This window comes from Melopsittacus undulatus, chromosome 5, assembly GCF_012275295.1.
Source record: "Melopsittacus undulatus isolate bMelUnd1 chromosome 5, bMelUnd1.mat.Z, whole genome shotgun sequence".
Classification (NCBI taxonomy): Eukaryota; Metazoa; Chordata; class Aves; order Psittaciformes; family Psittaculidae; genus Melopsittacus; species Melopsittacus undulatus.
The window spans coordinates 48,756,550-49,333,265 of record NC_047531.1 but is presented as its reverse complement, the minus strand read 5'-3'; the positions used below and the strand labels follow the sequence as shown (position 1 = coordinate 49,333,265).

General features: G+C 41.4%; 9 protein-coding genes across 19 annotated transcripts; 6 read left to right on the top strand and 3 right to left on the bottom strand.

Annotated features, from left to right (window-relative positions):
• Window positions 1-122,686: 122,686 nt before the first annotated feature.
• On the bottom strand, window positions 122,687-171,308 carry NUAK1 (NUAK family kinase 1). Its single transcript, XM_005150425.4, has 7 exons — window positions 171,002-171,308; window positions 147,551-147,671; window positions 136,473-136,624; window positions 135,134-135,199; window positions 128,169-128,288; window positions 127,732-127,864; window positions 122,687-126,735 (listed from the first exon to the last, which is right to left on the bottom strand). Exons 1-7 carry the CDS (start codon window positions 171,299-171,301, stop codon window positions 125,582-125,584), a joined length of 2,046 nt encoding a protein of 681 aa, XP_005150482.2. The 5' UTR covers window positions 171,302-171,308; the 3' UTR covers window positions 122,687-125,581.
• Window positions 171,309-195,678: 24,370 nt separating this feature from the next.
• CKAP4 (cytoskeleton associated protein 4) lies at window positions 195,679-203,647 on the bottom strand. The gene is made up of 2 exons (XM_034063257.1): window positions 203,233-203,647; window positions 195,679-198,771 (listed from the first exon to the last, which is right to left on the bottom strand). The coding sequence occupies exons 1-2, from the start codon at window positions 203,584-203,586 to the stop codon at window positions 197,443-197,445; spliced, it is 1,683 nt and encodes a 560-aa protein (XP_033919148.1). The 5' UTR covers window positions 203,587-203,647; the 3' UTR covers window positions 195,679-197,442.
• A 7,303-nt stretch (window positions 203,648-210,950) lies between these two features.
• On the top strand, window positions 210,951-227,516 carry TCP11L2 (t-complex 11 like 2). Of its 5 annotated transcripts, none has more exons than XM_031050071.2 (11): window positions 210,951-210,968; window positions 213,932-214,052; window positions 216,011-216,180; window positions 217,424-217,559; window positions 218,461-218,581; window positions 219,480-219,700; window positions 220,560-220,696; window positions 221,723-221,910; window positions 223,288-223,469; window positions 224,191-224,363; window positions 224,926-227,516. In XM_031050071.2, the coding sequence occupies exons 3-11, from the start codon at window positions 216,045-216,047 to the stop codon at window positions 225,174-225,176; spliced, it is 1,545 nt and encodes a 514-aa protein (XP_030905931.1). In that variant the 5' UTR covers window positions 210,951-210,968; window positions 213,932-214,052; window positions 216,011-216,044; the 3' UTR covers window positions 225,177-227,516. The 5 variants fall into 5 exon arrangements, with proteins under 5 accessions (XP_030905931.1, XP_030905932.1, XP_030905929.1 ...); XM_031050072.2 differs by having other exon boundaries at window positions 210,955-211,063; window positions 217,427-217,559; XM_031050069.2 differs by having other exon boundaries at window positions 210,955-211,063.
• Window positions 227,517-229,026: 1,510 nt separating this feature from the next.
• Window positions 229,027-302,900, top strand: POLR3B (RNA polymerase III subunit B). The gene is made up of 28 exons (XM_005150424.3): window positions 229,027-229,145; window positions 230,279-230,311; window positions 232,779-232,835; window positions 232,927-232,991; window positions 233,510-233,585; window positions 236,199-236,299; window positions 237,478-237,569; window positions 238,750-238,867; window positions 239,872-239,980; window positions 247,602-247,724; window positions 249,211-249,327; window positions 249,810-249,944; window positions 256,107-256,268; window positions 258,950-259,150; window positions 260,195-260,357; window positions 261,997-262,150; window positions 263,913-263,987; window positions 264,739-264,837; window positions 268,296-268,423; window positions 275,552-275,761; window positions 277,608-277,766; window positions 279,162-279,279; window positions 279,971-280,113; window positions 290,548-290,651; window positions 291,491-291,657; window positions 292,974-293,087; window positions 297,793-297,966; window positions 302,346-302,900. Exons 1-28 carry the CDS (start codon window positions 229,074-229,076, stop codon window positions 302,473-302,475), a joined length of 3,399 nt encoding a protein of 1,132 aa, XP_005150481.1. The 5' UTR covers window positions 229,027-229,073; the 3' UTR covers window positions 302,476-302,900.
• A 9,891-nt stretch (window positions 302,901-312,791) lies between these two features.
• On the top strand, window positions 312,792-404,757 carry RFX4 (regulatory factor X4). The gene is made up of 18 exons (XM_005150423.2): window positions 312,792-312,886; window positions 332,469-332,555; window positions 340,218-340,278; window positions 345,482-345,605; window positions 356,922-356,983; window positions 361,458-361,671; window positions 362,508-362,585; window positions 364,483-364,646; window positions 367,017-367,117; window positions 368,933-368,991; window positions 370,548-370,692; window positions 374,166-374,260; window positions 375,355-375,472; window positions 382,169-382,288; window positions 384,160-384,321; window positions 390,569-390,731; window positions 393,574-393,712; window positions 404,485-404,757. The coding sequence occupies exons 1-18, from the start codon at window positions 312,844-312,846 to the stop codon at window positions 404,755-404,757; spliced, it is 2,208 nt and encodes a 735-aa protein (XP_005150480.1). The 5' UTR covers window positions 312,792-312,843.
• A 5,813-nt stretch (window positions 404,758-410,570) lies between these two features.
• RIC8B (RIC8 guanine nucleotide exchange factor B) lies at window positions 410,571-448,030 on the top strand. Of its 2 annotated transcripts, none has more exons than XM_005150422.4 (10): window positions 410,571-410,715; window positions 413,613-413,660; window positions 424,672-425,280; window positions 427,774-427,868; window positions 432,444-432,597; window positions 432,929-433,024; window positions 435,486-435,630; window positions 435,779-435,923; window positions 437,683-437,802; window positions 446,953-448,030. In XM_005150422.4, exons 1-10 carry the CDS (start codon window positions 410,629-410,631, stop codon window positions 447,062-447,064), a joined length of 1,611 nt encoding a protein of 536 aa, XP_005150479.1. In that variant the 5' UTR covers window positions 410,571-410,628; the 3' UTR covers window positions 447,065-448,030. The 2 variants fall into 2 exon arrangements, with proteins under 2 accessions (XP_005150479.1, XP_030905990.1); XM_031050130.2 differs by having other exon boundaries at window positions 410,571-410,742.
• A 28,042-nt stretch (window positions 448,031-476,072) lies between these two features.
• TMEM263 (transmembrane protein 263) lies at window positions 476,073-490,465 on the top strand. Of its 3 annotated transcripts, none has more exons than XM_034063291.1 (5): window positions 476,073-476,171; window positions 479,593-479,654; window positions 480,611-480,735; window positions 483,245-483,314; window positions 487,801-490,465. In XM_034063291.1, the coding sequence occupies exons 4-5, from the start codon at window positions 483,251-483,253 to the stop codon at window positions 488,085-488,087; spliced, it is 351 nt and encodes a 116-aa protein (XP_033919182.1). In that variant the 5' UTR covers window positions 476,073-476,171; window positions 479,593-479,654; window positions 480,611-480,735; window positions 483,245-483,250; the 3' UTR covers window positions 488,088-490,465. The 3 variants fall into 3 exon arrangements, with proteins under 3 accessions (XP_033919182.1, XP_033919184.1, XP_033919183.1); XM_034063292.1 differs by lacking the exon at window positions 476,073-476,171 and adding an exon at window positions 476,519-476,598; XM_034063293.1 differs by lacking the exon at window positions 480,611-480,735 and having other exon boundaries at window positions 476,079-476,171.
• Window positions 490,466-492,443: 1,978 nt separating this feature from the next.
• Window positions 492,444-498,204, bottom strand: MTERF2 (mitochondrial transcription termination factor 2). Of its 2 annotated transcripts, none has more exons than XM_031050143.2 (2): window positions 498,184-498,204; window positions 492,444-494,231 (listed from the first exon to the last, which is right to left on the bottom strand). In XM_031050143.2, the coding sequence occupies exon 2, from the start codon at window positions 494,204-494,206 to the stop codon at window positions 493,010-493,012; it is 1,197 nt and encodes a 398-aa protein (XP_030906003.1). In that variant the 5' UTR covers window positions 494,207-494,231; window positions 498,184-498,204; the 3' UTR covers window positions 492,444-493,009. The 2 variants fall into 2 exon arrangements, with proteins under 2 accessions (XP_030906003.1, XP_005150477.1); XM_005150420.4 differs by lacking the exon at window positions 498,184-498,204 and adding an exon at window positions 495,642-498,159.
• A 3,587-nt stretch (window positions 498,205-501,791) lies between these two features.
• On the top strand, window positions 501,792-541,220 carry CRY1 (cryptochrome circadian regulator 1). Of its 3 annotated transcripts, none has more exons than XM_034062749.1 (14): window positions 501,792-501,865; window positions 525,400-525,508; window positions 527,017-527,159; window positions 528,557-528,741; window positions 530,803-530,891; window positions 531,468-531,608; window positions 531,704-532,015; window positions 534,455-534,606; window positions 534,705-534,907; window positions 535,679-535,780; window positions 537,014-537,109; window positions 538,288-538,359; window positions 538,456-538,563; window positions 540,555-541,220. In XM_034062749.1, exons 1-13 carry the CDS (start codon window positions 501,813-501,815, stop codon window positions 538,557-538,559), a joined length of 1,761 nt encoding a protein of 586 aa, XP_033918640.1. In that variant the 5' UTR covers window positions 501,792-501,812; the 3' UTR covers window positions 538,560-538,563; window positions 540,555-541,220. The 3 variants fall into 3 exon arrangements, with proteins under 3 accessions (XP_033918640.1, XP_005150476.1, XP_030905772.1); XM_005150419.1 differs by lacking the exon at window positions 501,792-501,865 and adding an exon at window positions 502,628-502,789; XM_031049912.1 differs by lacking the exon at window positions 501,792-501,865 and adding an exon at window positions 502,632-502,789 and having other exon boundaries at window positions 538,456-541,220.
• Window positions 541,221-576,716: the final 35,496 nt, after the last annotated feature.

The window sequence follows — 576,716 nt, the reverse complement described above, 5'->3', positions numbered from 1 at the left end:
CAGTGCTGCGGCTAATAAATCTTAGTGATGGCACATGGCTAAGCCAGGGAAAAATTAAATCAGCCACTCAGGCAGCCTAACAGCTGTCTCAGCTGTGCTGATTCACCCAGAATGATGCACTCAAAGGGATTTTCACCACCTAAACAGATGTTCCCCTTGCACAGGATGCTTTCCATTTTTATATTGTTCATGCTGGATCTGTGTGTTGCAGATCAGATCTTCAGCTGTTGTAACCAGACCTGTCTAGTCTAAGGCTGTCAGGTCAAGACGGATGCTCCCAGACCCCGTCTCCCACTTCCGTCTGCAGTGCAGGCCCCCCTCCTGCTGCAGGCTACACCAGCTGCGTGGCAGCCCTGTGCTGGAGGGAAGCCACGGTGATGTGCTGCATGTGGCACTGTGTCTCCAGACAGGCTTTGCTGGAAGGCATATTTCCCAAGCGGAGGAAACATCTCCCCAGATGCCTGTCCCCATCACTGGGGAGGGTGGGATCACACAGCCGCATCCAGGTGGCCTGAGTGCTCTGCAAGTCAGCGTAGGCACTGTACATCTGTACGTGTATTGCTGTCTAAGCATGTGCTAGTTTATTACTTTGACTCTGCAACATCCAAGTTGATCATGCCCAGACAATCTTTCATCCCGCTTGTCTCTGCAAAGAAGATACAGACATTTTTCCCTCTTTTTTGTTGGGTTCTTTTGAGCAGCATGAGGAGCATGACTTGATGGCATGCTGGAGCAGAAGAAAATTAAAAGAGAGGGCAAAAAAATAGTCACCAGGTAACAGAGCTATAACATATTGAATTTTTCATAATCTTCAACTTTCACATTGTCACATCTCATGAGAATGGTTTTGTATTTCAAAGTTTCACACAACAGTCTGAAATTTGCCCTTCACACATGGTAAATTGGGTCATTACTGAGAGGTGGAGGGATCAGAGAAGGATCGCATAGGTTAATTATAAGGCAAGTATGTGGTGACTGTACAATGCCAAATGTGCTGAAGTGCTAATCCCTGTGTGAGACTACTGCATCATAATACAATAAATAGCAATCAAAAAGACACAGTAGCAATTCCAGTAGCAATTCCAGATTTCTGTCAGTTCAGGAGCAATGCCTTTTAAGTCAATGGTATAGCAGTCTCTTCTTGACTTGACTGTGCTGCTTCTTGGATGTTGTGGAGCTCTCACCCATTAAACTAAAAGTCTGCTTTACAGCCTGAGGTCCACTTCACCCTTATAAAGAGCTTGTGGACAAACTGAGTTAGTTGAAATACACAAGTGTCAGGCACAAATTCTGAACAAAATATGGAAGTGCTGCCTTAAATTCATCCAAATATACTGGAAGGTGTTTGTATATATGAAATCAAGTGGAAATTTGTATGCTTGAACTTGGAATTGAGTTGAAAGGCAAACTAAAGACTTACCCCTGCATTTCAATGTCCTGTGAAGAAGGATATGCTAACTATAACATATACAAGAAAAGCAGAAATCTAGATAGAAGTGAAACTATTTGTAGTATTTATTAGTGGCTACCATACAGCATGATATGAAATACTATGTTTTTCCTTAATCTAGATGTGGGAGCTAGGAGATCTTAAGAGAGGAATAAATGGTACTCTTGGCTACTAGAGCTCAGGGATCACTGGCAGATGCTGACTCAGCTGGTTGACACCATAGCACTAAATATGAGTTATTAGAGTGTCCTGTACAACTGCCAGTCCAGACTTAAGGACTGATGTGCCAGCATGGCGTCTGTTGTGAGATCAGGGTTTTGACTAATGAGATCAAGGTGCTATGTTACTGTAAGACATGGATTAGACCACTGACACCTTTGCTTCTGCTTTGACTGTTAGCACACGAAGGGGAACTGTGGGTCAATCTATTGCATACAATATCGGTGGACCATATCAGTGAACCCCTACTTCATTAGATACCTTTAGGGTGTTTTCGTTTCAGTGAAACACAAAACTCAAAGGAAGACTTGACCACACTGAAAGATTTTCATGCGCTCTATAGTGGAACCCAAGTAAAGCTGTTTATCATTTGAGATTTGCTGAAGTGTTTGTGAGCTGAGCACTACTGACCCAGAACAGATTTCCTAGGGAAACCCAGACCCAGGTAGGTTTTCTCTTGTTGCTTTTTTTATGGAAGTTATTTTGCATTGATGTCCATTTTAAATAAGTGCTTGCTGGTCAACCTTTATGAAAGTAGCCATCTTTTACAGAAAATGGGACCTTCTCCTACTGTGCAATGATAACAGTCACAAAAGGGTAACACTTTGATGGTACCTACAGTATTTATGAACCGTGAATAACAGTATTTTTGAGTTTCCTTGTATCTTATCTGACACATTGGTGGGACTTTTGGCTTTTTAAAATGTTCAGGAGTAATACTGAGCTTTATAAAATACAACTTTTTCCTGTGGTAGCTCTTGTAGCCTCCTCTTGTTTAAAGAAAAACCATAAAACTTATTAATGGGAGGAGAAAGTCAAAATCGGTATAGTTCACTCAAGTGGCTGTTCTGGAGCCCCAAAGCCTCCGTGTCATTACAAGAAGATAAGCATTGTCTTTCTGCACCATGCAGCAGGTACTCTTATTTAGATTACAGTAATAGAGCTAAAGTTCCCTTAAAGTTATTTTTAGCCGGATATTTAACAAGGTTCTCCTTACATAATTTCACCCCAGACTGTCCAATACTGACTGATGCTGACACTTAGGAAGCAATGTAGTAAAGCCAATCACCTTTTTCCATTAGAAAGAAAGGAGGGGGAAAAAAAGAAACAATTATAGCCACACATTCAGAGATTTTTGAACCCAGGATAGGTTACTCTCATCCTCTGGTCTGACCCCCAGGATGACACATCTGCAGACTCCATTGCAGCACCTCATGATTTTTTTCTGTCTAGAATAATGGACAGCTTTTTGGCCTTTCCTTAAAGAACACATGGGATAGAGAATTCAGTTTATCATACCCAATTGCTATGCTCTAAAGAAAATGCTTGTCCCAAACTTGAAGTTTGCCCAACCTTAGCTTCTATCTGGGGGATTTCATTATGCCTTTCACACTGAATATGACACCTACAGTTAAAAGTCTCTTTCTGATAGTTATAATAGTCTACCATCCGGGTATCTGTGACCTGTGATCATATTACCACTTAAACTTCCCTGGGATAAATCAGATTAAACTTCTTTAGTCTCAGTCTGATTTCCAGACCACAGGTCATTCTTGTAGCTCTTTTCTGAATCGTTTCCAAATTCTGAACACACTTTGTAAAGTTTGGATGCCAGAACTGCATGTGGTATTTCAGCAATATTCTCACTAGAGCTATACACTGACTCTTTCAAAATCCTCTGCTTATTTACATAAGGATCAGAATTGCTCTGGAAGGTCATGTTCAGCTGATTATCTAATGTGACCATGAAGTTTTTTCAAAGTTAATTATATATGAACTGCTGGTTCATAGCTTAAAGGGTGACCTAAAGCCTTTGTTGCAAGACACATCATTAATTTTTGGTTCTAAAAATGCAAGTAATGCAAATTACAAGAAATTAATTATTTTAACAAACCTGTTCCCCATATCACTTTTATCATCCTATATGCATTTTGTGTTTTCTCAGATTTCTACAATGGTTTTGGTTTTGTCTACAGTGTTGGTATGGATGTCATTGACTGGAGTAGCTGACACCAAGAGTAGAGCCCCCATAAACTCCAGATGGAACTCCTCCTTGAATGACAGTGATTCTGCTAAAATTACTTTTAGAAATACATTCATGAGACAGCTTTTAAGCCATTTAGCAGTAATGGATTGTTACGTGGGAGGGAGTTAAACACCTTAAAACATCTAAATATTTTTCCTTTTTGCAGCTACTTCTGTCAGCCAAGCTGGCAATACTCACCAGGACTGTAATCAAGTCCTGCAGGTTTAGAAATGTTACTAATGAGCGCTGTTTAACATCATCTCTAATTGCCAGTGGAATAGTAAGTATCAAGTTAGGCTCTGAATATATCATTCTGCTTCCTTCTGAATCTGAAAGAGAAACATTTGTCAAGTACTTCTACACTTCGATTATGACTGATAATTTTACTATTCCTTACTAGCATTGGATCCATCCCATACAATCCAAGACCAACTTTTCCACCTGGAAATGATGCTTCTCTGGAACTTGTTGAGAGAATGTATCTGTTTCAACTAATATCAGCAGAAAACCTTTCTTGGTCAGTAGGGGAATTGTGGGAAAGGAGAAAATGAGTTGTACGCTGGAGATGCCTGATGTCAACTTCTCAGCTTCCTCAAATCCTCATGGGAGACAGTCTGTGTGGGGGCCTGCATGATGAGGCTGAGGCAACAGGCATGCTTGCACATCAGTTCACATGATGATTCTAGCACACTGGCTGGATGTGTGCCCTCATACAAGTTTCCTTTTGGAGTGAAAACCCCAGAAGAGGCAGCTCCCCCAAGAACTGTTTGAGTGCTTCAGCCTTCTTCTCATTCCTGATTCAAGTGTGAGAGCTGATGGATCTGCCAGTGGTTAGGAGGCTTCCCTGGGAAGTGGGTCCCCAGGTTCAAGCCCTTGCTCTGATTTGGAGTGGTTCCCTGACTGTCAAGCTATACCGGCCGTTTTGCTTTCTTCCAATGAATACTTAATTGAAGTCAGCTTCAAATCAGATGGAGAAAGAACTTGAATCTGCAGCTCCCTTTTATCTCCAGGGAACTTCGTAACCACTGGACTGCATACTCTCATTCTCTCTAGCTCAGTTCATATGTAATTATTTACACAGAGTGGAGAAGTTCCAAGGAGATGGGGGCAGATGGTGAGAGAGTTAAGTAAAGAAGTGTGGGGGTGAGAAAACCTGGCTGGCCCTGGCCTTCTGGTGGGGGAGTCCAAGTTGCTGTTCCTCTCCTGTCTGAGAGTGCATGGGAGCTGGGAGCCAGGCTTTCCCCTCTGGGGGGGATCACCAAGGTACTAGCTTATTTGCTGCTTGGCCTCCTCTCTTCTTTCCTCTCTGGGCCTTACATATGAAGGGTTTGGAAATACAGTAAGTTTATTCTGATGTATAATGAAAACAGACTTGAAAAACTTCAAAACCCCTCTTTTTCTTCCTTCTGAATTGTGAAACAAAATTCTTGTTTCATGGCCAGCCCTACGTATTGCATCTGAGAGACAGAACATGCAGCAGAAAGATTGATGAAGTCAAACCTGACAAAACCTGATTATGCATTCCTTTCTCATTCGCCAGCAGGCTACTCTCCTTAATAGATGAAGACTTTTTGGACTAGCTGCTCATTCTTAGGTTGAGGTATATTCTTTCATTCATCCCCTTCAGGCATGCTGTGGAAGCAGGGTTCCTATTAGCTCAGCCCAGTCCACTTTCCCCACCTCCATCTTCCCTGCCTTGTACCAGTTCACTTACTGAAGGACAGATATGCTGGGCAGGTTTCTTTAATGTAACACAAAGCAAATCTGGTCCTGCATCTCTGTTTGTGCACCACCTGGTTCAGATGTGGGGAAACCTGCACATTCTATTTCAAAGCGCTAGCTTTAGGAACCTCTCTGTAGACTCGCTGTGGGAGACAACACTGCAGGAGGTAATACAAAATGTAGAAGAGAAACAGCTTGAGGGTACCATAGCCTTTCCATTGATGGTTGGGTGTTCAGAACATATGCGCCAGATCAGACCTGTGGTGCATACTCTCAGCTTTGATCCATTGATTGACGCCAGGTCAGCCCAAAGTTGAGGCACCAGCCTCACAGCACTGACTGTGCTGGTGAGTGAGCACCAACATTACAGCATTTTTTATACCAGTGTGGCAGCTCTCAATGCATTAAAACTGGATTAGCGCACTGGAGAAAGAAAGCCTATTGCCAGAAGCTTAAAATGGCATCTTTTGTGAATGTCTCAAAGCAATTCAAACCATCCCATGCAGTGGTTTAATGTTTGAGACTTCTGAGACTTTTCACATAGGTCACACTTTCAGGTTTCACATCGCAACCATTACGGCTGCAGTAGGGACAGGCTGCAAAAGCAATAGGCTGCAAGCCTATTCTTTTCACTCTATATATTGCAGAATAACACCAAAGATGTTCAAAGGTATTCAAAGTGCTAGGACCACTGCTCTACCTTGCCTGTGGCAAAGAATAAAAGTGTTGTGCTGGAAAACTTGACATCATACAGAGGTGTTTACCAGCAAATATCTGCAGTAGGGGTTGCATCAGCTCTTTCATTTTGATCTTGTCTTCTCCTCCCTCCCCGCTCCTTTTAGTCCTTTGCCAGACTCTCAGTACTATTCCCAAATGCATTCTTCTTGCTTATCCTTGTTCTACTAAATTTACCGGTACCAGTCTATTTATGCTGAATTGTCAGTACCACACATATCTTTTGAATACTTCTTTTCAAATCTATGTCAAGACACTATTTTTCTCACAAAATGTTTTTTCTTTCTTTGGCTGATAAGGGATGTAGTAACAAAACTGCTGAGTCAAACTTGGCAAGTTGAGTTAAATGGACTTTTTGAGTCTTCAGTGAAGGAGTTGCATTCATAAGGAAAAGCCATAAGATCAAATTTCTTAACTGCAGGGCCATTTTCACTCATCGGAAGAACTAGGTGGAGTTTTTAGTTTGCGCTAGATTCCAGCCACTGAACTGAGCTCACTGTAGCACAGGGACCTGGAGCAGGGAGTTCACCACAGATGACCTAGACAGTTAATCTTGAGGCACTGTTTTCCCTTTGCAGTTATTGCAGGGGAAAGGGCAAATCTGACATTGCTTTTGAACTAATGCTGGTTTAATGCTCTGGGCATAATAGGTTGTGTCTTTTTGTAGCAGAGGTGATGTTACTGTGACATCCATCGTCTCATATCCCAGAACATTCAGGACTGGTAGTAGAGATTGCCTTGAGACATAACTATTTTAGCAGTGACCTGGAAGAACTGGTTTGTGAAAGCTGCTGTTATTCTAAATGTCTCCATACACCTTCAGTATAGTGACTGAATTATGCTGCCTCCATTGCAGAATGACTGGAAATCAACCCAAACTGAACAACTCAAACCTGGAGCTTGAAGATTCTGTTCCAGGGCTTTAACTTGCTCTGTTACAGAGAAAGAAGTATATGAGTAATTAAGTTTTGTGCTGAAGGCGTCCCGTAGCCTGGTTTGTAGAAACCTTCAGTGCATAAATCAAGGCTTAGCTCAAGCCTCAGGTTAGCTTTGCCATTGAGCTTTAATGCTTATAAATGCTTTTTGCAGCTAAAATGATGTCAGCCTCGATGTTTATGAAACTGTGGAAGTGCTGAATCAAAAACATTCACATTAATAAGGAAGTGCTGGGAACCACTGGGATGGTGCCAGTGTCAACCAGTGTTACTAAGCTAAGTTCTTTGGCACGGCTGAGCTATTGAAGATCATGCCCAATTTATCTCTTGTGGTTAGTCATTTGATTCATGGCTTCTGATTCATGGCTTTGTCTTGGACTGAAAATACCAGCTTTCTTATCAACCAGCTAAGAAAAAAATGATCTTTTACAAAGGTTTGACCATGTTTTCACACTAATCAGAGACGGGCCACTCATATATCAGGAACATATCTTAGTAGCAGCCATTGCCTTACTGACACATTACTGTACTGCATCTCACAGTGCCTCTGGCTGCAGTGAGTTTAAATAGTGAGATTTATTTCTCTGAGACCCTGCACAGATTACTGCAGCATTATAGCTGCTTTCTTGTACCACCAATAGGTACCTGGTTGAGATCGAGTGCTCACAACTCCATCTTTTTCCATATGGTGCTGCGGGAAGGATTTGGGATGCTGAGCAAATCATAGAACTATACAATAGCTGGGGTTGGAAAGGACCTTATGATCATCTAGTTCCAAGCCCCCTCTCATAGGCAGGGAAAATACAAAGGTCCCTTTGCTTTGGTGTTGTCTCAGGTGCCGCACTATGGGAAAGATAAGCCTCCCATGTGTCTTTAGAGTTTCCTTCTCAGAAAAAAATAAGAATATAATGAAAATAAGTGGTTTTGTTGGTGTAGCTTCATGTAAAATAAAAGAGTTAAACAAATTAAATCACTGTTCATCTAATCATTGGTGATGATTAGTATGGTAGGATTTATTTTCTCCTTGAAATGGAGAGGTCTTTTTATTATGGGTGCTAAAAAGCAGCTGCTGTTTCTGGGTAACAGGCAGCTCACTGCCCTTTTTCTGTGCTCTCTCTTGGATGCACCTCCATCAGTCCCCACGTGTGTTTTTCAGCCGTCGCAAAGCTTTGTGGTAAGATGCAGTAGGATGTTATTACTGCTGTTTCATAATGCCACTATGGTCACATATGACTTTAGGGCAGATGGAAGCTCTCTGAGGTTTTTCTATTCTGTGTTTTGAAGGTGGCTCACTCCCTACCATAACACTCTGCATGTCTCAGCCAGAAACACCCAAATGAGAAATGAGGAATCCCAGCTTTATCTGCTAAGCCTGACTGAACAACCATATAAAGCCTTACTGGTTGCCGCTTGGACATGTCTAGAAAGCCACTTTCACAAAAAGGCCCACAAAGGCTTACTAAAACCTCAGGTTTTGTGGTTTTATTCCCCCAGTTGTACATACCATTTGTTTGAAGAAGCCTGAAAACACTTTGGTTTTGTGCCTTCATTATGCTTAATTCACCTTTGGGTCCCTCTGGCTCCTGCCTTCTAGAAAGCCCAGGCTAAAGAGCCTGACTCACAGTTTGTCCTATTTCAGTTTCACACTAATGCAATTCCTCTGAAAGTAATAGCAGGACAAAATCAGGGTGAGCCATCATTCAATCCCAGAACAAACATGGCCTTCGGCAAGATGCAAATACAAGTCGGAGGCTCCTCAATATAGCTGGAATCTGCTTCTTTGCTAATTTTTTTCCTCCTAGGAAGGCCAGACAAGAGAGGAAAGGGTATAAACTTTCATTGTTATGACTTCTAAGCAGAGATTTGTTTGGAAAGGGGAGAGCCCAGTGTTCTTGGGAGAACAAAAGAGAGGGTTTTGTGAAGTGGTATTTGCCACAATTACGGGGGAGACTTTTGAGGCTGGATTCAGCTGTTATGTAGATGGGTGCAAGTACAGGCTAACTCTGCTGATTACAGCGGAGACATGCCAGATGTGTATCAACCTATGTGAGTGTGCAATTTTACATTCAGCTTTTTTATGCCTGATCATGGCAAGCTGTTTTTTCTCTTCTTTCGGCTTTCTCTCTCTAACATTTATGATGAACAATTGTCTGCTTCTTGTAATTGGAAGGGCGTTACAAGCCATGAATGCCATTGTTGCGGTAAACCACTTCCCCTTCATCTCTCTTATGTTCTTGCTTTGTAAGAACAGAATAAGCTCTGTCTGACATCCAAAAATAGGATAACATCAAGTTTGTTCATCTGTCCAGCTGAGCATCTGCAGGGTCTATCGTGTCAGATACATTTAAACTGGCCTGGCACCAGAAACGTTATCTCTGTTCCCAGAATGCCCTAGGATGTAACTGGTTGTCAAATCCCAATACATTACCCAGACTCAGGAGGACTACTGCAGTTTGCCACAAGTTTGCATTGTCCACTCACTTTAAAAATTAAAAGGTAGTGTTTTGCTTTATGAAACTTCTCACACCCCTTATAATAATACAAGTAGAAGATATCTCTGTCCTTGGCCTTTAAAATACATAAATTTGCACTGCCTTTTTCTTCAAGCAACTGCAAATCACCTTATGTGTGATTCAGTTAAGCAAATCTTACTGAGATAGGGACTGTTTCTGCAGTCAAACCCAGTCAGATGTCCTTGTGCTCCTAAAGGGGATGACATTATACAGCTCCTTAAAGTCATGCAGGCATGGTACCTGAATTCAAAGTATTGACCTCTGTGGTGGACTGGTGGTAAGAGGCTCAGTGCTCTGTTGGAAAGGGAGTTTCAGGCCATATGTTGGCTACTCAGATTGCATGGGTTAAAGCCCCTGTTCTTTTGAGTCTTGAGTACCTGTTCATCGCTGCCATTGAAGCTGCTGTCTTTACATCAAAAATGTGAGCCTCGCTTTCCTTACCTATCTTCTAAAGACACTTCAGAAGCAATTTTGGGCCATTTGTGACATTCATGGATCAGAGCACAAATAGTTGTGGTGTCAAAGTAGCATTTTGGCTCCCCCAGAAAACCAAGAGATGGGGATACATCTTCCTGCAGAAAGCTGGTCAAGACTTACAAATTGTTCAAGTGAAATTAAATGACACTAAGGCTTTATTTTGGTTCTTAGCAGGACTTACCTCATTTCCCTGATTCATGAAAGGGGTATATGAACAAAGAAATAAGGCTGACATAAGTGGCAAATCTGTCCCTGGGTCCCTGTCAGTGTTAACTGTGCTGCCCACACTTGAGTTGTTCCTTTCCATCTCATCCATCTTGAGTGCCACCTTAGGCCACACAGTGAGGTGTCCCCACCCTTTCATTACATGGTCTCTGACACCTCTTGGGCTCACTCTCTCTGTCTAAATCCTGGAAGAACTGAATCATGCTATTGATTCTTGCCCCATAGAGCATAGGAGAGTGTATCTATTAGTGCTGGGCACACAATGGGAAGACATTAAAGGACTGTCAACATGGGAATGATGCTTGCCTGCAAGCACCCTCTGACAAGGGAATATTGTAAGCTGATGAGTGGTCCTTAAACAAGTGGGACCCTGAACCAGTCAGCCATAGCTAAAACATAACTGGTCATAACTTGCAGGATTTAATGTATAGCACATAATTTAATGGCATGTGCTAATTGTTAGTCATGTTGATTTTTCCATGAAGGCAAGATCTCAGTGATGCTCTAAAAAAGAAAGGTAAATAAAAGCAGAGCATAAAGCCCAGTGCAGCAAGATTAATTCTGCAGAATAGAGGCTTGCTCTTTCATTGCACAAGTTGAGGTCTCTAAAATAAACAGAACAACCAATTTAAAGCATATGCATGGAACAACAATCAGGTTTCATCTCTGGTTTTAATCTTTTCAAACTGCAGCATTTGGTACTCTGAGCTCAAAGGAACTGTAGACTGAATCAGGAGTTTGCTGTAACTTAGGAGCTTGGAAGAAGCAGATTTGTGGCTGTACAACAGGGAGAGATGAAACAGCCTTGTTCAGATAACCAAATTATAATAAAATATGCAAGTGTTGGAAGCTGGAGACAAATGAACACCCAGAGCTTCTGCCTGTAAGTTGTTATCAGCTACAGCTTGGGACAACAGAGCTAAGCAGTAAATGGCCAGCTCAAGCACTGCTCCCAGGAATGAAACAATAAACTCATGAGTTTTATTGGCAGTTGCTATCCTGTGTGCCACAAAAAATGAAATGTGAAGTGAATCAAAACTATGTGAAAACAGGGCTTATGAATGAGGAGTAGCATGATCCCATTTTTACTTCCCTTGGTGACTTTTGGGACGGACTTCTTCTTAACAAGGCAGCAAAAACAAAAAACACCCTCAGGAAAGCCACATGGGTCTGATTTCTCATTTCCCTGCTCGTTGTGTCATCATTTACCTCAGAGGCTTTGCATCACTGTGTGTGACTACCCACAGCTTCTGATCTTGTGAGGCTGAAGTCATTCTTCAAACAGCAGTCTGCTTTTAAGGAGTTGGTGGAGGGGGAGATGATGCTGGGCAGGACAACTGAGCTAAGACAAAGAAATGTCTCTCAGACAGAGGAGCTAATGCTGGGAAGTCCCTGGGGACCAGTATTGTGACATGGTTATACCACTGCAGCCAGATTTTCAAAGCAGTGAGTACAGTGCCTCTTGCCAACCTGGCTCAGGCAAGCCATGCAAAGCAGGGATGTTTATCTGCATGTGTCTGCACAGGGTTACCAGCACACTTGCTGAGAGGAGAGATACCCCAAAATAGTACTGGAGGAAAATTTCACAAACTTACTGGAACCTCAGTGTGGTCACCTTTCTTTCCCTTTCATGTAGTTTGAAGGGATAATTAAGGTATTTTAACACTGAGGTATGTGAGCCCCAAAATCTTTATCTTCAAGAGCACGACATCCTTGGTGCATTACAGAAGGCCTGGCACCTCACTGCTTGGCATCGAGGTGACCACCTCCACTGTGATGGCAAGAGTACTTTGGGAAGAGAGAAGACCAGCAATCAGGTTCTGCCCCTTGCTGCCATCCTTGGACACAGTGTCCATATGGATTTGGAAAGACAGGTTATTTTACCTCTCTCTTCTTTGGTTCATGTCACTGATACAAAGCCCTGTGGAGACAGGGGGAGATAGTAGACAACCAGTGTTGGGGGTTGAAAGGATGCAGCTCAGGGAATCGCACTGAATACAGTGATAAGGAGTGGAGTGCATTAGGGTAGAGTCTAATCCATTACTGAGCAAATGTAATTTCACTCATTTTGCTGGTTTCTTCATGTTTCTGCTTCTATCTTTGCTTTTTTTTTTTCCTTTGTGAGTGATTAATCTTTAAGTGGTTTATCTTTAAGTGCTCCTATAAGTAGATATTAAGTAGCACTAAAAATCTGAAGGCGTCTATGACGTGGTGCCTGAGGAGCCACCCCTAAATTGTAGTAAAGACGTCTACCTTGTCATGTTCATTGAAGGCTCATATCCTAATCCAAGATGTGGTTTACTGGTCTTTTTTTCTCCCTGGATTTACATCTCCAGGCTGTGAGATCACAGGACAACCTGATATTTCTTATCATTTCCAAATGTGCAGAGTGACTCCCTCCTCCTTTTGCAACTCACATACGTGTAATTCATTTATCTTCACAGATTTATCCTCCCATTCTGATCTCCAGCCCTTGCTAAAACAACTGTCCTCCTTCCCCTTCTCCACTGCTTATGTGTAGTTTCAGCATGCTTTTGTCTATTTCCTTATAAGAACACTCACAAAACAGCACCAGAAATTATGAAACTACTTGAGCCTTCAAACAAAAAAATCTGAAACTACTTAAATTCACAAATGGTACCTATTTAAACAGTTTTTGCAACTCTTGCTTCTTCTGGTAGCAAGTTTAATTAAAAAAAAAAAAAGGAATTTAATTCCGAAAGGATAAATATGACAGCAGATATTTACAGAAGAGCTGGATTGTTTTTATGAAAAGAACATTTTCTCCACAGCCTTCCAAATGGGATCTAAACAACTGGTCTTACAAAAGATTAAAACACAATCTATCAGTTCAGCACAGAAAACATATAACCCCAAGCATTCTTGTAATAAAAAAACATTACTGACAAACAGAGCAGAGACTACAGTGCCAGTTTTCTACCCCATATTTCTGCTCTTTCTCATTAAAATCTTTCTGCAACACAAAGAGATACAGTGTTATATGAAACAGGTGAATAAATTCTGCATAATACTTGGATTAAATGCATGAATTAAGAAAGTACATATGCTTTGCTTATAGAAAAGGACCTTAACCCTTAAGAAGCATCAAAGAAATTTGGAAATGTGGGATTATGGGCAAATTTTCCCACACAGAGCTTGGATGTTGCAACCCTGTCCCTGTACTCTCCCTTTGAAATGGGAGAAAATATTCAAGGGCATGGCAGAAGGAAAACAGCCATGTGGATGTTTGCTTATTTTGGTGGACGTGATGACAGCCTTGGCAAGTGATAGGAGCTTTACCCTGGGTCCTGCTGAGAAATACCAGTAATGCAGGACTACAGTACTTGGATGCTACATGAACTCATGTATCCTCTTCTTTAGAAACAATGTAACTAGGGACAAGTCTGTTTTGCTGGTTAGGTAAGATAGTCACTACATCTTCCAAATCAATGGGCTACAAAAACCAGTTTGCACCTTTTCAGGGATGCAGCAGGCTGTTGGCCTTCTCCCAGCTTCCTAAGAGAAACCTGTCTGGCATGTTGGATGCCACAAGTCAAGGGAAAGGAGCCTGAATGGGGAGAGCAAAGCTTTGGTCCTTGCCTAACAAAGAAAAGTGAGGCAGCTGGCACAAGTTGTGCTGATTGTGTAACCTAGGCTGGAAGGTTTGAAGAGAAGTGTAGTACTCCTCCTCAGTGTTCCAAGTCCTCAGTCCAGGTGTTCAGGGGTCTGGGTCTTTGGGTAGGGTAGTGTATACTCACCACCTACCAAAAATATGGCCACAGAGAGTTATGACTCCAGCAATACCTCCCTTATGCATTGAGATTGATGGGGCCAACCTGAGATTGCTGCAGCTTCAGAATAAAGACACTGCACTCCTAGGACAGGCTCTCCTGTGCCCCCTGTTTTGCTGCAGTCTCATTTGCAGTTGATGCTTTCCAATATACCCAGACCAAGTTTACTATGTAGGTGGGGAAAGACATTAAAAGAATGATGCACAAATAAAGGAGAGCTAAATTAAGATGTGGGGTTTTGTTCTAAAGTAGTAATTTATCAGCATCTAACGTAGTAAAGTATTTTTATTTACTTCTCTCAGATATGTATTTCTATGCCTTTTGAATATTTGGACTGGTTCTGAACTTCCTCTGATCAGTACACTACAGCTTCTACAGAGACTAGCAACTGGCATGAACATTCTTTAAAAAGATAAACCTCACTTTTCAAGGCTTTCATCAACTCAATTAATTTTAATTCTGATTGAACACTATTCCAATCTTTAGTTTTCAAAATGGGACTATCTATGGTATTTCAGTGTTTAACTCAGTTTGCTGCTTCTTTTTCTTCTTTAGGAGCTGAAGTATAGACTGGTAAGGATAATGAGAAAATACAGAAGGAAAGTTTTATTTAGGCAGTTTTTCTATCAGGAGGGAAATAAATGGGAAAAAAAAACCCAGTAAAAATAACGAAAATTTATAATGAAATTGTGAACATGATGATAAATGGAAGTTGTTCAAGAGAAATTAAAATACGCTGTTATCCCTGGTGATTTTGACCACTTGCAAGGTCTTTAGGCACCTATAAGGTGTTGGCTTGTCATTAACCCAATACGCCTTTGACAGACAGAGGAGTGTCTTCATTGTAAAGGCATTTGACTGCCTTATGCTGAGGCCAATCCTGGCTGTACCCATGACATCATTCCAAATGTTTTAGTGGTTACTAACTGTTCTGCTGGACAGTAAAAGAAGCTGATCAAAGCTCAGGTCAAGAGATATGTTGATGATATATGTTTTTGAAGTGCTTCCTCCCAACCAAGCCCTGCATTCTCCTCCAGAATCAACACAGGCGTATGCTGCACAGGTCTGCAAAGGGAAATGGCTTCAGATTGTATTTAATTTCTTTTCCCAGAAAACCAACTTGCTCTGAATGTAAATTTGTCCCAAGCACTAGAAGAACAAAGTGCTAAATATTGCATCACGATACAGAGTTTTTGCTACACAGAGGGAGCAGAGGGCCTGGGCATTCTGTGCATTCCTTTTTTGCAGTTGGGTCAGCTTAAAAAGATAAAGTGCAATCTGCTGCTTGCCATCCGTCATGAGAAATGAAGCCTGATAATTTTAGAGTAATGTTTAGCTTGTCATTCTTGGGCCATTACACTGAGTTAGTAGTGCTAGAAGAAGGGATTTATTTCCTTCTCTCTCTCTTACTGTAATAAGTCTCAGATTAATAATGCTGCAGGCTTCAAAGTCTGTTTTGTTCATAGCTGCTGGCTGGGGAACAGGCAAAAACAAAGACCAGATTTGCAATGAACTGGGCACCGAATCCCTTCAAAATGTGTCTTTTGGCACCATGACGAAGAGCTATTAACAACATTCCTGGATGACTGTAGGAAAATAACAAGTTTTTATAAAGGGCTATAACATCCTGGATTAGCTACCTGACAAATAGGTGTTCTCCGTTTATTTAGGGCCCAGTTTTTTCTGCTAAGGCCTTTTTCCAGTGCTGCTTTATAGGAATGTAAAAAGGAATCAGGCTCCAGTTTAAACAGGAATCAGGCCTTAGGGATGCAGCCACCAGAGTAGTCTCGGCACACAGGACAGTGTGGATCAACCATGCCCAGAAATGAATAAGAACCAGCAGCTACAACATTACATTGCATCTGCAACTATAGTACATTAAAAAAAAAAAAACAACCCAAAAGTGAAGAACTGCTAGCTAATGCTGGGGACTCCAGCAACAAGTCTGATTTAGAATCATAGAATCACGGAATCATAGAATAGTCAGAGATGGAAAGGTCCTTAAGATCATCTAGTTCTAATCCCCCTGCCACGGGCAGGGACACCTCACACTAAACCATATCACCCAAGGCTCCTTCCAGCCTCGTCTTGAGCACTGCCAGGGATGGAGCATTTACCACTTCTTTGGGCAGCTGCTTCCAGTGCCTCACCACCCCCACAGTAAAGAACTTCTTCCTTATATATGACCCCAACTTACCCCTTTTAAGTTTGAACTCAATACCCCTTGTCTCAAAGTAACAAATCTCTCTTAGGTGTGTATATCCAAAGTATATGAGTATATGCTGTGTTAAGCTCACCACCTCACCACTTGCTTATGACTGATCATATTCAAAGATGATCACTGCTTTTCCCAGGTAGGTCAGGCAGAGTTTTGACAATTACCCTAGAGGTTTCATTTTCAAACTTGCATGAGTTCTTGTAGTTTTTGAGACATCATTCTTTGTGCCTAAATATAGGGAAGTATGTTGCAATGTCAAAACCCTTCTGCTGAATTTCTTTCTTTGACTTATCTAGGGTGCTGTTTAGCTTACTACATTCATTGCAAGTGTCTGCTACATAGAGAAATGGGAGCGAGAACTGCTTAAACCAATGCAAAGTTTTAAGCTGTGCAAAACATCAGCTAGCATACTGCTGGTGTGTTTGGTGTCGACTGTGGGAGGCATAATTCCCTACTAATAGGGTAGTGAACACTTGTGGTAGGCATGCTGACAGTAGTTGTCTGACTATATAGATACTGAGAGCAAGCAACAGAAATAAGGAGGGAATGGGTTGTCTCAGAAATTAAAGCTTTCTTTTTACATTTTGATAAACCTGGGGAGTTCAAAGCCCCCAGGGAGAAGCAAGGAAGAAGATGGAACAATATCAATATTTCTGAAGGGCTCTATCCAGGTAAAGTCACCACTGGCAGCCTTCTCGTTAGAGGAAGAACTGAACTTTTGTATGCTGTCTGCTTGCATGGAGTGGAGTAACTTATACCAAAGAGCAAGCACACACACAGGTGGTCCAAGGACTCAGGTTTTTTAGAAGAGGACATAGAGCAAACCAAGGTAGTCAGGAGAATTAGGACACAGTTCAGAGGGGAAGTTTTGGCATTGTCTATAGCTGAGTGACAACACAGCAAGTGGGAAGAGGACAGGAAGGTCACGCAGTGGTCAATCTTCTAAAGAGGGATGTGCCAGAAGCACAGACCTGGGCAGAACACACTGCACCCTTAAAAGGTCTCTGCTGCAAGAATTCTTAGTGGGGGGTAAGAAATTTCTTGCCTTGTCTTACTGGAAGAGGTGGGAAGCAAGGACGTTTGTGGGAGTAAAATGCACTGCCTTGATCTGATCATTCTCTAACGTCACTCATGGGTCCTGTCTAATCATTCTCTCTGGCAATGTTGTTGTCCATCTGTGTTTATCTCTACTCTGAGTGTCCCACCGGCTTTTAAATTTGTGGATGTGCTCCAGATTTGGTGATGAATTTATACTTTATGATATTTATATCTCCACCCTTCCTTGACTGTTACACAAGATTTCATGCTGGAATTTCTAACCCCAGTTTTTTTAAGAGATCTCATTCGTTTAGGGGAAAAAAAGAGCGTTTTCTCCCTGCAAAAATATAGAAAAGGATAAAGCTGAGGAGGAGGCAGTTAACTTTGTGTCCTAGGGAGTTTGAACCTCATCAGGTTGTGAGATCTGTGAAGTATGGTGGGATAAAAAAATATCCCCTAGAAAATAAGCTGTTGCAATTGGCAAAAGGAGTAGGGAACAAAACCCAGAGGGACCTGATCCTGAATGGGGGAAAGCAAAGCTTTGGCAAACAAAAATTCTGCTGCTTGCACAGTCAGTAGCAGAAGGGAACAGAAAAGGAACGGAGACCCTGTTTTCCAGATGAGGTATGTCACATGTGCAAGGACAGTCTCTCCTCTGACCCCAGCTGCCCTGGCAGGGGACAAGCAGTCCTAAACAATCTGTGCTGCTGCCAGCTGCAGCTGCCACATGTCACTTGGCAGCTTCCCCAGAGATATAGGGTTTGTGGGGCTGCCCCAAAAGACAGTATCACCCTTCTCTTTGCAGCTCCCACTGCACCCTCTGTGCCCCAGGTCCTTTTAGCGTCCTGCATCCCTGCAGTAGCAGCTGTACATCCGTCCCCTCACCATCCACCCTGGGGCTGCCTTCCCCTCTCTCCTCCCTAGGTAGTCAGGAGAATGAGATGATTCTTCCTGCAGGACCAAAGGGATTGTGGTGGGATATTGGACTGAAGAGTTTGCCCCGGCTTTCTTACATAGCATAGAATCAACAGGGACTTCTTAAACACCATACCAAGAATTCCAGCTATACTGGGAATAGGATGGGGAAAAGTTGACTATGTCTGTATCAGGAGGTAGTGTGGCCCAGGAGCAGCAGTGCTTGGTGCCAAGGACATGATGGGTCTTCACTGCAGATGAGCTAGTTTGGCCTTGTGATGGCTGATAGCTGAAATGCAGGAAGTCAGTCCTCTGGAAGAGCATGTGTAGTTCAAAAGTAGACTAAATATAATGAATGATGATCTTTATATGCTTGCAAAAATGCAATTACAGTGTTAGGCATTTAGTATAATGATTTTACTAGACCAGAAATACTTACTGAAGCTGTCTGTAATACATCCTCAAAACTCTCCAAAACTTTATTCTTGGGTTTGCTTTCGTATAATCATTTCTTGCACTGAAGATAGAGAGATCAGACTCTGACTAACAGTTATAAACTTCCGACTGAATATTTTTATTCTTGGCCTGTCACAGAGCTCTATTTTTAGTCAGCTGGAACAACGGCAGGCTTTATTAGCATCAATCATTTCTGGTGTTGGTGATGCATTTTCAGAATCTTACCCAAGAGAAAGAATTCCCAAATATTTTACTTATTTTATCAAAACATTTAGTGAGGCTGACCTTTTATTTTTAACTTTTATTACATGTTAGATTACCAGGGCCAAGAAGACCACCAGAAACTGTGATGTAGAATATTAGAGAGATCAGACTGTTAAACATGAAGTGTTGGGGATTTTTAACAGAATTGAGCAAGTTAAACAACAGTTGGCATCCCTAAAGGGACTGAGCAGGCTAATCTATTAATGAAATTAATAAATTTTAAAGTTACCCATCAGTACTTTTGAGGATCAGACCTTGTATCTCTCTGCTTCAGTTTCTTTGAAGTTAATTGCACTTGCATTAAACCTTAGGGTTTCATGCACTTGACTTCATCCTAGGAGCGTTACAGGAATTAATCTGGGACTAAAAACACCTGAATGATTTTCTGGGAACAGTGTGTGACCAGGAGCAAAACAAGCAGCTGCACGTGGCATCAGCTTTCCTGCACAAGAGTGCCTGGTCATTACTCACTTCTGTGTAGTACATGGTACTTTACAGCTGGTAAACATTGCAAGAAATACCTTTTTGTTGCATCTATAAAAGCAGAAAGACAAAAAATGGCTGCGTAAGTGAACCAGAACATCCAGAATTAACAAGAATTTAGGTCTCCATCTTTAAATGTACAATTTAGTTGGATCTAATTCTTCTATCCAGCTGGATCAGAATGTATTCTATAAAGCTGCACATGGATTTAAACTTTGGTATAATCATACCATTTTTGAACATATGAGGGTCTGACCAGTGAATAAAGAAGTTGGTTGAAAACTCCCATTGAATCATAAGAAATCTTGAACAGATGGTAAGATTTGCAGTGGGAAAAGAATGACTAATTGACATACATGTCAGGTAATCTGCTACTTACTAGAAAAATAACATAATTAAAGGAGGAAAAGGGAGAGCACGAGTGTGAACATGTGGACATGAGTCTGCACATGATATCAGAGTGTTTGCAGCTTGCCTGTCATTTTTCATATGATTTCTTAAGCGAGATAATTATACTTAAGTGAACTAGGTACAATGAAAAGATTATGCAAAACACAACAAGCAAATATTTTAGCTTAAGTTAAAAACTGCTTTCACTTGATCCCTTGTTTTGCTCTCAGAATGGAAAGGTGCTTGAGGGCACAGCTGTCAATAGTAAAATCATTTCTGGTAGAATGGACTCTTTCCCTCTGACCACTGTGTATTTCAATGCTACTAAAAATCCTTCTCACTCTCTTTTGGCTGTTAAGAATTTAAGAGCTATTTAATTTTTTCCCCTTATAGGTATTTTATTCTGCTAGAACCTCAACAATTCACTCATTTAATCTGCAAAGACACAACGTGATTGTCCTGTACACTTTTCTATGGCTTGTTGCAGTTGCAAAACATGTCCACAGTAACTTGTGAGAGTATGTTTAGTACAAAGCAAGATTAAGTTATTCAGGGAACTCCAGTAAAAATATTAGTGGCTAAGTCAAAACCACTTGAAAAAATACACGAATATGAGTAGGAGACTTTTCTGCAACCACAACTTCAAGAATAAATTTGACATAACTGACGCCATGTGGCAATACTTCCTAAGGCGGAAGGTACTTGAGGCATCCTACTATTTCAGAGAACAACATCCTTGAAGATAAACCCAGCAGCCCTTTCCAAAGAGTCCCCTCCTCACTCCACTGAGTTGATGGGCTAATTGTGATAAAGCATCTTGCACTGACTCCCCACACTGTTGTTTTCATTTAAATGTACAGACAGTTTTTTGTATCAACTGCATTCCTGCAAAGTGCTGTGCTGGGAATGGCAGAAATGAAAAGCCAGCAAAACATGAGAAGGAGCTAGGCTGTTGAAAAGTGGAGGTTAATGTTAAAGTAACTTTTATGACTGCCATTCCCTCATGCTTTAAGAGAAATATGAAGAAGTAGCAGTAAAATGGGAAGAATCAACAGCAACACATAGCTGCATGCCAGCAATATGGGTAATTGTCATCTATACATCAGATGCTTCAAATACCAAAAGGGACAATGCAGAAAATAATGCAGAGGGATCACTGCTGACCTGGATTGTGACTTCTTCACAGTTCACTGACACTGAAAGAAGCAACACAAATGCTGAGGAAAACATTGTCTGCTAGAAACACAGCTTCTGTTTTACAGCCCTGGGTTTCTGGGTTGCAAAACAGGCACAAAACTCCTACTAGCAATTCAAATCATCTATCAGAAGTCATCACAGCATCAATACCAAAAATAATACCGGCTGGTCTGCTTGGAATTTAGGTGAAACAGTTTTAATTCTAAAAGCACTGATTTTTAACAGTTTCATAACTTTTTCATCAGGCAGGTGAATCCCACAAAACAGGACACACAACCCTGGGGAACCTCTGACATGTCTCCAAGGCATGATGTGGGGACACAAGAAGGTACTGGCTCATGTCCCAGCTGCAACATAGATGGGTTTATGTGGGGCTGCACCCTGTTCTGAAGCAAGGCCAGTTAGCAATTATATAGCATTCAGCTGTGGAAATAGGTAGTTCAGGGCTCTTTGCCTCTGTACTCCCCTCCTGGGTTTAGACATGCCTTAAATCATAGCCCAGTGCTGAAATGGTGCTGACTTCCAGGTTGTTTTTTTAAATTTATCCTCAAAATCATGATGGGGGGGGGGGGTATATCCTTCAGTTTATTTAGTTTTCCATTGAAATATATTGCTTGAGGTCCTTTAGCTCATCACATATCATCCTTGTCCAACACATGACTCATCAAGCTTCCTGTCTAGGAAGCAGAAGGAGCTCTTCTGATTTAAAGGTGTCCTGATGTGTAGACACATAGATAGGTTAGCCTAGAAACTCCCAGAAGGAGCAAGGCCACACAGACAGAAGAGGAGGAACAAGGTGTTTTGTTCCCAGCTCCCTCTTTTCTATGTTAGAGAAGGAACTGACTCATTCTGCTGCAAACCGTCCTCACAGAAAACATGACCCAGTCTCAGCTTTTGCTGTGGGCCTCTGCACTCATTCCATCCCTCTATTTATTTCCCCATTTTTGTTTTCATTATCTCCAATTTCCCCTTCCCAGCTGCATGACCAACCCAAGAAGGAGGTCTGGCAGCTGGCTGGGAGTAGCAGTGCTCATCCCCAGTGCTGTGATAAGCTGTTCTGCATGGCTGGGGAGGGTCCCATCTGAGGCCCCCAAAAGGCTGGGCTGTGGGCTTGGTTGTTGATATCTGTTCCTTTTCCAAAATGATAGCTGTGGGAGCGGCCTTTGGCTGTCAAGTCCCTTGTTACCACTTGCAGTTTTGCATGGTACTCCCACACATATAAGCTGACATACCTGATTATTTTAAGTGCACTCATACATTTAATTCCTACATTGTCTTTTCTACTGTGAACTTTTGGTCCAAGGGAATAATAGGTATAAAATTGCACTCATCTTTTTACCAGTGGAGTAGAAATAGAGATTGTATAATAACCATTGTATAATTTTCTGAAATAAATCTTTGTGTAATTTAATTAAAGATGCTGTTTTTCCTCCACTGTGCTTTGCTTCCCTTGGCAAAATGGTGAAATGATCTTGATTCTAATGCCACAGTTCCTGCTGACACAACACTGGCTTTGCTCCACTGATTTTAATTATTTACTCGAATGGTGATGGTTTTGGTATTATCTTCAATCAACAGTTTTTTGATGCTGAATTTCTGGTTGTTTCTGGATAGTTTACTACTGAGGGTTCTTCACTAGCTGCTCTTGAAATTCCCATTTCTATTGTCAAAGCTGTTTGGATGGGAGTTTTCTCCTTCGCAGCCAGGCTTCTCCCCTTAGTTCAGCAATGTCAGGAACTCATAATCCTGTGCCTCTAACATCACAAATGTTGCCATGGCAGTGTTTGAGAGCAAGCAGTCAACGGCCTGTTTTTTTCTGCAGAAACCAGATAGGAGAAAAGATGAAATCAGGAGGAGTGCTAACAGTCGTATGACGTGCACACATACAAAGGTATGTAAAAAAAAAGAACAGGGGAAGAATGCAAAAGCTGGAAACCCAGAAGTTTTATTTTGGGTTTGTGTTTAAGGCGTGGGCTTGAAGCACAGGAAAATGTTTCTAATATGTTTCCTAAATTTCTAGCTCTTGGTCTTGTGCTGGACCGGGTAACATGATTTCATCCACTTAGCATCCTGCCAGTGCCTTCTCTTCATGGATATTAAGTCGGTGGCTGGTTTGGTTTGAGGTTGTTGTTACTTGTGACATTTCTGTACTTTTCCCAGATTTGGCTAGTTGAAAGTGGCAACAGAAGAGGGTTCAGATTTACCCATTCCTTTTCTTTACCCCTTATGTTTTCTGCAGCTTTAATTTTCTAGCAAACAGAAGAAATCCCTAGCTGCTGGAATGAGTCACTCAAATTATATTGCACTTTTCTTTCAGCAACACTTAGGTTCCCACTGAACTGAAAATCTGCCATAACATACTCTGATTTTTTAGATAATTGCTTTCTTCCTATACTTAGTTATCCACCTCTGAAGATCTCTACCTGTCATCTAAGGAAAAAACCTTGTGCTGAAACCCATGCTGTTAGAATGGAATTTCTTTTGTTAAACAGCACTGACTTAATTGACTACGCGTAAATGAAACCTGTTGTAATTTAGTCACATCTCATCTGTATTTAATTTACAGTAAGAAAGAAAGAAAATTGTTCAGTCATATGTCATTTGGACATACGTCACGATGGTGGAGCTGATTACATATTACAATTTCCTGGTTAACAATACAAGTCAATGTGCAAACTGTAAAGAAATTTTACATTATTGTTGCATTTGTGAAGAAGTCTTTGTGTGTGAGAAGCTATGGAAAAGGGCAAGAACATACACTGTTCTTTTAACTCTCTTATCTTGACCAATGGAGTCTTTTTTGGCAGTGGTATCTGGGCTGAAACTGCTGAAAATGAGAGGTTAGAGTGCACAGCCTGATGTAAGCCAGTTGCATAACATGTGCCTGGGCCTGGCAAAACTAATTTCTCCTATAATGAGAAGCTAACCTACAAAATCTGCTTTCACTGGGTAGGGCAGCCTACTCTATAGTATAGATTAAATGCGTAACTTCCTTGATGACAACATTTTTTTAAGCTGGTGAATGACTCTCTGCCTTGCCAATTCATGACATTATTTCCCTCTGGGCATCTCTTTTGGCTTATCTGTTACTGCCAAGATATATGAATTGAATCATCTGCTAGTACTGGAGCTGCACATCTCTCACCCCAATAACTGGCCGATGGTCAAGCTGACTCAGCTGCTGCTCTGTGTTATACCCCTAAGCTTGTTACATTTACTTAATTAATTCATTCCTGCCTTCAGATGCTGGAAGCTGATAAGGGAAGGTTGCCCTTAGCTCAGTTCCTATTTCTTAACTTAAACATTTGATTAAATGTAATAATAAAATTACATTAGTCCTTTGAACTCATATCTACCCATGATTCAAAGGATTAGAAGAAGTTAATCCAATCTTTTAAGGAGGCTTTTGAAGTTCTGAGAGTATCTTTCTTCTCAAGGGCAGATTTGTTGTGCTAGCCCCCTTTCTTTGTCATTTTATGAAAGTCATCTACAGCTTTGCAAGGCTTGAGGGAATCGCTGCAGCCATCTCATGTGCCCGCTTCCTGGCTCTGGCCCTCAAGCTGTGCTTGCCCATGGTTCCCACACTGGAGGGGCCCATTCTGCCTTTCTTCTTGTCCAACAAAGACCATGCAAAATAGATGTCTTGTGGAAGACAAATATAACATGTGCTTCTTCCTTATGTTGTCTTTCACTCCATCAGACTGACAACCATCAATAAGCCCTGTATTTCCAACCAGTTCACGGATGCCATAGAGGTTGCATTTTGTTGGCTAAGCACAAAAGGTTGAATATCCCTAAATTCCTCAGATGCCTGATGAATTACCACAGACAATTAACAAAAGAGAGACCTTTCCCTCCTCCCACCAAAAGTCACTTCAAAACCTGCACCTGGTCTAATCTTTTCTACTTGAACTAATTGCTGTTTGCACTGGCATATGGAGCAAGACTCCTTTACCTAGCAGTGGTATTTCAAACTACAAAGACATTTCATACTGCTTGTTCATTTTGAAGACTGCCTATACTTTGCAATGATTTTCTTCTGAAGGATTCGTGGTTCTCAAAAATCCCAAAAAAGAGAGAACAAAAAGTAAGTGACTCAGAGAAAGCAAGGGAATTTTTCATACTAAAGTTTCCTGTGAGAAGCATCACAGAACATCAGATTTTCCTTATCTACTTGAATAATTCATATATGCTTGCACAAAAATCTGAAGGAGTTTCTAGTCTATGTGGGTACTAAGTAAAAGTAGAAGCTTTATGTATTTTTAAGTAGACTTGTCAAATTGAATTTCTTTTTGATATACAAGGTACATGATGTGGTTAATATTTTACCAATAAGCTTTTAGAAGGAGATAGCTTTTAAAGCCATAAGGCATCAATGTTATCAGCTGCTCAGTAAGTCTAGAACATTCTGCAAAGGAGGAAATAATTCTTTCCAAATATATTAGCACAGTGGCTCCTGGGGTTTATCTTTTAGGAAAGGATTTAACATGAATATGCCAGGTAACAATGAATTAATCATTGCAATACTCTACAAAGAGCAGTTTGTGGCTGTTGGAAAACAGAAACTGTCATGCTCTCCTTGCGCTAAGATCCACTCGCTTTTTACAGGAGAAGACTTCTCTCCTTTTTCATCAACAGCCTGGTGATTCTGAGGCTTAGCCTGCCATATCCAAGACCCTCCAGAGGATGTTTGGCCCTGCACATCTCGTTTTCTGAATAGAGGCTCTAATTTGCCTTTGAGCTGGAGCCATTACACCTATTGTGAATACATGCCAGTGTGGAATATATAAATTCCACTTTGCGTAGAGTAGTTCAGGTTTTACTAGAGTAGGGGAAGTCTCTCCTCCTCTTTCATGCAATTTTGGTGTCTTTTCAGGCATTGGCTTGTGTGGGAGTGGAATCCCCACCTCTACACAAAACCATGGAGCACTCCTGTGTCCGAGCAGTGTCAAAAGAGATAATAAGACAGGTCCAAGAGGGGGGATTGGCAGAACTACCTATAGAATGACTGCATGATAGGAGTGTTCACCCAGGGGAGTAGGTAACATGTACACAAATGTCCTCAGGCAGATGTTGGAACTGTACCTGTTTCCTAGATGAACAGAGATCAATTATCTGCAGGGCTCATGTCTGAAAAGCAAGCAGGCCTTTCACCTACCTTTTGAAAGACATAATACTAACTTTGGTTTGTGAAATTCAAGAATTACACTCTGGCTGCAGTGGTGGAGTCAAGGTTATGAATCATTAGCAAAGTTGGTCACTTCCCTGTGATTCAGTTAAGAGATGGGCAAACACAAGCAGTGGGGCTTGCTTGCCAGGTCTTCATTCCTTCCAGGCAAGGGAGGCTAGCACCATATTACTGTAGTTTGTATAAATCCCACTATAGGAGTATAACTACAGGGGCATCTGTTGGAACAAGTGATGATCATTTCTTCAGTGCAAAGCTGTTTACTTTTTCTGTGCGTGTGTGTGTCTACCTACCCCAGTGAGAAAATACCGATTTGTGAGGAGCAACCACACTTACATTGATCAGACGAATTGTCAGTAACCAAAAAGTGACAGCTTATTTTGTTTCAGCCACATTGCTGAGCCATCTGGAATTACAGCAAGGGCAGGTACACACACAACCCTGTGAATTCTTCTCACACAGGTGCTAGTGGCAGTATAGATGATGGTATGGCCAAAGATACCCCAGGGGTTACTAGGGGGTTTGCATGGCATAGGGTGAAGCTCACACTGAGGTATCTTAGGTGCAGCTGACTGAGTGAGGTAGATTTAAGCTGGTATAAGTATGCACCCTGGTTGCAGGAGGGACGTACTTTTGGTACCTAACTCTTCTTAGTGCTCTGAATAGGAAATCCATTGTGTACTGTTAGTTGTGCTAGTGGCACCATACCCTGCTGAGCAGCACACTCGGCCTCTTGCTCACCTGAGTGACAATGTCATGAAGGAATGCAACAGACCCTTCCAGAACCCTTTTTTTCTGGGTTATGTGATTTAAAAAGCTTCTTTCACCATAAATTTCTCTGAACAAATATGCACACAACCAAATCCTTATCTTCATCCTGAGTGCATGCCTCTCCGATATGGAACACTAGATACCCATCTCATGGCATCCCACTGGATTGTTGTCTTCTCTTTACTGAGCTCTACATCTCTTATCTAGCTCAAGTAATTTTAGACTGTCCAACTTTCTAAGGTCTTTTTATACTAAGATAAGAAGGGAGAAAAAGGCAGAAAGTTTATCCATACAGCTTTGTCCTGGTTTTTCTCACAGGCAAGATGTCTATCCCATCTCCACACTGGAGCAACCTGAGTTTAGAAGGCTGAAGTGTCCCTTGCTGAGCAGCTTGTGTTGAGGATGACATGACATACAGTACAGAGATTATCTTGATGCTTCCTATCAACTAATACGCTTTTTTGAAGTAAACCAGATTAGTCTGATTTCATTTCCCATCTTCATTACAAAGGCTGTCCAATTAAGACAACAGTCCCCCTGCATGGCATCTAAAATCTTTGCTGTAGTAATTATATGCAGCAGTGACTGGACTGAATTTGCTATTTCTGTGATTCACCTGTAACAATGGTCTTTGTCAGCATTTTCCTTTTAAGTAAAGAGATAATTTGAAGCATTACCCAGTACATTTGATCTGCAGAAAAGGAATACTCATAATTCATTATCATTAATTTACTATCAAAAGGAGAGGGCTATTGGTATAAAGATTATAGATATATCTTTGTGGATTAGGACTTCATATAAAAAAGCTCACAGAATTTATCATTTGTTCCATGTCCAGTCATGCAAGGCACTAAGCAAAACTACCTTGCTCTACACATGCAAAGATGAAAGATAATTCAAAAAGCCTTGACACACAGCTGAATTCAGTGTCACTGACTGCAAGGGAATGGAATAGATATAGTTGGGCTAAAGAAAAAGTGGCAGAAGAGCTCTGGAAAGCTCACAGTCCACAAAAAGATGGGGAATGAACATGTTTTAAGGGTGTTCTTTTAGAATATTTTATACTTTCTAAATCCCATTTGAGTATTCATCTTTGGGTGCTGTTTTTGTTTGAAGCCCAATGAATCAAAAGGAAAGGTCAGTACTGACTTCATTGGGCCTTTAATACCTTTGATGGCTTCCTTCCCTGCCTATAAATGACAGTTATTAATGGCAGCTTCTTTTGCTTTCTTTGGGGTGCATGGTTTGTAAATATAAATGCAGTGATTGAATAGGTTTGTATATAATGGTGTGCCCAAAGGCCCAAAAGCTGATTAAAAAAAAGGGAGTCACAGTGAATCTTGCTACAAACTTGTTTTCTTTGTGACTTATGCATCCTGTGACAGCTGTGGAAAGCTAAGGCCATGTTAGAAATCCTAGTTTGATAAAGTGTTTATATGAAGAATGGTTTCACAGTGCCTGTAGAAGACTGTCATGGCTTAGAAATGCTGTGGCAGCCCAAGAAGTGGCTTTGAGTGCAAACATGAGAATCTCCCTGGTTAGGACACCAATGGCTGTGCCAAATTAGCATTCAAAATAGCCATTTGAATAGCATTAGGTTAGAAATAAGGTCAGATTAGAGATAAGGAGGAGATAAACATAGGGCAAAGAGGGAAAGTGGGGGGATTCAGAGAAGGCATCCAGCAAAGGAAACTTCATTTTGGCAGGATGTCACTTTTTGGTTTGGGAGTTATCTGACATGACTACAGCTGTTATGCACTGTGGTTACAGGCATATGACTTTTCTCAAAGCATGAAAATAATTGGTTTCATGTTTCTTTTCACTGAAAAGTATTGTTTTCTGGGTTTTTTTTTTTAATGTATGGGTGAAGACAACAGTTTTATATTGAAAGTCTAGTCTTTTGTCACCCAGTAGCTACACACATCCTGTCCAGGGATCTTGGCTGTGTCAGACTGAAATGTGTAACAAACAGTAGATCCTGTGCAGGCAGACGCCCAAAGCTTCTTGGTCTCTATAGCATCCACAGATGTGCTGGTCTTGTCTTTCCTTCCAGCTCAGCAGCATTTCAAAATCACATGTTTTTGTCTGGTCAGATCCCTTTGAGATACCAGTTTGGAATTCCTTTCAAATATCTCAGGCTCCATACAAAGACAAAAAGGTACTGCTTCTTGAAGGGAACAGGTTTTCTCCAGGGGATTATATGACTGCTGTTATTAGCTTTCCTCATACACCTCTTTCCCAACATCATATTTCTTGTAATGTTTTAAGAGGCCTGAAATGCTCTTTTCCACTTTGACATATCTGGGGGGGGGGGGGGGGGGGGAAATAATACTATAAATCTTTGTTCATGAATAATGAGATCATAAGACTTAGAGGGGCATTCATATGAACATGTCAGATAAGATCAAGGAGGTCCAGGGTAGCTGATTTTGGAACATTTTTCTTCCTCTTTTTTTATGAGGCTAAAGCCAACAGAAGTTAAAATTTGACATGAACTCTGAGGACTTAGTGTAAGGCTTCAATTGGTAGTAAAGAAAATAAATCATTACACTTACTGGCAAAGATCTGATATATATAAATCGGGTGAAATCAACAGACAATTGAAACCAAACGTGTTGCACATAGTTTCCACTGGGATTTTATGACTGAGCTGAGTTCAAAGGTGAGAAAGCTTGGAGAACTGTTGATAGCTGCCCTCAGAGATTCTTTTTAAAAGACATTGTGTCAGCCTCACAAGTTTCTATAGCATCTTTATGAAAGAATTGATGGGGTTTGCAAAGTATTACCTGGCAAAATATTACTGCAACATAATGCTATTACAGTAAGAAAAAGAGGACTCTATATTCCACTTGAAAGTTTGTGTTCTCTACTGCATATACTTAGCAAGATCCTATTTATTTTCACTGTCTTCTTGGTGCATACAAAGCACCAGATCTTACCTCAGACATACTCAAAGACCCTCTGCAGTCAGTTTCTATGTATCTGAATGCAAATCTGTGTTTCAATGTTTTTCATCATGATGCTCTGCTTGTGATGCTTATGTGTTGCACACTTGCTAGTGTAGGGTTGGTGAGAGATGCTCATCCATCAGAACTAGAACAGGGCTGTGTTCTCAAAAAAAGTAATGCTATTCTATTAAGAAGTTGTATTTTCTGTGTTCTTTTAACAGATTTAATCGAACTGAACATCACAACCTTTTGGTGAAAGATGGCACATATAGCTCTTGGCTACTGTCATAGCTACACTTCATGTGGTAGTGAGTGTACATGAGTAAGGAAGCAAAAATACCACTTGTAAAAGTTACTACATGGGAAATTTTTTTTTCATCTTAGTCCTAGACTAGTCTGTGTTGCTTCCTTCCTCTCAACAAGGAGTTTTATGGTACTTCAGACACAGATGACATGTGTGTGTGCCCATTTGGTGTCAGCAGTCACATATCATTTCATGTAAATTAGCAAATTGTGTAATTATAGAGTTGGATTTTTTTTAATCCAAAATAGTTATTCCTGAAAAAAGCTGTTCCTAATCAATAATCAGGCATTTCTCTTTTTCGAATGATAGAAGCTGAGAACTGCCATAAATCAAAGGCACCAGCTTTTATCTGAAAACGTTCTACTCCAAAAAGCCTTGATACTTTATTCCAAATGTAGGCTTGTCACCATAGAGATAAGAAAAATTCAAGGATTTAAGACTTGCCAGAAAATATTATGCATCCTGTTTAAGATAAAGCTTTGCTTGCTTAAAAGAGCAGTGGAAGCTGAAACTGTAAACCAGCATCTAACAGGCTAGCAAAAGCAAAGAAAGGATTCACATTGTTTAAATAAAAGCTATCTGGTTTTAACTAAGAAGAGTGTAAATACTGAAGCTATGTTTGTCCTCAGATTTCTTTAACAGCTATAGTTACTGTGTATTTTAGTGACCGAGTCACATAACTATTCGATTTTCTGAGCATTTCATTCTCTCTTTTTCTCCACCTTCAAAAATAAATCTTCTTCTTTGTTTTATTTTAATTTATCCCTTAATGCTTCAATATTTATCTGGCTTTTTTTTTTTTCCAGGACCAAAACAAACTTCATCAGTTCTTTTTAGTAATATATAAAGCGTTCTTTAACATATTTTTGCTGGTGTAACAGTGTTGCTGTTCCTGAGAATTATTTTACTGTACCCAGATTTGGGTTAAGCATCCTCAAACACAGATACACTGCACATCCTCTAAATAGACATTTGAACAATCTGCTCTCTCCTATATGAAAGAACAGCTAGAGTTTTCAGATGTGCCTTTGGAACTGAGACACTGCTGGATCTGTGTCTTGTGTTATTGAAGCCTATTCAGGGCTAAAACATATTTGAATATAAACTTTCTTTTGAAAATTATGCTTCCAAGGCATTTCAGTGTTCTGGAAATTGTTATGCCGTATTGTAGTGAGGCCCATTACCCCTCAGGGCTGAGAAGCAGCTTTAATGTAAAGTTCTCAAGGAGAATATGGGAGAGATAGAGACAGCAGCATCTTTCCACCACATATCAAGTGCGATACCCAAAAAAAGCCATGGTGTTCAGTGTATCCTTCTTGTAGCAGTGGGGATTGCTGCAGGATAAAAGCTATGAGACAAGGTGCTTTGCAGACACGGGCTGTGGTCAAGCCATCTGCTACTGAGGGATGCTATCACTTTAGAGTTGTCTACACACAGAAGACTGATAGGGCATCCTAGGGGCAGTCCTTGCTGTCCCAGGCTCTGACACAGGATTTGGCCAGGTAAGTGAGGATTGCTCATCCTCCCCAGGATCAACTGCTTGGCCAGGGGTACGGAGGAGTGCCACAAAGGGAGTGGGCACATGAGGGGGAAGTGTGCTGAAAGCTTTGGGGCTTCTGGACTCATAGAGATTGCTTGGTGCTACTACTGGAAAGTAATAGTATTAAAATTAATAACAGCAATAACAACAATTCATTTTTTTTTCTTTTTAGTACTTACCTGTTCAGTGCCATAGACAGTATAATACACAACAGCCAATATGATGATGAAGTCCCCACATCAAAACTAAAGGCTGCTTTTTAATCACAGTAAAGCTATTTTAACAAACTTTGGCAAGCTCAGCAGCAATGCAAATATTTCAAGTGGTGCAATATGTGTTTAGAGGACAGGAGAAAGGGCTTAAAATTCATTTAAATTGAAAAACAGCGGTCATGCATTTCTCTCAATGATTGTTTTCTGTACCATAAGCCACATCCTTTCAAATTTCCTCTGCTTGGCCACATCATTGGAATGAAGTGTCATAGCTGGTTAAGTCACTTTGACATCATCCTGATGATGTGTCAAGCACAGGAAATTTGAAAGGACAGAGCTCAGTAAGGTCTTACCCTAACTTGCCTTCTTTTGACAATTCCTCCCTCCTGCCCCACACCCTCCCTGCTCCTTTTTTCAGCTTCAGTGTTTCTGAGCTCGGTTAACTCTTAAAATCCCTGTGATGAGGCTAATACAGCCAAAAAAGTGTGAGGATACCACTCTGCAGGTCTCCCACCTCTCTTTCAAAGCCAGCATTTTTAAAGCATCCAAATATTTATGATGACGGATCATAAGTTAAATCAGTTATATTGAAATTGTCAGAGGAAAACTGTGCAAGTGAACCTCAGCTGCCAAGATGTGTGTGGCTGCAGTTTCAGTGCTTATGACTGGAAGAAATCCTGCCAGCTGTGAGCCCTCTGCCTGGCTATATCAGGCAGCTAGTGGAAGCAGAGCCCATTGCATAAACTGATTAGTAACCAGTTAGTGAGGTTTCTTCCTTTAAATACTGCTAGCAGGAAACTGTTCCAAAAATCATGGCTCTGAGTAGGAAGCGGACTACGCAGCTCTTGTGCCAGAGCTGTTCTTCAATTTAAATAGCTATTTTTTTCTATGATATCCTTTCAACACCCCCAATGTACTTAGAGAAAACAGTTCTACCTCTTCTCATACTTCACCTCACTGACCCAAACAATTGCTGTTATATTTTCTCAGGAAGCAGTCTCTCTACTCTTCTGAGAAGGCCCTCACTGCATTATTTTTAGTTTCAGTGCTTTTTTCTTGATAATGGATGAGCAGGAAAGAAAACAGTGTTCTCCCTCTGGACTTTGCACAGATTCTCATTTAGCACTATTACCTTCCTCTTGCTGTTGGAAGTATGTCCCCTATATACTCACCACAGTAGCTCCGGGGTTTATCCATGGATACATTCTGTTGATGGCCCAGACCCATCCTGTGGTCCATTCATATGTGAATATTTATTTCCAGTAGAAATCATGGTTTAGAGGCAGGTGGCCTACATGCAACCTGTATCCATGTTCTTACTACTGGTTAACTATCTCTGAAATGCTCAAACTAGCCAGTAGCAGACAGATGGAGAAAGAACTGTGTCTTTGCTCCCTCCATGCAAGGGCATTGCACTTTGTTCTGTTACACAAGATCTCACTTTTAGTGCACCAGCCCCCAAGGTCATCCATTTCTTTCTTTCCAATTCTTTTCATGCTTTCCAGTTTTATGTCATCAGTAAATGTCTCTCATTTGCTACTGTTTTCTGTGCCAAGGTCAGTAATGAAACTATTAAGTAAGCAGGTCCTAAAGTCAATCTGTCAAACAGTAGATTTCCTCCCACCTGATAATTTCCTTTTCAACAGAACCTGTTGTGAGCTGCCTTTTAGGCAGTTCCCTGTTGACCTTATAGTTATTATACTAATTCTGAGCTTCTGCACATAATGTAGCCTTTTTCCCTATTGCTTTGTATCAAATATTTACCTGAAGTCCTGATAAAATGTTGCATTTCCTTTGCCTAGCAAAGCATTTTTATCACCCAAGAAATATACCTGCTTAGTTTTGCATGGTTCAGTTTTGTTAAAGCCATGCTCAAAGCCATGCTCAATTTCATACTGGTTTTTATTTCTCCTTACATACACTTTCTTTCAAAATTCATTCTTACATTTTGCACACTATTAAAGTAACATTAGTCCCTACTTGTGAGTGTCCTATTTCCATCTTTTCACAAGAAGTAATTTTGCATTGGCTGTGTTCAACCATAATGCACCATCCAATTTAACGTGATCAGTACAAAAGTTATTTCCTGATCCTGTTTCCCATGCCAGCTCTTTCACAGTTCCAGGAGGGAGATTGTCTACTCTTCAATCTTATACATATGGTTAAACAGATGTCTACTTATTGTCTCAATTTTTCTTTCAAGGTGCAGTTCAGCTTGAATTTCATTGGTTTTCACTTCACCTGTATGTTTCCTGACATCTAACATAACTCATTTTGCTGATTAAACTTTTCCCTCCTGAGAAGGCTTTTTCTAAAACCTTAGTATATTTTTTAAGGTGGTTATTTATCTCTTTCTGTCCAGAGTGCTTTCCTCAAAGTTTACAAAGATTTTTCCTTTGCTTATGGTAGGGATTACACAGAGTCTTCATCCCTTTGACTCTGAGTAATGCTGGTTTTCCTCTGCACTCAGGTTCTTGATTTCTTTTGGATAGCTCACTAATTAGATACCTTCATTTTCCAGTCTTTATCCATTTGAAATCTAAAACCTTAATTACAAAACTGCCTTTGTTTATCCTTAAATTGTATTTAAACTGAATCAACCCATGATCTACTTGAAACAGGTTTTTATTTCTTATCACTTATAAAAACAAAGTGTAATTAAGGGTGCCCTCTTGTTTGATGAACTTTATCTCAGTTGATAAAGAAAATTCTCTGCTATCATACTCAGGAAACCTGGACCTTATCCTTAATATTAATATTTATTTTTCATCCTATATTTTTGCATAGCATAGTATACTACACTTATGTACTTTGAGTAATTTTATCCATGTTATGCGACAACTTATTCCTTCATGGTTTCTTACAGCATAGTACATAATGTTACTCCACCTTATTTTTCTCTAACAATACATGTTTTAATCACAAACCATGCAATGTGCCCGGGTTTCATCCTTGACAAATATCTTACATTTTTGGTGAAACAGGATTTAAGTTCCTCATCTACACATCCTAATATTCTTTTTTCTGTGGGGGTGGGGACAACCTGGACAGTTCAGTTGTTCCATAATGATTGCTAATTTAGTAACTAGATTAGACACCCTTTCTCTAACAGTGCCATCACTTGAGTGATTGCTTCCAGTGTCAACATCCAATTTTTCCTCTCTTCCTGTGTTTCTTTTGGAGGCTGGGACAGGTTAATGGGTAGTAGAAGGCTGAGGGACCTGAAGAAGGTACACAAATCAATGGGACCTGATAAAATGCATCGGCTATTCCTGAGGGAATGAGCCAGCTTTAGAGTGCACTCACAGCCCAGAAAGCCAACCGTACCCTGGGCTGCATCAAAAGGAGTGTGACCAGCAGGTCGAAGGAGGTGATCCTGCCCCTCTACTCTGCTCTCGTGAGACCTCACTTGGAGTATTGTGTGCAGTTCTGGTGTCCTCAACATAAGAAGAATGTGAGACCTGTTGGAGCAAGTCTAGAGGAGGGCCCTGAAGATGCTCAGAAGGCTGGACCACCTGGTGTAGGTGATGTCCTCCACTTGGTCCTCTCTGGAAGAGTCCTCAGTCAAGGTCTGGTTTTGGTACTTTGATGAGCTGATGGTGGAAGCAGTCAACCACTGAAGAAAAGTCTGCTGGGATAAGTATATAAAACCAGAAGGATGGGATAATACATGTTCAGAGGCTGCCACTCAGGAGCAAATAACACCTGATGTAGGTGATTTCTTGCAAGAGATAGGCAATAGGCAAACAGATCCCTTTATTTTTGCATTATTTTGGATTAACACCACTAATTGTAATTTCTATCTATGCGAGAGGTAAGTCAGGTCCAGTATTTTCAGTCCTGAATAAAAATACTGGTTTTTCCTAAAATATATCTAGCTGCAGACTCTTAGATATAATTGTAAGTTAGAGATATTGTTAGTGTAGCTTCCCTCTCTTTCTTTAATTATTACTAATTACATTATTAAATCATTTTGATATGCTGGCTGCATCCAGTCCCTGTATTCAAAGTGCCCTCTGCCTGAACTCTTCAAACCTGGCACAGAAATTTCTGGTAAAGTTTACAATACAAATGGTTTATGGAAATAAAGTGGCACTAGGAATGTTTTGACTAACTGTGCCAGTTCAAACCCACATAAGTCATGCAATGAATTGTTATGGTTTGAAAAGAGTTGCTTGCATTTTGTTTTTTTAAAGCACTAATTAAATGACATATAAAGCTACTAACATCTCAGGTCAGGGAGAGTGCCAAAATGGACATTATAAAAATGTTCACTTTGGTATTAATTTCGTGTTTATGGGGCGTCTCATGTCTCTAAAACCTCCCTAGACCATTATTAATCATAACCTATCAAGTACATTCATCACATATTTTTCCTGTCATACGCCAAAGAATGTCTTATTAATTAAAAGGGTGAAAAATTGGAAAGGTTCCTCTTCTCTCCTATTGTTTTGTAGAAGAGGAAATGGTAAAGTTCAAACAGTAAATCCGTTCCTTTCCAGAAAATGTTCTTATTGGGAAAGTGAACTTCAGTCACATTAAAAGCAAAACCATTTTGCAAAGTTTGGCCTGAATCTGCCTTGGACTGCTTGCTCATCTAGTTCTTCTGAACTCAGTTCACTGCAAAAGCAGGATTTGGCCTTTTAGCACTTGTGCTGCAAAATCCATGACTGTTATTAAAGGCATTTTAATTAAAGCCAGCATTAAAACTACATTTTTCTTTCAAACATCTATAACCAATAATTAGCAGCAAGGGGTTTTTCAAACCTCAGAAGGAATTGTTTGGGTGATACGCTATATGTGGTTTATAGATTTAAAATCCCTGGGGGTTTGTTTTCTGGGAAAGAGAAGACAAATCTCTGTTTTGAAGTTAAATGGGTTGAGTTTTCTGTTCATTCCCTACTGGACAGTCGTCCACATCTCAAAAGCTGAACATAGCCTAATTCATGACAGCTGTTTTCTTTACAATAGAATTGAATTTATATAGCTCCATTCATATTTGAGGTGTCCCAAAGCATTTAACAATGAGAATCCATGCCAGCTTTCATGGGCCATTGCAGCACGGCAGAGTTTTGCTTAATGAAGGTCGCTGGGATTTGGATTCTTGGCTGGTGGCAATGGTATGGACATGGGGACCACCAGTGTAGATATTCTGCCCCCAGCACTCCCTTTCCCAGCCACAGGAGGCAATACTGACAGGACCCTGGGGTTAAGTTCATGCCAGTTCTGAAAGTATAGCAAAATGCCGTTTTCTTTAATATCTCACTAATGGCCCCCTCAGCCAATTCTATAAGCATCAATGCTAAATTTCTACATTTTGTATGCTTTCTATCCAGAATGGGATCCATGAACTTTCTGCCTTGTTTCTGTTGAAAAGGCTGACTTGCTTCAATCTAGTTCACAGAATCACAGAATCCCGAGGGTTGGAAGGGACCTCGAAAGATCATCTAGTCCAACCCACCTGCAGAGTACATCACACAGGAACTTGTCCAGGCGGGCCTTGAATATCTCCAACGAAGGAGACTCCACAGCCTCCCTGGGCAACCTGTTCCAGTGCTCTGCCACTCTTACAGTAAAGTTCTTCCTGATGTTAACGTGGAACCTCCTATGCTCCAGTTTACACCCATTGCCCCTTGTCCTATCACTGGATATCACTGAAAAAAGCCTAGCTCCATCATCCTGACACCCACCCTTTACATATTTGTAAACACTGATGAGGTCACCCCTCAGTCTCCTCTTCTCTAAGCTAAAGAGACCCAGCTCCCTCAGCCTCTCCTCATAAGGGAGGTGTTCCACTCCCTTCATCATCTTTGTGGCTCTGTGCTGGACTCTTTCAAGCAATTCCCTGTCCTCCTTGAACTGAGGGGCCCAGAACTGGATGCAATATTCCAGATGCGGCCTCACCAAGGCAGAGTAGAGGGGGAGGAGAACCTCTCTTGCCCTACTAACCACACCCTTTCTAATGCACCCTAGGATGCCATTTGCCTTCTTGGCCACAAGGGCACATTGCTGGCTCATGATCATCCTCCTATCCACCAGGACCCCCAGTTCCCTTTCCCCTTCACTCCTTTCCAGCAGGTCAACCCCCAACCTGTACTGGTACATGGGGTTGTTCTTCCCCAGATGCAAGACTCTACACTTGCCCTTGTTGAATTTCATCAAGTTTCTCCCTGCCCAACTCTCCAGCCTGTCCAGGTCTCGCTGAAAGGCAACACAGCCTTCTGGTGTGTCAGCCACTCCTCCCAGTTTAGTGTCATCAGCGAACTTGCTGAGGGTACACTCAGTCCCCTCATCCAGGTCATTGATGAAAATATTAAACAGCACTGGTCCCAGCACCGACCCCTGAGGGACTCCACTAGTCACAGACCTCCAGCTAGATTCTGCCCCATTGACCACAACTCTCTGCCTTCTTCCTTTCAACCAGTTCTTGATCCACCTCACTACCTGATCGTCAAGCCCACACTTTCTTAGCTTATCTATGAGAATGCTGTGGGAGACAGTATCAAATGCCTTACTGAAATCAAGCAAAATCACATCTACTGCTCTACCATCATCCTTCCACCTAGTCACTTCCTCATAGAAGGCTATAAGGTTGGTCAAACATGACTTCCCCCTGGTAAAACCATGTTGGCTGTTCTTAATAACACCCTCAGCCTTTATATGCCTAGAGATGGAGTCAAGAATAAGTTGTTCCATCACCTTTCCAGGGACGGAGGTAAGGCTGATTGGTCTATAATTACCCGGGTCCTCCTTCTTGCCCTTCTTATAGACTGGTGTGACATTTGCTATCTTCCAATCCTCAGGCACCTCCCCCATTTCCCATGACTTACCAAAGATGATGGAGAGTGGCCTAACAATGACTTCTGCCAGCTCCCTCAGCACCCGTGGGTGCATTCCATCTGGACCCATTGACTTATAGATGTCCAGATTGCATAGCTGATCCCTAATCCAATCCTCATCTCCCAAAGCAAACTCCTCCTTTGTCCTGACTCCTTCTGGGGCTACAGGAATCTGGGGGCCCTGGGGAGAGTCTGCAGGAGTAAAGACAGAGGCAAAGAAAGCATTCAGAACTTCTGCCTTCTTTGTATCCTCTGTCTCCAGGGCACCAACCTCGTTCAACAGTGGGCCTATATTGCCTCCTGTCTTAGTTTTATTTGCTATGTATTTGAAAAAGCCCTTTCTATTGTCCTTAATCCGACTTGCAAGATTAAGTTCCAAGGAGGCCTTAGCTGTCCTAATTGCCTCCCTACATCCTCTAACAACTGTCCTATATAAGTTCTTAAACTAGTTACATTAGTTCTTTACCACAGCAGCAGGCTGAGCAGAGCAGGGCAGGTAGGATCCTTCCACCCTCAACAGTGCTGCCATATCAAAGAGAAATCCTGGGTTAGTCACTGCCTGTTCATCAGTTAGTCTATGCATATTTGGAAGTCTAAGATTAAACATCCATCTTAATCCTTATCAATAGATAACAACCTGAAATTTGCTGTTCTGTATCTCACATACTTTATTTTAACCACTGCCTAAAAATGGCAGCAGCAAAAAATTTTATGTAAGTCTTAAAGTTTTAAGGTATAATAATTCAGACCAGCAGGCATGAGAAAGAAATGTCTCCCAGGTGCATATTTCTTCTAATTGGGAGTTTAGTGTAATACAGTAGTTCTGTGGTCACACAAAGGCGTATTCCAGAACAGAAATATGGAAGAGCACAGGTAATAAGCTACTTCTGAGCTCACCATCGGCCCTTGCTATTGCGAGTAGTCACTTGTTAATCAGCTGCACAAATAAGGTAGAGGAGTCAACAGTGAATACTTTTAAAAACAACAGAGCAACTTTTCCATCACCTACATCCACCCAACTTACTAACACAGAGGATTACTCAGAAGCAAATTTGGTTGCCTTAGGCTGGATACCTTAATCAAATCAGGATGACAAAATTGGATTACTTTAGAAAGTGTTTTTCTCATTAAAATGGCACTAATTAGTAATTTTGCCTTTGAAACAAATTGCTTTTCTAGGCAGCCGGAGTTGGATAGGGCAAAGTTTTTCAGGACAAATACATAAAGTACAGCTTCAAAATTACATCAAAGGTTTCAAACCAATAAACAAGTTACACCAAGTTGTGCTCTGGAGCAGTATAAACCCAAATGGTGTAAGTTCCACTCTGCTGTGATTATGTGAAATCAGTGAAGTTACACTAGGGCTATGAAATACCAGTTTTGTTGCATAGGAGCAGGCTCATCTTCTTTAGAGGCTGCAAATGGATTCCAGCTATCACAGAACGAATAGTTTTCAAGAATGTATATCCAAAGTGAGATTTCTACAAAAGTGCTGAATAGAAGCTTTCATCACCATTATGTGTCTAAAATAAACCAACAAGATAACAAATGCTATTGAGTATAGGTAGAAATCTCATAGTGCCAAACAAGCTTTGGAGACTGAAGACATAGTGAGCATGAAATCATGAGAAAGAGGAAAAAGGAAAAGGAAGGTGCCATGAACAGACATCAAGCAGTTTCATGGTTGGAAAAATGATCTCCTCACCTGACCTCCAACATAACACACCGCAAGAATGTAGCAGTGAAAAATAGAAGTGAAAATCAGCTGGGATAAAAAGAAGGATAAGGTATCAAGCTGCTCTGAGTAAATAGAATAAGAAGAAAGCAAGGTCTCAGTAAAGGCACATGTTATAGGGCCTTCCAAATACATGTATTGCCCAAGGCTGATGTTGTTTTCCAAAAGCCTTTTTTCCATTTCCCATGTTAAGCAGAAGGGTGCAGAATGCACCATTAATCTTGAAAGAAGCCACTTTTACTTCCAGGAACAGTTTTCCAAGCTTGGCTCAAAGACTGCAAGTTCTTTTTTACTCGTCCTCTTGTAGGTAGGTTTTAGTGGGTGATGACATTCATCTGTTGTAGCAAAGGATAAGTAAGATTCCTTGTTCCTATTTTTCTCACAGGAAGAAATCCAGATGTGCATTCTTAGTATTATCTTTATCCTTATTCTGAAAAATTCCCATTCACCTCAAAAGCTTGCTCAGCCAAAACACAGTAAGGATCCGGGCTATGTCTCAGTACATAGCAGTTAAATGCTGCAAACAAGAGAATAAATGGGAAGATAAACGTAAATGAGCTATAATACTTATCTCAGGGCTCTGTTCTCCTTCTCAGTTTCCTACTTACTTTAATCAATGACTAGTTCTTTAGGAAAAATCCTCACATTTTTGGTTTCCTTGGGTGAAATTTGTCCACTAACTGAAATCTGGCCATCCCAGTCTAAGTTTAGCCTTTGAAGTCTCTCTATAGAAAGAAATAGCTGTCTCTGAAGGGTGAGTCACCCTGTTCAAGCATGGCCATGGAAGATAACTGGGATATTATGCCCTCTGGGGGTGCTTATTTTTCTCTACTTCTTATAAGGAAAACTTAGATACGTCTTACATATATGAAGCTGGACAAGAGGAATTTCAAACTTTGTGAGCAAATATATGTTAATACAATCAGATGTAAAATACTTTTTTTCAAATTGCTTTACATATGTTTCTGTCCCTTCCTGCCCTTTTCTGAGTTTCTCATCTCTTTGGTGCTTAAGATGTGGATCTCAACAGCTTCCGTGGAAGAAAGGAAAAATAACGCTGATTGCCTCCTAAAATATACTCAAAAGCAACCACACAGTAATCTTTATAATTCACAGCCAAGCACTTAGTCTCTTAGTCATTAAAAAATGACAGTTCACTGCAACTTCTCTGTTGGATTTGGAAACAGGCTAGCATCTTTTCATGTTGTTTGGAGCCTTATCCATGTCCATAAAGTTTTCTAGTCCCCTTAGATTTGCTCACAGGTTTTAAGGTATTCAAAGACCTTGTGGTAGTGACACCCATGGACCACTGAATGTGGAAATACCCAGTGCTACAGCTTCATAGCCTTTTAAACTAAGTTCATAACCTTATTAATAAAGATTAATCTTAATTCACTGGGGGAAATGGCAAAGGGCAAAGCAGCAGAAGTTTCACTGTCTGCATTTGTCTCTGCCTGTACACCCTGGCTTTCCAGTTCCTTGGCATCAAGGCTTCTACATAAATAAGCTTGTACTTAATTTTAAGTCCTGCTGAAACTAGCTGGCAGGGATGTCCCCAATCATCTGCTACCAAGTGCTCTCAGAGGCACCACAGAGAATGACATGGGCTTCTGGTCTGACTCAGCACTAGTGCTCTTCTACACTATGTATGAGTTTTGTTGATTCAGGGCTAAGGTGCATACCATGATTCACCTACAGCCAGTGGGGGACATGTTCTCCTTTTGCAATGTATAATTAAGGTAATTCGTCTTGCATCAGGCTAGGGTTCTGGATTAAGCCCAAACAGGAGCTAGCATGATGTGATATAATTTAATTAACTTACTGCCAGCTGTGCTTTACTGAGCATCTGGCCTTTCGTCATTCATATTGAAGCTTCTGGCTAATTGCAAATACCATCAAGATTGTGATGCAGCCTGATTGTACTTACCTTCTAAACATTGTTTAATTGATTTTAAAATCCTAATCTACACATCATAAAGTTTATTGGTCATGTTAATTGGCTAAATCTGACATTGGAAAGATGGAGGGAATTGGCTAATTCAACTAGACAATAGAATTAAAAAATCCAATGTCCAAATAATCCTGTTGTTAATGTCACAAGTTCCTACTCTATCCTTTTTCTTTCAAAAACGTTTTTACAATTAAGATTGATTATAAAAGGCTGATTATTCTAAGGCTGATTACATTCAGTGCTGCAGAGAGAGTTTTGCCTCTCTCTCTCTTCTTCCACTGAAGTGTGGCGGAGGCAGCATTAAATGCAATTGTGGATTCAGAAATGTTTATGGTAGGCAGAGCCTTCAGATTAGCATGACACATGGAATTTGTGAGCCGTTAGATTCAATTTCAAAGCATTAGGCTAGGATTTCACATTTTGTTTTTATAAAATGCAAATAGACTTCAGTTGCTTTGTTATTAAGATGAATTTGAAATGTTAGTCAGGGAGCAGATATGGAACCCATACTTGTTACATAAGTCTTACTTCCTGGAATAGATCTTTATTCTTTTTTCTTTAGGATTTTCTCTGAGATGTTAAATAAACTGCTACTGTGAGACAAGTCAACCAAAAAAGCTGTTCCCCTCACAAATAAGGGAAAAAGAGATAACGAATGAATGAAATGAACTTAGATTGGAGCATATAAAGTCTTTTCCATGAGCATGCATTGAAAGAAGAAAATTCCAGTACACACTGGCCACAGAACAAGTGTTGGTGTATGGCAGAACTTCTCTGCTTGATAGGTTAAGGCAAATGAGCTGCCTTGTCTGGCAGCAGGCATCTTTATCACTGGTGGTGATCACACCATGGCTTCTAGATGGAAGAAGTCCCTGCTGGTGTAGGTAAAGATGAAGGATCCTGTTCACAGAGCAGGTAAGCCAAAGAGCTCCAAATCACAGTGCCAGCACTATTATCCTGAACACCATGATATAGCTTTGACTGTGAGGAGAAGAACTAATAGCAAGTGTGCATCACACGTGAAGGTCGGCCCAAGGACAGGTTATCTAAGGGGCCCATGCACTGCAAGAAGACATTCTCCAGAGGACAGTCAGTCACAGGAGTGAGCAAACCCAGCAGCTTCCTCTCCTGCTACATGCACCCAAGCCGAGTGCCAGAAGTCTGCCTGCAAGCAGCCAACAGACAGGCAAGGACACATATGCATTGCTCCTGGTGCTCCTAGATTGTGCCAGAAGAAAAGGGTGGAGTGGCCTTTTCAGTTGTTTCAGGCTGTCATTGGATTTCCAGCCATCAAATTGCAAGCAAGACCTCAAATGTCATGCAAGATTTCAAGTTAGCTTCTAGTTGGAGTATCTGAGGCAAAGTCGTAATCTGAAGAATAATTGAATAGCCTGGTTTTCTAACAAAAAAAGGAAAACCAATGCTTACTATAAAAAGCATTTTCATAGGATCATAGACTTGTTTGGTTGGGAAGGGACCTTAAAGATTATCCAGTTCCAGCCCCTCTGCATGGGCAGGGTCTACTAGACCAGGTTGTTCAAAGCCCCATCCAACCTGACCTGCTCATGGCTGTGATTTTTAGTCCTAGTTTTAGTCAAATATTATGGGAATGCATTCAAATGTCTGTGGATTTCCAGGAATTTGCAGCCACTCTCAGCATCCCAGGTTTCCCATTGTAATGCATGATAAACAGGAAAGGTAGAATGATCACTTGAATTTCTTGTTAATTGTGCCTATAAATGAGAGAATACTTTAAAAACAACAACAAAAAGAATCCTCTCTGCATATTTCAGACAAACATTGTGCTGGCTAAAAAAGGCTGAACCAACCAGCAGGGTTGGTCTGCTGGTCTGCACTGACATGCTTGCAGTGCTCTGTGCATGGCTTAGGAAGGAAGCATGACTGAGTGTTTCTATGGAGATTAGAGAGAACAGGTCTTGTTTCCTAGGCATAGCCTTAATTAGCAAATGCTTAAAGTTAGGAGGATCTGTTGTTTTTACAAGGACATTTTGTTCCAGCAGTGGTTGTGTTTTCCTTCTTTGCTCAAGCTGCGAGAGGCTGGAAGGCCAAAGGAATCCAGGGTGAACATGAGCTTTCAGACTCTCATATCTGCAACACCTGCCTGAGAGGTATCACATTGTAAAGAGACCTGGACTCTGAGGCTACTGCTTTGCCACAGTGGAATCAGGGCAGATTTCCCCAGAACAAAACACGTTCTCTTCAACTTTAAAGTGTGTTTTGTCAAAATAAAAATTAAGCTTTCTGAATGTATTTCTTTGGCCCTCTGCTGAGATTACCAAAAAGTGGGCTAAATAATATGAAATCTGATGCATCTGTATATGCGTAGATACTTTTGGAAAGATGCATATATCTATATGCAGCTATATCCTGTACATAGCAGAGCCCTGTAACTTCTTTCATGTGCAACATCAACCGAAAGTTTGTTATCTACTCAGGTCTGTTAAATCTCATCAGCATGAATTATACAAGGCTAGAACAGTGATCTGAGAGAAGGAGTTTCCCTTGAAACCCCAACGTGAATTCCCTGTGCCTCATAGAGCAGATACAGCATGTTCTTAAACCTGAACAGCTTTGCTTCCCACTTCAGCTGTGGTTCATTAAATCACTTTCTGATGCTGGGTCAGGGTGGAATTGGTTATGTTGGAATGAGACCCATTTTCAGACAAGACTTCTATTTTCTCCATTTTCCCTTTCACCACAGATTTATATCCCCAGCCTTTAGCTTGATAAAACCACTTCTGCCCCTTTGCTTGTGCTTAAGTGGAGGCACATTCTCAAAAACTAAGTCCTAGCTAATTTTATAAGTCAAAATGCAATACAGATCATGTTCCTGAGCACTGGAGTAATACTTTAGCAGAGTGGGGCTGAACTCCAGTACTCAAGTGAATTAGAATTGTATATGTAGGTCCAAGCTGTTTTAATGCTCTCTTTGAAGTGTGCTGAGACTGTGCTGAGACCAAGCTGAGTATGCTGAGCTCTTCTAGCTGTTCTGTCATTTCTCTTAAGCTTTATACCCAAGCTGAGGCACTTAAAATATTGGTATTAAAAGTCTATAATGGCCCTCATTGTTATAAGTCCTATCTCTTCAAAGTCTTCAAATTCAGCCAAACTTGACAGATACAGATGTCTTGGAGAAAACCATATCCTCATCCTTTCCTTTTGCTTCTTGGCTGTATTTTCCAACTGCTTTTTGGACTAATATAGTATTTCAAATATCTCACAGAAAAAAATATGACACCTCCCAGACTCCTGAGGCTGCTCTCACAGGTTGCATGTGGATGCTACTGCTTCTGGAAAGGAGCTATGCAGTAGAATCATGCTGGCTGACCCATCATGAAGAAGTGTCTGGTACTGGAATGCCTCATATCCATGCATCTACAGGGGGTAGTTTTGGCATTGACACTGAACAAGTGACAGGAATATATTTGGCTTCAGTCTTTCAGCTTAGCTTGTATCCCTATACTGTTTTTGTTACCCTCTGATGGATAAAAGTAACCATCTGTCAAGATCCATAAGGGTAGGATCCGGATCTCTGCTAATGTCTCATTCCTCATATCCTTTAGCCAGGGCATTAGTGCTCTGTTGCACTCTCACAGTTGCTGGCCCTGGAATGCAAGTAACTTCCTGGCCTCTTTTATGGGGCTCTGAGAAGAAACCCTGCTGCAGGATGATAACATTTAAGCGAGATTCCCCAGGGGCATTACATTTGCAGGCGCCAAGTAAATGACCCACCACACTCCTACTTGCATGATAAGGAACTTTACCATGCACTTTGCAGCCTGCTTTAATATTACCTCTTTCATCTCCTGCTTTTTTTAAAGGTATGTGGCTTGCTTTTACAGGACATCTGTGGGTAGTGGGTGGCCTGTACAGGCAGGGGAAAATGTGTTCAACAAGAGGGTTCAATTCCACTGCCACCATGGATCTCATCAGCTGTGGAGACAAAGCAGCAAGCACTTAAGCTATAAAACCTAACTCTTTTACCAGTGTTCAGGTGTAGGCAGGAACCACTTCATGTGCTTCACATTCAGCTTTCAGAGGTGCACAGGTCCACCACCTCAAGGTCTAGTGCCAATAGACATAAAACCCTACAAAAAGAGACAGTGGAACTTTATACTAATTTTCTGCCTTGAGATGCAGAGGATTTTAGCCTGCCTGTATGCTGGGCCGTTTTGTTAGCTGGGAGGAGGTGGTGAAGAGGAAGTCATTTGCTGTGAGGCAGATGCGTGCAGCACAGATTCACAGGCAATTTCCATTTGCTCTTTCTCACGCATTGCTTCTGCTTTTTTTTTTTTCTCTATTTATCACAGGTGCAGGACCCTAACAGTATTTCTGCAAGTACAACTGTTGCCTGTGTTGGATGTCAAATTCATAGAAACAAGACAACAGACTTTGGTAGATGTCATTGGTATTAATACTGCAATAAGAACACGCAGCTCTAGCACTGCATAAACATATGGCAGCTGATGTTTAAGAAAAGAGCTCAGGGCAAAGGCCTGTAGGTAGCATCTCAGCACACTGGTGTACTGTAAACTGGATTATGTCTTACAGTAAACTCTCCTTCCTTTAAGACACTGCAATAGACTGCTAAGCACATATTTCCACCCAAAACAAAGGCAGCTCAGGAATTTGAATACTGTGGGAAGATGGGCTTTGTCTGGGTATTATTTTGGGAAAAGAATACTTGTGGGTGGATGAGAGACAGTTCAGGTGGGGAAGAAAGGAAGGAGACAGCATGTGGGAAACAGGCAGCAAAGGGTTGCTGCAGCTCAGCAGAGCTGTGTGGAAGCCTGTCCTGGGAGAAGCTTGAGAGGTCAGAGAGCTGGCTGGGAAAGATCTGCTGCTGTGAGAAGCTGCCTCTGGTTGTTTGTCTCCTACTGTGTTTATGAGAGCAGACTCTCTATATTGTTCTACATAAAAAGAATTGCATCAAAAATGCTGGTCTCTGCTATTAATATCTTCACTTGGAAAAAAACTTAAGGGCCCAAATTTTGTACAGATGGAATGGTGTGGGATTGCCTTTATTTTAGTGTGGCATGTTTTCTAAATCTTTCGGTTTCTCCTTTTCCCTCTCAGTTTTTGCTTGTTATTCCTCCACTTCTCAGGAGAGGCAACAGATCTCAGAGTGGACACCCCATCACCTTGGGAAAGCCTTTTCTCTGCAGCACAAAACCCAAGGTCCTATCTGAGGGTAGAACTTGGTCCCACCATGCATCTCAGCTCTTCTGTGTTAAGAGCTGATGTTGATACCTCTAAGAGAGGCTGAGTTTCATGTACTTAACATTTATGCATCCAAATAAGTTTAAGAAGACTAGCTGTCCAGCTAGCCATTCATCTGTACTTCTGATGGATTTTTTTTACTTAGATGAATAATATCCAGTGGGGAGATATCAAAGCAAAGGTTATGCACAGGAATTATGAGAAAACAGTGATACTTCCCACTTAGAAAAAAATCCCCAAAGCCCTACTGGTTTGATCAGAGCATTCTTAGTAAGTGAGAACATGAGGTACTACTTGTGTGTTCCTGTCAGGTATTGGTCTAGAAAAAGTTTTCCTAGTGAAGGAGTGCATTTGTTGAACTCCCCTTATTTCTCCTCACATCTGAGCAGGCTTCTGTAGTTTCTGATAACATCATAATGTGTCTGGGGAGCTTTTCTGTACAGAACTGACTGTCATGAACCCCGGAATAAGAGTGTCTGTCCACAGTCAGTGGGTAGCCATGGGTCCAGAGGCATCTCCTAGTACAATGGTGACACAGTTCAGCAAAGGAGAGATCTACAGATGCTATCTTAAAATGAACAACCATCTCAACAGTGAAATGGCACCTGATCAAGAAAATTGCATTGATTTAGAAATTTAGCTCAAATCTGCAAAAAGTTAGTCAGAAAACTCTTGTGATTTTGAACTAGCCTATAGTAGAATCATAGAATCATAGAATAGTTAGGGTTGGAAAGGACTGTAAGATCATCCAGTTCCAACCCCCCTGCCATGAGCAGGGACACCTCACACTAAACCATGTCACTCAAGGCTTCGTCCAACCTGGCCTTGAACACTGCCAGGGATGGAGCATTCACAACCTCCCTGGGCAACCCATTCCAGTGCCTCACCACCCTAACAGTAAAGAATTTCTTCCTTATATCCAATCTAAACTTCCCCTGTTTAAGTTTCAACCCGTTACCCCTTGTCCTATCACTACAATACCTAATGAATAGTCCCTCCCCAGCATCCCTGTAGGCCCCCTTCAGACACTGGAAGGCTGCTATGAGGTCTCCACACAGCCTTCTCTTCTCCAGGCTGAACAGCCCCAACTTTCTCAGCCTGTCTTCATATGGGAGGTGCTCCAGTCCCCTGATCATCCTCGTGGCCCTCCTCTGGACTTGTTCCAACAGTTCCATGTCCTTTTTATGTTGAGGACACCAGAACTGCACACAATACTCCAAGTGAGGTCTCACGAGAGCAGAGTAGAGGGGCAGGATCACCTCCTTTGACCTGCTGGTCACACTCCTTTTGATGCAGCCCAGGATACAGTTGGCTTTCTGGGCTGTAAGCGCACACTGCTGGCTCATGTTCATTTTCTCATTGATCAACACCCCCAAGTCCTTCTCCGCAGGGCTGCTCTGAATCTCTTCTCTGCCCAACCTGTAGCTGTGCCTGGGATTGCTCCCACCCAGGTGTAGGACCTTGCACTTGGCATGGTTAAACTTCATGAGGTTGGCATCAGCCCACCTCACAAGTGTGTCAGGGTCCCTCTGAATGGCATTCCTTCCCTCCAGCGTATCAACAAAACCACACAGCTTGGTGTCATCGGCAAACTTACTGAGGGCACACTCAATCCCACTGTCCATGTCAGCGACAAAGATATTAAACAAGGCTGGTCCCAACACCCATCCCTGAGGGACACCACTTGTTACTGGTTTCCAGCCGGACATTGAACTGTTGACCACAGCTCTTTGAGTGTGACCATCCAGCCAGTTCTTTATCCTCCGAGTGGTCCACCTATCAAACTGATGTCTCTCCAATTTAGAGACAAGGATGTCGTGTGGGACAGTGTTGAAAGTTTTGCACAAGTCAGGTAGATGACATCAACTGCTCTACCCCTGTCCATCAGTTCCATAGCCCCATCATAGAAGGCCACCAAATTGGTCAGGCAGGATTTCCCCCTAGTGAAGCCATGCTGGCTGTCACCAAACACCTTGTTGTTTTTCATGTGCCTTAGCATGCCTTCCAGGAGAATCTGCTCCAAGATTTTGCCAGGCACAGAGGTGAGACTGACTGGTCTGTCATTCCCTGGGTCATCCATTTTCCCCTTCTTGAAAATGGGGGTTATATTTCCCTTTTTCCAGTCATCAGGAACTTCACCTGACTGCCATGATTTTTCAAATATGATGGGCAAACATAAAAAAAAGTAGGGAAGGCAAAGGAGAAATATGGAAAATTCTGAAAGCAAGGATCTCACTGCAGCCCATAATAACAACCCCTTAGATGAAGCATGCTTAGACTTGAAAAGTAATTCAGATAGAAAGGTCCCTCTGGATCCCTCCCTTCCACCTCCCTGAGTTCTGATAATGTTCTGGGAGGTGTCACACTTTCTGCTGAGCTGTTTAAAGCAAACAGAGGAGCTAGAGAGGTCACCTACTAATGGAGATGCCACCTTACTGGGCTTCTCTAATTGCAACCAGCAATCAGCTCACTGCCATCTTTCTAAGTCTCTTGCTGTAACCGGCAGGGAAAATAAAACAGCAGCCACTGAGAGTCAAAGAGCTGTGTGCAATCTGGATTGTGCATTTAGGCAGTGTTTATTTTTAAAAGCTATTATCTACCAGCTGCTCATAAACTCTGTTATGCCCTGCAAGAATCTTTGTACTATGTAATTGCCTTGCCTCTCTCTAAATGTGTAGTCCACTGGTTTGAATTAGCTGCTAGCTCGTAGTGATTATGGTCATCATTCATCTAGAACAATTCAAATCAGATTTAGAATTCATGACATCACCTATGTACAAGCAGTGTCTGTGCAGAAGAGGCACGCTGTCCTCAACAAAGGCCAAACCTGATTTTTCGTTTCCTATGTTGTCTTACAAAATGTAGAGCATGTCTAATTTATGCAGGAAAGCCTTTCCCTCTTCCACTGCAGGTAACGTGTATTGTAGTTAGTGTCGTTTGAGACCTTAATTATCCTTCTAAAAACTGTGCACGTGCACAGGTGCATGTTTAACCCACAGGCTCTGTTTAACCCAGCACATTTACAGAGAGTGTTTTTTGTATCTGTAATGTCTGTGGACATCTCCTTCTAACACCTGTGACATATTATTTAATGTTTCTTCTGGCTCTCCAGTAAACAGAAACCATATGAAGTTTCAGTGTTGGTGCTCTCTTGAATTTACCTATGTTGGCTCTCATGTTAAGGTTGGAGTACTACCGAGAAGGAGTGGAATGAAATGAACTGTGGATGTACCCTGTATATAGAAAATTTCAAAGATTCCCTCATTTAATCAGTGACAGGCATAGATGATAGTTTGATAAGATGCTGTGTATTGGTAGAACAATCATAGAATAATAGAATAGTTAGGATTGGAAAGTACCTTAAGATCATCCAGTTCCAACCCCCCTACCATGGGCAGGGACAACTCACACTAAACCATATCACCCAAGGCTTCATCCAACCTGGTCTTGAACACTGCCAGGGATGGAGCATTCACAGCCTCCCTGGGCAACCCATTCCAGTGCCTCACCACCCTCACAGTAAAGAATTTCTTCCTTATATCCAATCTAAACCTCCCCTGTTTAAGTTTTAACCTGTTACCCCTTGTCCTGTCACTACAGTCCCTAATGAATAGTCCCTCACCAGCATCTCTGTAGGCCCCCTTCAGATACTGGAAGGCTGCTATGAGGTCTCCACACAGCCTTCTCTTCTCCAGGCTGAACAGCCCCAACTTTCTCAGCCTGTCTTCATATGGGAGGTGCTCTAGTCCCCTGATCATCCTTGTGGCCCTCCTCTGGACTTGTTCCAACAGTTCCATGTCCTTTTTATGTTGAGGACACCAGAACTGCGTACAGTACTCCAAGTGAGACACAATACTCCAGGTGAAAACAGAAATATGCAAGAAATTTTGGCAAACCTGAACAGGAGTTTGACTTTCTCAGCATATAGGTGGGAAAGTTTTATGATTATTATTCTGTTTCTTAATTTGTTGGTTATGTTCTGATAATTTGAACACCAGATAACTCAGCAACACCAGGAAAAGATCTTTTCCAAAATACATGTTCTCTTATTATGCAGCAAATCTGCATCAATGTTGCTGAGTTGATGGCACCTGTTTCCACTACAGCAAAAGGATCTATTTGTAGAACATCTCAAACTTTTCAGAAATGCTACCCGTAATGACAAGTTGTCTTCTGGAAGACCTGCATAGTAAGGAAAGCTTCTGGACTGCGTTTTCATTTGCACCAATCTCAGTATAAATAGCGTTTTCCATTACAGGTAGGGTTAGGGTCCAGTTTTTGTACTGAGATGACATGAAGGGGGCCTATAGGAATGCTGGGGAGAGACTATTCATTAGCAACTGTAGTGACAGGACAAGGGGTAATGAGTTAAAACTTAAACAGCAGAGGTTTAGATTGGATATAAGGAAGAAATTCTTTACTGTGAGGGTGGTGAGGCACTGGAATGGGTTGCCCAGGGAAGTTGTGAATGCTCCATCCCCGGCAGTGTTCAAGGCCAGGTTGGACAAAGCCTTGATATGGTTGATATCTTGATATGGTTTAGTGTGAGATGTCCCTGCCCATGGTAGGGGGGTTGGAACTGGATGGTCTTAAGGTCCTTTCCAACTCTAACTATTCTATGATTCTATAATTACTAACTAAATCTTCATATGTGAAGTAGGCAAAGAAGTCCTATCACCAGGATATTGTCAGCAAGTGAGTTTACCACTTCTTGGGGAGTTAAGGCTGGATTGGTTCAGCCTTAAAACCTCCTTCTGTGTCAGTGCTCCCTGTAACAAGTGTAGGCATAGTGCTAAACATTTTCAGTGCCAACATTACAAAGATAAGAAGGCTGGTCATGCTAGAAAGATGATTTTAACAATTTATGCATGGCAGTGAGTGAAAAGCTCAGAGTGAACTAAGTCCAGTCATAAGCACGGTAAGCAGGAGAAAAGGGGGAAAGAGGGGATACTAATACAATAGTACAGATGATGGATTTGGATGGATAAAAGCTATCTTTAAAGGCTTTAGGAGTATGTTTTTAACACTCGCCAGCACTCAAAGCCACTTGAATAGCTTTTGTAAAAGCCTGCTTATTTTAAGACTGCATTTGAAAGGTTTTTAATACCTTTCCAGAAGTAAACTGAAAACAGGGTATCTCTCTTAAAGTATCCAAAGAACAGAGCCTTTCCACATGTGTGATAATAATGTTGAAGGTTCTTACTGAACAAAGTTAGCCAGTGTCTGCAAAGTAAAAATCAAAGTAAGGACCATGTTTTTCCTTTAAGTGATATGGCTGAGTCTTATCAGTCAGTCAAGTTTAGCTTGAGTATTTCTGGAGAAAGGTTTTCCAGTGTCAAAGAAATAGAAAGCTGGATGCCCACTTTCCCCTCGTTTGCCTTGCTGCAGTCTACTCATATAATTAGAGAGGCTGATTTCCCATTTGTACAATGAATTTGTTCAGAGCAAAATGACAGCAGCAGAGGTTTAAAGTTCCAGCTATGAAATTCCTCAGTTTTGCTGGTTTATATCAGAGCCAAGAACATATATCCTGCAGCTTTTTATGATTTACAAGAGCGATATTCACCTTCCGCAGAAGTAAGTCTGTTTACAAGGCTTGGTTTACTCAGGTAATTCAAACAAGGCAAGTCTGGTTTTCCATCTAAAACCATTCTCCCAGGAAGCAGAAGCAAACCCACCTGACCAAGCTAAGTCAGCACTCACAAGTACTCTTATCAGCAAAATGTTGTCATACAGCATCAATCAGAGAATAGGCAGCCATACAGTATTGCAATAAAAAACGTATTGGGCATTTCCTGGACTATTCACTGTTTTATTGAATACCACACTCCTCTGAATGACAATGGCAAATTCCAGAGTACAATCCAGCCCACTCTCCCTGCAAGACTGGAATTTTAATGGCTCGGATAAGAGACGGCCATTCCTCATCAGATATTGTAGTGTTTATTTTAGCTTTTTGCCTCTTTTGTGGCAACTGTGTCTGTACACTGGCCTTCAGTATCAACTGATGACAGTCAGTCCTTTCAGAAGCCTCACCAAGGCACTTGAACCATCCATTACACGTGGTAGCATGAGATAAATTTATCAGAAACATTTGCACAATTCAGCAAAGGAAGTGGTGCACTCTGCATGTTTCCTGCAGGTTTGGATTGGAGCACAGAGAGCACCAAATGACAGAAAGATTTGTTTTTCAAAAGCAGACTGTTCCCTCAGTCAAGTTTGCTTCAAGTTTCATCAGTGCGAAGTGAGTCTACTGTCAACCTGGTGCCTCTGCCTGGGCATGTGAATGAAATGAGTGAAAGACCCAGCCATGCTTAACATTGTTTTACATTTCTTGGTTTTTTGACTTCCTAGAATTTAAACCCCAAAAGGTTAATGCAGTCAGCTAAGGCGATGCTTCTCTCGCCGCCCAGTTCAGAACATGGAGACATAAAGAACAATATGTATAGATCCTTATTTTTACAAGCATTGATCATCTGACCAAAAGTCATACTATTTGCAACTTTTACCATTTCCAGCCCAAGAGCTGAACTGTCACATATCAATGTGTTCTGCTTTCCTAAACAGATGCTTGTTACAGTCTGCTTTGCAAATCAGTTTTCCCTTACTCTTCAAAGTAGAAAGAGAAATACTGTAGCAGGCAACTCCAGGGTACGCTGATGGGTTTGTCATGAATTTCCTTCAGTGTATCTATCAGTTCTTCCCAAAATTATTGGCTACAGCTTCAACAGTCAGACCCGATATAAGTTAAACACAATGTTTTGAAGCAGATACATATCTTAGATAAAAATATGCATGTACACTTGATTTTTGTAGTACAATTTGTATGTCTAAATCTAGAACAAAGGTGGAGCAAATGCCTGTGACAGATAGCTTACTTGTTGGGAAAAGCCTTCTCCCAAGCTGCCAGTGAGAACTGATCTTGTGTTTCTTGGTGGATGGTATCTTATTGTGCTGGAGTTGTTCTTTTCTGCACATAAATCAGAACCTGCTCAGAACAGTAAATGACCCCTTTTTAAAATGTCACTGTGCTGAAACAAATGCAAAGCTTCCCACAGCCCCTGTGGGATTTTCTTGAAGTCCAGAAGCAGGCTCATGGCCAAGATGTAGGATGCAAAAATGCGGCTCAGCTGTGTTCTGGATAGATATTCTCAGAGGTGGGGTACCTTGCCTCAGGAGCCTCCATGTGGCCTGTCTTTAGACCTTTTAAAGGTTATGGTGATATATCCCTCTGGGACAATCCTACAGAGTTGCATGGTGGTAGCTCTGGAAGAGTCAAAGTGCCTGGCTTGGCTGAAAGTCGCCTTCCCCCATCACTACTTAGAGCCCTCCATGACCACCACAGGTTGGAACAGCCTCCCACTAACCCTGACCCTGGCAGCTGAACCTTGAAGAGAGTGCACTCAGGGCCCTGACAGCCAGAGATTTAGGTGGCCTTGGAATTAATAGCAGTTGTATTACTGAACCCTCAGGAAAATTGTTGAGAGCAGAACCGGTGGTTTGAAACGTCGTTTCCATTGGCTTTCAATTGCAGTTCATGTCCTAGCTGTTCCTTATGCTTTCAGAAAGTTCATCCCATGAAGGCTGTAATTTCCCAATGACCCTAAGCAAACACAGAACTTGTGCAAACACCCAGATTTCTGCGGTCCCCTGGAAATCCTCTGTTTGTTTTGCTAACAATTTTTGTGATAATTCATGTTTTCCGACCATGGATTCTTAAGCAAAACATAATCTGCTTGATTTTCCAGGTGGATTTAAGCATTCAGTACGTGAGCCATGAACTCTGGAGAGCACTCCCCTAAGGTCAACAGCACTGGGTCAGGCTCTGAGAAGCACAGTGTGGGATGCACCTCAGGTTAATGACTTGCAATTGCATGCAGCCTTTCCTAAAGCTGTGTGTGTAGTTAATGTGTATCAGAACTCAGCAGGACTATTCAAATTACCTCAATTTCCCAGTGATTTATGATATATGTTTCTGAAGTTATTTATCTGTCTTCCTAGTGTTGCTAGCCAAAGCAAAGAGGGGAGACACAGATGCTGTAATCCATTTGAACAAAGGGTCAGATGTTTTCAGAGACAGTACAAGTTGGATAGAAGGGTGCTAAAGGACTTGAAAGTCAGAAAACTAGCAGAGAAAACTAGCCCAGCCCAGAGTCAAAGAAACTGAAAGCCATTCCTCATTCCCTCTCTACAGTGAATCATTTCCTGACTCTGGAAGATGGATTTTGTTCATGTAAGTAGTTTTCCAGGGTGTATTTTATATTGTAGACTGGAAGTTTTTTATGATATGGCTCTTACGATTTTCCATAATGCTAAAAAGTTGGGTTTCTTTAGTAGGAGAAAACCCACCTCAGACACAGCAGTTACAATAAATGGGCCAAATTGTGTTCTCAGTTACAGCTATTCAGCCCTCATCCTTAGCGCATGCAATAGCTGAGCTTAGTAAGGGTGGTGGATTAAAGACCTGGGCTTCCAAAATCCACCCTGAAATGCACGTGTGTGGCTAGGACTGAAATCAACAGGAGTCCCATGTGTACGTCCAGGGTAGACTTTGGCTCATGGTTTTTATTGTTCTCACTTGTGGATAAAGTTGATTCCAGCATTATATTTCTCAGTCAGAGTTATTTCTACATCACCATGCATCAAAATGTTGGCCTCAACCTCTTCTTCTTGATGGTAGCTTTGAGGAGTATTGTTTTCTGGTTAGTTTGGGCCCAGCACTGATCATTCTCAGGCTTCCCCTAACCTTTTTTTACTATTTTACTGATGGCAGATTTAGCTGTTGGCTCACCTTTATTTCCAAAACAGATGAATTTTATCCACCTCTAATATTAACCAGATCCAACCAGTTGACAGAGTTAAACCAGTGTGGGCCAGATGCTCAGCTGGTGAACTGCAACCCCATTGATTTGGGCATCCTGTCTCAGAGAGTCTGACAGGGGGCCCAGGAACAAGGGGGTGCCCAGGAACAAGGTGAGCCCCAGATCAGAAGTGTAGCAATGTAGAGCTGAAGGTCAGCTTGCTGGGCTCTTTCAGGTGCTCTGAATTGCAACAGGGAGTTCTATTAAATCTGCTGCTTTGTAACCAGAAGGGAAGTAATCCTTTAGAATGTATGCTTTTCTTGCAGTTTCTTGGAGCTCAGGACTTAGAGGGAAATGTATTCATAGAATGGTCTGGGTTGGAAGGGACCTTTAAAAGTCATCTAGTCCAACTTCCTTGCAATGAGCAGGAGCATTTTCAACCAGATCAGGTTGCTCAAAGCCCCGTATATTTTTATGTTGCTAGTAGAATGATTCTGAATGAGACAGTAAAAGCTTTGGCAAAGATCTAGGAACAGGAATGAAAAGGGTAAGTGGTGAGGAGAGGAATTCGTATTGGCACCATGAAGGCATGCAAACCTTCTGCAGAAGAGGCTGAAAGATCTAAACATTTGTCACAGGAGGGTTCAAGCTGGAGGGGACTTCAGAAAGTCTGTGTAGGAACATCCTGCTCAAAGCAGGGTCAGCTATTATCTTGATATTTGGGAAAAATAAAGCAACAAAAACTGGAAATATTACCTACTAAATTTTAGTTTTAAACAAGACTTCTCTCACAGCTCATATAGCCTTTAAAAGAAAGCCTAGTCCTCAATCTCACGTGTTTATCTATATTTCTCTTTCTAGCAGTTGCTTTTAGAACAATTTGCAATAGAATTGTAAGTTCTTTACCAGATGTAAATTAGGCATCAGGTGCTCAGTGCAGCTCACCAATGTTTCATGGCTGAGAGCTGTTAGTAGTGACAACAGGCTCCAAATTAAGCAGCAAACTGGCACTGGTCCTCGTACTTTTTGTGTGCCTGTTACCTCCACTTAGGAAGCCCATGGAAAAACAGAAGGACTAATTTGTCCTGGAGTGCAGGGTCTGAAAGTTGCTGCAGCCATGCGCAGCAGTCACTTTGCTGTCCATAGCCTTTCCATTTTCCTTGATGTTTACTGGTAGCAAAAATATTGCAATGTGGAGATGAATTCCTGCAGAATAAATCACAAGGACATCTGTGGAAAATGGTTTCTCTCAGAGTGGCCTTGGCTGTAGTACACATGACAATTGCTGTATTTCTTGAGAAAGACAGTACACTCCCAGTTTATTACAGGTTCTTTGCTCTGTGTCTTGGTCTGTTCATATAAATTCCTATGGACCTTTGTTTACAGCTCTTGAACTGAGCTATGAGGTCACATCATGGACTTCTGTGGAGAACAAAAGGTGCTTTACATGGAAGAGCTGTGTGTTGTGTCTTTTCTTCCTTGTGAACATGGTAGCAACTCTCCATGACCACACTTGGCACGTATGTGCCAAAATGCTGTCAGCCACAGAGAGATCTCTTATAATACAAAGTCAAGACCTAAAAATGGTCAGACTTTCTGGAAGATTTTGGCTGGTGAGGGCTGTTGACTCAGTTATACGAACTTGTCCACAAAATTACCTAGAAGTGTAGCCTTAGCTCAAAACTTTAACCTCTCAACACATTTTATGAAGTTCTGTTTCAAATAGTCCTGCTTGCCTGCCACATCACTTGCTGTTAGTGAAGGACCATGGCAGGAACAGGAACTGGTCTGTGAGACAAGTCAGATGCAGGAACTACCAGCATATCTATGCTGTACTGGCCAGAGACTCAGGCTAGCACCATACTCCCTTCAGAGTACAAACCAGAGCCATCCTTGCACTAGCTCTCCTGTTGTGGCTAATCATTTATTTACGACACCTCCTCACTGGATACAGAATACTTACAATACTTCCAAGGGGTTTATCTATAAATGCAAAGCCCAGAAAATGTTGCTTTTTTTTCAGATGTTATCAGGGTAATGCCATGAGACAGATGTTTCTGACAGAAAAGAAAACCCACAACAACCTTTCTGTTTTCTTGTGCCCAGTATTCCAGGCACTGTAGCTGTCACCATACTTGAGCAGCCAGCTTGGACATTTTAAGGTATCCTTCTGTACTTCCTTGTTCAGAACAGATCAATGGAGAGCAGTTTTGCACATCATAATACCTTCATTTACCTCTAAGGATTTAATCTAAAAACATTTAGAATTGAGCAAAAGTTAATGTTAATTTGCTTTAAATAAATATATAGGTAATCAATAAACATGCAAGAAACATGCATGAAGTAACTTCAAAAAATATTTGTTAGTTGAGCAAAGATGGCATTGTCACTCAGCTAAGGCTTAGCTTGATGCCAGCATTACTCAAGCAACACAATATCGTATGGGCATTGATTGTATCTTAGAGAATTAGGTTGCCCAAACCTTTCTCCTTATCCTCCATCAATAGGGAATGAGAGCTCATGGCTTTATAAATAATGCCAAAGGAAGTGTAATGTAACTACATTCTTTTTAACCTTGGAAATACATTGTGTGCATACATGGATAATCAGGCCTTTTAGAAATCCCCTGGATGAGCATTGCTGTTCTCTTGCTGCATGTGCTGGACTGTCACTGCTAGACACGTAGAGAGAGGAATGAGTAACCAGTAGCACATACCATGAGTATGAGCAGATTTCCCTGCTGCGGTGTAATTCTGTCACTGTCAGGGTCCTTTCAGATCTCTTCAGAAGAATTCCAGGAAATCAGATGAATTTTAAGCCAGTAGACTGATTACACAGCCGCCAAGTCATAAGGGTAAAACGCTCCATAACTGTCCTCAAGAATCCATTAAAGCCCTGCTGAAACATGATCTTCCACTGATTAAAGGGGTTTAAAAGGGGGGAGGAAGAGCTTTTTAAGTTGTAAAGCACTGCATGAAAGAAATCAATAAATGAAGCACGGAGTTCTGAGAATTTCAAATGTTTTATTTCAGCTTCACTGGGAGAAACTACACCTGGGTTCTTCCCATCAGCTCCATGGGAATCAGATCAATTTTATGGGTTTGCAGGGAGGATGGGGAGGTTAGCACTGTTAATGGAAAAATACTGACAACTGTATCAAATGCTGCTGTTAATTCGAAACACTAGCAATGTCTTTCGAAGTAATGTTTCACCTTAATTGCCTTAGGGAATAATTTAGCTGTAATTGGAGAGTAGCTTAAAGTTATGTGCATTTCTGAAACTCAAGAAGGAAAAAGAACGTGGCAAGGAAGAAATGCCCATCTATTGAGTCTGTAAAGAAACCATTAACTTGGCAAAAACATAGGTGAAAGTTCAGTGATTGAGCAAGCTGGCAGCATGGGTTCAGAGAGTAAGAGAATGAAGAATAGGTCAGTGAACCAGCCTGATCTTCAGAGGCAGGATTTCCACTGAAAACAATGTTGCACACAAAGGAGGCTGGTGAAGTACAGCAGAAGCATTCGTCAGAGAAGACAAAAAAGACGGATGAATGGGAGTAACAAAGAGCCCCCTAAGAAACTCTAGTGAATTGTGAGAGCTCACAAAAGACACACAGGGTTGAATGGGGATACTGAAGGAAAGTGATCCTAAGTCATGTGTGTTCTTTTTGCAAGGTACAATCAGCCCACCAGGATGTCAGCTTTTGCTGCCCAGGAGCTAGCTCCCTGATGAAGTTTTTATTTGGTTTTGTGCCCAAACTGGGAATCCTGCAGCAAGCCTGCTTCCCAGGGAGCTCCTAACATATCCAGGCAACATCTATGATGTTTCTGACTTGGAGTACCCAAAACCATTAGATCCTTCTGAAAAATGGCTAAGTCCTATCTCGTAAGGAAGGAAGGCAAAAAAGATAGTTAACTACTTAAAGTCACCAGCTGGGCTTAGCCTGTTTGATAGTAGTGATGGTACCACATTCAAGGAGTTACTAGGGCAAGGGCATATTCATTTACTCAGAAAAGCTAAGGGAGCTGTCGTGGTTTAATTTCTGAGGTTGCATTCAGCTATCTGGATGTTTCTCCTACTATTTTTTTCTTAACTACTGATGCTGATTACCTTTAATGAGCAAGACATTAATAAACTACAACAGCACTGGAAAAAAGCACCAGGCTTTGCAAAAGCATGCAATTTTTAACTTGAAAATATTAGTGTTAAAGGAATCAAGTTTACCTCAAAATGCCAGATGTACTTTATTATTTACACAATGTCTTTTAAAAGTAGTGTTTTCCTCAAGCTAAGGAAGAATCAACAGCAATTTTACACAGAATAGCTAGAATAATATTACTTAGAAGTTACTCTAGAGGCTCTTCCAGATGAGAAAGTGATGAGATGACATAGATTTCTTACTCTCCTGGAAAAAGACATTAGAGTACAACAGTGTCCTGCTGGGATTCTTCTTCACTCAGCCTTTTGCAAAAAATAAAGAACTTCTCAACAAAGATAATGCCATGTAATCTCCACTCTTCTGGAGTCTTTTAGTGATAAGTGCTGTGAAAACCATCACTCTTAAATTAATAGGGTTTTACATATTTGGGGGGTTTTTAATCTATAATTGGGGGGTAAATGAAGAAGGAAGAAATTCTTTACTGTTAGGGTGGTGAGGTACTGGAATGGGTTTCACAGGGACTTTGTGAATGTTCCATCCCTGGCAGTGTTCAAGGCCAGGTTGGATGAAGCCTTGGGTGATAAGGTTTAGTGTGAGGTGTCCCTAGGCACTAGATGATCTTAAGGTCCTTTCCAACCCTAACTATTCTATGATTCTATGATTATTTTAGACTGTTTTGGTCTAAAAGCCATTGCCACGGAGGACATGGTGTTGCACTTCATCAGTTACAGCATAAGGGGGTGACTGGCCCAGCACTGAGGGCACAAACTCAATGTCACAGTGTCTGTTTAGACACTTCTCTCAGGGCTGTAGACTCTTTGAAATGCTAGGAGGGAGAAGTCAGCACATCTTTCTAACTCAAAGATATTAACTAAGATGTTCTTTATTCTCCATCATTCTCAAAAGGCAACTGGAGGAATAGGGTGAACTTGTACTGAAAGTACTTGTATTCATACACACACACAAAAACAGATGAAACAATGGGTAGAATTCCTATTCTGTTACCCTGCCAATTTCCATAAGCTATCTCCTTTTTACTTCCAACCCAAACCTCACAAAAACCTAAGTAAGCCTGAATTAAACAAGCCTGTGTCAAAGACACAGCACAAGCCGGGAAAGCATGTAGTAAAATAAGTTTAATTTAAGGTTTAGCTTTAAATTTCTAAATCTCCTGACAACATTACACAATCTGAAGTAATTTCCCAGTCAGAAAAAGATGTCTTTAGTCAGATCCAAGCCAGGAACCCTGCAGATTTGGCAGCTGCCCAGGGGCCAGCAGAGAATGTCTCAGAAAGTAGTCTGAGGTATTGAAATTGTTAAATTCTTCCAACAGTCCCATAGATTGGTGTGACTTAAGATAAGTGCCAACTTGCTTCACATATAGTGGTTGTCAAGGAGGTGAGAATTTGGCAGTTTTGTCCCATCATGTGCTACTTTTTTGCTTCCTTTGGCAGTCTAGGAGAAACCCCCTAGCAATAAGAGATTAAGATGGCATCTTAAATTTATTTGGCTTGGAAGTTCTTATTAATAGCTCCAACCCAGGAACCACTCACCAGTTTGATTGCAAAAATGAAGTGCAGAGCTTTTTCAGCTTTCTCAGCCTTTTCAACAGATCTCTAATTTACTAAAATATATTAAAACCATTGTAATCTTGGACTACTACTCAATAAGAACCATTTCTGAGTCACCTAGGAATGGGAAGTGATTGGCGATTACCATGCCAGGATTCCCTGCAGCATGTGCTCTTCCAGTGGCACAGGTCTTGTGTAAAATGAATGTCTTCAAAGGAGTGGGAATGGGTGAGTTGATCACCCAGAGCCATGGACTACAATCAGTTTGGGGATCTTTCCTAAGGTCTGGGGTTTTTTAGGGGAAGGAAAAATGCTGACCTCAGACTTGGCTTGGGATCTCCTGACAGTGGCTGGAGTTGCTGTGGTAACTTGGTGCTTTCAACACACGGGCCAACATGCTCCATAACAGCACATTTGTTAATCTAAAATACTGGTACATGACACAAATCCAGATCACAAGGGGATGATTCCTCAGTCAGCAGCACAACAAAAACTAAGTCATGGTATGTGCCATTACATCACAGACAATAAATAAATGCACAAAAATACAAACAAGCCTTAGACAGATGAGTACCATGGTGAGAAAAGCTGAAAGAATTACGGCTGAAAGACCATGTATGCTCAGGGTACTTTACAGGGTAAATGCTGTCCCATGGTGTGGCATCCTGCATGGCATGATGTTGTTCAACTCCATTTACTGTGAAGGAATCATGCTGCCTTGCACCAGCTCAGAACTGGGAAATGCAGACTTCCCAACAGCTACTAGAAGCAAAACCAGAATTGGCCACATTTCCAGAAGCTGATGTGAAAAATCAATTGCTGGAACCATGGAGACCCATATGACCTAATTGGGGCAGGAACTGCTTCATTCTCTGGGAGAGAATTGCTAATAATGACCATTTCTGAGTAGGAGGAATCACCTAGGGGAGAGCTTCTCAAACCCTCACTGGTTTGGAAACCAGTAGTGGCAATGGCAGTAGCAACAAGAGTTTCAGGGCTCTGGTCTTTGCTGTGTGTAGAGGACACATCCTTCTTTTTGCTGGTGGTGCCCCTTGTGTCTGTCAGTTTGCAAACCTTTAGTTACAGTTCTAGTTCTATTGCACACCAGAGACAACTGCAAGATGAGTTATTCAAATACAGATCCCAAGGAGAAAAAATAGTAGCTGCACAAAGGAGGCTATATTTCAGAGTTATTTAGTGACTTTAAGTTGCAGAGGGGTGCTTGTGGGTTTCTTATTTTCACCATCAGTCAGTTTGATACCAAAATGGACTACCGTTTGAAGTAAAACCTCTAGATCAATTCCACAGAGCAGAGAAACATACTGATGAACCATGTCAGAGAAATATATGGATGTAGAACCTACAATTGGGCAGCTGCTGTCCTCCCCGTGTGGATTTGAAGCTGTAATGAATAATTACAGTGAGAGAAATGTATGCCAAATAATGTTATGAAACAGCATCTGTGGGATTCTCAGGACAGTTTGCCATTGCCCAGGCACTATTTAAATGAACCAAGAAGCAGATGAACCAGTGTCAAAGGGCACTATATGTATATGTACAAACATATATATATATATGATATGTACACTGAAAGTGTATATATATGTACAAACATATACATATATGTATGATATGTACACTGGAAGTGTAAATTCTGCATGTTGAAATGGGCAAGCATAACCAAGAAATAGCAGTCTGAAGTCCACATAGATTAGAAAGGAAGTCGTGCCTGCTTGGTATTCCAGCCATTTAAATAAATGAGAATAACATTTCTAAGCAATAGCAAGATAAAAGAATGAAAAGCATGAGGAAATGGCACACTGTGATTTAAAAATAGCCTAGCACAAGCCAAGACAGCCATGCTTAGCATGGAGAGAACTGTGCAGCTGTATGATCACTACTGCCTTACATGACCTGAAGCATGCACCAAAGCCCCGGATTTCTTCCTCTGTTCCAAATCTGTGCCTGGCTAAGGATTCCTGGGAACGTTAATGTAGCTTTGCAGATGAGGATTGAGAGCCAAGCTATGTAGTTACAGAAGAGTCAAGACACATGTAACTTTAGGCTCTCTGGGTTCAAAGAGGAAGAGGGTGCAATTTCAAAGGAATCGCTAGTGTGGAAAGAATATGTGGAAATTCCTAGTTCACAACTGGAGCTATGTAAAACTTGGCCCTTGTGCTTTTCAGAGATTTGTTGTTTTCTCTTTTATGTCAGTTTATGCAGGCTTGCACCCTCTGGCTTTTCTTTTGTGTTCTGGGAATTGAATAAACCCTGGAAGTAGTGAGAATCATCTGGTCTCACAACCTAACCATGCAAAATCCCCTGGCTGGCGTGGTTTTGATGTGAAATCATAAATCAGTCCAGGTTCACACAAAGGGTTTCCGAGCTGTGGCAAACTATACACAAATGTGAACTTGGTTTTCCATTATTTGTATCTAAGTTTTTTCTTAATTTCATCCCTTCTGTGTTTTTTTCATTAACAAGCATCTGGAAATTACATAAGCTGCATTAATATGGATAATTATCTTCTCTCTCTCCCGCTCTCTTGGTGTATCATTAACTTTTCCTTTTGCTCCCTTCTTTTCTGCTCCACACACACACGCTTGAAAAAAAATCTTAACAAAAAATGTGTTAGAAACACTACAGTAGCCTTAGGACTCAGAAAAGAATGCATTCACAGGTCATGCCAAGTAAGGAGCTTGAGTATCCCTCTCTGTGAGGTCTAATTTTGGTATGTTTGAACTATCAACTGATCTTATCATGAAAAAATAAATGCTTGTATTACAGTTTAGCATGAAGGTTGTGAGGAATAAATATATTCCTTTAGGTAGACCATTGTCCGGTCATTAATTTTACTTGTGTTTTTCTTAATGCCATAATTCCATCTGCCTCAAAGCTCTGATGCTTATATTGCACAGCCAGAGAGCCAACAGGAATAAAGTGGTAGATCTAATCTAGCCATACTTTTAAAAAGCTTTTAACACAGACCTTCACCGAACACTAGAAATGCTTTGAGAGTCTGAGGTTTGTGAGGCAGCACAACATCAGCAATCCCATTCCAATGGGTTTAGAAGTGGTGCGGTTATGAAGTGTGTGGAGAGAGAGTGCAAGGGGGGTCAAAAAAGAGCGGTAAGGAAAGGCAGACACTGAGTTGCCGGTGGCTTAGCCGTAGGCCCAAGTTTTGTGTGGACTTTCATATGCCGAGTCACATGTGCAAAGTTTTTGGTTGACTGTTGTGTATTTTCAAGTACCTGCTATACATGTTATGAAAATAACTAACATACAAAAATTTACAGCTGAAAATGTGGGTTTAATGCAAAATTTCAGTAAACCAAGGTCTCTTCAGATAACCCATTATGCTTTATGGCCTTCAAGAATATGGAGTTTCTATTAGGCTAATACATAAGGCTAGTGCTGAGGCCTCAAGAGGAAGAATAGATTCCCATGAGGAACAACCCAGAGTCATAAGCCAGAAAGACAGTGAGGATACATGGACAGAGCCAGTAGCCACACCTAAAAATATGTTGTTTACATCGCACCTTGTGCAATCCATGGGTCATTTACTTTTCAGAGAAACCCACACAAATAGATACATTGAAGGAACTGGAAAAGATACATCAGGGATGTGAAAAGTCTTAATCAACCCAAAAGTATCCAGCAAACATGAGTCTCCATAACTTGGACAATGCAATTTGCAGTCCCAAAGACCTAAAGGTCTGGCTTTTGGAAGAAGTGGGGGAATCTGTGTGGGAAATAAATGGCTTCAGGAGGGAAGGAGTCTTCCTGGGCCCTCATGCAGCTGTCATCTACTGAGCAGCTTAAACTCAGTGAAGAGTAGGTGAGTGGGGTAGCAGGCAGAGGGTTGCTAGATGGAGTAGCGGTTGAAAGGGCAGCTCAGCTCTTCCACAGCGATCGTCAGCTCCAACTTCTGCTTGGCTGCTTATGCAGGGTGGATGAAATGGCCTCAGTTCCTGTCCCCTTCAGGGCCCAGGAGCATGGGAGCTAAGGCACTCAAGTGGATACTAGTGGGGAGCTGCCTTTCCCAGGAAAGATAGTCACTGATTCTTGTCCCCCTATTTGCACTCAAGAAATTATTGTTGTTGACCTCCAAACTATTTGTTTGTTCTTTCCTATCTTTACCCAATGAAGCAATGTTTAATTAGCCTGTTTTAATTATTATTTTAACTTGTTGTTTCTTAGCAGAATGCAGGTTCCCAGAAGGACATTTAAAATGGAGCTTAGTGAGCAATCTCAGCTGTGGAAGCCAAGCTTTTGACTGAAAGTCAAGAACTGGCAGAGGGGTATAGACATCTGGTATCCAGTAGGAAGTCAAGCTGCTACAGGAGAGAAGGACAAATGAACAGCTTTGTCAGAAGCAGCAAGGACTGGCCAATGACACTTTTGTGACCACTTCAGGGGCTTCCAAGCAGCTCAGTGCACAATCATCATGACTTGGTGCTTGTAAGTCCCAGCTAACTTCTCTGTTGAGCTTTGCTGGGATCCTTGTCATTGCTGACTGGTAGTTCAGCTTTGTTGTGACCCAGTATAAGCAAGAGGTTCTGATCACAGCCCTTACACTGGTTTGTACTACGTACAAAACTTAAAAGGATTTGGTCCCCATGGTATTTCTGGCCCACTCCTGCAAGGCACAGGAGTCTAATTATGCACCTAAACTTAGTGGCCTGGTGGCATACCTCAGCCAGCTCATACCTCCAGACCACTAAAGATTCAATCCATCCATCATTGGAGTAGCTACAGAAGTTCCAGGACACCACCTGCAAAGGCTGAAACCCTTTCTATTAAACCTTGCTTTCTGTGTTTTGTGAATAGCAAGCCGATACTCAAATCCAGGGGCAGTGGCAAACTGCCCGCTTTCCTCCACAGGGGCACAGCTGGGGAGCGCCGGTCCCTTGCTCACACATACCCAGCTATTATTATCTTTTTACTTTACACTATAAAACTATTCTACTTGAAGAAGTAGAATAAATAATTGAATAATTAATAACTAATTTTATTTAAAATTACATATTTCAGAGGTGATAATTTGCAGGCCACTGACAGGTCTGAGTCATTTGGAAGAAGCACTACAAACCTCCCCTCTAAGAATCCTTTTCCACATCTTTATCTGTAATTGCTCTAGGTTCTGTAGTTTTTGTTATGAGTTTATTTCATCATGTTTCAGCAATTTTCTCCCTCTCTTTTTCTATTTGGAAGGGCAGCAGCAGGAATGTGTCTGGCAGAGAAGGATGATACTTTAACAGAAGAAACAGATGATGCTTTGAAGCTTTGTGGCTTAGGACAGATTTTTTGTTTTATAAAAAGATGCTATTTTTGTATTACTGGTCAGGCTTATATTCCTGGTTGTTGGGCAGGGCAGTTCAAATTCCCTTTGATTCTGTATTTCTTGATCTTTAACTACCAGTTTTGAAAGATTATTTGGTCCTGTCATTTTTTTCTGCTTTTTTTTGCATTCACTATTATTTCTTAGCCATACTACATTAAATTATGGGGCACAATCTTCCTCCACGTGTCCCCTGCCTTACTTCACTAATGCAACAGTAATAACCTGATAGTAACTTTCTTCTTGAAGTAGACTGTGTCAAAACCAGGTTGTTTCTCTAATCTTTTCAAATCTGGCTCAGTGAACGAGCAAAGAAAAGAGTTGTTTGGTGTCAGACAAGCCATACAACCCACCTAACCTCTACGTGCAGTAATGGGACTAAATAAGGAAGAAATGGCTTGAAAATACTAGTACAGAGAAACCCTTCCTTGCTTAGTTTGTCCTGCTTCCCGAGCAGCTTTCAGCTCATATGTATTATGGTTTGCTCTAATTTCTCCATGCTTTCTTCTTGCCTGCTTAAAAAGTAAGCCACTGTGGACCAGAGCTCTGATGCACTGAGAAGTGTAACTACAACAGAAGTATTTGGGACTGTTGCCTACTGTTGTTTTGGGGTTTTGTGGGGGGATGAGAGGAAAGATTTCTCAGGGTTTTTAACTGGGCTTTTTGTGTTGCTAAAGCATTTTGAACCTTTTGGTTTTCTTATTCACTGGGGGAAGACCCAAGACTATACCTACAACAAAGGCATTTATAACACACGTCAGGCTGCCTAGGGAGAGTCTGTGATTTCCCTCTTTGTAATTCAAAACAGTATTTGCAACCTTGCTGGAAGTGGAGCCCTCCTTAACTTTCCCTCACTCTAGGGAAAGGAAGTGCTGAAGGATGGATCAGTTAATCATACATGAACCCAAGCATCTCCTGTAATTTCAGAGGAGAAAAGCAACTGCTGTGCTGAAATAGCCGCCTTCCAGAGCTGATATTTAAAGCTGCAGGCTGTCACTCATTTGCAGTTGAGCTCTTATTTTCGCTCTGGAGGAGCTAACAGCATCCTATAATCCAGATAGGAAAGATTAGTGTGGGATTTACCGTGTACTAAGCACTATACAAAACTGTTTGTAAAATTCTTCAAACATGCATTAATTTTATTACAGGAACAAAATCCTTTCACAGCACATCAGATCTGTTCCAGTTGTTTGTTTGTATGCTGGACCTCCCTGACACCTTAATATGTGAGTGGAAAGAGAAATTTATCTTTTATTTATCTTGGACTTGGACCTGGATGAGGTCTCAAGTAGTAATAGTAACATTGCTTCATTAACCCAAATATGGCTGGGTCAGGGGCACAGGACATCAAAGAAAAACATCACCTGCAAGTTGGTATGAAAATTAGGAGCTCTCTGACCATGTCCTACCTATGCTTACATGTTGATAATTGAGTCCAATACCAATAGTGCATTGACTGAGCGCTTTCCACTGACTAGGGCAATGAGAGGTGGTGACTCCCACTCAAGAGCCATCAAATCACCGATATCTGATGAAATTCAGTGCAGCTCAATATGAATTAGGAAAATATATACCTTCTGCCCAATCAAACTGACAGAGAGGGTATGCCAGGTTGTCACGCCTTTCCAGTGCTGAGTTATATCCCGCATTGCCAAATTTGACTGGCCCTACTTATCATGCCAGCATCAAAACCTGTTCTATTAAAACTAAATTATGCATTTCTTCTTTAAATCCAGATGCAACATTTGATTCAATGACTGATTTAATTTACCACTCAATTTCTCAGAATGGCTTAACAATAAACTGCATGAAGAAGCAATCCATTTCTGTTGGGCCTCATTTGTACTGATCTAATTAGGTCAAATGTTTCCCTTTCCAGTCTTGGGAGAAAGTCATGCAAAGGAATTCATGCTTCTCATTTTCAACCTTTTATAATTTAGAATGTGCCAGTCAACCTTACTTTTCTTTCTGGAATAAATCACTTATATTTTGTGTCCTACTAGGATGGTTGGAACCTTGCACTTGTTTTTGTATTCATTGGCATTCTCTGTCATATCTAGCCTCTTTCATGGTTTGGGGTTTTTTTCAGTTTACAAGATCCAATTCACATATCTTTTAAAACTGAAAGTTATGCAAACAAAAGGTAATATTGTCAGTGAAGAGAATAAAGTCCCATGGAAAGGCAGCTGGATCAGAATCAAGAAATCTAGACTTGATTTACCATCTTCTATTGACTGCACAGGCAGCTTTGAGCAAGCCACTGTATCTCTTTGTGCTTGTTTCTTACTCCACCCTGAAGAGAAGCTGAGTTACCATTGTGATGTCTTTCATTTTCTCTGTACTGCTAAGTGTCTGGACCCCAAATCTTGCTTGTGGCTTTGTAATGCAAGTTAGGAAAATGTAAAAGTCACTTTGTTCTCTTGGGGAAAACACTGGAGAACCAATTACGTTGCACATACCACTGTACATGTATGATTAACAGGATCAGTACAAGCATTCCTGGAAAAACATTTTCTGCATCAGTAATTCACAAGCCTCTCAAATTTTAAATCAGACAACAGTCACAAATTTCCTTGGAATAAATTATATATGGTCTAGCTTGGCCCGAGTCTTACTGTGAATCCCAGAAGAGCACAAGCATGAGCAATGAGCCTGAGAAACAGCCAGAAGGTGCAGGCAAGCCCGGGGCAGCTTGGACCCCAGGGATAAAGGTCTGGCAGCTTCCAGTATAAGGATGCTCCTCACTATCAGCACTGCAGGGAAGCACACCTGGGGGCAGCACTACCAACTACAGCTGATAAATATGGGGGTTTGGGTTACCTCCCCCTCCTGCCTTCCCAAAGTCGAGCATCAACTGTCTGCTTTGGTTCAGTTCATTGCACTGAACAGAAGGAAGCTTTTTCACCATAGCATAACCAGCTACTGACAGCCACAGAAGTCCTTGCAAACCACTGTTTGCCACCTGTCATAGCAGGCCCTTCTCGGAGGGGCATGTGGGTTAGGATGGAGCTATGTGGGACCTCCTGAGCTTCACACAGGCTTATGCCATTCAGCTCTCCCCTCAACATGTGATGCTCTGCCAAAGCCAGGGTGTAGCTGAGGGCCTCTCACCCCTGCTCTCACTTCTGTGCCTGCAGGCAGGGGGCTGACCTGTAGGTCACTGCTCTTTCAAGTGTTGTGAGACCTCGCTATGCTGAGCAGCCCCCTCCTGCCCAAATCCTGGCTGGTGACCTGCAAGTGGGATGTGCTGTGGAGCAGAGGGAGTCAGGGAGCCGTCTGCTGTCACTGTGGAAATGGAATCTCCTCTGACTGGATTAATCTCTGCAATCCGGGAAAACGTGGTTTCAGTTTTCCCTTTTGTAACGGCAATCCGTGTTGTCAATTTAGATTACAGAGCTGAATGGCCAGATTAAGCTGTCAAATGCTTGCTTCTGCAAGATCGTGTTTAGCAGCTCACATGTTGTTCCTCCTCTTGTTCTTTCCATAGCTCTTCTGGTTGACTTTTTACATGCTGGTAAAGGTGAGGATGCCTTGAACCAGGCTTGAGCAGAACAGAGAAGGACCAGCATGCCTCCTGGAGTGAAGGATTGCTGCTGAGTGAAGCTAAGGTTTTCACAGTGAAAGCAAAGGTACACAGATATGTCTTTGAAACACATACTGGGCTCAGGACCAAGAACTGCTGAGCTTATTCTCCATTTGGCCATTGCATTTAGATAACTTGAACTTCAGGGAAATTTGAGTTTAGGTTTTAAGCACCTTGGGATCTGAAGCACCATGGATTGTTGCGAGGCGTTGTGGTGAGCCTGGGAGAGAAGCATGCAGTCACAACAGGATGCAGAACCTGGACCTGCAGTTTCCAATGGGCCCACCTCCAACCTTTTATATTAAAGTGTAATGAATTCAGCTGCAGACAATACCTGCTCTGTCCTGTGCAATTTCATAGTGCATTGCTCTGCTCCAAGGCTCATTTGAGCCCACAGTAAATTAATATTTTACCTGTTGGAATGCCTTTTTGCTCCAGATAGTTTAAAGGCAAGTTATGGCAACGAGTGGGTGGAGTGTGTTTTATTTAGCTGTGGTGAAAATATTACTGTTCTTGATCCGAGCAGCTGAAGCAATAGGAGCCATAGAGAGAGAAAACCACCAGGGCAGGAGGAGGAGATGAGGGGGAAGGAGGAGTGCTTTCTTGGTGGAGGTGTAAAGAATCTACAGTTCTGAGAGGGAAGCACTCAAGGAAAGATGATACACAGATGAAAGGACATGGACCCCTAAGCAGGATGGCCCTGTACAGGCTTTGTGAGTAATTGTGCCAGAATGCTAGTTACTGGGAAGGTGACCTGGAGACCTAGGTGCTTCCTTTACTGGGTCCCAGGGCTGTGTATAACTGGGCTTGATGAGTCAAAAAGTGCTGAGATCCTCTGATCAAAAGTGGACTTTGCCCCTTGCCAGGGAACACAGCCAGAAGATTTGAGATCCCCAGTGGCCCATTTTTACATTTTCCAAAAAAAGTTGCCAGGTTGCTATGCTCAAAGGTTTTCTTACAGCCTGTGGTATTTAGCAGGGAATATGTCAGATTCACTGTGAATAAGCTGCTTCAGAGCTCTGCTGTCCACTATATAATTTTAAACCTTCTATGTTTCATCTCACAGCTGGAAAATGTTCCCAGTGAATGCCAAGAGCCAAGGGCTTAAAGAAAGGAGGGCACAGCTGGTTCCACTGCAAAACATGTGAAGCAGAGTGATGCACAGAAAAAGGAAAAAGGAAAGCCGGGGGGTTGAACGTTAACCAGTTCCTGCTTATAAAATGGTTTTCATTTCTAAGGATGCTCCAGTGCTTTGGTTATAAATATCAATATGAAATGCCTTGATTGAAAGAGACAAGCAGGAGATGTGTTGGCATTTGGGACAACTCTCTCATTCAATGCTAATCATAATAAGTCCCACTTCCAGCTAGCAGTGCGCAATCACCCACTTGTAAGTACTATGGCTTTATGCAATAGTGAGGATGGGGCACACAGGCAAGACACCCGCTTGTGCATCTGCCCCACAAGGAGATTTTTGTGCCTTGGACTTGGGAAGCTTGACACTGCTGCATGTCTTCCGTAACAGATGCTTCACTCTGAGCAAGCAGCGAGTCCTCCCACTCCCCCATATGTTCAGTTGCTAATTGCAAACATGAAGGACTGACATTTTGATGCCTGCTCTTTCAACTTCCTCAAGTTTTTACTTTCAAGCGGTTTGTTTCCAAGATGAACTGTCTTCTTTTCCTTGGTACTTCAGTGTGAGTATCTCAGAGTATCCGTTTAGCAGCTCTGCTAATTGTAGATGCCATGGGCATCCATGGTGTCTTGACTGTCTTTGCCTAGGAGTGTTCTATTAGATCTCATAACAGCTGAGGGCTAAGAGCACACATTTACAGTAGATAAATTAAAGCACTATAAAGTCACAGAGCAGATTTTCTTCCCCGTACCCCAGGAAGACATTACTCTGTATGAGTTTTCATTCTTTATCTTTAAAAGGATGCAGTTGTATGTCCACTCTTTTTCCCTCCCCATATTACCAGTAAGCACAGAATAAGCCAGCTATGGGAAAACATTGCTTTTATACCCATAAACTAGCAAGAATAATGTGTTTCTTTTTGTGGCATCCCCAGACAAGAAATTTGTTGTTCTCGGTTCTCCCAGCTCTCAATCTTTTCTAAAGCTAGGTCACATCTAGTCTCTGACCTGTTTGTCACTCCCTCTACTTCACCAAGCTGTTGTGAATATCTCCTGTCCTAGTCCGTTAGGGTTCTCTAATTAGTGACATAATAGTTGGGCAACTAATGAACTAAACCTGCATTGTAATGAAGGATAAACATTGTTAGTGAGTCACTGTGAAGCAGGGATCCAGTGCTGCTGGAGTGTTTTTTTTTTCCCCAGCAAGCTGCAGCTGGTTGTTACAGGGGCGTATCTTTTATATGTTCTGCCTCAGGGGAAAATTACTTCAAAAACAACAGCACCGTGTGGCTGGAGAAAACAACCGTTTGTTTGCAGTTTTCCTTTCAAAAGGATGACTCTAAATCATGCTTCTTGATTGAAGCGAAGTAGTACCTACAGGGCCGATTCCTTTCTTTGTGGCTATTTTCAAAGGCAAATCTCTGCTGGGATTGTCCATGCAGAGTACTCATTGAAGGGGCTGACAGACAGCAGTGTGCCCACAGAGCAAGTGGGAAGCAGTGACGGGACCTCCTGTGTCACCCACCAGCAGCCCATTTTGCCATTATTAGTGGAAGGGACAGTGTGTATTAACACCTCTCTGGTTGATGGATGAAGGTTTTCTAGGGTAAGGCTCAAACCAGTTACACTGTACACAATCAACTTGGGTTGGTGGTTTACCTCAAAAAATTGAGGAAATCAGCTCTTTAAGAGAACACTACCACAGGTATAGTGGTTGTGGATATTACTTAAAGGTGGAGAAAAGGGAAAGTGCTGTGGCAGAGCTCAGGGATTTTCCAGCATGGCCTCGAGTGGACAGTGATGGTTGCTGGGTTGTGGGAATTCCAACATGCACATCCAGAGTGCCCAGCAGGAACTGCTGGAAAGGCCAGCCTCTTACCCATATATATGCTTTTACAGCAGATGCATTGATACCCTGAAGCTGTCTGACATCCAGACTGGAAACCATCTCCTTCTCACCATCTGAGTTGCTCTTTGCATGAGAAAAGTCAGGTTTGGTGTTCTTGGGTTCACAATAGAAACCCCAGCAGAGGGTAGAGGGGCTGTATCTCATTGAAACCCAGCAGATAGAAAGCAGAACACTGCAGTGTTTCCCACTGAGGAAGCAGAACTTGAGCAATAAGCAGATGTCTACAGCTCCTGGCAGACCAATGTCAAACTGTGGATTTTGAGGGTGTGAGAGGCTGCAAGGTCAGGGAGAAATGATATTCACAACAGATGTCTTCATCTCAGTGAGTCTAATCACCCAAGCCTTCTCCTCTAGTCAGTAGAGTTTTTTTCTATAGAGAGGTGCAAAGCAGCTGATTTAGATGCTCATTCTGAACCATCCTGTAAAGGTTGTCTTATTTCTTCATTGAAATTGAGGAAATTAATCTCTGGCTACCCCAGTATCACCTAAGATGCAGGTTATACATACCACATGTATTCTCTTGCATGTCCTCTGGCAGCAGGCTGGGATGTCTTGGGATTTGAAAGGTCTTCCTGTAGTTTCAATTAGTCATAAAAGTTGCATGTGGCCTACTTCAGAGGTCCTGCAGACATGAAGGAAACAAATTTCCATACAAAGCTTTGAGAAGACACGGAATTTGCACCACATGAACAGAATCCCACCATTTACACAGTTTGCAAATACATAGAAGTGGATTATTGCACTTTTTATGCCTGATTATATTGCTCCAGAGAGGCTGTGACGGTGGCTTATCCCTTTAGGAGTCTGTCCAATTGTCATATCTGTGGATGGTGTTGTAAATGGGATCTCTACACAGAGCAGACAGAACAGTCTCGTGCAAGTGGGAGGACAAAGTAAGAAACGCTGATCAGGCTATAGACTCCTTAGGTTCCTTTCCATCTTCAAGCCATATGTTTAAAAGCCTGGTCACACACTGCTAGGAAATAGCTAAATCATCCCTAGAGACCTGCAAGTGCAAACTTGTAAGGAGGAAGAAAACTGTTGCAGTAGTCCTGACACAGATGAGAGAAAGGAAGGTATGTCCAGAAGTTTTGGCTTTGACTGCATATAGAAGCAAGGTTGGAGAATAACATTGCTAAAAGAGACTTTTGGGTCTGGCATAGTAAGGAAAGGCAAGAACTGCCATATATATGGGGAGAACAGCAACAGCTCACTGGTGCTTCAGGAATACTCAGTGGCTGAGGCAGGAGGGAAACTAAGCCCTCTTAGTATGACTTCCTGCAGTTACTGGCTGTAAAATTCCAGGTATCTCTGCAGTAAGCCACCAGCTGGTGTCTGACTGCAGCTTTCCTTCAAGAACTGTTCCTGTTTGGCTTTAAATATGGAAAGATATGGAACGTTTTCCTGGATAAGCCACATTTATGGGTTTCTACACAGCCCCCACTATGCTTGACACTGTGGTGACTGGGATACACTGCACTGAAGCCACAGCAGTTCTCACAGGGGATGTCAGAGAAGTGGCACCTTTGCCACAGGTCCCATCTGTAAATCTCTGCAGCATGCTCAACTTCTAATGGGAAATACTTACAGTCCAGTTGAGATTCAGAAAGCAGATCCCATGACTGTCATGGCTTAAACATTGCCGAGGTTTCTTGTGTAGCTGTCACTGAGAATCTTCACAAAAGGAAGAAGAACTGAGATACTTAGTCATAGAAAACTGAGGAGCAGCCGTCTGAACGGTAGCCAGGATGTATAGGGTGCATTTCCACAGTCCCAGCTCCTGTCACAGTCTAGGTTTCACCCAAACTAAAAGCGCTCTAGGATTTTTGCAGAAGGAGAAAAAGGAATTTCCAAAGAAGTGAGCAGATCCTTTTAGGAGTCCCTCTGGAACAAGCATTAGCGGGCTTGGCCAAATGCAGTGAAAAGGATCCCACCTCATCTACCTCCACTGTATCACCTACCATGCTCTAAATATAACCTCCCACCACTGAAATCACTCCACTTCTGTTTCTGAAGCACTCTGTCCATTGTTTTATCCTGTCTTGACTTTGTGCAGTGCCTGTATTAGGTGTGCAGATTGAAGCAGCCATCCACACTGACCGGCAGAGGGAATAAACTCTTACACAAAAAATGCTGCCTTTCAGGGAGCGGGACACCTTGCTCTTCTCAAATTTCCATTTTAGTCCTCAGTTAAGCTGGGGAACTTCTCTGCTTACCCAACTTAATCGGTGCTTTGCAGGTACAAAAATATTTGTTCCGTCAGGGCAGAGAGCAGCCATTGTTTGCCACGGTCTCAATTCCTTGTAAATGTTTTCTTGTAGCTTCTTATTCTCATCTCCTTCAGCTAAGCCACAGCACAATAACCCTTTGTAAGGCAAACACCTTGGTATGACATGTTAGGATCTGTTCCACTGAGCCAATTTGAGCATGCTTGTAACTGTGTAATTGAACTGCGCTGATATGTATGTGCCAGAGAACATTAACTTCTCCTAAACTCCCAATAGTTTCCCATTCGTGGTATTTTTCCAGATGAATTGTAGCTGAAACTGTATCTTTAATGTCCTTAAGATATAGCACAGCAACCCATAAACTTCTTTTGCTCCACAGTGCATTGGGTGGAAAAGCATTTGCTGTGCCAGATTTCTCCACTAAGTGTTTCTCCTGACAGTGGCATGTTGAAAATCCATGTAACTGTGAGATCTGATGGTTACAGTGATTTCGAAAAGGAAAAATAGTGTTGCGAGCAAAGGTTAACCTACAGTGATTGATTTACTTAAGCTTTGAGCAGTCACGCTGAACCTTTGGATAAATGTTTATTTAACATTGAAAATGTGTTGTTCATTTTCATGACACAACAAACAGAGTGTCTGTGCTTGCTGGGACACGGCAAGGTTAGCTACGTTTTCTGCCTTCAAATAAAAAACAAGTCCTGATATTAGGGAAGAACATGAAAAAATACTTTGCCAATGAATGGGATAGCATTTCAGGTTAGTCCCCCATTTATGGCTTTGTTCCATATAAGGAACAAAGGGATTGTTCCAGACAAGATGAGAGATACTAAGAAATATTCATCAGTGAAACCTAGGACTCTCTATAGGTCTGGCCTAATGTGCATTAATCAATATCTTATTTGAATGTCAATATGTTTAATCAAAATATTAATTCTGGAAGGGGGAGGTTTGAGTCTCCCTCCCACCTGTGTCTGGCCAAGCTCCAGGCTGGGTAACCAAGGTGTCCCCCTTCATGTCATCAATAGGGGAGGGTGTGTTGCACCTTCGCAAACCAAGGCTTCAGCAGTACCAGCTGGTCAACAGGATCAGATGGCACCGGCGACACTCAGCAGCATCTGAATGTTGACTTGCTATGGAATGGAAAGGTCTGTGGCACTGAAGATCAAAGGCAGTGTGTTTAATACTCTATGAAAGAAATGCTGTTGGGTGCTTCAGTACATCAATGGCTATTCGGTGTTTTTGATAAGGCAAAGAAAAGTCTTGCCAAAGTAAAGTGACATACCATTGTCAGGGGATAGGCAGGGGTCAGTGGTGCTGACCTACCCGTTAGAATGAACACCAAATCATCCACCAGCCCAGAAGGATTTGAGGAAATTGTCCTAGGGACTAGAAGACCATTTTCCAGGATCAGCAGGGCCAGAGTCTCTCATGAAGTCAAGCCCTCTATACATGATCTAGTGTGGGCACGTATCATGGAACGGAGTAAAAAGCACTCTTTTGGCTTTACAGTTTTAAAAGCTCCTGGAAGCTGTCTCTGAAAAAAGCCATCAGGCCTGTGGCAATTAGAAATCTTACCCTCTTCTGGCTGCTAGCAAACGGCAAGTTTATCCTCAGCACTGAGGGGGAAAGCAGGACAGATCCCTTTCCCAGCAGCATAGGGCTCTCCTCCTGTTGTCCATGTTGTTCAGCTGGAGAGTAGTTAGAGAGCAAGGGCAGGTGTCGGGGCTAGATCCCAATTCTTATCCAGCAGAACAATTCCTACATCATTTTAGAGCAAGAAGGTTGCACAGCAACCGTCAGCAGGTGCGTAAGGCTCCAGAGTTTGACAGTGATTGCACGGGATCCAAATGTTCCCCCCTCAAATGTTTATTTCTTTGCTTATGGGGACCAGCCCATATAACAGCAGATGTTGCCTCTATGGAAAAAGCCAGCCTCTTACAGCACTGATTTTAAATCAAGGGTCCATGGGTGGGCTACTTTCAAAAGGTGCATGAAATAATAATAAAGAAAACTCTTCTTCAACTGGCAGGCTGCCTATGTTCCTTAGAAGGATGTCTGCACTTCCCTTGGAAGTTTTCTAGGGATCTCCACATCAAAAAATGATGAAAACTGTAGTCCTTGAGAGATTTTCTGTCATGGTGTTTATCACATCCAGATTATAGACATTCTTGATCCTGATCTTCTACAGAGAGCACTCTTCTGAAGGAAAAAAAAAAAAACAACATGTAAAAAGTAGCCTAAGTTAAGGTGTCTGCAATAAATCCAGTAAATCCTTTTTCACTTTATATAAGACACATCTTTCCATTTACACTATTTCACAGTTATTAGAAGTTGCATGGGATTTACTTAATGAGTAAGTAGAGAAGAGCACAGCTGATCTTGCAGGGCCTTATTCTGCAGTACTTATTCAGGCAAAACTCCAGTGACATCAATTGGAACTAGATGGTCTTAAGGTCCTTTCCAACCCTAAGTATTCTATGATTCTATGATTTCAGTAGCAGGCTCTATCAGATTAAATACAACTTTTGCCAAGATTTTACTCTATGAAATTATAGTATTTTCAGGTCCTGGATCTTTTGATTACAACGAGGGTGCAGAACACTGCCAGTTTAATAGTATAACCATACCAAATATCATCGGACTTGCATGCTGTATGTTTGTCCTATTGTGGTACCAAACTGGCTGCCAAAATGGTCATGCTTTTGACTGCATGCCATGTTTAGAAAGAATGTGGCAATTATGGTAAGATTTGGACTAGTTCTTCTTCAATTATGGATAATTCATACTCCACTTATATAACTGCTATGTGTCTTTTATTTTTCAAATTTAGTCATTTCTCAACTAATCTCTGGGGTTTGGGACTGATTTTTCTCTTCCTAAATGTGCAACTCATGGGCTTGGATTTTCAAGAGGAAAGGGAGAAGACAAATTACCCTAATATGACCTCTTTGGTACCAAACAGCTGCATTCTTCAAACTGCACTATGATTTTACAGAAACCCTATCCAAACTAGGACAGGGACATTGAATCCTGTGAGGAGGGAGAGGGATTGGGTAGAGATGAGCATGCTTTTTATAAGTGCGCAGTCTGCTTAGTGTGGGGAACATCATCAGCAATTCATAAGCTATTCATCAGGTTAAAAGCAATAAGGAGGAAGAGCGACATGATTCAGTGGTCAGTCAGGCAGATCATCAATCTTTCCATAATCCAAGTTGTACAGAGGAATCTGGCAGAAAGGCCAGATCTACAGAGTCTCTATTTTTGTCTCCATTCTGATTTTTAATAGATACTCATTTGCACACACTTATTTAATCTTGTTACTGCATCACCACCCTTCTTCCAAAGTTCCATGGGGGAAAAAAAAGTAGCTTTTTGCAATGTGCAAAAATTCAGAATAAGATGGAAGAGCAAAATAAACTGCAAAGCCCAGAAGCCTCAAAAGTGAAGCAAGCTTTGCTGGGCACAAACCTCGATAGGGCAGAAGCTGCAGAAACTGTATTTTTCATCAGTCTGGTTTCACAGGTATATAGCTCCAAAATTGTGTCAACTGAGATATTTTATAGATGAAAAATTAAATGTGTTTAATTTTTTTTTTTTCCGAGGAGTTTTAACTGTTTAAATGAAACCCTATCACCTCAAATTCTGGAAATTTTTAATGAGGCAGGGAAGCACAGACCATGCAAATCAAATAGGAAAAGCCATTCTTCCTAAATCCCAGCTCAGCTCCAGTGTTTACTGGGCTAAAGTCTTGGAAACATTCCTTTGGAGAAGCTAACTTTCTGAGGTTTGGTGCTTGTCCTGATCTATGTTGTGACATGATGAGGTAAGGTAAAACATAAGGTAAAAAGATACAGGTGTGCTAATACCATAGTTAGATAATGCCTGAAATTCCCAAGGACACTTGCTCTGGAGTCTTTCTTCCATTGAAAGCAGAAGTTGGGCTGATGGACAAGAGCATTTTTATGTCTCCTACAGCCATATAGAAACAGAGCATTTCATGCCTGAGCAGCCTTGAGAAGGTCGCATGATGTGACATCTGCAGTCAAAGTCGGGCCAGTCTTGAGATGAGATGGCAGTTAGGTCAGCAACATCAAGGACATGGGTTTCAGTCAAAGTAGGTGAGGAAGGCCTTGATCTGAAATCCAATCTGACTGCCAAGAGGGTCTACCAAAAGCATTTTAGTCAGTGCAAAGGCTCACATTGACTTCCATTGGAGCTGGGTCAGAAATCAGTTCAGTGAGACTGGCTGCCACAGTCAAATCATGGGAGAATACAACCAGGCTTTTGTTGACAGCATCCAAGGCACCAGATTGTGTTCTCTCCTGTATTGGTGACTATCCAAAATAACTCTATTCACGTCACTAGAGCAATTCCCTACTTGTTCCTGTGTAATTAAGAGAAGAATCTTTCCCACTGGGTTGGTGAAATCACTCAGCATTCGGGCTATGGATAATTGTACATATTCATCACTGTCAACACAAAAAAGATATAGGATCCTCTGCAGGACTGAACATTCTTCTGTGGGCTTCCAGGTTGCAGTCATAAAATCATAAGGGTTTCTTTATTCAGAAATGAACCTCACCTGGGCTGCAAGGGTCATGGCTAGCTCTGCACTTCTACCCAGTCTGGGGGTACCAAATTCTTCACAGACCAGCTACAAAACTGTGTGACATTTTGACATAGGCCCTGACATACTCCCTGGAGCTGTGCTGCAGCAAAGATATGAGCCTGTGTACATTTCTGATGCAGTACCTACTGGAGATGGAACAGAAGATGTCCATGTTTCCTATGTCTCCTATAAAGGGGATTCATGTGGTATCATGCAGTGAATGTTGTAAGCCACAGGGAAAATTTTAAAAACCTTTAAAATCAGAAACTTCTGAGCAAATACAGAATCACAAGCAGAGATAACAGCATCCTAGCTAATAAAATCACTCAGAGACACTGTCCCTTGAAGAAAAATCTCAGAGGAATGAGGAACAGAAGAGAGCTGGAAATGTCAGAGGAAAATTTGGAGAGGAAACAATAAGGCAAAAGTCCTTTACAACTTGTATCGCATTTCTCAAATACTACCACATGCTATGAGCACAGTGCAGCATCGGTGCTGCTATGAATGGCAAAGGTGCTGAACAAGTTTGGTAGCACAGAATTTGAAAGTCGTACTTTTGAAAATATAAGTCACCCAAGATAAATTGCATGGATATAAATCTGTATTCACAGTACCCTGGAGTACACAAGAGAAATTTCTTCTGTAATCTATAGACTAGATAGTTTTGCCAGCTGATTTGTGTCAGAGAAGAAAAGGTAGTATAAGCAAAGGTGCAAAATGGAAGCACAACTGTGTCTGCGGTAGTGGGAGAGATGCTCAAGAACAGGGCACCCCCATGTCCACCCTGACAGTGACACACCTCACTCAGAATCTCAGGGGTAAGCAACATGGGAGTCCTTGGGATATGAGATGAGCAATGTTAACCTATGAGAGCAAATGCCACAAAACAGGAAACAAAGGCCCATTCAGATGGTAGATTCTTTGGGTAGCTCTCAGAAGCACCTACCTTACACCTTGAAAGAGGTACCCACAGCTGTTACCAGAGATCTGCTGCACCTTTAACCTGCAATGGAAAATTTAAACAGCGCAGACTTTGACTGCAAGTCCAGCTGCACAGCAGCATGAAGTTTAGTCCTGCTCTACCCAGGAAGCATTCTCAGTGCTTACTCCCTGTCACCTTTATCAGCTACTTGCAGAAACCACACGACTACGTATCAATTTCCTTCCAGAAGATCAGCCTTCCCCCTGTGTTCTGTACCTAAAAGGGCAACTGGCTACATTCATGGTGACTCGTGTTTCTCCATCTGGTGCAGTAATGCCTAACAAGGTTGGTCTTGTACCTAATGTTTCGTTTTGTGAATACCCCTTTCTTCTTAATTAATACGGACATCCTGGTATAGAGAAACTCATAAACATCAACATGCAGGGGATCCTGTGAGCAAGATGCACAGGAAAGTCATATTCCTTAGTACTTCATGAGCAGTAGTGAAAATCAGCTATAAACCAATGCTAGAGGCAGGCCCTTTGTAAAACTCTTACTATTAGGACATAAGCATCAGTTGATTGTATTTCACCTGAAGCACAAGACAGTAAATACCCCAGTTAACAAAAGCCACAGTCAGTGCCTCAGGTCTAAGGTGATGCTTTATCTTGGTATTTGTTTTGCATCAGGGCCAAGTTCTGTTTCAGATTTCTTTGCACTTAAAATATTGACTTGAGATGGCAAGAAAGGTCAGCGGCAAAACTGAGCTGAACCCAGGTAAGCAGATTTTGTAGCCACCTTCTGATGCAATACCTCTCTGACCAAGTGCATCTTTTTTCTTATTGAGGTTTTAATGTCATATTGTAGCCTTGCAAGCTGACCAACTGGTTAGCAACACTTTTATTTAGAAGCACATGCTGTCACTGTCCACTCTTTAATCAGTGAATTAGATGAAACTTTGTCTTCCTTCTTCCAACTAGTATGATCAAGTGAAGAATCAGTCACTCAATTTCCACTTCTCCTTGACGACTTCCATATACTTTGCCTTGAACGTAGAGCTTTTTTGGAAACTCACCAGGTTTCAGGCACATGTCTGAGGCTGTTCTTGCTTTGTTGGTTTTGCTGTTACAATGACACCTTAACCTGGAATTTATTTCCCATTTCAGTAGTAGAAAAACGCTATGAAAAAAACATGGAGGAGAGATACTCCTTATTTAACTCTCTACAGATGTATATTAGTCATAATAGGTAAAGAATGTATCTTCTGGCTTTACTCTGAGCTGTAGCAAATGGCTTTGACCCACATCCTCATAAATTAGGATCTAAGCAGAAACTTACCCAACTATGCCTTGCAAATATAATCAAAATCAGACCCCTGCCTTGTAACAACTCTATTTATCCTCTGTGATACCCTTTTGTGCCTTTCAATTGTAGTCATGGACATCACGATCAAATTACACAGAAATTTTCAGTGAGGGTTGGGTTTATCCAGTTATTCATGAATAAGACGATTTATTTTTCACATTCTCCTGGTTTTGTCTGGGATAGAGTTAATTTTCTTCCTAGAGCTGGTGCAGTGCTGTGTTTTGGTTTTAGTCTGAGAATAATGCTGATAACACACCGATGTTTTAGTTGTTGCTAAGTAGCATTTACCCTGATCGAGGACTTCTCAGCCTCATGTTCTGCCAGTGAGGAGGGGTACAAGAAGCCAGGAAGCAGCAGCAACAGGACACCTGACCCAAACTAGCCAAAGGGATATTCCATACCACAGCACATCCTGCCTAGTATGTAAAGTAGGCGGGGAGTTAGCTGAGAGGAGCCAATCACTGTTTGGGGATGGGATGGGCATCAGTCAGCAGATGGTGAGCAATTGTATTGTGTATCACTTGTTTTTCTTGAGTTTCATTCCCATCTATTTTTTTATTATCTCCCTTTTCATTATATTATTATAATCTTTATTTCAGTTATAAAGCTTATGAAGTTTTTATCTCAACCCGTGGGTTTTACCTTTTTCTGATTCTGCTCCTCATCCCACTGTGGGGAGGGGGCATGAGTGAGCGGCTGCATGGCACTTGGTTACCAGCTGGGGTTAAACCATGCCACACGCTTTTGTACAATTCTATTCATGTCTGAATTGTACAATCTGTCAACATGGCATAAACAACCAAACAATTTCCCTTAGTACTATGCAGCCACATGACTGTTTCGTCCCATCACTGAGGGCTTGATCCCACATCTTCTTATACCTGAAGTTAAAAAACATGCTATTACCATAGTAGTAATTCAGAAAATATTCACAGCCCGTGTTTTGGAGGCTTCTTGCTTTCCTACATTGAAGAACAAATAGAAAGAACGTGATTTGGGGATTATAACTAGATGATTTTAAGGTCAGTTACAACCCAAACCATTCTAGGATTCTCTAGCAATAGATCTTCTTTCTAGTTTCTGGGTTTCCTCAGATTGGTTAGTGTAGCCTTGGATGTCTTATGAAACCTGTGATGAAAGCAAGTTGTCTGCCTATAGAAGGTTAAGAGGTTAACTAAACACAGGAGACTATGACTACCTGGTTAAAGCAGGGAAGAAGTTCTAGCTCAAGTGCCAAAGAAGCTCAAGTAGCATGGATTTTTGGACTAGACCATTTAAATTTTGCCTCCTTCATAAGGCTCCTTTATGCATATGCATATGGTCATTTGTCTAATAGATGTATAAAGCACTGGGTCTGCACTCATGGGTATTTTCCTAGTTTTGAAGAAATACTCAGTAATTTCTACAGACCCTAGATTTGACCCCTGAAAAAGTGAGCAGAAAGCTGTGGGAGCTCTGGCTGGGTGTGTGGCCTCACACCCTGCAGGCATGTCACACCACTGGCTCTGCAGCACGGCATCTACCTCAGAGCCCTGCCAAATTTGGTAACAACACGCAAAACCCATCTGGCTTTAACTCAGATTCTAAGCAAAAGATGTAGCTAAGGCTCTTCAAGAGCAAAGTTTGGCCAACCTAACTAGATTTCAAGGCAACAGGAGATTCCTTTGAGTGGAAGGAGGAAGCCACTTTTTGTTTCTACTTTACCACAAGCTGGGCTTTATGGCAAGGCAGAACTTCAATTACAATGTTAGGTTTGTCCCCACCCCAAACACAAAGGGTCTTATGGTGTAAAGGGCACAAGACAGCTAGTTTGTGTGACCACTGGGCACATCTTCCCCATTCTTGAAGCACTTTCACATGGTAAAACTTTTCATCTCCTATTTATTTGTGGAGAAGTGATTGACTGTAGAACAGTGCTGACTAGGTGGTAAACATCTTGCAAGCCTGGCTTACAAATATTGCTCTGAAATCCTACATGTGTATAAATTAACTCATACTCTTCACAAGGACCTGTTACATTGTCCAAGGAACAGGTAGAATTGGAGTTAAAGTATGATTGAGAAACATCTGCTTTGAAGTGAAGGTGAAGATAAAGCTAAAAGAACAGTTTCTTTAGTGCCATGACACAGCTTGCCAGGCATCTGCTGTCATGTCATACCTACCTTGATACAGCAGAAACAACTTACAGGTTTCACTGCATCTAGACAATATGCAATCCTTCATTCCACACGGAGTTCCATACTTCACTTCTGCAGCAGTCACTTCAGCCCAGCCAAGGTTATCAGTCCCTGTGCTTGGAAGGAAGAAGGTGGTTCCAAGAGAGTGGCAGGTCTTGGCTGCAACTTCTATATACCCCATGTTTCATGGCTTTGAGGTGTTTAGTGGAGGAGGATCAGCTCTGCTCTCAGTAAGTCTCTGCCCCACATACCCGGTAGAGTATGATGGTGAGTTAGGCATTGCAGTGCAAGAGCTTAGGAAAGACAAGCAAGCTGTTCTTCTTTCTTCCTAGTATTTCCTTACCAACTAGACAGTATTGAAAAATAACCATTTGCTCTATTTGCTGTACAGCTCTGAGTATTTGTAACAGGGTGTGACTAAATCCAGTCAATACCTAATCTGTAAAGTGACAGGGCTTGGGTGCTGTTTCGTCAAAGGATTGGTTTACCAAATAGGTAATCTTGTCAGTTTGGGAGAGAATTACTAATGCTTTTAATGATTAGTTTCTCTTCCTGGTTAGTGCCCAGTTACACTTAGAGCATAAAGTTTCCTCAATAGCAATTTCACTGGCTACATATATTCCAGTGCTGCCCATACTACTTAATTGACATGTATGCACTTACTTCACTGCAGGAGCTTGGCTCTGTTTTAAGTGGAAGACCAAATGTGAACTCAGATGAAAGCCCACTGAAGCCAGGGAGCAGATATCAGTCTTGAATTTGGCCTATAGTCTGTGGTATTAAGGAAAAAGGCCACAAGATGAATTGTTGATATATGTGCTTGTTAAATGGTATTTTCACCTCAAAGCATACTTGAATCTTAGAAGAATGCAACTATTTCAGCTTTGTTGGATGACGTGCCAATGGTACAGCCTGAGTCTAATATGGATCATATCCTTCTTTTAGTCTTTCCAGCATGATTTTATTGACTCAATGTGTTCATTGTCTCTCCTATCAGCATCATTGAGAAGAAATATCACAGATTCTAGATGATAGCTTTCTGAACCAAATCCTTAGCAGGAGAAAACTAGGCAAAACTGCCATCTATGATCTCGCTTTGTGTGCCTACAACGTCTTGCTATCTGTCTGGAGTTACATTACTGTAACTTGAGAACAGTGCGAGAAGAGAATTGATATTGCTGTTTGCTCAACCACATGTTACAAAAATCACTCTGTCATGTGTTAGGTGATCAAAAATGGAGAAGTCAAGGCAGACATTTACTGTCTACAGTAAGAAGAGGAAAAAATAAAATTATATTGCCCTATAGCTACATATGAATGCATATGTATGTACACTACATAAACACTCATGCAAAGTGATAAATTAATTGCAGATGGAGCACAGTAATCTCAGCCTCCTGAGAGTTAGACAGTAATATACAACAACAACACAATATCCAAGCCATGACTCCACCACCCACATCCAACACAACGCAGGGCTTCTTAAATCATTATGCCAAATTGTAATGCAAACAGTGTACAGAAGGAAGAACAAAGAAAATAATTGACGTGTCTCCCCTAAGGCTCTTCCAATGATTAGAGAGAGAAGCCTCAGGACTGATATGTTATTTGCTTTGTTCTTTATCCTTTTGCTAGCTGTTTGCATTAATTTTGGCACTGGATGATTTAGAGCACCCTTAGTTTTGATGGATGCAGGTGGCGACATGCGCATGGTTCCTTAGTAAATAATGCTACCAGTGTGGATTGTTTTAAGTGGCTCTGCTATCAAAGAGCTCTGTCTTAATCTGAAAATGCATTTAGGTGATTAAATAATCTCTTAGAGCTAGATTCATTTGTCTTCTCTGATTTTAGTGGCATTATAATTAAAGCTCCAAATACATAATTACATAAAGCAGAACAGTGAGCAACTTACTTTCCCTCATTATAAATTACTGCATGGTTGAGAGGCAGGGAGGAAATAGCTTCACATGCAAGAGCACTGGGGAAGGCTGTAGTTTTATAGATAACAATTGGACACCACAGGACTTGAAACCACCAGCTGTGCAGTTTGGGAATATCTGTACTAAAGGGTTCAGGTCACAGTGAAAGATGTCAGCCATCACTGTCACAAGAGCTGTAGCCTGTGGAAAAATGACAGAGATGGGGTAGGTCTATAAGAAGTTTAAAGAGAGAAGTGTGCATAGTGGCCAGGCTGTTATCAGGAGAATGTTGAGTGACCATGGAGGAAAAGACTAACAGCAATTACCAGAGATGTGAGGGACTTCAGGGGAAAGTTAAAAGCATTGACTGAGTGATGGTATGAGGAGATGTGTATATAAATATTTGCAATGGATTAACACTCAGTGGAGAGTAGAATTACTTATCTAAGAACAGCAGGATGCATATGATAACATAGCACTGTAAATGCCATACAGAGCAGTGGTGCAAGGTGGTATGTAGAGCTACGTTGTTCAGCAAAAACAGGCTACTCCTGGAAGATGGTGCTTGGCTTGATTAGGAAGAATTTTTCCATATCCTAGTGAGGAAGAAGCGTTACAAGAGAGCGCAATGATTGCAGCCTCCAAATTACCCAATCTACCTATCACTTTTCATCAAAAAGAGCACCCAGGAAAACCACTCCATGGGAAACCTCAGAGACTCTCTTCATTCTCTCTTCCAGGCTTTTTCCCACATAAAGCTGGGTATATTGTCCTGTACACTGATATTCATCTGAAATGCATTCATCTCTGAGTTTAATTGCAGCAACCCAGTAGTAAAGAACAGATGCATGCCGGTGTTTGCGAGCAGGGGAAAGGGTAATGTGAAGGAGCACAGGAAATATCTTCCAGTCTTATTTCCTACAGAGCATGTAGGGTTTTAAGGTGGTTCCAGCTGGAGATGACAGAGGAGATGAGAAGACAGCAGGAGCAAGGGAGAGATGCCCATGCATCTCAAACTGCATGAAACAACAGGTGAGTTTTTTGTCTTAATGTGTGAAGAATTAAGATGATTTTTTCTTATTCTGCATTTATCTTTCCAAGATGACACAGGCTTGTCAAATCTGTCTTGCTGTTAATCTACTGTCTCCAGAGAGGAGTTCTGTAAAATAGGGAATATACAAATCAAATCCAGAAGGTTTACACTGTCTCAGTTTATTAGTTCAAAGCCTTTGTAAATCTGTGGGTGTCAAAGGAGATACTTCTCACTCATACCCTATATAAATCATAGAAGGACCGGAACCAAAAATGTTATCAGAAAAACAAATATTTATTGCTATCACCATCTGATATAGGATGGAAACAAGAACTATGGGACAATAAGGTACAGTGCCTTCTGGGGACCGTTTTGTCCTTTCCACAGGCATCAGCAACAGTGTCTTAAGGCATTGTGCAAACGCAGCCTTTCTGATGACACACACAGTCGTTAGTGGGATCCAAAGATGGAAGATTGACATGAACATTGTTGCTCACTCAATATGGTGATGAAAGCTCCTGCCTACAATAGCAGTCCACTGATTTGTTAAGAAAATTTCTAAGGATTAGAAAAATGCAAAAGACATAAATTATTCAAAATCTCATGAAAACTTAGTGGGTTTTGTTTCTCTAATGTTTTTTTCTTTGAAAAATGGGGTTTATTTTTAAATGTACTCCTTCATGAAAAATTGCCGAATACCCCATCCTCCTTCTTATTCAAGTCTTTAAATGAGTCATCTTCATCTCTTAGCTTTCCTTCCTTTCTTGTTCCTGAGCCAGTCAGAAATGCTGCTGTTTCTGCCTACTCTGTATTGTCTTATCCAGAGTGAACCTTTTATCTAAGAGCTTTCCAACTAGTAAAAATAGACTTCTTTTTTTTCTCTCTCCTCCACCCTCACTTCATTCTGATACCAGTTTGCATCTTCCTTCATTTTGGCTATAACAGTTGAAAGAACAGGATTTAACCTGGTTGGAACCTGGGCTGAACTAGGAGCCTGGCTCTCTGAGCTCCATTTTATGCTGCCACTCAAGATTTATCCTGGTAATGGGTGTATCATTCCTCTTTTTATTTCCAGAAGGAGTTTTACCATCTCCAGTCCTTGTCCCCTGGCTGAGCAAGCTTTCATGGTGCAAGGTTGAATGAAACACCTCAGCAGTGGTAGTGGTGGTGGGGTTTAGCCAAATGCTCCAGAAGCAATGGGCTAACAGGAAGCCTGGTAAGAAGAAATGTCAGCCTGGCATCACTGCTCTGCCAAAACATGGATATCTTCCTGCCAGGACCAGTTCTCTGCACATCCAGAAGCTAGCCCTACTCTCACCCTTTTCTTCCTAGCTTCTGCTCCTCACTCCAGCTGCTTAAACCCCAATGCAGTCAGCAAGCCAACAAACTCATCTCCAGGAAAACCTAGCTCAGATCTCTGCAAATATTAACTCTTTTCAACTAACCATGTTTTATTGGGTGGGCAGAGGGGAGGACAGTAAAAGGATGAGAGTGCTGGGTTGCTTCCCACTGCCATAAATACCATTCAGTGCAGCACAGTGCAGGTTTGAGTTCATTTCAGTCTTTTTCATAAGGCACAAAAGTATGAGATCACAGCTAAGTTGTTTGAAAGGCTGGCCTGAGAGGTGGACTTTGCTGTTAACAGTATCTGCACTCAGCTTCCTTCTACTTTTATCTCGCTCACCAGTGAGTTCATCTAATAAGGAAAACTGTAAGGAAAATAAATTCAGGCTCAATTTCTCTGCTGGTATAAACTGATATAATTCATAACACTTAACATCAGTAAAGATCAACCTTTTTGCTAACTTTAATGCTTGCTCTCATTTTCGTTTTGTTTGGGTATTTTTGGGTTTAGGGTTTTTTTGGGGTTTTTTTTTTTTTTTTACTGTTTTTTTTTTGTTTGTTTGTTTTTTTTTTTTTTTTTTTTTTTTTTTTTTTTTCCTGGAGGCCACCCTCCAAAATGCAGTTGCTAAGATGATATTCTTTGCCCATCAATCGCCCAGTGTCAGGTCCTCCTACCCTCTTTGAATCATTCTTCAGACCCCTTTGGCTTCAGGACATGAGGGTCAGGCTTTTTGTATTCACTATGAATGCCCTCCACAGCCTGATCCTTCTGCCTACCTGCCCTTACAAAGCTTGCACTGTCAGAGGGTGCCTGAGTTCCCAACCTTTATGAATAGCAGGAGAGCCAATTGCCCTCTAAACATTGGGAACCTCCAAAGGAACAATGAACCAAGTCAAACTAACCAACCAAATCAAATAGCAAACCCAGCACATTGCCACACAAACTCTGCATGATTTCTGAAAGGATTTGTTATTGTCTGTGATCCTGAAAGATTTTCTAGCATGAAATACCCTCAAAAACCAAACCGTTAGCAAAATTGGCCTAGGAGAGTTTGATGCAGTGGGGACCAATCTTCATAATAGGTGGTGGAAACTGCAGCCATTTTTAGCAAATTTTCCCTTTTTCTACCTGAAAGTCAAAGTAAAACTCTGAAGACATGAGCTCATGGAAACCAAAACCAGCAGACAAGCTTTATGGTGGCTGCAGAAGCTACACCAGATCTGCAGACCTATCAGCAGAAACTCCTTGTACTCAAGGAACTTCCCTCTACCCAAGGAAGGACACCAGGCTGCAATCAGAGCAAAGAGCTGGATAATAACCCTGGAGCACTGGAGAGCAGAGAGCTAGGATATACATAAGATGACATGGAAGCCACATCTGTGGGCTGCTTTCTGGGCTTAAGCATGAGTCCCTGGTACTGCCAGCAGTGTGTGCCTTGGTTCTGGCTTGGCCACAAGCCTGACTTTTCTTTAACTGGAAATTAGAAGATAGGGATGGAGTATGGGAGGTGGGAAGGGGCCTGGTCCAGGCCAGCTCTTAACCTGACATGGGTCCTAGGCTAATATCCACGCAAATGGACTTTCCTCCCTTCTAGAAGAAGGCCATACAGAGATTTAGGGTAATGGAGGATTTGGTAAAAGCTCTTCTGAATGAGTCAGATCAGATCTGTTCTCTTTTGCATTCTGTCTGCTTCTTACAAAAGCTCTGGCCATGTTAATTGCCAGTGCTTTTCTTCCTCCTGTTACTACATCATTTAACAGGCATGAAGAAAAATGTCATTTGGTTGCCGTTTAGACACTGGCCAGAAGTGACAATAAATTTAGTGCAGATTTTTGGGATAAAGCAAAAACTATTTCTGAAGAATGACAGTATGTGCAAAGCTTGAAGCTTAGCAGCTAAATTCTGAACCCATGCAACATTATGCTGCCCTGTGTCATTAGCAAGCTGCCAAAATGACAGCAAACTGGATTATCTCCTTCATAATGTAGTCTGCTCAGCACAAAATAAATGACTGCTGACTTTAACAATGCGCAGCACCATTACAGCAAAACTGTGTTGTGACCAGAGGCAATCCTACATGGAATTACCTTGGAAAATGAAGCTGCAATTAATCTTTTCTAGCTACACATGTTACCCCAGATTCTTCTTATCAAAATCATCTAATTAAACACTGCATTATTTCTAGTTTTATACCAGCCTAACTCCCTTGATGTTATTGGAATAATACCACTATCAACTTGGAGCAACACAGCAGGGAAGCAAAGCATATTCCCCAGTGCAACCACATCAGCACGGTTTCTCCCACTGAGAGGGTGTCTCCAATAGACGTTCTGGCCACCACCTTCCAGGAGAAATTCAAAGTTTAACCCCAGAAGCTTACACTGTCAACCAAACCAACCTTTTGGTATTTGTGCCAGAGGGGAATGATGACAGAACTTTAAACAGCCACTCTGTTGTTTTACAAAGCCTCTGTTTTATACTGAGTCATAAAGAAACTGTAGAGACCTGGACTTCCAGCTGATCATGAAACTGAGCACAAAAGTCCAGCTGAGGATTTTCCAGGGTTTAGCAGAACAGGTCTCCTCCTCACATGTTTGAGCTGAAAGATTAAAGGAGCTCTTTATTCAAGTCTGAGTACCACATTCTACACTTGTCTCTGCTGAATTTCATCCTACTTTCTCCAGTCTGTTTTTCCAGGCTGATGAGGTAATTTTAAATTCCACTCCTCATCCCGATGCACTCCAGGTCTCTCAGCTTTGTGTCTTCCACAGATCAACCAAACACCATCTCTACACACCCTCAGCATCACCACTGAAGACACTGGGCTGTGTCAGAACGGGCTTCAGGACAGTTCTCCAGCTGGGCAATGAGCTGCAGATGATGGTGCCATCAAATTGCCCTTTCAAAGCCCTATATAGTGTGAGGTGGCACCTGAAATGGTGCAGGCCTGGTACATCCCCAAAGGAGAGTTCCTCCAATGATTGTTGGCTGGACCTTGGAGAGTGTCTTGGTGGGCACCTACTAGGTTCACATTGGTTTGCAAAGGATGGGCAGAAGGATGGATAGCGTTGTACCTCTGACAGTAAGTCTGCCTTGTTCTGGGTACATTCCTGTTCTCTGGGGAGCCCCCAGAAGGTTAAAAAAAACACTCTTCTCCCCATGGGAACAGGCACAGTAAACAGCTCCTCCAAAGACAACAACCAGCTGCTGTTGTTTCACCTTTCAGAAGAACGAAGGCAGTGTTTTTGTACACGAGTTGTGTGCGTAATGCCAGGCAGGTCCAGGCAAGCGGGCCACATTGAATGTTCACTGGTCTTTTTGGCTTCTTCTATGGAGGCTGAGCACACACGCATGTGGGCTGCTTGTCACAGCATCAGCTGAGCCCCAGCTGCCTCCAGGTTTGGGAGGTGCAGGCTGCTGCCCTCCAGCCTCGTTGGCAAGGCGGGTGTTTTGCTAGCATTCTGCATGCACGTACACATCTCCCCATGAGCACTCAGCTTGTTCGGATGCATCCAAAACTCCAGCACCTTGGAGGAGTCACAAGGGAGCGGCTGCCCGCCTCACTGCCAGCTGTCTCATCGGTGCCCCCGACTAAGAATTCATCATGAAACAGAGCTGATGTGATCCAAGAGGGGATAAAGATGCCCAGGGTCAGCCAGAGCTGTTTGTCCTACCATTGTCCCTGGTTTAGAAGAAACACCTGACTACATTAAAAAAGGCTCCAGATCCCAGCTCTTTATCCCTTTGATTGGAATCTGGAATAAAAACCCCAAAGAAACTCGTGGATGATCCAGATTAAGGTCTCTGATATGCTTATTTAAATTATAAATCCTGGAGGATTAGAAGGAGTGTGTAAATGAGACCTGGCAATGAAAGGGTTTTGTCAGTGATGGAGGCACTAATAGAACACAGAAGCCCAGATTTTCAAAAGCAGTTGGGTGTTTTATTAAGAGTTAAGAGTCGATCCCTGTGAGTAGCAGGATCTGCGGCATCTCTCTGGGTGGCAACGGAAGTAGAAGTCTTTTTTTTCAAAGGACCCTGTGCTCTGCCCCTTTTAAAGGTGTTTCCTCTCTGCTAAAACTCCAAGACATCAGCAGAAAATGTCCCAGTACAATGTACTGAATTTAGAGGTGAACATTCAGTGTTCATCTTCATGACATATGAATGGTCTTGCTTCATCTCCTCATGCTTGGGATAGGTCCTCCATGTTGCTGTACTCATTGGGAAATTGAGCTAAAATGGGGATGAGCTGGCTAAAAAAATATGCTATGGTTCTCCTGGTTTTCCATGGATACAGTACTGTTCATATGCATGTGACTGAGTTTTCAGCAGAGGAACACTTCTGTTAGAGCCAGCACCTGAACTGATGGAAATTCCTTTCACACTTTTTGATTCTTTAGCAGAGCTTCATTCACACCAATGACTAAGAGGATATTTTTACTTTTGCACATCTGTCCTGGATCAATTGAGTATTTTTCTTCCAACAAGCAGTCCCCAAAAGGGCATATGTTTGTATATATGCATGCAGAATAGTTTTGCCTAAATAGTTGCCATGCTGCCTTGATGTCATTACCAGAGAAAAGATTTATTGCTGAAGCTCAGAAGTCTGAAGACCTCAATGACAGATGTAAAACCCAGCAATGCTGCAGTCTGGGATCCTGATTCAGTTCTGTGCTAATAAAAATGTTCTTCATGCATATGTCACATCCAAGCAATTGTCCATCTCTTTTCCCCTGCTTACCTCCCAGCAGTCACCAGAGAAATAAATGTATGCAATCCACTGGAGTAGAACTTACATCTTTTTAATGTCAGGTGCTGGTTTGAAGACAGACAGTTGGGATAGTTTCTAGAGACTGCAATACACCTGAAAAGCTGAAAGGTTGATCTGCTGGAGTCTGAGCTACAGATTTGAGGTGTTCTAGATAAAACACTGAGCAACTCATATCTTCTGTAAACCAAGCAGAAAGGAGAGATCTGGTTCATATGCACATACACACACACAAACTGGTTGGTGGTAGTGGTAGAGCATTCCCTGGTCAGCACAGGGACAAGAATAGCTGACATTAAAATGGCCACGGCTGAAGGAGCTGTGCTGGTAAAATTATCCCCTAGAAAACTGCTGTTGAAGGATTAAATGGATATTAATTCCCTTTTGGTACGAGGAGGCTGGAGAATTGCATAATGGGGCATACTGAAGAGTTTCTGAAGGGGAAGTGAGTCAAAGTTTGTTATTTTCAGTGCAGCCAGGATTGTACTTTCTGACACTTGGTTGGGAGGGGGGTGGTGGTGGCATGATTTACCCAGCATAGTTGTGCTGCAGGAATCACAGCCAGGATCTGGAGCAAACATCTCAATTGCGACATCCTGGCAAGAAGCTTGTTCTAACAAGCAACTATTTTGAGAAGAGGAAGAATAAAGAACAAAAGTTGGCAAGAAGAGCTGCAAGGGCTGCACTTCATGCGGATGCTCCCTTCTGCTCCCCGGGCCTTGCAGACCTGTTTGTGCTGTCCTGGCTTCTGCTTCCTTTGCTCTGCCAAAACAACCTCCCTATCCATCTCTAAGGCACTCCCGAACACCCACAGTCTTTCTTAACTCTGCTTCTTTGCCTCTCCACCCTCCTCAAGCACTGGTTCCTTTTCAGCTATTGGCACTCCTGTGCCCTGTTCTGTGCTGCATGGTTGCATGAAGCTCTCCTTCCCCAGCTGCAGTTTCCCCTGCACCACTTATCTCCTAGTGCTTCAACACCCAGGTGCACTGAGGGATATTGCACCACCAGCAATACCACCTGCCTGTCACTACCCACAGGATCCAAAACATCCCTGTAGGGCTTAACTTGCCAGTGCCCAGCGTCTTGTTTGGTCATTTACATCTGGGAGAAAGAAACACGAGGTGCCTGTGATAGGCGACCAAATGCAAGCAGCCGTAAGCTGACAAGGGCCATTTGTCACTGTTATTAATCCCCTGAGTCACACTGCCTCCAGATATTTCCTGTGTCACTGCTATTTTTATTTCTTCGCAAATAAAGACTGTAGACTTTGGTTTGCTTCTGCTCACATCAGGCTTGACTCAAGCCCTTGACAAGGAGAATTAAACACTTGGCTTGCCCCAGCAGAAGCCAAAAATTGTGTCCTAGGTTTTGCATCATTTTGTAATTACTATGAAATGTGTGTTGGTGGTGAAGTACTAAACAGCACCAGGATCTTACCTGATATTAACAATCTCTTGAAGACTGGCTGTGAATACAGTCCATCTATTATCTTGAATATTTCAGAAAGATTGGATTCTAGGATCAGATCTGGCTTCTTTTTTCCTTCCCCTTCTCTCCCCTCACCACTTTCTTAATGCTATCTAATATCAAAGGAAATACTTGCCAGCATTATCCTGAACAAAATCTCTGCAGCTGAGGCACCGCAGATGTCAGGCAGTGCAAAGCGCAGCAGCCTGTAAATGTGAGAGCCATGAGGACCTTTGACATTAGCTTGAGGTTTGTTAAGTCACCTACTTAGATACATGGCAAAATGCTTCACACTGAAATAGCTCTCAGTTGCTTTCCACTGACAAAAATAATGGTAAAATAATGAATGCTCATGGTGTTTACATGCAAGACTTTCAAAGTATGAACAGGAGGGATTTCGTTATCACTGGTGGGAGGGTATCAGCAAATTTAACCTTTCTCCTAAAATCTTAGGGTATAGTTTTAAAGTTAAATTGAGATCTTTACTAATTAGCATTTACTTTGAAATCCGTAGACTGCAGAGTACAAATGTGAAGACAGAGAATATCAAGATAATTGTTCCCTCGTATAATGGGCTTCAGATTAAGCAAGTCAAGCACACACTGAATTTCAGTGACCCAGAGCCCTTATCTACCTCCAACAACACAGCACGGCTCTGACTAAGAAGGGTTTCTAAAGCTCAGGCATCTAGTGCTTGCTGAGACAATGTTAAAGAAGGTGACAGGACGTGCCTCAGATATACCAGCATCACTGAGTCACAGGAAGGATTAGCAGAGCGCTAGTGACTTGGTTTTATAGTCCTGTGGTTACACTGGTCTGCTCAAGCTATATTCTTCCTCTCCTCAGACACAACAAGTGACCACTTGCCAGCTGCTGACCATAGGGAGAAAAACATGTCAAAGCAGGAACCCAGAAGTAAAAGAGAATATTTTTGCTCTGTTCTGCATATCCTTCGAGAAAAGAGGCTTCAGGAACTTGGCTGGAAGAGAAAGCCCACAGGAACACTCCCAGGACTCAAAGGTATCAGATGAAAATCAACTAATTCTATCTCTCACAGCTAAAAAGTTTATTCTCCCTCACCAAAAGGATCTAACAGGTCTTTAGAGGTTTGCAGTCAAAATAAAATAAATTTATAGAACTGGCAGTTTTCTGGCAAAATATTTTATTCTGCTTAACCATTCTGTGCATTCTTCATTGGGTTTCAGATTCTCTGTGATGCAGATATCACGTCTGGCTACAGCTCTTGTTTTCTTTTTGCCCTGCGTTGCGTTAAAACACTAACACTGGCCATTACATCCACAGCACCAGACATCATTCCCCAGGGATTCATTCAGCCCATTCAGCCCAAAAATTGCCCTTCCTTCTGGGACCCCCGGCAGCGGGATGACTTAGTTTATGACTCTCCTTCCAGGAATGGAGAAGTTTCTGCCCAGGTGGAAGGTTTGAGAAATTAAGCCTCAGGCAGATACACCATTACATTCATCTGCCCAACATGCAATGAGGTGAGAAATGCCCTTATGCACTGTATTTCAGTGTGAAGCCTTGGCCAAGAAGTTTCCTCCTTTTCTGCTCTATTCTTCACCCTTTTCCAAATCCTTCATGCTGTGCTCCCTGGGCAGGAAGAGTTCTCCTGATCCTCAGAGTTTAAGAGGCTGCTTCTGCCTGATGCCCATCCCAGCACACTCCAAATGCTGGTCCAAAGAGTTGCCACATGCTTGGCTCTGCTCCCATCTGCACCCCACTCAGCACCATGTAGCACCATTGACGGCAGTGGATCATTATCCAAACAGGGCAGCTTTCAGGGCTGGCTTTGTCATAAAGTCTCTTACTTGTGCTCAACCTCAGATTTTTCTGGTTCATTAATTCCCCATCAGATGAGAGTTTCAAGTTGTTTTGCATTGGCACCAGTGTGACCTACTGTATGTTCAAGGCCACAGACTGACACCCTGTTCTGCCTGAACCCCATAATTTATTTCTCTTCCTTCCAGAAAGACATCCAGAGTTTGATTAGGGGACAGTCAGAGGTGAAAAGGTCATACTTTCCTGAGCAGTTTGCTTTAGTGATTAATCACTTCAACAGTTAGGACTGCCACCCTTAATTTTTCAGTTGATCATGTCTGACATCAGTTTTCGGGCACCCGTTTTGTTGTGCCTTTAGTTGACTTTGTACTTAATGTTTTCTTCAGTCGCTCCTTTGACCTTCCTGTTTACACCTTAAGTGTCTGCCTGTCAGGCATGTTTTCCAGCCACGGTGTCATTCTTCTTCCTGCACCCATTTTGAAGTTTGCCAGTCCCTTTAGAAGGCAAGCATAGTGCCACACAACAAAATGGTAAGAGGAAGACATAGGCAGATGAAGCATCTTTGCCTCTGTGATAAAACTAAAGCAGCAAAGCCAGCCTGTAGTTCCTTTGCAACATTTACTTTAGGTCTGGGGCTCACCCAAAACTTTGTCAAGGAAACCAGAACAGGGTAAGCTGTTGACTTCACTGCTTATGTGAAAGTCCCTGAAGTCCTGGTCACTAAGAATCCTGTATTTGAACTTACAGTTGGCCTTTCAGATAGGATGGTCATAGCATCCAAGGTAAGGATTTGGACCTGAGGGAGTAATTGTACACTCCTAGTGCAAGGAGTTCACATAGTAATTATGTATTCCTGAAGCGTACAATGCTTGGTAGCTATACACAGCAGACCCAAAAATATCATTTAACACGTGTGCTGGTTTTTAGGGCAAAAATAATGGTGAATTTACTTTGTGATTATATGGTCCTTACCACATATGCTTTCTGCCAGTATTTGATACTTACTATGTCATTAAATGGTCAGCAATTGCTTCGGAGGCAAAGACTGTTTGGAAAATTGTTCTCTACAAAATGGAGCATTATTTAAAAATCATTAACATTTTTCCCCACATCATTTTTCCTAAGGGAAAATATACAAGTCTTGCAATTTGACTTCAGTCTGCATTCTTCTGGAGATGTGTTGTGTTCCTGTTGTCTTGAGAAAGCATAATGATGTTTCTCTCAAACTCCTTCTCTTGCCTTTAACCAGTGTTTCTCTCCATCCATTTTCCTCTTTAAGCCCTTCCTTCCCAAGCCAAAAATAAGAATTGAAAGTTGATTGTAATTTTAAGCCAACAATATCCCTGCTCCTCATGAAGCCAAGGGACATGGCAAAGCTCCTATTGACTTCCATAGTCCAAGTTCTGTTCTGAAGATCCTTGCCATGCAGATGGAATAACTACTGAAATCAACAGGGTTGCATGGAAAATGCCTGGGTACAATAGCAGTAAAATCCACCCTAGCAGTAGAAGGATCTTTTCCAGTTTTTTCTGACCCAGGCATATTTGCATGTGCATGCACACACACCAGAGTGGAGCCTGCAGTCCACAAGCTCTCTTTAGCTTTGCCAGCATGGTATGTTATTTTGTTTGATTGTGGGGCTGCAGTAGAGAAACGTGGATCAGTCCAACCTGGCATGACTGCAAATTAAAACCTAAAAGGTAGCCTGAAAGAGGAAACTTTATTCAGCACACTCTACATCAAGTCTTACAGGGCTCTAACTAGTGTAATTTATGGCTGCTAATGTAAGTACTAAATTCCTATTTAGCTCTTCTGCTTTTGCTTGAGTTTTCTATTTATTCTAAGGAGCACTGAAAATATTTTGGTGGTGATTCATAATAATGTGACACCAGTTAAGTTATAAGACTGGAATTCACTCATTTTCAGAAGACCAACAGAATGGCTATACATTACTGCACTGTCAAAATAAGACTTATAGGAGACTGTGGAAAAGCACATACCCCCCACTGGCTGCCTACAAGGGGGAATTTAATCCCATTCTTTTGCAGCATTGCAATCTTCAGTACAAACTGTACCCAAAAGCAGTATGTGCACGGAAGACATGACTCTCATGGGCATGGTATCCATCCCTAAGTCTGCAAACAGAATCTGTCCCTTTGTAATGGCTCCTACCACGTCATGTTTTCAGGCCTGGTGAAAGCAATGTGTGGTTTCTGAAAGCAAAGACCAGACAGCTAATGGCAGCTTGGGTGGAAAAGGAGGTACAGGTTGGGCAGAGAAGAGATTCAGAGCAGCCCTGCGGAGAAGGACCTGGGGATGTTGGTCAATGAGAAAATGAACATGAGCCAGCTTCAGTGTGTGCTTGCAGCCCAGAAAGCCAACTGTATTCTGGGCTGCATCAAAAGGAGTGTGACCAGCCGGTCGAAGGAGGTGATCCTGCCCTTCTACTCTGCTCTTGTGAGACCTCACTTGCAGTATTGTGTGCAGTTCTGGTGTCCTCAACATAAAAAGGACATGGAACTGTTGGAACAACTCCAGAGGAGGCCACGAGGATGATCACGGGACTGGAGCACCTCCCATATGAAGACAGGCTGAGAAAGTTGGGGCTGTTCAGCCTGGAGAAGAGAAGGCTGCGTGGAGACCTCATAGCAGCCTTCCAGTGTCTGAAGGGGGCCTACAGGGATGCTGGGGAGGGACTATTCATTAGGTATTGTAGTGATAGGACAAGGGGTAACGGGTTGAAACTTAAACAGGAGAAGTTTAGATTGGATCTAAGGAAGAAATTCTTTACTGTTAGGGTGGTGAGGTACTGGAATGGGTTGCCCAGGGAGGTAGTGAATGCTCCATCCCTGGCAGTGTTCAAGGCCAGGTTGGATGAAGCCTTGGGTGATATGGTTTAGTGTGAGTTGTCCCTGCCCATGGTAGGGGGGTTGGAACTGGATGATCTTAAGGTCCTTTCCAATCCTAACTATTCTATGATTCTATATGAACACAGCACCTTACCCACAGAATTACTTGCTGACTGGTGGGTGCAAACAAGTGATTTTAATAGCTACAATGCTGGATCACATGGGATGGTTCAAATGCTAAATGTCAGACTAAAAACTCTTCTTGGACTGGATTCTTTAATAATAAAGTATTCCTGCTCTGAAAGCCACAGGCTTTATTTAGCCATTTTCTTTTTGAAGAAAACCACCCTTTTTCATATGTTGCTCAACTGATGGATTGCTACATTGCCTGTCTTAGAAAATGGATGCATCCTGCCTATGCATGCCTCTGTCAGGAGAATGAGTTTTAAAATAGCTGCCTCTATTAAAAATACCTCTTGATTATATGGCAATGCAGAGATACTTAAGGGGTTCAAGTAACTATTCACCTCAGGCATCTTTGTCCAGGTCCTTGTAATACCATAAACTTCTTTCCCTGGAACCTGCTTTTTAACCACTCAGAACAAGCACTTTTTTGAGGAACCCATTTGGCCACAGAATGACTGCTCTCAAATGCTTGCTACCAGCTGAGACAAAACCTAGGCTTTGGGACACCTATGTTTTATAATATTACTAAAAATACTATGTGAGCCTTTGCGTTTCAGGCTTTCCTGGCTCAGAACATCCCAATTCTCTCTGCTCTCCCACAGAGAACAAAGTCCACCCCTGTTTAACTAGCAAGAAGCTCCAAAAAGCATCACTGCAAGCTCAGCCAGCAGCAAAGCCAACAGATCTACTCTCAAAATAGAAGCAGCAAAAGAAAGACGGGTGATGACTCACGGCTTAGCTCTGCTCTTGTTTATAGTGGCACAAAACAAGAGTAACTCCCTTGAAATCGGTGAAGTTAGCACCCTTTCAAGTAGCCACGCTTCTTGAGCAATTTTAGATCAAGCTGCACTGGTTTGGCATGAGTCAGCTTTGATATTGGATTAAGTCAACTGGTGTACAGTTGGATGTATCCTGATCAATTCAGAGCTGAGCTGAAGTGTTCCAGTGCAATAGCACAGCTGTTTGGGTGGCACAGACTGTGCATCACACAGTCTAGGACTCCCTCAGGGAGAAGCTATCCTGTAGTCACTAGGCAGATATCAGTTAAAATTGGGTGGAAAAGAGTGGGAAGATAGCTTGACTGAGGGATGAGAGTGATTTGTTGTGTTTCTTACATTTCCATGGCATTACACAACACAATTTTTGCAGCCTGGCTGTATCCCTAGCTGGGGAACTTGCTGAGCACAAGAGTGGGTTGAGGATTTGCTTGCTTGTTTGTTTTCCTCTGAAAAGCAAGAGGTTTCTCACTAAGATTTTATGGGAAATTCAGTTATAATAAAGATGTTTCCATTTTAGTGAAAATACTCACTAGGGGAAAAATGTTTCTCAGCTATCTGTACTGCGTGCTTCCAGTTCCTGAAGAGAAGAAAGGTGCCTGATGTCCTGTGAGAAGTCCCAGAAGAGGACTTACTGCAAAAACAAACCCTGAAAGGCTTGGCAACAGACCTAGGGCAGCTCTGAGCAATGCCCAAATTACTGAGCTATTTACCATTATTAAGCCCATGCAAGGGCTGATGGAGGTATTCTGCTGATTCAGTAGTGCATGATTCCCTGGCCAGACCCCCCACTTAGATTTCTGGGCCACCCCATAGCAAGCGAGAAAAGTTATCAGACATTGTTGATCGTCCACCAAGGAGTGGAAATGGAAATCAGCTAAACATCTGCTGTTCTTCATGGCAACATTACAGCTCAGCTAAGCAATTCACCTAGCTAACTTGCATGCAAACAAAATGGTGTGCTAGCATTTGCAGTACAATGAGCAAAGGTTACAACCTGAGATGCTGTTAACAGAGATGCTATAAACAGAGATAAATATATGTGGGGTAGGGGGCAAAATAATAAGGAAAGATCCCACATGTGTGGGGCTTTGTGCTATTGCTCAAAGAAAGAGATGGGATTCAACCGGCACAGCTGTTCCTTGCCTGTTGCTACCTCCACCCATACATTTTAAACAATATCCATATTTAATTGAGCATTCTCAATTATATTTTCCCAAGTGCTTTTAGAAGGCCTGTTTGTTTCATTTTTCCTTGGTGTCGTGGTTTAAACCAAGTCCACACAGCTCGTTCACTAACTCCCCCCTTGCTCCCCTGACTCCTGGAGAGTTAGGAAGGAGAATCCAAACAATGTAGCCCCCACGGGTTGAGATAAGCACAGTTTAATAGCTAAGACACAATACAAATCACTACTGCCATTAGTACTACAAATAATAATGATAAAGCCAATAACAAGTGAAGAGAATACAACACCTCACCAGCCACCGACCCATAACTCACCCCACCCTGCCCGACCGAGCACCGACCTCCTCCATGCCCCCAGAGCTCCTGCCCTTCCGGGTCTCTCCCGGTTACATCCTGGGTATGACGTGCTATGGTATGGAATACCTCTTTGGCTAGCCTGGGTCAGGTGTCCTGTCTCTCCTTCCTCCCGGCCTCCCCTCCTCCCTGGCAGAGCATGAGCTCAGAAAAAGGCCTTGAGCAAACCAAACACCTGAGCAGTAACTCAAAACATACTTGCTATCAGCAACCGTTCTCAGCCCGAAAGTCAAAACACAGCAGTGCACCAGCTACTGAGAAGGAGAAAAAATGACTGGTACTGCTCAAACCAGGACACTTCGCATCTTTATATTTCAGCTGCTAATTTCCTTATTACTGAGGACTCTGTCACTCACAGGAAGTCTAGATCTTGACTGTTCCTGCATTCAGTAGACTTAAAAGCTGATGTGGCAAGATAGTATCCCTTGAGATATGATGGTATTTTTTTAAAGCAGTTATTGTCAGATCATGCTTTATGATGGGAATGTCAATGTGGGAAAAGTCAATGCCCAGAAAAGATGTTTATGTGGGAAAAGTTGATGCCCAGGTTTTGTGCCCTTTTTAGCAGCAATGAGCACCCTGCAAGCACTGTGCTGTGCCTGCCTCCACACCTTCATTTCAGCCCATCTGTAACATGGAGCATCTACACAAGTATGTGTAGAGTGAGGCAAGGACATTGGAGCTGGGGCAGAGCACCTGCTTGTAGCCCCCAGAGAGAACAACTGGCACAGCTCACCTCACTGCCATGCTGGGTGAAGTGATGACCCTCACCTGGATTTTGGGCCACATTACATGGACCTGTTCTGACACCTTGATGGAGCCACAGCAGAGGAACAAAGGCCCACAGGGAATTAAGTTCTCAGCATATCTTTGTAACTTCTAAGCGCCACTGCTAACCCCCTTTAAAGTCACATACATAGAGTGTATGAAAGGCAAAGGAGGCCAATGACATCTTAGAAGTGAAACAGCATTCACAATTTAGAGTTGTTTTCATTTTTGCTGCAACACTGTTCAGCCAAATTTGGCCTGTGAAAACAACTCCAGGCATCAGAGCACATTTAGAGATCCTGGGGTGGATACTGCTCTGCAGCCAGCTCTTGCCTCTGTGCTCACAGGAGGCAGGAAGACAAGAGGGGTCTGCTCAGATACCCCAGAACAGGGAAAGGCTGCTACAAGAGGAGCATGGTGCGGAGACACTCCAATGTCTCTTGCAACGAGTCAGCATGGGACACCCAAGCTCAGCTCCTGGCAGGCCACCCATACCTGGGGCTATGTGAGCCCACCTAATGAGGGCTGGCAGTCACTCCTGCCTTAGGGACCCTGGCCCAGGAGTGTGGAGGTTCAGAACATCAGCAAACAGGATGCATCAAGGGTAAGATTAGTGTAGATAATAGCAAGAGATAGTCTAGTTCTCCTCAGAGGCGTAATGTCTCAGTTAAAAACAATGACATTCTGCTTGGCAGATTGTACAGTTTCAGGACCTATGCTGGGATGACTGAATAGATTCAAACAGTTGAATCACCTACTAGCTCCAGCTAAAGCTAGCATGCAGGTAACAGATGTTTTTTGTGTCTTTACTCTATGGCTTTTGCCATCAATTTCAAAGCAGTTATCACCTCTTTGAAATTTAGCAGTGCTGGAGGGCATGATCAGGCAAGGACTGGGTAATAGGATAGAACTTTAAGAGGAATGAAGATGTGAAACAGTGAGAATATGCTATTTAATCTGCTCTGCTTCATGCATTTCTGAGGCAACGGATGTGGCTAAGACTGATCAGAGGTAGGAGTAGCATATTTTAAATATGTGAACTGTACATTAAAATAAATGTGTTTATGTGCCACAAGTTACATAATCAAGAAGAGCAGTTTGCTGAGATATATGGTCAGCACAGCTTAGCTCTAATTGTTCTGATCAGTGTTATGTTGTACTTGCAATACCATTATAATCCATTTAGTTGCCCAAGGGAAACTTGAGAAGGAGTTTAACACTATCTGTATGAACACAGGAGAAGGATTTGCCCTCATGAATTGAGCATTTTTTGTTACTCAGGACTAAACTGCAATGCCACTGACATTTCTTTAGTTTTGAAATGCCAAATACTAGGAAAGTGCAAGCACAGGAAAAGCTTCCTGATAGATTTTGTATACGTCTGCAAAGGAAGGCTCTTTCTCTTTTTAATGAGCTAAAAAACCCCAAATGTGTTCATAATCCCAAAACGGCATTGCACATTTAATCTAATTATGCACTAGACCCTGGAAAATCCTGAGAGTTTCCTGTTATGCTCTTTGGCTTTATCCCTCATCTCAGCTGAAGCTTTTGAGCTCCCTTTGAGGCTCTGTGACACCATGGATCGGATTCAGCAAAACATGTGAGTATACACTTAGCTCAAACACTTTGAGGACTTGTATCTTTGGCAATACTTTTAAGCACTTACAGAATTTTAAGCATATACTTAAGTCCCTTCAACTTCACTGAAGCATAACATCTACTGAAGTATTTTGTTTAATGAAGGTATAATTGATTAGAACATCGTAAATGCAAACTGATTTTTCTCTGGTTTGCATAGCTCTCTTCTAAGAAGCCCAGCTTGTCAGATCTATTTGTTTATATTCATTTTGAATGCAGAGCTGTGTGGGAACTCTACAATTAAATTCTCCAATCTGTTTGTTTGATTTTCCCTGCATATGTAGGGGTTCCCAGCTCTTTTGGGAAGTGCTGTGCTGCAACGGGTTTAGCATAACACTGAAGCCAGAAGCAGGCTTACAAGTCAGATTCATTGCTGGTGACAGGAGCAGATGAGTAAAGTAAGATCTGGTTTAGTCCTCTTAGGCAAGATTTGTTCTTCTTTGCCTCTAGTCTTGCAAGCCACATAGGAGTAAATAATCTTCATCCACTCAAATATATCCTTGAAGTTGATGGAAGCAGCCGATGCACAGCAAGTTTACAGGGACTGATAAGCAAAGAGAAGAGTGCAAAACCAATCCAAAAGAGACCATGCCCACCTGCCACCTAAGTCAGTGGCAATTTACTGCCAGCTTCAGCAGAAGCAGACTCAGTGCTGAACGACCCTTTGCTGTGCGTGCCATCTGTATAAGCAAGCAGAAAGATTGTTTTCCCTAGACTATTGGGGCATGAAATAGATGAGATCAGGCAAGACCACCTGAAAGTCCTCTTCTTTGCAGTCTTTTTTATAAGGCTGGGTAATTAAACAGGAATTACTTCTCAGTCTGATTTTTCAATGTCACCTAAAAATACAAGGAAGATGTTTGGATCCATCAGAAAACAAGATTGGTATTGCAGAACTGTTGTGTTACAGCCGTGGGATGAGCCCAGGCTGCACAGCCTAAGTGTGAAAGTATCTCCTATTAGTCCCTCCCTTTAGCAGATGAGTCCATCCTAATTTTTCCCTGGCAAAAAGGTATATATTAATTCCTAAATCTGTAGGATAACATGCCAGCTGCTGGGGTATCTGGCTACTGTGATGAAGTGGGAAGGATTTTGACACTGGGTCATTCCCCACAAGAGAGCAATTCCAACCCACACCTTGGCCAGAGAGAGTTTTAAAAGAGGGGTCCTTTCTCAGGACATACTTAAGAGAAAAGCCATCCTAGAGGAGGTAAAGGCAAGTGGTAAAACTGTAACACGTTCAATAAACTATGTTGACAGAGCCATTGATCTCAGCAGTAAAATGAAAATAAGATTAATCTGGCTTTGGTGATGCTAATGAACTGGGGAATCAACTGGAACAAGGGAATGCAGAAAGCCCTAAAAACTCTCACTATACATAATTCTTGTCAAAAGGTTCTCTGGAAAAGACCAAAACACCCAGGAAACCAGCAGCTTTTAAATACACAGGTACACAGACAGAGGTCAGACAGAGGAAGAGAAACACTACTTTTTCTCCTAGCTTTGAAGGGTTTTATCTTTGAACAGAGCTGGTCAGGAATACCGGACAACATCTGTAAGAGGAAGAGTAGCTAAGCACAGGACAGGCATTAAGGACACCCAATTGTATACCAGTTAGCTAGAATATCTTAAACTGTTTTAATCTCAGGCATCTTGAGTAATTTATCTGAAACGTGCATATTAAGCATTTCTTTGCCCTATATCTCTTCCGTAGACAAAGGAGTGAAGATGACTCAATTCATGTGTTCTTCATGTGCAGCCTTGGGTGATGGATGAGGGAGTCCCATAGGGGAAAGAAATTAAGCCCTGTGAGTTTCCAGGTCTGTTTCCCTGTCTTACACTCTTCACAAAGAATGATAATATCTCTTGGTCCCCCTTTTCCTTGGATTTTTCTACTTGATTATGGAGTCTCTGAAACAGGTAAAGCTCTCCAGTTATAACACTACTATACAGTGTAAGTTAGCAAAGTTATTATGTTAACTAGCAGATATCCCTGCTATATTACGGCCACAGTTCCTGGGGTCTTAATTAAGTCATATTTACTCAGAGGAATCTTGACAATATAAAATTGAAGTAAGTTTAGCTTCAATCCCTTGTTCATATTCCTTACTAGGTATGTGTATATTGAGACTTCGTATTTTTGTTCACACTAGAGTCTGACTTTTCTTGTGGGTATTTGTTACATAGCGGTAAAAAGGGGGACTAAAACTTGAGGTGATGAGAGGAAACAAATACAGAGCTTTCTGCATCCAGAAGATATAGAACTACTATTTTCATTCAAATGATGGCAGGAGGTGAGGAGAATTTCTAAGTAATACGTAAGTCATTCAAAGGATCTAATGTGCAGAAATGCTGGACACCCACAAGTCTCCGGTAGGAGCTACCTACTCCAGCCATATGGAGCCAAGGACTCTCTGTGGGGTCCTGATTATGATCAGCAACCCTGGTGTGCTAGGTAAAGCCCTGAGCACTCTTTCTACTGTTGATAAAAGGAGGGTGTTCATGAGACACGGGTCCTGAGGCAAGCCCCAGAAATGCCTGTGGAGCAGTGGCTCAGCCCTGTATGGCAGTAGGACACCTTAAGGGTGGCTCACACCAGCCCGAGGCAGAACCTGTTGGGAGGCACTCAGCCACTGAACTCCTTGGCAAGGCCTGTGTGCCCCAGGCACTTCCACTGTGGCTCCTGGGTTCACCCACAGCCCTCCCCATGGCTGCGGGTACCCCTCTGCACACCAGCACGGCATGTGGTGCAGCTCCGAGCAGCCGGCAGCCATCAGCGCTGCAGCAGAGTACCTTATTTAACCTTGGTGAGGGAAACACCAGTGCTTTCCCCTCTCAGCATTTGTTTTCAGTTGCTAATCCAGGAAACACACGTCCTTTCTATTTACTTAGGAAAGACTGAATAATAACCACGTTTCTCCCCGGCTCCTTCCCCCTCTTGTCGCTCCCCACCACCACCTCGCTATTAAAATGGAAACCCCTGTGTTACAGACATCACCGGGCTGCTAGAGCACTTAAGCAGCACTCTGTGAGCTGCAGCCATTTACTATGTGCGATTGTTTCTGCGAGACTTAATAATTCTACCATTGTTATTATAACACTGTGCACTAATACAAATGAGCTTGTAAATAGGGGTCCAACTAAAATAAAACTATTATAATCACAGCCCAGGCTGTAAATCACAGACTAGTGTATTCTTCTGTGGTTTGAGCCAGAGCCAGGCAATAGTCAAATAATCAAACTGCAGATGTTGGGATAGCAAATCTGCTTAAATTTAAACAGTGGCAAAGGTCCAAACAACAGGGTGGGGGCAGAAAAGACTCTTTTGCACAATGTAGGAATTCTCAACCCCCACCCCCCCCCCCTCCTTGTTAACTGGGTCTATAAAGTAACCAGATATGTTACCCAATAATAATGTGGTAGTGCTGTTCCTCAGCAGCTTGCACATACCAGTGCTGGCTTGCAGTCGCAGGAGCCATGCAAAGTGCCTGCAAAGTGACTGATAATAAGCACTAGCTGCAAGGCTTGCAGGGCTGTCCCTCCCACCAGCCCCACTGCCACTGGTGAGATCAAGCCCTCCAAGCCTTCCTGAGGGAGAAGCCCAAGGGTACCAAATAACATCCTGTATCATGAACTTGATCAGTTACCCCAAGAGTCAATGACTAGGATTACAACTTGACCCTCTCTGATTTCTTGAGCTTCTTGCTTTGACTAACATTACCCCCTGCCTGTCTCACTCTTGGATGACCCTATTTCCCCATGATGCAGCCCAGGATGCAGCTGCAATTGGGATTCTTGCATGTGGTGGGCACTTATCACCCCATGCAGGTCTGAGGGCTCATGTCCCTGCCCCGAGGCACCCTTGGTCAGGGCACACAGGGGGACCTGACTACAAGTGGCACACTGAGGGCTTTTTCACTGAGCAAAGCAGCATGCGAGGGGCAGTGGGGACACTGCTGCAAATGTGGGGCAGCTGAGGAGCCCTATGAAGCTGTTACACTCTGCCAGCTGTTTCCACAGCTGTGGGAGACGTGGTGTGGTTGCTTCTCCTCCTAGCCAGAAAGTAGGATCTGTGTCAGTAGTGCTCAGACACAGGCGATGTGTTTCCATTTGGAGAATGCATGCGCCTTGGCTATTGCTCCATGACATCTGAAACGATGTTATAAGCTTCTTTAGGAAAAGTATACGGTCATTTGTTTCTCTGACAGCCTCAGGCAAACAAGCTGGATGGGTCCTGTTCCTCACCACGTTGTCACATGTGGTCACAGGAGGACTGTTAAATGTGAGAACCTCCTTGATGTAATTTTAAATCACCATGAAGAAATTTTCTATGCTGTTTTTTTAATGTAGTATTTAAGCTGCTGCTGGGCAACAAGTCACAAGAAGGATCAATCACACAAACAGATGCATGTAAACACTGCTTTTAAGCAAGTAGCTCAAGAAATCATTGAGGGCATAAATCAGTGATGTCTCCAGGGGAAAACCAGCAAAATGAGCTCTCCAGCCTTGGATGAAGGCTGGACAGGACACAAACCAGTCATCCTCCTAGAGCTGCTTCTTCTCTGTGGCACTGACACAGCAGCTGTGAATATTAATCTTATTTCCCTAAAACCTTGTGACTAAATTCCTCTAGCAGGACAATTTGCCCTTCCTGCTCAGGAAATATTTGCTGTTAAAATGGCTCAAAGGCAACGCAAACTAAACATGTTCCAGCTCCAGACTGCAGGGACCCCAGAAGGGGATTTTGGTTATGAAAAGCTTGTTCACTGATTTGAAACCTTTTCCTTAGCGTTTGAGTAACCAACTTGGAAGAACCTCCTCTTTCTTCCATTTTTTCCCATTCTGGGTTCTTTTTAAAGGACAGTGTATCTCCTGGAGATGGAGAACTTTTTTTTGGCCTGAGTCTCCTTTCTGGAGGGAATACAATGTTAGAAGCAGAAAAATGTGCCACTCCAAGTACGTATTGCAAAATCAACACCTTGGCCTGCCCTTCTCACATATCCATTCTGCTGGATCCAAATTTCCACAGGTTTTCCTGCTCCTTTTGTCAAGGGCACCATTTTTAAAAAATGCTATTCTTTCCGTCTCAGACTTACAGTAAGCCCATTGCTCAGAGGAAGCCTGAAGAGAAAGCCCGGTTTCCTTTGATGCATTCCTAAGTGTCTTGGTGAGAGGAATCGCTCTGGTGTGTGAATCAACTCTGCTTCCTCTGCTTGTCAGAAAAACAGTGCAACCTTGTATTGCTGATATATGCCATGCTGCACGGGATGTGGTTGATTTCTTCTGCTGCTGGGGCTGCTCTGCAGAGATCTGTTTCACAATGTGTGCAGTAACCAGATTAAAATCAATGCTGGAGGTTGTTGTGAACATTAAGCATTAAATAAACTCCAACATTGTACCATAATTCCTCATGAATGATTAGATCATCCTGCTGGGAATGCTACCATTATACATAAGGCAAATGTCACTGAGTGCCTCATAAATTTAGTATACAAGTACTAAATATATTAGGTCTGATTCACTGCTGCCTAGCTTCAGTTTATCCTAGTATGAGGCAAAAGAGTTACATCGACATAAATGTGCAGTGAAACACTGGTTCCCTTCTCATTTTAGGGGATCAGCTGTTTCCACTGACTTTTGTACGACTGACTCTAAGTAGGTTCACAGTTGCTCTACTCCAGCTATGCTGAGTGTCAGTTGTGGTAGATCATACAGAGGAGCCAGACCCAGGAAAAATATAGGCTGGTATTTCTGGCAGACAAACTGCACCCCCTAATAGTGAAGGTAGGTCTAGATTGCAAAAAATAATGTGCTCTGGAGCTGGGCTGACAAAATCAAATTAGCTGGTTTAGGTTCAAAACCCCACAGACACAAGGCAGGTTGGCTTTTGACACAGGATAGCTGCTCAAGTGTAAGTCAAGTCTACCACAGAGCTCACATTGAACAGGAGCTTCATACATGTTCCAAACCCCAGACTGTCTTCAGTTCCCTGGCACTTCAACCCACACCAAAACTTCCCTAGGGAAGGTCCATTTGACACCATTTTGGTGTGTTGCACAGCTCCACTTCCAAATACTGTGACTGTCCCTTGATGTTTCAGATTTTCCATGGAAAGAGTAATCTCCCTCAAAAAGACCTTCCTCCTGTTTGTCAGGGTGGAAATAAACACCTCCTGCTTTGAAAACAGTATTGGGAAAACCTTTACAATCATATCCTATTGTCAACAATCCTGCTACTAGAGCAGAATGTGTCCTCTGAAGCTTCCTGGTCCTTGACTCTCTCACTTAAGGATTATTCCACACAATCCCCCTCGGCGTACGTTGTCCAAAGTATTTTTAATGAGGTGTTGACTAATTCCCTCAGGAAACTTTCCTGCAGTCTGACAGGTCTCATTGTTAACATTCTACCCAGCCTAAATTTTCCCTTCCTAGACTTCGTCTCAAACTATTTTCCTCTTTCCTTGGTGTATTTTGCATCTTTCAAATATTTGTAGGCAGTTATCATATCCCCTTTTTAGCTGTCTGTCAGCCAAGTTAAACATAATTAGCTTTTTTAATCTTCCTCCATAAATCCAGCTTGCTTTCTTGAAATCCAGTTCCCTTCTCCTACTTACGTGTCTTTTTGGTATGATGAAACTACATATTTTGTGGTTGTTTTTCACACACTATCACTGATACCAGTAGGAAGAGACATCAGAAAATCAGACAGTAGACTGGGGATGGTTTCTATTCTAAGTTAACTTTCTGCTCTTCGTAATAGCTTCACTGTCGAATAATGTAGGGTTTGTTTTGTGTATTTGTATCAATCACTGTTTACAGATTTCAAATCCTGTGCAGCGTTTTCAAAGCTAATTGCTGCAAGAGATTAATCAGGAGCTTTGTGCACATTTTATGGGCAGACTGGCAGCAGTAGAACACTCCTGGAAGATTAATTTACCTGTCAGGAAAATTTGTTACCTGATGGGGAAAAATGATGGTTTTCAAAAACAATTTAGCAAATATTATCCAGGACTGGGTTTTGTTTGGCATGAGGGAAGAAAGCGCTCCAATGGCCTAAAGGCCCAGCACTCGCTCTCTGAGCATTGGCTACAGGATGCCAAAACTCCATGTTTCAGATCTGTGTAAATAAGAGGGGAGCATTACTCACTATACACATCCCATAGGAGCAGATGGAAGCTTAACCAGGGAAATGTTTTGCACACCTATTGACTCTGGCCACAGGCAATCATCTGTTTACCCATTCAGTCATTGTTTAGTATATAGCCAGATCTTTGGGGAGAAAGGGGCAAGGGGCTAAGTGTACACAGTGGACATGCATTGAGTATTCATATTCTCCAACCATTTTAAATTTCTCTTTGTGATCAAAAGATGTCAAGGACTTAATAACATTTTCCATTTCAGACATGTTCCAGAGGGAGTCTGTCGAAATGCTAGAGAAATTCATCCATATGGAGAGTTTAAAGATGAACTGCCTTCAGGACTTGGGCTGCTCAGTTCTCAAGGTGACTCTGAAAATCTCAGTTTCATGTATTAGCAATAAATGACTGAAACAATTTCCTAAGGAATGCAACTGATTCTTCATCCACTGGAATGCTTGTACCAAGGTTGGTTCTTTTCTAAATGATAAGCTGCAATTTAAACAGATGCAAGTCATGTCTGGTAAACATAAATTCTGCTTAGCAAAAGGGGCAGATTAGAAACTAATCCTTTGTTTGCCCTTCATCATATACTAACAGCTCCTTCATTGTATAGGTTCATAGATTTTCACTTTGTGTCCCTCCAATACTGTAGCTATGACAAAAAGTGTGAAGAGGAATCTGACTAGTCAGAATATCTTCAGGGAAAGTAGTAACTGAAGCAGGAAAAACCCCACTGCAAGAAAATCCCTTGAAGCAGGGATAGAAGCATGCTCAAGTATAGGCCTCCTTCAGTGTTAATATTCTTCCTGAGGGCAGAAGTCTGTTCTCCAGGCCTCTTCACAGATTCCCAAGTCTCCCCTAAATGCAGCTGCAGAATGAGTGACCAGCGTGGCTCCTGAAGCTTTTTAAATTTTGGAATTTGGACAAAATGCTTTAATTACAATTTGAAGGAAAGCTGAAAAAAATGTCTCTTTTTTTTTTTTTTCCAGCAGCTTAGACTGTTTTCACAACTCTTCCTATGAGAATCTGTCTGTACCCAAAATCACTTAGACAGTAATTGTGCTATTCAGGTCTCCTGTTTCTCTGGTTTAGCTCACAAGATGTTCATAAGGAATACAAGTGTGGAAAGCTGAGAGAACAATCCAAGTCCAAGCAAATGAAAATTAAAAGAGAGGAAGCTGCTACTGTTATTCCAATAGCTCAAAATGTCCTGAACAGCAGATTTCACTCACTGACAGAAGCAAAGTCCTAGCTGATTTTAATTTCTTTTCCTGACGATGGCACTTCTTCTGCAAGATCTGCCCAACACCACTCGCCATAGTCATCATGAAAGTGGAACAGAAGCCTGAACACTAACATGAGACATCTGGTATGAGCAATCATGACATCAAAGTTGTGCTTAGCTAATGCCTGTGGTATAAATGTACATAAAAACTGCACAGCTGTGTGCATGCCATTGTACCCCCACAAGCAGTTCGCAACCTGCAACGTTCTTCACACAGACAGCAATGATCAAGAAGTATGGGGGGGCACACAGAAGATGCAGGCTACAGTTTTATTCCTTAGTTCATCTTTATTTAATAAAAATAATATTATAACATTACTCATTTTTACGAATGAGAAAGCTGGATGAGCAGCCAGGAGCAGATGCTCAACTGAAAGACATACATCTGGATGCAGGCAAGCTGGCCTCCCCATCTGCTTTAGCCAGTGTAGCAGAGGCTGCTAGAGTGGCAAGTTACTGCAGGTCTGAGGTGTCCCTGTGTAACACTCTGTTCTTGTTCTGTTGCTCAGCAAACAAGATAACCTTTGTTCAGCCCAACAGGGATTCCCAGTGCAGAAACCCACTGCTTGGTCCCTCCAGCCCCTCCTTCCTTCCCATACTTTGAAAATAAATTGCCTGCCCCAGCAGCAGGTGTAGATTAGGGGAGCCAGTGAGAATGAGCCATGGGACATGATGTCCAGCTAAGAATTGTTCTCTACAGTTGCCTGTGCAAACCTATAAACCAAATTAGCTCGGAAAAACTGGAGGAAAACGAGTGGTCCTGGTGCCCTGGCCCTCGATTAGCAATGAGCAGCAGTGATCCCAAAAGTCATTCAGCTCAAGGTGCTTGTGGAGCAGACGTTCAGGAGGGCCAATGCAGCAGGGATCCAGGGAGTTTCCTGGGAATTATGACACTTTTGGAGCAACAAGATCTGGGCTTCTGTTGAAGGCTGCTGCCAACATTCCTGACATGTGCCTGTGCTAGGACTTGCTCCATGGCTCAAGGGGTCACAAAGAAGGTCAGAATGGAAAGAACTGAGGAGAGAGTCCCTGCAGTATCCATTTGCTTTGAGCTCTGGCTTTGCCTCTTACCTTCCCTTCAAAGACTGTTTGCTTTACTTTGGCACTTAAAAAGAAATCAAGCAGGTTAAAGGTCAGCTTTATTATTTTTGTTGGGGTTTTAAGAAGTTTAAACCGTAGCCTAAGGAGATTACCTATGCCATTTGGGAAAGACAAATCTGCATATAAACCCCAGTCATTCTAGATACAGGTGAGGATGACCTGTCCACTACAGCAAGAAAGATTTTATGTGCTATAAAACTGAAAAATGACAGGGACACTGGATGTACTGGAACAGACCCACCAGCTTTTCTCACTAAGCTTGCTGATTGAATTCCTTCTGATTTTATAATTATATAAAAGAAGATCAGGGCTGCCATTATAATCATGCCAAAGTGTTCATTCCTTATGCAGTAACTCCTATAATGATCCTACCAGAAATGGGAAGATTTTCTTCTAGGGCAAAGGGACAGGGTAGGCTTTTGAGAGGCTATCAGCAGGAAAAGGAATAAAAACCAGCATCAAAATCCCTGGGGTTTTGCCAGTAACTTGAACAAGAGCAGAGCAAGGCTTACGCTGAATGCTTTTGAAAATCTCAGCTTTGATTTGTTAGCGACCATTTGCATGATGGACTACTGCATGCCATTTATCTGCAGAAATAAATACTCAAAATAGAAGAAAACAGGACACAGCCAGGCAAGCTGTGGTTTGTACCAAAGCTTCAGATTTGCTAAAAGACAGATACATAATATTCCTTAGGGTTTTTTTTTTCTGGAAAACCACTACTGAAGTTTTTGCCAGCCTCTTTTTGTTCATGTCAAAAAATAATACTGAAAACTGACCTTTGGGGATTTTCCTGGGTAGCATTTCACTGTCAGATAGAAAGCCATACCCCTGAGTCAGCAAGGAATGGGCAGGCCTACCTTTAAACATGTGAAAGTTATTTATAAGAGCAATTCAATGAATTAGGCCTCATATGAGAGAGATAAGGGGGAAGATTTCATAAAAGGACTAAACTACAGGAAATCCTGGCAGAGTTATATTTACAATGACACATATGCCCCCTTTCCACCCTCCCTTTACAATGAATTTATTAGTTGTAGCAAAACTCTTCTTTATAGAAGTGGTGGTGGTTTGCCAGAAGATGGACTTAATGCGGTTGCTGCCAACCTGGTGGTAGACTTATGTTAAGGTGGAGTATGAAATCCAAGCAAACCCTCCAAATATCAGTACAGAACAGATTACTTAAAGTCTTTGCTACTTTGCTAATAGTTGGATTCATAATTTCCTGAATGCTGACAAAGTCAAAGAAGCAACCACCAAGACATGCAAGGCAGATTGAGTGCCTACATCTGCTGTCTCCTGATAGGAACCACTCATTCTCTAAAACCCAAACCTTGGTAGGGTGTCCCAAATGGACACTCAGGAGCTGTAGTACCTAAAGCTTTTATAAACCCCCTCGCCTGAACCTACATTGAATTAGCCCAACACAAGAACACATCTGTCTAACAGAACTTGTTCTGCTGAAAGACAATGCCTGTAATTACTGGTAAGAAGACCACATTTGGTTATTTTTTGCAATTCTTCCCCATCCCTCGAAGCAAGCAGAAATAATCTTCCAACAATAGTTTATTTCTCCTTGGCTTGATCAGAACAAAGGCTTTCTATTCACATGCATGTGAAAGAGAGAGTGGGTATTTTTGTGGTGAAAGATCAAATCTCTCTTCTGAACTTTGCAGTGGATGAGGCTAAGTGTAGCAACTCTGAGGCTTCGACTGTCCTTCTAGCCAACTAAGTGTTTGTTTGGAGTGTTTAACAGGAGCAAAGAGTATATATATATGTCACAGCAGAGGACTGAATTAATCTAGAGCCTCCTAATGCATCCAACACATTTCCTACCAGTGAGAAGTTAGTCACTAGATCTGGGAATATACCACTAGATATGCAATGTTCAATGCAGGCAGCATGGGCAAGCTTGTATAAGCCACATAATTCCTATTTCATTTCTCAGACTTGAGCATTGTTTCTATAATAGGAGGGCCTTGCTTCAGCTTTTGACCAGGGCTTCTCCAGAAGAAATGGTTTAAAGTGGGAAGACATATAAACTAGATGCTGGAATTCTTGTCTCAGCAGTACCAGCTTCACCAAATGAAAAGCCAGATAATTTTGTGGTCAAGGGCTGTAGTTTTAATTAAGGTGTGGTGAATGTGTTGACCAAAACAGCTTTTCTGCTGTTCGGAGCAATCAGGTTCTCTCACAACACATGCATTTTTGGAAGCATGGTTAGAGGTGGCCTCTGTAACAAGAGTGATTTTGCAGGTGTTGGGGGTCATGCTTATGTCAGAGGGCAAAATATGCAGATCTCCCTTTCTTTGCGTGGCAGAACTTGAACAAAAGATGTCCCTGACAGCTCCATTCAAGCACATTATGGGCTCTGACCCTTCTCTTATGCTACAGTTGTCTTTGTAACAGGACTCCCTGGAGGGGCTTTCAGAGCTGTCCCTCTGCCTATCCTCCATGCAATATTGCAGTTCTGCTGAAGCTGGTGACAAGGTACAAACTTGCAGCTCTTGTGGGCAAACCCAACTGCTTGTACTTGCCATGGGAAAAGTGATGGGGGAGGCTCCAGTAAATCTGCTTCAGTCTTAGAGTGGAACACCAGGAGGAAATTGATTTATTCACTTCTCTCCAGTGCAAGAAGAGACCGTCCCTCTGCTCTTTCACCAAGAGGAAATGTACCCTCTACTCTGCCCCACTTTCAGTAATCTTCAATAGTTCTCTTTCTTCCAGAGTTACCTACCTAAGCCATTGCCAGATCAGCGCCTTAATTTGGAACTTTTTAGAGAATAGCATTTTGGCTCTGGTAAAGTATGATGGCCACTGAAGTTGTTTCTTCATAGACCAGGTGAATTTGTTCATGTACTACCTATTTGGGCTGTTCGTGCCTTCTGGATTAATGTCAAAGGAGGGCAATTTCTGTGTCCATCCAGGTACGGATTGATCTGTATGCTACTGCCACCAATCTGATGGGATACACTGGGTTAAGACCACATTAGAAACATGACCAACAGGCACTACTTCGCTTCCTTAAGGAAACTATACACAAGCTCTAGGTTGCTAAGAGCTTTGTGAGTGTCTTGTTTGCAAAGCGCTGAGGCTCGCTGTCCTCGAAGCAGTATCCCAAGTCATCCAATCCCAGGCAGCTCAAACTGGTTTCTCAGAAACACGTATTTCTAAAGCCACTTTTGAAAACCCAGAACTCTTCATACAAGGAAATCAATGATAAGCATGTGGGATCAGAAAACATTCCCACTGAATCCAACCAGAATTCTACAATAACAGTAACATGCTTGTCCAGGTTGGGTCAACATCAGTTTGCACTATGTGGGGATGTAGTACTTGACCATTGCCCATTGAGGCAACTTGACTGTTGCCTCTTTCCACTCTGACACCATTTTTTCCTGGGGGCACAAGGGGATTAACTACTTTGGGGTTTCTAAGGGATGGAGCTGAAAGAACATTCCTTGTGGCCCTGAGTTGTATGGGAATTCAGCAAAGCTCTCTTCTCAGGCAGCAGATCCCTCATCTCAAGAAATCATCCGATTAAACTGTCAAGCTCTGGGACGTGCAGCTGAAGAGAACACCAGAGTTTGAAGGAACATTTAAAGAAATATTTCTGATGATTCCCAGTGCAGCCGGGATGATGACACACACTCTGGTCCTAGCAAAGTTGCCTGGCAGGCAGCTAGGAATTTATATGTAAATATAAACACATATTTACATATTTCAACCATCTGGTAAGAATTTGTTTTCCCTTTGGTTCTATTTAAAGTATGTCTTGTCCTATTATCTCTGAGGCTGTAACTGGGAGGGGTCTTTTAATAAACTCTATATATTACAGAGCCACAAGACAAACTCTCGCTCCTGCCTGGCTTTTCAGCCAGTTCTTCTACAGCTGTTCCTTGCTTGTATTTCTGAGCGCAATGGCGTCTCCCCAGCCGATGAAAGAGGCACTGTGTTCTAAGTGGATTCCTGCTAGTTAGGGTATAATCTCATCACCAGCTTCCCAGGACTGATATTCAGCTGGTCTAAGCCATTTGTCCTGGCTGCCCAGCTTTGTAATCATTCCTCAGCATGGTGCCTCCTTCAGAGAGAGCTATTAGCTCAAGGTCCTATCCACAGTTTCTGCATCCAGGAAGATGCTGCAAAAGCACCATAGCTGGAGAACTAGACTGAGCCTTCAGCATTCAAAACAGAGGTGACAACACAGACAGGGTTAGTGCTGCAAACCCACAGTTCAACCCACCATCCTGACAGGGTATTATGCAGTCTACAGGGCAAAACTAAAACAGGACAGCAAACAAGATTTGGATTACATGAGAGACTGAAGAACATTATTCATGTTAAATAAAAACAGATAAAATGAAAGGGTAAAAGGCAAGACAAAGACTTCAAGACAGGTTGATGCCAATGCTTTCACGTGGTCTCTGAACAGCAAGGCTTCAGGTTGTGTGAGAAATCTCAGGCCTGAGTTTTCAGAAGTGCTCAGTGACTAAAACCCCTAAGTTCATGCTGGCAGTAGAGCTGCTTTGCTGAATGAAGAAGTAAGGTGATGTCCTGACCTGCAAGCACACCTATGGCCAACAAGATTGATTTCCTTATTTACATGGCAGTCACCTACCTAATCCCTTCATGGCCTAGTGTGCTCCTTCTCAGTGTGAGCTCTAAGCCCAGCCACAAATCAGGTTGAGGAGCCTTTTGATGATGCATAAAATCCTCTTGTAAATTGTTTTTTCAAGGAACAATTAAGCACCAGTGCAGATACATACAATGTCCTTAAAAGTGCAGGGTTCTGTATGGCGAATCTAAGGGTTTTCTGCACCGATGAAATTCCAGGAAATATGGAGCAGGGAGCAACAGCTAAAGAGAGACGGCCAGAAAGAAAATGCTCAGATCATCTATCCAAAAAAGTTGCTTCTCCAGCCAAATTACTCAGTCTTTTATGAGAAAGACAGCTCCACCAGACAACAGTAATAATAATGATAAACACGCCTTAGTTGAACACTAAAAACCATTAATCCGGGGGAAATGTGACTTGCTCTCTTCCATGGTAAAACTTCCAGTAGAAACCCTGAAGCCACTAACCCTGAGACAGGTACAGGAGAGCCTGGACTGATGCTAGCAAACACCAGAGTTTCTCTTGGCTCAACAGAAGCATTTCTGCACATCTGTCTCCAGAAGCACCTCATTAAAATGAGATGTGAATCATAGAGATAAGTGATTAACTGAAGCGATAAGCTTATCACATACACTGAATTTACATGAGTATTGGACTTCTCCCTTCATCAGACTGCTTATGACTTACCCTGAGGCTGTAACTGAGGCTCTGGTATTGCGAAGTTTATTATTACTCATCCTTATGGAGTCAGTAGCAAATTTAGCTGTAAATACATTCGTCTGTGGTAACTAAAAATGCCGTCTCTTCACCTCAATTTAGCACCTTACTTTCACAGTTCCTGAAGTCTCTAAATGGAGACCAGCCTCCTCTGTGAGACAAGTCACATAAATCAAACGCAATCTTCTATGTCTAGAAATAGCGCTGAATCCCTTCGCTCTGAACTTGGCTTCTCATGCCAGCACTAGGGGCTGGCTGTGGGCTTCACCTCTGAGGTGGTGACAGCACTGGCAGAGATCTGCCTTACGCTGTATCAGCACAAGTTCTCTCCCTCTCCACCAGTGACTTGGGGCTGGCGATCTTCAAGGAGCCTACAAGTTTTTGTGCTGGCCTCCAAGTGCTTTGCTCGTATATGGAAGTATCACTCAGCATCAGGCAGTGCTGCTCAGTGAGCTGGCCCCTGGACTTCAGGGGTCCTGGTATTATCACACAGCATGCATACACAGCCTTTGCAGCATCAGAAATTGAGATTATCAACTTTTAGAGGCAAAGAAAGGGAATGGACAAGACTGTTTGTGGCTCTATAAAAAAACACTACTGCTTTTGTCACTCAATTGTGTAGCTCCCAAGACTCTTATTTCCTTGCTCCTGCCTTGCCCAATCCGTCAAAATTCAACAGTTCCTGAGAAACACTAGAATCCCCATGGATTCTTGCAAAGAAGATCACGTCTGCCTTCAGACTTACTATGTGACTTCAGCTAAGGCATATCACTGTACACTTATCTCCTTTAATAAATAGGAAAATGAGATGCCCTCCTCCCCACCCCACAGCATGACTTTGAGAGCTGTACGAACATGAGTGTAATTAGTTAGTGCTTGCCACATGCACACACCATACCCAGCCATCCAGAACTTTCTTCCTAAAAGTCATTATTTTTAAAACAAAAAAAATGGCTTGCCCCAAACTTTGCTTTTTTCCTACTGTGTTAAAAAGAACAAAAAAAATTGTTTCATAATTGCTGTTACAGTTTCCAGCACCCACACAATTAAGACCTCATTCACCTCAGATACAAGAACATGTGTGCTGACTTTGAATATATACCTTACAATTTCCGATTCACTTAACATACAGCAGCTAATCATTCCCTTTGTAATGTATTAGCGGCTGTTTGCCTTTCTGCATTGTTGGCTTTTCCCCTTTATTCCCACTGGTTTGAAAGCAGTTGTCATGAATAAATCCAGCACCTACAGCCATGGCTTCTTGCTTTAAAAAGCTCAAGAGAGAGAAAATTAATTAGAAAAATGAAAGCCTTTTTTGCATGATATCCAAACCTTGGATCCTAATCCAAACCGCCTGTAATTTAAAAAGCAGAATATACACCACAGGTATCTTGGCTGGCTGCACCAAGGCTGAAGTTTAATGGTACCTTGCTCAGAGCCAACGTTAGGACATTGCCAACCATTTACTTTAATTTAACGGGTCCCCAGCACACACAGCATACCTAACACCCAGCTTCCCTTATGATGCCCACCCCTTTTCCAAGAAAAACAATCTAAAGCCTTCTGGTTATCAAGGGGACTCCAAAACCAAAATGAAAACTGACTCCCTTTTGTCCTCTCACCAGCTGATTATGCTGGCTGTTCTGAGCCATCTGACTGCAATCATCCCATGTTTAACAGCAGCCACCAATCTTCTTTGCCCAGATAACCCCTAATTTATACCAACAGGAACATCAACATTGTCAATAAACTGTCCCTTTCCCTTCCAGAGAGGGGAAAGGACTGTGACCACTTATCCCTGGGCTACAGATGAGTTATGCCATGCAGGGTCAGCCAGCCTGCTCTGTCTCACCTGCACAGCACACCTAGCCCACAAACCTCATTCTTCTCCAGCAGAAAAAACCCAGTCAGCTATCCTTTTCCACCAAACTCTTCTATAGCTGAAAGGTCTGAGTGTTCTGCAGTGCCAAACACTTCATAGCACGGGAGTCTCTGTGGCCACCCACAGTATATTCAAATGCACAAACGAGCCAAGAAGCTTTGCATAAACAACTTGGTACAATGTGCTGAGATGCTGCTGCATTTCTACATGACAAGTTCATTACCATTTGGCCTCAGCTTATGCTGATGTACAGTGGAAAAGAAAAGGGAGAGAGACTCTTCACAGTTACATTAATTTCCTTTTATTTAATAAAAAACAGTATCAGATTAAAAATACAAACACTTCGTGTGATTATCCAGCGTTTTCCCCTGTGTGCCTCATAGAGCTCAAACCAACCAACAACTGGGAGAAAAAAAAGAACAAAAAACCAAAAAAATAACACCAAACAATTTTGGCCGGAGCTGTAAAATAATGTTGCACCAATTAAATTACACCAAATATATTATTATACCTTTGAAATGGCTTTCAGACCAATAAATAAAAAAAAAGACAAATTCAAATAAAAAAGTCAACTTTGTATTACAAAAAAATTAAATAAAAATCACAACACTAATAATAACAATGTGCAGTCAAGTTTGTTTTCTTTTTTCTTCTCTTCTAGGAATGATAACATGCCAGTAAACATGTAACATGCCAGTAACATGCCAGTAAATCCCTACGTAACATTTCCAGTTTGGCAGCAAGCAGTCACTCACTCATTCACATTTGTACACAAGGAAGCAGGCCTGGGCAAAAGCCTCAGGAGGTAGGAGCCTTCGGTGCTCCTCACTTCCCAGCCACGGCTGGCTGAGTTCCTTTCCCTTCATTCTAAAACCTACCTAAACGCATTCAAGGTTTAGCACCAGATCTGCAGGGAAGGTGTCAATCAGCGCAATGCCATCAAAGTGATACTGCATCATGTCAACAGGACAGCACTGATTTACACCAGCTGAGGATCTGGCTCTCATGGTCTTGGTCACCAGTTAAATGCCGTGGCTGCAAAGCACATCATCCTTGTTTCAGACAGGCCATGGAGACTACATCCAGTTGTTTTAAAATGCACCACAGCAAACTTGTTAACTCAATACACTGCAAAATGGGGTGTTGATATGGGATGGGCTAAAAGAGCACATGCAGGGCCTGTGAGAAGATAAGACAGCTGAGTATCATACAGAGAGGTACACATCTGTAGAGAAAAGACCCACAGTTGTCCTTCCTGAGCCAAAGTCCAATTGACTGCATGAGAGTACGTCTCTCATAAATTTCATGGTATTGATGCCATTTATTCCAGGGCCAAATTTGGTCCAGTGTTTCACAATTAGTAAAGGTCCTCCATAGAGGCAGTTTCACTGATTTAAGAAACTCAGGCTTGCTCATCGTTATGCTAGGCAGCCCAGCTGATTTTTAGGAGGAACCAGCAGACTTAAGTACCGTGATATGCCGAATGAGGAATCTGCAAGTAAAATAGCTCCTTGCCCTAGACACCAGTCATTTATGGGGTTATCCCCAGCTCCCAGGGAGTCCCCAGGGGAACTCTATTCTGTTTCCTTCTGTCACTTAGGATTTGGGACACAGTGGGCCAAATTCTGCTTTCAGTTCCAGTTACATGGTAGGAGTGAGAACAGAGCTTGCCCCTGGGCATATGTGTAGACATAAGTTTTGCAGCTGTGGATCATTTGACATCATAGGCTGAAACCTGCCACTGACTCACACCAGTGAACCTCCAAGAAAGTCAGGGGGTATGTGCTCACAGAAATGAGACTGAGATGGGCCTTGAGATTCCAGTTTGCCCAGGCCTGTCAAACACACAATGCCTTTCTGACGTAGGCTTACATTCAGGTAATCCAGTAGACCCATGTGGTACCTTTATGGGAGCTGAAGCCTTCAGTCTGGATAGTGAGTTGTTTGAGAACACAAACCCATATTCTACTTTTTTTTCCCCAAACTGGTATCATTGCACACGCAGTACCAGCTACACTATAGAGAGAGAGGCCCACAGTTTTATGCTATGTTATCAAATCTACCATTATCATTTAATCGCTCAATTCTTTCTGCTCCATTACTACTAACTAGAAACATTTTCATTTGGAGAAAGGTATCTTCCCACTAACTTTCTGACCTCTATCCATTTCCTACATGCTACAACCTTTTCCTTACCTAACATCCTGGTTGCAAACTACCTGTTACCCTCAAATACTATAAGGTGGTACCTTGCTGACAGCAACTGAACTCTAGATTGGAGGGTCAGTTAACCCTTGAGACCCTTTGTTAGATCCATCTTTTTCTGGGCATTCACCTGGCTGGCCATTTTGAGAGGCACAAACTGAATGCATAAGCTGAAATGCCTTAAAAGGCCATTTAACAGCTGATAACATCCATTTCTTCCAGTTCCCATTATCATTTATGTGACTGTTTTTGCTTGCAGGAGTGGTAGTTGCAAACAATCTTAGGGCCTCCTGCTTGCTGAAGAGCAATGGCTTAGGGAGGGGTCAGATCTGAAAGCCTGCTCCACTGCTTGTCCACATATACCTTGTGAGGTTATTCTAGGGTGAGTCTCTCAAATTATCTGTCTCAGAAAGCATTCAGAACCTCTCAGGCCACCCTGGTGGAAGGGACCGTGGTGACCACCTAGCCAGGCCTCCTGCATAATGCTAGCCAAAGGTTCCCAATGTGCAATGACTGTATCCAGACAAATAACTTCAGGGAGAAACAATGGCTTTTTAAAAGACATTCAAATTTGACTTGAAGAATTCAGCTCATCTCTCGATAAAGCTAATCTAGTATCAATTACAAACCTCCTAAAACATGTGTCGCTTACTTCCAGTTTTAATTCTGTCTAGCTTTGACTTTGAGCTATCAAGTCTTGACACTTTTGTCTGCTAGATCCTGATGTGCTTTCACCAAGTATACAAAGACCAAAGGTTTTTCTCTGGTCAGGTAGGTAATATTTTGAGGACACAACATTAGAGAAGTGTGAGATGGCTTTGGGACTACTTTACTAGGAGTTCAGCTGAGAATGACAGCCAGCTCCTTTGAAGCAAAATCTACCACTGTCAGCAAATCAGTGACCTGGCTTACTCCATCACAAAGGTACACAGAAAAACTCCCTTCCCTCCTTTTCCATCTTCCCTCTGCTAGTTGAGCTTGTTGCAGATCTCTAGGGCTTTCTTGTAGACCTGAGTCACATCATCCATGTCTGTGAGAAGAGAAAAACTGCTGTCCCCCAGACGGTTGCGATAACGCTTTAGATACTGTGGCCGTGGTCGGTTCTGAATTCCTTCGAAGTCTTGGATCTGGAGGAAATTTTCAGCAGAGACACAGCTCCGTATCCTCTGTCTGTTTGGCCTGTTCTCTTGCAAATCCAGCAAATCAAAGGAGTCACTGGACAAAATACTGTCATCACTAATCACACTGGAGGGGCGACTGTAACTTCGAGGTAATACATCTCCAGGCAGGACCACTTCTTCCATAGCCTCTGGTGTTGGTGTGTCAGGGCTAATCAAAGCAGATTCGGGACTGCTGGTAGAATACTTGCTGTTATGTTTTAAGATGCCCTTACGCCTGCAGGAATGGCTGTAAGACCCATTTCTAGATGGCTCAGTGACCCCTGGAGAAGTGTCACTATTTACTGTCTCATCATTATTGTCCAAGAGTTCAGAAGATTCACTTCGTTCTGGAGAAGAGTAATAGCCGGACTCCCTCTGCTGAGTCTTCTTTAATATTCCTTTTTTTGGCATTAGTGAAGACTGCTTAGTGCCATATTTGCCTGCTACCTCTCCCTCCACAACACTTTTAATGGCTATGCCAGTCCTACATAACTCTTGCTCCAGCTTAAATGCAGAGGGTAACACTGGGCTGACCACTCCTTCAATGAAACCTGCACTGTGAGATCGATGTTCGCTGTTGCTCCTTTTCTTCAGGATGCCTTTAGGTCTCTTGGAGGTGGGTTTGGATGAATTTTCAGCTCCTCCTTCCTGGATGGACTGTGCAATGTCATTTTCCTTTTTTGACTTTTTCAGAGACCTTTGTCTCTCTAGTGTGACTTCAGGACCTTTGGGCTTAGAAAGGCACTTCATTTTGGTATCACTCTCTGGTTGGAGGCCAGTAGAACGGTGATGCCAATCAATGAACCTTGCCAACAATGGGGACTCCGAGTCCCTCATGGCATCACAGTCACAAACACTACTCTTATAGCCCCAGTTCACCCACCAGTGGTTGGCAATGTCTTCAATGGTTGCCCGACGTTCAGGGTTCACCATCAGCATCCATCTGATAAGACCACGAGCATCTATGGACAAAGAATGGTATATAACATATTTAGGTACGACATTCTTAGTTTTGTCAGTTTAAAATGTAAGCATGAAGCCAATCAAATGAGCAACACTAATGCTTCTTACAACAGGATAAGTGAGAGAGGGCAAAGCTTTGGCCATCAGTCAACACTGGAAAACGGATTTGAGTACTAGTTCTTATCAGAAGAATATGATTCACCTCAAGAAATGTACACTGGGTTATCAAATTAATACTCATATTGTATTAGTCAGTGATTAGTTCCATATTACCAAAAGAAGTCAGCAACCTATTGACTTTAATAATTGCAAATCTTAGAGGAAAACAAAGGGGAATAGGGATAGTGTAAATGATCTACACATTACTGCTTTCATATTTACTTTTTCCATAAACAGTGTAGTCTTCCGTATATTTTAAAGGTATATTTTCAAATGATACAATATTTGTTTAAATATAACATATAAACAATTTTTAAGGCTGCCTGGTGTCATTATAATCAATGACCTGGACTTAGTTGATGCTATTCTGTCAGGTGACTGCTTAATGTGTTATCCTCCAAGTAGAAGTAAATGTGAACACAGTGGCATTAATTCAGATTTTGGCTTGCCTTCTTGGATAAGAGACTGCATTGCTCTAACCATTCATGTTCTCTCTGCTAGTGATATACCACAGTGTAGTTAGTGAGGACTGATCTGTACCGGTATGTTGTATCAGTTTACAGCTTGTCTGAACAATTCCACTTGCAATAGCTTAACAGACCTTTCCACTGTCATAGATCTGGTTAAAAGCTTCCCCAAGGCAATAAAATCTATCTGCTACAAAACTTTAATTTCAAAGGGCTTTTGGTAAATGCTGCACCTAGATAGGGGAATGAGGTATTTTTTTTTTCTTCATCACTCTAATATGACATCAAAACATGTCAGAAGGGGCCAGGCAAACCCCCCATTATGAACTCTTGTCAGCTCAATACGTTGCCCTCACTCCTTTTTTGTACCTGAGGTCTGTGTTGGCTCACGATACTCTCCACTGCTGATCTGCCTGATGAGATTTTTGTGATCGAAGCCATCAAAGGGCATTGTTCCATAAACCAGAGTGTAAAGCAATACACCGAGGGCCCAGCTGTCAACCTGAAATACAGAGGCAACCCATGTGAAGCCCAGGAAAGCTGATCCCCACCCTTCTCCTTGCCATTAGCACCACAAGAGCAGCATCACATCCAGCTGTGCCTACTGATGGGCAAACCAGTATCTAATATCTGACTAACCACAGACAAAGCAAATGAACACAAATTAAGGGAGCTTGAGAACTCACAGTATGGGATAAACCCAACCAAACCCACATGTGAAATAACACTAGCATTAAGACTAAACTTCAAGAACACCATCATCAAAGACATCCCTATACCACCGCAGAAAAACTGACCCTTCTTACCTCTGGGCCTCTGTACGGTCGTCCATTAACTATTTCAGGGGAAGCATACAGTGGGCTTCCACAAAAGGTCTGCAGAAACTTGTCTTTGTGGTAAAGGTTGGAGAGTCCAAAATCAGCAATCTGCAAATAGAATTGCACAAGGCATCTGTAGTATTAATGTTATCTTAATGCAACCCTTTATCAGGAAAGACTTAGCTATATTTGCCCCTGCTGGAGGGCAGGGATCTTGACATGGAAAATCTCTCAGGTTCTCTGGTCAACCCATTATTCTATGATTTTGTTAGTTTTCTCTCTAAAGATCCTCCAGAGAAGGAGAAAGATCCCTAGGCTAAATCCCCCATTAGGAACAAGGATGCTTTGGTTCCATTCCCAGACAGGTTACTGGCTGACTACACAATCATCAGTCAGTAATTTTATCCTGGATGAACTGCATATACTTGCAAAAACAATCTTATACTGGGAGGCACTGGGCCTGCTGTCCACCGATTGTTCTTCACCTTGTACAGTCAGTAGCAATGGAAAGCAAAGCAGAAAGTACTACTGTTCTTATCACACACATGCAAGCAAAAAGCCAAGACCTTTAAATCCAACAGGAGGAGTGAAACACAAGTGTCACAGGAAACTAAGCTTTACCGAAGAAGGTAGGTTTTGAAATTATCTGGAATTTAGCTACACTTGAAGGGGGAAAAGTGAGGAACTCTCTTGACTCTTCCAGATTGAGGGACTCCGGCTGAGGAATCTGAGCTGTTAAGCACATGAGATGTCTATCACGAGATAATAAACACAAGTCTGGTTCCTAACTGGAAACAATAGGCCCAAATCCGGCTTTCCCAACACAAACAAAACTTCCCCTGAGACTTTGGGAATTTTGCCTATGTAGGAATTGCAGGATCAGGTCCAAATATTTTGTTTACTTCAATTCTCTGGTTTTGTTCTTACAAAACAAAGGCTGAGGATAGTAACACTAAATATTCCCACAACCTTTGCATTTCCTTTGTTTCTTTAGCACAAGGCAATACATCTCAATTTTTATCTTCTTTAAAACCCAAACGCTTCTGATTCCCAGCGATACTTTTATTACTGCTCACTATTGATATAAGGTGTACATAAAAGACTAGCATTAAAAGCATAGGCATTAAAAAAAAGTATTATAGCTATAAGAGACAGGACTTTTCTCTGGGTTTTCTTCACCTTATTTGGTCTTTTATACCAGAAAGAAATTAAATCCAAGGAATTATCACAAGAGAAAAATCAAGAAAATACAAATTGAACACGAAAGGATTTGCCAGCAGCATCATGCATCCCTGCTAAAAATGCATGTCATCAGTGCTTCTAATACCTGTTTTAATTGCAACATCTAGGGAACTCTTGGGAGACATAAAGTCTTTGTCTCTGCTATCTAAACTCTTACAGATACACCTAAAAAATGTCACAGTTGAGACCAAAATGAAAAAAGCTGGTGATGTATGGAGAGAAGTTCCCAATTTTCTTTCTCTAACCCAAAACAGAAACATGTATATACACACTTTATAAACAGATATGTATATATTGGTATATATAGATACTTCCACATTACAAATAAAAACATTTAAAAAAAATTATTCACAGAATTTTTAAAGTCACAGACCAAATATGAGATTTCGTGCTTTGCCTTATTTTATTTTGATGTTCTGCAGGTGTTCCACTAACAATTTGAAGCCATACTATCCTGCTCAGAGCATCTGATTCTTGTTCATTAATGTTAATGTATCTCCCCATGTCCATTCATAGTTTGCATTCACTCAGTCCCTGAGACAGTGTATTCTCAACCCATAGCAGAAAATTCAACCCTTAAATAAATGTGGTTTGTAAAAATCTTCATTGTATGGCTGGAATGTCATTGAAAACAGCTGGTGTACAATTGCAGTCTGCAAACATATTCTCATGGCTCAGATTTCACTTAATTGCCCTAAATTCCACTTTCTTATCAAATCATCCTGCCTGGCTTGCAGGAAGTTGGTTTTAAGCCTTATGAAGTGTGCCCTGTCAATCAGGGGAAGAATGGGATCATTTCAAGTGTTAAAATTTCCTGCTGGTCATAGAATTTTATTTTAGTTCAGGATGTAGCTAAGACAAGGACAAACACCACACAGTGTGATTCCTTAAGAAAATACATTCCCTTAACATCATGGAATGTATAAAATGCGTGTGGATGTGCATGAATATATATATAGGGACACACATACCATTGTTCACACTAAGAAACTCTCAGACTTGGGCATTCATGTTTTCATTTTGACCATTCCGGAAAAGAGTATTTATGTTACAGTCCACTCCCATACTCACAGACTGATGTTTATCAGCTTTTCCCATTAAAACTGTCATGCCCCCCAAAACAAGATTAATAGAAGCCAACATTACTTCATGTTCTTGGCACTTAAATGGACCTAAGGCATCAAGTCAAAAAAACTTCCTAAACTGGGAGGAGCAAGGAAATTGACTTTTCCACTCATTTCAGGAGGTGTATGTTTCATATTCACTGTTAACTATGATAAACCTGATGTAGTTTATCGTTTAAGTGTGGACTATAAATTCCATGCAGTTCACACTCATGGAAATCGTCAGTTTTATCCCACTTAAGAATCTGTCCCTCTGTATTGTAGACAGAGAAATAATTAGGTCTCTTAAAGAGTCAGTGAGACTTCCAGCAAGGTAAATCCCAATTACATACACTTACTCTGTAAATATGAAACCCTCATGGGTTTTTAGTGGTTAGTCTGCTTGGTGTCCCCTTACCAGCCCAAGAGAAAGCGCAGTTAGTAGGATTATGTTACTATTATACTTGCATTTTTCTCTCATTCTATCAATTTGGGATTGATCATACAGTTTATGTCAACATCTGCTAGACATCTCTTTTAGGTGCAATTCCCAGCCCAGGATCCTCCACAGTCCTGCTGTGAACAATGAGGCCCCCTTCATTGTGCCAAGTTACATGACAGAGGTATCCTTGCGGATAGGCTGGGAAACAGGGCAGGGACACAGTATTTGGATAGGCCAACGAGAAGCATTAATTCCCTGGCTGCAGCTCTGTGCAGCAGTTTCTCTCCACCTCTTTGCATGCAGTTTTGGAGAGAGCTGAAGTGCTTGGGGATGTGTGGTCTTTATCATGCCAAATTGCAGGAGCTATGGGTGAATGGAGGCAGCTACATCCTCACCCCACTGCTATTTCTTCTAGTAAGTTCATACCTACAAAGAACCAAAACCTAGTATCCTCAATCCTTTCAAAACTAATGAAGAGAAAAAGACACTACAAGAAGGCTTTCTGAAGACCACCAAAGGCAGATGCCTAAAGTCATCACGAATCTCTTCCCAGAAAGGGCTTTCTAACTCACCAACTCAGGGAAGCAACTTGGAGCTACCTTAGCCCTAGTGCTTGTCTGACCCTGCCACCTCCAGCTGTGTTAGGATTATGAACAATGATATCCTTTCAATGGGATGAAAACAACAGCGAGAGGTTGTTTTGCCATTGCAGGGTGGGGGCAGCAGCTGTACCCACCTCAGGGCAAGCAGAAGGGGCAGTTCCGAGTTACCTGAGTTGAAGGGTCAGTCACCAAGTGCAGAACAGAGTAAATTCTAAGGTGAACTGTGCTGTCAGCACCTGGCACATGAATGTGAGGAAGGAGAGGCTTGTACATGCTGCAGAAACCCTTACTTCTTTGCCACGTTATTTCTTTAAAGAACATGGCACCATGAGCAAGGTAAGAAAGGAAAGAACGCTCTTCTGCCCTAAAAGGCTGCAGTGTTTTAGGAAGGTTTAGCAATAGGATTGTGCTCCAGTACTGACTTCCACAAACAGGGTAGGTCCCAGGAGAAACATTCACACTCAGGGTTTCTGCTACACAGTTGGGCTCCTATCTGGGGAGCAAGAAATGGTACTGTTTGATTAATTGGCTGGATGAATTCCTTGTACCCCATGGATCTGTGTGCATGTTCAGCCTCACAAGTGTTTAAAAGTCACTTTATTCACTTGTGTTTTGCTGCATTTAGGGGTTTCAAGTAATTGTTTGCAGGAAATATTATCACATACACCAAGTCCCTGAAAAACATAATTATATATCGCAGAGCAGATTGCTTTCTTCCCATCATCACTTTCCACCTCTGGCCTGTGGACCTGCAGAACTCTTCAAAATGTGTAATTTCATGTCAGCTTCCAGACACTGGTGTTTCCAAGTTGCTGTACTCCAACATGACTCCATTTCCAGAGGCTTTTTTCTCACTACCATAACTCCATACACTGCTTCATGACCTTCATATAATTAGCTAAGATTTAAGAATGGTTTCCAAGTTAGCATAGTATCATGTAAAATGGCTTGGGGCCCTTTTTGGTTAGATAATAATTTCTAATGGATTACATGTTCTCTTCATTTCCTGTTCTAAAAGTATTACTTAAGTCGCTATACACAGATCTAATTTTACAACATCTTATTTTTTCTCACATCGCTATGACATGTTTGTGTATATCCAATGTACAGATCACTGGTTTCTTCAGAAACATGTATTTAATTGCAGATTGCACCCAAACCCAAAGGGATTCCTTTCATTTTCTCATTCTTAAAATCAAATTGCCAATGGTGCAAGCGCTTTGTAATCCACTGAATGAAATATAAATAATGGGAAAGTACAGATAAGACTATCACTCCATTTCTAAAAAATGCCTTCCACTGAGTATTTGAAGCCATTAGTCAATACTAAACCCCAAAATGCATATTTCTTTTTTCTGCCTGAATAAACCATATACAAATAGTGTCAGAATGAGGACCTAATAATTTTACTCCTAATAAATAATTTACTGTTCCATATGTGTTTCCTTGCCAACGGTTACTGTTTGGTGAAACAAAAAGAAGGAAGTAACATGGAAACCACAGTAACATACTCAGAGCTTCAGTATCAGGGAAGTATTGGCAGTGTGCTTAACATCAAGTATTCAAAGCTGATCTTAGTCATGAGGTGTAAAAAACAGACAGCAGGGAGAAAAAGGAAAACAATACAAAAAGTCATCTCTTTAAGTAATCCGAATTCCAGCACTACTGATAGCAAGACGTATATGAAATACCAACTGCTTCCCAAGTCCTGTCTGGTTTTCAGCTTCATGAGACCCTTTGCAGAAACAGTTGTTAGAGAACAGCAAGGGAGCTTGCAGCCACCTACCCATGCCATGGCAGCCTTGCCCTCTGAGGGATGTACCTTACAGTTTGCAGAGAAGGACCTAAGGAACGGCTGGAAATACGCAAAATACCTACACGGCAGCTTAAACACAGTGGTTCAGGAAAGCAAAGCCTTCAAGAAAAAGACGTCCAAATGATTGGAAGGGATGCAGGGAATCATGACTATCTGAATTTCTTCCACAGCAGTGCCACTCATTATGGCAGCTGAAACGCATCTGTGGTTCTGAAGTGCCTGGGTCAGGTCCATTGTCTGGACCGGAACACAAAGCTACCTGTCCCTGCCCCATCCTCCCGCTCTACCCGCAGGACGATTAGACTCCCATAAAGAAGAGCGGGGAGGGAGTGGAGCCTTCTGACAAAGCACAGCTCCCTGGAGGCTCGGGGAAGTGATTGGTTTTGCATATGAGGACCACAGCACGGAGATCCAGCCCACCGCAGCTAGCAAATTCCCCAAATTCCTCTTTTCTCTCAAGAATTCTCTGATTAGCTGGGAAGACAGTTTGGCGTGTAATGCGGAAAGAAAGGTCATTTTGCCTGCGGAAGTCTGTTTCGTATACAATGTCCTAGAAAGGCTACTTTTTGTTTTCAGCACTGCTGAGAACAGCTCAGGCTGCTGCAGCCAGTGTCCCAGAAGGGACAGGAGCAGGGAGGTTTGCTCTAACACTGAATGTTAACAGCAAAACGTCCAAGTATTGCATTGGATGGGCCTTCTGTAAAAGGCTATTTTTAGAAACCACATATTTATGTGCCTTTAATCCACTAGTTGATCCAAGTTAGCTTCTGTCATCAGCATTACACAGATGGCAGCTAGCATATGTTACTTTCCATTTCCATTGCACATCAGCTTAAAATGAAGACAATCTCTGCTGCATGCAGCGCAGAAGGCAGTGTTTGCAGCCGCACGGCTTTCAGTGAAGACAAAATAAAGATCCAGGCTCTTTAGGTATTTGGCTATGCAGTGAGCTCTCTGATTACTTTGTTAATTAAAAAGATGCTCAAGCATCAGCAGAAACTCCTCAGAATACTTCTCTCTGCCCACATATGAGTACACCGAGCCACCCTCACATCTAGCTACCCAGGGAGGAATAAAGTGGAAAGTGAAAGAGGTTCAGCTACCTGGAAACTACACTTATCTCTGCATTATTTTTTTGTGCTACAGCTATTAGGAAAAAAAGAAGACAAAGGGAAAAAAGTCATTCCCATGCTTTCACTAGGGAGAAATGACATGGAAATGACATCACTGGCATCACTATCCAAAGTATACGTTTGTGTCTGGAGTTCCAAGGCCATTTCCTAATGAAGCACATGTGCTTTACTAGGTTTATTTTGAAACTCTATTTGCTTATTTTCCAGCCATGATCAAAAGGACATTCAGAGTGTTCTGTAGGAGGCACTTGAACCCTGTAGACCAGGAAAGTTTCCTCCTAGCCCCAGCAGCAGCCAGCAATAATATCATTCATACAATAAATCGACTACATGAAATGCTCTGCTATTTCCTACCAGTAAATAGATACTGCTTCGGGAATCATGGACCCTGGGCGGCAGGACAGGGCCACTTCCCCTAGGTCATGCAAAGCTTCATTTAGCGTCTATGACCAGTGACCAGTAGTGCTCTTTCCCCAACTTCCAAACCCCTGAGCCTCTTGCCAGAATCTGTTGCTTAGTAGTTGTTGCCATAACACTGGCTCTTCGAATTCTTTGGTTAAAAATGTTACAAAACATGCAAAGCCCATTCTGAGAAGCTGAGAAAAAGAATCTTACCTTAATATTAAAATTGTCATCAAGAAGGATGTTTTCCAATTTTAGGTCCCTGTGGACAACACCATTCTGAAAAAAAGGAAAAAAAATAGGGGAGAACATAAGAAAATATTGGGAAAATTAAAGGTGAGCTGGCAGGGTGGTCTTTGCATCTACATTTCAGGACTGATTTCACTGTCATAACACTCATGGCCCAGTGACTAGTGACAGGCAATGCATTAGTCACTTGGTGTGTGGTTAAGGGAAGAATGACTGGAATCTGTCCTCCCACAAAGCCTCTAAAACAGCAGGGGGGTAGGGGAATGGAGGGCTGAGGGGTGTCTTTTTGGAACTTAATTCCAGCCTGAATCCAGCCCCCATTGCGTGAAAGCAATATATTCTTCCCAGGCACCAGAAAACAATATCTATCAATGGCGTTAGTCCTTACAAAAGTCCTCATTCCTCCAATGTGCAGCCACGGGGATTGGGGGGTTATAATCCTAAAGGACTGTAAATGTTAAGGATGGCAGTGAACAGCTGGGTTTAGGTCAGAGCCTTCTTTAAAGAAATTTGGGAAAGATGAACTGCATAGGAAAGAGAGCTGCAGCTTTTCAGCACTACAGTGAGGACTTTGAAAACCTCTCTTGTTGATCAGAATTCAAGTCGAGATTAAAGTGTTTAAGAATTCAAGTAAAAAATGGTGCTAGCTGCTCAGCGCCTTTAGCCTCATGCAAGTTTTTGCTCTATGCAATTGATTCAAAAGCAGAGATAAAAGGTCCACGACGACAGTCAGTCAGATACGTTGGTATCTGGTATACCGTTCTAGTGGGTACCATGATGGATAAAGTCATTAGCAAAGCATCTTTCTAGCGCTCCTGCCACATCTGGAGAAGTTCCTTTTGCCTATCCAAAATGAGTACATGCTAAAGCTCATATATGAACACTGTTCTCTTGGCTTTTTTCTTTCACATATTTTATCTCCTAAAGTTGTTCACTTGTATATTCAAATTGCAAACTATCATTCACTGAATTTATTAATATTGTAGAAATTCTGTAAGATGCCTTTTCTAGTTAATGATGTTAATAGTTTTTTTAATGTCAAGAGAATTATTTTAAAGGCAAAAAAGCAACGTAGGGCTAAAGGGACTGGCTCTTATCTGACATAACGCAGGAAAACATCCTTAGTCTTTAAAAACAGGCAGTGAACAACTGCAGCACTTTAAAGGAAGATCTCCTGCCATACTGATATAATCACATGCTGTGATATTTAATAACAAATGCTGTTACCTCAGACAAACTTTGAAATATGTAAGTCACTAGCAGCCTTCAAACAGCATTTTTTAATATCAAATCCTTTGCTCACCTTGTGGCAGTAATGTACAGCAGAGACTATTTGTCGAAAGAAGTGTCTTGTCTCTCTCTCGCTTAATCGCCGCCTCTCACTGATGTAGTCATACAACTCTCCTTTGCTTGCGTACTCCATGATGATCACAATCTTATCTTTATTTTCAAACACTGCACAGGATAAAAGAAAAGAAAAAACATCACAGTTGATTCAATATGTTTGAAAACTGACATGTTAAAGAGTGAAGAAGACTCAGGGTGACTGACCATATCCTGTATCATCACTGCAGCCTGGAGAGATGCACTACCAACACCACCACAAAAAAACAAGTTCCAAAGCCAATTTTTTCCCAGAAGATTACATTTCAGACAAAGAAAAGGAAGTTGAGGCTATCTTCGCTTTCCTGTGGCTACATTAAAGACGCTCTTTGCCTTTATAATATGGGATCACAGGGTGCCAAAATCAACTCGATCCTAATGAAGTAGATATTTGTGCCAGTGACACCTGAATACTAATCCCTGCTCCAACTGGGACTACCTCTTACCAGTAGTCCTTTTGAGGACAGAGGACAGAAGGAAACCGGAGCTCTCATAATTTGGAAAGTGTTAATAGAAGGCATAATAAACTCAGTCTTCAATGACTGGGTCATACAGAGTTACCTGTATATAAGCCAATACTTTATTTGCTTTAATGACATTGGTTGGCTTTCACCTACTATCAAAACCCAAAAAACTGAACTGATGCATGTGTCATCTTCCAGCCCAACTCTGTGCAGCATCATGGTGGGCATGGACACTTGAGCTAGCAGAGGCCGCAATGTCTCTGGAGCTGAACAGCTATTTGTCAGTATGGTTCTTCACCCCATCTCATGCATCCAACTCATCTTCAAGCTTACTTATCTCCTGCCACCACCACATGTCCCATTGCATGCTGTAGATATGTCTTTTGCTACTTGCGCAGAGCCGGCAACAATGTGCAAATCCCACGTAAGCAACAAAAGGAACATTCATCCAATACACGTCACAACTTGACTGTTCTTTGGGCCTGAGGGTACTCTGTGCCACATGCTGTCAAGGTCCTTACTGGGAGTTGCAGATAACTAAACACTTAATCTAGTAAAGCAGGCTGTGAGCAGTCTCAAATTGCCATAGTGCCCTGGCTGCTAAATAGTTTTTCCCTTCTGACATTGAAAATCCACTGCGACCCACTGGAAACTTCCTGCACGTACCATAAATAACCACTGCCCATACTAAAATATGGTCATTTTCCTTTTCATTTTATCTGTGACAGCAGCCTGCTGAGGCTAGGTCACGTTGGCAGCAAAGCATCTGCAAATTAATGAGGTTACAGTGGTTATTACAAATGGTTGTTAGTTTTGACCAGTCCTACTAGAACGATGCCTTCCTCTATCTTTTTAGCAAAATTCAGCCAGTAGTCCTTAGTAGGTTTTTATTTAAAAAAAACCCAACAAAACCAACATAAAAACAACCACCAAACCCAACTTCAGCTTTTGCAGTGAAATGTGAAACTGCCTCTCTCAACACTCAGATACTTGCTGTTCTTAGGCTTTGTCTCATGTCCTCTCACACCTTGTCACTCAACTCTACAAGCCACAGCCTCTGCTGTTCCCTCTGACACCCCTGAACCCCAGCCAAACAGTTATGATAAAAGCAAAAATGAACAGCCAGATAAAATTGGCTGCTGACTTGTCTGCTGGCCTCACTGTACCCCAAAGTAGAGGCTCCTGCCAGTGATTACATCCTATGTGCATCCTCACTAGCAATAAACTTCAGAAACTGGAAGAGCCACCTCTGGATGGATTATACTTATACTATCCTCTCCAAGAATGACAGACTGATATTGTCTGGGAAAAACTGAACATGCCCCATGTCATATAGGCAAATGCAGTGATGTATTACCAATAAAGCAGCAATGAACACGTTTGCTTCTCTAAGCTTGGAAAGGCTAGTTACTTACAGGGCTGTTTAGGAAGGCAAAAAGAAATAGTTTCAGAAAGCTTACACAGACCACTAATAATGCTCTTATTTTAAAAAATCCAACAAAACAAAACAAACCCAATTCCCCCCCCCCCCCCCCAAAAAAAAAAGCTGATTCAATGAGTTAGGGTTATATCATGCACATATAGGTGAAGTTGCCACATGGCACCACTGACCTCAGTGGATTCTCATGGTGGTGCACACTTTTAAGCAGTACCAGCTGAGGACCATCCTGACCTCAGGGGGACAATCTGCTTAACCAGAGATGCACAGATGAGGGTATGGGGGTGAAAGGGCCCTACCACACCCCTAACTGATGCCCTATCAGGTGTTCAGTGCCAATTAATGATGACAGTAACAGCAGCACCAGCCCTGATATGATGGAACATTCTTCCAGCCTGTGCTTTAATCAAAGTTTTGCCTCCATCACTCAGTCATAAGAGCTTTTTCAAGTCATCCTTGATGTTCTGAAGTTTTAAATGCAAAATCTATTTTTTTTTTCCTGGTCTTAAATTTAGCATGTTATACAACTCCTGATCCAGACATATTTTCCTGCATTTCTACAGAAATGAAGCGGAAAGACATTTGGTTTGGAGGAATGTGCATTTAGAGGTACTTTCTATTTCAAATTTTCTCTTACGCCCTCTAGGAAACTGAATTCAAGAAAGCAGAAATTGCTGTTCCAAATTTTGAATTTTTGTCACAAAACAGCACTAGAATCAATGAGAACAGAAGCATCCTCGTAACTTGTATTCAGGTTTCTGTTTACCAGCACTCTCAGGACAGATTGGAACATTCTTTTTCTTCATGAGGAAGCATGGGAAGGACACTACCCTTGAACTCAGATGACATTACAGAGGTCCCCTCAGCATCATCATAGCTGAATTATTACAAAATTAAACACCTATTTATCTCTTCACCAACCGGCAGAGGTGAACAGACAATCTTCTTTTTTCTCCAGGGAGGTGGGAGGTATATTTACAACTGTATCATCTCAGTTCAGATCACCTCTATTGTATCACCTGAATCTCAAGAGGGGACCTGCAGTTCCTGTAGAGATGGAATTGAACAGTGGGCAAAAACATCTTAAATGAGAGCTGCCACTGAGGGAGAAGGGAATGAAAAGGCAGTAGGATTCACGTCTATAGACACACACAATCTTAAAGAGGAATTTGGTGGTCAAAATTATCGAGCATGTGACAAGGTGATATTCTGGCAAGTCTCAGACCATCAGCCACATACACCACAAATTTTCACAGTAGCAGTTAGGATTTCAAGCAGATTTCATACACACACTTCTGAATTTCCCTTCTGAACACAGTATGTAGTTTTACAAACACAGGCTCCAAGAAAGCATTGTGGCCAATAGCTGGGGGAAGAGAGGAGGACATCAATTAAAGACTGGATTGACTTACCGCAATTAATAATGAGGTAATAAATATACTGCCCTGTTAACACCTGGGCTGTAACCTCCGAGTTGATGATGGACGAATTGCCTCCATATAGCTTAAGGGCCTGCTTGGTTCACTCTTTAGGGTTTTTTTGCAGATGATTTATTACCTGCCATCCCACTAGATATTCATTCCAAAACTCACCCCCACCTAGAAGTATGCCTGAAGCCTGGCTGTACCTACTGCTGATGGAGAAGCACAGCTTCAGCAGGATGCTGCACCCCAGGAACATCCCACAGCTTGCTGCTGATAGGACAGCTGTGTCATACAAGCCTGCTCCTCAACCTGGACCAAGGTCAAGGAAAGGATGGGGGTATGTACAAGAAAGGTGGGGCTGATCTTGCTTCTTTCAAATCATCGATACTCTGCAAACAGCTGGCCAAATAAGTGGAGAACTGTCGGTATCAACACCCAGAAATGGTAGCAGGAGAGATGGTCTGTCAATCACAAATCGAGAGACAGGGGTTGCTTAGATACAAGGCATGAGCTCCACATATTAGAGTAGACAGCAGCAGGAGAAATGCTTGCTACAAGCTGTGTGCCATTGATTTCTGAGCCACTGTGTTTATTTTCATGACTCTACAAGCTGGGTTATACGGAGCAGCAAGACCTCAATATGGTGGGAGGGCCACACAGGCCACGGAGAACCACCTAAGCCACAGTGGTATCAAGTGGTGCAGGCCAGTGGCTGCAAAATGATGTCATTCCTTTGCAGACATGCAGGATGAAGTATTGACTTCTGAGACAGCTACACTTCCACCTGGCCACAGGGAAGAAGGCATGGACAGATCTGTGGGAGCACATCAGGAACCAAGGAGTAGGAACAGGATGTGCCACAAGGTGCAAGGAACAACATGTCTATTCCCAGGAGATGAGCAAGAGTACTTTGTTAATGTACTAAAATGTGGGTCTCAGCAATGTGGAGAAACAGCATTTTCCAGTGGGCTACAAGCTTGCTTGGGCTTGCTCTGTTCACCCCAAGAGCCTCAACAGAGACTAGGAACAGCACCCTACACAAGCAGCAAAGGGTGCTTAAGATGCAGTGGTCAAAGAAAGATTTCTTGCAGCATTTCTTTAATCTCCCCCCTTAAAAAAAAGTGTTTGTTTGTTTATTTAAAGAGGGAAAAAAAAAGACAAGGAGAAATTTCTATACTTCTAGGCTCATAATTGAAACCAAATCTGCTGGCTTCAGAGCTCATCGAAGTATATATATATATATATATATATATATATATATATATATGAAACTGGGAAAGAACTTCACTTCTCACTACCAAAGACATATCTGAGTCAAAGTACATTTTGTAACATCAACAATCTGTCTCTTTCACAGGCTGTTCTACTATAGCAATAATTCTTGGATATAATCTCTCCACTTATATTTAGAGACTGCGAAATGATGAACTCAGCTTCTATCTACAGCTTTGCATTTTCCAGTGCTGGTTGTGTATGGACCTCTTGCTGATCAGCATTCTTCTCTTCAACCCTACTCCTAAATCCTTACATTTAGCTACACCAAAGTTACCTGCACTGGAACTCTACAGGATGAGTTTGAAACTGGATGAACATACTCACTATCCCTCTTAAAATGCTAAAATGGACTTCACCCTGAAAGTGTTGGAAGCCCACATGGGCATGAGTTTGCAAACATGGGTCAGAAAGATTTAATAGTACACCGTACACCTCTCTATTAGGGCAGTTCACTTTGGACTTACTACCAAATTCAAAGAGCAAAACAAAGCAGAAGACTTTGCCCTCCCTCCAAGCTTGCAGGATGCTAAAGTCAGAGTGAGTGCCTGCCAAGGGGGGTGGATTTCTCCCCCCACACACGGTGGACTACCTCCTTGTGGGCTGTTTCCATTTGGTTTACATGTAACCTCAGGGTAAGGATTTTAGTTTGTTAGTTTAAGAGGGGCGGCCAATCTCTTCGCACTGGAACCATTTGAATTCTCTTCATGCCTTTGCTCTCTATCAGAGCAATCTCCTAAATTAGTTCCAGTATGTTGACATTCCTTCCATCTGGTGTCTTTCCATTCAGCGGTATTTTTATTACTCTCCTAACAGCCGCAGACAGAAGTACCTTTCCACTGCTACAAAATGCTCTTTTATTAAAGGTCAGCCAAATCAAAAGAATAAGCAAGTTTGTTTTTAATTTTGGAGATGCAGACTAGAATAACCTTTTCATTCAGAAAAGTCATGTTTGACCCAATTACCTCACTTGTGTAATAAGGCTCGAATTATTCTTCAAAAAGACATGTGAGGACTGAAAAGTGTTTTTTTTTTACCTTGGAAATCCAACTCGATGCATCTTCTGTGTTCTTGACTGCTTTGAAAGCTTTACAGCCCCATGGTGTATTTTTTATTTTGTTGTTTGGGGTTTTTTATTATTATTATGTTATGACTGCTTTTTTTTAGTAGTGCATACAGCAGACATTAAAACATCCAGGGTCCAGTGTAGGAAACCATGTGTTTTCTATATAAGCATATATATATAGAATATGCTTAAGTAATATAATATGCATATGCTTAATTACAATTGAAGATAGCGAGATATAAAGTATCTGTTTTAAAGCTAAACTTGTGTTAAACTGTTTTACTGAATTACGGCCTTCTCTTCTGTGTATCTTCTTAAATTAAAGGAATGCAGTTAAGATCCTGCAATAATCATTTTAAATCAGACAGCATGCTAGAATTTACTCCCCAGTAAAGAGATTAAATCAGAACGAGAACCATTATCCTTGCTGAGGTTGTTTCTCAGAGAATAAGACTGCGGATATGGCAGACTTTGATGGTCTACTCTTCATAAAAGAAAGAAAAATGACAGTTGCTAATTCAGCCACAATAACATGCTAAACTAATTGCCTTTTATTTCAGCAAAGAATTAAAGAGCTAATTCCCATTCTTGTTTTTTTCCAAATTATGATTACAAACTGCTGAGGAACTTCAGACAAGCAAACATTTACATTGTGGTGGGAGGACTGTGTAAATAGAAAGATAAAAATAAATTTCATCATTGCTTGCTATCATTTTGGCATCTGAATTGGACCTGCCACTGATCTCACACACTTCAGTTTAAGTCATGTCTAACAAAGCATTGATTCATGTCCCTGAATGACAGGAAATTCATAAAGGTGGGGCATGGTAACTGAAGAGTTAAGTTTGTTTTTACTTGTCTCATTACTATCGCCAGACTCTTGAAATATTACTTTATGTTCTTGGATGTTATCAACTGAAAACAATGGCAATAAAGCACTCAAAGGTCAAAACCCTACATAATTAGAGGAAATCAATTAGAAATGTGGTTAAATAGTGTCACTGCTGAAGTACTTTTTCTTGGCTAAGCAATAAAAAAATTATTCCAGCTTTCCAACTTTCATCATTCTTGGTTAAAGCCCAGTTGTCCGTGTGATGGTTTAAGGGACTTTTGACTTTTTCAGGTGTTTTGACCACAGAAAGGATGAAGTCATTAGGCACCAAAGTTTGTTTTGATTATGCCTGAAAACCAGGAGATAGCAGAGGCTGGGACAGAGGCTGGGACTGCCTCTCCAGCACATAACTCTGCTCTGCCCATGCACAAACCCACCAATGGTATGAACTGCCACCTCAGTTCCCAGCTGTCTGGCCCATCCAGGGATGCACATTGCAGCTGGTGGCAGAGGACGCTTGCCTGAGCTGGAACTGCTGAAGGGGACAGTTTGTCAGCAATGGCTCATGTCCATGCACCTTGCCAGCTGCCACCCAGGCAGAATTTTGGCAACGCGGCTGCTGTAGGTGATGACATGGTGACTTGACTGACACAGTTCTAGAAACTGCGCTGGAGGCAAGTGTCCACTGGCTTTTTGTTGCATGAAATCTGGCAAAGCATAAGAGTGAACACGTATTTATCAAGCAAGTATCCTGGAATACTATACCACCACCGTTACACTCTCAGATCTTCGTCCACTGCTTTGGGGATTTGAAAATACTGAAGAGCTGAACCAGTTTCCTCATTAACCAAATCATGCAACTCAAGTCACTGTGGACTGGTAGGTATATGATGGAGAATCTGTGCTTTAAAAAAAAGAGGGAGGGAAGAAGTTCCTCTTACATGGGAAATCCATTTTTTGTGTGTTGTTGCTGCAAAGGGTCCAGCGCTGTTCTAAGCACCCTGGCCCAAATTCACAAAAGCACTTCAGCACATGCTTCCCTTCCGTTACTCGTTCATATTAATGCCATCATGTTCCACTGGCACCAAACTGTAATCCTAATATTTACTCATTTCTCAAGCAATATCTTCATTAAACTATTTCTATAAGCATGTTAGCTAATGACATGTTCAGTTTTAAGGGCATTTTGAAAATGGGTGGACTTTTCTGTACGGTTATGCTGATCAACGACAACTCTTCTAGCATGGAAACACTCACACAGGTACAGTATTTCATACTACAAAGACTTAAGAGCTCACTCTTTGAATGTACCAAGTGTAACTTCACTCTCATGATTGGTCCAACACATGTTTAAATGTTTGCAGAATCAGGCCTGATGCTCTTTCCCTGGTTTAAGTTTTATAAAGTATTGCCAGATGAGATAGATTTTGCACTCAGGCTACCCCTGGAAAAATATGTTAGCTCTCAAAGGCTTTATTATCAAATCCTGAAGTTTTCAAGGCAAAAAAGAAATAGGGTGGGGAGAGACAGAGAGATGAATGGAGAGAGGCATTATTCTATAAATTAAAATTTATGTGCTGAAATCAGAACACTGCTAGCAAAGTTTTCATTTATCCAGTCCCTTTCAAGGAGTTTAAAGTCACTTGAAAGAGCACTTCCCTCACAGCCGCACTCGACAGATTGCCAATTACAGCCCTGCTGAGAGGATGGAATTTCTTTGGAGTCACAACTGTACATCTGCCCTTGCAGTAACAGGCAAGGTACATTTGTTTAGGTTACCAAAAAATACACCTAAACTGGAAAGCTTTGTTTCCACACATCTGAATGTGCTCAGTATCATGAAAAAAGATAAGCATCTGTTTACATCAAGTTGACAAATTCAGGGGTTAATTGCTTTTAAGCACGCAGGTCAAAAGGATACCTAAATAAGGATCCTACTTAGGGAAAACACATGCTTGTAAATGAAATACAAAAAGCTTTCAAAGATACTACAGGGAGATACAGCACTGTCCATGCTATGTAGATCTGTGCAGCCTGGCACCTACAGAAAGCACTGTCAGAGATGCAGTGGCAGTCTGAAAATCTACAGTAAAAATTAGTGAGAGAGAAGAAAATTATCTGTGTGGTGGCTTCGGTTTAAATGTCAAGCATCTGATCTATGTTAATCAGCTAGACTCCATCTACAGCCAAGAGGAACCTCCAATATGTCATTTATCCTGCCTACGTGAAAAAATATCTCTCAGGAGGGAGCAAACGACCCTCTGTAGATGCTGATCTCTCTTTGATTAGAGAGGGACACTAGACTTCTAGTGTACAACCACTGCCTAAATGTTGGATGGCTTAAATTTGGTGAGATTAAGGCCATTCCTGAGCACTGACTAACTTCAACATTTTGTGTCAGAAGATACCAATATCATCACTCTATGCGTCACTCAAGAGAAACAGCCACATGTTTAAAACCTGACTTCAAGAGGATACAAATACTTCAGTCCTAGATGTAGTCCCTTAGCTTCACTACAAGTACTCTTCAACTTAAAATGAAGCACACACTTAAGGATCCCTGAGCTCACAACCTTATCTCTGAGTAGTACACAGCCTCCTCTGGATTCAGCTGCACAACCACATGTCTTCCCACTGCTACAATATCAAAGTTACAGCATTGGCTGCTAAAGGCCAAATACTGACTTGGACTGCTTGGAAACGCTGGATAAGCTGTATAGCTGCTATAGCTGCACTCTATGTAATTCCTTCCAATGGACTACAGCCCAATCAAGAAGCTGACTTCCACTGCCCATCCCTTCAGGCCAGGAATTAAACATTAGAATCTACAAAAATCTGCTCTGCTTTCTAGAAAAAAGAAAAGGAAACAAACCAGTAACAGAATGGAAGACTTCCCAGAATGAGAGAACAAGCCTCCAGGTTTGCTGCCACAAAGCAGTGCTGCAAGCAGATGGACCACAAGAGGACCACAACACTACCTGCAATAAGCATTCGCCCTCCTGCAGACAGGATGAGCCCTACATCGTGGAACTTAACTGTCTCTGCTGCAGAAGCACTGCTCCTCCCTCCATGGGGCCAAAGGGGAAAGCCTTGCTCCCACAGGACTTCATTGTCTGCTTCTTAGAAATGCTGTAATCTTTCTAACTTTTAGAAATGTTTTAACTCAGGAAAAACTATTTAAATTAAGGACGAGAAGGGCAATGGTCAAAGGACTGCAGCATGCTTAATCTTCCTTCTTTTTGAGTTCCCGTGCACATTTGAAATAACTTTTGTTCCATTTGCAACCCACATGCTGACACAGCATCCCTCCCCTTTTCTGTTCCCAGATCCTGTTATAAGTTTATTCAATAAAAAGACAGATATTCATCTCTTTTCAAGTACAAGAACATGCTTTTGAATAACTCAATATGTGATATTGTAACAGTACGCCAAGCCAGCCCTTGTTTTAATCAGTCGTACCAACTCTCAGAGTGCAGCTGCCATATACATATCATCACCTTGCATGTTTACCTCATGACTATGTAAATACAAAGGGCTAAATTCAGGCTGCCTCTTCTGCATGCAGGGGAAGAGGTGATCCACAGGGACAAGGCTGCCTGACCCGGATCCCTCTGAATCTCTGGAATCCACACCCCAGATCCACCATGCAGCTGCCCTCGTTGCCCCAACAGACCTCTTGGCTGGTGTCTTTTAGCACGTACCCATCCTGAACACTTCAGCTAGAGCTGGGATGTTACTTGAGGATGGAAAGAAGGAAGGAAGGAAGAAGGAGGAGATTTTACTACAGAGTGACACTCTATAAATACATAAACAAACGAACAGGCAAATGAGGGGTGAATGCCCCTGGCTTCCTGTTCCTTGCTGTCGGACCAGAGAGCAGCTTCCGGAGGCAGGAATTAGCAGGTTTCCAGGCTGTGTCCCAGGAAGAAAGGAGTTAGCAGGGGAAACAGGGTAAGTAAACAGGAATGATAAACCAGTGACTAGACTGACAGAAAAGTGTGCAGAGGTGGATAGGAAGTGGATGCTGGGATTCAGGGGGAAAAGCAACCATGACAGAACCAGCAAGGCTCACTGGCAGGTAAGGGACAACCAAAGGCCTACAACAGACAAGACTGGTCTTGTGCAGTCCAGGTTAAATAAAGCATACAAGGTCTGGTTCAGGAACTGAGGATACAAATGGACACCAGGCTAGTGCTTGAGGGTGAAATTAAACTGAACTGTCCAACAGGAGCAAGGAGATGAGGTGATACATGCAACGATTTCCCACCTGCCATGTACACAGTGCTTAAGCCACACACGAAGCTGCTCCTCCAGGCAAAGGGCTATGCATCTGTGAAACACTGGTGGTTCAGAGGGAACGTAGCACTCAAAACAGTCTCTTTGGTAAGGGATGGGTTACACTAGGTTAGGGGTTTGTTTGGTACATGATCTCAAGAAACATCAACATCAGGTCTGCAAGGAACATAACAGAGCAGTCAGGGAAGAGAATCACATTCACTAACCTTCATATATGGTGATGATATGAGGGTGGCTGAGGGATGACATGATCTCAATCTCCCGTCTGATGTGAACCATATCTTGTTCATCCTTAATTTTGTCCTTACGAATGGATTTTATTGCAACCTATAAATTCAGGAAACCAAGCATTATTCTTGGAACTGAACAAATGCATATAATCCATTAAGGAGAGTTCAAAAAATAAATACAGATGTTAGATGTTGGCAGAATGCAGAATGACCAAAACAAAGCTTTAAAATACAAACCTCCATGCCCCAGCTCCTTCATTTTAAACCAATAAATACACGCTCATTACAGAAACGAGCAACATGAAGTTTTAGGGTCTTCAGGTCCTACGACTTCACTAAGGGAGAACACAGCATCTTTTGGAAGGATCTCAGTGTTAGCTTAAGCACTTTCCATCCAAGGCAAATGGCAAAAGTCCCGAAAGATTTTGATGGGAAATACATTTGCTTATACATGACTGCATCCGACAATTTCAAGCAGAAGCTTTGGAAGCAATTTTTCTGAAATAAGGTTGAGATCTCTGATGGAACAGAGACAAGGAAACCAGGGTACCAGTTGCAACTTTATACTTGTCCATTTTAATACACAGAGGATCACATTAACACAGGTTGCTCCATGGTTCTCTAAAGCAAGCAAACCACTCTGGAGTTATGATTTACTTTAAAATCAGAAGAAATAAATCTTTGAAATTCACATCTAAGCTCATCCTCACGTAAACCCAATGCTTTGGGGTCCTACATAGCACTTATGCAATCACTGCAAAACCATATCCTTCCTGCCTCCTTCCTCAATCAGCAACCTTTTTTTCAAGCACATCGTGTGACTGGGTATCTTTCCAAAAGGCAGGGTGGGAACAGAGGAAGTGATAGCTGAACTTGCAATATAAATTCAAATTATAACAGCCCTTGTGAGTGTGTGCATGTGTGGTGCCTGTGAAAAAAGGGCTTATCTGAACAACGACATAAATAATTGCGGAGGTCAGCTCATACCCCGTAAGAAATGCAAAGCCAACAATGGAGAGAAGCTGGTGGAGAGGGAAGGTGAATGCATTGTGCATACTGAATGGCAGCATGGCCTTTATTATACTCAGTATTTACCCTGCTTTATTTTTGTAAGCTGGAGTTGAAGGAATAAATTACCAGCTAGTTTAAATCAATGCGTCTTTGAAAGGCATCACTGGCCTGTGGAGATGACCGCCCTTTTATGGGTAAACAAAACTTTTGCCATCCTATGCAGCCAACTACTGTGGGCTTCTCCTGGGAAAAACATATGTAAATCTGTGATTTATGTGATTTCCCTAGTTCCTTCAGAACAACATAATTTTACTGCCTACTTCAGTAATTGCAAGTGGCATGGCTGGTATTGCTCTCATTATACAAGGTAATATCAAGGATATTGAAGAAAGTACAAAAAATGTAAAATATTATAAAATAGAAATGTACATGAACAGCAGCTAGCTTAAAAGATCAGGTTTCCTATAAAGCCTTCAACTCTGAAAAGCAGCACTATTCAAAAAAGCATTAAGCACATGCCCCATCTCCTTCAACTCCCAAAGATTTCAGCACATGCTTAAAATTAAAGTCATGCTCAAGAGCTAGCCTTCTTTGGGACAACAGAACGAAAAGCAGAAACCCAGGGACAAAACAATTTGCATGTTAAAACCTAAACAATTCTTTTCTTCCTCTTGACCCAAGCATTTGGGATACAGATTTAAAAAGTAACAACATAACTATGGTCTTATCTACTTGGCACATATTTCTAGAAAAGGTAATAAAATAGATCTTAATTGTATGACTGATCAGGATAGTCACCAAGTACTTCTAGAGATGGAGAAGGCAACTAACACTAAAAATGAGGTTGGATTTTTCCCTCTTCCCATGTTTGCACTGGGAAAGGCTGCAAATGCAAATACACCCTGTATACAAGAAGAATGTGGGTGGCTCTTGGAGCAGTATGTGCATTCCTGCAAAAAATAAATAGAGACATGGGTAAAAACACATTATCTATTAAAAGACAGTCTTGTACTTGGCTCTGAGGAAATCTTTAAGAAGGGTTTCATTGTCAAATATACAACAGGGAGCAAATTCTTCACCATTCATGGCTGGTAAAGTAATAACAGCATCCCAGAGGGCATGCCAATCTCCTACTAACTTGACTCTGTGCTTTACAGACAGGACTCTTACATCTACACTTACTACAGTACATCTACACTTAATTACTGCAAATGGCCTCTATGGAATAATTGCATATATGAAAACATACATCTTTAGATACAAAAATGCAAATGTGCTTGAATAGTAGTCTGTAAATATTTGTTTGGATTAACATTCAAATGCAAACAGATGTGTTGCCTGGGAACATATTTTTCAACAGGACCAGAGAATTTACAGTCTCACAGCCCACACTAAAAAGTGCTTAAGGAATGTAGGAGCCTTACTTTATAAAGGCCATTGCCAAAATTTTCAGCAGCTTTTGAAGATGGTACGTAAACTCTCTTGAAAACATCACTTCCCAGTTGCAGAGGTAGAATCCAGCAGCCCAAAGTACTTGGGATCATCAGTGACATCTAGGCTGCAAGATCTCAGGTTTAACATTCAAGACTTTCCCTTCCCTCCCTCAGCTACTTCAGATCACAGTGACCAGCACTTAGAAACAAGGAAAAGACAATTGGCATGTGTGACCTATCTCCAGTGGTGTCAGTGGAGTCAGGGCAGCTGGTTCCTCTGAGGCATCTGTCTACCCACACTCAGACCACCCCCTGCAATCCTGATAAATAGCAAGAGTGCTATGGAGGAGGCAGTGCCCCTCAGCCAGGGTACAGCATGTTACCAGTACAAGCACTCTGTAGGAGCAAGGCTTCAGAGCATGCTCAAAGCAGAGTGTAGCCATTTATTAATTAAACCCTGTGAGGCTTTCAGGAGATGAGGAAATAGAATTGAAAGCTGACATAACTGCTAAAAGAAACAAGGACAGTAGCATCCCAGAAACTGCTGCCTGCCTCTCCCTCCCAGATTGTGTAAGACACTACAGGACTGCCTGGCTCAACAAACTATTTGATTATTAAAGGCTGATTTCTGATACCTTTCCCTATGTTCAATTGCTATTTTTCCCCCTCAGAAAGAGCTTCAGGGAGCATCTCAATAAATACTTTTCGCACCATGCTGTCTGCTTGGTGGTCTGCACAATCCCTAAGTAGACAGGATCCACGTATCAAAGCTCATCAAGAGTGCACAGCCTTGCTGGTGACCTGGTCTGAAAGGCTAAATAGCAAGTGATCGCTACCAGTGCACTGTCACTGTCAGAGGTGGCATCCCAAAGCAGGATTAGTGGAGCAGCAGGACTGCTCTCCAGCTGATTCCAGCTCTTCCCCTCTAAGAATGGGATTTCTGCCAGCCAAGTCTCTTTCACCTGCTTCCATCTGCTCAGACCTTAACTTACTTGGGCTTAAGTCTACTGATATGAAAAAAACAATACAAGAAAGCAGTCCAGTTTGGTAGGGGGTTTTTGAAGTATTTCATGGAAACATTACTAGTCATGAGCATAATTTAGTTATTCATTATATATTACACTGCTTTCATCTCTCTGAGCAATGTCAGATCCTTAGCTGTATGTTATGGTATCCGTTTGTAAACCAAGTCTCTCTTCCAGGTATTCTCAAGTATCAATAATGGAATTTCTGGCTCCATTTTTTAAAACCCCACTTGCAGGACTGCTGCCAGATATGGTACATGATGAACCTGAGCAACTTAAGCCTAATGAGAAATAATCTCAATCGAGAAATACCTTATGAAAGAACTTGTTTGTTCATTCTTCAGGTCTTTTTCTTTCTTCCTTGCCTTCTCTGAAAGCAACAGCTCCACTGTGTACAACATTTAAATTTATTAAGGGTCACAGCCTATGAATCAAGAGTAGGGCAGACGCAACATGCTTTTTTATATCAGCTACATTAACTACTCCAAATATCCCAGCTCAGGATCTGCAGAGAAAGTGCTGTTAGTCCCTTTGGTACTCTCACAACACTGTACTTATAATTCTACCACACTTTCTCAATATATTTTACTGGGTTTAAGACTTAGATAATTTAATTATACTATTTTTATTAGCTTTACTAGTGGAGGAATTTGTATTTTTCCTAGCTTCTTGTCTTAATGAGAATTTCAGATAACTCCCAAGACCTTGCACTCAGACAGAGTAACATATCAGATTCTTAATAATGAAATCTAAACCCTTTCACCCCAACAAAACAGGTTCAACTTCACCCAAAACCCCTGTAGACACAGTATCCAATCTGGAAAAACACTTTAGCACATGCCTAGCTTCAGACATGCGAGCAGGCTGTTGACTTTTGTGGGATAGCTCGCACATGTGAAGTTATACGCATAAGCACCAAGGTCACAGCTCAAAACTTGGGCCATGCAGAGGTCTCTCTGGGGATCAATACTGGCTGTATGCACCAGTAAAATCCTCGGTATGTATTCTGCAGCTCTGATGGCAACACAGTCCTACAACATGGGGTTAAAGGGGGAGAAAGGAGCACAAGAGATGGACTGAAACCACGTCCACCTGCACTGCCGGTTCTAGTACCATCCTCTGCTCAAGAAGCAGGGAGAGAGGATGGCCTCTTCAAAACATAGCACAGGGGAGAGAAAGCAGGGTGGGTGTGAACCTCCAATATTGCCAGGCATTTCCAAATGTTCTGCACAAGCATAGCCCAGCAACACTGCTGCTCTACCTTCCAGAAGCAGACAGGAAAGAGGGAGAACAGCTTTTGGCTTCCCATCCCTCTATGAGTCAGCTTGCAGAGTTTGCTGGGCAGGAAGAATGGAGAAATAAGCTGCTCTCTTCAAGGCTGCAATAAATTACCTGCCTCCCTTTTGCTGGAAAGAGGATTTATACTCACCCTCTGTACTGGTGTAGAGAGATTACTAAGTGTTTTCCAACACACTTCATTCTTCTTTGCTTTTGTTTGGTATGAATAATTTGGACTGAACTATACTTCAAAAGGATGACTGTTGCAGAGGATTCTGTACATCCAGTCCTATCTGTGAGAGAAATGTCTCTCTTCCTTCAATGAGCTTCTTGGCTGCTGGGCAGAGCAAAATGGGTGGAATTTTCTTTTTACAGAGGCAGATCAAAACCATCATGTAGAGAAAAATACCTCAAAGTCTAAACAACTGGCAAAGGGCATGACAGGCGGTAGGTGCCCATTTCCATATCAAATCCCTGTGTCTGCTGAGTCACTGCTTGCATTATCATTCATGGGATGAGCAACAAGGCTGTATTTTCATCAAAGCATAAAGCTGTTTCTCTTGATTTCAACCAAGGAAGTTGGTTCATGTGTTTGTTTCCATTTAACGAACCTACATTTGCCTCATTTCCAGCTGAGATGCGGCAAGATTAGCCACAGTGCAGAAAGTCACAGATTTTTAAGTCAGTCAGTGCTGTAATTGAGGCTGACCACCTCAATGCCACAAACCCTCCCCAGCTATTTCTGCATGCGGTACATTCAGTCCCACTGAAAACAATATTCCACTCTTTATTATCTATCAGGGCTATTTTTAGGACTGCGGTGAGATATGAGCAAACTGCTTCTTTCCACCATGTGGGCTGTGACTTTCAAGCTGGTTCCAGCTCTTGTGCAAACCACCAGTGCTTGGAGCAAATTCCAGCGGGCTCTTGCAGTACTATAGTGGAGCATCAGGAAAGTGGTATCAGGGCAGAGAGTGCAATCTCCAAGAAAGGGAAACCAGCTTGCTGCTACTGAGAGATGTTTCAGGAATGCAGCTTAAAGAAAATTATTACAAACTATTTTCTTGGGGTGAAGAGGGAGGGGAGGGTTAAATACACATAAACCTCTCCTTTCCGAAAGCTGTGAAATTAAGTCATCCCCACCCAGCAATGGGAAGTGGGTGAGCCCAGCCGGTTTCACAGCTCTGCTTCCTTTGAGACTAAGGTGGGAAGTGCAACATGCCAACTGCCAACATGGGCGGGGAGGTAAAGAATAGGTGGATCAACCTATTCTAGGGGAGAAGAGAAAAGGAGAGCAGAGGATGTTTGGGGGTGGGGAGAGAAAAGGCACATTGTTCTTTCTCCAGCTCTACAGAGCTGAGCAAGAAAGAATAACGTCTGGCACTGTATTATGTTTTTTCCAGGGGAGTCTCTGCCTATGGCTCTTGGCCCAGACATCACCAACACAAGAGGAAGAGAAACAAAGCTATGAAATTGGGTGGTACCTGAGGTTGCTGCAATCAAATGATAAGGAGGAGGATACTGATAATGCAGTTGCATTGAAATGGCACTTCCAGAGGCTGCATAAAGGAGAGAAAGGAAAGCAGGGGATGGGCTGAATAACTGTCTATCCAGTCTCTGGACCTTCCCGGTGGGAAGAAGGAGACATGGAAGGATACCCCTACAGGGAAACCAAGCATCCAAGTGGTTCTTCAAAGGTATTCCCCCTTCTTCTTGTAAGCACCTTCCACATTTGCTGGGGAAAAAAGCTATCTTTGAGACTCAAATCCCAGGCCAAATGCAGTAATAGAGAGAATCACACAGGACATGCAATTCTAAGAACAAGCTTTGCACAGTCATAGAAAACACTTCATGCACTCACTGAAAAGTTGAATAAAAGGCCATTGTGAGTTTAAGCTAAATTAGCGCCTGGCCTTGTGCATGTTGCTAACACATCTCCAAGAGCTCTCTGTTTCAGAGAAGGAGTAAGGTCGACAGAATGCCACTGTTTTGGAAGGTGTTACTTTTCAGATCTGAAAAGCCAGATCATGTCCATGGTGATACTGCCTGGGAGACAAGCATGCCAAAAAATCCTTATTACTTATTTATCAATGGCCCAACTCTATTGTTTGATATGTTGGCAAACTATGCAGCAATCAGGGGTGTTGCTCAGAGTGGTAACTGGTGCCATCTGCACCCAGCGAGACCCTGCTGATTTAAATCTCGGGGCTTCTGCCCATTACTCTTGTTCCATTGCATGTTTGTTCATGTCATGGATGTTACCAAGGAAAAAACGCTGTTACTGTTGTTGAGAACTAGCAGCTGCACACATAAAGGGCAAGGACACATGTGCCACGATGCACCTTTCAAGTTCATTTGCTTTTAAGAGGCAAGGGTACATTTTACAGCTGCCTCACTCTGTATGGTAAAAACATATAGCAAACACCTGCACCTCTCTGCTTCATTCCCCTCTCCCCAATGTATCATATAAAAAAGATCATATTTCTAAAACCAAAGCTGATTTACTGACACTCACTACCTGTATAGAAACTCACTCCTGCACCAAGGCATTAAAATTCTAAGTCAGTGCCAGTCCCTCTTGGAGAACCAAAGTACAGCTAACTTGGGTTTAATTTTCCTCTTCTTATTCTGCTGGACATAGCTCCTATTATCATCTCAAAAACAATGATTCATCAAATGAAAAGGAATTAACAAATCACAAACACTTGGCAAAGGGGTTATATATTCTTTCTAGTTCCCCCTTTATTCACAAAGGAAAATGTCTGTGGAACCAAGTTTTAATAAACAGTAGAAGGCACCAGATGAACACATTTATGTTGTACATATACAAAGTGGGTGCCAGAAGGAACACGTACAACACCCTTCCTCCACTTCTTTCCTCACCCCCGCATACGGTGCCTGTTAACAGGATTTGTGAGCACATTCCCTGAGTAACTACTGCCTTACTGGAAAATTTACATCCCTTCATTGTTTGGTACCCCTATCCTCAGCTATGTCTATAAAGCCTGGCATATTTGCACCATGCATCTCTGGCAGATCTTTCTTCATTTAGTGCTGAGAATCCTGGCCTTGAGTCACCCTTACTACCAGACAGATCTTACAGCTCTATATTAATCATCCCAGGGCTGATTTACCACTAGGAATAAAAGAAGTCATTCATCTGGTTTATTCCAATAGCATTTAAAAACACATGCTAGCAACCTGATTATTGATTTTTTATAATGGGGCAGTGAATCTTGAACACAGGGAGAAGGAAGGGCTAGAGAATTCAGAAATGGAGAGAGTACACTGATACATGTCAGAAACCTCAAAAAAACCTTCTCCTTTCCCAAAATAAAAGGATTTCATACTGAAGTCCTACATTGTAGGAACGTTCAGTTTTAGAAAGATCCTACAAGAAATCACCAATTGCAGCAATAACGCAGTGTTTCCCATAGTGCTGCCTCAAGTTGCCCCTTCTCTCCCATCCCCACTGTCCCAATAGCCCACTACTGCAAATCTGCTTCCACCTCAATCCTCGCTGACACGCGGTGAAACAAGTTTGTCCTGGTAGCAGCAGAGATTGCAAAAGATTTGCTAAAAAGCAGAGACTCGACAAGACAAGGTCATTGAGGATGTCTGCAGTCACGGCCTGCAAGGAGTGGACCCCAAGGCTGGCATCCTGGGAGAGTCCCTGTCATGTGCAAACTTCCCCTGTCTGGAGAAAAGAGTGGAACCGCTTACATTTTTCCTAATTCACTTCTAAATGTAACTCCATAGCCTTCTGAATACCCAAAGACACAATACCTAACACTTTAAAATGTTTATAACACAGCCTGCAAAAAAAAAGAGCTGCTCATGATCTAATTCTGAAGGCCTAAAGAAAAGATAAAAAATGGCCAAGCTGAAGTTTTGGGGCCATCATGCACAGATGGATGGAAGACCATCTCTCTTCCAAAGTCTAATAACTCACAAATATCCCATCCAACTATGCTGAAGCTTTCAAGGGAAGTTCATGTTTTGGCACATAAGAAATTATATCTGGAAAGAAAGTGGGGTAGAGGATTTCCCCAAGGCAATGGAGGGTCACAAGTGTAATTAAAAGGGAAAAAAAAGTGCTTTACAACCTCAACTATGGATCCTTCTTCTTAATAGATGTTAACCAGCACTAAATGCCACATCCACTGAAAAGATGAAAACTGCATTTACAGTTAACTTCTGGTGAAGTTGCCAAGCAGATGTTTATTTTTGGCTTCCACATTTACTAAAGCCAAATGCTACACTGAATTGGGATTTCACAAAGTCTAACTGCTTCTCTTCCAGGTTACAATTTTGTTGGAACCAAAAAGGAAAAAAAAAAAAAAAGAACAGGAGGAGGGAAAAAAGGCAGGGGGAAAAGAAAAAAGCTGATTTCACTTTTAAGTAGGAAAAATCCTGGTAGCATCCATTTCTAACATGTCTGTTTATATCATAGTTTAAATAAGGTTAGAACTGTGCACTCGTTATCGGTCAGCTTCCAAACACAGCACAGCTCCATCCAACACATGTGCAAAAGAGGAAAAGTCACTGGAAGCAAATCCTGTGTCAGTCCATCTTCTAACTTCTGCAAGTCTATGCACAGACTGTTTAGCACTAATTAAATTACTGGCCAGTCAAGTCCAAGAGGAGTGAAAGTATTCACAAGTCCCAAGTTTATGGTTCTCAGTGTTACATGGGTATTACAGATTCCCCCTCCAAAACCTGGAAGATAGATTTCACATTAATTTTGAGGCTTGATCTCACAGCTACCACGGCTGCTGATGCAGTACAAAATGCTAACCTGGGGCAGCAGAGAGGAACTTTAATTCAGAGTTGGTTTTTTCATTGTGATTAAGCAGTGAACCACAGTGAAGTAATCCTCCAGAGTAGAAGTGCACATTGTTCAAGGCACTGATTTGGGGATGAAATGCAAAACCAAAGTCCTGGCTACTTGATTAGAACAAACCCTTTATGACTTTCTTAAGAAGAGCGGTATAAAGCCCTGGTGCCTGGATCTAGTTCCAGTTTGAAAATTACAGTCTCCTGTAATTCCTTCCAGTAATTTCAATTGGAAATGGGGTTATTCACACCCTCTAAGCAACTGCAAACTATTGCAATGTGCTGCTAAATAACTGCTAAATAACGGTAACTTCAGCAGTTACCAGAGTGCCTAAAGTGATTTTGCACATTTAAGTGAAAGGTGCTAAATCAGTGCAAGGCTGTAATTCCCATTAAACAAGGAAGGGGGTTAGACATTGTTTGAACTCTTCCTTAAAACTAGTTTTTCTCCAAGAAGCCACCTGAAAGTGCATTTTCATTCACTGGTACATCCTGCTTGAAGGAGATGTGGGTAAGTAAACATGACTGCTTACTCTCTCTCTCTTTCACTGAAGTTTCTGTGAGTTCAGAGAAGCCTCAGAACCACTGAGACCTTTGCACACCTTTACACAATGCCAGAAATGTGAGGTCAGCTGGTACTGTGTGGATCTTCTAATTTTGCTCTCTTGGTCCTGTAGTCCTTCAAAGAAAAAAGGAAGTGCTACTTCACCATGAGAATTACAATAATACAAGGAAAACTTGGGAAGAGTCTTCTTCCTTTTGAAGAAACATCCATACCTTCAGGCACCACAATGCTCATTAAAACTCAACATTATCCTGCTTAAGCACCTCAAATTCTTAATTAACCCAGTGGAATTTTGAAATGTGGAGAGATTTTAAACTTGAGTTTATATAGATTAGGCTTTTGGATTAACATAGATGAGCGGGGATTCATTGCACAAGGATGGTGGGCCACAGAGACTGTATCCCAGAAGTTACACAGATGTGTTTGAACAGCACAGTTGAAACAGTTAATGACACAGACCTATCAGAAGCACCTATATCTAGCATATTTTTCTAAAGTGATTTAAGGTGGATCAAAATATAAATACTGCTTTCTGGTAGAAATCTAGTGAACCATAAACCCACATCCTATCTGGAAAAATACTTGGCAAACAAGATGATTGGCAATCGTGTATCAAAGCCTCACCCAGGTTATTTCACTCCAGGGCTTGCAGATCACTTTGCAATATTAAACTTGTTTTTGTAAAAGCACTGCTTCAGTATTACATTGTTCTGCCTGGACATTACCTATTTAATGGTTCCTTTTTGGAAGTGACCGTCCTAGAATTTACGACAGATCATGGTGGAATTGCTACAGAGGGAGGAAAAGAGTTTCTTCCCCATCCATCTCTGATATCCGAGAAATATTTATACCCCTGAAGGTAGGGGAACCTCCTGTTGCTCTCTTCTATTTATTGAAAGGAAATTGCCAGGGCCACCCTAATATCTCAATGGAGAGAGTAACACAGGAACAGGAACATTCTTGCTCCCTGCAGCCAGCTGGGCTTGGAGTAGACATGAGAGGGTGAGGAATGAATTATGCTTTCCTACAATTAAGTGGCTGGCAATCAAGCAATTTTGCAGCCTTAAATACATAATTCAAGCTTTCCCTGCTAGACGGGGAGCTCACAACTGCAGGCAGTTGTTCTAAGCAGTTTACAGGGAGGGTTAACTTTGGAGGGGAGAAACAGCAAAGCAATCTTTTTTCTAGATGGAAAACTTTTGGCTAAGAACTTGCCCAGACCCTGTGATCTCCAGAACTGTTGCCCCCTTCTTCAACACGCACAAACACCTTTTTTGGCACATGTTTTGGCTGGAGTCAGCTGAACAAGGGAGAGTTAGCACTCAGATTTCTGGGATTCCCTTGCCAAAAGCTAAGCTATTAGGTAGTGCAACGGCAGCAGCACAGGCTTCCCACTTCACCCTGCCAGTGACCTTCGCACAGACTTGGACATGCCCCCTTCCTTAGAGTGAGGAGCAATTCCCTCTCACACGGCTCAATCCAGAAATTCATCTCAGCAAATACCACAAATCATGTCAGACTGAGCAGGACTATTAAACCAGTGCTGCACAATGTGAATTGCTGTCCACAAGGGACTGGAGCAAAAGACTGCCTAACCCACTTTGTTTAACTTTTTACTTAAACAATCCTGAAAGGGGAAGCTGCATTGCTACTCTGGAAATCACAACTTTAATCTCATTTGAACCATGCATTCCTCAGCTAAACTGCAGAAATAATTTAAGAACCGACTCCCAAATAAGACATTTTTCAACATTTCCTACATTTCCTGGAAATATATTCCGTCCGATGCTGTGAAGTAAAAGCAGGCTTATTAATATAACCAGGTTAAAGTTCTTCCAGTAGCCCTAATAAACTAATGTCAGGCTAATTATATGCATTTCACCAGCTCTGCATTTTCACTCCTCAAAGCAACACCATGCAACACCACGGGAACATCGATCATTCCCATCCCAACCCCACAACCCATTTGCACATACTGCACTGCCCGTGGCAGGAATCAATAGTGCTTCGTTGAAAATAGAGCAAGCTTTGTTTCCCCTTAACAGTAACGGCTTCCTCAAGTTTGCTTTAATAAGCATGCCACAGCTCAGAGGTGCCAACATTTACTGGGCTGTTTAAACACTGTTTAGAGTTTTGCTGGGCAGATAAGAAGAATAACTTGGGTGTACAGTAAAACAAAGACATAGCTGTTTGTGCCAAACATTCAGTTTATGGCAATACTTCATAGGAATTATTCCCCATAACAACCGAACTGTCATATCCTACAACTCCATCCCAGGCAACCTCCCAGCTGAGCTCACTACGGCTGCTGTCTGATGTGCTCTACATACAAACACCCAGAACTACCCAGATGTTCTCTATGTAAAACATTTGGTTTGAAACACGCAGCGCTTCTTTCCAAAAAGCCATTACATTTGTTTAATGCACTCACACAGTTCAACTAAAATATCCTGGAGCAGACATTTGACTGCAACCCTACTCTACAAGCCCCATCTGCAAAAAGGAAAAAAAGAAAGAAAAAGTAAATGAGAATGCTTTACATGATTTATGCTGTCTTTATGATCAGCCAGTTCATAAAATACAAGCTCTGCTCTACAGACAATAACACAAATCGCTTTCAAGTGTATTGTTTAGTCCTTGCCTGTGTTAAACAAATATTTCAACTGAAACAAAGGGCCGATCTCTACTCTTTGTTTTACAACAGTGTTAATGTAACTGAGAGCAGCGTTTTACCCACGGACATCACAGGGGATGCGATTTTTTTTGTTGTTTTATGCTCAGAGTGAGTGAGTAATGACATCCAATAATGACAACCAGTTACATTCACGGCTGCAGAGTTTTCCTTTCATCCAAGAAAGGCTAGAAGGAGGTTGAAGTACAGCATGAAATCCTTCCCCCCACTGAATTCCTCGCGAGCAATGCACAACCCACAACGAGGCATTTCACAGGTCCCATTAGACCATGTTTTCATCATGAAATGCCAAGACAGGATGGGAGAATACATTTGTTTTATCGAAACACAGAGGCAGGTAGAAAACTCTCAACCTGTACACTGAAATAAAACCCGTTGCTGAAAAAGATAGCTAGCCCCTGGCCTGGGTGGAAATGCACTGCACAGTCTAGCTGAAGGTCCTTATTCCTCCCAGACTGTGAAGACACAACAGTGACCAAGCAGTAATCAGCAGTGGCACACAGTAGTGACCATGCTCCAAGCAACAACAGTTGGCCAACTATGGAAAGTCAGTACCACCCCTTCAAAGTGTGACTACAGCCATGAAACAGGACACTCACCTCACAAGCAATCTTCCTGAGATGGTTACACCTATACAAGGAACAACTTGCCTCAGCGCAGTGCTGGAGCTGTGGTTGACCCTGTCTCTTTCTCCCCACAGCTACAGACTTTCCAGATGAACCTCAGGAAAACCACTCACTCCCTGGGCATCTGAAGCACACCTAGCTCCTACAGCAGACGGAGCTTAAACACAGAGATCACCATTTCATTATTTCACCTTGTCTGGGTGCCCTGGAGAGAATAAAGTGGACAATCTGAACTATCACAAGGGGCCTGAAGGATGCTATGCCTCATGTATAGTCCTGGTTAAAAATGTGTCTTCCCAGGAGAGCAGTGTGTGGATGCCTCTCAGTTATACTCCTGCACAGGCCAGCCAAGCCTGTATTTCCTCCAGCAAGTATCTTACAGACATTTTTGTCTTGCACTGGAGCAGAGTTACATCATGCTCCAGGCCACGTAGCTTTAGAGCACGCACCATCCAGGAAGGATGCGCTCTTTCCTCTTCTCTCAAAGGCTTTCTTTCAACCCCCATGCCAACTCAATCCACAGCATGACCCTGCCGAAACCACTGTGCCAGGCACCTCCCGGCATCCCTAGCCACCTGAGGGACTGCCTGGCCTTCTCTCCTCCTCCCTGAGCCAAACTCCACTGAGGAATCTTTGAGATCTGATTTGAGCAGTGTGCTATGGCAAAAATACACAAATAAACGACAGCTCCAAACACATGCCTCAAAAGCTGTTGTTTTTTTTAATAAAAGCTTTGCCATCTTCCCGTCAGACTTGTGCGTAAAAGATTTCATCTTTTTGCATCAATGACAAAAATGACAATGATAAAAAATGGCAAAAAATGTAACAAAACACCAGTGAACAAAGGAACGTTTGTCTAGTTACCACATGGCTCAAACAGGTATTTTTATCCAGCCCTCATCACTAACCTTAGTGATCAAAAAACATTCACACTCAATTTTAAAATAATACCTGTGGCTTAAATAAAGGGAAATATCATTCACCATCAGGCGTTTCATGGAGATTAGAAATAATAGCAGAGATGAAATGCCTTTTGGTGCATGGGAAACATGATATGGAGACTTTGAGTGCTCCATCAGCAACAGGACCCGAATCGTTCGGATTTACCCATCAATGGCTAAATTTAGTCTCCAAACTTGGCATGGTATCTTTCCACAGGAACAATTCATTTCCTCTTTTTCTTTCCTTTTTTTTTTATCCTAATATCCCTAAAGTGGTGTCTTTACTCCAAGGCAGTGGTGCTCAGGCCCAAATACACTGACTCAGCTCCTCAGCACAGTAAGACCTTTGGATAATTGCAAGTCCCCCAGGCTGCCAGACCTCAGAACAAAGACACATGGCTTCTCTAGCCTCTCTGCTTAAATCATCCCACATGCCAGCCACCGGGCCAGGGTAGCCAAGGGGCTCTGGGATTACCACAGCTCCACATTTCCCGGGAAGGCAAGGCAACAGGGACACAATGGCTGATCAAGCAATGCTTTGTTGCAGAGGCTGACAGCCTCATACAAGGTGCAGGAGACCCTCCCCTCCACCAGGCTCGTACACCATGGAACCCAACCACAAAAGGCTTTAGGTGCTATGCTAGAGGTGTGGCTGAGGTGAGCTGAGGAATGCTGACACAAGGAGAAGGCAAGGTCAAGCAGGCAACCAGAAATTAAGTTACATTAGTCACACATTAACCTAAGCAACCTCAACTGTCTTCTTAACACTTACAAGCCACAAGACCTGAATTTATTCGGCGATTCTACATTCACCTACAACTGGCCAGGGCAGTTTCAAACATGCCAGCCATGCCCGCCCCTTTTCCCATAGCTCCCGTGTGGCTGGGCTGTTTTGGTTTTTTTTTAATGTATTAAAGTATTTTATTTTCCTCCATTGGTGAGAGCAGAGCCTGAAAAGTTACACTTGAGCAGGTCCCAGGCCTTGCCTTCCACCATGGGCCAGTGGCTGCTTTAAGGACTGATGCCTCTTAAACCACCAGAGCTAGAAGCAAAGCCCACCCATCTCTGGAGTGTTAGGGAGCACTAAGCATTTACTCCATGCAGCAGTTTAACAGACTGAATTGAGGGTTGGTCCATGGTCTTTAGTTCAAAAGATAAAAAATACTGAACTCAAATGAATGTACTAAAATGGCACAAGAGCAAGGGATGGCTATAACCTTGCCCCCTGCCTCTTTCTCCCTTTGCAACACACAGCAAAGGTTACAGGAGTGTTTTCCACATCTATTGAACATCTGTCACTTTTGGTGTGGGTCCAGGATGTTTGATGGGTATAGCCAGACATTAAGTTATCGCACCCAGCCCTGCAGTGTTCAAAGGTCTAAGATCCCCTAATTTATACAACATACTCTGTTGCCTGCAAAGACAAGGTGATACATATATGCTGCTTAAAAGCAGATACTTCTCAAATCATAACTTGCAGATGCTCAAAGTCTTTCATGTGGGTAAGACAAATGAGAGCCATAGAGACTGATTTTGTAGCCAGGGAGTACAGGAAGCAACAGCAGGAGAACACTATTGAAAGCCTGGATACACTTATGGCTTTAATGAATTGGTCATCAAACATAACAACACACATATGCAGTTTTTACCTTGCTTTGTAGTTTGCTCCCCACCCCCCTCAGCTATCTAGCAAAGTGGGAATTATTTTGAGTTTAGTTTATTAAGTGGACACACATGGTACCCACATCTGCTGGAAGACATTTGAGGGGAAAACACTGACAAATATCATTTGCATATTCAGTCAGAGACCTTTTCATCTGAGACATTTCCTCTGACATGCCAACTATCCCAAGTACATCAACCCGTCAGACTAATGACAAGAGTTTTTCTATAAAGTGGCCGGTGCATGCCTGAGCAATGAGGGACAAATCCTGACTTACATAGGAAGCAAGAAGAGACAAGTTCAATAACCTTTGTGGGTCAGGTTCCCACATCAACATGCCCATCACTAGCATGTAAACCATCAAAACTGTATGCCAGAGGCAGGAACTGGCAGCAGCCTTCATCCCTCCTCACGGTCATCTTCTACAACAGTGTCCTGCTGAAAGGAACATGGTACAGTAAGAGAAGATGCTTTGGCATCAGCATCCTGCTTCACACAGCTATAAGGTACATAAGCATGGTACAGGAGGAAGAGACTCAAGACAGGTAGATGCCCACATCAAAGCAAAGGTCAGCCAATTTCTGAATCCCTGGAACACAAGGCTTGGAAACATGTCCCATATGTTCTGCATTTGGATTACCATGGCTGTACACACATTGACCTGCAGGTATTCAAGGCTTATATACCTGGAACTGGTTTCACATTCAGCATTCTTCCTTGGCACAGTCATGGCCACCACATTCTTCCTCACAATTCCTCACTCCAAAGACTTTCTAGTTATTTATTTACCAGACAAAACACAGACTAACTATGATTACAGTTCTGTAAAGAATAAACAATTGCTCACAAGAACTGCACATTCCACACGGTTTTATTCAACATGTATGACCCCAAACTACAATATATACAATAATTGTCTCCACATGGCAAATCCACATTGTGGTTCTTAAAAAATAATACTAATTTTTAGAACACATGCCACCAAAAAATGCAGTATATTTTAGCCATATCTAATGAAAGACTTTGTACAAGCAATTTCCATTCTATTGTGTTCTCCAGCATATGGTCTATGAAACCATTTGTAATAATGCTTAGGCATTTTATAGTGTTTTTAGCTGAAGGCTGCATTATAAACATTGGCTCAAATTCTGCTGTTCATTTCCCATTTAGATGGATCACACTTGGTACACAGCAGGCCAAAATGTGTCCCATTAATTAGTCTAACTTCCCTATACTAAGTAGTATCTCTTCAGAAAGGGATATATTGAGGCACAGGGAAGTTAACTGATCTGCCCAAAATTCTTCAATGAAGGGAAAAGGGGAGAAAGAAGCAGTCTCTTGGAATCTTTTCATTCTTCACCTGTAAGAAAGCCCAGCATCACTGAAGACATGATGTCCTCTCAAAGCTCAGAAAGAACACACTGTTCTTTAATTTGGTAAAAGATTTGACATGACAAGCTAACGTATTCAGATGACCCCTAACTGGCTAGTCATTAATTCAGACTTTCATACCACTGAACTATACTTCCCTGAACAAATCTGCTTTGCCAACAAGAATTCCCAGTGCAGAAAACAAGTATTTTGTACTAGTGCCTTCCCCCTAATGATCTGCATGCTGAAATCAGTTATTTTTGTCTGCAACCCTTTACGTTTAGGTCTTCTTTGGCATTTCAACTATACAAGTGTTTACGTGAAGACTGTAACAGTACAAGTCTTTTGCAAATAGTACTTACAACCAGGTAGTAACTCCTTTTATAATAAGCCCACAATATTCACTGTGAATTACACCAGATGAGATCCAGTGGTTTTTTCTTTTCCCTTTTGAAACCAAAGTCTCAGAACACATCTAAAAATTAAGGGTGGTACAAATAACACATAAACAGCAAAACTGTTTTCAGGCCCACATTATCTTTCCATCTCCTATTCATTCTGTAACTAGAATTTGCATGCATGCTTTGGCACAACTTTTACAGAGGATGACCTGAGTTTCACCAACATGCCTTCAGCACCATGAAAAAACATTGTCCAGATTTAATCACTTTATGAGTCCCCAAAAGAACTCAGTATACACACGTTAAGTAATTCAGCTTTTGGCAATATGTTTTGCAAGAATGTCTCTTCCACTGAGGAACTTCTGGCCCCACATAAGTGTGCTGTGGCAGAAGATGTGTATGCAGCACCTCACCACAGGCTGCAGAGGTTCTGCTGGCAGCTACCAGCTCAGAAGCAGGGAGCAAGGCAGCATTCTCTGTGCGGGTCACAGCGCTGGCATGCAGAACAAAGCAAGGGGCAGCAGCACAAGTGGAGTACAAAGGGACTGGGAACAGAGACCAAAGCTGAATGTCACCGAGGGACAAAGACCTACGGTAAAGAGAGTACCCAGGAGGCAGGAGAAACCAAGCTCTGCAGGAGGAAGTTGTCATCTTGAGGACACTGATGTTACACACTCTGCATGTCTGGAAAAATCAGGTATTAGATTGTGCACTCAAACCTAGCTGATATTTCTGATGATTTTGGCTTCAATCAGCAAGTTTTTCTTACTCATGTGTAAGATGGGGTAGTGATACAAGCCACTGTTACTATTATTCAAGTGTATTATCATAGCTGTGGAAGCCACGTTCACGAATCAGGATCCTGCTGTGCAAAGTACTGTACATGCACTTTACATCACAGCAGTGTTGTGTAGATACTTCCACTGGTGTCTGAAACAAAGGAAGATATCTTAATAAGAACAATAAAGAATCTCAAAAAAAAAAAAACAATTCTGCATCAGATTTGGACATTATACTGGAGAAGATGCACACTGAGTGATCAAGACAAAAATCAGTATTAAGTAGTGACCCAGCTGCTAACTGAAGCAGAAGTTGTCCGGAAAAACTGAAATATAACATGTCATTAAATATAAGGGAATTCACGTGCGTAAGAGGGAAGAGACGGATACCAGCAAAAGTAGACAAGAGAATTGGGATAAATGTCCCACCTGGCTTTCACTGTACTCAGTGACCCATAAGCATGGTTTTCTCTTGTTATTTGGAAACCCTGAAAACCACACCACAAAAAACCAAATGGTTGTATGGCCAACAAGGCCTTAATTACTGACATGAGCTGCCATTGTTGGTATTCATGTTTTGGTTTTGTCATGATACGGAGAAATACAATCGGCAAAACAAAGGTCCTCCTTTCATGTAATCTCTTGTTGTTTCAGGGTTTCCAAAACCCCTGCACAACTCTCCAAAAGGATCATGAAGCAGAGCTGTGTTAAAGCAAAGATGTTCACTGGAATTGTAAATAAAATATTTCTGTTGCCCAGAAGTTTGGTGGGGTTTTTTACAAGATTTTAACAGAAGCTAATTTCATTTGGCAACATCCTTCTACCTATTGTTACATGCAGAAGAGATAAAGAACACACACCACCACACATAACATGCCTGCACTGATATGCACCGCAGGGTTGTTTTTCATGTTGGGCTGCAGCTTATCATCAATTTCCAAATAATTAACTTTCTGGAGGAGCAGCTGGAGGAGAATAGTGCTTCCTCCACCTGCTGGTGAGGAGGAAGAAAAGATGTGCTGGCGCTCAGGCAGAGAGGAGGTGGAGGCTGAGGGGAGGCCCCTGCAGCTATTCCCTGTCTCCTCTGAAGTGCAGCCTAAGGAGAGAAAGGGAGGAAAGCTCCTGGCTTTTGCAAATGGCAAAATGTCTCCTAAAAACAGAGGGTAACCAAAACGAAGTGCAGATAACACAGGGTGCTTCATGAGAGGTTGTAAGAAATCAGCAATGTTAGCAGGCTCCAGGTCCACAGTGGCAGGGAGAGCAAACAACTCCCAGCAAAGCACCTCACAGGAGGGCACCCACAGGGAGCTGTAACAGCCAGGGTATGGAACTGCTGGGTTAAACTTTGCTGGGAGTACTCCAGGTTTATCTGATGTCTAACAGGGTTTATCTGGTGTCTTCCATGTTTTAAAGAGCTACATGTTCCTCTACCAACATTAATTTAATACTAATGCATTGTTGTATCCAGGCATTACTTTCTGTATAATGTCAAGAAAAGGCAGATACGCATTTTCAGTCTTGCTATCTGTATTTTAAAGTTGCATTATAAGGAGTTTACCCAGTGGAATCATTTACTTGAAGAATCCAGCAGCACCTACCAGCTTCATGTATCATGGATGGGATCAGCCAGAGGTGGTCTATACACAGCTTATCTAAGGCTGACATAAGTGTAACTGTGGATTTCTTGGCTAACAAACAGTGAATACATAACACAAAAAGCTCAGTTTTTTGGTTTAACATGAACTGAGATTCATCATAAAGATGACAAGTGGAGAAAACACCCACAGAAATGTCAGCATGAGCGTTACTTCACAGGATTGCGATATCATCTCCTCATCCTTACACTTACTAACAGGTGCCTTAATTTAAAATACTGTAAGCTACACAGTGTATACTGAGCCAGTATTAATGAAGGAAATCTTACTGGCAATATCAGGCACCTCATTCATCATGTAGCGGGCCATATTTTAACTGCTTCATGCAGCATGCAACACTGTCTGCAGTCACTGTGGTAACTAATACACAAATTCACATAAGTTGTTTCCAATAACAGACTAAATGTATCATACTATCTACCTCGGAGCTTTATGGCAGGAAGCTTTATGATCACTTTCCACTGAATTAAGAGGAAAGACAAAGAAACTATGACACTTGGAATAAGCATGCAACCTGTTAATAAGTGCCAAAGACTACTTTCATTCAAGTCAAAATAAATCCTGTTATTGATTTCCAGTTGCACATGTGTACCTTGGATCAAACTGTCTTCTCACCTTGGTTTTACTTCATTAACACAAATCTGCTAATTTCTATTTCACTCCTGAGCTCTCCATTTATACAGATGACAACAAAACTGAAGTTTTGTGCCTGGCTAATCATACAGATATCTTCAGGGAATGCCATACTGGTAAAGAGATTGCTGACAGGCAAGAGAAGCAGAAAGGCCAAATAGAATTGCTTGGACAAGGGTTATAACTGGGAACACTGCCACTGCCAAGGTCCAGCTCTGCAATCTGTTACCATGCAGCTTGAAATACCTGCTTACCACCGAGTAAAGAAAAAACATATTAGCTAAACCAGTAGCAGAATAGGAAGCAAATGGACTGGACTAGAGTGACCATGGGACCCTCTCTCTTGCTACCTAGCTGCCAGTTGCAGAGATGATTTGCACTGGATGTGGTACAGGAGAGGGGGCCAGATAACTTGCTCGCTGTGTGCATCCCCTGCTGGGCATCCAGTCCGATCTGCTCACCAACACTGCAAATGCTGCCCACTAACAAGAACTGCGGAAAGAGGAGAGAAAGGTGGTGGTGAGGGGGAACTGAAGGAAAACTGCTCCTTTCTGATCATTCATCCTGTCAGTGCTCTCATCTCACCCACGGAAAACGATCAGTGCTCACTGCCAACAGCCAGACAGGCGAACTGTCAGAAAACAAGAAGCATTTTCCATTCACTTTGGTCTGGCTGGATTCCTGACGACTAGCTTTTACTCTCTAAGCAGACAAAACGTGGGTATTTTACATACACTCACAGATGTTAAAGTTCAAACACACATGTTGCACCAGAACTCGCCTGCAGACTAGTTAATAATTATTAAGTGCCACACGCCAAGGCTTGTATTACTCCAGTATAAAACTCACAGCCCGGTAAGGATTTGTTTAGCTTCTACATGCCAGCTGATAGCGTGTAACATTTCTACAGTATTCTGATTTTCACCCTCTCCATTTCAAGATGGCATTAGCCACACAAATTCACTTCAGACTGCATCATCTGAGTACTCTTAGCTGTGTAGCTGAAGCATTTGACAGTTAGCAAAATACAGAAAGACCTGGCATGCTGTTAACTTGGAGAAGATACACATCTATGCTACCTCCTTTCCTCCTGTGAGGGCCCTTCCCAAATCTGCATCTCATATTTACAAAATTCACCTTTGCTTTAATTTACCAAGTCTTTTAAAAAAAAGGGGGTTTTAACGTGTTTGCTTATTTACTATATTTGGTAGTGCAACTCAAAACTAATGTACTTACAAAATAGTAGTTAGTATATAACCTAGCCCTGGAGCTTTTGTTAGCCTGGAATTGTAAAACAGCCAAGACAGCAAACTTTAAAAATCATGGACTTGGAGTGAGCATGTGCAGAGATGTCCATCTCTGGTTTCTCTTTAGCCAGCCTCCAAATGAGCTAATAAACTGAAAGCATACATGATATGACTCCACAACTTGGCTGAAACACGCATTTTCACTGTAGACACAGATATTTGTTCCAAAGTAAAACATCCCTTACTGGCATCTGCAATTTCATTTTCTGTTTTACAGCTGCTTCTGCCTCTGGGTGCGTGTTGAGCTTCCAGGCAACAGAAAGGGAAAGATACGTGAGGCAAAACCTATACCATCACTAGGGAAATGCCTCGCTTTTAAATGAAGTCTAGTAAAAACTCAATTAGCCTTTTTCAAACGAGAAGCAGCACTAAGACCTCTTTAGAAAGCCACCTCTTTCTCTGGGCGATCTTTAACGCAATGCCTGCCTCTCATTCGCTCACCCTCTATGAACAGTTACGTATTTCAGGGAAGGAAAAATGACAATAAGCCTAACGTGTACATTTCTTCAGTTGCATTTCTACACCCTGTTGGAGCACGGTACCAATGAGGAAATGCTGAAGCTCAGTTATTGCTTGGACAACCTCCGGGCTGCTTGAAGTCTCCAGCCAGTCGGCACCACTGAGCGGTGAAATAGATCGTAAAGACCAGTAGGGCTGGGTTGCAGTCCCTGCAATTTTTTTAGGTGTCAGCAAAGTTCAGGTCACAAGAATATGACTGAATCACGGCACTTTTAATGGGAGAACCAATGTCTTCCCTTCTGACGGTACTTTGGTTAGCTGGGGGATGTGACAGGTTCCACTAAACCACTGGTTTAGTCACAGTGGTCCCACATGTAAAAACAGAACAAAAACTATAAGCCACCCCATTCTTCCAATAATAACACATCCTTTTAAAACATATTGATGAGTTACTACAACACTACACCACTTCCCTCCCACCCCCCCAGAAAAAGAACCCTAAGTTTCTCTGTAGGATCTGGACTCTAAACAAAGCACTGTCTGGACGCAAGCGGCTGTGGACACGGGTGGGATGCTCACACGCTCCTGTGGCCCAGTGGCTGCCGCCTTACTGAGACACACACAGGGACTGGTCCCAGAGGGACTGCACGCAGTCCGCTCCATCCTGAAGTACGCGTTGGAAAGAAACATATACACGCATGCACATTTATATATAAGAAAAAGGCAAAGAGGAGCTCCTCCGTCTGCCTTACCACTCTGCCAGAAAACCTCTCGATGGCCCGCTTGACTTTGCCATAGGTGCCTTTGCCCAAGGTCTCCTGCAGCTCGTAGCGATGCTTCAGGTTGTGCTTGTGGTGATGCCGCTTCACCCCCTGCTGCTTCCTCGCCGCCGCTACCTCCGGAGACGGAGCCTCTCCGAGCGGCTCCTCCATGGCCGCTGCTGCCGGCGCTGCCTCAGCCCCGCCGGCCGGCCCGGAGCCGCAGGAGGAGCAGCGGGGCTGCACGGGGCTGCTGCAGCTGCTGCCGCAAGCGGCCGCCTCGGCGCCCTCCATGCCCGGCGGCAGCGGCCGCGGGGTGTGAGCGCCCCGCCGGCCTCAAAGCTTCTGCCTCAGCCCCGCTCCTGCGCCGGTACCATGGGGCGCGGCGGGGCGGGGCGGGGCGCGGAGGCAGCGGCGCCCCGCGCTCTCCTCCCCTCCCCTTCCCCGGCGGCAGCGGCAGCAGCGGCACAGCCATGGGGCGGACTCTCCGCTCCACTCCGCCCAGCCTTAGCTGGACCGCCCCTAGCGCCGGACCGGAGCGGCGGGGGCGCTGTCCGATAGCCGCGTTCTTTGTGCTCTGAGGGACCGGGTTCTACGGGCAGCCTCCCGGCCCGCTGGAAAGCGGCTCCTCAGCGGGGCTGGCCCCCGGCGTGGCAGGGACGGAAGGGCGGCCTGCCCACAGCCCGGGCTTACTCCGCGGCTGAGCCCCCCCGCCTCTGAGAGCCGGGCTGAGGCGAGACTGAGGGCCGGCCCTGTCCCTGCGGTTGCACCTGCAGAGCCTGGGTGTGGGTATGGGGCTAGCGGGCAGGGCCTGCACCGTATTTGGGTTTGGGAGGTTTTTCCAGAAAACGCCTAATTTTCCCCATTTGCCAAGCAGACGAGGGTTTCCTGTAAGGTTTCCATGGAATTGGAACTGGTGGAAAAACACGGGCACACCCAGCTGCTGGTCCTTGGCATGGGCTGGTGTGGTTTGCCTCCTCCAGGAGGTTTTAGGCTGTATGGAACCTGCCTGGGTACAAGTCCTGCAGTGGTTGCCATGCAAATCTAGAGCAGAGGGACCCCATTACCATTATCCCAGAACTGCCAAGATCACCACTAAACTATGTCACCGAGGACCTCATCTACACTTGCATGGGGTAGAATCACTTTAGCATGCTCCCGTGTGGCTGGTTTGCTTGACCAATGCAAAGCCCTTCATGTGTGATTCCTGGCTTGGTGTGTCATCCCCACTGACTGATTGTGAGCTCTGCAAGGATAACCCACAGACTTTCTGAAACCCTTCATGGTCACAGTGACGTCAAGGCAGAGAGTTTCAGTAACTCCCTCCACCTTGCTGCTGGAGTGTTAACACAGAAGTTAGTCCATGTGCTCAGCTGATTTGACTGGTTGGCTCCTGCAAAGGCTCAGGTTTGTCAGAGATAGCTAACTTGGGAGCATCAAGGTGATGGGGTGATACCCAAGTGTGTCATTTGGTTCCTCCAGTTCGCCAGGCTGGTGTGTAAGGCTGGATTTTCCCAAGGTTTCTTCCCAATAGTGAACACACTGCTCTGAGGTTGCAGCCTTAGCCCCTCTGACCTGATGAACTTGAAAACTGTCTGTAATTACCACCTCCACAGCTTCATTTTAGGATCAGCAGAAGTGCTCCACTGGCTCAAGGCAAGTCCGCCTAGTGCAGCTCCTGGCAGGAGCCAACAGCACATGGCACAGGTCGAGGATGACAGAAAGAGTCCTGCAGCTATCAGAAGTAAAACCTCCTGTGATGAGTTCTTGATCTCTGGGACCCTGATATTGGCTTAAGCCCTAGAGCATGGGATTCCGCATCACTTTCATGGAGTGCACTGCAGACTGGCTATTCCAAAGCAGAAAGGGTAAGGGAAGCTTTACTCTGGTACTATAAAAAAGAAAGAGCACCTTGTCCTCCTGTAGGCCCTTCCTTCATTTTAACTTTGGAAAGGACAACAGTTCTGTAGCCACCTCTGTGTAAGAAATAAGACTACATAAGTAGCTTTCATGTTCTTCTTCTTGTATGTTCTGAAGCACTATTGCATTCCCACCATCTAGCACAGAACAAAATAATGCCTGGGCTACCTGGACATGCAGGAGAGGGAGATCTGCTAGTGCATCGGCTGCTTCTGTGCCCTCAGTTTGAAACCCACTTGTGTAGCTCTTCTCAAACTGGGGGAATGCCCCAAGAAACACCCACATGAAGCAATGAAGGGCAGACCTGCTGGAGGCAGGGATTGGTACAGGGATGGAATGGAGACACGGCAGCACCAAGAGGCAGAAGGGAGCTAGGAAAAGGGCTGATAACACGGAGAACAGGAGAGGTGCCCTTGGCTGCTGGGAGAAGTGAAAAATCATCCTGACGTGTTCACCACAGTGCAACTTCACTTAAGTAGATTAAATCAGAGTCTCAATGTTGCTGAGTGCCAAGGGTACAGCATGACAGTAACAACTGCCCGGCGGTTTTGCATGTCCAGAGCAATCCCTAGTCCCACCACGATGAGAGTTGCCTGGGTCCTGCTCTGATCTGCACCAGCTGCCTGAGCGCTGGACTGTCTGAGCACTCAGAAAGGGCTTGGTCCCCCCAGAGGCCGCAGGGAAGAGTGTCCAGCTGCGGCTATCTGGAAGTTGCCTTCAGGCTGGAACTCATTATAGCCTACATCCAGGTCCTTTATACCTCTTAATAGCCGAAAAACATGAATGCTAGTGATGAAAATAGGTTTCATTATGTTATACTCCTGAGCGCTGTTAATGTTCGCAGAAGTATCCTCTTCTAGCTGCATGGAAGGAAACAAGACAGTTCAATAAGGAAATATGTCATGAATCACTGCTAAATTTGTGTTTGGAGAGATATAAGGCATAATAAAACACCGAAAGCTCCAAAATGAAAAACGCCAATTTTGTAATGGAATATATAAGCACAGGTACTATGGAGCATTACAAATACCACGTCTCCTTTTTGAAGTTCCATGCCCCTAAATGTGCAGCCAGATGGCATTAAGCAAATTAAATATGTAAATTAAAACTGGACACAGGAAACTTTCTGTGCTCATTTGTAATAACAATGGAATTAAAAATAATGATAAATATAGCAGTACACATATGATTGAGTTTGTCGCCGACAGCTAGAGGTATTTCCTATTCATTTTTAACATATTTGCAGTCAATATTATGCTTGTCGGTACAGAAATAAAAATCTCTAGAGCAAATAGTACACCAGTGTCCTTCACAACAAGTATGAGAATACAGAGAAGTAAAAATCGCAGAGGATGAGATTATGTTAGAATGGAAATAGAAAACCTTAAATAATGACTTTAGTAGGCAATTTGCATTGTTCTAGCTGTTCCTGTCAGTGTAAAACATGCAGTGTTTCATCCTTTCTGAAATAAACATTTGGTGAGAATTTCAGCTCTCTGAGCTTATAGACATCACTAGGGAATTCCTCATTTCTGACAGTATTATTTTACCTAAATGCTTTTCCATATTCACAAAAAGGAATTATCTTCCCATTGAAACCAGCAGACTCCTGCTAGACAGCTTCAAAGGAAATAGGATTAGGCTCTAATTTGCGAAATGGCATTGGGGATATGTTGTACCAAATCTGAGCTATACAGATAATCAAAATAACAATAAAGCCACTGATTTCAGCAGGCTTACATTTCTGAAGTCAGTGTAAATTGGAAAACAAACTATAAAGTTTGCAACGTTAGGATTATAAATTCATCCCAAAATTCTGTACAGTTATATTGCAGTGTAATGTGGTGAGATGGTATAATTTATACACAAACAGACTCTTCAGTGTTTGTGAAGTGTTCAACAGTCTTGTTACCACCCCCTGTTGGCTTCCAAGGGGCTGCTGGAGAACTGGAACACCTTTGATGGTAATGTAGAGGAAAGAGAAAAAATGAGTACTAAAGGGATTCCTGGATGCAAGGATGTGTATTCTCTGATATTAATGTCCTGCTGCCTTAAGTTTCAGTCCTCTCTGCTGAACTCTGATCTGTATGTGAAGAAACATGGAGCTATCATCTTAATTAAGTTGCTTTGCTCATGCTTGATGATCAAGCTAAGCATAGGGGTACACATTTGCTGGGGCAAGATGAAGTGCTCACCATTGTCCAGTCTGCAAATCTAAAGATGCTATAACTGCAAATATTTGGAAGGTGCTGGCAGGCAAAACCAGAGGCCATCTCTCAATTGAACTTTCTCTTCTGTATAAGTACCTGCTGAGAGAGAGTTTTTGTTCAGCTGAAGTGAGAGCATGTTAATGTGTTCCACTCAATGATAGGGATTATCCTTTAGAAGGAGGCAGCTGGCAGAGGCAGCTGCTTTCCTGCAGCAGGTATCTGCATATTATCTGCTCTGGCAGATCACACCCAGTTCTTGAAATGGCATGCTTTATGAAAATTACAGAAGTCACGCAAGTTCAGGATTAAGACTGTAATGCTGCTTTTCTCTGTAGTGAGCCATATAAAAACTTTACCTTGACAAGCAGTTGTCTTTTGAGGCTTGTCTTATTTGCATCGCACAGATGTCAGTTCACTATTAAAAGAACACTTCAAGCAAGTAATGAATACCCACACCCTGGATCAGGATCCAGGGCTCAGATTCAGAGGTCATAACTTCCATCTAAACTCTTGTTATTTGCTTGCCTCAAGGCTTCTCAAGGTATCTGTGCAATAGGTGTCATTAAGCCCTCTAAATCTGGATCTTGGACCCATTACAGAGCTTTATGGGCAATGAAGAAGTTGAGGAATACTTTTAAGTCTGTTAGAGGACTCTGGAATTTAGGCTAGGGCTCTTTATAAAGACTTTCAATAGGAGAGGAGCCATATGTCCATAAAATATCTTTTAAAATTCCATTTCCAAGCCTCAAGCCTTTCTTTCAAGCCTTTCTTTCAGTAGCTTCCACTGAGAATTTAGACAATGAACATGCTATCAGTTTTTCCTGTAATACTGGTTATTTCTTTTACTGCTTGTTGTGTTTTATTGGAATATCCATAGAATAGAGGATACCAGTTGCCTGCTGAATTTACATCTCCAGATCTGAAAATTCATTTTCATATTTACATATGCATGTGTGCCTGTATGCTTATGTCAAATGATTTTACCTATGTAAAATCTGCTTTTATACACCCAACAGTTCTGTGTTGTACTTGAGCTCCTCACTGCTGTTGCTAAACTAGGGCACGCAAGACCTCTGAGAAGTGAGGAGAAACAAGTGGAACCACATGGGAAAGAAAGCTGGAATGTGGGGTCTAAGGCTAAGGGTCTCTTCTGTGGCAGGGTTCCCAAAAGGATTGAACACACACAATTCCTTCATCTGTTGCTTTTCTATTTCTTGTTCAGCTTAGATACGCTTTCGGTAAAACTCAGTGATGGTGTGTTTATTGTGCTATTTATATATTACTTTTATTAAATAAATGAGCCATCCCATCTAAACTACCAGCTCTGGCCCCCTGCACATTAATGCATTTGGGATTGAAATCTACATATATCAGCAGGCTGTAATGAGTAAAAACCAACACTGCAGTTTCCATCATCGTGGGCAGGGAGTTGCGGCAGACCACGGTTGCTGGATTGCGCATTTAACCAAAAATAAACTGCAAAAAGTGAAGTGAAAAAAGAAATTAAGTCACTCATCAGCACACTCCTCTCCTCTCATCAATTCCTTCTTTACCTCTGGTTCCCTCCCTTCTGCCACCTGTGGGGTTTTTGCCCTTATTTTGTGAGACTGACTGCATCACTTTCAACCATCAGTGTGTTAGGCCATGAGTAGGCAGCCAGATCTCTGCCTGGCCCACTTTGTCCACTGCTGTCTCCCACATGTGGAACAACTGTTCTCGGAGTAGCATATACATGCATGTCTTCTCCAAAGCACCAGGGAGGCATCACCTCTGAAGCATGACTGAAAGGACACTCCGTGGCCACCATTTCACAATGCTCCTGATCCCAGCTCCCCCAGCTCAATGGTACATGCAAGCGAGGTGCCTTGGCTTTGGTTTTCAGTGCTGCAGCCCCAAGCCCTTATCCAGTAAACATGCATAGACTTTGGTAGTGCCTGTGGGTTATGGCGGAAAAGGGTGGAGCTGTGTGGCAGTGGCTTGGGTTGGGGCCCGGAGGCAGCAGAATGTAGAAGGGGGAAGCGAAATGCAGCAGAGGTGCTGACAGCCTGGGGGGCATCCTGCTGAGGGCTGCTGCCCACACTGGGGACTCCAGGGGCCTTCACTCAGAGAGGCTTGTATGGGAACATAACGGGGAAGTGTGAACTTTTGCCATTGTGACCCCTTCATCCTGATGACTCACGGTTGAGATGGGGCAGATATGTCCCTTCAGGACTCTAGGATTTCCTGCCAAGTCTGATCGATTGGAGATACAGCACAGACACTGGGTAGAACCTACAAAGAGTGGTGCTTTAGCCTCCGTTGTGGCTTTTGTGTGGCGTTGATTGTGCTGATGCCTGTGATGAAGAAAACCAAAAGTATATTTTGCACAAGATGTTTGTTTTGATGTTGAGATCTGTGTCTAGATTGTATTGCTCTTTTCATGCAGCTATTGGATGTTTTCTTGGGAATGCTAGGGTAAGGCTACTCCAATAACACAGGGGGTAAAAAAGTGTATTTTTTTTTTCTTAAATACATATATTTTTAGAGTGAAGAAGGTTAAACACTAGATATTATGATAAAACTCATGCTGCATGTAGCATCAATGAGTTACTGGACATTCATGACTTTGGACGGACTCATCTAAACAAGTCTTTCCCTAAGGCTGCCACTGACCAGAAGGTATCTGGGATAATGACAGCAAATCCTGTCCAGTTACTGAAAATGGACCCCACGACACTCAGAACATAACATCTGCTGTGTTATGATAGATATACGATGTACCTTATCAAAAAGAATAGTATTTGTTATATTCAACTAGTAATACGCATCTCTTCCCCTGGGTACAATCCTGGCTTGGAAGTGTGGGTTTGCAGTTCATGTCTACAGGAGGAGAGGGCACTGTGTGCCACCTTAACTCCTCTTGGGAGACAAATCTGTGGGGAATCGGTGGCAACATGGCTCTCTATTCCCTCTTTCTCACTTGTGCTGCAGGTAACTGGCAACCTTCTTCCCTCCATAGACAAAGAGGGGCAAGGGCTGAATTGTGCCTTCCTGAGAGGCAGCCCTTTTCTCTCCTGAAGGTAGAAAACTCCACCCCTTGCCATGAGCACGGAACTAGGGATGCAGTCTGGCTCTGAGAATTTGTTTCCTGCTCCTCACCTCCCTCTAAATTCCCGCTCAAACACTTGAATTCAGCATAGTGTGCATCATGGATTCATAGCTTTAAGACTGGCTGTATTTTTCCTTCAGTGATCCATTAGTTTGTCAAAATCAAAACAATACTGAATTAGAAAATAGACTTAGCATGGAGGCTGCCAGCTTCCTTTAGTGTTACTTTGTTTACTTTTCATTTGTCTGCAGCCACTTCCTGGCTTTAGAAAATAGTGTTGCCTGTGACTTGTAAATAAAATTAGGTCAAATAATAAAAACCGTTAATGGCAACATAACAATTTTATGGCAGGTTATTAGAAAGATATAAACAGAATATTATGACTTTAGGATGTGTGCCAGTGATGCAGTATGGCTTTTGCAGGAAAAGGACATACCCAGAAATCTGGGGCAGCAAACTACAAAGAGCAGCTAAATGGGAAATTAATCTGTTTGCGTATAGATACCTGAGAACCAAATATATTTTTCCATTAGATCTTTTTCAAATCCCATCTTTTATGCCTGTTTGCTAGCAGAGAGAACTCTCTAAATCAATAGCAAATTGGCTAAGCGACAAACTTGATCAAAGCCTCATTATGCATGAAAATTTCATTTCACTGGCTAGGGAATTGTGAGGGGGGAGGCTTTGTGGCTCTCTGTGTTTCCTTTGTGCTTCTTATGGAGTATAAAGGGAATTGCAAATTTCCAAAATCCCCATAGCATCATAGGGAAGCAGAGGACTCCAAAGCTGTCCTAATTGCCAGGCCGACAGCAGGGTGACTGTCAGGGCTAGGACGGGGGCTTTTAGGGATGGGGAAGAGATGTCCTTGCTATGCTGACAGGCCATTTTATTTGGAGCTGATGCTAGCTGGTCCACATGACAGCCACCTCTAGGCTTCTCTGGTCTGTGCTGTCGCCTCAGATAGTCACAGTTCAACAACCCCAAAAAGACAACACAGATCTTCAGAGAAGATGCAGCCACAATCATACAAGCATGAAGGCAACACAGTGATTCCAGAAGCTTCCCTGCATCAATGCAAAGCACACAACACTTTGGGTAAAGCTAAGTGCAGGAAAGACCTGCCTTCCCCAGCAAGTCCACAGAGATGTCTCCCTCTCCTCCATCAGCTATGGTGAACCAGAAAATCTGGCCCAGAGCCTAAAAACACTTTTAAGCTTGTCTTTCCTTATCTCTCCTCCAGAACTAGAATGCTCTTTCTTGCCTCCCAAGAATTATACAAAAATAAATCTTCTCGGATCTGCAGAACGCTTTGCTGACATTAATTGTGTTATAGGAAAGAAACAGATTTATTTTGAATGGAACAGGACACTCATTTCTAAAGAACATGTTTGAAGGTCTGTTACCAAGATGAAAAAAAGCGTTCAAATTTAATAAGAGGGGCAACATGACCTCTGCATGTTTCCCATTGCTTTAGCAAGGCTGAATCCTTCTCATTTTACCTCAGCTTGTGCTAATCTCCATGAGGGTTCCATGTACGGGAGCCTTTGTCGGCACCAAAGATGACACCAGTTAGGCTGCCTAGAATTAACCAGATGCTGCTGCAAAACAGCTGGAAATTACTAATCTTCTCCCTCAGCATTCATCCCCTCTTGGCCATGACACTCTCTGAAGTCTTCTGTCTGATCCCTTCCTGCTTCTGTTCCCAACCCACTCTCACTTGCTGGGGCAGATGCAGCAGGCTGATTGTGGGAATTTCCCCCTTAGGACCTAGACATGAAGCTCAAGAACTTTTCCCCATCAGGGCTTTCATCACCATTCTGCCCTGGCTTGATAAAGAAGGAGGGTTTTGACCTCTCATCAGCTGTCACCTACACGGTATGTCTGGGGTTTTCCAAGGAGTCAGAGGGTTGTCAGTGCTCAGATCTCACTAGCTTTGCACTGTGTGACACACATCCTCTGCTCTGAGTCACTGAACTCTTGAATGTGCAACCTGAACGCACCTGCTTTCTGTGAGTAGTGGCGCTCAAGAAAAGCAAAAAGGAGTGCTGGATGATCAAGAAAAGCAAGTGTGAGCTGGCGTGGGGCATGTTCATTTTTAAATGGGTGAATTATCCCAGGATGCCCCCTCTCCTGCAATTTTCAGCTCCATTGGAAATGTGTAGATCAAGTATCTGATAGAGGGAAATGAGTCAGATGAGGCTGTAACATTACACACACCTTCAGTGGGGAAATGCAATATCTAGATTTCTAAGATTTCACCCTTGCAATACTCGTATGAGAAGAGAGAAAGGAAGAAATGTGCTTCTTGCCCAGCCTTATCTAATGTGGTCTCTGGTAGGTGTTGATGAAAGAGGCAAAACCTGCTTTGCTTTGGAAAGCGAAGTAGACACTTTCTGTAGCACCACCAAGTGGTTGAGCATCTGTAGAAAAATCTATCTGCAAAGCAAGCATGCAGCAGTGCTCACAGCAATGTTTTTCAACTACTTTACGGTCTTTTAAGTAGTAAATATTATTTTCGGCATGCAAACCTGGATGTAAATTGGGATTAACAACACTGATGCTGGCCAGAGTGTGGGTGAAGACAGTATTAGATGTATTGCATTCAAACCTATCAGAAGACTGACAAAACCTGAATGCTCATCTGTCGTTGTCGTGGGTAAGCAGATGTCTTGAAAAAACACCAGGATCTGGCTGTATTAGGAGTGCAGCAGGTTTATAAAGCAGATCTGAACAGCTATGAAATGGGATGTGATCAGAAATAGAGATGGGGTCGGGTTCCTGGTTCCATGAAAGGCTCCTGGTGTAAATTGCCCTATCATTGAAACTTCTTCATATGACATGTTACAAGCTGTTACTGCCCTGTCTTCAGGGTTGCTACCCAAGGAGGATTACTTTGCCTTTAGTCTCCTTATGGTGGAGAAGAGCATGTAGCGGCCTGGTTGCTCAAGCTCACAGAGAGACTTTCAGACAAAGAGATTGCTTGGGGTGTCCCTTGTAAAACCTGGCTCCCAAAATGGTCCTCAGGAGCACACAAGCATCTAGTATAAGAGCCCACACCACTGGTATTGTCCTGCTCATGGCTTATCTGAACCCAAAAACCTGACTTACAGAAAGACCAAAAGTACTGCTCTGCTCCTGGGATGTGACCATCAGGCTTCATCTGTATAAAACTGATTTAAGCAGGTTTCAGCGCAGGAGCAAAGCCTTTGCATCTGTGGTAATTAGCCCTTAGAATGGCACACTGTAATATGCCTCTCGGTTACCATGTCCCCCTGCATTCATTAATTGTAGGTGTCATTAGGTCTTAGCCAATGACCGCTACTTGCTTCCTGGCTGAAAAGGAGGACACTGAGGCTTGTGTTCATCACTCACTTTTTGCAGAGCCACAGCAACACTAGCTCCCTTCTATCTCCAGGAACAAAGGAGACCAAAGGTAGCTCTGTCTTTCATGGGCCTGCTCAGGTGGAAAAAGCCCCAGGAGGAATAAAAGGCCACCATCTGCTGTGCCAGCTAACACTTCTGTAGTTAATAAAGCAGGTGGTTGGTGGCCATTCTGTTTGCCAGCCTGCAAACTGGAGGTACATCCAAAGATGCCTGAGGTGCCACTGTTTGGAAAAGCAGCAGAAGACTCAGCACTCCTGATGACAGAGATAGGCTTTCAAAAACACATTTCTTAGCATGACAGGCAAAGTTGTCATGGGGTGAAGTCTCAGATGAAGTATTGCAGAGTCCCATTTTGAGGGATTTCCAGTGGTATGTTTGCTAGACTCATCCTGCAAGATGCTGCAGATAAGTAATGGGAATATTCTTACTTGAAAAGAAGAGAAGCACCAACAGACCAGGACCCATCATAAACAAGCTTGTGAGAGCTAAATGTGATTTTCAGAGGAGGTGATTATGCATGGATGTCACAGCATTTGCTGGGATCAGTGGCTGTTCAGCACTCCTGAAGAGAAGGCTGCATTGACCCTGAGGGAAAGTAGATAAATTGAGTCAAAACACATGGTAGTTTCTAATTTCCAAGAGATTATTATACACAATAACATTTGTACATATGCATCTGTGATATAATGAACAGCAGCATATATATAAGTATATATAAAAATATTATCTACATATATGTATGTACACGAGCAAGCTCATATTGCTTTAACATCTATAGTAGGGACCCTATCAATATTAGCCATCAGTATTAAACATCCTTTAATGTTTATCTTCATGCTTGAGGATCTGAAAGCCATAGTTGACAAGGATTTGAAATATTGTTCACTAATAGCTCTAAAACTATAATCGCAGTGGAGCACATCACTACTTTCAAGCCGAAGTCAAGCTGCCTGTATTAATACAAAGCTGGGCACCCCATTGTAGCTCTGCCCATCTGTATGCACACTGTATTTAAAATGGAAAAAGGCCTCCAGGGAAAGTGAATCAAATTCACCACGGATACAAGCAGGCATGGCTCCTTTGAGGTCTGTGGAATGTATCTACTTACACCAGTAATGGGTTTAACCCAGAGAGCATTGTTCTTTATAAGACTGTATTTTTCTTTGTGTTTATGCCAGCTGAACTCCCTTTGCTTTGGGAGGAATAATAATAATTTATACCAGTGTGAGTGGTGCTATGTAACAACTTTCATTGCCTGTTTCCTTTTCTACTTTACTGTACTTTTTCTGCAGGTGCTGCTCCTCTGTTTTTTCTACTTTTACTTCAGATTTCATTGGTCTCAACAAGAAGGCAGCCAGGCCTTCAATGCCCACATCCAGTACCCTTTTCCCAGTACACATCCCACTCCTGGTACTGAGGATTTCTCTGTTGCTTTCACTGACACTTCCCTCCTTCCATCATCACAACTATCACTGCTCCAGCCGGAAAGGTTCATGTGTTCCAGTAGTTCATCAATTCTACTTGTTAATTGTCCAAAGACTGGAGACAGAGAGGTGCTGCTCTGTGTGCATGAGGCATCCCTTCTCTTCCTTGTGGGTTGGCTGGATAACCTGATTTTCCATGGAGAAATAACTTATGGTTAATAACACAGGCCATGTCAATAAAACCAGGTAGGAAACAATAGTGTGCAAGTGTCAGGCGGTATTGTAGAGCACTAGAGCTGATCAATAGGGCTTAATATTTAGTGATCAGGAGAGCAGACCAGAATGAAGGTAATGGTAACTCTCCCTATCATGCAGTTAGCAAAAAGCACACACTTATTCTGCCTCTTTACTGTCAGACTTTGTGTCTCCAGACTTAAGCTTGCAGTGAGTGCCACCAAAAGCTATTTCCTTAAGTTTTGCCTTCCTGAAAATCAGTGGCAGAATAGGTGCATGTATTTGGGCTATTGACTTTATATACGCTGCTAAAAAGAGAGCCATTCAGAAAAGGCTACCTAAGCATCACCCCATGGGTGTGGCTGGAGAGGTTAAAGTACAAACTGCCTTTCTTAGATGCCTGTCCTCTCACCCACTGATGTCATTTCCCCTGATAGCTGGAGTATTAGCCCTCTCCTCTGTTGAAAGATGAGTCCCCAAGGAGCCTAAATTAAAGATGCCAGTACAAAAGTGCAGGGCCTGACCTCTTGCAGCTGCACCAGGGCTAATACTGATTCATTGTGCTGCTCTGTGTTACAGAACAAGGGGGTAGGGGAGGGATACAGAGGCATTTTGGGCTCCTCGTTAGCTCATTCATAGACACCTGGTATCCCGCCTCCTCCTTACGCTTCGGTGCATACCACCCCTATTGTATAGAAACTCCACTTCTTTAGAGATCTGAGCTGCTTGGGCTGGACAAAGACCAACATTAAATCCGCAGCTGCCCAGGAAGAGGCTTTCTCCATCAGGGGTTATTATTGAGGATGTCTGATGAGAGACCAGCATGGGGAACTCCCCTCATCTCTGTCACTTCCAGTTACAGGTTTGGATGGATGCATCTGCACATAGTTTTCTTCCTTCACATAAAAAACACAGGCCACTCCATAGCTGATGTGGACTGTCACACCTCTGCTGACCCACTTTAGCTCTAGAGCTCTATGAAAGGTATATGACTCGCTGCACTCACCACCTTTGGCTGGACAACACTCCAACTGTTTACAGATTGCAGGGGCAGTGAGGCCAAAATACCCCTATTGCAGCTCCTTCACCCTCAATGAAATTGCATCAAGGGTAAATTTGAACTGACAAGGGCCAGCTCCTAGTCTCAGTTACCACAGAGAGAGCCTGGAATTGCATCACTAGTGTCCAAAGAGTTAGTTTAGATCCACATGGGCACAAACGTGAGCAGAATCTGGCATTGAGTTCAAAGGAGCAGAACAAAGAAGGGTTTATGTCAAAAAAGAACAGTGGTAGGTGGCACATATAAGCTGTATAGCCCTGAGTTTTGAAAGGAAAAGAAATGTAAAGTTAACAGAAAACCTTTGTGGCTACTAAATACGTTTTATTCTTGAATCCCCTGTGGAAGCGATCAGCCCCTTGGCTTATAAAATAGGTGCAGCAGGTGTGAGTTTGAAGACTTTTGTGCCTCGTGTTAAGGGCACTAATGAAAAGTTTATGGTCAGTGAAATCTGGAGGAGAAAGTGGGAGTGGAAAAAATTCTGCCCCGCTACACTAGAGAACATCTGGAGCCATGCCATTGACCAGGGGAATTCAAATCTACATCTCAAAAGCTTTGCGTATCTGCTCATCATTCCCACTATCGCTGTCTAAACAGACCTCATGCTGGTAACCTGACCTATTTAGTTGGTGGCCGCACCTCCTTTTCTCTGCATCTAACTCATTTCTTTCAAGGTGATGCTGAGGACCAGTGTTGTTAATCTGACTTTCTTTTGATTTCCCTATTTACTCTGATGTGTTCCCTGTGTTTCCATTGGGCACATCAGCTAAGTTGCAGCTCTTGAAGGCAGCCAAGGACAAGTTGCCTCCTAGGAACTGATGCTAGCCAAGCTGTAGCATGGGAGTGTGAACATTATGCAAATAGCAAGATATGGAGCTGAGAGTGGGGATTCACAGCTGCCACAGGGAATTGGATGACTGAATCCCATTAAGGTTGCCGCAAGGTCTGGCAACCTTGCTCTTCCTGGCTGCCTTTGAAGAAGACTCAACACAAAAGCTGAAGGCTAAATCTTGCACAAAGCAAGACACTGTTACTCCCATAGGAATGAGTACTGCTCATTGCTATTGCAGTAGCTGAGCTGGATGCTGTGTAAGGATCCCTAGGCAAAACTCCCATTATCCTGTGTAAGGATAGAAGGAAATATAAGGAAAATTTCAGCCACTGTCAAAAGATATTATGAGAATGTTGAAGATCTGTCCAAATCTCTACAGGCAAATCAGCTAGAATGATAACTGCAATATATTGGTAAGATTTGTACATGTTTATAATTATACTATATTTATAAAAAGTAATCAGTGTTCTTATTCAGAGATCCACATGCACTTTAGTAGATGCTATTACTCATTTAGTAATTAATGAATTGCTAAACGTGTGAATAGTGAAAGAGTGAGTTAGTAAATAATGAAATAGTGAATTACTCATGTGACTCTTCAACACAAAAAGCCTGGTCATCAGAAACTAGCTGTCCTATGTACTGCAGTATGGAATCATAGAATCATAGAATGGTTAGGGTTGGAAAGGACTTAAGATCATGCAGTTCTAACCCCCCTTGCCATGGGCAGAGATACCTCACCCTAGACCATGTTGCCGAAGATTCTGTCCACCCTGGCCTTGAACACTGCCAGGGAAATTCTGCTTGTGAATACTATGGGATCTGGGACAGGAAGATGCAGTTAATCAACATGTTTAACCCAAAGATGGACAGTATCAGACCTGTTCTACACATCTTGAGTAACGCCAGTTCTTGACTGACTATGGATTTTTTTTAACTTTATACTGATTTATGTTTACACTGCCAGCGTGATGAGAAGGGGCTCTTGTGTCTCAACAAACCAAGCTGCAGAATTAGGAGCTTCAGCATTACATCTCATCCTAAGGGTCCCGCAGTCTTCCTTTGCCCTCTGCTGCTGGAGCAGTGCATGAGAGTGAACAGGCAGTGACAAAGTGCTACTGAACCCCAGTGCTCTGGAAGGGTTTCCCACACAGTTGCTTACTCACATTTAGACATTTAAGATCATTAGAGTATCATAACAATTTGCTGCTTCCTTCTTGCTTGTGATCATGCAAGTTTATTTGATGAATTTAAAACAAAACAAAACAATCCCTACTTTAAAATTATTTAATTTTGACTTCGGGAAGAGTAAATTGAGTTGAACTGCCTTGAAGTGCTGTGTTTGTCTGTAGCAAATACTCCTAATGAAAAGAGTAGGAGAAGGCAGGGAAAGAACAGGCAGACACCACAGTTTCCTACCGAGGATTAATACAATGTAGAGTAATATTGTAGAAGCACAGGAAGCTGTGAGATTATCCATAATATCAAGACTTACATTAAAGCAAACTGTTGTTTTGAATAAACTTTCTGATAGAAACTGCATTAGAGATCTGCCAAAATGCCCAGAGCTCTTCCTTGATACCTGTGAAGGAGACCCAGAATACAGCCAGACAGGGGTTTCATTGTCAGAAACATGCATGTAAAGTCTAAGGTCAAAATGCATGAGAAGATTTTCAGCTACACCTCAAATGTTACTGTTCTTCTTGAAAGCAGCTTGATTGGTGGTCTTGAACCTTTTGCTGCATTTGGGACCTTTCCTCAGAGGGTGTTTTAACTGCACTCGCTCTACCTCACTGTGCTGGAAACAATGTGGGATAAGGTTTTCTCCTGCAGTAAAAGCACTTCAGCAAATGCATTGATGAGGAATGTCTGGGACTTAAATACAGGGAAACCCATAGCTGACAGCCTGGAACAGAGGGAGATATAACAAGGCAACTTAAGAAAATAAAAGCTAATTACAAACATGTGTAAAGGCAAGAAAAAGAAAACAGGGAAAGAATGGCAAGGATCCTGTGGCAAAGTGACCAGTGGTGAGCTGTCATGCCCAAAGCCACAGGATGAGGCCCACAGCATTTATTGCTCACTGGAAGTCATTTTTCAAGTGAAGGAGCAATACTTCTCCAACATAAATGAAAAATTCCAGTCAGCAGAGGGGAACTGAAGCCCTCTTTAAACAAAAGTATCATTGAAGAGGGACTAATAAATCACTGAGTGACTAGATTTTTTCATCCGCAGTGGAGAATCCTCTCTCAAGCCAGGTCCCTGTGTCTAGCTCATCCCTGTAGTATTAACAACACACTTCAGGATGTGTTTATCTTTACTTGATACAAACTTCAGAGAGACCTAAGCACTTTGGGAGTAATCATTTTGGCTGGGAGCTCCAATCGTCCTAGTGGGAAAGTTAGCTGCTAGCCTGAGCCCGCAGTCCCTTTTGCCTGTATAAACCTATAATAAAGGGCTGCTTCTGCTTTCTGGATGCAGACTGAACAGAGGGAAGGAAAGAAGCTCCTCTGGGCTCCTCTGCCCAAATACATACTAAACACCACTCCTGAACACATTTAGGCATGAAGGAAATTTGGCCTCACACTCAAGACGGTGTAGCTGCATCCTCTGAAAGTCCTTTTGCAGGTATCAGTATTGAGGTGGGCTGGATTCACTGAAGAACGTGGCTATATACTTTTGCTTGTTGCATTCTTGATTCCTTCTTGCAGGAGTCAAGTGCAGATCACTAACTTCAGGCATAATCCTGAGACAATCTTGTCCCCAGCTTCCATCCAGGAAACGCTGAAATCAGGGCTATATTCATTAACCACCTGTCTGCTGCTAATAGTTCAGACAAAAACACAAACACTGAACTTCACTTGCTGCAGTGCATTATTCCTGAGTTTGCTACTCTTTTGCCAATGCAGAAAAGCACATCTAGTCCTGAACTTGGATTGCACAGCGAAGTTCTTCAATTTATTTCATTGCTCTGCAGGCATAGGATAACTTTCTGTTACAGTGACATGAGAGAAATTGAAAGGAACAATAAATAGCATTCCAAACTCTCTTTTTAATAGATGTGCTTCTTTCTGTAGTTCAAATACTTTCACAAACAGATTTAGCTCTGTGCAACCATTTGAAACAGCAGCTCTGTTACCAAGTGTCATGGGTTCAGAAGTAGCAGTCATTTTTTCTCCTTCTTGGTAGCTGGTGCGGTGCTGTGTTTTGACTTTCGGGCTGGGAGCGGTTGCTGGTGGCACGTACATCTAATGTGTGAAGCAATCATGTTCCTGTAAAAATAAAGATTTATGTAGATATAATATCTTTATTTACAGCAATTATGTTGAAAGCTCTTTCAGGACAGCTGCTAGACAATGAGCCTTTTCCTGTTCTCTCACTTCATGAGGATGATTGTACTTTTCTTTTAAAAGAATTTCAATATTATTTTATTTATTTATTTATTTAAATTTTTGTCTCAAATACACATGAATACACACATTCTGGGTTACATTGTCCTGGGTTCAGCAGTAGCAGTCATTTTTCTCCTTCTCGGTAGCTGGTGCAGTGCTGTGTTTTGACTTTCAGGCTGAGAACGGTTACTGGTGGTGCGTACGTTTTGAGTTACTGCTTAAATGTTTGGTTTTGTCCAAGGCCTTTTCTAAGCTCATGCTCTGCCAGGGAGGAGGGGAGGCTGGGAGGAGGGAGAGATAGGGCGCCTGGCCTGGGCTAGTCGGGGAGGTATTCCATACCACAGCACATCATGCTCAGGGAGGTAACTGGAAGTTGGCCGGAAGGGGGGGGGGTTAGCTCTCTTCCGGGTTGGGCTCATTTTGGCAGGTGGTATCGTATTCTCTCTCCTTGTTTATTTCCTCTAACATTGATTTATTGGTGGTAGCAGTAGTGATTTGTGTGATACCTTAATTGCTGATTGGTTTTACCTCAATCCGTGGGAGTTGTATTCCTCCGGTTCTCCTCCCCATCCCTCCGGGAGTGGGGAGGTGGGGGGAAAAAGGGGTGTGTGGTACTGCGGGAGACTGAGGTGGGGTTTTAAACCACGACACCAAGTTAATTTTATAGGTAAAGCAGTAAATTCTACCAGTTCTAATGAATGCAGAATAGCAAACCAATGTAGTAGGACTCTTGAATATATTAAGCTTTTACACCCACTTTGAGATTTGGGGACAAACCTCCACATGCACAAGAGCTGTGTTACTGAGCTGTGTTAGGTAGAGAGTCAGCATGCAGGCTGCAATGGGCAGGACACTAAGACATTAATATAGCATTTTTCCTGGGTGAATGGACAGAAGAAACAGAAGATTATTTGCCCTGGGAAAAAGTTGTAAACTAATAAAGCTCCCCAAACCCTGGAAAACATGTAATGGGGCTGGAAGCTGGAAAGCAGTATGCATCCATTGATCCTTGCAAATTTTGCTTTGCAACTGAATTATTCCCTATTCTGATCCTACACACAATTCATCTGATGACTGTGGAAATTGACAAAGAAGGATCTATGTCCATGGGCCTTGGAAAGATGTGACACCACAGAAGACAGAGAGGGGAAGGGGCAGAAACACCTAGAAGTTAACGTTATAACAGGCACAGTGGTTGCCACCAGCCAAATAGACCGGTTGCTCTCTCTGCTGTGTGCCACACTGCTTTAGCACACCTCATCTTTGTCTTTGGTTGATCAGCTCCTCTGGCAGCTAGTCTCTTACGTGACTATGCAGTGGAGATTTTTCCCCATGCTTTTGTTACAGGATAACCCAAAAGTGCATGTGTGATAATACACTCAGAAAGCCCAGAGTGTCCTGACCTGGCTTAATCAAAGGAAGCTCCCCTAAACCCAAAGTAGGATGAGTCATTCTGCTGCAGCTTTTAAACCCCAAGGAATTAGGAAGGGGGTACAGGGCTTTTTCCAGTCCTGCCCCCAACCTGGAAGGTTCACTGGAAGACTGTGACATTCTTCTGGGATGCTGTAATGCAGTTTAATCACTGAATGCATTCAAGTACAGAGGCATTTTTCAAGGGTCTAAGAGGTTATTATCACCTCAGTTAATTATCTGTAAGGATTCAGACTCCAGCAAATGTTAATTATCCTTCCATCAATCTCATGTTCACAAAAGCTTAGTAGGGCTATTTTTAGCAATACAGATATCTCCTTCCTCAATGAAAAAGATGCTCTTTTCTTGCATATCTTTTTGCAAATGTTAAACACATTAAATGGAACCGAGGGGATTTTTCCTCTCTTAGAAACCATCTTAATTAAAGTGCTAAGAACAATACCATCTTCAGACCCGAATGTATGATGTTAGAAATCTGGTATGGGGATGGGGCAAAACTTACCAGAATGGAGGGCTTGGAGTCTACATTTAATCCTGCAAAATATCCCATTGGTAAAGTGGTGCCCAGGTCATTCAAGGGGTAGATGCCTACGTAAGTCTTCTCATCCAGCACCTATAGCAAGGACTTGAACCAGTGGGTGATGGTGTTATATTCATGATGTAGGAATAACAGCACTATATTCAGATCAGTCAACATTCCTCATTTCTAGAGCTGAGGGTTGCGATGGGATCTCTGAAAGCATCAGCTGGATGTGTACCAGTGTAGCTGCTCTGTCTGAAACCCCAAGCAGCTGGAAGCAATAGCATTGAGAAGTTTGTCCCTCAGTTCGGTGTTTACTCTGGAGCTTAATGATGAGCATTGGGCTGTCTACACTATTAGTGTTTCCAAGTTTTGGACAGAAATAGGTAGAAAGTATGCCCTGGGGCCCAGCCTGCTTCCCCAACATCATAAACCATATTTGTTTAAACCATAAACTTTACAAGCCAATACTACTTCCTCTGGTAGTGTTCTTACACTGCTGTGTCCAGACCCCAAGAAGGAGACTTTAGAAAGGAAAGGCTCACTCAGTATGGGAAGATCTGTTAGGTGTTCTGGTAAGTAGCTCTCATGCACTCAGAGGAGAGGATTTTTGGAGCTTTAGGTACTGGAAATCATCACTGGGTATATTACATATTTTCTGTGTGGCTTTGGGCAAAGTGCTTTGGCCTTGATTTTGTACCAGGAAAGGAAAAGGGAGTGTAGCTACTGGCTTCAGTGGGATCTGGATCAGGACCCTTGTCGCTCTGTAATTTCTAAGTTTCCCATCTGGTTGGAAACTTTCCTTTAAGACTTCACTGTTTTCACTTTACAGGCATCAAGTCTCTTGCAGTGCTCCCTCCAAACAGGTGGCCTCTCTTGAGAGGTTATCCTCTCAAGCCCTGTTTTACCTTGTGGCTTCAGATTATTGCTATAAAGCAAATAATATTTAAGCATCATTATTCTGCATCCTCCCTGACATGCATATATATTGATGGGAAGTTGGTAACAGTGGAGAAAGGAAGGGAAAAGAAAACTATCAGCACTTTGCTTGAAAGTCAGAGCACTAAAAAGAATTGGAAGTTTCAAGGTAACCCTGATTCTTTCTCCACTTGTTATGTTTTCCATCCTGACTCATAGCTCTAGGACTCCATCCCAACCCCAACCTAAGCAGTATTGACAGGAAAGGATTATCCACAGGAATCTGACGTGGACAGTGCCAAAGAAAAATCTTTCTGAGTGGAACAAAGCTGGCCTTATTTGAACCAGATTCTTCCTCTAGGACTGTGAATGGACACCAGGATACAGGGCACAGGAGTTAACTGTGCAATAAGTATTACATCAAACCCATTTATTTCTAAACAGGATATGTCATAAAATGAGACATTACCTCTTTGGCTTTTGTTCCTCTCACAGTGAAATTGGAATCACTTGAGAGAAGATTCAGTCCAAATGCTAAGCTCAGCATCTAGATATCATTGTCTTGGAAAAGATTTAGAGATGTTTGTGTATCTGCAGCAGCCAAAGGAACACCTGCTCCATAAGCTCCAATATGAAACAAAGCAGAGTTCAGGGATCTCTTTGTTTGAGGCCTAGCTGGCTACTACTGTGATGCTGCATTAACTCTGAATAGCTTTGGGGTTTAGTATTTGCATTATAAATGCAGGAATCATCAAGTGCTGCTCTTAAAAAGAGATTTCCGAGTTTGCTTTCCCAGTGCATGAGCAATTAATCACTACTCCTGAGAAGATAACATTATATAGGGAGCTTGCAATGTATTGTATATTAGAGATTCTAGAGTGGTTTTGCTATGTGAGCAAGAAGATAATGCACTTTTTGTTTTGGTGTCCAAGGCAGAACTGCTTTTTGAGCATCCTTGGTCAATATTAGACCAAATGGGTTCTTGGCAAAAGGGATTGCTCTATATGTTGTTGTACCGTCTCATGCCAGAATTATAAATAAGCACTGGTAAAGACCTGCAGGTAAATACTCTGTCTCTGCATATCTGCTTACGGTTGGGAGAGAAAGGGCAAGGTAGCAGCAATGTGTGAGCACTCAAGAGGACCAGGAAGGATGAGTATCTATCTCCCTGTGCTACATATCATATACAGCTGGTACTAAAACCAAACCTAAAACAGTCACAGGGAGTCTTCCCCCTCCCTAAACACCTATAGATGATGACACAAGAACTGGGCCAGGGGCCAGTTATTACTAAAACGGCTAAATTGGGCAGCATAAGTAGCACTTGCTTCTAGAATCAGCCCCGTGCTGGCTGAAGGCACTTTTCAGGGGGTGGTACCACATGAGGAGAGCATCAAACAGGACACATGAGCCCACGGCGCTGCCGGGCCAGAAGGGACATGGAGGGGGAGCTGCGGCGTCTTTGCGAGCAGGAGGAGCGAGGCGTAATGCCGGGGCAAGGGATGCCGTGGGTCGGACGGACCAACAGACAGCCCCCACGGAGCCCCCGCTGCCCTGCCGCGCTGCCACCACGAGGGGCCGCCCGCCGCTACCGCCTGCCGCCGGCTTTCCCAGCAAGGCCTGCTCGGGGGTAGGAGATCGTCTATGATCCTTTTCGTTTCAATCCTCCCTCCTCTTCCTTGCAATGTAAGCAGCCCGATAGTTCAACTGCTCAGTCCCTCCTTATGAGGAACGGCTGAGGGAACTGCGGTGCTTACTCTGGAGAAGGCTTGGGGGGACCTCATCACTCTCTACAACTGCCTAAAAGGAGGATGGAAGAGAGGTGGGGTTGGTCTCTACTCCCAAGTAACAAGTGATAGGACAAGAGGAAGCAGCCTCAAGCTGCACCAGGGGAGGTTTAGATGGGATATGAGGGAAAATTTCTTCACAGAGAGAGTGATCAGGCCCTGGAACAGGCTGCCTGGGGAATGGTGGAATCAGTGTCCCAGGAGGTGTAGATGAGGGCCTCAGTGACATAGAATCAGCTAGATTGGAAAAGACCTGTAAGATCAAGTCCAAGCATTACCCTGGACTGCCAAAGCCACCACTAAACTAAGGGCAAACTGATCTCCACTTACAGCCACCCCTCATCTACCCCCTATAGCAGCACACACTGTATAGCTGCTGCCCCTACCCCTCATGGCTGCCCCTCATCTTCCCTCACAATCACCCCTCATGGACACTTCTCATAGCCCATGACTGCCCTTGCTCTCCCCTCATGATCTCCCCTCATGATCTTCCCTGATGTCCTCCGCAGCCATGCCACTGCCCATGGCTGCTGGGGTACACAGACCAGCACTGGCACCCCCTTCCTGTCCCTGTCAGGACATGCTCCTGAGCACTGACGTGGTTTAACGGTAGACTTGGCAGTACTGGGGTAATGGTTGGACTTGATGATCTTGAAGGTCTTTTCCAACCTGGTTCATTCTATGATTCTCTTTCATCCTAGAACATTTTAGGTCTCAGCATCACTCTCCTCCTTGAGATGCTCTCCAGCTCAACCTCACCTTTCTCGAAGAGCTCAAAATGGGACAAACTGCCCTTGGCATTACTGAGCAGAACTGATGACCCACACTGGGTGTTTTTAGGCTCTTGTGTCTGTACATCTCAGAAAGCTTCATTTACTGTGGTCATTTAATTTCTCCGCAGCTTTATTTACACTACCAAGTTATGTCAAACAAGATGGTAAGACTAAATCACTAAACCACCTTTAAGCTCCCAGAAACTCTTCTTCCTGTTACAAGTTATTTCACTTGAGGCACCAGCTGATGTGCAACTGGGAGAAGCCCCTGCACAGCACAAGATTTATCTCCATCATGTTTGCTGGCACAGCTATTTGGGCAAAGTCCTTTCAAATGTTTAAGTCCACAGTGCTTTGGTATAATGACTTCTTCATCTCTAAGATGGGAGATTTAGATCTTTGAGATCAAATATAGCCTAGCTGCACTGCTGCCTTTATCCCCTCCAAGTTCCCTCATCATGTAGCTACCACCCTTTAAAGCCCACTGCATGCTTATGATCACCTACCTTGTTGTTAACAGGTTCTATCAAATCTTTTAGATGGTAGGTAGTCTAATAACAGGGATTGCCTACTTCTATGAATTTGGCCTCACAAATTGCTAAGGATGTGATGATGCCCATACTCCTGAAATCATCCTTTCCCAAACTTCTGAATGACAGTCATCTACCATGAAGATTGAAACAGTTTATGTGCCTTGCAATTCAGCATTCCAAACTATGCAAAAAACAGCAGCCACTTTGGAGAGATGACATAGGTCCTGTCGTGGTTTAAAACGAAACTGCACAATTCGTGCACTCACTCCTCCCCTTGCTCCCCCAACTCCTGGAGAGTTAGGAAGGAGAATCCAAAGAATGTAGCCCCCATGGGTTGAGATACGAACAGTTTAATAGCTAAAGTATAACACAAATCACTACTGCTACTACTACAAATTATAATGATAAAACAAATAACAAGTGATAAGAATACAACACCTCACCAGCCACTGACCCATAACTCACCCCACCCTGCCCAACTGAGCACTGACTGATACCTCCTCCAACCCCCAGAGCTCCAGCCCTTCCGGGTAACTCCCAGTTACATCCTGGGCATGACGTGCTATGGTATGGAATACCTCTTTGGCTAGCCTGGGTCAGGTGTCCTATCTCTGCTTCCTCCCGGCCCCCCCTCCTTCCCTGGCAGAGCATGAGGCTCAGTCCTTGGACAAACCAAACATTTGAGCAGTAACTCAAAACATACTTGCTATCAGCAACCGTTCTCAGCCCAAAAGTCAAAACACAGCACTGCACCAGCTACCAAGGAGAAAAAATGACTGCTACTGCTGAACCCAGTACAGGTCCCTTCTGCACATTATTTCTGTTCTACATGCTCTGGGAATTGCAGTCTTATCAAGGCATCACTGGCAGCATCCAACATAGCATTCATTCACTGCATAAATCACTTATTTCACATATCACAAGTTAACATGTTGGGGTTCTGAGCCTGGAGGTCAACACCACTGTCTTAAGCTGACTCAAACCTCATTTTCACAAACTCACCTGTAACTACAACAGATTAAGAGTGCCCTCACATGCCCATATGAAAGCTGAGAACAAGTACAGGGCTGCACCACATCTGCTGCTTCACTCAAGCCCTTTCCTGCAACCTCACTGGAAGCATCCTGGGAAGCACAACTTTAAGTAAGTAGCAATCAGAAAAAAAAGGTGCAAAGAATATTCCAAATGTTTATTATGTATTAAAAATACCGCAAATAAGCCATACAGTTCATTTCACAGTAACCTGAACAACATTGTTCAAGAACTTCAGAAGTCAACAATGAACAGTGCAGTTCCAACAATGACAAATTACCTTAATGTCATGGCTCCCTCTTTCTCTGCCAGCAATTCCTTCCTGTTTACAGTTGGAACAACTCCGGATATGGTTCAATATTTTATTTACCTAGGAGAACTCCTTTTCACCTGTGCTGTTCCCATAAGCACACCACTTCTGGAAGGTGCTGTTTCAAGGAATTCTTCCAACATAGTCACGGATCTGGCTAGTGCAGGCTGAGGTGGGATGATGCCCACAATGTATTTCCAAGATATCTGTGTGCAGAGTCCTTTACCAAATCTTTGGATAAAGTTCAAAAGTAAACTTAAAAAAAGAAGGGGTATTGGAACTCCTTTCCAGAAAGAGAGAAACCCAGGAACGCGTGATGAAAAACTGGGTTTTAAATGAGCATCTAGAGAATTACAACACTTTTTTCTCACTCTCAGCCAGTTCCTAGAAGGATCCTTTGCTACCAGTGCTGAAGGCAGACACCTGGGGACAACAATGGTGACAATCAGGCACCAAGTCCTGAATACATAACAAGAGTTCAGGTTACTGTCAGCTGTGTGAAAACCTGGAAATGTATATGTCCTTTGCCTTTGTGTGTTTTGGAGCATACTATTATCGTTAACACAAGGTGCATTTGGTCCTTCTCTTTCCTTGTTCAAATTTGTGATAGCTTTTAGAGAAAACCCTGTATTACCCTGTACTAGGCCTTTCCAGAAGAGACACATTCTCATTGTGGAAACACTCTAAAAATAGCACAAAAATATTACTGTACCCTCTTGAAAGTTATCTCACCCTTCAGATGACCCTTCTAAGCATGGATCTGCACCAGCAGCTGAAGATGCTCCAAAGAAGCCTGTGATCACAGAGAATTAATCTCTCCAGCCATGTGATGGAACACCACTCTTAGGTCTTGGTCCCAAATGATGCCACTTAGCTCAAACCTTCGAGTTGAGGGGGCTCCTTGTTAACTCCTTGGTATAAAGACTCACAGATATATACTGTAGCTCAGCTGACACCTGGTAAACTGACCACAAGGCTGAATCCCAAACTGTAGAAACAGGTAAGTTGCTTCAAACCTGGTCCACACTTCAGGTTTACTGCTCTAAACAGCTTAATATAGGGATGTAGTTTTGTTCATGTGTTTCTTAAACCAAAATATACCAGTAAAAGTCCCAGTGCGTACAGAAGTATGCTTTTCATACCAAAAGTTGTAGCTTTTCTGTGTGGGGTATCTAGTGTCATAGTGTGAAATACCTTCATGCCATGAAATACGCCCACGCTGGTGAAATACCTTTGTGCCATTAAATACGCACATGCTAAAGAGGCTGTGGTGCCTCAGTTACACCACTACAGCTGCAGCTTAGTGCAGCTTACTGCAGCTTACAGCTGCACTGATTGATAGAGATGAGCCCTTAGAAACTCAACCCCCCACTAAACTCTTGTTTTCTGGAAATTAGAAAAAAAAACCAAACCAACAACAACCAAAAACACTACACAAGAGAGAAATAAAGGAAATAAGCAGAACCGTCTCTATTATTAAAGTATTCTTATTCTCTTTGGAGGTATCAAATTGCTTTTAAAAAGAGTAAAAAACTGGGCATACAAAAGCTATTTTCCTTAATCCATTATCTGCACAAGGAGCATCGCTGCCTAAACTTTTTCATGGATTTTTTCTACTTTCACAAACAACCTTTCCAGGTCATTCCTCAGGTCATCTATTGAGCTCTTCACAGACTCCAAGTTGTTCTCATTATTTTCAATTTTCACCGAGTAGGAGACTAAACTATCCACTGCAGTTCTTATCATTTTCAAATCGGAATCAACCTGGCTGACAGAGGATCTCAGTTCATCTACAGAGCCTTCCACAGAAGAAAACTTTTCAAGATAGCCTTGAGACTCTGCTTCACCCTGGAGATTCCCTTGATCCAACAAAGTACTGATTTGCTTCTGGACATCCTGAAGAGCACTGGAGGATGGCAGTTCACTGATGCTTCTCCTCAAGTTCTCCACGTCATTGTACAGCGAGGTCTGTGATTCACCAAGATTTCTCAGGACATCTGTGACTGAAGTTAAGTCCATGTCTGAGATTCCCTGAAGAGCAGCAATGCTTTGTTCTAGGCTACTGAGCTTATTCTTATATTCTGCCTCCTTAGAAATAAAGGATCGCAAGTTTTCACTGTTTTGAACAGCAGCAGAAGTTAGAGACTCCAGGCTGTCTTCTATGTGCCTCAATCGAGACTCCAGTCCTTCACTGTTCTTCCCAAAAGTTTCTAATGCTTTTCTGAAGAGCTCATTTTCTTCCCATTTGTTGAGGTCAGCTTTAACTTGCAGCAAATCTTCATCAAGTCTTTTAATGTCACTAGGGAGATGCATAATAGAATCCTCAGCTCTCAGAACTTTCTCCTGTAAAGCTTTTAATGAAAGGTGTTCAGTGTCTGCAGCCTCTTTGAATTTCTCATGTTCTTGTTTGAGGTTGACTAGCTCTTTCACTTCAGTATACACATCCGACTCCATGGAGTCTATTGTACTCTTCAAGGACTCTATGTCCTTTTCTTTGGTTTTCATGGATGCTTGTATCTCATCAAAAGCATCTTTTAGCACCTTAATTTCATGTTTATACACATCTGCCTCCTCTAATGAATCAACCTTTGCTTTCATATTGTTGATTTCATCTTGGCTCCTTTGCTGGACTTTGGTGAATATAGCAATGTTATCATTTATAGACTTGGTTAGCTCTGTTAGTCTCTCTTCAACTGTGTTTTCCAGAGATGTGAAGTCTCGTTCCCTTGCATCCTTCACCATATGGATGCCATCAGACAAGTCTTTCAATATTTCATTTTGCAGCTTCTGCAGCACCTCACTGATGCGGTTTATTTCACTCTCCCCTTGTTTAACAGCCTTCTCAGTCACCTCCTGCTTCTGCTGAGCTATTTTCATCATGGACTCAAATTCTCCAAATGTGGCTTGAAGGGAACGCACCTAAAACAGAAATAAACATGGTTAATACTTACAATTTCATGCTCACCCTTTGTGTCCTTATGGCCCTTGTTACTGTATGAGAGACCACCTTGCAATCCTTCAAGCTCTCTACCCAAGATGACCCTGTGGTGAACGAATACAGGAGGCACAAAAAGCCCATCATCTAGAGCCTTACAGCCATACAGAGAAATCAGTCTTCTGCTGAGGATCCTTGGCCTCACTGACCTGCCACAGATGATCCAGGAAATTCATGTGTAAAAATCAAATTTCAGCCTCTTGAGTTTGCATCGACAACCCTGAGCCATCCCTCCCCTATATGATGCCTGGTTCTACAAGCTGCAAGTCCACAAGGGAGGAAAGGGAGGGGGGAAAGCAAACAAACAAAAACCATCTGGCATCAGCTTCTGAATACAGAAAAGCTGGCAGTAGAAGTTAGCAGGCAGTAATACCCAAGGCCAATTCATGAACATGAAAGAAGTTTCACAGTAGACAAGAAAGAATAACAGGAAAAACTAAGGGGAAAGGGGAGGTGGGAATAGCTGGGGGAGTAGTGACATTTCTTATACACCAGTTGAGACACAGATTTTTCTTGTTAGCTATTTTTTAAGATAAAAAACATAGAAAGGCTTTAATGTTCTCAATACTTAGTACCTCATTATTCATACACTCACATGCTCTTAGTGAATGTATATGCACACAGGCAGAGAACAAAGCTATAGCAGCTGCCAAGGGGACTCACTTGCATCTATCTGAGGTTAATACAGAGGGCTGTTACCACTGGACCACAAAGGTCCAGTTAAAAAAACTCTATCTTTACAGTTGGTTTTAGTAGCATCAGGAGGGAAAAAGGCAAGGGGTAAGTGACCTCCACATTGGTATACTCTTACAATTAAAGGTAATATCCAGGCCAGGGAAGCATGCATTACTTCATCTGGGGGCCATGCTGAGTATCAGTCTCAGACTGTGGAGAAATCTTCTTGTGTGCATGTGGGGATTGTACTTTTTGAAACTTTGTAAAGCAATGTAAGAACTCCCACCGGCTGCAACAGGAATCCATCATGTAGAAAATACCTCAAGGCTTTGGCAGGATGGCAAGTGCTGAGTAATGCATGCTGCCTTGCCTCATGCTACTCCCTGTGTCTGAGGGGTATATTAATCAGTCATGCCACACGGGCTGCCATGTTTACTGATTAGATACACAGCTGGAGGGGTGCTTTTATTTTAGAAATAGAAGGAAGTATATTTTATAAGTTCTTAGAAAAAAATACACAGAACTCCTTTTTTTCTTCATAACTGAAGGAGGCTCCACCAGTTCTCAGTCACACTCTGAACCCAGAAATTATTTTCAAAAAACCTAACAGATCTACTATTTAGAAATTAAGTTATTTATATGTATTTTTGCAAGACTAAATCCCTGGCCAAATTGTCCTCGATTTTCATGGAAGTCTCTATTGTGTAAGGATTGTGGGGTTTGGCCATGAGATTTACCCTTACTCCAATAGGTCCCTGCAGTTTGAAGCACACCCATATAGATGACTTCTTTTTTTCCTTTCCCTCTATAAAAAGGTCTGTAATGTCTTTACATTCCCTATGCTTGTATTCTCTAGTGCTCAAATATGAAACTAGAAGCAAGCTGAGGAGGGGGGGAAGCAGATAATACTGCTGCATGTATTACAGCAGTGCACCAGCTGTTACCATGACTTACAAACCTCATTTTCATTATGAAAGCCTTAGCTTTCATTCATACTGATTTTTTTTCCACACAGAGCATTTTCTGTATCACCATGAATGGACTTCAGAAATCTGAAAGAAGAGCACAGCAGAGTTCTCCTCTCCCTCTCATGACAGAATTTTTCTTCGACACATTCAACCAAATCACTGGATTCTTATTTGCAATTAACTCTCTTCACTTTTTAGTCTAAGAAAAAGCATCAGAAATGGCCAGAACTCTCCAAAGGCCAGAAGGTCTCTGCTGCTATATGTTCACCAGAGATTAATCCCACTCCTCCTTAAGTGGAAGCACTTTATACCAGTTCCTCCACTTCATCTGGACAATTCTCATACTGGAACCTGAAATTATTCTCCTATACTTCCCACTGGCCAGCCACATGAAGGTCAGAGAGCTCTGCCATAATAAAATGGACTGGGGTCTTCAAATTAGACCAGCTTCTAATCTGACCTGTCCTAACCAAGAGCCACCAGGGCCAAAAGCAAACCCCTTGCATACGAGGGGTAAAACTGCAACTTCAGAATAGTAGTTTGTATTCACTACACAGTTGGTTTGCACGTGCACCTATGTGTGAGTTTGTGCATTTGGTGTCCATGGCTGGTACGGTTTGAGATCATAGCCCTTGAAAGGTTTCACAGCATAAACAGCACAAAAAATGTATCTATAGCTAACACCTATGATTTCTCTAATTGGCCACACTATCTTGTGTTTAAACACCAAATGACCTTGGCCTCTCAGAGAACTGTGCTATATTCAAGACTAAACTTCCACATCATTTCCTTTCTCCTACTGATGTGTAAAGCAGATGAGTTCACATAAAACTCCTGACAGGAGCTGTCTGCAATAAAAAGACAAAGGCAAAGCCAGTTCCAGATGGCAACCTGCACTGATGGCACTCTGCAGGACCCTGCCCTTTTGTAAAGCAGTGACAACAGCCTGGTCTCCTCTGCCTCAAGTCCATTCTTCTGTAAAGACGCCAAACTAAAGCAAGCAAAGCTTTCAAGGGTTACAATGAAAATCTGTGTAATCTCCTTCCCCCGCCATTTTTGCCTTACTTGTATGTATGTTTTACATCAGCCACCTGCTATACACAGACAAATAAAGTTTCAGTTCTCTTTGAAACCAACTATTTATAAACATTGGTTACATACCTGTCTCCTAGAGTATGTCAGATATACCTATGATTTTCTGCAATGACATGGAGATGGGAGGCAGCAAAATGTACCTATTCTTATGCTTATACACAGCAAGGACTTATATACTGCACATACATCTGCATTCCATGCTCATGCATTGTAACCTTGGGTCCTGCACGCCTTGACATTGCAATTCCTTCCTTCCTACAAAGAGTCTGTAAAAATGCCTTAAAAAACAGGAAAAAAACAACAACCCTCCCTAGTTCAAATCATGACCCAATCATCAGTGAGTAAAATCCCCAGGATTTAAAATTAGCTTCAGAAACAACACTGCAGACCTGAATTTTACAACCCTTTTCACCCCTAATGTTAGTTTTCCCTTTCCTCCTTGTAAAGGAGAATGAACAACAATGTTGACCCTATAAACTCCACGTGTGCATGTTGCCTTCCTTCTAGGAGCACCACAGACCAGTCAGAGGATCTCTGCTAGCGCCTGTCCCAACCACCCTGTCCCCTCACCACCAGCCCGGAGGGATACAGGGAATCTGCACAGCAAGCAGTCAAGCTGAGGCAATAATTTCCTTTTCTTTGATCTGATTCAGTCATAACTTTACATACCACTTTCCAACCAATTTACCTACTCCCCAGACAGGAGCTTGATTACACGTTGATGATACACCCTCACAGACGCCATTTTTAAAAGGTTTTAGGCATCCCAAAGCACATCCAGATGGACAGTGCTGTTTGTGAAACTGTAGCTCGGGGGCTAATAAGGCCTGAGAGAAAACAAACTAAGGAAACCAGCATTTCTTTCAATACATTTGAGCCACACCCTTTGCCAACAACTTGCCAGCTCTTCTGCGGCCCTGGCCTGCCATGGACACAGAGCGTTGCTCCCTCTGCCAGAGACAGCAGCAGGAACGTGGAAGGCAGGGTACTGCAGGCTCAGAGTTTCTGGCATGGTCTCTGCTGTTTGGTGAAGCTGGCACACGTTGTTTTACAGAGGCAGGACGGTGCCACATCCAACGGCACTGCCACGCCAGTGCACACACCTGCCCGCTCGACGCGGCGACAGAGCAGCCCATCTGCCACGCTCGGGTTCAAGTGACTGGCGAGCGTCGAAGATGCGGAACCACCGCCAGCAGGCTCTCGAACTGCAGGTCCTCCGCACTGCTGGCAGCCCAAGCGTGCTGCCTGCGCTGCCTAAAATGGCTTCGCGCCCAAGCCGTGGAGGAGCGAGCTGGGCAGCGAGCCGCCTGCGGCCGCCACTGTGGGCTGCCCCTCACGTCCCGCCCCGGCCCGGCCCCTCGCTGTGCTGTGCTCCGCTCCCTGCCAGGCATTCTCTCTTTACGAGGCCACGTTTGCAAGCGCAGGCCCAGGCTCGATTTGCTCCTCTAATGCCATGAAAGCATCTTTACGGAGGGGGAGAAATGGAGGGGGTGGGGTACGGGACACGTCTGCTCTCCCGCAAGCCGGGCTGTCCCAGAGCTGCGTGACTGCTTTTTTAAGGGGTGAACCCCCCGCCCTGCCTGCCGCCGCGGGGCTACTCCGCAGGATACCCCGTCCGCCTCCCACCGATGCCCGGCGCCGCGCTACCTTCTGCACCACGGCGTCCAGGGTGGCGGCCAGCTCCTGCCGCTGCCGGCCGGAGGCCTCCCGCTCCCGGGCGCTCCTCCCGACCTCCTCCCGCAGCTGCCGCACGTACCAGCCGGCGGGCAGCGCGGCGCCCAGCACCACCGCGGCGCCCAGCAGCAGCGCCCAGCCGCGGCGGGGGCCAGCGCCGGAGCGGCTCCCTCCGCCCCCCCCGGCGGCCCTGCCGCCCCGGCCGTGCGATGCCGCCGGCTGTTTCTTCGCTGCCGGCTCCTCGGCGCCTCCGGGCTGCGCGCTCTTGTCGTTGGCGGCGGAGGGTGGGCTTCCTCCCTTAGCGCCCCGGTGCTTGGCGGCCGACATGGCAAGATGCCGTCACCGTCGTACGCGGAGCGGGAGCAGAGGGAAAGGGCGGGAGGGATGGAGAGAGGGAAAGAGGGAGGGCGGGGGCCCGGCCGGGGCAACGCCGCGCTCCCCGCCCCGCCCCGGCCCCCGCCCCGGGGTGCCGCCACGCACACGGGAACGGCCCCGTATCGAGGCAGGCAGCGGGACGGCAAAGCAGCGGGCACAGCGGAGGGCTGCCCCGCCCGACCCGGGGTGACAGACCCGATCGCGGCCTCCCCGGCTGTGGGCGAGACCGAGTCCGGAGGCCTCACAGCGGGTTGCGCCCGGCCTTCCCTTGTCACAGCCGCGGGTGTCCCCAAGCCCATCCCGGTGCCGCTGCCGAGTAGTTTTAGTGGCCCCTCGCAACTCCTGTTTTGCTATTTGTGATTTCGGCCCCCAGAGCAAACTCCAAGAGCAAGGCACTGAGAAAAAGTTTTCTCCATCCGCATCCTTGTTTCTGTGCCTGCAGAGCAGGGACTTGGCATAAGGCTGGTCCCTCGGGCACACAACAGCTGCCTTGACTAGCAGCAGTGCTTCCGGCCCCACACGAATTCCCACCGGTTTTGCAGAGTGCTTTGTGTGAGCACACTCAGTCGAAGCTGAGAACTCGCCACTCAAACTCCCCACGCAGCCTTCACACTCCCAGCATGCTCTTTTGCCTCACAACGTTGACACGAGTCTGCTGTATCCCAATAGAGCATGTCCCAGCACATGGCAGGAAAGGATGAGCATGCTTCCTCCTGCACCATGAGCTCCAGCCGGGGCCTGCCAAGGTGCCAAGCAAAGACATCCCACTGTCTTTGTCTCTCAGTTTTTATGCTAGTAAGAAACCAGATTAGAGGGAGGTGGGAGCAGACTGATTTGGATACGTTGCCAATGAAAGAACTGTAGAGGAAAGAATAGAATCATAGAATAGTTAGGATTGGAAAGGGCCTCAAGATCATCTAGTTCCAACCCCCTGCCATGGGCAGGGACACCTCACACTAAACCATATCACCCAAGGCTTCATCCAACCTGGCCTTGAACACTGCCAGGGATGGAGCATTCACAGCCTCCCTGGGCAACCCATTCCAGTACCTCACCACCCTCACAGTAAAGAATTTCTTCCTTAGATCCAATCTAAACTTCCCCTGTTTAAGAATAAAGCAGAACAAAGTGATGGGATAAGGCACCGGTGGAGGAAATGGCCTGCTGTGCACTGGATTAATTAAGCAGTTCTATGGGAGGGGAGAATTGCATCTGATGCTGCAATACAGGATCCTTATGCAAGTTCCACCAAGGAACTGGGTGGGCTTGAGGCTGTGGTTTTAGGGCATTGGTAATAGAGGGCTGGGGGTAGGTACTCTTCATGGAGAAAACTGGTAGGGAATGTGCTGTACAGACGTGTTTGGGTGGAAGGGAGATATATATAGGAATAACTTGAAAACTCTGTTGAAAATCCCTCAATTTTTTCAGCATCACAAAGACCTGCTTAAACCCTTTTCAGAAACTGAGTGGTTGTATCTTAAACTGTTATCATGTACTTACTTGATTGTGGAAACTTGAAAACAATACAACCTAAGTGCCTTTCTGCTGTCTGCTTACAATTTTGGCCAGACTATAGGAGAGGTGATAGCACAGAAAAAGCCTAAATTTTTAAAAAATTGCCTTGAGTTCAGCAGTATTGTACCCCTTTTTTGTCCTTTAGTACTAAGTGAAGAGGTTAACAGACTAACTGTTGTCCAGTAAGAAATACAACTGCTCTGCCAGGTTACTATGTCACTGATGGCTTAGAGAGATGGACTTTTTGTAACCTTTGATGTCAAGTTGTCCACATATGTACAGCACAAGGCCAAGGTGTGTAACTGCATCTGGTTTTTGTAACTATGGGTTACAATTCACAAAGTGAGTCCTAATTTTTACAAGAAAGGACTGAGGAATATTCTCTTTTAACCTCACTGGGTACCTTGCAGGCAACAGCAACACAGACTTTCACATACTAGCTGAGTACAAATACAAGTGCACTTGCATTTGCTTGGCTTTCTTCAGCTCTTGAGCCCCCCATGCCTTCTTCCCTTCTTTAGTCCCTTCTGCTGATGTCCTGTTTGCTCCTTCCTTTGAAGTAAGAAGCAACATTTACTCCCCAGTTTTGTGAGTTGCCTGAAGATTCAGAGTGAGATGCATATTGCAAGTTGCTGTTTCAGTGTTAGTAGAAGAGACCTTGCAATCAGGTGGAGACTTGTGTGTTGCTGGCAGCTTCCATGAGGTTCTTGGACCCAGGATTCTGGACCTAGGACAGTGTTGTAATGAAGTGGCCAAGTAGCTAGGGTATCAGGATGGACTTGCCAGTATTTTTGAAAACTGCCTTTCACTTCACTACAAGATGATCAATCAACAAAGTAAAGCTGATCCTGTACTGTTCCTTTCTTTTACAGTTAGGAAGACCAGAGACTTACACAAGTAGACTTCTATTACTGCTTCTGTCTCACGTTCTCAGGGGGTCATGCAGAGCAATAATGGCTCTAGACCTGGGCTAAATGCAAACAACTGCTAGACAACTAGTAGCAAATGTGGTAGTTTCAAAAGGATTTGGTGTTTATGTTTTTAAAAACAATACAATGAAAAGTTCTTGGCTGTTGGTTTTTCCCTCAGACATGTTACTCTTCTGCTGTATTTTAAGGTGTGTCCTTCTAGCTAAAGCTAACTTTTACAACAAAAAGTCTTCACTCATGTTTCTATCTGTTAATATTGACCGTATTAAATATCTGTGGGGGATAAAAGAAAATTCTGTTCAAGACACAGAGCCAATGAATGAAAATAATGCTTTAAAGCTATATGGGGGCTTCTGGGCAGAGATCTTATGTGCATTGCTTCGGTGTCTCTAAGGCATGAAAGAAAATGTTAGTAGCAACAAGCTCGTTCCAGTGCTATGCCTGGGCTGCTGAACTGCTGATGTTAATTTGATTTATTTCCTTCTTGTGCTTTTATGTTACACGGAAATGTATTGCTTGCCAAGAGGCACTGCACAAGTGAAGTTCAGCACATTACTGTGCAAGCCATAACTCCTTGCAAGAGAAAAGCTTGAGGTGCTAATGTATCTGTTTCTCTCTTTGATGACAGCAAGAAATCCCATGAAGTTTTGTCTTGGAAGACATTTTCTGTTCTTGGTTGTTCATTTGATTTTCAGTAGGCTTTATTTTAAAATAAATTTTAGGTTGAGTATTCTTCAGAGACAACAGTCTTTACCTAGGCACTATCACAGCTCCTGATGTCAGACCAGCAAATCCAGTTCCATTCAGCACTTCCAGCAAGGTTTAAGAGAAACTGAACTGTTTAGCCTGTATGTGGTGTTCTAGGCAGTAACTACTACCATGGGTAATAGAAGCAGAAATTATAGTTGAATGTCTAAGGCATTTTGTCAGCACACTTGTATTTAAACACCAAATGACCTTGGCCTTGACCTTCTACAGACCTGAAGCCAAAAGTTACTATCTGGAGATAATGCTGAAGTGACTGCAAATTACAGACACCACAGCAAAGCTTGCTTAGCTGATTGTACTAACTATGATAGTCTCAAACAGTGGAGAGCTTGCACAGGGTCAAGAGGTTGTCTTGAATACATCCCAGAGGTGGCTGGAGCTGATAAAAGGAGGAGGCTTGCACTGAAACAGTTGAGGAACCTTCGATACTCTGTCCACCTCAATACCATAGGAGTAGAAATCTTCATCAGTAAATGAAGCACCCTGGGAAGGTTAGGACAGCAGTTTCCACAGTGAACATCCAGCCACAGCCTTAACTTCTCACACTTTGTAAATGTGATAAAGGGGATCTCAGATTTCTCTTAGGAAGGGGCTAGAAAGGGCAGGATTTGTAGAAGTACCCTGAGACTCACCTTTGAAGCTGTTTATTTTGGAGAGCTTACAATAAGAAGTGAGCTGTATGGATGTTACCAGGGATGATAATCAAGAGGATCATCAATGTTAAGCATGAAGGGAAGCAAATCTTTTTCAGATAGTAAGGTAGTGTAGGCAACTGTTCTACCATTTCTCTTCCAGCTTGGCAGGGATAAGGAAAATGTTAGCCATGTACTAGCTAAGGCTTGTTCTCACCATGGAGCCAAAGCAAACTATTCCACACCAAAAGTATTGCTCTACAGACAACTTCTCATTGCACTTGGTGTAGTGTGTCAAACTCTTTGTTTCCTATGTACAGAAAGACAGAGCACTAGTGTGGAAGGGAGTGTGCATTAGGGATTCGCTGAGGTGTAGAAGTAGCTAGAGACTGCAGACTGGTGCTGTTGTGGAGTTTACTGATATACCAGTTTCTCTCACGCTTCAATATTCTGGTTTGCCTCTGTGAATTTGAAGCCAAATGCTTCAGTGTGGAGAAGCAGCAATCCTGTTAGCCTCTCACAAGACTTATTTCTCATTGGAACACAGGAAACCACAAAAAAGCAAGCTGAGAACGCATCCTTAACACCTGCCTTGTGGACTTTTTGTCTTACCCTTGAGCCTATTATCAAATCTGGGCCTGATGGTCTCAGCCAACCCAGAGTCTTACCATCCATCTGTTAATGCTAAAGCCAGTCTGACTGGCTCAGTTATTAGGATTAGGGTAAAATATCTCGTGACTTCAAGTTAAGCTCTCAACTTATTTGTCATGAACCCTTGGTAAACAATAACATGCCTTGCCCTTTCCCTCTCCTCCCACTCAAACCATCAGTTAGCCATATAGTGGGACATTTCTGACCTGTAGGGCCAAATGCAGCTGCACGTCTTACCTACTCAGTAGCTGTAGCTGTTTGCTGGATAAAGCAGTGCATTAATTGTAGGTTTTATTGGCTTTGCCAGTTTTACTGGTAACAGTAAGAAAACGTTATGAACTAACACCCTGCAACGGCTGAGCACAACCTGTTCTTCACCTCAATTAACAGTGTTTCTATAGTGAGGGAGAATTAAGGCCAAATTGAGACACTAGTCAAAATTCCAAATTTGTACACTGCTGTGGTTTAACCCTTGCTGGCAGTGAAGCACCACACAGCTGCTCACTCGCTTTCCCAGTGGGATGAGGGAAAAGAAGCAGCAGCGTAATAGTGAGAAAACTCATGGATTGAGATAAAAGTAGTTTCATAATTGAAATAAAATAATAAGACATTTTAATGAAAAGGAATATAACAAGGACACAAGGACATTAATCTTATTAATTGAGCAGAACACATTTAAAGGTTGTCCAATTATTTTTCTGGCTGACATTGTAGAAGACACAAACAAGAAATGAGTGATTATTTCTCTGTGGAGAAAATCTCCACAGTAGGTAATCTACTTCAAGAACCATATAATGGCCTATAGATTCAGTGCCTCTGGATCAGGAAGGAATTGAAACCAAGAAGGAGATTAAGTGTCGAGTACTGTGGTGTCCAACTTATTCTTGGCCTTTGGACTGGAATCTGGAAGAATGTCTTTGGTGCCTCAGCTATGTACACAGATGCACATCTTAGATAGATAGAGAGACAGATAGATAGGACCAACTAGGTACTTAATGAGCTCCAAAACAGCTAGTGTGCTGTGGGAGAAGGGCACTGATACAACTGAAAAAAAAAATGTTGTTTTAAAGCCATCCCTTTCTGGAATCCCCTCTCTTACTCTGTGATGTAGGGTGATACCCCTGAGATACTTTTTTCTTTAAAGTTGATCTTTCATACAAATATTTAGAAGCTAGTTTACTTGGTGAGGCTGGGGCATCCCTTTCCCTCCCTATGCAAACCAGGCCGCTGAGCATCACAGGTTTCCTCAGCTGCCAGTCCACACAGCACACAAAATGCACCTAAGTCACTGGCCCTGGTGTTTGCAGCAAGTACTCTTTGTGCAGTTTTAGATTATATAGCTGGTTAATTAATAAAAGGTGCCAGCTGCCATCATACCAAAAAGCAGAATACAGCTTCTCCCCATGTTTCAGAAGGCATTTAAGACAAAATGGATGTAAAAAAATAACACTAAATAATGTCCTCTTAAGTGGAAACAGTCCTGTACAAGGCAGCCCATCTCTGTGCCATCAGAGTCTTCTCCAAGGCTCTTTGGAGCTTCTCTCGGATTGTCATTGCCACATGACATGCAAAAACTAGGGCAAAGTAGCACAAACATAGTTATTTAAAACATCGTCTTCTTTCTGGGAGCTATTGGATTAGGCTGTTGGACTTAATCCCATTTAATGTCTCTGGAGACCAGGCTCAGAATGCCAGGGCTGGCAGGTGCTCTGCACTGCCAGGAGCAATTGCTCCTACCCAAGCAGGGCATTGCATTTGCATAGCCAAACTCCCTTGCCTGCTTCAGGACTTCGCTTTTATAGTAGAGGTTAATAGGACCTACAGTGGGCTTTGGTCTATGCAAATACAACATCTATCCCATGTAGTTCACTGTGTGTGCTAAAAGATTATTTGCAGGAAGGGGACCTCAGTGTCTTCATGACAAACAAAGCTTGATTTAGTTACCTCCTGCCTCAGAGATGACTGCCACTGCTGTCCCCTCCATGCTTCCTGGTAGGTGGGGCAATGGTGGCACGTAGCTCCTGTGACAGGAAGAGGTGATGACCCTGACAGGTACTGCTGGCCCGGCAGGTGCGTGAAGCTGCCTGGTCAATGAGGTCAATACAGTAAGTAACGCATTTACAGTAATAGTGCTGTACTGCCTCATGCCGCGTTCCTCAGTGGGCACTCAGCAGGCGTCCCAGCACCACAGCCATGAACAAGGGGGGAGACCAAACTCGGGACAACACTCAGACTAAGATGGCTGGGGGGTGGCACTGGGGGGCAAGTTGGGCTGGCGGGGGGGGACGGGACGGGACACGACACCTCACCCCCTCCCCGGAGAGAGACGAAGGAAAGCAGGGCAGGATTACTCGTGGGTGCATACTTAAAGCTTCCACGGCAGCGCGGTTAACACAACCGAGCAAGTACGCCCTGAGGTGCTGCCACTTCCCGTCTTGAGAACGGGACCTTTAATGTTCCGCCCCCCCTCCCGGCGTGTAGCCTCACCCACTGAGGCCGCGTGGGGCGGGGCTAAGGCGCAGACCCTGCTCCTTCCCAGCGTGGGGCGGAGCCAGCCACACCGCCGCGGCTCTTCCGTAAACACCACCCCGGCCTTCCCCCCAACCGGCAAGGTCCATTCATCGCGGGGGAGTCTGCAGAAGCGCCTCCCCCGTCACCTGATACATTCTGCCCCCTTAGTGCCCGTAGCCGGGTAGAATGAGGACACACGGGCTGGTTTTGCTGGGATAGGCGCAAGTTGACCCAAGTCATCGGATCAACTGGCCGCTGACAGGCCGGAAAAGGTTACGTCCCCCCACGTCATGGGCCGAGATAGACGCGCCCAAGGAAGACACTAATAGTCCGTGCTGGGTATATAACCCTGGGGGGGAGGGGGTGTTTAAAGCTCCGGTGAGCGCCGCGCCGAGGGTGAACTGTTGGTGCCGCTGGCCCGCGGTGAGTGACCGGGGTGAGCAGGGTAGGGCCGCGTTTGTGCCGGCCTGCGGTGTGCGAGGCGGCACGGCACACGTCTGGGTGTCCCCGTACGGACTGTGGGGTCAGAGCTGGCCCGTGCGGAGTGCTGGCAGGAGCGGGTTGCGCTCTGCTCTGCAGCCCCAGTGGGGCTCCCGCTGCAGCAGGTGGGCTTTGCAGCCACTGCTGCGGGTCTAGAATGTGACGCTTGCTCTGCGTCTCCTGGGCTGTCTCCGTCTCTTGATGTCTGCTGCCCACCGGGACGGGAGCAGCAGTGGGGTTTTTCCGTTGCAGCTCCGCTCCTGCTCCGTTCCCTGGGCATGCGGGGCTAGGACGCTTGGAGACGGGCAGCCGGGTTCGCTTTCCACGGGGCTGGCGGAGACAGGATTCCCTGCTCTCTTGTTCTCCTCCCTTCCTCCCCCCGGCCCTGTCCTTGGAAACGCTGTTTGTTTTGGTCGGTGAGTGCCAAGCTCCTGCCTCTGGTAACTGCTAAAAACATGGGGCCGGGGGTGGAGACAGGCAAAGAAACAGATGGAGGAAGAGGAGGAGCCGGCGGCGATGCCCCTGCCGCGCTGAGAGGAGGGGGTCGGACAGAGTTGAGCATCTTCGGCCTTCCTCAGCGGTGTTTCTGGCCCTGGTTTGGGGCGCCTTGTGCCCAACTACGGGAGGTGAGGGTGACTGCCGTGGGCACGGACAGTGGGGGACACTTGCTCGTCTCGCTTTTACATAGTTTTAAACTCTTCTTCAGGAGAAGCCTGTATGTAAAGGGGAGAGGTGCGGAACTAGGAAGGTAAAGGAGAGAAATTATGGCTCTGAGCTGTGAAAAAGGAGGCATGAGGAAATTCCGTAACTCTTAACAAAGGCTCATTTCTGCTCCGCTGCCGTGAGTGCTGGCAGAGGTGGAATCAGTGATAGGGAAACTCGACCCCAGAGGAGATTCGGTCAGTGCCAGCTAGAAGATAGTATGTAAGCCCAGTGGAGTGAACGAAGTTAAGATACTTAAAGTGGTAAAACTAGACAGAGCACTTTAAAAGTGTGCATGGATGGAGTGACTTACTTGAACAAAGCAGGGCTGTGGAAAAACTTTCCTTGATGATGTTATCTGAAGTTAAACCCATCCAAACTGTCTTTCCCTCCCCCAAGGTGCTTCATAAAATAGCTTTCAAAGGAAGCTTTTGGGAATAAAAACTGTTCTCTATAACTAATCTGGTCTTGTGATCTTTATCAGTTATAACTGTATAATACAGTTACCGCATCACCCAGCATGATAAGAGCAAGATGCCTTTAGGCATCTACAGTATTGTATTAATTACATCCAAGCTGTTTATATAGCAGCAGAAACCATGATAACTTAGGTAACTAGAATCTTGGGGTTTGTACACTTTGGATGTATTTTTATCTTGGTCTCCTATTTAGAATTTTTCCGTAAAACCCTGTGAAATCGTACTGATTGAAAGAAAGAAAACAGTGTGTTGAAGCCCACTGTGAAGGAATTCAACCTAATATAAAAGTAAATGTCAGTTGTTTTCAATTCAGGAAGAGTAAGCAGGTTGTAACCACAGGCTGATTCTTTAATAGGCAGGATATTAAACTGTGTATTAAAACAACAACCTAATATGTAATACCTAATGAACAATTAAAAAAAGTTGGGATTGTCTATTCAATATGGGAAGTTACAAAGAGATGTTGGAAGGTCAGAAGGATTTCTGAAATATTTTTACTTGGGAATTCTATTAAACTTAAAGTTACATGTGAACTTGGCTCTTAATAATTTACAACAAGCTCTGTGCTGTCTGGAAAAGCAGCTTGTCCAGTGTTTAGGCTATAAAAAAAAGGACCAAATAACTCAGTTGTCTTTTGTTGTAACTACTTAGAAGTGCTTTTTTCCTGGTTTGTACAATTAATGTACTTTTGTCAGAGCTTTTTAGCTGTTGGGTAGCATATTTAAAAACTGTAGAAGACATGTCGAGATTCTGCTTGCACATTCATCTGTGTTTCCTTTGTTGTGCTTACTGCCGTGTTTATCTTTTAAACTTCTAATTTAGCAATAATGTCTGAATCTTCAGAATGCACCCATTCTTCCTTACCATTCCATTTGAGGCATCCTACTCGGTAATACATGTACTGTGGCAAAGATTTCAATGTATTTTCAGTGTGTCATCTCCGGTTGTATTGTTGTAACCTGTTATTTAAAACCTCTTATTTAAGTTAGGTCTTCTGAAGCACTCTGACAGCTCTGCTGTCTGTATGTGTGTCTGTATTGTAGGAACAGATATGGGTCTCAGTACTTCAGAATATGTCATGGGCCTCTTTGAAATGCACATATTTGTTGCTGGAAGATCCTTTACTGGGACAGTAGGTAAAGATTTAATGTATATAGAATTTTATCATCATGGAATAATCATAGAGTGGATTGGGCTGGAAGGGACCTCAATGATCATCTAGTTCCAGTACCCTGCCATGGACAGGGACACCTTCCACTAGACCAGGTTGCTCAAAGCCCCATCTAGCCTGGACTTGAACACTGCCAAGGATGGAGCTGCCACTTCTCTGGGCAACCTGTGCCAGTGTCTCAGAACCCTCATGATAAAACTTTAATTTCTACTGTAATGATTTGGACCTCTTGGAAATGAAGATTGGGGTAGAAAATGCCAATAGTGACTTTCCTCCATGTCTGGTTGAGTATTTCTGTCAGGACCACCTTGTAGATTTGAGTATTAACAAATTGGAGTATTTATTAAGATTATTATACTAAGAAGTTTTTGAAATGATGATATGAAAATTGTGTGAAAATTTGGGGGTTTTAATGGTCATGTAACTTCTTCCATGTTCTTAACACCTGGACTGGAACAGTAAACACATCTTGAAGTGCTCATACTAGGCAAGTGACTTGCAAGACCTTTTGGGCCAGTACGCTGCTAACAACGTTAATAGAATCTTTCGATGGACCACAGGCAACATTAACCTTTTGGAGGTTAGTTATTTTTGTATAAATAAAGTCATATAAATGACTAACAGCTTGAAATACAGTGTTCTGATGCTTATCCAGAAACAATAATGGGAGGGCAATATAGGCTTTGCAGGCTCTGTAGAGTTAAAGTATTTAAGTGAGCAGTTCCATGTCAAGAACCTACAGGTAGGTTACTTGTCACAACTAGTTTCTGGCTGGCACTAGCCTTGAGGTCTGTAGCGCATGTCTTAAGTGGAGCAGTAGTTTTAGTCTTTTGTGTAACATTAACTGGTGATTAATTTCTAACTGTAACTTAAATAAAATTTTCAAGTAAAAAAAATTCTCACCCTTTTGGTTTTATGGGTTCTCTTGCAACTCTTTCTTTAGTAAATACTATTTTAAGTATCTGTTTCCAGTTGCTTGTTAGACATTATGAAATTGCTGGTTTAATAAGTAATTATGTTAAAGATCACAACACGCTAAGTCTTGAACCTATGACCTCTATCCTGATCAAAAGTCTCTTACTTGCTTCTTCAGTAAGATGGTAAACTGTCAATTCTTGCTGCTGTGATTCTTTTCACACAAAAGGACAATGTAATTACATAAATAAGGCACTCAAATGCATCTCTTTCCTCTTGGGAGAGGAGGAAGAGTAAGCATACACCTAACAAATGTTAATCATCGTAATTAACAGGGTTGTACTCATCAGTGTTATACCTCATCAGGTTGTAAAGGCCTACTCCGGATGAGCTGGTACCCAAAAACTCAAATGCTCTAAGCTGTAACTAGGTACCAGTGTAAAGAAATCTTCATTTTTACTCCCTTTTGTTTATCGCTTGGCCCTGTGATATGTTGATTCATGTAAATACACACAAAGATCATCCTTTTGCTTCCAAAAGTGTCTTTTCTAAGGTCAACATTTGTGAACTGTGGTATTCCTTGCCTACTGAAGCTGGTGCAATTCAGTCATAGATGAAGTCATAGTACTTAAATTTGCTAATGGAGAGTATTGTTGGCTGTGTCTCTGCATAAAATCTACTACAGAATGCTTCATGGCTGTAATGAAAGATGGACAGCTACTTTTGGTATCTGGGCCAAATTCCTTTGGTAGTAATTATAGCTGACTTCCAGTTCCTCATTTTAATATGATTAGGAGCATATTTTTTCTTCCTGTCATACAACCATTAATCATCTCTATCACACTATGCAGCTGTCTAAATTCTCTGCAGTTGCAGTTTATCTGCCTGGGAGGCAGTTTCTTTATGTAGACAGAAGCACTATGAAGCATGAAGTTTCTCAGTGTTGTTTATGCTGAATGTAATATTAAGAGGTTCGGTTACCATTTGATTTAAATCGCAAAACCCATCCACCCTCACCCTAGCATTATTTTTGGGGTCTGTGTCATTGTTGATCTGATTCTGAGCAAAAACCAACCCAAAGGAGGAGGCCAGGCTTTCAGCTATACCCTGTCAGAATGTAGTATTCTGAATTACTTGCCTATTCTGCCCAGCAACTTCTCTTTGCTTCACAATTGTTCCACTCAGTACAGTTTGTTTGTGGAAGGAAGCTAATTGCTAGACATCACTTGCTGGTGAAGTCAGGTAGGGGATGGTAACACCATGAGTTGCCTTTATGGATGTCGAGAACTTCTGAAGCTCTGACAACAGGCAACTTCAGGGGTCATGGTGTGTAATCTTGGGTTTGTTTTTTTTTATTTTTTTTTTAATACAATGAATTTACAGACTGTCTCTAACGTAACCATGAGGGTATGAAACAGCAGAAGGCACGAAGCTTGCTTGCAAAACAAGTGTAGTTAGTTAATAACTGTGCTTCTGCATGTCAAGCCAGATCCTTTCTGCAACACCTTTTAAAAAAAGGTAGCTGCTTGTTCATTATTGACAAAGTAATGATCAGTATCTGACTTCCGAGAAATAAACATTAGTAAGCATTGGTTTTATGGCAAGTGTATTTTGTTTTTCCAGGTCTTGTGTACGGTAGCACCTAAAGTGAATCAGAATGCCTCTCAGTGATGAGCATAACAGTGATTCAGAGTCTTCGCGCCTCTCAGAAAGCACAGCTGCTTCTAGTGACTCTGAATACTCAAGACAGAGCTTTAACAGCGATTCTTCAAGCAAACCCAGCTCTCCAGCCTGTAAGCCTATTTCAACCTTACCTGTGTTGTCCACAGACAGATGAGGCTAACTTATGTCATTTCTCTTTGCTATTTTGGGTAGAACCTGGCATTCTGAATCTCTGTTTAAGACTATTAAGAGAAAGGCATGGCTTTCTCTCTGCTGTGAAACAGTCCATCTCCTTGTGTCTGGAGCACTACCAGCAGCTGTATCCATGGGGGTCTCCCTGTGCACTCCTTCCTGTCAGAAAGTGTAAGAAAAGTGTGCCACTGTGGACATCCTAATCTTGATGTGTAGCAGTCTCACACTCCACCAGATACAGTTTTGTGCAAAGGGTGGTTTTCTTCTGTTTGCTTCATATGTTTAAAAGTTAAATGTGTAGCTTACAGATTGATATTATAACTTCAAGTTATATGAAGTTAATCTCAAATTCCTTTTTTTTTCTTTCGTAAATACTAGGATCAAACAGAAAACAAACATTTGCAGAAGGAATATATTTTGAGTAATTATAAATAAAACCTTGGTTAAGATGTGGTTCATGTTCATGTCTAAGCATTCTTAGCCCGTGCATGCTTTTTAGCATTTATGTAAGTCTGACGTTAAAACAAGCTTGTTAGTGGAGCTGTAATTGGCAGCTGGCTATCTGCCTTTATTACCTGTCTTCAAAGGGTTAATTCCAAATACTAAACTAAAAGGCAGAATTTGTGGGTTTAGAAACTTTGGGAATTACTCTTGCTTTCTAATGTAGACTTTGTTATGCTGTGAACACTTATTTGTAAAAAGAGTGTCACTTACAGTGCATCTACTATGGAACATAAGTGGGGGTGTTCTTAAGTCTGTAACTTCAGAATCTTCTCTACAGGCAATGAAACCACAATAGAGCCGTTATATGATCAGAATTATAATGGACATCTGGTATCTGTTATTGCCCATGCTTTTGGTCTGGTGGGTTTTACAGAAGAGTTGATAGCAAATCTGTGGAATACAAGATCCTGTTTTAAAGGAAAAAAAATAGCTTGGTTAAGATGGAAAAATATGAAATTGCTCTTCAAAATGTGCATCTTTGTGCAGTATTGCCCACACACACCCTCTTGATAAGCTGGGAGTTTCCTGAGTTAGTGTTTTAAGAAGATATAAAGACCCAGCAATCCTAGGTTGTTTTTTTGTGGAGTCCAATTAGCAAACAGCGAAACTTATAATATTTTTTTCAGTTGCACTTATGAATTATAGATATTTGGCTTGAACAGATCTTGTTTGTTCCAGCAGCAAGTCCCCCTAAGATGATTACATTTGATGAACTGATGGCAGCTGCAAGAAATTTGACAAACTTGACCTTAGCTCATGAAATTGCTGTAAATGCAAATTTCTGCATAAAACACGAAGACTTGCCACAGAACAGGTAAGAGCCTGAATTTTGTGAAAAGCAGCACTGGGGTTTGGAAGAGAGTAAAATAAAATATCACCCCAACCCAATCAAAACAAAAAATTACCAACAAACAAAATCCAAACTCAAAACATTTTTATCTTCCACCTCCAGGAGTCACTGTCAGTATGATCTTGCTTGGAACAAGTGTTGCTCTGTTTTAAATGTCACGGAAGATAAAGGGTTAATGTAATATGAATGTGCATAGTGAAGATGAGTATTGGTTTGTTCTGTGCAGTACCAAGCCCTGTGGAAAAGGTGAAATGGTGGCTTTGTATGTAATAGCCCATTGATGTGGTAGTATTAAGAAGATAAAGCTCATAATGAACATAACTCTAATATTAGCCCCAGAAGGTATGCAGAAATACCTGGAGATCCAGAGGAAGCAAGACATAACTGCCCTTATGTAGGTAGCTAAACAGACATCTGTGAGCAAGAGCAACTAAAAATGACCCTGGTCTTTGCTTTGAGAAAACTTACGGAAAAAAAACAAGGGTATTTTTAGTTGCACAAGTCCCTTAACTGATAATTGGTTATATGATAGAGTAGTTTTTGAGAAAGCATAGTACGTAACATACAAGGTTAGGACAATGAGTACAAATCCAATATGGAAAAAGGGCAGTTAATGCTACTTTACCCACATCTGAATTGGCAGCACCACTTTCTAAGACACCTGTATTTTATAAAAGACTTGTTAGTCTAGATGATGTTTTGGGAGCTGATGACCGACAGCCCAAGAAAGATATGATTGCAGGGCACAGTAGTGGGTGAGGTGCATTTTCCCTCACCAGTGATTGTGATAAGACTAATCTAATCACTTTTACCAATGATGAAAAATAGTTGGGAGTCATTTCTGTATCTAATTGAATTATTACAGTTTTGCAGGCACAGTGAAACGGATTGTACACAAGGCATTTTGGGATCACTTGGAATCTGAACTGAATGAAGATCCTCCAGAATATGAGCATGCTATCAAGCTCTTTGAGGAAATTAAGGAGGTAATATTCTTACTCTCCTGTGCCTCAGTGTTGTTTTGTCAGCTTAAGTCTGAAAGGCTCTGACTTCACTGAGGGATCTGCTAACTCAGTCAACACCTTTATGTTTGTTCTTTAAAGATTAAGCCATCATTACTCAGAACTACAAATAGGTGTATTTATAATATATTTATATTAAGATATTATGATAAGTTGCAAGTCAACTCTTCTCTCAAAGCTTTACATTTCTCCTAGTTTCTTTCCAGCAGTGTACTGTGAACTTATGATATGAACAGGAGTAAAAATGCGACTGTACCTGCTCATGTAGACTTTGTTTACCCATATCCCTGGTCATTTCACACTCACAAGACCCACTCTCAGCAACTTTTCTGGCCCTTTAGATTGGCTATTACGCAAAATCTCTCCACTGAAAGGGTAGTCAGGCACTGGAACAGGCTTCCCAGGAGAGTGGTGGCATCACCATCCCTGGAAGTGTTCAAAAGCTGTGTAAATGCAGCCTTTAGTAACATGGTTTAGTGGTGGACTTGGCAGTGCTGGGGGAATGGTTTGACTTGATCATAAAGGTCTTTTCCAATGTTGTTGATTCTGTGATCATACAGGGAAGCATGCACACCTTCAATCCTAGCACAATACTAAGTCTTCCAAAATTTCAAGCTAGGAAATGTTTGTTTTATATGGCAGTAGCCCAGACATGCTTTCTGATTTATTAGAGCTTTGAGCTTTTTTGCAGAACTGTACGGAGATAATTTTAACAGTACTTCTTTAATGCTACCTAATGTTCAGTCTTAATGTGTCTTGTTATAGTCAGCTAAATACACTCAACATTAAGATCTTATTTCAGCATGTTTACGAAGTGGTTTGGTTTTTATTAATATGCTTTTTTATTTCCCCCCTACTTTAGATTCTTCTTTCCTTCCTGACTCCTGGAGCAAACAGGATTCAAAATCAAATTTGTGAAGTTCTAGATACGGATCTTATACGACAGCAGGCAGAACATAATGCTGTTGATATTCATGGGCTAGCGAATTACATTATCAACACTATGGGAAAGTTGTGTGCTCCAATAAGAGACAATGATATAAAACAGTTAAAAGCAACTGACAATATCGTAGAATTACTGAGGTTGGTATTAGGGTGTCTTGGGGGTTTTTCAGATGGAAAAACTCATCTGAAAGAGCACTGGGCAGTGGAAGAGGGGGTTATAGTCTTAAAAAGTCTTAAATTATGTCAGCTTACATAACACCTGTTCTCAAACTATTGGAAAACTTATTTTTATATGGAAGTATTAAAGGGGAGAAGCTATGACATGCTGATAAGAATATTGTCTTACTTTGTAATGAAATGGGTAGAATGCTTAGATCAAGCAGTACCAGCTCTGACTATCTAAGCCACTGAACAACAGGAGAACACTCTTGCAATAATGTTTCAGAGACTGCTTTTTCAGTCTTGTTCATCCTTACAAAGTTTACGCAGCGCATTTGTATAGTTCTGTCTTGAACTATTTAGTGCATGTAGGAGGCCAAACTTTGCATTTTAAATATCTCTAGTAAAGATATTATTTAAACTTGAGTAAAGTGTAACTGTCAGAAACTAGTTTAGTCTTTCTTTAATACATTAAAATACTAAGAGTAGATGGAGCTCTTCTACTGTTTTATTGCAGCTTAGATCATATGCAGGGATCAGAGCTACTGGGATTGTTTCTCTTTGTACAAATTTAAATAAAAAGTTAAAATATGTTCATTTAGGCTGAAATGTACCAACTTACAGGTGGTGATTGATCTTGGTATCTGACTTAACACCAAACCTTACACACAATACTCCTTCAGGGGTCCTGGAAGCTACATAACTTATCTGTTACACTGTAATACTGATGCAGTTTACTTCTTCCAGAACTGAAGTTAAAGTACCAGTGTAGGGGTATCTCACTTGTGCTGGTTAAAATCAATAGACTAATTGTCAAATTTTAAATTTCTCCTTTCAGACAAATATTCCGTGTTTTGGACCTGATGAAAATGGATATGGCAAATTACACAATTCAAAACCTTAGACCATACCTTCAGCGTAATTTGGTGGACTATGAAAGAACAAAATTCCAGGAAATTCTTGAAGAAACACCAAGTAGGTATCCTGCTGTCTTTAAATCAAAACTTTCAGTAAAAAACAAACAAAAACCTATTTAAAGACATGCTATAAAATCTATCAATTGCCATTAATTTGGAGGAAAACTTCAGTTTCTTGTCTGGATCTAGCTAATGCGAAAGTTCTTCGACAAGCAAGCTACCAATGGGCAATTGCTTAACTTGCTGTAAAGTATGTTCATCTGTGATCTGGGGTGCTTTCAGACAAATTTGTATTTGCTGTATTGGTTCATATTTGAAAAACTGTAGCTCTTCCTCTCTGGCGTCAGGAGCTCTATATACTGAAAGATGAGACTTTATCTCTTTTGTATGCAGCCAGTCTATTGTTAGTTTGAAGTAAACATATAAAACTAGTTAGTGTGCATGAAAGTTGGGACAGGATCCTATTTTTAATAAACAAAAGGCAAGTTCTGGGGAAATATCTTTAGATGATGCAAAATCAACTTTATCCATTATTACAGGTTTTTTGTAATGTGGCTAAACAGGGCTCAGGAAACTTTTTCCAAGAAGAAAAAGTAAGCTTACTAGTATCTGGAGAAGGGACTTCTAAAATGGGAACCCTGAGCCACTGATGCAGTCTTCAGGATTTATATATGCAGCCTGAGGAAAAATTGTCTTAGCAAATGAAATGCTCTTAGAGTTCTTTCTCCCTTCACCTCTATTTTCCAGTCCTGTACCGCAACTAGTAACTTGCCTTCCTGAAAAAGGAAAATTAAAAAATGCTTTGGGAACTCTGAGGCTGCTTTTACCCAAAGATCTTGGCTAAAGTCTTAACAACTTGTTGCTGGGTTTGTACAAGCTAGCTAGAATATTAAGGTGGCCAGTGAAAGGTAAGTGGGGAAAAAAATAAGGAGGGGGGAATTTCCATCTTAAAACTCAGCTGTCCACCATGTTTGAGTCTTAAGAAGTCATACTCTTGTTTAGGAGTACAACTCTTTTTTTCCTCAAGGTAGTGCTTATTTTGATGAGAGCATGCAGTAAATCTGTACCGATTTGCAATACTTAGGTGCCTTGGACCTCACAACAGAATGGATAAAGGAATCGATAGAAGATGAATTATCATCTACTTCTGATGAGTCTTCATCATCCCCTGGTGCTGATAGTAGTTCTAAACGAACCATTAGTCCTACACTGGTGCTAAACAATGGCTACTTGAAACTGTTACAGTGGAATTACCACAAAACAATTCCAGAGGTATGAAGTGTATTTCAGTGTCTTCAGTTTTCTAGCTATATGAAAACATTGGTTTAGTATAATACTTTTATTGATAACTAAGTGAAGTATTCTCTTGTATTACTTAAATTTCTGAGTCGTAAATTTGGAATTAGAGTGTATGTGTTAGTGTAGTTTCTGAAATACAAGATGGGCAGCAACTAAAAAAGAACGTAAACCTTGTCTTCATTCTGTCCCATCATAGCTCAGCAGCTCCACCCTGAGAGCAGTCTTGGCCATGATCACAGGCTGGGCCTGGTACTGCCAGCTCTTGGCTTTGTGTACCTTTGAGGGAACTGGTTATAGCATTCTGTATTTCTAAGAGCAGCAGGAATTAGTGGGATTGCTCTTGCTTTAGATCAGAATCAATAAATCTTGAAGCTGTCTAAAGCAAATATTCATCCTTTCTCAGTGCATATAAACTATTGCTTTGAGAATCAGTGTTCAGTTTTTCCTACCAGCTCCTGATCATTGACCTCTGCAACTTTCCATAAAGCCAATTTGAAATTGGCCATCAGCCAGGGCTAAAATTAACATCTGCAGTGAGCTCCTTAGCTATACTTAGGGTAGCCTGGCAAAGAACTTGCTGAATACATGGGGAGGCTTTTAGTGTTCTTAGTCAGTGGACACAAGGGAAACCACCTTATTCTTACCTTAATTTGAAAAGTCTTGAATAATAGCTACATACAGGTATCCTCTGGTGAATGTAGTTTGCCATACTATGAAACTACTACTACTGAATGTTAATGCCCCTGTGCTTCACAGTGAAGGGGTTTGGTTAGGATTTAAGTCTTTCTAACCTAAAAAGTCACTCCAGCTACATTTTGCTGTGGGAATTACAGTCTTGGTATGACCAACTGTGTGTTTGCCTGTAACAGGTTATGAATCACTTGCAGAATTTGCTCTGGTGGTTGAGCTCATGGTTGGCATGCACAGTTGTTCTTCACTGTCTGTCGGTTCCAGATTCCCATTTTTAAAGAACAGCTAAATCCAGAAGACTGTTATCTGTAACCTTGATCACTGCAATGTCCTCTGGATCCCCTGAGCTTTTTGCTTTGTTGAATTAACTGTTGGTTGCAAATTTCCATCAGCAGTGATGAGCAATAACATGCAATGTCCTTGGTTTCCTCTGCACTGAAGACATTACCTTTCTTCCTGCCATAGGCTTACTTCTGGTACTCATACATAATGTTACTTTGTGCAGTATTACATATTCAGGGTATTTCAGCTGCTGTCTCTTCTGACATTATGTATTTGTGTTTAAAAGTGTCAATGCTTCAAGACTGTATCCTGTATCTGTCCTTTTTCCTGGCTCTCTCCCTCTGTATTCCTAAATTAGTATTACTGTTTCAATTCCAGACGCTAATAACAGATGAAGCTCGTCTTCAGGAGTTGAGAGAGAAGCTCAAACAATTAAGGATCATAGCTTGTGTTTGTCTTATAACAAACAATATGGTGGGTGCAGCAATTGTAGATGTGCCTGATTTTGCTGAGCAGCTGAAAAGGATCTCTGTTCCTCTTCTTGAAGGCATGAACAAGAAGTAAGGTCTTATTTTTATCACTCTTCATATTCATTTATTTATATTAAATAGGAAATACCAGGTGGATCTGAAAACCCTTGGAAACAACTCAAATGTCATAGCCAGTGCTTGCTAATAATAGGAAAATATTTTAATAATCTGTATCTATATTCCCTTGAAAGTATAAGTCCACTCTGTTAGGCACATGCTTTCAAAGGTATATTTTAATGAAATCTTAATCTTGATGTTAGTATACAGAACTTTGGGCCCTAGTACTAAAGTGCATTCATATGCTCCTAATACTGAAGAGACTCTGGCAATATATTCACTGAATTGTCTTGCCAGTTGCTTCAGACTAGTTGTAGTTAAAGCTATTTGGTTGCTTATTTTTCTTGCTTGCAAGTAAGTGATGTGATCTGAAGGAGTGTCTTAAAATATTTTTTCCACTCTGCTTTTTCTTATGAAATACTGTGCATGTGGCCCAGGAAAACACCTTGGCATAATGGCAAAATGAAGTGGTGTCACTGCTGCACACTTGAAATCATTTTTCATGTTAGGTGCTTATTTTGTCTTCCACATGAAGATTTGTGCTGTACCTGTAGCTGCAAAAGATAACTTCTAAAAATTCTTTTATTGCAGAGGGTGGGTTTAAAGTAAAAGGGGAAGAAGACAAGTAAGGTCACTTTACAACCTATGCTCTAGAAACTGCTATAGTTAATGCTTTTCTCTTTCTTTCTTCCAGAACTTTTGATTTGAAGGAGGCTCTGAATGCTATAGGTGTCCAAATTTGCAGTAAAGTGAACAGGTCTCTAACTGAAAGAGGTCTTCCCACTCTTGATGAAGAAATGCAGAGTAATTTAATGGGTCAGATCGCTCATATTGTAGAGGAGAATAATCCTGTCTGTTCGTTGATTGGTTAGTAAGATTATGTATAATTATTGTGTTGTATGTGTTATGTCATATATCAACTTACTCCCAGCAAGCTTAATCAGCTGTGTAATTATTTTTTAAAACACTTTTTACTGCAGCAAAACACTGGAGCAACTAAGAGTAAGGAAATCTTGTTTACATAAAAAGGGTGTACTTGGTGTGCTGTAGAGCATAGCTAGTCACAGCTAGAAATACTTTAAAAAGTGCCTGAAGAAACAAGCCTTGACATGCTCATATTTTGGTGGAGAATTGAGGAAAAATGAGTACTATTCAGTCTCCCTTCTGTCAGTTCTGGGTTTAAACTTAGTGGGTTTTGTAATTTGAGTCTACTTAAGTAATATAACTTGTTGCAGCAGGTTTATGCTGCATCCAGCTTGAGGACCCAACTTCAAGAAGCTTTCAATATTGTTTCCCACTACAACACAAGCTTGGGAAAAAGTTGTTACCCACATTGCTGCGTTTTGTGCTGTGCTGATGTGTAGAGTGCTTACAAAGTGGCTTCAGCTTGGGTTCTCTTGTTCTGAGTGTACTTTATATTTTGTTTCAGACAAACGGATCCAGTTCTTCTTGAGAAGCTTGCTTTCTCTTCCCAGCTTTCAGAAGTCTATGCCTACCATGCCAGGAGGCCTTTCCGTGATTCAGACAGAGATGGAACTTGTTGGATCTCAGTATGCAAGCATTGTAAACTTTAATAAACAAGTGTATGGACCGTTCTATGCAAACATACTTAGAAAACTACTTTTTCGTGAAACACCAATGGGAAAAGCAGAAACAGTAACAGCAACAGCTACCAATTAAAAATTTCACCTGCTTCTTTACCCTTTTTTGTCTTTCAAAGTGATCTGTTCCCCACTAAGAACAGTCCACTCCAGTGAATATCAGTGAGAGAGATTTTGTAAAATGTATACAGATGGCTTCTGAAATTCACTGGAAAGATATTTAAGTTCAAGGACATACATATTTTAATAGGATAAATTTGTTTGATGCATTTTGTGGCTTCTAATAGCCAGTGAACTATTAGTTCTCATGGCAAGCATTTATGATTCAGATTGGGAAAGGGCTGGCAAAGTACTTGTTTTTTTGCCACTGTTAAAACAATGTTATTTTTTCAACTTAAATATATTTACATATAGCAATAAAATTATGAAATGAGAAGACAGTTGTAGGTAAAATGTACTGTGCTTACATTGTATTTTTGTAGAGCAACATCTAATACAACACTCAAATTTCTGAAAAGACTTTAATGTAAGAACTGCTTTTGTAACCAAAACCAGGTTCATACTAGGCCAAATTCTGGTACCAGGAGGACAGCTACTGGAATGAGAACTCGGCCTCTATTAATGTTAAGGAATGCCAGTGTTGTAAGCTATATGAAGTATAGCAGTTACAGAAGAAGCATGCACCATTTGAAGTAGAAATAGTTCAGAACTTCTCAAATATAATTGAGATTAATGGTAAACACCTAAGAAACATCATGTTGGGGGGGGGGGTTAATTTCTGTATATAATGTTTATAAGCATTTTGTTTATCCAATGGTGGTCATACAGCTCTTAAATCTAATCTTTAATATGTGTATGTACTAATCTTTGATCTTAATGGGTATTAAGTATTTTTAAGTTGGGTCTTTCTGACCTTTATTCCCAAAAGCACTTGAAAGTGACCTTAGAGAATACCACAGAGCAACTTCCCCCTTTTATGTTCTTTTGGATGAGGGTGTAAGCTTTTCAAAGGATATTCTGGGGTCTGAAAGCAAGAACCCAAGTGATTAGTCATTCTGAAAATGTGACTGAGTTCACTTTCACACATTTTGTGAGAAATACTGTGATTTATTTAAAGTTCTTTGTAATAGGCCCCAGTAATTAGTTCCCATTTAAAGGCATCAGGAATCTTGCATACAGGAAACGAACAGGCTTGAAACTGAGAAATGTGGAAATAAACATTAAGTTTACACAGGCTTTATTTTGCATATTTCAGATTACTAGGAATAGATACTGCTGGAATACATATTATAGATATGTTGTCTATGAAATTGAATCATAATTTACTTGAAAATAATCTTTTAATATATTACTACATAATAGTCCTTTTTAAAATGTCATATATAAACTCCATATGGTACAAGTTATATAGCTTGTTCTAATATTTTATATTACAGTCTATTTTTTATGAAGAGACAAGATCACCCATAAAAGCTTAATGTGTCCCACAAATCGTGTATGTACAATACTGTGTCTTACCATAAAGGTCTAAAAAAAACTGGGCATTATTAGCAGTGTGGTTTTGTAGTCTGTTACTAGAGAATTGTGTACTCTTTTTGGTAAGGGAAATGACTTCTGGTCAGTTGTTCCTCACTGTTGAAGAATTTTGGTCACATGTCCATAAACTTCCTCCAAAATGCCTTTTTAGAAATTTCTCTAGTGCACTTTTGCTCTATCCCTTGTAAAAAAATTGCACAAAGTAAAGATGAATACATATTTTAAAGGGAACTGTTTCCTGAAGCCTGAAAAACCTGTGAGAAACTCCTAGAATATAGGAATTGTGCCACTAGGTAGAACAGGCTTGCTTAGGTGAATATGAAATTTTGATGTGCAATTCAAAATTATCAAGAGAAGAATGCGTTTCAAAAGCAGTTATGGAAAGTTAAGTCCTAGTGATTTGCTGCATCTTTGGAAAGACAGAAACTATTTTAAGCTTCAGCCAAAAGAGGATCTTACCAGTGTTTAAAGAAGATTTATAACATGATTTTTTTATTGTAATACTTTATATGCATTTTATTGTAAAATTAAATACAACTACAGATCTTCAGTGTTCTGGGGAAACTCTCTTACTAGGTTTTACCAGTAAATAAATAAGGGTTTGTTGGGTTTTTTTGGTGGTTAACTAGCAAAGGGCATTTTATAGCATGGCCTATGTTTCAAGTGATTGTTTAATGTACCTTAATTATTGTTTAATGTTTGAAGCATAGGCACTGCATCAGTTTAATGTCATGTTTTGCATGCTGTTGACATTACTGTGGCTGAAGTACACTTGCCTTTGCTCTGAAGTTGTCCTTGTGAACCAAGATGCAATTATGTAACAGCTTTCCCCATTGAAATGAATATTTGAGGGTTTGTATGCATTAAATTGTTTGTGATATGACTGGTGGTGAGAAGTCATTTATGCTAACTTCCTGAAATGTATTGAATTATTAAATACTGAAGATAAATGACTGCACTAATAACACATTGTGATTCAAATTTCTCAGTTGTAGGTGGAATCTAGAGCTGGGATTTAAACTGGGCTATGCAAATACCGTTCAAAACACTTGTGTGCTTAACTCAGATTCCTTGGAGGAAGGTTGTATTTGGTTTGCAGGGCATGGTTTTGACAGCATGGTGTCTACAAGAGCAGGTTCTATGAGAAGCTGCTGGAAGTTTTGCCCCATGTCCAATTGAGCCAGTGCTAGCTGGCTTCAAAACAGACCTGCCACTGGCCAGAAATGAGCCTCCTGTCAGAAATGTTACCACCCTTGGGGTAACATAGTTAACAAGGAGAAAGAAAAAAACCTGCTGTACCATAGCAGCCAGAAGAGAGCAGTGAGGGTATGTGAAAGGTCAACCCACCACAAAGGGAATGTGTACTTTATTACAGCTCCACTCTTAAAATGATTAAATAGATGGGAGACTTCAAACTGGAAGATACCGGGGTAGAGAACAATGCCAGATCCCCATAGTGAGTGTCAGTAAAGACATGGGTAAGCATTCTGTTCTTCCTGTGAAATGTCTTAAATCTTCTAGAATCATGGAATGGTTTGAGGTACTTGGTTTAGAAAGGTAAGAATAAACTCTTAATCCTCTGAACATGATTGTTTATTACTGTTTTCTGTTGTGGAAGTAATCATGTTTTCTGATTATATACTAATGGAGCAGGCTGCAGGTCATTGGACTGAAACAGTTATTTGTTGAGTATGTCCTTCAGTTAGATGGAAGGTCATGAAGGATGTTGCAGCATTGCTATGTGTTCAACTCTTCAGGCTGACTGTATTAGGCAGGAAGCTAAATGGAAGTGGTATGAAATGCTGCTACTCTCAGGCTTAACCTGGGCCCTCTTGTCCAGGATGTGTTCATGGAGCCCAGACCAAACTCACCTGTTCATGCAGAACATGTGTGCACAAGTCCTGTTTTCACTCTACTTTTAGAATGTGCTTAGTAACTGTTACACATGAACTGGCAGAAACTTTCTGCCACGGGAATCTTAAAAGCACTGATACTGGGGGGGGGGGGAGAGAAAGATTGTAGGTGATCCAGCTGCAGCACTGAACACTAAGCTTGGAAGAGAACAGTAATATTTTCTGACAGCTTTTCTTTGCATTCTAAACATTGTAAAATATCAGCACCCCACTTCCTCTGTGCCCTTGTGTGTGTGCCTGCCTGCTCCCCAGAGTGAGACCCCCAAACGCTGACCGGCATTAAAGTCCCCTCCGAGGAGCCAGAGCATCGGGGTAAGAGGAGGTTGGAGAGCCCCGGCCTCCCCTAGCGAAGCTCCCCCCTCACCTTCGCCCCGTTTTCCTGCGTGTGCCTCCGTGCTCATCCCGCCAGGGCCCCGCGGCCCCGGAACGTTCGGGCACTACTCGGCTGCGGCGGGAGGACGCGTTTGGTTGGCGCACAGCGGTCCCTCGCCGTCAGCCTCCGCTGCGGTTTCTGTGCGGGGTTGGGGATGGAGGCGCTGGCGGAGGAGCTGGGGGCCCTGACCCCGGAGCAGGCGGCGGCTCCCGTGAACACGGTGGAGGTTAGCGGCGGGCGGCAGCGGGGAAGGGCCGACACGTGTAATGGGGGGTCTCCGTTCCTGGGTTTGCCCAGGAGCAAAGAGGCCTCTGCCCTCTGCGGTGTTTCCTTAAAGTTTGAGGATTGCCTGGCGTGGGGATAGGGAGGAAGTGAAGGAGACTGTGTGTCAGGTTCCTTTGGCTGGACTGGGCTTCGTGTGTGGAAAGAGCGCGTCAGAAATGGAGCCCAAGAGCCTTGCACTGCGATTTGCCATGAGTTCCTCTGTCAGCTCCACCGTGAAGGGTTATTACACCATGACTGCAGCGCTGACATGTGCTTCTGAATGTCAAACCAAAGGGGTGATGGTTTGTGAATATTACAGTATGCTCTCTCCTCTGGAGCCAAGTGCTGCAGCCTCGTGCTGTGTCCTCTGGTCCTCCTCACCTTTACCCTCCACCCGCATCCCTCATCTCAAGTGAGGGGTGGGCTCCCCATGCCATGGGGGGTGAAGGTGGGGCTGATGTAAGATGTTCCCAGGGGTCATCAAAGAATAGGAATGGAGGAAAGTTTGTAGGAACCTTTGTATACTTGGACTGCGCTTTGTTTGATATCAAACTTTGTGTTGCATCAAACTGATCGTTTTGCTAAATCTCTGTAGAAGTCAGGGTCCTGGTAGGTTTTATAGAGACTCGTGTCTGCAAGCGCTGCTCTCAGGACTGAGATTCTTGCATGTATTTTGTCGAGGAAACGTTGTAGCAAGTCTTCCCTTGCTAGGATTATAATTTACAGTATTAATGACAAAAAAAATCAGTTGTTCTTAAATGAGGGTGTGTTAGTAAGGAATTTTCTAAGACATATATATTCCTGCATAAATTGCTTTTAGAAAAGAGAATATCCCATTGCGTCCTGAGTAAATACTGCATAGTACATATAGCTTATTAAGATGATCTGAGTAATCTGTTTTGTTTTTACTCATCTAGGCTGGTTTTCAGTGTGTTTTTATAAAGAGATCTGATTTTAAATAATGTTACTGTTTAAAATTGTAATAATAACAATAGCAACAACAACAACAATAGTAATAAACCAAACCCAAGCTTAAGCCTCTTAGATGCTTGGTCACTCTTTGGAAAGATGTTTCAAACTGGTTTTTGTTTTCAGGAAAAATGGAGACTTCTTCCAGCATTTCTGAAGGTTAGTGTTGTGCATGCATTTTATGGCATGAATATTTCATCTCCTTTCTAACTTTACATTCCTCTCTTCTAGCTTTTGCTGTTTCCCAGAATACCTGACCTCACTTGTGTGGATTTTGCTGTCATTTTTTCTTAATTCCAATACAATTACAGATAAAGTCATTACAGAGATAGGTTTCTTGATTAATTTACAGATTAATTTGTGGGGGCATTCTTTTTGATGATTTTTGAATGGCTGTTTTCAATGAAGAATGTATATATGTAATATTTCCAGATCATTTTGCTGGTTTGCTGGTACTCAGAGATCCTATCATGGTCTTTATAAAAGACTGGGTGTTAAGTTTGCAGTTGTATTTGTCATAGGAATCATATAACTACAGTTCTGGGTTCTGCAAAGGCTTGAATATATGTATATCTTCCCTTGTGAAGTCACAGCCTGACAGAACTCAGATTGCTAGTGTCTTAATTTCAGTGCTACTCATTTAATTGGTATTAGTTTAAGGCACAGTTCTGTATAAAATGCCATTGGATGTAATAGCAGGACTGGAAGTAGCAACTGTAATAGCAGTTGGAAGTGAGGGAGGAGAAAGGCGGTAATGAAAATTGTATCATAAATATGATAGGTAAAGTCTGTGATGTTTGTAGGGGATTTAGGGAATTGCAGCCACCTCTGCACCCATCGTCAGTCTTGTGAAATGTTGCCCGCTTCAGCAAGCTTCTTTTCAGCCTCACTGTGTTAATTCCTTTCATTCCCAGTTTCTTCTTTCTTTCCTTCTCTGCACTTCTCTTTTTGTTGTACCCATGAGTGTTTGATCCTGGCAGGAAAATGAATCTCAAAAGCCAGTTACTGATTGTGTATGTTTTCACTTTGGCCCAGGGCTCTGAAGATGCTTCAGAGCCCTGATGAATCCAGTTTCTGTGTCTCTCCTAGCAACCACATGGACTTCCATCACAGGCTTGAGTTACTGATATTGTCTGAATTCTTGAGACTGTGAAAAAGGGAGGGTTGTTGCTGATTGTGAGGTGCAATTTGCTGTGTGCTTTATGCCAAGTGTATCCATCCCACATTATTTCCAGCCAGTGAGCCCTTTGCTACCAGGCTGCTGATGGGGGTCTGGTCTGTCTGTTGCTTGTTGATTTATTTATGCCAGCAGTGATACAGTTACACAAAGCTGATGTTGTGCATTACAGTTTCTAAAGTGGAGTTACCTTCAATAAAACTGTTGAGGTCACCTCACTGAAAAATAGAAAGAACTGCTAGCCTGATTTGTAATAAATCCATAATATTTTCCATAATAAATACATAATAAATTAATAAATCCATAATATTTTTCTTGCCTATATCATGTAATGTGCAGTGTTGTTGTAAATAAGGGAAAGTCTTATCTGAAGAATTCTGCTCGGGAGTCATTTCTCCTTTGTCTTAACCCATGGAGATTTCAATGAGAAGCCTATCTGTCATTCTAAGCTTCCCATTTCCTAGTAATAATTTTAGAATGAACTGTTGCCTACCATGCAAACTACATAAATGTGTCTATTTTCCCTATGAAGTTTTAAGTCTTATAACATGTTATTTGTCATGGGATGTTTCAAAGCTTAAAGCCCTCTCTAAGCATGTAAGCACATGTCAATATCAGCTAGCACTCTTTCCTTTTCAAGGCTGGATTTTGCACTCTAGTGAGGATAGTTACACCTTTTATTTCTGCAAATGCCAATCTGTTAACGAAATTAATGCTTCTCTTAGTATTCCTTCAAGCCAAAATCTTTCTTCTGTTCTTGAATCCCAGATAATTTTATTTTGGATAATATCCTTTCTTTTGATTACTGTAAACACCTTAAACTTAAATCCTTGAAATGTATCATATTAACCCATTACCTGGGGGAACTGGGTAATGTTTATTGTGTAATATTACCCCTGGGCATGTCGTCTCTCTTCTTGCCTACAAATTGAACTGAGATTTCTTAGGAGTGTCCTGCCCTCCTGTTACTGTTCCCTTGCTTATTGATGTCTTTCACACCCCACTTCTGTTCCATCTCCTCCATCTCATTTGCCATCCCTCTCATTCATTATGCTAACTGCTCTTGTTAGGGTGCAGGCAACTTCTTTCTCAAGCAGCACACATAGCTAATTGTACTCTAAATGCTTAAAATTCTTTCAGACTAACAGCAATCTGATAAAAGATTTTCCCTTGTATTGGCTCTTGTTTGTTTATATGAATTTCAAAATCTATTGGGTGTTTACTTTGTACAGTTACTGAATTATTTTTCTGACTCAAAAGGCAATGACAGCTCATGGTGATGCCTAGTGTAGAACCAGACTGGTTGTCCAGGCACTTCTCAGAATTTTTTAACTGAAAGAATTTAGCACAGATCCAAAAGTACTTATAAATTCTTGTCTCTTAATTTCTGCCTTGTATGATTTGTGTTACTGACACTAATTCTATTTGCTGCATGCGTGTATTTTTTAGGTGAAAGGACTTGTGAAGCAGCACATAGACTCATTCAACTATTTCATCAATGTGGAGGTATGTTTCTTAGTGGGAAGAGAGTGGCTCTTAGTACTCAGAAATGGCACATGACTCTCTTTTGTTGTTTTGTATTTTTTTTTCCCTCCAGATAAAGAAAATTATGAAAGCAAATGAAAAAGTTACAAGTGATGCTGACCCAATGTGGTACTTGAAGTAAGCATGAGATGTTTTCCATATCAGTAGTAGCATCCAGTACTGTCTTACGGGTTTGTCATTGGCTATGCTTACAGGCACCTGTGTACATATAAATCAAGAGAATATTTTCCATGGCTTACCTCTTCTTTGGAGCTTCTCTTCTTTTCTATTGAAATATAGGGATATTTAAAGAATAATCATGTGAAGCAGACTAAATCACCAGCTGTTATCAGTACTTTATGTCATAATTTTTTCTGTAATTTAGTAATCTTTTGTCTGTTTCCAAAGTAACTTGGGGTTTATTGCATGTGGAATTTAAATTTTAATTTTAACTAACCAGAACATAGCTCAAATATAACAAGTTACTTTGGGAAACTCATTAGTAACCAACCTACGTTTATCAAAGCATTTTTCAGTAACATTTCATATTACTGAAACCTATCAAAAACATTTTTTGGTATATGTGGAATTCTGTTTCCTGAATTTCCTTAAAAATATTTGCCTTGTTGCTCATTTTGGAACTGTTTGTATTACAGGTACCTCAACATCTATGTTGGTACTCCAGATGTGGAAGAAAGCTTCAATGTGACACGACCTGTATCGCCTCATGAGGTATTAATGCTTGCGTCTGTGTTTGTTTGATCTTGGGAATGTCTTGGGTACTAGTTGCAGATAACTTTGAGTATGTGCATGCTGCCTGAGGTGGTAGAATGCATGCCATCATCACAGTAGAAAGAAGTTTCAGAGATTCAAACACTACATAATAAATTCTTTTATTTTTTAGTTCTTTTTTTGTGACATGTTCATAGCTGTATTTGGTGTTTCATGGTAAATGTATTTGAGTGCGTTTCCATGAAAGTGGTGAAAATTACTTCTCTTGCTTAGTCTTGTGGCTCTCCTTACTATAGCTGAAATCATCACACCACAATGTTGGTCTTTGGCGTTTTTATTAGCTTCTTTTAAATATTAGCCTTGCTACTGTCTATACCATAGTTCACTTCAGTCTTCCTTTCCCTCTCAGTCTGCTTTGGGAACATACATCTGATTTTTTTTCTCATAGTTCTTAACTCTGAGTTAGAGAGCAAACATGAAAACTTTGAGAAAACCCAGGTGGAAGTTGATAAAATTACAAGAAACTGCTGAAGAATATTAGCTTTATGGGTAGTATATTTAACTTCTTTGCACGGCTGTGAGCATGTACATTAACAAATGGATTGTGTACTCCTGCAATGAAGATGCGTATTGGAGAACAGATGCTGCTGTGAACAGACATCAGAGTGTCTGTTGCTTTTGGAAGGACATAAGGTAGCTTCTGTACATATAAGAAAGCCATAAACTAAGATAAGGTTTAAACTTTTTAGGATTGCTTCTAGGTATCTGAAGTCATTCAGTTCCTGTCAAAGATTGCTCAGGAATAAAGTACTCCTCTTCTGTTGCTGTGCTTTAAGATTTATACCACAGCAGCAGAAGTACTGACAGCTTCTTGTTAGCCTCAGAACAGGAGGTGAGCTTGGAACTTTGCCTACAGCTTGTTGTCAACCTAATAAATCAGTTCATGTATCAGATGCTTTTTATCTTGCTATATACACTTGATTAATGAAGTTGGATTATTTGGGTTTTTTTCATGTAGAGTCTTATCGTGAAATACATTCTGTCCTTTGGAGAAATTCTGGAAAATCAAGCCACCTAGTGGCTGCCTCTTGTGCATAGCCATGTTTCTGTCTCCAGTGACCTGACTGTGTAATTCTTATTTAGTATCTGTGGCTTGTGTGGACAAAGTGCATACGAAGAATCCCAAAGCCTTTTTCCCCCCCCAAGTAATACTAATGAGGCTGCCTAAATCCCCTTCTCACACAGTTCTTATGGGAGTTTCATGAACTCTTCATACAGATGAATTTAAAGTAATTAGAAAACAGAATTATTCTCAGTTACTTTTAAATTTGATTAAATTGTTGGGAGTACAACAGGACCTGGTTTCTTACAGATCACAGCTTGAAAACTGCTGATGCACATCAGTATTTTATTACTAGAGAAGTAGTTTACTTTTTAATGTGTCGAGAAGGAACAATGATGTGGTGAGAAAGTCTGCAATGATTGTGGGGCATTCTTTTCCGTACAGTTGCAACTCCAATGTACAGCACAGTCTTAATTGCCTTTTATTAGTGCATAATGAACACATTGAAAGACTATAGTATTATAAATGTACAAGTCTGAATACTGATAGATTTATAATCCTAGAGCTCAAAAGTATAGTGCTCAGCGAGGTTGTGAATGGCCTGATGTGCATTGCTCAGTTGTATTCAGCAAATGCGATAAACTTCATCTTTATGAAGATAGGTCATACCTTAAAGGCTAGCAAAGAGTCAAAGAGTGAGGCTGGGGAGAGCAGATCAGAAAGACTGGATTAGAAATGATTGAGCCTTGAGCTAGGTTGTGTCCTAAATATGTGTATCTTGCTTCTTTTGCTATTTGAGGAATTTGCAAACTAATTCTGGTAGTCTTTACAGGAAGTTGTGCTCTAGTGAACCTTCTGTAAGACATCTTTAGAAATGGTACCATACAGTGAGATTTGCTCGTTCTGTTAATAAGGTAGCACACTCTCTGCCTTATTCTCGTGTGTTTCTCTCTATTAAACTTCATATGACAGCACAGCTCTACAGCTGCTGTGAGTCTTCATGCAGAAATGTCCCTGAGCTGAGCACTGCTCTCAGAGCCTGTGATACAGTATAGTCTTTGTGCCAGCTCTGCAGATTAGGCCTGTTTGTTTAAGTAAACTGTTAAGAAGTTGCACTCTGCAGTGCTGTCCTTTGAAGACAGATCCACTGGTTGCTTTTGAAACATGACAGTATGCGGGGTTTTTTTGTTGTTTTGTTTTAAGCAGGAGACTCATAGAATCATAGAATAATTAGGGTTGGAAAGGACTTTAAGATCATCTAGTTCCAATCCCTGTGCCATGGGTGGGAACGCCTCACCCTAAACTATGTCGCCCAAGTCTCTGTCAAACTTGGCCTTGAACACTGCCAGGGATGGAGCATTCACAACTTCTTTGGGCAACCTGTGCCAGTGGCTCACCACCCTTACAATAGCCCAGGTACCATGAAAAGCTTGGTCAAGCTTTGCTTTTTCTTTGGGGATTTACAGGAGACAAGGCAAACATGGAATATTTTAAGAGAGCCTCTTGAGCTTGTAAGCCAACGTCTAACCACATTACTGTTCTCCTTTTAGTGCCGCCTGCGAGACATGACTTACTCTGCCCCGATTACAGTGGACATTGAGTATACGCGAGGAAGCCAGAGGATCATACGTAATGCATTGCCCATTGGCAGGTAAGGTACTGTATGTCAAGCATCTGGTACTAGTTTTCATTTGCTGTTGTGTTTGGAAAAGGGTTTACTGCAAAGTAAAGGTAGGCTAACTTTGCTTCCATGTTAAAAGAAATAGTGACCAAATTTTCCTGAGCAGCTGTACAAGATGTGATTGTCAGGTTCTGTTCTAAGATCCTGTTTTGCAAAAGCTTTTAGAAATCCCTTTCTTTCCAAAGAATGGTGGATATAAGGACAGATGTTGTCTACGTTTATAGTAATATAAAACCAAAGAGGGAAAGATATGAAAGAACACTGGAGCTGCAAAATTAAAATAATCATGTTTGCTTTGTAGCCAAATTACTTATTCTTTCATACATAATATGCAGAGATACATCTGTAGAAGGTGAATGGTAAAACCAGTAAGGCAAACATTAGTTCTTCTGCACAAGGTTGAGATCACCTTTAAATTTCATTTGGTTTAGAATCAAGGCTGAGCTTTAATGGAGGAACATTAAAGGGTTTTTACTGATTTTGTTTTTCTAAACTCTGTTGAATGACTTGAGGTTATTATTTTTTCTTTAAGAAATTAGATGTCCTTCTTAACCATACAAAAAATGTAAAATCCCTGAAGTTCTAGCATTTAGTGAAAACAGAATTCCATTTTAAAAGCAGTAAAGATGTGTGTCTTTTGTAGACCATATTTCTTAAAGACCAGCCTGCTGGCTTTAAAGGTCAGCGCCTTACAAAGATTGTTTATTGTGTGATTGTGCATCTTACTGAAGGTGGAGTAGTGGTAGGAAAGAAGAGATGCATACTAAAGGAGCTACACTTGTAGTGAAATTTTAAATTTTCATATTAAAAAAATATACTTTAATTCTGTCGATAGAACATGATGCACAACAGTGCTTTTACAGAGCCAAGTTTCTATAGGTGTAGTAACAGTTTCTTGTTCTAAGTAATTTCTTAAGAAAAGTCTTGAAAAGAGCATCTAAATTTGAGTCCTTTGAATTACTTCATGTTGTGTACTAAAGACAAAGAGAAAAGTTCAAGTAAATGCTCATTTTCAGCAAAGTACATTACCAGTTTCTATACAAAAGACAGTCTTTAGAGAGTTTATTCAGAAAGGTTTTTGTTCAGAATTTGACTCTTCATATTGTTCTCTCTGAATCTAAACAAAAGTGTATCTGGTTTTCTTGCAGAATGCCTATAATGTTGCGTAGCTCCAATTGTGTTCTTACGGGGAAAACTCCAGCAGAATTTGCCAAACTTAATGAGTGTCCTTTAGATCCAGGTATTTTTGCACTCATGTTCTTTTTTTGCCATCTGTGTTTTTAGTTTTAAATCTTTTTCAACATAGAGCTACCCCATCATAATGTTTCCTGCCACTGTGAAGTCACCATAGGAACTTTCCAACTGTATGCTTGTAACTGAAAGAAATGGGCAGGCTTTTGGAAATAGTAAGAAATGATTGGCAGCATGGAATCTTTGTATTTGCAGACAGTTTTCAACCACAAAAACAGTACACCAACATGCTGAAAAAGTTAACAAATGTGCATAGTACTGTCAAGTGATGTGTTATATGGGAAGAGAGATGGAATTTGTTCAGGAAAATGAAGAGGATCAAGGGAGAGCCTCATATAATGGTGTATTCCAGAGTGGGAACTCTCTTTTACTGTCTTTTGTAAAACAAGAATTATGTGTTACATGATAATATTTGAAATGTAGGGAGGAAATGAAGGGTTACAACAACCAATTTCTTTGGGTTTTATCTGCTGCCTTTGCAGCATGCACTGGACATGTGCTGTGCTTGCTTGTGGTGGCAAGATACTGTGATATGTCGTGATGGACTGAAGGAGCATTAACAGCTACAATGTAAGAAATAAATCTAATGTGGATTATGCCCAGATTCTTTATATTGTCTTAGATAAAACAAGGGCTTAAAATATGTTTTTAAAAGTAATAGAAATTTATCCCTGGACTGCTGGAGAGAGCGAGTCAGTCATTATGGAACGCTTCCTTTGGAATGGACACTTCTCTTTTATTGCCAGTTCTTTTTTGATATATTCTTCTCACATGCAATATTTTTACCTAATTTGTAGAACTAACAATTCTGCACCATCTTTTAGTAAGTATGGTTATCTTACAGGTTTGGGGTTTTTTACAGCTTTACAGTTTTTGGTCTGTTTGTGGGTTCTTTCTTTCTAAGTACTTCCCAAATGAAGTCTTAGATCTTGAATACTATGTGTGAACATAAGCAAAGTTCTGTTTAGTCTAGTGGTACATTTTTTTTAGTTATTGTAGGTTGCACACGAAGTTGGAACTTTACTCTTTTAAGGGAGAATTTACTCTCCTGTTTTGTCGTTTGTGTACTCCCTGTATGCTTCTAATAATTTATATTCAAAGGCATAATGAAGGAGGCAAGTAAGACACAAGGGTACTGACATGCAAAATCTTTCTTTTCCATTGAATAGGTGGCTATTTCATTGTTAAAGGTGTAGAGAAAGTCATTCTTATTCAAGAGCAGTTATCCAAAAACAGAATAATTGTGGAAGCAGATAGAAAAGGCACAGTTGGCGCTTCTGTTACCAGGTATGGTAAATGCCTGCAATGACATAAAAAGATAAATACAAAGTTTATTGTTTTATTGTAAGTACCTGTTTTCTTCCTAGTAGAGTTTAATAGGAAAAAGCTATAGACAGTCAGTGTTCCTCTCTTGATAGTGCCATTTTGTACACTAAAACATTAATCTCAAAATCAGTTAGTACAGTAGTCCCACAGAAATCAGTGGGAGTTGCTCATACATTTTCGTCCCAGCCTAGAAAAAGTAAGTTCTGATTTTTAACATAACAAAGTGCACTTCCTAACTGATAGTGGTTGGTCTCATTTTGCAGCAAGTAACATGAAGTTACTGCAGTGGAAACTGGATATTAACCTTTTGTCTGACCATCTAACTGGTGTAAAATCTTTTAAAGACAATTGAGGATGAAACAAAAATCAAGTATTTTTGTACTGAACAAATTACTGAAAACAGCAAGGTAGTCTAAATTTGGCCTTTACTCGTTGACCAAGTTTTCTCTTTATTTTGTTTGCTATTTCTTCTTTGAGCTGCATGCTGGTGTAAGGTGGTTATTGTCACTCTTCAGTATGAGTGCTGTTTTTATTTCTCCAGAAGCCTCTCTCACTTATCTCCTAGCGTAGCTACTTTACTGTTCCATAATAAACCTAGATGAGATTAAATGTACAATACAAGGTACTGTTATATATCATTACTGTTATTGCTGCAATACTTGTGCACTGTTTGAGCTTGCTGATTGCATCCAAGTCAACAGTAAAATCATGCAAAGATGATTTTGAAAAGTACAGGCTTCTACTGCTTAAGTCAAATATTGACCTTCCTCATCACAGGTGATGGTACCTTTTGCCTTGGAGTTACAGGGTGATGTCTGGCTGTTCTAATGTAATTTTTAAAAGAGGAGATAGTAGGATTAATTCATCTGCAAGATTGTTCAAGCTTGATAAGTCTTATAGAGGAGATTCTAGAAGTGTCAGTACAAGCTTTGTTGGACATATGTTGGTTGTTTTTTTAACTTCAGTTCCACTCATGAAAAGAAGAGCAGAACAAACCTGGTTGTGAAACAAGGAAGATTTTACCTGAAGCACAACACTCTGTCAGAAGATATTCCCATTGCTATCATATTTAAGGTAATACAACTGCTATATTTAAGGTAATGCAACTGTTGGTCTGGAAAGAAAAGAAAAAGAAAAAAAACCCCCAAACTGTGCTGTAGCTGAAGAATTAAGATTGGCAGCAGCTCTCAGATATTAATACATAAAGAAGGACTTGGCAGGGCTTAGGGAATAAAGGCTTTTTTTCCCTGGAAAAAGAAACCTTATTTACAGCAAAATGAGAAAAAGCACTGCATTTTTCTGCAAGGAGAGCATTGGTGTGCCAAGACAAATGCCTGCTACCACCTTACCACTTTGTAAGGTCCCTCAGCAACACTATCTGGTCCTGTTGCTACAGAAAGAAGGGTTTTGGTTTCTTTTGTTATGAGCTATGTTGCAAACTTGCACTAAGGCTCTTCATTTCTGATTTTGGTCCCCACCACCTCCAACTTGTGGACTGCTCAACATCCTTTGTTTCAGATCTGGCAACATAACTTAGCCATGAGGTCATTATACATAACTTCCAGTCATAACTGTAAACAAAACTGATGGCCCCTGGGGAAGTCTTGCAATTCTTAGACATGTTCCTAAATCTTTAAGATAAGACATGCAAGCCTCACTAGTTAGCAGTTTACTTTCTTCCCCTGTGAATGAGCTCAGTCAGAACACCTCAGAATCCCTGTTTGATTCAGGAACAGTCACTGGTATTTTCAGTGCAGTGAATACCTGGTTAGTTATCTGAGCTTTGAAGCACTCTACAGTGGGTCTTAAAAAAGCCTGTGAGAGGTATCTACCCCTCCTTCTGGGCAAGAATTGAGGGGTATTTCCCCTGCCAGCATAGCTAGTGGTCATGTCTTGGCCCTCATTGCATGTGAAACAACTGCTTTCTCTTGCTCTCTGCTTCTCTCTCGCATTTTAATTCACCCAAGGGTGCCCACAACTGAAGGCATAATGGTGACTTCTGCCTAGCTGCCCAATAGGACTGGAGCCAGACAGGTAGCTCACCTGTGTGTGGTATCAAATGCATGAGCTACATCCAGTGAAGATGATGAGTGGACATGCACTGTCCAGCTGCTGCAGAAGACAGCAGGGCATGGCCAGGCCTTAAGCTAGGACCTTTCCTCCTGGGGGTTGGCAACTTTCTTCCTGTCCTATAGGCATCACTGCTGCCTGTGGGTTTGCAGCCTGGTTCACTGTGTGTGCAGAAGGAAATGGGTGGCAGTCTTGGAGGCACCGTTCACATGGAAGATGTCTTAGGGCACTAAAATGCCTCTGACTGGATCTAGCAACCAATAGAAGTAAATCCTATAGCTTCCTTTACATTTTAGCTGTTTACAGCACGGGCGGTTTGGAAGGTGGTAGTCGCTCGAGGAATTAAATTGCCAGGAGAGGGCAGCACTTACTCACAACATCCAAACAGTCTCTGCCAGCAGGGCTGATTTGTTGGCCTTGGCAAGGACAGACTTTTCTGTATTACCATAGCTGTTTAGCTGATTGAAAATGGTAAGAATCGATTTTCTTGTAGGAAGTGCTTTGGGGTTTGTACTTGAAAATAGTTTAAGAATTGGATTTAGACTTGAGAAACAAATCTGTTATCTTTGTTTAAGCTGGTCACTTCAAGATGATCACTTAGAGGAGATCATCTAGTTTTAGTGACCAGTGTTAAAGGAGGTTGAGAAGTTAATGTGGACAGAAATGCACATAAAAGCGTCAGAATTAAGCTCACAACTTTTCCTTTGCAGGAAAGTGTTAACGTTGCTCCCTTTGCTGGAGTACCAAACAGCTGGATTCCACCTTCGCTTACAGACTTTTATTACATTTTGTCACCCCCTGCTGGTATAGATAAATACCTGCTCACACAAGAGTAACTGCTCAGGGTTATTAAGTCTGAGGAGGTGATTGTTGGAGCTTTTTCTAAGCAGCGTTGTACTATTTGATCACCTTCTGACAACACTTCCTATAATTATTCCCTGTCTATATTTTATATTCTATGCCATGTTGCCTAATTTTTCATTTATTTATCGAATAATTGGTTAAATTTCTTAGAAGCTCTTTGCTGTAGTGTCTTTCAAAGATTTCTACTCATTTAATCCAGTAGCAAATTAGCTGCACCCACTTCAGCTATTCTCAATGTTTTGTTCTTGACCGGCACTTAACTGTACTCATGAGTTCTTACTTTGTCTTTAATGACATGGGAACTTTAGGGATCTTCTGTCCACTTTTGATGAGTGTCCAGCTGGAAACTAAAAATCACAGATAGTCTTTTAAATGGATTCTTAGGCAGGCACCAGCCTCTGATCTTTCTTGGGCATTGCTGTAATGCAGTATTACTTTGTTGTTTTTAACTACTAAAAGCAAGGTTAACAAATGCTACAGCTCTGAAGCTAGAAAATCCCTGTCTTAGGGATCACTGTATAGCCTCAGCTCTCTCACATAGTAATATTATGCATAGGAGATTTGTTGGAAAAGCAACGAGAATAGTTCCCTTCTACTGACACTAAACCTTGGGCATGAAGCATGGGACTTCCTCATTACTAGTAAATGCTGTGATTCTTGTTATGTGAGGATACACATCTGCAAGGGCCAAAGTTAAGCTGTACAGACAGTATAAGGTCTGAAGTTTTGGTTGCCTTTGCATCCTTAACTTCTACTGTAACAAGTGCTTTTATAATCTCGATTAAAAAAAAAAAAGGGAGAAGGCAGTGACAAAAACTTCCTCCCAGAGCAGCATTCAGGCTGCAGCCAAGTTCCACACACCTCAGTGTTTTGACTAAGAAAATGGCTAGTAATTGGTCACCTAGAGGGGACAGTTTTGTCATGGGCTATCTCTTACTCAGTGGGAGAAGATTGGGCAATTTTAGATTGTCTTTCTAGTCCCACTAGCTTTAAATGGTCCAGTGTCCCTCCAGGTGATTTAGGATGTAGATCTGGTCCAGAAAATTGTTGTAACTTTATGGAAAAGAAAGCAAGTATTGGAGATGTGTGATCTATTGTGGATTTAAAGCTACTGCAACTGTAAAGTGTACTAATAGCCCTTAGACATCTTTATCAAAAGCAAGGGCTATGAAGTAGAAAGCATTACAAACACTACCTGCTGACAGAGCTGAGGCCTAAAATCCATAAAGAACTCCCTAGACCAGACCTAAGAGCACTGTTGTGCTTCAGGCATGAGTCATGGACACAGCTGCAAGGGCAGGACCTGGGCTTACAGTGCTCCCATCCTACATTTTCTTTCCTAGTGAGGAAAGAAATACAGGCATGTGAGCTGTTCAGAGGGGTGGAATAGAGTGCGTCTAGAATTCTGTTGGTCTGGATAGGTGTGGAGGAGGACAGGACTGTGTGGGATCACCCTAAAGGTGCATCTGCCTTGCATCTGTCTTTTCTAAACTGGAAGCTTGAATGACTTTGTTCTGCTGCTTTGCTTTTCTGCCATTCAGACCTGTAAGGATCTTTGCAGTAGATGTATTTGTAGATTTAACAGCTCATTGTGCTGAGAACAAGTTAAGTTGTGGTTTTGTGAAGTTTACCACATTAACACAGCTAACTGAAATTTGGTAGGCTACAAATGGCATTCTAGGACAGAAGTGTCTGCTCTTCAGGTGTGGGGGAGTTAGTGCTTTGTTGTTGTGCTAGCTTAAAGATGTTTTCCCTAACCTTTCTTCTTGAAAGTGACAGAAGTATTTGTTGCACCCTTGTATGTGTAACTGAAGCTTTTGGTTTGAAATAGTGATATAAATTGAGCAGTTTTTCCCCCCGAGTATGTATTTGTTGAGATTTCTGAAGGGCTGTTAGCTGCCTTGTAATGGGGAGTAGACACAACTAATTTGTTTCCTGCTCATGGTGTAGCACTGCTTCATTAGTTAATGTACACATGCAACCAGAATGATATTCAGGGTGTTCTGAGTTGACTTGCAACCACAGAAAACCTTTACTTTAGCGGTGTGTCTGTTGTGCACAGGTCATAGGACTGTGTGAACTGTGCATTGTGGTTTTTTGGTATGTCAGGCTATGAGCTACACATGCTTTACCTGGGGGGCTTGAACAGTTTTAAGTAGCAGTGAGCGTTAGAGGAGATGTGGAATATTTGTGTAGTACTTAGGATGTTTCTATAGTACTTAGGATGTTTCTATCCTGAAAATCATCAGGGTTAAAGGTGAGGTAGTGCTGCTGCTTATGCAGGTAGCTCCTTACATTGCAGGGAGTTAGAGCTCTTGTAAGGTAAGGGGTATTTCTTCTTTTGGGTTTGTAATCTTGATTTGGTAGGCTTTGATTGTGTCCTGAGCAGTGAAGTAAATGGAGGTTGCATGCTGCACCAAAACTGGCTGTGGAAAGAAGAAAGTACAAGTAACCTAGGGGGACTTAAAAGTTGAATTTTACGACCTGAATTGCTAGGTGAAGTATCTGTAGTTTATGTGGGAGCTATAAAGAACTGCACTAGGACGTGTGGCAAAAGATTTGAACAGGGGGTCAAGTTTCATTTTTACAAATGAAACCTGTGTTTGTCTTGGAGCTGTTAAGATGCAGCTCTAGAGGAAGAACTGAATGGTGGTCTTAAATGATCCACAGAATTACGGGTTCCCATGGTTGCAGTTTCATAGCTTGTAACTTTTGAATTATGAAAGCTCCAGACCAATTCTGTCTGTGATGTCAACCTTGAACTTCCCTGACGTCTTTTTAATCCAGTCATCTGCCTGTCTCCATTCTGTAATTTAGCCTGATGGCCTGCAGAACTACATTCTAGGGAAGTGCCATGGAAACGCGCAGATATCATCATTAAGACACGAACTGGGGGAGGAAGAGCTGGGCTCACATTCTCTCATGTGCTCTCTAACATGCACATGTGTGTGCACCCACACGTTTTGGGCAGCAGGAACCTCCCCAGTCCTAGGAAGTGGCTGACCCCATTTGGACTATTTTTCCCTGTTTGAACTCAAGGGTGATCTGAATGTTTGATTTGTCTGCCTTCTGTCCATCAACTACTAGTCTTCAGCCATGCTCTTCAAAAGCCTGTTACCGTCTCCTTCCTCATCCTTTCACTGCTGATGTTATCCCTTTGCAATGTCTTCTTCCCCTCCCCCCGTAAAATCATCCCTTTGTGACATTGCCTTCCAATGAAAAATAAACAAGACATCTTGTCTCCTGCTTTGCTTTTATGTTAATTCCCTTTCCCTTGACTTTGTCCTAGGATCATGAGCACTGTAAGCATAGGACCGATTCCTACTTTGCATGTACTCAGTGTTTCTGTAACACAAGCAACAACCCAGGAATATTTTGTTCCTATCCTTTTGTGATATTACAGACTAATTTCAAAGTCCTTTTTTGTTTTGGTTTGGTTTTTTGGGTTGTTTTGGTTGTTGTTTTTTTTTAGAATTGCAGCTTCAGGGCCAAATTTACTAAAAAAGAAAGTGTCAGGGTTAGAAATCTGTCTGATACTGCCGCGGGCCTGTTGCTTGCCCTGTTAGTGTTGCATGTAGGTGGATTTGTGTGTGCAGCTCTGCCCATGATTGTTGAAAGTATTGAGGAGAGAAAATGGGTTTACTTTCAGGCTATTGTATCAGCATATCTTTTTCTGTTGTTTCCCTAGGCTTTTAGTCATTACTCATAAATTAAATTCCCCCAATTTGCACTTACTTAACAACACAACATACGTTGTTTAGTGGCAATCCCAGCTTTTCCCACACACAGATTCAGAATTCTCAAGTGAGTTTGCTGCTGCAGAGTTCAACTAGAAAATCTACATGTGCATAATGATATGTCCTGTTGTCAGACTTCTCGTCAGAGAATTTATCAAGTTAGAAGAAATAATCAATCCATTTTAATTTATTGTGGCTTTCAGGTTTTTTAATGGGTGGAAAAGCAAAGTGAAACTGCAGATTGACTTCCTGTCACACACACTTGCTTTGTTCACTTCTTATGTGACTCTTGTGATCTGGTTGCCATCCAAAAATCAACTGGATGGGCAGAAATAGGGTGATATTTGTAAGTTTTAGATTAATTTACTTCTGGTATATGTGCCTGGTATGGTACAAAGATTCCCTTAATTAGATTTTGTTCTTCTGCAGGCTAAGTGCAATAATTGTATGAATCCAGTTGTGGTTCCTAAACTGGTTTGCTGATCAGCAAGTTCTAAACACATGGAAAATTACTATTGTGAAGCTTTCATACCTCTACAGAGTTTCTGGCTCTCAGGTCATGAGGGATTTTGTTAACTATTGTGTGACCTTATTTAAAAGGGTGAGGAAGAATAAAAATGTTGAAAAACAGAGATCTGAACTACAGTAAGATCACTTGGGAAAGTTCTGGCACTTAAAAGAGCCTTGAGATCAGAGGGGTTACTACTTAGTGGGAGCACACTACAATGAAACTTTCATGTGGTCAAGTAACTCTATCTTGATTTGCCACTCAAGTCTGTCTGAGATGGTGGAATTGTGATCTGTGCTTTGCACTAAAATGAGAATGTTCTCACACTGGATTTGTGCTATTTTTGCACTGCTTTTAATTTCCAATAAACCACATGTTGAACGGGCAGAATTTGAAGTCAAAGGAACTTCAACCAACCGCTTCTTCGTTGAAAAAGAAAGCAGAAACGAAAGAAAAAAAAGAAAAACAAATAGCTGGATACTTCACAATTAGAGCAAGAGTTTTGTAAGGGGATAGCACTGGCTACGTGCTAAGCAAAATGGCACCCAATGAAGGCAATAAGAAGGGAAGGAATTTGGGCATTTTTGAGGAAAATGTGACTTTTTGAGGCGCTGCCAGTTTTTGATGAGAACCAGAGTATGAGGGTCTACATAGGCCATGATTTACAATGGTCTTTGTGGCAGGCAGTTTGAGGAATAATATGAATGCAAACGTAACTTCCTCACAAAGTTCTGAGGAACATATTCCCACTCAGCCAAAAGAGGTTTAGTGAGGTTATTCCATTTCTTGATATGGCAGAGCTCCAGGCAAATGTTTGAAGGGGGGAGCTTTAGCACCATCTGGAATCCACAAAGGCCTTCACTGTTGGCTGCCACCTTGAAACACTTACTGATAGAGAGATTTTTCTAAACCTGTTAAGCAATTTCTTAGTTCATGAAGCTTTTTCCACAGTATAAAGTCTAACAAGGTGTCCAAGGATCAGTGAAATCATAGGATGGCTTTCAAGAGGAATTGTGTAGTGAAGTCATCCTCTAAATGCAGAGAGCTGCAAAGGAGGTAAATTGTAAATGTTTCCCAAATAGGACATGCTGCTTAGTCAACTGAGTTGACAGAATTGCTTGTGGTAAGAGACCATGTGTAATCTTCTAAGAATTTTCACCTTCCTTTATTTATTATAGATTCTTCCTCGTTTTTTACTGTTACATGTGTAAGGTTGTTATTACCTGGTATTTATTTATTTTTCTTCAGAAAAATAGAAAGAATTTAACTTCTGTCAGTGAAGAAAAAAAAAGCTCTCCAAAAAGTATGTGTGTGTTCCTGCTGCTTATCAAGAGTTCCATTTAGCGTTCTTCCGTAGCTAGAATATGTGCTGCCAGTGCCAGATGGCACAGTTTCTTAGAGAAGAAGTAGCTCTTGCTTAGTAGTAATGCAGACAAACAATACCAAATTAGCATAAGCAAATGTCAGTGAGTTAACATAAAGCCTGTGCTATTTCTGTCTTTTCTTCTTTTCCTAGGCCATGGGTGTTGAGAGTGACCAAGAGATTGTACAGATGATTGGCACAGAAGAGCACGTGATGGCTGCATTTGCTCCTAGTCTGGAAGAATGCCAAAAAGCTCAGATTTTTACCCAGATGCAGGTGTGTCTTTTCACATGGCCAAAGGCCATAAAAATCTAAAGACAGTGGCTATTGACCACTTTGCTGTGTCAGCAATTGACATACACTTTGTGTTTTGAGGTTTCTTTTTGGGGGGTATTTTAAGCTGAGAGTTTTAAAGTGGACAGGACTTGCCAAATTGAAGCTTTTCTTTCATTGCCCAACTGAGAAAAAAGAACCCAGAGTCAAGAAATGGTTCCATTTCAGAAACTCAGGGTTATGTTTTATAATGTATGGGACAAGTAGTTGATGTCCATAAGATCATGGGTTTTGCTGAGGACAGTTCCTATTTTTTAAGAAGTAATTGCGTGCCCCATTTCACAGAAGCCCCAACTCCTAGGATATAACCGTTTTATCGAGAGTAGACGTTCTTCTCCAATTCTAATTTCTTGTATAAAGTCCACAATAATAGTCACCTTCCATCCTGCTAAAGATTTGCAAGAATTCTTTTCAGGTCACATATACTTTTATAATTAGACTGAGCACAGGCCATTTTTCTGGCAGTATTTCCATCATGTACATATTAATCTGCTAGAAGATTAGTCTTATTTCTGCTATTTCACTGTAAACTTTATCAAATCTTCCCATGTGTGATGTTGAGTGTTGTAAAGTGAACATCCTTCTAGTTTGCATCTTTTGGGGCTTTTCAGGGATAGAAGTAGTGTTAAGGCCTCCTAATTCAGAGTCATAAGAGTAAAATGATGATGCTGGAGGAACATAGGGAAATGTGAAGCGTCCAGGGAAACAGGAAAAAACAGAAATACAGAAATTGCTCTGAGCATGAAATGTCAAATTAAATGGAAGTGAGTTATTTGCAGAAGAAGGTAACAGATGGAAAGGATAGCCTGTTATTTAGTGGAGAGGGTAGTTCTTTGACATAGGGGGCATGGCTTCATTTCCGGCAGTAACTTCCTGTGTGGACCTGGATAGTTTCTTTCACTCATCTGATCCTGAATTCTGCAAATTGATTCCATTTCTTGGACAACTGACAAAAGAGAATAAGAATCCATTAATCATTGTACCTTTGAGACAGATGTAGGTACCAAACAGCAGTGTTTGTTCCTATTAAACAATGAATGCCACCTCACAGTTTAGTATCTGAATGAAACTTAGCAAGTACACAAGAAAGGTGGAAAGTCAAATTGAATAAACTGTATCTCTGAAATTTCTATAATCCTTCTTCCTATCTCTGCAATCTCCTTTCTTTTGATATTTCAGTATTGCTCTTCCACTGCTTCCCATTCCATTTGCTAAACAACATGTTATATATTTAATTATAATCGTGTCAGTCTTCAAAATTTTTTTTTTATTAGCCTCACTTACATGTTTCATATCTCGCTCTTTGGAGTTTGCATCGTCTGTGGAAAGGGGTTGTGTGGACTGATGAATACGTACAGATCTCCATGGATGTGCGTATTTGCATAGGTTACAATTCCAACATTGACTCGTTAATTCCCACCATTGACAGGCACTGAAGTACATTGGAAATAAAGTACGAAGGCAAAGGATGTGGGGAGGCCCAAAGAAAACAAAGATGGAAGAAGCACGAGAGCTGCTGGCATCAACTATTCTGACCCATGTTCTTGTATGTAATGTTGGGTTGTTTTTTTAAAACTGGTGTAAATTCGTATGTTTTTTTTATGGAGCTTTATGGAAAGGGGAAGATGTCTTTGAATACTTAGCTGAGATAAAGTAAATCATCCTCAAAAAAAAGGGAGAGATTAGGATTGAGTCAAAAGTATTTTTTATGTTTATGAAATACCGTACCATTGAACTATGTATCATACAATGCATTTTTGTCTGCATAGCAAGGCATATCAGCTGTTAGTTCAGGTTCTTATTCTCATGATCTATACTTTTATTCAGATATGTTTTAATTTACTATCTGTTTCCATGTCATTAATGTATATTACTTTTAGCTTTTCTTAAGAACGTAATGTGCACAAATCCCTTTTGTAACTCCTCAGTCAGATTACCCACTGATTTAAATGGATATGTTTGTCTGAGTAAGAAGTAAGGAACTGATCCTGAAACAACAGTATGGTTTCAGTTTTGTTTTGTTTACAGGTGAAGGAATTCAATTTTCGTGCCAAGTGCATATACACAGCAGTGATGGTCCGCAGAGTAATTTTGGCTCAAGGAGAAAATAAAGTAGATGACAGAGACTACTATGGAAATAAACGTTTGGAGTTGGCAGGACAGGTGAGTTTTTACTTAAGAGTGAGTTTTTACCTAAGAGTAAGCTTTTCTTACTATCTGCTTTTACAAGATGCAAAATACAGCGCATCGCTGTCTACTTGACTGAAGTGGTTTTCCTCTCATTTTATTTTTGTTGGGTTTTTTTCTGTGCTGCTCATAGATATGCTTCTCTGATTAAGACTAAGAAATTATATCCTCATTTCTGTATTGCCTCTTTATACCATATGAATGGACAGAGCAGTGTAAATATGGTATTAATCGTAACAATGTTTGTTAGTGCCAAAAAGGCAGCAGTGAGATCCAGCATCCGTGCAACTAAGCAACTGGGTAATAGAATAAACTGGAGCCAAGTAGGTGCCTGTGTGTCAGCTCTAGGCTCTCCCACTATGGGGAACCCAGCTTGTGTAGCAGCTCACAGAACAACCACTCAAGCCTCTTCTAATTTGCAGAAGCCCAAAAGATTGCTTATTTATTGTCATCTGCTTTTCTGGTCTCTAGAGCAGCATGAATTAGCAGAATAGTTTAAAGTTGACTTAAGCAGCTAAATGAAAGTGGATTGTGTGGACATCTCTGCTTACAGAATTTTGACACTGAAGGTAGAAGTAAGAAAGGGCTGTGAAGGAGAGAATGGTTTGAAGTGTTTAACTGGTAATGTTCTTTCCCAGAGAGGGTGGCAGTTCACAGCTGTTGGCCAAATTATGTTGTAATGCAGTGGGAATTTGCCAATCAGGTGAATTAACTGCTTCGTTACCGTGGCATGGATTTTTCCTTTCTATGTGTCATTATTTGATTAACTAACTTAGGTTAGGATTGGACTAATTTACTGTGCTCTGATTTAACTTAAGTGGGTATCATCTCTGTGTATCATCAGGCAGTGTGTATCATCTCTGGTTATTGATCATGCATCAGAACCTCAGACAAGTATACATAATGCACCAGATTGGAGAAACTGCATCTCTGCTCCCCGCATGGTTTGCATTGGAATTTCTGTTGTAGCACAAGTAACAGTCTGCATTCATTTTTGTTTGTATCTGGTGGGAATTCTTCTTTTACTTTTTAAGATAAGTGATTGCATGTTGTCTCATGCTGCTGTTCACATTCCCACCCTGCCCTGTCCTGCTTGCACACACGTGAACACACACACAAAGTGCGCAGTCATTTCAGAGTAAAAAACACATGCTTTGCTTCCTAGTTCTCTAAAGGAACTAAGATGATGCTCTTGAACACACTCTAAGCACAAATACAAGGGGAACAAAATCCCCTCTTAACCTATTGGGAAAAAAAAGCCTTTCTTGAAAATAATATGTTTACTGTTCATCAAACTTTTGTGCTGAAGCAGGACATATTTGTAAAGGTAAGGAGTGGTAAGAGAACATTAGTGCAATATTCTAACGGAGCAAATACTTTCAGCTGTAATGGATTTTTTTGGATTCTGGTGTAATGTTGCTGTAGTTCAGCATGACTTTAATCAGTAAAATTAGTTGTTGCTTTGTCGTTGTATTGTTCTTATTTAACTGGATTGAACGAGTAGGTTGGTTTTTCCCAATATTTTTAGAGGCAGAAGGTAGAGCAGGTAAAAGGTGTTCTGCAAGCTGTGTGGAAAAGGCCTCTGCTCGCACAGATGTTAAGAACTAAAGTCCTTTTAAATTAACTGGGAAGAGGTTTTAAATGTAGAGGATCATCATAACAAAGCCAGTGCATATTTTTTTCTGCATCAAGGAGAACTGTGCTGGGGTGTGTGTGGTGTGGTGTGTTGTAACACTCGATTAAGAGTAGTTCTGGCTCCCCTGTGATATTTTAAAAGCTCATTTCAAGCTGAACACTCTAATTCCTCTCTGCCACATTATCAGTGTAATATTAATTTGATTGGATTACAGACTATAAAGTGTAGAGATTTTTTGCTGGTTTCTAAATGTGTGTGTTTAACTAAGGTTGCATGGATAAAATGGTTGGTGCAGGGTATTTATTTTTTTTTGGGGGGGGAGGGGGTGGTGTTCTGCTTTGAGGGTTTTTTTTTTAATGCCAGCATGTTTCTGGAATAAAAATCCTGTTGATTTAAAATTTGAATAAAGACAGAAAAAAGATTCCCATGTGAGGAGAAAAACATAGTGGTCTGAACAATGTAAAGACATAAAAGGCATTGTGTTCATAAAAATGTGTGAAAACAATAGCTGCTAATTTCACACCCCATGGGACAAGAGAGTAGGAAATGTGCTTTAGCTTTAGATAACAGAGTTGTATCCACTAGCCAAGCTGGTTTACAGAGCTTTCTCTTAGTCTTTCTGCCACTAGAGGCTCGGTAGGCCAGGTGCCAGCTGAGGTGTTAGCAAAACCTACCGAATTCAGGCTTAATCTTTTCACCTACCTTTTCTCTTTCCTTAATGTGTTCATTATTTGCTAAGCATTACTCTGTTCTTTGTCCTCGGGTTTTTGTTTTTTTTTTTTGTTTCTAATGCAGCTTGCTTTGTATGGGTGAGATATGGAACAGCACCAAAATCCGGCACCCTGGAAAGCAAGGGATTTCTACCCTGTGACAAAAGAATACCGCCTTGACTTCAGAGATTGCCTAATCCCAGCTGTTCTGATAATATAATTAAGGCTGCCTAATGTCTTTAATTTTGCAACCAGTTTGTGTGAAAAGGAGAATTTGGCACTCTAAAGGCTTAAACGCTAAATAGCAATCTCAAGGCGCCTAATTAGAATTCTCTGACATTAAGCTAATTGGTGAAACTGTATTTCAGCAGCTTAACTTCTTTATTAATTTTTCTTAGCATTTTCAATGAAAATCAATTGATGAGCTGTCAGTATTTTTTTTTCTGAAATATAATTTACTCTTTAGTGCTCCTGTCTGAAGCACGCTGGAACACCCTGGACTAACTATGAAATCCATTGAATATTATCACTGGCATTCCATCCTTTTTCTTTAATCTCTTGCTCTTGACCTAAATAATGCAGTTATTGTGAGATTCAGCTTTGTCAGATAGAGCTCTTAGAGACCGTGAGTCTGGGAGTGAAAGTAGCAAACTGACGCCTTTCAGACTGGCAGATAGTAGCAAGTTTATGTACTTGGAATGTAACTTTATTAGCTCAGAGAAGAGGAAGGATGCTGTGGCTTTATAATCCCTATGGCATGTGGAATTTGGGGATTTTTGCAATTTTATGATCAAGGAATCAGATATGAGAAATTTTCTAAAGTGTATTTTTTAGATGTCCTATTGAATGGTTTGTTAAATCTTTAAGTCCTGCTCAAACCTGTTGAGATCAAATGTATGCCATGATTGAGTTCAAAAGAGTCCAGTTGTTATTTGACAAGACATCTTAAAACTGTGCACATCCCTTCCTTTTTCTTTTTCCCTGCTTTTGCAAGAATTCCCTCAAAATCTAGTTTTTGGAGATTCTGGTGTGTTCTCCTTCCTAATATGATGCTTCATAAAGGATGTTTTTATTTCTGATGAAAATATGACTTAAATGAACTGTGGCATCGCAGGTGAGTTGAAGGTGATTGGATTTCTGTTGACAATGGTGAAAGGGTATTCCCTTGTACCTGTTAATGGTACTAAAAGTATCAGGAAGAGAAAGATGTACAATACCTTCCTCTCATGCTAAAGCCAGGTCTTAAAAAGGCCACTAGACCAGTTTTCAGCAAAACCTCTCTGTCCAGAATGGAAACAGGGTTCCATTTTTGCCAAAGGTTTGCCACTAGTGTGTATTACCGCTGGTTTTACAATTTAGTGGCTGAACACTACGTGTTATGGAGTCATAGAACTATAGAATAGTTAGGGTTGGAAAAGATCTTAAGACCATCCAGTTCCATCCCCCCTGCTGTGGGCAGGACACCTCACACTAAACCATGTCACCCAAGGCTCTGTCCAGCCTGGCCTTGAACACTGCCAGGGATGGAGCATTCACAACTTCCCTGGGCAACCCATTTCAGTGTCTCACCACCCTAACAGTAAAGAACTTCCTCCTTTTATCCAATCTAAACTTCCCCTGTTTAAGTTTTAACCTGTTACCTCTTGTCATGTTACTACAGTCCCTAATGAATAGTCGCTCACCAGCATCCCTGTTAGGCCCCCTTCACATACTGGAAGGCTGCTATGAGGTCTCCACGCAGCCTTCTCTTCTCCAGGCTGAACAGCCCCAACTTTCTCACCCTGTCTTCATATGGGATGTGCTGCAGTCCCCTGATCATCCTCGTGGCCTCCTCTGGACTTGTTCCAACAGTTCCATGTCCTTTTTATGTTGAAGGCACCAGAACTGCACACAATACTCCAAGTGAGGTCTCACAAGAGCAGAGTAGAGGGGCAGGATAACCTCCTTCTTATGTCTTCCTTATATGTTCCTTATATCTTGTAGAGTAGACAGTTAAAGATAATCCAGTCTTGCTTTCCATGAATGCCATTGGGAGCATTTTATTGCAAATCACATATCTGCCTTGAGTTTCCTGATTTTATTTGTTATATTTTTATTCTTAAATGCATTTGTGATGCCAGTGGAAAGAGTAGCTTATAATTTAGTTAGTTGGCTGCTTTACAGTGTCATTTGCCAAATGCTTTGGTCAGCCTACCTGAGGCATGTAGGCAGACGAGAGCAAATGAAAGCTAGTGGCCTATCCCAGTGACAAAGAAATGAGTAATTTGCTTTCTTATTTCCAGAAGGTGAGGAAAGGTTTGGATTATTTCTGATGAAGACAGTTAAAATTCAGTTTAATTCGGCACATACAAAATTAAACGGTACCACTGACTCCAGAATGTCTTAGCTTGTGGTGGCTGAATACCTAGTTTGTTCAGCCCTACAATGCTTTGTATACTGGGAATTATCATTTCTGGCATTGGTAGTTGCTGCCTTTGTAGTTCTTCTGACACTTAGGAGCTGCTGTAAAATAGAGTCCCAGGATGGGAGAGACAGGCTTTAGAATGTACATTGTTTGCTTGCAAAGCTAATCATTGTGAACACTTAAAATGTGGCATGTAATGCAGATTTAAGTGTTTTGAGAAGCTGCTAGTGTCTGCAAGGAGAGGTTGAAAAAACTACGGAAGCAAGGCATATTGGAGAGAAAAAATAAAGTCAGATCACAAACTTCGGTAGCCTTTTCTTTTATTTATTTTAAGGACTAGAAGTGATTAGTATACATCTACAGGAAATAATCGGGTTAAGTTGCAGCACTTTTGAAAGGTTGTATTGCTGTTTGGTTTTTTGGTTTTTAGTTCAGTTCTGCTGTGTTACATAGCTTCTTTGCTTAAACTGTAGACTTCACTCACAAAGCAGTGATAGTAGCACTTCTAGAAAAGGAAATTGAATCAGGTGGACTCTGTGGCTGTAACTGGTTTTGCGTAGATAGTGATGGGCAGAAAGTAGTAGGGTAAAAGTGTATCTGAGTGGGGAAGCTGCCTCCATACCCTGAGATATGTCTTGCCAGCTGTCAAGAGCAGAGATTGCTTCTGGGCCCCTAAAAATGCTTCTCTTAGTTCTGCTTGTTCAGAAAGAATGGTAACTGTGCACTTCTTGTGTTTCAGTCTGCTCTTGCAAACTGTGCACTGCTTCCAGACTCTGTGGTGCTTTCTTGCCCTAAGGCCCCATTAACAGGTGCTTCGGTGTCTGTATCGTCCATTTTAAATAGTTCCTAGGAATGGGCACTTTAAGCTGCCTTTTTTCAGTTTTAATGATAGAAAATCTCAAAGTGACTTTTCACTTACTTCTTTACTGCAGTTATTCCATCCAGTATTAGAATAGAAGCTGGTCTTCAGATCTTGTGCATAATTCAGGGTTGTACATTTAGGATATTAAATCTTTAAAAGTTTGTGACAAATAGATCAGATGGATTAGAATGTGATAGTTTAGGAAAAATAGTACATTGATAGCATATGGATGGGTAGGCTAAGATATTGTGAAGGAAGAATTAAAGCAAGCCAGAAAGAGATGACTGAGTAGGCTTAGGCCATTCTTCTACTTGATTTGCTTTCTATTATAATTTCTTTGATATTGCAGTTTAATTTAACAAATTAAAAGTCTTGTGAGAAAAACATCATTTGAGAAGAAGAGAGGATATTTTTAACTGACAAGAGGTATAAAGGTAGAAATACTAAACATATTTATGTCATCCCCACCCTCCCCCTATTTCCAAGACCTGGAGAAGTATAATTTTTGCCTTAATTTTATTTCCAGCTTCTTTCTCTCCTATTTGAAGATTTGTTCAAAAAATTCAACTCTGAACTGAAAAAGATTGCTGACCAGGTAATCCCCAAGCAACGTGCAGCTCAGTTTGATGTCGTGAAGCATATGCGTCAAGACCAGATCACCAATGGCATGGTCAATGCCATCTCCACAGTAAGTATTGTTTTCATTCTAGTATGTAAAGTTTTTCCACCTTAGAAACCTTGTACAGCTAGATGATTTTTAAGGTTCCTTCCAACACAAACTGTTCTATGATTCTGTGGAAAGGTATAACTTTTGTTGTGATAACTGCTATCTTTGACCACAAAAGCAATTCTATTTTAACATTCTTTACAGATTAAAATTGCAAACCTCCATCATGGGCAGGGCCTTTGGAATTCACTGAAGAATCATTAATCATCAAACCACTTCTTATTCCACCATTTATTTCAAAGTGATGTTTTAGTGTTTGTGAAGGAATGGTAGAAATGAGCAGATTTCAGATAGTGATCATGTTGGTATTTATCCAGCTTGCTGCCTTCTAGGTTCTACTTGACTATGTGGTTCATGGTATTTTTTTATTACCTGGGTTTAGGTAGGGTCACATTACATGATCTGTCCAAAAGGTGGTTGAAAAACAGCAGGAAAACATAATGAACAGAAGATAACTGGGGTGGAGATGTAGGCAAAAAACCCAAAACCAACCTGAATTTTGAGCTCTTTGAGGGTGGTGCCTTTTTGTTCATACGAAATTGCTATCATGAGCAAACTTGCAGCGTAGAAGTAAGTACTTCTCTGCTAATGACACTGAAGTATTTAACAGGGAAAACTGCTCCATGCAAAAAAAACCCCCATACTTAAACCTTTAAATATTTGTCTTAATTAAATCTTAGCCTGTGTCTGCCTCTACCACAATGGATATTTTCGTTTGTGCCAGTGGGCAAGAATAAAAATACAGTTACTAGCTTTGTTTCTTACCTCACACATCTGCAAGAGCGATTTGTGAGATGGTTCCTGAAATCTAGCTCTTAGCTTGTGACTTTGAAATCCATGATTTTTTAAGAAATTAGATTAGTCTGAGTATTTTAATGGCTGGTAAAAATTGAGCAACTTAATTTTTAATCTTTGGAACTCTTGAGAGGGCTTCTCTGCTTAGCATGAAACATGAGTTTTTTCTTCAGTTCTTGTAAACAAAATTAGCTATACAAATTGCATCCAAAACCACCAACAGTCTGTTACTTACAAATCCCAGTGTTAAAGCTTATCACTGTTTAATTTTATGAGTGCCCCAAATGTAGTTAAATCTCTACAGCGCACGTAACCGAAACAATTCACAGATCTGTTTCTCTAAATGCTAGTGCTTTCTACTAGCTGGTGCCAGTTTTTCCATTTGGACTGACAGAGATAAATCTGCAAACTATTCAGTACATATTGTAAAGTCTTCCTTCTTCCGCTATCTTTGGATTTTTGTTTTTTACTGCCACATAAGCAGTTAAATACCATCTGCTCTTAAGCATTGAAAATAATTTCTCAGGAACAATGGCCAGTGCATACTATTCAAGAGATTAAGCAAATACCATAAAAATCATTCTTGGAAATAACAATCTCCAGTCTCTCCAGAATGCTTCAATGATAGTCTCAAAGAGCATAAAATAACTCAGTAAATTCGTAATTACACCAGAAGCATGCAAAAGAATTCATAGCACTACTGTATCAACTGTATGGTGGTGTTCAGTGATATTTGCTGTATGTCTTCTTTTTACCATGGAAAATAACAGAAGAGGGTAGGTAAGGCAGTAACGCCTCAGGCCTAATTTTAGCATCTGCATATCTAATGCCACTGAGAGAGCAACTTTCAGTTCACTGGAATTTTCAGTAGGAAATTCTCCACTGGGGATGGTCTCACAACAAATTAGCAGAAGGCAGTCCTTGGGAAAGTGTTACTTTTGAGATCTTCATTGCATTTGGACTGAGCAGTGATGTGGTGGCTGGGGTGAATAGTAGTTGGGACAGAAACTTGCTCTGTCTACTGACTCAGGTGTTGGAGCTGTATATGGAGTAGATGTCAGAACATCAAAACTTGTAACACCAAGTTTCAAGATCTTACAGTAGAGATTATTAAATCTGCTTGGCATGGAGACATAACTGTGTCCTACAACATATGCTGAACTCCTCTGTCATCCTAATTAAACCCACAAGTGATACTGCATGTGACAATCCTCAAACATGAAATCTGTGACCATCCCTACCAGAGAAGTCGGATAAACCGAATGCGCCCCACTCTTCTTCTATGAGAAGACGCATCAGTGAGTCATTTTCTTCTGGATTCTAAAAGACTAAAAGAGTGTACAGATGGGTTTGATGTCAGACTTCTCCAAGCATGAATGCGTGTGTTTCCTACAAAAAGTAAAAAATCACAAAAAAGGCACAACTGAAATTTTGTGGGATCTATTGTACAAGTGTGTTTCACTCAAAGTATCTTTTAAAAAGAGAACCACCCAAAAAAAAATCTATAAAGGTAGAACAGAAAATAAATTAATTTAGCTAAATTTGAGTATTCATTTACCTGTGAGGGACACATGATGAAGAATCCTGGTGTGATTGAATAGCAAAAGTGTCCTCTTATCTGACAGAGCAGTGTTCTGTTTAAACTTTTAAAAATACTTAGTACAAGTATGTGAGAATTAGTAGCTTATATGTAGATAGGTAATTAAAAAATTGTTTTATGTAAATGAGCATCATTTGCTGTGTAAAGCTGCTCATATCATTCTGTCTAGGTTCTGAAAAAAGACATATATTGTCAAGACAGGGATAAACTGCAATAACTTTTCTGAAACAGTCACTTTATCCTATAGGGAAACTGGTCTCTCAAGAGATTCAAAATGGACCGCCAAGGCGTGACTCAAGTATTGTCCCGCTTGTCTTACATATCTGCCCTGGGAATGATGACTAGAATCTCTTCTCAGTTTGAAAAGACGAGGAAAGTAAGTGGTCCTCGTTCACTCCAGCCATCTCAATGGGGGATGCTCTGCCCATCTGACACTCCTGAAGGAGAGGTGAGGAGCTTCTATTTTGCTTTTATTTCTTGTCTTGAGGAATGGAGACACTGTTTATTTTGAAGCAGGTGAGCCTCCATCAGAGGAAGAATTATGGTAAGGAGGTTTCTGGAGAGATAATTATCATCAGCTTGATAACTTCTGTGTTTTCTCACGTCCTATCTATTTATATCCTGGTCCTCCCTACTATTGCCTTTTTACTCCTACGTGAGAGGACTGTCTGGAAACTGTTCAGAAATCATTCAGTTGCGTGGGAATGACATGTGGCCTCCAAGTTTTGCTCTTTCGATCAGAGCAGAGAGGAGTCCTAAACTCTTACCCTATTGTTCTGTAATAAAAGTTCTGCTCTGAAATTGCATTGTCAACCTGCAGTTTTTCTAGAAACATTTATTACCACAGAAACAGCTTTACCCTACAGTTTGAAGGAGAACACTGTCATATGTTTTACTTTAAAGACATCACCCAGCTCTTTCAACCAAATGTTTGATAGTGGCAGTCTTCTTTCTTTTCCCCTGGATGGAAAGTACTGGGGGAACTTTGAACTTTCTGGCATAAATATGTAGTTAATATGAGCTAGTCTCATTAAGCAGCTGAAATGAAATTACACTGTATAAGGTACTTGGATGTATTTTCTATATCTTTCATTTTAAAATGTTGAAAATTGTGTTAGAACATACTGGATGTTTGGCAAATTGATAAATAGACTGATTTTGTATTTCCACTATGTTTTTAAGTAGCTGTTGCTTTAAAGGGAGAAATACAGGGTTATAGAAGGTTGGATAACTTAAGAACTACAACTTCATCGCCTATATGTTTTATTAGTTTGTAAATGCTAAAACATTACATTTCAGTGTAATAGAGAAAAATCTTCCTTTCTTCCCTCCTAATTTTCAGTGTAGTTAATTTGGTTCATTTGTTTCACTTTATACTTAGACTTTTTTATTGTTCGTAAGCACAGTGAGTTGTAGTAATACTGTTACCACTATTAGTAGTATTGGAGTAAAATGGTTTTGGTTTTGGGTTTGTTTTTTTTCTTCATTTTAGGCTTGTGGTTTGGTTAAAAACCTTGCCCTTATGACTCATATTACAACAGATATGGAAGATGGCCCGATTATTAAATTAGCTAGTAATCTTGGAGTTGAAGATGTCAACTTGCTCTGTGGTGAAGAACTTTCATATCCAAATGTGTTCCTTGTTTTCCTTAATGGTATGTAACTTATGAGCAGTCTTGACTGATCTGTGGCTGATAGAGAGTTACATTTACAAGTTCAGAGCTTTATTCACAGCAAGTATTTAATTTTGCTGTAATCTTTATGTATTTTTATACTTATTCATGCAAGTGCCTTTAAAAACAGAAAAGAAACACCAGTTGTTTGCAAAGTTTAGCAATACTACTCTCTTTAAAACTACCTTTTAAAGGGCAACTTGCTTTGTGAATGGCTAGAAAAAATTCAGACCTTGGAAAATAGGGCTTTTTGTTAAAGGGATGATTTGACATATGTGCTGTTCATCTGCATGCTTGTGTTCCTTCTACGGCTTTCTATACGTACAGGTACCATGATATCACATTTCAAAATATTGACAGATTAAAAACTACAACTGCGATTTTTACAGTAACCCTTTGTCAACAGCATCTACTTCCAGGGACCAGTATTTAATGTCTGTCACCATGAATAAGTTCTCCATTTACCTTTGAATTAAACAGCAGCTGTTCTTCAGTCCTGCCTTTTCCCAGTAACATAAAATCAATGCTTGACCAAACTTCATTGCTTTGATCTGCTTTTCTGCAGCCGTATGTTAAACATAAGGTTCAGTGAAACCACATGCACTTTTTCTGTCTTATTTTCCAAAGGGGAGTGCAGAGCAGAATTAGACTCTTCCTTCACAAGCTTAATCTGTGGTATGGAACAAGGTAGTTACGTTCCTACGTGTAAGTGTTCAAGTGCTAAGTGTGGCAAAACAATTTACTATTCAGTCTACTAGTTTCTAGATTTAATCCATAAAAAGTTTCAGGCTTGTGGATGACTGACTTGATTCTGATTTAAGCTTGTAACCCAAGAGGGCAGAAAGTCCTCAGTACAAATCCTTTAAGCTATAAAGATCTTTTTATTGTCTTACAAACTCCTTACATTCTTATGCTTTATCTCCTCCCTTAAAGTTTTGTTTAAAACAAAACCACAGTTATTTTACATATTAAGATAACTTTGGTCAGGTAACTCTAAATGAATTTTACTCTCTTGTTCATTAAGAAAATAAAATATTCGTCATCAGGAGAGTAAGATACTCATCGTGTTCATCATACTTAAGTACATCAGAGTACTTAATTATGCACTAAAGTGCCCTGCTTAAATAACAGTAGCTTGCTGAGCTGTTTTCCTGAAGGAGGAATTATGGTGCTGTTGTGAGTGATCACATATATCAAAAATGCCAGGTCTTCCCAAAATTTCTGACAAGGCAGCAGGACAGTTCCTTGCTCTGTTCTTCGAAACCTTGGATTCATTTCAGTACAGGTGAAATTACAGGCTTCAGAAGTGTTGTTTGCTTGTATGCCAGTTGCTGAATGGGCACCTGAGCAGAAACATATGAAGAAAGATGGAGAAAGATGGCTTCTGAAGCTATTTGGAAGCAAATAGATAGATGACCTGTGAAATTCTGATACTTAAGGTTTTTAGGTTTCTTGAGAGAAAAAGAACAAATTCATGTCAAAAAAGGGAAATTTTATGACAACTCCTGTTATTTGAAATGAGTTAGGAAGTACTTCTATGCCCGCTAGATGTGATCAGAATTTCTGAGTAGAGTTTGGATATGCAAAAAATGCACAATGAATTTGTTCTCTTTCTGAACAGGTAACATTCTCGGTGTCATACGTGATCATCAGAAATTAGTCAACACGTTTCGGATAATGCGTCGGGCAGGTTATATCAATGAATTTGTTTCCATCTCTACAAATCTTTGTGACAGATGTGTCTACATTTCCTCTGATGGAGGGAGACTGTGCAGGTAAACATCTCATCAGAATTCTCTGACTAGTGAGCTTACTATAAACATTGTCTTATGCACTGTAAATACACTGGGCTAAGAGTTTCATGGGTACAATATAAGCAAATTCAGTAGGACCTGACCATCTTTTTTTCTGCGTAAATAGCCCTCATTCAAAACAGGTCTGAAAAACATCCTAGATAGTCAAGCACCTTAAAAAAAAGAACAAAAGCCCAGAGAAATCCGGTTTATCTGTAAACAAAATTCAAAACAAATTCTTTTATCTTCTTAAAAAGGGTGAGAGGGGATTAAAATCTATGATTGGCAGTTCTAGTAATATCCAATGCCCTCAGAGGAGTTTTTAGCTTCCTGTGAAGTGAGAAACAAACAGCCTTTGGTCTGGTATCCCATGGGTGTGATACCACATTTTAGAATGAGAAGCTACTCATTGCCTTTACTTCTGGTGCAAAACTTCCTTAGGTGTGTATACCTGTTTGTTATAATACCAAGAAGTATGTCTTCCAACTTTGGTTTTGTTCATTGCTTACCCTTAAGTAGGTAGGAAATTCAGTAAACCAATAAGGAAGGTCTTGAGATGTGTTTGCTCTTTATTAGACATAGAAAGCAGAAAAGAATTGGGTGTCAAAAATGACAAAGAATGGAACATAACAACATTTTGAGATAGAAAATCATGTTCATTTATAGCACAGGATAGAAACTCTGGTCAGATTATGGTAAGTGTGCAACTAGTTCAAAAAAGGAGTAGCCCACTAGCACTGACTACTTGTGTGCATATTTTGTGTGTACTTTAAAGAAGCAGCAGTCACAACTACAGTTGGCATTCCACCTTACTCAGTAATTGAATTTCAGAGTATGTTGAAAGTTGGGGGTACCCTAGACGCTCCAAAATAGTACATGTACAAACTATCAGTTAATCATGCCTCAAGAGATACAGAGTAGGAGCATATTCAGTGGCAGAGAAAACACTTCTCCAGTCAGGGCTAGTATCAGCCATTCTGCGGGTTTGGAGATGCAGCAAAACTTCTGATTTGTAATACAAAGACAAGTGGTATCATATAGTTTTCTAGGAGTTTATCAAGTTTGCTCAGTGGCAACACCAACCTGCAATTGTTCAGCTACCATTTGAAAGTAGTCTTCAAGCTATTATTTAGACTTCAGAGTGGACTCCACAAGTATCTTGTAGCTATTTGCTGCTCTTTATAAGAGAAACTTGTCCAAATAGCAACAGCCCTTGACATTTCATTCTTGCATACCATCCTTTGTGTCAGTGTTTTTGTGTGGTAAGGAAGCCTTCAGAGATCCATGTGTTGTTGAAATTTATGGATTTATCTGAGGTCACCCATAGTAAATGCCTGTAATTTACATTATGTAAGTAACAGCAAAATGCATTCTTGCATTTCGACACTTAAGCACAAACTGTTCACCCAGTGTTGTATGAAGTCCCTGCAGTATCCATAGAACTTAGTGCTGTTCTTAGATTTGTAGATTGGGAAATCAAATCTTTTAAAGCCAACCACAAGATGTGAAGGTAAAACGTATAAAACACTAGTTTAGAGATTTGGAGGGGGGAAAGAAGCTTCCTCCTCAAAATTGAAATCTTAACTTTTCTTGTATACTTTTTGGGTACTTCATAGGCAATATGTCAGTTCAGGGTGTCTGTGTATCAAACCAGAGTTTGAATAACTACTGTATTTATGTGTTACCTGCCTAAATATTTGTTAAGATAATACTTCTGTTGTTTTGTTTTTTCTTTTAATTGTAGACCCTACATAATTGTCAAGAAACAAAAACCTGCAGTTACAAACAAGCACATGGAAGAGCTGGCTCAGGGATACAGGTACACAATTCAAGTAGACCATATTTGTGTTTACTAAGTAAACACTGTGTGGAAATACTTCAGTTAGTATTTCAGTATTTTGGGGTTAGCTATGTAGAGAAGTTTACTCTCTTAGATATATTAATAATTGGTATATTAGAGATTTAAAGTCTGAATTAAGTCTGTTGGTCTTTTTACTGCTAAGAAATTGGTAATTATACAGAATAAATGCATCTCACAGGCTCATCTTTTTGCAAGTGGAAGGCCTGAGGCAGTATAGTCCTTCTCATTGAAAAAATCAAACATTTTGAAGGAATATCAACTTGATTTCCCTAAACTAGGCACATTCAGAATTAGTTTTGAAACTCCTTGCGCATTTTTAGTTTGGTTGTTTAAAATAACACACACAAAAGTGTTAAATTTAGCTCTAACTAATTTTTGCAAGCCACCACAAAAACTTGCTAGATTACCCTTAAATTTGCTCACATTTTTCACTCATAGTGCCAATGAGTACATGCAGGAAGATTTTATTTAGTTGTTCAGATGAATGACATTGGTCAGCCAGACTGTGTGAATCAGTAAATGGGCAAGGGGCTTAATTTTAAAAAATACATTTTCTTTAAATATGCAAAATGCGTAGAACTTTTGATGTAAAAATATTTTTCTGGTGTAACTTCTACACATCACATTCCTCCCATATGCGTACTATGTATTTGTGCAGAAATACAAGCAAAGACGGTACTCCTAGTGTAAACTTTTAATTTAACTGTAGGAATTTTGAAGACTTCTTGCACGAAGGCCTTGTTGAATATTTGGATGTGAACGAAGAAAATGACTGTAACATTGCACTATATGAACATACAATTAATAAGTAAGTATGCATTCGGGTGAAACACTGGTACAGGAAAAGTTTTCATAGGGTGACTCTCTGAAATGCAGCCATATTAATAATGTTACTGTTTTCACACACACTGCTCCATTGCAGTACAGTTTCCTTGGTTGAAACAACTCAAGATGAAAGCTAAAGAAAGAAATCTGTTTACACACATCCTAAATTTTATCCAGGGGTGATTACAAAAAGGGGTTTATCTTTTAGGTTTTGGGGATCTAAACTACAAAATACTTAAAGATATATCCTGTTTCTTTTGTTCTAATTATTGGGCTGCTCATCATAAGTAATTTTATACAATAGGAATCCACAAGGAAAATGATTCCATGTGTTAAATCATGATCCTAGCATGTCATGACTGTTATTTGGGAAAATCTGTATGGCTGTAGAGGGTCCCTAAGCAACCATCTTACATTTTGACTTTTAGATGCATAATAGACCCTGATAAAAATGTCTGTATCATTCTGTGTATTCTTAACCCTATGAACTAAGCCCATTCCTGATGTGTGATTTTCATTTAGAAAGTTTTCTAGATTTGTTGTGGTTTCCATGTATATGAAGGACCTGGAGCTTTTTTTTTTTCCTGTGTCTTGTGACTGTGATAAAGAGCCCACATTAAAGGAAGGATTCTTTTAAATTGTTAAGTCTTCCTATCGTTTTTCCTTTTTTTTTTTTAATTTTTTTTTTCTGACAATATCCTGTCAAGTGAATATAAGATGTTAGAAGTTATCTCCATGAAATGATTGATCAGTAGATTTATGCAGAAAATGCATTTTCTAAATGTTTTGTCCCAGTCAAGCACTCGTGGCAGCCAGCAGAAAGCCATCATTGATTTCAGTGCATCTGGATGAGACCTTCAGTTATCATTAACCTTTGTCAGATGAAATGCATTAAATCTGCTAATTATATTGAATTGCTCCTGTCCAGGCTTTTGAAGACTTTATCCCTTTAAGAAATTACTCTTGCATGCTCTTGGCTGGCTTCTGTATACATGAGCAGAGAAGAGCACACACAGTTGCTGTCATTTGTGCCAAAATCAAATAACTTCCACAAAGCACCAGAGCTGAAAAGTTTAAGTTACAGGACACCTGGCACAGCTAGGAATATTAATGGAGCATATCACATGAAATCGCTGTTTAATCAAAAATAGGAGACAGTGAACTTCCAGTAGATTAGTGTGAGAAAATGATTCTACAATAACTGCCGAGAACTTTGGGAGATTCTTGTGTTATCCATCAATTTCGTTTGAGTTTAGCTTCAGTGCTTGTAGCTAATAGTGCCATAAGTATTTGAGCTTACACTGGATAAGCATGTTGCTCCTTGTGTTTAGTAGTGATATTCCCTACATCCTGAGTAGTTGATTTGTGTACTCCCTTCCCCCAGCTGATCATCTTGCATTTTAATGGTGCAACCATGTTGGTACAGCTTGTTCTGGTAATACGACTGATGCAGTCCACTATTGTGAAGTATCCCATTAACATTCCTGCTTTTGTAATGTAGGGATCTTTTAGCTACAGTATCCTCTCTTTACCTTCCCAATCCAATTAGTTTTTTTTTTTCTTTGGAGGATTTGACTCTATTTAATGTGTTCAGTTTCTTCCTCACACATTTGTAACTGATTTTCAGACTCATGAGATTACGTCCCTTTTTTGGGCTCATTTCTGGTAGTGACATTTTGACTTACAGAAATTAAACTGTTCTGTAAAGTTTGAAGATCTCTTATTAGCACTTCGGAATACTTCATAAGATACTAGGACCTGCAGATGTTGTATCTTCTTTGGCTGAAATAGGAAAAATGGAAAAATACTTGTATTGAATCCCCTATCTGAAAATGTATATGTAGTTCCATGCCCTAGTATTTTCTGTACAAATTCACTGACTTCACTGTCAGTAAGTCTTAAGCCTTTTGTTTTATTGTTTGAGAAGTGTCAGCAGTTCTGTGAAGTTCTGCAGAATGGGGAGCAGTCTGTGCTTTAAGTTTGCTACTTGCTCCTGAGACCATTTTGCAATTACTTGACTGCAATTAGGATTCTGCCATTCATTAATTGAAGCCAGGCTTCAATTAACACAGCTGCTTTTTATCAAGTGAAGAATAGTGGCTATCCTGTGGCCAGCGGGTGATTTTTAGGTTGCTTAAGCATATTTGTGATTTATAAAGATTTCTGGGTACGATAAATCATTTCACTAGGTTTGTTCCTCAGGGTTTCCAGATTTTTCAGTTTTCAGACTTCATTTTTTTCTAGTAGTACATATATTGTTTATGTAAGTTTCTGCTGGTCCTTGTCTTCAGTCTTGTGATGATTTGCTGGCTTGTTAAGAGTTGTAAAGATTTTGCCAGTCATTTCCTTTTCCAGGTCTTAAAGTTTTGTAATCAAATTAATGTCATTAACTAATTTTAAAAAGTCTTCCAAAAGACTTATAAGAGAAGTCAAACATTAAATATGTGATTTTCATAATGCAGTGGGTTAGGTGTGTGGCAGAAGCAGTGCATGCCTAAACCCAAGCTCTGTGTGATAACTCCAGAATATTGTGAAAGATATTCTTTGGATAGATTCAGTTAATATTATCTTTAATTCAAATTTCCCTATTTCCTAGTTACTTATCTTGATTTAAATTCACATCTGCTCCAGCCAAGCTTTATTGTACACTCCATCCTTAGACTTAATCTCTCCACTTGCATCCCAATGCATGTTAAGGTTTGTCTTTGTTGAGCATGGACTTTCTCCTCTGAAGCTCATGCCAAGTGGATCAAATTTTGGTGTTTCTCAGTCTTTACTCCTCATCCCTGTGTTTTTACATGTTATCGATACTGCCTTTTAACAATGTAATTACTTCCAAAGTACTTGCAGAGCTTTTCCATTAGTGTTTTATTATGCCTTATCACCTGTGGCATTGGATCTGTTTTGGATGTAGATGTTTTCCCTCTAGCTGACTACATAACAGACCTTTTAAGACTAAAACTACGTTTTTGTTTTTTCCAGTGCCTGAATCTGTCTTGCCTTTCCTTCCTCCACCTCCCCAGTGGATTCTTAAGATCTCTGAGATTTGTAATTTCATGTGAAGGACTCTCATTATGGGAGAAGACATTCCTTAAGGCATTTTAGGTCTTACTGTATAAAGTGATGATTTATTGTCTTACTTAGCTCCCTCAGGTTGTCATTACCTGGAGGCTTTTTTTCCACGGTGGAAATTCGTAAACCCTCATTTATTTCTCCTTTATTTCTTCTCATGTGGAAACACTTAAAGCCAAAATAAAGATTTTTGTAAAAAAATAAAAAATAAAAAAAAATCCCATAGTGAATCCGTATTTTGAGGTCCTGCTGACTTACATTTTCCTAAACAGAATTAACTGAAGTATTATGAGATACTGCTAAATTAAACAAATTCTAGTGAAGATGTTTGTTCACAAGATGGCTATAATTGGTGTTCTTTCTTTTAAGAGATACAACGCATTTGGAGATTGAACCTTTCACACTTCTTGGTGTCTGTGCCGGACTGATTCCATATCCTCACCACAACCAGTCCCCAAGAAACACTTACCAGTGTGCCATGGGGAAACAAGCAATGGGTAAGACTTTTTTTTTTTTTTTTACTCCTTTTTTGAGTGCTGTGTACTTTTTGAAGCTACGTAGCAAAAGAAATCAGAAATTCTTTCTTTCTAGCTCATGTGAAAGCTTTGCTGGGAAGAGGAAATCGGCACTTCTTTTTAGCTTTGAGGAAGAAAGAATTTACCTATGAAAGCTGGAAAAATGAAAAGCAAAAATACCATTCAGTTTTGCTCAATGAAGAGCAATCATATCTGCAGGTCTTAATACTTTAAATAAAAAACCGGAGAAACTGGGGCACTATTTTTTTTGTTGTTTTTTCTTAATAATTGTCATGGCTTTCACATTTTCAGCCTAGCTGCAAGATTGACAGAGTGTTTTTTTCCTCTTTATGCTCTAATATGCTGTGGGTTTCCAGACAAAAAGAGTTTAAAGTGTTCTCACAAAGAGAGACAGAGCATGGAAAGATGAGAATTTCCCTGAATAGTTGAGTAGGTGTCCTAAAAATTAATAAATAAATAATTACATTGACATTAGAGTAATCAAAAATGTGAAAGAAAATGTTTAGTTACTTGAACACTTCCTGCAACTGTAGTTTCTGTTTTGGGCTTTTTCTGGTTTGGATGAAGAGGGCAAGTAACAGCTCTCAGTAAAATGGCTGAAAATTGCATCACTTAATAATTGTTTCTACAAATGTGATAGTTATTCATTAAAACCCAGTGGTTTTACATTTGTTATCATGGGTGATTGACACTAGGCAAGTTCTGATCCTTCCTTTAATACTCAGCTAAACTAACATTAAAGCATCCAAGTCATATGTCCCATGATCAAGCCAGAGTGAGTCCCAGGAAGAACCTGACCAGTAGTACATCAGTTCAGACAGCTGTATTCAGACTGGTGCTGTACATGCCAGTTTTATGTGTTATATTGATGACTTGCTTGCAAGTCGAGACCTACAGTAGAACAACTCTGTGCCATGGAAAAACTACCACTTCTATTAGGTTTACTAAAGCATTTGTTGGATGCTGTGTGTTCAAAACTGAAACACTGCACCTTTTGTGAGACTTCTTTAGCAGAATTAATAGCAAAGCAACTGCCTTGTGCTGAACTGTCATGTTTGGTGCCTCAAAATAGCAGAAAGTAGCAACAGATGCATGTCCTCCCTTTACATTTAAAAATAAAGAGGAGCAATGCAATCTTTTCCCTTACAGTTCTCCCCCATCCCATTATCTTTCCCCCACCCCTGAGTCTCTATTTTATGACTATTAGTCTCAGAAGGTTTGGTTAGTTACCACACACAGTTAAGCAGGATCAGTGTGTACAGAAAGCCAATTCAGTATCTGTGGAGTTCTTTTGTAGTTTTGTGTGTGAAGGTTTTTTTCCCGTTTTGTTTTGAGTGTCATTTGCAATTCATTGTCTGTGTTTTCTGAGGTTGGTGTATTCAGCTGCTTTGACCCTAGGTCTTGCACATTTAGCTCCTTGGATACAATCCTCTGACGTTCCTGCTGACGCTAGGAACACAAAAGCCATTGAATATCTTGAGCAATAAAAAAAGCCTTTGTTTCGGTTTGTTATGACAAAACACCTGACTCAAAGAATAAGCAGCTAGATAAAAGTACATTTTAAAAGTTGGCACATGACCTGAGCTGTGTTTTCCTCTGCCTCAAGTATCTGCAAACACCTGAGGATTTTTATAATAACTGTTAAAAAAAAGAAAAAAGCCACCATAAGTGACAATAGATAGAGGCAGAAAATATTTTTCTCCACATTTATTGATCAGTTGACACTTAGAGGATATTCCTGAAACTTTTCACGTGGAGGGGGAGTTCTGTTTATATTTAGGAGAATATGTGATGCAGTGCTTCAAACCCCCACTTTTCAGTAACTATCTTATTTTCTTTCTCCATACTGAAATGGCAGAGCAGCTCCTGGTCCAGCATTGCCATTTAGAGAGTCTCGTGTCCAAGTCCACTGTGCCGCTCCCTTGGCCGTCAAAACCTGGGGGCATGAGGGGAGCCCAGGGGCTCAGGCTTGGAAAAGAGAGCCCTGTGCTGCTCAACACTGACCCCCTCTGACCATGTCACAGAGCTGTGCCAGCAGCTTTGGACACTTAGCTCTTTTAAGTAACATCAAGCCAGGGAAGGGTGTGAAAGCACAAGTAAATGGAGAGTGGACCTCAGAGTCTGCAATGGGGTCTGTAATACAGTATCTCTGAAAAGCATTAGGTGTTAAAATATTAATGTTTCTGCAGGATAACGTTAAATGTCCTGAAAAAATGTCCCTTTCATGGGCAGAATGAGTCATCTTGAAGGAATAGGGCTGAACAAACTGGGTTTCAGTGAAATGAAGTTGAAAGAAATCCCTCTGTTTTGGCACAGTAATTTACCATATGTTGCAGGTCAAACTGTAAGACTGAGGGGAAGTTATGATTATGTGGCAAATAAAGCAGCAGCTGCAAAGACCTCAGTTGAATGTTGACATTTCAGTGCAAAGTTAACAGTTGTAGCTTAAATCTGAGAAGTATTTAAGATTAACATACAAGAGTCTATGCTGTTTGTATTCCATGTGTTGCTAAAATAATGTGTAAGAGGATCAAAGGCTCCTACAATTAGTGAAATAATTTTAAACGGAGCTTCTCAAGTCCATTAAGACATAGTTTGACACACTGTACCTCTGTTACTGTGTTGTATAAAAGCCTGATGTCAGAAATTAAAACATACACATTTTCCTGCCAGTAATCCACCATATTGCACACGCACATGTACATCTGTGAGAGCATCAGTGTGGGTACACAAAGCAAGCTGTACACTCTCACAGCACAACTGTGCACTGCACTTTCAATGCATATGTCATTACGTGAGTCTTGAGTAAGGAGAGGAGGGTTTGGATGCTAAAGATTACTTTAACCTGTGAAAGAGTAGACGTAATTTAGGGGAGGGTGGTAGGTGGACAAGCTTTGTTGCAGAGCTTTATGTTGAAGCAACTTTGATATTACAAAAAAACCCTCTTACTGTATCATGTACATACTGCTTTGCTTCTGTGAAGTAGCAAAGCCCTTTATATACTGCCTTACCTTATACTGTAACCAGCTGAATATGTTAAAGTTGAGTTGAGAAGACAAATGTACTTCAAGGAGCTGAGTGCTGGGGGTTTTTGGGTTTTGGCAGTTATGAAAGGCTTGTTAGTAGGATGAGAGCTAACAGAGAACTGAAACAAACTTCAAAGCAAAACCAGCTGTTGCTGGTCATCACAGCTGGACCTGAGTATTTTGTGATCAGGGCTCAGTTTTGCCACTGTTCTTTGAGGAGCAGCACTTGTGCTCTGTGACACGGTCTCTTTTTGCTGGCTCTTCTGTCCCTGGTAGCAGATGCAGAAGTGCTGGAACAGAAATGAGCCAGACTACTAACCCCAGTTTACCCATAATCTTTTTAACTGACTTCTTAATCTTTCTACGGTGAAAAGAGTATTTCAAATGCTGCACGTTCAGATCACTTAATATGTGTACTGTGAAAATCTCTCTGAGATGAGTTGGGAGTCCCCTCTACAAGGCCTAGTGCAGCATTTAGAAATTCCTTTCTCTGCTGACTTGTGGTCATATGTAAGAATAGTAGAAAATCCATGGTGAAATCAGGAGAAATACAGTAGTACAGCAGGTCTTTTCTTGGCATGTGCAATAATAGCCCTTTTGGCTCATATCTTAAGTAAATTGTTTTCTGTATCCTTATTTTGATTGTGCTATGTAAAGTTGCTCTAAGTAATACACCAGAGAATTGAATAAATGTTTGTTTTAGCTGGCTGTTTGTTCCAGTGAGTTCTCAAAACTCTGCATCAGAATAAAAATACCCTACTTATGCTAAATATCAGTCAATAGCATTTTTATAGTGATTACTTCACACTAAAGGATGATCAAATGATACTTAAAAATAAAAAGTCAGGAAATGGTGAAAAAAAAGGAAGAATGCACACATGCATTAACAATATACCCAGCAAAAAAAAAAAAAAAGAGAAAAGCAAGAAAATGATCTTTGTTGTATCCAGGTCAACCTTGTGTGTTTTGCTTTAAACAGGGCTAATTACCAATGAGAAAAAAAAATTGGTTCTTGCTGTTGGGATCATTATAAACGTGGGTCATTGTGAGCAGGGTTTGTTATGGTGAACTTTAATTATACTTTACTTTCACTTGGCTGTTTGGCTGAATCAGACAAGGGCTCTGTTCTTTCACAGGGAAAACAGAAATAAAGCTAGTGACTTCCCCCATTTCAACACCCACAATGAGGTCTCATCCCAACACTCTAGTCCTCAGAAGACAGGAGCTGCTCCTTAATTTTAAATAAGCAGATTTTGGTTTAAAGCTGTGGTTTGTTAGACCAGTCTAGAGAAGGCATTATTTGTATAACCATTAAATCATAGTAATTAGGACAAATGTTGTTGGCATACAGCATGCTTTTTGCCTAATTTATTTCACTTGTACGCTTGAATCATTCTCTAACTGGCTTCTTTCCTGCTAGGGTATCCATCATTTGTGCATATGTATATGTTTTCCATTTGATATGGTACAGTATTCAACTCCTGAAGACTTGACAAATACAGTTTATTATTGAGGCTCAAAATCTCAGTGATGTCAATCGCTTATGGCTCCTGGTCTGATACAAACAGTAATAGTTCTGTTAGGCTCATCTGAACTTCTGATTACAAAATGCCAACTTTGAAATACATGGAGCTCTGAGAGAGAAATAATTTGCATTGCCTGAAATATTGTAAAAGTGTCAGCTGTAATCCTTGATATATAGGGGATTTCCACAGATTTTTACTGAGGTATAAGACAAGTTTAGCTATGATCAGGTGCTCCAGACATTGTTGCATCTTCGTATCCCTAACCAGTGAACCATAGCACGTACAGCATATAAGCATCTCAGAGGAGAAAAACATATGCAAGCATTTAAAAAGTGAAAGTTGACATGGCTTTCTTGGGAGAAGATTTCTCTCAACAACAGGAATATGCACCTGTCCATGAAACTTTGAAGACGAGCTTTACAGCAGAAAACCTATCCTGAAAGCACTCAGATTATTCATCTTAGGTGCAGAGGGAAAAATGGTCTAACCCTTAAGTTTTTTATTTGGAATTTTCCTACCTGTGTAATAGGAAAACCAAGGTGTTTTCTTTTTTTTTTTATCAAAGTGGAATGAAAACAGCAGGTAATACTTGTGCTAAGAGAATATCAGAAGTAATAGGGCTCTCAGATGGTAGACCTTGAGGGGAGTGACTGGGAAGCTATTAATTATTGATGAATCCAGGCCCTGTGAGCTTGTTTCTTATGGGACACAGAAAATACTGCTCAGAGATGACTAATTTCATTCTCAAAGAAAAAAATAAAAGGCAGAAAGGCAGCTGCTCAAAGTGAGAGACAAGTGAAGCCCATCAACTGTACCAAATCTTCCTTGCCGTTTGAAAATGCTGTGCCTGTGGCTTCAAATCCATTTTTTCTAGAACCAAGACAAGTCCAAGTGTATGAGACTCAATTATAACAGTTTATTTTCAGACAGTATCTGTTGAGCTGTCTCCTCATTATTGTCCTTTGAAATCATCACAGAATCATAGAATCATTTGGGTTGCCTTAAAGCTCATCCAGTTTCATCCGCCTGCCACAATCAGGGAACACCTTCCACTAGACCAGGTTGCTTCAAGCCCTGTCCAACCTGGCCTTGAACACTGCCAGAGATGGGGCAGCTACAGCTTCTGTGGGCACCCTGTGCCAGGGCCTCAGCACCCTCACAGGGAAGAATTTCTTCCTAATGTCTAATCTAAACCTGCCCTCAGACCGATGTCGTTTAGAAAAGAGAGCTTAGTGCCAAGGACAGGATAGGTCTTTGGAATACTCATGATGCTGTCTGGTTTTAGAAACCTGTTTTTCCTAGATATTTTGCTTAAATGCAGGAAATTGGAAATTGCAAGTATATGCATCTAAAACATGAAGCTGCCCTCCCGTAAGCAGATTTGTGTTCAGTTGTACGATATTCTGGCTACGTGAAGTCTTCATTATACACTGGCTGTTTTCACCTTTCCGTGAAAGCAGCCAGCCTCTGAAATTGCAGGAGAAAATGAAAAAGTTTTGAAAGACTTGTCTCCTAAGCACAGGCACTGCTGAATATTTAGCACTTAAAGCTCTAAAACTTCCACTTTTCAGACTATAATTTCTTAATTACTTAGAGACATAGCATAGTCCTGGTACAGCAAACTCTAATAACATACGATTGCCTTAACTTTTGTTCTGCTACACAACAGTTTATGTTTCCCTGCTGGGTGTTAATTATTTTTTCCTCAGATTTCAGAAGACACTTTGGCAGTTTGATGGGACAGGGCCAAAAATTTCAGTCTCAAGCTGGGAGGTCTATACAAAGGATTGAGTTCTGAACCATAAATTCAAACTTAATTTCATGTAAAAAGACAAATATATTGTGAGTGAACTTCTCCTGTAGTCTTTCTCGCAATGACGCCTCTAATTTCAGAAAGTAAACCAGTCTTGGCTGCTGTTAACTCTATGCTTTGTTTGTGCTTCGTGACATTCTAACACAGGCTGCTGTTGAACTAATTATTGCCCAGAAAAAGAAGGAAATATGATGTGGAAGACACAGAGTTTGATCCACAGTTCCTCTTGAACTCAATGAGAGTCTATTGATTCTCATGAAATTTTGGATCAGGTCTATGGAATCAAGTTCAGCTCTCCAGAGAAAACCCTATGGCTATTAGAACACTATGAATAAAACTTCATGCTTGAAGTTTTAGTCAGTGTCATGATTTTTAAAAAATTCTCATTTGCATTCAGTCGTATAGGACCTGACTTTGATTTCTTTTGTTGTTGCTCTTTTTGTCTTCATGCTTAGGTTTTCTATGTTTAAGAAAATATAAGTAATTCTTTCTGGAAGTGTAAATGAAGAAGCCACTTACATCTTTATTTAAATATAATAATATAAAGTAGTTTTAATTCTGTCTTTCACCGTTTTCCATATTTTTTTCCTGAAGTATTTCTATTACTAGATTAAATTCCTCAGTTTGTGGGTCTGTTTAATTTATGTCTTGGTTATTTTTTAAGCCAAAACATTTCTAGGTAACTCACTTTGTTCACACAGTTTTGTTTTTCGTTTACATACAGGTACTATTGGATACAATCAAAGAAACAGGATAGATACTCTCATGTACCTTCTAGCCTATCCTCAAAGGCCAATGGTAAAAACAAAAACAATAGAATTGATAGATTTTGAGAAACTTCCTGCTGGACAGAATGCCACAGTTGCTGTGATGAGCTACAGTGGTTACGATATTGAAGATGCTCTCGTCTTAAACAAGGCCTCTTTGGACAGAGGTAAGAACCGTCAGTTCTTTCCCAGTTCTCTAGAATGTGTTCTAGTACATATTTTCATAAGCTTGTTATCTTCTGGTGTTATCCTAGAATAACTCTTATTGCAGTTAAGAGTAGTACATCTCCAATTAAGAAATCAAATTCCAAAACTGCTTTGTATGCATTTGTTTGTTTTCTGCACGAATAGTGATTGTAACTCAATGCTTGCAATAGTGTGGTGAAGTTGCCAGCATGGGAATAAATTTCTGACTATGGATATTATAAGAAAAAATGGCTAATTTTCGACCTCAAATAAAAAACCATAAATAGCCCCTTTTAAATAAATATTTAGTTTACAAAAAATGGGAGTTATTATTTAATCTGTTCTGTTGGGCTTGCTTTATAGATGGTTACCTGAACCTCTGCTCATTACTAACAGAGGGGGTGTCTCATTATTTTTACCAGTAAAAAAAGCAGTAGATGAAATTAGACTTCTGAATGTATTTGGGAAAGGAATGGAATGTGTGGCAGTTTGTGTCATTGTCAGCTTATGCTCTGAGGGAAAAATAGGAGTATTGCCTACTTTCTGAGAGAAAATAACAGTGTTTTCCTAAAACAAAATAATTTAGTGTTTATTCAGAGATAAACCAATGACCTGCCTCCTTAAATTAATAATCTCTGCAGTGCTGTGTAGCTTAAGTATGTAAGCACCAAATATAAGGTAACTAAGTGAAACCAATGCTTGTGCCTGTCTCACTCTCTCCACAGTTCTTCAGCGCCTTGTATTAATGCTTCTGGGGGTTGGAGGCAAATTGCTGTAAAACTTTGTCTCTCTCTCTTTTCTGAATAAATTCCCTTGAGAGAAGACATAGTACAGTGTGATCAAATTGGTTTTAGTTTCGGGTGGCCAAAATCACATTCTTCTATCACTTCATTCCCTCTACACTCCCTTCCTCCTCGTTGCTAGGCAGCAATAATAGTATTCCTAGACATGTATCTTTGGCATTAATGTCTGCCACATTTAATTTATGCCTCCTTTTCTAAAACAACAACAACAGGCATGATTTAAAACTGAATGTTTTCTTTTCTGGTAGACTGGTAACATTTACAGGGAGAGCTGTGGTGCTTGTCAGGAGTTACTTGACATAATCTAAAGATATAGATGTACTGTATGTGGCTGCAGTGATATTTCAAATGAAATAATGTGATTAGAAAGCCTTTCTCTTGGCTGTTGTAATTCTAAATGTGATGAAAGTGTTTAGTGTTGTGGGTAGTTGCTGTACTTGGAGAGAAATTCCAGAGACGCTACTTTTCTCATCTAAAACCCAAAACAAACCTATTTGATAACAATATATATAACTCAGAATTCTTTCAGATTGGAAAAAAGTGAGCAACAGGGTGATTATATATGAAACGCTCCACCAGTACTTTCCTGGTAGGCTAGCTTGTGTCAGCCACAAACATGAGTAAAAGTTCAGGTTTCTTAGAACTCCTGAGAGGAAGAGGTGCTGTTCTCATCCTTTCACAGTCTTCTGTGTTATGTCTCTCTGTGAACCACCAAAGGTAAGAGAAATGGTGTGTGTGTGTGTGTGTGTGCAGAGGTATAGAAGTGGATTAGCACAACTTCCGAATTGGACTGTAGTCCAGTGTCTAAAAAAAAGTAGCATGCATGATCTGATTTTTAAATTGTGAGCTACTAAGTGTCCATGTACAATGTTATACAATCCAAGACAATGAATAATCTGATTAATAAATAAAATAATGTATGTTCTGTCACTCAGCAGGTAGATCAGCATTCTTGGTTTATTCTAATAATGTGTTATAAAGAGTCTTTGAACTCCTAAGCAGATGAGTTTGTGTTGCATTTTAGGTTTTGGAAGGTGTCTTGTATATAAGAATGCCAAGTGTACACTGAAGCGCTATACAAACCAGACATTTGATAAAGTCATGGGTCCGATGTTGGATGCAGCTACCCGTAAACCAATCTGGCGCCATGAAATTTTAGATGCTGATGGTATCTGCTCTCCAGGTATATCAGACTACATGTTCGATCATAGCATGTTCATAATCTGAGGCAGAAATTAATGTTCTGTTAATAATTCTTGTTCACCTTGTTTTATACTTGGTGTAATAAGTTTGTTATTTTTTTCCTGAAGGTGATGGTATTGTAATGAAAAATTAAAAAATGTTAGTTTCTAAAAGCAGCAGGGGACCAGGCACTGGGGGATTTTCTGCTTTATATTTAAGGAACTTTAAGTAGAAGAGTGTGTCTTTAATAGTGTGAATCAACTTGTATTCCTCTTCTGTTCCTGAACTGACAAACTTTTGATTCTGTAGGTTTTTACTGTTGTCTTTCATATGTTTTGTTGCTTTTTAAGGATAGATTCCTTATTACTTCAATTTCACATGTTAAAACCTCGTGCCTAGCTGTCAGTTAGTGCAGTTGTTTGAGGAAGTAAAACCTTGTGTTTTTAACACTTCAGCAATATGTTTGGAGAGAGAAAAGAAAATAAATACAACTACATTTAGTTTTGAGGATAAGTGTATAAGTTTCCAGTGGAAATAAATTTGAGAGAGAATCCTCCCATACTATAATCCTTCAATTGGGAAATGGTTTAATAGATCTGCCAAGATTTAATAAGAAAGGTGCTGTAAAAGGCACTAAACTTAATTCCATTATAGCAACACAACTGGGTCACTTTTGCTCTTTAACGCATCACAATGGAGCTTTCAAAGTTAGTTAAAGGAAAAAAGGCAAGAATCTCTTGGAGTATTAAGATGCTGTTCTCAGTGTGGAGGTAAAAAAACTCTGTAAAATAGTTCATGTGGACAGAAAAGAGACATAGGCTGAAGTTCAGTGTAATTTTGTGGAGGAGATGGGAGGGAAGTATTTGATGTGCATTTGTATCATTGGGCATGCTACTGGTCTGGTTTTCGATGTGAAGGGCAGGATGAGGGAATAGAAAGGAAAACAGCTGAAATATGAGACCCAGAAGCAATAGCAAGAAGTAAGTGCAAGGAGAGGCTGGAAGTAGTCTTACATAACTCATTGTGGAAATGATGTGATGTCCTGAATACAGGTGTGAATTACTAAAATTTGCCAGTTAGTCTTGCTTGTTAATTTTCTCCATAATTACAGCAAATTACTTCAGATGCTCTTGTGTATTGTTTACACCCAGGGTATGTTGAACAGCTGTTCTCATAGTGCACCAAAATGCATCTATTCTGTTTTGGTTACCAAAAAAACCCCAATCTAGTTTAATGATTCCCTTACCATATAATAGTCAATAAAATAACATGGCAAACTTCCTGGATATGTTCCTCTCAGTTAGTCCAGGTTACCTTTTTTATAAAGCTTAAAATGTATTTCCAACATAGGTAGCCAGATATGTTTCATGGTGCTTTTTTATCTTGTTCTTTATAGGTGAGAAAGTAGAAAATAAGCAAGTTCTTGTGAACAAATCTATGCCAACCGTGACCCAGACACCCCTGGAAGGAAGTGGAGTGCCTCAGCAGCCACAGTACAAAGATGTGCCAGTAACGTATGTTGCTTCATAACTTTATACTTGGGAAAGGCACTTGGAGGAAAGATATCTGAGAAAATATTGAATTCTAGAAAAGTCAAAGGAATATATTTTGCAATATGTAGAAAAAAGCAAATACCAGAATAGTTTCCTTCCTGCTCTGTGATATCTGCCTCTTTCTTTTTTTTTTCCTCCCAAAAATCTCTGCATCTCATACTCTAGGGTTCATCTCTGTTGGTTCCTCATACTGTCTTCTGCCCTTGGTTCATTTCCACACCTGCACCTGAAGCATAGTTTCAGTTAGGATATTATACCATAATTTTGTTCTTAAATACTGATGATATGTTCCTTAAACTCCCTTGTCAGCTGTAACTCTGTGTTTTTCTTTTGCTTGTTTAACTGAGGATCCAAACATTTGCAATATACTAGGAAGCTTCTTTCCATCAAGAAGAGCCCACATGGCAAGAAAATATGCTTTGTTCTTTACATGTTCAGCTTAATTCTCCCTTTGTTTCTGTTGTATCCCTTAAGCCTTTCACAGAAACATATTGTAGTCTGGAACTTTATATAATCTTTGTTTCATTAGCTTCTGATATCTAAGTTCCATGAAGACTACAGTTTGGCCAGAAGCTTCCAAAACACTGATACTTGATTGTAACTTGTGTTTGGTTCATAGATGTAAAACTTGTCTTTTTTCTTCTTGTACAAGCTACAAAGGTGCAACTGATTCTTATATTGAAAAAGTAATGATTTCATCAAATGCAGAGGATGCTTTCTTGATCAAAATGTTGTTGAGGCAAACTAGACGTCCAGAAATTGGAGATAAGTTTAGCAGTCGTCATGGGCAGAAAGGTAAGCTATCCTTTTAACAAAAATAAATGCATCTTGGATATGCCTGCTATACATGCATAATATCAACATGCATCCTCCCATTGATCAGTTCAGATCATTTATGAATGCAGTAGTAGAAGACCATGTCCCTTTTTTTTAAGTTCATCTAATTTAGCAGTGATGTTTCTGGAACCAAGGAGAGGAATTGGTACACAACTCTGACTTACGAATCTGGAAAATACAGTAGCTGCCCATTTTAAGCAAGATCAGGGCTTTGAGATTTGGTTGTTGGTTTTGTTGTCTTTTTTTCCCCGAAGTGTGAATTTGGGTTTAGGTGATAGGTTTGTCAATAGGCTGTCAAGAAAGATTGAAGAAAGGAGTGAAAGGGCTTATTTTGAATGGACAAAAAAGACCAGAAATAGAGTGGGATGTCTGCAAGTCATCTGCACAGACATATTTCTTTAAAGATGAGACTGCAGATAGATGTCTCAGAGCTGTGATGTAAGAGGGAAGCAAATCAGGAATCGATTATGAATGCACCAGCAGAGACAGGAAAAACAAGAAAATACTTTTAAAAATACACCTGGAACATGATTTGGGGCACCTCTGGATCTTCAAAGTGAGAACTGAAAATGGGTAACTACTAGGAAGCTGCTTGGTGGCAGGTATCCCTCTAGTGTTAATAGTAAGATGAAAATCAGGAACCTGTTTCTGTACCTGTTGAAAAAAGCAGTGGATTCCCTTTGACCTTGATGGCAAAACCCCATGACTTATACCCTGATCTCTGAATCTTGAAGGACTTGGAGGTGTGGGAAGAGTGCTAAGGAAGAAGTGACTGAAAACAGTCTGACTGCAACTTTAAAGTGTTTTGATCCCATTGGTCTCAATGGGGGACAGGTTGAGACATCTTTTCATCTATCTATACACTTGGAAAATACAGGTTCTGCCTCACTTTGTGCTGTGCTAAGCCTATTACCTGCATGTTACAATCTTACTAAATTTTTAGGTATTACTTTTTGGTGTGAGAACATTGCTCAGTCTCTTTAATATGTGTTAGGGAAGCAGAAAGATTGATATTACCAAATGTTTTCCATTGCAGCACATGCACTCCTTTTCTGTTGCCGGGCAAATGTGATGCTGTTTTAATAATTACTGAAGCAAAAGAATTCTTACTTCCTTGCTTTGATTTCTGAGGAACTGGAAGCAGAGCATTGAGTGTAAAGCATACCGGCCTCTTAACATCTGGTAACACAAGTATCTCCTAGGTCTCTGTGGAGACCAGAGGGAGGGAACTGAGGAAATAACAGAGGACACTGTTTAGATTTGAAACACTAATATTTAAAACTAGTTGTAGTCAATTAATTTTGCAGTAATACAAGAAATTACGATACTAGCTAAGGGATGTCTTGTAAACAAACTGGCCTTTTGTGAGCAGCGTTTTCTTTGTCAGAAGACACATGGAAGAAAGAATGCTTCTTGTTATGAGGGGCTTCCAAAAGCATCACTTTCAGCAATTTCTGACATGCTCCCACTCTAGTCCTGGTATCATGTTGGATTTGACCTTGTGCTAATTCACATCCTGTATTCTTGGTGTGGACCAGAGAACTCTGTAGGCAGATATGCCCTGGAGTGAGTCAGCAGAGAGCTGATACTTGCACAACATCCTTATGTAGATACAAGCCAATGAAAACAGATGAAACTACAACAGACGTCACCAGAAGACAGGCAGTATCCAGCTTTAAAGCTCTCTTACATGAAGCTTAAACAGAATCATTTTCAGCATATTCAGTGCCTGTGTGACTGGAAGAGGTATGAAAAGTGGTTGCTTCCAGATGGACTCAAGGCACAAGTAAAAAGTAATTCTTATAATGCTCCATGCCACTGTTTACTTCCTTACTCACATGTGTAGCCTGAAGTCAAACTTGAGATCCTTTATGACTTTCTGGGACTATGGGGATATATCATCAGTGGCAATCAGGTGGCCAGGTGTAACCAAAGTGAAAGACCACATCCCTGTCATGAGATGCAGACAATAGTAATCCTAATTTCTGTAGTCTCCAGGTTTGGTGATCAAGACACCTACCTACAGCAAGCCATCAGGCAAAAGAGGTGAAATGGGTACAAAAAGCAGTAGTTGATCCTAATGTCAGCTGTTGCCAGATGTTGCCTCAAGTTTGCATGTTTTCTGTAGAGTACAGTCAATGCAGGCTTTCTCAGTAGACTCAGCTCTTCCCAAGATCACTCTTCCAGTGTCTTTCCATAAACCCATAGAACTGGTTCTTGAAAAGAAGTAAAACAAATTCTTCTTTTGCTGTCATTAAGAAATAGAAACTCTTCTGGTAAGCACTGAAACATTTTTCCTGATGGCTTTTGATTTAAAAATAGGAAGTGATTTTCACAGGGTCCCTGAGTGTTTTGAAAACAAGTACCGGTTGAAGGCTTCAATAAAGTAAAGAAGCAGCAGTACATTCTTGACCTTTCTTTTAAAATTCAGTCTAGTTCTTGCCCTACAGACACATAGGGTGGTTTCAGTAAGTGAGGGGAAAGATCATTAGCTTTGGAGGCAAACAGCTGAGTAGTTGGAATGCTTCAACTGCTTCATTCCTTCCTTCTCTCTAGGAAGATTCTCCTTCAGGAAGGTTTCATGTAGAGTCCCTTCCATATATTTTTTTAATCTCATACAGAACAAAGATGTGCAGTACTTTTAAGGCTATGACCACTTTTAGAGCAAAGTCCATTTCTTCCTGTATTTTGAGCTTTGTGTAATTAGTCCTTTCTCCTCGTAGATGGCATGTGGTGTTCTAGCTTCAAGTTATTATATAACAATATGATCACTACTTTCCAGGACATTTTCTGACTAGAGTTAAAAAAACCCCAAACCTACAAATTGTAATAAAGAAGCTGTTTGGTTAATCATTATAAATATTTATGGACATTTGCATGAAATATTTAAGCAGGTAAGATTTTTCTCCTTGTTTGGGCTATTGATGTGCACCTGTTGAAATGGTTGAACAGGATTTAAATGGAACTGATTTTCATACCTGCCCAAAAATTAAGGAAAGGGGGCCTCCACAAATCTAGAATTAGCAGAGGAGAAAAGGTAGAAGTGAAAGAATGACAGAAGAAAGGAGAGTTGTATCAGGCAGTCTGCATTATGGCTTTAGGGAATAGAGGGCCTTCTATAACACTAAATGCAGATAAAGCATCTCACTGTCTATAGCAAGCTCATTTTAGAGGTCTTGATGGACAGAAAACTCATGAGTACTTTTGCTACTCATCAAACCCTGATACTCATGGTCAAATGCAGAAACAACTAATGTGCACTCTACTGGAATGTGGTGGTATTTTCTTTAGTATCCCCAAAGCTATAAAGAGTAATTTTTTCCCCCCACTTTCTTAGGATACATGCCCATCCTGGTGGTAAGCCTCTCAATTTGATGGCTTGTAGTATGTTGTGAGAACAGATGTTATAATAAATGGGAGAAAGGAGAAATATGCTTAGTGAAGATGCATGTGTTAGATACCATGAAAAAAAACTTATTGACAAGATCAGTGGCATTCCCTGTTTTGCAACATCAGTATACAGCAAAAAAAACAGATACAAAAATTAATATTCGATTACAGGAAATGATAGAACTGGAGAAAAGGCACGAAAAGGGAAGATCTTCTTTGCTAGCTGCTTAAAAACACAGCTGGTATCATCCTTCTCTGACGTCAAATTGGGGAAGGATCAGTCATAACAAAGGTATGTAGACAATTGTGAAAAAGAAATCATTATACTAACAGTTTAACCTTTTCCATTGAGAGAATTTTTAATTAGCCTGAATTTGTTCTCTCATCTCTGTCTGAATGCAGGCGATTGCCACTTCAAGTTTAATTTGTGAGTGTTAGCTTTAAGTGCATCATAGGGGCATTTAAACCTATGATAAGCTTAAACTAACAAGTACCTTGATTCAGTGAGAAGGAGAGAAAGCATATTTCTCTCTGTGTTATCAGTCTTCTCTGTGAAACATTTTTGTGTTCTAGGTGGAATGCATGAAGATGCGATTTGATTTCAGAGAATTGTAGTTTTAAAGTTAATTAAATATGTGCAAAATAAGAGATTTCACAAGCCACATTTCTCAGATTTTTTCATAAGTTTTTCCGTCTATGCCAAATTGATTTGTACATGTTCCTTGGGCAGAAGTGAAAGGAGTAAGAGAATTGGAAAGTGTCTGGAATACAATAAATTAAGTCTCGCAAACTAGCTTTAGTTTTTTTTGTTACAGAAGAGCCTTTCATTAAATATGTAGGCAAATTTTGTAGGCTTCTAATAATATAGACCTATGCCTTGCCACTGCTGTCTTTGTGTCCTCTCTCATGTCAACATGGTATTGGTAAGGATCACCTCTTCTGGCCTGTTCACCACACCCTCTTTTCATGCAAGTCTGTGCTTTAAGTACATTTCTAGCAAAAAGCTAGCATTTCCATCAAGACCTGACAACAAAGGAGTATATGGGGAGAAATGAATGAGGTCATCATGTTGTGTTCTGAAATGCAAATATTTTGCTCTATTTCAGTATTCATCTTCAAACTGGATATTGCAGTAAGATCTTTGGGACTGAGACTGTCTCTTTAGTCTACAAAGCCCTTAAGCTTCTACTGTCTCATAAACATCTACCTACCAGGGAGGATTTATCCTGAGCTGTAGGACTTTGTTTTAACTATATTGCATCATATATTTTCCAGAAGGATAAAGAAACTTCTTTTTTTTGTTAATTATTTTGTTTTTTTAATCTTGCATTCTTCAAGAAAAGTCACTTTTCAAAGCACAGAAGGCTAAAGGATTGTTAAGCTAAAGAAGTTTCATCTGAGTTCCATACAAACTAAATTATTATATTTCCAGATTTCCTCTTGCTTTGCTACAAGTCACAATGAGGAAAAAGTTGGGCTCCTTTGATGTGAAAAAAGCAATATAACACTTCTCTGAAAGAACATTTCTCAGTCTCTCATGTGAAAAAGGATTAACACCTCCAACAAAGGTCCTGTAGATCACAGAACTAAGCAGCAATACTGAACAGTATTCCTGAGGAGTGGAAAAACTGTATTTAAGCAAGAGATTGTTTGAACTGGCAAACAGAAGCTTTTTAATAGCTGAAGATCTAAGATAAAGGATTAAACCTTTCTGAAGTATCTTCACTTAAACAACTCTAAATTCATGAAAGATGGCCTTTGTTTTCCTAAATGAACCACGTTCCTTAGTGTCAAAACAGAATCCATTTACAGCATTGTCAACTACATAAACTTTATGACAGTACCACTTATCTACTGAAGTCTGACCTTGCCTAGTTTTAAAAATGTTTTCTAGTTTCAGAATCTACCTTTTGCTTGCCTAACTTCATAGCTGAGAACGACTTCTCTTTTTCCTTTTAATGGGCAGTTGTACAGTACACATAGCAGAACGTGTAAAGTAAGATGTTAGTTTTAAAAGGCTCTTTGTGTCATTTTTCCGCTGTGTTACAAGTCAGACTTAGCACTTTATCTCTAATAAAACATCAGTGGATTTATAGGAATTAAATGGTTCAAGTGGCATTAGAAAAAATTTGCTGTTATCGACTGCAGGAATGTGGGATGATTAGTAGTTATTAGGCATCAGGAAAGGTAGGAATTTCTTATTTTTATCTTCAGAAGTTGAATATGAGAAACGAACGTGTCAGAATGCCATTAAAACTGCTCCTACCATTGTTTTCTCTTTATTTTTAACAAACCTGCTGCTTAGCTTGCTGTCCAAAGAAGAAAATCACAGCATTTTTTTATCTCGAGCAGCAAACAGGTAACCTTATGACCTTTTCAGTAAATCCTCAACTGAACCTCTGAAATTAGGGTGATTTAGCATTTTATGGCACAGAATAAAAATCTCTAATTCTGTTTCCAAATAGTGTATCCTGAACACACATTTTATTAAGCTCTTGACTCATTCAGCCTTGTGTATTCTGTAAAGTTCCTATGGTTATTGTTTTACAATAGCTGCTTCCAGAAGCATTGTAAGGGTTTCAATTAATCAGCTCTTTGTGTGCTTCAGACTATGCAAATTTATCACATCAGACCATTCAGCAGCTCATGGGAAAGCAGTGTACAAACTGTATTGTCTTCTAGCACCTCCTCTCATTTAGAGTGATGTTTTTAATAAGAAAACTAATCAAGTTTACTTATGCATTATTTATCTGTTAATTTTAATTCTGTTCTTTACCTCTTATGTCAAATGGGATGTAGCAAGTGATATGATAGATCAGTGAATGATTCAATATTGAACAAAGCTTATATGATGCAGCACTTTTTTTCTTCTGGACTTGTTTTATGCTTACTTAGCCAACACATACGTAATTAGAGAGTTTTGAAGCAGATGTACAGTTTTGTTTAGCCTTACGGATGTTTGCAAATCTGCTTGTCACTTGCCCATAATACTTGCCCATGACTGAGTTAGTTGTGTTACTAGCAGAACTAATTACATGATGTAGTTTTCCTTCTCAAGAGTATTTCCAAAGTCTGGCAAATCTGGTAAATCTAAAATAGACGCCTTTCAAGTTAGTTTTAGCTCTTTTACCACCATATCATTAGAATAAGTAAACAAGCACATTTAGTAATGCGCTTCTTTTTATCTTGCTGATAGAAATTGGTATTACTGCTGCTTCTATTCACTTTGCCTCCTTTGCTCTCTAATGTCCCTCCTGCTGGTAGTAATTAGTTTTCTATATTAGGTTGTTTTGACTTATTTGATGATTTTTTTTTCATTTGGCATGTATGTGTATAGAAGGCATCTTACTGTAGCCCTGTGAAAAACTTTCCCATACTGTCGTGTTTTGTCCCTGCCCTCTCTCTGCTGCCCCGCTTCCCCCTCATTGCTGAATTGCTGTTTTACAAGCCTGGGTATGTTCATGTTTGTCAGCAAACCGTAAAAGCAACCATGTAAGAGATGTACCAATTCTGGAAACCTGAATTTCTCCTGATTAGAAAAGGAAAGTCTCAAAGGATGAAAGTATAGGGGCGAGGGGATTGCTATGCTCTGAGGAGGTACATGGGTGGTGAGATGCTGTTGGGATAGCGGGTGTGAAGATGGGGGCCATCGTGCATAGTCAGAGGGCTGTCATTTATTGGCTGTCATACAATAGCATTGAAAAACACTTTGTATGGCTGTTTGATACTTGCCTGTTAAGCCACTGTACATGTTGGATTTAAGTTTATCCCAATTTAAATTGTTATCCTTGCTGTAAACTGCCACGCTTATTAGCAAATATTTTTGGAGGGATATTTTAGAAGAATTTGTTAGCATTTTCACTGATTTCCCCTCTAAGGTAACGCTATGAAATTGATATCCAAAAGGTTTTTTTTCTAGAATTTAGTTTGGTTTCCAATTGAAAAGAAATAAATGTAACAAACTGCTGACGCTTTCTTGCTCAAACATACAATCCTCTTGTTAGCCCGCATTTAAAAAAAAAATAGAACTGTTTCTTGTATTGTCTACAGCTTTTTCTTATTGTTAATGTTTGATTCTGGTCATAGATGAAAACTCCAGCGCTATAGGTGAGAGCAGATTCAGGCCCAGTACAGTATAGCATCTAGTCTAAATTGTATTGCTACATTTCAGCATGTAAAATTGTGAGGGGAAGGGAAGTGAGTGAAACCAAATTATTTTGTATGTCCTGTATGAATGCTGGGGATCAATTTTCATGTGATGTCTAAATCAGTAGTAATTAGGAAATCTTTATAACCTGTATTAAGCGCCACAGAACAAAGTTACCTGTTAGTTTGAGTACGTCCTATTTATGAATATTGTGTGGGGAGCACTTGGGCAGCTCATTTGTGAAATGCAGTTCATGCTTGGACAGGGCAACATTCGAAACTTGAGACTCTCTTAAATCCTCCCTCTTCTTTTCTCCTTCGCTATTTAGTTAACCAGTTGCAAGTGGTTATGCACTTATATGGATTAATTCACTTGATCACTTTTTTGCAGCTGCTTGGCAATGTAGAATTGCTGAGTTTGCCTTTTACTGCCCTGCTGCAAATCCTGGCTCAGCGATATGGGATAAAAAAGAGTAGGAAACTCGGAATTTACAGTGCAGACCTGAAAGCGTTAGTCTCTTAAAGAGCTTCTGAAGGCAAATGACTGCAAAAAGAAAATCAGGTTTTCATTTTAAACTAATTGCAGTTACTTGGTTTTATAAGTAACTTTGTCTGAAGAGTGTCTTTCAGCTTTTTTAACACTTTTTTATGAGAAAGAATGAACTTTCTTAAAATATAGGGGAGGAAGAAACTGCTCTGTCCTGTTCTCAGTACGCATGGGCATGCTATAGATCTGTTGTAAACTCAGCAACTTCTTAAAATACAGAAGCTGAGAACTGAGGTTTTATAGCTTTCTCTTTTTGTTTCTTTTTTCTGCCCCCCCACCCCACTGTAAAATAGAAACTTTATAAATGGCCAAGTGAGCTTCACGTTGCTGGATTCTGTCTAAATATTTTGTTTTTAACTTCTAAGCTCATTATGCTGTCTTTGTGTTAACTTGTATTAAAATCTGTCAGCTATGACTGGTCTCATAACCACAGTCAGCGGACCAGAATAAGTTAATTATTTACTTGTGTCACTAGTGCTCTTCATCTAATGAAATGCACAGCTGTGTTAGATCTGCAGTTGGGTGTGTAGGTCCCATTGTTACACAAGTCAGCGGAGGGTAGAAGCCGCTATGATGGAGAGCCCTCAGTTCTTTCTGCTGTTCTGCCTTTCTGTGTCGATTTCATGGATCTTTTATCATTCACTTTCACACAAAACAAACAACACAGTGGCTGTCTGCTATGGGAACCAGCTTGGCATATAAAAGGTTTTCAGAGCCTAAAGTAATTTTAAGTTAGCTAAGATTTAATTTTTTGGCTTACAGGTGCCGTGAAGTCCAGATGCAAGCGAATGCTTTCTTAGAAGTAGATGGGAATAAATCAAAATGTACATGCCATAATGCATACATAATAAAGTATTTATGGATACAATTTTAGGATTAAAAAAGCTGTGTTCACAAGAGATAGTGAGTTGGCTTGATTTTGGTTTTCTTCTTTTCCGTTTTCAGCTAATGATTGCAGCTTGGAGCACAGGGTCAGAAGGATGTTACTGATTTATCATAATAGAACAAAGTAAATTAGTTTCAAGAGGTTCAAAAACTAAATACAACACACACACCCCCTTGCCCCAGACACTCCAATCCTTTTTTTTCCCTGCTCCCTTCCCCCATACTTACCATTCTCATTCTATTAACTACTGTCCCATACACCTATCCCTGTCTTGCTTGGACGGTGGAAGAGGAGCTCCCTCCTGAGCAGACGCCAATATCCCCCTGTGAACTGGCTGGTTGGGGGATGCCTTTTTGGGGATGTAAGCAGCACCCTCAATCTTCCATGAGCCCCCTCCGCTCCAGCACTGTTCCCAAAGCGTGCTCTGGCAGTTGCAGCGGGCTGATCTCAAATGGCTTGCAGACTTTTTTAGCTCTAAGGGCTTCTGGAAGAAATTGTCCAACTGAAACAGTAGCTTTGGTTCAAAGGAGTATGGGCTTAAGCAGATGCATTTTAGCACCTGATTTTGAATGCTGGGTCTCTTGGTCATTTATAGCTGCAGTATTTTGATCTGCAAAATGCACTATAGAAACAGTCATAAGGGGTGGAAGGAGAACTTGAGGGTGTATGATAGAATATTTTAAAGAAGTTTTTGTGTTACTATTTTATCTCTACTGAAGAATTTTAGAGTTTGGGAGGGTTTGTTTGTTTTACATGCAATATTGATGGAGACTGAAAAAAGCTTCCAGAACTTTTAAAGGTACAGTTTGTGTTTGTGGACTGATAAAATACAAGCAGTCTGTGGAGTAGATTGTACTTTGTGATTCATCAAAAGCAGTCTTTGCTTTCCTGAAAAAAATAATTGTTTTAATTTCTCTTACTTATGTCCTCTTAGTCCCTGTCAAAGTCTTGCCTTGACTTGCTTTTATTCACAGTATTTAGCAAAGGTACATATGATGAACAGAATTTGAACTAATAATGATTTTGTATGTCCAAAGACACTACTGTAAGATACCTAATTTCTTCCTTTTTTTGCTGCAGGAAATTATAGCATCAGCTTTAAAAACAAGGTCTCCTTTAAGATGTTTCAGTCTGACTGGTCAGAAGTTTGCATCTGAAAACTGTATCTAAAGCTTTCTCCCCTAATTTGCTAACTCACAAATCACTGGGAGCATTATGTAAGGGTATGCTAATTTTGCCAGTCCTGTCACAAGGGCTCTCTTCTAGCCTGCAGGTTGTGAGCACTGGTCATGGTGATGAATCTGGGTAAAAAGTGATCCATGAGAAAGAGAGGAGGAGGAAAACACTGAAGAAAATCTGGTGATGAGCGTCAGCCCTGCTGGTGGTTCACTGCTTGTGAATTGAAATGTTTTCTCTTCTGCAGGGGTGTGTGGACTGATTGTTCCTCAGGAAGACATGCCATTTTGTGATACAGGAATCTGTCCAGATATCATAATGAACCCTCATGGCTTCCCATCGCGTATGACGGTTAGTGGTTATGTTATGATTAAAGAGACAGCGTCCCCTGAGAGGGAAAGTGAAGTAGATCAGTCAGAAGAAACAAAATTTGAAACACGGTTTCACTGAGAGTATTATCCAGTCAGACTATGTGCTTTGCTGTCCTGCCAGCATTCAGCACTCTGTTTTGCATGTTTTGAAACATCCTGCTCTAAAAGGAGTTGGGATGCGGGCTGTTTGTGCATCATGCACGGTTTTTTCTGTATCAGACTGCTAGAAAAGCAATTGAATACTTCATGTGCACCCTTTCTGTTTGAAAATGTCTTGCTCTTCTTTGTTGCTTATGGCCATTAAGCTGGCAGGGGCAGACCATGAAGCAAAGGTTGGAGAGGAGATTCAGTAATGGTTCTAGTCCTTGTGTAACTTCTTACCTTACATTCACCTCCCTGGACCTAATGCGAGTCTTGCACTTGTGCTGCAGGGTCACACTGCCTGACAGTCTGGCCTTTCTATGGGACCTCCATCAATTACTTTGTACAGCCTCTGATCTTTTTTTTCTGTATTAGCTTCTTTCTTTCTGTTCCCCCTGCTGTACTGCAGAATGTCGATCTCCTAGAGCAGAAAACCACATTGGATGTGTGGACAACTGGGAAAGGTGGAGCTTTCCCAGACCTTGCGATGAGTCTGGTTTTGCCCCTTCACACAGGAGTACTCCTTGTTCTTGGGTTTCTTCCATTCCTCCCATTGCATACAGTAATTCAGGCTGCCATGTCAAACTCTTTGCCTGGCTAACTTATTCCGTGTCCAGTCCAGCAATGTGCCTGTACCTGTGAGCAGGCTATTAATTCTGCTTTCTTTCCTACTTTCAGGTAGGAAAGTTAATTGAACTCCTGGCAGGAAAGGCTGGGGTCCTCGATGGCAGATTTCACTATGGAACAGCTTTTGGAGGCAGTAAAGTTAAGGATGTGTGTGAGGATCTTATTCGCCATGGTTATAACTACCTAGGGAAGGACTACGTAACATCTGGTATCACTGGGTAAGAATCTGCTGTATAGATTTAGATGTTACAGGGAGGTGGAGAAATGCTTTTGAGACACATCTGAAAAATCTTCTGTCCCAGAGCTCAGGAACTTTCACTTATTAGCAGACAGTTCTGTGAGATGGAGGGAAAGTGCTGAATAGTCTGCTACTTTTTTCTTTTCTTTTTTTGCCTTTGAAATATTTTGTAGTTCTACGTTTTAAGAATTACTAGTGTTTGTATGGCTGTAACATGAATGAGCCTTGTAGTACATATGGAAACTTCCCAATCTACTTGCATGACAAAAAAGGTAAAATCAGGGTTTTCTTTCTGAGAGACTGTAAGAAATTTCAGGTGTCTGTTGGCAGCAAATCATACATTTGTGGAATCAGATAAGTGTTTTCATGTTGACTTTAATAATACTGTAAAATATGGGTTTGGAGGCAGGTGTTTGTTCTTGGGAATATTTTGTGTGTGCTCTTTTTTCTTTTTTCCTTTTCTTTTTTTCTCATTCTTTCAATTACACAATGATTCAGTCTGGCATAATACTCTAATCTGCAAACTTCCTGCTGTGTTGATCAGACTGGCTCCTGAGACACAGAGTTCAAAGAATATAAGATAGTTTAGGAACAGGAAAAGGCCATATGGCTTCACATGCCTGCCCTTCCAAAATGTATCTTAATCCTACCTTCCTGCTATTTTTATTATCCTCCCAGTCCCCTTCTTCTCAAGGAACAAGTTCAGGCCTTTTTTGTAAGTTAGGGGGCAGGGATTTAATACTTTTTATTTTAATTGCTTTTCTTACCAACTTATTCCATATGTTGTCTCTTTTTATTTTCAGAGACATGATTTTGTTTTCCTTACCTACTCCATATTCCATAAACTTTATGTATCCTGGTGTTTGAAAGACTTTCTGTTAACACATCATGGTAACTTTTAACAAATCTGACTAATTTTGTTTCCTAGGGAAAATAAAATCATCTAGCTCTAAAAATCCCCCCATCCCCGAACTTCAACTTTGTAGTACCCTATTTAGAGACTTTGCTTCAGGATACTGATATTCTTCCAAGCAAATTTCCCATGCTTCATTTATTGGTTATGAAATGTGAAGGCAGATTTCATAACAATGTGGAAGTTTGCAAATTCCAAATGTCTAGTTAAGTTTTATTCTTTTCTTCATAGGCAACTTTTGGAATAACACCGCATCATGTTCAGACTGATTGCCTTGAAAGCCCAAATGCATTTTTCTAGGACTCGTGATTCCCAAATTGTTCCAAATTCTTCATGTGTGCTAACTATGAGTATTGGTTTTGGTTTGTTTTTTATTCTTTCAGGGAGCCTTTGGAAGCATATATCTATTTTGGCCCTGTGTATTACCAGAAACTAAAGCACATGGTGTTGGATAAAATGCATGCAAGAGCTCGAGGACCCAGAGCGGTGCTCACCAGGTATCGTTACAGGCTAAACACAAAATTCTTGCTTACACTCAGAAGTGTGCCCAGCTGACTGGTGGGTATAAAACAAAGTTTGTTAATCTTTTGATACATGACACAAAATGATGTTACCTGTTAATGTGCTATTACAGACTAAAATCTCTCACAGTAGACTGTAGCAGGAAGTTTCTCTGAATGTCCAGGTGTGCTCTGTGTGGTCCAAAACTTAGTTTGCTTCTCAGACTTATGTTGGCAGCTGGGAAAAATACCATTACAGTTCACATTGTGGCCCTTTCCTGTCAGATTGCTCATAATGTCCGTATTTGAGGAGGATTCTTTTTCTTTCTTTAATATTTGTACTTTTACAAAATCAAGTATGTGTAGAAGAAATAAATTTTTTTTAATATTTCAGTGTCCTTTGATATCAGGTTGATACTGATGTGGTCCATGTCTTCATCTGTCAAGGCAAAGCAAATGCACTGGCCCTAATGTAGTCTAAGCAAGCATGAGAATGATGTGCATCACTGGTGTGCTGCACTTTGCCTTGGAGACTCCTCCATTCACCTGGAAAACTGAATTTAGAGTTGTATGTGCTGATCCACATTTGTCATTCAATACTGTGCAGGAGAATAGCACTTCCACACTGATAAATTGTGATTTACAGAGATGCAAACAGTAAATCTCCATTTTCATTTGCCCAGTTAAAGGTATGAAGTTGTCTCACACTTTCAATGGAAGTAAATACCAGTGGTTGAACTGGGAGAGAAATCATGAAAAGGTTTTGTGATTCTTGGCTGAACTTTTCCGCCAACCACATTAAGAAAAGCAAGTGTAGCACAACCATTACTTTCTACCACAGCTGCTTGCCTATATGAACATAAGTGATATTCCCAAATAATGGGCTGTCTGCCCCATTTTCTGTTCTTCAGTATGTTAGTCATGGGATTGGTGCTTCACATGAAAATGAAAGCTCTCTGTCTTAGCTAAACTAGTTAGTTTACTGGTGGTCGTAACTTACTCAAATCCCTTGATCTGCTTTTATATTGTCTCCTCAACTTCTCAGCTGTTTGGAGTAAAACTTCTTCAGTTTGGAGATACTGAATTTAAATGAAACCTAAATCCCAAGTCAAGGTAGTGTTTACATGTAAAGATGAAGGTGGTGTGATTTCCCCTCACCCCTTACTTTCTTTGTTCCAGTCCGTAGCATCATAGTATGTAGCTAGGGCTCTTTATTTGACTTTCAGGAAAGCTAGTGGATGTTCAATTTATGCTGCCTCTTGAGCAGTCTTTTAGGAATTTTCTTTTTTCTTCACAACTAATTAAAGTTTTGTTATTTCCATCGCCTCTGCTGAGAGGCTGCTTTGCCAACTTTCATACTCACTATTGTTTTATCATCCGTTGCACTTCCTGGAGAGTAGATTGCCTCTAACATTGTTTTTGCTTTTAAAAGTAATCCTGTAACAGTTTCCAGCATCGAGTTTGCTGTTGTTGTCTTGAAATGCATTTCATTCTATATCAGACATGCCTTAACTGATAGAGGAAAGCTCTAGCTCCGTCTGGAATAAGGCAGAAGACCTGAGTTTCTTGAATGGAACTGATTCTAAATATTGTTCTGATTAAAACAAGACAAAGAAGGACTCTTTGTCACACAGTCAAAAACCACCAGGATATTGCCCTCTGAATTTGTATTACTAAATGAAATGCAATACTTGGCTTATTTTGCCATAAGAAGTTGACAGTTTAAAACATAGCTCTACATATGGTGTTCCCTAGATACCCAGTCCTGCTAAATCTTTTTAATAGATAAACTGCTCTTAGTTTTCCTTACAAAAGATCAATATAAGCTTTCCCCATGCATCATTGTTTGGATGGACATTGTCAGAGCTGCCACCTGGATGTTGTTTGAACTTATCAGATATGGCAGTTCCTATTATACTGCAAGGGTGTCCTGCAATGACACTGGTCAGGGCTCCTCTCTGCACTCTGGGTATGTGGGAGCACACTACACCCTCCTCCTTCAGGTACTGTTTTTCTAGGGAATACTCCACTTCTTGAAATGGTTTTCTGGAACAGGCACAACGGCAAGATCTGCTGAGACCTGCGATGCCAGCTCTTATTCAGGGGGGTAGACCTGTTTCCCTGCACTGGCCAGTGAAACAGGGAACAGGACCATAAAGCTGAACCTGCTGTCCTTACAGAAAATACAGAATTAGTGCCAATAGATTCTAATGTGCTTAAAAACATTTGAGTTAATTGGTTTATGCTTTTTTCTAAGAGTAGTATGAATGCCATTTGGCCTTTTTTTAATTTATTTGAAGTGTCACTGTGTTTTATTTAGCATTTAAGAATTTTAAGAACTTTTTAATATGAAAAATACCTCTTTTTGATGATATTCCCAATCTTATTTTCAAGAGTCTGCTTTGTTTTCAAAATGTCATATTTAGAATAAAGAATGGAAGTAGTTGCCCAGGGCAACAGCTGCAGTGTACGTGTGTATAGCAGGAAAAGGGGAAGGACAAATGCATTCTAATGTTTTAGCAGTTTAAGCAACCTTTGGTGTAAGGAGTTTTCAAACTCATGTAAGCCAGAAGACAAATCTGATAGACTTCAGGAGCATAAGGTACATTTTTGGTAGTTTAGAAAACTACTTTTTAAGGATGAAAGATTTTGTTTGGTTTGGTTTTTTTCTTAATTAGGTTTTTTTTGACAGTGGTAGTGAAACACTCAAGAGCTTAAGATTCAAATTAGGGGAGATGGGGTGTTTTGGGGGCTTTTCCTGTGTTTCTTTAGTAGGATTTCAACTGCCTTAGAAATCTTCATCCTGTATCTCTTGGAAGACCCATGGCATATCAACTCCTAAAGGGGTTGAGTTGACACCCCATCATTTTTCAAGAGATTTTGTCCTCCTTTAGTTGGAATGGGACTTTATTTGGACTCATTTATAGATGAGGCTTGTATTTATAAAGCTGTTTTGTAATTTTATACTGTGAAACAGGACCCAGTAAAAACTTGGGAAGTAGGACTATGCATGAACTAATGTTACAGAAGTCAGCTGATAAAAGGAACTTCTAGCACTGCAGCAAATGCCTGTATATTTGGAGGCCCCAAATGCGTTTAAAATCTTCCTCTTGGGACTTCAGAAGAGAAACTGCATTCACCACCGGGTTAGTCCTTTAAAACAGTGACTGAACAGTGGTGGTGCTGTCATCTGGGGAGGGGGGTCCTTGGGAGTTTAATCAGGATGTAAACAACCTCTATCCATTCTCCCAACAGTGGGAAAAATAGGAGGTTATATGAATGAAAAGGACAATTTGAATTACAAGCAGATTAGTTTTAAGGTTCCAGTGTGGGCAGAGTAAGGGAAACTACCTCCCCCTAAAGACAAATACAACTGGCATCTGTAGAAGTTATTTTGGTCTGGAAATGTTGTTACACTTGTTACAAAGTATTGTTAGATGTTGAAGGCTTTTATAAATAATTTTCTTTGAGTTGTGATAAATAGGCAAAAACTTAGTGTATTTAGGATGCTTAAAAATTTTGGTTGAAATAATATAAACAAAATACACTCCAAAAGTTATGGGCCAGATCTGTCACTGGGTATTCAGTGCAGGTATCATAAACAGCACATAAGCATGAGGTTTCACTGAGCATGAAGCCTCGTGATTGCCAATATAATTTTTTAATTCCTTCTCTTTGCTGTCATGTTTCAGAGAATATACTAAGATGGAAATATTTCATAAAATGTATGCAATATATTAGTGCAATCAGGAATTAAAGATTGGGTTTGCTTCATAGTTCACTCTAATATCTGCAACCTAACTACTACAGCATTGTGTTAGTGCCTGAGAGTAGAAGTGGTATTGTATAAAATCGCAGTATGACAGACAAGAGGTTACAAGTTTTGACTGTGTTCAACAAAAAAACCCAAGTGTCTTAAATGGTCATAATGTTTTGTATCTTGCCTTGTTAACTCAAGAACTTTAGTGTATACTTAAATGCTTTGTTAAAAGTTGCCTCTAGCACCATGAGGAAAGGAAGCCTTTCCTCGAGAAAATGAGAGTTTGATTTGTGTTGAGGAGCTAGAAAACCAGGAATCTCTACAATATGAAAATCAATCTATTAACTGTCAGATGTGAAAAAAATAAACTACATAGATATTAATTGAAAAAATAAAAGGTAGGATTCCAATGATGCATACTACTTGTTTGCTCCTTTAATTTGGTGTTATTCTTCTGGAGAATCTCCCAGATTCTCCAAAATCAAAACTGGCTCGATTTTAAGAATTTAGCCTTTGCTGTCGTTCAGCTGAAACGTCAGCTTGATGATTCATTCGTTAGCTGCTGAATGCTGTTTCGTTTAGTTAGCTACAAACTATAATGAATGTTTGCCAAATAAAGAGTGTCAAATTGATGTCCAGATAGTCTTGGGTGTACTGGTCAGTCTCTTTTTGTTCTCACTCAGCTGTGTTCTATGAGGTAAAGAGTTGAGGCCTGGCTCTGCAGTTGTAACTCACAGAACTGCAACGTATTGCTAGTGCAAGAGCAAAGATGAATTGCTGTAACTTGAATAACACATTTGTGAGATCAGCAGTTTTGGTTTGTAGAACACTGTTGTTCATTGATCCTGTGCTGTTCCTACAGTTGCGGATAGGCACTCCTAGTGTTGGAGACGGTATGTTCTGCAATACTTACTGCATCTTTTTTCAAATACTTATTTAAAGGCAACCCACTGAAGGTCGATCCCGTGATGGTGGCTTACGTCTTGGAGAGATGGAACGGGATTGTTTGATAGGTTATGGAGCCAGCATGCTTTTATTGGAGAGACTGATGATTTCAAGTGATGCCTTTGAAGTGGATGTCTGTGGACAGTGTGGCTTACTGGGGTACTCTGGCTGGTAAGTTGTCTAATTGTAATGTTTTTTGTGCATCATGGTGTCACCTCCTCACTTTGCCCATGTGACATGTTTCATATTTTCATAAAACCCCTTGACCTCAGGTGCATAAAGCAAAGTAGTACACAGTAAATGTGCCTCTATGTAACAGAACCTTGCCCTTGGCTAAACCTTCTCGGGTTTAAAGTGCTCACAGACACCAGTTAACAGTCCCACATGCCTTAATCAAAAGCAGTGCCAACGTTCAGAATTGGTTACAGGGAAGTGTTCTTTGTAATAGTCTGGTAGAAAACAAGGAGCTTCTCTTCAAAGCATCAGACAAATGCAGCAATGCCATGTTGGAGCATGAGAGACAAACAGCTCTCTGGTTGGAAATTCAGCTAGCTTCTGCCCAACTGCCTTGTCTGTAAGAGACTTGCCTCTATACTAGCTAATGGTCTTGCTGTCTTACTCTGAGTCCTAACCCAGTACTGAGTTTATCTGCAAACAAAATGGTTTTCCAGGTAGGGGAAGCATAAAACTGGATGTCAAAACTATGTGGAGGCCACCGTGTCTTATACTATGGGCTTTGCTCTAACCATCTTTTCTCTACAGTAACTTTGAAATGCTAGATTTAAAGTTGCCCTGTAGTGTGTTGGAAATACACCACTATTATTAGAAGATAGGGAACTTCTTTTTATGTTCTTTAGAAGTGTGAGGGAAATTATTTGCCTTTGGTTTTGTTTTAGCCAGGCAAAAAAACAGACTTGTGAGACCAACAGGAGTTTATGAGATACAGCATTCTTGCGAGCTGTGAAAACAGGTGGCCTGGAATACCAAGACTAAGGGAGAAAGAATAAATGGTGTGAGTTCAAGTTACAAGTTACTGTAATATTTATGTCAGGGGAAGATGGGGAGTTGGAAGAGGAGAAAAATTCATTTCTAAACGCCTCAAAAGAGCATTGTTGGAAACTTGCCGCATCTTGGGAGATCAATATCAATCTATTGGAAGAGGCAGGAAATTGGACTTCATTCACTTCAGTGCTTTGAGAGTGATTTTTCCATGATATAATGAAGTAGGAAGGCAAGGTGTGTTCTCAGTTTGTAGATGTGTAAAAGTGACAGCTACCATGTCCGCCCTTTGCTCAGGCCTTATTCTGAAGCAGGGGGCTTCTGCCCAGAAAGAAAGCATCACATCTGTCTGCTAACAGTAGCAGCAGTATTTCTGCTCCTGGTGGAGCAAAAGTTCAGACAAGAGATAGGTAAACACACGTGAAAGCCAGGGGAGAACTAAGGCCTGTTTTGTGCATCCTGTTCTGGTTGGTGATTTTTAGTTCGGTGTTGTCCTGTCGGCTTTTGTGCAGTATTTTTGAGAGTTCTCAAGTGTGTTTACACCGTGTGTAACAAGTTGAGACTTTTTTCTGATCCAGCTCTCTTAAAACTACTGCAGTGTAAAGAACAGTTGAAGGAAGTTGTATGAAAGGAAGAGCATGCAGTAAGTCAGCCAGCCAACCACTTCTAACTGTGTAAAGCACTGCCCTAAAAATACTCACATGCAGATGTAGCTCCATTATTTTTTTTATAAGACCTTGGCTTTCAGAGCAGTCCTTGAGTTTCAGAGACCACAGGAATTGAGGGTGCCTTGAAGAAAATTGGGAGTTTGAACTTAAGAAATCCTATTACATTTTATTTTTAAGGTGTTGTTAATGTTACAGACTCCATATTTTGTAACTCTTTTTAAAAGAGCTGTGAAAAAAAATAGTCTCAGACAGAGCCAGACATTCTTACAATCTGGTCCTGTGAAAAGCTGTCTGATGTGTGAGAGTAATCAGTACAAGGTAGTTACTGCTAAATGGTATGCTGTGTCTACCAGGAGCAGAAGCAAGTGGCCCTATAATGAGCATCACAGTAGAGACCACATCACAAAGAGAAACATCCAAAGGGGCCTTTTCAGTGATTCTGGTATTAACAAGACATTGCTACAAGAAACCTTTTAAAAACGTACTGTTTGGGGGCTGGCATTAAAGGCACTTGTCCTAAGGAAGATGAGCCCTGCCTCCCAGGCAAAGACTGGGTGTGTTTTTCTGCAAGATAATAACAGCAGATGAGTGCTGGGGACTGAGCTGGTACTTTTTCAGGGGAAGGGGACTGTTGTGGCAGTGGTAGAATTTGTCCCCATAAAAAATACAGTAGAAACTTACTGCATCCTACCAGTTTTATGCAAGTTTTCCAACATTGCTGTTGTACGGGTACTTGGGGCAGGACTTCAGTGAATGCAATGAGCAGAATTTGGTTCTTTCTTACACCAGATTAAGAAGTTCTTTTGATCCCTAGAGTCTGAGCATTTTCAAATATACATGAGGAAAAACTTTCTTTCTGGTCCAGATTCAGCCTTGGCAAAGTTGCCTTTTCCTGTCCAGTTTGGTATCATTCTAGTACCAGACTGGCCTTTCAGGTACTTAGGTTTGTGATTTCTGTTTGACAGAGCTTCATGCTAACTGCACTTTAACCTTTCTGGGTGATCCCATCCAAGTACAAAGCAGGCCCAGAATGGTGTAGCTTTCAGTCTGGGTGTAGTGAGCAGTCTCTGGTCCTCAGTCCCTAGTATCTGTAGTCAGGTGCCAGACATCTGCTCATAGTGGAAAAGTTATGCCTCATCAGACTTCCAGGGCTTGCAAGGCTGCTTCTGTTGAGATCAGTTGCTTGGTATGTTATCACTGGAAAATAGCCTCTGCTAAGGTCACTTCCACCCACCATAAAATATACCTATCCCTATAGATTTGGGCTGGGAAGTAGTTACAGAACTACAGTTGAGGTCTGTTCTGGTTTAGAGGCATGCTAGTTGTTAACATTTTCCCTATGCAACAGTGTCTACAGGAAGAGCCTACTACAGGGAAAAAACCTAGTTCAGTCTATTACCCTCTTCCTGCCTATAGGCATATTTAGATAAATCCAAAGCAATTATTGGGATTAAGTGAAGCTTTATTTTTCATCATGATATACAGAAATGTAATTAAGGCTTCTGTACCGTTGGTTAAAAGCTTTATTGGTTTGAAGAAAACATAAAAAAAAGAAAAATAAATAGTCCAAATATGGAGCATATAGAGGTCAAGGCAACCACAATTTTCTTGGAAAATAAGCAGCTCTTTGACATGCTCTTTAAGTATGTCTGTAAAAGAGAAGTAGCAAAGTCTGAAAAAGTAACTGGAAGACTAATGCCAAATCTCATAACCAAGAACCTTGTTAACACTAACCAACTTTATTGGACCTGTTTCCAATGACTTCCACATGCTCTACATCGAGTTTACTGGTAACAGAAACAAGTGACCAAAGCGTTGGCTTTACTGTAGGTATTGACTCTCAGCCTCATTCTGTACCAGAAGCATGTAGGGATTTTGCTCATTCTTCCTTAATTGTATCTTCAAACTGTTATGACTTTATGCCAGAAATATAAATCTGAAACACAGATACAAAAGAAGATCTTTGTCAGATCATGAGAAAGTGCTGAGTTCCTCTGTGTTCCCAAAGGCCTGGCATTCTCAACTCTCCAAAACCAGAAGATGGAATATAGAGGAGATTGGAACCTGGTATTTCTAAGAAAGATGTTTTGGTGTTTCCTTTGTGTGTACAGAGAGTTTGAAATTAAATAATTGAAGCAGTTGCCGACACCACTGAATCTGAGTCCTGATAATGGGAAGATGGCTGAGTGACCAGCCTATATATTCCTTATATGATCAAGGTTATATCTCTATGACAAAAAAATCCCTTTCCTCAAATTTTAAGATAATTGTTTGACTAAAGCATGCAAAGAATATGTGCTAAAGCAGTTTTACTGCTTTCCTGTCTTAACTGAAGCTTTGGCTGTTGATACAGAGAGATATAAGATGAAGAATGCCTCTTTTCTGGAATGTGACCCAATTTGAGACATTATAGGGTGAAATTGTGTATAAGGAAAAAAACAAAATGTGAACCTTCTTTCTTCCTGCTGTTTTTTGTGGCATGTACATAAGACAGAAACTGGACCGTTAGCCACATTCTCAGAAATAGCTGGCTTTGTTCACATCCTTTCCCTCATTATTCAATGCTGAATTTGCCTTGGCAGTTATGTGAGTGGTGAAAAAGCAGCTATCAGTCCTGTTAGCTACTGAGCACTGTGATTTTCCTCTAAGAAAAGCATACGTTTAACGTGAGACTCCTATCGGCTTCAGTCAGATGGTTTAAGGGCTTAAGGTTATGACTTACTTAAGGGCTAAAATGTGTCTTGAGCACTTGGCTCTTCCTAGGACTGAGCCCAGTGTTTAAATGCAGGTGGACAAAGAAACCAGTGGATAGCAGCCGCTGTTGTGTTCTGCAGAGCTTCATTTATGCACCAACTCTGACCTTCTTTCTGTTTGTTTCCATAGGTGCCACTACTGCAAATCATCATGTCACGTGTCTTCTCTGCGCATTCCTTATGCCTGTAAACTCTTATTCCAAGAACTGCAGTCAATGAACATCATACCTAGGCTAAAACTAGCTAAGTACAACGAATGAACATGAGGAAAAAAGTGGGGAAAAGTACTTTACAGAAACTGAAATCCAGCATGTATAACTGGAAGATTTTTTTGGTGAACAAGAGTAACTCTAAAATCTGAGTGGGTAGAAGGGAGGTGCAAGACAATGTAAGGAATCTTTCATACAGATCCTACCTAGTTTTAAGGTAACAGGGGAGATTCTGTCAGTAGAATACACTGGGAGCAGTTACAAAAGCTTTGGTTAGTCTGAATGAGGGAATTGTGGAATAAGGCCATGATCCAGCAAAGTACTTGCATTACTTCAGACAACCCAGTTCTTGGTTTTGAAAAGTGCTTTAGTGGACTAGGGATTGAGCTGAACTAAAAACAAATCTTATTCAGAGAGGTTAAAAACGTTTTCCAGACCAGTGTAATGTGAAAGACTAATAAATGTTTTAAATAATACTGCCTGAATATGTGTTGATGGTTGTGTAAGGATGGTAAAGCCTTCTTATAATGTCTAAACTATTTTCCTATTGCTAAAGCATTTTGTAAAGTACTGTCAGGCTGAAAGAAATGAAACTACTTTCTTAAGAACCTGAAATTGGACGTTTGGACTGGGACTTTAAGTATGAAAGTGCATTTGTGTGCAAGCTATGGTAGTGTTATAGTCAACCTGCTTTCAGCTGAACATATGCAGTTTCCATGAAGTTCAAGGGAGGTGACTGCATATGCAGCAAGTGCATGACAGAACTTGTAAACTTGTATGTGTAGATACCATTTAAAATCCTACTGAGTAGAGTAGATATAGTAATATACTAAAAAGCCCAAAGCCCTGAAGACGTGGGCTGCAAACACCAAGGTATGCTATTCTAGAGGTACTAAGGTATGCTAACCTAGAATTTCAGAACCTTTTTAAACTATGGGCATAGCTATAACTTTAAGAACAAAGCAAACAAAACAAGAGCCATGAAGAACAACAAATCCTTCACTGACAGTGAATCTGGTGTGAATGACCTGAAAGGATTTAGGAAGGGTACAGCTGATTTTTTTTCATGAGATCTAAGGCTTAGTACTAAAACAGCAGATGAACTAAAGAGTCACTTAGTACCCTGAACTCACTTGAGCCCTTACTCAGAGAAGCATGTGGTGAACGTTTTAAGCAAAGGAGTAGTCCCACTGAGGTTGCATGTTCAGGTGCTTCAGAGCAAGGCAGCACTCGAAGTCAGGGAGGATGCAGAACACTGCCCATGATCTGGAAGTCCTGAGATGTTCTTTGGCCCCTTGAATGGCTGATTTGTACATGCTGACCTTGATGCTGTTCCTGCAGTCATATTGCTGCTGTTCTCTTAGCTACATAAGAAGCACAGATGAGTATCAACTTGAGAAGGCTTCTTTGCAAACTTCCACCAAAATGCTTAAACTAGGAGCTTTGTGTCTGGGCTTACAAATCAAGTCTGAAGGGATAGATTCTACTTTTCTAGGGCTTTTTGCAATTGGCCTAATGACAACGCAGATGTGAACAAAGGACATTTGGTTTGGAAAAACCTTTTGAAGCACCTCTATCAGGATATGAATGGGTCAGGACTATTGACACACAGTTACAAGAGTTATGTACTGCTTCAGACTGGAGGAATAGGTTAACCAAAAGCCCTGACCAAATGAAGAAACTTTGCTCTGCTCTCTGAGAGCCTTCAACGGAGGCTCGGGTGCACCAGCAGAGGGAGTGAGCCTCAAAGACTACAGCCCACTGATGGGGGAACGTTTGGTCTGGATCAAGTAAACTACACTGAGGGTAAGGTTGCTAACTAGTCCTCTCTGAAGTGGTCTCCTAGGTTAGAGGGTAAGAGCTGCAGGACACTGAAGACTAAGGTGCATGTACAATTACACCTGCAGAAACTGAAGCAGACTTAGCAGAGATGGAGAAAGGAGCAAAGGAGTGTGCTCGTGAGTAACCCTATTGAGAGAACAGGTCTGTGTGCAGCCCTGAGGGGGAGCCTTGCAGTTAGTTTACCTCAAGCTGATGAAAGTGTGAGGATTAAAGTTTTTGTGAGGGTGAAGGAAATCCTCTCTAATAGATGAAGTTTAGGAAGAAAGGGGCAGCCTTAGCAATGATGGATCCAGAAAAACATAGAAACTAGGTATGTCTGGCAGAGCAAGTGAGAGTCACCTACTATCTAGTGGTACCTGCATTGGTTCCATTTTCACATCACTGCTGCCTAACCTAAGCCTGTGCATACAGCAGAGGCTTATCTGAGTGCAGATTTGAGTTGAAACTCAGATTTCTACTTCTTGCCTCTCTTTAAGAGGCTACCCACATTCCATTGTAATAGACACCTGCACATAATCTCTTGGCAGTGCAATAAGCATTACAAAACCAGTAGCAGAAAGGGAACAAACAGCCATGGATTCCTGGAACATGGTTGGTCAAAGTGGCAATTCAAGGAAGGAATCCTGCTGCAGCCAGGAAAATATTATGACGCGTGGACTGATGAGGTAAAATACATCCTCAGAACGCCAGAGCTGCTTTCCTCTGGTGAGCCTCATCTTTGCAGCCCTTTGAATTATCTTCCTAGCCAACCTCCCCTCCCCCTGCTTTATACAGTGAATGCCTTCACAAAGAGGTCTTCTGTCAGCCAAGGGCTGTTCTGCTGCAACTAGACTTGGCCAAATCAACCCTGCCATGACTCTAATTGCTGAAAGGGATACAATATTCTGAGCACCACTTGACAAAACCTTAAGGCTTTAGCACAAGGATCTGTGGCTAAAAAACTGCCATAAAGTTTTCATTCCATCATGACTTCTCTCTTGTGTTCAGTGTCCAGGAGAGGCTCCCTAGAAATGCTATTCAGTGTTAGTCCCAACTGAAATTCCAAATACAGTCCACTCTCTAAGATAAACCAGACGTATGCACTGCTGTTGGAAGAGGTACCTACCTCCATACAGTTTAAGTTGCCATTGACTTTGCAGATAAAGTTTTAAATGTTATTAAAAGGTCAGAGCATTTATAGGGTTAGAATTCAGTCATCAAGTCTATTATTTCACTGCAAAGCAAAGACATTAATTAAAAGCCACCCCTTCAAAAGCTATACGTGGCCAGCTCTACTGTTCTGGTGCTAGAAACACAGAATATAGGTACGGGCTATAGGATGCTGTGGGGGACAGCAAAGCATAGATCCCTTAGCCAGTTCTGGAACTGTGGGCAAGGCAGGTCACTTGTTCAGAGTTTGGACAAACACCTTCACTTCAAGTTATTTATATAACCCTTAAGTTTTTTACTTTCTTAAACAAGCTAAATGTTTCCCAACGTAGAACCTATAAAAACAAACTATAAAGAAAAATGAAAACAGACTTGCTAATTTTGGCATTCAGAGCCATGGCATGAAATATACAGGTACTGAGATCTAATAATTTTAAGATGTGGAAAGTAAAAGGCTTCCACTAAGCGCAATTGGGTTTGTTTGTGATGACCATATCTCATTAGGAGTTTTGTTTACAAATAAGCTTCAACATGCAGCAAGGAGAGATTTTACTTCATTGGACTCCCTACTTGTTGCTTTAAACAAGGAGAAAAAACAATTAAAAATGTAGACCTATTATGAAAATTAAATCACTGTATGTTTTTTCTCAGGTTTTCTGATGGTAAATAGAAAAATATCTGTGGTTTATAGCAAAATGGGGGTGCTTCATAATTACAAGCCTAAAAAGACAAGAATATTTCATCAGTTTGTGAAAACAAATAGCAAACTAATGAATAACACTGTGCCTCTGAAAATGGATTTGCGAGTCCAGCTCAGAACATACTTGTAAAGCCTGACAGTAAGAATAGCTGGTGTCCTACTGCTGTAAAATCAAAACTGGAGGGGCTGAAAACACATCTGTACTTTCTCTGTATTGAGGCTCTTGAGGATGGCTCTAATGTGAGGCAGCACAAGCCCTGAAATGACTCTGAGGGCTTGTAGCCCTCCCCACTGACCCAGAGAGCAGTATGTGGAGTGAACATCAGCCCTCCTCAGCACAGGCCTCTCTGGGTGGTGGCACAGAGCTGGCTCAGCACTACCCAGCGGCTCTTCCAGCCGCCTCAGCTCCAGTTGGAGCTCAGGATTGTTTTACAGCCTATTGCGGATGGAGCGGGGCCACGAGGCACTTGATGGATTCCCTCCTCCTCAGACGTGACTTGCCCAGGGCCACAGGAAGACCGTGCCAGAACTGGGATCAGGAGTCCGCAGTCCCCAGGTGCCAGACACGTGCTTGCCTTAAAACTGAGCACTTCATCAAACCGTAAAACCCAGCCAGATGGTGACTCTTTGCTATTATCTGGACCAGTGCTGGGGGGCTTAATGTGTGCAAGGCACGGTGAAGATCTGGATTCCAGTTTCTGTGTCTAAGGCTCAGAAGCCCAGATAATGCATCCATATTTTAGACCTAACTGCTGCTAGGAATCTGAGCATGTTTGAAATCAAGTTCTGACTTTGGTCCATCGTTCTCATTAAACACTTCCACCTCAGCCTTGACCCACCATTTTCAGTGAGAGAGTTGTTTCTTTGCAAAGGGGTAGAAAGACATGAGATTAAGGGCTAGATACTTTGTCAACCTCTTTCTGCCATGTGTACATGGCCCCGGCCCCACTGTCTTCTTCCAGGTAGCAAAGACTGCATGAATCAGTGAATCCATTTCGCCTCTCAGCAATCATTTAAGAACTCACTGTATGGACCCAGAAGGTAACTACACCCTCTCTGCCTTTGATACGTATGAACGTATGTCCCAGAACACCAGAACCCTCAGTAAAACTCTCCCAGGCCAGAGCCAATAGAGAGATTTTTGAAGTTGGCATATTTAAAGAGCAGTTTGTATGGCTTTATTCCTGTCCCAAAGTCAACAGCATAGATTCCTGTTGCCTGCCCTGTGAATGGAGTTGAGACTTTGTTCCACCTTCCAAAAAAATCATCCCAAGCTTGTGAGCAGCCCATTGCTCTTTGCATCTTGCTGCTGGGGAAGAAAACCAAACCAAACCAAAAACTATTTCTCCTAATTGCAGTTACCCATTTATTTGTATGTTTCCTGAAGCAGGTACCTCTGAGGTGGTGCCAGTGGCCACAGATCTTTTCCAATAGCTTTATTGTGTGTGTCTTTGTCCCCTCCTCCCAGTCAGTATATAAACAGCATGTTAGTTCCAAATCAAAAGCAATTCCCTGCTGGTAACTGCAGCAGAGCCTTTTGTCTTTCGTTAGGATGAGTTTTGGGGAGCTACTTGACCTACGTGTATGCTTTACCATTCCAGACGGTGCACAGTAGTTATTGTCCACTCAGGAGCAAAACATTATAAACAGAAAAAATATCTCAAAAACTAAGAAAAGAAATCAGTGTGATGAACAGTGAAGTTCTAATGTCTTGCTAAAATTACGTTCTAGTAATGGAAATGGTTTTCCCTTGAACTCTAGTGAATTGGAAACGTAAACTCTGCATTCAGTTCTCACCCTGTGAGTCAAATGCAGGTACTGAAGGTAATTCTCTGTGCTGCAGGCAGATCAAAAGAAACTCATAATCAGTCGGTCATCTAAAAGGATATGACAGCCTCACATCCAGTTGTTCAGCAGCTTAGATGCAGTCTGGAATGGATCTTTTCTGTGTCTGTTGTCTATAATAGCTTTTAGGGCTGGCTCTTCTTCCAACACAGTACAACTGGTAACTAGTACCAGCCACACACAACAAAAGCCGGCTAAATCTGGTGTGAGCTCAGAAATCGATGACTGCTTGCCCTTTTCTCTTACTCAAGTCAGCAAGGGTCTCCCAGGCCAAGCGCTCTGGGCAGCAGAGGTTCTTCTAGTCTCCTGTGGACACTGATACCACCCAGAAGAGTCAGTTCCCTTCCTCCCTGCAGGCTGAAGCTGACCATTGTGAACAGGATGCTTTCATTGATCCCTTTGGGCAACGCTGGCACTGCACTTCTCCATGAACCTGAGAACTGGAGCTGAGCAGAATTCCTTTCGCAAGCACTAACAAGAGATCATTCCAGGCTGCCCCACGTTCATCTTCCACAGAATTGCTTCAGACGTGTCTACAGTCGCAGCAAGCCAGCTGCAATTCATGTTGCTTCTCTTTCAAACTAAAAAGAAGTTCCCCCCTGCTCGGTGCATGTGCAATCCATCATTTGTTTGCCTCAGCTCTAGTGCTTCTTTTCCTCCCAGATACCTGCATATGTGCCTGCCCGAGCCACTTTCTCTCAGTGCTTGTGTCAATTAAAGCCTTTTGAAGGAACTGTGCACGTGTTTACCTAAGCAGCCTTTTGATGTTCCTCTTCCAGTTCCTGCATCTGTCAGCATCATGCTCCCCAAGCACATACACAGAGTTGATGCCAGAAGTTATCTGTCAGCTTGCTCCATATCCTGTCGTTCACCTAGAGCTTCCTCAGGAGTGTTAATAAATGTAAGAGAAAGTTAACATTTCCTGTTCTGATAATAAAGATGAGTAAGCAAAAAGGGAAGCCAATGCAGACACAAGAGCCTTCTCTTTCTCTTCCATGGGATCTGCCCAGTAGACAGCAGAGGCAGTGGAATGGGGCTGGGAAGGAGGGTGAAGAGAAGCATGGATTCGTTCTGAGAGGAGGAGGCTGCTGGCTCAGCCAAGTGCAGAAGTATGGAACTGCTCACAGGCTGCAGCCACTGCTAAAATGATGAAGTGTCACTGTGTGTTTGGCTGGTGCCAGCAATCCTGCAGGCTGCACAGGGACACATCAGGTCCAAAAAGCATCCCCTGAGTCACTGAACTCAGATCCCTGCTATTGCTTTCCAACCCTAACTATTCTATGATTCTATGATTGCAGACAACAGTTTTACACAACACCTTTCACAAGCCATTCACACTCATTCCTAAAACTAATGCAGGTTCTTGCCTCTGATAGTCTATGGGAAAACTTCTCTAGAGAACTTCAGCCTGGCGTTCTACATTAATAGGGAACAGTTTGTGCTTTTTTGTTCTTGTGCCAACAGTTTTCTGTTGTTGGAAAAGCTCTTCTTGGTGTTTACCCCCGAAATAGTTATGTTAGAGTCTAACACTGAGGTTTAGAGTCTAGTACCAGCATAAGGAGCTTTTTATGGCAGAAGAGTTTGTGTGGTCGCAGCCTGTTGGCACAATCTACTGTGGAGTGGAAGCCAGTCATAGAAATGTGGTTTTGGAAGAGCTCAAATTATCTGGAGGATAAGTCGATAGGAGCTGTCATACTTGCACTCTGCCTTTGCTTTGCTAAACCATCAAAAGAAACTCATCCTCAGTCACCTAAAGGCAGCTTTGCATCCAGTAGCTCAGCAGGTTAGATGCCTGGTGTCTTCTTGTCTGGAATGTGTCTTCTGTTCCCTTGATGACTCTACTCTTCTCTACACACAAGTTTGTATACGTTCCTGAATAAAGGTGTTGTTCCTTTCACAATGACAACAGACTCCTCCACTAAAAAGGTATCATCTGATTCAGTGTAGGGTTATACTGATTATTTTATGGCTTGTAGATCTTCTGTGTAAGCAAGAACTTGGAGTGAAAGTTCCCAATTGTATACTTTTTGCATCCTTGCAGAGACCTGCCCTTTACTCTGTATCAAATCAAATCCTGCAGTCTGCGTGTAAAAAAAGGCTTGTGACTTGCAGTGCTTCCATCTGCCCACTGCTGCCCACCTGTAGCACAGGAGGAGATGCTCCACCCTGCAGCACAGGAGGAAATGCTCCGCTAAAATCAAATACTTTATTAAGTGTTATGTGGGATGTCCAGGAGCAGGGGATGCTTTTGAAAAACCTGTACAAACCCGAAAGAAGTAATAATGACTGAGCTATGGTAGTGCACCTAGTGCACCAGGGCGATCTGACATCCCACAGGGCAACTAGGTGAACAGGAAGACAACACCGCTGATGTATTCCACAAGAATGTGGGGACAGGAACTCACCTGGAAAGGCAGGGATTGCAACAAGTACCGGGGTGTGGAGAGCCCCTGTCTCCGAGCTATGTGGGGAGAAGAAGCAGGGTGGCGGCGAGGGGGGGGGGGGGGAAGGGCAGAAGCAGATAGTCTGGGGGGGGTTTGGGGGGTGTAGCGCAGATTGCAACAAGTACCTGTGGTCCAAGAGAAGTGCTGATGATGATCCATGCGTCGCCATCTGTGGAGAACATACATCCTTGCATCATGTCAAAGAAGAGCCCAGCCTCTAGACACCCCGGCTATGCTAAACCCTATCCTTCTCAGCCCCTGGAAAGAACATACCCATACGTTCACCTATACTGTATTTTCGTTTTGCTTATCCCCGGACATCACCCACACGGAAGCGGCTCCCTGAAACTTCAGGCTGGTGAAGACCCAGTTCCCACAGAGTGTAAGTGATGGAGACCCGGTGGCTGCTGCTGCAGGTGCTCAGCGCTCCCAGCAACCGGGCCCGACCTGTCACGGCTCTCCGCTGTGCACGTCCCATCGCCAGGGATTCTTGGCGAGTGCCCGCCCGCTGGGCTGGGCCTTCCCGCGGGAGCTGAGGGCCCCGCTGTCAAAGGGATGCGCGGAGGTAGCCGCCCGCTCCGTCGGGCCCCCGGCCTGGAGCAGGGCCCGCCCGGCTGCACATGGGTGGTGAAGGGATGGAGAGCTGGGACTTCCCCTTGGGGAAAGCCGCGACGGTCGGGAACAGCACCGCCCTTGCTTTGGGCTGGAGCTGGGTTTTGGTGGGGTGGGGGTAAGGGAAGGGTAGGGCTCCCCGGGCCTTGCTCCTCCGCAGAGCGGGCACCTCAAGTGCTTTTCCTCCGCGGACTCGGTTTTGCACTGTCTCGCCCGGCTCCTCTCCAGGCACCCTGGGGTCCTCACCCGGACCTCGGCCCGAAGGGCGATGAGGGCAGCGGGGTGGGTGTTTCATCTTCCCGCAGGGCCACGGTGCGGGGTGAGCGTCGCCGGGTCGGCCGCTGCCTGCCCGTACGGGGTGCGGGGCGGTGGACGTCCTCTTTAGCAGGCTCTCCGCCTGTTCTGCGGTGTGGGGTTGGTGGTTGTGGTTGGGGGTTTTGCTTTTTTTGCCTTCTATTTTTTTCTCCCGAGGGGGAAAGGGAAGGGGGGGCTGTCTGGGTGTAGGGAGGCGAGAGGGGGAGAAGAGTGGAAAACGTTGGCTCTGTCCATGGTCAAAGTAATTCAGCTATAATCCCCCTTTCTCTTCCTCTCCTGGAGCTCTATTCATATTCTAATCACAGCTTTTCCTTCCCTAAACCAGCCACTTTTATCAGAGCCCTAGCTTTGCACTTTTACTTCCACTTCCAGCACATACAACCGCATGCAGAATAAGCAACTTTCTTTCCAGCCCCCCGTCCTGCCCCCTTCTCCCCCCGCAACGTGCTAACCCGAAAAGGGATCTTCGCATCCTTGGGCTAAAGTTGAACGGGAACGAGAGTTTGAAAACGCACCCTTTTGGTTCTTCGTTTCTTCTGGCCCCCACCCGCCTGCTCTCCTCCAGCCCCACCGCAAGCTCCCGTGGGGCAGCCGCTCTCCGCCGGCGGACAGGCCGTGCCCTGGCTCCCCGGAGCCGCGGAGAGAAGCACCGGAGCCCCTGCGGCGGGTCTGCAGTGCCAGCACCACTCGCCGAGGCACTGGCAGCTTCTCCCTGCCCTCACCCCCCTTCCCCTACCCACACACATCGCCCTTTTCCTTCTTTTTTCTCCCCAGTAAACTCAGATGATTTGGGAAGCTGTGCAGCTTCCAACGCCATGTGCCCGCGAAGGATCCCAACCCAGAGCCCACCGGGAGGAGAGGAAGGAGGAGGAGGGGAGCTCGGCCGCGCTGCACGCACACTCGGCAGCCCCAAAGAGCACAACCCCAAACCTCCTCCTGCCCGTTTGAAGATCTAAGCCAATTTTGATGTGGGGCTGTAATGAGGCGAGGACCTTGGGTGGGGGCTGGGGGAGGGAAGGGAGGAGTGGAAAGGCCGCTGGAACTTTAAATAAGAAAAACGTTTCTAATGCTCTAATAGAAGAGGGAAGTCGAAGTGTTGGGATTGCGTAGATCTAAGGCCCCCCTTTTTGGAGGAAAGCTTTTCTTATTCAAAACAGCATCACAATGGGCTTCACATTGAGCCTTGCCACATCCCCATCTGAGTAGCAGCCATTCATCAGGCTGGCTGGCCTATCAATGACATTTCTCCCATCAGGGCTTCTATAAAATGATGCTTTTTCCCATGAAACATCCGCAAACATTTTGACGGGTCTGGCTTTGCCCTGCTGGATTACGGAGTGTCCTCTCTCCCGCGCTACACCCCCCAACCCCCCCCAAACTATCTGCCTCTGCCCTTCCCCCCCCCCCCCCCCCCCCTCGCCGCCACCCTGCTCCCTCTCCCCGCACAGCTCGGAGACAGGGGCTCTCCACACCCCGGGACCTTGGGGCTCCCGTCCCGTCCATGGGAAGAGCATGCATTGCGGGTTGCTGGAGGAACCCGATATGGACTCCACAGGTAAGTCCTGCCCGTCCCCGTGTCCTGCGTGTGAACCCCCCCCCACCAGGCAGCGGGCTCCTCTCCCTCCTTAGGGAGGACTTTTCAACTTGACCGTGGCGGGGGGGCTGCCGGTCTCACCGGCCCCGCAGGGGAACGAGCCCGGGCCGGTGCAGGGCAGCGGGGCCGCCGAGGGAGAGCTCCCCCCGCCCCGGGCCGGAGCCCTGAGGCTGCACTTGCAGATGCGATGGAGCAAAGGGCGGTTTTCCCCCTTTCTTGTGTTTTTAGTTTTCTCCTCCATAGGTTGCCGGCCCGCAAACTCATTTCCTCGCCGCTTCTAGTTTTAGGCACTCGCTTAGGTTTGAGCGGAGCCTTTCAGAGGGGCGAGAACATTAGGTTCCTTAGGGGCGATTGTCGGTGGGTTAGGGCTTGCCCAGCACCAAGGCCTCCTTGTCCCACTGGCAGCATCGGGGCCGGACTGCTTTGGAGGGGAGTGAGTTTGGGGAAGGGCAGGGTGGGTTTCTCCCCCTGCACCCCGAAAAGAGCACTTGGCCGGTCCGATAACAGGACGGGAGAAGGGCGGCTGCAGTCGCACCAGCGAGAAGCCCCGGCTGGAGGCGACGGGGACTGGCGCAGCGGCGGGGCCCCTGGCCCCGAGGGCCGCAACCACCCGACGGCCGCCTGGCACGGCCCGGCCCTGCCCGGGGCACACGGCACGGAAGGGCTCCTGCTCTCCCGGGGCAGGGCCCAGGCCTAGGTCTGCCCAGCTCGCTGTCAGCCGGCGGCCTCCTCAAAGCACGGCCCCTTCTCTTTGGTTCCCTCTCGCCGGCTGTGCCCGTGTTGCCCTCAGTCTGTGGAGCTCCGTTCGCACCGCGCTCTGTCCCGCACGCAGGAGGGCAGGCGGCAGCCGAAACAACCTCCGCGGGTTTCATTTATTTTATAAGCACCGCAAAACACCCCTCCTCCCGCCCTGCCTCCATCCTGCTTCTCTCCTTGCCCGTCGGTCTGGCAGGGCAGAGCCTGGGGACGGTTCCCAACCTGCCCCCTCTCCTCCATCCCCGTGCCCGGCTCCGGTGCCCTGGGAGAGGAGATCAGGCTCCCCCTCCGCTCCCCAATGGCCGCGGCCGGCCGCTTCCCTGAGCTCCCCCGGGGTCCCGCAGCTCCGTCCCGGCTCCTCCAGTGCAGCTTGAGCGGGTGGGGACGGGGAGGCTCCGGCGTGGGACCCGCTTTGCTCTCATCCGCCCCGAACCCACCGGGGGCTTTCCCACCCCTCGGCCCCAGCGCGGCCCGAAGGGCTCTTTGTAAAATTCAGATATCGATTAAAAACAAAAGCAAAGCACAAAAAGGGAAGAGAAGGGGAGGGGAAGGGAGGCTGCGCCGGCCCTGCTCGGCCGCGTCCCCGGCGCACCGGGCGGGCTTTAGCCCTTCGCCCGCCACCAGCGACACCAGCCTGGTTTGGGCCACTTTTACTGCAGGGACAGCCCCGGGGGGACGGGGGGGCCGTTCTGAGGAGAAAGCGCTCGGCGGGGAAGGAATCGTTGTGTTCAGGTCCCGGCGTGTGCGAGAGGTACCGGGGTGTTAAAGCAAGTTGTCCTTCTGTCTAGCGGCACCGCCGGGACGGAGTTAGGGGCACTGTTGGCAACTTCTCGTTGTCGAGAGTAACGGGTCTTTAGGGAAAGAAGAAAATCAAACCCAACCAAACCAAACGAGCTCTGCGTTTTCTGTTCCTGCCTTCACAATTGTCCATCCTCGGGCTGAGCTCCCGTACTATTCGTTCCTTAAATTCAGTATGGTTATAATAAATGGCAGCGTGATTGAGTAAGTTAATATTAATCAGCAAACACTTTAGTCTTGCTAAACAGATGGCAAGAAAAGTGGAGCTTTGCAGTTGTCTTATTCAGACACCTTAACCTCCCTTTCAGAGACTTAATCCAATTAGCTTTTCTCCCGAGTTTCAGTTGTTATGTAAAGATCCGCTTTGCGTTATGAAGAAATATGGCTTAATTGAAAAAAAAAAAGTCATGTTTTAATTTATCCTTAACAGGTTTGTTTTATTTTTTTTTTCCCTAAAACAACGGGGTAAATAAAAACGAACCATCCGCGGCTCTAATTTTAGGGCAGGGGGACGCTTTAGTTCTCTCACCTTCCCCAGCACTGCCGTGCGCTTCCGTCGGGTCCAGCTCACGTCCCCCCACCCCGGCAGGGACCCTCGGGGGCTGTCATCAGCCTAAACCCATTTTGGCCTTCTGAGGGCCCGAGGACCCCCATTTCCGCCCAGCGGCGTGGAAGCGCTGGCAGGCGGCCGGCGGCGAACAGGCACCGGCAGAGGCAGAGTCCGGCTCCGACGGCTGGTCCCGGTCCCGACGCGGCCGCCCCCGGCGACTCTCGGGGCTCTTTCCTTGCCCGGCAGAGCCCGGGGAGAGGAGCACCTGCCCGGGGAGAGGCACTCGCCCTTCTCGGGCGGTTTGCGGCATCTCTCGTCTCATCGTTTTCATGCCGTCGTTAGCTCGGTAAGGCGCCCGCCCGACCCCAGGGCGTAGTTTGTAAAGCCCGTAACCCCCTCACCCTAAACCGGGCCGGGGCCGAGAGCCGCCAGGAGAAGCCCACAGTCCCCCCGGGGATCTCCCTCCCATCCCTTCTCTGTGGGGCACAAAGGGGTCTCTCCGGGGGACCGTGTATGCCTTCAGGGCTTGCAGGAGCGCGCCCGCCGCCTCCGGCCCTGACATCTCCGTGCCCGCTGCCTGCCGGGTGCTGGGCACCGCTGCCCCAGGACCACCCCCCCACACCTTTCCCTGTAGAAACCCACGGGGACCCTAGAAAGGGAGGGCATCGGCGGAGCGGGCGCTCGGAACCGGCACCCGGGGAGCGAGGCTTGGAGGGAGATGGCGAGTATTAATTAATAACGGGTTTCCACAGCCGCAGCCCCCCCTAGTGACACTGGCACTGCGGGTGCGAGGCGATGCCGGCGGGGGGGGAGGACCGGGACCGCGATGGGGTGTCCCTCACTGGGTGCCGCTCGCCGCCCGGCCGGATTCTCCCCACGCAGGACTCCGCCACGGGCTCTCGGGTGCAGCCAGAGAGGGAGCTGCTTGCAGGATGGGTACCTCGGGAGCTGCCTCACTCCCTTTCCCTGCCTCAGCACCCCGGGAAGCAGGAGCCGAAGGGAACGGAGATGCTTTCTTGGAGTGCAACTTTTCTGCGTGACTCCATAAACATCCCTGTTCGTTTCACTGTCGGAGCCAGGCAAAAACTCCACTGGTTTCAAAGCGCTAGATGGATGAGATCCTTGGATGTGGAGCTGAGGCTTAGGAGCTGATCCAAACCCCATTAAAATCAGCAGAGAGCCTTTCAGTACTGTCAAGGACGTTGGGATTAGGCCGTTAAAGCAGTTGGTGTGAATCATGAAAAACGTGTTCCAGTGCCCGAGCTGGGCACTTCGAGGCAATGGCCAGATTTCAGTCTATGTTTTTATCAATACACGAACATTAGGGCAGCAGTGGGTGACATTTTCTATGAGCTTGCCATTTAAAAAGGCTTTAGCATATAAGCACTGATTGAAGAGAATTAATGGCTTTCATATCCTGGTTCAGTTCATGAAATTGCCAATATTGATAACAAATACGTGAATGCTATTTCAGAAAGCTGTTGTGACATTTCAGAACATAAGTAGAATGCTGAAGCCTGTGATCCTAGAGCTCAGGTTTTCAGTCCAAATGGGTGGGTGGTTCTGCTGCTGAAAACTCTGCTTTGCTTATTGCAACACAGTTCACTAACAGGTAAAAACGAACTTGCTATTGGGTTTTTATCCTTGCTTTCCTGGAGTGATTTTCATAGTCCAGCAAAAATGTGATTTATTTTTGTTCCAGCAAATCAAAAAAATCTTTACTGTTCCAGGATTTGTGTTTATAAAGGATTTGTGTTTATAAAGGCTCTTACTTGCTGAGCAGCCTAGATGATCCAACAGTCCTTCACATCCTGAATTCGATGTGATATGGACATGCAAAAGAAACGCCACTGGTCCTTCGTATAATTCAACCCGACTGGTTCTCTTACATTATTTCATATCTTACAAGATTCCACACATGAAAGAAATGGAACAAAAAATCCCAAACCAAAACCCCCAACAAGATATTCTCTTTCCTGCTGGCTGCGGAGTTCCTGCGGACAGTGTTTGCGCAGGAGGGCCCGATCCTTGGCAGCTCCCTCTGCCGCCAGCAGCAGCAGAACTGGGAGCTAAAGGCGAGCCCCAGCACTGGATCAGCTCTTCGTTCCTGAGGGGTTTTAATAACCTTGTAAAACCCACAGGGATTTTCAGAGGTTTGTAAATTGCTCAGAATTACCGTGAACTCAGAAGTTTATCTTCTAGGTTTGACCCAGGGGGAAGAATGATTTTATGATTTATTTGTCTGCTAATGAATTAATTCTAAAGTACTTAGGGAGGGGGGATTGTGGTACTTTTCCCTGCTCTGCAATCTGTTATTTACTTGCAGTAAAGGTCTTTGAAAGCATGGAAGTAAAAACCTAAAACAAACTTTGGCAGAAGAATAGCCAATAGTAGGAATCTGTTTCATTTGTTTAAGTGACTGTTTAGGGTTTACACTCCCCAAGATTTTATTTGGGTAAAACCCTCATTAAAGAAGGGACTCTGGATTCAGAGGAAACTTTTGCCAGTGAGGCTGTAAAGAAACCTGTTGCTTCAGCCGGTCTATCGGTCGCAGCTGCACCTTTACTGCAGTTCAGTTCTAGTGACAAAAAGATCTCAAAGTTCCCAAACCATTTTGTGTTAAGATACTTGTGGTGTTCTTGGAGCTGTCCCACACAGAGTCACCGGTACAGTATCCTGCTTCCATCAGGGCTGCTGGCTTGCTTGCTGCTAGAAAACAAGGCTGGTTTTCAGCCTCTGGTGCAGTGAGTGTACAGGCAATGGAGAAGGGTAGCATAGCTGAAAAATCTGCAGCATCTCCAAATGTAAACACCTTTACATTTCTCTAGCTTAGTTTGCAGGTGGTTTGCAAGTTAGGACAGCCTAAGGAGGTGCATCCCTTGTGATACTATTTCTCTAGGTAGCAATAGGATAAAATCGTGTGATCACTGAAATCTGGGTAATGAAGAAACACCAGTACCTCTTCAGATGAAGACATTTAAAGAGGTGGCATTAAATACAGCTGGGGCTTGATGGTTCATGACAATGCCTTTAGAGCAGCAGCAGGCTGTCCTGTAACTAATACAAATATAGGGTCAATCCTTTGGGAATACTTGATGTGACATCCAAGTCCAAATAATTAGCTCACAATTCCGGCAGCACTGAGGTTTGTGAATTTTCTGAGTTCACTCACTCGTCTGTTTCCCCACATCTGGGCTGGGTTTTCTATTTGTCTCATTGTGTCTCAAAATGAATACCCCGTGCGATCCATCCCTGCTGGAGCTCAGTGCCCCAGCAGCTGAGGGGATTTGATTGCTAACATTCTAGTTAGGAAGATGGATAGAATAAAGGATATTTGATGGCTGAGTGATCCTATAGATAACAAGTGTAGGAAAGAAGAGTACATGGTGATGATTAAGCTAGTGTAGGCCTCTGTAGGTTTGTTTAATGTCTGTACTAAAACCTTGCTTACCCATCCTTGGAATTGTTTATATATGTTGGAGAGTTTCTGTATTTAATGCTGGGACACCATTTACTGTCAGAGACAGGTCCTGATCTTGCGATAGCTCCACAAGGGAAACACCTGTTGAATTCCATGTGTGTGCCTTGGAGAAGGCAGGTGCCTAGGGTTAGCCCATAATGATCCCTCCCAACAGCTGGGGATGTGTAATAACTTAATTGCAGCTATTTTACATAAAGAACTAGCAGCTATGGCCTCTCTTCATTTACATTTATTTTCTCCCAGGAGGTTTGCAGCAAGAGCAGTTTATGAGGTATGAAATACTAGCCATGGTCAGGAACAGTACTCAGAGTCCATGGTGAAGTCATTCCAGCTTGCTACAAGAGCTATGGTTTTGTTCTCTGTATATAAAGAAGAGTTGGGTTAAATACTTCTGGCCATTCTTCCCTTCCTGATAACTTTGAACTCAGGAGAACTGGAGAGAGTTAAATAGAACCTTGGCTCTCGCTGCACCCAGTAAGAAGAACAAGCTCATTTGCAGCCTAAATTGCCTCAAGACTGTAACACGGGGCTCAGTGCTGTCTCATTTCCTTCACTTCAGCTACAGTTAAGCACTTTGTTTTCTTTTATTGGTAAGTGAACTTAATTTCTCTGAGAAGGAGTTTGTTACAGGAACCAAGGAGCTGATTCACAGCTATGAATGATGGCTTTGCAATTAATTAGCAGCTTATCCTGAGCATTTTTGCGTGGGATCCAAATATTATAGTAATGGGAAGCAATACATTTTAGATAGATGGAACATTCTTTGAATGAGTGATTCCCTGAAATTTACAGCCATGGGAACCACGAGGCATTAATTGCAGAGCAGCAGGCTGGGGATGCATGTTGGGATTTCACTCGATTTTTAAGCTTGCTGTAGTCTGATGCTACCGTCATCACTCTGACAAACTTTCTTCTTGAGCTGTGGATGAATCCCATGGCATTGACTCAAGCACTTAGAAACACAAACCCCTCTTCTGTAGGGGTTGTAGTTTGCTTGCTGAGATTGTAGTTAGAAAAAAATGAGGTTTGCCTGGAAGTAAGGGCTGCAAGTTCGGAGGGTTGGAAACTGTTGTCTTTTTAAGGCTACTGTCACTGGAACTACTTCTGATTGCTCACCTTTCCTTTTCCTTTTTGTAGATTTTCCCTCCTGAAAATAACACTGTCAGCCTCTCCTGATGTCATTTTCCCTGTTTTTGCTACTTGCGGCAAGTATTACAGACCCATTAAGTTGGGGAGAACCCATTATGTGGAAAGATTTCTGGTGTGCAAATGCAAGTGTTCAGACAAGACCCCTAAGTCAACACAGAGGCACGAGTTTCTGGTCTTGTATAGATCTGTAAATTCAGATCTAGTTTGTGCTAATCTTGTAAGGCAATAAAATATCAGAAATGCTGCTGCAAGGGGAGTTTAGAAGTAGTGAAAAAACAAAAGTAGGGATAAATACAGACGCCACAAAGGGCAATAATAGAAGGGTTTGCATACTTTTTTTTCCCCACCCCTTCCCCTAGAATCCTATTGATTACTTTACTATTTCTGAAGTGCTAAAACTGCCACAGCTGTAGCTGTGGGAGGGCAGTATGGGTGGGGGGCCAGATTGTTAAGTGGAATCTCAGGAGTGGTCATCCAGTGCTGGGAGAAACCACCTGTGTTCCTGAGCTGGGTCCCCCATGGTGTCAGCAATGTATACCTAATTTGAAAGGCCCTACAGAATATCCTTTCTATAACCCATGATGCTTCCCAGCATCTTGTAACAAAGGTAAAAGCTGCTGCAAAAGACCAAGAGCACCTGTGTGTGCAAGAACAAGCAGAAAAGGCTGTATGCTTGATTGTAGTCTTGAAGAAACAGGCCATTTGTTGATTAAAATTCAGGGATGGTCATAGGAAGTAGACCAAATCCTATCCTTTAAGGGGAGGGTGGTGGGGGGAGAATTCCTCAGCCACCTGACTTACGGGGTTCCCACCTCTTGTGACGTGCAGTTTAACCATGAGCATGTGGCAGGATGTCCTAATTAAGCAAAAGAGTGTTTAATGCTCTTGGCTTCTGCAACACAGCTTGTAGGTGCCCTGCTTCTGGCTGTTGCCATCTCTGATGCTCAGAGGAATGTAAAATCCTTCCTGTCCCTTTACTGCCTACAGACCTTGAGCAACATGAGGAAACAACAATTCCTGGCTCAAGGTGTCAGTGACCTGATAGACAGTGGAAAAAATGTGGTGCAAGCAAATGTGGAAGTGGAGTCCTGTTCCACAAGTGCTACGTGTCAGGGTACCGCAGTATTATGCCATTCTGTGATGGGAGATGCCTGCTCCTGTGATGGGTGTTCCCTGGATGTGTGGGCTCATGGGGTGGATGGAGGAAATGGACTTCACTGCAGAGCCTCACCCACCCTCATCACAACCATTCAGCTCCAGGTCTCCATATGTCAGGCCTGGCTGAGCAGTGGGTCAGAGATTTGCTGGCTAACATGCTTGGCATGTTGGTCAGCAGGAGAGGAGCTATGCCCAGTGCTGTGTGTGAGACAGAGATCCCATCAGAGACAGATGTAGCACAAGAGCCAGAACAGGAATCCTCATGCTGAACACAACAGGTCCACAACACATGCCTTGTGTCCATAAAACACTTTCTTCTGGGCCTCTCAGAGTTGGGGATAGAATGTGCTATATTTTACTTATCCAGGAAAATTTAGCCTTATGAGAGGCTGTGTGCAAATGGCACATTTGCTAAGTGACATCTTGTGTTTGCTTGCCAGCCTGTGGCCCAGCTTTTCCTCCTGGGTGCTCACCTTGTGACACCAAACACATTAACTCATAGGAGAGCTGCTTACAAGACCATGGAGGTCCACAGCAGAGCAAGGCACTGCTGGGTGAGATTTACTCTGTGCCTTATGCAGGCTGAGAGCAGGAACACCCAGCAGGGTGCTCTGCTCCTCTGTAAAGTTCACCTTCCTTCCATCTTCCCAAGCGGTAGCAATAACACATCCCACTAGTCATATTCACTGGCTAAGCCCAGGTTTCCCAACTTTGGAGCTCACATTCCTGTCCTAAACTCAGCCACAAGCACAATACTGGTGAGGGGGCCCCTCTAATGCAAACATTTTTCTTTAAATGAGTAGTGGTAGGGGCAGCAAATGGCCTCCATTGTAAAGAGAAGGGGAGAACTGGGGAGGACTGCATTTACGGAGCAGTTTAATCACATGGATGGAGCAGCGTGTTCACCTCTCCTCCTTGCTGGGTCATTTCCACTTTGAGCTCTGCAAACAGACTGTCTATTGAGCAGTTAGTATGCAGTGCTGAATATTCAATACTAGACTCTTGTTTTGGTGAGTCTCAGGCAAAAAAAAAGGAGGAGGAAAGAAGACTTCTCTCTTTTTCTCATGTTCCCTCCCTGAGTTTGCTTTGCGCATTGTTCAGAGGAGACTGGAGGCTCCTCAGAAAAGCCAGGCGCCTAGTTTCATAGCACTTCGAAGGGGAGGGAAGAGACAGTGTAGAAGGGACTAAATTAATACAAGGTTTCTGAATCTGTAAGTCTAGGCACATCGGGACTGAGTGAAGACTTTCTGACAAGCACATTGAGGCTGTAAAACAAACAGCATGGAATGCATGCTCTGCATACACTGAGTAGTTCTGAGAGGTCTTTGTGGGAGTATGTTATGATGGTTTTTTAATGTCCTCTCTGCTACCTTTGGTATGCAGATATTCTCTGGTTGCATTCTGAGAGCTGAAAGGAACAATGCCATTTGTTTCTGTCTGGTATGCCATATCTGCTCACAGAACGGTTGTGAATAATGTAATGGCTTCATCCTTTGGTGGCAGAGAGAAACAGCTAGATTTGGAATAGATACTCATAAAGTGAGGAAAAGTGGCCACCATTTGAGTAAGTGTAGTGACTTTTTCCTTAGATTCATACTCTTACAGTCAAGTGATTTTCTTACTGCTATGACTGTGTCCTGACACCTGAGTTTTCCTTGCATGTGTGTATCTGCCTGTCATCTCTTGTTTTTTCAGTGTGCCTGACTGGATGTTGTTTCTAATGAGAAATATTTACCATGGTCCCATTCCTTCAGGAGCTGACCTTTTTTCTCCTGCTTTAAAAGACCTCCTCCTCTATGTAGTTACTTTCTTTTCTCTTGCCCTTTATTTCTGACCATGCCCTTTTCTTTGTCATTCATTCTTTTGTTCCCTTTCCTTTTCCTTTTCACCTCCTTTCCAACAACCAGCCTTCTCCCTCTTCTCTTGCCTCCCTGGGCCGCACAATCAGTGTTTGGTGTATCTCTCACTCCTCTCTCTCATCTTTTAATTTTGACATCTTTGTGGGCCTGTTTTACTCATGTACTACTGTTTAGGTGCCAAATTGTCCTATTTGATGGATTCATTGGCTCCTGAGACCAAGAGAAGTCCTTCCTGGGTACTTGATCCAAATCCTGTTTCTTGTTGAGTCACAACCTTCCTGTTCAGCTAAATGACTCCAGCCTTGTGCACTCGTGGAGCTGAATGAAGGATGTGAGGGCTCCATTTCTTCTCATGCACACTGGTTAGCTGAGGGACCGTAGTAGTAGTAGGGAATGTTTAACACAAAAGCTAGTGAGCAGAGACTGCTGTAGGGTACAAGAGATGTTGCAATAAGTACACAGAAATTAAGGCCTTGTGAGCTGTCTTGCATGTCTCATATTAATTCTATATCATAAGAAACTAACGAAATCTGGGACAAAAAGACATCAAGAGACTAGGACCTTTATTCTGGGAGAGGATACAACTGGCAGTAATCAAGGGACATGTTTTCATTTCCTTGGAAGGAAACATTGCAGCTAAATTGGAGACAATGATAGCATTTACACTGGTTCATGCAGCAGATCCTGAAGGCCTGAGGATCTGTAACACATCATGTTGTGGAAGCATGAGGGTACACTTTGCTATATGCAGAGCTGGTGCTTAAAAAGCATGTGATTGATGTGTGTGATTATGTTAGTGGTGAACACATTGGCTGCATGTGGCATAGCCGTGTAAGTTAATTACCCTGGGAGACCTGAATTGGTTGGATACTGATGTCACTGGCTTAAATGATCCTAGATGAAGGTGAGGAAATGTCACTGCAGAACCAGGTGAGGTTCTCTTTGCTGTTAAATGGAGGAATGGCCTTGCTGAAGCAAAACCCAAGTGGTTCTTTACTGGTCTGGTGAAACTTACTTTTCAAAATAAAATGATAGATAGCATCTGTGTGACTGTTAACATGACTAAGTTAACATGCATACCGAGTTGGAAATGAGATAGCAATATCATACGTGATTCCAAAGAAGGGAACAGATCGAACTTCAGAAGTCATCTCTGATCCAGGTTAGAGGCTGCCCTAAATGCCAGAATCAATATGCAGGAGGAATTTTGTGTTCTAGGGTACCTGAGGGTGCTTGATCTACATTTGGGATGCAGCTTCTTAATAAGGAATATTATTGACAGGGTACTGTCAATAGTTTTCAACAAAACTATCACATTTAGATCAACTTCTGCATAATATGAAGGGCAACAAGAATGCAACATCTCATAAAGACCAGGTTTCCTACCCAAGTATTTTAGAAGAGTTAAAAGATGATTAATTATGGTGCTTTTTGTTATATCAGTTTAAACACAGCATGACTATGTTTGATACACCTTTTCAAATAGATTGTCAAAAAAACAGTAATAGGAGCAAAAACCTGGCTAAGCACAACAGAAGAGCTCTTACAGGTTCAAGAGAGTAATTCTCTGCATTCTTATATCAGGGTGAGTCTTACAAGGCTTCACCAGAATCATGAGTCAAAGAAAAAGAACAAAAACATTCCTGCCAGCAACTAGTAAGTGCCCTGGACCAGTGTCCATTAACTCTGAAATAGCTCCAAGAGAACTGTATGCCAAGAAACGAGAACAAAAGAAAGGACAACAACAAGAGTGCCTGACATTTTCCCCTGTTGGAAATGAAATAAAAAGTTAGATTAGCACACAAACCACCAAGGTATCTGGCAGCTTGTCAGGGTAGCGGCTCTACCATCTGCACCAAGGCCACGTGTCACTGTCATCCCTGAGGAGCAGGTCTCCTGAAAGAATGGAAGATGGCTATGCAGGACCAAGGAGGACACTGGCATGATTTCCTGTGGAGCTTGAAGATGTTCCTGACAGCTCACACGCAGACTGAAGGATACATGCCTTGCCAGCCAATGCACTGAATGAGGCCACGAGGAGCAAAATGAGGCTCTGCATGGCAGGTCTTCCTTGATGGTCGAAGGGGAGCTGTTTTGTGAACTAAGAATGTCTATGTGATGGAGTGACCAGAGGGAACAGCAGCTCGATGATGCCCCTGATACGGTCTCACAAACCTTTCATTTGACAAGAGAGAGGAGGGAGATAACATGACCTATGAAAGCAGAAGTCTTAGAAAGCCCTCACATGTATGATTCGCTGTCCCTAATAGCTTGTTCTGCTTGATTTTAGTTGACTTGGATAAGCTTAACACCCTCCATGGGGTGACTGCTGAGCCCTGTCTTGTTACAGGCACACAGCTGTTCATGACATTGTGCAGAGGCCAAGCTAGAAGATGTTGTTCAGGTCTTGGTTTTACTGTAGACTGAGGTTTTGGAGGTAAGGTGATTTTTTGTTCACTTTCTTTCAAGCAGTGTGGCTCTTTAAAAGCTTTGAATGTGCTGCTGTAGCCAGCCCTTGAAGCACTCCAGCAGCATTACACTTCCGAGGTTGGAGATGTGTCTGTAACCAGGAATGGTGCACTGCAGGGTGCAAGAGAGAGTTATAACATGAATCCTGCTTCTAGTCAGAGCAGACGTTAAGTGCAGCAGGTACTAGAACAGGCTTTTAACAGTTTGAGGGTCAGATTTCAGATTTATCTCCTTTTTGTTACCCCTGGCAGAAAGGGATAGTCTCTTTTGCCTTTAAGTGACTGTTCTAAACTAGCAATTTGTCTTCTAAGTTGCTATGGCCAATTTCTCCAAGACATTGAAGTGTTATAAAGTGTAGTTTTCACTTGCACCAAAGAAAATATAAGAGAAACTGGATAATTATTTTTGCTTTACTTCCATTCATACTGCAGTTAGAAATGAGGTTTGCAGCGTACTAAGGGATAGTCAAAGAAGACAGACTGGTCAGATGTTATGAATTTAACAGCTGTAGCAGCTAGAAATTCTCTGTCCATGACAGTTGTGCAACACAGCATGAGTAGAGGGGGTTTTGGGTGGTAGCATGTCTCAGACTATGTTTAGCAAGATAAGCTTTGCAAGGAAAAGCCTTGATGGATCATGTAGACCTTGGTATTTCTTTTGAGACAGGCAACAGAAGAAGCTGTCAGGACACTGATGGTTGTCCTAGAAAAGATATAAGAAATCATCCCATCAACTCTACTGAAAAGGAAATGATAAATATGATATCTGGTCAGTACCATGGGCTAGCAAACTGGTAACAGGAGGTTCCATGACCTTCAGTCAGCCTCCTGAGCTTTTGAGGTACTGCTTTCACCCGCTAAATCTGCTGTTTGCAATCACTTTCTTGTGACCTAACAGATCAGATGAGCAGCTAGGCAGTATCGATGGCCAGTTTGGTACTGAGAAACTTGGCAAAGAGATGCTGCAATAAGAGATGAGTAACTCTTCCTTCAGAGAACAATGAACAAATAACTCAGAGGGGTGCTAAGACTCTGTATGTGTGACAAGAATCCCTCCTCTGTCACAGGAACTAAAATTAAGTCTGTCAACACTTCTGAGTTGATTTTTCCAACAGGTCCTTTTGTAAATCCACTAAAACTCGGTGGTCCCTTTGTGTTTGTATTATCTACATTTCCTATACTTTAGCTCACAGTTATTACTTTTTTTCTACATCTGCCTTGAGAAACTGGGAAAAAAAATTACAAGAGCATCCATGAACAAAAATGAGGGGTTTGACTGTTTGAGCTGCACCATCCAAGTTGGTACGTGGCTTGGGTAGTGGTTCGGATCCTGGCACATCTTTTACTCATTCCACTGATAACTCTGTTTCAGTGACCAGCAAACTTCTGTGGAGGAAATGCTGGTCCATGTGCAGTCACTAAATAATTATCATGTTTGTTGATAAACTGCTTTGGCATTTGGAGTATGTGAGCCAGTCTACAGCTAAAGACATGAGACGGATTTTCCTTAAACTGCTAGGGCTGTGATACAACCACATCCGGATCAGAGGATACAGCATAACCAGAGAAAACCAGTGCTGCTAGTACTACTGTTGAGTAATGAGGCAATGAAAAATACAGCTCAGATTAGGTGACCACAGTGTTCTGTTCTTCCTGTAAAATCTCTTAATCTCATAGAATCATAGAATGGTTTGGGTTGGAAAGCATCTTAGAGATGGTTGCAGTGGATGCAACTAGATGCAGATCCAACTGTCTGACATGGGCAGGGACACCTTTCACTAGACAAGGTTGTTCAAACCCCCATTCAGCCTGGCCTTGTGGCTGCCCCATCACTGGCAGTATTCTCTGGGCAACCTGTGCCAGTGTCTCACCACTCTCACAGCAAAGACTTTTTCCCCTAATATCTAATCTGAATCTCCCCTCTGTCAGGTTAAAGTCATTCCCCCTTGTCCTGTCACTAGCTGCCCTTGCAAAAAGTCCCTCTCCAGATTTCCTGTAGGCTTCCTTTAGGTACTGAAAGTCTGTTTCAAGGTCTCCCTGGAGTTTTCTCCAGGCTGAATAACCCCAGCTCTCTCAGCCTGTCTTTGTAGGAGAGGTGTTCAAGCCCTCTGAGCATTTACATGGCCCTCCTCTGGACTCACTCAAGCAGATCCATGTCCTTCACACCTGTTGAGATGTCTTTCTTATGTCTTCCTTCAGGACACACACATGCCCACAGAGCTGCAGCTCTGGGAATGCTCACTTCCCAGCTGTGTGGCACAGCCACTCTAGCTGCTTTTGCCATCCTGCTTGGGTGTCCAGCAGGACACAGTGGCTCTTAAAGGCCAGAAGAGGCTGTGATTGCAGGTTTTGCTAACATTGAAGCAGCTCTTATCCCTCCTGGCAGAACAGCAGCTGCAGAAGCCACCACCACCTCTTCTTTCTGTCTACAGAGTGGAGCCCAGGTGGCTCTCACACTGCTCTTGCTATGGCCATGCATATGTAAGAGCATTGAATGCTTCATTTTCTGGACTGCAAACATGCTAAGCCAATAACTATTATACAAACAAGAGGGAGTAATTATCTCATTAAATGTACTGGCAGTACACAGGTGCCTCTACTGTATTCTCCCACCTCAGCCTTTCAGAGGTGTCTTCCAGGAACAAACCCTTCCTTCTGATGGATGCAATGTGTGAAAATAATTGGTCAAAGATTTATGTTTTTAAAGTTCATGCTTCCCTTTTCAGGCAGCTCAGGGAAGTTCTTTTCCCTGAGCAGCTCTCATGTGTTTGACACTCTTTCAGGGAGTCCCAGGCCTGCCTTCCCAACTTGGTGTTTGAAGCATCATACAAATAAAAATATGATGGTTAGTGTGAAGAGAAGGAGCTTGGTGGGGGTGAAGGAGACCCATGCAGGCCTCAGCTCTGCCAACTTTTCTTTATTAAAAAGGCTCAGTTTAATCTCCTGTTGCTAGAAGTGTGGTGGGCACATTTAAGGAAGAAAAATACTCTCATGCTTGAGGTTCAGAGGATGTGTCAGTGTTAGCAAGATTAGGATCAAAGAGGGAAGAGGCAAAATGAGGGTGAGAACTATTTCCATAGTTGTTTTCAATCCATCTCTCAGCAGTTCATTTGGAACAATTTATATTTTTTTGTTTGTGTCATAATAAGTTGTTTGGTCAGAAAATTGACACTGGAAAAATTCTTGTAACTTGAATAACTATCTCTTTTCCTTCACGTTGGAATCCTGAAGAAGATACAAACGTGTTTGTAGTCAGTGGTATACAAAATTATACAGTGAAAATTGTAATGCTGAGGGATATTGTCATGTGCTTCATTCTAATTAATTTTTGATCATCGCAAAATTAAATAGATGATGTAGCATTTAAAGGGGCATCTTCCAAATACCACTAACTGCACTTTATTTGTATTCTTTCCCAACAAGGTTGTGATGGTTTCCTTACTGTGTCACAGTAACTAGATGTGAAATGCAAAGTAACCACATTTTACTGCTAGATATTAATTAATCTATTTATTTTGCCTGGATGTCTTTTGGCTAGTGCTAGAACAACTCAGGGTACAGTATGCTGGGGCTCAGGGTGGGAAAGAGTCCTAGAGAGCAGAGAGGGGGAATGCTTGAGAGACTGAAAACTCAGTGAGTAAAAATACATCCTTTGTGAGACAGGGTATGCTTTCTTTTGCTCTCAAAAACACTTCCCTCCAGAAATATAGTCATTGTTATCAGGTCTGATATGCACTTCTGCTTAGCCACCACCTAAACTCTCCTTTACTCCATGGCTATTCCTGGTGTGAAATCCTGTTTATGGAAAGTTTGTGAAGTCCAAGAGCAATAATTGAGGCTTTGATCACACAGACCCTTCCATACTGAGTGTCTCAAATCTTGTCTAGAACAGTGCTGTACAGTGTGATTGGCATCAGCCTTGGGAGCAAGTGATGAGAACTCAGCCTGGAGACACCAGGGTTAGCCATGGGTCTCTTCCTCCAACTCTGCAGCCAGACATCCTGGGGCAGACCCCAGAGCAGATGAGCTCTGCAGCCAGACATCCTGGGGCAGACCCCAGAGCAGATGAGGGGTACACCCTTGTGTCATGGAGATGAGGGCATTCAACATGCACAGGGCTCTACGCAGTGTGTTTGTTACACTGGGACAGGATCTAATGGTGTTAGCTCTAGAGGAACTTCTAAAAGACAGAATTAGCTTTGATTTTTTTATATTGTTTGCCTCTTTCTCTTTTTTTATTGTTCATTTTTGTTTTATTTTAGGCAGGTGCTATCGTATCTGGGATCTGTGGGTGTCTGAAGGAAGTATTTTAAATTTCAGCAAAACTGTGGTTATATTTTCTTTTATACTTGAAGGTGTTCTTTATACTGGGAGTTAAAAGATACGTACAAACTTTTTTGTTATACAGTTAAAAATATCTACTTATTGAGCGAAGGTATTTATTAGAATACTTACATCACTTACATCATAGCTAGTTGGTTTTGTTGCATTTTGTCATCTGCCAAATCATTTCACAAATTTGCCATAAATCCCTGACATTTTTGCTCAAAAGAGTTAGTTTTCTTCATTCTTTCCTGCCAGACAGGTCGTGTATCTTTTCAGGCTTGAAGAATTTCTATCAGCTATTTAAATGCAAGGCCACAAAGACAAAGCCAGACTTGGACTGCAGTGAGCTGAACCAGGGTGATTCAGGACCAAAAGAGTTGCAGTACATAATTAAACAGTAACGGTGCCTTACTCCAGAGACTTTATATCCTGCGGTGTAAACCGGTTGTTTTACTGATGAAAAAGGGGTATATGTGCAGCTCCCATAGAGAGTGTGCGAACAAGGATGGTGAAAATTGTCACTGAGTGATACTTTAAAAGTTTTTTCCCTACTACTTAGGCAGGGAACATGGCTAAAGATGGCTGCTGCCAGTTCCCTGCAGCCGAGGGAAGAGGATGCATCCCAGCTTCCCAGCTCTCGGTGCTGGGAGGAAAAGAAAGGGCAGAGCTGGGCATCGGTCTCGCCTTGGTGCTAATGGCAGCCGCCTTTGCTTTTACTCCCTGCAGCTGGGCTCAGAGCCAAGGGAATTATATACAGCCGTGGCTGTGCACTGAAAGGAGGAGGAGGAGGTAGGGTAATCTTTCTCAAGGCTTCTTGCACCTCTGATGTTGTCCTCTGCAGCAAGTTTCTCTTCACCTTGTAGTAATGATCCAAGCTCCTGTCCCTCAGCTCACAGTGTTTGAATGGGAAAGGAGAAATGGTATTAGCTCAGTTTTAGGGCAGGAAAAAAAAATCTGGCATGAAGCAGCAGTACCGTTCTGTTGGCTTTTGGACAAGGAGGTGATACACCCCCCCATCCAATGCAGCTGAGCAGTATGAGAGGGGAAAGCCTTAAAGTTAGAGCCACTGCAGGCTTGGGGGTTGGTGATGGAGCAGGAGCTGATTAGACAGCACAGTCCTCGCTGGCAAGTTTTAAGTTGCAGTTTTAGCAATGTGAAAGTGATTTTTCTACAAGGTTGTGTTGAATCCAATGGGAGAAGAAATAGCCTGAGAAAAATCTATTGACAACAAGAGCTATTTTTGCTGATTTTCAGAGAAGTACCTCAAAGGAGCAGGCTGTAGAGGCAGCATGGCTGGAGGCTTCTTATGCACAGGGCAGTTTTATGGTGAATGAGAAAGGCGCACATAGGGGCGTGCTTGTATCAATGAAGGCAGGACTGAAAGCATTTTCCTGCTCAAATATGTGGGCAAGGGAATAGCCTTTTCCTGGAAAGGAATAGCCTTGAGCTGCCTCACACCTCTCTTATGCTGCCTGAAAACAAGCAGCACAGAAAGCAATGGTACCTGGAGTCTCTTGGCAGGGCCTGGAAATCAACTCTGAAGGGCTCTCAGCAGACCCTTTCTGAAGTCCTATGCAGATGCCATTGCCCTTTTGTTTGTTTGGCAATGGAGAGTGTGAGGAATAATCACAAGCTTGTGCGGGTTAAGAAGCATTTTTCCCTGTGGGATGTTTTGCACCATGACTATTCATGTATTAATTATTGGCGTCTGGTGCTGAAGTGAAGTCATACCAACTTTCGCCTTCTATAAACAAGATGGGCAGCTTTCCCAAGACACTGGGTTTCTGCTTTCCTTTCATGCCTGTGGCTGTGATGGTCTTTGGCTGGACAGACAGCTGCCTGCGCTGTGCAGGTAGCCTGATGTTTTTGGGGGGTGGCTTAAGGAAAGGAATTTGAAGCCATTTCCATGTCTTTGAAGGTTTTTCTGGCTCTGGCAGTTTGCTGACAGTGAGGCCTGTTTCCCCTTATTTCTTGTGCATCTCTTCACTCAGTGGGATGGTTTCCTGTTGTAACTTGTGAGGTTACCTTGCAGCCTTCCCACCTAGCCATTCTTTACCTTGCTTTGACCACAGGGAGCTCTGTGAGCGCAAGTTCATTTCTGCCCAAGTGCATGCCCTTGAAAAATAATCTTCTGAGGAAAGTCAGTCTGTTGTGGCAATATCCAGGGACTTCAGGCAAACTCAAGGACTCGTATTTCAGTCTTTGTCCAAGGAAACGTATAGGAAAGTGCAACTTTTGCCCTGAAGAACTGCAATGGTAAATTCTACTGGGCCTGCTTCATCCTCTAAAGTCATCAGGGGATGTATGTTATAGCTTACAGAAAACATCAGAATCAAATCAGTAACACTGTACTTCATGTTGCTGATGTGAATACATTGGAAAAAAGAAAGGACAGGAGTAGTTGAGTACAAGCTGTGGAGTAACAAAGGTTTGAGCAGCTCAGTAGCTGCTGACTTGCTGCATTGGACTTGTAACAGTGTGGAAAAGATCTCAGTAGGGCCTGGGATGATACTAGTGTGAACGAGGCCGTAGGACTGGACTTCAGAGAGCACAGTTTAAACCCTGCTGTAACAAAAATTCACGTGAATGATTGATTTTACACACGTTAAGAGTTCTTTCAAAAGAAAAAGTAGAAATACTCAAGTACGTAAGCCTTTGACAGACTGAGAAATTAATGTAATTTATGTGTTTCAGTTCCCCACATGAGATTATATATTTTAATGTATCTTGTGATGGGGAGGGGAGAGAATATCCTGAGGAGCTCTGTTACATGCATGGAAGTGTTTCAGCCTCTGTCTTTTCAAAACAAACAAACAAAAAATGAAACTAAAAAGCAACAGCTAAGTTTGAAAGCAAGAAAGGATTTTCTTGCCAAATTACCTCAGACAGAGCATGTTTGAACAGAAATGCTACAGCACACCATCTGTTGAAAACTGATGCTTTGTTTAGTTTTATGCAAAGACAAGCACAAAAAAAGAGCATCTTTGTTCTTTTACAGAGAGTTGGATTGAACGATGTCTCAATGAAAGTGAAAACAAACGTTATTCCAGTCACACCTCTCTGGGGAACGTTTCTAACGACGAAAGTAAGTAACTTGTCATTCATTTAAACTGAGTGTGAATGTGTCCAAATGCTAATTTCCTGCTATATAAGTTGCTGCCTCTTGGAGATATTTTTAATACCAAGCAGTTTGAAGAGTCAACTCACTTGACACATCCAATAATTTCAGTAATTTATTTTTTTTTCCTGGAATATTTGCTCTTTTGCATTATTGAAAATTAAATAACATTATCTGTTAGCTAAAGCAACCAGAATAATTTGTGTGTCACTGAGTAAAAGTTGGATGACCTCTAAAATATGCTGTTAGTACTAGCTTAGGAGTAAAACCATCTGTTTTGCTTTTCACTAGTGAGCACCGTGTGGTTGAAATGCAGGAAAAATTGTGCTGCTTTTCAATACTACTATACAAAATCATATGTATAAACCCTTTATTTTAAGAATTAAGTGTTAATTGGATTAAAAGAATTAACATTAAATCATGATATGACTTCCTTTTTAGTCACTGAGAAGAAACATCTCTAAATCTGCTTGACTGTAAAATAGTTACTTTTATCTATTCTAGTTATAGCAATTTTAGATCTTGGTTTCTAATAACAGGTAATTTAAAAAGATCCCAAAATACCTTAAAATAACCTAATTGATTCTTTTGTAAATTTTAGGACAATTTTCAGTTTATCATTTGTTGTCCCTGCTCATGAAATTTCTATTCTACTTAATTTGCCCAAAGCAAAATACTTTTCATGTTAGTTTTCCTCTCTGCAGTTAATACGTTAGTTCAAGTTACAAGACATTAATGCAGACTGAATTCTTCAATTCAGAAAGACTCACATTTTTTATGATATTCAAGCACCTAAGCTTAGAAAATGCATTTTTAGTAACTTCTTCATTGCTGAGTGCCCCTTTTTTCATTTTAAGAGAACTACTTCATTTTGATGTCACAACAAAATTCACATGCCTTGCAGCACAGTGCTTTAGTGGATCACGGAATTTGCTATACTGGGATCCTGTTCTTATTTGTCCTGGAATCTCTCCTGAGGTAATCCCTTCAGAAGGAGAAAGGAGGTGTTAGAAACGTGGGTTTTATTCATAACTCCCAGGCTAAGAACAGCGAACAGGAATCCTTACAGATAGACAATAAAATTTGGATAGGTTTGAATTTTTGCTTCTTAAAAATTAAGGAATTAGAAATCAGTTTCTCTTTAAAACTAAAATTGTAGTGAATTGTAGTGAAAAAACAAGCAAAAAAGAATACTCATTCATTAATTTGCATTTTACAAGAGCCTGTGAGACTTATGAAACACGTTTCACTCTGATACCACTGAGAAAGGGATGGAAAGGGTCTGTGATGATTGTGACTTCAGACTCTTAATAGGGTCAAAATCCAGGACTCAACCTTATGGACTTTAGTGAGCTTTTCCTTAGACTTACAGTTCAAGGCACTGTTGTCAAGGTAATTATTTAGTACTGCTAGCTGTATTAAAGAAAATTACAATGTCATAATTATGTTGTCTTCTATGTTCTGTTCTAGATCTGTTACTCTAAATAGGTTGTAGCAAACCTAGCTACAGCTAAGGGTAGTTATATATGCTTTCAGTTTACATGTGAGCATGAGAAAAATTCCACATACCTAGGGACAGTAAGAAGGGGCCCTTGCATTATCAAGAGCAGGTGTTTCAGACAATGGCTGGGGTTTTTTGACTGTTTTTTTTTTGACAAGGATGTTTTTTCATTCCGTTTGCTGGTACTGGAATTATGGGGCAAGTGCTGATAATGGAAGTGGCATATTTAGACCTGATAAAACAAATATATAATGAATTTATCCCACAATTTGTGTGCAGAAGGCATTGTCACAGTATATAATGGAAACCCAAATGAGAGCTGATTTCATCTAGCTTCCTTCTTAATACCCAGTTCTTCCAGATGCTTCCTTTGTACTGGTACCAGCATTTCTGCAGTACAGATAAGAGAATTAATCCACCTGAAAAGCCATCCTTGTTTTGGGTGGTGAGGTAGGGCATGGAGAAGGGAAAGAAGAAAGAGTATGAAAGAAAAATAACCCACTTGCCCAGCAGTAAAAAGAACAATAATCTGTGATATCCAGAACAAACTAGAGGTTTCACCTTAGAAATCACTGTACTATGTACGCCTTTCCAGCAGGAGGCAAAATGTTTGGAGAAAATGTGTATAACCCTATTTGAATTCTCCAGAATGGTGGTCACATTGTTGTTGTCAACGGAACTCCAGTTTTTGTCTGCAGCTAAAAGAAGGCATCATCCATCTTTCTCTTGACTACATTTTTACCTCTAAATATATAAAGTAGCTGTTGGCTGGACTCTACCAGAGAAAATGTGGGTCTGGTGTTGGGTTTCTTTTTTTGGCCTTGCATCCAATGAGAATTTGCACTGTGAACTGATCGTATTTGTACTCAGTATCATGCTTTTAGAGTTCATGAGGTTTTAGGACAAGAGTAATAGTTTTGCTGCTCTCCTTTTCTACAGCTGACGTATGCTAACAAACCATACTTTAGGCCACAGGGATCCTTTGCAATCTTCTCTTCCCATCCAGGGCTCTTGAACATACATTACATTGTGAAAAGAAGCAATGACTCATAACTGTGGATTCCCTGCTCCTTCTTGGAGAGCTTCTTATTCTCTTGGAATCTTTTATGACTTTTCCTAAAACACAGATTTTACACTATTAGAATTCTACATAAATTTGATTTAACTTTCCAGTTTTTTAAACGTTTTTCCCTCCACCACTTCAACACTCTACATGTTAGTCAAAAGATCCACAGGAAAAAGGAATGCTACAACCTTATATCGAATAACAGAAAAACCCCTCACAATATTTTCTGTGTACCATGCATTCTGTCAGATTCTCCAGACTGAAATAGGGGTCTGGAAAAACACAATTCAATGATCATGAAAGTTTCAACTTCAGTTCCATGGGGAAGGAGTCATGACATTACATGGTGAAGTGGGAAGGTTGGTTGTCCAAATTTTCTTACATGTTTAGAAATGTGAATGTGTAGACAGTCTAAATGAGATAAAAGGTTTAGACTACCTTTTGTACTTCAAAAGCAGTGCTCAAAATCCATGTTCAGGCTGGCTGAAAGGGACTTATCCAAGAGTTTTGGGGTTTTTTTTTGGTTGGAACTAAACCTCTTACTCTTCCAGTGAAAAAATGTTTTAAAAAAGAGCTGCTCAATTAGAACTATGCTCCCATGTTCCTGACAGGGGTTTTAAAAATCTCATTATTTTGAAAGTATAGAATACATGCTACCAAGCCTGAATTTTATTTATGGCTACATGTAAAAAGAGACAAGGTAGCTTCTGACTATTACTTAATTTTAGCTAAGGGCAAATCACTTTTTGAGAAGAGCCAGAACCTGGACTGCAGGGGTTACAGAGGAAGAAGCTATTCCTCTGAAAGCTGTGGAGCTACCTGAACCAAGGAGAGGATTTTATCCATATAAACATGTTAGCTCCCTAGTGGCTTTGAGACACACAAGCAGCACTGTAAACTTACAAAAGGGTGTGCTAATGAGGGTCTTCACTTTGAGTTTTTCCACTCACTGTGATTAACGCAGCACGCTTATAGATGTACTGAGTATCGCTCCTATTGTCTCCACATCTTGATCCAAGATGCAAGAAATCCCTTGACCTGTACCTAAAATAAGACAGCAGAAGTTAGAAGAGTGTTCAGGGAAAGCCACAAACACATGCAGAAGGTACAAACTTACCTCTACTGTGGTGAATTTGAAACAGAATTTTGAAAGGGAAAATGTTGGAGCTATTAGCAAAGAAATTTCCATGGAATGTGGGAAGAAGAAGGTTCTTTGATATCTCTGGAAGCCAAGTAAATACTACTTTTTGTAGTAATTGAAGATCCCAGTTTTTAATATCTTTGAAGGCCTCTTCTGTGCTGAGTACTTGCAACTGTCTAAGCTATTACCTGCTCTCAGTTTGGGATGAGTATCTGGTTAAGTTCCTCACCTAATCAGGTACCTTGAATATACCTTTGCTTGGAATGCTGGTAGTCCTACTGACAGTCAACACATTAGACCTGCTCCTAGCAAATGGTTTCTCTCTGAGGTGCTATGCACCTGACATATGTATGAACACCCACAGCTGTGCATCAGGAGCAGTATTTTTCCTTGTGATATCAAGTCCTTTTGGATTTATCACAGAAGAATTGTCAGGTCTGTTCTTTGACAATGCCTCAAAGCAAGGCTTCTTTTCAGTGTCTTTATTTCCTTTTTTTCCAAAATAGCTTGGATTTTAAAAGATTTTTAAAAGGTGTGGATTTTTTTTTTAATCTACAGGATTGTTCTGATGGGGACCGATAAAATGACAAGTCAAAATGTAAGGGAAAGCAGCATTACTTAGCTCTTTAATGATTAACACATTTGGGATCAGACTTAAGTCAAGAGTTATACAAAACTTTCCCTGCTCAATAGTGAAGTCATTAAGGGCCTTGTTACCAACTATAATACAAGAGACAGGGATACTTATTATTCTTTGTTAGTCAACAATCTGATGAGATTATATTGTTAAACTGTACAGGGCAGAACAAAGTGCTTGTATATGCAATAGTGAAAGTTTATATTTCTAGGTCCCCTCCATTCCTATACCATGTAAAATTCTTTCCATCTATTTAATTAAAAAGTAAAGTTTTATCTCAGACAACATCTGGTGAAAATGAGAAACGTTTGAGCTGACAGCTGGTCCATTAGCAGAAAACAACATTTTATTTTATTGTACAGACACTTGATTTGGGGGAGACAAGCACTAACTGAAAAATACAGTTTTGTTGAAAGTCCAGTTGCTCAATGGGTAATATTTTGATAGAAAATGGCATTAAAAGAATTTTTAAGAAGTTCAAAGTCCATTGTTCTTCTCAGTTTTAAGAGACAGTGAAGATGCTGAAGAGTCTTGAAGGATCCCCAGGAAGCAAACATACCTGAGGAGGGACATTTAAATTGCAGTTTATGATATCATTGTTTGTGTTGTTAAAACAAATCTTTATGTGGGAGGAGCTGAGTATGGCTGGCTTGTAGTGTGTCTGAGGGCAGGTTAGGTAACGCACCTGCTCACAGGTGCTCACTCTTCAATGTGAGTGAAAAACAACTAGGGGTGGGATGGAAGGGATGTAGAGACTCTAATATTGAGTCTAATACAATTTAGATATTGGCTAGATGTCTAATAGTGTGCCACATATCTAGAGGAAAATTGAGTCTAGTTAGCACAGGTGAAAGCTGTCTAATAACAGACCTTTTAATACTAGTCCCCTTTTATCAAGAAAGAACACAAAGTTTTTTTTCAGGGAGGGGAGAGTTGTACCTCTTGGTTTTGCAGGCAGAGGTTTCAGATGTCTTCACCTTAGATGAGGGGTTATTTACATCAGTGGCTCCCAGCCTTTGCAGTTTGCATCCTCCCAGCAGTTTCCAGAGAGGTAGAAAACAACTACACTGAACTTTAATCACTGGATGGAAGGTTTTGACACTGACATAAAAAGTACTGATAAGGAAATGGATGACTTTCACCTGAGAAGCAATAACCTTAATTAGAACAAGACAGTGGCACACAGGAGGAGGATTGGACCCCTCCTTACTTAGACTGGTACCTAAGGCAGCAGTGTTGGTGGTTGTACCTGGCTGTGGTCTCTCCTCCCTGCAACAGCAAAAGCCTGAATCCCTCAGTCAGTAGAAGGGCGCTGCAGTTCCCTGTGTTATGGGTCCCTGTTGGTGAGGCCACAGGATGACAGATACAATTTTCATTACTAAAGCAGGGGAAATGCCCTCTCTCCTGCACCCTCAGTCCAGGACTGGACAGCTCTCCTGCCTGTTGCCCCTCCATGGTGACTATGATGCCTTCCATGACAGAGCTCACTTGTCCTCCCAGCAGGTGCTCTTGCCCCCTGAACCAGGCTCCCTCGTCCCCTGCTGCCTGTAAAAACGTAAAACTCAATCCAGAAAGCTGTTCCCACCGCAAAGCAAGGCTAACACAGCTGTGCCCTCCTTCCCAAGGCTCCCTCCAGGGAAGGCTGGAGCCAGGCAAGCTCTTCTTAGGGTGTCTGTGCTATCAGTTAAGGGCAAGAAGGAGAAAATGGTGTGAGAGGATACAGCCTCAACTATTTTATACACCCAGTGTTTTAAATCTGTGCAGCATGGCTCTGCCTCTTGCTACAGAGAAGGCATTTGTCCTGCTGCTGGCAAGGCCGGGGGCTGCTGTGGAGCATCAGCAGCCTGTGGCAGCCACGGCCGCTCGGCATTCAAGCCCTGTGTGCCGAAGGTTTGTTGCATGCCGACCGCTTGTTTAGGAGAAACAAATGAAAACCACAATTTAAAAGTGATTTGATATGTGTATGTTGGTCCTATGCACTGAATAAAAGCAGGCCCCTGAAAGGCAGGGAAGGAGTGTGCGGTCCAATAATTAGAGGCCCATTGTCATGCAGATGAAGAAGAGGGGCTGCAAGCAGTGTCTGCGGGTAACTGTAAATCTGGATTTTCCTGACGCTCAGGGGACCTGCCTCGCGGGATAAAGGATGTTCAGTTAACACAACTTACCCTATATGTACTGAAAGAAATATTGTGGCATGAGGGCTGAAGATGGTGTTTTCTAAAGTGGGGTTTTCTTTGTGTGCATCGGTTCTTGGGACTGCACAAAGGGCTTCCCGATGGGGTCTGATGTTCAGAGGAGATAGCCTGGCCTGCTTAAGATTCACTGTCTTAAAGGCTCACTTAAATAACTTTTAAAACTTAATAGTATGATGAAATGAGACTTGCAGTGTGGTTTACTTCATCAGTTAGGTATCACAGCCCTCTAAGCTTAATGCTTTAATTGGGGACAAAGTTAAAATATCAACCCATGTTTGATACAACAGTGTTTTCCAAAGAATACTGTTCTGGAGATGCTGTTAGTGCTTCACTCCAGCTTTCACTTAGGATTGCTTTATATGTTTCACAAGTCACAATTCCAGAGGAATTATTCTATAAATGCTTTTAAATTATTTCAAAAGAATTAATGTGAACTAGGAAGAATCAGTATTTTAGGAGTTTTAATTATCTTTCTTTATTCATCTTTCATTCAAATTTTCGGAAAGTGAGCAAACCAGAGAGTTACCTTGGAAACAGTTAATGAAGAATACTATTAGAGAAATCAGCTGAAAAGGAAAGAAGTATATTATAGGATGCTTTTAATTTCAGTTTGTCTCATTTAGAATTAATCTTTGTGAATTTATAAACATCTAGTAAGTATCATATATTATGATCCCAACAGTGGATGAACACCATTCAATTAAATGTTCTATCTAATACAAAACTTGGGTAAGGCAACTGTTGCCTTAAAGCAGGTAAAAGTGTTCTTATGTTCTGACATGCTGCTTGAGGTCTAAGAGATGCTTTTTTTTTCTTCATATGAATTTATCCTTTCCAATGTGGTTATTCCTGCACACTGCTCTGCTCTTGGTATCAGTGATATTTGCAAGGTTTATTGCCTTAAGCAGTATCTACAGATTGCTAGCCCAGGGAATATCGTTATTTACATTTCCACAATTCATCCAATATTTTGAGAAAGCTTTGGCACTTGAGAATATTTTTTATATATTGCAGGATTTCTTACCAGTTCATAAATGCCTGAGCAATTCCCACTGAAATTACATAGTTTTTTTTTTTGTTTCTTAACAGATGAGGAAAAAGAAAATAATAGAGCATCAAAACCACACTCAACTCCAGCGACACTGCAATGGTAAGATGCTTTTAAAAAAAAACAAGAAAACCTGTTAGCGTTTTTTATCCTATGATTTTTCCAGCTGAAAAGAATAGAGGTCTTGGACATCTTAGTCAATTCTAAAGATACTTTCACTGTGAGTGTTTAATGCTCTCATTAGTATCCTGCACAGCACTTCCCAACCAATAACTTACACTTGCTGGATTTGTTTCAATGTGGGAAACCTCTGATGTAGTTTAGATGTTCTGTTTGGCGTATTAGTTTGCCACCTTGTCAGCCGGAGATGAGTGGTTTGTCATCGTTGTTATATTTCCTACAAAAAGAAAACTAGAACTGAGATTTCTTTTCAAGACTCCATTTGTTTCATAGTATAATGAAGCCCACCTTTACTGAGGGTTTTACTAAAATGAGATCTCTGTAATTTAATGTAGAACACAAGAAGAGACAGAGTTTGAAGTTTGATTTGTTTGTCAAAATTCCCTTGCAAATTTAGTGAGAGGAAAAAAAGAAAGGTAATTGGGAAAAGAAGAGAAGATGGGGAGAGGAAAGTTTGTCAGTTACTGTGCTATGAAAAATGAACAAGTGCTGTTCCCTGTGATTTGCAGCAGTATTTTAGGCTGCACGTTATGTAATGTTACTTATACTTCCGACATCCCTTTCTATACGTTATCACTTAGACTTTTGTTGACTTTTCCCTTAATTTAGGTTTTTAATTCTGGTTTAGCTTTCTTAATATTGTAAGTGATCAAGCATCTTTCAGGAGGTTCCTTGTATCTGGCAGAACAGAGCTCTGTTACAGAGAAGACTCAGAGCATGCGTATCTGAAAACACATATGTCGTTAGCTTGCTTTAAGTCTTTTAAACAAAGGTCTTCACTTCACCTGTAAGTACTTCTCATAGTTTTATGGGTGAAAAGATAAGATTATTGGCAAAAAATGTGGGTGTTTTTAACAAATTGTTGGCAAAATTATTTTTTCTACTTCTGTCAGTCTGCTGGGAGATGTCACGGACCAAACAGCAGAGAATCATTTATTCAGTGAATATTACCATTTTTCTCTGCTTGTGAAATCCTATGATTTTGTGAAATACATGTAAAAGGATCCGGATTATTTCATCTTTCTGCCTTTTAAAGTTGATCAGTCAACTTTCAGATTTAAAAAAATCCCAAGACCTGTGCCTTGATTTAGTAGGTTGCTGCAAGTATTCAGTGTTCTGCCTTGAAAAAACTTGCAGGTACTTCCAGTGCAGGTAATGACATGGACAAATATAAATAAAGGCAGTTAATTCTGAACTATTGCTTTCTTGTACCTATTTGTATCACAAACGTGCTGTTTTTCAGCAGTTTGAGAAAATGGAATAATCTCTACAGACAGGGAGAAAATTATTAAAATGACAGTGAAATGTCATAGAGCTATTTTATTGTTTTCCATTATTCACACACATAACTTCAGTACAGTCCAAGAAAGATGACAGAACTATCTAGCTAAAATAAAATAGAAGGCAGGGCTTACCAGTCCCAAATTCAGAACAGTGTTTATTTTGCACTAGAGTCAGTTAGGAGCAAATAATGTAGTAGCCAAGAAGTCAGAGTTAATTAGAACATGCCAGTGATACTGTTCGCAACAGAAAACATGCAAATACTGTAAACACTCTTTTGCCAAATGCTTTCAAGTTTCTTCAGTCATAAAGGTTAGTAAATCCCTAAACTCCTGGGATATTGAGCTCTCCTGGAATGCAGCGTGCATGGTAATGTTCATTCAGCAGTGTCTGCAATAGAATCCTAGAATTTTGATTCTGAAAAGGCTGCTTACGTCATCTTCCCTTCCACCTTGGTAGTATACTGGCTTACTACCTGTGTGTTGTATTTGTTAGACATTTAGCCAGGTCAGACATTCTCCCCTTTGAGTCTTTCGGAGCATCTGTAATTTCCTCCATTCCATTTTCCACCTAAAATTACATAGAGTCACAGAAAGCAAAGAAGTTTTCAAGTTTGATTTCTTTAGCTGCTGTCAAACTAAATTATATGATTGGCTCACTTATTAATAGGCCTATGCGTAAAAGTTTCGCAGTTTAATAGCTATAGCATAGAACAGTTTTTGGGTGGTTTTCATATGGTTTTCAGCCTATGCACTGCAGCTTTGAATTGGTGCTTCCTGTAAAAACTGTGTTTGATACATTAAATAAAATTACAAGCTCAAAAGGTATGGTAACTTGCTAAAGTAGTAAGCTTTCTTTGGGTGAAGATACTGAATATTTATCTGGAAAGCTGGATGCAGTAGCATGAGGTTATGTGAACTACAGCAGCAGCTAGCAACCCATGGTTGTGCTCAACATGCCCAAATGCTGCACTGAGTACTTCCTGTAGGTTTAAGTTTTTTTCTAAGTTAACGGTTTTGCCTGATGCTACTACCATTTACAGCTAATGATGGCAATGGAGTGTTAGAGAGCAGAAACAGAGGAAGTATCAGTAGCAAGCAAAAAGAAGAGGAAGAAAGTAGTAGGGTAAGTGAAGAAAGATGCAAGGAAAATACATAAAGGGTTCATATTGCCATCAGTTTATTAGTTATCCCTTGCCTGACATCCTGCTGAAAAGAACCGACAACATCAATCCCATTGAGATGCTTATGCCTCTCCAAAGGCAAACTATGTTGAACACTATAAATGTCCTCATTTATAAGGAAAAAATAGCTGAAGATGCCAAATAGCATCTCTGGATGACTTTCAGCCCAGCTAAATATCCTTTTCCTGGAAACAGGAATGGTGCTTTTGTTTCATTTATGACAGAAAACGAAGTGAAAGGCCTGGTAAATGTCACCTTACTGCCAAATACATCATAATTGGGGAAATTATGTGAGCACAAATATAACCATTATGGCAATACCAATATCTAGTATTGTTTTCTTATCCCATGTTCCTGTGTTCATTAGCGTCTATAAAGCTATACCTTGCTAAACACTTGGTTCTAAAACATTCATGATCATTTCTTTAGTGGACTGATTGATCAGATTGTAAGTGTGAAACTTTATTTAACCTCATTTGGGGGGTGTGTGTGTTTACTTCTGCAAACAGAATTATTCAAAGCACAGACAACCTAATTCCATGCAGTTTAGTTGCTTACAGTGTAGCTGCTTTGCATAGCAACAGTGTTGTGAGGCTAAAGTCAACAAAACTATCCTATTTGCTTCAACATTCATAAAAAGAAGTGAAAAAGAGGAACGTAAAGCATTGCTAGATGATGGATTCTTGTTAGATTATAACAATTTCTGAGAAACTACTAATGCTTTGAAACTGATCTGTTCTAGAATCCTTTGTGATTAGCAGTGGTTAATACCAGAGTTGTTCTGTTGCCTTCATAACTAAAACCCAGTCTGACTCCTCTATAGAATAATGTAATTTAATCCAGAAGTATGTAAATGTACAAAGAGGAAAACAGTAATAGGGACAGATAAAATTTTCATTCCTGTAGAACAATTAGGGGGTTTATTGCTATACTGTAGTGATACAAAAGGTCTCATTGAAGACTACTGGATTTCACATGGCTTTATTATAACATTTAAAATGTTATATATATGTATTATTATATTCTGGTAATGATTTGTTAGGTAGAAGATTGAGTTCATTACCTTTCTACAATACTGTAGAACGAAGCTGAATTCAAAATACGATAAAGTTGTTAAATAAAAGACAGGAAAATAAAAGAAGTGGAGCAAGATGGGGTTTTGATCATTAAAAAAAAAGTTCAGGTATAATGGATCATTGTTCAGTGTCAGACTAATGACTCTCTGTGAAAGAGAGGAGAAAAAGAGAAAAATTCATCAGATATGAACAGAAATAATTAACTGCTTTTCTTTCTGTCCTGTCTTGGTCACGGAAGCTGACATTCCAATTAGCAGCTATAGTATACAAACGAACTCTCCTGGTTTTGAAAGGAGGTTTTGTTAAAGCGCTATGAATTTGAGGAAAGATGCCATGACGATATTTCTGTAGAAACCGAGGAAGAATAGATGTTGCCCATACAAACTGATTCCATTCATCTAGCCGGATATCTTATTAAAATAGTTTGCAGTCACAAATGATCACGATAACTGAAATGGAAGGTAGGTAGGTCCTGGAAAAGGCAATGGAGGAGACAAATTAGATATCTGGAAGGTGTTCTATAGGTATCAAATGACAAGCAGTTATTTACTGTAAGATTGGAGGTCTTTGACGATATGTAATAATCTTCTAATATATTTAAGGAGGAAGTTGCACCTATCTTCTCCTAGCCAACAAGGCAAACAAACACATATATAACTATATATGCATACAAGTGACACCAGGGATGACAAGATTGATGGGTTGAAGTTTATTGGTTTAAAGTTAAGCATGTATGTAAATATCTCTTGAACTTTGTTAGATCAGCAATCATTAAAATGTTATTTCAAAGGAACGTTTCTTCTAGTCTCTTTATACTGGTCTTGGTATTAATCTCACTGAGATAATTTCAGATTTTAATGATTAAGCATATGCCTATTCATATGTTTGATGCATAATTTAAAATCTTAGGGTTTTTTTTGTGTGTGTAAATGAATAATAACAGTTCCTACAAGACAGAGGAGGATGTTATTTCATTGTTTTATTCAGCATTGTATTCAGATCGTGGGGTCTTTTTTTTTACATTATCCATAAGCTATAGCAAGAAAGCATTATACAAATATGATTTTGTGCACATCATATCTTGAGTATTTGCAAATAACTTGCTTCAGCCACATCTGCTTCCTCAAGGTAAGGAACTTTGCAGCTGGACAGAGGTGAAAAGAGCGTCATGAACCAAAGGTGACGTTCCCTATAAAGAATGAGAGCATGTTTCCCCCCAGTGAATGTTATTTTGTAGTTGTACATTTGTTTACTATAGAATACTTTTAGGGTATAACAGAACATGAGTAATTTTTTTTTAAACTGTCATTTTGGAGCATGGTCAAAACCTAATAACGCTTTGTGCTAATCTCAACTTGCCTGAGAACTCACAGTCTATGTTTTTGATAGCAAGTATGAACCAAATCAAGCAAGTAAGTGTTATGGAAGTGAATTGGAAGGAGCACTTGGGAACAAAGCAGGGAAAAGTTAGTACAGAAGTAGAAGGCAGAATGCTTGGTCTCAAAGATACAGCTTTGCATTCTGTCTGTTATACAGGACATCCAACATACTTGCAGTTCTCTCTGTTTGATATTTGCTTTTCAAGGCTGGAAGAGAACTATGAGATTGCGGAAGGTGTTTGCATTCCTCGAAGTGCTCTCTACATGCATTACTTGGACTTCTGTGAGAAAAATGACACGCAACCTGTTAATGCCGCCAGCTTTGGGAAGGTGAGTCTAAAGAGCAGTATGAAGCCTTGAGCTCCCACCTGCTTCAGATGAGTTCAGATTACTGAAATGAATTAAGTCATCATTTACCATTAGAGATAGATGTATATAAATGGAATCTTCTGTATTCAAGTTACTGGGAAAAGGCTAAGATTTTAAGTATTTTTATGGTTGTAATAATGTCTAATCATGACTAAGCTCCAGAATACACTGTTTTTTTGATTACTTCAGTCCCTAGCCTAGCTGATGTTGGAAGGGAATACAATATTGGCAGCTTGGAAGTTGTATACAAGCCAGTATAAACACATGTGCATTGTGACCTGCACTGTGTTAACAAATACATAGTTTTTAAAAATAGAAGAGTAAAATATCAATAACCGAACTCTGGAGCCTGTCTATGCTATTCTTGTAAACACGAGATGGAAATCCTAGAATTAATGATACCAGCTCACAATGGTAAATTCACACAGTGGAGCACAATGCCTCCAGATGTGAAAGTCTAGAAAGCATATAATGATGTCTGCATGGCACTGCAAGTACAAGCTGCCAAGTTACCTTTGCACTGCGATTTCTCATGCTTCCACTTTCCAGTACAGCTCTAGTAAGAGTCAGTGCAGTCAATTCGAGACTCACAGCAGAGATGCATTCTTAGCACAGATGCAGATGTGTATTGTCCAGATGCAAGCAGTAAAGCTCTTATGTTTATACACCACTATCAGACATTAATGACTGGATAGGGTGTTCCACAAGTAAGTATGAATGAAATTGTTTGTTGTACCTATTACTGATACCAAGTGGTACTTATAGTGGCAACATGTAATTTAGGAACATTGAAAACAAGAAATAGATTTCATTCGAGCGAACACATTTGGATCGTGGGCAGAATTCACATGATGCTACTTTTACTGCTGCTAAAAACTTCTGTAGATTGCAAGGTGTAAATATTCTGAAATTATTTAATCATAACGCAGATCTGTCAGGGGCTTCACCAATTCTCAGTGTATGGCAGTCTGGTTTTACGTGTATATTAGAGTGTACTCTATCCTCCTTTTCCCCTGACCCTTGCAAATATACCTGTTCATTTGTAGGAGCAGCTTGACCTAGCAGTCAGGTACAGCATCTGCCATTCAAAAATCATGGCATTTCAATGTGGTTTTCATGTGCTCTGGTCCAAGTATTTTCCACTTGCTTGCAATGAAGCTCTGAAGCAGTGATGCATGGAATTTTTCCCTATTTGTTTATGGAGAAGAAACCATACAGAGTCACCCTAGTAGTCGCTGAAGCTAGTGCTTTGTGTGGCCATTACTTCTGGATCTGGGAACTGAGGCTTCTGCTGAGGTGTGTCCAGGAACCTCAGACAATGCTGGCGCAAATACTGAAGTGAAACAGGTTTCTGCATCCACGGAACCCAGAGCAGATCTTTTCAACCTGCTATTGCAAAGAAAGTGTACTGCACAGTCCTGAAGATCTGTAAGGCAGACCCTCAATCAAGAGTTTGCAGTTAGCTTCTCCTTAGAAGCAGGTACACAGATGAGTACCTCAACTCAAGTTTTAGCTTGGAGTTGTTATCATCTCACTTAAATACCATATTGGCAACATGTATTGCATGAACGCCTTGGAGGCAGTGCAGTAAAATTGGTGCTGTTTGAGGGGTTCTGCACTTAGCAGCTGAAACAGAGACCGCAGACATGTTTGTCCTCTTTGGGCACCATCAGGAGCCCTGCAGCTGTCATCTCCTTCAGAGAAAGGAGCTAGTTGTTCTGTGAAATTGTAGACAGTTGGCCTTTCAGTAGGCCACATTAAATTTATGATTCATCTTTGAACTTTAGCTCTGTGGGCAACATTAAATATTTAAGCTTTTTCTTTACCAGACTGGTAGTTTTTAGAAAGAGACATGGAGTTCAGCACATTAAACCAATCTGTAATAAGTAACATCCTAACGTATTGTTACTTACTCAGTTACATCTCTGTTATCAGAACAGTGTTGCTTTCCCTTCTAAGATCAGCACTGAAGACATATGAAACTTGCCTGAGAGTGATCTCTCCAGATTAAGGCTTTGTAGGCAATACTTCAGCCTTTATTTACTACTTAAGCCTGAAGTAAGTCAATTATATCCACAACAGAGCATGGCACAGAGAACAGACAAGTTGTTTGTGAACAGCTGAACCAATGGATTTTGTTTCCTGCCCTCTCTGATGTTCTCTAAATCCATAGCCTTACCTAAATCTTGTATAATATCTCCATGTTTCCCTGCAGTACATTCAATAATTTCCAGATCCTAGTCACTACATCAAGGTCTTGATTGTTTCAGTTTTTGGACACATCTGCTGCACCTTCTTTCTACGTTACTTTTAGATTCTTCCACATCTCTCCGTCTATTTGCCTGTCTATTTTTCTCTCCTCCCCCCATGTGCCAACAGTTGGGCAATAAGCAGCACAAGCGGTTGCTGGTTCAGAGCAATTAAAGTGTTGCCTAGTTGTCTCATGCTCATGGCTGTCCAGTCAGGCAGTGCCAAACGGCTCAGCTAAAGCCTGAGCTTTCTTCTCTGCCTTCTTAGTTTTAACTAAGCTCTCCCTGTTATCCAGCCAGTGTTTTCTGTTAAACCTCTAGGACATAGACTGGATACCAAGTGTTTGGTAATATTAGATTAGTGAAACAAAAAATGGTCTGGGAGAGATTAACAGAGACAGTAATACCTCATAGACTGCTTCCTGAGGAAACCAGGCTAATAGCAACAAAAGTAAGAAGAGGAAAGAACACAATCACTGGATAAATAAATACCTTTTTAAAAGCAGCTGCTTAAAGTACATACAAACCAAAGAAGACTAATATAGTAATTAATGTTATATATTCTTACATAACACAGGCAGCTGTAGCTTTAATGTGATAGCTAAGATTTAAGTGCTTTCCTCTCCCAATTAATATGTAAAAGTTACAGGCAGTTTTGTTGATACCAGCATTTGCCAATCTGCTATGCTACTTAGTCTGTCATTACAGAACTTTTTTCCTGCCTGCAAGACAGGACCAAGCACTCTTTTACCCATACACTTTAACTAAGCAGTGACTTGGAAGGACCTTGTGTTTGCTTGATACAGCTCAGCACCAGCAAGTGAAGACTCCAGTGTTAAAATTCTGCTCTTAGTGAGGCAGCAAAGCATATTGTATTCAATGGGATTACGATTTAATCCAGAAGTGAAGCAGAATAAGTAAAAACATTCCTTGCAAGCAGTGAGAAGACAGGGAAGTACCATGAGGAGGGGCAGGTATGTCACTGAGTTGTCAACAGTAAGATGCTGTATATAAGAACAAGCTTTCTCACAGTGAACATGTTTAGTTTGTGAATTAGTCTCCAGGCAGAAGGAATGAAAGCCTTCTTGCTGAGGTCACTTAAAAAAGCTGGCAGTCCTGTGCCCCTCAGCCCTGTGCTGCAAATGCCCTGGGCTCTGCTCCGGGACCCTGTCTGTGGTCTTGGAGAGCAGTTTAGGGCATTTCCAACTGGAACTTCTGCCACTGCTTGTCGCAGGGAAGGCAGAGCAGGTGTATGGGTTTTTTTTCTCTGGGCAACATGCTAACATAAAATGCCAGTGATAACTGAGCTAGGAATTATGGTAGATGAAGGCTCCAAGTCGTTATTCTCACTATGTCTAGTTGCAAAAGCCAAATAATTCTGAATTGGATCCTTCACTGAATAAAAGAAAAAGCAGGAATGTTCTGGGCATTTCCAAGCCCCTTGGTAATTATTGTGTATGGATGGATACCATAAGGCTTATTAGTTCTCTCCTTGCTCTAGCATGTAACCCAGCTGTTCAGGTGAGTTGGTAGGTCTTTGAGCTTCCTTTTTACTTTTATTTCCAGCACTGATTTTTGTTCATGGTTGTTTTGTAACCCAGTATGAACCTTATTTTCTTAAGCCCCTCGGAGATGTAATCTTCCTCCTCTATACAGGTTTCCCCTATACTCCACCTCCTCAGTTCACTGATTTAAATTTACTGTGTAGTTCTAAGCCACTTCCCAGACCCTGCCACATCTCTCATACAGAACACTCAGTTTCTCATGGTGCAACCTATCCCCATGAAGTGTTCTTCTCAGAACTCTCATATGCCCCCTGGAGGTTAAATGCTTTCCTCTTTTGTTTTGCCTTTTTTAATTGTGGCGCTTTCCTGCCACGCCTTTTGACAAACCTTAATAAATTGATATTTGAAAAGGAAACCGAAGGAGGCTGACACTTTGCAGGCTGCTTCTTCCCCAGCCTGAGGTCCATTTACACCCTTCTGGCAGCATAAGGAGGTCTAACAGGGATGAATGCTCACAAATTTTAGAGCCTCTTTGTTGCTCACTGGCCAGCTTTGCTGTAAGTAACAATTAGACTCTGATAAATTTGTTTCACTAAATAAAGAAGGGTAAAGTCCACATCAGGTTTCCAATATTGGCTAGGAAAGAGATCATTTACATTTTTGACCAATATTTCCACTCTGTTTCCAAAAAAAAATGGGCTGAGACACAGTTATACCAGCAGAAAGTGTTTTCTTTCCAACAGTTTTCTTTGCTCCAGGGAGGTACAAGCTGTACCAGCCAGAGTCCTCTTTTATCACTATGCACTGTCTCTATGCCCACAAGTTTTGCCAGCAGGACTGCTCCTCCAAGCATGATTAGCATAAATAAGATTTACAGCTTCATGCAATCATATTTTATATATTTAATGTTTAAAAAAGACAGACAAGTAGCCCTATTGAAATGTTTTTGATAATGATATTGCAATGTGATTGCGTTCTGGTTTGTCTTTGTATTGAAAGGCACACCTCTGGAGATTGCCTGCTCTGCCTAAGGAGATACTTCTCTTGAAGGTGTGGAGATTTTTCCTTTGCTTTATATTTGGTTCTAAGTAGCCTCGATAATAGTGGTACAGCAAAGCCAAATTTACTCTTAGTGCTCTCTTCCAATAGACTAAAGCAGCACTTGCTTTATAAGAACAATTACTACACAAGGGATCTTTTTCTTGTTAGAACTTTTTTTCCTAGTAACTATAGAAAAGAACTGGGGGAAAAATTCAGCCTAAAGCTGAGGATGTGGTTCCTGTTACTGCATGGAAGGACTGTATCAGCCTGTCAGTGCTATCCAAGCAGTCCCTGCTTCTTCTTCATCCCTTTTTAATAGCTGAGGTTCCTGATAGAAGGACACCAACACGACTTTGCTTCCAGATCCAGAATCTTCCAAGCTCCTCTGTGGAGGCCATAACACCAACGCCACAGAAGCAAGCAGTTATGCTGGTGTGAGGAGTGGGGGTGCCACAGTGTAGTTGGAAAGGTCCTTTCACCCTTGGCTTTGCTTCACTGATCTCTTATTGCTGACTATTGCCCTTTTTTTCCTCGAGCCTGGGGAGTAATAAAAGCAGCTGGGACACCTCAGTTTCTTTGGAGTGGCTTTTCTTTCCCAAAGATTTGCTCTCTAGCAAAGAGATTTTTACTGGCATCTGGCTTCTAGTTAGGTCTTCAGCATGAAGTAGAGCGGCCTCTGGGCTGCTGTACCACATGCCTTGTCAACACATCCTAGAGGCTGTTCTTAAAGCACAGGGTCTGCCAGAGTGCAGGGATCCTGGCGCTCAGCCTTTTCCCACAGATATGCTGGGTGATGGCAGTAAGCATGCTGGCACCAGTACAGAGCAGGGGGAGTTGTGCAGGGTTTTAGATCTGCCTGGCTTCAGCAAGTCAGCACTGAAAGTGGCTGCAGCTCAGCTAAGCATCTGAGTCAGATCATTTGATGCTTGCATCTTTTGTTGGGATGCAGTAATCTGTTTGATCATGCCTTAGGCTGAGTTCCATCTGGCCAGATGAGATACTGAAGGAGGATATTGTTGTGTGTAGATGAATCAAGGAGAGATCTCACAAGCTTCACTAAAGGGTCCAGTTCAGTTGGAGCTCCTCACAGATTCTAACCTCCACAGCAGGCAGAATTGAGCACAGGCATTAGGAATAGTGCCAGAGGCTTTTTTCAGGTGAATCAGTGATAGAAACAAGTTCTTACCTTATAGCCAGACCATGTCCTGTTCCACAAAATTATGAAAGCAGGAGAAGTGGGAAGGTTATTGAATCTAAACAGAAAACAGATCTGGAGTCAAGAATACTGGATCTGTACACTACAGTCTTCTCTCCTGGGCCATGCAAGTAAACGAGCAAAGATTAGAGAGGATATAGACACAGTCATACCTCTTTTCTTTGCACAGTTTGGTGGATTTGAGGGACAGAAATGCTATTTTCATAGAATCATAGAATGATATGGTTGGAAGGCATCTAGTTCCAACCCTCCTGCCCTGCGCAGGGATATCATTTTGCCATGGACTAATTTGATTATGCTCTTTCTTATTAGTGGATGCTTCTTGGGCATAGCTTTCTTGACCTTTTTCTCAAGGTAATGTGGTGTAAGGCCAGCCCCAAGCCATCTTTGAGGCCAAAGGTACTTGTTAACACAGATGTTAATAGTAACAGACTGCCTCAGGGCATGATTTTCCATGGGGAAACCTCAAAATGGTTCAGCTGGAGTAGTACCAAGCCAAAGATGAATGAGCCTAAAAATCCTACTTATCATTTAAGCACACTTACCATAAGTTGTGGATATCAGCATTGTTTGTTTCACAGCAGTGAATAAGGAAAGCATACTGTGTGGGAGTATAGTTATATTTGCCATTACTGGTTTCTTCCCAGCTGCCATGGCAAAGAAGTTTAAGGCTAAAAAACCTCAACAGAACTTGGTAAATAAGCACAGGCCTTCTGTGCTAACTTTGTAGAACAAATGCATGACCTCTAGATAAAGGTATTGAAATCTGAGTTGAGATAGAGCCAGGCCCTCATATGAATAGTGCTTATCAGAGGAAAGACAATTTATTCCCCTATATTTATAATCTATCTAGAACCTCCCCGAACTACAGAGCGTAGAGCCTGAAATCTGTTTCTCATTCTGGCAGAGTTGTGCCTGCCCCATCCCTGGCAGTGTTCAAGGCCAGGCTGGATAGTGCTTGGAGCAACCTGGTCTAGTGGAAGGTGTCCCTGCCTGTGGCAGGGGGGTTGGAATTGGATGAGCTTTAAGGTCCCTTCCAACCCAAATCATTCTATGAATGATTCTACGAAGACAGATGCTTAAGATGCTTTATAGCATGGTTTTGGTGTTGGTTTTTTTTTCCTGATTTGTTTTGGTATCTCATGTCATAGGAGATGCAACAATTGGGAAACAAATTTCACAGTTTGATAGTAAACACAATGGGGAGTGATGGGATGAAGGCAAAATAGACAACAGATTCTTCATTTTAAAGTTGCAACTGGCCCTGGTTGTGCTGGAGATGTGAGGAGAGATGCAGTAATAGAAATTACAGCTGGCAGTAATTAGGATAAAGGAATGCACCTTTGCAGCCATTTGTGGGTAACAGAACAGCTCCTGCAGTTAGCCATGTCTAAGGTTAATAGATTGTGCAGATTACAATACAGACCTTTACAGAACAAGTGCATTTTTCTAGGTGCTGTTCATGAAGCTTTCTGTGTTTTGCATGGATGCTCAAGTAACTTGTTTATTTTTTTGTTGCATTATTTCAAGAACAACCAATAATACAAGCAACCAGATATTTAATTCAAGTTTATTCAGACACTTCTACTAGATGTAAAAGTCAAAAAGGGATAAAAATCCTGTTATCTCCAAGATCTGTGCAATATATGTTGAATGTTGTACTCCCAATGTTGTAATCTCAATTTGAAAGAATATGAGAAGACATTTCTTTCCTGTGTTCACTTTGGCTGCCCATAGATTCCAGAAGGAAAGGCCTGTCAGAAAGAAAAAGGTCCCCTTACACTCCACCTGCATAGGTGTTCCTAATAGCATGTATCAGAAAAGCCTGCAAAAGGGTTATGCTGATCCCTAACCCTACTAGCATCCTGAAAACATATAAACTATATATATGTTTTATAATGTAATGACTCCTGTTTGGCTCTTATATATACAGTAGGTAATCACAAAAAAAAATCTATGGAGTTGCAGAAGGGCAGTTCTTAATATTTTTTTAATCAAAAAAGGTATGAGATCTTCTATAGGCAGAAGGCAAGATCAGATCTTGAGCAGGGCTCAGAAGAGAGAGGGAAAACACAACTAAAGTTTAGTATCTGAGACAGAAATTAAAGGGGTGTCAGTTTCTGAGGCTAATATAGAAGGGACAGAAGTTACTTGCACATGAAACTCCTGGTCTACATCTGTCTCAAAACCAAAATACCAAGTAGCATAAAATAATGCCTAACAGTCAAAACTGCCACATAATTTAGGTGGAATTTTACTTTGAAAAAAGTAAAACCTGTACCCTTTTACTTAGCATATCTCATAGGGCAGCTGAATTTGTGGTTACTTTGGAGAAGTATGAGATGAAATTTCAGTCCCATCGAAGGACAATGGTAAAAAGCCTGTCCACTCCAAAATTCCCTTGGATACCACCCATGAGATCTTTTTACCACTGCCTCTGTCGAGAAGCCAGCACTGCTGTGAGAACAGGGACTGGGCTCCATTCAGAAAGAAGCTCAAACTGCGTGGTCTGGTCTTGATTCATTTGATTGTGCAACCCCATTGCACTGATGAATGGAAAATGATCCAACTTGGTTTTTAGATCCAAACCTGAATTTTCATGTCTGATGGTTAGGAGCTCCCTTCCTTCCCCACTCAGCTGTAAAATTAAGTAATTTCATCTGCAGGTCGTTAAAGTTAATAAATTGGAACACAATGATGGTGTATTTTATAGGGTGACTTTTCAGGCTGAAGGTGTGACTTTAAAGATCAGCATTTTGGGCCTTCTGCTTTTGCAATTGATTTCAGCACACAGTGAACTCCACTTTGCCCTGCCTGATCCAGCTTTGGCTCTCCTTTTGGGGAAACCTCACTCCCTTTGGCAATATCTTTGCACAGGGATTTGCATAAAAGTAGCTGAATATAAACATATGAACAGCTAATTCATTTAGTACTAGACTTGTTTTATTCCAAACACAAATACCCATGCTCATGTTTACGAGCACCCGTGCATGAGTATGCCATGTTATACATACGTTACATATGCAGCATTAGGTCAAAAGTCCTGACTTTTTCTTTTCCAAAGGCTTGCTAGATTATTGTCTGTCTTTTTCTTTAAATTATTGGTATAGAATATTTGAAGTGATGAATACTTTTCAGCTGCACCCTGGAAGCTGGTTTTCATTGTTTAAAATGTGCTGGGTTTAAAAAAGAAACAAACAAAGAAAAGAAAAAGGGATCATCTGATCAACTGCTCCATTATTCTTCTCTTTTCCTGATCACCTCTGCCCTGGTATGTAGAAATTGGCTGATTTATTTAAATCCCAGGAACTCCCATGGCATATGGTTCATAAAGTAGCATTTACAGTGTGCATTGCAACACTTCACTACTAGAAAGACTTGAAAGTAATATGGGTTTATGTTGTTACAAAAGAAGAAATAAGGTAAAAGTATCTCTAATATTAAGATTTACTTTTGATTCTACTGCTGTAAAATCAAATTTTGGAGAGGAATGGTATTTTCTGAATGACAACTACCACCAAAAAAGGAGGAAATATTTATTTCTTAAATCCCCTAGCCCAAAACTCTCATCCTCAGAAAGAAGTTCTTCAACACTGCCTTTTTTCCCACAGCCCTGTGGAGCCCCCAACCCTGTCTGCAGAAAATGAAAGGGAGAGGGGTGGGATTAATGTGTAATTAAAGGGAATTTGGAAGGCTGAGATGTTGCGGAATGTTAGATCAGTAGCTGGAACAGCATGTGGTGTTCTTTAGGCAGGCTTCATTGAATCCATACAAAAAAAGAAAGAAGGGCTGCTTGCCTGTCTGCTCATTTATCAAACAGCTAGGCTGAACTTTCACAGCTCCACAAAAGTGTTTTACTGTTTGCTGAAGTTTTGCTCCAGAAATTAAAGCTGAACAACCTAGCGGCTCTGAGGCTGTGCTGTGCTTCTGACATCAGCCACGTTGTGCAAAGCTCTTGGAAACCAAGGCAGGTCAATTTGTACATGAAACAAAGAGAGGATGATTGTATATTTGCTAAAAAAAGAAATAGAAAAATAATAGAAATAGAAAAATACTGAAGAAATTGTCAAATATGTGACATTGTAATGTCTTTACTTATATAGCACCTTTTGATCCAAATATGTGTTCCAGAGCTTTCAGTCATCAATCAGGATTAAATATTTACAACAGGGGCAAAATGGCTAATGGAAAAAAAAAATCCATATTATTTAATCAATTTTAATTGACGTTTTCTTCTAGTTGAACAGTTACATTTCTTCTTGCATGCCTGTTTTCCTTTAATATTAGCTGATGTGTGCCCCAAAGAGTAAACATGTTTGATGGAAATACAGTTAAAATGGATTATAAATTTAAAGAGGAAGAAATTCCTTTTGGAGGTGAATCCTCAAGGCTTACTGAAATCTTTCTTGCATGACTGTTCTGCCAGAAGAGCTTTCCTCCTACTGCAGATCACACTGAGAATCGGGTTCAATCCTATGAGGTGCTGAGCCCTGCAGAGCTTTTTCATCAGTACTAGTCTGCTTCTCAGAGGCTCTGATTAGTGAAGGCATGATCTGCATTCATTTATCAATTTCCTTAAATGCATCTGGCACTAAAGAAGTTTTGTTTTACAGTAGCAATGTTCTTTTAATCTCTGCTGACAGACTAGAGTCCAGATTCTTGATGATACCCTGCTGTTTCTGAGATGCACTTGTTTTCCACAGAGGATAAATTGATTACAAGTTCTCTTTGCAAATGCAACAGTGTTCCCTGGTAGAAGTGTTGCCCCTGTCAAATACCAAAATCTATTCAGTGAATCATCTTTTAGGAAAAGGAGTGTTTAATGGCAGGATTGTGAAGGTCTTTAGAGAACTGTAGCCTCCAACACTCTCAAAAGGAAATTTCCCTCTATTTGCAGCAAACCCAAATTTGCTGATCCTGCAAACTGACATAAATAAATAGTAAGCGAATTCTAAGCATGATCCTTCTTAGTTTAGAGGCAGAACTAACCTTAGATTTTTTTAGGAAATTTATTCTACTCCAGTAACTCTTGATTTTCTTTTTTTTTAAGTAATGTAATTGAAGTTAATGGAATTATACTGAATTTTAAAGTCTTTCCCCTCTTTCAGTTATGGAAAAAAATAACAGCTTTATGTCTGATTTCTCCTGTCATGTGTTTTGCTGACATTGCAGTGCAGTTTTTCTGCTGTTCTGCCTTAGCATCTTATATAAACTATTAGTAAGCATGCTTTTCATATTTTCTAATATTATTTCTATTTATTTGCAGATAATAAGGCAACAGTTTCCACAGCTAACAACAAGAAGACTTGGAACCAGAGGCCAATCAAAGTAAGCAGTGTATGGTATTATTATCATCTCATGCAGGGCCCCATCTGGCTCTGGCTTTACTGAATAGAATGGTATCAGATGAGAGAATAATTTGTCCACTTGGGGACTTAAACACCAACTTTGATGGAGGTTCCATTGTAGTCTTTACATTGTCTTATTGATTCAGTGGTGATCCTGCAAAGGTAGTCCAGTGGAGGCCTTTCACTGATTTCTTCAGCGTTATTTTCCATATTGTTGTTACAAAGTCTTTCATCTCAACTCACTTTACACAATGTAAAGGACAATCACACCCAGGGGTAATGGAGCTACTGCTGGAGGCTCGGAAATCACAGCTGGTTAACATCATGCTTCAGTTTAGAGGACAGGTGGCAGAACGCTATCTGGAATTTAGGTAGTAACATACATTGGCCTAAGATGAAATTGTTTGCAAACCTGGATTTAACCACCATTTTTCATGTGTAAATGAAATCCAATGTATCTTTTAAGTGATCAAGGAATTAATTTATTGCCTTACCCAAAAGATGGTACAGCTCATCCTATTACCAGAATGAAAAATTGATTCAGAAAGAATGCACTTCCTGGGGTATTTGAGTTTTTCCAGCTTTTGACAATATGTGATTCTACCAATTTATAAAGAGGATACAGTGGTTTTATATGTCCTTTTCTGCTTGTGGACTCTATTAAATTTTTCCAGTGGAGCTGGATCTTTGGAGCTTTTTGTGGCAAACACAAGCCTTCTAAAAAATAAACTAAAAGTCTGCTTTTATTGGGTAGCTTTCAAAGAATCCTACAGGGCTGTCTAATGGTAGCCCCTACAGATCTAAAGTGGAAAACTACAGAGGGGAAATGAAAACCTGGGGCAGTGTGTGGGTAACCGGTTGAAACTTAAACAGCAGAGGTTTAGACTGGATATAAGGAAGAAATTCTTTACTGTTAGGGTGGTGAGGTGCTGGAATGGGTTGCCCAGGGAGGTTGTGAATGCTCCATCCCTGGCAGCATTCAAGACCAGGTTGGATGAAGCTTTGGGTGATATGGTTTAGTGTGAGGTGTCCCTGCCCATGGCAGGGGAGTTGGAAATAGATGATCTTAAGGTCCTTTCCAACCCTAACTATTCTATGATTCTAAAGTTTCTCTTTCAAAACAAAGTCTATAAACACAGCATTGCTAAATGCTGAGAGACAAATATGCAATGAGAATTGAACATAAGTGCTAAAGACAGAATGACCCACTCTTTAAAGAAAAAAAAAAAAAAAAGAAATTAAGATGCTAAAAGAAATGCCATAAAAATTAACTAACAAGTGGTCCATGCCAAGGAGTATCTCTTTGATGGGACTAAATGTCCTCTCCCCCACCTTGAGCTTCTCCTAGATTATATAAATCAGCTTTCTTTGTCTAGACTAGCCGTATTTAAGCAGTTAACTGAAGACTTAAAATCTCTTCCCAAATGCAGATTCAGAGCTACCATAACATGACTCATAATAAAGGTACCAGAAATCTCTCAGGTGCAATTTCTGGGCTAGACCAACAGCACATGAAGAAAGCATGGAAGGTCCAGACTCAAAGAATCAGGATTTAGCACTGAATATAAGTTCTGTAGAGGTTCATAAAGATGGAGAGAAGGTGTGCACAAGTTATTTTATGGAAGCATTTGTATGAGAGTAATCACTATCAGACATCAAATCACTTTGACATTGGCTACAAGTTTGGTAATTGTCCTCCCCTTTAAATTAAAGGAATGAGCACTGCTGTATTTCCAAACTGGAGCTCCTGCTACAGGTCGTTTATCTGGAGTCTCCCAGAGACGCAAGATGCTCTTGATTTGCTGACTGAAGATGTCTTATGTCTCCAAGAATTATGTCTCTTTACTCTTGATGAGGTTAAAATATCAATGAGAATTAATATTTCTTGCATAGTTCCCCCCTAAACTTCATATCTATCAGAGAGGCTTTCAGGTCACATACTCCTCTCATGCCACCTTTGCAATGGTTCTGCTCCCTGTGTAGCAAACAAGAAGGGGTTTCTGTAAAGCATGCTGGTTGTGCTTCACAAGATGCTTGGCCCCTGAGAGTCCCTGGTTACTCCTGTGAGGGAGATCATAGTGAATCAAATCTTGCAGCCTCGTAAGTTATGAAATTATGTTCTTCTGCTCCAAAAGAGGATGTCTGCATCTTCATCAGTGGTTAACACCCCAAGGATTATAAATAGCATACAGAGGAGTCATTCTCATTGGATCCAATGAAAAGGATATATTGTACAAGAAGTATAAACACACACACAGTATGTGCACACTGTACTTCTTTACAATAAATACACTTCTTGCTAGATGCAGCACAGCTATAACAGAGCTCTGGTTTTGCTTTCAGGAATATCTAACTGCATTGCAACTAAATGTTACATAAAGAAATTACTTTAAGCATTAACGCTTCAGTCCCTTTATCACCAGCTGTGGTGACCAATTGCTGCCAGTATGATTTTCATTCCAGTTCCCTGCTACTGCCAAAGGAAATTTGGCCATAGAAGTGGTTAAGATTATCTGACTTCACACTGTTCTGCCTTCAGTCTTTTTATAGCACTGCTGCTTTGTAACATTACAAAGTTCAGAGCTACAATGGTGCTATGCTCTTGGTCATCAGTTCTGAGGCTTTCTTTTTTTGCAGCTGGGTTTATTGCTGCAAGCATGCAGCTGTTCTCTATCGCACTGAGCTTAAAAACAGTTCCACCGCAGGTGAGCCGTGAGAAGGCAGCTAAACATGAAAGCCAATTTCTTTCTGTAGTTTAGTTTGAAACTCTTCAACTATGTACACAAGAGGTTAGTTAAACTGATGGAAACTACATGTTGTGAAGGGGAATTTTCTTTCTTTCTTTAAAGGAATGCTACAGATACTGGATCCATGAGAGTAAAAAGCAGTCTACTATTTACCACAAAAACGATTGTGTTGTCTGCATATTATTCTTCTACAGATCAAACTTTCAGGCCCTGTTTATTGAATTAAGTTAGGTTTTTTTCTGATATAAATACAGAGAAGTGCTTGAAAGGAATCTTTGTAAACTGCACCAGTGAGTTTTTGTTATTTGGGATGGTAAAATTACTGAAGGAGAAGGGTATCTGGAAAACCTTTGGAGTTAATTTGGCTGTTGCTGTCTATATGATTTTCAAGCTTCCTGGAAAATTTGGATTATTTAACGCTGTATTCAAGACAGCTTTTATTTTCAATGGATAATAAAGATCATCCTCAATGGGCATGGCAAGGGAGCCACGTCCTAGAAGTTTGCTTCAACTCCCCAGGCCTCCTCTCAGTCCATCTGTTCTGGTAGACAAGATTAAGGCTTCCAGCTCTTTACCCCCACTTTCTGCTGGAGATTATCACATGCACTGATCTGTGGGTTTGCCTAAAGCAAACTCAAGTCCATTCAAGTGAACAGATCTGCTGAGAGTGCTCTGAAATCACTAACTGTCTGGGGAGTACAACAAACTTCTGGAGATGGCAACTTCTCCTGCCACCACAGTGGGATCAACAAGACGTTGTCTCACCATGGTATGATAGGCTTTTGATAGGCCGTAAAGAGAAAACTGGAAGTTCGTTGAAAATTCCTTCTAGGAAAGCTGGGTAAATCAAAAGTACATGACCAATACAATCTTGTGATGCATTTTGTAATCATTAAAAATTGTTGTTTTGATGCAAGAGTTAGACTGGATAATGAGTGCTTCTATAACACCTATAATAAAGTTAAGTTGTAGAACAGATTGTGCTGTAAGGATACCAAACAATTTTTACAGCACAGCCACAATCTGTCATCCCCACTGTGGTCTGCACAGGCAGAGTTACAGTGTTCTGTAGTATCCCTTGCTGATCTAAACCCAGTGCTGATGCTAAGTTATGAAGCAAATAATTTGAACTGTACATTTCCTACTCTTCACTGCTTTCCAACATAAGCCTTTTTCCCACTTTCTCTTTTCATTAAAGTGCTTTCAATTTTTGAAACATTTCTGATCAGCTCATTTGCAATAAAGACTCGGGCTTGTCAAGGATCAAACCAGCCCTCAACAGTCTGAGAATCAGGGAGCTGAAATAACAACAGAAGGGCCAGTCCAGAGGGTCTGTACCTGTGCTTATTGTAAACTAAAGGAGCAGCTGCATGGCAGAGCTCTGCCAACAAGTAGCTTTAGGATGTGTGTGGTTTTTTTAATAATAAGAAAAAAGAAAAAGCAAGTCCATTATTTCCCTGCCCTGCAACAGAGTCAGCTTTATTAAGTCTGAAGAGAGCTACTTTTACCAGAAGGAAAGATAATTGGAAGCCCAATATATTACCTCAATGTTCTGCTACCGAATCAATGCTTATTAATAATGTATAAACTATTAAACAATCTGTTTTGCTGTAGAAACCGTTGGCATTATCAGTTTCTCTTTTCCCGTTTTTTATTATTTACTTTTCAAACAATCTGCTTCATAAAATATTCTTCTCTATGTATCAGGTACCACTATTATGGAATTGCAGTGAAAGAAAACTCACAGTATTATGATGTGATGTATTCTAAAAAAGGAGCAGCCTGGGTCAACGAAACAGGAAAAAAAGAAGTAACCAAACAGACAGTGGCGTATTCACCACGATCCAAACTGGGAACATTACTGCCAGAGTTTCCAAATGTCAAAGATCTAAATCTGCCAGCCAGTCTGCCAGAGGAGAAGGTAACAGTTTGGAAATCTATTCTCAGCTTGTCTTGTGGTTTTTTTCCCTGATCTGGATGAAAGATTTACCTAAAACATAAAGACTTTAAATCAGAGTAAGTTTAATAAAGTTTGTCTTTATTTATGGGGGACTTAATTACTTCATATAATAGGAAGAAATGTCTTCCCTTAAAACAGGCAGCTGACACTATAGCTGTGCAATATGTCTAAAGCTCCTTGTTATTATTAAAGTTACATTGCATATAGCAGGTGAGGTTTGAGGGGAACTGTTTATAAATATATTATAGCTCTTTAATCTGTGAACAGATTTGACAGACTGAAAATCAGTTCTGATGCCTCCATGAGCAGAGAGTGACCGAGTGCATTTCTTACCCTTGTAGACTAGAAATTAAGAGAATCCTATCTGCATATATGACAAAAGTGCTCTGGCTGCCCTTGGCTGAGCTTGCTAGTTTTCTGATGCTATTCACATGTGTAGTATCAATGTAAAGTGGACAAAAGAATAGGGTTTTATAGTTCTTTATGTCCTAATTAGGGCCACATTCTCGTCTTTGATCTCACTGAAGCTTTTTGCTCCTCTTATATTTGAAGGATCCCCATTGACATAGAAAAATCCGTGAATTCAAAGGGAGAATTTACTTTTAAGAAGAAAACTCATCTTAAAGCTAACCTAACTAATCTAACTAGACTTTAACTGATTTCATTTTTTTTTGCAATTGTGCATAGGTAAGATAAGAAAAAACTTGTTTTTTTGTTCTCTATATTCTGATATTTTTAAAAGCAGATTTCTTGAAGTAGAATGATCTTTTGTGTGTCTCCCTCTCATTCTTTTTCAGGTTTCTACCTTTATTATGATGTATAGAACTCACTGTCAAAGAATACTGGACACTGTAATAAGAGCAAACTTTGATGAGGTATGGTTAGAAACTACAGTTGTAGTTTAATGATATGTAAGGTATTAATGGATCTGAGAGCTTATTTTGAATGTGATATTACAAACTTATGGTTTTTTGTCATGAAAGATCCTTTTCATGAATAATGAAAAATGGCTATACTTGAGTATGTAAAGAGACCAATAATGTTAAATCTCATAACACTGTGCAAGTTAGAGGAATGAAAGCAATAGGAATGTTTTTGTCTCTTCATTCTCCAGCTGAATTAAGGTAGTAATATCCTCTTACAAGATGCTGGACAATTCAGTTCTTACAACTCAAGAAGTATGTCCATGACCACTTTTCTAGGCTTTGAGTTTGGGCTGAGCTCTGTTTTAAGGAATCCTTCTGAGTGTTCAACACAAACCCAAGGCAGGTGCTCTGGTGGTCTATAACAATGGTACAGGCTGGTGCAGTGCATACAAAATCCCAGATATCCCAGAAAAATGTACTGAAGTCTCTGATTGCTCAGCTCTACTGAAGTGCAGCTAGGAAGGCACACACAGCAGTTCATACCATCCATTAGCTCATCCATCCATTCATACCATCCAGCAGCTCAGCAGTTGATACCATCCGTTAGAAATGGATAAGGCTTGTACCTGCTATGCATTTAACTGACTTTGAGGGTTTTCTGGCAGTGCATGCAATTAGAGGTGAAAATAAAATATCACTAGAATGCAAGCAGGTTTAGATTACATGTGGAGAAGGCTTCTAGTTCAGGAAAAGAAATCTGTAGAGATGCTGAGGTACTGATTCAAATATGGCATCCAGGCCCTGGAAAAAAAAAAAAAACAACAAAATCAAAGGAAATGGGTCTTTTGATTCTGCCTTCTGAACAATGGCAAGAAACCCCCTGCTTTTCTTCATTTCAATGTTTAATTCTCATACTCTTTTGCTTTAAAGCTGAGGGTATTTTAAGTCATTGTACCCAGTCTATATGTTTCCATGTGAGAAATACATGATGCATATTTAGGAAATGTTGCTGGATGAGTGTCAGAATACCTTCTTGAGAGCAGGATGTTATATTTTGTTAGGGAATGAGTCAGGATCAATGTTGGGGAAAGAGATGAACAGCAACAATATATGAATTTCAAATGTTCTTTACTGCACCTGGTTCAATTACTCATTTCAATTACTCAGATTGCATGCAGAAGGTTATCATATATATATTCATATACATAATATAATGTAATATATTCATATATATCATATATGAATGCCAGTGTTCTGACTCCTCTAGAACTGACCATATCATTCACTGACTAATACCTTTATTTCCTAAATGAAAATTTTCACAGGTATATTTTGCTGTGTCTGAAATCTCCTCCCCATTTTCTTTTTTGTCTCTCTCCATTCTTTCTCCTCTTTCCTTCATAATGGAGGAAAGAAAAAATCCAAAAGTGTAGCGTTTCTTTCTGAAACAAAGACAAAAAATGGTATATTTACCTCTGTAAGCCGTGTGCTATCCTTCTCTCCTTTCTTACACCAAGCCCTAGATTGCATTCCTTTGTATGCAGGGACAGAGAGCAAAGAGAGAGAAAAAGGCTTGACATGTGGAAGCCAAAGAGTTACACTCACCAGCCACTGATGGAAGGTAAAAATACAGTGGTTCTCATGGGTATCTCTACTGCAGTAGCACAAAGACACCCTGGCACCAACTCAGAGTGTCTCCTCACCTTTTGGTTGATTATCCTATTGTGTGCTGTGTTACAGTATAAGCCTATCTAGTTAAGGAATATGCCTTGCCTGTGTTATACACCATCAGTCCACACCTGGGGTTGAAACAAATGCTATGTAAGCAGGATTGTTTAAAGAAAATGGTATTTGTGGCCTTTGATTATTTTAATTTAAACATTCCCGTTTCTTCTCATGATTGCAGGTTCAAAGTTTTCTTCTGCACTTTTGGCAAGGGATGCCTCCTCATATGCTGCCTGTATTGGGTTCTTCAACTGTAGTGAATATAGTGGGAGTTTGTGATTCAATTCTGTACAAAGCAATTTCTGGAGTTTTGATGCCAACAGTACTACAAGCATTACCTGACAGGTCAGTATAGATAACAGCACTGACCACGTTTTAGCTCAGCTGTCTTTGCTGCATGTCTTGTCCTCTAGAAAGGCACCAGTTCTCAGAAAGCTGCTTGCTGCCACCAGTTTCCTGAGTTTAATTCGTAATGTCAGTTCAAAGGAGTTGAAGATCTGATGTGATCCTGATGAAAAGTTCAGATTTTAACAAGATTTGTGTTATGAAAAAGTTGTTAACTTTTGTCTGATGAAGGATACCACCTTCTTCTTGCTTTGTAACATCAAGTAAATAGTTGTATCTCAACTTTCAGGGAATGTCAGAAGTCTGCAGGCTGCAGATTGCCATGCTGTCTTCGGAACACTCAGACATTGTTCCTCTACTCTGGGATAACAACATAGCCATATTCTGAATTATAGTGACAAGAGGAGCTGGCCTGGCTGCTCCTTTTGTTAATACTTACATGAATATTTAGGCACTGCAACCTAAGCATTTGTCTCTGTGTACACTCTTGGAACCCTATTGTTATTCTGTTTGCCGGGAGTATAAAACATGAACATCATGCTTGTGAAGTTTTGGACAAGCTGGTTTAACTTAAATATTACCCTACGAAGAAGAGATGCACGTTTATTTTAGAATCACTTTAATAATATTAGCAAGCATTTGCCTCTTTCATTTCAAAGCTAAATTCACTTTTTCAATCCATGTGGCAGATCCCAGCTGTTCTTTTCCTACCTGGAGCTCATGTGAGTCCAAGAATTCCTGTTTATATCGGTAAAGCAGGACACAGATTAGCAGTTCATAGCAAAAAGTGTAATCACTGAGTGCAGTCAACCTGTTTTACCCTTTGGTTTTCCTAATACGAGCATAAGGAAACTGATATTTTTCTAAATACATGTGAACGCTATTAGTATTATTTGACTGATGTATTCCTGAGGTTGAGTAATTTATTAACAATATTGCTCCAGGAGTTTCTTAATGGTGCTGTGTATTTGGCCTTCAAGTTTTTAAAGGTGTCCCTAATCATGGTGAATGTTTTCAAGATGTTGTTCTGCTCTTCTATGGGCACTGCATGATGGCTAAAGTACAGGCAAAGTGGTTGTTTTTTCCACAAGAAACCTGTTATAAGCATGTGCTTTCCTTGATAAGACATGTACATTTTTAAAAGCTTTGCACCTCACACCCCCCCAAATCTATTTCACTGGAAGGATTAAACAGAACAGCAGTCCTTTTCTCAAGCTGCTTAGTTCTTTCATAGCAAATAAGGAGAGACTTGAGTGTGAATATAGACTTTTGTAATGCATATAAAGGGCCAGATTGTGGCTATTAAGCCATAGCCTGCGCTGGAGGGGGTGAAGAAGGGTCTCATTGCAATGGAAGCTCCTGAAGTAAATCTTGCTGACTCAGCCAGAATCCTCCGATGGTCTTCCTGGGAACAAATATTGGCTGTCCAGAAAAGCCGCTTTTTAGTGGGTGCAGCAGTTGTCATCCATCCCCTGTCCTCTTAAGGTGTCTGTGTAGACTAGAGCAGTCATGTGGCTATGTTTATTTTACCAGATCTATTCTCTGTGCAGTGCCTTAGGTGGACAAACAGGAAAAGCTGCATGGCCAAAAGGCAAAGTTCCTTGCATTTTTCCCCTCTTATTTGTGTATCTTTAGTATTGCTACAGGCAGTGCAGTTCTGCCTGGCAGAACCAAGTGTTCAGGTCCCCTGCGCAACACCCTGCAACTGTTCTTGGACACTGGCGTTTTATACTGAGCAATTCCAAGAAGGGCAGAATGATCAGCCTACCAAGTTTAGCAGGAAATGATGGAGCCGTCAGGACAGGGTAGTAAGGAAGAAGAGAGAAATCTCACTTGCCTGGGGGAGTTCCTGTCCTGTGCAGAGTTAAGCAGGCAGGTCCTGTTCCACCCCCATTTCCCCTGTCTGTGTGGGCTTGGCCTGGAATTTCCACCCCACCATCATCACCCACTCACTGGCTCCAGCCTGCAGCATAGCTGGTTGCTGCTTCACTTGTACATCCCTGTGTGCATCCGTATAAATGTGGGCACAGATGAACTGAAACGTAAAGCTTGATCTATTGTCTTCTTTAAACAGTTGTGACTTTATGTCTTTATGTTTGTATAGAGTGGGAATGATTTTATTTCAAGGGAAGAATACTGTTTGTAAGCATCAAAGCAGTGCAGTACAGATTTTCATTCTTTGTGAGGTTTTGAACATGTTTTGCTTTTCCTGCAAATGTGTTCAGAAGTTTTTCTTCACGCTACAAACCAAAATACATCAGTAACTGCGTAATAGTGAGTTGTAAATAACTGACTCATAGTGTTCACATGTTTGCAGATTTTATAGCACAAAGCACAGAATAAACCTGTTCTGATGTAGTGATTTTTCAGTTTGACACAGGTGATCCGGAAGTTTGCAAAGCAACTGGATGAGTGGCTGAAAGTAGCTCTCCACGATTTACCAGAAAACCTACGAAATATCAAATTCGAATGTATGTATTACACAATCTTGCTCCTATTAACCTGGGATGTATACAGTGCTCATTGATTACAAATTAATTGGAACTGAGACTAGTGTTCTTTTAGGAATTAAAACCTGTCAGCATTATAAATCTTGCATTCACTTACAGTCTCCACTTGTTCATGAGAACCAATTTCATTTTAATGAAATGAACCACTGCTCCAAAAGAGACGATTTGCTTTTTCTTTCTTGTGGATTCTGATAAGAAATTAATTTTGTTGATAGTAAGTAAGCATTAGTGATGATATTAGGCACAGAAAATTATTAAGCAAACCTTTAGGCTAGCACAGTTTGAATACAGCTTGAGGCCCTTACTCAAAAAAGTGCCAGAGTTAAAAATGAAGGAGATCAAATTACCCTGTCACCACAGGAAAGGGCACTAGTCCTTTTCAGACGTGCTTTGTAGATGCCTGCAGTGCACATCACCTATTGATAAAGCCTGCTTTATTTCACGGCTCTCAATTCTTTGCCTTTCATGAGCACTAAATTCCACACCACAAAGTTAAAGGGGAAAAAAAAAACCCCCAAAAACTAATTTAGGAGAAGGATTAACTATTTTGATCAGCATGGAAAATTAGGTGTATATTTGACTAAGAACAGTCAGCTTGTAAGTTGGAACAACTAATTTTAGGAATTTTTTTTGCACTGTTTATTAATTTATTTTAAAAGCTACACAAAGAACTGAGAATATGCTTTATCACTTCTTGGACAGCTCAAAAATACTGAGAATCTGAAACAGCAAATTCTTTTCCAATCTGATAGGGAGAGAGAAAGAGATGGACTACACACTTTCTAGTCATTCTCAATCTCTACACCTTAACTGCCTCTGTGTAGAGTACAGAGGGAAAACCTACTCTCTGTGGCTATGTCTAAGGCTTGTTTGGATAGATCTGCAAGCCTTTGGTGGTTTTAGTATAAGGGAAAACTTGAGTGCATCCTACCTTTTACACGAGCCTTTGTTGCTTCTGCAATTGATTCCTCCTCATCAGAATTTGTGATAGTATAGACAGCCAATAGGTGTACTGACAGGAGTAACTTCAAGCCTTGGTCATGTTTGCATTTCCCGAGTCACAGATTTCAGACAAAAGATGTACAACACAACATTTTAAGTTCATTTTCCAAGCTTAGAAAATCATCCTAATGTAAGGCTCTTATCACTTGGAAAGAGCTAAAATAAGAGCAGACAACTTGCAAGTACCTTGTGGGTATCTTACCCCATAGCATATTAGTACGTCATGTAATCTGTTTTAGAAACTGATTAAATTCTACTTGAAACTGTATCAGATTTTTGCTCCTCCTAGTCTAGTCAAAAGACCCTTCCAAAACTTGTTTGCATTAACACTTGGAAATCTTTTCTAATTTCCACACATAATGTATCTATCATTATTTTATGCCCACTTGTTCTTGCACCAACATGTTTCTTTCTATTAAATAGATCTCTCTGGCCTTCAGTTCCTTTGTATATCAAGAGAAAATTTGCTATGCTGAACAAGCAAAGCTCTTCCATTGTCCTCTACATTTCTCTTGTCACCTCATTATTCACAGCATCTATAAATCATTGCTGTAATATGCCTCTGTAAAACTGATTGAACATCCAGATTTAAGGCTTTAGGTCAAGGTTTAAACACGATTAAATCTGGGCTGTTTGAATGAACTTTACGTGGTTGTAATTATATGCAAGAAACTGGATAGATTTTTTCTGGCCCTTGTTTTAATTTAGTAATTTCAGAAGTAATTTTCTTTATTTAGCACAGTGTGTAGATATGTATCTTTTTTTTTCCTGCAGTGTCCAGAAGATTCTCACAAATACTCCGTCGTCAGACATCTCTAAATCACCTCTGCCAAGTAAATATTTCAGTTACTTAAGTTTGCTGAATGCCATTTTTACAGACTTTTGAAATAATTTTATGAATTGGTGGGCTCGACTTTACTCAGAGAGGAAGAGATCACGTTTAGCAGTCTGTCTCCAGTATTTATTGTGACCACTTTTACAAAGTCAAGAAGTAATCAGCAAAAAATACTTTTCTAGACAACCGGCAACTCCTGATTACTAAATTCAGCAGGGCACTTTTACGGGAAAAAAAATCACTATTTGATTTGAATGGATGGCTCATTTCTGGGCAATAAATGAAAAGCATTCAATTGATTTCAGAGCAGGCAGTATTATTAGTAAGTCAATTGCAAAGTAAGAAAAATTTCTATATATACCTGACAAGCAATTCCAAGGCTAATTGTATATTATAAGTCATGCAAATTAGTAAAAGCCCAAACAGTTGAACTGCTGAGGATTTAAACAGAAATAGTCTTGCAATCATAGCAAGTGAATATAAAACCTACTCTGAAGCATTTCTTTTTTATCAATTAGTTTAGATCACAATTACCTACCAAAAAGTCATGAGGCTGAATTCTGTGTAGTATAAAAAGGGGGAGAATATATTAAGTTAATGAATGTTTCTCCTGTGTATTGGAACAGACTGTTTTCTTTGTCACACTGAAAACTCCACTTTTGGAAGGTGTATCCAACACCCTTGTAGAGTGGTGAAGTCCACAGGAAGAAGCTCTGAGGGAAAAACACTCCCGCAAGGATGTCTCTGTAGATGTCTTCCTCCATTATTTTAATGGTGAAGGCAGTGATACCAGTGCTAACTTTCCCCAAACATCATGGATCATCACTGAGCTTTGGAGGTCCATAGGGATTCAGAGGATATCAAGATACAGAGACCACAACTGTCTTCATCACACTGGGATGAAACAGTTTACTTACACGAAGGACTATTCAAATGCATCACTTCCTTGGGAAGGCTGATAACCTTGGTGTGGGTTATCATCTCTGCTTAACTTCCAGAGATGTTATATGACCATGACTTTGTGTCTTAGTCCATCCTCCCCATTGTCAACAGCAGACCTGCATCTCAACCAACCAAGAAGCAGATATGGTGCAGGGACAAATGAGCTTTAACTTTTGCATGTGACTGAGAGAAGAATGAGAACCTTCATAGTTTGGGAGAAGGGAGGGTGCAAACCTGAGTGGGGTTTGTTTGTTTTCAGCTTGATTTTTCTTGTTGCTTTTTGGTTTTGAACTGAAGCTGGTGAAGAAAACCAGCAGAGCTATTAGAAACTGAGAAGACTAGCAACAGCATCACCAGATTAGGGTTGTTCATCAGGGTTTGTGGTGGATGCAGTCAAAATACTTGCACCTGATTTTAGTTGGCAAAATTACTTGGGAGTTAGTTCTCTGTGGTTAGAGGGCCTTGTAATGTCCATAAGACATCAAGTTGGTGGGTGGGGGTTCATGAGGAGAATCAACTTAGTGAGCCTAGCTAAGAAAGCGTAAAAGGGGATAAAGTCTATTTTTTACCTAATAAACCATGAACTAATGAAATGATTGGATTGGATTACAGGCATCAAGAACAGTGATCCACAGTGCAGACATCACATTTCAAATGCTGGAGGACTGGAGGAATGTGGATCTGAATAGCATTACCAAACAAACCCTCTATACTATGGAGGACTCACGGGAGGAACACAGAAAACTTATTGTGCAATGTAAGAGCAGAACCCTCAAATAAAGCCAGGTGAACTTGGTTTCCTCCTGGAAACAAAACTCAATGAAAGTAACACTGTTTCTACAGCCATTGGTTTGCTTTGAATCTCAAGATAAATATCAAAGTGTAATGGAAAGCCCTGTCAAGGTCTTATATTTTGAGGCTTAGATCTAGGCACTCTTCCATTAATGAATTTTTTCCTAGTATCCAGAACAGCCAATGGCACAAAACTTGCACCCAGATTCAGGAAGACTTTTTTTCCCTTAAACCTGAGCAAATTAATCTAAGAGTTAAAGCATTAAATTTGATGAAGCTCAATCTCTACTGCTGTAGAACTGCAGAAGAGTTGCCTTTTAATGGCTTTGACACTGTATTTGTAAATTTTACTTATGAGAAGGTCCATGTGTATTTTCATAAGCAAGTTTATTTGATGGGGTAAGTGCTTTCACCTTGGACTTATATGAGTAAGCAGAAGTCCCATATCAAGCAAGCTCACTGACTGGTTTAGAGTCTACCTAGCAAAGTGGAGGGCATGAACTGAAAAGTGACTTTGGAGACACTGGCAAATTGGTTTTAGAGTCAAAGGTCTTTTGCAAATATAAAATTTAAATTGCACTGTCCAGCAAGCGTGTGGGGTTGTAAGCGTAGGTGTAACCCTAAGCACATTGAATTTGTCCCTCTGAGGTACCAGAGCTGATCAGCTTTGTCTTTAGCATCGTTCATAACCTCACTTCCCTTTAAACCAACTTGTTGTATTGTTACCTCTTACCTGAGAAGGACCAGTCATCATTTATCCAGAACCAGCCTTAATGGGGAGCAACCTGGGCAACCACTTGTTGGACCATGGGTGCCCTGAAAGGGTAGGTTTGCCAGTAGGGCAACACTTTCAGTGAGCGGCTGGGAAGAGGAAGGATGACACCTTCACATGTACACTGTACCTTGCAAGGTTGACTTTGGCACTTATCCCATTATGCTAACACTAGAAATCTTCTCCCCAGTTTAGGGACTGGTATTGTATTCTCTGTTACTTCTGTTTTCCACCAAGAGGTGCCTGGTACTCTTTCCTCTCATTCTTAATCCTTGATTCATTTCCTGATGTGGCTTTCTTACCTTTTGAGGAGATGGAAACGTGATGTGGTAACAGGTAGCATATAGTGAAATTGGAGTCAAGAAGCTGTGTGCATCCTTCAGATACCTGTTACATTTTCAATATCTACCCAACATCCTCCCACTGGTGAAGAGTTCTTAAAGTTATCCCTAGTAACAGCAGCGGTTTCCACTCTTGTTCAGAAAATACTTAATTTTTAGGAAAGCTTTTTGTATGTGTGCGAACTATTTAAATATAACCTTTAGTGTAATAAAATGAAATGGAACCTTCCTGAACACTAATGGATTTGGACATGTTTTGCCATATTTTAGGCCTGTATAAGCAATTGCTTAGAAATGGTAACCAAATATGAATCTTCATCCTGAGATGGGATTCCACTGAGTAGTGCAGATATACAGAGCGATTATTCTAGAACTGAGATGTTTTTTTTCCTCATCTCTTTGATGTTTATTAGTAGAATAAACAAAGATCTTTTCAAAGATCGTATTCTGTATGACTCCTGTGACATCGAGTTAAGGCCTGTTTTCACATTCTTGATATTAATAATCATGAAAGTACAATTTCCAGATACTGTAACTGGAAAAACATGTTTATAAGCTTACAAGCAAGCTTCGAGAGAAGCAAAGTAAAATCACTGGACCTCCTTCCTGCTCTAGTATGGTAGCTGTCTCTGACATGGTTTCATCTTTCCTTCCTTTCTCAGATCTTGTTGAGGCATTTTTAACAGTCACTGAAGGCTAAACAGTTACTTTTCTCAAACAGGTCATTGCACACAGTTACATTGCTCCAGCAGCAAAGCAGGAAACTGAGCTGGTTTTCCACTCGTTTCCCTCTTTGCACAGCATATGAATTACTTAATTTGCTGTATCAGGCAAGGTTTTTTTTTTCAGGTAAATATTCAGGTACAGGGACAACATTTAGGTTTCTCTGTGATCCTGTTCTGAATAAAGGGGGGTTGCCCATTCAATAAGACAATGAAACAAGATAAAAATGGCCCAAACATCACTATTTTCCTTCTTCCACAGCTGATGTTTCTGACATCCAGCCTTTTTGCAAACCTGAGTTAACAAAGTTGTAGTCAGATGTGAAGCAAATGCATTCCTGCTCATCTTGCTGATCCAACTTAAAGACCAGGGAGCTTGTTCTTTGCATTATTGTCAGCCTCTATGGCTTGTTTCTCCGGCTGTTATCTTTAAGCTTTGCCTTCTCCACCTCCCTCACTGTCTTTCCTATGGTGGGAAATTCCTTCCCCCTGTTATTTATAACCAAACATAAATGGAAACACATAGCACATTGAGATCATCCTGTAACACAGCAGGTAGAAAAGTATCTTTCTTCTTGACTTACTGGGCCTTTTATTTCAGCGGAATTGAAGAATAATTTCTTAAGGTGCCAAAGCACATAAATCTTTGTCTTCCAGCTATTGATTCTATGAGCATCAACTAGAGACTTGCAGCTTTGAGAGCTGCAGTTGAATGACCTGGTTGTTTTAACCTTCTGTATTAAAATATTAATATTTATACTTAGGAGAGGTTTAAAAGTACCCAAGTTGCTTTTGAAAACTCTTCTTGATGAATTAAGTATAGCATTTGAGCATTGGTAACAATTTGTTTTGAAGAAGTAGAAGTTTATGGATATTCTGTGTGTGTGTGTCTGGCACTGCAAATAAATGATTTGCAGCAGTTAAGTCACATTTTTGCAACTAAAGCATTATACAGGTGAGAGCCCCATCAACAACACTATCCACTTGATGCTTAGAAGATTCTTTCTGAATTTCTAAATCAATTTTATAGAAGATTCTTTAAGCATTTCTAAATCAATTTTATGCCTGACCTTTTTTCATCATCAGGGTCAAAGCCTAGCTTCGTACTCTTCATAGAGAACACCATAGAATCATAGAATAGTTAGGGTTGGAAAGGACCTTAAGATCATCCAGTTCCAACTCCCCTGCCATGGACAGGGACACCTCACACTAAACCATATCACCCAAGGCTTCATCCAACCTGGTCTTGAACACTGCCAGGGATGGAGCATTCACAACCTCCCTGGGCAACCCAACGTTTCACTTCTGGGCACGCTGGACAGCTGAAGCTTAAATCAAAAGCTTAATTTTAAACAGTAGGTTGTGATTTGCTCATGTTAAAATGCCACATCCAATGACTCCATCACTTTCAATAAAAATGAGATAGGAGACCGAGCAAACTTACCGTGTCAGCACCAAGAAAGATATGTTTGTTGTAGTTGAGCAATGTATTATTGAAAACCACAGCAAACTTGTGATGTTGTCAGCAGCTCTTTTGTGATTTGTTTCTCTTTTGTTCAAAATGGAATCCAAGTACTGAGGTGGGCTATTTTTTGTCTGCCAGTGTATCAGGAGTTTGATCACCTTCTGGAAGAGCAGTCCCCCATTGAGTCGTACATCGAGTGGCTGGATTCCATGGTGGACAGATGTGTTGTAAAGGTTGGTAAGCAGGAGTAAGGACTGCAGTCATTTATGTGCGTTTTGAGCCCTATCCAGGTCATAGATTTTTAGCAAAAACATAAGTAAAAAAAAAAAAAAAAAGAGCCAGGCACTGGTAATAAGCAGGAGTAAAGCAACAGTGGGTAACATCTCGCCAGTTTTCATGGAGAACTGCTCACAACCATGATTCTGTTTTATTCTGTTTTGTCTACTCTGTCCCAAAAGAAGACATAACTGTATGACCAACTATTTTAACCTCTGTCACTAACTATATTGTGTATTAGGGTGTTCTATGAGAATTCCAACTCTTCATATCAGTTAGAACTAAGAAGTAATAAACAACCAAACTGAAAAACCTCACTGCCTCTCTCTGTGCAAAAGATCCATACAGAAAACAACAGACGCTTCCCCACATTACTTGAAATACTTTGATTGTTTGGGGGAACTTTCCTTCTAGTCAGTGCAATGCAATTTGAAATTCAGACCTTAACTGTTAATTTTCACGAAGAACTTGACATGGATTTTGTTAGCTGATTCGATTGGATGAATCTAATTCTTTATCTCACATGTAGTATAGTAAATATTTTTTGTAGTGTTGATGCCAAATGTATGCTTTCTGGAAAGTATATTTTATAGTAAATTGAATAGGTGAATTCACGAAAATAAAACCGTGGAGGAATAAAAAAAAATATATTCAATAGTAAACTTTAATTGCAATGTTAATATAAATTTTCATTGTGGATCAAGCATTCTTGTTTCTAAATTTCTTCCTTGACCAGGAAGAAGTGTAATGAGCATGTAAGTAATTAAGATGAAGGTCAGAGCAATGTTTTGGCAGTTCCTTCATCTTTTATGAGGGAGATTCAGTCTTGGTGTTGAATAATACTTACGATTTCTGAAGGTAGTATATGGTTACAAGGTGTTTTTCTGTCTAAGGATGTTTTGGTTTTAATTTTTAGTGTGTAATTTAATACAAAGGTACTGGTAAGTAGTTTTTCTGTAGAAAAAAAAAAGATGGATATGTACATCATTCATCTGTGTTAGCTATTAGAAATAAAAGTTTCTCCTTGACAGATACATCTATTTCCTTGCAGGTAGCTGCCAAAAGACAAGGCTCTTTGAAGAAAGTAGCTCAGCAGTTCCTCCTGATGTGGTCCTGTTTTGGCACTCGCGTGATTCGGGACATGACTTTGCACAGTGCACCCAGCTTTGGTACTTTGATTTTGTTGTAATAATTGTATGCCACAGTCAGAAAATCTGCATCCTGGCTTGTAATGTACAGTTGAAGTGAAAGCATAACCGGTTTTCACATGTCCAGGGCTCTATTAAGAAAAAGAACTGGGGCTACTGACATTTGGAAATAATGCTCAGAGAGGTGTCTGCCTTCAAGATCTAGCCAGGGAAGCTGAAAACATCCATTTTGTTTGTTGTTAGCTAGTAGCTGGAGTTATCAGCCACAGGTCAGTTGGAGGAGTTGATTACCAGTGCATTCACTAATGCATTTCAGTTCAAAGCGAACCCAAACCCATACCACTTTGACCATGTGTTATGCCTGAAGAGATGAGTTTGCCCTGAAGTGGATGAAAATCTCTTCAGTGAACCACTTTTCCAGCTCTGCTTTTAAGGGACATAGCATTTTAAACTAGTATGTGCAAAATGAGTGTGTTTCTATACCCTGGACAGATTCTTTTCCATTCTATTAGAATACAGTCAGGGTGAAAAAACAGACTTTTACTTCTTAAATTAAAAAGCATGTTACTTGTCTACACAGTTTCAAAAGGGGCTTTGTCTTGAATTGGGATACAAACAGTTCAGATTAAATTCATTTAAAGCAGTAATGATTGAAAAGGGATTGCTGTGTCATGAGTGTGAGCATTTGCAGTCACTTGGGACCAGATTTTGCAAGAGGGATGGTTTCTCTAAATGTATATTTGTCCCAATATATTAGTAGAAGTTTAATAACGAATGAATTTAGAAAGGCACTGCATTGAGCAACTGCAAGGTTTTCTCCCCATTGAGCTTTGATATCCTTTATGATTTTAGAACCATCTAATAGAATACATTCAGATACCAGCAGAAATAGGCAGAGTGTGATCTGTATTTATGTTTTAATCTGAGATAACTTTTGCTGGCTTCCCAATGTAAGAAGTTTTCCAAGCAGGTATTAGTGAGTCACCCTTAGACATCAGGATAGTGAATGTTCCCAAGATGGTCACAATTTCCATCTGCTAACTTGTGCTTTCAGCGCTAATATCCTGGTCACATCTAATTTTCACCTCCTCTGGGGCTCATTTTCACCTTGAGTCACTGCAGATTTTCTTTTGTTGAGGGCATAAAAGTAGGTGGTAAGGCTTAACAGTATGCTTTCCCCCAGTGTCCAAAAAACCCTTTGCATGAGTACTGAGTAAATGCTGAATGGTGTTTTATAGCACTTTGTCCTGCTACACTTCTCTCTGCAGACATAATCACAACCTGTAAAACACACTGCTACTCAACAACTGAAAACACATCCTGCATTAGTGCAGTGTTGAGGTTACACCATTACAAGTCATGAAATGCTGACATTAAACTGCCCCAAGGATACATTATTGCTACTGAATTGCACATTACAACATTATTTTTATTCCTGTTCAGGGTATGTTTGTAAGCTAATCAAACATTCTCTGTTTCAGAGCACCAATCACCAAAACACCTTTAATCAAACAGGGATTCCCCAAATAGCTATTAGACCACCAGTTGTCTGGACGGTCTGCACAGTGATCCTCAGCTGTGATTTCTTACTTACTAATGAAAGCATTCATGAACTTGCCACATAAAGAGTAAATGAGAAGATTGAGAATTATTTGTTGGCTTGAGTTTGGAACCCACTACCATATAATACATCAGATCTACCAAAATAACTTACCAATTGCCTCTGTTATAAATTTGACTCATTAATTTCTCAGTTTTGAGAACTTTAACTGCCTGGCTAAGTATGTATGATTTATGTGGGGTATTTTTCCTTTTTGGTTCACTGGGTATATCTGTGTGTACAACTGCATAAACCTCCGCCTTATATGGACCCACAAGTTTGAACATGAATTTGATATTTTTGTATGCAACCACAGGGAAATTACATACTGGTCATAGCTGATACATTTTTCATGGGTATGTGGTGTTATAATTAGAACCAGATCAATAACTGGGTTTCAGTTTGGTAGGAAAAGCAAGAGTTTAAGAAAAATCATGTTCAGTGTGAAGCTGGGTTTGGGATTTTCATCAAATTCAGAAATCTTTATTTTTAAAAAAGCAAAATCAAAGACGATTCCTGTGCATCTGCCACATTTTGGTGCATAGATGAGAGCTGCCAGCCTTAGCAGTCTTGAAGGAGTGTTGATCACTGTCAGAACAAGATCTCTAACCAAAAGGCTAAAAGATTTGTCCTGTGGGAGGGTTTTCTCATCTTTTCTGTTGAAACTATTTCCCTTTGTACAAACCACATAACCATTTGTTGAGCTGCAGAGGTCTGCAGCCTGCTAGGTGGGCTTTCCCTGGAAGGCAATGTGACAGCCCTTACTTATACAGGGTGCAGTTTTCCCTGCTCAGATGTAATGCCAGTGGAGGTAGGGAGGAGATCTGAGCCTTCAGGTTTTCAAAGGGGAGAGTGATACCAAAACTATATCCTCACTCTATCAGGCAAAAGCCTGGGCTATCCCTACCTTCTTGCCCCCAGAAGTTATTTAGGCACAGACACACATTTGTAATTTGTATGCTACTCATTCACTGCAAGGACATTTGACATATTGTTCAGGAATCAGAGTTGTGCAAGTCCTAAAAGGATAACCCCTGAATATCAACAGGTCAGAGCTAGACGGCAGAAACTCTTCTGCGCTTAATATAACACAGTTCGTTCTAGTTTTTCAGCTAGGAGTGAGCATTTAAGTGAACTCTGTGGAGAGAAACTGTTTTGCTATTCTGAATATTTACATCTATATATCTTTGTTGTTAACTTAGATAAAAAGGTTTGCATTTTTACTGCATTGGAGACTGTTTCAGTGGACTCAGTTTTAATGACTTTTTTTCCACTTCAAGCAATATAGAGACTCAGATGCTCACAGTGTAGTTTTGGGTTGGTGGTTTTTTAAGTAAAACAATTTATTAAATTATGGATTCTTTATTATATACAGGACAGTATGCTTTTACCTTTGAAATATATGACACAGAAATCTGATTGGAGGAAGACAGAATACCTGGCACAGGGTGTCTGGCATAGGGATTTAACCCTGCAAAGCTTTTGAGCATGGTGGCATAGGCAGGTTGAAACAATCTCTGGCAGATAAAGAAGTTCCTCTCTCTCCTGCTTGCCCTCCCTTTTTCTCTGCCTTCCTGCCTCCCTCCCTCCTTCCTGTCTGCATATCAAAGGCGCAGTTGGTGGCAGTGTTTGGGTAATGCATCCAGTGTATAAAGTAACTAATTAGTAATAGAAGCCCCATGATTTTCTTCAGATCTGGAAACCTCACTGTTGTTTTGCTACTTATGTGTAATTGCTGCATCTGTTAATAGCTGCTGATACTTACTGTACATTATCTGGGTAATTATTGCCATGATTTCTCTTAGCTCATGAAAATTAGAGTCAAATGCTGTTCATTACTGTTGCTACAGTATCTTGAATGACTTCTTACCTTTTCCTTAAGAAGTGTGTGGTTTGCTTATCACAGCTGGATCCATTTCAGTACTGAAAGATACTTGAAAGGACCAGTTTCGTGTGAAAAACAGTAGCTTGCAAACACAGAGTAAATTCTTGTGCATCGTGCTGAATAAGGTAGTCACTGTGTAGCTGAAAGGCTTTCCCTGATATTGATTTCACTCTATAGCTTACATTTAATTCCACTCACTTAAAAATGTAAAAATACCGTATTCAGTCAGTACCAACAACTTGTTTGTGTAGTGTCTTTCACACAAATTCTGGGCTCAAAAACTCTATGTAGTGTTTAAAAATCCACAGAGGGAGAAATAATAGGAGAGGAAGAGAGAAATTCAAAAGAGTGACAGGGGCACTGGAGTGTTTTTAAATGCTGCATTCAGTATTGCCAACCCCAAGTCTTCAAAATAAAGTATTAGACCCCCCCCCCCCCAAAGCAAAAAACATTTTTTAAACCAAAAAATCCTGCTTTCTTGTCGTTTGCTTGTTAGCATCGCAGTGTTCAGGGTTCGCACTTCCAAATATTTTTATGAAACTATGAGCAACTTTCCTTTTTTTTTCATTAAAGCTGAGAAAGGAGTTTGATCAGAAACACAAATACCCTGAGTTTTATACCACCTCTTCAAGTTTGCTAGTAGTTAGGCCTGTTTTTCTTACCTTGCAAATACTTATAAATAGTAGCTGCACTAAAGCAAATAGAAACTTCCCACTGAAAAACTGTAGTCAGAAGAGTGAGCGATTTACAGAGATTCTTGATAAGTTTCCACTGGGGAAATCCTAAGTCAGTAACAAGGTGATCAGCCAGGTCTATTGTATTATATATGTCTATTATACTGCTGAATTGAATCAGATTTTTTTTAACAAGACATTGAGTCCAAAAGATCCCTAAAAACAAATTCTGTGCAGTAGTTAAGATCTCCACTATTTACCCTTGAAAGGCAGGGGAAACTTTTACCATTTTGATTTGCATAGACATGTGAAACCAATGAAAAACTGAATGCTTCAGGTTGACCAACAGCTAAAGATTTCTTCTCCATAGCAAAGGTGTTGCAATTACGTATGTCCTTTCTCTGTCCTGCCTTGCCCAAGACACAAAGGCACATGTTAACTTCCCAGTGTGTCTGCTCAGACCGTATCAGTGACGATAGAAGCCATGCAGGGATGGATTGAGAGAATGAAACACAAAGACCATCCAGGTCACAAAGAAAAAGAATGTGCTCACAGTCACTTTGAAAGCTGAACTACCAGCTAGAATTGTGAAAGGATATAGGCTCTTTCAAACAACTTCTTCTGTCCTTCAACAGTATGAGTACAGAAGCTGGAGTAGGGGTAGTTATACTTCCTTGTGATAAAAACTTAGTATCCCAATATAAACCTAACTTTCCTGTGAAGGAACTGATCATCATGAAAGTTGATTGAATCTGAAACTTCTTGTACCTTTTTCCCATGGAAGTATTTTTCCTCAAATTGTAGTAATGGGGTTTTAAAAGGAACACATCTGGATTGTTTTTGGGTCTGGCTGTAGTTTTCTCTGTTTCCCTCTCAGCTGATGATCTTTCTCTGATTTAAGCTAACTCCTAGGCTGCCTATTATTTTAACCTGACTGCATTTGCTCTTGCCAGAATTATTTAGTGACTTACATGAACATGTTTTAGATATCCCATGGAAGTCTAAATAAAAATAGGAGCTTTTGAAAAAAAAGAATGAATTTTACGATCAAATCCTGTCTGGAGCTATTACAGGTACTCTGTGTCATGGAGTCTATTGTATAAACTGACCAAATTCCATCTCGGTACTAGTCAGTCTTCCTCTGCAGATGAATGTTATTCCTTTCAGGAGGACATTACACAATGTCTTGGCTCTGATGCCTTGCTCCTCTATTTTTCCCCTGAAATGCATCTATGGTCTCTTCTTACATATCTGTTTTTGTGGCTATGTGTGCTTTAGGGCAAACATTTCTTCACCATCCCTGACATGTATCCTTCTTTATAAATTATAGGAAGCAACTCCCTTCCTTTCTGCAAAATGAAGCCAGCCATGCATTTTTAGTCATTTAAAATCTATTATCTATTCCCCACATCCTCCTGGTAATCTTCTCCATACCAGTTTAAACTTGTACTAATTTCTGTTGAACATGGGTGACTGAAGTTACATGCAGTATTCTAAGTGAGGTTTTACCAGTGCCTTGTGCAATAGTATTAATACTTCTGTTTCTACAATGGAAGTATCTAAATCAGAGGATGATATAAATCTCTAAGGGCAGAAATTCTTACAGTGAACTATGAGACTTCATTTCCCTTACTCTAACCTACAGCATCACCCAGTCCTTCTTCTAACAACATTAGCAAGTTCTCCATCTATACTTAAATCTGGAGGATTTGTACCAGTTAGCTATCCTTTTACAATTAATTTTCAAAGTTTTTTTGACCCCATCCCCCACATTTTCTTTTGTCCTTACTTTACCTTTAAGTCCTTTTGTCCTTAAGTTTTTCATATTCCTTCGTGGCAGTTAAGAAATAATATGTAGGGCATCTTCAGAAGTAAACACAGAAACAGGCCAAATTTTATGCTGATGATATGATTCAAACAGAGGATTAGGAAAAGGTGGTGTAGTAGGAGAAGTCTTTGTCAGAAATCTCTCCCTTTAAAACATCCAGAATTGCTGCTAATACCGCTATGTTTGGCAATTAATAGATGTCTTAGTCCAGGTAATGCACTGGAGACATGCTATCAGGAAATCTGGAAGGATGTTTCTACCTTCCTATTGATTGGTTTCTAATTTCTTTGTCCAGTGACACAGATAGTACAGAAAGTTCATGCCAGGATGTGTTGCTAAGGCAGCCAATTTCAGATTCTGCTTCTGTCAGAATCTAATATCTGATCCTGTAGATAAAAGGAAACAATTCCACTGTAGTGTAATTGTCTACATTTTTTAGTGCTGATGTAGGAGAAGAAAACTCCATCAAGTCCCACTTCTCAGCTAGATCCTTGCACCCTTAACAGCAATAATTGGTCATATAAGCCTGTAGAAATCCAGGAGTGAAGAGAGTTTGCTGGGCCCCAGGTTTACTTTTATCTTCCTTTACCTTGAGTAACAGAGATACTCCAGTAGCAGTAGTATATGGTGGCAGTCCTACTCTACTGTTTGTGTTGAATACTGTAATCATTGGTTTAATGAGTGTATTGAGACAGTCAATGGCTTTTTTGTTTGTTCACTTTATTACCAGGGTCTTTTCACCTTATTCACTTGATGTTCGATGACTACGTATTGTACCTGCTAGAATCACTACATTGTCAGGAGAGAGCTAATGAGCTAATGAGGGCAATGAAAGGAGAAGGAAGCACAGGTGAGTTTGTTCTTCTATTCATATTTTGTTGAATTCCACTGGATTCACTATTTTCTGTTAGGAGATTTCTTTAACCTCATTTAACCCAGTGTGGCTTATCTAGGAGAAACAGTTTTGCAGTTCCAGTGTGATCTGGAATAAGTAATTTGTGAGGGCGGAATGCCCAGTTAATACATTCTGAAAGAGGTCTGCTTGCTTTGTGATGTAACTCCAGATGTTTGAAACCTGTCATAGTTTAAGCCCAGCCAGTAGTTCAGAATTAAGTAGCCACTCTCTCAGTCTCCTGCTTCTTCCTCCCCACCCTGGCTCCGGAGAGATGGGAAGGAGAATTGAAAGAATGTAATTCCCACGAGTTGAGATCAGAGCAGTCCAGTAACTAAGGTATAACACAAATCACTGCTGCTACCACCAATAATAATAATGGCAAGGGAAATAACAAGGGAAGAGAATACAACTGCTCACCGTCCACTGACTGATACCCAGCCCAACCCAGGCAGTGATCTAGCCCTTCCGGGTAACTGCCCCCAGTTTATCTAGTGGGTATGATGTGTTGTGGTATGGAATACCTCCTTGGTTAGTCTGGGTCAGGTGTCCTGTCTCTGCTTCCTCCCAGCTTCCCCTCCTCCCTGGCAGAGCATGAGACTGAAAAGTCCTTGGTCAGAGTAAACATTACTGAGCAGCAACTAAAAATATCGATATTATCAGTGCTGTTCCCAGGCTGAAAGTCAAAAACACAGCACTGCACCAGCTACTAAGGAGAAAAATGACTGTGACTGCTGAACCCAGGACAAAACCCAATTCCTAAACACATACTTGGTGTTTCAGTAAGAGATTTTTGTACTGAACCTTTTACCTTAGTTAATCTGTTTAAGCCACCATTGTTTTTCAGTGGACCCATTCTTGATTCTTGACTTTTTCTCACTCCTTGGCCTGGTTTAACACTAAATAAATTCACTGATACCAGTGAATTTGTACCAGTCTAAGTAAGAGGGAGAGATAGAAGAAGGGAGCAAAGTCAAAATCCAAAGCTATTGTTTGTAGTAGACTTGATTGAGTGCCTGTACAGAAGCAGATTCTGAGTCCTGCTCCACCCTACACAGTCTTGCCAGAAAAGAAGCAAGCAGAGATTGCCTTTAGTCCTGCTCAGGCCAACCACCTTATAATTAGGGGTTCTCAGTGGTCTTCCTTCCTTGCACCTCCCATTACTTTTGGCAAGTTTAACACATCTGTCACCTTTGGAAAGTTCCATTCTCCATTTTAGCTGTAGCTTAATTTGTCATCCTGTAGATCTATAAGAATAACATTTTGGTGATTAAGGTAGTATCTCTTATGTGTTGAAAGACCTGGATTTAATTCATTGCCCTGCCGTAGCCTCTTGCTTTTTGACAAACAAGTTGCTTATCCTTGTATATTTTCCACATACATTTAGCAGCTAGAATTATCCAGAGGGCCATCATCTTTAGTCAGTGAGGAAAGAAGGTCATGACCAAAAGCCAGTGGAATCCCTGAAGATTTATGTTTCTTTCCAATGTCTCTCGAAGGAGTAGGAGTGCCTGACTCAGACTGGACTCTTAATTTTAGGTATCAAATAGTATGTTGAGAATATAAGTCTTAAGCTGTCTATGAACAAGTTTCCTATCTATACCATAGGAAAAGTAGCACTTTCCTTTAAGAGGTCTTATAAAGGTGCACGGTAAGGCTGTAATGCTGAATGGTATAGAAGAATTTCTTTTGAAGATTTGTGATTCCTGTGATGCATTTCTTGAAATGCAGCCTACAGATTTTAGCTGTGTTAATTTTTCTTGTAGTTTCTCAGTGTTCCTTGTCTCTACCTTTAACTGTGCTTGATGATTTTTTTTCTCATTCTGCAGCAGAAATACGAGATGAAATTATTCTGAGTGAACCAGCTCCTCCAACTCCCTCCCCAGTGCCGTTCTCCCCAGCTAAATCAGCCACCACAGTGGAAGTGCCCTCTACCCCCTCACTCGTCAGCAATCAGTCCCCAGAGTACAATGGCATAGCAGCTACAACAGGTAGGTAGGTTTATGGCAGATGGATCTGCTTGAACATGGTTTTTGCACTTGGTTACCTGAAATTGAGCCTAAGAACATAATGTGCTCGCTTTCAAGAGATGAGAAGCCTTCTCAAACAGAAATCTGTTTAAAGTATCAGTTATGACCTCACTGTATCCAAACACGAGGTGCAGTCTAACAGGAAAAAGATCTGATGTTTGGACATTTTACATACTTCAAGGAAACATGCCAGATATTTTAAGGTTCAGTGAGGTTTTCAAAATCCTAAACCACTTTTGGTTCAGGAATTCCTAGTGGTTAAAATGGGAACTGGATTTCTTTCCACGTATTTGAGGCTTAAATATGTCTAAATAGATGTGCAAGTTTCCCTTGGGAATGTTTTACACATCATTGATATAGGAAGTGCATGTCTGAAGTTTGTTTTCAGTTGCATACTTTATATGGCAATTTATGAAGTGGCTGTATTCTGGTGCAGAGGCTGGTTCAGAGACTGTTCAACCCACAGGTTAAAAAAAATCTGTGCTTAAAGTATTCTACTTGTGGGCAGGATTGACAGAAAACAGTAAGCAAAAAAAAACCCCACTAACCAGCTTCTTGTTTGGTCTGTATAAACGGGCAACTATCTTCTGTACTCTAATGTGAAACTTACTAATTATCTTTTGGATATGGGCAGGACATTCTGTCTGTATGATCAAAAGACAGTTTTTTCTTAACTTGTGGAAAAGAAAGCAGAAATGTGAATGACTTCTAGACAGTGAAATTCCAGCTTTGCTTCCCAGTGAAAAGAGTGTATAATCAGAATGTGGAAACTATCACTTCTGTTGCATACTAGAAAAGCTATAAAACCTTCTTGAAAGAATGTCAGAAAGTGATGATTTACCACACTGGGGAATTTGGCAATGGCTAAATCTTTCTGACAAATATTCTTCCTGTTTCAAAGGTGCCACAGGGGAGCACAATGTATAGTTGTGGTGGGAAGAGATTTAAGAACTTTCATCCCTTCATCAGAACTTAAGGTTTTATCACTGTTGGAGAAAATACAATATTTAGGAGGGAAATAGGATGGTATTATCCCTAGATCAGTTAGACAAGAGGCACATGATTCCTAGATATTGCAGGTGAGCACACTGTTTTAGATCAGGCAACAGTGGAGGTGGTGTATATGTTTGAGTTTTGTTGAAACATTGATTTTGTGGACAACTTGATCCAACAGGATTGTTGTGATGTTATAACCAGAACTCTCTATGGTGCAGAACTGTACTCAGAAGTAAAAGGCACAGTAGGGAACTGTACTCTCCAGTGCCATTGACAAGAATGGAGAATTGAAGGACTTGTGCTTAGGCTGCAGAGACTGTAACTCTGTGTGACTATCATAACTACTAACCAAAAGCTTATTCCGTACAGTAAGCTTTGTCAGCTATCTGAGCTTCCACTTTCAGCTTACTTGATACAAATGCAAATCTGGCAGACCTGGGAACTGCATGGACCTTATGTAACCTTCCTGAATCCCACCAGTAATGAAAGGGAATGGACTTAAACAAACATTACAAATTAAATTTGATTATGAGTCTTTTTGTTTTCATGTTATTATTTTATTATAGTCTATTTTATTCTCTCCCTCTATTTTTTTATGTCTTGGTAAGGCCCAAGTCTGCTAGGTGAAGTTTCAAGACAGAAACAGGATCATTTGGGAACAATGGTTGAAGGACCTACTCCCACAGTACAGGCAGTATAACTTCATGTAGTTGTTCCCATAACAGAAGTTCTTAAGCAAGAAATCTATTTTTTATTATTTTGGCTCTCTCTTTTTTCCCAGCTTTTCATTTTTAGGTTGTTTTAAAAACTTTTGTTTCACTGAATTGGATTTTATTCTTACCATCCGGTATAGTCTCACTTTTGTGAATGTGAAAATAATTTTTGCCTTGCAACAGCCAAATTTGTCAGTGCAAGTAGTGGTCAAGATTAAATATAAGTATGTGACTATTTTGTGGTCTTAATTTGGGCAACTAGTTTTACCTTCATTGTCTATATTCATCATGTAGATAAACTGATCAGCTTTTTAGTTTGCTAATCATTAGCAACTGTGTTTCAGCTGTAGGAAATCACTATCCTTTAAAATAGGTGTGCTGAAGATGTATTACATCAAACTATTCCACATACAGATTTGTGGCAGTAATAGATAGAATATTTTGGAAGACAAACCTCTGTTGTGGAGAGATATATTTAAAGTGCACTCTTGATTTTCTTATGTGTCTTTTAAGAGGTAAATGTAAAAGACTGCAAATGTTTTGCAGACTGTGAGAACTTGTTCCATTGGTTACCACTAGCTCTCAGTTCCCTAATTTAAGGCATCATTAACTCTTTCTTGCTTGTGGCATTCGCAATAAAAGTTAACTATTAAACTTGCGTTATAACCTTTTTGCCTTCAGTCAGTGGTCAGTATAAAGCCATCAAATTAAACTGTTGCAATTACATGATACTGAGCAAAAGAAAAATAAATCCTATCCATTCTATGGATAGATAAATCCTATCTATTCTGTAGTAGAACATCTGGCATGGCTCAGCTAACATTGTATTTAAAACTTTTTGTTAAGTTACGAGACATTTAAAAGGACAATTAGTCTCCATCCTTTCTAAATCACAAAGGCCACATTAATGATTGTCTAAACTGCAACAATATTGTAATAAAAGTAATAGCTATATGGCTGACTATGCTATTCTTTCTTAAAGCCCCTCTTAAAGCTGTGATTACTCATTTGTCAATGCAATGGCTTTCAGACAACCTAAAATGAACTCTGAATTGTAAGTAGCTCCTAATATGTTAGTAAATTTTAGTTTGAAGAAATGTCTGTGATATAAGTCTTCAGGTCAGCAATGGTCATTTAAGGTCACTGTTCTTCCCAGTCTAGGCTAGGTATTAAAGTTATGGGAATCTGGCACAGGAGGTACTTGCACAGAGCTATTACCTCTCATATTTGCGTGTGTAAGTAAAACAAATTTCTATTTTCTTCCTAAAGCTTCAGCTTCTGGACTTACATGAATATATAAGAATATCAGCTCTTCTTCAACAATCAATTTAATTCTCATAGCTGCAGAGTGTAAAAGTCAAAGGTTCCAATTTCAAAAGGCAATTTTCCCCTTCAAAATTGAAGGATTTTTGTTTTCATTCTAAAGCTGATAGTTAAAGTAATCTTTTCATTGTGTGAGGGCAGATTGGGGATCTGACTACAGATTTCTGATTGCTTGAGGTTGACAGTACCACTTTTACTAGCAGAGATAATTCACAGTGCTATGAGTGTCTTGCTTTTACCTGGGTGGTCATTTGCACAAGCAGAAAGCAAAGATAAAATGCAGCATCATGAAGAAACTTTTTCTTTCTGCAGTAGTGTACATGATGGCACCAATAACAGGAACGTTTTTAGACTGATAGCAGTTCCATTTACATTTGGCTCTCCTGCAGGTTAGATGGCCTCTTGGTTAGTATCCTCAAAATCAATTTTTTCATTAAAAAGGAAAAGAAGGAGTGATAATAAATGAACTTCCTTATTTTAATCAAATCCTGAATGTTCAGAACACAAAGCAGAGCAAAATGTTGCTCAATAACTATTGTTTTTTGCTTATTTCAGAAAGCACTTCAGTTGGGTTGAGCCATATCTAAAAAAGACTTAATCTCCTGGAGTTCAGCTCTGCAGCCAGCTGAGGAAATTAATCATGTAGAACTGGGGCATAGGCGGGTATTAAAAAGCTGACTATGAAAAACTTCCAACTCACCCGATTCCTCCTTTTCCATCAGCCACAATGTTGTCAGTATTCTGGTTGACCTGATATATACATACACACAGTTTTCACACTGTGTGTATGTATATATCATATACAAAACACAAAATCATAGAAAACACAAAATCTGTTTTCACCTTCTGTCCTTCCTCTCTGTCTTTGTGACTAGGTCACTGAAAGTAATGGGATCCCTTCCACAGAGGCAGAGAGAGTGAGGCAGCTGTAGATTCCCAAGAACATCCTTAAAAAAACCATATCTGAACACCCTAAACATTTATTTTAAAATTGAAATTCCAGTTAGACTTGAATGTCAGGAGTGGCCGAGTCCTCTCATCCAAGGAGTCTGACTTCCCAAAGGGAGCACATGAAATAACTCACTGTTCTAGACTGGCTCATTTTCCTCAGACTGAGATAAGATCCCTACTATTTTTCAGACAAAGAAGAGGAGGCTGTCACAATAGCTAGGGACAGACAAATCAACCATATTTAGTAAAATGCAAAGGATCTGCTGGCCCTGTTATTACCACTTCTTTATAGAGCTAGGAATATATTTTTGGATCAATGGCAGTTTTTTCCTTGGAAAAAAATAAAATCAAGTCAAAGTAAAACTTTTTTTATGGTGAATTTAAAAAGTGAAAATAATCTCAAAATCCAACAGTAATGTTACCTAAAAATACGCATTTGGGGGTTTTTACCACCTTTGTTGTTCTTTTCTTCATTTTCCTTTTGATTTTGCCTTTTGAATTTAGGCCTGTTCCGAAAGAAAGTTTCAAATTTTCTTTTGGAAAATAATACAAGGAAAATAAGTTGACCTTTTGAAATACAAATATTTCACAGACTAGTTGTTGATACTTACATTTTCAACAGTTTTTCTCCTACTTTCAAATGAAACTATTTGGTGACCATATAAATAGTTTTGCCCCCTTCCACACAAACTCTCTTTTCTAGTGAAGATAATTTTCCTTAAAGATTTTCTTCAACTCAAGGAACCATGACATCCTCAGGAAACCTGATGAACTAACTTCTCTCTGGTCTCAGGAATCTCAGTGGCCCCCTGCAATGGGAATAGATGAAAGACTAAAAATCCAAGAATCAGTGACAGAAAATACAGGCATGTAAAAGCAGACCTAGTCCAAATATCTTTGACAACAACACATCCAAGGATGTCTGTAGTGTAAAGCACCAAATCACACTGTGCTGGAGTATTTGATGCAGGACTTGGCTTACGAGGTTTAGAATACCTTTGTTCAGTCCCAGAATTCAACATTTCCCATTTAAAAAAAAAATAATTTGTCTGATTTTCCCCAAATAAAATCACACACACCTGAAGAAAATTATACACATCCAAGATAGGCTTTTCATTCCCCAAAACCATGGACTGAACACAGACCTGGTAATACAATCACTTCCCCTACTGAATTAGGCCCTTTCATACTACAGGAAGTCCTAGAATCCACACTGAAAAAACCGAGTCACCTCCTGCAATTCCTTTTAGCTAGTGAAAAAGAGTCAAGAGTGCCCAGAGACCCCCAAACTAGTGTTCGCATTGGGTTAAATTCAGTGTTCTGGTCCTCATTTGCAGGGTAATCTCAGCCAGTATGGTCATGACCTCCAGCAAGAGCTATGTTATACTGGAACAATGGATCTGTCAGCCTCCTGAGTGAAAGGGGTGTGTGCAAAGGACAAAGGTTTCTCAGCAGCTGGCTCATGAATCTGGAGTTCCTGCCTGGAAGGGATCAGGATGATTAAAAAACTCAGCACCTTCCAAGCAAAATGGAAAACCCACTTCTTTGCTTCGCTCTTCCCACAAATGCTCTACATGAAAAAATAAATTAAGTCCAGTCCCTTCCGCCTTGAAAGAAGAAAGAAACATTATTTGTGGGAAGAAAACATCTAGGCTATTTCTGTCCCTATATATTTGTTATAACTTGGAGATCTACCACTGTGTTGCCACTACAAGAGCTGGTACCTAGTTGGGTGGAACAAGTACAAACTGCAAAAGGAGTCAAGAAATTTATTTGCGCAATACCCATTTTTTCTAATCCTTCATTGTTCCGATCATACTTCCTGCCTCAGTCCAGCCTGATCAGCTTCAGAGCTAAACAGGCCAGCAGCCCACTCCATGTGGGAGAGACCTCAGGGTTTGCTGCATCGTGCCTCAGAAATTCCAGCACTGGTGTTCCTCCATTTCTAAATCCCATCCCAGTTCTTTCTGAAAAATTATTTCAAGACCACACTGAAAGTTCACAGGCTGAGTCATTCCAGATACATCTCTTACCTCTGGACCTTTGCACGCTCCAGCTGGTCTATTTGTATTCTTATTTATTCCTCAGATATGGCTGTTTAATTCAATGTATTTGATGCTGTTTCTGTTATCATTGCCTGTTTGGTTGCTTTCCTATAACTGTCTCAACGAATAACACCTCTATGGATGACAGCCCATGTTCCTTTAATGCTTGTTTTCCTGCAGGGGCTATGCAGTCCTACACGTGGTCACTCACCTACACTGTGACAACAGCTGCTGGGTCACCTGCTGAAAATTCCCAACAGTTGCCCTGCATGAGAAGTCCACACGTACCATCATCATCTGTCACACACCGGATACCTGTTTATCCTCACAGAGAAGAACATGGGTAAGTCCTATCCCAGTGGACAGTTTTTTTGGAAGGTTTTTTGCTTGTTTGTGGATTTTTGTTTGTTTTTTGATAAAACTATGATTAGGGATTTTTTGGGAAATACAATGAACTCGGTCTCTTGACATAGTAAGTCTGTTGCTAGTATCATGATTCTTTGGCTGTTGTTACTGTTGCATGCTTATATTATATATCAGTTTTATAAGCTCATTTAATTCTATTTTAAAACACAGTAGGCCTGGAGAATATTTTATGAAAGAGAGGGCTTCAGTAGATTTCTTCTCTGATTCCTGTTTTTCTGTGTCAAAAGGTTAGATGTCCCCAAAGAATGACCCTAATATACCATGTCTCAGGTGAGGCGATCCTTCTCCTCTGCTCAGCTTGCTGGGATCATTTCTGGATCCAGTTCTGTGTTCCCCAGTACAAGTCAGACACAGCCATACTGGAGTAATTCCAGAAAAGGGCCACTTAGGTGACTACAGGACTGGAGCATCTGTCATACAAGGGAGGCTGAGAGAGCTGGGATTGCTTAGCAGTATGGAGACAACAAACCTTTCCCCTGCTGTAGGTGAACTTCACACCAAATGCAGACTCCTGGCCACTCACCATACCTGAAAATTTCCTAACAGAAGTTCTGCTGGACTTCCTACAAGTCTTGCCCATTAAAGACAATCCTCTGTAAATTATAAAGTCTCCAAACCGTCTTGAAAGAGAATGCGTAAAAGATCATAGCACTTTATATCACAATATTCCGCAACGCTAAGACACTTGACTGAAACCTCACTACTCAATAGCTATGGATGTGGTTCAGAAGGCACTGTAAGACACGGTACTTGGCAGAAAACTTTTTTGTTGGATTTTTCTGGTACACTTTCTTCTTAGAATGATGTAAGGTTTCTCAACCAAGCACTTTAAAATCTGGACAGAATACTAGCCTTGAAAGAGCACACTCATCTTCTCAGGTTGTCAGTGCTCTCTCTTCTGATTTTGAAGAGAGAAAGAGGAAGCTTCCTGGACTAAAAGTACACAATAGAGATTAGGATAAGAAACTTCACCACCCTATGCCCAAGTGCATTAAAGTGCTATACTTTAGCAATAAGTGATGAGTGGAGGAAGGACACAAAATTAATAGCAACCAGACTAGGACACAGCATCCTTAATGACTACAGAAAGCATGAAGCACAAACACTGCCTTACAGGACTTGGCTTCATTTGGGAGTCCAAGGGTACCCAGACTACAGGAGGATTAGATAGGCCAGCACCTTCTTGAAGCAAAGAAGGCTGCTCTGTCCATGTCAGGCTTATGCAGACTGCCAAAAACATCTGTTGCACATCTTACTTACCAGTCTATTGTGTTGAAGGAATTAAAACACAAGATGTCTGCCTACCACAGTGTGCAACAGCTCCATAGCATAGCCATTCCTCTCCTCCACTGTGCACAGAGAGATATTAAAGTCATTTTATTTGGGCACCAGCTTGTCTGAGGTGGATTATGGAAATCACTCAGATTTACAGCTAAGCCTAAGTGAGCAGAAGAGTGAGAATTCAGTGTTGAACAATGAAGATGAACATAAGGCCTTATACACCAAAAATATTTTTAGAAGGGGTGCTCTGCCTTCATTTACAATATACTGCATTGTACGGTATAAGACAGGACATGGTAGCTCTGGAACACCATCATAAGATCAAAAGAATAACAGAAATTTAAACTGTACCCAATGTAAAAATTATATTGAATTTTCCAGAAAAAGAAAGTCTTTACAAATAACCATCTTCCCCTTCACACAATTAATAAGTTACCTTGTTTATTTATAATGTTTTGTGCTTTATTGTATTTCATCATGTTTCACTGAGCAGGTTGAGAGAAGGGGCATGAAGATGCTCAGGGGCTGGAACACCTTCCCTGAGAAGACAGGCTGAGAGAGTTGCGGTAGTTCAGCATGGAGAAGTGAAGGCTCTGGGAACACATTAGAGCAGCTTCCAGCTCCTAAAGGGGGCCTACAAGAAGGCTGTAGCAGGACTCCTCATTAGAAAGTGTAGTGACAGGAGTAGGGGTAACGGTTTTAAACTGAAGGAGGGTAGGTTTAAATCAGTTACTAATTATTAGGAAGAAATTCTTTACTGTGAGGGTGGTGAGACACTGGCACAGAGAAGTGCCCAGAGAACTGTCCAGAGAAGTTGTGGCTGCCTCATCCCTGGCAGCGTTCAAGGCCAGGTTGAATAGGGCTTTGACCAGAAGGTGTCCCTGCCCATAGCAGGGGAATTGGAACTGGATGATCTTTAAGATTCTTTCCAACCTAAACTATTCTATGATTTCAAGTAGCATTCTCTTAAGAACTTTCAAACTTCTGTATTCTTCAGTCAGCTGTGCTAAAGCTGTATGTTGAGTGCTTTAGATGCAAAATAATACATCTCTCTCCCTCCAAAAAAAGGGACCTCTGACCCCAGCACTAGAACATAGCTGAACTCCACAGTATAGTCCTTTAAGTAAATCTCACCACAGTTCCTCAGCCTGGATAGCAATTTACTAGAAACATTGCAATAAAATAATAATAAAAGAGAAAGACACTTTCTTCTTAGAAAGGGCACAAATGAATCTGCAATTTAAAACAAGTCACAGAACCTTGCTGAGTGTCTCTATCTGTTGTTGTGTTGAATGCATATTTTCACTAAGTGGCATCTGCTTCCCATCTGAGCTGGGAAATACCTTTTTTAAAGGTTATTTAAAATACCATTCTCCTGTTCAGAAAGAGTGCAACTGCATGTTTCGTAAAAGTTCCAGAATTATTAGTGGGCATACAATAATTACGCATACTAAACAGTGTTTTTTAATGGATTTTAGATACACAGGAAGTTACAACTATGGTAGCTATAGCAACCAGCATCCCCATCCAATGCAGAGTCAGTATCCATCCTTACCACATGATACTGCTATTTCTGGACCACTTCACTACTCAGCTTACCACAGAAGCTCTTCACAGGTAAGTTAGATTTATTACTTGATAATGCTTCCTATAACACTTTAAGTTGTGCTTGTAAATTTACCAGCATATTAGCTGTCTGAATCAAAAAGCTCTCATCACCTAATCATTTATGGTCCCCAATGTTTTCTTTTCTAGTATTACCCAGTTATCTTTTCATTTCGGTGCAGATTCTTCTATCAGAAGTAGCTTTAGATTGTGAATTGAAAATAGTAACTGTAAAATTCAGGATTCTGGATCATAGAAAGTATTTCTGGGTTAAGGAGTAGCTAAAACAGAAATTAAAATGATTAGTTATATGTTTCTTAGCTGTTGGGCAGAAGATTACTAACAAGAAATAAAAGTGTTTTTATCTAGTTGAAAAACGATGCAGAGGCCACTGTGAATTCTTCTGGGGCCTCCGTTTTTGAGAATACGTGTGTTTAAGAATTGTGAGTTCTGCAAATAGGTTGAATAGCTTCAGGACACCACTGCAAAGAGATTCTGCTTAGTCTATGTTCTTTAGCCTCCTACTATAACTCTGCAAACTTATGTCATTAACTATTTCAAGACTAATTTTTCCACAAAACTGAGTCAGTAGGAGCTAGCACAGGTTAATTGTGAAGTTGATATTTGGCAACAGTTCAAAAACAGTGTCACTGTAGGAGAGCTTTTAGTACATCATGCAGTTGGTGCTTCCCCAGTGTAGGAAGCTGCTGTCTGCTAGAAGATTTGCAAAGTCTGACACAGGCAGGAGGTGATGGCATTGGGGTATTCCACCCACATGGCACCTCTTAGGCTTCACCTACTGCAAATTTATACAAGTATATTAGGGACCACTATGTCTAACTATTGTCACTGCACTGGAACAGTTTCATCCCAGATGCAAAGATGTGAATTTGATAGTGCTTTGGACTAGAATAGACAAACCCTCCATCTCGTTCTTTGGCATCAGTTTGCCAGGTGAACTCAGAGTAGTAATTTCTCTTCTTTATGCTTACTTTTTCCTAGCTGGATTAGAATTGTCTTGATCTCCTTAAAGCTTTTTGAGATCTGCTGGGAAGACTGTCCTATACAAACCCCATATGCTCATTTCGACTAGGTCAACAATGGCTCCCTAGCTTATGGAAATAAGTCATCTACAACTTTTCACTCATTTGTGTAGCACCTGGCCCATGACACCACACAAGGTGTCAGCATTTGTTTGAGGGTTGTTGCAGCTGCTGTATCTTCAATAGGAACAGTGAGTGAACATTTAAGTATGGTGTCCTGGCTCACCAATTTTCTCTACTGCCTCTTTTCCTTTACTGCAGAAAATCCATATAAGTGCTGGTTCTGAAATGATCTGTAAGGCCATGAATCTGTGTGAAACAGGGAATTAGGCTCTTCCTGCTTGGAAATGTTAACACCCACACAAGGGGTTTCTTTCTACCCCCTGACAACCATCACACTGACATAGACAGCACAAGTTAAGCAAGAAATACATTAAGCAAAGCACATTTTTAGTTTACTCATGTCTTGGTTAACATGTTATAGGGAAACAGTAACATGAATTAAAATAATGCAAATATTTTTCATACTGTAGTAGACTGTCTCTACAAGTGCAGATATCATATCATTTCTTCTGTTCTTGCTAGCCCTTGAACTGTCCTGAACACACCTGAAGAAGAGCTACCCTTTAATGATCACACCTGAGAGTAAAATGATTTCAACTTGTATTTAGCATGTTCTTTCTTATGCTGCTTGTAAACTGGGATGGAATCTCACAGCAGGACACAGCTAACAAAACTCTATCAAATTTGCTTATTCTGTATTGAAAGGAGCTACAGACTGAAACTTTACTTTCAAAAATAATCTGTAAGTCTTGAACAGTTTAATATGCAATTTGATGACATTCTTTTCAAAGCTAGGTGAACTTCTATAAAATGCCTGCCCTGATGATTAGTTCTTTGCTAGCTACTTTTAACAAAAAAGGTTCATAAGATGTCCCTAATAAGATGTTAGGGAAATACTCTTTTTCTAGTGGACTTTCTGAGAGGAACATGGGGCACGGAGTTGCAGTAGGACTCATGATGAAAAACCAACATGCAGGAAGCCAAATGTGCAACAAATATATGAACAGCTGCCACTACACTAAAACTGGAGGAGATGCAGTGTGTACGGCTGTGGTAATAAATCAGCTGAAAAGAGGAGACATTGACCATAATTCTTCAAAAGAACTCTTTGTTATAATCTACATTCAGTCCAAATATAGAACTCTGGCTCAACTTCAGCTAATATTCTTCATGCTCTTTAGGATAGTGTCTATGGATTAAGTTCTAAGGAAAAAAAATCTGTGTGTGGGTAGTCTGTCCTCTACAAACATGGATTCAGAGAGAGACCTTGTTCCAGGCAGGGGTCTAAGCTGAAAGAGGCAAGGTAATTGAGCTGGGTTTTATGCTGCAGCTATAAATTGCTGTCTTGGTCTTGAAGAACACCATGTCCAACGTCTTTCTGCAGAAGAGAGTTACATACTCCAGGTTTTATGAGGTTAGATATTTTGGGGCTATTTTCAGTCCCAGAAAAATGTTCCTATTGGAAAACAGAGTTGTAATTGTTTGGTTTTTTTTTGGTGGTTTGCTTAGTAGAACTTAAAGATGGATCAGTTCACAGATACAGTTTACAGACCATCAACAAACAAAGTGGAATTGGAGTAAAGGGGATGAAGGGAGTAACTTTAGTTTGGTGAAAGTGAGGAACTGAACAGCTGGGAAAGAGGCAGGGAAGGGAATAAGTGACTCTTTAAATTTTATTTGCCAGCATACAGCATGCTGACTTCTACCTGAAAATACAATGATGGGTCCATTGTATTAATTTTGGGATGTCTACTGTGGTTTTGTCCCTGTAATCCTTACAGTGGGGATGTGCTGGGGGAAAAGTCCCAGAGCTGTACATCTTGTACCAAATACAGCTCTTGAAACATACAGGTGGGGGTCCCAAGCCAAGCCTATCTCACCTGACCTGTGACATCTGTGTTGGTGAAAGGCTTCTGGATAATTTGAATCCTCTAGTGTTAGAGGAAATGAGACAGCAGTAGTTGCCATGCTGAAGCACCATGTGTCATAGCTGTGTGCTCATTCACATCATGTTCTGTAACAGACTGGTGAGAGTCCTTGAGGTTTTTGCTATCTCCCATCTCTGAGGTAGTCTTGGAGCTTACCTTGGCCCACAGAGGACTGTGGTAAGTGTCTTGTGACTCTGGGATAAAGAGAAATTTTGATAAGCAGCACCTAGTTTCATAAAGATCACTGGCTTTCAGATGGACAGGAAAGGGCAAAAATGGAGGAGATGGCTTGTAAAAAACTTGATAGGGGAGTAATTGTTCTCCTGAAGTAATATCTGCAGCTACTAATCCAGCATAAGCCTAAACCTGGCTCCTTCTGGCAGTATAGGCTGACTAATTCCCTCTGATGGCTAAAAGCCTTTTTGTTGACAGGGACAGTCTGTTCAAACCTTGGTCTTAATCCGACTTTTTTTTCCCCTTTCATCAGCATCTGTGAATAGTTCTCAGAACAGTTGCTTCCTTGTAACTCCAGGCCTGACTGCTCATCTCTTCACTTGCCTTACTGGCCACAAGCCTGTCACAAAGAAAAATGATCTACAGATTGATTTCTTACTACCTAATTCTCCAAGCTATAGCACAGAAGTGCATACAATCCTATGATGCTGTTCTATCATCATATAGAAGGGGACTGTGTAATATATGTACATAAACGCATCTCTACTCACACTATGTTTTGTCCGTTCTCTGCCTCCAAAGTAACAAATGCCAGGGTAGAAAATAGACATCAGCTCTGTTTAAAAACCTGTGAGTGTTCTTATCAACCTAGGCTGAGCTTAGCAGAGAGGTACCTCCTTCCAAAGTAACCCCTTCACAATGTCTCCACCTAATCCATGTTCACAACGAACACTTGACTGGCTTTTGAACACAGTTTTTGCCTGCAAGTTCACACTGGCTGGACAGGTCTTGATACTTTTCCAGGCTATCCATAAATATTTCAATTCATATTATCCCACCTCTTCCTTAACATAACTCATGCTGCAGTAATTTTTCTTTGTAAAATACAAGGACAACACTTTTAGTAGGAAGAGTAGAGAAATCTGCAGCAAAATATATATATTCAATATATTTTTATATTTTAATATATCTGGTAACATATAAAGACACATATCATATGAATGTGTATCCATATACATCCAGTGCAAAAAAGTCAAGCATACAATATATATGTGTAAGTACTCTAATGCATGGCTGTAGTGAATCATATTGCAGGTCCATTTATTCAGGTTCTCTCCCCAGTAATGTCCAGAAATGAATGTGCCTTAGAGTAAGCAGAGAGTTGTCCTTTCACTAGCATAGCCCCACTGTCTTTGGCAAGAGCTGACCTGAGGACATGCTGAGTAGGAAGCAGCAGCTGGACTGTTGACTTCTGTAGCAAACTGCTCTCCATTACCCTGCCTTTGAGCTTTTAAGTTCATTTAGCTTTTTTCTTGTCTGTACTGATAGATTTAGGGATAGGTTACATAAAACATATGTTCTCTTATTAATTTTAAATCTGTTATCTTATAATTGCATTGGGTGCTCTATGATTTTTGGGTGATGAGGAATAAGTAATACTCATTTCTTATTTATCTACTCTGACTATTCAAGACATTATAGATCTGAATCATTCCTCTCACCTCCCTCCTGTCATCTCTTTTCCAGACTTAAAAGTCATCATCTGTTTAGTTTCTCTCATAATGGATGCTCTATACACAGGAATTATCTAAGGACAGCATGTGCAGTGTAGGGCAGGTGAAGTCTGGGGAACATGTAGGCATCCTATTCTTTCAATTGGTCTGAGTAGAGAACCTGCTGGAGCTGCAGCTCCCTTCCAGCCTTCCTGTGTAAACCTGAGCTCAGATTAGCCAGGAGGGACTTAGTGAAGAAGCTGCCAGATCAGCCATTTAGATGTGGGACACACTCCTAGACCTCCTCCTGCCCACAGCTTTTTCTTTCATTGTATTTCCAAAATGGAGCAACAACATTCAAATGGTGTATCTCAGGTGGAAGCACTTAACAGAGACCCATAGAAGTGGCATAGTAATGTTTCCCTTTTGTTCCTTGAGATGCAGGTCTCACCTTATTTATTTATCTATTTTCTACTTGCAAGCTATCTCCTGCTGTGCTCAGGAGCATAGCCAGGGTCAGTTGTTCCTGAACTGGGGCTCTGTCCTCAAGAAGCACTAGTCAACTTCTGGTACTGGGTGGAGAACATTTTTAATAAGCACGTGTTTGCAATGCTGTTTTGCTGTTGTCAGATTTAGTTTATGAAGAGCATACTTTACTTCCATGGTCTGGACAGAACAAATCAGTCTGGAAAATGCTGCAGTAGTAGAATCTGCTGTTATGCAGTAGGCTGGGTTTGAAACCTCTCAGAGGCAGAGGGCAGAGTATTGGGGTCATAGCTTTAAGCAGTGTTTGTACTCTGACTATCCTAAACTGTTTTGAGGACTGTAGTGGTCTCACATAACTTCTGAGAGATGCAGCATCACTTGATTTCTCTGTGCTATGTTGCATACCACAATTCTACCCAGCTAAGTCTTCCCTTCATATGCCTCTCTAGCAGGATTTATATGGGGACAGTACTGGAAGAAAGTTGTAACTGCTTTTTGGTACATTGGAGGAGCCAAAGAAATCCTCTTCCAGACAAAGCCAATGCTTTGTGTCCACTCTTGTTGTTCTGGCCCATGTAGTTCACAAAAACTAGAAAGGGAAAAGCTCTTGTCCCCCAGCACATACACAGTATAAGCTTGTGACTGTACCAATGCAGTAAGAATAATATAACCTTCCCAATAATCACCCTGTCATCAAACAGCCAGTAATGACAGAAAGAACAAAAATACTGGCCACCCATGCAACAAGAATCATTGTTTCTAACTCCATGGCTTCATAACGGACTTGAGATTCTTAGAATGTAATTGGAAGTAATCATGTATTGAATGCAACAGGAAACAGATGTCTTCTTTCTAAATAATTACAAACTGCTTTTTCATAAGGCTCCAAATGCCACTCCCTGAAGTACCAAAACCACTTAGATTGACTGGAAAGTTTCACCCAAACTATTTGACAGATGAGTATTCAATAAGTTTTAGTTTGGGGAGAAAAGGATCAAATTAGAGGTTATAAAGATTCAATCAATCAGCGGTTTTGATTACGTTTTTTTTTTGAGATTATAAGCATATTTTTATGAAGTTAATTTATAGCCAGCTCTTCACAATTGCTGCAATTTCTGTTATGAGTTATTTGCAATCCTAAAGTAGTGGCTACCATACAACATTAACTTAAAGCCCTCTGCAGAAGTGTGAGCAAATGCAATGTAAAGTCAGAGCCACATTCATAAGGAAAATATTTTGCTGTTTGGACAGAGACAACTTTCACCTCCATGCATAATCAGTCAGTGAGCTGAGGACAAGAATAAAGAGATTATTCTCTATCCTCACACTGCAGGAACTCAGTCTTCACTTCATGGGAGGACATCCTTTATGTATGTTCTAAAATAATACTAAAATAAATTGAATTAATTTTACATTATTGGGCAAGGCCTTAACAGTAATCTGCTCAAAGACTCCCAGACTTAAAGGGCTTCTTGTCTAGGTCTAACAGCAGCAGTAGCAGCAAGTGTGAGTTAACCCAGAAAATGGCAATTTCCTGTCAAGAGCCCTCCAACAAATGTCGCTTTTATATCTGGCAAAGATCACTAGGCCCCAGTGTTTTGAGTTCAGCATGCTTAAGCACTCTTCATCAAACCGGATGTAGAGTGTGAAAGGTGATTCAGGCAGCATGGGCAGGCATCCGCCCAGATGGCTAAGCTTCGGACACTCCAACAAGGCTGAATAGATGCTTCACTGGGTGAGTTAATAGTCAGGCAGGGGCCAATGAGTACTTTAAAAATATTGTCTTTCAATAGTCTCTTCACTGTAGGGAAAAAGAAGTCACTGACTCATTTGCGATTAGCTGACCTACCATTACAAAACTTTCCATCTTGCATTCACTCATAACAGAATTTATTGTAAAATACTAGATATTTAGAGTCCATGTTATTTTCAAGCAATTATTCTTTTTACATTCATGACACATTCATAAACACAGCTGCATCGAGTGCGCTTGATGAAAAGGAAAAGCAGAACACTGTATCCTGTCCCCTCATGCACAGCCATTAGCCCTGCCTTCTTAGTGAGCCTTAGCATGGCCTCTTGACTGTAGATAGGAGGAGGATTATCTTCCTTTTTCAAGGCATCCTGAAGTTTATTCTGTGAGCCAAGGTTTCATTCCCCTAACAGCACAGGTTTTGTGGTTCCAAACTACCAAAAAGATTTTATGTGGCTTCCCTCCAGAATGCCATTTACAACCAGGAGACCTGCCATAAGATTCCCACAGTTCATTTTGTTCTTCTTGCCCATAGATGAAAGTTTTGCAGTCTGCAAATTATCAAGTAGCATATTATCCCAGCTGAAGCTGGAGTTTTCTCTTGGCATTTGTAGGGCATATGAAAGCAAGTAATTCTCTTGATGTAAATCACAACCTCAGTTTCACAACAAAAGAAAATTGCACTGAGCGTGGCAATGGATTCTCTTACTGTTAACAACAGAGTAGGTCAATTATCACATAGGAAAGGAGATAAGTGATAATCATTGGTGTATTATGGTAAAAGTCTAGATTAATCTTGTTTTTTAATACAAGAATCTACAGTGACTTCAGGTATAGCTCAATGGGTAATAAAGACAAAGACCATGATAACTGGCATCAGGTAAGACAGTACTGAAGACAAAGAAGAATGTTTCTAGGTTGGTTCACATCTTGCAGCTCCACAGGTGGCATACAGAAAACAGAAAGTTAAAAATTTATTATTTGTGTGGTGTGGCTTTTTCCCAATGATGCATCCTGGTCCTGACTCCTACTGTCTCTGAGCATTTTGTACATTTGAGATCAGACAGGAAATACAAGTTATGGATTTGACAGCTGTGAAAAGGGACTTTCATTTAACTTGAGACAACCTAACTAATGGATTACATCATGTAGCAGGAGGAAGAGCCATCTTCTGAGGACTGCTTATCTTCTGTCTTAAATATTTACCTTGAGGTTTGATAAATCCTTCTGGTGGCTGTAGACAGAGAGATGAGTCACTTTTAAAAGTTAGGTGAGATGAATTCAACTCCAAAGCTATAGTGAATCACAAGACAACTTGTTTCCTCTATATTCGTTATGGTGAGAGTTTTGTACACGGCGATGTTCAGGCAAAGGCAGTCAGCAGGCACTAGCATGAAAATGACTTTCAGTTATTGGCAGTGCAGATGAGGAAAGGAGCATCCTAACTTTATTAGCTATTCTCCCAAACATTAAAAACATGAAATTTGCTCAACTTTTTCTGGAACCTTTTGTATTTACTTAGAATATTTGAAGCCTGTTTGTCTTTTGGTAGAGTGCCTTGTCCTTAATAAATGAATTAAATGAGAGAACCATGATCTTAAATCAAATCACCTAATTTGAAACCTCAGAGCTTGAGTTTCATTGATGGTGGGCACTGGCAACTCTTATCTTCATCAAAAGCATCCAGAAAATCAACAATTATGAAAACTTGAGTCCTCTGCAAAGGAATATAAGGCCTTCTGTGATCAATGCTTAAGGTCTGCTGAGTTTTCCTACTGAAAAGCTTTTCTCTGGGGTGAATACCTAAATGGGAACTACAGGAATTCTGGAAAGGGCTTTTTACAAGGGTATGTGGAGGGTAATGATAAGGAGTAATGGCTTTAAACTGAAGGAGGGGAGATTTAGGTTAGATCTTAGGAAGAAGTTTTTCCCTATGAGGGCAGTGAGGCACTGGCACAGGTTGCCCAGAGAAGCTGTGGCTGCTTCATCCCTGGCAGTGTTCAAGGCCGGGTTGGACTGGGCTTGGAACAATCTGGTCTAGTGGAAGGTGTCCCTGCCCATGGCAGGGGTTGGAGCTAGATGATACTTAAGGTCCCTTCCAACACAAACCATTCTATGATTCTGTGAAGATGGAAATGTAGATAATCTTGTATAGACTCATTGCCAGTGTTACCATTACAGCTTATTCTGATAGCTGTATTAGCAATGCCAGTTTAAGTGTTGATATTCCAGTATGGTGCTGTTATTTACCAGCCTGTTTCAGCAGCTGATTGCACAGGTAGATCCAGTCTCTATGGCAATGAGAAGTACATGCTAAATATCGCATCATACAGCTTTGATGTCCTTCCTCTCATCTTCTAACTGGCCTATCTCGCCTAGGATACAATGGAATGTGTGCGGATGCTAAATCACGAACTATAGTAGGTTGGTCAAAAATAGTCTTGTATTTCTCCTCTCTATTTAGGAGTGTTTAGAGTGTGACTTTTGATCTGCCTGAGGGCTTTGTGAACTGTTTGAATATGTTTGCCAAGGCAGGGCTGCCTTCCTGGCTGTGGTTTGAAGGGAGTCAGCAGAAACTCCTCATGGAGACATTGCTATAATTGCCTTGGGCTTATGCAACAGCTGCTTACGCAACTGATTAACCACAGCCCCATCCGGCAGTGGGGTAATGTAACAAGACCTTTTGGGAATCACTGTCATCTTCCTCCTAGGAACAACTACAGCAGCTCTTCTCTCCACAATCCTCCAAAAGATGGGGAAGGGATTTCACAGTCCTCAACCATTTTTGGCACGCAGCTTGCAAGGCTTGTAAGCATCAGAAGAGGTGATAGTCCTAACTTTGGTGAAATGCTGTCAAACAACCCAAAAAGATGAAAATTTCAATTATATTTGAGTTATAAAATATTTGAATATTTTAAAAATAAAATTTCAATTATAACTTTTTGTAGAAAAGGCATAAAGGTGTAAAATGTAGAACCTCTGAAGACACATGGCTGATCAAGGGGAACAGGGATCCTAACGGTCTCTGTGATGCAGATGGATTATAGGATTGCAAAACAAGGAGAGCACAAGGATGATCTGCTCCTGTAAGGCAATAAGAGAAATATATGTTAAGCAAGCATTCATAAGCAAGATTTACTTCCTGTTGCTAGGCAGCCTGTGGCTATAGAAAGCAAAAGCTGTTCTCTGTTTTCCTGCCTATTCTTCCTATCCTCAGCACATCTTCTCCTAAGTGGGAGGCATTTGTTGAGCTTCTTTGATTCCTAGTTCCCAACTGTTGCTGTGAACAGCTGGGGAATAGAGAGATTCTTCTTCTGCCTGACTCTTTTCATAAGTTCTTCAACTAGCTGCCCGCTCTGAGGCCAGACTATAGTATTTTTCTGCAGAAACTGGCAGGATGTCTTGTGAATGCTTAAAAGGAAAGGCACCTTTCCAGTAATAAAGATCTTTTACTCTCCTCCCTCAAAACTGAGTTGAGTGAACAGGAGTCAGGACATTTCATACTCTGTTTTTTACTGAAGAGCAAGTTTTCAACTTAAAAGCAGTGAGAAAAGATAAAATGAATTAAACCTATTTTTCTGCTCCCAAATATACCTGCCAGTGCATAGCCCTTTGATAAATTAAGCCAATATTTAAGTGCAGTGATCACCCTCACACTGGCTTGACCACAGGCACTAGTTATCTGATATTCTACCTTCAGTATGCTGCCTATTTGTTGGAGGCCCATTAGTTCATATGATTTTGGTTTTGTTAAATACAGCATTGTGACACCACCAGCACTTATTTTAACATTAAGTATGTGGTAGATAATGCTTTAATTTGTTTTTCTTTGCCTTTATTGTAGTACCCTTTCAATAGCCCAACATCAAGAATGGAGCCCTGTCTGATGAGCAGTACTCCAAGGCTACATCCCACACCAGTGACTCCTCGTTGGCCGGAGGTGCCGGCCGCAAACTCCTGCTACACAAGCCCATCCATGCACTCCACAAGATATGGAAATTCTAGTGACATGTACACTCCCTTGACTACCCGCAGGAATTCTGAATATGAGCACATGCAACACTTTCCTGGCTTTGCCTACATCAATGGGGAAGCCACCACAGGTTGGGCTAAATGAAAATGACTGGTATCAGCTAAGCCCATACACTTAAAAGAGTTATAAAAACTTCATGTTTTGTGGGAGTTTTCACGGACATTCTTCAAGGGAGGTGAAGATGGAAAAGATCCTGGGCAGATAACCGTAGTTCATATTGTGGGCAGATTGCAGACCAGTATGACTGAATGTTCCTGTAGCTGAAAAAGAGTTTTGTTCTATTCTAGACCACTTCTGGGGCCAATCTGTGCCTTTTTTAATTCTGGCATGTGGGCCAACCCTGTGTGATGTCAGTTTGAGTGAGCCATTTTTGCCCCCTCTCTTATTAACAAATGTTAATAAGTGTTACAAAAAAAGTACCAGAACAGGACCTATTTATAATTCTAATTGAAGACAGGAAATTCACCATCAGCAAAGCTCTCTCATCTGTTCTTCTTATAAGCTCTTAATGCATTCCTTAAAAACCATTCTGCCAAGTCATCACTTCTTCATATCAATTCCTTATCTGGCTCCTTAAAAGAGATGTGGTGTTGTAGGTTTCAGTTTACACCTAACTTTGTATACTGATGCACCTTTCTGTGGATCCACTAGGTTTGATCTTTACACAGGAGAAGACAAGACATGTAGCATTGAATGATACACTGCCTTAAGTTGACTATTGTTCTTATTATATATGTATTTGAGTTAAGTTTGCACAATCTGGAAAAATCTAACTTCTCTGGTCAGAAATGACAAGGTAAAGAAGGGACTTGGGGACTGGGAAGATTTGGGATTCAGAGCCACATATGTTAAATATGATGATATGAAGCAATTATGTAAAGAAAATGACAATGCAAACATGATTATCACTTAATTACCTATTGACAGGTATGAAATTATTCTCTCAGTTCCTTCATGTGGTATTAATTCTATATACTTCTACAAAATCAAAATTCAAAGCTGTGCCTTTGAACTTATTCTGTGCTGTGTATGTGTGGAAAAATGTATTGTATTTTGGGGAGAATTTTTCTTAGACATTTTCTGTCAGATTTCTAGCTATTTGTGAGGTTTTGTTAGATTTTATTAACATAGCTTTTCTTCTGTATTATAAAATGCACCAAGCAATTATGGTGGACCTATTACCCTATGGGTAAGAAATAAATAAATGGAAATATGACATCAGACATTTCAGTAATTGTTCTGTAAATAAAATCTTTGATAGCACCCAGTGTGATGATAACCATGTTTATGCCTAAAATGGACATAAGTGTTATTTGTACAGTTGTGCAAGATATATGAGGGATTTTCACACTCAAATAAAGTTCTTGAAATTAAATAGATGACATTTAAATTTACTTAAACACAGAAACTTCTGCAAGCTGCCAACCTTCAGAAAATCCTAAATGTGACTGTTTTTATTCAACAAAGGGCTTGAGAACATACCTAACTGACAGCAAATGAGTAGCCTAACACCTGCGCTTGTGGCTACACACTGCTCAAGGCTGGGACTGGATAGATGACTCCAGATGGCTTGGCGTAAGCTCTGCTGATGTTGCTCACCCAAGCCATTGTATTCACTGGGGCAGGTAAGATGTGTTCTCTTCTTTGCAGTACCTTGTAACAAATGTGTTGCCAGCAGAATACTGGAAATGGAAAAGTCATTTTTCCTTAGGTAAGTAAATAAAGCGGCAAAATTCTCAGGTCTTGTGTATTCAGCTAGTGAGTAAAATGGAGGGAGTTTGGGGTCTGAAGTAGCTAAAGGAGGGCACTGGAAATCTGCAAGGGCTGAAAGATGAAGGCCAGGTTTGGGAAGTGTTCAGGCTCTTAAATACACAGCCAAAGACCCAGAGGGATTTTCAGAAAAACACCAGGAGCCCATCTCCACCCTTAGGCACCTGATAAAAATCTTGTTCCTCAGTTAGTGTCACAGACCTTCTGAAACTTTTCTCCATTAGCTGGTGTTATTACCCAAGATGCCTTTACTCTTCACTTCTGTTAAGGACAGGGAGATCAGGTTTAGGCTAACTCATCAATTTTATACTTATTTATGTTATCTTCAGGCAAAGTTGTCTACACATGAAAAGTAAATTATCTGAGGAAGTTTTTTTTTAGCAGTCAGTCTTTCACAGATGGAGTTTTGATGTGTTTGAGACCAATATCCTGCATTGCATCTTGTTATTGAAGATGTTTAAATAAGAGCATTGATTCTGGCCTATTAATTAACAACAAGCATAGAAGTATCTGCCTCATCAAGACTGAGAAATTCGTACAAGAAAGGCACCAGAATAGAAAAATCCACTTTTTTTCCCCCAGCGAATTCCAGTTTTCTGTACTGCATTGCACCTGACGTGAGCCCACTGTGACCCTGCTCACTTATTCATTATTGCTGGAATATCGATCAGTCTCCCATTACCCAATGGACTGTTGACCATGCCTTGCCATGGTCAACAGGACCAGAGGCATTGGCAAGATGTTTGTGTGAAGAATGGACCATTAACTCAAAGCTGGGGTTTTAGAAGGATCGAGATGGAGATGAATCCCAGCACCACTTGATGGAAGCCAGAAGCACTTCCCACCTTTTTTACAATAATTTGTTAAACTAAACAAAGTCTAATCCCCACTGACTGAAAGAAAGGAGAAGATGAGATTATTTTAGTATGCAAATATGCCCTTTCCGTCAATATATTCAAGGACAACTCAGTAACTCTGATTTCAAGAGTTCAGGGAGAAAATTCAGGAAGGAAGAGGGATACTGGGCACATTGTCAGCGCCAGAAATAGTAAGGACTTTCTGAGCTAAGAAATGCAACTGTGCACAAAGTCCTGGGAGAGGCAGTTTTGAGCGACAGCAGCACCATAAGACTGTTCGTAAAAGAGCCACAGAACATCATCATTCAGATAGGGCTTTGAAAGGCTTTTGCAATAGAACCTCCACAGACTTTCTTTTCCTTTCTTTTTTTTTATTTTAAATTTTTAATTCATTTATTAACTTTATTGATGTCACAGGAGTCTGAACACGCACTTCCAACTGCCTTTGAACTGCTTCCTGATGAAGGCTCTGAAATTTGAATTGCATGTTCCTGGATAGCAGTATCTAGATTACCAAACATAACTCTAAAGAAGTCACCATCCCCACCTGCATCAGAAGCGCTGCCAGTGGAAAGCAGGTCCCCTCCTTGACCACCGCAGGTTGGAACCCACAATATGAATACATACTGCTGCAGCTTTCAGGTCACAGGGGTTTAAACCAAGAGGTGAAGTGCAGCAGCTCAGGAGAGGATGATAACCTCCAGGAAGAATGGCTGGTTACAGGCAAGAACCTCTTAAATCATCCTAGGACAAACTGCCAAATCTGAGTCAGAGTCTGCAGCCTTCCCTTGACCATGGTTACTGAAGCTGCTGCTTCCTGACTAGTCACGTATTTATGGTATATAAAGTGAATACAGAGTTTAAATAAAAAACTACACAAAACTTTCTGAAGCACTCAGTATCCTTTTCACTTTTTTTTTCTTTTCTGTTTTTCTTTTGCTTCTTTTTTTCCTTTTTCCCTTTCTCTTTCCTTCCCTTGTCTTCCCCCCCTTTTTCTTTCTTTTCATTTTCCTCATTTTTCTTTTTCTTTTTTTCCTTTTTTCTTTTATTTTGCCTTTTTCCTTTTCTTTCTCCTTTCATTTTCCCTTTTTCTCTTCTCTTTTTTTTTCTTTCTAACTTTATCTTCTCACAACAAATACACATTTTATTAAAAGTGTTATCTTTTTCACGGGCTAAAGCATAACAAGAGATAGATATATGTAATATATTCCACATAATATATTTTAATATTATCTATTACAGCATAATTAACATATATATAACATTTTTAAACAGCTGCACACACACACACACACACATACATGTATGTCTGCATATAAAAATCCATTACAATGCTTCAAGATTTTTCATTACCAGGTAGAAAAAAGACTCAGCAGGGGAAGAGCAGTGAGAACTCCATTCACTGGCATGAATCCTGTTTTTGTCAGGCTACCTCTTGCTGCTAAGGTCACTACCCTTTGACAAAAATGGCCTCTGACCTCCCCATCCCCACAATTCTGTTGTGACTGACCCTGAAACCCATGAAATTCAGGGGTAGACATTGCTTTGGAACGTTTAGATAAAGCTGACTAACATGGGAAGGGCTCATGGTATGCACCCATCTGAAAAGGTCTAGCAGTCCTTTGGTAGAGGATGCAATTTATTCTGTCCCCCTCTTTCATTCAAATCCTAATCCTTCATATGCTCATAAAGTGGAAACTAAAACTCACCGATGATGAATAACAATGTGCCTTAAAAGGGCCAGTAACAGTCTCCAAGTATTTATTGTTTAGGGTTTTTTTAATTACATAAATTGGCTATGTACAAGTAAAATGGGTGTTTTGCTGTGCTCTGAAGGAAATCTAAGCAATCTCATGCATTATTATAGAGTTGCAAGCAGAAGATTATTTTTACTGGGTTCTTCTCCATAGCAGCATTAGTACACACATGGACCTGACACAGAAGAAATGGCTGTGCAATTCGGGCTGGGTTTTGTTACTCCTCGAAGTCCAGTGACCACATTGTTCTGGTTCTGTATCTCAGTTCAACCCACTGTGGCAAGAAACCCTCATCAGAAAGTTCACCTCCTAGTTTGGGTCTGCAACTTCAACACACACCGACACATTTTATCTCCTTCATTGTTCTTTGGAGCCACCCTCCATCTGCAGCTGAAGTCTCCTTGCCCTGATTGTGTTTTCCACCATGGAGCTGATGGTTTGTGAGATGAAAGGTTTCTCTTCATGACCACAGACTACCTCCAGAATCGCTGCTGAATAAACACCTCAAGGACAGACTGACCTCAGCTGTCTCTGAAGTTTTATTACTCCGGGTTTTTTCAGTCAATACATCATTTCTGCTGTCTGGACAGTGAATTTTGATTATTGGGCACCCTGAGTATGGAAATACTACGTTTCTACTCAGTGTAGTTTAAACCTATGGCCTGGAAAAGCTCTTTAAAGACAGGGCACACCTTTGTCCTAAACACACAGGCAGTTTTGGCAAGGCAGAGAGAGGGGTTTTGTCTCCAAATGGAAATGGTGAATGCTTGGGTACCACCACCACCCAGGTGGGTTAGACTGGAGAAAGCAGGGTTTGTTTTGCTGCCAGACATGATGGTGAAGCCCCACATCACCCAATGGACATAGACTTCACTCAAGCTGCCTCTTGGTGCCATTTTGCTCAGGGCTAGTGGGTAAGGGCAAGGCAGGAGACATCTCTGCAGCCACTGCACACTGGGCATTGCCCGGGGCTTGCAGGCAGGAGTGGCTGAAGGCACCACAAAATGTTAGACTGCACTTTGCCTAAAAACTTAAGTGTGGCCAGCCCTCGTTATGGCAGGTGGCTCTCCTTGTGATGGGCATGGTAAGTGTAGCGTGAGTCGCAGAGAGCGGACAAGCCTAGCGAGGAGAGCATATGTCGGGATAAGCTTTGTGCGACCGGAGAGCGGTGGCCGCTCGGGACTCGAACCGACGGCCTTGTCCCCCTGCAACGCCCGCCTCGCAAAGCGCCGCCGGGGCTGCCCAGCGGGACCACAGCACCCATCGTGCCTCGCGGCGCCAGACCCCCGCTGAGCACCGCAATGCTTCTTCGCTTGGCATGCCGGGAGGTGTAGTTCTTTTCCTGCCGGCGGGACCGGGCGGGAAGACAGCCAGTGGAAGGGCTCCCTGCGGAGCCTCCAGCCAATAGCGCTCGAGCGCTGCCTGCCAGTCCGGGCGATTTCCAAGGGGAGCGTAGTGTCGTAATACGTGACGTCGTGTCACGTGAGGGGCGCGCGGGGCAGGAGGTCAGGGCTCGGCGGGGCGGTGGCTGCTGCCAGCGGAGCCGAGAAGGGCTGGCGGCGGCCGCGGCTATGGAGCTTGGCGCGGTGCTGGAGGCCGTGGAGGGGCGCGGCAGCGCTGAGGCTGTGGAGCGGGTCCTGGCGCGGTACAACGAGGAGGTAACGGGCCGTTCTCCTCCCCTCGCGGTACGAACCGGCCCCTCAGCTCCCCCGACGGTATCGCAGCCTCGCGGGGCCCAGGGGCGTCCCTGCCGTTGCCCTCCGCGCTCGCCTCTCCGGCGGGCCCGCTGCGTCGACCGCGTCTGCTGCCGCTTCCCCGGCGTGTGCTCGAGTGCTGTCCGCCTTCTGCGCAGGGGTGCCGAGCGGGGCTCTCGCCTGACGGGAAGCAGGCTCCTAAGGGAGCGCACAGGCAGCGGTATCGCGGGTAGATAGCGCTCAGTGCCAGGTTCTCCCCCCCGCGCCCTCTGTCTTGTTTGTACCTTACGTGGCTGACGTGGAGCATAGCAGGTTATCGGTTATCAGGCTCTAAAAAGAGCTGTTCCACAGTTTGTTTCCGACGTCTTTTAAGCTGCGTGTACCCCAGGGAAGAGGTTGGGAGAGTAACACTGAAGCCTCTCAGACCATTGTGTACCTGCTCGGCTGCCCGCAGTGCTCCCCTTTGCAGGCAGTCGTCTTGCCAGGTCTGGGTGATGTACTGGCGAGAGGCCTTCCCTTTGCACTGCTTCAGCAGGGAGGGAGTCAACGTGCAGGGGAGCAGCTCCGCAGTGGGACTGGGGTATGTCTGAAGTGGACTGCAAAACCTCCTTTGGTTTTATTACATTTCTGGGCAAGCAAAGGGAAGAAGGGAGACAGCTGAAAGCAAGGTTACAACAGGTTGAGCTTTTAGTACTGACAAGTATTAGAGTACCTAGTACTACCATTGCAGTGTGGTACATGTGCACTGAGTCAAGAAGTGAAGGGAAGGTGATGTTGGAAAGTAGAAATTGGAGTGAAGCTAGATGTTAGATGGATTCCCACGTTCCCTCTCCCTGCCCCTTCCCCCTTCTTCTCCCACCTTTGATAGGGACATCTTGACACCTGGATTTTAATAGAACAGAATAGTCTGTCTCTAAAGATCGCATTTCAACCCATCAGCTGTCTGTCCTTTGTGTAGACACTTGTGTGACTGCTACACAAGCAACTAAAGCTTGTACTGACTCAGAGTTTGGCTATAGATGTAAATGCTATTGTGTTGAACTGTCTGCTGAAATATAGTTTATTCCTGTTACAAGAATAAACATACAGATGTTTAGTTAAAGATTCTTAGCTCTGTCATTAGAGGGAAACCAAATGAATGTAGATTGGTGTATGGTTATCCTTCAGCCTCCAAGAGATGGCTTGAAGTTTGCTGTCTTACATGCAATATGTAGTTAGTTAAGTCTATGTTTTGAGTCTAGCAGTGGCAGTAACTGGTATCTTCCAGTTTCTGGTCTGTATATATCTGATGTCTGTATCAAAGGCATTTAAAGTCTTTGAATGAAGGCTTGGGGTTACATGTGTAGCTAAATATTTCTGAAGTTTCAACATGACATTTCTCTTGCTCTGTTTCTTGTTAAGAAGTTTGTCTTAATGTTTCCTACATTTCTCTGTGGAACATGTTACTAACTTCATTATCTTGCTTGTGGGCCAGCAGATACACGCAGAGTACTCAAGGTTCCAGATCTTTACCTATGCCTTTTCTGGGCTTTAGGTTTCCTTCCTTTTTTTCCCAAATAACAAATTAAATATGCCTCAATTGAAGAGAAAAAAATTGATTAAGTGTATTTCAAAGGTGCAGGTTGCTGTAGAATAGCTAGGGAGAGAAGTTAGTAGATCTGTTCTTAGTCCTCTATGCTGTCTTGTTTGCAATGATTATTCCAAACTTCTGGTTCTCCAGTGTTCAGATTAGAGGAACTGTCACCACATTTCTGTTGTAAATTTCCAAGAATGCCATGTGCAAGTGCAGATGTTGCCTTCTCTTGGTTAATTTCTCATCATTTAATGTTCACCTGCTTTTGGCTGGCATTTTGCTTAACTTGTGTGGTTCAGTAGTGTTATTGGGAGCTCTGTAAGAGAAAGGAAAGGAATTATATTCCTACTGTCATCAAGGATCTAACTGATATTGGTAATACTTGATTGTAGGGTAGATGTTCAAGGCCTCTCTGTAATTGTTGGCTTGTGTCATGAAAGGTCACTAACATGCTATGGAGGGTCACTTACATGATGTAGCAAGTTGTATACTGTAAATAATATAAATAATAGAAATTGAGAAGCTGATCATGATTAAGCACATGGAAGGTTTTAAGATGTTAAAATAACTGTCTTATTGCTGGGCTTATTGCTGTTGTCTTTGGCACAATAAAGTTTGCGTTCTATGAGTAGTATTTCACTAATAACATGCTTCAGGAAACTGAGGTAGAACTCCTCTCAACTACTGTTTTAAGTGTTTAACAGGAAACGAGTACTCATTGTTAGACCATGTCTATCTTGTGTTTGACTGTACCAGAGAAGCAAGTATCTTGGTAGTGTGGTTTGGAAACAGCCACAATATAGAAACTGGTAGATGTTGTGGTGAGGCTTATTTGATTTGCTCTGCTTGTTTTCTGGGCAAGATTTTCCTATGGTGATTCTGGTATGGGACATTTTAAAGTGCAGTCAAAAGCTTGTGAGCCAGAACTGCTTGGGGAAGAATCTGAGTAATAAGGATGTTTGAAAAATACAAGGCTATAGCTAATGTTTTTTACACTGTGAAGTGCCATGCATGAGGTTGTTAATGCACATCAGAAACAGCACAATGATAAAGGCTGGCTCTGTACTGATAGTGATTGTGAGATTGTCACTTGGAGCCACTTACTGAAGCTCATGCTGTAGGGTCAAAAGGAAAAGGGACATGAGTTGGTATGATTGAGGCTTCATTATCTGAGGTTGGTTTTTACCAGGCTCCTAAAGTGTTACAATATTTTTGCAGGTATTACGTACTTAGCAGCTGATGTTCATGTAACAAATGCAAACTCTTCTGTTTTTTTTTTTTTTTACAGAATCGGACCATTTTCAGTTTTGATCCAGCAGATGAAGATAAAAGAAAGGTAAATACAATAGGCTATCAAGCTGCATCCCTGCTCTGGTTAGAAGTATAAAAAAGTAAAAGCAGTCTCTTAACTTAGCTACCACTGTGAAATGGTGCAAGTAGTGATTATAATTATAAAAGATTCTGGTTTAATCTTTTCTTTCTTCAAAGAGACATGACAACTACCCATTTCCCTTTTTTTTTCTGAAAGAGAAAATCAGATGACTCCAGCAGAAACCCCTGTCTTGACTAAAGATAGTAACAGAAAAAAAACATAAATAATTGTATAGGGTACAGATTTGGGATGGGCTGGAGGAATAAACCCAGTCTTTTGTATCTGCCGAGATAAAAGTTTCGCAATATATTTTTCTATTTCCTCTCTTCTTGCCAGGTAGCAATATCACAGCTGTATTTCTTGTCTTTGTTACCTGTTTAAAGAATACTAGAGATAAAGAGACAAACACAGAAGAAAGCTATGGAACTATAAGGGAGAGAGAGCTACAGAAGTCTTAATCCAAAGGTAGCTGTAGTCGGTGGATTGTGTGCTGTGTGTGTCAGGTTCCAAAGATGGGAAATGTTTGTGTTGTAAAATGGAGCTGTACAGGTGTGTTAGGGCTTAACAAGTCTCTGGAGATCCATCCACAGCCTCACATTTAAAGCTTGGACATGTTGGGTTTTTATTTTATTTTCCTGTTGTTATTTTTATGGTGTAGTGTGTAATGACAAGACCATTTCTTTCTTTTTTTCTAATTAACTTTTGGGTGGATTTGTATACTTATTCAGAAATGTTCGTTAGTGAATGAGGCTCCATGTTTCCACTATTTCTGAAATAAACTGAGCTTGAAACTAGAATTGCAAGATTCCTGCAAGGATAGCTTGTCTTAAACTGGACATACATTGATTCATTCCATGATTTTGTGCAAAATCTAAGTATTTCCACATATTAAGTTGGGAATTTTATGGTAGAAATGGCTGGATAACATCTCTGTCCTTTGCATTTATACAAACCCATCTGTTATGTGTATTCTAATTTTAAGTTACAGTTCTTCACTACACTATTACTGAAAGATTTTTTAGCTTGGATTTTTCTATGGCTTTACACAAAGTTGTTGTTGAGTAATGTGGTGATGGACTGTGTGTGTCCTTTTTGATCTGTAGAAGAATTTGGGTGTGATTTTAATTTCATTTTCTTACTGTGTTTGTCCTCTTCCTTTTTTCTTTTTCCTCTACATCCCTTCCACCTCTTTTACCTTGAGAATGAGAAAGTGTCTAGTCTGGAAAACTGAATGCCAAGTAGAGAGCATAGGAAAGGAGAATGGATCTAAAACCAAAACTGTTTGCAGTTCTGCTGCTATTAGCTTGGCATGACTGCAGTGAAAGAATGTTTAGACAAAGGGTCACAATTCATAATGAAATCATGTAGGAGACTTGAAGTTCAGGTTTAGGGGGTCATGTACAGAGGGACTTCAGGATTTTTGTCTGGCTTCTGGTGCTATTGGAATCTTACCATATAACCTGATGAATGCAATACATGCTTCTTACCCGTCTGTTGCTACATATTGGGTTTGTTCATGCCTAGGAGTAAAGACTTGCAAACTTTTTGTAAATCATTCATGCGTATGCAAAAGTATAAGAACAACAGTAATGCAAGTTTTTTCTTCTGCCTTACCACATGGCTTCAGTCATGACCTTGGAATTATAGCAAGGTTGTGTAATGTAGGAGTAACTGTGCTTTATCCTTTTCTAGGTTAAATACCGTTTAGGGAGAGGACAACTCGTATACAATAGTGACATATATAAAATAGCAAAGACAGAAAGGTCAAAACTGTGGCTTGGTTACAGAAACTGGGTACATTGGACAGCAAAAAATATTCTTCAGTACTATGGCTATCTTCATGATGCGTTAGACTGTAACTAAATCGTCAGTGAGTTTGTAATACTGAACTCCAGGAACAAAGTAGGTTGTGTCCTCTAGATGGCAGGAAGAGAGGTAATGCTGTCAAGCTTGTCTATCTGAACATAGCCATAAGATTAAAACCCACAAGATTTGAATGTGAGTTATTACTTGTCCTGATGCTTCTGTCTAATGATGTATGTCTGCATTGTCCCATATGATTCCTGCTATGCATATAGATCAGTTGGCAATCCATGTTGTGCTGTATGATCTACTTGGATACCAGCCAGATCAACTTCGTGCCATTCCTTAACTTGGTGTATGCTAATAAAAACATTAATTTTTTAAAGGCTCTTTTCAGTTTGTTTGTGTAAACGTATAAAAGTTGCCGAGCAGAGGTTGAAATGAAGGCATCGTGGTTGCTTCAGAAGAGCTTAAACAGCTCTTGGAAATCTAGAATGCTTACTTGCCCCAACCAGCCTGGAAGTTCTTGACAGTGTTTTGCTGGAAGAGGTTGAGTCTTCAGAACTGCTGCGCCTCACAGCAGTGTGGTATGGTTGACACAGGCAGTTGGTTCTTTAGATCTATGCTTGAATCAGCTCCAGAAAATTAGTATTTGGTATTATGACTGGGCAGTCACCTTGGAGAAGAGTGTCTCCCTCTGGAATTGGCGCAGCAGATGCTTCAGCTCAAGACTTGCACATCCTAGTACAAAAAGGAAAGGGTTTTTTTTAGAACCACTTTTTCATCATTTAATAGCGTTGTTCTCTATTATTTATACCTTGACAGGTCCAAATCCTGCTTCTGAAGTAGCAACACATTTGTGCTGTTTACAGATTTAAAATGGTGAGAAGATCACAGCACTGTTTGTGTCTTGGAAACATCTGTCAGTACTGATTCCCTAGCTAGCCGTGGCCTTCCAACTGGAAGGAGCTGCAGCACCCTTTGCCTAGGTGATATAACAGAAAAAGTAAATCTGTCCAAGATAGCAAACAAGACTGACTTTCAAAATTGGAGGAAGATGCTGAGTTTAAAGGAGGAAGGGAAAACAAAAAAAAAGGATGCAACAGCCAAATATAAGAATATGACTCATAAGCCATATTCTTACCAGGATCTTTATTATTGGTGTATTTCCTCTTTAACTCCTTGTGTTTTGTCTGCTTCACCTTTTGTGGGCTTTTAACTCCTCTTTAATGCGCTACTGGTTCTGGCTTACTTGTTGGTGTAATCTAAATCTTTAAAGGCTGAAATCAGTTTTCTTGAACATAATTCAAGGCTTTCTTTAGTGGGAAGACAATCAGCAAAACAGTCTTTTCCCCCCATGCTGCTGTTTGAAAACTGGTGAAATAGATGATGGTAAATCATATGAAATGTTTTGTGGGCCTTTCTCTTCTAATTAAATTCATGATGTGGGGATATTCCTTAAGGCTGTGGACTGTACCATATTTGAACCTTGGAAGGATGTGAGCAGTAAAATATGCTGATGGAGCAAGATACCGTCATGCTCTAAATCTCAACAGAACCTCATTATGAGATAGTGCTGTTGACACTGTGACACTTCTGGGAGGTCTGAAGGTTCCTGCAGCCATAAAGGCACGGAGCTTTTCTCCTCCCAGTAACTTTATTCAAGCTTTTAAAGTCTGTTAGTGAGTGACCTATAAAAATACTAAGCTCAAGTGTTCTGACTTTACTGGAACCCCCTAAGGGAGTACCAATTGTTAAGGAAAGTTACTAAGTATCCTTCATTAATACTAAGCATTTGTTCTAATCCCCTTGGGTCCTGCCTGCTCTCATCCTGCATTTTTCAGGTTTTGGAGCTCATAAGGTTTCTGCCAAGCCATCTCTCCTTTTAACACCCTTCTTTCACCTGTGGGTTACAGAGGTTCTCCCTCTCCCAGTTCAGTGGAGAGGGCAAGGAGGGTTGCTGAGGGTGCAGCTATGCAGAATTTCACCGTTCTGTGACCTGAATCAAGGATTTATTCCACTGGTTCTGGCAACAGTTTCCGGTGTGTTCTGCTCGCCTTCTCTATGAAGTGCCATCTCACATGTTCAAACCTGTGACTTGGATCTGATGTGTCAGAGCTGGCCGGCTCCTGCCAAACATGTCAACCTCCTGCTGTCAGTATGGGCTCAGAAATGAAGTTTTCACATGAAGAAGGCTAAATCCTCAAAGAATACAAGTGTACACCTCCCATTTCTGCCCATATGCGTCCACAAAGACTAGGCAAAATTTGGACATGGCCTTTTCAGAGGAGGTTATCTAATTGTCAGCACAGTTCATTATAAATGTTATGTGGCTGTTGTCTTCCAAAGAAAATTAAAGCTTGAGCTAACTTTTGAAATATTCTTGGGCTTAATTTCTTTCTTGGAACCTAATAGCAGAATAAAACAATTATTTTGTTCTTTTGATGCTGCTCCTGTTAGCAGAAATGCTCTTATTTAGTACTTCCAAATTATATCTCTTTGCTCCTCTAATCGCTTATCTCTAACTTGCCAAAACCATAGTTTCTCTGGTTTTCTGCAACACTGGTTTGCATAGTCTCCTGAAAATACAAGAAATTAGGAAAATGCTTAATTTTACCTTATGTGAGATGGAGAGGGACTTGTGTTTTAAGAGGAACTTCTGAAACGTTGAGAGCTATAGAAACTTTAGAGTAGTAATAATTCATGTACAGTTTATTGTGGTTACTACTAACATTCCTTTCATCTACCTGAAAATTGGGTAGAATCTGCTATGAATCTTCATGTTTATAGTAAGGGAGAAGGTAAGTTTGAGGAATACATAACAAAACAGTTGATAAACAGCAGGAGACCTGTGTGACCTGTTGGGGAAATACAGTTCCTTGTGAACTTTCTGTTTGGCACTACACTTTGTTTCATTAACCGTTCTCACCACTGAACAGCAACTGATCTAGGCTGAATTAAATTAAGAACTACTTCACTTGAAGCCCTAGAGACAACTTAAATAAAACTGAAATTTGAAGCCATGAAAAGCATGGGTCAGAAGACAAAGTGAGCTAGAGAGACTTAAGCCACTGCAGATGAAGGAAAGCGTTACTTGATACCACTTATGATGTTCCTGTTCTCCTAAGTAAATGTTCTCTGGCATGTAATACTTGAAGAAGTCAAAGACATGGTGGCTTCTGGTTTATCCATGCTAAGAGTGAGCAAGCACTTACTGTTAGGTCTGTGACTTTTCTTTGCCAGCAATTAAAGAAGAGTGAAGAGGATTAATTTGATTCTTGTGGATGGTTCTTTAAAAAGCTTGATTTTTGCTTAAATTAAGCCTAATAAGTGCAATAAGAATTTGGTAAGTCTGACATATTGCTCTCCATGTGCTAATACACTGTTCTGTCAACATGTATGAATTTATGCCTTGAAGTGTACGAAGAAGTCTTAGGAATGTTGATCCTCAGAAATTAGTGAAGGTGATACAAAACCAAACACACTTCCAGTGTTCTTCTGTTGCAGCATTTCTGTTCTTGACGGGCTTTTCTGGCAATTTTGTTACTAATATGCTCTGTTAATGGGGAAAATGGAAAAATAGGAGCAACATCTATTTCTAAGTCAATATGACAACAGGTTGGGGTTTTTCCCCTTTGCTTTAGATTAAGCTTAATTGCTAAGAAGTGTACCTTTCCTGGTACTTACAGCATCTATGGCCTAAGTAAAAAATAAAGGTGCGGGGAAAAAGAGATAAAGTCTGCAGTCTCTTTCTGTAATGTTTAGCAGAACTTCTGTTGCTCACCTTTGAATTGCAGCTTCTCTAGCACTGAACAATCTGTGTTTAAAAATTAAATGCTATGTTTAATAAAGCAGAGGTGTTTGCTTGGATTTGAGAACTTGCAGCATGGAGACTGTATTCTCTTGTTCCTGCTCTAATCTGAAAGCCTGTATAAGAGAATGATTTGCCAAAGGGAAAAAAGCAAATAAAGGGAAATTGTCTCCTTTTCTCACCAGGACACTTATTACTCTGGTGTTGAGAAGCTACAGTAAATTCAGCTGGCATAACATAGCCAAAGTTTACTGGCCTTTGAATTGAGAAGAAGTTAATATAGGTCAAGCATGCTTTCTAAACATCTTCAAGCATAAAGAGAAGAGGTAGAAAAGGACCTTGTGTGCAGGCACCCCAGGGCCAAAGAGCAAGATCATGAAGTACCCTGTTTTTCACAAGCACCTAGTATCCCTAGCTGAGGTTGAGCCTGAAAAATATAAGCACCTGTTAATAAGCACTTGGAGTGCTTTCCTTTCCTCCTTGCTTCCTCTTTCTTCCCCTTCCAATCTAATTAGCCTGTACACAAAGATGGTGAAAGAAAAAGGAAGTAAAGAGGTGATACCTTTTTGCCCAAAGCCACACAATAGGTCTGTGGCTGAGCAAGGAAGAAAATGCAGGTCTCTTGTATCTCAGGATGTTGCGTTTTTTTTCTATAGAACTGTGTTGGTGCTTAGCATCAAGAGTTGATGCTATTAGGATAAAAGACTAAAATGGATTGGTATTTTACTTGTCAAGATGTCGTGGTTTAAACCAAGTCCACACACAGCTCGTTCACTCACTCCCCTCCTTGCTCCCCCGACTCCCAGAGAGTTAGGAAGGAGAATCCAAACAGTGAAGCCCCCACGGGTTGAGATAAGCACAGTTTAATAGCTAAGGCACAACACAAATCACTACTGCCATTAGTACTACAAATAATAATGATAAGGCCAATAACAAGTGAAGAGAATACAACACCTCACCAGCCACCGACCCATAACTCACCCCACCCTGCCTGACCGAGCACCGACCGATACTTCCTCCATCCCCCCAGAGCTCCACCCCTTCCGGGTCTCTCCCGGTTACATCCTGGGTATGACGTGCTATGGTATGGAATACCTCTTTGGCTAGCCTGGGTCAGGTGTCCTGTCTCTCCTTCCTCCCGGCCTCCCCTCCTCCCTGGCAGAGCATGAGCTCAGAAAAGGCCTTGAGCAAACCAAACACCAAGAGCAGTAACTCAAAACATACTTGCTATCAGCAACCGTTCTCAGCCCGAAAGTCAAAACACAGCAGTGCACCAGCTACCAAGAGGGAGAAAAAATGACTGCTACTGCTCAAACCAGGACACAAGACAAGATGACAAATGGGTGTTTTGGGGCTTCCTTTTTTTAACATGAAATAAAATTCAAAAGTACTTTATCATTACACTGCAGCATAGACAAAAGAAACAGCATAACAAAAGAAACTGGCTTAGCCTTACTGAAAGCAAGGAAGCTGAGAATTCTTGAATTTGAGAGAAGTGACTATTTTACGATTTTAAAAAGGCTAGAAACTGCCTTGATTCTGTGGACAAAGTACGTGAAAAGCACTTCTTGCTATAGCAGAACTGATGAAAGTCAAACTCTCTTCTGAATGTTGAAAGGAGAAAAAAAAGAAATGTTAAATTCATACAGTAATTTAGGGAATAGCAATAAGCCCCTGAAACTAGGACAGTCACCAGATGATATTTTGTGCTTTCATTTCCAACCAAATAAATAACATCTGTGCCTCTTAGTTTATGCTATGCTCATGGTCTATGGGGTGATAGAAAAAGTACCACCTAAAGAAAATGAAAAGGATAATAATGCTTTTGTGTCACATCCTTTCCTATTTCTCTCTGGGGATCACTTCCCTCACATCATCAAGGAGAAAGCAGAAAATGTGCTGTATAGCATTTGGTTTAAATTGTCTCCAAGGCAATTTCCTAATAGGATGAATTTTGTTCCCTTACTTCAAAACTTCCCATGGATAACTCTTCAGCTGTAGTCAGATGCTGTACTTTTTTCTAAGCCCTTATTGGCACTTGAGATCAGCCGGCAATGGTTCACTGTTAAGGATTTTGGCAGTATTGCAAGTGGTATATCATAACTGAATGCTGGTTCCTTTAAAATCCCTCTTGATGGCTGACCAGCATCTAAGTCCAGAGAACTTTTCCAGCAGTTCCTAAGTGATTTTCACTTATAGGAGTCTTAGATCTAAAAAAAGCGTATTTTGCTGTAATGGCTAGGAAGCTTAGTAACCTGTTCTTAAGTTTGTGATGTCTTACTTGTTAATCTAGGGTGCTAGTCTAGTAGAGTGAATAATTGATGCTTTAAAGAATAAATTCTAGCTTTGTTTATATTGGGAAATCTTTTACACAGCCAAGGCTTCAGGGACATACTCTATTTAGTCTCTATCTTTTGTACAGTTGTTCAGAGATAAGAATTCTCTGTTGCTGCATTTCACTAAGATTTGAAGCTATGAGATGATGTTTCTTATAGTCTTGAATTAAATTGCAAAGATAGTCTTCAAATGTGTAGAGGGAGGGTTAGGCTTCCACCTTCCATGGCAATTCAGTGGGGGTTTGGTGCCCCTTGGGATCTTCCCTGCAGGGCTTTTGAGATTGCAGTTACACTTCCATAGCAGCAGGTGGGTACAACTTATGGGATTTTGGGGGAAAATCAGTATGAATTTGGGAGGATTGTTCTCTTTGTAGTCAAATGAGTGTTCAGGTTTTAGCTGACTGAGATTAAAGGCCGAAGCACCAGATGCAAGATGTGTTTAGGCTCTGCTGCTAACAAAACCGAGTGGAAACTCCCTTTTAATTTCAGTGGGTATTGATCAGGTCAGATAATATATGAAGTGATCCTTGGTATTTAAAGTCCTAGAAGAAACCTTAAGCACTGTTAATGAAAAATCAGATACATTTCTGTGCTGCATTTATTTACTGATAAGGCAGGATGGCTGGCCCAGTGTGTCTGTGAAGTGTTTGTTCATCGTGTTGGTTTGGGGAAGGCTGGTAACTTGACTTCTTATGGTGTTAATATGGTACTGCTACACAGTTCTGAAGAGAGAGTCCAGCTGGTAAACCAGCAGTTGGACTTGGGTAAGTTACTGCAGACCACCTTGTGGCAGCTGATGTTAACAGGGAAGGCTGTAATTGCTATGTCCAGTAGAGATGTGCTTAAAATGTGCTTAACAGAATCACCTGGCCTTTTCCTGGAGTTCTGCGAAGTGTTCATTTAGTTCTGTGTTATTCCTCAAAACCAGACAGACCTCACAACTGTTGCTTCAGCTTGCAAAAGCCGAGGTAATTGTATGGAAAACTCTTTTAACAATAGAAACAAAATTCTCGTAAGGAGTTGAGCTGTGACCAGCTAATTTGACTATGGATCTAGACTGGGGATTTTTTTGTTTCCTAGCATCTCTTAAAAAATGCTTAAAAGATGTCACCTTCAGAAACATTCAGTGCAGGTCTAACATGCTGTGCTCAAGTCAGGGGGTTATACAGATCTGCAGGAGCAGCTTTAGGTTAATGTAGAAGAACACTGGAAACTCTGTACTTGAGTATCTTTTTCTGGGTACTTGTCCATGAAATTCCCACAGTCAGTGTCTGCATGCCTGTACAGGTGGTCGGATGTGATTTTTATACTGCTGCAGTGCCTGTAATATTGTGACAATGACTTCTCATGTTGCTTGTGTGATAATAAGAGGTGGAGCTCACTCCTTGTTTTCAGACTCTTCCTGGATTAATCTAGTCAGGGCTGTGGGGTTGCAGTTACAGTCTTGATCGTCTGGGTGGTGCTTTTGGGTGGGCTTCACCGCAGGACAAGCATACTGGAAATCATATTGTGAGTTCCTACTGTCTGACTTTGTTTACAGATTGTCTTTTAACATTGTTGAAGACTTGGGTTGTTTTCTCCCTTATTCTTCTGAAGTGTCTGTTCTAGATTTGCTTTAGACTTAATCTTTTGTTTTTATATTTTTGGCTTTAATCACAAGTGATCACAGTAACAAAACTTGCCTGGGTGTCCCAAATGGAACTTTTGTTTGGAACTTTGGGCTAGGGTGATGGACAGCTTTGCTCCTGGCCTTATTTTTGTGGGGGTGGTGAAAAGTGCAATTCCAGAGACCCTTCCCAAGGAACTATTTTTTTTTTTTTCGCTCTACTAGTATTCCTGTGGTTTGGGGTTTTTTATCACTTTCTTACTGACATACACTGCTTGAGACCACAATATGTGTTTCATGTCCTAAGTGGTTCTTCTGCACTAAGGCTGTTCAAATCAGTTGCAGCTCTGGCTTCTTTGGTAATTTATTTGTGTTGCTGGTCAAGACACAAAGCTTGGGGGTGAAAAAGGAGGAGGAACTGTGTCCTAAAAGGAGGAGCTGGAAAGTACAATGCAGTTTGTATTGCCATTTATCTGGGAATTTCTTTGTAACTATCCTTTTGGCTTTGGTACCCATGATAGTAGTGTTGTCCTGAGGTTAATGCATAAAAAAGCGTATTAAGTCTTCTCTCATCAAGCAATCTGTCCTGTCCTATCTTCCTTTTGATCATCTGATTTTCTGTTTCTGTCTTATAAAAGGCAATTCTATAATTCAGTGTTACTGTTCTGACCCACAGAGTGTTAGTGTTGTATTTTCCCATACTGCATTTATATGATTAATGTTTACCCTGCAGTCATGTTGCTATAGAGTATCAGTGAAGTATTTCGACTTTAGAAGCAGCAGTTCTGTTGATTTATTAAAACTGCTGCAGCCTGAGTCTTCCAATAAAACTGCATTATATTTCTATGTCAGAGACAACATTTCTGAGGATCTTACTTAAGGTAGGAGAAGTCCATAGATCAGGTTGACATGACAACAAATTATAGCTGTTACCAAACATGGAGTACTAATACTTGTATGTTGAGCAGCAGTTAGTTTGGTTTGGTTTCTTTTTTCCCCAGCCTTCTGACTGAAACAGCTTCAACATCATTTTGCAGGTACTGTAGGTGTGACTGTTCTACTTTGATGTATTTTTAATACCACCTGTTTCTCTCTAGCCTTATTCCTCTCGTACTCAGGTTTTTAGTCCCAGTCCTGAGAAAACTTCATAACTGGCAATGGTAGATGTCATCTGCCTTTTGGCTGAATGCTTTTGCCAGTTTGTTGATGTATTTAGATGATATCTGTGAGGAAGGCTTTTGATGATCTTTGGAGGTCTTGCAGTGGTTTATTTTTTGAAGAGTTAATATTGGATACCTAGTTTCTCAAGTCAGCTGAAAACTAAAAAGCTATATGGAAGCTTAGCAAAAGTAGTTTCCTATTGCCACTGATATCTTGATGCTAAAACTGTTCCCTTTTTGTTTGTCTGTGTTTGCATAGAAACTGTGTGAGGGAATTCTAAACATCCTTGAAAAAGACACAAAAACTTCATGTCAAGTTGCCTGCTTGGAGGCCCTCCGGATTCTCTCCAGGGACAAGAAGGTTTTAGTGCCTGTAACCACGAAGAGGAACATGCAGATCCTCATGAGGCTAGCAAAGCTGGACACTGCGGAAGATCCTTTGGAAAGAGTCTCTGAATTTCCTGTTATAGTAGAAGCTTTAAAATGCCTCTGTAACATAATTTTTAATAGTGCTGTTGCACAGAAGCTCAGTTTGGAACTGAATCTTGCAGCTATGCTCTGCAATCTTCTGGGAAAATGTAAGGACCAGCAGTTCGTTGATGACATTAAATGCTTTGATTTGCGTCTCCTCTTCCTCCTGTCACTTCTGCACACAGATATCAGATCACAGTTGCGTCAGGAACTACAAGGCGTACAAGTTTTGACTCAGGCTTTGGAAAGTTCCCTGAGTGTAAGATGGACAGAAGAATATAAAGCAGCAGAAGATCGTGACAGGCCTCCTCTGTCTTTGCAAGAGACAGATTGTGCCATTGAGGCACTAAAAGCTCTTTTTAATGTAACACTTGACAGTTGGAATGTCCACAGTGAGGTAAGGCTTAGCTGAAGTGTTCTTTAAAATGGTTTTGTTTAGCCTGCTGTTTGCTAATAATCAACTGGCTAGGAAAAACTATTTAATGTAAGTGTATCAATAACTGCATCTCTGGAGATTGTGGACTGTAGCAATGGAGTAATAATCAGAGCTGGGAAGTCTGTCTGGTTTTCTTCTGGGTATTTTTGGGCATGATGATAAACACATCAACTCTAATTTTTAACAAATAACTGAAGAAAGAGGAAAGAGCAGCACTGGTTTTAATACCTTTATCTCCCATCCTCCCAACACCAGCTTTGGACTGAAACTTGATCTTTTAAGATGAGGTCAAGTATGAGAACCAAATGCACTTTCATTGTTACATCTTATGAATAGGATTTATTTTGGGTTTTTTCATTGTAACATCAGATCTCCTTTTTTGTTCTTGAACAGATACGCTTCCTATGTGTTTCATCCCTAAATTTCTGAACAGAAATGGTAACATTTTTTATTGAATAACCCAAGTCTGTGCTACAGTAATAGAATTATATAGGGAATCTTTGTTTTTAGTTCCCATCATATTGTCTGTAAAACAGTGTTGTTTTCACTGGTCATTGTAAATATGCAGCATATAAAGCTAAGCAGAAGTTTACAGTGGTTAAAATCGACACAATTGTTCTCTTTACTGCATTGGACTAAACAGCAAATATGACATTAATCGTAACAATAAGGGATGTAAAACTTGAGAAAAGTCTAAAGCTTATTCTTTGCTTCAGTGCCTCAAGGATACCCTGAGTAAGAAATCTTGAAATTTAAGATGGGGGGAGGGTCAAAGAGTCTAAAACTGAATTTAAGGGAAACGTAAAGAAAATGATGGACTTTTCTCTTGTTTATATTCCTGACTTAGACTTTCATTAAAAATATCTTTATCAGAAAAAGTTCTTTGTAAAGGCAAGTGATTGTTTTGGAGGGAGAAACAAGTGGAGAAAAGTTACCCAAAGTCAAGTATGTAACACAGCTATCTGAATGTTTACTTGTCCAGAGTTTGGAAAGTATTGTCTTTGTGATTAAGTTATTCTGTGAGGAGGAATAATGTCAGGTGTTAAGTTGGAAAATCAAGCTTTTTTACGTGTGCACTTCATGAGGAATAAGCTCTTGAAATCTGGATCTTGAAGTTGGTGTAATCTTACAAAATACTGGGAATTCTGAGACATGAAAAGCCCAGTTTACTGCAGGAAGGTGGGTGGGAGGTGGCACAAAGTTGTGGCATTACCTGATGAGGTTTCATGTGGCCATTATCTGAATGAAGAGCCCATGCATGCAGCTGTCAGGAAATTTTCCTTTTGTTTTTAATGAGAGTTTAAAACATTCTGAGGTGAGAGAAGCTGATTTTGTGTTTTGAGACAAAGTTTATATAACGTCTCTACTAAAAGTTCCTAAAATCAAGGAACCTTTAGATTAAATCATGCTTTAGTAATGGTTAACCAGATACTTTAGGTGTCATTCTGCTTAGCAAGTATCCCTGTGGAAATGCTAGTGATCTATAAGAAGAGTAAACAGGATGTTAATTGAGCTGAAGATGCAGAATCTGAAGGGATTGCAAACAGTAGATGGGATGGAAAATAAAAAGAGAGCAGAGATGTTTGGTGTGTGGCTAAAAAACTAAACGGGGTCCATCCTAAGAAGAAGGGAACCACTTGAACCATCAGTATTTAATGACTGAAGATGGTTTCAAAGTAGCAGAACGAGACAAGAGCCGCAGGTGGTACAGTTGGCAAATTTGGGTGCTGATGTTACAAGAAGTGCATTGGGATGCTTTGTGCTAAGTCAAACACACCAGAACATATGGTGGATGCCAAAAAGAGCTAATGAAAAAGGACAAGGACAATGATAGACATAGTTAAATGATTACAATTACTGGTGTACTTTTTTGTGCTGACGTCTGGTTGCAATTGGAAGGGGAAATCACTTGGAGAGAGCAAAAGTAGGGCAAATAAGGGTGCTGAGAGTAGAGAAGTTAGTAATGAAATGGAGAAAAGGTATCAAGGGAACAGAAGCAAGTGAATTAGAAGAAGAAACACTGGGTGAGGGAATGAAACTGTTGGCAGCAAAAGGTCTAAATGAGGAGGCAAATGAAATGAAGAACATAAGTAATCTAAATGATGAAGAAGCGTCCATGTGTAAATGCAAGAAGAAAGATAGTATTGGTATGTTAGGAATAGTGGTATTGAATTGAGCAAATACTTCAATGGGGTTTTCTGGTAGGGGAAGCTTGTTTAACAGGAAAAAAGTCCCCAGCAGCTTTTATCAGGCCTAGTTAAAAAGCCAGCATATGACAGTTATGTTGCATTAAGCATTCAGAGAACTGTAAGGTACAGTCCTTTTATTGATAGGGGTGGATGTTACGATCTAATAGGTATTTTCCATCTTTAATTTTTATTATTCTAGTGACCTGAAAGTCCCACTTGCAATCTTCAAAATGAAAAAATATCTTCATAATTTATATTTATATAGAATGAATCTCATCAATTTCGTTACATGGCTGCCATCCTTCGACACTGCCTATTAACCATGGGCCCTACTGAAGACAAAACTGAAGAGTTGCACAGGTGGGTAGAATTGCAGAACCAGTCTGCTTTGAAAGGTTTTGTTTGGGGTTTTTTGATAGGCAAAAAAAGTGCTTTGTCTAGAATCTAAGCTGCAAAGTGGAGAAACAGTGAACTTAATTTTGAGTAAAATATTAATAATCTTTTTTGATGTAAACTGTTCACCTGAAATATTGTTTAAGCATGTCCACTATTTGAGAGGGAAAGTCACTGGCAAGATTTTTGGTTTTGATCACTAATAATGAAGCTGACCTTGTTGAAATCTTTTTGTGTGCATATGTAACTGAGAATGAAAATACACATGGAAGTTGTAGGGGTAGTACAAATTGAAGTGGAATGCAAGTCCTGTTAATTTGAACAGAAGCTGATGGAAAAAATGTATTTGGAGAATTTCTGTGTGGAATTTTTGCAGTTCTGATAGATTGGGATGGAAATAACAAGTTGGAATTTTATTTCCAATCTGTTTAGGCTTCTTTATTAAAAGTACAAATATCAGTTCCCTGCTAATAATATTTTTTTTTGCCAAAGATAAGGGACTCATCTTGCAGCTTAAGGTTTTTTTTCCTTAGTCCTGCACCCAACTGTTTGTTATGTATTTACAGCCAATAATGCAATCAAATTCAGAGTATTTTTAGTGAGGTGGTGGTTCTTTGTTCAGTGTTACTTATTTTTATCCACCTAGGTTAGGGCCTGACACTCTGGTAGCTTCAAACACTATTCCATGTTGTCTCCCTGCAATGAAAGGTAGTGTTGCCATTTTCTTCAGAGATGTCTGTATATCTAAGCGTGGGATCTTTTGAAGATCATCATCTGAACTGGCAGTCTCCAGGAGGAGGGATATAGCTTTTCACACCCAGCAATCTTGAAAGTGTTAAATGAACTTGATTAAAATCTTGGAAAGCTCTTAGAGATCAACAGTCTTAGTAGGTGAACACTAAAATCCTACATCAGAGCCCTTCGCAGTTGGTGCAGACTAGTTTGGAATAATTTAGGATACCGCTGCAGTAGTTGCCATGACTAAAGTTAGTGCTGTGTCCTAAAAGGCAGTCTGTTTTCTCTTTGCTGTTCCTTATGGTGGGTGTTTTGTGCTCTCATCCTTCTTTAAGGAAGGGACTGGTGGGTGCCCCACTACTGGGAAAACTGAAGAGACTTGGATAAATTCAGCAACTACAAGAAGACAGAGATTAGCCTTTAAACATTTAAGTTTGTACATAGTCAGCAAGACTGCCTGATATGCTGGTGAATTACTATACAGCTGATGCTCATCCTATGAAAACATCATCTGTTGTCTTGTCCAGGAATCTGACTAGTCTAATCACCCTGTAAAAATCAATTATCTCGTGCTGTTGCGAAAGAATGTATATTGTGCAGGTCTTCTTGGCTTTAGCTTTTGCAAACACTTGCAGATAAAACACAAAAAGGGCTTTACATACAGAATTAGGGAGCTTTAGGGAATATGTAGTACAGGTGTGATTTCTGTCCCCTTTTCAGTCAGAAGGGATGTTTTGTGTAGAGATGCTGCCCATGTGGACTTTACTGAGATGCCATGTCAAGGCAAAGATTCTCCATAATTCTAAGAGGGGGAAGCAGAAAAGAAATGAGAATGGTTATTATTGCCTGTGTCACTTGGGTTGTTTCCCCTTCTCCATCAGACTCAGTGTGGCACTACCTCAGTCTTTGCATCTGTTATACTGGGAAAACAACTTTCTCCCTCTGTTACCTATTAGCTACCCTTTGTAGCTAGTTTAGCTCAAGTTGATGGAAGAAAGAATGCAAGTATAGTATTGCTGCATGTAGTATTAGATCTTGATTTATATCAAACTCAGTGGTTTTTAACATGCTAGAAGAGCACTGGGCAGATTTTGACTTTTGTGATATGGATATTTCAGCCCATTTGCAGAGCCTGAATTTTGTCCATGAATGCTGCAAGATGCAATAAAAGCTGAATAATTTAACATGTTTTTCTGCCAAGACTGTTCATCACAAGGCTGCTCTGGAATACAAAAGATATAGTCAGAAGTAATGCCCTTGCAAATCCTCAGAGGGATCAGGAGCCTTGATCAAAGGGCCCCACTTCAGTCTCCTGATGTACTTGGTCAAGCAAAATTTTAATTCCTGATAGGAACTTCACTAGTGAATGAGTAAACTTGCGTTAGCAGTGTATAGCTAACATAGCATGGCTACAAAAATGAGGCTGTGTTGTCATTTGGGCTGTTTAGGATGCTGGACTCTGACCATGGCATCTGTATTGCTAGAGATGAGGTGTGAGTTGGAGAGTAGAGTGAGACTTATCCCTTTGAGTTCTACCTGGAGCCTATCAGTAAGGCAATTATGAAAATAATGTTAAAAAGAAAGTAAAATATAAGCAGTGTTGAATGCAGAATGAACTTTATGAAGCATCAGGGAGCATAAGTCTGTTTCTTAGAACTGCTGATCACTTGCACTTCTCTACATTTGTAAATCTGCACAATGTCAGATGCTTAAATGAAGGGGTCGGGCAGCCTGTTAAAGCACATTGTATGATGCTTATGCTCTGAATTGAATGCTTATGTTCTGAATGTGTAAATTGAGGATTTATTTGATGTGAGCATCAGGTGTTGGATACGCGCCCTAAGCTGTGGTGTGCTGATTGTCAGCGTGGCTCTATTTCTAATAAATGAGAAGTTACCTATAAAAATATCTTAACTAGTTTAGTAACTGGTATTGTTGTCATTATCATGGTTCTGTTGTGTCATTACTTAATGTTCGAATATGAACAGCTTAAAGCACCACATATTGAGAGTTAGTGCCATTTTTGCCCACTAACAAGGTTTTAATCAAGGCATTCAGCAGCTCTAAATAGGCCTTTGCTTCTGAATTTGCATATCAGGAGGGGGCTGGGAGCATGAGTGGGTGGATGTCATGTCCCAGTGATTAATGATCTCTAGGAAGCCGAAAAGGGGAGAGTAATATACGCAGTATTTCTACCCCCTGGAGTAGGAATGCAAACACTATTGTGCAGATCTGTGCATAGTCACTGACTTCCTGGTAGCTGGAGAATTTCATACACTCCTCTACCACAAATAAAACTGTCAGTGGAGTGACAAAGATCAGAAAGCCAGGCTTCATTTATTGAAAAGAATAGCTCAGACACAGTGATCCAGAAAATTAATTTTGTAGGTGTTCAGGAACTTGGTTGTTTAATAAGAAACTGGTAAAAAGAGAAGTTTTGGTGAAAGGCCTGAAGCCACCAAATATTTGTTGAATTTCAGTCTGGTTTGTTTCTGGCTATGCCTGAATTATTGGAGAGGAATAACTTCCATGATATAAAAGACATATCTTAAGCAGGAATTAGAAACAAAACAAAGAGAAACAAGCTTTCCAAAAAGTAGAAGTTGTCTGAATTTCAATTGCTAAAAGAGCAAAAGGGAGATGGCCCAATGTGGCACAGCCACCGAGTCTGCGTAGACCAAAACCGCACACTTGTTAGAAATCCTGCTATACTTGATTGCCATGGTTTGCTTTCTCTTTCACTAGTTCTTTGTTAGGATTATAGTAATAGCATAGAAACTTATGGCAGCTTCTAAGTAGGTATTATTTAAAGTGAAAAGTTTTCTCTATTCTTGGAATGCTTTGCCAGTCCCTGAAACTTCAGTACTTGTTTCATTGACAGCTTTGAGGTCTGCACATGTAAGGTTAAATAGTTCTGTAATATTTGTAAGTATATCCATTTTTAAGTTTAGTTGGGCATCAGCAAGTAAACAGTGACAGAGTTCTATTTTTTCCAGCATTTGTGTAATTCAGCCCCATATTCAGGAACAGTACAAATACAACTCTGTATGAGAACAGATAGATAAACTCAGGGGATGTGTATGCATCATACAAGAGACCCTTGCAAAGTAAGTTCCTTCTTACTTCACTAAAGATGAGGGAGAGACCCTGTGGTCTAATTTAAATCACTTAATGGATATTTGGGAAATGCACTTCTTTGTGCTTTGTAGAATGCAGAGACTGTCAGTTACTGAAAGTAGTGCTCAGGAAATAAACCTGCATCTTTTTTTAGTGTGTTAAAAGTCTGTATTTCAAGTGCACTACAGGCCAAGTAAAAGTGAAAATATTTTGGGGGACCGGAGAGATTGCCACCATGATCCACTGTTACAAGAGGATGAAATGTTTTCCGTGGTGTACTTGGTCTCATTAATGATCATAACACAGATGCCTTGTAAAATGTAACAAGTTTCAAGGAGGAAAAAGCTCTGAGGGCTGCAAATCAGTGTGAGGGTTCCCCCTGCTGTCCTGCAAGACCAGCTGCTGTAGTGCTGTAATGCTGTGCCTTATCTGTCGGATATAGGATACTGTGGGGTTTGGAAGTAATAATGCAGTGCTGCAATACAGCTTTTGGAGCTTTTGTCTTTCTTTTTGCTTGTTAGTTCTAAGATAATGCATTCTGCCATCCTTTAAACCCAGGGAGTAGAAAATAAAGCATTGTTTGAGTTGCAGGGCCTCTTTTTGGTTGCAGTTGTACAGCTTATGGTGAGTTGTACTCTGGTTTTAATTCTTTTTTCCAAATGAATAATTATTTTATTAAATCTGTTTCAGCAATGCAATCAACCTCTTAAGCAATGTTCCCGTTTCTTGCTTGGATGTCCTTATTAAACCATCATCCCAAGAGGAAACAGATATAAAATACAATGGTATGAATATGGGAGCAATCCAGATTTTACTGGATTTCATGGAGAAGAGAATAGACAAGGTATGGGCTGCAAAGATTCTACACAATCAGGGCCTCTTTCATTAAAACAAAAAGTGCACACATGTAAAGCTTCTTACAAACCTTTCAGACAGTATTTAGCACAGATATGGATGTCCTGCTTCTAGATTGTGAAACACCTTGAAATTGAGAGCAAATTCCTATGACTATCTGAAGCATATTTCTGTATTAGGATGGACTTCTGGCTCTTTGGTGATAACTATGTAAAGTTCATGTTTTGGCTGTCATATAGGACTTTATTGAAGGGTTCATAGGATTTGAAAAGGAAAACTTGCTTTTAGAAATATTTTATCTGTATTTGGTTTTATTTTAGGGAAGCAGCTATAGGGAAGGTCTTACTCCAGTTCTCAGTTTATTAACTGAATGCTGCCGAACTCATAGGAATATCAGGAAGTTTATCAAAGCTCAGGTAAGTAAAATATTCATCAAAATTTGAATATTGTGATAAACTTTCTGAGGTTTGTACATCAGTGCACGACACTGACACTTTAAGAGTACAAATGGTTTCGTATTAAGTACCCCCCAAAGTTCTCTGCAGTAGTTTCTTCTCTTAGGTCTCTGACAGCTGTCAGCTGTAGAAATAGTTTTTCAGTCATGTAAATTAGTAGATATTACAGTCTAAGTTCCATGATACATTTTTTAGAGCTGTTCAATAACAACATTAGGGGTATTCTAAAGCTGTGATCACCTGACACAGGGGCAAAAAACTCAGTGAGGTCTGTCCCCTTACATCCAGCATATATATAAAAACAAAATCAGTGCATTTAATAAAACTTTGCAAAGCTGCGTGGTAGCCAGTGAAGCTACAGGTGTTTTGATTGGTTCAGCTTGAGCTTTAGTTTGATCTCAGCAGGCATGAGTCATTGGAATTGAAGCTTGTGTACCAGTGTGTGTCAGCTGTTCTGTCAGATTAAAACTGTCCCTGAACAGTAGCACACTTCATCACTTCGTCTTTTATGAGAGCTGTTTAGTACAGTACAGACCGTGGGTAGGCTTTTTATAGAAAAAAAAAGATGTCTTTGCCACGGTTAAAAATCCAAAGGATCTCTGTGGCTTGGTGGCTGGGTATGGTGTTTTCTGTTTGTTTTGCTGTTTTTCCTGAAGTCAAACAGAGAGAAGTTAAAAGATGAGCAGGGAAAAGACAGCTGAAAACAGAGAAATGTTCTTTTTCCTAAGCAGAGGTGATTTTTGGTTGCATCGTAGATTAAAGCTGTGCCTGAATTCAGAAATGGAGTTTATAATGGGAAACAACATGTATTTTCTGATTCTTTCATCTGTACCAGAAAAGTGGTTTTGAGGAATTTAAGAAACTTGTTCTGGCTGTTTATTGTTTCTGTTTGCAGCAGTTCTTTCCTAGGATGCTCTTCTGATCTGTTAAATAAAATAAATAAGTAAATTGCAGAACCAAATATTCAGAAGTTAGGAAATGAAGTTGTCTGCATGTTTTTATGACATCTTGGCATCAAGATGTCAGGATATAACTGCATGCTGTTTCCTAGCACAGACTGCTGCCTCATATAGTGCACAGAATGGATGGATACTGCTAACTGCATGACTGGATGTTTGATATTTTGAATTACCCTCATTGTTAAGTGTTGGCCTTAGGCTTTATTTATTGTGCACTATTCAAATTCTGATCTGAAGACAGAATGATTAATTTCCTCATGGACTGTTCTATGACACTCATCACTGCATTAGTATTAGAGTACTCTGAAAACATTAATTCATTCTTACAGCACTCTGTGAAATAGCAGTCATGGTACTATCCCCATTGGGGAAAGTAAGCAGGGACAAAGTAAAATGGTTTTGCTAATTGTTTGATACTTAGTTTGAAAAAGATGGGGTCTGTTTTTTTCAAACTATTCAATAGTGTAGCATTCATTTGTTTAAGTATGGGTTCCCAGGGAGGCTGATTTCAGTAGTAATTGTGCAGTAATTTTGCACAGAACATGACATTTTACATTGGACACCCAGAAAAGAAAGGACCTGCAATTTCTTATGACAGTTAGTGACATCTTTGATTTCATTCCCTAGTAAAATACTGAAATAAAACTATAGGAGTCTTAAGATCATTAGATCTTTCATGTTACAGCTCAGGTTGGTTTGAAAATCATATCATATCCTCTGAATGTGAAAAAACTATACAGGTTTTGAGTCTGAAGGAATATGCACAAGAAGGCAGAAGTTAGGTAGGTTGCAAAACCAGCCATATTTCAAGCACCTTTCTTCATGGTTGAAGTTAATGGTATTAATGACATTTGTTGAGAAAATAGTGTGTTTGAGGAAATGTTAAGAATGTTTTCTCCAAAATTGTTCTGAAATTTAGCTTGAGCTTTTCAAAGAGTGTTGTCTGGGAGAAGAATGTATTTCCTCTATACATGTTGAGGCAATTTTTGAAATTCATGGTAGTAGAACTTGCAGTGTGACTTCTCTCCCAGCTTTTTCATCATAAGTATATTAATTGTTCTGTAAAAATTACTCATCATGTTAACATTGTAAGTTTCCTTAAGCTGGTATTTTTAATGCTAATGCCAGATATCTGAGCAAAACAAAGAAACAAAGAACATTAGGTCACTGATGCCTTTTGGCCAACTATTTGGGAGTAGTCACTGTGCTCTTAAACTCCTAATAGTTGTCTTTCTTTTAAAAGTTTATGTTTGGAACTGAGTACTCTTCTGCTCAGGATGGCAGACCAGAAATCCTGAATATGTTAAAAATATATGCGCATGAAGCATAGTTGGGTTGATGTTATTCCTTCTTTTGAAGGAGTGGAGCTTACAGTGTTTTCTTGTTCTGTTGACTGTCTCTGCGAGGATTGCTTAGGTATTGCCATGCATTCTATGCTGGTTTTCCCTTTTTTGTACTGCTAGGTATTACCTCCATTAAGAGATGTGTCAAATCGTCCGGAAGTTGGCACAACAGTGAGGAACAAGCTTGTGCGTCTTATGACACATGTTGACCTTGGAGTAAAGCAGATTGCAGCAGAATTTCTTTTCGTTCTTTGTAAAGAGAGAGGTAAAACTTTTTCTTCTCTCTTTTATATCAGGTCTGCTTGTAATCAGTGTGTTTGCCTCTTGCTATAACGCTCAATTATTGTAACGTTACACTGGTTTGGTTTTGTAGCTGATTGTAGCTGAATGGTTTTCTGTTTCACCCTTTGCAGTTGACAGCTTGTTAAAATATACAGGCTATGGTAATGCGGCGGGATTGCTGGCAGCAAGGGGCCTGTTAGCAGGAGGAAGAGGAGATCACTGGTACTCAGATGATGAAGATACAGATACAGAAGAATACAAATCTGCAAAGCCAAAGTATAGTATTGTTTTCAATTCTGCATATCCTGTTGCAGTTTAGATGTTTTGACATACTTTTATTGTTTCAGCTTTTCCAGAGAGGCCAGTTTCGGCATTGCACGTTCTTGTATTAACTACTTCTTCTTGTTGACTTCATGGTCTAATTATTGAGAAATTAGCCTCTGATAGTGACCATATCTCATATATCTAGATGGGGCAGGGCTGGGGAGAGTTACCATGAGAATGATTTAACTTCAGTCTGAAAATCTATTTAGTATTCAAGGCTGAAAAGAGATTTTTGACCAAACAGTAGGAAAAAAACCTGTAGTAACCAACTTAGCAAGGGTGGCTTTTGCCCCAGTTTTTCCAGGAACTCACATGAAATTGCCACACTACTATTGTTTGTGGGGTGTATCTCTATAACAGGAAGTAAAGGTGTCAAGAGTGGCTCTGGGTTTTAAGCAGGACTTTGTAAAAAGGAAACAAACCAGGAGGTCTAGTTTCAGCTGCTTGGATTGCCTGGTAGTAAAATTCTCTGAAGGATCGAGTGGGTCCATTGAAGTCATACATCAGGAATCCAGTATATGTGTTTGAAGGATTCAGTGATCAGATAGAAGCTCTGTCTGCTGATTTTTATTGCTTGTATTTGATTTGGTGTTAGAGGTTTCAGTTTGTCGTGTTACATCTGTGGTTTTAATTAGGGTCTGAAATTGTCAGTAGTGGGCATCTGAAGCATGTTCTTTTTCTGCTTTGCTCAGTTTTCACTGAATTACACAGACATGGTTAGGTGTATGACAGGGGGTTGTAGTTTACTGGAAGATTCTTATTAACATGAACAATAGACAGGGTTAAATGTATAAGAAGTTACAGGAATTATATTGCTTCTATACTAAGAAAGGAACTCTAAAACATGAGGTTTCTTTTTATTTCTGAACTTCAGGGTTATTTTTTTCCCCCACTCTTTTGTCTCTGATCTTCTTTCAAAAGCCTAACGTTCAGTTACATGCATCTATTTAGTATATAGTATCTATTTATTTAAAATCTGACAATTAAATGAAACATTCAAGACTACTGTCAGTTGACTTATGCATCTGATTTGCTGTACTGCTCTTAAATATTTGTGGTTTAACTGCTTGAAAAGAGAATTTGCCCTTAAAGTATTCTTTAAAACTATTTCTCTGCTTTTTGCTACCATTTCTATATAGCCATTCACTTGCTTTAACAGTGGAAATAAAACTGGCATTGTAAATTCTCAAAGTAAAGTAACCTTAATTCAATTTGAGCAAAAACCAGCATGGGAGGGCAGTTGTCAACTAATTCAACAAATCTTCATGGGTAAGAGAATGCAAATGGAACCCGTCTGTATTTTTAAAGTTAAGCTTATACACAGTTAGTTTCAAAGATGTATCTGTCACTGTTCCCCATCTGTGTCATTATTACTAATGACATTGTCATTATTTCCCATTTTTATTCCCCTGCTTTCAAACTGCTTGTGTATGGGTTATAAATATAACAAGTACTAGTGGACTACATATTTCTGAGTAACTAACAAGAAATTAATACTGTGAATCAACAGGAAGTTAATATTATGATTAATGAGAAAAGGCTACAAAAAGGTATAAATATGAAGGCTGGCTCTTTAGTAAAAGCTTTGATGTGCAGTTCAGATAATTTTAGTCTTGGTTATTTCTGTTGGTGTGTTCGTCTTTCCACCTATAAAGAAGATAGAAAATTGACATATTTAGAAATGTAAACTCTCTTGTTTTTCCACCTCCAGCATTAACCTTATCACTGGTCATCTAGAAGAACCAATGCCCAATCCAATGGATGAAATGACAGAAGAACAAAAAGAATATGAAGCCATGAAGCTTGTCAACATGTTTGACAAACTTTCCAGGTATTGCATTATAACTGCTTTTGGGGGCAGCAGCTTGTATCCTTGCTCTTTTCTGAGGTCTAGTCCTTCAAACTGGTGCTATAATCAACTTCTTTGCAGGATTAGGACCCCTTTAACTGCAGAGAAAAATCTTTAGCACTTCAAAGAAAAGAGTAATGTGTAACAGGACTTCAGAGGAAACCTGGAGAGGATTGGACAGAATCAGGAAAATCTGGTGGTGAGGGGACCTGCCTCCTAAATGGATAGGCTGGTAAATGAAAAGAATTTCTCCTTTTAAAGTGTGGGACACAGTCCAAGCCCAAGGCAAGTGTACTCATTTTCCTCAAGTCAATGAGCAGCATCTCTTGGTAACTACTTATGTCTGCTGCTTATATGAAGAACAAATACGGTGTGAAAATACTTCTCATCAGAAGCAATAAGTTATATAATAGAGCAATTAAAAGGGAATTTACAGTTAAGAATTATGGTGGCTTTATTAGAGCAGAGTAAGTGTGGGCTGGATTGCAAATGAGCCTTTATAATTTGTTTTAAATAACTGAGATAATTCCATAAAAGATGGTACTTAATGCGGCATAAAGGTGTACATTATTGATACAGGAAGTTGATTTTTACTTTATAGCTTTCTTTATACAAAAAGGGAACAGTCCTGTGCTATTAACTATAGCTTTTCTTTTTCCTCTTTGACTCAGTATGCCGAGAATTTCCTGTTTTTTCTTCCCCCATACATTCTTCCCCCATTTGAGCAATTGCTTGTAGTTTGATTTCTGTGTAAGCAAAGTTTTACATTCTTAAGGAACACTTAATGTAATACTAATTTACCAGTGAATTGAGCTGTAGGAATTTAGGTAAATATATTAGAGGATCGTTCTTCAAATATGGGAAAACTCAGCAGGTAGAAATGTGTTTGTGTTTATGAGAGTCTGCAGATAATCAAACAAAATCTGTTGAGAGAAATTAGCAAGCCAAATATTTTTACATCTCTGTTAAAGATTAGGAATAGAGCAAAAGATGGGAGAATCTGAATTTTATAATAGTTGACAAAGACTGAATTATAAGCAGGAGTGAAAGCAGGGAAGGATCTTGGAACAACTGACCTGAGACTGTCAGTGAAGTAATTGGATACTTTTTCCACATTATTTGCATGGAAAACAAGTGTAGTATGTTACAGTCTTTTTAATAAAGAGAAGAAAATGCAGTGCACATGCAGTCTTCATTGAACTGCTGTGTAAAACGGGATGATTGCTATGTAAGCTAGAGAATTAAGATGCTGAGCATTAGGGGTACCGCAATAAAATGACTAAATGGTCTAAAACTTTCTCAAAAGGAAGATTGAGACCAGAGATAAACTAAGACTGAAGACAAGTCTCTTGCTATCACTATAGCAGTTACACAAAAGTCCAAATGGCCTTACTGTAGCATAAGAGCCTTTTCAGTTTGGAGGATTGGAGGCACCTGCTGTGTTGCCTGCTTCAAACTGACAATAACTAAGCAGCTGGTGCCCTGTGTCACTACTTACCCTCTGGGCCAGTAGCTTTACTTTCACCTTGGGCTTTCTGTGTCAGTTACATCCACCTGCAGTTTTGTCTATAGCATTTAGGCTGGAAACTCTTCAGGACTGGGACTCTCTTTGTTGCAAGGGTTTTTGTTTGGTTGGTTTTTGGTATAGTGATTACTGTGGGACAGTGCTGTTGATGTGACCCCTTTTTAGGTGCTGTGATAACATGAATAAAATCACTTGACTGTTCTTCCCACCCTTTTTGTTTACTGAAAATTGGGGGGTGAGGGGAAATGCTGGCAGGAAGGAAAAAGAAAAGAAGACTGTCTTGGGAGGCTGTGGGGTGTTTTTAATGAATGTAATTGAGTGCAATTGTAGGGTTTGCAGATGTTAAATGAAATGGGAAACTGCCAGTCCTGTATGCAAGAAGAAAGAGTTGTAACATGCTGATAGTAGTGGGAGTTCCTCCATGCTTTTTGAATTGAATACTTCTGCCTCCAGCTTGAGCACTTTGGTGCTCGGAGTTTTCGGATACTTAAATCTACCAATGGAATGCACTTTTTCCCTTGGTTTGCAACCTACAAATTTAAACCAGAGCTTAATTCTGGGGTTTGAATCTTGCTTTGAGGCAGACTGTTGGTGGCAGGTTTCCTACTTCTGCTGGTCTTTGTTGTCATCAAAGGAGGGGACATATACCATGAACTGAGCAGTTTCAGTTTGGTGCAGTGCTTTGCTTATAAAAGAGGAGAAGTTGGACACGGAACAAACAGCTCCTTCTTTTAATCTTGAATGAGTTTACGTATCTGTGTAACTTGAACAAGAGCTTATGGTGACCTTGGATGATGTACAGCAAAACTGGCTTGCTTAACACACTTGTATTGTCCTGGTAATAGAAGCCAAGCTTTGAAGAGCTAGCATGCTTTTTTTACTGGAGAAAGGTATGAAACAAAATGAAGCTGAAGGTCTGAAGAACTTGCTTTCCTTCCTGACTGATGAGGATTATCAGGCCAGTCTGTCACTGGGGTGTTCTGGATTCAGCTTTGACTGGCTTTGTATTGGTTTTGAAATGTTATCCGATGACGGATTGAAGTCACAAAGCAAATTTACAAAACGCTACAACTTCACTGTAAAGTCATAGCCTGCATTAATGGCTGCTGTTTACACTGTGCTCTTTGTTTAGGTTTATTGAAACTCTTAAGTAGTAAAGTGGTATTTTTAACCTTGTTCCATAAGATGCCAGTGGGTTTTTATTTTCAGCACTGGCACTGAAGAATTGAAACTGGTTTGAGATGATATAAAACTAATGCATGCATTTGGGTATTTCAGGTCTTAGTTCCAAATTGTTTCTATTCTGTTAGGTTGTTGGTATTAGGCCTGTTCATGGGGTCATTGACAATTGACAAGGCTAAATTAAAATTAATCACCCAATTTTGTTTTATCAAAATGTATGGAAGTAAGATGAATATTGGTTGTGAACCAAATGTATTAGCATAGATTTGGGTTCTATGAAAGCTTTTATAGAAAGTAATATTTTACTCAAATTTGGCTAGATGAGATTACTTTTTAAAATCATTATAAGTGTAAACGAAGATGAAAAATCTTGATATTGCAGCTCTTGGAGATGTAAATGTTACTTAGGTAGTTTGATGGGTGCCTGAACTTGGCCCTGAAGTAGCTGTATGGGCTTTGTCTGGAGTAAGGGCCAATACGATCTTGTTGATTCATTGAGAATTGTTTGGTGACTGTAACTTGGTGTCCTCTGTATGTGATGCACATCTTTCAGCTTTGAAAAACTCCTCAAATCTGCAAAAAGATTTAACTGAACCTTTCATTTTTGAAAAATATCAAGGTAGCCACCTTAAATCAGTGTGGTACAGTATTCTGTCTGCTGATATAATGGAATATTTGAGACACTCCGTGTTAATTAAAATGTCTGGAAACACTGCTAGCAGTTTTTTCTATTATAAATGGTAGGTAGAATTGTATATTAATTGACTAATTTAAAATGTCAGGATGCTTTTTCCAAGCCAACCTTGTATTAATAGCAAGAATCCTTTTGCTGATGAAATGGTCTCCAATTATCATGGCTCGGGTTTTGTTGTACATTGAACAGAAGTCAACAAAACAAGTATGTAAGAGAACCTGTCTAAATAAGCAACCATACTCATTAAAAACACAAAATTAATCATAGGATCAATGAAGAAGGCAATGTTACATAGGGTTTTTTTTTCTTCCCCTTTTTAGCCATAGAACAAAATAATGTTACATGAAAGGATCGGAACTATTATGTAGTACTCAATTATAAAGAGGTGAATAGGTCCCTAACATGCCATTTTATCAAAGGAGCAGACTGGTGTTTACATGATGACTGTTTGATTACTGACACTGTCATTAATTCTGTGTGTCAATGCTGCCCTATAGCACATAAAGCAGACAAGAAAGAGTTACCCTTCAAAACAAGGGAATGATTTTTGAGTTGTTAAGCTAAATGGCAAGCAGGAAGCTAGAACTTGTATAGATACATTTGAAGGGACTCTTGGGAGATCTGGAAGTGGAAGAAGAGAATGCATTTTACCAACTGTTTAATTATGGTGTGTTTCTAAGTACACTTGAATAGAATGCTTTGTTTGCATTAGAAAAATGAATGTTGCAAGAAGGTGTATTTGACTATATGAGAGGTCACATATGGATGTTCAAATATTTCAAATATGCATAAATACACACACTATGTACGTGTATGTATCTTCATGGATATGGTATTCCCACTGCCACCTACTGGGCTGAAGCAATCTATTTTCTGCCCTATAGATGTACTGGAAACGTCCAGTTTCTGGGTAGTGAACTGTCTCCTGAGGCTATACCTGCTGGTTTCTGGTGCTTTCCTTGCCACTTTGTATCTCACCTTAAGTAGAACCTTAACTATATACTACTTAAGGTACTATTGCTCACCTTAGCACATCCTCAGCTAACCCAAGTTGTCAAAAGTTCAGTTGAGGTATCTCAGTGCTGAATGGGCAAAGTTGCTGAGGCAGGCAGAGCTGAGACCATTTATATCATGTAAGGATCAGCTAACTTCAGTATGGTACTGAAGTGATGCCCTTCGCAATCAAATCCAAAAGTCTGTTATTTAGCAGATAGTTGTTCCAAACTTCTGAAGCTAGCTTTGTAATCAGTCCTGATCTTTTCAGCTGTTTATTTCCCTCTCTGTGTTTCCACTTTGAAAACCAGGAGGAAGCTTGTATGGAGTTCAGAGCTTTCAGTCATGTCTTCACTAGTGAAAGAATGCCATGTTTTACACAGTTTTAGGACTAGGTTATAGTTAGGAAAAACCTAGGCTGATACCTGCTTCTTCTCCTACTTCGTCTTTTGATGGCCTAGGTATTTGTGTCTTCATACACTTCAGTTTCACTGGATAGCATTTGTTTGAGGAAGGATGTATGGAGTTCATCCTTCTCATACAGAGAGAACTTGTAAAAACTGTCTTTCATCCTGCCAAGGACTTGCAAAGCAGGAAGTTCCTGCAGGAACAGAGAGGTAATTGATAAATATATGTGTTATTCTATGAAATCTGAGCTCAGCCTAGCTCATAGTTGAAGCCCAGAGAGAAGGAAATGCATTGGAAATGAACCTCAAATGCACTACAGAATGATTCATAACAGTGCACTTTGAAATGAGTACAGTGAACTGAGAAACAGGCTTTTGAGCATCACCAAAGAAGATACAAATGCATGTCAGTGACTCAGACTTCTGCATTACATTGTCATGCAAAATGTGTAACATGTCATGCAAAAGACCCCCACAAAAACCACAGACCAGTACTTGTGCATATGGATGTCTTATCTATTATATCTGGTGTTCAGTGTCTCTCTAGATGACTCAACAGGGTAGCATATAAACTTTGTGTCAGGTTCTGTAGTGCAGCATGTAGCAGGATGTAAAAGAGAAGTAGCTGAGAAAGAAATGTGTCTTTGAAATTGACAAATGGTGAGATAGGACTTGGTAACAATATTTACAAATATATTGTAAGGATCCCTACATGAGGAGAGGGAAGTCCCCACATAGGGGACTTTGGACCATGTTTGTCTGTCTCTTTCCTTTTTCTTGAGCTGTTTCTTTATCCTTTAGTAGTGCTTATAATTTATTTATTACCAGTAATAAACTGTAAGTGACTAGTTAATGACCTGATTCTATGACTTTGGGCTACAGTGTTAAATGTTGCAACCTAAGAATATATGGTATGGTTTTTAAAACAAAAATCTAGGATGCTCTAAGTTTAGAAGGCAGGCAAAGGTGATTTTGTTCTTTGTAGCTATGTTTTTACTTTTAGGACTTAAAAAATACGAGTAAGGACTTACCAGGGTATTCTAAAATACAAGTGTAATAGACCACTGTTGAGGCTTGAACTTGAGTAAGTGACACTGAAGAACTGTTGCAAGTTTGCAGATTTCAAAAGACAATTGGTTTGTATTAAGGTGTTTGAAAGCCAAAAAGGCCTTAGATGTTATAGGGAGGTTTTCCTGTGAAGAAAGTCTTTGCTGTCAGATGCAACTTCAAAGCCTAGGCTCTTCAGTATAGTCATTACAAACCTTCCCTGGCCCCCAGCTTCCCACTCAGGCCTCCTTAGCCAAACCACAGCCATTTCTCCAGGTCCAGTTTTTCATGTATTAAAATGCCACAGGCAGTGGGATTTGTGAGCTTATAACCATAGTATCTGATTGCCACAACTGTGCAAATAGCCAGCGTTTATCTTGCTAGTCTCTGCGCTTCCTGAGAAAAAAAGACTCTTGGAGACTTAATTTAACTGCTGCTTGACTGTACCATATCCAGTATATGCATGCAATTCATGGAATGATAGAATAGTTAGGGTTGGAAAGGATGTGCAGATCATCTAGTTCCAGCACCCCTGCTATGGGCAAGAACACCTCACACTAGACCTTGTCACCCAGGACTCTGTTGTGGCCTTTCTTGCTGTTCCAGTGGTTGTGTTAAGGTTAGCTTGCCAGCTGTCTACAAACAATTTCTGTCCCCTTTTTCAGACAAGGTAGTAGTGCAGACCAGGCAGAGAGCTGGTGAAATGCCTTTGCTTCATAGAATCATAGAATAGTTAGGGTTGCAAAGGACCTTAAGATCATCTAGTTTCAACCCCCTGCCATGGGCAGGGACACCTCACACTAAACCATGCCACCCAAGGCTTTGTCCAACCTGGCCTTGAACGCCACCAGGGATGGAGCATTCACAGCCTCCCTGGGCAACCCATTCCAGTGCCTCACCACCCTAACAGTAAAGAATTTCTTCCTTATATCCAATCTAAACTTCCCCTGTTTAAGCTTGAACCCCTTGTCCTGTCACTACAGTCTCTAATGAAGAGCCCACCTCCAGCATCCCTGTAGGCCCCCTTCAGATACTGTAAGGCTGCTATGAGGTCTCCACGCAGCCTTCTCTTCTCCAGGCTGAACAGACCCAACTTTCTCAGCTTGTCTTGATACAGGAGATGCTCCAGTTCCCTGATCATCCTTGTGGCCTCCTCTGGACTTGTTCCAACAGTTCCATGTCCTTTTTACGTTGAGGACACCAGAACTGCACACAATACTGCAAGTGAGGTCTCACGAGAGCAGAGTAGAGGGGCAGGATCACCTCCTTCGACCTACTGGTCACGCTCCTTTTGATGCAGCCCAGGATACGGTTGGCTTTCTGGGCTGTGAGTGCACACTGGAGCTGGCTCATGTTCATTTTCTCATTGACCAACACCCCCAAGTCCTTCTCTGCAGGGCTGCTCTGAATTTCCTTTTTGCCCAACCTGTAGCTGTGCCTGGGATTGCTCTGACCCAGGTGCAGGACCTTGCACTTGTCATGGTTAAACTTCATGACGTTGGCATCAGCCCACCTCACAAGTGTGTCAAGGTCCCTCTGAATGGCATTCCTTCCCTCTAGCGTATCAACAGAACCACACAGCTTGGTGTCATCGGCAAACTTGCTGAGGGCACACTCAATCCCACTGTCCATGTCAGCGACAAAGATGTTGAACAAGACTGGTCCCAACACCGATCCCTGAGGGACACCACTCGTTACTGGTCTGCAGCCAGACATTGAACCGTTGACCCCAACTCTTTGAGTGCGACCATCCAGCCAGTTCTTTATCCACCGAGTGGTCCACCTATCAAATTGATGTCTCTCCAATTTAGAGACAAAGATGTCATGAGGGACAGTGTTGAAGGCTTTACACAAGTCCAGGTAGATGACATCAGCTGCTCCACTCCTGTCTGTCAGTTCCGTAGTACCATCATAGAAGGCCACCAAATTGGTCAGGCAGGATTTTCCCCTAGTAAAGCCATGCTGGCTGTCACCAAGCACATTTCTCTTTTTCATGTGCCCTAGCATGCCTTCCAGGAGAATCTGCTCCAAGATTTTGCCAAGCACAGAGATGAGACTGACTGGTCTGTAATTCCCCAGGTCATCCATTTTCCCCTTCTTGAAAATGGGGGTTATATTTCCCTTTTTCCAGTCATCAGGAACTTCACCTGACTGCCATGATTTTTAAAATATCATGGCCAGTGGCTTTGCAACTTCATTCGCCAGCTCCTTCAGGACCCGCGGATGGATTTCATCAGGGCCCATGGACTTGTGTATGTTCAGGTTTTTAAGATGGTCTTGAATCAGATCCTCTCCTACAGTGGGCCCAGGGTCTTCATTCTCTTCCCCACTGAGCAATGGGGTTCTATGGTCCGTGGCTCGGGAGCATGGTATATGTGTGTTAAGCTGGTAGTTTTAGTGGGCTGCCTTTCAAGCAAGGGGTACATTGACATCAAACCTCTGCTCCTTTATTTAAGGTGACTCCTGAATATTTAGAGGTATTCTTTTTTTTTAAGCAGGAAATCAAAATGTTATCTTTGCCCTTACAGCTTTTGCCATAATCCACATATAAATGAGGTGATAAAAAGTAAGGATTAAATAAATCTTTGCTAATACTTTTTGATTGGCTTAATCAATAATTAATCATGTCTTAGATGAGGCTGTAGCTTGTGGAGTAGATATAATTGGATTAGCTGCTGAGAGGCCTTTGGAGCTTTGAAGAGATTAAAATGGCTGTCAATCCTGTAATTAAACTGCCACAAACAAAAGGAATAGTATTAGAATCAGTCAGCTTTTTTTTAAGTGAATCAACAAGTACTTACCCTTAATAGTGGTGTAGGCAAAGTCTGTTCTCGTAACTGATTTATTTCCTTCAACAGGGTGAATATGTATCAAATCATTGGTTTAATTGCCTGGACACATACGGGCCAGAATGGCAGGTGAGATTTTAGGAAGAAATGGCTGTCAGGGAACTCTCAGAAGACAAGCTAGTTTGTGTATCTAAAACAGGGAACCTGCTCCGTGTCTTGAGCCTATTAGGCACTGACTTTTCATGGTGTCTTTAATTGGCTAAGTAGGTTTGGCCTACATGAATGAAGTCTTTATCTATCCTGCTCTTCCCCTCCCACCTATTTTGGAAGGTTTTTTGTTCCTCTTTCTTCAAAACAGAGGGCTTTAGCAGAAATAACTTCCTTTTAAAGGCCCATTATGCACTAAAGCATATACTGTATGTGACTGCATTATACACATGTGAATTGATATGTGTGCATATGCTAATATATATTCTTCTTTTAAATCTCTTCCAGAGATGAGCTTATAAAACCAATGGGAGTGCGGCCGGATGGTACAATGGCTCCTTTGGAAGAAGCAGTCAGCCAGTACCATACCAACAAGCAAGACAGTTCAGATTCAGACTAAAGCATCACCTGCTTCGCTCTCAATTCTCCTCTAATCCACACATTTCCTTAAAGCCACAACATCATTTATCTAGGCATTTTGTCCTCACATTAGCCAGCATTACTTTAACTCTTTTATTATTGGGATATTTAAATATGGTATAATGCCTGAATTTTTATTATGTATGTTTAAAGAACATACCAATGTATTAGTTTATGGACTTTACTAATTTAAAACTAAACATATTTCAAAGGGATAAAAAGTGAAAGCGTACAATGTGAAATAAAATACAGACATTTCAGTTTTCCAGAATCCTGTTTTCTGAACTCTGTAGCTTTTCCCATTCTTGATATTTTATTTTTTTTGTATTGTCTTGCCAGTCTTCCCCTTTATATAATTGTAATGAAAGAAGCGTGTTTGTTGAATGGCATTAGAAGCAGAGGGTGTTCCAACTTGGAAGCCTGACTGACCCTGTGAAGTTGCTTTAACTGATTTTTTTAAATGCCACTGGATTTCTTACTGCTACACACTTCTGTGGTTAAGCTGCTGCTTAGGATTTTGCCAACGTTGTCAGTCACTGACTGCTGCTAAAATTACCTTTAAATTGGGAACAAGATGATGTATGGTGTTTGTTCTACCTCCTCTGCCCTGTTATGACCACACGAATATACTCCGTCCCTGTCTTCAGTTAAGTCTTCAGTTAAAAACATCCCTATTCAAAGCAGCATTCAAGTGTGTACACTTAAATGTTGCCATGAATGGGAGTGGAGTAAAGTGAAGTGCATGTGCGAGTGTTTTACTGAACTAGGGCCTACTTTTGGAGATAAACGGGAATGCCTCACTTGAAGTCAAACTAATCAACAAATATTTCCTTTTAGGGAGAACTTAGGAAGCGATGGGATGGAGAATGGGAAGGAGAAGAAAGTGTCTTCTTCTTTCGACTCTGTACTCTTTTAAAACAAAGATTAAAGTTTTAGACATGCTGCACCACTGTTGTTGCCTCTTTGCCTGCTTGGTTTCTTCCTCTGTGTATTAATGAATGAAGTGTTCTTAACAGCATGAATTACATGAAGAATAATCCATGTCTAGTTTGTAATTCATGGCTTTCTTGGTTTGGGGTTTTTTTATTAGAAGCAGACACATGCCATTCCTTCTGAACCTTTCAGAGGTTGGTGGTTTGTCTTTGCTTCCTATGACTTGACTGGTTCGCTGAACTAAAGGAGTTGGTGTTTAAAGACCTTGTGAAGGGAGGACATGGTGTGAAATCATGCTCTTGTTTCCCGTGTGAGGAGCTTCTTTCACAGATCTCCTTAGTCTCCTGAAAAGACTTAAAAAAAAACAATATAGAACTGTCCTCTCAAAACTCAGGTTTGTTTTCCCAAAGGATGCTGTCCAGCTCTAGTAGTGACAGGGTTTTTTTGGGTGGGGGAGGTGGACAAAAAAATACTCAAAGAAACCCTAGGGAAACTTAGGGACATTGATTGTAAACATTTCTGTATGCTGGATGTCAGAAATGTAATCCCGGGTTTAGCATCATCCACTGAGGACTTGGAGCCCAGTAGAGGCAAGCATTAAGTGCACTGCAGGTGCAAAGACTTTATGAACCCTCCCTTAGGAGCAAAACTTCACTAGCTCTGTCAATGAGTGTTGTCTTGGCATCAGCTGAGGCCATTTCTTGGAGCTGGAAAAGCAATTCTATATAGCAATGCTATAAAGAGACATGTACAGGGCACGAAAAAGAGCAAAATCTCCATTTGTTGCTTCATGAGTTGTAGAATATACTTCTACAGTTAGCTGGCTAAAGAGATTAATAGAACAATCATGGCTCCAGGGATTTCATTACAGATGGTATAGCATGAGGCTTTTGTGGTCTGGCTCCTGGCAATTGCAACAAGGCAACAATAGTTGCAATAAACAGTTTTTCTGTTTAGTTTATCTTGGAAATTACATGCTGGTAGTAGGTTTTACAGACATGGGATGCTGCTTCAATTACAAAGACCAAGTGTAGGAGTTTCTGCCTGAATGCCCTAGCTCAAGAGTGATTTTCATAGTTGGGTTGCCTGTAATGCAGGTTGATCTATTAAATTAATAACTTCTACTAGTGCAGCATCCCTAAGCATCCCTTGCTCCAAAATGAGTTTGTGGAAGGGGTGCTGCAAGATTTTTGCTTCGTCTTTGAAACATAGCATAGGTCCATCCTTAGCTGGAGATCTGAGAGAATCCTGGGATGTAGTTCCTCCAACACAGCAGAGCTTCTGCTTCCTTGTGTGGTGTTTGCTCTTCAAAGTAACCATGTGTTTGTTGAGATGGATGGGAGTCTGGAGAAAAGTAAAATGAGTATTTGGTGGTTTAACAAAAAAAAAAAAAAAAAAGATCTTCCTTAAAGTCTTTGCTGAGAAATTACGATTTGCTCCTGTATTTATTTTCAAAGATGAACCTCCAAAAGTGGAGGCAACTGAACCCTATTTAAACCAGCAAATGGGGCAGTGAGCCCAGTCAGATTTGGGAATGCTTTCTCTTTCCTCCCCAGCAGAATACAGAGGTGCCACATCTGCATTTGAAGTTCCTGTCTGAGGAGACCGTAAGAATCTGCGCAACTTGCAATATTTGGATGCCAGGCAGTCTCAAACCTGGAGAGCAATGAAAGGTTTGCTGCCTCTGCTCTGTATGGGCTATTCTGTATTATGTGAAATACTTATATTTGATTATATAAATTTATGTTTCCATTTTCCCTCCAAAACACTCAAGTGCAGTTGACTAACAAGATGCTGTAATCAGAAAAAGGAACTCTTCTGAGTAAAATGTCAAGAGGTTTACTGGTGGGTTCCTGAGATGTGTACCTTTCATTCTTTAAGAGCCTTTCACAGTCAGTCCCACATATATAAACTTGTGTTTCAGGCTTTGTTTTGGCAACAGCAGTCTGAAGTACCACAGTTCTCATTATAGCTCATCAGTGATTTGGAAGCTTTGCTTTTTTTGGTTTCCCTTTACAGTCAGGAAACAAAGGATGATGGGGAATTGCTGAAATTTGTCAGGTTACTTTGTTCTTTTGCGAGATAATGCAGACGCATTTGTTTAAATGTTCATGAGCATGTCCTGGCAGGTATTCTCAAATGGTAAGTGAAACTTCATGTGCTCCAGAAGTGATTTTCAGGAAAAAGGGATGTTTACAGTCTGTTACAAATGTTGTCATGAGAAAATCAGCTTAACTTTAAAGAAATCTGCCAAAGAGAAAAACATTAGCTTCGATGTTCTGAATAAACAATGTTGCTGTATGTGAGTGTGGCCAAGAGCTTTCACCCTCTATCTAGAGTTTTTCCAAGTACCTGGAAGTCTGCAATGGCTTAAAAAAACCCCAACCAATTTCAGGTTAAAAAGAGAGAGAAAGAAAGTAGGTTATAATATATTTCCCTTATAGCTCTTCAAGCAATAATTTTCTTCTACTTGAGTGAAAAACTAGTTGTTGAAGGTGGCTTTAAGGAAGGGAATATTACAATGAAGCTGTCGTATTAGTTGGTTGCCAAGCGCCCTAGGTCCAAAAGAGGAAAGTAAACCCCAAAGTATACAAGATCTCAAATCTCCTGAAGGAGCATTCCACAACATTGTACTTCACCTTATTACCACAAACCAGCTAATAAAGTCCTGTGCTTTATTAAGGCTGGCTGTAAAAAGACTGTTCCACTGTTCAAACAGTTGAGAGCCAGACTTTGCTGGTCTTTGATGAGCAGAAAGTTAAAACAGCTGCCCTGGTCAGATTCTTTTCTGCTCAAGCATGCAAAAGTGATGATTTAGTGGCAGTGCAAAGATGCAGCTCACTTTCAGACAGCAAAATTAAAAAGTATTATTTAATCCTGCAAATTCAAGTCTTTAACATCTTAAGTTACTTGGATGGCTCTGGCTCTTATGAAAAGCTATAGGCAACATTTCCTGTTTTTTTCATGTAAAAGTTTTTGCTCATCCTGAAGCTGGTTCTCTCCAAAATGCATGTTCTCACTCTGGTGGTGCAATATTTAGACCAGGAATTTTGGGGGGAAGTGATGTCCTTTTAGCTTTGCCATATGTCCCTCGGCTGGCTATGCCTGGGAAGGTGGAAGTATCTCTCAGTGCTGGCTGAAGAGCAGGCAGAAGAGCCTGGAAGGGTATGCTGTACCTCCTTCCTGACCTCTGCTGCTAGTCAGCTGCCTGGGGATGACCTAAGGGCAGCAGAGGCCCTGCCTGATGGAGGTGGGACCTAGGCAGCTACCCTGCCAGTCTCCCTAATGCCTGTGGGTAACAGGGGCAGGCTCAAGGCTACAGGGTGGCCAGGAAGATAGGAGAGACCCATGTGGCTGTTTGGCATGGAAAATGGTGGTAATTGCCTGCTTGCATTAAAGCTGAGTGTTTTTCAGGGCTCCTCCTCTCAGCACCAACAACACTGTCTGCAGGTGAGTCCAGTTAATCCTCTACTTTTACCTGTTACTTGGCTCCGTGGAAGGCTGTGCCTTTTTTAGGGTGTTGCCTTTGTTTGCAAGGATCAGTAATACTTTGGGTTCCTTTTTTGGAGGTGTGCCATACTTCCATAACTTGCTTTCCTTCTTGAGAGTGAACACCTTTTCCTCTGTGTAAGTGAGGATGAGAAAGAGGGGGTCCCACAAGAAGGGACCAAACTCATTTGTTTGGAAGTAGAAGCAGCTACCTCTCCTGTCTATGCAGCTGGAGCCACTTTCAATTCCACCATAAAACACTTCTGAGGACCAGGCTGTTCCATCTCAGTGTCCTCTGGCCAGGCTTGAGAGCAGTAGATGCAGTCTGACAGATAGGGAAAGAAAATCACCCCAAAGCTGCCCATTGCCACAACTTGTCCAACAGCAGCATCTGACAGTACGTGGTCAGCAACCTCTCCTGGCTGGGAGCTGCAGGGTCCAATAGGATCAAATAAGCTCCTTGAGCATCCCGGCTTTCTCTTAAAGCAGCATGAGCACAGATTACTGAACTGCTGATGTGCCTGGGAATCGATCCCTCCGACAGCATGCCAATCTCTGTGGGGTACCCAGGCAGGCTTTTAGAGGTTGGTGGGGAAGGAATTATTCAGACCACCCATCTTTGCTGGCTAAATTATCCGGGTAGTCTCTTCAAACTCCTTCTCCAGTCACGGATGAGAGGGAGGACAATTCAGAGTAAGGCTAATTTGGGTGCACTGAATGACCCTCTGCAGGAGCTTTGCTTTCCTTCCCTCGACTTACAGAGGGAGCCTGGGGAGACCAGCTGGTTACATTTAACTGCTAAATTGGTTGCCAAAAGATGGGTGGTGAGAGTTTCTTCCCGTTTCCCCTTTGCCATGGACCACACTCGTCCCAGAGCAGGATGCTTGCTTCCTCTCTCCTACAAATTCAGACAGCTCAATGCAATAGAGGACAGGCCTGCAGGAACCATGACAAGACAAATCACAACAGTTGGTAGGTGCTGTGCAATATTGTGCGTGCTATTGCATAGACTAGATCCCTTAAAGCACCTTTGCTTTTGGAGCCTGTTTAACAACTTGCCTTAGTATAAGCCAAGTTTTACATGTGTTTTGAAATTTAAAAAGCAAAGTGCAAACTCAAGCAAAAACTGTAATTGGGGAGGTACAGATAAGAGGAAGAAAAGACTTTAGAGTTCTCCCCAGATGTTACAAATGGAGAGGAAGGTGAAGCCATCCAAAATAAACCCTGCTGAGATTGCCCCTTCCTCTGTGTCTGATAAACCCATTACAAATTAAAACAAAAGCAGGCTTTGGGGCATCTGTAAGCCCTCTTTTACCTTTTAGAGCTCACAACAGATTTTGACTGTGGGTGTCAGTCCTCATCTACTCAAAAAGATCAATTCTTCCTTCTGGAAGTTCGAAATGCAGGATTCTGCCATATATGAAAGACAGCAAGTGTAAGAATCCAAACCTGAATCCACCAGGATTCTAAGGCTTCAGGGTTATTTTATGTGCAAGAAGGGATCTTGCCTGGTAAATCACAGTGCTGCAGCACATCACACTTCCAAAGGCATTTGAAAAAACAGGAGTTTACTTTTTTCCCCCCTTTTTGAGAAGCGAGTTGTGCCTGCCTGGATCCCCTCCTGTTTGCTCAGTCCCTGAATGCTCATAACACCCTGTTGGGGAGGAATAATTCCCGGCCAAGTTGTAAAACACACTTATAAGTAGATGGGAAAAGCATGAACAGAGCTGCACAGAAAACAAAACTGCCAGGAACAAGATCTTGTTTTGCATGCTTCTCACTGTTGTAATTTTGCCCCAATTAGCATATTTTAAAGCCAAGCCTCTAACAAAAAAACACCCCCCCACAAAAAAAAAATCCTGCTATCTGCCTGAACCGTTCTCAAGCTTTGAACTTTTCCATCCTTTCTATTGATTATGGCCAAGTGACCCATATTTAAAAAGCATTTACACTAAAATTATAGCACTTTCTTTTGTGCTGCCACCTCGCCCAGTGAAAAGCGAAGATGTTTTAAAATTGTCACTTTTTGACAGAGGTAATGGCTGTAATATATTTAGTCTCTTCCCCCTTGTTGTGCTTAAAATGGCTATGCTAATAAAGGGCACAGCTGTCGATACTTTATGGCCTGCTGGGGGGAAGAGGGGGAATGAAGGCGAAAACCAGATTGACTGTGTGTCAACAAATGCAGCTGGGAAAGGAAAAAAGAAGCCCCTTGAAGGCCCCTGCAACTTGAAGTCCAAGATAAATGATGTCCCTATGCTTTAAAAAAAAAAAATGGAGGTTGGAATTCAATAAAGGGAAACTGAAAAGGAAACTGCTTAAAACTGAAAGCCCTTTCTCTGCCTCTAGACAGCTTACAAGAGAAATGAGCAAAACTGACCACAGAAAAGAGGGTGAGTGGCCAAGAAAGAAAACAAAAGCCTATCCTGGAAAATATATTGCGTCAATGCATTATCTGAAGTGCATTATGGCCAGCGGGCGGGGAGCATACAGTTTAATGGAGATCGCACAACCTCGACACACCGCTGCCTTTTGGGGCGCGGGCTGCTTTGTGCCCGGGGAGGGGAAAAGGGAGCTGTGATTATTCATAACAAATAAACAAGATGGCCAGTGGGGTGATCCCTGAGGAGCCAAGGCCCCTGCAGCTCCTGCCCTTCACAGTGGTGCCTGGTGTGCCCTGCTTCAAGGGGATTTTGCCACCTCTCTGGGTGGAATAAGGTGGTGCTTCTCCCCTTCCTGGGCACAGCAGCTATAGGAGGAAGCGCCATTATGTGTCCTGTGAGCTGCAGTGAGTCAGGCCCAGGTGGGCACATAATATGGCATGGACAGCCCTTCATGCCCACCTGTACTACCAACAAACAAAGCCACCAGAGCCTAATGGCTCTACACAAGCCCTGGGGTGGGTTAAGTGGTGGGAGCCATGTCCCAGTAGGCTACGGATGGCAGAGGGAGCAGGGCTGTTGCCATCAGGGAGCTCTGCAGGTAATGGAGGCTCATCCTCTCCAGAGATGGTACACCCCAAGGATGTAAGTGGTTGTTGTGACCGGGGTGGGTTTGTTACTCCTTAACTAGTGACCTGTCTTTTTTTGTGCATGGTAGGACCTAGGTCTATGCTTCAGACAGAAGTGAGCCCTCAAATGCCCAGGTGGGAGGTGGAAAACCCTCAGGCTGTCACAGCAAGGCCCTGCAGTAGATCCTGCCCTGCCAGCCATGGGGCACCCGGGCACACCATGGGACCCTTCCTGAAGCACAGTGAGAGGAACAACAGCGTTGTAAGAGGCATAGGGATGGGGAGTTTGAACGTCTGTAGTGAGGAAATGGCAATATTGGGTGCAAATCTTCAAGAATAAGTCATTTTTTCATTCCTTAGGTCACGACGCAGCTTGTTCATGTGGCGGCAAACCCATAAGTGAATAATGAGTGACCAGGAGCCATTTGTTCATTGTCATTTCTTGGACAACTATGGAAGATGAGGACAGATTTTCCCAGCCTAAGGCAAAGTGGCTTTGTGAGTATGTCAAGAGTACAGGAAAGGCTGCATCAGTGCCAGCTTAGCTCCTATATCTGAGAAACAGGATCCAGACATTCCTTCTACCTGTTTTGGGCCAGGAAAGAGGCTTCCTGGGAAATAAATGCTTGGCAGCAGGAGAAGCTAGGAGAGCTAGTCAGCCTGAGAATAACCTCTGCTTCAGGAGGGTGGAGAGGTGCAGTCTGGGGTGGGATGTCCTGCTCTTCTCTTCCAGCTTCCCACCTCTGTCATTCCACACTGCTTCTTCAAGGCCTTTTTTGCCCATTTGGTTGCTCCCATTCAAAAACATTTGGAAAAGGTAGTCAGATGAAGGAAAAAGGATGATCTGTTTTCTCATTTTCCCAATTCGTGTATGTGTGTGTTCTTTTCAATCTCTGCAAATTCGCTAAGAATGGGAGGAAGGAAAAATGAGTACCCAAAGACAAGGCAAAATTAGGAAAACAGCAAAAATCCTGAAATGAAATAAAACAGTCATGTCAATTTTCTACTAAAACAGCAAACATTAAAATGGCACAGAAAGTTCTCGTTTCCTTCTGTAATTGCTTGGAAGAGTTTTAGAAGACTGTAATTTTTACTATCCCTGCTAGATTTCACTTGGTAAAGCCCTTGCACCAGTAGAGGTCAATACCTCCCAGAGTTTGTATGTCTGTGGGATAAGTGGTTTGGCTTTGCTTTTCTCTAGAGGAGAGTGGAGTTTGGTGCGGCTTATGAGCAAAAGCTGAAGCTGAAAGGTAGCTGTGCCCAAGGACAGAAGAGTTAAGAGATCCCCTGCCTGCACTTCGGTATCTCTGATGCTGCCCTGTTTTGACTTTGAGAAGCAAACTTCCTTGCTTGTGGTGCTGACTCCCTGTGTGAGCCCCACTGCCTCTTTGTAGCCCCACTACAACTCTTTGTAGTTGACAGGTGAAAAGAAGTGGTGATAAGCAAGAGAAAAATACCTGAACTCTGAGTATGGGATACAACAGAGATGTCCACTGATGTGAGTTCATACAATTTTACAAAGGTTCTCTTGAAGCTTGGTTAAAATGGAAATGCACAGTGCAAGCTTAAGTAAGAAGTAACATTAGGAGAAAAAGTCATGCTAAAGTTGCTGCAGTGCATACAGCATGACTGTAAGTAGCTCAGCAGTATCTGAGCTGTAATTGCTGTTAGAGAACATTGTCCAAAGGAAAATGCCTAACAGGTTCCTGAAAGATCTGTGTCCCTGGGGCACTCAATGTCTATATCCAATTTGGAAAACAACCTAAAAGTGCTGGAAATAGCACAGAGGTGGTGTGTAATAGTCAAAGCCAATGAGTTTCGCAGAAGCTCCATAATCCCTGCACAGGGAATGTGGGAAAGTACTGTTAGCCATAAGGAGTTGATCCCCTCCACATAGTGCTGGTGAGACCATGACTGTGGCCAGCTTCAGTGCCCATAACCACGAATGTGCGGAGGCCTGAAAAACTCAGTGAGATTATTTACAATCATGCTGGTTAGCATACCCAGGGGAAGGTGAAGAGGAGGCTGTGTGGGAGCCAGAGCAGATGGTTTTTGTAATTTCCTTTTGCAGCCCACCACAGTTTTCCAGGGGAGCTGCAATCCTGGGATAGCGGCTGTTGAGCGCATAGACTTGCTTTGTTTAATTATCATTCGTTTAATGCGGGCCTGGAGACCCTAGGAATCAGCAAGAGCCAGAGGCTGACAACCACCAAATATCTCTGTAGGAAGAAGGTATGTAAAACTTTGATTTGTTTAGTGGAACTGAAAGAAAGACCTAGAATGATATTTTATGTACATAATTGGGCATTCGAGAAACAGACTGTGAGGTCTGGTGGGCTTGCTGTCACCTGAAGATCTTTGGTTGGTCAACTCACCTTCAAACCTGGACAGCCAGGCTGGTTGCTGCCACTGGTGTTTCATGTGCTACTGGTGGTCTGCAGGCCCTCAAAACATCTGTGCTTTTTACCAGTTACTTGTAATGCAGGTCTTAATGTCAAAGCCTTTTAGTGTCTCCCATAGTCCTTTTAGACAAAAAACTCCCAGCAAGCAACAGGACAATTTATGCCTCTCGTTTTTAATATTAATTTAAACTTCAGGCACCTTTGCATGTTTGGTGCTTGGTTTGTCAGTTTTAATGTTTAATGGGTTTTGCTTGGTTTTGTGTGCATGAGCAGAGGGGCTTTCTCAACAATTTATCTGATAATTTTTTCATGCTTTTAATAACCTGCTTTCTGATCACATCCTCACTGTTTATAGGTATATGTGTGTTTCCATCCATCCCTATGTCCCTTCTGGTAGCTTTTAAACCTGCTAGCCAGTCTAAAACGTATCTGTCAGCACAGTAAAAGTGTTAGAGGTATGGCACTCCCAATTGCTTAATGGAAATCTGTGCTCTATAAGAAAAGAGAGGTGCAAACCAGGCCCCCTCTGAGGGAAAGGCTGCAGTACATGCTTGCACTTTGCTGGAGGATTTGCCATGTAAATGCCACAGCTCAGCTAGCTCCCAGGTCCCCATGAAATGCACATCTGCAGGAGGCCAGATGTTAACCCTTCCAACACACCACGGCAGTTCTGCCATACTGCCTCCCTGATCCTTTTCTTCTCCCTTCCCCTTCTCTCCCACAGGCAGCTCCTGGCTATACCTTCCCAGCTGATGTTTAGAGGTGAGCTTAGGAATGCTTAGAGGGCATTTAGGGGATGTGTTAGAGCTCAGACCTGCATTGAAGGTAAGCATCCTTTTGCTTCTCCACTGCAGAGAGCAACTTATCCCAGCTGTGAGACCCAACTCGGAAGGCATCAGTCACTCTCCAGGGGTGCTTGTCTCTCCACTGACTCCAGAGCAACCTGCAGCGGATCAGACACCTATTTTTCAGACAATTAAATTCTTGAGTTTCATTTTAATACTGCCTTTAATTCAGGTAGTTAACTCCTGATACCTGCTCTCAGCAGATATGTTTTTCCAGGGGAATAAGCCTGTTTTACCTCCCTGCTACCCCTGAGCTCTCTGTTGAGGTGTGAGATGCTACAGCCAAAGAGCCCACAGTTGACTGTGCTACCCTTGCCCACACTGTGACTGCAGCCATCGTATGTTTCTGACTGGGAAGGTGGCTTCCACACAGCTGAGCAACACGCACACCCACATGTGCGTGCCCACATGTATTTTTAGCTCTGCTGCCAACACTATAGAGTGAGTTAGGAGGTGGCTGAAAGAGGTGGATTTGGTCCAGGCTTTTGTCTTTACGACAAACCCAGGCTGTGTTCAGCACTGGGCAGGCTCTTCAGCCCTCAGCATGCCCTTAGGTGGGTACACAGCAGCTGCTGGAGTAATTTGCAGTGCAAGTAACTGCAGAGCAAATCTCCAAATTACCTTCTGCTTGCAGACCCCTGTACTACTCCAAATGAATCTGAGCACATTTGCAGGAGAGGATGTTGTAGTACAGGATCCTGGCACTGTAAAAGGAAAGTCAGAAAGCCAGATGGATCCTGACAGGAGGGAGAGCCTTTGGTGGGTTTTCTGATGCTCAGAAATCTTCCTAGCAACTCCTGTGTGATGAATGCTTTGTGGAGAAACTCTATAAAAATACCAGAAGTATAAGTTATGCAAGAAGATGTTTGGGATGACAAAGGAGACCTTGCAAATAGGGATGTGAGGCATTTGCATGTAAAAAAAAAAAAAACACCAAAATTTGAAAATTTGCAGCTTCTTTCAGCTGCAACCTAAACTTTGTGCTGAGTTAAATCTCCCCAGCCCTGGGCTGATCCCTGTAGCCCCTCCAGGGTTTTCAATGCATCCAACAATGAAAGTGAAATCCAATCCCATCCAATTAGAGGAAAATGAATGGCTCATCTACAATAAATGGGCTCTGAATAACAATAAGCCAACAAGAGAGCAATGAACTGGAGACAGAGTACAATCTTCCTGAATGTTAATCGGCAACTAACTCCACAAGCTTCTTAGAGGTGGAAAGAATTGAAGGAAAATAGATTAGGGAAGCTTTAGAGCACATTGCCTTTTAACTGCTTAGGCCTCACATTTTTACCTAAATACAAGAATGTTTCTAATGCTGCCTTTTGCAGGGCGAGGGGGGGCAGGGTATGTGTGTGATGGGGGTGTTTGTTCTCAAATGTTTTCAGTTTATAAGTTGACATGGTATGTCCTACTGTATGCTCTCTACTATGATTTCATGGGTTTATTTATTCAAAAATCCCTTTTAAAAATTACAAAGTAAAAGGTCATGAGCCTTGGAAAATATTTTCTGTAGATCTGAGGATTTGGGGGATGAGGCTGAATGAGTCCAGAAGTCAGCCTGAGACTGAAGAGGAGCTGGAGAGGATAGGATAAGAGAAAGGATAAGAAAAACTGCATTTCAGCAGCTGAAGCACTGTCTACGCCCAGCAGATTCTCCTGATGCTGCCCACTCCTTGGTCTCACATAGACACCTTTCCATGCTCTCAAGCCTGATACCACCCAAAATATCCATAGAGCAGCGCAGCTGCTTCTTTCCCCTGCTCTCAGCACCACAGGTAATTTTTGTGAAGCCAGGGGAGATTCCTGACCCATCACTAACAGGAGCCCCAACAGCCATGCAGACTCCATATTCAAGGCAACTGGGTGTCACCGAAGTCAGCTGTGTTGCCCATTCTCTCTATTCACCCTATTAATTTCCTAATTATGTTTTTTCCCCTCCAGCCAGGCAGAGAGGTTATTCAGCTGTAACCAGCACTGCCATCCCCTCCTGCCTATCTTCACTCACAGGAGCCCAGCTCAAAGGCCATGGAGTCCCACTGGCCAGCGTGGGCATCTGATAAGCCTGCATTAGGTAAGAGCACATTAACTTCACCACAGCCTGGGCACCTGCTCTGGCCATGGTGATGGAGAGTGAAGAAATATGTCCGTCCTCTGGGAAGAGAAGTGCTCCTGCACTGGTGATATGCAGTCATGGTGCCATGGCAAAAGAGAGCCTGTGGCAAGTTCCAGCAGCCTCACAGTGCTCTTTGCTGTGGAGAGCTTGCACCTTCCTGGTTATCAGTGAAAATGTTGGTTTTGAGAATCCTAGTATCTTTAACAACATATATAATGTTGTTTTATACATATACACACATACATATATACATACATATATACACACACAAGTTATCCCTGCTCACTCCTGAAGGAATCTGTCAGGAAATTTCTAGCAGAAATCATGAAAGTAAAAGACATTCAGAAAGTAATGGTGTGAGGGGAAGGTGCCATCACTGGCTTTGAAAAAGCCCTGGAAATGTGACACATGGCAACACATGCTGTGATGTCCAGATATGCAAAGAAGCTGAGATGATGTGTTCCCATACACACCAAGGGGGTCTAATGCCTGTGAGAGTGCTTTTTGTGAGCAATTTGGAGCCTGCCTATGCACATTCTTCATTATGGCTCCCTGAGGACAGGGCCCGTTTGGGTGCTATTAAGCACCTGGGAGGGCTGCAGGGATGGCACATGTGGCTTTGCTTTTCTCTGTTGGAGCTGAGCACTCAGCTTTCACATTCAGCTTCTGCTGCCATGGCCCCTCTTTACCTGCAGAAGGAAAGGCATGTCTCCTGGCAAACCTGAAGGTCTGGATGAGGGCAGTGGGATGCAGTATGGTGGAAGTAGGTATGCTCCTAACAGTGGTGGTCCTGAGCAAAGTGTCTTCTACAGCTCACCTATGTAGATCATCAGGTATGCAACAGCTGCAGTGCAGGGGCCTTTAGAGAGTTAGGTGATCTCAAATACATAGAACAAGCAAAAAGAAAGGAATGGGGTAACTTTGAAGTCAAATGATAAAATTATTTTTATAATTTATTCTGACAGCAGGGTTATTGATGCAAATGTATTTCCTGTGTCGCATTCCTTATCATAAAGGTCTTCCAAATTTGTATCTTGTGGCCAAAAAAGCTGGCAAACGGGTCCATAGAAAACCAAAGTACTTTCTTTCTCTGTATGGCAAGATGGGAATGAAGAGCAGAGCCGTATCTCCCTTTCCTTCTCCTAATATGCTGTGCAAGCAAAGGGTTTCTTATTGTATTATTTCAGAGAAGAAAGAATTTGATAGGTGTATAGATAAGTAGTAAGTAATATACATGCAGAGCTAAAGGGAATTTGGAAGGGAGAATTATTCATTTGTTAAATAACAATTTGGTCTTGGAAGCATTAAAATAAATTTCCAAAGACCATTGTTTGTTTGAACAAAGAGGGGAAAGGAGCTGTTAGAAGCAGTTTACACAGTTCAAATATGAGGGGTTGCGTGCGTTAACAAGACCGGCGTTGGTGCTCAGCATGTAGCACAGAAAACACATTTGCTGTAGTGTGCTGGACACACTTTGGCCAGCACTTAAGAATGGCATCACACCCTGCCAAAATTTCTCATTGAGAGCAAGAAGTGCCAAGGGGAATTTCAAATTCCACAAATACATTTTTTCTTAGACTGTTGGAGCAGGACAAGGCAGTAATAGTGGCCCTTGTGTTTGACCATCTGGGGCAAAATACTGTTCAGTTCCTTTCCAGCAGCCTCAAGGCACCATCATCCTCCCCGTCATCTTCCCTCATTCCCTTAGACTAAAGGGAGGCATTTGCTGGAGCCTCACACCTTGTTTGGTTTCTTCACTTCGGTCATCACTAACTGCAACAGCGATTCTTTAATTAGTTGGGGATTTTCAACACAACAGATTTGCCCCTCAAGTCCTGAGAAGAGTTAGGAATGCCTTGCTCCCCAGATAAGGTGCAATATCACATTTAGCTCAGGCCCAAGCATCTTGAAAGTATTAAAAATCTTAGCACTTGAGCCTTATTATTGCAAGAACTACATGGTTTTGTGCTCTTTGTATTACAAAAAGGGCATGGCACCAACCGGTTAAATTGTTAATTTATAAAGTCATGTTCTGGTAACTTGATTTACCCAAAGCAGCACCATCTGTTCCTCATAGTTATGCTGTTGGAGACCACGGTACTGCTTACCTTATCTTAGCAATCTTGTAAGCTAAGGCTTACAAGTTGCTACTTATTGTGGAGGTTCGCAGTGAAGGTACTACATAGGTTAAGGTGAACAACTTTGATGAAAAAACAATTTTCTGTGAGAGTTTCAGCATTGATATTTTCATTTAGAAAACGAATATCCTGAGAAAGCAAATTCCCTTTTCATGGGTGCTCATCATATTTTCATTTTTTGGCAGAAAGGGGAACTCTGTGACCATAACACCTCCAAAGAACCGTAGTCTAAGGGCTGATGTTCCATTTCTTTTTGGTGCTGGACTACCTTTTCCATGAGGACACACACCAGGGGCTCCTAGGAGGCTCCTGTCCTGCTCTACACAGTGGGAAGCAGTAGATGCCCAACAGACGGATTACCTTCTCCCAGCCAGGAGGGCTTGCTCACCAGGAACAGTGCTCACACACCAGCCCTAAGGTAAGGTGGCTGCAGTTTGGAGACTTCGGGCTGTTTCATCCCTCTCCCTCATCCCAGCTCCCAGTCTCCCTTGTGCCTTCTAAGTGGCAGCCTGGCCTGCAGCAAGCTGGCTGAGATGTTAGCAGAAAAGCATTTCAAGAACTTGCTTAAAGCAAAAAGCTAAGGCTTGCCAGGCTACAGGGGGGGCTCGCTGCTGAAATCTTTGCTCACAGCAAAAATCTCAGTGCCTTGGATTGATCTCCCTGCTCCAGCACCCATGGTGGGCTCTCCCAGATCCAAAGCATTTTGGCCTGGGGATCTTGCTTCTCCCTTCAGGTTACTTGCCAGTCTGAGGATGCCCGTTTCCATGTGTGACCCAGCCTTGGCTGCCCCCACTACATCCACATAAAATGCCTGAAAATGTATTTTAGGTGCCTCCATCAGCTACATCTCTATTTGGAAACTAGGAGCCAAAACCCTGAGCCTTTACCCTTGTCTGGTTTTGGCCCCTTACTTTTACCTTCTTGACTGGGGATAGGTTTGCCCTGTCATATTTTGTGTTCCCAGCCTGCTGAAGAGGCTGATCCCCAGAGCAGGGAGCAAGGCCAGTGCTGCCCTGGCACTCTCACAGGGCTGCTCCTGCCAGAGCTGCCTGAACAAAGTGCCATTTGAGGCTTACTTTGGCTTCCCATGGCTCCCTACGGGGATCTCTTCCATTTCTGAGACAAATCCGGCAAATTTTTGCTTTTTCCATCCTGACGTTTGTGGCTGTTCCCACATGAGAAGGGGCAATACAGGGACTGAAGTAGTTGGGTCCTGCAGGTTCCCAGCAGAGTGCTGAAGACCAGACACCTTTCCCTCCAGAAGTTTCACAGACATTGCATGATTTCTGGGTTGATAATTAAGAGATAATGGAATTAAACTCAAACTGGGGAAGTTCAGGTTAGATATAAAGAAGTTATTTACTGTGAGGGTGGTGAAGCACTGGAAGAGGTTGCTCAAAGAAGTGGTAAATGCTCCATCCCTAGCACTGTTAAAGGCCACGTTGGATGAGGCTTGGGCGACATGGTCTAGTGTGAGGTGTCCTTGCCCTTGGCAGCGGGATTGGAAGTGAATGATCTTAAGGTCCTTTACAACCCAAACCAGTCTGTGAGTCTATGATACTATGACTAAATCATGCTACATTAATCTACTTTTGCTCTGCTTTCCATGCATTATTGTTGGGCAATCAAGCTGGGGGAAAGAGCATTCTGAATAAGGTAAAAATTGTGCCCAGGTAGTTCCTGGAGGGGAAGGTTGCTCAGAGGACTTTTCTAACTATTGACATTAATATCTCCAGGAGTATCAGGTGTCTGAAAGGGAGCGATTACTGAGCAGTGTTTTGTTTATGTTGTGGTTTAAGTCCAGTCAGTAACTTAGAACCACACAGTTGCTCTCTCACTCCCCTCCTTCCTGCCCCCACCCCGCTCCCCCAGGAATGGGGAGGAGAATCGAAAGAATGTAACTCCCACGGGCTGAGGTAAGAGCAATCCAGTAACTAAGGTATAACACAAACCACTACTGCTACCACCGATAATAATAATGATAAGGGGAAAAACAAGGGAAGAGAATACAACTGCTCACCACCCACCGATCAGTACCCAGCCTGACTGAGCAGTGATCTAGCCCTTCTGTGTAACCACCCCCAGTTTACATCCTGGGCATAACGTGCTGTGGTATGGAATACCTCTTTGGCTAGTTTGGGTCAGATGTCCTGTCTCTGCTTCCTTTCGGCTTCCTCTCCTACCAAGCAGAGCATGAGGTTCAGAAAGTCCTTGGTCAGAGTAAAGATTACTGAGCAACAACTAAAAACATGGGTGTTATCAGCTCTGTTCCCAGATGAAAGTCAAAACCACAGCACTGCACCAGCTACTAAGAAGGAGAAAAATGACTGCGACTGCTGAACCCAGGACAGTTTATTAAGTAATGCTTTGAAAGAACAGAAGCTGTTCTAGAATATGTGACTGGATTGAGACTAGTTCTGGCAGTGCTCAAGTGGCCTCAGGAGGATGGGCAATGCTGCTTTACCATGAGATCAGTTGTACTTGTCACAGTACCTATGTCCAGGAGAGAGTGGGATTTAATACAGCTTTCTCACTTCAGTTATCCTACTGAAAAACATAGGCAGATCCCCATTTTTTGTGACTCCAGAGGCTTTACAAAGGGAGTCAAGGCTCAGGCCAGAGCTGCAGGTGACACTCTGGATTGAGGTGTCCAACAGTCATTGAAGTATCCAACTCCTTTTTGATCTTTGGGCACTCACAATCTCCCACATTTGTCTTATAAACCTATGTTGTTTAGATTCAGATGTATTCCTGATACTGCTTTTCAAAGCCTCTTGATAAACCTTTCTGCAATCAGCTTGCTTTCATCTGAGTGATTGCCTCTACTGTCAGTGCCAGATACTGTGCTCTCTTGGATCTTGTAGAGGAGCTCAGCTTTCTTGCCCCACATTACATTCAGTGTGTCCATCCCCACCCCAAAATGAAGGAACTACCATAATACTCCAGCACTCCTCCAACACCACCATCAGCAGGAAGTCCAAACTCAGACCCACCTTTTGCAACCACAGCCTTCTGCCACATCTTTATTAGCTGTAGCGCTGCAGGAAGGACCATCTCAGGTCTGTCTTCATGTGCACCTTCACTCTACTCAACTTGCCTGTAAAAGAGAGATTTTAGAATATCTTTGCCTGGGCACAGCCAAGATTTACTCTGCAGGCTCCTTGCTGAGGGGCTGCAGGCCTGCCACGTCCTCAGAGGCTGCCAGAGCATAGCGCTGTTCATTTGAATTTGAATAAAGTACTGAACTTTATTTTGAGCCCTAAAATTCAAATCAGAGTGAGATGAGCACAGGCCCAGAGGATGTGAACTGAAGAGCCACTGAACTCTTTTTTAGAGCTGTCCACATTTCCCATCTCTCTGGTTTTATCATCTGGAGAGCAAATCCTAAAAAAAGAAACCTCTGCATTGAAATATCTCCCTAAACATGGATGTCACTGAAAGATATTCACCGACATTTTTCTGTGAGAGGGAAAAAGTGGTTCCTTAAGCAATGTTCCCCTGTTTCTTTCTTCATCAGAATGCAATTTTGGTTAACACAGACAGGCTACCGAAACTGTCTTAGCTTAGCAAAATATATATATATATATATAATTAAAACACTCAGGCTTAATCCCAAATCAGATGCTGGCAATTTGGGCAGAGCTATGTTGCTTTGGAAACATGGTCAAAACTGAAAGTTATCTTAAAGTTTATCATAGGAAAACAGCTGCCACATTTAGTGGCTCTAGTGAAAAATCTGCAATAACATGATACATATAGAGAAAACCAGCTAGCCTGTCCCTGGAGTTATACCAGGCTCCAAACTGGCAAGGCTCACCAGGTAATCCTTTTTCAGCAGAGGCTTGTGGAGAAACCATCAAGCCAATGCAAGAATAGTAAAAACATTAATTATAGGCTTTCTCTCCCTTCAGAACACGTGGGTTTTAATGCCTCTTGCAGGGATTTATCATCCATGAGAACATGGTTATTTTTTACTGCTCCTTCTTGCTCTTTTACTCATGCAATACTGGAGTTTTCCAAACATGATGCTCCACTCTCAAAGACTAAATCCTGAGCTGGTATTAAACACGATAACACAGCTAATTCGCACTGCAGCTATACTGGCTTGCACCAGCTGCAGCTCAGCCCTGTTACATTACCTAGGCACAGAGAGGAGCTGTTTTAATTCTTTATTCTTGTGTGATTTCAGTTTCAAAAATAAAACTGTCTTGCAAAGTGCATGTTTACAGATGAGTCAAAACCCATTATGCTGAAACTATTTAAATGTAAGCAGGTTAGATCAGCTTTCTTGTGATAAGAGCTCCTGATATTGGTGTCTCTTTCTTGTGCAGGCTTAAAACTTTACTTGCGAAATCTCCTTGTATTCCTTTGAACCCCCTTGGGAGATTAGGGAAGAAAAAAAATACTCCAGTTAACACTCCCTCATTTCATTTTTAAAGGTCATGCTTAGAGCTGGCAGTTGTTATAGGAGCTGTCCTCTGTAAAGAAAAGTCTTAACTAGCCAGGCACAGACTTAACCTCACCATCGAAAAACTAACATTGTCACTAGGATATGGAGAAACCATGGTGAAGAACTAGCAACAGCTACACCACGGCAGAATGAGCAGTCGGCATCTGCTCGGTGGGCCTTTATCATGCAGTGTTGTATGTACGATTCAAAATGCACAGAACGATTGTTGAAATGATGTAGACAAATTGACTCAAATTAGTTTAGCATGGGCCATGCAAAGTTTAAGCTTGTTGAGCCCAGACACATAGCAACAGCCACTGCTTTGGAAGCCCTATGTTTGAAGCGCTAGCAGAGCAGTGGTATTCCGGTCCAGGCTTTGCTTTTGTGCCTGCTTGCCTCTTTTTTAGTTTTGCCTGGCTCTAGACAGTCTTGGCAAAAGCAATCCCTGCTGAAGACTACACTAGCACTGATAATTTTATAGAAGTACTTGTGAGCTTTAATGTCATTTTATACTTCCTTAATCTTTTGACTGTTACTTAATGACAAACAAATCCCCAAAGAACTGAGCGGGGGGAAGATTAAAAGGATTTTGAGATTGTGCTCTCTGCTTTCAGTCAAACTGTCCCAAATCCTGCCAACACAATTCTCCAGTGCCCTATGACACCCCTCCCCAGACCACCAGGAGTGAGTTTCTTATTGTATTTACAGTAATCTAATTACAACAGTTCTTCAATTCACAGCCAGCTCTGGTATACAGACTTTAGCAAGAACCCTCCTCTCAGTGCAGATTGCAAACTTTAATCTTTTAAACTAACACACTCACAGCACACCCCCCTCAAACGTTCTGAAATGCCTGTGTGAGCTCCTAAGACGTGTTCCCCCTCCCACGCCTGCCAACGCTTCTCTCATCTTTCTGTTAGGTTTTCTTTTGTGACAATTTACTGCCTGAAGGTAATACGAGAGTTCCTAAGAGATCATGTACTGTGAGGGTATAAAATGATTCTAAAAACAGGTTGCCTGCCAGAACAGTTCTTTTAAAAAAGATAGTTCTCTAAATATGTGTACTTCCCTTAAATTCTTTTTAATATCTCTCTGCATTTCTGTATTTGAAATGAAACAGCTACGGAGAGTAGTTAAAGACTGACCATTTTGCTCAAAACTGAAATACAGACTCAGCTTAAAAGTTGTCATTGCCCAAAATCATCTGATGCAAGTCTTGAAGCTGGTTAACTTTATTTAGAAGAAGCAGATGACAAAAGTAGACAGAGTTTGTACATAATAAAAATGTCAAGAAAATGAAGAGAGAAAAGATTGTTTTATACGAAGCAAAAAAGGAAATAAAAGGAGAAACCGCACTGAATTAGCAAATGTGGAGATTTTTAGTGTGTCATTGCAGCCATCTAGCTATATACACAAGTATTGCACTATTCAGTTTCTTTCCCATCACAGCTCTTCCACCTAAAGCTTTTACAGTAACACTGGGTTTACTCATACATATCCTCTGGATTTGAGGGTGCTTTTCTCTTCTTCCAGTCTGGCATTTCAGCTGTGCTAATCTCAAACTCACTAAAGTTAATAAAATCTTCACTTAGAAAGATATGAGGAATAATCTAGGTCAAATATTCATGTAAAACATAGGTCTCCCCCATTACCATGTCCTTTAAAAGATGTACAGAAGGCAAAAATACATGTACACTCATATTTCTTTTCCAAGTGTTTCATATCACCAGTTTGGCTTTTGGTATCTATTTGGTTGTTTTCTGTGAGGCTCATCAATCATTTTGCTTTCTAGTATGTACAAGCATTCCTTCTCATGTCAGAATTGTTTTAATGCTTAATTCCTCTTGTTGAGATGCATTGCTATGCAAGCTGAAATGAGCTGTTCAATCAAAACTCAGCTATTTCCCACTGTTTCTGTAGACCTTGAAAGACTGGGAACATGGTAGTGCCTTTTCTCATCTCACATTCACTCTTGAAAAACTACTTCTAATGCACCTTTGTGCTGTTTTCCTCTGAGCAAACTGGCCATGGTAATACTCAATAAATGAAGCAGTTATTCAGTTTGTAAAATTTAGGTTTCTAGAGAATGTGTTTTGTAAGTAGAAGTTTCTTTCTGAAAGAGCTAATTTAAATTTTAATCTCTAGGATAACATATATAATCCTCACAGTCCAGTAATTTATCAGGTTGGACGATATAGAGGAAATGCACTTGCCCCTATAAAATCAAACCTCTTTACCGCTTTGCCAGTTTGAGAGATACTTTAGTGTGAGGTACTCCAGCTCCCCTAATAAAGGGAAAACATTGCGTTGCTGTAAAAGGAGGTGTGGAGCAGGGAAGCCCGAAGTGTATGAATGCCATCTGCTGGCTTAATCACAAACCATGACCCTCCAACAGCCGCTGGGGCTGTCTTGGAAGATGGATGTGTGTGGAAGCCCAGTTCTCATTTCATGTACTGGCATGAGCCAGTCACATTATTCCATATCTAAACTCATGTCAATAGAAGAATCAAGCTCAGATTCTGTACTCCCGGCTTAATGTCCATGTCTGTGCTTGAGCATTCTGCTTATGTCATCAACGTTTTGCTAAATTAGGAATAAAAGGAATCTGTCCTTGCAGTTTTGCTGAATATTGTGTTGAGATGTACTAATCCTCATAGTATCTAACGGGTAAATTTATACCCATTAGACTATTTTATTGTTTTAAGTGCAGTGCTGCATGGGAAGGATTCTGCACAGCAAAGGCAGCCTTAGCCCAGGTGATTTAACCTCTCTGGGTTGGTGAACAGCTTTCCTTCAGGGCAACAACTTGGCTTGCCTCAGAAGGGAGTCAAGAGAGAACAAGCTCCCTAAGAAGGCCTGGGGGTGAAACACAGAGAAACCCAAACAGGCACAGAGGAACCCACAGACCTCTAAATTCACAGGACTTGAAAAATATCAATCATTGAATGGGTTTAATTTGCCTTTACTTGCTTTCTGGCTCCTGAGCTGTTAAGATTTACAGGCAACTCATTCTCTCTCTGCAGCATTGCCCCAGACACTGTAAGATGTCAGCACGAATGGGAATAGCACTGACCAGGGTGTGTGATTTTATCTGTATAGAAATAGGAGTGATTTGGGTCCTTTTGCTTAGAAATATTAAGGTGTTTTTAGAAAATATGCTTGCAGTTTATCCTAAGAACTATCATATTGACATTTTACGAGTAGTCAGACCATTTCCTTTCTATATATTTAATTCTCTTGGGTCTGTGTATTAACAAATGCAGCATCTCCCTCACACTCCCCCTAACACACGGTGTGATGCACTGTGTTGTTCCAAGGATTATCCATTTTTATGAGTCTTTACCCATTCCACAGTTCTACTCAGAAAAAAAATCTTTTTATTTTTTATCCTATGTACTTCGCATTGTTCCCAAATGACCCCCAGCCAAGCAAGCTGAGGAGGCTGTCATTATTTAGTGCCTAAACTCTAAAAAAGGGTCAGAGCCAACAGCATAGCTAATGATGGGAAGTGCTTAATGACAGCTCAGTGATGGGTGGGATATGACTAATGAAGGGAAAGGGGTTGTAGAACTGCAAAGTCACTGAGTGCACTACCTGGCAGATAAAAACTCTCTAACTCCTTGTAACGCCAAGTCCACAGCTTTGTTTTCACCCTCCCATTCCCTTTCCTGGTAGCACACCAAGAATTTCCAAATCACCCATGGCAGGACCTTGCAAAGCCACAGCTAACATAGGAATTCAGGCTGACCACACTCTCCACATCCGACACCCAGCCTCTGCCTGCTCCACAGGATGCCAGTGAGTTGTATTAGGATGTCCCCCTAAGCAAGGACAGCAATCCCATCACTTCTTCCCCCAAACTGAGTCCCATGTCTTCTACAGATTAACTTCATTACAGGAGTGAGTCAGTGCAAGTATAAAGTGCAAGTAATGAACTATACCATCATCATCTTTATTGTCACTGTTACTGTTTTTATTCTTTTCTTGAAAAGAAAAAGAAATTAAAGGAAGTACAGGGCTTGACCAGAAAAATGGGGAGGAGGAAAGAAACTATGCTCCGTGTAGTGCCTAGTTGTGTAACAGGATTGTATTTGACAGTGTTCAGAAGGCTGGGTCCAGGATTTGTGAAACCATGTGCCTTCCTTTACTTTTGAATGTTCCTTTCATCCCTTCAGTAGGCCAGCTATAGGTATGGAGCAATCAGGCAGAAGTCAGGCACATTAGAAAACCACAGGGTCGTGAAATATCCACTTCTTAGCAGTATCAACATTATCTTACTTCTTATTTGAAGCAAGAGATTTGTAATTCAAAATTGAAACAAAAGTACTTTTCCTGAGTATTTCCACACCTGCTTTACAACTTTTTGTTTCATATTTGTGTTTTCATTTGTAGGAATAAATGCAGTAACAGCAAAAAGAGTCTCTGCCGTGTCACCACTGCAATATGCACATCTTGAGGATCTGTGGCAATTTGTTGGTTCTCCTCATTAACAGCTAGCAATGATCAGACCATTTACTAGACCTTAAGACAGATCGTGGACTGGTGCTGCCACCTCTGGAAGGTATCAAGTGTACCTAGAAGCACTTACTTATCTATAACCCTGTAATTAAATAGCTGTAACAAAATGTGGAGATACCTGCTTGATTTTCCAAATGCTTGGGTTTCTCATCAGCCCTCTGGGAAGAATAGGGAAACAAAGTAGGAAGTTGAATGTCTAATTAAACCAATGTCTCAGCTCTGCAGAGACCCTTTGAAAGACAAAAGCAAGGGAAGAGGTGCTCAGTGCCCTTACAGGTCTGCATTTTATCTTTGCTTCATAACCTCAAAAACATGGAAGCACTTCTTGCTGTGTAGATCTGTAAATCTGATAATGTTTTATTTCACAACAAAAATGGAGGCATGGTAGAGACAGACTTGAGGAGTGACTTCATGCTTAGCACAGCTTGTTATTTTAAATGTCAATCTCCTGGAGGAGGTTCCCATGCCAAGAGTTGTCTTCTGAGGTTAGACGCTGTGAAAGTGGGTGAACACACACCCAACTCATAACTCAGTCAACCTTCTACCTTCATAAAGCAGAACAAAAAGCTTACAAAACCACACTAATAAGTAGGGCACATAGCTGGGAAACAGCAAGAAGGACATTTTATTTAAACCTAGATAAAAGAAAACCATCACAAAAGAGTTTCTGCACTTCTCTGCAGCACACCACACCTAGGAGACTAAACAACAATATAATAATCTATAGGTATTTATTCAAGGCAGGGATCTGACCTTTCCAGGTTCATTTGTTTCAGTAAACTTTGCTCATATTCATAAGACTTGCAAGACTGGAACATCAAATAATTGCTGATAATATAAAGAAAGTGTGATAGGAGGGACAATGGTGTTTCTTATTATGTGATTAGCTTATTTTTCTTTGAGACTCTGAGAAATCACTTCAATTATTTTGATTATTTTCCTGACAAATGTACATTTTCAGTTGGTCACTGTACTTCCCCAGATATGAACCTTTTCTGTGGTCTTTGTGCATCTTAATCAAGACAGTAAACTGGGTACCAAATAATATTGCAATTATTTTGTTCCAGGTTCGTCACTCAGTCATCCTCTCAGATGAAATGCCACCCTGCAGGTTGATCAAGACCGCTTCAGGGATTGGGTGGCTTCAGTCTTTGTCACTTGACCCTAAAATGACACCATGTCCTGACCTATAAAATGAGGACAATAAAATCTATTCACCTTTGTAAACACTGGTGCAACATATGGTTGAATAGCAGTATGTAAATTCACAGTTGCAATTAAACTGAGGCAGAGGGCCAAGTAATCACAAAGTACTCACTACTTGAACCAAGCTCATTAATATTTCTGCTGCTGGAACCATTTTTCTAATGACTTGGTAATGAGCTGACTACAGTCTCCAAAACCAGATTCTGGATAACTTTTTAAAGTATATAATTACATGGTGATATTGTCTTGAACTTGTGTGTGCACATGGAGCAGAAAAAAAGATACCTAAGCCAAAGACTTAAAATCTGTTCTTGCTTATTCCCAATTTGTGTTGGCTGTAACTCTGAAGTCGGTTGTGCCATGAGGAGGAACGAGGGTATTCTGGCTTTTCTGCTGGTTCCCAGCACTGTGGTGGTACTTCAGTAGTACAGTGGATCTGCTACTTTCTGAACCATCAACCAAAAATGCTGTAGCTGTACAACCAACTCACATCTCTGACTTTCTTCCCTTGCATGCTAGGTTACCCAGGACTCTTAGCAGACAGACAGCTTCATTTTCTATGAGACAAGATGCATCTGCAGGTAAAGCATCACACTTAATTAAGCATGTCCTTCCATATGCAATGAAGGCATTATATACACTTGAGTGGGGTACGCTGCTCTTTCATTTCAACCTGTTTTTCATAAGGTAACATCAGTCTCATTACCAACAAATGTTGGACATTAATCTCTGTCTTCCTTCCTTCTCTCCTTCCTTCCAGTACACCATTAACTGAGGTAACCTACCCAGGGAACCCATTTTTAAGCCCAAAGTAGACTTATATTTCTAGTTCACAAAAGCACAGTTCTTGCCTGATCCCCACTATACCACAGGCATGGATCTGCAATAGAGGTGTATTCACATCCAAAGCATACAAGTTAGGAGGTGGCACCCCCTAAGGTCTCTGGCCTTCACCCTTAGCAGCTCCACTATATTACCTCTAGAAACACAATAAAATTAACCAAATAAATCAGCACGTGCAGTATCTCACATGCTTTCTCATTGTGTTCCTCGTTCAGGTCTCCTGTTGAGTAAACAGTTGAGCTGGAGTTTGCTATCCAGTCACACACCTATAGACTGCACCAGATGGAAGAGCCTGATACTTTCCCTTTTGACTTTTCACAGTGGGAGAAATGAAACTGCAAGGCCTGGGGGTTCAGGAGACACATGTCATGTTTTAAGTTCTGCATTGAAAGAGAAAGACTCCTGTCAGGGCAGTTTCCTAGGTCAACATTGAGTCCAATACAGTGAAAGCCCAACCCAGCTCCCCACAGCTATTGCAGCAGTGGAAGTAACCACAACCACCATAACGGAATGCAAGACGTATATATTTTGACCTTACTTCAATTATTTTCTGCATCTGTAATCACAGTGTATTCACAGACATAATCTAAAAACCTATAATCTAATGCAGGAACCACTCCTCCATGGGAGAAGACTGAATGCTGTATTTTTTTCCATTTTAAAATTGTTAAGAGGCTGCCTATATGCTATTTCCAGCTAAAGAAAGTTATTTATTTCTCATGGCTATTAAGTGATACTAAAGAAGTGTTTAGTGACCATACCACCTGCAGACCATCTTTGAGACTGTGAAGGAAATGTTCAATGCATGAAAAATGAAAGGAGAGCAAAATTAGTCACAGTGACCACATCTCTGCAATCAAAACCTTTTCCTCAGCTTCAGTGTTGTTTAGTAAAGTAACCGGGACATTGCTCATTTGGTTTCTGTTTGCAGAGATGGCAGCCTGAAGTTATTTCAGTTATTACACCTGGCAGTGAGATTCCACCGCCAATGGCTGTGGTTTTTATAAGGAAGTTGGTTCTTTGTTTGCCCAGCAGAACACAACTCAAGTCTTCCTGAGCCTTTCAGAGTATGAAAAGGAAGAGATTTTCATCTCTGCAATGCATTTCATTTTCAGTTACTAAGAGGCAAAAAATTTTTTGATGCCTAATGCTGTAAAGTTGATGGGTGATTGATTAACTCCATCACAGAGAAAATATTCAAGCAGCAGCCTTTTCTGCTGCCATGAGAAACGTGAAGCTACAGGCCTTGCACTTGAAGCAGAGCACCGCATGCAGAGAAAGCACTGTATACACCCAGGCCTTAGGGCAAGGGATGAAGAGCAGCTGTAAGAAAATCCCCCTGTTTCGAAGTCCAAGAAGATGGTGACCGTGGTAGGTGTCCTCTGCTAGTATGAGGGGGGTGAACACCTTATATGTTCAGAGTTGCTGACCTGTCCTCCCACTCCCAGGTGGAAATTAAAATCCCAGAGTAGGACTCTTGTGTAGTATTTCCAAAGAACACAACCAAGTCAGCACACTGGGTGCCTCCCACATCCAGAAAGATCCCAGGGAATGCTAGCAGCATGACACCACCCTTGGTTTTCCACTTGGCTTCTCCTGCATTCCAGCCTTCCCTGTTCAGTGCCAGACTAAAGAATATGGCTCCTATTCCTTCAGCAGGTCAGGAACGCCACGTCCCTGTTACCAGCAATGCCCTCAGTGTCAGTCTGATGGGCCACACTGATGCTCCTGAAATTGTCCAGTGACCTGTGACAGATCTCCATGCTCTGAGGACAGACCTCCTTCACCTTTATCCCATGCCTGCATTACATCCCTCTGTGCTAATCCAGAGGTAAACTTCAAAACCTGGGGCTGATAAAGAGCCTGGAAAAGGCCTCTTTAGACATGTCTGTGGAACCAGGTGCTAGCTTTGTATTTCCCACATATGAGCCAAGTTCCGACAGGGACTAATGACTTTGAATGAGTCCAGGAAAGATTATCCTCTATACACCCCTCTGTGGACAGGAGGGTAAAGCAGAAGGGTGGCGGTCAAGCACGGAGCTGGGTGGAGGAAGCAGAGGTGACATTTTGCCTGTGCAAGTTTTTTGATCTTGTGAAGCATTTCATGGGGTATTTAATATTTCTGTGCTGCTGAGAGGAGTTCCATTCCTAAACTCCCATTCAAGGGGCCTGGTACTTCCCTCTCTTCCCTGGCCATGCAATAGTTCCTAACGAACTTGAAAGCTTATCACCAAGGATTCTTAGGGATGTGCAAGAAGAGATCCCAAAGAAGGGGTGACTGACAGAAAATGGGGTTTTCCCCAGCTATCCTTGTTGGTGCAGGTACCTAGAAAGCCATACCTGTAAACCACCGTGACTAGAACTTTACTCCCTACAGGTTGCATGTGAGTAGCTCCACTCACCCAGATAATAGCTGGGATAAAGGGTACAATGTAAGAGGTGCTTAAGGTAAACCCAGATCCTTCAGATTAGCGTAGCAGCTTCACACCACACCACTGGCATAGCACAGCGTGGTGCTTCTCACAGCACACAGGAGGGTGTCGTCTTCCCTCTGTGCATGGTCAGGGAACACCAAGGGTACATTTATTCACCCCAACCTCATCTCCAAGGTGCTCCCCAGCCCGCCTGAGTGCCACAGGCCCAACACACCCTGCAGCATCTTGGCCAGCAATGCCATCACTGCCATTCTTTTCCTCCTCTGCCACTACCTGGAACCTTTCCCCGCCTCGGTGTCAAAGCCCCGCTCAGCGCAGGACCCCCATGGGACACTGGGGATACGAGGCCCCTTTTGTCCGGGCCTGCCCCGTTCCCCGGGGGAGGACGGTGCCTGTCGGGGACCACAAGGGTCGGGCTCGGTCCGCGGAAGCCCCCGGGGCAGACCGGCCCCTCCGAAGGAGGCCGGTACGAGCGCGTGGCGCCGGAGGAGCCGGCCGTAAAGGGGTTGAGCGGCCGAGGCCCGCGGGGAGGGGGCGGGAGCGGAGGCGCCTGCGTGCCCCCCGCAGCCGAGGGGGCCGCGCCGGGCGCTGGGGCGGGGTCTGCGGGCGCCGACGGGGCGGGCGCCACGTCGGCAGCGGGGAAAGGCGCAGGAGTGAAGTCTGTGGCGGAGCTGAAGCGAAGCGAACCGAGCTTGCTGCGCGGTGAGTGAGGGCTGAGCCACCGCCGCCCTGGTCACGCCGGTAGCCGGGCAGCCGCCACAGCCCCTTCCTTCCTGCCTCTGCTTTGCTCCTCGGCGCGGAGGAAGGGAAACTTCTGAGGAAGCAGACGGGAGGGGACCCGGCGGAGCCGCCGGAGGGGGAGGCGGGCCTGGTGGAGCGGGGCCGCCGCCGCCTGCCCCCGGCGCGTTCCGAGCCGCGGGCTGCCCGGGGCGATGCAGCCAGCCCGCCTTTGTGCTCCCTGCCGCGGCACCGGCTGGCGGGAGGGACGCGGAGAGGGCCGGGCCGGCTGCAGCGGCTCCGCCGCGGCCTTGGCTGCCACGTCAGTGTCGCCGCCCTGCGCTGAGGTGCCCGGCGGTGCCCGCGGCTGTGGTCCGCTGCCCGCCGCTTCCCGAGCTCTGCCGGGAGGCAGGTAGCTGCTGGGGGGGGACGTGGCGGCTTGGGCCGCGCGGCGAGCGGGTGTGGGGCCTCGACGGGACGGGGCCGGTGTCTCCTCGCTTGTGGGACCGGGACCTGCACCAGCTTCGGGGGCGGCTGCCGCGTCCTGGCCTTGGCGGAGCACCTACCTGGGTGGGCACTGGGGAGCCAGGCTGGCCTTGGCCTCTCCCCTGGCTGGTCCTGTGATCCCCCGTCAGCTTCTCTGTGGCAGGAGAAGCTTTGCTTGGGGTGGTCTTTGTAAACTTCGCTGTATACAGATGTTCCCTGTAGCAATCTGCTGTTCATTCCATCCAGTTCTATCAAGGCCAGTTTGATGGAGTAGGATGTGGAAAAGTTTTTTGGTACGCTGTTTGGGATCAGTTTATCTTTAGTCATTCACATAGCCTAGGTGTTTATGTGGTGTGGCCTGAAAACTAATGCAAGTTACTTTAGCCATACAGCAGGTTCTAGTCATTGTGTGAAGCTCATAGCCAGCCTCTGCGAATGTGATTAAATGCTTCCTTCTCCTCATGTAAGCAGGCTGGAAATGAGAGCTCTGAAGCAGGGTGTCACTCCATGAGAAAGACAAATACCAAGTGCACGTAGCCTGCCTCAGTGTTCAGGCAATATTTATCTGTAACTGGAAGGATATATGTGAGATGGCTTAATTTAGTTTGCAAATACTGATTTGTATGCACATCAGTTATAAGCCTGCTGAGTAAATGCTACCCAGACTTTTCTTCTCTCAAAGCTTTCTGTTAAGCTGTGGTTAAACATTCAGTGAAGTTTGTGTTGCCTCCTCAGTACAAAAGGTGGTCCTTGTCTGGCAACTCAACAGGTCTAAATGTCAAACAGGAGCCAACAATCAGGAGGAGGATGCATGGGAAAGAGTTCATTAGCAAGAGGTGGCAAGGAAGTTCAGCAGCTGCTCTGTCACTCCGGCTCTTAGGTGCTGTCAGGTTTTGTAGGCCTCGTGGAGGAGGAGTGCTGAGGTGAAGTGGACCTCAAGGCATTGGTGAAGCATTAGAAGACATGGAGAAGGCTCTGCCTTAGAAAACCTAGCTAGCAGGAGGCACAGGATGAGAGGACTGGTAAAATGGAGCTTCCATGGCCTTTCTGAAGCTGTGCCCTGTGCCTTCCTGGAATTTACCATCTAATTTCTGGAAACCATGTTTGGAGGATTAGAAAAGGGGTATTAGAGTTTCTGCGTTTTCTTGTGAATCCTTGCTTTGGAGCAAACTTCATTGCAAACATCAGATGTTCCCTGGAGCCTGATCTATATTTTAATTGGAGAAGTGCTGGATTCTCCTGTAGGTAGATGGTATTCTGTCATGTCCCGTGCAAAGTTAAGGGTTGGGTTGAGTTTTTTTGCAGGAGATACACTTCCTTTTTTGCCTTCAACTGTGTGTGTGGGGTGTATTTGTTTTTTAATACCCCACATGCACACAATTAATGTTGCATTACCTTCCCAGCTGTGTGCTGAGCCCTGCATGCTGTGAGCCTGTTGTTTAGATTTTTTGTGGTAGACTTGGCATGTTTTCTGGGGGGCTGTAGCCCATCCTGCTATAGCTTTAAAAGTAATCAGTGCTCACACCTGGAAACTTCTGATCAACTTTTTGCATTCTTTCCTTGAAAACCTTGTCTCTTTTTCCCCCTCTGGAATGGGTATGGTCGCTTCCAAGCCAGTCTAGCTTTGTATATAAATCTGAATTTTGAAACTTGGCTTTTAAACAGAAGGCTTGTTGAAATGTGAGCTATGCTCTTGGTTTTTAGCTGCACGCTTTCTACGTGCCTGGATTTGCTTTTTCACTTTAGTGCTGTTAGCGTTGACTCTTTCTACTTGCAGAAGCTCAGTCAACTGTCTCCTTTGCATTAACTAACGGAAAAGCACGCTTCCATGTCGGCTGTGTTCTGAGGGTTATGTCTGAGAGAATTAATAGCACTGAGCACTCCCACCTGTAAATGTTACAAGCCCTAGTCCAAAGTGTAAAGCAGGGAAGCTAATAGTCAGGGGTCACTTGTGCAGCTTGAAGCGGTACCCTGAAGAGCAGCCATGGGTGGAATTACCTTTTTGGCTCCATGCTTGTTTCTTTGTTTAATTTGGAGAGCAGAGCACTGCTACTCTTTCCAAAAGGAATTCCTTAAAGTATCACCCCTAAAATAATTATTTTAATGTATGTGAAAGACATGAGGTTCATTTTGAAATCTGCAGGTGCTGGAAGAGGGGAATGAGAGTCATGCATGTGGCAAGGATTGTTTTGTCTTCCATCAGCTCTGTAGCCAAGCTTTCTAGCTGCATAGCTGGTGGACAGAAGGAAGATCAGTTTTTTTTTAAGGTGGACTGAGACGAGGGAATCAGTTTGTTTGCAGTTCTGTCAGGTGAATAGTTCCAGCACTGTCTGCTGCTGCAGCAGCCTTCTGGAGCAGTGTTATGCTGCCAGCTGAAGTTGGCCACATCCTTGGGTAGGTTCATTGCTACCCACAAATGTCTGAGTAGTGGCATTGAAATGAGCCAGTTTTTACTGGCTGCTGCTTGGGCCAGGTTTGCTGTGCTGAAACAGTGGGGCTTTTTGTTTGTGAAGTCAGAAAGGCATCAAGAGCATCATCTGAAGCTCGGGAAGTTGCACACACACATCTCTAATGGCTAGAGCTCACTTCTCAATGGAAGGCTAAAAGTTTACACAGATTGCTGTCTAAGAGCTGCAGACTCATTAAGGAGAGGCTGTGTCCTAACATTAATTATGACACTGTAGTAATTGTCATGACAGGATGTAAAGCAAGTAAATTGTTTCCATTGCCCAAGAACACAAAAGGAATCTGTGTTTTGGTCAGTGAGACAAATCTCTTAAAATTCTGGTGTCTTAAGGCCATGCCAAGTGCGCTTCTCCTTAAGTGTGCGGCTCCATGTATGATTCCCACCATACGCCCATGGCAGATACGTGGCAGTAGATGACCATAAGATGTCATTAATCTTCTGCTTTTCTCATAGGCGTTTGCAGGATACCTGTGTGGAAACACCTAACTAAAAGTCTTCACGGAGGAATATATTTGGTGAGAAAACTTAATTTTAATCAGCTTTGATGTGAATGTACATGTGGCTGAAGTGTTACCTCCAGAGCTTTCTTGGGCTTTCATACAGAGCCCAGAAACAACATTCATGTTATAAATAACTCTTAAAAAAATCCTCTTCCAAACCAGTTCTTTCTTTACAATTGTGTAAATGTTGGAAGCTTCCTGTATATTTCATATTCTGACAGTATGAAAGTGTGTTTTCTTCTTTAAAACCAATTGAAAGAGTGACTTCCTTTTTTTTAATTATTATCATTCTTTTAGTGTGACAGTCGATACATATGTTAATGCATTGTTAAAGATGAGAATTTATCCCTTAACTCCTGGAGGACTAGCACCCTCCTGAGTGTGGAGAGGAGGGAAGAAGCAAAAAGTAGTTTACATCTGTCCATGTTTGAAATGTCTTTTAAGATCTGGGCTTGCTTCCAGTTCTTAACATAAGAAAACAACACATCTGCGCAGAAGAAGGAGGGAACTGGAGAGTGCCACTGGTAGGCTAAATGTCTGCTTCATGAATGTCTACATGAGTTCTGCCAGGACTCTTGGAGATCCTACCTCATTCCATGGGATCATTTAATGGAGGTGTTAAATGAACCAGGAGGCTTTACGCAGTGACAGAAGACACTGTGAATTTGGCATCACTGGATGAAAATGTTAAAGTGTATTTTGCATTCAGGGTTCAGGCTTCTGACAAATCTTTGCCTTGTTGCATGTGTTTGCATTGCTGGTAACAATTGTGAGTAGTTCAGTGCCTGGGGAACATAGAATCTGCAGCTTCCCACTTAAGTTTCCAAAGTTTGCTAATCAATACTGTGTCTGAATTACCCCCAGTTCTCTGCACAATTGTCTTTGCACCTCCAGATCACTGCCTTAGATGTCAGCTGAGTTGTAATCTCTATTGAGTCTCATGAATTGTACTTTCTTCTTTGTGGGGACAGGCAGCAGGCAGTGTGAAGAGGAACCTGCTTTAGGATACACTGCAGTCTGGTGACCAGGGCACTCTCTTGCAAAGTGGAACATAGGAGCTTGAATCTTAACAGACAGAGGAGGCATCACATTGTAGGTGAGTGCTTTCACCTTGATGATATTATATGTAGGGAAGGGTTTCTGTTTTTCTAACTCCAGTTTTTGAGGAAAAAAAAAATACGTTCCTGCCCTCTTCATCTGAAGACTGGATTAAGTCATCTGCCACCAAGCAGTTATTCCAGGCCTTTGACCTCCAGTCAGCAAAAATACTCACCTTAAATATCTGGAGGGGAGCCAGGTTTAAAACATGCTCCTGTAGTATTTCCTGTTCACCAGATATGCTACGCCTTGGCTAGCATACGGGATTTTGGATCGCTTTTCAGAGGCTCTTAGGTCTCCTGAGGTGTTAAATTGGATACAGGGATGCATGACGCAGGCTGTAACCTAGATACCTGAAAATTTTCTGATGAAGTGCCTTTTTTTGGAAGCTCAAAGAAGCAATTTCATCTGGGTTTCTTTTGGGAGCTACCTGTTGGCTAGATACAAATGTATTGGTGGAGGTAGTTATTTGTAACAAATACTTTATCTCTGGCTTAACTCATTTGTGTCTCCCATGAGTCTACTTAAGAACCACCTTGGTTGCTTGCTTATTCCTTTGTTTGAAGTAAGACTTCCTAAAAAAGGGATCTTCCCATGTGCAGCGAATAAACTCCTTCCAAATTCCTGATCAAGTAGCTCACATGTTAAGTAGAAGCATAGTTGCTTCATCTGTGTACAGATGTTTTGATCAATAATGTCAGGCCTGTCAGTTTCTTACAGCATCTGCCTTCTCTTTCTTGCAGTGCCTGATATTTTTGTTTCAAGTTGGAAAAAAAGCAACAACCTACATGTACCTTCACACAGTGAGGATGAAATCCTTGTTTTTCTATCAGCTTGCATTATGCAAAGGTGAATGTAAAGAGGTCATGTAGGACCTGAATAGGATCCTTTCCCAGAGCCTGACTGCCCTCCATTGCTCCCTGGGATCAGTTGGGCCTTTTTTCTTTTCTTTTGACTTACTGATTTGTGATGAAGTAAAAGAACAAGGAATTCTATAACTGATACTTTTTCAAATTCCCTCTTAGCTCTCATGCATTTAGTCTTCCATCTTGATGGGTTGCCACTCTGCAGTTCCTTAGCTTCCATATTTGCATCTGTGGCTTTTGAGAGGTGCTTGTTCAGCACTGCCATCAAATCATTCATCCTGCAGTAGGGTGGTTGCTTGCTTTCCTGTTCAGCTTCTTGTGTAAAGGTACCTGCACTTTCGGAGTCGTGAACTGGTACCCTCAGTGCTGATTGTGAGGACTCTTTAATATTCAGTTTAGGCTTGCTACTCATTCAAAGATCTATCATTTAGCATGTGGGTGCTATTTTTTACTGTGATGCTTTGATTTCATAATTGTACTATGAGGGTTTTAGCTGCTGTTTTCCAGGTGAGGCTTCCCACCCTTGTTCTGCTTCTGCCTCCTCATCCCGTCTTCAGATCCCAGCTACTGCTTTCTCATCCAGAGGAAACAGGGAGAGATCTGGGCACAGCAAGAGAGGCTGGAATTACTTTTGAGGTGATCAGTGACTTCTGGAAGAAACTGAATAATTTAAAGGCTTGTTCAGGGATAAGACAACCAAGAGGTCACTGGCAGGAAGATAGAAGGGTGCTGAATGGTATAATGCAACCTGGTTTGTTTTCTTCTTTTCCTAACCTTGGTGTCTGCTGAGGAGGGAAAGCAGGATTTGCAGGAGGGCTTAGGGGAGGAGGCAGGACTTAACACCAAGGCACGCTTTGGCAGGGGAGGAAAGCAGGAGGGAAACCTGGGCTAGATACTGCTTTCTGCCCCTCCACAGTGAAAATGCAGTAAGCAGAGCTGCTGACTTGAGCTTTCTCCTGTGCTCCCCCTCAGTGTCAGGGACTGCTGCTCTAGAACTGCTCTAAGGAAACAGTAGGATTTCTTTTGTGTAAAGAAATATTTTTTCTGAAATGTTTTCATTGAGAAGTTTGTGTAGAGTTAAAATGGTCTAGTTCCGCTGCTGTCACCACACCGTGTATGCAGTACTGCTACAACATAAATGGAGTGGTTTTGTTACAATTCTTACATCTTGTTTTCATGGCACTTACTCAAGTTCAGCTGCAAGGACTTGTTTCTTTAAACTACTGCTTTCCAGGTACTACCAGATCTCACAGTCATGCTGCTGTTTTTCTAGTCCCGTCATCTCTATGATCACTAGGCTTTTCTTTTTTAGTGCTTAATTGTGAGCTGGTTTATAGCAGTGTCTGTTTTGGTTTCATACTGGTTTTCTACCTGCTTTCTAGGTTTGAGATGTACTTACTTGGTGGGGTGGCAGCTCTCGCTAAGCCTGCTGACCTGCTGGAGGGCTCCTTTCTTCAAGTACTGAGTCTGGCTGAAGAATGCAAAAGCACAATCTGATAACAAAGAGCAGCAGTTTGGCAGGAGCTGCTGTAGCTTATCTAGGAGTTCCTTTGCTGTGGAACGATGTGAATTTTGGGTACACAGATTACATTTATGCTTTGCCAGAAAAGATGTATAGCATATGTGAATTTCTTTTTTTAGGCAATAATGAATCAAACGGACAAAAACCAACAGGAAGTCCCATCATACCTTCATGATGAACCACCAGAAGGTATGTATTGGTTTTCATAATTTGATTTCTGTAAATTCACAGGAATTCATCAGTTTTCTCTTTTAAAAACAGATCTGCAAGCTGAACACTTTAACTTTCAGTTAAGTAAAGTAAGCAAGCCAGCCCTGGGATGGGATGGGCCTAGGTTATTGTTCATTTCATGTCTGCATTATCCTGACTGTAGTAAGACCACTGAATCTAACTTGGTAAGCAACTGTACTGATAAATTACAGAGAAGGTGGGCTGATCCTGAAGGACGTAATTTGCAGATTAGTTTCCAGAGATGTAAAATGGACTGCTGTTCATTATGTGAGGTGAAAAGAGCTTGGCTTTACTTTTGGACACCTTGTTGAGTTCATAGTACCTTTTAAACAAGGTGTGCTTAAAAATATATGGAATGTTATTACTACTTTGGAGATGCTTTTCCATCATACAGTTAGCTGTGGTTCTAACTGTTGAAATAATCTCATGGTTTCATAAAAACAAACCCAGTCGCTCTTGACTTCACTGGATGGGTGACATCTTGGTCTCCTGAACAAAATGAATCTCGGATATTAGATCTGCAGAGGAAATGCAGTTGCTAATGAGCAGAATTCCTTTCCAGACTGTGGAGCAGCAGGACTATGAAGAGCCCTGTTTGCATAATGTGTCTGGAAGCATACTAGATCAAAAGCCATTCTTGGCACACAGGTTGTCTCTGTTCTGTTTTCTCTTGCTTTAAGACCAAATGTGTTTTATGTGGAGGTCTATGAATCCCATTTCCTTCTCAGCTCTTCAATATATAATGTCCCTTTAAAGCTCTGTTTGTTGGTTTGGGTTTTTATTTTCCTCAGCTTTTATATGTTGTATAACTGAACAATTTGCTTCAGTTAGTGCATAGTAATTGTTGTTCAAGTGTAGCAGAAGTGGCTGAAGCAAATAGATCGCTCTATTTGTAACTATTAGGCAGGAATCACAAGTACAAGAAGATGACAGGAAAAGTGGCACAGTGGTTCTTAAGCTCTATTATCCTTGAACTTGTTACAGTATCATGGTGTGAGGACAGAGGTCTTTTCTGGGTAAGCTCTTACAGGGTTTGTCAAGATCCCAGAAGCATTTCTGAAAGTAAATGCCATGTTGGAAGACTGTGCCCTAATGTTTGTTACCTTCAAGTCTGGCTTTTAAGGCACCTTTTTCATTTTCTTTTTGCTTTAAAGATTGAATTGTGGTTTATACATGTTATATCTCGTGTATAGAAAGTGAACAGTGGTCTGAATGGTAAACTACAACTGATTCTTGGGGAAGGCAGTGAAATAAGTGGGCATTTTTTATCTTCCTAGAATATTCAGGTGGCTCAGAGCATGAGAGCAGAGTCTGAACATCACTAAATAATGCAAGGTTTTGTTTAAAAATTGTGAGCAATTAAGACTGATTTTTCTTCTGCACAGTATCTTCTTTCAGTATGACAAGAATCAGTTTGAATACGAAGACTAAATAGCTGAAGAAAGTTGGTGTAGTTAAAGGGAGCAGAATGAAACACAACTCATCTTAATAGAAACTCCGTCTTCGAGAAGGCTTTTTCTTTTCGATTCTGTTTCACATGCACTCTTGAAGCTTCATGAGTGTAGTTAAAATGTTGGAATGCCCTTGAAGATCCCTATTTTAAATATACAAGGCCTTCATATGCAATATGCTTACACTATTATGTGAAGATGGTCAAACATGGATGGAAGGCATTCATGTTTGCAAGAAGATGGGCTCTCAGAACAGACTGCCAAAAAATCCTCAGAGGAAAGGCTCAATTTCAAAATCAGTTTGCAATTTTTCATAAAGATATAATAGTTTGTCCAAATCCCACCCGAAGCTTGGTGCCCAGACACTTTAAAACCATACATAAGTAGAAGCAACTTCTGGGCTCATGCTTTCTATGAGTAGTCCTATTCTAATGCTTTATATTTGCAACCTTAATTCATGCAAACTCTTTCACTGTTGGACTCAGGAGGAAACTGGCTGCAAGGTAGCATGATCCAACCCCAGAACAAGCAACAGATGTTATTTCTCCCTAAATTTAGGAGTGATCTGGTTTGCCTTCTTTTTCATACTGGTTAGAAACAAGAAGAGCAGGAATACATGTCCTAGAATAGAAGTCAGCCAGCAGTGAAAACTTTGCAGCTGCAGGGTGTTTATTAGATCTCATGGACAGTGAAAACAGGAATAAAATGGGAGTGTGTCAGCCACAGCCAGGAAGTTATTAATACACTAAGTCACAGTATTGACACTTGTGAAATAGACTAGATGTTCTCCACCTGAAGTAATGTGAGAAGAAGCATTTCACTATTACTTTTGTTTCTTTGTTGTTATTCAGGTTAGCTCTGGTGGGTCCTTTCTTGCTAATACCACCTCTGAGTCACTGAAATCAGCCCTTAAAATTCAGTGTGATAAAGCTTTATTCACTATGATGATAACGATCCAGTTAGGTGGAAGTGAAGCACTTTCTGATTAAGTTTTTTAGAATGTTTGGAAGTCTGGTCACAAGAATCTTCAAATGAATAATACCTGGACAGTGGATTTTATACCAGGCTCTATATACTCCTCTTGAGTGTTATTCCTTAAAAGCTTTCTTTATGTAAATAGAAATTCTGATCTGTTTGAGTTGGCAACATGTTTTTGCTGGAGATGTCCAGGTTGAAAGCTGCTAGCCTAGAGTGAACCAGACAAGGGTATTACTTAGCTTTAGGTAAAAGACTGTCATTTATATTTGTAGTTTCCATGGCCCTTTCTGTTATGCATATCAGTTTGTTTAATAAGAGACACTAATGTAAGCTGGAAGCATTTTTAGTACTTTCTGCTCCCTTCAGCTGCGCTGTTCCTCTGGATACTTTTTTTTGGTCAAGCTTGTAAGAATTTCTCTCACTTTGGCATCTTCTGTTTGAATTATTCAGGGCACTCATACAGGAACCACACTCTTAATGAATTCCAAGTCCTGGATCAGTCCTGGCATCATCAGAAATTCACTGGAGGTGCCTGAAAAGTTGGTCATCTTGTAGTAGATGAGTGCTGGGAGGCGACTCTTGGAAACTGTTTTCCAAATGCGCGTTGTTGGCAGTCAGGGTACTGGAGACTGAGACCTGTTGCACTGGTTTTCTTAAGGCATGTCACAGTGCGGAGTGAATGCGGTGACAGAGGTGGGATAGAGGTCTCTGGTGGATCTATATATTGATATTTTTCCCATGCCCCGTGGACTTATCCTCTTCCAAGCATGTTTTTTCTGCTGCTGACTCCCTCACCTCTCTCTTTCAAGTTTCTTCCCTACCAAACCCAGTGTGATTCTACTTGCTCTTTTCTTGGTTCCCCCTGTTGCTTTTCCATGAGAAAGGGAAATGTGTATGTTAAATCCCATATATTATCTACAGGTAGCTAGAAAATACAAAATACTATGGAACTCTTGGCCTGCATTTCTTAACTGTCTCTTGCCATGGTTCACTCTGAAACTTTTTTAAAGAAGGGTTTGGGGTTTGTAAGGAATTGACAGAAGCTGAAAAATGCTGACCTGTCCAACACTGTTGAGGACACCAGAGATTTCTCAAGGTTCACACTGAAAACACCTTGCAGAGAAATGTGTCAGGGTGACTGGTTTCTAGGTGCAGTAGATGGTATTTTCTTGTGTGCTTAAATACATTAACATACTGTTTCATCTTCCTATTTTGTCTTTGACGAGTAGATGATGCTTATGCAGTAGTGATGTGTGGGGTTGCAGTCTTAATTCCCTTTGCAGGCAAGGTACAAATGTCTCTTAGCATTTTGAAGCCTACATTTAGAAATATGAAGTAATTACCCAACTATTGAAAGGCTAAATGCCTAATTCTGGGAGTCTTTCTTATTACTCTAATACTTTAGATTATTTTGAGGCTTTGTAATTGTACCATAAAATATAGAATAGAAATTTATTTATACTGCAAGAGACTGTGCAAAATTCAGGTTAAACATAGCATTAAAAAGAATGTATTTATGCAGTCAACAGCATGCAGAAATCCCATGGCTTGTGATTTGGTTTTGTGCATCATATTGGGACTTCTCTTGGGAGCCTTTATCTCCTCATAATGATAGTGCCTTTGGGAACTGCTTTTGGTATTTTGTAGAATCACAGAATGGTTTGGGTTAGAAAGGATCTTAAATCTCATTCGGTTCCAACTCCTCTGCCATAGGCAGGCATACCTTCCACTAGACCAGATTGCTCAAAGCTCTGTCCACTCTGGCCTTGAACACTACCAGGGATGGGGCAAACACATTACTATGTATTATTTATTATTACATTATTTTTATCATTATATGTTATGTGTTTATTATTGGGAAATAAACCCTTTCTTTGTTACATTTCCATAATTTCATTTAATGAGCTTATTTGGCCATTGGACTGCTCCAAATTACAGAACAGGCCTTGCTGGAAGAAAATTAAATGTTTTAATCCTAGCTCTGTGATTGATTTCACTGTTGCTTCCTCCCTCAGGTTCGGTAAAAGACCACCCACAGCAGCAGCCTGGCATGCTTTCTCGTGTGACTGGTGGCCTCTTCAGCGTCACAAAGGGAGCTGTTGGTGCCACAATTGGGGGTGTTGCTTGGATTGGAGGGAAGAGCTTGGAAATCACCAAAACAGCAGTTACATCTGTGCCTTCAGTGGGAGTGGGGCTAGTCAAAGGAAGTGTTTCTGCTGTAGCTGGAGGTGTTACAGCTGTAGGATCTGCTGTTGCAAGTAAAGTGCCTTTAACGGGAAAGAAAAAGGATAAGTCTGACTAAATCCAAAACTGAGACATATTTGATCCTCCAGAATATTACAACAGTGGCATTAAAATCTGCTCAGATTTGGACCATGAGAAGCCATGTGTCTTAGACACTTTATCTTCTAAAGAGTTGTGCAAGTAACTATTTCATCTGAAAAGGACGGAAGAAGCTTGGCTAGCACGGCGTATGAAGATTCATTAGAGCCTAGATTGAAGCTTTGTATCTGGTGAAATGTTACACTTGATAACTATAGAAGTAAGTGTATCTGAAGGGGTAATACATATTTGAATATTCATTTACTGTAAGTCTTTTGCGGTTTTGGACTAAAATGTGAACACAAACTTGGTAGTCTCTGCTGTACCATCAATATGGTGAGATACCATTTACTGTTCTCAGTGGTTTCCACATCCTCCTGCTAAGGATTCTTCAGCTTTGTAATGGCACTGTAGGATGTGCCTGAATAGTTTGGGTTATGAAACTGTATATGCAGGCAGCCTGTAAACTCCCAGTGACTGCTCTGCCCTTGCATACTGGAGCAAATAGAACTGGTGTGGTGCAGAAACTGGAAGTCACAGTGGAGATAGAAGAGAGAAGGTTCAACAGCATGGTAGAAGGGATCATGAAGAGTAAACTAACAATGCCTTATTAGAGAAAAAAATATCTTTTTTACTAGGTGAAGCTGTCTGAAGAACTGTCCAGTCATTTCAGTGCAGTTCACAGATAACCTTTAGGCTCTCTTTATGAATCCTGGTAACTGAAACCTTTTCCATTTTTACTGAAACAAGATTGTTCCATCTCAGGTGTATTTCCTGGCAAGTGAAAACTTGCTTCTAATAAACTTCTTCTAAACACTAGAAAAAATTATGGCTTAATGGAAACTGGGCTGATGTTTGTGGTCATCTGGCACAACTGCCTGACTTGAAATGCCTTTGTGTAGTTGGAAACCACTGAAGAACTGGCAAAGCTGTTGTCTCAACTCCATGATGCACTAGGTTTAAGTTTCTTGCTCTGTTAAAGCAAATGTAAGGATTTTTTCACTACATCTTTCTCTCATACTTTGCATTTTGATGTTTGAGTCAAATGCAATACTCTTATTTAAAAGAAACCAAAAAAGTAGATGGGGCCTTAAAAGAAAATAGAACCATCATCCAAGTAACTTGTATACTGACAGATTCCAAATGCTGACACACCTCCAGTGGGAACATCTGTAGATCCTCAGCCGTGTGAGGGGAAAATGCACTTGTAACAACACAGCTTGTGGTTGCCTTAAAACAAGCTGTTAGTGATCTTTTTGTGTACTGACTTTGCAGATGAGTAACCTCTTCAGAAGCCCACAGAAGGTGGCTGTGAATGTTGTGTATGCAGTGTTTTCTACAAACTTGTGTTCCTGCACGGAACTTCTAAGCACATAAGCTTCCTTTTTCAGTGGCTGTGATTGTACAAGAAGGCTATATAGGGAGACTTTTTAGATATTAAAAAACAATCAAAACATATCACTTATCTAAAGATTAGTCCTTTTTTCACGGATGTTGAAAGTGTACTGGGTGTAAGTTATGGTACAGTAGTCACCTAGCCTTTCTGAGCCATTGGTACTTCACTCCAGAGCAGCTTTATCTGGTATCAGTAATTGTATATGTTGGTAGTACAGTATTTGTAAGCATGGGGATTTAGGGTGGTGGGGAAAGCAATAGCCCAATAAATGGCTTTATCTGCTCCTTTTGTTAGATGCACCAGCTGCTCAGCTCCAACCTGCTGCAAGGGTGTGGTAAGTTTATGCAACAAATGGAAGACTTTAACTATTTTTAATAGTCAAAGCTAATTACACAGAATACACTGCAGTTCAAGGATGCCAATTAACTCTAGAAATGAGCTAGCCTGGGTATCAGAGGCATTGTGGCTGCAGCAAATAACATGTGGTCTGCTGCTGTGCAGTTCCCAGTGTAGACGTATCCCCACAGTGCTACGGCTGAACCCTTGGAGTAACCTGTTTGGAGCACAGTTGTATTTGTGACACTCAGCCAAACCCTTCCCAATAGTTTGCTGAAAACAAATGAACTGCTCATACCCCTTTTTTTATGACATTCTCTAATTTTTATACTATGAAACTTGCTGCAGAACAAGTATGGTCTGAGATAAGCAATGTGAGATCTGTAACAAGCTGCCGACACACTTCATGATGTTTTGTTCTTGACGTATCCTGTAGTTATTACCTCTGAATCTTGTAACTGAAACACTTCAACATGGCATATGGTTTTAGTTTTCAAAAACAGCTTTGTCCTGTATCTTGTATATTTTCCATTCACTTCTGAAACTTGTTTTGTCTTAAAAACTTGTTCTGATTCTTTCCTGACACTTGTGAAACATTAAACTGTTGCTGTTTCAGATGCTTAAAAGCTTCCTTAGTTTATGTGTGGAGAAAGGCATACTTAGGTATGAATCTTCCCCCAGTATCATGGCCCAGTCTGTCTTTTAGCCATATCTAAATAGTGCCAACCAGCTATTAACAAAAACTGTAACTTCACTGTGTAGGCTGTGTACTGACACAACACAAAATCTTTTTTTTTTTTTTTTTTCCCCCTGGGAACTGAGGCTTGAGGATACCCATGTTTAAGCCTGTAATGAGTTGAATGGAACATGGAACTGGTATTTTCAGGGGAAGTGAACTGGCTGGGTCTTGGGGTTGTTTTTGTGGTAGTTTTATTTTACCCTCCCTTTCCTAGTCCCCATTTCAAAAGGGGAAATGTTCATGAAGACTACTTGTATGCCTGACTGCTCACTGTGTAATGGAAGGCTGGGCTTTTCTGTGCCAGGCTTAAACAGCTCAGACTGTTTCGCTTCACTGTGTGTAACAGCAAGAGATGAGGAAGCAGATTTCATCAATACAATGTTTTGGTAACTGGGAGCTTCCCTGAGTTTTTATTATAAATGAATCCCAGGAAGAAGACAGAAACAGGTGCCAGCCAAAGTGTTATGAAGGACTGAATGAATTTCAGTCTGTGGGTAGAGAGTCATCTTTCTGCTTATGCTTTTGTTTTGAAAGGGGAGGATGCAAAATTGAAACATTGAGAATGAAAGATGAGTTTGTGGTAACTCAGGCTATGACTTAATGATGGAAATATGTCCTTCCTGTTTTATCTGTTGCCACTGGAAATAAAATACTTTAAATGATGGGAATAAGCTGTTGCAGGAACTTTAAAAAGAGATACCTGCAGAAACACTGAAACTAAATTTTCAGGGAAAACACTCTTCTACATCTTGGTTTCCTTTTCATCCTAACCCACTGATCAGTTCTGTGGCTGAGCATTAGATTGTGTTATGAGTAGCTTCAGAGAGCTGAAATGCCCCCTTGTGTTTGAGGAGAAGGATGTTTTTTAATTCAGTACTGTGGTCTGCTTAGCAGCTGAGCACTGAAGGACAAAGGCAGGTTCCTGTGGAGTTTTAATATCGTTATCTACCCAGTTAACTCTTAAAACCTAGTAATGTGGTTTGAAGAGTCAGCAAAGATGTGGCTTAGTAACACTGCCCAACTTTCATTGTGCTGGTGATACATGCCCCTTCTTGAACTCTTGCTGCTATCATATGTGCTACAAGGGCAGTGTTTACCCCCCCAAACTGCTGTCACGTCCGCACTTGCCTGCATGGTGGTGAGTTTAAGACCTTCAGCTGTTACACTCTTGGCACTGCTCTAACCAGATGTTTCCAGCCCTTTCCAAGTGCCTGTCAGATAATATGGCAGGCTATATAAAATAGTCACCTGGCAGCCCACACTCTAAATGAGTAATTTAATACCAGCTTCCTCAGCAATTTAAAACTTCTCTTTAAGAAACGGAACCCTGGACTTGCTGCCAAAATGTCTGTTAAAAATGTCCTTGCAGAATGGCCTGGAGTGACGGGGGATGTGTAAATGTTTTTTCTCCTGCTGGCACAAGGGAATGGGTATGGCATAGCCACTTAGGAAAGTCTTTCTGAGAAATAAAATCACTGATGATCCTAATTCTATTGAGATGATCGTCACCGATGATACTATTTTATATTAGCATCCACAGCCTGTAAATGAAAATAAATAGAATTTCTGGAGAACTTAAACTCTGTCAGATAGTTACTATTTTGAAAGGCAGCACTTGTCAACAATTACCCTAGGGTGTTATCTGAGAAGCAGTGCCACCCATATATTTAGAAACTATGGCAGCTGTTTGCAAATCTGGTAGTCATTTTTAATCATCAGTGGTTTACAGACTAGAATTTTGTTACACCTGATGAAAAGCATTACTTTTTCCTCTCCCTACAATCATCTCAGACTCACTTGGATCCCTCGCTAACCTTTTCTCTCCCTGAGCCTTGCTAGAAAAGGAGAAATTAAGAACTAGATAATAGCAATAAATGTATTTGTTCCTGCCCCAAACCTTTTGAAAAAGGAGTAAATTTTGAAGTTTCAGAAATGTAAAGGAGGTTGTCTTGTAGTTTCTTTACTGCAGCAAGACATGATGGAACTCCAAGAGAGTTTCCAAACATCAGTGAGCCACTGGGTTGATGAACACTGCTGGAAAAATAATCCTCCATTTCTCTTTCTCAGATAGATAAAGATTGTGCTAATCACTGCCACAGGCTGGACTGTTCAGTAACAGAGTTTAAATCCAAACCAGTTAATGCCCTGTTAGATAAGGGAATGTAACAGAACAAAAAAAGCCCCAAACATGTGAGGTATTCCCTGTGTTAAAAAAAAGGCAACCATTATCATAACCAGGTTCTGTGATATTATTTGAAAGCATTAGAAAGCTATGACTGTACAATGAAGATGTGCCCAAGACCTGCTCCAGGACAAAGTACAGTGTAGGACTACAGTCTGGTTAAGATTACTTTTGTTTCAGCTCTTCTCAACCATCATCTTTTTCTCTTTGACAATTTTCCTTTTCATAATTCAAAGTACAGTATTCAAATTAATCTTCAATGTGTATAGGAGCAACAGGATTAAAAATCGGTCTCTCCTTCTTCGATTGTATCTTACCGTAATTGACTTCAAAATCTTTCTTAGTACCATTCAAGCTTTCTAGAGTTCCAGTCTTGATATCATACCCCAAAGCAGAGAGTTTTTTAATTCGGTGCTGGACAATTTGTGTTGTCAGCTCCAGCACCATTGGTGTCTCTTTAATCTGTGCTACAGAAATTCCTTCCCTCAGAAGTCCTTCAAGTCTTTCTTCCAAAACTGGAACAGAATAGTAGAGAAGGGCTGGGCACTTCAGCACAAGCTCTTTTAATTCTTGATCGCTGCACTTAAAGACTCTTTTGGAAAAATGCATACTCTCCTTCATAGTAGAAGCAGTGAGTTGAAAAATGAAACCTTTAAGTTTGGACAGCAGCTGCAGAACTTCATGGTCAGTGAAATCATTCTTCTGGAGAAATTCCAAGTTCTCCCGGATTGCAGTGGAGGTGTTTAATAAAATAAATGGATTCTGGCTCAACAGCTTCAGTATCCAGATCTTCATATTTGCATCAGAACCTCCTAAACTTAAATAATTTCTTTGTAATGTCTCTATAATGTCTTTGTTTTTCTCAAGGGGGTTATAGAAAATATTGGGTGCGCTTGTCAAGAACCTGGTGATTATGTTATTCTTAAGTCCCAACTCTTGAAAAAACAGTATATTTGCCTTCTGGTTCTCATGATACTCAGTAGTAAAAAAAGACTCTGGAAACTGCTCTATTAATTTAATCAACTGTTTTTCATTCTGGCATACTAATTGCCACAGAGCTCTTTGAGAGTTTATCTCTGCAGGGGTATGGAGAACTGCCTCTGGGCAGCGTTCTAAAATGTTGGCTACAGCAGCCTCATCCGCTCCCATTTCCTGTAAAATACCAGCGATTTCTTGAACGTAGGACACATCCTGGAGAAGAACCCATTCCTTCAGTCTGCGTATTTTCTTAACATCAACAGACAATCTGTAGAGACTCTCAATGGTTTTTTTATTCTCCTCTCTGGATTTCGAGTCCGTTGTGTAAGTGGAGCGGATTAGGAAGCATCTGTTGGCTGCTTCAGTCCATACTGATGAAAAATTCAATCCCAGGTCATGGTGCTGCGGTCTTGCCAACAAAAAAGTAAATGTACCTTTTGCACTGTGAGTGATTCCCCTCAGCATCATGAAGTTGAGCCTAATGGAGAGAGAACTGTAAGAAAACATGATTAAGGCACAAGTTAACAGAGATACTGACACTTAAGACTGAGCTGACATAAGAAATGACTCTCAGCAGTGGGTTTTGTTATTAGCACAAAACTCAGCTTTCACGCAATAGCAGGGGGGTAAAAAATCATTTCTGAAAGGTTAATGTTCTGAGGGATGCCTCACTGGCATAGTGATGTGCGGATGTAACAGACCTCATGTGGGGGCAGCGCTCTGCCTGTATAAAAGCTTGCAGTCATAGAAGAACCGAACTGTCAGCTGTTTCCTGCAGCTAACATTGTTATTGCGTTACAGCTTGCTTATACTACACTAGAAACATGTTTCATGCAATTTAACCTGACAGTAATTCTACTAAATGAATTTAAAACAAGAAAAAAAGGTAGTTTAAATATCTTAGCCTTTCTGAATGTATTTGCTTAACTTCTCAGGAATTGTTCAGAGCATGACTTGTTCCTTCGTGTGTCAGAGATCCCCCAGTGCTCCTTCAGCAGCAGTTCATGTCCTAACTGCATTTTGAAATCATTCTTGTTATAATTAAGGGAAAAAAGAAAATCACTGAAACCTTTATGGATGTGTTTTTCACTTGCTAAGCCAGCACCAGAACTGGGTTCTGTAGAAGCACACGGGTATTCTGGGGGAGGAATTAAGTATGCTGTGACATCTTCAGGCCTTTGCCTGTCTTTTCCAGTACCTACTTTGCTCCAGCTGTGCTTTGCACTGAAACCTTATTTCTGCCTCCAGGTACTTCTGTCATGCCCAGCCAGCCCCATCAGGATGAGAGTGCTCAGAGAGTAGGTGCATAGCTGTGCTGGGGTCCGCACAGCAATCACAAGGTAGGTGTGGGTAACCCCATACCCTACCTTTGCTCAAACTGCCAGGTATCACCACCTGCTCTGCAGTGGCCAAAGGAGCAACAGTCAATCAACTGTATCTTTAATATCCTACATGGTGTTTTCATAACCACCTTTTGGAAGCACAAAGTGTGAAAGACAGAACTGCTGGTCTGTGAAATGCTTCCACTGCTGCTGGTAACATGCTTAAGACTGCTGAAACTGAAAATGGGGGGGAAATGACAATTTGTGTATTTGACTTATATTTATAGGGTTACTTTCACCTCTCCCAAAGTGTAGCATGCTTCAAGAAGTACCTATGTGACCATTAAGCTGGGGTTTTATTTTAGCAGACTGTTATGATCATGCAGTCAAATCTACATAACAGACCAAGAAGCCTGTTGCAGGAACAGCTACACGAGACCCCTAGGATCTTCTTTATAGCACAACTTTAAGAAAATACATGGCTTGTTTATAGGACTTAAGTGATAAAGCCTCTGTCCAGTTGCCAGGTAAGGTTAAATATTTTACAGGGGTAAAACACTTCACCTCGAGAGAGAACTTACCTTTGTTTTTAAGTTGATGTTTCTTGGCTTCTAAAAGCTGGGCTCTTGTTATGTTATTGCATCACAAACTAAGAACAATAATCTCCTATATGCAAACTTACGTTATTAACAGAAGTGGCTTATCTGTAACTTGGTTCTTAGGGTTATTTCAAGCCTCTGAGGCAAAATCTAATTGCCTAACGCAACTGCTTGTGTCATGAGCCCAAGGCTAATGATTTTATCTGCATAAAATCTGTGATTGAGGAGTGCTGCCCAGCAAAGCTCCACCACAGAACAGGCAATTTTTTGCAATAACACTGAGAGCATTCTAAGTGTGGGTCAGTCACAGCCTTTTCATGTGCTGACCTTTCCATGTCCTGAAAAAGCAACTATTTTCATGGGGACTGCAAACTAAAGCCTCTCCTGCAACCACAGTGACACAAGTGCCTGTGTCCAAGTATTCTGAGGCATTCTATTGAATTTTGTGGCTCCAAGCAGAGTAAGTCTCTCGAGGATCAGGGCTTTCTCCACTAAAGCTTCAGCTCAGCTGTAATAGAGTATTGTTAAAATGGTTTGGGATGGCAGATGGCACTTCCAAAGTACAAACCAGAAAAATAACTAACCATGACTTTTGCTTCAGTGTGTAATCCTACTGTTAAACAAAACTGTCTTCTGAGTAATGCAGTCCTTAAAATACAGTCATTTTATCTATTAGAGAACTTTTTAAAAAAATCCTGATGTAGTAAATTGTGCTCTTCCAAGATCTTACATGGAAACAATTGTTATGTTCAACTGACATCATAGTCAATTTTTAGTGCTGTTAGTGAAGATCACCCATGCACAAACACCGAATACTATGAAAGGAAAGGTATTTGCTAAGCCGCATTTGACTGGGGTACTCAGGAGTCCTTGTAAAGCACAGAGCAAAATGTAACATGCAAAATGAGATGAATGGATTTTAATGCCTCAGTTTCTATAGAAACTGAGAAGATGATTAAGAGATGTGTTGTGATGTATTTCAGAGTCCAGAGATGCCATTTGCAGGGTATGTAACCTATTCCAGAAGTTGAGAGTTCTCTTAAAGCACAAGCTGAACTACTGCCCTAATATGCAGGACCCCAACATAACTTTTTACATACTTATATTGCTGTGGGGATTGTAAAACAATTGAGTGACTAAGGAAAAAAGCCAGCTTAGACAGAAGTTTTCTCTTGCTGCCAGCAGCACCCTCTTATCACCACATGTCCTAACAGCAGTAAGGAAGCAAAATACTGTCTGCCTTCACTGGAAGTTACCTGTGATCCTGCTTCCTAGCACACTTGCAGAGACCTGGATCTACAGAGCTATGGGGCATTGTAAGTTTCACTATTTACTGATGCTTCTATGTGTATCTTCTATAGGAAATGGATACTAGGGTCAACTGGTTATTCATCCTTCATTTCATTCAGAGATTTTGAATTAAAGACTCAAATCTCACTTTCTGAAAATCATCAAAACAACCTCTTGCTTGTGTTGTATTTTTCACAAACCTTTCACTAAAGAGAACACCAATGTGACTACTGCTGTATGCTGGTCACCACCATTCTCATTACAGCAGGCTCTTGCTAGATCTTAGTGGACTGTACAGAATTAAATGAAACTGCTAAGTGCCTAGATTGAACTTTGACTTACCAGCAAAAATAGGCATCTACCTAGAAGAGAGCAGCATAACTAGGATTTGAATAGCTTGTGAAGAAGTGTGAAGCAGTAACAGCACTTTTGTAGATTAACGCATAGCAGAGTAAGCATTTGCACTTCAGCACTTACAGCCAAAAAAATGAACCCCTGCTTTGTAACAGTAGTGGAAATGAGGTAAAGAAGGATTACAAAAGTATGCTAGACCAACAACGCTTTCCAGAAAAAAAAAAGAGGAACCTTTGATAATCAAAACTGAAAGTGACATCAAGACCTCACAGCAGGGTCTGCTATAAGGTAATACCAGGCTGCTTTGGCCAGTCAGGTCCTGAAAGCCTCCATGGGTTGCCTGTTCTACAGGGAAAACGAAAGTGCTCCCTCACGGCATGGTTGAGGCTGGGCCGATGTGGACGACCCCTGCCTGCACAGCCCCTCTCTTCCCTCTGGACCCCGCTTCGGGGCAGAGGAGCAGGAGGCGGCCATTGTCCTGCAGCCAGCCCTGGAGCGGAGGGTTCCTTCTCACAGCAGCCTAGTTCCTCGCCGCCACAGCTGGTTTCTGCCGTCACTGCTAGCTCACTGCCTGCAGCGTCACCCACGACCTACGACAAGGACTGTCGCGCAAGGCCCCCCTTCCCAACCTCGCACCGTTTAAATCACACACAACCCCTCCTTCCGCATCTCGCATCGCTTCTCTTCCGGCCGTCACTGCTGTGACACTGTCGTCAAAGCACAGGAGGCCGAGCAGCACGTCAGCTGCAGAGCCGCGCCAAGGCTCCCCTCACGGGCCACCACTGCGACACCCGCCGCCCCGCGCCCCCGGCCGGTGGGAACAGGTCAGAACCGGCTAGGACCGGCCCCGCGCGCCGCGCCGCGCCATGCCATGCCTGACCTGCTCCCCGCGCTGCGCCGGGCCCTACCATTGGTGCCGCCCGGGCGGGGGGGAAGGGAGAACGCGACAGAGGGATGTACTATGTGGCGACGGCGAGGGGCGTGTGGCAGTGAAGTGCAGTTGTTAGGTCTGAGTTTGACATAAACAAGGCGTTTGCTGTCCTGCGGATGCCAGTCGGGTGTGCTGCAGGTCCTGCTTTGGTGCAGGACACTTCATCAAGTGTGGTGAACGGGCTTGAACGGGCTTTTCGTGGTGCAAAAGTCACCTGAGGTTCTTCTGCTTGTTTAAACAGACTTTGTTAGAGTCACAGAATGGGTTGGGTTGGAAGGTACCTTAAAGCTCACCCAGTTCCAACCCCCTGCCGTGGGCAGGGACACCTTCCACCAGACCAGGTTGCTCCAAGCCCCGTCCAGTCTGGCCTTGAACACTGCCAGGGATGGAGCAGCCACAGTTGCTCTGGGCAACCTGTGCCAGTGTCTCAGCACCCTCACGGGGAAGAACTTCTTCCTAATGACTAATGTCTACCCTCTTTCACTTTAAAACCATTCCACCTTATCCTGTTGTTATTTGCCCTTGTAAAAAGTCCCTCTCCAGATTTTTTTAGGCCTGTTTTAAATACTGGAAGGTTAGGGTAAGAAATAGCTAAATGTTGTTGGATTTAAACAGCTTTCAAGAGAGAATTAGTGCATTAAATTTAAAAGAGAATAAAAAAGCATCAAAATAATTTTCAAATCAAGAATTCTGAAGTATCATCCCAGCACATAAATTAACTTTTTAAAATCAGGCAACTTGAGTGCCTGTGATCTCTTGGGAAGCAAATGATCCTGTTGATTAGGTAGCAGAAATGGTCCATTTCTTGTGTTTTTCCAGAACGACAGCTGAAATAACGGTGCTGGTGAGGCCTTCTGCCCCATCCAGCACGACAGCTGCTGCACAGACCACCCAGGAACCAAAACCCTGCCGCTCCTGATACCAAATGTGTCAACTTCTGCAAGATGGCTTCTACTCTTCTTGGAAGCAGTACCCAGAAAAATCCTTTCAGGATCAAATTGGGATGAGAGGCAACACTGGTGTGACGATGGGAGGCTTGTCTTACATCAGTATCTCTTCTTTGATGTGGTAACTCCACTTAGTACAGAATAAAAGTAAAATTTACATACGTAGTCATTGGATTTATAGTGTTTTGCTGGAGGTGTTTCGGATGTTATATGAGTTGTGCTGGTGAGAGTCATCTTCCTCCACCCCTTTTTTTTCAGCTGTATCTACTTTTATTTCTCTTCTAATCTCAGCATAACCAGTCAGCAGAGAGATGTGAATAATTTCTAGCCTAGATTTTTCTAGGTGTATTAAGATTTTTTAAACTAAGTCTGGGTCTGCACAGGCACACTCTTCAGAGAGCGAAAGTCAGTACTGTTATCTCTGGGAACACTTCTTTGCCAGCTACATTTCCAATAGTCTCAGTTAGATCTATGAAAATGATCTAATAAAGAAGAGAACTGCTAGTGAAATAAACTGTGCTCTATGATCCTAGTGTTCTCTGTCGCAGGTATAACTGTTGCTTCAAGAACAGTCAACAGTGTGTGTGAATATAAATGACATACATACAGTGATGTTAAAAACATGTATCTAAAAAGCACCTCTGGTTTATAATACCCAATGTATTGCACTCATACGTCCTTATGTTTTTGTCATTTCACTGGCTTCACGTTAGCTTTTTTCTCTTGTAACTCCTCCCCACTCTCATGATTTTTGCAATCATGGTGTGCACTAAATTAGCAATTAAGTTGTTTTAAAAAGTGATCCACACAGTGGTGAGGTTTACTTGCAGGAGTTCCTTGATTAACCGTGATTCTATTTTTTTAATAACTTGGAGAGACTCTTCCCTCGAGATCGAACATTTTAATTAATATATTCTCTGCCTTCCTTCCAGTTCTAAATCAAGAACCATCTAGCATGGAAGGTATGGCTAGAGCTGAAAAATGCTTTGACATAATGACAAGCTAATGACATACTACACTTGTTATTTAATCTGTAGCGACAAACAGCTTGTAGCCAGGTGGTTTTCCTGATTGCAGTCTTATGATAGAACTGTCAGGTCTTGTGAGGGAGGGTTGCTTTCATCTCAGTATTCCCAAGAAGGCAGATTGGTTGATGCTGGACTTTATTCAGGGCCATCTTCAGTGTTGCAGCCTCATCAGGAGCTCGTAGAGAACATAAGGAGCACAAAAAAGTAGTTTTAAAGTTTGAAATAGAAACTGTATTGTGAGGTGACTTTCCTTGAAAATGAGGAATCTGTCTTCTTCAGTGTGCTGAGAAATTATAGAATTAATAGGAATTTGATGGAAAGTGGTCACTAACTACCAATATTTGATTTCTGTTTTATTTCCTTGAAAATGATTCATCAAATATTCAGCATTTCTTAAGACTAAAACCAAAACAGGCAAGGAAGAATGTACTTAGCATTAACTGAGACAATTATGCTTGACTTCACAATGACCCAAATACTCCAGGTTTGAGTTACAGCAAGGGTGTGTGAAAGGATCCTGTATATTCTTCTTGGGCCTGTGGAGTATGATGTTCCACGTATGACAAAGTAGGAACTGAAAAGCTCATAGGTATTTATGTTATTGTTCCTGCTGGGGCTTAAGAACAATTTGCCTTCACACTTTTTAGAAAGAAATTTTGTATGAAACCAAGTAGAAAGGGATTCTGATCATGGCTGGGACCTTTGCTGCGTTGATCATGGGTGACTTTTTGTAAGTCATTCAGAGTGAGGAAAGAAAAGTGTAAAGGGAAATACCGGATTTCTCTTTTTGTTCACTTTTACTTTATGTGTATCCCAGCAGAAACAAATAATATAATAGAAAGGGTAATTGCAGTTCTTAAAGTACTTTCCTATTCTGGAATTATGGAAGTCTACCAGGCTTCCAGATGAGACAAAGGTCAGTCCTACTGATTTGTCCTCTGCCTTTTACTTGAGAGATGTTATTTCTAATGAGACTCCTCTCACTGTTGCAGCCCATCTGTGAACATTCTGGAGGTTGTAATTTGCACTGTAACCCGCAGGCAGAGGTTTACTTTCAGATCTGCATCTAGAGCTGCCCTGTTAGGACTCGAAATTGCGCTACTGAGTCTTGTCAGTGCGACACCCCCTTCAGCTAACATGGGAGAAGGCATAGATAAATCTACTGTTTTGTGTTTGGGCTCTGCAATTAAAGAGATGTTGAATGTACACCATTTACTAATAATTACTCTAGTAACAGTGCTAGGGTGACCATTTAAATTAATTCTCCTGCTCAGAACTCGCTGTAAAGCATCTTTGCCTCCCGCAGCACTGCATGGCCGAGCTGCCCTCCCCTGCTTGGCTGTTCTTTCTCAGCTCTTGCCGGTACTTCAGAACTACAGCGGCAAACCCACAACCCGTTTCGTAACCACCAACGGGCATCTTAAACTAATACTGAAAGGGCGGGAGCGGCGAGGGCAGAGGGAGACAGCCCCGCCTGACCAAGACGAGCCTCTGGGCTTACATAAGCGCCCCGAGAGCAGGGATGGGGAGCGACTGCATCAGCCACGCGGCTGTTTCACCACCCACCCGCCGGGCGCTTAGGGGATCCGTGCTGCCACTGCGCATGTGCAACCCCCGCGCACACCACGGGAGCGCGCAGGGAGCTATACATAACAGGTCAGCGGTCGCGCGCCGGAAGGATCTGCGCGTGCGCCCCCTGCCAGAACGTAGCGCCTCGGGGAGCCTCCTCGAAGCCCCGTGCTCATCCGGGCCCCTCCGACAGGGGCCAGAGGAGGGGAAGGGAAGGGAGGGGGCTACGTCTCCGCCCCCAGCGCCGCGTACCCGGCGGGTGGGATTCTTGCCGGCACCGCAGCCTGCCCCAGCCGCCCTCCACCTCGCCGCGGAAGCGGGTCCGGCCGGGCCCCTCGCCTTCCCCGTGCCCGCGCTTCCTACCCCTTCCCTCCCAACGCCGGTAGTAAACACACTTCAGAAACGTGAGGGCCGGTGGTCACGTGGGGGTGAGCCTGGCCAATCGGCGGCGCGGGGCGGGGCGCGCGGCGGAGCCCCGGCTCCCGGCGCAGAGTCACAGGGCGAGCGGCGAGGCGGTGGTTGCCGGCTGGTGCGAGCGTGTGCGGCCGCACTTACGGCCGCTTCCCGCGGGCAGGGGTGGAGGGGGAGGCCCGGAGCCGTCGCCGGATCCCGCTCTCCGTCTCCGCTCTCCCCGGCGCGGGGGCTCCGCGGGGGTGATGCGTCCCCGCTGGGCGGCCGCCCCTGCTGTCTCCGCTGGGTCTTAGAGCTGCCTGAGGTGAGGGCCCAAGGGTCACCCGCCGTTGCTCGCCCAGGCGCCGAGCGGCGGCGCCGCGCCATGAGCGGCCCCGCGGGCGGTGGCGGTGGTTCCCGCTGAGCGCCCGCGGCCCCAGCCCCGGCCCGGTCCGGCGGCGGCATGGGGGTGAACGCCGTGCACTGGTTCCGCAAGGGGCTGCGGCTCCACGACAACCCGGCGCTGCGGGAGTGCATCCAGGGCGCCGATACGGTCCGCTGTGTCTACATCCTGGACCCCTGGTTCGCCGGCTCCTCCAACGTGGGCATCAACAGGTGGCGGTGAGTGTGGGGCGCCGGGAACGGGGGGGTTCGATCCTCGCGTTACGTGTGCGGTCACGCCGCCTCCTCACCATCCGCCCCGCCAACCGGCTGGGCCGCCGCCAGCGCCGGCTTCCCTCGCCCGCTTGCCAGCTCTCCCTGCCGCTCCGGAGCCGTGCTGCACACCCAGCCCCTGCGCCGGCTCGGGGGAGAAAGGGGAAGAAGCTGGGAAGCCGTGGTTTCCTGGGGAGGGGGGTATTGTTCCCGCTCCCCAGGGCGGCGAGTCGGTGTCCGAGCGCACCCCTGGAGCCGCCCGCGCTGGAGCTGAGAGCAGGGCTGCTGCGGGGTGAGAGCTCCGGGGGAGCAGCAGAGGGGTGGCTTCCTTTCTTCATCTCAGGACCTCAAGGCAGGCAGAAGCTCCCTTCTATTCCAGGGTGATTCCATTTCTGGAAAAACTGGGAAGCTGCTAGGTTAGTTGGGCAGGAATTTCTCAGCGTAGCTTTCCTACAGGGAAGGGTATGTAGTGTCCCTTTCTGAAGCATGCACATCTCTATTCCTTACCCCTTCGAGCCCGATGTCGTCTTGCCTAGTACAAGAATGAACTTTACTGTGGAGTTGTGACTTGACACTTCCATGATGAATGTGTGCTAGAGGTTAATGGGACTTGTCTTTTATGTGCTTGTCTTGTGACATAAGATATCACTAGGAATCTGAAAGTTCTACTCTTTTAAAAGGATAATCCAGTAGAGTTCTTGTATCATCTATCTATCCATCCAGTGTAAGGAACTTGAAATGCTCATGATCTTAGTCTGCCCAGACTGTAATGCTGAGAAGAGTTGCCTAATTATGGATCAAGCACAATGAAAATTGGCTTAACACCGTGTCATAGAAGAATGACAAAGTTGGGATACTTTGGGTTTCAGTTCAGTTTGCTTCTCTTTAAGGATTGTTTCTTTCAGATTCAATAATTTGTATCCCAGGTCATTAAATACTTTATCAGCCAGGTAACCTACCTTTGGAGGTTAGTCAGTTTGTTTTCCTTATGCTTCAGTTTCTGGTTTTCAGAAGATAGAAATACCTTAAAAATGCTTTCAGTGAACTTTAACTTGGTGGCCATTCCATTTTTCACTGACAAAAATAATATTCAAACCACTTAAATGTAATTGCTAGACACCTTATTTGAGGCTTATAATGGTACATTTATAGAAGCTTTTAAAATTCTTTCATTTATTTTGAAGGGGCATAAGGGTTTTTTTTTTTGAATAACAAAATCTGATTTTATAAAGAAAACTCAGATTTCAGTTTTATGGGTGAAGCATGAACAACAACTTAAGTCTTAAAAGAATGTGGGCAATTGACACAAGTCTAAGTGTTAGGGAAATCACATGTCTTAAGAATACTTCATAGGCTTCTAGTGTGTTTTGCAATTGAAATGCTAAGCCTTTTTTTGTTATATTCTCTGAGCTGGTGAATGATAGACAAATATGAACTTTGATTCTAGCAAAGGGAGGTTCATGTCTTCAGTTCTACTGCTCTTGTTCTTCAATGACTATATAATAGGATCCTTAGCAAATACAGTCATTGAGTACATTTCTGTGTGGTATATACAATCATAGAGTGGTTTGGGTTGGAAAGGACCTTAAAGATCATTTAGATCCACCCCCTCTGCCACGGGAAGGGACACCTTGCACAAGACCAGGTTGCTCAAAACCCTATCCAACCTGGCCTTGAACACTGCCAGGGATGGGGCAGCCACAGCTTTTTTGGGCAATCTGTGCTAGTGTCTCAGCACCCTCACAGGAAAAAATTTCTTCATAATATCTAAATCTCCCCTCTTTCTGTTTAAAGCCATTCCCCATTGTCATATCACTATTTGCTCTTATAAGAAGTCCCCCTCCAGCTTTCCTGTAGGCCCTGTCCAAAGCACTTCAATTTCCTGGGACTAACCTCAAGGTACATTCTGAGCATGGGTTTAAGCAGGAAATCTTTCTGCCTGCATAGCTCCGTTTTGTGAGATCTTCAGTCTTTTTTCAAGTTTGAAAGTATGATGACTTTATAGAATAACTGTCTGCTAAAGCTGTGTGTTTATTAGAATGACCTCAATAAATTTTGTTTAAATGAACAGTTACTAGTTTGGAACGAATCCATTTTAGGTTCCAGTGGTTTTAATGAGCTGCTTTGAACCAGTGGGAACATACATTCACAGTATGCGTACACCAGACTTGGAGAGTGCAGTGTTTTGGTTTGCCAAGTCTCAGTTGGCGCTTGTAATTAATGATCAAGCATTTTGTCTCCTTGGTCACTTGATGACCATAAGCAAGATCCTTGCTTACATGCCTGTGGAGTGGGGTGTTGAATTAGTCAGAAATATTTTATTTGAGATTAGGAGCTGAAGCCTTTCAGCATTTGGAACATGAGTCAAATGTAATCTGGTGTGAGTTTACAGTGGTCCTTTCTTAGTTTAAGTTGACTGACAGCAGGAGTATATGTTCTGGTGAGTTTATGGTCCCAGTGCCCTGGGCAAAACTCTTGTCTGTCAGAGTTCAAAGTATGACTAGCACAATGGATATGAGGAAAAATGGTTCAAGGATATGAGATATCAGGAGGTTTGCTTTCTTGCTAGAAGTAATATTGTCTGTCTGCAGAGTTGCCAGATAGAGTTAAATTTTAAAAAATGCATGTTAAATCTGGCAATAGCAGCCTTTAACACAGGTGCTTTCCGATTAACTTTGCTCTTTAAGCAGTCATGTAACACTCATGAATTAAGATTTTTGTGTAATTGTGCTATTGAGCAAGTCTAATTACTAAGCAGTCACATGGTCTTACTGACCTCCTTTCTCCTGGCATTCAGCCTACCTGTTCTAAATTCATGAATGCTACATAACAAATGCTGGGGCCTTCCTCAACTCACTTAATCTTTTCTGGTTCTGTTCTGTTTCTTCCTCTTGTTCCTTCTTTCAAGCTATCAGATCACAAAGTGCTTCCATTGAGAAATGCTTTTTCTATATAATGAGTTTTCCAGGGTCATTGACAGATCAAGGCTTGTGAAAGGGGGGTTATTCAGTGCAGTAAAAGGTGATGAAGAAATGGTGGAGGGAGATGCTAAATGGAAAACTGCTTTGATGCACCTCTTGTCAATTGTCCTCAAACTTTTGGCACCAGAATTAGCATGCATCTAATTATGTCAACAGAGTAGACAAAGAATGTAACTTACGCACTCCAGCAAGTAACCATTACCTACTAGTGAAAAAATGTGTTTGTATGTGCTCACAGACTTTTCCATATTAAGGAGAATGTGATCTCATGTTTAGCAATATCACTTTGGGAAGGTTTCATTTAGCCCTGGCTTTAGTACAGAGTGGCAGTTTATCTCAATACCTAAAAAGAGAAATGCAAACATTGTTAGCTGCTGCATAAGGATTTACTTTAGGTAATAATTTACTTCTTTAGTTTGTCTTTTTGAGTGCGCATGTACGTGTTTGATATGCTAGTTAAGACTGTCATGCAACAATTGGTTTTAAAAGGATGTATAATCTAATCTTGACAATCCCTGTATTACTTTTTTAATCATTCCTGAAGAGAATGACTTTCACTTTTAAAATAAGAAAATTCATGTACCTGTTAGACTTTGTGAGAATATTGATGTGTTCAGCATCCTGCAGAGTGAGCTGCTGTTATGGCAAAGGGTTGTGTTCATTTAGGAGAAAGAAAAGATGGGTTGCTTTTTTTTTAACACTTAGACCTCAAGATGTAATAAAAATTAATAACCTGAGGGGAAAAAACACTTAATTTCTAGGACAGTCCGTATAATTCATGGAAATGGGAACTTGTTTAAAAAAAGTAATACTTGGACATCTTCCTGTAGCATCTGTAAAATTTTTCTGTTCTGTACACTGGTTTTGAAAATACAGCTTCAGGATATGTAAGTAATGATTTGTCCTTTAAGGAGCTGTATGTTGGATGTGGGATTGGTGAAGAAAGGTTGTCAATAGAATTATTTTATGAGTGATTGCAGTTTTAAATGATATTATGTTTGTAGTTCAGGCAGGGAAAATGTGTGTTATACTTTGTGTCCCTCTTCTATGTAAAGAGGAATGTACAAAATAATTGACTTGCCAGCTAAAAATATGCCTTTGTTTTCATGGTGTAGCACATAAGCTGAAAATCTGTTTGATTTATGAAGTATTTAATATCAAACCAATTATCTAAAATATGAATAGAGGTGAATAGAGGTAATACTCTTGGCTTTTCATACACAAAGACAATACATCAGGTCTGGGAGAAACACCAGTTTTGTAGGTATTCTATAGATTCTTTGGGGTTTCTTTTACAGGGTGGGTACCCTCTGCTGAGCTCTGCTGCTATAGCCATGGTGTACCAGGTCCACAAGGGAACTTCAGTATTCCTATGCTGTGTCCTAGGCACACTTGTGTGGTGCGTTGACCCTGGCTGAATGGCAGGTGCGAAGTGAAGCCACTCTAACACTCCCTCACCTGAATAGAGAGAGAAAGTAGAATGAAAGCCTTGTGGGTTGAGGTAAGGACAGGGAGAACAGAGATCACTCAGCCAACAAAGGCAAAGCAGACATGACTTGAAAAAAAATAATTTATGACCAATCCAATCAGAGTAGGATAATGAGAAATAAAGCCAGTCTTAAAACACCTTCACTCCACCCCTCCCTTTTTCCCAGCCTCAGCTTCACTCCTGATTTTCTCTGCCTCCTTCCCCCCAGCAGCACAGGGGAATGGGGATTGCAGTCAGTTCATACATGTTGTCTCTGCTGTGCCTTCCTCCTCATCTGGACTCCTCACAACCTTCCTCTGCTCCAGCATGAGGTCCCTCCCATCTAGAGTCCTCCATGAACTTTTCCAACATGAGTCCTTGCCATGGGCTACAGTTCTTCATGAACTGCTTCAGTGTGGGTCCCTTCCGTGGGGATCCTTCAAGAACAGACTACTCCAGCATGGGTCTCCCATGGGTTCACAAGTCCTGCAGCAAACCTGCTCAGATGTGGGCTTCTCTCTCCACAGGGCCGCCTTGATGTCAAACACTTGCCACACAAATCCAGTACAACCCCATCATAACTTAATGAGTGGCTTCAACTCTAGTGCAGTGTACAACCTGGAGCACTTTTGTCCAACCAAACCAGTAAATTGAGGGTGATTAATCTGTAAATTTTCAAATCTGTTACTGAAGAGCGGTAACTTGTTTTCAAAAGCCATGTGTTCGGATGGGAGTTCTGTGGTACCAATGGCTGGATTGCAGAAACCCTCCAGTGCCTACCTGTCCTCTTGCACAGAAAGACCCGTCTGCACCAAAAGTGCTCACAGATTAGCAATTCCCTCTCTAATTCAGCATGGTACATGATGTAGTCCTATGATTTACAAAGTACGTCACTGAACCACACTGACGTATGTCTTCATGGTTTTAATCCTGTTGTGTTGATGACAGGGCTGGTTCCACCCTTCTGTGATAACACACAGCCCTGTGGTAAACCAGGTGAGCTCATCAACCTGTCCAAAAGAGATTAGTTCCCATTGTGTTGGGATCAGCTGTGTGGTAGATTGTGCCAGCAAAAAAGGTCATAGTAGTAATAGCAAAGAGGTGAGAGTGGGGAAGGCAGCTACTATTTCTTTCTGTAGCTGTATAAAGTTGAGTGAAATTAAAATGGCCATATATAGCTATGGCCTCTGTTGCTTGTGTGTGTAGTAACCACTGGGTGTTTTTTGGAAGGTGATTATTGGTTTATTCCATGGTTTGCATTTATTGACACCTTTTGTAGTTATATTGATGAGAGTAAGTATCGACCTTTTTACTGTGTTAGGAGGAAGGGCTGATTAATTTTTTGTCAAACTCTCAGAATGCTAGAAATAGCCCTGCCAGTTGAGAAATCATACTATGCTTATTTGCTTGTTTTGGTGAATGATCTTGTATCACCAGATTCTGTAATGTAGCTATTATGAAACTGGGCAAGAAGTTTGCACTGGTTGGTCTGAAGAGAGCAGGCGGTACTACAAATCCAGCTTTATACAATGTTCAACATGTTTTTTTCCAACTAGCAGTTATTATAGGCCAGAAAAATTCTAGTGATCATTTATACGATTTGCTTTTTGACTGCAAGATTGATTTTGAAGGAATTATAATTCCCAGAATAAGATTTTCTTCAGGTTTTTGGAGACCTGTTTTTACATCACTGGCTTCCAGATTTGAGGATATCAAGAGAAGATCTGAGTGCAGTGTTCTTGATACGCAAGTGTAGTGTGTGTACTTTGAGTATCAAAGGACAAATGCAGTCTTGAAGCAACTCTGCAGGATTATTTCAGTCTTCCTTCTCTTGGCCCCAGAAATCTAGGTTTTTAGTTTTACCTAAGCATCAGTAAATCCATGCTTTATTTGAGCTGGGGAAAGTAATCTGTCTGCAGCTTGTTGTGTTACCTCTGCTCATAAAAAGAGAGGGTGATAACTCCCAAGAAGCACCATCTATAGTGAACATTAAGCCAACCTTTTTTTTAGGCAGTCAAGAATACAGGTTTTTCCCCAACGATCATTTTGCGGCGGTGTCAAAGAATTCTGCAGCATTCTTCAAAGCAAATTATTTTATATATTATAGAATGGTTAGGGTTGGAAGGGACCTTAAAGATCATCTAGTTCCAGCGCCTTCCGTTAGGCCAGGTTGCTCACAGCCCTGTCCACCCTGGCCTTGAACACTGCCAGGGATGGGGCAGCCACAGCTTCTCTGGGCAACCTGTGCCAGTGCCTCGCCAGCCTCACAGGGAAGGACTTCTTCCTAAGTAAGCTAATCTAAGCCTCCCTGTGCCCCCTTGTCCTGTCACTATGTGCCCATGTAAATAGAACCTCTCCAGATTTCTTGTAGGTCCCCTTTAGGTACTGGAGGGCTGCTCTAATGTCTCCCCTTAGCCTTCTCCCAGCTGAACAAGATGAACTCTCTCATCCTGTCTTCATAGAAGAGGTGCTCTGGGGCTCCAGCCCTCTGATCATCTTTTGTCCATTTTAATGCAATAAGGTATTTTATGAAAATGTCTTAATTCCTACCAATGGGAGCAAATTTTAAAACAAATTTCATTATGCAAATACTGCAGAAAAGTCTGCTTATCATTGTACCATCTGAACTTTATGGTTTCTGGCAGTTTATGTAGAGCATGGAAGCTTTTCTTTTCAAGGAAGGTGACTCTTCTCCATAGTCTCTCAAAGCCTGGCAGGTTTTCAGGTTAATTGTATAACCCGTGGTAAGAGAAAGGTCAGGCTGCCAGCAGAGTCAGCCATTTTTTCAGTGTGGAAGTTACACTGAAGTCTGTGATGTATTAATTGGTATATTGCAAGAAACTCTTTGCTATAGGGAATTCTGTGACCTTTCCTTAGTGACCTAAAAAAGCAGAAGTCAGTTTGAGCATGAGTTGGTTGTGTAAGTACTGTGGGAGTACACAGCTTTCTGTTTTATAGGATTAGCAATTTGCATATCACATTTTACCAGGTTTAATAACCGTGCCTTTGAGTAACCTCTAGGAAAGGGCTGGATTTCATTACTGGGGCAGGAACTTCATGGTATTTTTGTGCAATATATTTTCCTTCAATCTTTCAGAACCACAAATGTGGAGCACAGTTAGTTTGTATGCTTCTGTATACTTCTGGCTTTCCAGTTCTTTGCAATCTGGGTCAACAGGTGAACTATAATTGCAATGTTCTTCTAACCCCAAAACCTCCATACATTTTTCAGGTCACCATTAAGCATTTGCTTTCACTGTTTTGGAGTTCTGTGTGCATAAAATTTCTTTATGCGGGAACAATGCTTTAGTGGTGGTGAAGGACAGATTGGAAGGAACTGTGGAAAACGGGTCAGTGTTGTAATGTTTTGTTTCAGGTGTGTAGATGGAGGCAGCTGTGTCAAAAGTCTATATGTTTATCTATACTTTTGGACCAGATACAAATCTGAGAGCATACCAGTTACCAATGGAGGGAGAGTAAATAACACACGAGCTTTGTTACATTAGTTTGGACAGTACCTAAGCCGCAGTGAATAGAGCTTCCTAAAATACACTTTTTTTTTTTTTTTTGAGTTCTCTACTTTGTGATTTGTTTGCTTTTGTTTTGTTTTGGTTGTTTTTTTTTTTTTGTTTTCAATTGCAGTAGTATTTGAAAGGTCTGAAAGTCTGTATTGGTAAGCCTGGGTAGGAAATAAGAATTTGATAATTCTTGCTCATAATCTCTTTGAAAAGTGCTGACACAAGAAGCTTATTGAAATACAATGGAACTTTTTCTGGTTATCAGACATAGAAGGGATTTCTTGCAGTTGAGTGTTGGTCAAGATGTATCCTGCAAGTCTGTATCTGGGTTAACAGGCATGTGATGACATGTGCACCTGAGCTTTTGTGTAATTTGTTGCTTGCTCCTGCAACTAAACTAGATAAACTTTCTGGGCCTGATTTTGAAACTTACTTTGTCTTGGTGCTTCTTAATTTGTAGGAAAACATTTCCTTTCCTATTTAGTCATATGTGTTCCTTTTTTAACTTCTGTTAGTATGTCTGTGACTCTTGCACTGCCGTGGAAAGGAAGGGGCACAAATTTCTTGCACAGTAAGTTTAATCCCTTTTGGAACACAAACTCATATCCTCTCAAAATGAAAACTAGAAACACTGGGAAGAATCTGTTCGAGCTCAAATTGGGCAAGTTGTGAAGTGTGAGAATATGTTGTTACTTATTCTTCAGTGAGAGATGAAATATCTACAGTATAAGTTACTTAGGAGCAATTTCTGTAAGGAAAACTTGGATTTTTCTATCTATTATTTGTCCAAAGCATGGAATCCATGACCTAGGAAATGCTTTACTTTTTATAGAAAGGAACACGTGTAGTCTACTGCTTGCAGATTTTCTTTTTTTCCCTTTTCGTAATGCCAGTCTCAATTCTACTTATCTTGTAGGTGAAGGGCAAACTGTGCTGCAGTTGAGAAAGGGGAAAAATAATGCTCAAAAGAACAGAAATAGGATGGCAGCTTTCATCAGAAATATGACTAAATAGGTAACTCCTTCATGTAGGTTGCTTGTTACTTGATGCCTTGTGCATAACTCGTAAAGCATGATCACGATCTGCATGGTTGCAATTTTGCTATGCACTAAATATACAGAACACCATGGCAAGCTTGATCTCAGTTATGCAATCTGTTTGGTTCTGAAGTACTGGAGAAGTGTACAGAGAATTGTGAGACTCCGTTTTACAGAGCAACGGGTATTAAAAGTAGTTTATTTGATTCCCAATACATGGGATTAATTGAAGAATGAGTGAATTTTTTCTTTCCTATGTTCTCTTGTGAGTTTCCTCAGAATTGAAAATTTTCTATCTAAATACTGTGGCATCAAATGATTATTTTTTCCTTAATTTTTTTTTCCTGTTCTTCATATTTCACATTCCTGTGAATAAGCAAACTCATTTTTTCTAGGGGCTTAAAGTAGAAAAAGAGAACAATACAGCTTTTAGAAGAGATTGCTTACTATTGTTTCCCTTATTTCTCTCTTATGGGAGAGGCATGACTCTATATCTGTGAAACTGATATTTGCATTTAAAATAAAATAGTCTACAGAGCAGGTTTTGCTGTCAAGGTTTCAAAATGGTCTTTGACTGGAGAGCAGGTTGCATTTTGGTTTTGTTCTTTGTTTTTGTAAGTCTTGCTGTTACTAAACTCAAGAAGTTGAAACTATCCAAGTCCTAATGGTGGTGAGTGAACAAAGGATGTCATTTGGATTGGTTTATTTGGATTGCTTAGGGATGATTGCTGTGACTTTGGTTATTTTTCACATGACAGGCTTAGTAATACCAAATCTACTGTGCTTTATCTGTGTTTCTTTTTAGATAGTGTAGCTGCTGTTTACTGCTATCATGCCAAATATCCCAAATCCTGTGAACACTTCTTTAAATGACTTGTTATGAGCCACTTTTTCACTTTTTCTCCAGCATGCTGTTTAACTTGTACAACCTGGAAACATCTTCTAATGTGTAGTTTCATCATTTTAGGTAGAGGATAATGTTGTAAATTTCTGTGATATTGATTGTTCAGTTTCAGTTGAGGTGTCTTTTCCCCTTCTATTACAAGGCTTTCATAATTTCAGAAGATATGTATAGAGAGCATATAAAGATCATACAGTGATGGTGGTTTTCACTAGCAGGTTGTTTTCATTGAAATTTCCGTTCTGTAAGGTAGTTGCCACTAAACTTACTGGTGAGAAGTAGTTTGAGCGATAGTGTTTTTCTTCTAAACCATGAAGAGTATCATGGGTTTGTGGGAGATAATGTGGATCTTCCTATTTTTACATTTTAGATTTTGGCTTTCTGCATTCTTTCAAATATAGGTCCACCAACTTCTCTCTTTCAGTGCCAACTCTGAAATGCTGTTTGCCAAAGAAAAGTTCTTCAGTGCTGCCTTGCTAAAAGTTTTACTCTAGTTCTTTACTACTTCCCTATGACAGAGCACAATGTAACTTACGTTTCTGGCACTGGAGGTCATACTTTCAAACTGCGAAGTGTTACTTTTGTGATCAGATGTTGCTTTTGCAGCAGCAGCCTTCTTGATGTTTTTCAGTCTGCCCTCAGCATTTGCTGCTCTGTGGCTTGTCAAGTGCAATGGTAAAGTACAGATAAATTTTAGTTTTGTTGTTTTTTTAAAAATTATTATTATTATTTTCTATTCCATTTGGAAAGTATGAGATTTGCAGGAGGAATTGTCTCATTACGTATGGTTTGTGCCCAAGAGAAAGCGTGGGGGAAACTTTGGAACTTTTTTTAATTGCAGTATCATATTGTCATTGATTCCAGTATTTTTCCTGCTGAACTTAAAAGTTTTAGGTAAACTAAACTTTGTAGAGTTTTGCTGTTTGTGTTTTGTTTTTCTGCTTTCATAGTATGAGTTATATCTGTGACAATCATTCTGTTAACTGAAGTTTTAAGATGTACTATACAGTAATTCATGGCTTGCCTTTTGTTGGAATGAGTTGTCTTCTGCTTGGAAGTGTTAGTCTCTTGTGCTTGCCTCTCAAATTTTATCTTGAATTCAAGCTTTTGAACTTGGGGTTTGCATAAATTGATCAAAAAATACTTATGCACAAGTCAGCATGATTAATGTTTGAAACCTTGTAGGATTATTTCTACAGAGATAATCTTTTTCTTCATGAAGCTAAGATATAGTTCAATGAAAAGTCACACTAGTGATCTTTGTTATACTGTTAATGGTCATTAACAGCAGCAGTAAACAGGAAACTAAGTAATTGTCAATGTTACTTCCTGGGTTAATGTAGTACCTTTGTATGTCCCCACTCCACAGTTCATGCAGTGTTAAACAGGGTTTAAAAACATACTAATTTTACCTGTCATTCATGAGAGTTTCATGCAGATGTAATGTTTATTTTGTATCTGTAGTAAAGGATTATGTCCATTAGCTTGTGCTTGGATGGTAGTACTGGAGCCTGCTTGTGCTGACACTGCTGACACTGGCAAGGAACACGTTGTTCGTGGACTGCTGTTCATTTTGACACCTTCCTTTTTTTTTTTTTTTTACCAGCTCCTTCAGGTTTGAACATTGCCTTGGTACTTTTTGAACTCTGAGCACATATTGAGTTTCACTTAACCTTTAGCAGCCAGTGCTTCTAAATAAGACACAGAGGAGGAGAACCGACCGTGCTACTTGTTCTTGCTTGAAGCCTCTCTTTGTCCCGGTTAGGAATAAAGTTTGTCTGCAGTACAGGAATCCTCTTGGAGCAGCTCTGAAGGGAAGCAGAAATTCAGCTGCTACCACAGCGGTTACATATAACTGGAAAAGTAGGTCATTGTGGCAGGGAGTAGTCCAAACAGTGCCTGGTTGCTGCAGCAACGACCTACTTTAGGAAACTATTCTTGTTGATTCATATTGAAATGTTCTTACAAATGGTATAAGGACATGATCAGGTTATGAGACATTTAGCAATGCAAGCTTCAGACTTTTTGTAGACATTCTTCTCCCCTTTCCTCCTCCCACTTGATCTTTCCCCCTTGATGTTGGACATGTGGGGATTAAAGCAAATAAAGTTTGTTTTTCTTCAGTTTTGATCTCTAGTGGGGAACATGTCTTCTTCAAGGTTCTGCATAGCAATAGTACTTACCAATGGTGATTAAGTTTCCAGAGTTCAGAGCCTAAAGGTGTCCCCCTATCATTTTTGTCTATAGAAATAGTTTTAGAGGGTTGTTGCTTGGGTTTTGTTGTTGGTTTTTTGGGGGGGTTTTTTCGTTGTTTTTTTTTTTTTGAGTATTTCTCTTCTAAAATGCTAATATTTTATCTTGATATTCAGCTGGTCTTACTTTAACTGCCTTGTCTCCAACAAAGTTTATTCACCTTCAGGAAGGTGGACTTGGTGCCTCCCTCCCTTTTTTCATTAAATTGGTGGTGTTCCTGTTTGCATCTTCTGTGTTGCTGTTAATTCTGATCCTGGCACAAGCAAACTGGAAAAAAGTAAAGTGATCCTGTGCACACCGGAAACCTGGGACAGTGATGATGCTTTCCAGTTGTCTATGCTTTCAACAGTCCTAGTAGTAAAAACCTCCGTGACTGATGTTCAGGAAGTGAGTTTTGGTAGTTCAGTCCCATCTTCTGAAAGGAATGGATAGACAGGGAAAATGAGGAAAATATGAAAAGTACAGTTGTTCTAATTAATTATGATTAATTAAACCTTTATCTAAACCGCTATCACTTCTGGGGAAGAAGATCGAATATCACTTTTTAGTTATCAATGTTTCTCTGAGCTGTACTACATAAATTTTCAAGATGTAGTTACTTCAAGTGAGGTGCTTTCTGTTGGCCCTGACATTCAGTATTGCAGCAAACTGCTGCAGTTGAGGCAGAGGAAAATAACATGCTTATCTAGAGGTTATCTGTATTTTTTTCATTTATTACGTCTTGAACTATATTTCAGTTCTGTTTACTAGGGCTCACGTTACTGAGCCCTGTATACCTTTTTGTCAACTCTAGACTTTGAGATGGAAGGCCTCTGCAACATGAAGCATACCATTACTGTTAGTCTACTCATATGCTGAGAAAGTTTGGGGCAAAGTGGAGTTACTTTTGGATTTATGCAGCTTAATAAAGCTGTGTTTCAGTTGTTGGTTTGTCTTTTTTTCATGTTGATCCTTTCTGTATTATTCAAATAATTGAATTATTTGAATTAGTTATTACTGAAAAATCTGAACACATTTTGTCTTGTTTACTTTGTATTCAGATGTAAATCACTAATCTCAGTTTTGAAAGACCAGTTCAGAAAACTTTGGCTGCCTTGAACTGTAAGAGTAGCAATGGCAAGTTAGGATAATGCTGACTGTCTGACCACCATAAGGTGAGCACCACAGAGATGAAATCCAGTCAGTTCTAGCTAAGATTTTTATTAGCTTCAGTTAGTTTTTTCTGTTTTCCAGACTTTCTATGAATTTCTGTGCTTGCTAGTAGATTTCAGTCTAACCTTAATTCTGCTCCATTAGTTTAACAGATTTTTCAGGTATGGAAAGCCAGAGATGATGGAATTATACCTTAAAGACTTGCAATTTCTTAACAGTGTAGTTGAAAAAGATACTCTTTTTACACAATGTTTCATTTCTGGGAGACTTGAAACTGCAAAATTCCATTAGCAGTAATTATAACCTTAAAAAGGTCACTTGGATGTAAGGAAAGTAAAAGGGTTTTATTAAAATAAATGAGGGGCAGTGTAAAATTTGTCCTTCAGAATCAGGTTGCAAGGCTGTATCTTGTTATAGTGCTCTTATCAAGCTTGCTCTTTTGAAATGACCCATAGCTGTTAACTTTCTCATGGACAGTTCAGATTGCCGAAAATAACGTGGCTGAACTACTTTATAAAGCAGGCCAGCTCTGGTTTAATTACAACGAGCTTTATGAGCTGGTTGTTTAAATAAGAGAACTTAGGACATGAGAATAAGGAGTTTTAAATTTATTTAAATATGAGCATGTCTGTACTCTCAGCTTAGTTTTGTAACTTGCTTCTAGGTCCTATATCCCCAGCTGTCCTCACTGCAAATAAATTTGTTTGCTCTTGGGTTTTCCTTTATGCATCCAGCTAGTTTCTACCTGGAAAGAGTAGGCATAAGGAATTAAAGTCAAGTAGTAAGGACTTCAATATATCAGATTGGAATTAGAAGATTATAGAAAAATAAACACAGAATATATGCATTGAAGAATGGAAGACTGAAAATTAGGAAGTTGTGAGCCTGTTAGTATCACCAGAAGGCTGACCTTTGTAACAAGCAAGTAATTTGAGATGTCTGCTGCTACTTATATGGGAAGAGTTTAGATGAATAGTAGGTGCCCTTTGAATGTGAAGTTCCAGATCTTTACAGAGGCTAAATAGACTATTTGCTGTGACGTATGGCTCACAAAAAAGAAACCAAATACCGTTGACTTTTTGGGAGGTTATGAATGTCTTTTGAACAGGACAAAAATGTTGTGTTTCTTTCCTTTGGGGAATACTAACGTTGAAAAGGTAGTTCAGCTGGAAAGAAATTAATGAGGAATGATATGTCAAATGTAAACTAGGTTAGATTAAAATGATTTTGTTGTTCTAATAGAGCAGTATTGCTTGCTGTAGTTGGTATTCTAGTCCCACTCCATATGTGAAATGGTCTTTACTACTTAGCTTCAGAAAAGATTAATCCAAAAGGGCTCATGTTGGAGAGATTAAATTTTAAACTTACTTTCTTTCAGTTGTTGTTTGAAGCTCCTTCTTTCATCCTTTCTCAAAGAGTTAAATTTGGTTTTAAGAAGCTTTTTTTGCAGCAATTATGAATATTTCAGCTTTTCACAGGCTTGGTTGTATCTTGCATTCTTCCTCCATCACCTTCATCAAACTTTAGCTCGAAGATAATGACAGTAGTATTAGGAGGGAAAAAAGCCAAGTAATGCACTTCATGGTCTGTGTTTTGGTTTTGGTTTTGCATGTGGATCAGCTATTACTGAGTTATGAAAGATGCTGAAGTCCTGAATTGCACTCTGAAGAAGCTGGGATTTTTTCTACTGACTAGAGCAACCCTACAGGAGATTAGTTAGCACCCACAGCCACTTAAGTATCTGGAGTTGAATAACATGGAACTTTTCCTGCTCTTGTGTACAAGGTTAAAGGCTATTACTTCTGTGAAATGTATTATTGTATACCTGTTTCGGATGTGGAAGTTGTGTATGCCGTTTGCTGAAACAATGTAATATAGTAAGGCATGCCGCTGTGACCTTGATTTGGTAATAGGAAAATATTACTATGGCTTGCTGCCAGAGGATGCGGTGCAGTGTATATAACACTTAAATCCTGTCTGAGCTTAATCTTCTTAGAGTTTCATAAGCATATACTGCTCGCAGTAAGACACATTGGTTGGTGGTGGGAATCAAAACGGGAAAATATGCTTGTAAAATATAGGTACATGAAATTTGAGACACTCCTTAGTGTTTTGTACTCTGTTTTGGTATTAGGTGAGTTATACCTAATGATTCCTGTAGAAACTAGTATGAGGAATGAGTTTACCTAAACGATGCTGGGCTTTCATAATGACCTAACAGAGCATACGGCAAAATAGCTGATATGAAGGAGAGGAGCTGTCACCCCACTGGCCCCCCTTCCCATGAAGAGAAATAAATGTTGCATAAATTATTAACAGAATCGGAGTCTAATGCTGCAAACTGTACTCAAACAAAACAATGTGGTTGATGTTATACAATGTTCTTTGTTTTTATTGAATCCAGCTCTACTAAACTGTGGAAGATGGAGGACTATGTGATAGCAAAGTTGAAAAAAAAATTTAGTGGGAAGATAAAACTAACAGACATTAGGGTGCTTAAGATAATTCTGATAGACAAAGTCTGGGTGGCAATCAGATATCCATAACAACACGAGTCTCTTGTTTGACAATGCTGTTCTTTCCCTGGAGAGACTGTAATCAATGGTTTGGCTTGAGGTAGATAGAAAGCATTTCAAAGGATTGGCTAAACAGAAGTTTTGGATGGATTGCTGGAAATTGATCAGTCATAGGTAAAAATATTAAACTTAGGAATGAAACAAGTTTTAGAACTGTTCTTTTTCACTCAACATTTTAAATGTGCTCCTCAGAATAAAGAAGCCTAGATTCCTTTCTGTTGTGTGGAACTGGATATGCAGTCTAACATTCCTGCCTTGCCTAATGGTTAAATTCAGAATCCGGATTGGTTCAGGAAAAAACATGGAACTGAAGTTTGTTGATTCTTTAATGGCTTAGCACCACCATTTTCAGATGTGAGTGATGCCTGAAAGAAAAGGCATTGCACTGTAAGTCCCCTTAATTCCCAGCAACTGTTCTCATTTCAGACTGGCAAGAAGGATGGTTTTGTGTGATTGCAGTTTCTGGGTGTTTATTACTCCTAAAAGTAACCCCAAACAAGACTTAATGGTACTCTTCAACAGTGTGTCTCTAAGTATCCTTCTTGCAAGTTTTCTCCTAAATAAAAGTGCTGCATATTTCACAGACTGCTCCTGACTTACTCCGTGGAGGAAGTCTTTAATCACGTTAATAGTGCAGAGCCAGGAAGGCTGCATGTTGTGGTGCTTACTTTTGTTCACTTTGTTAATGGTTAACTGTGTTAACAATTAGTTATTTAACTTTTTGAATTTCTGCCTTGATGGTATTGGTTTATTTCAGATGCATGTTAGCTAAAATTGTTATCTGTATTAAGCAAACCATTTTTTGGCAGTCACTTTTAAAGTGCAGGGGACAGAACGTTTAGTTTAGATTTTGGACCAAAGGCAGATTTTGCATGATTAGCAGCAGGGAAGATTGTGGGGTTTCTTGGAGTAAACAGCCAAGATTTTATATTAATGTCTTTTAAAGAATGTGGACTTAGAAGCTTTCAAGAAAATTCTTAATGTCATAATTGGATGATCCTGAGCAAAATGTGTGCTGTGCCTTCTAAGAATGTTGCTTAAGCACCGTTGTGCTTTGCATTGATATCTTCACTTAGACTTACAGTAAGTCAGTCTTTTCTGCCTCCTGCTACCATCTCAGTCAGGCATGTACTTCAGGCAGTTTGCTACTGTGACATTAATGGTGAATGTTTCCTTCCTTTGCTTTGTCCAAGGGAAGTTGAAGACCATATGCAGAAACCTGGGCTGATGCTCTAATCTGATAAAAATATCTGTGCATCCTTTTCATGCCTTTTTTTAAATGATGTAATGTAGTTTTTAATATTCATTTGAAGTGAAAAAGAAAGTGCTTTCCCATCGATTCTTAGGTTGAGAAGAAAAAGTTGGTTTATATTTCAGACTTGGAAATACGACCTGTTACTCTATGGATTTAAGTAGATCCTAATTGTCACACTGATGTAAAGTGTAATAGAACTCAAGCCTAGTAGCTCCTAATTTCATAGCTGCTATGAAGAAACTTTGCCTCAAGAGCTCAAATACTGAAAAAAAATACTGTTTATGAGGTGGAGGTTTTATATTTTGTTTCAGTTTACAGACAAATTTACCAGTCGCAGAATGGGTTGGGTTGGAAGGGACCTTAAAGCTCATCCAGTTCCAGCCCCCTGCCATGGGCAGAGACACTTTCCACTAGACCAGGTTGCTCCAATCCCTGTCCACCCTGGCCTTGATCACTGCCAGTGATGGGGCAGCCACAGCTTCTCTGGGCAACCTGTGCCAGTGTCTCAGCACCCTCACAGGGAAGATTTTTTTCCAAATACCTAGTCTAATTTTCTTCTCTTTCACTTTAAAACCATTCCCTCTTGTCCTGTCACTACATGCCCTTGTAAAAAGTCCCTCTTCAGATTTCTTGTAGGCCCCCTTTTAGGTACTGGAAGGTTGCTATGAGGTCTCCCTGGAATCTTTTCCAGGCTGAACAACCTCATCTCTCAGCATGTTTTCATACAAGAGATGCTCCAGTCCCCTGATCATCCTTGTGCCCCCCTCTGGACTTGTTCCAGCAGTTCCATGTCCTTTTTATGTTGAGGACACCAGAACTGCACGCAATACTCCCAAGTGAGGTCTCACAAGAGCAGAGTAGAGGGGCAGGATCACCTCCTTTGACCTGCTGGTCATGCTCCTATTGATGCAGCCCAGAATACAGTTGGCTTTCTGGGGTGCAAGCACACACTGAAGCTGGCTCATGTTCAGTTTCTCATCAACCAACACCTCCAGGCCCTTCTCTGCAAGGCTGCTCTGAACCACTTCTCTGCCCAACCCGTGCCTGGGATTGCCCCGACTCAGGTTACAAGGTGTAGGCCTTCGCACTTGGCTTTGTTGAACTCAGTGAGGTTTGTGTTGGGGCATCTCTCAGGCCTGTCAGGGTCCCTCTAGACGGCATCCCTTCCCTCCAGTGTGTCAACCACTACGCACTTTAATTTATGTTGTACTGCGAAAAGAACATGATTATGAGCATACTTGTGTGTCTCTTCAGAGAGAAAGCACAAATAATTTTGGCTTGTCTGTGCTGGAATACTGTTCTTATTATCCCTAAATGTTTGCACTGAGCAAAACACCTGTATATTTCTGTGCTGCAGCATGGCATGAGAGTAGCTGAGAACTATATTCACTTGTAAACAAGTATTAGCAGTCAAAACTAAAAACTCTTTTCTTTCAGGTCCTGTAATAGTTCACTGTGAGAATGTGTTGAATGATGAGAATTATTATTATTGTTAAGTATGTTTCATAAGTGGGGGGGGGGGGGGGTGCATGTTGTGTATATGTTATTACTCCACCACAACATACCAGTGTCTGTTATAGATGAGACATGAATTTCCTAGGATGGGAGATAAATGCAGTGCATTAAAATGCCATACTATGCCAAAATTGGAGAAACTGCAGGAATTAGAAGTTGTCCCAGGGAGCTGTAATAATTAAAAATTTCCTTTTACTTGGACCTATTCACACAGGCATGTAGCAACATGTTGGATAAATGCAGGAGTTCTGAAATGTAGAATTTTCCTTCCTTAGATTTTGAGTTATTTGTATCTGTGGATGTACCTAGCATGTTAGTTAGCAAGCACAGCAAAGATGTTGTGCAAGTTTTGAAGGTGCTCATGAGAAAAAGAGGAGGTTAAAACTTTGGTTATGACAAGTAGTTGATTCAACTGTTAAGGTTCTTGGTAGGGGCTCTATCTAAACCCAATGATTTAAGAAGGTTTGTTTTTAATTGAGCAAGTCTCATTGCAGGAGGGGTTGGTACTAGGTAACCTTTAAAGGTTCCTTCCAACCCAAACTATTCTATGATTCTGTAAATCTGTGTAAAGGTTTTTGTTAGACAACTTCTATTAGCATTTTAATGAGAAAATGCCTTTTGATGTGACATAGCATAAATAGAGTTGGCAAAACCAAAGTAGGTTATTAAATATTGGAAGCCCATTTTGTTAAAACACATTTGGTCCAACTGAAGGATTCAGATATGCTTAATAAACTGTGCATATATTCAGTGTAACTACTTGTAAACTGAATCTGTGTTCTGAATGTCAGAAGTGGTATTCTTTTGCATTGGTGTTACTATAGATATCATAGGGTTGCTGTGGTTTAATTAGGTTCATTATTTTATAACAATGTGCTTTCAGTGAGTCTCGCAACACCATCTGTGTTTTGGCTGTTTTTCATTTGTTTTGGTGTCCCCTTGCCACTCTTCTGCTCCATTCCTACATATATTTTATGAGTTTATACCATGGTGTTTGTTAAGTATGTGAAAGAGTTTTATGGAGATTGAAATGCTGGAGTGTGGTAAGCTATAGTTAAGAGAGATAATAAAGGGGATTTGGAGACCCAACAAAATAGAGATTAAACAGTATTAAGGGCAAGTTTAGGGACCTTGTATGTGAACTGGAGACTGGGTCAGTGCATGTAATCTTCTTGAACAGGTTTTTGTGCCAAGTCTAGACTAGAAGTTGTGTGTTGTGGTCAGTCAGGTTAGGAAGAAAAGAAATTGAGAAAATAGAGGAAACTGAAATGCCAATAGGAACAAACCCTAAGTTTCCTGAAAGACAGACTGTTAGTTTGAATAGCTATAAGTGTTTTATATCACCAGTTTCTCTTCATGTTCTTTCACTCTATTCTGTTATACAAACTAAGAAAAAAACCTTCAAACCTCTCCTGGACTGTTCCAAAGGTATCCAGGACACCATTGCAGTTTTCATCATAAAGATTTGTGTAGTCTGTGAATGTATATGCTCCTAAAAAAATGAAAGATAAAATGAAACTGTACTTTTCAGAGCCAGACTGGAACTGACTTTGGCCTGGGAACATGGGGCCCAAGTTCTCTCTGATAGAAGCATATGCAATTCTCATCTGATTCTTAAAATGACTCCTGTGTGGCTTCTAACTAAATGATTATGCTGAAGTTTTTTACTTTTCATGCTTCATGGTTTCACTGCCCTGGAGTTTTTTCAAAACAGAGCTTAACTTGGCCAAGTGAGAGGATTAAGCATTTTTGGTTTGTCCTGGTTATAAAACATATGAGCGTAGTTGCCAACCAAGAAGCTTTTGTATTCTTGTACTCTGGCTTCTTCTTGGATTTGCTGCAGTTATCCTCTCGGATCAAGTGAGCCACACATGTCAATAGGTTTACAACCGCCATGTATGCTGTATCCCTCTTAGAAGGCATAGCATTTTCATTGTAACTGGCTATTTTTTAGGATTCACTCTTCAAAACCAAGGTGTTGCATGACCTCCTGATATCAGGAAACCTGTTTGGTCAGCGCCTTTGTCTTTGGAATGCTGTGGGCGCTGGCAGTGGTGCAGCCTGTCCTTCATTAGTAGCTCCCTACTGTTCCACCCAGGCTGTAAGTGCAGTGTCTCCAGGGCCCTGTGGCACTGCCCTCCCAGCGTTGTTCTTGGGTGATTGCTCCTGTGGTGTTATCCTTGTGGCCTGGCATCTGCACACAGTGTTATTACAGCAGGTGCTCCCAGGAATGATGGCCCGCAGTGTGGGAATCTCCTCTTTCTTTGCTCTCTCCCTTTGGGTGTAGCTTTTGGTTTATGGCAAGGGAATCCAATAATGTGCGTGCACAGAGGTTAATGACCAGCGGGCTCTGACTCAGTGGCTGCCCTGATGAGCGGCATGAACTTTGGTGAGTGTCTGCAGCATTTTAAGTTGGAATAGCTGACAGGGTTTGAGTAGCTCTTGGTGAAAAATAACATTATCATTATGAGGAAAAATACTGTGGAGGAGCCACTTGTTACACTGGAGAGGAGTTCAGTGCAAGGGCACTCATCTGGGGACCCCCAGCAACTCTCTCTCTGACTGGCCTTAAGGTAAAGCTTTAATTTCTCCTCTCCTTCCTCTTGTTTTCATTTCTTCCCTGAACAACTTTTACCATTGTAATGATTTTTAGTTACTATACCCGCTAATAGATCTTTGCACGTGTGAACCTGCCTCTACATCCTTTGTGCAAATACCTGTTTCTCGTGAAGACTTGCATATTTGCAGGACCCCATCTGCCTTCCTCCCTCTCCCCCCCCCCCCCCTTATTTGCTGCTTTGCTCATTAAATAATTTGGGTGAGGTTACAGCTGAGATGCATGAAACTGTTTGTTCTATAGAGGGCTATTTTTATAAATGAAGGCCAGAGTGATAGTTTATGTTACTAAAAACAGCATACCAGAGGAGTGCATGGTCATAAGTTTAGTAGCAGGTTGTTTGGTTTCTGTTTGTGTTTGGTGGTGGTGGTTGTTTTGTTTTGGTTTTTTTCTGTGGTGTGCTTTAGTGACAAGATACTTCTGGTTTTAGTTAAGACTTGAGTATGCATTGTGGTTTAACCCCAGCTGGCAACTAAGCACTACACAGCTGTTTGCTCACTTCCCCAGTTGCAGGATGGGAAAAAGAATTGGAATATAAAAGCAAAAAAGTTGTGTATTGAGTTAAAGGCAGCTTAATATGTAAAGCAAAAGCCACATGTACTAAAGCAAAGCAAAACAAGGTATTAATTCATGACTTCCCATTGACAGGCAGGTGTTCAGCCATCTACAGGAAAGCAGTGCTCTGTCACATGGAACAGTTACTTGGGAAGACAAATACCATAACTCCAAACATCCCTTTCCTTATTCTTCTGCCAGCTTCGTATGCTGAGCACAGTGCTATATGGCATGGAATATCCCTTGGGTCAGTTGGGTCAGCTGTTCCCTCTGTGTCCATTCCCAATTTCTTGTGCACCCCAGCCTGCTCACTGGTGGGGGGGTGTGAGGAGCAGAAAAGGCCTTGATCTCTGTGAGCGTTGCTCAATGGTAACTAAAATGCTTCTGTATTATCAACACTGTTTTCAGCACAAATCCAAACCATAGTCCTCTACCACCTACTGTGAAGAAAATTAACTCTATCTTGGCCAAAAAGTATGTTTTAGTCCATTCCAGAGCTGAATAGTGTTAAGCTGAAAACTTAAGTGACAGTTTGGTTTTCCAAATTGGGTTGTTGAATAATTATATGGCATTGAACTACTGTAAGCTAAGTGCGATTATGATGTGACCATGCATTCATCACCAAAATACGTACCAAATACTGATGGTTTCATACTCTTTGTTGAGTTGCTCCTCTTTGTTCCCTTTTTCTATTGTAAGATTGTCTGGTTTGTATCAGAAAATAAATGCTTCTTTACTATTCCTTGCAGATTCCTGCTTCAGTGTCTTGAGGATCTTGATGCCAATCTACGGAAACTGAACTCACGTTTGTTTGTTATTCGTGGACAGCCAGCAGATGTTTTCCCCAGACTTTTCAAGGTAGATGCCACCTTGCAGTTGTTTCTAACCATAAATATGACTAATTTAAACTAGGAATATTTCTTGTACTATATACTTCAGTGCAAGTTGTTATCCATGCAAATACTTAACTATCCTTGCAGTTTCCCTTTAAGGTTGTTTTTGTTCGATTTGGGGTTTTCTCCCCTCATGCACATTTCACAAATTAAATTGAGTTGCTCTTTGACTTTTTTTTTGTTTCTTTTGGTAATGGAACAGATTTCTAATGGTTTGGTAACTGTAGGTACTGTGTCCATACTTTTAAGTGCCTAGCTCATCCTGATGTGCCCTGGGTGTATTCACATCACGTAACACTTGTCTTGGAATTCCTTGGCTCCCTTGGGGACATGGCTCTGGCTCTTGGACATGTATTTTTATGGTTTTACATTATGAAATGAAAAATAATACATGAGGGTGTGGGAGATCACTTGAGGACTCAGGGCCTGATTGGTTTGTCTTGGCAGACTTAATAATGGAAGGAGCTAAACCTTCTTTCAAAAGTGCAAGCACTGTTTGGAATTGCCTGTCATCAGGATTGTGTCTGGGCTTCTTCTAGGAGAGAGCTAGAGTTAGAAGTGAAAGAGCATACTAGGTGAAGAGTGTAGAGTGTCCCTTGTCTCTTTGTTATAAATCCAGGTCTCTGAAATAGTCTGTCTGGTATATTTAAATCAACCGATTAAGATTCTGAGGGATTAGAAGGGTATTTTTGAGTTTGATTGACAGGATGGCTTTCTAGGATTGTTCTGTGCATACCTCACCTCTCCATTTTCCTGCCTCTGCAGAAGCCTTAACCATTAGTTGATCCCTTAGCTTTTTTTTTCCCCACCTGTTATTGTTGGCCTTGGTAACAGCATCTGTGACAGAGAGGATATTAGGCTTCAAGGTGTCCTCTTTAGGAGACAGAGTTGTTCTTTTTTTACTATTATTTATTTTAAATGGAGAATTTGAAGATTGCCTGTTCTGGTGGGTAAGGGGTAGGGGTTTGGAACAGGGAAGGAAATCTGTGTGATGTTTGGCTGCTGGGGAGCAGCTATTTTTCCTCACCACCCCCATCTTAAGTTCTGCTGTTAAAGCTGACAGACATAAGTGAAAAACTTCTGCAGAGCAACATACTGCTGCTGATCAATGGACAGAAAACAGCCTCTGTCATCTTTCCCTCTTGTTATGTATGTTAAGGTACATAAATTCTATAGTTAGAGCAGCTGAGTTTTCACAGTGTGCACAGAGGTTGTTCCCTTATGATGTGTGCCCACACTAATGGGACAGATAAAGGCTTTTCTTGTGCCTGATTCCTACTTGGATGCCAAAAGGCTAGGCTTTATTTTTGTGAGTCTGGGTGTCTAATGTATTTTGGGCCTTTGTGTATCTCTGACAACTGTCCACAGGTACTAACTGGTCTTCCGCCTTGTCTCCATCCTTGTTCTCATTCATCTCACCTTCCATCAAGCAGCTGAGGTGCTGAAGGACTGAATTTTTGTTTTGTATTGCAGGAATGGAATATTGCGAAACTTTCTATTGAATATGATTCTGAGCCATTTGGGAAGGAAAGAGATGCAGCGATCAAGAAGCTGGCTAGTGAAGCTGGAGTGGAGGTCATTGTTCGAATTTCCCATACATTATATGACTTAGACAAGTAAGTTATCATTAACTCTGATTTTAAAAGGAAAATACAAATTTTATGTAGTATTTGGTTAGATATTGTGTGCTACTTTCTATGGGGAACACTTAATCATTGGGAAGACTACAAATTTGTTTTTTGTTTCTCTTTTATCCATCCATCCATCTGTCTGTCTGCCCATGCATCCATCCATCTATCCAAATTTTATTACGTACCGAGTAGGTCTTTGCAACTCCAAAACCGATACATAACTGTATCTGAACTGCAGTTTTGGTTTGGGGTTCTTCTGAAAATAATTATCATATTAATTATGTCTTTTATAATGAAGTTACTCAAACATCCCTGTAACTTCTCCCAAATAAGATTGCTGCTTGGTTGTTTTGTCAGATTGTTTTGTCCTTATTTCACTTGCTGTAAAATGTTAGCATAAAGTCCTTTATTTTTCAAGAACTGCTTCCTACCAGTTACGTATCCAGTAAGTAATCGGGGATTGTTGGATATCCCTGCATCTCCTTTCTTAGTATCTTATTTATATTTTTCAATGGATCTATTTAAATGGATTAGTATTAGCTTCCTGTTATAGAAACATAATCCGCAAACTATTTGAAAGTATGACTTGGCCTCTCTTAATATTGAGTAACTTATTGTGGTAGATGCCTGGTTTATTCTGCTACAAGCAAATGTATGAGAAGCAGCTAGATGTATTGGAGGAAAGGGAGTTATTTACTATTTTGAAACAAATACCTGGGTTTTTTTTTAGTCCTAAATTGAAAATTCCTTTTCTTCTCTCCCTGCCCAAGCACGGTTGGATCAAATGAGCAGTTGGATCCATCTACCATTTTAGTAAATTGTTTCTTTGAACTTTTGCTGTTTCTGGGATTTTAGATATACTTGAGGTGACAATGCAAAATATGGAAGCTCTGTGTTTTTACAACAGTTGCGTATAAAACTAAACCTTAATTGTTCCCTATATTGAGAGTTGTAATACTGGCTACTGTTAATACCAAAACAGAAAAATAGGTACTTTTTAATGCAAATAGCAGTGTTGTATGTGACTTGCATGTATCTTTGGGTAGCTATGATCTCTCGTCTGCTTTGCTGATCTGCATTTTATTTTGCCTTGAGCTGTCCATATTCATTACTTGTTTCTGAGGGACCTTCCTAAACTTAGGGATGAGAATAACTTACTTCCTTATAAACAATTAATTTATGTGTCTCCCTAGTGGGTAAAAAAAAATTATAAAATTGAAGTCCACAGTCTGGATTATCATGTATATCTACAATTTTATATAACATGCTACAGGCAGGTAAGAATATATTTCTCTGTATGTATATTTTATATATATAAAAAGTTCTGTACTACTGTCTGACATACTACTTTTTTATTTTTCCCCTCTTTTTTGCCAATTCAGAATAATAGAATTAAATGGAGGACAGCCTCCTCTTACCTACAAGCGATTCCAGACCTTAATTAGTAGAATGGAACCACTGGAGATGCCAGTAGAGACTATAACCCCAGAAGTAATGGAAAAATGTACTACTCCAGTTTCAGATGACCATGATGAGAAATACGGTGTCCCATCACTTGAAGAGCTAGGTATGTTCTAAAATTGCTTTGACATTTTGAAACAAATAAGATGTAATCTACTTCTAAAAGCATAATACTTAAAATAAGCACAAGAGATTCTGCTTATGGTTAATGGTTAAACTGATACCAGTTATGACATACAAAAGAAACAAAAGGCAATAATCAACTCTGATTTTTAGTCATTTCCTTTTAAATAGAAGGTCAGAAGAAAGTATGCTGAGTACTGTTTGACGTTGTATAATACAGTGTAGCCATTTTCCTAAAGTACCAAATAATCATTAAGCTACTAATAGTCTTTGATACTTCATTTTGTATTAAATGCATTTGATATCTTTGTGCTTCAGGTCATTAATCTGTCATTTTACGAATTAATTAAAAACCCCTTTTGTCTTGCAATGCCAAAAAAAGCGCAAAAGATCATAATAAGGCAAATAATGGGTTTTGAGACTTCTTGGCAGGGGGAGGATGGGAAGTCTTATGTTTCTCTAAATTTAATTCTAAGAAATATAGGAATCAATTATCCTGTGAATCCCCTTCCTTCTCTCTCTTGTTTTTGCCCACCCAGAAATAGAAACAAATGTGGCATGACCTCCAAATTGCTAACAAAGGGGTCTAGATAGATTTTAGCTGATCTCTAGCTGCTCTGTCTAGTCTGTTTGACCTCTCAAAACAGACCTTTCTTTTAAAGCTATTTTAAGAAGAGATCTCACTAGAGAGTGGTTAAACTATAGGCAGATGTGTCATCTCATGCACTTGGTGAACAATCCTGGGGGAGATGTGGGGGTGTGGAAGAAATCCTGTACCTTCTTTTTGTCTTTCTTTTGCAGCTCAAGTATGTGTTTATCATTAATCTGACAATAATCCTCATGTGTTATTTAAGTTAAGGTCAATGAAACCTATGATTTTCTGAAGGTACCACTTGTGCTTTCAATTTGGTGGAAGAAGATTTTAGACATCCTGTAAATTACAATAGCAATTGTTGATTCTTAATAGTAATTTAAACCAAAAGAAAGAAGTTTTTCTGGGGATAGCTGTAGAGCTGAGAACTTGAAAATAATTTGAAAAATGATAGGAAGGTCACTTTTTGCAAAAACAACAAAAAAACCTAGAAAGTGGAACTGAAGTAAAACCATTCAGCATATAAAACTTGTGAGTTAATGTAAATGTAAAAGAAAAAATTGGAATTTGCTGCAAAAATTGAATGTGGTGTTGAATGGGCTTTGACCAGACTTAGAATAGAATCATAGAATAGCTAAGAGTTAGAAAGGACCTTACAATCATCCAGTTCCAACCCCTCTGCCGTGGGCAGGGACACCTCACACTAAATCATGTCACCCAAGGCTCTGTCCAACCTGGCCTTGAACACCTCCAGGGATGGAGCATTTAACACTTCTTTGGGCAGCCCATTCCACTACCTCACTACCCTCACAGTAAAAGGATTTCCTTAGATCTAACCTAAACTTCCCCTGTTTAAGTTTCAACCCGTTACCCTTTGTCCTTTCACTACAAGTCCCTAATGAATAGTCCTTCCCCAGTCCTATAGCCCCCACCTTCAGATACTGGAAGGCTGCTATGAGGTCTCCACGCAGCCTTCTCTTCTCCAGGCTGAACAGACCCAACTTTCTCAGCCTGTCTTCATATGGGAGGTGCTCCAGTCCCCTGATCATCCTCGTGGCCTCCTCTGGACTTGTTCCAACAGTTCCATGTCCTTTTTATGTTGAGGACACCAAAACTGCACACAATGCTCCAAGTGAAGTCTCACAAGAGCAGAGTAGAGGGGCAGGATCACCTCCTTTGACCTGCTGGTCACGCTCCTTTTGATACAGCCCAAGATACAGTTGGCTTTCTGGGCTGCAGGCACACACTGGAGTTGGCTCATGTTCATTTTCTCATCAACCAACACCACCAAGTCCTTCTCTGCCATTCACCTGTAACTTGGTTGCATACTGTTTTAGAACTTTTCCACGTGTCCATCTTAGGGTTGGTCTTAAGGTACAGTAAGATGTACTGGGATTTTTGAGCTACAGTATAGGCAACCAAGGAATTTTCTTGTTTCAACTTGCTTTTCAGGTTTTGACACAGATGGTCTGCCTTCTGCAGTATGGCCAGGGGGAGAAACAGAGGCTCTCACACGATTGGAAAGACATTTGGAACGAAAGGTATGTTGCAAGTCATTGAAAGTGCGACATATCTGGGAAACATTGCTACTTTTTGCAAAAGAGGAGTTCAGCAAGTTGTTTTAGAAGAAAATCAAACCCAGACTTGAACTCAAGGCCTCAGTATAATTACATAAATTGAGGTGCTGTTTCTCAGTTTTAAAAGCTGGTAGCAGGCTGTCTTTAATTTGGATTTTGGAGAAAGTCTACTGTACAATTTTCCACTCAGAAATATAATTATTTGTTCTTGGGAGGTAATTTTGCTTGAACATTCTTTTTATAACTTTGAAGGGGAATTTTTCTAAAAGCTAACATATTGCTAGCTGTCTAGGTTTTGTCTGTATTTAAAAGAAAAGGATAGGTAGCTCTGGAAGAAGAGATAAATTACTTTCCAGAGACTGTACTGGTTCAAAAGGAACACCTAGGTATAGTAGGTAAGGTGTTCATTTGTCCAGTGCCTCGGGTCAGTTACAGACAGTGCGAAATTTCTCCCTTTGTAAGTTGGTGCCTAGCCTGTAGGTTGATACTGTTGTGTGGTTTTTGTTCTGTGTTTGGTTTTGTATGTGTTTTTTTTTAAAGGCTTGGGTAGCAAACTTTGAAAGACCACGAATGAATGCAAATTCCCTCCTGGCAAGCCCTACAGGGCTTAGCCCTTACCTCCGCTTTGGCTGTTTGTCCTGTCGTCTCTTTTATTTCAAGTTAACGGATCTGTACAAAAAGGTATGATTTCTACATGGTCAGCTACACAGTCTTGGGTGCCATGGTTTTTCCCTGCTTTTCCTAATGAAATATTTTCCTTTAATGGTGATCTTCAGGTAAAAAAGAACAGCTCCCCTCCCCTCTCCCTCTATGGCCAGCTGTTATGGCGTGAATTTTTCTACACAGCGGCAACTAACAATCCACGGTTTGATAAAATGGAGGGGAATCCTATCTGTGTTCAAATCCCATGGGATAAGAATCCTGAGGCTTTGGCCAAATGGGCAGAAGGCAGAACAGGTTTTCCTTGGATTGATGCGATTATGACACAGCTTCGTCAAGAAGGTTGGATTCATCATTTAGCTCGGCATGCCGTAGCGTGCTTTTTAACTCGAGGTGATCTCTGGATTAGCTGGGAAGAAGGAATGAAGGTATTGTTTCTTATTCTTGAATTTCTTAAAGTGCCTATAAAAGTTGCAAATAGTCATTCTATAATTGTTACTGTGTGCTGTAAGTTGAATTTTAAACTTAAAACTGTGGCCAAAATTGAGTTGGTTCTGATCAACAGACAAAACTTCACAGCATCACTGATTTAGTGCCCCTTTTCATTGGAATATTACAGTGTTCCTTGCAGTCAAAATAGGTCTGCAGTTCTTTTAAATTTGAGATTTCTTCCTAAATCTAGGCAAATAAACATGGATTATTCTTGTAACTGAAATTTCTTTCCAGTTATACTGTGTGAACAGCTCCTGTTCACATCTTGCATCTGCTTCTCTGTGAAGGGGGAGCACCACAGGAATTAAAGGGGGAAGAATTAAAGGGGGAAGACTAAATTCTTGAGAATGTCCTTTCAGCAATTTCTGTCTCTTTGCCCAAAGTTAGAAGTGTGAGTATGTGCAACCTGATGTGGCTGGAGTTTCAGTGCAGTTAATTTCTTTGCAAGTATCCGAGAGATGAAGTTCAAATTACAGATGTCAGTCTTTCGAAGAAAAAAATGGAATAATGTATTCTCAGCCTTTGAATCAGTTTTATATTTTTAGAAGGGTAGCATATCTTGTACTAAGCAACAATAATCAACTGGAAATAGTTTATCTTTGAAATCTAAAGAAGAGTTTATTTGCCATTAGGATTGTGACCTCATATATGTGTGTAGTCTTAGGTAATTTCAGCTTTCTTCACAAATTAGTTGTAAGACAATATCTTTAATTAAAAAAAACAAACCAACTGTCTTGGTTACACAACACCATAAGCTGCTTTAGGAATTTTCCTTCTGCAGTTCATTGATAAAGACTTCAAAGATGCACGTACACAGGTAATGCAGCCAAACAACAAAGCTCTATATTACAGAAAAACACTTAACTTATGCTTCATTTTGAAATAATAGATACATGGAGGGTTCACACTTGTGCACTGGAGCATGTTTAATTCATATGTCCATAGCTATCAAGAGTTAAATCTGGCCTTCCCTGGTGATGTTGTTTTCAAAGTCTTATTACATGGCAGCATCTAGTGGAGCAGTTGTGTGCTAACACTTAATCTTCATCTGAAGATCTTGTTACATTACGAGTCACTTTCTGTTTAAAAAGTTTTTTAAAAGTGTTTTAAGATAAATTTTGTTAAGAAAAAAACAAAACACACACTTTTTCTTTTTTCTTCTTTTCCAAACAGTTGCATCTATTTAGACAAAGATGCTTTTCTAGCACTTATTCAGTGCATACTGTAGACTGAATGCCTTATCGAATATATGTTGTGAGAAATAGCCTTGTTTGATGGTATTACCCTAAGTAGACTTTAATTTGGAATACTGTTAGTTGAAGGTGGGTGGCAGTAGTAAGGTGTTAAATTTTAGAGGCTTAGTGTGAACAAGATGATTGTTTCTTTGGAACACTTGCAGGCAATGCGAGTTTGAAAGGAAAATAAGAACTTGCAAAAATATGTATTAAATAAGTATCTGTTTTGAAAACTACTTCTCAATGCACTGTTTTTATAAAACATACTTGAATGTTCTCATAAAAGGTACTTGAATATTCTTCAAAGAATAAGGCTTCTTTTCATTTCTTGTGAGCCTGAGCTGCTGGTGATCTGACTAAGCAGACTAACTTCTTTTAGACAAGTTAGTAATGTCTGTGTTAATAATTAAAATACAATTAGTGCTGGAAACTTGAATGTTTCACAGCTGTTGAGCTCCAGATTTAAGGTAAAACCCTCATGAATCTGCAACAGCCTCATAGGTTGTTTTTAATAAGGATAGCAATTACCAGAGAAGATTTTTTTGTTGTTGTTGTCTTCAGACCAGAGTTTATTATCTGTCCCACCATTCTACAGCATGTTTGGTGGTCCATACGCCTCCTGGAATTTATGTGGGTAACCTCAAAACTGTCATTTACTAGATTAACTACTGGCCTTGGAGAATACAGCTTCTGAATGTCTGTTCCAACCAGAAACTCTTGAATTCTATTGTTGGGACTCCTTGCATAGTGAAAGGTGCTGCACAGGCTGAGGTATTCAGACTGACAATCTGAGTTTGAAAGGTGTTTTGTGTGTTCATCATTTTCTGGAAGTTTGCAAAGCTTACTCTGTTCCAATGTGATGAAGCAACTCTTCTGAAAGCAACAAATGCCACTTGCAAGCAGTCAGGCTCCAGCCATCCTTTAGGGATTTAATTTTATAAGGCTGTGTTAATGCAAGAATGCATAACTTTTTTTGGTTGTAGCTTTGACATGTTCACTAGGAGCCAAGGCAGTCACATTTTGTTCTTGAGTTTGGTATTTAGGTACTGAACATTCCGTGAGTATTGCCAGGTAAGAAAGAGTATAGGTGTCTCAAAGCTGTGCCATGTTCAGGCTAACTTGTAGCTCTCATTTCTTAAGGTCTTTGAAGAGCTCTTACTTGATGCAGATTGGAGTGTGAATGCTGGAAGCTGGATGTGGCTATCTTGTAGTTCCTTCTTTCAGCAGTTTTTTCACTGCTACTGTCCTGTGGGTTTTGGCAGAAGAACTGACCCAAATGGGGATTATATCAGGTAACTCACAACCAGAAATTGCACCAATTTGTGGATGTCAATTTAAACTGACAAATGGCCTTATACTTAATGACCTTTATTATTATTATTATTTTAAGACGCTATTTGCCAGTACTTAGAGGTTTCCCTGCAAAATACATCTACGATCCTTGGAATGCCCCAGAAAGCATCCAGAAGGCTGCAAAGTGTATTATAGGAGTCAATTATCCCAAACCAATGGTAAATCATGCAGAAGCAAGCCGTCTGAATATTGAGAGAATGAAACAAATATACCAGCAGCTTTCACGATACAGAGGACTGGGTATGGCTGTACAGTATTTGCTTTATTTATTTTAAAACTTCTCTCACCTTTTATCAGTTATTTTGTCCCCTACCAATGGTAATCAGATGTGATCTCAGTGTGGTGACCAGGGTTGTGTATCATATAAATGAAAATATTAAGCTGTAATAAAGGGAAGGGAAGAAAGACTGAGGGGAGTGCCTTTTCCCAAGTCTTACCCATAATTTTTTATTCTGTGGGCTTTTGGAAGTTCTTTGGTTAAACTGGATCTTCTGTGCATCCTGATATTCTTGTACAGACAGGTTTTAATACCAGTGATTAGAGAATTAGTGTGGTTGATAACTTCAACCATACTGTATTCGCATTTGCAAACGCTGTTGCTCAAATAGAGACAAATGCAACCACTGGTAGCATTCTTCCTAGTTAGGAGAGACTATCCTCTTTGCTCTAACAGGTAAAGCTTGCTCAGGAAGGTGTAAGCAGGCAGTATGTTCAAATATTGGATATTGAATCAGGATGCATTGCACTTCAACACAACATAACAAACATGTGTAACTAATGAATATTGGAAAAGTTATGTGGAATATTATGTAGAAAATGCCTATTAAGTAATTTTGAGCTGAAATTACTTGGTGAGATGTCAGAAGTAGATAAGATGAATGTTCTGTTATAAAGGTAAACTCACTCAGGGTGAGGGTGGAGAATTGGCTATCATTAGAAAAAAAAACATGCTACACTTCATCTTTTCTTCCAGTCTGTCTTCACTGTTGTATGTTTTATTTCATTGCGCAGGTCTTCTTGCAACAGTGCCTTCTAATCCAAATGGAAATGGAAATGGTGGCCTCATGGGCTATTCACCAGGAGAAAGCATTTCTGGTTGTAGCAGTGCAGGAGGTCAGTCAAATTCTTTTAATACATAGAATTATTGGAACTGAACAGCACAAACTTATTTTTTTTTAATGTCCTTGGCATTATGTATTGTAGGAAAGAACTGAACTGTATTCACAAGACAGTTCTCAGTGTGAGTCACAAACATTTTCAAATTTATTCACCGAGTTTGGTAGTATTTATGTATAGATGGAATCTAAACATAAATACAATAATACATGAATACAATCTTTAGATTTGTTTTTATTTCAAATGTGTAAGAATTTTTAACCTGTTTTCTTCCCCCTGAAACTACCTATAAACATGTATCAAACACTTTGATTTCAGAAGCATTTGAATGTGATTTTCTTCTAGAAGTCTACAAGCATCCTGATTCTCCAAATCAGTAACAAGGAGCGATTCATGAGTTTTCAACTCAGAGCTATTAATTCGTAAAATTTTCTAAGCGTCAGGTTGCTTACTGGAATTTATTTCTACCATAATATGGTAGAATATGGTGGACAATGCCTGAAAAAACTGAATATAGAATCTATCATCCAGTTCTGATGAAAATTAGACAGTTATTGTGCTTACTATAACGTACAAAGACTAGCATTAACTAGTTACTAATTAAGAAGTAAACCAGTACTAACATTGTATAAATCCATGGTGCATCAACATCTTGAATAGTAGGTACACCTTGGACTTCTTATAAAAGGATACAGCAGAACTAGAAATTTACTGGGTTTGGGTTTATGTTCTTCTTAGGCTTCAGTGAAGGTTAGAAGCAGATTGCAGAGAAAGATGGACCTTATTCTCAGCCAGTACAGTTCCTCTGAAAAAACTGAAGTCTAGGCTCCTTAAAACTGGGTTCTTGAGCTTTAATTTCGTAAGTTCAGAGATTTAAAAGACAGGAAAGGCTCAGTTTTAAAAAAATAGTGTTTAATAAACTAATATAATGTGCACTCTTCTCTGGAAATATATATATACTTAAATGTATATATGTATTTTCACTTTTCACATCAGAAATGCATCTGTTTTCTAGGAGGTTACTGTGTATTCATTTGAACTTGCAAGTGTGAATTTGGAAAGATGAAAGCGCTAGAGCTTTGGACCTGTTCTTAGGTGGTTTGTGGCAGGGGGAAAAAAGCCACAATCAAAGTCTACCTCTTGAAGAGCAGAAAGAAAATCCCCAGCATTTTAAATTTCAGAACTGGAATTGTATTTTCTGTTATGTTTAAGTCTTTACTGTCTCTCCAGGAGCTCAGCTGGGAACTGGTGATGGTCATACAGTTGTTCAGCCATGTGCTCTGGGGGACTCTCATACAGCAGGAGCAAGTGGAATTCAGCAGCAAGGTATTATGGCAGTGCCTGTCTGTAGAGGATCTTCAAATCCTTGCAACTGTGGAAAAACAGACAAAACATCAAAATAACATGGATAGATTTTTTTGGTGACAGCTGTTGTCTACAACTTTGAACTGGCCTTATTTCTGTTCTTGAAACATAAAAAAATTGTTAGAGTGAACTTGCTTGTCTTGTCACTTTTATCTCTAAAATGCTCATAAAGAACAATATTTGTATGCTTTGATTTAGAGGGATCACAAGTATGAGTAAACAAAAATTAATAAACATTCTAAATTAGGTTATTCTAAATGAAAGATATTGAAAGAAAGAAGTCCAGTTTGTGTATGTGATAGCAAAAACTTGCATGCTACCTTTTAGCTCATTTCTGTGCTACTCTTCCCATATATAACTAATTTTGACAGTTTTCTGTGGATATTTTCATATTATGGGGGCAAATTTTTGTTACTTTAACTATACAGAAACTTGTGATTTGTGATAGATCAAAGTTGTAATCAAGTTTAGCACAAGTGTTTCTTTCTTTGTAGACTTAACAGAGGTTGTGTTTACTGATCATGAAAGATTGTAGTCAGTATTTTATTTAAGCATCCAGAACATCACCAGAACACCACAACTGTTCAGAATAAGAAACCTTGCAATGGTTTTTGCTAATTTTCACTATTCATGCAGAGCAATTGGTGTCAAGGTTGTCAGCAGATAGTTTGTGAACCAGAAAATAGTTTGCATCTTCCTTTAAATTACTTACATATGTGTTGTTTTTTTTCTTCACAGATTATAGTTATGCTAAGGATTCACTAACATTGCTATAACAGAATAACAAAAAGAATGAGGAGACTTGGAAAAGAAAAAAAATGCTAAAATTGATAACAAATTAGAGTTATTTGGATATGTGCATATTCTCCTTGTTGCAAAATTAATGCATAAATATGTAGGCACTTAATATTGTTCACTGTGTGTATATAAGTGCCTATATATTTAACTGCTCTAGACTCCTGTGAGGCTTTTTTTAATAAGAACTCTTCTGCATTCAGTGTGTTTTCTAGCAGGATTTTTCTTGCTGATGGAAAATAAATCAATTGGCTCCTTTTTGGTGTTGTAAAGAATGTAATTATCCACTTGCTTGCAGTTCTCAGTTTGATTTATTATAATAAATATGTACTGTATCTGAACAGGTTACTGTCAAGCAAGTAGTATCTTACATTATGCTCATGGAGACAATCAGCAATCACACTTATTGCAAGCAGGTAATTTAAAGAACAACAAAAAGAAAAGAAACACTTTTCCTGAATATATAAAGGTGCAACAGAGTCTTAATATAAATACTGGTTTTAAATTATCAGGAAGAACGGCTGTTGGTACTGGCATTAGTGCAGGGAAACGCCCAAATCCAGAAGAAGAAACTCAGAGCGTTGGACCAAAAGTCCAGCGACAGAGCACAAATTAAACTGGTAAGATCCGAGACACCTTAAAGTTATCCTGATAATGAGTAAATTCCTGTACAGATTTTGTCTATAATAATATTCATATCACTGCAATGCAAAGAATTCCAAATTTTTGATGTAAATATTTCAGTTCCAGGTACTGTACAAACAAACAGTAAAGAATCCTGACTCTAGAGAGTTTACAAAGTATGAGGTAGGAAGTAATTATAAAACTAGAACTAGGCCGGTGATTATGAGACACAGATTGAGGTGTTAATGAAAGGGAAATGGATAAGCTGTGGCTTCACATTCATTAGCAGAGCTACTTCCTGCTTCTGCATCTCACCTTAAGTTCTGCCACCCCTACTGTTTGTGTGAATGTATGGTAACCTGAAATCAGGAGACTAACACAACTAAAGGCTCAGGGACTGGATTAGAGTTTCAGATGTACAAACTGGACTAAGCAGAACATGTTTTAGAGAGAGAGACTGCAGAAAACCTGCAGAATGGTGATGTAGCCACTGCATGGAAAGATGTAGGGGTGAGGAAGATTTGAAGACTTGAGCATTTGTCATTGATCTGTAACCTAAGCAGGATGCTTAGATTGCCAAAGTTTTTTGAGAGCATCTGTGGTGAAAAGAATTTGGGTTTGGAGAAGGAGACACTGCTAAATAGATCTATGTGAATAGGTGTGAAAATGTGTAGAGAGAAGCAGTAGATTGGAGGAGGGAAGGAGTTTGGTAGGTGTGAAATCACCAACATAGAGAAGATAAGTGGATTTTGTGTTTTGGATATGTTGCTTATGGACAAAATAGGGAAAAGAGAATGCCAAGGGTGTTAAAATTTTTCCCCCATTGAGCTTGATTTGAGAGGAATAAGGAAGATGATCTGAAAGATAAGTTAGAGTAATTAGGAGGAAAGCCAAAGAATGGAGGGCTATCTGAAACAAGAGGGGACAAAATTTCAAGACTAGGAGTGTGGCTGTGTAGATTAAGGGTGATTGAGATATCATTCTGTCCCTGTGTTTTATAAAGAATAAATTAAGAGCTGATCATTATGGAGTTTGAGGAATAAATAAAAATAGGTGAGATAATAGCACATGGAGGGCTTTTGATGGAATTGGAAGGTAGGGATTCCATACAGCAAGTATAGAAGCCACATTCAGCATCTGTAGAGCTAAAAAGAGAAATTCTCTCACTTTGTTCGGATTTGGTAGCAAGATCTATTTCTATTTTTGCTTGTTATGTGGTGTCAGCACTTTGACAAAGTTATTGTGGTGATTATGAACAATTGTGTTGTGTTGATTTGATTTAGTCAAGAGCCACAGCATTGCTTCCATGATGCCTGTCACTTGAAGTGAGCTGAGACCTGCTATTTTCTCACATACTGGAAGCACTGTAAACTGTGCTTCTGTGTTCTCAAACTGATTTCTGGTACTTGGATGGGCTTGAGCAGAACCTAGTTCCAAAAGAGTCCATGTTTCAGTAGCTGTCTTATCAGTAGTATGTGTAGATTCATTCAGCATCCATGTTTTGTATTGCAGAATTCCTTAGGTGCTCGTGTCTGTAGAAGAAGTGCCTGCAGAGCGAACGTCTGGTTCCTGTCTAAGCTCTTTTTCAATTGAGAGACAGGTTGGAGGGGTTTCTAGTTTGGCAGAGAAGACTGACTTTGTTAGGGGTGTTCAAAGCATGCTGTGAAAGCATGGTAGTCAAATACAATTATCAGCCAAGAACATACCCAAAACCACTGCTGATGAAAGGATATGTGCCTTCTGGATAGCACTGAAGTACAGAGGATGTTGGGTTTCTCTTTTCTTCCTTTCTTTTTTTTTTCCTTCTTCCCCTTTTAGCCTCTAAGGAGTAAGAAATAAGAATTGAGTATTTGGGCCAATGCAAATGGGGATAGGGCTTCCTGCGCTGAGAAGGGGGGAAAGAGTATTGGTTCCTTAAATTATTTCTGCCTTCTTCAAAGGCTCATGACAAACTGTTTAAGAGTAATTTTTCTCTTTTTCCTTGCAGCATTACTGGAAGAGACCATACCACTCAAAGAGCACACAGGACAAAATTCCTGCTACTCTGTGTCGGAACTAAAGTGTTGTGAGAGTACATGTACTAAAATGGCATAGTTTTTCATAAATTATTTTCAATTGTTCTCAGTTGTTGTAAACAAGTCCAATTTTTGGAATGTGTTATTTCTAACTGGCATTTCTATGGTTTTTAACTTTTTAATGACTTTCACAAAGGACAAATTGAGTTTTGTATATAAAGTATTTGGTGAAGAATTTGCTAACTTAATGTAAATATAAGCATTCATGATTAGCGATAGACCCATCAATATATTTTTGATAATCTTTCATGTATATGGTAGTAGGGAAAAGCTGTAGTGTTGTTCTGTAAAATGGATGGACATAAAAGGTTTTGAAGTTTTTAAATTGTTCTTATTTTTAGATTCCAGAGCTTGACCTCTGTATGATCAGCTTCATATTTTCGTAATGTAAGTGCTTAGGACTGTGTTTAATCAAAATCAGGAGAGCTGTAACCTTTATTAATCACATCTGTATATAAGTCATATGCCAACTTTTTGTCGAGTTGTAAAATTTTCATGTGTATGTCCAGTCCTTGTATTGCCCAGTTGCCTTGTTCAGTAATGACAGACCTTGTTAATAAAAGAAAATTATATCTGTAGATACCTATGTCTTTGGTGTATTCTGTTGCTTCAGTACATGTCACCAAACAAAACTGGTTCAAGAAAGAAGGAAAATGTAATTTGTAGACTTAAGCTGAAAGCCACAATCACTGATCTTCAAGTTTTGCGATACTGAAGGAAAGCACTATCCAAATTATTCAGGCTTGCATGTGTGTGTTCTTACCAATAAATGATTTCCACCGATGTATTAAGAATTTCTTCAAACTGCAGTTTAGTTTGGGTTTTTTTTGTTTGTTTTTTAACTATAACTGCAGTTTGCTTGATAGCTGCAGCTAATTTGCTGCTCTTCTGAAGGGGGACTATTCATTAGGAACTGTAGTGATAGGACAAGGGGTAACGGGTTGGAACTTAAACAGGGGAGGTTTAGATTGGATCTAAGGAAGGAATTCTTTACTGTTAGGGTGGTGAGGCACTGGAATGGGTTGCCCAGGGAGGCTGTGAATGCTCCATCCCTGGCAGTGTTCAAGGCCAGGTTGGACAGAGCCTTGGGTGATAATGGTTTAGTGTGAGGTGTCCCTGCCCATGGCAAGGGGGTTGGAAGTGGGTGATCTTAAGGTGCATTCCAACCCCAACTGTTCCATGATTCTATGTTGATGTATAAAAACTTATCAGGTTTGCTGACTGTTCAGTCAATACTGTTTCAAATAGAAATGTCTTCTTGGGCTGTTAAGATCTGTGAAGCAGCAGAGCAGTCTGAATTACTAAATCTTACACATAACTAGGTCAGGTGCCTATTTGTGTGAATGCACAAATTATTTCTCATGTGGGGGGAGTTAATTATCTCGTTCTTAGTATCACATGGGTAACTTCCAGTCATGAAGCTCTTCTGTGCGTCAGTTTAAAATTCAGACCAGATTTATGGGTTGGAAAGATATGCAGCAAAGTATTTGCTGCAAAATAAACTGCCATGGTTCTGCCTGTTCCTAGATTTTAGATGATAATACTTATGTAAGTATCTCTGCATAGTGATTTGGATACAATAGCAAATCAAAAGTACTCCTAAGAAAATACAGGCATGCTTATTGTCTTGAGGCAAGGGATCTTTGGCTTATCTGGAAGAAAAAAAATATCCCAACAGTGACAATGGAAAAGCAGATGCTAAGTATTTTCCACAGATCAGTCCAAGTACAATGGGGAGGTTTCGTAGGAACATACCTAATCAGTAGAATAAACAACTCTTCTGTTCATTTAAGTAGTCAGAAAAAAAACAGCCCAGCCCAACCTTTATAGGCTTACACTGTCTCAGGAAGTATTTTATTCTGTCAAAATAAGATCATACTGGATTTTTTCTGCTGACTGGTATTAAGAAGAAATCATACCATCTGTATTCAATATTCCACCAGCTTTTCTGAATGAATAGGCTGTGAAACTCCCACAGAGAAGCTTCATCAAGGTAAGAACATTTGCTTTCCCCCAACTACTCTGGAACTTCAATAGGTGAAAGAAGAAATTTCCCAGGGGGTTAATTTCTATGGTAAGTTAATTCCCCACTCCTTAAATGCTAAAAGGAGGATTTCTTTTCTTGGTGTAGGCAAGCCCTTAGATTAGCAGAGGAAAATCTGTGATGGAGGTGCTATTTCTTGTATGTGCTAGCTTGAATGAGCTCTGGTGTCAGGGCTGTGGTGGAACAGTCTGTAAGTAGGTTAGTGTGGGAGGGGGGAGAAGTTGCCTTCTGAGCAGCAGTAGCTTCATAAAAGCCCCTTGCTTCGTATTCTTTCCTCCAACTAATCCTTGCTGTGGCCATAAAAATAACAAAAGGCTGAGGCTTTGGCTACACAGGAAAATTGACCAAAAGTATTGGAATGTGGAGGTTTTCTTCCCCTGCCTGCACTACCCGTTGTGATTTTCAAGTTGGACATGTGTTATAAACCCAGTATGGGTAAGGGCCAGGATATTGTTTCTTGTTTGGCCACTCCTCCAGCAATAGAGCTTGAAGTATTCCTCAAGAAAGCTCTGTTCCCAAGGGATTTAGCTAGCCTTTCCCTCAGCTTCTAGGAAATGCAGAGATGAGTGTTGCAGACTGATGGGTTTTGGAAACTAAGCCCCAGGAAAATGTATTCTGGAAACATGCAGGGACCACTGTATTTGGTATTCCTGATGGGAAAAAAAATAGGTTTCAAATATCTTCAAGCCTTTGGAAACTGTTTCCAAAGGAACTTGTATGGTCTGTCTTACACTGGTGCTACCTGCTTAGAGAGGCTTCTGAAAGGAGGGGAAGGAGTTAAATTGAGAGTAAACCTGAAAATGCCCTTGGCTGATCTGGAATGAGAAGTACCTGTCAGTTAGAAATCAGAAACTACCTTTATGTTGGTCTTAGCAACATAGTTGGCTAGTTTCTGTTGAGGAAAAGTGACATTTACATTAACCTTCCTGTAACTTACCAGTTCTGTCTGTACTTGGCAGGAGCATGGGGCAATAGTGAGCTGCGATACGTCTTTCCCAGGTCTCCACCTTGTCAGGAAAAGGCAGTTTGCAAACAAAGCTAGGTGCCCTTGTTGTTTCCATCGGTGATGGTTTGAAGCCTGGCTTCCCACCATGGCAGAGCTTGCTGCAGCTACCCTCAAACCCCTGGAGAGCTGTATCAAAGGAGGTCTTTGCTGTGAGGGCAAAAGACTGACCATTGGAACAGATTGCCCAAAGAGGTGGTGGTCTCCTTCACTGGAGATAATCAAGAGCCATAAGGACACAATCCTGAGCATTGTGCTTTCGGTGAAGGTGGACTAGATGAACGTCAGTGATTCCATGATCACTGTATTTACAGGTATTTTTGGCTACTGAAAGTGATGCTCAGCGGTAAAAACATCAAGAACTTGCAGGGTGTTTGGTATGCTTGAAGCAAAACTGTTGTTGCCTATTCATTAAGCTCTGTGAGCTTTATTACTTTAAAATTAGACTTTAAAGTCGGAGCAGCTCCATCATTGGTTTGAGATGGAAGGTAAAACATACATCACTCAGGTACGTTACCTACATGCGCCCGGCCGCGGCTGCTGCCCACCGTTGCATCTCCCGGGAGCTAGCAGCGGCTTGAGACGGGGATCCTTTACCGTCCCCCTTCCGCTGCTCCGCCGCTGTTTCGCACGGGGTCTGTAGGTGGCGCTGTGGGTGCTCGGAGCGCTGAGACACCGGCGGTGATTGCAGCCTCCCCTGTCCCCGGTAGGGGCTTCCCAGGGCCTCGGATAGCAGCGGCCACCGATGGGCTCTGCCCGCGGTGGGAACGGCCGAGGAGCCTTCTTATGAGGGCTGAGAGAGAGAACATCGGTTTTGAGAAGGCAAAAAACCTGCTCAGTCAGCCAGAGCATTCTGCTAACAGCTGGGGAAAGGGGAATCTGTAGAAGTAACGGAATCGCTCTATAGGTGTAGTAAGAGTTACCCCGTGTTTCCAAATCGGAAACCGCATCTCTTCCATTACTCTGAAAGTTGCTTTTCAGGAGCGCTGTCCTGTGTGCTTACCTGCTTAAACCTAAGGAGGACTCCAGCTAGTCCAGAGGAGGCCACAAAGCTGGTCAGGGGGCTGGAGCCACCTCTGCTCTGGAGACAGGCTGAGAGAGTTGGGCTGGTTCAGCCTGGAGAAGGGAAGGCTGCGTGAAGACCTCATAGCAGCTTCCAGTGCCTAAAGGGGCTGACAAGAAACCTGGAGAGGGGCTTTTTGTAAGAGCGTGTAGTGACAGAACAAGGGGGAATGGATATAAACTGAAAGAGGGGAGATTTAGATTAGACATGAGGAAGAAGTTCTTTGCTATGAGGATGACGAGGCACAGGCACAGGCTGCCCAGAGAAGCTGTGGATGTCCCATTCCTTATAGTGTTCAAGGCCAGGCTGGATGGAGCTTGGAGCAACCTGGTCTAGTGGAAGGTGTCCTTGCCCGTGGCAGGGGGTTGGAACTGGGTGAGCTTTTATCCCAAACCAGTCTGGGATTCTATGATACATTATCTTTTAAAATATGCTCTGCCTAAAGATTAGTTAAAAACTAGGTTTGGAAATGAAGTCAAGCTTTTACCTCACTGACACATTCACTGGGCTGTCTCTGTCCCCTGGGGACCCATGACCAGAACATGGAGCCTGGATGCTTAAGATTCCGATTCTTGTTTCTGCCCTATTACCACCTAAGAAGCCTCAGGTATGTCTCTGCCCATTCCCGAGGCCTTCATGCACAAAACTCTTTAGAGTAGCCATATTGTTCTGCTTTGTTTTAGATTAGATTAGATTAGATTAGATTAAGGATGGAGAGAGACAACCTCCTCCATTGTTTGTGCTCTTTATTTCGAACAGAAAAATGTTTGAGCAAGAATTCCCTCCTTTAAAGGACCAAGCAAACGAAATTCTTATACTTTAGCCATTAGCTCAGCTTTAACTTGATTGTTTATTGCAATCTTTTTTGCCCTCCCTCAGAAATTCTAGATTTCAAGGGTGGTGAAAATTTCTGGGTAGAGGGGAAATTTACATTGATCCAAAAAGCACAGGGAAATCTTCAGCAGATTTAATTTTAATGTTGATTTCGAGGGATCTAAGACCCTGGTTTTGAATCGTGTGCACTGCAAATGCAAAATTAATTCAATATTAAATTAAAAATGCAAATAGAGTTGATTTCCATATTTTTTTTTAATTACAAAATCTCCTGCAGAACGGAGAGATAGAAGATGCAGAAAAGAAAATAGAAGAGATACCCAGGAGGAGCGTCTCCCTTCAGGATGCTGTTGCTTTGCTTGCTTGCAAGAGGTCCTAGTGCAAATTTCACAACCCAGAACTCTTACAAAAGAGCTGCAAAATGCTGAAGCGCAGCCAGTGTGTGGGATCCCATGTGAGTACCTATGGTTAGTGGAAGCTTGTGCACGTAGTGCCAGGTAGATCATACTTCCCTTATCTCTGCTAATTACACTTAGCACAAGAAGATAATCTTGTTAACTGTGATTAGTCTGACTGGGAGTAACACATAAATAATTAATAAAAGAGCAATTTATAGGCAGCAATTACATAGAGGGAAGGTTTTCTTCAAGTCTGTTTGCCTGTGTAGAGCTTCAGATGAGGTGGTCATCTCAAGGTCTTTAATTACCTGGGTTATATGTGTTTCTCAAGTGCCTTTTACCCTATTCCAAACTAGGTATATTTTTAAGCGAAGTCATCCTTATGTGGTAGTAGATAGAAATGGAGCACTGCTCTGAGGAACAGCTTGCACCAGCAAACATCAATAATGTTACATTCAGACCACAGGGTGAATGCATTCACACCTCAGGTGCTACACAAGAGCAGTTCAAGTTCAAGAAAGGCTGGTGAATAGATGGATGAAAGGTGGTGGAAGTAGGGAGGGATTTTACAGAAACCTTAGCAGGAAGAAGGAAAATTAAAGGAATGGTATAAGAAAAGAAGCCAGCAGAAGGAAAGAAACAAACTGTCAGGTAAGAAATGGAAGTGTGTTGGCAGATGAGGGTGCATGGATAAAATTTAGCATCTGTTGTGTGTTGACTAACTGGGTAATTAGTCCTTTTATAACATAAACAGTTTCTGAGCAGGCAAGAAGGGGAAGAAATGATCCTTTGCAGGAATATTAGGTATTACATGACTATAGGATTTTCTGAAGTACATACAGTGCATATGGCTTTGGTTTCCAAGTGCTCTGGGATTCCAGTGATTTTGCTCCCTCTTCTGCTATCAGCCCCTCCAGGGAAGAGTGTTATGGGGTAGCACACCTGACTTCTCTCCCTTCTGCAGGGCAGCTGAGCTGCTGCCCTGTGGAGTGTTTCAGAATCACCTTTGCCCTCTCATCCCATGCAGGAAAATATGGGTGGGCACTTCAGAAAGCAGTTCACCTCGTGCAAAGTGTTTGCATATGTGTATTTTTCTGTAATTAGCACCGTCAGGCCTTGATTTTATTTGTGACATCAATTGCTGCTAATTACAGTGCTTACTGATGAGCAGACCCTTCATCTCCCATGGTTCCTGTTGCTAGACTTCTGCCTGAGCAGCTGGAGCTCATGAGAGGCTTTTTTGTCTGTGCCACACATGTTGAGGCTGAACAAGCTGTGATTTTAGGTGCTTATTGGGTGTTTTGGCAAAGTTTGGTAGCTACACCATCCAGCTCGGCTTGGGGGTAGCATTGAGCTGTTGAGGGGCTGTGCAACAAAAGTCATTTGCAGGGCAGCACACACCTTGCAGTCAAGCAGAGTAGCCTGGCCTGCCCCACTGAGGGCCTAAGTAACCATGAGGAGAACTGACCATTCTCTACTTCCTTATATCTGCCTGAGCTTGAGGAAACCAACTGTCTCTCTGGGAGACAACTGCCATTAACAGGGCCCTTTGCAGGCTCCAGACAAGCCTTAGATGTGTAAATGGTCACACCTTGGAAAGGTGTTTAATTGTCCTGTTTAAGGATGAAAGTGTTGAGTGGACATGTGAAGAAAGTCAGCTCACAGCTGGTAAAGGAAATGCTACCTTAGTGCGTGTTTGAAAGTAGTATCCGAAAGATTTATTACAGTCTTATGCTCCATACCATAAAACTTCACCCAAAGTAATGAAGTCAGTAGACAGAAGAAAAATTATTGAAGTGTTATCTATGACTGTGTAGCATTTGTCCTGCCAAGGCATTTTGTCATGTGCTTACAGCCCTAATCAAACGCGTGTTTGTGGGTCCAGATAAAGAATAATGCAATTTTAAAACCACGATAGCACTGCTTGATGAACCCTCATTTAATTTGCAGTTTACTACAGCCAGCAGAATATCCTGGGATGATTCTCAGGCTCTCTGTGCACAGGCCTAGGGATTGGTGGATGTGTAGAGTATATGCCCTGGTGAGAGAAGTTGCCTACTCTGTCTATTCCCGTTAATGTATGTGGAGAATCATGAAAAAAAATGAAGCAATGGGGGATATTTTGTATGCCAAGACTTTCAAATTTGTATACCCAACCTCGGGATCTAAATCCAGATTTAGATGGTTTCTAAATAATTAATGACAGCAAAATGTAGTCAGAGTCTCGGTTCTGAGCAAATTATCTCTCATCTGAAACTGATAGGCACATAACCTTTTTCATACAGGTATCATGGGTCTGTAATTCATGCCCAGATTCAGACTAGTACTCTTTTACCTAGGCCTTGGCTGTTAGACACGCTGAGCACCTATAATCTCCCCACAAGCAGGCTAGCAATAAAACACACACACGTGTGGGTTTATCTGTGTAGACTGCATCCCAAGTTGAAGTCTTCCTCCCCATGGTGTAAGCAGGCCTTGAGTGTCACCTCCAGCTGCCCTGGCAAGTGCTGCAAGTTTAGAGACACTTCTCTATGTGTAAAGCCAAGCCTCAATTTCTAGCCATTTTGCATTGTTTGGTGAGTCCTGTTACTAGTTAGGGTGATTTATGTTTCACTATCTTTCAGGCAAGAGCTGGCATTGTCATCTGGAGCGTATTTAGAATGGAAAGGGATTCCTGCGGCTTCACCGAGGTGGTGGTGGATTCCATTCCCCATGTATCTTGGCTATTTTTATCAGAGGATTTGGGATGGGTTTCTGTCTCTACAGCTATCATGACATGATGCATTTTAACACGGTAACGTTATAATCCATCAGTTTCTTTTGGTCTCCAGTGCCTTGGAAAGGAAACTCAGACCCCACCCCACCCAAAGAAATCTTTCTTGTATGTAAGGGCACTCATTTCCAAACCCATCTCTTTTCCCAGGACCAGCATGGATGAATGGCTCTTTTTTTCTCTGATGATAACTGCAGTCTGACAATTGTGGTGTCTCCACTGGATGCTGGAGGCAGGCAGGGGTGAGATCTCTTCCCACTGGAATCCCTGCCACGCTGTGCCTTGAGAGGAGAATCCGCATGGCAGAGTTTCCCTCCAACCTCCCTCTCTAATTCCTCTTGTGCCCATCTGTGTACAGCAGAGTAGGCTGGGCTGCTTCTAATGAAGCAAGTGATTTTGAAACATCTCTTGAACCCTTGACCTCCAGGATTCCCTCAGACGACATCCCTCTGATCCCGGGAGAGCTCTTCCACTGGTTGCTGCTCTTCATGTGAAAATAGGTAGGGTGTAATTTGCAAATGTTTATAAAGGTCTGTTCTGGGTAATTGAAACTGCTGTTAATTGCTCATGATTTCAATCCAGACAGCTGGTTTGTTTTTCTGCTCCGCTCCCACAGGAGAAGTTGCATTGCTTCATGCCTCAAGCCCCCAGAGGCCTGCTGGTTTGCATAGCATATTGTCTATCTCCCACATTTTCAGTAACATTTGACTGAGCAGTAAAAGCGACCATGGCTTGTCCCAGGCCTTGAGATGGAGAATAGACAGAAAGCTTTACATAAGCTTTCTGGCTTGAAAATTCGGGAATGATTGCACTGGGAACTGAATGAGCACGAAGAGGAGAGGGAGCCAAGCTGTCTGCCAGGGCTCTGAGCAGCATGGCAGACCTCGATAGGAGGGTAGGTGTTATAAAGCCTCTTAGACAGTAATGTGAGGTTGGTAAGAGCTCGGCTTTGATTCAGACTGGCTCTCCAAAGGTCAGGATGGATATACTTCAGTGTTGCAGAGCTCACTGCACCAGAAAACTCTGCATGAGTCAGTAGATCCTGCTGGACAGCTAGCTAGCAGGAATAGCATGAGAATGGGAATTATGGGGAAAATGATTAATACTCTTCCTGAGAGACATCTATGAGAAGAGAGGATGTTAGGAGCAACCAGGACAATTCAAGCAGTGGCAACAGAATAGGAGAGATCATTCAGGGCTAAATAAATCAATAAGGTAGTCAACAGCCAATTAATCACAAGAATGTTACAAACAACTTAAACACAACAAAGAACCAAGACAGAAAAAAGGAGTCTCGGTATACAGTCACATATATATGTGTGTGAGTATAGCCTTGTATATAATAAAAGGAATAGAAGATCAATAAAAGCAGCAGGGCTCTTGAAGGGGAAAGATTGATGAGTTGGATATTGCTGTGGAACTGAATGTCTCATTAAAGACAGTGAATGAAAAATGGTCTCTGAAAATAGGAAGAAAAAAAAATAATAGGAGGAACTGAAGTGAAATCCAGGCAGCAGGAACTTCAGAGCAGCTGCATGTAAGTGAGGACACTAGTCAGCTGCATCCATGGGACTATCTCACAGCCTCAAAAAGATCTGTGCAGTTGCCTCCTCCAGCTCCATGACCCTCCCTGCAGGAGCAGCCTCATCCACACCACTGCATCTTGGGCCTGGGAGGGATGGCTGGATTAGGCTGCAACATAGGTAAAGGTGTGCTTTGGCAATCTACAGGCAGGGCCTAGAAACCACAGAGCTGCTGGTTCTGTTGATTTCCAGGGGTTTCACTCCCGGTCCTTCATTGCTGACAGGCAGGATGAAGCCAGAGGCAGAGCCTGATGGAATCTCACTTGGTTGATCTGATGAGTCAGCTTTGTTGGGCTTTATGCTAGGGCTTTGTTTTGCAGGCAGGGTGGGCCAGGACTCAGGTCCTGTCTTCACACCAGGGCTTTAGCAGCCCTGTCTGGCCAACAAGCTTGGCAGCTCCCAGCTCTCACCAGCTGCAGGGGTGCTCAGCTGTGTCTGGGGAGCCAGGGCATGAGGAATAATTAGTTCAGACCGAGCAAATCCTAAGTGCTTTACATCACGAGCTAGCAGTGTAGAACCTCTAGGTCAGTTCCTGAGTGAAGGAATGAGTATAGGTCAGACCACAAAGCCCCTTGATGGCAAAAGAAGGTGCCTGGTGATTTTGACTTTTAGCTGTGTACTCCTCATGACTGCACAAACTTCAGTGTTTTGGGGTGTCTTAAGCATATACTAAATGTGACATCTGTGATTTAAGCTGCTTTTAATTTCTCCTGGGACTGCTAGTTTTGAGGTGTTTTTACAGGAAACTCAGTAGATTAAACTGATAAAAAATAGGCTGTACCAGAATAGGGGCTAAAGCTAAAGGAAGCTAGGAAAAACCAAACAGATCAACACAAATGTTGACAAGTTTTAATTGTAACATGTAGAAAAAGAATGGAATGAAAACAGATAGAAAACAGATAGCTTTAGATAGAAAATAGGTTAATTTATTGCTTATTTATTAATTCTTACTAATATCTACCCTATGTCTTTTTATATACATAATACATTATACAGGGTGAAATGTACTCATTTCAGTTTTTTTAATTACTTCCTGCACATGAATTGTGCTTGAATTGTACCATCCACATGCTTTTGTAGCTAGCAGTAGTATTCATCTGTGAAAGCTGGTGGGAGTCAGAAGAGGCAAACTGCATACATCTGCTATGTATGAAGGTCATTGTATTGTCCATTCCTTATTTATTGCCATCTAACACTGTCTTTAATGGCAAATGCTAATGACTGCACAACTACAAAAAATACCAAGGAGATGGAGCACACCCAGTAAGACCCTCCAGCCAAACTGAAACTCCCCATAAGATTTCCATTAATTAAAATCTCTACAGATGGGTTCCTTTAACTGTAGGAAAAGGAATACAATCCCTATAATTAACTCTTCACTCAAAGGCTTCTCCCCCCTCCAGCATCTGGAAAGAGCAGCAGTGATTGTTTGGCACCTCACTGCTGGAAGCCGCAGCTGACTCTCCAAAACGACACACTGCCCAGGGCCCCACACCAAAACCGGTCTCATCTCTTCATTCAGACTCCCTCAGTAACCCTACCATGCTGCACTGAGAGTTTTCTGTCTGTTTCTCTTTGCTGTGGAGGGAAATGTTCGTTCTTTTCTAAGGCCTTCTCTGCCTGGGCTGGAAGGTGAGCATCACTTTTTCCCCTGCAGTGCAGGGAGCAATGCCAAGCTCTGGATCAAGTGATATTGAGAGATAACCAAAGAAAACTTGCTGCCCCCCTTGAAGCAGCAGGTGATCTTTGGGGCAGACCTTGCCTTATGATAAGAGCCTTGCTTTATGTGAAATATCTAGCAGTGTGGCACCACCAGTCCACTCAGACTGCCTAGCCAGTCCCATGGGAATATATCCACCTCTGTGTCTAGAGCCTCTGGTTTCTTCCATCACAGCTCTGACATGTCACCTTTCCTCCCTGCTCCTGTAATTAAAAGCCTTTGTCCAATCCCACAGCACTTTATGTCCTGGTCACTATTTTCTTTCCTCTCCCACCCCACTATTTCCCTTTTGTTACCACTTTTCTGGGCACATTCCAAGTCCTATAATTGTCTCAGCCTTTCTTGTTCAGAGAGTCATTTACTCTCCAATAGCCCTATCTGCTGTGTGGCATTGAATCCCATCTGCTCTTCTGCCTCTTTTCTCCATCTCATCAAGCTGGCATGCCAGAGCAGAGCATAGTGAAGAATAAAATGTCCCCCTCCCTGTGGCAGCTGTAAAGCCATGGGTTTTTTGTCTGCTGCAGTGTGAGGCTCTGCTCACAGTGAAGAAAACTTCCCAAGAAATGTAAGGCAGTGCCAGGCAAACTAGCAGTTCCTGGGGAAAGGTGCTTGCTCCAGGATGCCCAGCATCCCAGGACTTCTGGGACAGCTTGTGTGTGCTGCTGGTGGTAATGCAAACTACCAATACATTGGGTATGGACAATCCATGATCCTGGGGGTATGGTAACTACTTATGGTAACTATGACTGGGAGCAGCTACTACAGAGAGCACTTACATCCCTTAGCTAAGGGTTAAGTCATCACCACTGGTGTTAAATGTCCTTGGGCTCTCCTACAGGTGAGCCGCAGGGATGGAAGAAGCAGTGGTACTTTGTACATGGTTAATTTCAGCACTGAATCCTGAAGCAACTGAGATTTGCCACTTTTGGGAAAGCCAGGAGACATCATCTGGAGAGAAGTAGGAGGATTTCAGGGGAACTCATGGGCCTGGAAGCAAAGTGGATACCTGGGGCCACTCTGCAGATCTCAGCCTTTCCTAATCAGTGTGGACCTCAGAGTGTGGCTCTCCATGTCTCCTGAGCACAGGTCAGCTCTTCAGAGGGCATCTTCCTCTTACAACTACTTTCCATTCACTATGACCCGTGTGGATCTTGGTATCTTGTCTTGGAGGAGCTTCCATGGAGATACATGTTTTCAGTGCTCACAGGTATGTTGGAGCTGTTCTCCAGGGACCCATGGGAGCAGTTGCAACTGCATGCATCGCAGGCAGACAAACTCAAGAGAAGACAGACTTGCACACAAACCTGAGGTAGGGGCTGCAAAGCCACACGGGGTCTTGTGCATGGACTTGACTAAGAAATGCAGCCAGGTCTCTCTCTCTCAACTGGCCCTGACCAGGAGTAGCACATTCAAAAGGGAAGGGCAGGGAGTAATACAGACAAAAATCGTCAGCTTTCCCTTTCTCAGAATTTCTTTTACTGCAGTACATGGGTACCCACTCAGTACCAATCACTGCACACTTCTGCTGAAGGCACTTCCAAGTTGTGCAACACAGCACTGTATGAGACAGATGTTTTACTGCTGCTTTCCATGCTTATCACGAAAGAAAGCCAGAAACAGAAATAATGATCATTTAATCACTCATACACTCTTGCTTTGTTCTGTGACAGCAGTGTCTGAGTTTTCTATCTATGGCAGTTGGGTTTTTTCCTGTTTTTTTAGGATGAGTTAGCTTTAGGAACACAAGTCTGCTTTTAATCAGTGTTTTTAAAAATAGTTTTTTTTTTCTTGGAAATAACTCAAGCATTGGTATCACTGGAGTCATTCGGTCCCTGAGATAAGCTCTCTGCTGCTGTGACATGCTAGGGTCTGCTGGCTACTCTGCAAACAGCTTCAGGCACTGAAGAATTACACATTTTGTTCATTGTAGCCAAGCCAGACACCCTTCAAATTGCAAGGATCCACTTTCTGGGTGAGCAACACCTTTCTGAGTGTAGAGAAGGATTGCTCTGCTTGTGCACACATAAGGCACTAACCTGCACCTCAGAGAGGCTGTGCTCAGTTTCCCATATTCACATAACTCAAGAGCAATTTAGTTTGCATAAAATAGTCAGAAATAATGGTGGCCTTGGACTACATCCTTTAAAGTTACATAGCTACTGCACTGTAAGTCAATTTTGAAGATGGTACCTGCCTTAGCAAATCAGGAAAGGTAAGCATATTTGTGCCTTGTGAGGCCAAGGGACATTATACAGTGGTGCCCCACAGGGCCCCAAGGTGCCCCTCTGTCACGCTTCTTGAAGAAGGTGCATGATCCCTTCTGCTCGGCTTCTCTGAGGTCTGTCTCTGAGGCCTCCTCCTGGTCCTTCTCTCTGAGAGCCCGCAGGAATAGCAGTCCAGTTCAAACAATTGCTTCTGCATCCAGTGCTCCTTATGAAAAGGAACTTATTCACCTGGCAGAGGGATTGGTAGAGAAGTGCAAAATGGCACATAGGGTTCAGCCAAAGACTTGGGTGTACAATTGCTAGAGAGAAACCTAAGTGTGTGTTTCAGTTCACTGCTGGGTCCCTACTCCAATTCCTCAGTCACCAACAGACATGCAGCCAAAGAGCCACCAGTCTTAGTTGTACAGAACATAGGACAAACAAGATGAGATCCCCCCATTTTCCCCTCTCTAGCACTGTATTGACTGTAAGTAGAGTTCCACGCCACTTCCCACAGCCTGAAGCAGTTCAGGTATGCCATTGCCTCCTATCCTCCACAGAGGTGGTGTGGAGACTCATGTTACCTCCCTCCATAAGACAAACCCAGGTGTTACTGGAAGCCTTGTTCTCTGATGGATTTCAACTGCTCAAAGGGGAGGACTTGGGTCAGACTTGCTTCTTACTGACATAAACAAAGCTTCTGTGCATGCTTGAAGTTGGGGATGTGGCTACAGAGGATTTTTCCTCATTCACTGCTTGCGAGAAGACTGATTCAAATTCTTGGAATACTTCCCCCTCTACCAGGGCTATTTAATCTGCAGGGATACACCCAGCAAGTGATCTGTCTTTATAAAGTTTAGCTAAATATTTCAAGAGACTGCTTTGTGCAGATTGCTACCTCAGTGAATGTACCTTGCAAACCTGTATGATGATCTGATTAATATTGCTAAGGACACTTCAGTAGATGCATTTCCTACCTAAAGGCAAGGTACCCACTGTCCCCCAGTGAATTTTTAAATGCCTCTTTTTTCCTTTTTTTTCTTTTATGGTCTTTGTTGTTGATACCTTAGCTATTATGATCAGAATACAAATTCTCTCTTTATGAGTATCGATTCAATTGCACATTCAACTTGCAAGAGGCTGTCTAGTAGCCACAGTAGTGTCCTGCTTTTCTACTGCTTACTGAGTGAAAAGAAGTTCTTCTCAGCTCTTCCTACAAGAAAACATCCTGCTGCCTTTTCACACCACAGGCTGGTTCCATGCCTCCAGAGTCAATAGGGGTTTCATCATTGATTTTATTATTTTTTTAAACTCTGTATCTTGTAAGATAGATTACAGGCAGTGAGATGATGTAGGATCTGGTCCTGTCTGTGCTGAAGTCAATACACAGTGCTTGTGGATTTTGGTAGCAAGTTGTAACTACATTTGCGAGGAGGTGATGATCATGAAACATCCCTAGCTTATACGTGCCCTGGCATAGACACAGAATCTGGTTTGACATCATTAGCCCTAATCATGTGGGAAATCAGTAGATACTGACTTACCAACTCCATGAAAACAAAGCACAGCCTGGCAGCTCACATGATATTGGTCTTTCTAGGAGTGACCCGTGCACACCCAGGTGTCTCCACCAAGGGTGATTTCTTAGGTGTAAGCCTGTGGGCTAAAGCCATCCAAAAGAAAATATTGTGTGACAAAATATGTCAATCTTTGGATATGTGATTTATCAGTTAATGGGTGGATACCTGCCCTCTCCACTGATCTCTCAAAAGAAAGGAAACTATTATGTTGGTTTTCTTTCCCAGGTCTGGCCCTATGCGGTGCTGTAGTTAAAGTTATCTGAATATATTCACTTCTTGTTTGAGCAATATCAACTTTCACTGTTTTTCATATACCAAACTCATTTTATATAGTTAAACCTGCTTCCTGTTTTGCTTTCTACCATTGATATGTTGTTGTAGGTATGAACGTAACTTAGAAATACAAGAAAAAATAGCCTCAAAGGGGCTGGTGCTTCTGGCTATTTTTATTTGTTATTGTTGTTTTTCATCTTGATGGTATTGACTTGCCCTGCTACTGGCTGTACCCAATGTCTCTCACATGATACTTGCTCCTTTTTGTGCTCCTGCTGGAGAAAATCGTGTGCAATAGTGGGTTTTTTTAGGGGGGCATGTTTGTAAATGTTCATGTACGCTACATCATCCTTTCTCAAACACAGTGTATTTGGTCTACAAGGGGAGAAGCAATAGGACCAGAAACTTTGGAGGACAGCAGTACTCGCCACTAGCTAAATTTAGTTCAAAGAGAAAATGATCTCATGGAAATAATTCCACTGTTCTTATCTTTTTCCAAAAGTTTTTGGGGCCAAATGTGACCAAGTAAGATTTTTAATTTTGTGAACTTCCAATAGAAATATTGATGCACGGGGAAGGCACAGACTGATAGTCAGTGACTCATCAGTAGTATTTTATGGACTGCCTCTGCCTTTCAGCTCTTGTCATTAAATAGTCATTGCTTGGAAATGCCCTCCCAGTGCCTCCTTACTGGTTAATTATAATCCCCTCACCTTGACTCTGAAATGTCTCCTGCAGACGGAATGCAGCACACTGCTGTACCTTACCCAGGCAAGTCTTCCATCAGCTCCCCAGCTTGTGGAGAGTGACGCTGTGCCCATGAGGTGCCAGCCTCCAGGCTCTTCTCTGGTCTGCTGGGTCTGCTGTCAGCCACAGGGAAGCCGTTGCAGCTTCTGCTTGGAGAAGACCCTGTGTCTTTACCAGTGCTCAGGCTCTCAACCTGTGAACTCAGGGAAAGCTGTTGAAATCAGGGGAGGACTAATCTTCTGTTGGTGTGAACTAGAGCAATGGCATTTAATTAAATAAAAACCAAAACAAAACTAAAAACAAACACAAGCCAACAACAACAAACAGAAACAAAACCACCCCACATGTCTTCTCCAGCTCCACTGATAGCTTTCCATATGGGCCTAGGCCAAATGAACCAAAGTCCACATAGATTACATCTAGCACTTTTCTCTGATCAAGACAAGCAGATGCCCAAACAGATTTAGCCTGGTGTTATTGATCTGCCTCTCCTATAATCACATTGGATTTTTGCCTCCTTTCATTTCTGCATCTTGACTATTGCTTCCTCAAGTATCTGTTTTAAGAAGTTGTATGATAGAGGTCAGACTAATCAACTGTACTTTCTAAATGATTATTTTTCCTAGTTCAAGATCTCCCCTCAAGTCTTTAAAATTCTTTCAGCCATTTAAGTGCCTGCACAGTCTCCAGTACTTCTCATATATTAACAGCATTTCAATACTCATGAAAGAGATGCATAACCTTGAACTGTCAGTATACACACGTTCTCTGGCTATTCAACATCACCTTAACTTTTTAAGGAAATGGAATATAATGCAGGTTAAGACTTTATCTATTTCCAACCTTAAATTTGTACATATTGTGAAATAACTTCTGCTCAGTACTGCCATTGTATCAATAGTTAACAAATGTAGGCAGAAATGTCAGATCAATAGTATCTCTGTTTTTTTACTTTCCCATGCAAAAATGTCATCAATTATTAATCAAAGCAGACTAAGATTTCAGTGAAGATCTGACTTCCTGTAGCAAGATACAGTATCCTTAAATGTTGAAGGTACATTCTTTCTTAAGATGCATGCTAGAGTAGGTTTTAATTGCAATATGAAATGGATTCAGGGGCAAAGATAGAGTAACGATGAGAATGAAGTGCGGGCTGCAATGTTTTCACATGCAAAGAGCTTTGATATGGGTACTGTAAGTGTACAGAAGAGCATGCTACACAAATGGTCCTGCAGGACTTCAGCAGAAAGCTGTTTCCCCATCCCTAAAGATTTTTCTAAACCTCAGGGCAGGCAACAGTGGGGACATTCACCTCTGTGCAAAGGGCAAATAGCTCCCAAATCAAGATTGTCTTTAGACAGAAGAAGTTAGGGATGCCAAAAGCTGAATTTCAAGGCTAGGGGTTTCTTTCATGCAATGGTTTCTGGTGTCCTTCACTCTCACTAGCAAAGAGGCCTGGGAATCCTCAGCCTGCTGGGGCCATGCGAGGACCAGGGCTGTTGAGGGAGACAGGGCTGTTTGCTGGATTGACACTTAGACCTTGCATCAACTTTCAGCAAGCAGCTTCCGGTATCTATTTTAAAGCTCCGTTGGCTCAGTGTAAGCCATGCCTGTCATGAGCATTATGTTCAAATGCAAGCTAAAATGACTTAAAGACACGTTTAGAAGGACCGTGAACCCTGTCAGAACTGATAACCAAGGCCTTGCTTGCTTTATTATTTTCACTTGCTCAATTTATTGAATATGTACAGAGACTTAATTGAAAGCAAAGTGCTGTATTTGCATGACATATTTAAATTATGTATCAGTAGCCTGAGACACTGTGGTTAGCCATGAAATAAATCACTGTAAAAAGACCAGTTCACAATGATGTATTTCTGAATACATTTGTGGCAAATAGAGGAAATGGAAGCTTTTCAGGGAGGAAACAAAAAATCCATCCATCATGGGATTTTCCAGCTAAAGTATCCAGTGCAAGTAAAAATGTTTTAAAACATAGGTTTTAAATAGGTTTCCAGCTTCTCCTAGGAGTGGAATGCAGTCAGGTTTCTTTGTGTTACTTTTTTGGGGTTTTGTATGATATATGTGTTCATTTTAAGAGAAATATAAGAGTAGTTTGTTGGCTGGGCTTTTGGCTTTTTGCTTTTCTTATAAGAAAATTGTTTTCCGTTAATTAAATTGGAATTCATCCCTTTGAAACTCACCTGCCACAGAGCTCAGCAGGTAGGAAAAGGCAGTCCTGCTGGTCCTGGAAACAGTAGCAACGCTTCAATTAATTGCAGTTGGACCAGAAATAATGGCACTTCTCACAATGGCCTCACAGATTCAGTGTGTGCGCAAGTGCTCATGCTTTTCTTTTTATGGCTGCAGCTCCTGGAGTCATGAGATTCCTGTTACATTTCATTTGTCCTTTTCAGGATAGAAAAGAAGAGAGGAAAAGTTTCAATTTCTAGTTGTGGATGAGTCTGAAAATGAGATAGGACTCAGTCATGAGAAGGCATCTCAGGTTAGCAACCATCTCACAACTGCTTTTTTGAGTCCTTGCCTCATGATTTTGAGAGACTAGAGACTGGTTACGCTGCAGCAGCATCAGGCCCTGTTGTTCAGAGCCATAAGGTCAGTTATGAGGAGGCTTGACAGATGATTGGGGTTAAATGCACACCTGAAATGTATCATCCTCAACCACTTGGTTGATGTGGGTATCTGACATCCTTGGAGCATCCTACCCCAGGGTCTGTTCGGGCAAAACATAAAGTCTGCCAGAACATCTTAATGTAAGTTAGCAAAGCTGAGGCAATTTCTGGGATCCCGCTCTGCTTTTTGGGAATTGTGTTATTTATCAAATGTATGCCTTAGTTGGGTTGAGAAAAGTAAACCTCAAGTTTTACTTTCTTCTGAGGAGCTTCTGGTTAAGATTCCCGTTTGAGTCCTTTAGTGCAGGACTGTAATAGCAGCAGCAAGTGTTCTGAGGGAGTCCTTGGATTTGGGGCTACTTTTCTAGGGAAATATGTGCATAGAAGGAACATTTTTGTTGCATGAAGAAAAGGATATTAACCTGCTGACTTTCCTGCAGTTTTATGTGCTGACCTCACTGTGTTTGATTTACACTAGTGCCTAACTGCAGCCAGTGTACCTCCTAGTCTTCAGGAGCTGAGTGGTCTTGTTTGGCATTCCTGATAAACCCCTTGATAACCACAGATACCATGTAAAGTGTGAGTACTCAGAGATGCTATCTTCCTATGATTGTGCATTTTTAAGTGAAGAACAGAAAAAGCTTCCTGCATTTACGTCCTGCTGTCACGAAAAAGCCCAGCCATGAAGGCACTGAAAATCAACACCAAAAGAACACCCAAACTTACTTTTCCCTTTGTATAAATATGCTGACTTACATCAGCTGAGATCTGACCCCATGTGGGAAAGCTGAGAAGCCGTATCCAAGCATTAGGAGTAGGTCCTCCTGTATTAATACTTTGTAGAAAAGGGAACAAGCTGTTCTTTAGAAGGAAGAAAAATCGCACAGCTCTGTGAATGATGGATCTGTTACACTTGCACAATTTCACCAAGGATTCTCCTGGCAAGAAAAATGCTTTGGAAAAGCATCCCTAAAAAAATCCAATACTGCCAATAGTTTCATCCATGCAAACACCACCACTGTGTATGTCACTGTAAACCCTGCAAGCTAAATGTTTAACTGACTGATTCTGCTATTGCTCTCTCACCCTGAGAGCTGTTTGTATTAGCAAACAAAGTCTAATGTTTACGTACGCAGTCACCCACTCTCTTTCCCTCCCTCACTTAGCTCTTATTCTGGACAGTTGTTCTCTCCAGTGATGCAAGGCTGCTGCAATAGCTCCGCCAAGGGATCCTGCCTCTCAAAAGAGAGTTATACCGGTAGGACCAGAAGATAAAAGCTGGGTTGGTGCACTTTAATTGATACCAAGATTTCTTTTAATCAAAAGCAAAAGCACTGTTACAGTCTCTCTGTGACTGGAAGAGACACAGATGAGGACAGAAGGCATTTCTTTTACTCCCTCTGAAAACAACCCCCCTAGAATGATCATTTCCTTTACAGAAGAAGGAAAAAGACTTGCAATTAAGTGCTCAGCATGCAGACAGTGCTGTTAGGTGGGGAAGTCCACAGTCACTCATGCAGGTAGGTACTGTGTTTGTTCCCAGGGGTGCAGCCATGGCACGGAGTCAAAGGGTTTCTTCAAGGATAGAGAGAATGTGGAATAGAAATGGAGAGAGAAAGAACATTTTGCGATGCTATGCTTGCAGCTCTGTCCCCTGGAGCCCTGTGCATGGTACTGAGGAAGTTGTGATATACTGACTGAAGGAAGACCCAACAATTTTTGCCCTCTCTTGCTGGTGATTACTGTTGTTAAAACTGTCTTTCCAGGCATCCTCCTCATTGCTCCTACAAACCACAGTAGTAAAAGTGGCCAGAATGGCTTTCCTCTGCCTTCAAGTTACTAGGAATTCTTATCTATTCCCTTGAATTCCTGGCCAGTTTTTGTGGCCTGTAAGTTTTTTTCCTCAGCATCAAAAGGGGACATTTTGCTGGGGCTTCAAAAGCACATATAGTCTCATGCTTGGATGTTATAGTGGTGGAGAATATTTAAAGACTCGGTGGCTACAAGGAGCAAACTGTCTATATGTGCGTATGTGGAAGAAAACCTGCAGAATATGCTGTTTCTAGCTGGGTTGGGGCCATTTGCAGGGCAGTTCTTCTCTGATGTGGGATAATAGAGCATGGGTGGGGGGTGATTCATTGGAATTTCCTAGGAAAACCTCACCTTTGTGTGGCTGGCCATGAATGGATGATGAACCTTCTACAGAGACGGTCATGCAGCAGGGAAGCCATGAGGAGAGTTCTTCAGCAGTCATTTGAGAGTGCTGCCCAATACAGGTGGGTGTCCACACAGCCTTTGGCACTGCCTCACTCCAGTCTGGTTCTGGGGATGCTGCAGGTGATGGGGATCAGTGCAATGGCAGCTCAGGTGTGGCAAGAGTGGTCTCATCCATAGGTGGGAAACCACCTTGGCAAAGTTTCTGTGGGCACAGGTATGACTGGGGTTATGTGATGGGGGCCCTGGGGGTAGCAGGATGCTGAGGAAGGCAGTAATGTGACCGCACATGCCTGGCAATGGAAAGTCAGCTCTGTTGGAGAGGGAAGTCTTGCCACCAATTCCAGCACAGCTTGGATTTCAGCACTGGTAGTGCCACACAAAGAAGAACACTCTCACTCTACACAAGCTCAATCTCTCTCAGAGATGGGTGTCCTACCCTGGTCTGGAGCAAAAGTCTGGGGACTTGAGATAGCAGACAAAGCACAGAGCAATGGTGAAACAGAGCTTCGTTCTTCCATCTTTACACAAACAAAAGTCCCATTGAAAGCAGTAAGACATTGAGTTCTCTGACTGAAATATATATATATAAATACACATAAATTTTTGATGTATTACAGTTCCAGCTCTACTCTTTCCCTTGATTTTAATTTTCTCTGTGGAGTTCAAATACAGAGTGTTCCTTCACAGCTTATTTTCAAAGCCTTTTCTTTACTTTCATATTTAAACTTATTTAAGGCCCCCAGATTTTTCTCCCAGCTGTGGAAGGCAAAGGCAGAGAAATATAGAAAAGTCAAACACTCTTTTACAGTACTGGAACATTTAAAAAGCATTCTTGACATATAGAGAAAACCCACAAAAAATAACACTTCGATTTTTTAAAGGAAGTTATCTTTTTGACTGGAGCCTTTACCCCTTTTAAGAGTATGAACAAATTAAAGTGTGTGTTTGCATAATGATGCTTTGTCTCCACACCTGTAAGTATTGTGGGGAGTTTTACCCTCACTTTTGCTCCTGTTTTCTCTCTATTATATTACCAATCAAGCCCTGCTCCCCAAGCAGGAGCCCTTGGAAAGGAGAAATGCCTGAGCTTATGCCAGAATCATTGCCCTGGCTCTTCAGCAAAAGCAGGTTTCCAACATGTGCCATGTACAACGCATGCCCTGCCCAGGCAGCCAACCATCTCAGGGCTTTCATCCAGCAAGGGTGATGTTGCTTTCTGGGGTTTTGTTGCCATCCTTCCCTGTAGCTGGTGTGCCTGGTTCAAGTTTTCTTTGCTTGTTCTTGGGAGAAAACAGCCATGTTTGTGCATTCAGGTAGATCTGTATAGGAACAAGCAGTCTGTGTTCAGGTGCCTCTCAGACATCCAAGTGTACTTGCAAGCCTGAAGTTATTTTTAATGAGGCTGCAGTTCTGCTCTCAGCCCATCCCTTTGCAGGTTTGAGGAGCCCGTGGTCCTTGTACCCCCTTATTGAGTGCAGCTAGCAAAGGCAACTTGCAGATGCAGCACATTTGGGGCTCTACTTTGAGATCTGAGACTGGGAGTAAGCTCCTGGGAGCCCTTTGAGGACTGTGAGGTGTGAGGTACAACCAGGGGCCATGACCAATGGTGAGCCCTGGCAGCCTGGAGTTCATTTCCCTTCTGTCACTTACAGTGCTGCAAAATGCTGATTCACTGAAACTCTGCAGGCTTTTGCCTGTTTCAGTAACCATTTGCTTCCGAGGGACCAGTGGCATTGTGCAGACCATGATTCCACCCTGGGGAGTCCATGTTTCCCCCAGGATGGACACAAAGCAGGCTGGTAGACTTTCTCCTGGTATGCTTTTCAAATACTGGCAGGTTTGTGCACTAGCAGGGGCAGCTGGGTTGGCTTTTTCAAGAGCAGAGCAGGCTATTAGCAACCTGGGAGGTGTCTCTTAAACAGTGAGGTGCAGGAGTATAAATCAGACAACCTAGGGAGCATGGAGGTCAACCTGGATGCCAGTTGTTCATAGCCCCCCCCTTCACCCTGGATAGCGGGAAGATTTTCTTTCCATGGAAGAAGCTGAAGCTTTCTGTATAAAAAGCTTGGTGCATCCCAAGGGGATGCTTGGGGCCTCCTGCCATCAGCTGTGTAGCCTCCAGATCATACATAAAGGGTGACTTTATTGAGTATCTCTCACGAAACTTGGAGACATTGCCAAGGATGCTGTGTTTGTAAAGCAGCCTGGTAACACAGCCAGGGAGGGTGGCAGTTAATCTCTTTCTCCTTTATTTTCTCTGGATGAAGCATTCATTTGCGCAGCATAGCTAGTGGGGGTGAGCGCAGGTGTCTGCCATCTGGATCACACTGAATTAGGAGACTAAAACTTGGGCTGGGAGGCTCACAGAGAGCATGGGAAGGATGTGCATGCTGCCTGAGAATAGCACCCCAAGAAAGATCCTCAGGGAAAAGTGATGCAGGATGCAGGGATGTAGCTGTCATCCTTGCTCAGAGTCTTTCTCACCTGACAGAAGCATGCCATGGCAACAGAAGCTTAACCCACTGCATGGGGAGAGGTAGTGCAAGGAAATGAAGGGTGGTGCGCACTCTGGAAGAGCAGATGAGTTTGCGCCTGCTCATGGCTTTTCCAGCCCCCTGTGTCAGGGCAATGGGAATTTGCTGCTTGTGAATGCCATTAAATTTTGATCCCACTGGCCAAATCCAGCAGAGTTTGAGGGACACTCAGGAGCCTCAAAGTTAATTCTAGACTCTCAGCAGATTCACAAAGAGGCTCATTAAATCAAGGAGGTGGGTACAGATGGGGGCCCACTAAGGGGACCACGCTCATAGCTCTGTCCAGCAGATCTGGTGAAGAGTGTTGCCCATGGATATATCACCAGAAGCAGAGGGTTGGAGCTGGCTATTGCTGGGATGATGAAGAGTGGTGGGGAACAGAAGATGCAAATCTGCAGAAACACAGGCTCCATTTATTTTACTGCTTTGTAAATGAGGGTAGGGGGGAAGAGCGGTCATTACTAGGATGATTGTGATTATTAGGACAAATCCACTAGAGCTATGAAATTAATATGCTGAAGTGTGCTAAGTCTCTGGATGCTCTTATTCAGAAGTCACTCTTTTTTTACTATCAGGTCTTTTGCTAGATTGTTAAGAAATAATTAGTGGGGCCCAGCTCAGTGTGGCCACATGTGAATGGGAGTGTGCGTGAGCAGAAGGCTCATCAGATAAAAGCGCAAGAAGTAGAAGGAAAACCTCAGGTCAAAAAGCATTTGCAGAGCCTGGGAAGGGAGAGAAGCTGAATAATCTGCCTGCATATAAAATACATCTCTCCAGCTCGATTTTTCAGATGGATTACTCTGAAGGGGCTGTTGTGACTTTATTTCTTAAACATGTCAGAGAGGCTTTTCTAAGACAGTACTTACGTTTCCACTCCCTTTTGTGCCAGTTGCAGATTCTCAGCAATGCTTGTTATGAAGTCTTGTTCTCAAGCGCATTTAAAAAACCCCCAAACCAGAGTTACACTTGGCCCTCTTTTCTGTGGGGACTTGATAGACTTTCTGCATATGTTACACAACTCACAGTATCTCAGGAGCAACTCCACTATTTTCTAATTAAAAATGGCACAAATCCACTTCCTAAATCTGAGTTTGTGATACACAATTGAAGGGGTCAATAAAATGTTCATTCTTTTTAGGAAAAACAAACAAATAAATATGTCCTGCTCCTGCAAATGAAGGGCATTCAGCTATGCCATGACTGTAGGCTGCAGGACAGGATAAAGAATCCATTTGGCTCTTTGGGATAGGTATCAAGCTGCTTGGTCACAGGAGAGTGATGGTCCCAGTAGAATAAATGAGAAGGTGCTGGGCTCTCAGGGGAAGGCTGTTACAGGCTCTCCAGCTAGTTCATTTATAGCTGCAGGCTGCAATGTGGACTATCAAACACACAGTGGCTTTAAAATAGAGATCTGAGCTGTAATTTTCCACCAGGATACAGGTCTTTTCCCACATCACTTTAAATTAGGATTATTCATAATAGTTTGTGTTAGCAGCAAATGGGGGCTCCATTTGAAACTGGGTTCCCTTGGATGCCCTATTGCACAGCCTCATATTAAAGGCACTTTCTGCATTGAGAAGCATCTTCCATAAATATGTAAGGTGAAGGATGAGGTGGGGGAAGAAAGTACCCATTGTGTAACTGGTGAGCCTGAGCACCGGAGGCACAGACAGCAGTAGGGGTTCCCCAGTTCCCTGCCCAACATCTCTGCTAGTGCTGCTGCAGAGGCCCCCTCTCACTGTGGTTCAGCCAGTGATGGCAGATGCAGGAGCTCTTGCTCAGCCCCTTGCTGGTTGAAAGCTGTTCTTTCTGCAGCTCTTCAGCGCTGGGACAGAAGGAGCTGACTTGCTAATGGAAGAGTGTTGCTTTCACTGAGGAACACGCTGCAGGAGCTGCTCAGCTGATGGAACTTGCTTTCCTCAGTCAATCCAGAGCAACATAAAATACCGTGACAAAGCCTGCCAAAGCACTGCATGTCTGCCAGGCGTTATAATTAGAAGTAATCGGGCCCTGGAGGGGCTTTACTGCCTGCAGCACAGCACGCTGCAGAAGGCACTGGTATCCAGGCCAGATCCGCATTTGGGGCACTGCTCTGCTGCCAGTACAGTTGAAGTTAATCCTTGGGCATAATGTTGCCCATACAGTGACATTGCTGCAAGGCTGCACAGGCTGGGCAAGCAGGCAGTGAGTTCAATGGGTTGTGTAAGTGCTGCCCATGCTGCACTGGATTTGATAGCTTGCCATAGGACTGTGTGGGACTCTGCGGGCACCTTTTGGTGTGCACGTAGGAGGCATTGTTGTAAATCCCAAAGAACTGAAAGCAACAGCCCGTGCAAGACAGAGCAAACATGTCATGTTGGGAAAAGCGGTTTTGATGTAAGACACTTTGGTGCTTGGTGCTTCAGGTCCCATATGCAGCAAGCCTGTGGCTCCTGCTCTACTACTCCTGTAGTCTCTCATTTACTGGATAAGCATGTGCTGGCTTCATTACTTGCACCATTGTGACTGATGGTAGAACTCATACTGACTTTGATAAAGGACACACTGAAACCTGACTGCTATTCTTCCATGTGCTTTCATGGTAAAAAGGTGTGATTTTTAATTCTTGGACATCCAAACAGGTACAAAAAAATCTGGGAGCTGATTGTCCACAACTCCTGAAACTGCACGAAGTGTAGGAAACTCCCGTGGTAAAAGTGTTCTAAGACAGAATACAGCCAGAGTCCCTTGATCCTTACTTGGCAAGTGATGGGCTAGAGAAACCCCCCTGAGCCATCTACTGCCTTTTGGAATAGGAAGAGGGATTTAAAGGGGGGTCATTAAAATGTTTCCTTTACACATTCAGTTCCAAACTGGTGCTCCTTGCCATGCCATCTCAACCTCATTACCTATTTGTTCCTACTTTCCTTCATACCTGTATCTCTGAAATTATTTTGAGAAGTAGCTATTTGTCACCTTTTGTCCTTTTTCTTAAAACTGGGAATGTTAGATACTTGTAAGTACTCATCTTCTCGTCTTTTCCTCACTCTGATGGCATTTCCTAGATCTGTCTCACTCTGTCTCTCTCCTTTGTAATACTGAAATACAGCTAATAAGCAGTATGATTTTTATCCAAACAATTGTAAGCCATTATTATTTATTTTTACCATTCCTACTATAGTTTTTGAGCTAATAGTCATGATGCTGCAGTTATGATTGTATTCTAGTTTGTACATAAGGCTGGCCTTCATAATCTCTTTGTATGAAAAATGCAATTTGTCCTCTACAAACTTTTCAACACCTACTCAGTGAGTAGAAACAGGACTCCTTTTGTAGAATTTGCAAATATATCTTTTAATTAGCTTAGAGTTCAGATCAGTTACAGGTTTGTCCCTTTAAAAGTTAGTACTTGGGTCAAATCTTTCACTGTGAGTACTCTTGAGATCAGAGTAGCACATATACTTCATACTTGGCAGATAATAAAAATGAAATCTTGGGCCCAGGTAACACTGAAAAAATATGAGGTTGTAAATATCCTAATTATTAACAAATATCTTTAATTACTATAATTACAGCAGGTTAAATACAGTAAAGTCAGCATCTTAGATAAGCTTTGGGTGAGGCCATTTGAGATGATAAAACAGAAAGTCTCCTTATACCATCCTGCCTGTACAGCTAATTGGAGTGACATGAGTCAAATGTCTGTAACAAAGAAAATATATGTACAAGCAGGGCAGACTATGTGAGGCAGCCCTGTTGTTCTGGGAAGCTTGGTGGCTGCATGCTGGCATGGGGGCTTGCCTGGAGCACATGGATGCACATGCATCAGGTGAGCTACCATTTGTGTCAAATCATAATAATGCTAACAGCAATAGCTGAGATACTGGTTTATGTGATGAAGAGTGTGTAACTCAATAATCCTTGTGTATGTTATCATCTGATCCAATAACAGGTCTTGATGTGTAAATTGATCCATCAGTCTCATAGCTTTAGGTGCTGCATGCTAAGATTCATCCTTGAGAAATGTCCCAATCCTGCAACATGAGGAGGTGCCCAGCATGGCTGTGTGCAGAAGTGGCCTTGACTTTTGGATGCTGACCTTGCTGTGGCCAGGGAGGGAGAGGATCTCTGCTGTCGGCAGCACTAGAAACACAGCACAGTGGCCTTCCTTGCCCTACCCTGTGTTTAGTGACTGTGAACTCAAATTGTTTTCCCAGTTAAATGGAAAACTAAGGATTAATATCAATAACAGTATTAACTTAGAAGCATTGCAATTTCTTCTCCCGCTCTTCCTGGAAGTTAGGAGTCTTGCCACCCATGTCTACCTCAAAGCATTCAGATTTCATCTTTGCTCCCTATTAAAGTGCACAGACAACCATGTCTCTGTCCTGGTGTGACAATGCAATGAGAAAATTGTATCTTTAAATACCAACGTAATCTAATCTGGGACAAAAACAATAAAAGGCTATAATCATAATTGCACGGTGCCTGCAGGCCGTCACCAGAGGGCAGAGACAAGGTTGTTCATTGCCACATGTGGAGAGTTTAGAAATTAAATCCCCTTTTCACAAAGGCAATAAATTCTGCTCTCGCTTGTGTCCTTTCCAAATATTTCAGCTCTGTAACCAGATAGCTCATTTCATCAGCATCTGTCAGAGACTCTTTTGCTTCTGTCAAGCTATGTACAAAGGGGCAAGGAGAAATATCTTTTAATACTACACACACCTGACTCTGTGACGTCACAGCTTACATGAAATACTAGCTCTAGACATAAACAGGAGACTAACTTTCCCTTCACACTAATTTTTCCACTGTTTTGTACTTGTGGTGCGCACACTCTGTGGATGCATCCCACCCTGGGTACCCACAGCAAGGACAGGAAGAGTCTAGTGGGAGAGCATCTTTGATCAAGAACTGCTCTCATATGGTACATGTGCAAAACTGTGCTGTGGTTTCAACTTAGAATAGAGATTTTAAAGCCCAAAACAGTAAGGTACAATTTGTACAGTGCCTACCCTGTGTAGGGAAGGCAGATTCTGAGAACTCCTCTATTTTCCATTTCCTAAATTGGAAAGAGAGTGAGGGTTTTGAGGGCATCAGTGGCAGCCTATGAATTCATTTTTGCTCTGGCAATTGCCATGAAGTTCTCAGCAGCAGGGAACCATCTCGGTCTTAAACACTGAAGCAAGGCACATCAACCTGGAAAAACACCATGGCAGCAACTGGCAGTCATTGACTCAAAATAACTCTATGTTTCTTCTTCAGGACTAGTGCATGCAAAATCCTAGTACAGGGGGAATGGGCACAATGGACACCCACTGGTTTTGAAACAGAAAAGTGCCTTCTGCCAAGGAACAGGCACTCTCTGGAGAAAGAGGCAGATGTAGAAGACCTGGAATCCTTGGCTTTCCTGAAAATACCAGCGACCTGCTGGCAGCATGGGTACCTGCGGGGGGAGATGTGCTCAGGGTTCTGCTTTTCCGTGGCTGCATGCCTTCTTGCTATAATCTGTTAGGTAACTTGGTTTGCTTAGGAAGAGAGTTTTAAAGTTCTTGCAGTCCTCCCTGTTTGTTTTCTGGATAGTTAAACTGCATATATTAGCATCTAAGGACCTTGCCCCTTGAGGAGGCTGAACATCCTGCATCAGATGATGCCAGGCAGGAAACATGTACAAGAGACCAGGATTACATGCAGGATCTGAATGGTGCTCATAGCCTTGGAAGGAACAAGGCAGGATGACTCTTAAGGGCAGAATAAGAGTAAAGAGGAATGCATGAATCCTTGAGCACAGATTAAATGAATATAATTTATTGTACTTTCTGTCTTAGCATGTAATGAAACACTCAGCTGTGCATGTTTCCCTGTCTGAAGAAAGAAAAGCAATTGGAGAAAGCCATGGGTTGCTAAGGATTTGTCTTATGTCTGAACGCCAAGGATATATTGATACAGAAAGATGCTGGACACTGTTTGCAGTATTTCCAATTAAAATCCACTGTTCTGTGCAATGAAAACAGAGTTATGCTGAAATGGGACAGTGTTCTAAATGTGACACAGAGGTCTCATAGAAGGCTAAGTTGGGTATACAGCAAGCCTATCCAGCATCACTGATGTCAACCATGTTGTTATAGCTGTGTGATCAGCATTTTTTGCCATCGAGTTCCTTCTTACTCCCATCTTCCATAGGTATGATTACGAGCAAATACATCAGGATGGAAGCACAGTGCATGCAGAAGCTCAGCGCATATAGTTTAGCTAGAAGGCACTGCAGCAAAAAGAGTAAGGGAGCTGTGGCTCTTTTGGCATGCTGGTTTTAAGAAGCTACTGCTGCTGGATGCACTGAGGACTTGAGAAGAAACTGCATTCTATGTGCTATTGCAATTAAGATACCAATGTTTCACTCTCCTTCCTCTTTCTACACTGCTAATGACTGTGAGACTAATACTGTAACCAGGGGATGTGTTTTGCCATAGACCCCTCTTCGCTATCAAATCCCAGACAACTCCGTGAAGGGGAGTTGCTCCTGAAGTGAGATGCAGAGGCTTGGTCTTGCTCACTGCTTTCCACCTATCATGTTGTTTAGAGAGCTAATATGATGAGGGATTGGTTACTTATAAGTTTCTGATGTTAAATTTGTTATCAAGAGTAAAATAAATTATATAGGGAATCTCTTTCAAACATCCCCTTTTCTAGTCCCCAAAGGACTTAATCAGAATCCAATCTCTCCGCACCTTGAAACAGGATATCTTATTCTTCAGTTAGGAAAATGTTTATACACTAGCTTAGGCAATAGAACAAGGGTAGGAGGAGGGGGCTGGTTACAGCATGTTACAAATATAGTGTAGGATAATGTCATTTTGCCCTGCTGGCTAATGTTCGGACTCTGCATTAATCACTAACCCTTAAATTTTTGTGTAATAATCAGACTATAACACTTTGATCATACTTACATATCTGTAGTTTTAGTTTAGTTTCATGGTCATGATATTGAATCATCTTAAAACAGAGGCAAGATGGTTTGACTGCAGTAACTATTTTCATGCTCAGCTGGGCTTGTGTGCGTCTTTCATGTGAACACTTAATGCTTGGATTTTGGGTTATTGCAGTGTCTGTAGTGTTTTACCCAAAAATGCTGGTTTAGACTGTCTCCCTTCAACTGTACCTTAGCACAGCTTTGGTTTGGGAAAAGCTACATCACACAGAACACCGCTGCCAGGCTTCATAATGAGCTGCAAGAAGACTGAAAAATGCTGCTTATTTTTCTCTGGGGTTGCTGCTTTGTTGTTTAATTTAGTAGAACTGAGCCCAGTTTGTCACCTCATGATTATGGGGGCTGAATTCCTGACATGGCTTGCTGCTCCCACACTCCTGGGACACCCAAAATGTCTCTGTCTTCAAAAGCAGATCCAGAGAGGTAGGCAACAGACAGCTGCTGCCAGTGAAGTTGATTTGTACCATGTACCACTAAATGACCTGGTTTGATGTCTGTGAATGACCCATTGGGTCTGCTGTTCATCACTTCAGTGCGACAGCTGAACTGGAGTTAAGCCTTCATTCAGCAAGTGAAGAAGGAAACACTTTTAATCAGAAGCAGGAATCATTGGGCCAGCTTGCCAAATCAGATTAGGAGCAGTTTGTATGACCATTGTAAGGATTTATCATAAGGTGCCGAGGCGTGGGAGACATAAGTATATAAACAAGATATCACTTGATTTTTTTAACTATTTTGGCCTGCAACAGTGAAAAGCATTTGAAAAGCCAGATCCTTTGTACTGCTTAATATCCTCAGCTCCAGTTGCACTCCATGATATCCAGCATGCTTGGTGCCTCCCCAAGAGGTTCATCTGGTGCTGGCCCCACACTGCCCTCCCTCCCAGTGAGCAGCCGCTACCACCCCAAAGATGGATATTAAAAGAGCAACCCGACTCCACTGAGGACCACTAGACAGTGCTTCTATGTGAGATTAATTCATATTCAAGATTCTTCATAGCTCTGCTGCCACTTATGTGTTTTCACAGCTTAAATGTATTAACGCCTACGAGACCTCAGATCTCTATATAGGATTTGACATGTCTTCAGGACATCTTCAGGACCCACACAGGCATCTACACGAACTAAGCAGCAACAGGAAGAAAAAAAAAAGCCACTCCTGGAAATTAAAAAATAACTGAATTTAGATCAAACACATGGAAAGTCTGGCTTTTGCCCTGAGAGGTTAATCACTATTTGGAATTTTTGCAGTGGGAGATTCCTTGTGTAATTATTGAAAGGCGAGATCAAAACCCAACATCATCTTTTGAGTGCCAGTGTCATGGCTATACAAGCTATATTATCCCTAATAATATTTGCTTCCAGACATGTTGCTGAATTGCTGGCTATGTTTGGGATAGGAAGGAATTTCCTCATGTGGTGAATTGGCAAAGTCTTGGGGTTTGTCTTCTTCTTGTGCATTGCTCAAGAACCATTCTTTGGAGTCTTATTTCACATTCTTTGACTTTCTGCAGCCTTGTGATCAGAGCTGAACATTTTCCTTTTCCCATCATTGGGCCTTGCCTTGTTTTGTTTCTAATGATTTCCTCTGCTTTACCAAACAGGTATGGATGGATCTGTTTTTTTGACATTACAAAGGTAACCAAGCAATTGCAAAAATAGTCTGGATTATTGCCTACATTGAAATAAGCTGTAGACAAAGGAAGACGGCAAAGCTTTGCAGTGGGAGATTTCTGTGTAATTATTGACAGGCGAGATCAAAACCCAACATCATCTTTTGAGTGCCAGTGTCATGACTGGATAAAAACAAGCTACATGATCCCTAATAATATTTGCTTCCAGATATGTTGCTGAATCGCTGGCTATGTTTGGGATAGGAAGGAATTTCCTCATGTGGTGAATTGGCAAAGCCTTGGGGTTTATTAAGGTGCTCAGTCAGTTACAGCCTTCAACTTCACTCTCTAGAAAACAAATGATTGCAGGATGCACCAGTGTGCAGAAGTATGGTGAAAGGACGTGTTGCAGCAGCACTACATGTAAGGAGAAATCTCTTAGCTTTCAGGTGTGACTAGATCATTGTCAGGCCTAGTATAAAACAAAGAAAGTAATTGCTAAACCTCATGGTTAATGGCAAAATTTGTAGAATCATAGAGTGATTTAGATTGGAAAGAACCATCAGACTCATCCTGTTCCAACCCCCTGCCATGGGCAGGGACACCTCCCACTAGACCAGGTTGATCAAGGCCCTCTCCAAACTGGCCTTGAACACTGCCAGGGATGGAGCATTCAGAACTTGCTTGGGAAGCCTGTTCCAGTGCCTCACCACCCTTTTAGTAAAGAATTTCTTCCTTATATCTAATATAAATCTCCCCTGTTCAAGTTTGAAGCCCATTGCCCTATCACTACAGTCCCTAATGAAGAGTCCCTCCCCAGCATCCTTATAGCTCCCTTCAGAAACTGGAAGGCTGCTATGAGGTCTCCACGCAGCCTTCTCTTCTCCAGGCTGAACAGCCCAACTTTCTTAGCCTGCCTTTGAATGGGAGGTGCTCCAGTCCTCTTTACCTTGTAGCCCTCTTCTGAATTTGGAGTAATTCCTTTATTATTCTCTTGCTGTTGTGTTTATGAAAATGGTCTGTAGGTCTGATACAGCACACTCAATTACTCTCATTATTTCAGGTGCATTACTTTGAGATCCTTATAGCTTGCTCCAGTGCTTTCTTTTGGTTTTCTCAGTAACCTGTGTGTACCTCAGCCTTGCTTACAGCCAACAGGAGACTTTGAATTGGGATCAAGAGAGTGAGATTTGTCTTGGGTTAAGCAGAGCAAACAACCAGATCCAACAATAACTGCTTGATCTGATATTCCCCTAGCCGTTTTCTCTGTTCTGCAAAAGGTAAGCTTGTTTTAAATAGTAGTCCCTGGCTAGCTATACACCTCTCTCCTCTTCAGTCACCATGATTCCAAACCCACAAAGACTGGAGAGCTACATGAACATTGTCTTTTGAGCATGTGAACAAACTGAAAATTGGATCTTGAAGGGTAGATTGAATCATTCCTCCAAAAGGAATATGCACTTCAGCACATTGTAACTGTAAGCAATGTTTGCAGTTTGATACCTACTTCCATTAGTTACAGTTAAACCTGTCCTTTCTGAGGGATGTCAGGGGAGTTTTCCCAGACAGGGCACTACTCTCCTCCCCTCCCTCTGTTGCCTTTGCAGTTTCTGTCTGGTTTAACATCTTTATTGTTGCTGGGCCATGGATCAGAGGCTGCAGAGGATGCTCATGCGAGGCAGTAGCCCCCGCATGCATCCGGCAGGCGTGACCCTAACTATGCAACCAACAATGTGCTCATTGCTGCTGTCAACTCCACCACCACCCAGTGCATGAAGCTTAAAGGGCTCTTTGACAGGCCTCAGAAACTGTACTGAAATCTCTTTCATTTAGCTCTGCTTTGCCTCTGTCCTTCTGCTGCTGAAGTCAATAGCGGAAGTGCTTTGCCTTCAGCCATGCTGCAGTATGCATCCTGTCTGGCCAAAAGAAGCTGGCTGCTATGGTGCATAAAAGCAAATAGAGAGGCAGGAGGTACTGCTTCTTCCATTGTTATTTTATTATTGTTCATCATTCATCATAATTGTTGTAAATTGCTGTTCATCTCAGGAACGCATATGGAGCATGCTTGGTATTTGGAACTGACAGAGAGGGAGCATCTCAAAAAATCCCTGAGGATTTCTGAGATCACAAGCCTCAGAAAGATAACAAAATTAGCACACATAATTCGCCTTGATTTTATTTATGCCTTCTGACAAGGTTAGCAACAACCCGCCTTTCTGAGAGTTTGTTTTGTCTCCTCTACCAAAGAATCCAGATTGGCAAGCGCTAGATAGGTCTGATTTATTATTGTATGCCTTGTTTTTCTTATGGAAAGGGTGCTGCAATTAGAAACAAATTACATTCAAGCATCATAAATTATAAAGGCTGAATACTGAGGAAAATTAATTAAAAATATTCTTTTTCTTCATCGTTAATTTAAATTATAACCTGAAGACTGTCCTTAACTGACTCTTATTTAAGACATTCCCCCTCAAACTTGAGCTGGGGAGGTGGTTTAAGCAGCTCCATTGTGAAGTGAATGATGAAGCCCAAGCTCAGTGAAACTGCACAGTGATTAGACTGAGTGTGGTCTGTACTGTGGCTGTTGGTGGCTGAGCCATGCTGTCTGTCCTCAGATGAGTTCAACTTGAGTTACAGTAATTCAAGCAGTTCTGACTATCTCCTAGATGCCAGCTCTCAGCTATTCCTGGAATGAAATTCTAGCAAGTAGAATGCATTTTAATAGAAAAACATCTATTTGATCTCCAGTTTTTTATTTCTCATAGAGAAATGTTAGTTTCTCTAATTCTGTTGCTTTTTCCCATTCACCCCTTGCTTTTCCCACACGTTCTGGCTTGCGACATATGAAAGAAAGTAGGACCTGTTCATGGGAAGAGGCAGACACAGTCTGGATGCTTCAGAGGATCAACTTGTAAGTAGCTTGTCTTTGTTGTCTCCTGGTATGAACATGAGTCCCTGTCCTAGCTAATCTGGTTGATTCAAGAGTTAGGAATGGTATGCAATGATATCAATGGGCTATCCCTAAGGCTGAAGAATGAGCATACCAATTATTTATATATGAAAAATCTCAGTTACTTATGTTCTCAGCAAAAGCTCTTAATTTTCTCAGCTATTTATGTATATTCAGCATAAAAGAGTTGCATAATGGGCCCAGCGACTCCCACAACTATTGTTTACAATCTGTCAGCTAATCCTTTCTGTGAGTCAGGCGGTGCCTACTGGGTTGGGCATTTGATTGGGATTAGGAACTCGTTATTATCATGATGCATATTGCAGTGCTGCCTGGAGGCCTCAGCAGGATTATGGCTGTGTTGTGCTAGACAGCATTCAAACCTATAGCTTGTAGCCTATTGTTAGAGCACCTTCACTCTAAATCTGGATTTGACCCCATTTCTGCTTGTGGCCCCTGGGTAAAACATCTAATCCTGTTCTGTTTCTATATCTTTTTTAGGGGAGCTGATAATTCATTTCCTACCATCAGTTAATGCCTGAAACCACCTGCCTTTGGAGGAGAATGCCAGGATGATGTCACCCAAAGGCTACAGAGAAATACTGCAGCACAAGTGGGAAATAGCATTTCCCCTGTTTGGGTGCCTCTGCTATTCAGTGAAATAGGTTTCACAATGGGAATTTATGCCCTTTCCAGGAGTGCTGCTGCACGCAAAGAATATGTAAGGCAAAAACTGCAGCAAATCTTGAGTTGCACCGACACTGCAGCCATGGAGTCATTTGCTGAGCCAGGGACACATTAAGTGATGCCCTTCCTTCTCTCCTCTCTGTGCTGTACATGGTTCCTGTCCTGATGTGAGGCCTTAAGGGGTAGCAGGCAGGCTCTCCTCCCTGTTCTTTCAAGCTTTAGGTGTTCCTGCTGCTGCTGTTCCAGTTTCAT

Coding starts and splice junctions, on each gene's coding strand:
- RIC8B (XM_031050130.2), top strand. CDS start 410,629: ATGGAGCTTGGCGCGGTGCTGGAGGCCGTGGAGGGGCGCGGCAGCGCT. Junction 410,743..413,612: donor GCCGTTCTCCTCCCCTCGCG/GTACGAACCGGC, acceptor TTTTTTTTACAG/AATCGGACCATTTTCAGTTT. Junction 433,025..435,485: donor GGAAGTTTATCAAAGCTCAG/GTAAGTAAAATA, acceptor TTGTACTGCTAG/GTATTACCTCCATTAAGAGA.
- POLR3B (XM_005150424.3), top strand. CDS start 229,074: ATGGAGGCGCTGGCGGAGGAGCTGGGGGCCCTGACCCCGGAGCAGGCG. Junction 230,312..232,778: donor TTCTTCCAGCATTTCTGAAG/GTTAGTGTTGTG, acceptor TGTATTTTTTAG/GTGAAAGGACTTGTGAAGCA. Junction 232,992..233,509: donor GACCCAATGTGGTACTTGAA/GTAAGCATGAGA, acceptor TTTGTATTACAG/GTACCTCAACATCTATGTTG.
- MTERF2 (XM_031050143.2), bottom strand. CDS start 494,206: ATGATGCTGAGGGGAATCACTCACAGTGCAAAAGGTACATTTACTTTT.
- RFX4 (XM_005150423.2), top strand. CDS start 312,844: ATGCATTGCGGGTTGCTGGAGGAACCCGATATGGACTCCACAG. Junction 375,473..382,168: donor GCACAGTGCACCCAGCTTTG/GTACTTTGATTT, acceptor CTTTATTACCAG/GGTCTTTTCACCTTATTCAC. Junction 393,713..404,484: donor ACCACAGAAGCTCTTCACAG/GTAAGTTAGATT, acceptor CCTTTATTGTAG/TACCCTTTCAATAGCCCAAC.
- NUAK1 (XM_005150425.4), bottom strand. CDS start 171,301: ATGGAGGGCGCCGAGGCGGCCGCTTGCGGCAGCAGCTGCAGCAGCCCC. Junction 136,625..147,550: donor TATCATCACCATATATGAAG/GTTAGTGAATGT, acceptor TATCCTGTGCAG/TGTTTGAAAATAAAGATAAG. Junction 126,736..127,731: donor TGAGCCAACACAGACCTCAG/GTACAAAAAAGG, acceptor CTTTGTCCATAG/ATGCTCGTGGTCTTATCAGA.
- CRY1 (XM_005150419.1), top strand. CDS start 502,632: ATGGGGGTGAACGCCGTGCACTGGTTCCGCAAGGGGCTGCGGCTCCAC. Junction 502,790..525,399: donor GTGGGCATCAACAGGTGGCG/GTGAGTGTGGGG, acceptor TATTCCTTGCAG/ATTCCTGCTTCAGTGTCTTG. Junction 527,160..528,556: donor ACATTATATGACTTAGACAA/GTAAGTTATCAT, acceptor TTGCCAATTCAG/AATAATAGAATTAAATGGAG.
- TCP11L2 (XM_031050071.2), top strand. CDS start 216,045: ATGCCTCTCAGTGATGAGCATAACAGTGATTCAGAGTCTTCGCGCCTC. Junction 217,560..218,460: donor GAAGACTTGCCACAGAACAG/GTAAGAGCCTGA, acceptor GAATTATTACAG/TTTTGCAGGCACAGTGAAAC. Junction 219,701..220,559: donor AATATCGTAGAATTACTGAG/GTTGGTATTAGG, acceptor TTCTCCTTTCAG/ACAAATATTCCGTGTTTTGG.
- CKAP4 (XM_034063257.1), bottom strand. CDS start 203,586: ATGTCGGCCGCCAAGCACCGGGGCGCTAAGGGAGGAAGCCCACCCTCC. Junction 198,772..203,232: donor TGGACGCCGTGGTGCAGAAG/GTAGCGCGGCGC, acceptor TTTCTGTTTTAG/GTGCGTTCCCTTCAAGCCAC.
- TMEM263 (XM_034063291.1), top strand. CDS start 483,251: ATGAATCAAACGGACAAAAACCAACAGGAAGTCCCATCATACCTTCAT. Junction 483,315..487,800: donor TCATGATGAACCACCAGAAG/GTATGTATTGGT, acceptor TTCCTCCCTCAG/GTTCGGTAAAAGACCACCCA.